Source organism: Carcharhinus amblyrhynchos, chromosome 3 (genome assembly GCF_965287045.1).
Source record: "Carcharhinus amblyrhynchos chromosome 3, sCarAmb.v2.hapA, whole genome shotgun sequence".
NCBI classification, from domain to species: Eukaryota; Metazoa; Chordata; class Chondrichthyes; order Carcharhiniformes; family Carcharhinidae; genus Carcharhinus; species Carcharhinus amblyrhynchos.
In genome coordinates this window covers 92,137,699-92,653,725 of record NC_137326.1, presented here as the reverse complement: position 1 = coordinate 92,653,725, position 516,027 = coordinate 92,137,699, and the positions used below count along the sequence as shown (strand labels likewise).

General features: G+C 41.4%; 3 protein-coding genes across 9 annotated transcripts; 1 reads left to right on the top strand and 2 right to left on the bottom strand.

Annotated features, from left to right (window-relative positions):
- The first annotated feature begins 46,231 nt into the window (after positions 1-46,231).
- LOC145341447 (guanylate cyclase soluble subunit beta-2-like) lies at positions 46,232-102,201 on the top strand. Its single transcript, XM_080186401.1, has 16 exons — positions 46,232-46,243; positions 46,356-46,429; positions 48,546-48,640; positions 51,396-51,556; positions 54,223-54,322; positions 69,814-70,034; positions 71,224-71,326; positions 71,649-71,752; positions 78,080-78,296; positions 82,264-82,584; positions 86,234-86,382; positions 86,919-87,065; positions 87,214-87,368; positions 88,358-88,563; positions 101,103-101,213; positions 101,319-102,201. Exons 1-16 carry the CDS (start codon positions 46,232-46,234, stop codon positions 101,477-101,479), a joined length of 2,337 nt encoding a protein of 778 aa, XP_080042527.1. The 3' UTR covers positions 101,480-102,201.
- Positions 102,202-109,022: 6,821 nt separating this feature from the next.
- Positions 109,023-113,286, bottom strand: LOC145341446 (coiled-coil domain-containing protein 195-like). The gene is made up of 3 exons (XM_080186400.1): positions 113,049-113,286; positions 110,838-111,102; positions 109,023-109,155 (listed from the first exon to the last, which is right to left on the bottom strand). Exons 1-3 carry the CDS (start codon positions 113,284-113,286, stop codon positions 109,023-109,025), a joined length of 636 nt encoding a protein of 211 aa, XP_080042526.1.
- Positions 113,287-183,234: 69,948 nt separating this feature from the next.
- dock10 (dedicator of cytokinesis 10) lies at positions 183,235-509,612 on the bottom strand. Of its 7 annotated transcripts, none has more exons than XM_080185521.1 (56): positions 509,505-509,612; positions 366,869-366,988; positions 360,715-360,804; positions 335,031-335,113; positions 333,998-334,070; positions 332,757-332,882; positions 329,237-329,371; positions 318,710-318,905; positions 318,192-318,268; positions 313,123-313,206; positions 307,233-307,388; positions 306,302-306,535; positions 294,696-294,818; positions 294,328-294,410; positions 291,644-291,766; positions 291,469-291,548; positions 288,568-288,755; positions 285,109-285,174; positions 282,919-283,011; positions 281,508-281,631; positions 277,374-277,495; positions 275,937-276,023; positions 275,257-275,349; positions 274,758-274,876; positions 273,273-273,342; positions 270,449-270,568; positions 268,767-268,841; positions 267,974-268,120; positions 266,628-266,711; positions 264,410-264,515; positions 261,987-262,165; positions 259,778-259,894; positions 259,128-259,245; positions 258,140-258,261; positions 257,288-257,405; positions 256,811-256,877; positions 255,640-255,687; positions 252,265-252,366; positions 251,260-251,384; positions 249,966-250,081; positions 249,245-249,382; positions 247,082-247,264; positions 242,225-242,335; positions 239,864-240,079; positions 236,835-236,892; positions 231,254-231,352; positions 227,742-227,848; positions 226,044-226,166; positions 224,064-224,177; positions 205,788-205,934; positions 205,296-205,506; positions 204,076-204,266; positions 199,968-200,068; positions 198,673-198,811; positions 190,404-190,479; positions 183,235-184,404 (listed from the first exon to the last, which is right to left on the bottom strand). In XM_080185521.1, the coding sequence occupies exons 1-56, from the start codon at positions 509,610-509,612 to the stop codon at positions 184,334-184,336; spliced, it is 6,582 nt and encodes a 2,193-aa protein (XP_080041647.1). In that variant the 3' UTR covers positions 183,235-184,333. The 7 variants fall into 7 exon arrangements, with proteins under 7 accessions (XP_080041647.1, XP_080041643.1, XP_080041644.1 ...); XM_080185517.1 differs by lacking the exon at positions 509,505-509,612 and adding an exon at positions 447,162-447,370; XM_080185518.1 differs by lacking the exon at positions 509,505-509,612 and adding an exon at positions 447,162-447,370 and having other exon boundaries at positions 258,140-258,246.
- Between the last annotated feature and the right edge of the window lie 6,415 nt (positions 509,613-516,027).

The window sequence follows — 516,027 nt, the reverse complement described above, 5'->3', positions numbered from 1 at the left end:
TCAACAGCTAGGAATCCTGCAATGTGTAACTCATCCCCTGACCACCACAGAGTCTATCCACCAGCTATAAAGCACAAGTTAGGAGTAATGGAATACTCTCCACTTGTCTGGATGAGTACAGCTCACAACACTCAAGAAGCTTGACACAATCCAGGACAAACAGCCTGCTTGATTGCTACCCTTCTCCACCACCGATGAACAGTAGAAGCCAATATACCATCTACAAGGTGCACTGCAGGAACTCACCATGTTCCTTAGAAAGCACCTTCCAAACCCACGATGTCCACCATTTAAAAGGACAAGAGCAGCAGATGCTTTGGGAACGTCACCGTCTGGAGATTGCCCTCCAATCACTCATCATCTTGGCTTGGAAAAGTATCACAATTCCTTCAATGTCACTGGGTCAAAATCCTGGAATCCTCTCCCTAACAATTCTGTGAGTGTACCTACACCTCAGTGACTGCAGCAGTTCAAGAAGGCAGCTCACCACTACCTTTTGAAGGGCAACTAGGGATGCTGGACCAGCTAGCAATGCCCACAGCCCATTAAAATGAGTAAAAAATAATCACCTGGGTAGCTGCTACTGTCAATCACCCAGTGAGCGGCGGCTGCCAATTACCTGGGACTGCAGCTATCAATCATCCAGTGAGCTGCGGCTGTTAATCACCCAGTGAACTACAGCAGTTTGTCACCCAAGGAGCTGCTGCTGTCAATCATCTGCAGAACTGCAATTGGCAATCAATTAGAGATGCAAGGGCTGAATAGGGACAGTTGGCATGGCTTTATGAGTGGAAAATCATGTCTCACAAATTTAATTGAATTTTTTGAAGGGGTAACCAAGAAGGTAGTTGGGGGCAGTGCAGCTGATGTTGTCTACATGGATTTTAGCAAGGCCTTTGACAAGGTACCGCACAGTAGGTTGTTTTATAAAGTTAAATCTCACAGGATCCAGCGTGACGTATCTAAATGGACACAAAATTGGCTTCTTAACAGGTGGTTTTGAGAGTTTTTTTTCAAACTGGAGGCCTGTGACCAGCAGTGTGCCTCAGGGATCAGTGCTGGGCCTACTGTTATTTGTCACTTATATTAATGATTTGGATGAGAATATAGGGGTCATGGTTAGTAAGTTTGCAGATGACACCAAGATTGGTAGCATTCTGGACAGTGAGGAAGGTTATCTCCATTTGCAGCAGGATCTTGATCAATTGGGCCAGTGCACTGACGAATGGAGTTTAATTTAGATAAATGTGGGGTGATGCACTTTAGCAGATTTGAACCAGGGCAGGACTTACTCAGTTAATGCTAGGGAGCTGGGGAGAGTTACAGAACAAAGAGATCTAGGGGTACATGTTCATAGCTCCTTGAAAGTGGAGTCACAGGTGGACAGAATGATGAAGAAGGCATTCGGCATGCTGCGTTTCATCAGTCAAAACGAGGGTCTCCAAACTTTTCAGTGCGAGGGCCATATCATATATTTTACACATTTTTGCGGACCAAAGAAGAAAAAGGTTCTAAAGTTAGGGTATTATTTTTATAATAAAGTTATTCTTCTAAAAAAGGCGCCAAATAATTTTAAATTCATTGCGATTGGTGACTGCGTTACAGCAGCACATGGCAATTGGCTGCAGCAGATGTCAACCACAATGTGGGTGTTGCACTGAGCACATCGTTCTACAATTGGTCTGAATTACCACCGTCATTGTTCTTGCTCATTTCAGAAGAATGGAGCTTACGAATTGGATAGAGCAGCTGTCACTCAATCAATGCAGAGCAGCAATTGGATAACAGATGTCTCTATTGCTGATTCGTTTAATGCCGTCACAGGACGGCAGCTCTGATTGGACAATAGGCTGGTAATGAGGGCGGGGATTCCCATGGATACATCAAACACCGCGTGGAGCGTCAGAAATGTCCGGCCTGTGGCTTCCATCCCTGTGTCCTGGTCCTGAGTCAGCAGCAGGGTTCAGGACGCAGGAATGTTTGCAGCAGCAGGAACCCCGACCTGTCCCACACGCTGCGGGCCGGATGTAGCATGCTGCAGGCCAGATGTGGCCTGTGGGCCGTAGTTTGGAGACCCCCTCCAGAATCAACTTAGTGAATCTCCTTTGCACCCTCTCTAGTGCCAGTATATCCTTTCTCAAGTAAGGAGAACAAAACTGTCCACAGTACTCCAGGTGTGGCCTCACCAGCACCTTATACAGTTGAAACATAATCTCGCTGTTGCCCAGGTCTTGCTGCACATAAACATGGGCTACTTCAGTATGTGAGGAGTTGGGAATGGTGCTTAACGTTGTTGGCTAATGATTGCATATTTCATTTCTGACCTTATAATGGAGAAAAGGTCATTGGTGAAGATAGTTGGGCCTGTAACACTGCCCTGAGGAACTTTGGCAGTGATTTCATATGACATCATGATTGATTTTCAATAAACACAGCCATCCACTTTTATGTTAGGTATGACTCCAGCCAGAGGAAAGTTTTCCCCTGATTCCCATTGACTCCAATTTTGCTCAGACTCCTTGAAGCCATGCTCGATCAAATGCTGTCTTGGTGTCAAAGGCTCTCACTTCATCTCTTGAGTTTCCTTTCTTCATGTTTGGGCCACATAATGAGGTCAGGAGCTGAGTGACCCTGACAGAAACTAAAATGAGTTTCAGTGAACAGATTGGGGGCGATTCTTCCAAGAGTGCTGAATTGACGAGAAAAATGGTCCATATCACGACTGCTTTTTCAGTGCAACTTCAGACCCGAATCTCCTCACTCTGTGCAATGCAGAGGTCACAATAGTGAATATCATCAAATGCTCGGGGTGAGGGGAAGGCAGAATGGAGGGCTGTTCGCACAAAGAGCCTGACCCCACTGATCACTGGACCCCACAAAAAAAAATCAGCAGTGGCAGGAGTCTAAACATGAATTCTTGATGAAGCAAATAATTTGTTGCCTGCACCAAAATTACATCATAGCTGAGAAATTAAAATCTCTTAAAGAGCCAAAAACATCTCAATTTATAGGTCTGTCCAAAGACACCTTAAGGTTCTTGGTCCTAATACATGCAGCGTTTGCAATCAATAAAGTTAAGTCAATCAGTAAAGGAAAGAAGTTGCTCCAAGGCAAACATGTTAATACTTTACTACACGAGGCAGTCAACCAGACTGAGGAGGAGTCTTATGATCTGAAAACATTCCAAGGACATCACTCAACTGTGCCAATCTCATAATTTGTATTAAAATGTTGCAAATAATGGGCTGCATATGTAACATATTGGAAAGTAACTTAAATAATTTTTTGGCATCCTAATAGAGAAGCTGCAAATTTGAGACTTGTCTACCTGCTGTTGGATTTTTGGAAAAAGTAAACATATTCACCAATATCCTTCAGGAAATAAAACCTGCTGTCCTTGCCTGAACTGATCTACACTTGACTCCAGTCCTGCAACAAGGTGATTGACTCTTAATTGTCCTCAGAATTGACCTAGAAATCTCCACTGGTACGCATGAGGCCTTCTGAGGGCCTGTAGTACATCATTAACCCCAAAAAGACATTTTGATTTAGTTTGTTAAACCTTTTAAACTCTTATCCTTTAAATATACTTTTAAGGGGTTGATTTCCATGTTAATCAGTTTATTTTATGTTTCTTTGTGTTTTAAAAGAGTGATCCAGAATCCCTCTATGTTCTAGGAGTGAACTCCAATTGTCAGCCCTGTCAGGAACTTCTCGACCAGAGAATCACAAAAGATCTTGTTTCTATGATCAGCCATGTAATTGGATGTTAATGGAGTGGGTTTTTTTTCTATTAATGTATGCTGCTGGCTGGTGCCCTGTTACCCTGAATATTAACATGGTTACAGTTAGTACTCTCATGAATGTAAAGAAATTCAGCAATTGTAAATCCCTGACCATTCATACTGACAGCTGAAGTCACTGGGAAAGTAGATGTACTGATTAGCTCTTGTGCACTGCCAACTGGGAGAGCCCATTGTTAACTGGATACAATTTGGTTGGTGAAGTTAAAAGTAAGACACAGCAGCTTTCTTTGTTGGGAAGAGTTTATCGACTTAGTTCATATTCAACTCTACTCCAATGCAGTGTCCGAGCTATCCCCATTTATAGGCATACACAAACCATCATGTCTTTAACAATGTAATTGCCGTTAAGACACAGCAATGCAATTAATAAGACATTGATGCCCATCCCCTATTTAACAAACTGGAAGTAGCTTGTAACAATGAAGTTAAGGCATGGAATGATCTTGACAATCACTGGAAAGCATTATTCCTTGGTTCAGTTGGCAGCAAAGTTCCTGTAGGAGGTGGTAGTGGTCTGCTTTATAAAGTACAATCTCTTGACACATTGATCTTCATAAAAATAAACAAATTGATTCTTGATCAGTTCACCCTATGTATTGGGTGTGATCTAAAATAACTGGTCCCACCTGCCTTTTGGTAGGTGCAGCTGCTTCATAGAATCATAGAAACCCTACAGGGCAGAAAAAGGCCATTTGGCCCATCAAGTCTGCACTGACCATAATCCCACCCAGGCCGTACCCCCATATCTTTACATATTTTACCCACTAATCCCTCTAACGTACGCATCTGAGGACACTAGGGAGCAAGTTTAGCACAGCCAATCAACCTAACCCGCACATCCTTGGACTGTGGGAGGAAACTGGAGCAAATCCTGGGAGGAAATCCATGCAGACATGAGGAGAATGTGCAAATTCCACACAGATAGTGACCCAAGCTGGGAATCAAACCCAGGTCCCTGGAGCTGTGAAGCAGCAGTGCTAACCACTGTGCTACTGTGCTGCCCCATTTTGGAGTGCCGCCCGCTTCGGAGGCTGGTTTCTAAGGCTGCTGCTGTTGCTCATTTCACCATCTAAATGGAACTTCCAAAGACGGAGTTCTAAAGAAAACAAAGACTACTGAAGTTGACATGGCAGAAGGAGTGAGAAAGTAGTGATCAGGAAGCTATAATCTCCCCTGGCAAATCCTATAGCAGAATGATCCAATTAGTTCCTTTAAATATTTGTTCAGAGAGTGGTTCTACTAGTGAGAAGGATTTCAATAATTTTTGGTTAAAGTGGTTTTGGATCATGCTTATTGGATCATAAGAAATAAGAACATAAGAAATAGGAGCAGGAGTAGGTCATCTAGCCCCTCGAGCCTGCCCCGCCTTTCAATAAGATCATGGCTGATCTGTTGTGGCTCAGTTCCACTTTCCCGCCCTCTCCCCATAACCCTTAATCCCCTCTCTTATCAAGAACCCATCAACCCGCTTCTTAAAAATATTTAGCGAGGCAGCCTCCACCACTTCAACGGGCAGAGAATTCCAGAGATTCACCACCCTTTGAGTGAAGAAGTTCCTCCTCAACTCCGTTCTAAACCACCTCCCCTTTATCTTGAGGCTGTGCCCCCTAGTCCTACTGTCTTTTTTGAGCGGGAAGAGTCTCTCCACCTCTATCCTATCCATCCCATTCATCATCTTATACGTCTCAATGAGATCTCCCCTCATTCTTCTAAACTCTAACGAGTACAAGCCTCACAAAACACATACATAAATACATTCATAAGGTCCTTGCCTGCTTGTTTTAAATGTCTTGATTGTCTTCAAGAAGTACACAGTTAAAATGGCTGACAGGACCCAGACAGCAGTGATAAATATGCAGCCATCATTATACATTCTCTCTCCCATTCTGTTCCAGTTGGGCAGACAGAGGTACAATTACAGCTTGTATTTCAATTAAGCTAAGAATGACATGTTTCTGAATTATTCTTTGCATGTTTGGGATACACGCACACACAAATATTTTGTGACATCTGTTTATTTCCTTAGTGAATATTTTAAAAACTATGGTCTGCAAAGCAAAATTTTAATGGATCTTGGTTATCTTGATGTAATCCAAATAAAATCCCTTTCCATAGATATTCCAAAACTGATATTTTTATAAAAGATATTTTTATCTTCAAATTGAAGGTAATTAGCAAAAGCATTAGAGGCAAAATATAAAGATATTTTTAACTGTAACCATGTCATTGTTTTAAAAGAGCCCCCTCAAAAACAAGAAGTGCCGAAAATGTTCAATAGGTCAAACAGCATTTGTACAGAGGAACAGAATTAACTCTTTCATCAGAACTGAAGGAAGATAGAAATGTCAGTTTTACAGAGTTTACAGCCAGTGAAATTGGACATGGCAGGAGGGGCTGTGAGGGGTGAGAAGGGGAGGACAGGATGAATAGAAGAGAAGACCTGTGATATGGTGGAAGGCTGGCGAGATTAAGATTTCATGATGCAAAAGTCAAAGAGAGGGGTGATGGGTATGGTAAAGGGACAAAGGTTGTGTCCAAGTGAGGTGTGAATGGCTACATAGCAGCGCCTCACAAAGACTTTTCTATCCAACTACTTAACACTTTAAATCATTGGTGGTCAACTGCGGCCCAGAGGCCACATGTCAGAGGGACCAGAAGATCCTGTTGCTCGGAGCTTTCAGGCCGTTCATGTTGATGGGGTCTTCTGATCCCGCTGACAGTGCCCTCCCATGGGTTTCATGGTGGTGGGGTTGCATTCAATAGGAAAACACAGTAAAAAGTCTGACAACACCAGGTTTTAGTCCAACTGATTTATTTGATAGTAAACTCACTAGCTTTCGAGGGGTTTCCCTCTTCTTCATTCACCTGAGGAAGAGGGAAACCCCTCGAAAGCTAGTAAGTTTACTATCAAATAAATCGGTTGGACTAAAACCTGGTGTTGACAGACTTTTTACTGTGTTTACCCCAGTCCAACGCCGGCATATCCACATCATGTCTTCAATAGGAAAGCCTGTTGACAATGGCAGGACCAGAAGATCCCGCCGTCAGCCATTGGCAGGCTGCCTCTTCACCACAAAATGCAAGACAGGTCGCCTGGAAAATTCCGCCCAATATTTCCAGCAGCAGAAGGATCACTATCCAAAGTATTCAAATTTAAGGTAATTAGCAAAAGCACTAGAGGCAACATGAGGGAAAATATATGCAGCGAGTTATGATGAATACATCACTGGAAAGGGTAGTAAAAATAACGTATAACAAATTTTAAAAAGTAGTTGGATATATATTTTAAGTGGAAGGAATTGAAGGACTTGGGATACAGTAGGAAAGTGGAATTACTGGATAGTTCTTTTCAAAGTGCTAACATAGGCACAATGGGTTAAATAGACACATTCTGTGCTGTATTATTCTATGATTCTAACAACAGCTGAGGTTTCTCCTTTAAAATTCTACAGTTATTTATAAAGTTATGCCATTCACTTAGCATCAATGCAAACTAGCTGCATTTTTACATTGGCAAATAATGTAGAGTGAATTTTCTGAATTGGCAGTGATTTTGATGTTCATAGGGCTTGTTGACAGCTAACCTTACACCCTTCAGCCTCATGTTAGCTATAACATAACTGCAATTGTTGCTAAACTACTTTCAAAAAAAAATTAAGCATTCATGACTTGAAAGTTTGTTGAACTTAATTTTTTATGTGTTCAATATTAACAGTCATCTTCCAAACAAAAGTGAGACAACCATTGAAGTTAGAGTCTCATATCCTTTAAAAAAACTCAAACATTTTGTAAAGGTCTTTATTCACCAGAAGAGGGAACATACTTTATTTTTTCCATATTTTTAGATACTTCAGATCACTGAAAATAACATGGAGCGTTCAAATTTATTGTCACTTAAATGCAACTCAACTACATGATGTTTTTGAGGAGCAGGGTAATTATTCTAGTTAAAGTCATCTTGATATGATGGATGAAATCTTAGCAATAAATGGCAGTGTTGTCTCCAGATTTTGTAGCACTCTGCCAAAAAAAACATGTTTCATACAGGGGGTGGCAGGGCCTAAACACGTCAGCAAAATCCCACTGCTCAGAGATCAGGGTGCCATCTTTAAAAGGTGCCTACATCAGAACCTGAATAAACCACCACACTCACCCTCCCTAACTGAGATCTTGGGGCCCCTCTCCCCATCCCCAATCAAAGATGGCACCCTTCCAAATTATTGGCTCCTTCCCATTTTCCACCACCCTTCCCCTCAACACGCAGTCTGAACTGCACCCATCCCTCTGCCATCCCACCACTCTCCTCCACACCTACAAGCAGCTATCAGCAGCATCCCCTGCTCCTCTGTCCACCATTGATCTAAATAAAGCTGCCTCCTCCCCCCATTAGGCCTCCACTAGGACCTATCCCTTGGCAGAAGCTGGCACTGCTAAGTTGACACCATGTCAAATGACAGTGTCAACCTGTGCCAAGGCAGTACCAGGGGGCATTGCCAAGCCACTGGCTGGCAATGTCCTTCTCACCCACAGGCTATACTTACCTTTATGACCCTGGGGAGACCCCCACAACAGGTTCACATCAAGGTGAACCTGTTGTAAATGATGCCAATGTGATGCTATTTCAGCGCCCGCTGAGTATCTGGTGAGGGGGGAAACGTCCTGAAGGGACTGCTCACTAATGACATGCTAATATATTAAAATGAGCTTTCTGTGGTCCCGCAGCATGTTTCAAGCCACTCCACCAATGTGGGGGGGTGGCGGCAGTACAATCAGAAGTTGGAAACTTGCTGGTGCAAATTGCACTCTCCAGCTTTTAAGCACACAGCGTCATTCCCGTAGACGGGCAATGCAAGCTCAAAATTGTCCCCATTATTTTTCTTGCAGGATAGTTTAGCAAAGGCTCACTTACCCAATAAAGAAAATAACTTTTAAATATCATCAAATAATCATGAAGTCTGCCTCTATTACAATGTACAGTCTGACAGAACTTGATTATGAAACATAGATTGCATGCGAGTGCTAGTGTTTCAATATCTCATTTTGTCTTGTCCTACCACGTCTTTGTTCCTCTGTGGAAGATAGGCCAAACAATTCATCATGACAAGTTCATGCTGATATTTGTAATATTTTTATGGCACAATCTTTAATATCATGCACATGGAAAAAATGTAACAATTTTTAATAATCTGACTCCAGATCTGGTGCACCATTTATTGGACAGCCGCTTCACAATGAATCACAGACATCTTTAAAATTTAGTCACAGGATATGTGTATTACTCCCAAGCATAGCATTTGCTACACATTGCCAAATACCCTTAATGAGGTTGTGCTTAGTTGCCTTTTTGAATATGAGCGAGTGGTTTGCAAGGTCATTCCAGAGAGCATCTAAAGGTTCAAGACTGTTACTGTGGGCTTGGAGTCACACGTAGGCCAGATTGGGTAAAGATAGCAGATTTCACATTAGTAAAGCAGGTGGGTTTTTATTATAATCCAGTAGTTTCATTATCACAATTACTGATACAACCTTTTAATTTCAGATTTATTTATTAACTGAATTTAAATTTCCTAGCTGCCATTTGGAGTTCGGAACTCATATCTTCTAATCTGTCAGAGTTCTTTTGGTACCAGCAATCTTAAAGCAGTCAACTCTTAACACAAATAGCGCTGGACACCATGCATCCAATGCAAGGTCTTTAATTACTTGTGCATAAGGAGAATGCCCCTCCGTCCATTGAAATGGCAGGAGCAGTTCTGAAGTTACAGAAAAGCAGCTCAGCAGTTATAGTCAATTACATCAAATCAGGAACAAGAGATTTCTTATATCTTACATTGACATACATATTTGCCAATTAAATCCTGGCTTCTGCCCTTTCTCATTTGACAAAAAATTGATTTCTACTAATCCTTCATTTGCATAGCATATTCCCATATCTTGCCTTTGGTATTTGTTATGGGAAAAAACTGGTCTTGCTCACCTTTTGGCGAAGGCCAAAAAGCAAAATGTTGTGGGGCTCACACAGAATAGCAGAAACTGATTCTTTTTGAAGGTAAGTAAGCTGATGACATTTTTCCATGACTGTACAGAGAAGGCATGAAACTTTAATTTGAACACTAACTTTCGCACAATTTAATTTCCAAATATGAAACTTCAATCTGAACATTTTAACTTCCACACTTTGACCCTTTTGTTTTCTAAGGACAACTTTATGGGTCCTCCATGATTTCTACGTCTATGCACATCAGCTTTCTAAATTCTTCCTAATCGGTTTGTAGACTGGGAAGATTGGAAGATGGGGGGCTGGGCTGTGGACAAAAGAACAAGGGCGGAAGATAGAATGGGTACAGCAGGAGACAAGTTGAATAACCACGTATAAGAAGATAAGCAAGGCCAGGCTATAATAAGGTATTTGAGAAGGGCCTTAAAAAAATCCCCAAACTACCCACCAAGGTTAGGGAACCAGCCCCACCAGTCAGAGGGTTTGTCCTGACCAACTGAGTGCAAAAGACACACCTGCTACTGAATGTACATCTGTATCAATCCTACGATTCTCATTAACGTAAAAAACAGCATGAGCCATTGACTGCCACACACTCACCCTGCTGTGCTGCTAACAGGAAATCGAGGGTCATATGGTTCTGTAGCACCTCTTTAGAAAAGGGACTAAATTTCCAACTGTAGGCCCTGAATGGTGTCAACGGCACTGTTATCAATTACTTCCATAGTAGTGGAAATGTTAATAATGGCCTTTTCTAATTGTGAGACCCCAAGGCCTGGGAGGAGGGCCTACAAAAACTGGAGTTATAGGTGACTATTGGGTTTGGAACTGACTGCTTACAAACTCTAGATGGTTTGGATGAATAAGTGCTTGACCCAAAAGCCCTTGGGGACCATTTGGCTGATGGTGCAGGTGCCGGCCCAAACAACGGGGAGGGTCTTGTAGGCTCCGTCCCCACAAAGCCAGAACAATCCAATGCGAACAAGGGTGGGCTACCAGAATGTGGAGTTTTGGCAAAAGGTGAGCCAATACTGGGCATACCAACGGATATGCAGAGATATAAGGCGCAGAGCCCTTAGGGCTACGAGATCTGCACACCTGGACTGATCCCAGGGCTACGCAAGGGTTATGGAGAGAAAGCAGGAAAGTGGAACTGATCCACTTCAGATCAGCCATGATCTTATTGAATGGCAGGGCAGGCTCAAAGGGCTAAATGGCCTACTCCTGCTCCTATTCCTTATGTTCTTATGATCCCCATGGTTATAATGCCCTGATCCCTTGGGATAGATGCTGTCAGAAGGCCAGACAGTAACAAGGCCATTGAGGGTGAAGCTGTATGACCACTGGCAATCACACCTTGGTGTAGCGGAGTTCGGCCTCAGATGTGAGGGCCTGAGCAATGCATAAGGGGTTGTTAGCCGTGCAATCCCAAATGGATGTCATGTGATCAGACAGATTGTGGGAGCGAAACCAGGCTTCCCAGTAGTCATAATCAGTGAGGTAACTGTACATAGAACATAACAGCGCAGAACAGGCCCTTCGGCCCACCATGTTGCGCCGACCAGTTAAAAAACAATGACCCTCTAACCTAAACCAAACCCTTTCCATCCATAAACCTATCCACGGATCTCTTAAACGCCCCCAAACTAGGCGCATTTACAACTGCAGGAGCTCAATGGATGACCACCCACCCAAATGTCCCCAGGGGTATAATTCATCCTAACACACAGCCATGCTGGTGCCTTAATGGCCATAAGGGTAGGCTATTGCCTCCAGGTAGGCGTTTGTTGGATGAGGATCACCGTGGCTTCTGCAGACCATTCAAAGGGAGAGCAAAAAATGCATTTCTGATGAGGCAGGGGTGGTACAGAGGTGAGTGCAGATCCAACATTGGGTCTGGTTGCCCTATGAAGTGACAGCCTGCATTCTTCAAATCATGGAATGGCTACTCCATGCCTCTGCAAAGGATAGTACAATCACATTTCAAACTGTATCAAGTCCTTGTTTAAGTTTCTTCTTGGGACAATGTCCACTTGACGTGGGTCACGTGTATCCACAAAGGTTTCCCTTCCACCTTCAAGGCTGTGTGAGTTGTCAGCAGGTCCCTCCTGCCGACGTTCCAGGCAATGCTTTCTTCAGAAGGTCTTAACGAAGACAAAGTCCCCTGGTTGGTAGGTATGGCAGCCCTCAGTAGTGACTTGCTCCTGAGCTTCGATGACCTTAGAATGCAAACTTTTAAAAGAGTTGGTTAGAGCTATGCAATAATCCATCATTCCTTCATCCATGGAATGGATATTCATCTATTTAATAGTGAGGCATGGGGAGACAGGTAAGCTCATGGGACATCCCACTAGAATCTCATAAGGTGTCAAAAAGGAGGTACGATTGGGATGGGAGTGCATGACCATGAGGGCTAGGGCTAGGGCTTCAGGCCATTTCAAGCCTGTTTCCTCACACAATTTGCTATCTTATTCTTTAGTATCCCATTCTGCCTTTCAACTGCACCTGTAGACTGGGGATGGTAGGGGCGGGAAAGGTAGTGTCTGCATTGTAATGCTTTCAATAATTTTCCCTGTAAATTGGGAGCCATTGTCACTAGATAGTGTCCAGTGTCTCAGGAATCCTGAATCGAGGAACGTATTCACGTAGCTACAGTAATGGCGTCATTCTTTCTAGTTGGGTATGCTTCTACCCATTGTGAAAATAAACATACAATGACAAGCGCATGGCTACGCCCCATACATTTGGGCATTTGCATAAAGTCCACTTGTAGCTACACAAAAGGGCCCCACGATTGTGGACCTGCTGCTGCAGCCATTGGTGGTGTCTTTGCAGAGTAATGGCGATAGCAGAGTAGGTATTGAGCAGCAATCTTTCCTGTCACGGTGGAAAATCCTGGTACAAACCATGACTGCTGCACTATCCTGATCATCCCCCTTTTGCCCGCATTGGTAAACTCATGTAACGTGCGGCCAAACCAGGGCAGGAGTGATGCAGGGGTTACAGTACAATCATCCGGGGAACACCGGACACCATCACAATGCTGGGAGCATTGTGCTCGCAGCCATGCATGTCGTTCTAACTTGGGGGGGGCCTCAGATTGCAAACTGACAACATCAGACAAATCAGACAACCGGATAGGGGTGGCATCCTGATAACAAAGGGGAACTAGTTGTCTGAATGGATCAGCCACAGCTGCCAGTGTGGCATGATTTGCCCTGTCGTTACCATTAGTGTGAGCCATACACTTAATTGCAACACAATATGGGAGTTAAATAGCCAAAAGGAGATTACCAATGAGCTGACTGTATTTGATGGAATTTCCTGCAGACATAAGAAAGCCCCGGAGCTTCCACAATTGTCCAAAGTCATGCGCAGCCCCAAAGGCGTAGCATGAGTTAGTATAGATATTCACAGATTGTCCAATAGCCAACGCACAGGCACATGTGAGGGCGAATAGTTCAGCTGCTTCTGCAGGACAAGTTGGTGGAAGGTGAGCTGATTTAACAACTGAGTGGAGATCACAGACCGCGTAACCTGTCTGAAGATTGCTATTGGGAGCACGGGTGGAGGAGCCATTGACAAAAAGGACAGTGTGTGGGTTTGTGGAAGAGTGATCCTGCAGATCAAGTTGCAGGAGGGTAGACAACTGGATGATTGCTTCACAATCATGAGGATCACCGTTGTCATCCACAGGTAGGAGTGTTGTGGAATTAAGGGTAGTGCTATGGACAATGGTCAGAGACAGGTCACCCAGGAGTACTGTTTCACATCAGGTAACTCTAGCAGCTGTCAGACATTGGGTGGTGGAGCGATTTAAAAGGGCCACGACTGCGTGGGGAACATGGAGCACAACCTGGTAACGCAGGGTCAGGCTCTGTATGGAAACCATTGCCAAGTAGGCAACCGCAATGAGTGGTGGTAGGTGGGCAGACCCCGCGCAAGGGGGTTGAGTGGGTACACAAGGGATTGGGTGAGGTCAGCCTGGGAGAACCCATTTCACTCATGGACATAGAGGTTTAAAGGTTTATTGTAATCTGGCAGGGGGAGAGGCTAGAACTGTTTTCAAGGAGGTGAAAGGTCTTCTGACTCGGAATTCCAGAGGATGTCATCAGGAGCTGAGAGAAGGGCCAGGTCCTGTAGGGGCCAGCTAGTTCCAGCATAGTTGGAAATCCAACAGTACAATAGTAGCCTGTCATGTCATAAAGTGGGCAAATTCCCTTTTTCGTGTGTGGCTTGGGAAGTGAGGTGATACTGTCCATGCACTTGCGGGAAAGGAGGCAGACTGGACCATCCAACACGTGGCCTGAGTACTCGACTCGACGCCTACAGAGTTGCAGTTTGTTCCTGGAGGCCTTGTGACCCTTACCAGCAAGAGTGCAGAAGAGTATCCGGGAGTCCTGCGAGCAGGCCTCAAGTGATGGGGACCAGAGGAGGAGGTTGTCAACATACTGGAGAAGGGTGGAAGCATGGGGAAAGGAGACAATGGCCAAATCGGATTGGAGGGCAGACAATAAAAAAAAAGAGTGGGGCTCTTTGTGTAACCCTGAGGCAATCGAGTCCACGTATACTGCTTACCCCTGTAGGTAAGGCAAAGAAGTACTGGGAATCTGGATGAATGGAGATTGATAAAAAAGCACCGCACAAGTCCACAACTGTGTAGTGAGTGGACTGTGGGGGGATGCAGCTCAGAATAGTGGCAGGATTAGGGACCACTGGAAATGCCCGTAACACAAGCATTTACTGCCCGTGGACCCTGGACAAAGTGCTAGGTGTTCTTATCCGATTTTTTGACAGGAAGGATGGGGGTGTTACAAGGACTAATAGTGAGGTCTGTAACTCCAAGGTGTAGGAGTTCTTCCAGAACAGGTCGGATGCTTTCCTCCACCTCTGGTTCAAAGGGTATTGGGATTTCCGAGGCATTTCTTATGTTCTTGTGTTCTTATGAAGGGCTTGGTCAGGTCTAGCTGGACCTTGAAGGGTTCTGCCAACAGCACAAGACCCACATTGTTGGGACCACTTGTCCATAAGTGCTTGGGGACGCCCTGTAACAGCTCAGCCATGGCTGCCATGGTGCTGCCACATTCCAGGGTTCTATGCTGAAAATGGGCAAACCGTAATCTGGGAACCCAGAAACGGAGCCGGACAATGTTGTTGAATGCAAGGATCAACCCCTCTGCACTGCAGACAGTATGGCTGGGGTCAGTGTGAATGAGGTCATAAATTATAAAGCCCAAGTCCCTTGCTTGCGATCCTTTGTCACACAAAGTGCAATTTACAGTGCTATGCCTGGGGGATTCCTGAAAACAGGGATTCAACCTTTTGGTTGTGGACAACTGCAGCAACTATGCCCGCTGGTCCGGTACACAGTGAGCAAAGAGTTAAAGTGTAACACTCACCCAGATAAGGAGATGCTGTTTGTTGGGAGAGTAGTGGGCTATGCAATGGAGCTCACTGCACTACTCCCCTGGGGAGTGTTCTTATTCACCCATAGCCTTTATCATCAGTTCAAGCTGCAAAAGATGATGAAACATGCCTTAGAACTGTTGAGAGAGTGTGCGTTCAGCAAAGCCCACCACCATACTTGGGGGTTGTGGGCTTTGTTCCTGCTGGAGAAGGATGCATACTGTCAAACAGACTCCAGGGCCTCTAGGTGAATTACTTCACAAGAACAGGTTAGTGTAGATCCCAACTTATAGAGAAGATCCCTCCCAAAAGATTTACAGGCACATCAGTTCCTAGTGGAAATTGGTGCTCCCCTTGAGTCCCAAGAGGGTGAAAGGTACTTTGTTGGACAAGGGCAGTGATAAAGGTTGTCCACAGACACTGACTATGCTCAAAGTCTGTGATGGTGGGTGACTGTGTGGAATTTACATATTCACACATTCTGTTGGGTTTCCTCCGGGTGCTCCAGTTGCTCCCATAGTCCAAAGATGTGCAGGTTAGGTGTATTGGCCATGCTAAATTGCCCCTTAAGTATCCCAAGATGTGTAGGTTAAAGACATTAGCATGAGAAATATGTAGGGTTATGGGAATAGGGACTGGGTAAGAAACTGGGTGGGATTTTATGGCCACGCTCATCCCAAAACCATAAAATCCTGCCCGAGATCAAAAAACCTTCCCATTGTCTGCTCCTCACCTGCACTGATTCCCGTGGCAGGCAGGGCGGTAAAATTCCAGCGAATCTGTCCAATAGTCGATGTAAATGTGATGGGCCGAATGTTCTCCTTCTGCACTGTACGGTTCTATGTATGTGTTGCCTGCTCTCAATCTAATGCAACAACAATCACCTACATTTGACAAGTAACCAGATCACACAAACACACTGAAATACAAAAACTAAGATTACAACAGGGTGTGCTTTATGATCAACACTACTCCAATTTTGTGGTTAATTCACTACTTTGCATATCCCTGTAACATGTTTTTTCTAGAGCGCATTATGGCTATATAATAATTCCCATCATTAAAAACATACTCCCATTCTACCTTGTGTACCTTTTAGATTTTTGACTTCATATCTTAAGATTACTGCAAGTCTTATAACACTAAGATCCATCCTGTGTGGGACAGAATGGGTTAATTCTCTGCTTGTTGCTCTGCCTTTGTAACCAACACAGGCAAATACAAAATCAAACCTACTGTGTGCCTATAATTAACAATCCTTACAACTTGCCAGGTGTAACATAATGCCACCTTTCCCACATGGCAGAGCTCAAATCTCTGTCCGATCCCTCCGTAATTTATTAAACTCGAAGCAATTCACTTCGATTGGCTATATCCTATTCCACCACACGAGGCTCTCAATTGCACAATGAAATCCTCTCTCTCTCTCTGTACCACACAAAGTCAGCCTGCTTGTTTCTTTTAACCCTTTACGTTCAATACCACGACTTCCGATGGGAGCTCACTGGCCTCTAATAAATCTGGCCATGTTTTGATTCGGGTGCCTCCTGTTGTGACAATCCCTTTCTCCCCCAAACATCCATATAGTCATGCACAATTCCAAATATATATCCACTATCGGTGTAAATGTTGATTCTTCTTCCTGCCGTCTCAGTAAAAACATGTGTCAGGGCTACAAGTTCTGCCACTTGTGCTGAAAAACCTCCCTCTGCTCTTCCTGCTCAGACCACCTGTAAGTCCATCCCATTCGCGGTGACCTGTCTAATATTTCCATGACCCATCCACAAACAGGATCTCCTCCGGTGCCTCCAGCGGCACGTCCTTTATTCTACTTTCCTCTGCACCCTTAGCTACATTCCCACACATATAAGGTCTTCCTTCACCTAACATTCCTTCTCTCTCATGTCTCGTACGATGGTGATGCTAGTTGTGGCAGGGTGGGGGGGGGGGGGGGGTGGGGGGGGGGGTGGTGGTGGTGGTGGAGGAGCACTGCCTCCCACTTTGTCTTTCTCATATTTGAGACAGATTGTAATTGTCCTGCGTTTAATATTTCTGCCAAGGCATGTTTGGTGTGTACGATTATATTCCCTGTCATTATGATGGGCTCGCTAACCTTAACCGCTCATGCCATGCAATCCAGCACAGCTATACGCCGGGTAAGGCGGTCACTGCAGGGCCCTCCGCTGCAGAAAAATATCCCACTGGCCGCTGCTTGTCCCCATGGGTTTAGGTTACTACTGCTGAATAAAACCCTCCTTCGTTATTGCAACAGATATGAAAATCTTTACTGATGTCGGGTAGCCCAAGTCCCAGGGCCGACATTAATCCTGCTTTCAGTTTGCTATATGCCTCTTCCTGTTCTGGTCCCCACTCCACAGTTTCTAGAGCGGGTTCCCCCCCCCCCCCCACCCCGCCTCCCTTCACTAGCCTTTGTATTGGCTCAGCCAATTTAGCAAATTCTGGTATAAAGGTGCGGCTATAATTAATAACCCCAAAACCTTCCTTACCCCTCGGATGGTCACTGGCCTAGGCATTTGCTGTACGGTAGCCTTCCTATCCATGGGCATCTCCTTGGTCCCTTGGGGTATTAAATATCCCAAATATAATACCTGTGTCTTTCCTATTTGGGCCTTTTTTGAAATTGCCTTCAATCTTCTAACTGTTTCAAGACAGAATATCTGTCTAATGTTCCACTTTAGTTTCTGAAGCTATCAAAATGTCATCTACATACTATAAAATTGTGCTCTCTTCCAGGAGTTCCACTGGTTCTAGTATCTTGCTCATTACTCGGTGAAATATGACCAGGCTATTATGAAATCCCTGTGGGACTCTAGTCCATGTATACTGCTTATCGCCTACTGTAAAGGCAAATTTATCCTGTGAGTTAAAGTTCAAGGGGAAGGACCAGAACTCGTTAGCTATATCCATTACCGTAAATATCTTGTGGGACAATGATAATACCAAAATTTGGCATTCACACTCCGGGGCCGGAGATTTCCCAGCGACACTAGGAACTTTCCCCCTGTGTGAAGGGTTTAAATCGGTCAGTGGGATTATTTACTGCTCCTCCCCTTGTTACTGGAGCAAGGTTGCAGACCTCCTCCTCAGTATCAAAGTCGCCCCCAGGCGCTGTGAGTTTCACGGTCATACTGCCGGGGTATGGAGGTAATGTCCCCCAGCAGTGATCTTCTAACACTTGGTTTTATTTCTCCAGTTCCCTTACTCTGAATTCTAATTCCCTAATCTTTTTTATCCTCTCGCCACTTCTTAGTGGAGGTGACTACTTGCTCAATTAGTCCAGCTAACTGATGTATTAACAATACTTCTATCTTCTTTGTCTGGTTTCTCTTTTCTTGTTCTCTATTGCATGCTTCCAACATTTTGATTTTTGCTTTATTGTCAGCCCATTTCTTACCAGAGACTGAGACCTGTTCAATTAATCTGGCCAATTGGTGAACTAAGAATTCCAATTTTCTTAGTTCTGTCCTGTTTTTCCTTTTCCAACCATTTCCGTTGTTGGTTTAATGGGTGAGATGAATCCCACTCCCCCTTTCCTCATCTGCTTAATAAATCTGTCCCTCTTGGTCATATACTCATTTGTTAGGGATCCTGGGGTCCCCACTGTCCTTGTGATCCTGCCATAACACCAATAAGTTTATACTCACCACCTGGAGTCTTCTATTCTCCTTTCTCGCTCTCCCACTCCTAGGTCGCTCTTATCAGAGTCCAGTGATACCTGTCAGAGGTGTTGAGATCCTTCCGTATCCGCACGTACAGTAGTAAGCTTACATCTTTAAACTTACACTATTAAGCCGGCTTTTCCTTCTACTCTGGCGGACTCTCAGACAGTCTCTTTCTTACATCTGAACATCACACCCCAGGCATCTTCCTCCAGCCTCCACACCCATTTCAATATCCTGACCTTGTGTGGGGTGGTAGAGGCGGGGGGCTACCCCTCTTAACAACCGGTCTAAGGCTGGGTGTTTAAAAGAGACAAATGCCTTCTTGTCTGTATATGTTCAGTTCAGACCTCTTACACACTCACACTCTTTCATCACAGATGAACACCTACTGCACTGATTGTACTTTGACCCACTCTTAAATTCGGTGATCTATTCCAGAGCTCTAGTTGTGGCCATTCAGCCGGACCCGTAAACAGATCCTGGGTTTTGGCACCAATTGTTGTAGGTAAAAGATACCTTTGAGACCAGTTGTGAGTCAAAGTATAGCAAGTTTATTTAAAAGCTTTTGGGAGATACACCTGGTACTTAACAGCAGTTCCCCAGGTTTCTCTTCAAACACAACTTAAGAGCACCTATTTATACCCCCTCCTTGTCATGTATGCATCTTCTCATTCTCAGCAGGTTCCCAGGCCGTGGTTTATCCTCCATCGTGGGAACATGGCTGCCTCGGTGTTCCTTCATGGCTATCTCAAGGCTGCAATTGTTCCCCATCAGTGGTGTGATTAGCCCTTAGCTAACAAACAGGCTGGCAAAACAAGTTAAAGTTAGTGGGGCCAGTATAACAATTTCATAGGTTGTATAGCATATAATATGTTGGTACATGACACATAAGCAGTACATAATGAATGTATATTTATGGCATGCAAGCTTCACTATATTAGGCAGAAGTCCATAATATTAAAGACACAAACGTAGCTGACCCAGCTCATATCTACATCTCTGAACGGGCTATCATAAACTTGCGTACAACAACAAGGACAGCTGCAGTCTTATCTGTCTGGGACAAATGAAAACAAGTTGAAAACAAGTCTTACAATACTTTTTTTTAAAGCCAATCTCCAAGTATTACAAAGTTCATTAACCCATTCCCTACTGCAGTATGTTTTTCTCTTCAAGTGCTTATCCAACTCCACTTTGAAAGCCCTGATTGTATCTGTCTCCACTACATTCTCAGGTATTGCATTCTAGATTGTAGCCACTTGCTACATAAGGGGTGGGATTTATGGCTTTGCTCATCCCGAAACCATAAAATCCTGCCCAAGGTCAACATGCCTTCCCATTGTCCATCCTCACCCACTCCGATTCCCATGGTGGGCAGGTGGTAAAATTCTGGCGAAGATGTTATGTCCACATGTCAGTGTGGTTCTTTTGCTAATCGCCTTAATTTGCTATCCTCTGGCTCTTGACCCTAGACATAGGAACACCAAGACCATTCATCCCCCTGCTTCACATTAACCTGGTTATTATGGCCACAAATCAGGGAGCAACCTCACCCCCAATGTAAAAGTAAAATACATTGTGCTGATGGTGGATCAACAATACAACATCAGTACACCAGTTTCAGTTATTACAGAAAGTGAGTGGACACTGAAATTTTATGTCCCATTTCCCTTTAACCAATTTAGAAGGTATTGAGCTTGCTGAAGAGCCAATTGTTTTCATTTTTTTTGTTGCCCACTGCATTTTTCAGACATCAGATGGGAAAAAATGTTTGGAAGCGCTTTACAGCAGATGTGACAAAGCAACACAAAGGTCAGATAAAAGGTCTGTCATAGGGACATTGCCTGCATGAGGAAAAAATTTCTGCTGGTGGAGGTGGCAATGTCCTAAACTGTTTCCAATCGGAGAAGTACATATGCGGAATCTACCATCTGTGCCAACAGCTTAAAGTGTAAAGTTTTATAAAAGGATGGCAGAATTCAAAAAAATTAGTGAGAAGAATTCTGGATATTCCAGGCCCTAACTGCACCTTGGAAACCACAATGGGCACCATTTCTGCTGATCTATGCCCCCTGTATGCCAGTACCCTTCAGGTGCCCAGGTCACTTGATGCACATGAAGTGAAAGCAAGAGAAAAATCTAAGTGGCGTCACCCACAACCTTTCAACCATTCGGCCTTTTGTGAGACAAGGCTGGGTTGTTCTCTTTGGAACAAAGACTGAGAGGAGATTTGATTGAAATGTACAAAATTGTGAGAAGTCTGGATGGAAAACATCTATTTATCTTAGCAGGGAGGTCAGTGACTAAGGGGCATAGATTTAAAATGAATTAGTAGAATGATTAGAGGGGAGATGAGGAAAAGCTTTTTCAGGATGAAAAGCCCAAAACAGGTGCCGACTAGGGGAATTTCACAGTAACTACATTGCAGTGTTAATGTAAGCCTTGTGACTAATAAATAAACTTTAACTTTACCTAAGACGATGGGGGTCTGAAACTCACTGACTGAACGGATAATAGAGGCAGAACCCCTCTACATTTTTAAAAGATATTTGACTATGCAGCTCAAGTGTGTAAGCTCTAGACCAAATGCTAAATATTTGAATTAGGCTAGGTGCTGCTTTTTATGGCTGGCACAGACATAATAGGCCAACTGGCCTCTTCCTGTGCTTTAAATTTTATATGATAATTTGGAATGGAATAATTGCCCTCTTTCCCCCTGCAGGAAATTCCAATTTGGAAACTCAATATTTCTGTGTCCCCACTGGCTCTTTCTGCCCAATTTTGACACAAAACCTGTCATGGAAGAAAAGGAAATTTAGGGTCATGTGTCACTTTACAGTAGTGGATGTAGTGGGAAATCAGGACCCCACTTCTGCTCTCACCCAAATTAATTTGGGATCAGCCAATGTTCTATATTATGATTCCAACAAAACAAGTAATTCACTTGCTGAATTTTAGAATTCTCAATTGTAATATCATTGCGGTTTTGAGTCTGACAGATGGCAGCACAGCATTGGAGGACATTAAGGCTGTGTAGTCCTCTATGGGCCAAAAATGAGCTTCAAGACAATCTCCACTCCTGTCACTTGAATGGTACAATCAAGTAGCTTAAAAATACAATTGAATGGTCACATTTTTAATATATGTATTCTGGCTATTACAATTTTTCCATTGCTCCAAAAAAAAATCAGCATCAATCAGTGACATATAGTTAAGGCACAGTACACCAGTATTTTGTAAACAATAAACAAGCATCTACAACTTACATTTCATAGAATAGAATCATAGAATCCCGACAATGCAGAAGCAGGCCAATTGGCCCATCGAGCCTGCACCAACAATGATCCCACCCAGGCCCTTTCCCTGTAACCCCATATATTTACCCTGCTGGTCCCCATGACACTAAGGGGTAATTTAGCATGGCCAATCAACCTAGCCTGCACATCTTTGGACTGTGGGAGGAACTGGAGCACCCAGAGGAAACCCACACAAACATGGGGAGAATGTGGCATTTAATCATCATAAACCCCAAGAGTGAGACTCAAATGGCTTATTAAAGTCACCGTACTGTTGAAATGTATTATTTGAGGTTTACTGCTTTGTTATTGCTGGAGCCATTGACAAAATCAATGAGTGAATTTGATGTATTTTGTGAAAACCAGAAGGGGGCACCATACCCAGTAATATGCATCTGTAAAATTGATTCTCATTTATCAACTCTATGTTTGTTTTCAATCTTCCAGCAAAGGGAGTTTTCACAAACAATAAACAAATCAGTTGTTTCTACTCTATAATATAGAAATAATGAAATGATAGAGTATTGTATTTAAGAGAACTGATCTAAAGATAATCTCTCCAAGTAAATAAAAATGATGTTCTGAGCCCTAAATACAAGAAAATTATTAAACCTGGTTAATCTGATATTAACCATCATTAATATTGATGAAATGAATTTTAAAGTTAAAGCTTTAAAAATTTATTTATTAGTGTCACAAGTCAAGTTATATTAATACTGCAATGGAGCCACTGCAAAATCCCCTAGTCGCCACACTCCAGTGCCTGTTCGGGTTCACAGAAAAAGAATTTAGCTTGGCCAATGCATCTAATCAGCAAGTCTTTCAGATTGTGGGAGGAAATAGGAGCACCCAGAGGAAACCCATGCAGTCACGGGGAGAACATGCAGACTCCGCACAGTGACCCAAACTGGGAATTGAACCTGGGTCCCTGGTGTTGTGAGGCATCAGTGTGCCACTGTGTATGATAGGAAATTTGATCAATTTTGTTATTTTCTGTTCAAATGATTGTGCAGAAAATCACAAATAACATCCAATCCTGAGATGCAATTTGGAAATTTTATTGTTTCAAATAACCTATTCAAAACTGCATTTTGACCAGTGTCAGAAAACTCCCACATTTCACTTGGTGATAATAGGCTTTTACCCAGGTGAATAAATATGTTTGTAGAAGAGTAAAGATCCTCTTAGTCTAAAAATGTTTGAATGCATGCAAGAGAACAATGACAAAACTTATATTATACCTTTAATGTAGGAACAACATCCTATGTATTTCACAGGAGTGTGACTAGAAGAAAATTAATGTTGAACCGCAGAAGGGGAATTTATAAACGATGACCAAAAGCTTGGTGAAATAAATAGGTTTTAAGAAGGGTCTTAAAAGAGGAGTGAGGTAGAGAAGTAGGGGTATTTATTAGAGGAGTTCCAGATCAGAAGGCTGACACCGTTGAAGATACAACCACCAATAATGCAGTGAAGGGATGGATATTGTACAACAAGTCAGAAATAGAAAAATGGAAGATTCAGAGGGAATCCCATGGTTGGAATAACTTAGTGTTAGTGAGTCTCTTGAATGCGTCAGGGGATTCGAAGCAAACAATACTCAGCAAGGGCAGATGTGAGGGATGAGTGGCATTTGGTGCAGGATAGATTATGGGCAGCATTGTTTTGGAATGAGCTGAAGTTTATGGAGAATGAAGCAAATGCGACAGGCTGGGAGAGTTGATGGAAACAAAGATACCGTTGAAGATTTCAGCAGTAGGTGAACTGAGACCGAGGTGCAGGTGGGTAGCGTTATGAAGATCAACAATGCAGGCTGCTTTCCAACAGATTGTAAAGCAACCAAATGAAAAGTGTCAAGCTTGTATATTAAACATAATATACTACTTTAAAAATTAGAATGTCTAAGTTACCTTTTAGAGGCTCAGGTTTCAGTTTCAAACAAGGCCCAAGAAGATAAATGTGTTTATCAGATTATTAATTATTTTATTTGTGTCACAAGTCAGCTTACATCAGCACAGAAATAAAGTTATTATGAAAATCCCCTAGTCACCACACTCTGATGCATATTTTGGTGCACTGAGGAAGAATTTAGCATGGCCACTCTACCTAACCAGCACGTCTTTTGGATTGTGGGAGGAGGAAACTGGAGTGCCTGGAAGAACACTTCCCATGCAGACATGGGAAGTATGCACAAACTCCACACAGACAGAGACCCAAGCCAGGAATTGAACCTGAGTTTCTGGTGTGTGAGGCAGCAGCGCTAGCCACTGTGCCACCATACCACCCCTTAATAAAAAGATAGATTTTTGTGAAATGGAAGCATTTCCTTGTCAAAAAGTCACATTTATCTATTTTTTAAGACACTACGCTCTTAAAATTCTGCAAGAATAAGATAGGAAAATTCTGTTTTATCCAGATATTATTGTTGCTGTGGTAATAAAATTGACACTGGCACCCTCAATTCATCTCAGGGCAATAATATCCTGGGAAAGAGTACAAGTCAGAAGTGTGTTGCTCCTTTTAAAAACACAGCATGTTCTGTATAATAGTTAGGTACAGATATTTACTTTTGTGCGTTAATGATCTTTCTTGTGATAAACCTGACCTTTCAGAAAGCTTATCAGGTCCCCTTCAGAAAGGCTGTCACACTTGGCTGCTTCACATGATGGACAAGATGGCCAATAGAAATTTGAAACACTGAATTAAGAATTGTCTCCATTCCATCAGTCACAAAATTGCAATAAACAGATACGATCAGTTTGAAAACATGTCAGCAGTGACATCCTCCAGGGATCAATCCTATGCTCGCTAGTCTTCTTGAACTTTATTAATGGCCGAAACAATGGTGTTGGGAATATTTCCAGATAATACTAAAATCTATGCAAATCCCTGAAAGTTCCCAGGAATACAAAGGACACAAGGACCCAACATCACAGACTTCCTTGCCTTTGCACTGAAGAAAAAAAATGTTCTGATGTGGAGATGCCGGCGTTGGACTGGGGTAAACACAATAAGAAGTCTCACCGTACCAGGTTAAAGCCCAACAGGTTTATACTCCTGAACTCAGCCAACATTATCTACCTGATACGCTGCAGGAAAGGATGTCCCAAGGCATGGTACATTGGGGAGACCATGCTGACGCTATGACAACAGTTGAATGAACACAGCTCAACAATCACCAGGCAAGACTGTTCCCTTCCTGTTGGTGAACACTTCAGTGGTCACGGGTATTCGGCCTCTGATCTTTGGGTAAACGTTCTCTAAGGCGGCCTTCACAACATACGACAGCGCAGAGTCACTGAGCAGAAACTGATAGACAAGTTCTGCACACGAGGATGGCCTCAACTGGGATCTTGGGTTCATGTCACACTATCTGTAACTCTCATGACTTGCCTGAACTTGCAACATCTCACTTACTGTCCTGCCTGGAGACAATACACATTTCTTTAAGCTTTGCTTAATGCTATCTCCACTTATATTGTCTGCACCTTTAAGACTTGAATAGCAGATTAGCTGTAAAGACTCGCATTCTAATCAATATTCTGCAAACTGTGTGTGCCTTTATATGCCCTGTTTGTGATCAGAACTCTCCACTCACCTGACAAAGGAACAGCATTCCGAAAGCTAACGGCATTTACTACCAAATAAACCTGTTGGACTTTAACCTGGTGTTGTGAGACTCCTTACCGAAAAAAAGTGTTCCCCAGACATAAAATAGATATAAATTAGCCCTTCGTAGTAACAATGAGACTGTGATTACATGCTTCAAACGAATACTTTTGAACTAATCTTATAATGTGAGATGAATAAATTCACACATATTGATGAGAGTTTTATTTAACAAGAAAGCGAATAGCTAACAGTACTTAATATATCTATATAAAGTTATTGTTGAATAAAATGTTCATATTTAATTCTGGGGCCTAATTATCACATCCACAATTCAATACTGAAGTTGATAAATATCTTTCATAAAATGCAGATAAATTTCAAAAGGTATAACTCTTGTCAAACAAGAGCTGTGGATAGAATTTTACAATGACTGCTCTCAAGATGATTAGAAAAACATTGATTATGGAGCAATTAACGATTCATTTCAACCTTGCTTTTCAAGAGGCCAAAGGTTAGAAGTATTTCAATGGTTCAATAGGTGATAGAGGTTTTGATGCAAAATCTCTTTTCTGTCGCACATTTTTGCAAAGAGATCATATACATTTTCCAAAGTTCAGTTTAACGATAAATCTGCTGCTAGTCAGTCCAAGTTAAAATCTTTTTTTGTCACAAATCCAATGTCCTAGAACTCAGCCCAATGATAAGACATTGAAAATTGACACACTACATTGAATCTTTGTTCCTCACCCTGCTGTAATAGTTGGGCTGATTAATGGCTGTTGAGCTATTAATTGTCTCAAGGCAGAATTTCTGGAGAGGACGTCCTACCTCCAAGAGCTGCCAGCCAATTAAATAAATGACAGTTCTCTTGGCCCAGCAGTGTCACTAGGAGCACTGTTGAAGAGGAACTATGGAGCTTAGATGAAGGTAAGTACAAGAGGGAGTTGGAGGGCCCAGATTGACAGGGCTGGGGTGGAGGAGAAATGTTGGAAAGTGGGGAGAAAACCCTGTGAGGGGGGGCCTCTGCTGGGCACAAATTTCTTGAACATAGGCACCCACCCTGCTTGCTAGCTTTTATTGGGTGGACTGTCAATCTGGAGACAGCTTTACCCCCCCATGGGCCTCTTAAGGACCTCAATTGGCCCCTGAATGAGTAGCTGCTCAGCATCCTCCTACTACAGATGAAATACCTGCAGTTGCAGCTGGATGCAATTAGGTGATGGGCGCAGTACTGCTGTCTTGGTGCCTAATTTCCCCCCATCCCCACCCAGCAGGAATTCCCACGCCTGAGAGAATGTAAAGCTCTGACAATTATCTTCAACTAGAACTCTGGTGAAATTCCTGATCGTTCAACTCTAAGATAGGAGAACCTCAAGCACTTTGTGTAACCGATGGAAGCTTAGGATTCCCCTTTGATCCCTTTACCATAATTTCACACAAGGCAGACAAAGCATTGCCACCAGCAACCACGTCAGGAACTTTGCCAATGGAAGGCAAAGTTATCCAAAATATGAAAAAAGTAAACAGTTTTAGTGATTTTGACTGAGTGTTAAATATTAACTACCATACTAGAAGAAGTCCACTGCTTTTTGCTGATTGTTTGAAAGACCCCATTGCACCAATCTTGGAAGCATAGAAAAATATAGAAACTAGGAGGAGGAGACTATTCAGTCTTTGAGCCTGCTCTACCATTCATTATGATCAAGGTTGATCAAATTCTCATCAAATTTTGGCTGAACACCAAATTCTCTGTTCTCACTAACAATGGCAGTGGGCATGAACAACTGGAGAATTCCAGCCAACATCTTGTTCAAATGACAATGGCCAGAATTCTCCAATGACACGTGCACCATCACGTCTACCAGTGAGAACGGAGAATTTGATGCTCAGCTGAATCTCAATTCATTGCAGCAGGACCAGAGAATTCCTGCCTTATTAATGCAGCACTCCCTCAGTGTTGTATTGATGTGTCATCCTAGATTATTTTATGAAGTTTCTGGTGAGGGCCTTTATCTCATGCTCTTCTGAACTACAGGTGGAAGTGCTAAATCTGAACCAATGCTGACGCTGCAAAGAGCTCCAAAAAGTGTGCTGAGCTCTCCATTTTATTTGGGTTACCTTTTAGCTATTCACATTACTTCTGAATGTAATTAAAAAATACTTCTGTGTTATCTGGTTTGAATGTTTTAGACATTAGTGGTTAATTTCTATCTCTTTAAACATTGCCAGCATTATTATATGAAAATCATGTAATAAAAATAGTTTCAGATTTCCAGCATCCATAATACTTTGTTTTTATTATGGAAATTCATGTAACTTTTTTGATGGTTACAGTAAGCACTAGGTTTACATATCCATGAAGTAGCTTTGCAGATTTAAATGCCACATTTAAAAATTCTTAAAAACTATTGATGAGATTAATTTTTTTCACCACAGGTTAATAAGGATATGATTACTGATGGCACCCCCATTATTTGTGAAACTTATGCTCAAATCGTTTTCATTAGTTCTTTAAAATCTCATTGTCTATACATTTTTTTAATGACTCTAAAGCACTCAGGCAACTGTTGAAAAAATAAATTTTGCAGTAATGATGATCTAATAGTTCTGCATTGTCTACCTTTGCTGCACAATGCAGATAATTATAAAATTAGTATTAGAGTTTAGCACATCAATCTTTATATATACATGCTACATTTAGCAGTTATGACCAATTAAGCAGCTTGCTTCTCATGTGGATCAGCTCAGTTGAAGGTGTTCTGCATCATTTATGAGTAGTTAACTATTATGGTAATAATTAAACTGATGAGAATTGTTCATTCAGAAAAGATATACTGTTATGCTGATTTAAGAATAATAAAGGAAATGCAATGATTTATTTTAAAAACCTATGCTCCAGATCACTATTTATTATGAATTAATTATGTTATAAATACTTAGTTCATGATTCATGTAGAATATAACTTTTAGTTCTAGGAATCAAGGTTTTTTTATAAAAAAGGGTGAATGCGACTAAAACAAGCTTGGAATTGATTACACTTAAAACATGGGGCTATGTTAATTTACAAGGTTAATTGCTGGAATATGATAATGAAACAGCATGTGGTGAAACTTAAACAATTCATGACCTAAGGGCCTGCAATGATCTCAGTAATTCCAGAGGACTGTGGAATAATTTGGGTGGTGGTGACAGAAATAAATAATTTTGATATCAAAGTTTAAGAGAGTATTCTTGGGCTAGGTAGAAAGTAAAACTAAGCGCTTCACATACTATAAGAAATAGGGGCCTTTAAGTAATGTTGGAATTCTTATGTAACTAGTTTGTGTAGCATTTTCTCTACTTTAAAAAAACATAAACAATTCCTTGGAGGCAAGGATCAAGACAAGGCAGAGATAAAAGGGTAGGACAGAGAGATGTTTTTATTTTGGAAGTTGGAGCTGTAAAAATCAGTTCCTTCCCTCGTATAAAAGAAGAAACATTGAACAAGTGATACATAATCTATATGTTCATTGAAGCACCCCCCAGACCTAACTATGGTTTCAGAGAGATCAGTGGAGCTTAGGGAGATTCTCTGGTTTCAATTTAACTGTTTATCCACAAAAACCTGACCATTCTTCTTCATTCATAATTCCTGTGTTATATCAATCTCACATTAGTATGTATGTTACTATTTTCAACAGTTAATCTTTTCCCTTGTTTACCTAAACTCTGTTGTGACTTTTTAAATTGGCATGTGGACATGATTGGTAGGCCCAGATGCATATGTAACCTTTCCACCCACCCAAGACTGGCAGCTGACATCAATCACACAATGGCTGGCCAATTAACTACTGCCTACTCATTACCTGAGAGGGCCAGCTTTGCCAAGGTAGCCATGAACAAGACGGGTACCTCCATGGGGTCAGCTGTGGACAGGGGATTTAAAAGAACAAAAAGAAGAAAGCAATGGAAATCATAGTGAGTACTTTTGGGAGATGGTGTTGTGGCAGCAGAAGTACAAATCATTGCATCCATCCCTGAAAAGCACGAGGTGATACACTGTGGAAGATGTAATTTGACAAGAAAATATTCAATGAATGGTAGGACACTAGGAAGTTCTGTGGAACAAAGGTTCCTTGACGTGTTTGTCCACAAATCTTTGAAAGCAGAAGGGTATGTTAGTAGAGTGGTGAAAAAGGCATATGCAACACTTGCCTTTACCATTTGAGGCATAGATTACAAAAGCAGGGAAATCATGTTGGAGTTGTATAGAACTTTGGTGAGGCCACAGCTAGAGTACTGTGAATAATTAATAATTTAGAATAATTAATTTATGAAGAGAGGTTGTGTAGGCTTGCGTTTCATTGGAGCAGAGAAGATTGAGGGATGACCTGGTTGAGTTGTGCAAGATAATGAGATATATGGACAGAGTGGATAAGGAACAACTGTTCCTTTTAGTTGAGGGGTCAGTCACGAGGGAACATAGATTCAAGGTGAGGAGCAGAAGGTTTAAAGGGGATGTAAAGAGAAACCTTTTATCCAGAGAGTGGTGATGGTATAAAATGATGAATGGGATGGATAGGATAGAGGTGGAAAGACTCTTCCCGCTCAAAAAAGACAGTAGGACTAGGGGGCACAGCCTCAAGATAAAAGGGGGGCCGTTTAGAATGGAGTTGAAGAGGAACTTCTTCACTCAAAGGGTGGTGAATCTCTGGAATTCTCTGCCCGTTGAAGTGGTGGAGGCTGCCTCGCTAAATATTTTTAAGACACGGGTTGATGGGTTTTTGATAAGAGAGGGGATTAAGGGTTATGGGGAGAGGGTGGGAAAGTGGAACTAAGCAGCGACAGATCAGCCATGATCTTATTGAATGGCGGGGCAGGCTCGAAGGGCTAGATGGCCTACTCCTGCTCCTATTTCTTATGCTCTTATGTTCTTATGGTCTGGAATGAGCTACCTGGGAGAATGGTAAAAGTGGGTTGCCTCACATCCTTTAAAAACTATCTGGATGAGCACTTGGAACATCATAACATTCAGGGTTATGGCCCAAGTGCTGGCAGATGGGATTAGGTGGGAGTTCAGGTGTTTCTAATGTGTCAGTGTGGACTCGATGGGCCAAAGGTCCTCTTCTGAACTGTATGATTTTGTGATTCTGTGATCTGGGGCTACACAGAATGGCAGACATGCCAAGAAGGGGAACGTCCAGCAACGTGTTGGACATATGAACTAGTGATTCTAGGGAAGAGAATGTAAACTTTTGTCATATCAAGGAAGGACTCTCGAATCCTGGACAAGGGTCAAGGTGAAGTGGACACACTTTAGATTGGGAGAGTGGCTCAGAAATGGAGGGCAATGGTTTAAAGACTGTTAGGTTACATCCAGTGATCCTTTATTTTCTTGCATAAGTAAATGTTTGGAAAGTGCAATGCCCATTCTCAGAATGTAGATCTAGCTACCTACTGTCTCTTCAATGCTCATGAGTACTTACAGCTGCTTCTCATGCATCAGATGGATCATCTTCCAGACCAACAGGGGATACAGATGTTCCTCAATTAATAGGATGGACCCTTCGATGCAGTAGTATCACATGCTTCCACAGTCTGAAAGATGTGTTGATTAGGTGCATTGGCTATGCTAAATTCCCCCTCAGTGTACCCAAACAGGTGTTGGAGTGTGGCAACTAGGGGATTTTCACAGTCACTTCATTGCACTGTTGAGTCTTGTGACACTAATAAATAAATAGTAAACAGTTGTGGTCCCAGCACTGATCCTTGTGGAACTCCACTGGTTACAGATTGCCAACTTGAAAAAGAAAGCCTTATCCCCACTAGCCATTCCCAATTCCATTCAGTTCCCTAGCCATTAACCAATTTTCTATCCATTCCAATATACTACCTCCAAGACCAAAGGCTTTTATATTATGACTTAACCTTTGAGAGATACCTAGTCAAACGTCTTCTGGAAGTCCACTTACAATATTCTATCCTTTCTAGTTTGGACTTCATCAAAAAAACTCTAATAAATTAGTCAGACATGATTTTCCTTTCATGAAGCAATGCTGACTTTGCTTAATTAGATTATGGTTTTCAAATGTGCTATTATTCCTTTCTTAATAATTGATTCTAATATTTTTCCAACAATACTCTATATCCAATCCAGAAAGAGACAAGTCATAGAGTCACTACAGTACAGAAAGAGGCCATTCAGCCCATCAAATCTGCACCAACCACAACCCCACCCAGGCCCTACCCCATATCCCTACAAATTTACCCACTAATCCCTCTAACCTATGCATCTCCAGATTTTAAGAGGCAATTTAGCATGGCCAATCAACCTAACCCACACATCTTTGGATTGTGGGAGAAAACCTGCACAGATACAAGGAGAATGTCTAAATTCTACACAGTGACCCAGGCCGGGAATCGAACCCAGGTCCCTGGAGCTGTGAAGCAGCAGTGCTAACCACTGTGCCATCGTGCCGCCCACAATTTAAACAAAATGTGTAAAAACATTATCCATACCCCAGATTCATGTAGGAACTATTTACTTTATTTCTCGTTCCAAAATGAGGCACTCAGATTGCGTTGTTAATATTGTACTAGTGGTCTCTTTGCCCTGCTCAAAGAGTGCCCTGTTAGCATGATGTCAACAAAGTTGCACATTTTCACATTCCTGCCGGTTTAATAATTTCAAATCAGAATTGTTGCTTTTTTAAAGTCACATTTTATATCCACATTTTTTTAAAAAAACCCGGTGATACTGAGAAAAACGCAACATCCTGCGGATGCTGGAATCGGAAACAGACTTGCTGAGACTTTTCCGCCTTTTTCTGTTTTTGACCCAGTGATACTTGCTCTTGGAAAGAGTTTGCAATTAGTTGACAATTTATTCAGCGTTTCACGCTTTAAGGATACAACATTCGCTGGTGCAGATGATGTTACACGGGACATCACGTATTTTCTTAATTAAAAAACTAAATTAAAATCCGCGATTAATTGGGAGGTTAAATACTCTGAAGAATTCGATAAAAAAACGGTAATCGGTGGTGGGTTGTTTTCATTTCTGATAGGGAAATATCGGGTTATAGGAAAGTTGTCATGCTTAGTTTTATTGGTTCAAGCAACTAATATGTGCTATTCAGCAGTTTGTTTTAAAATGTCCCATTTCCAAACAGATTTGTATTTTGTAACCTAAAGGTAAATGTGAAATCGGTTCTAATATTGAGGGCACCATTCATGTTCCTGGGAAGTATTAGCATACTGCAGTTTTTCATCCAATTATAAGATCAAGGCTTCACTTAAGAAAGTCCCGAACGACTGAACAATTAAGACAGAGTCAAACCTGTTGGAATCTGGCAGTGAACGATCACAAGTGTTATATTATTTCTTATAACAATTCACCATTTCATTCTACTCTTTCAAATGTGTCGAGTATAAATTGTTTCTCAAGAAGAAGCGGCTGAAGATTATTGAATTTAACTTCCTGCTATTCAAAAAGAATGAACAGGTTTTAACAACTTTTAAACAAGATCTCAAATAAAATTAATAATCACGCAGCAAAGCAGTCCGTTTATGACTTAACAGCAAGAAAGATGACAGATTGCCGTCTATTAGTGAAATACAATGGAGGAACAAGAAAGCGAAAGAAAATACAATAACAAATTTAGCCAAGATCCTTCCACGCCGGTTCTTACTCCCACCACTAGAAAACACACGTGCTTAGAGTTTGCTTTTTTACTGAGTCCTTCCCAATGGCCAGGACTGGATGCAATGTTGCGGCAGTGCCCTTTTACACCGCGTCCTGATAATTCATGTTGGCTCATCCCTTGGCGATGTACGTCCAACAAACTCTTGATCTAACTCCACCCCTTTCACCATTCGCCTTCAACCAGCGTTCGTGTGCATCAGCAAATGACCAAAATAACTCAATGATCATTTTTGGCCGACATTCCAAAAGGCTTTTGATCATTTTCTTGTCTACAGCCCAGTTTTCACGGTCATAGAGGAATCATAGAGGTTTCTAGCATGGAAACAGGTCCTTCATCCCACCTTGTCCAAGCCACCCTTTTTTTAACCCCTAAGCTAGTTCCAGTTGCCCACATTTGGCCCATATCCCTCCATACCCATCTCATTCATATAACTGTCTAAACGTTTTTTAAAATACAAGATTGTACCCACCTCTACTACTACCTCTGGTAACTTGTTCCAGATGCTTACCATCCTCTGAGTGAAAAAAATACCCCTTTGGACCCTTTTGTATCTCTCCCCTCTCACCTTAAACCTATGCCCTCTAGCTTTAGACTCCTCTACCCTTAGGAAAAGATATTGACTATATAATTGATCTATGCCCCTCATTATTTTATGGACATCTGTAAGATCACCCCTAAGGCTCCTATGCTTTAGAGAAAAACGTACCAGTCTATCCAACCTCTCCTTGTAACTCTAATCATTGTGTCCCGGTAGCAACCTAATAAATCTTTTCTGCACTCTTTCTAGTTTAATAATATCCTTTCTATAATAGGGTGACCAGAACTGTACACAGTATTCTAAGTGTGGATTTACCAATGTCTTGTACAACTTCAACGACACATCCCAACTCCTGTATTCAATGTTCCAACCAATGAAACCAAGCATGCCAAATGCCTTCTTCACCATTCTGTCCAACTGTGACTCCACTTTCAAGGAGCAATGTACCTGTACCTCTGGATCACTTTGTTCTATAACTCCCCCCAATGCCCTTCCATTAACTGAGTAAGTCCTGCCCTAGTTTGATCTACCAAAATGCATCACCTTGCATTTATCTAAATCAAACTCCATCTGCCATTTTTCAGCCCAGTGGCCCAATTGATTAAGATCCCGTTGCAATCCTAGATAACACTCGTCACTGTCCACTATACCTGCCACCAACCTTGGTGTCATCTGCAAACTTAGTAACCATGCCTCCTTTATTCTCATCCAAATCATTAATATAAATGACAAATAACAGTGCACCCAGCACTGATCCCTGAGGCACACCACTGGTCACATCCCTCCAGTTTGAAAAACCACTCTCTGGCTTCTGTCAAGAAGCCAATTTTGTATCTATTTAGCTACCTCACCCTGGATCCTGTAAGATTTAACTTATTCAACAACCTACCATCTGGTATTTTGTCAAAGGTCTTGCTAAAGTCCATGTAGACAACATCAACTGCCCTGCCCTCATCTGCCTTCTTGGTTAACCCTTCAAAAAATTCAATCAACTTTGTGAGACATGATTTTCTACTCACAAAACCGTTGTTTCTAATCAGTCCTTGCATCTCTAAATGCCTGTAGATCCTGTCTCTCAAAGAGCTTTCTAAGAACTTACCCACTACAGATGTGAGGCTCACCTGCCTGCAGTTTCCAGGCTTTTCTCTGCAGCCCTGCTTAAACAAAGGCACACCATTTGCCACCCTCCAATCTTTAGGCACCTCACCTGTGACTATTGATAATTCCAATATCTCTGCTAGGGGACCTACAATTTCCTTCCTAGCCTCCTACAATGCTCTGGGAAACACTTCAGAAGGTCCTGGGATTTATCTACCTTGATGTGCTTTAAGACTTCCAGCACCACCTCCTCTGTTGTATGTACACTCCTCAAGCCATCATCATGTATTTCCCCAAGTTCGCTAACATCCATGCTTTTCTCAACAGTGAATACTGATGATAAATATTCATTTAAGATCGTACCCATCTCTTGTGGATTTGCACATAGATGACATTGTTGACACTTAAGAGGTGCTACTCTCTCCCTAGTCACTCTTTTGGCCTTTATGTCATTGTAGAAGCTCTTTGGATTCTCCTTTGCCTTTTCTGCCAAAACAATCTCGTGTCCCCTTTATGCCCTCCTGATTTCTCTTTTAACTCTACTCTTACACCTCCTATACTCTTCAAGGGATTCATTTGATTCCAGCTGCCTATGGATGTCATGTGTCTCCTTCTTGACCAGGGCCTCAATATCCCAAGTCATCAAGGGCTCCCTGCTTCTGCCAGCCTTGCCCTTCAGTCTAAGAGGAATATGCTTACCCTGAACCCTGGTTAACACACATCTTAAAGCCTCCCATTACCAGACATCCCTTTGCCTTCCCATAGGCTTCCCGAGTTAACTGTTGAAAGTTCCTGCCTCATACCATCAAAATTGGCCTTGCTCCAATTCAGAATTTTAACTTTTGGGCCAAACCTATTATTCTCTATAGCTATCTTAAAACTAATAGAATTATGGTCACTGGTCCCAAAGTGATCCCTCACTAACACTTTTGTCATCTGCCCTTTCTTATTTCCAAAGAGGAGGTGAAGTTTTGCCCTCTGTCTAGTTGGGCCATCCACATACTGACTGAAAAATTCCTCCTGAATACACTCAATAAATTTCTCTCCATTTAACCCTCTAATACTATGGCTGTCCCAGTCAATCTTGGGAAAGTTAAAATCCCCTACCATTACCACCCTAATTTTCTTGAAGCTATCTGCAATCTCCTTACACATTTGCTCCTCATGCTTGGTCATAAACTCTAAAACAACATTGTCTATCTTAGAAACGTATGGACAGAAGTTTAAAGCTCATCAGCATAAATAACTCAATGATCACAGCTTTACGCAGTGGAACAAACTAGAAGTATAATTGTAAAGCATTCTTGTTGCACAGATTTCATATTATGGTTACTCAAAGACTAGGCACATAAAAAATAAATAAATTATATTGCATTGACTGTTTAAAAATTTGTAATGAATTAGTTGGTCTCTGCTGGATCTCTTCCTTACCTATTATACTGATGTGCCTGTTTGTCATAAAATCAAAATACTGTGGATGCTGGAAATTTGAAATAATGTCTATTTTACATCTTGACAAAGGAAAAAGACTTCTCACTATGCTTACCCAAGTCCAATGCTGGCATCTCCACATCATGGCTTGCATCTTTTGTTTCAGGACTTTGTTTTCAGAGTCATACATTAATTCTCTGCCTTTGCTTAATTTGCCATGATAGTTTTATTCCACAAGTTTATTCATGTTTAGTTTCTCACCCAGCTCCCAGAACTGAATGTGTGGAAAACTTTTTAAAACTGGGTTGAAACGTTGAAATATATTTTAAGTATTGAAGCTTATTAAATGTGCACATTGTCCTTTTGGTATATTTAGTCTCTGCTCTATGTGGAGATTCTGACATCCCATATTCACAGCAAAGTCAGAAGTCTCACAACATCAGGTTAAAGTCCAACAAGTGTATTTGAAATCATGAACTTCCTGAGTGCTGCTCCTTTATCAGGTGATTCTGACTCACTTGATGAAGGAGCAGCACTCTACAAGCTTGTGATTCCAAATAAACTCATTAGACTTTAACATGGTGTTGTGAGACTTCCTACTATGCCCAGCCCAGTCCAATGCTGGAATTTCCACAACATATTCACAGCAAGACAGTAATAAGCTGCAGCGAAGTACAACCTAAAATCAACATAGTGCCAAAGTGCAAAGTGTAAGTACTAGGAAATACATTTCCAACTTGCTATGAGCTAAAGGGAACAAGCTTTTTGTGTGGATTTCCTTTTAAGTGGGACCAGTTATCTGAATTTCTATTCTCAAATTTAGCCTTCCATTGTTCAGAATTTTGAGGTAACTAGCTCCAACATTTCTAAGTTATTTGCCTGCATCAAACGAATGTACGTTCTCCTGGGCTGTGGCATCTTTAAGTACTGTGGCACAGTATATTCACTTTTTTTTCTCCATTTGAATATAGATAAATAATTAGAAAAGACAACAACTTGAGTTTAACAGATCGGCATTATAGCAAAAGGATTGGCAAGGGATTTCGACCAAATGAGAATGGAATGTCCTGGCGACCAAATAGTCAAAGGGTGGGTTAAAAAGTGAGTTTTGAAGATGCCTACAGCTAAGGCATGATGGAAGCTTTTGTATGCTCGAGGATCTTGGACAATTTATTATTCGATCCTATTTTATATATGAAGAATAGCTCTTATCTAACTGCTTCAAATTTCTAACGTACGTCTAGATTTAAAGTTGTCAAAGAATCTCTCCACTACTGGATTGCTTCCAAAAGAGAAAATACTGGAAAATCTCAGCAAGCCTGGCAGATCTGTAAGGAGAAATAAGAGGTGAAATTTCGAGTCCGGATGAGTGTCATCTGGACTCGAAACGTCAGCTATTTTCTCTCCTTGCAGATGCTGCCAGACCTGCTGAGATTTTCCAATACTTTCTCTTTTGGTTTCAGATTCCAGCATCCGCAATCATTTACTTTTATACTGAGTGACTTCCCATTGACTGCCTCAGCTAAAATGGAAAAAGGACCAACCAATTTACAGAAAACGATGCAATGAAGTATAAGTTCAAAGCAAGATACATTTATAGACTTTTACAGCATTAATCCTAATGAAGTTATATGAGCCAAAGAATGTTTAGCAATGTCTTATAGGACGATTTTTAGGCATTGACTTAGTAATGGCAATAACTAACTGTTTTAGTAGAATGCGCAGACAGTCAAGTGTTAATCTCGATGGAAACTAGTGCAACAATAACTGACATATCTGAAGCCATTGAAACAGTTAAAAACCCAATAACATAAATGAACGCCCTAACAATTTTCATGAACTTCATTGTTGTAATAGAATAGTTGAAAGCTGAGATCCAGTTTTCACTCATCCGCAGTCCACTTTGCTTCTATTATTCAAAACAGTTCTTTCATTTCGACCCAATTGCATCACACTGATACATGGCGCGAAAGTCAGGTTTCTTATTGAATAAACTGGCGCTTACAGTAATTCATTTAATCAGAAGATTTTAATCAAAAGGATCGACCTATTTCACGTTTAGCCTTTATTTCTAACAGAAATGTGCTATATAATTAATTAAATGAATTGTTACATGGTTTTCTCCAATTGAGGTTATAAGAACATAAGAAATAGGAGCAGGAGTAGGCCATCTAGCCCCCCCGAGCCTGCCCCGCCATTCAACAAGATCATGGCTGATCTGTCGTGGCTCAGTTCCACTTTCCTGCCCTCTCCCCATAACCCTTAATCCCCTCTCTTATCAAGAACCCATCAACCCGCTTCTTAAAAATATTTAGCGAGGCAGCCTCCACCACTTCAACGGGCAGAGAATTCCAGAGATTCACCACCCTTTGAGTGAAGAAGTTCCTCCTCAACTCTGTTCTAAACCGCCTCCCCCTTATCTTGAGGCTGTGCCCCCTAGTCCTACTGTCTTTTTTGAGCGGGAAGAGTCTCTCCACCTCTATCCTATCCATCCCATTCATCATCTTATACGTCTCAATGAGATCTCCCCTCATTCTTCTAAACTCTAACGAGTACAAGCCCAGTTTATTCAGCCTCTCCTCATAGCTCATATACGGCTACATCATACTCATTTATGTCTCTTTGCTACACTCTATTTTGAATCATTTTGATCCCGTATCTTCCACTTAGAAAGCATGAGATATACTTTCCATGACTAATTACAGTAACTGTAGAAAAACAACTTTAGCCTGAGCAGTAAGAGCCTACCGGGTAGAATGGTAATGCCCGGTTCGATACTTTGCCTAAGTTTTTCTGAATTAGCTCAGTGAAGGTGAGTGAACACACACAAGCACACAATCCTGCTTTAAATCCTCAGCACGCATTCTGCAGAACAGTTCATTTATTACATTTACTGCATATGCACACAGTGAATTGAGTTTTGGCCGCCTTTTATGAAGGTGGGTTCCATTCAAAATACCCCCGTGAAATGACACTTTGTGGCAGATGATATGGCTGTGGATTATTGTTTTTACGGAGGAGTTTTGACCAATTCGGCTCTCCGGTAGTATTTCAACCTTTGAAGGAGTAAAATCTATGAAAGGGAATGGATGCGCTCCAATGGAAGCGCGCTGGAAACTTAGTACAATATTTTTCGTGAAGTGGTTTGGTTTGTCATTTCAGTACCATGGTCTGTGGACAGTGTTAGAGCAGAAAGTGAAAGCGAAGCCCACCACATCCTCCGCACAGAACCAAGTCTAGAGATCGCAAACGCAAGCCTCTAGCTGTCCATTACACCTGTATTTGCACGCAAGTGTACTTCAGGATTTTGCACTGGTATTTAATGGTCCGATTTTGCGGATAACAAATTGGTAAGGTTAAAAGTCCTCACGTTTTCACAGTTATTAAAGATCTGAAAAGCCTGAAATAAAATGAAGACATGCTGAAAATATGCAGTGGATGCGACAGTGTCAGAGAGTAAGAGAGTTAAGATCTCAGATCTGTAACCTTTAATCAGAACTGGGAGAAATTAAAAATGTATTAAGTTTTGAGGAAATGAAGGGAAAATGTGTAAAGAGATTAAATGATGTAAGAAGATTTAATGGTGCATGGCCACGGCAGTGTTGATCGGACAACTGAACAAACCAGATATGTACTTAGATGTGGTGTAAATAGCAGAATAGCTGCCATCAGAATATGAAATATAATAAATAAAGATAAATAAGAGAAGCAAAAGCAAAGAAACAAATAGGGACAAATGTTATGATCTAAAATTGTTGACCTCAATATTGAGTCCAGACGCCTGTAAAATGCCCATTTGTGGTGGTAAGTTGTTGGAAGGTATTTTGAGAGACAGGATCTACAGACATTTAGAGATGCAAGGACTGATTACGAACAATCAGCATGGCTTTGTGACAAATTTGATTGAGTTTTTTAAAGGGGTAACCAAGAAGGTAGATGAGGGCAGTGCAGTTGATGTTGTGTACATGGACTGTAGCAAGACCTTTGACAAGGTACTACATGGTAGGTTGTTGCATAAGGTTAAATCTCATCTGATCCAGGATGAGGTAGCAAAATAGATACAAAATTGGCTTCTTGACAGAAGCCAGACTGTGGTTGTAGGTGGTTATTTTTCGAACTGGAAGCCTGTGACCATTGGTGTGCTTCAGGGGTCAGTGCTGGGTTCACTATTATTTGTCATTTACAGTAATGATTTGGATGAGAATATAGGAGGCATGGTTAGTAAGTTTGCAGATGACATCAAGATTGGTGGCATAATTGACGGTGAAATAAGTTATCTCTGATTGCAATGGGATCTTGATCAATTGGGCAGTGGGTTGACGAATGGCAGATGGAGGTTAAATTTAGACAAATGCGAGGTGATGCATTTTGGTAGACTGAATCAGGTTAGGACTTACCCAGTTAATGGCAGGGCACTGGGGAGAGTTACAGAACAAAGAGATCTAGGGGTGCACATTCATAGCTCCTCGAAAATGGAATCACAGGTGGACAGTGTGGTGAAAAAGGCATTTGGAATGCTTGGTTTCATTGGTCAGAACATTGAGTACAGGAGTTGGGATGTCCTGTTGAAGTTGTACAAGACAGTGGTAAGGCCACACTTGGAGTTCTGTGCGCAATTCTAATCACCCTATTATAGAAAGGATTTTATTAAACTAGAAAGAGTGCAGAAAAGATTTATAGGATGCTACCAGGACTTGATGGTTTGAGTTATAAAGAGAAGCTGGATAAACTGGGACTTTTTTCTCTGGAGCAAAGGAAGCTGAGGGGTGATCTTATAGAGGTCTATCAAATAATGAGGGGTATAGATAGATAGATAGTCAATATCTTTTCCCGAAGGTAGGGGAGCTTAAAACAAGAGGGCATAGATTTAAGGTGAGAGGGGAGAGATACAAAAATGTCCAGAGAGGCAATTTTTTTGCACAGAGGGTGGTGGGTGTCTGGAACAAGCTGCTGGAGGTAGAAGTCAAGGTGGGTACAATATTATCTTTTAAAAAGCATTTAGATAGTTACATGGGTATGATTGGTATAAAATGATATGGGCTAATTGCAGGCAATTGGGATTAGCCTAGGGGTTTAAAAGATAGGGTGGCATGGACAAGTTGGGCCAAAAGGCCTGTTTCCATGCTGTCAACTTCTATGACTCTATGACATAAATCAAGGGTCTATTCCTTGAGCTTGCATGGAGGTTCATTGGAACACTATAGGCCTGGGGCAGGAAAGTTATAATGGGAGCAAGGTGGACAATTAAAATGACAGGTGACTGGACACTTGGGGTCATGCTTGAGGACTGAATAGAATGTAGAGGACACCACATTGTGAACAGCCAATACAGAATAAAATTTTGAAAGGAGTACATGTACATCATTTTTTCACTTGGGAGGAGTCTTTATTTGCAGTGTTTAATGGTGAGAAAGGAATAGGTAAAAGAGGAAGAGAAATGGTGGGTATCAGATAACTGAGGAGGAGACTAAGGCATCATGGGGACAGTAGTCTCTTCAAAGTTAAAGTTTATTGAAAACAAGTAAGACTTATATTAACACTGCGATGAAATTACTGTGAAATTCCTCTAGTCAATACAGTCTGGCACCTGTTGGGATCAATGCACCTAACCAGCACATCTTTTAGAACGTGGGATGCAACTGGAACACCTGGAGAAAACTCACGCGGACACGGAGAGAATGTGCAAACTCCACACAGACAGTGACCCAAGCTGGGATTTAATCCCAGGTCCGTGGCACTGTGAGGCAGCTGTGCTAACCACTGTGATGTGTTTGAAAGTGGAGGAAATGGTGGGAGATGATCTGTTGAATTGCAAAGGATGGTGGGGTGGAAGGTGAGGACAAGAGGAGCCCAATCATGATCCTGCAATGGAGTGGAAGGGATGAGAGCAGAAGTGCATGAAATAGAATGGATATGATTGATGGCCCATACGACCATGCTGGGGTGGAATCCTTGGCTGACATAAATGGAAGACATATTGGAAATATTAACTCTGTTTCTCTCTGTCAGGTTCTATTAGTTCTTCTTCTGAGTTCTAGGGTTCTATACTCTTATCCTAGATCTCCAGCAGTGGATTGCTTTTAGAATGAAAACTAAAGCTTGGCTCTTTTCATTCACTGCTGAAAGCAAATAGAAATTAGAAAGCCACTAAGTTGGAAAAGCGGGATTTTATGGCTTCACTCAAGCAAGGCCAGAAATTCCCACCTGAGGTCAATGGATATTTCCGTAGTCTGCCCTTGCCCCCCTCCAATTCCATGGCGGGTGTGGCAGTAGGATTCTGGTGATCCTCTCAGGACTTGTGAGAACAGAGTAAGCAACTGTCTACTGCCTTAAACTAAACAGATTGAAGAATCATTCATGAATGGCATTAGGAAGCATCAGTTAGAATTTTGACCCAGATTTTGTGATCCGTGGCAAACGTACAGCTTTTGGTAATCATTATGCTGAATGACTCACCAACTTTCTGTGATCTTTTGTGATGCATATTAAAATCCTAAAGAGCTATTTCAGCACAGTGCCATCCATAGAGATTTGGGGTATATGTGAATAGGGAAAGCATGTCTCTTTGACAAATTGGATTGAGAAAATCCTTACTGAACCACACAGAGTCTAAATGAGTTAGAATATTTAATGTGATGTAAAATAATGTACAGAAAGCAAAATAAAAAGAGGGAAAGTAAGATGAGATTAAAGGCAGTGGGGAAGGGGTGGTGGAATAATGAGACAGAAAGAAAGGTTTAAAGTTTTTAAAATTACCAACAAAATGCAACTTCAGATTTGTAAAAGTCTATTATCACAACCAGGGAGGTTGTTTGATGGTAACTAATATTTATGATGCTTATAAAAATTCACCTAACATTGGCCTGCCTATTGGGTAAATAGTGGGTAAGCACCACAATTCCACATTTTTCATATGTTAGAATGCTGAATATGTAAGTACCAATAAAATGCAACATATGGAAGAGCAAGGCAACTTGGACACCAACTTTATGATTTTTGGGTTTAACAATGTATGTGGTCAATGGAAATTCCTTTTGGGTTTACCCTGCAATAATTGTAAACATGGATGGCTTAATTAGTATTCTTTCTTCAAATTTAATTCATTGTTAAATCAGGTATAATAGTGAATAAAAAGTGAAAAGACAGAATTGAGAGACAAACAAAGATTAACTTAAAACCTCTAATAATAATTAAGGTCCAAAGGAATGAGACTCCACATTCTTAAAAGTTATTTGTTCCCATCCCACTGGGTTTTCCTTTGGCAGTGGATTCCCAGTTGTTCAGAATTTGACTCACTGCCATGTCTCTTCTAGGAATGCATTCAGATTTTATTGGAGATGGTGGCACAGTGGTTAGCACTGCTAGCTCAAAGCACCAGGGACCCGGGTTCAATTCTAGCCTTGGTTGACGGTCTGTGTGAAATTTCCCTGTTCTCCCCATGTCTTCTGGGTGCTCCGCTTCCCACAATCCAATGATATGTGTGTGAGAAGGATTGGCCATGATAAAATTGTCCCTTAGTGTCAGGGGGATTTGCAGGGTAAGTATGTGGGGTTACAAAGATAGGGCTCAAGTGGGATTGTTGTCAATGCAATTTTGTTGTCAATGCCTCCTACTGCACTGTAGGGATTCTATGATTAAAATACATAAAACAAATTAATGTTCAAAGCAGTGATTGACAGGTCTCTGTACACCAATGACAAAGAAGGATATGAATACAATATGGAGAAAAATCATTGATGTTGACAATTAGCTATGATCACACTGAAAGAGCAGGTTGGATGGGCTGAATGGCCTACTCCTACTCCTATGTTCCCACTGTTTTCAGATTCTTTTATCCTTCCTAATCTCACCTATCTTTCTCCTTCATTATTTTGCTTCACTTCAATTCAATGCTTCATTCAATATTCCACTTGATCAATTGGGTCAGTGGGCTGATGAATGGCAGATGGAGTTTAATTTAGATAAATGCAGGGTAATGCATTTTGGTAGATTGAACCAGGGTATGACTTACTCAGCTAATGGTAGGGCACTGGGGAGAATTACAATGAGATTTAGGGGTACAAGTTCATAGCTCCTTGAAAGTGAAGTCACAGCTGGACAGAGTGGTGAGAAAGGCATTGAGAATGCTTGATTTCATTGGTCAGAATATTGAATACAGGAGTTGGGACTTACTGAAGTTGCACATTGGTAAGGCCACACTTGGAATACTGTGTACAGTTCTGGTCACTATTATAGAAAGGATATTATTAAACTAGAAAGAGTGCAGAAAAGATTTATTAGGATGCTACTGGGACTTGATGATTTGAGTTTTAAGGAGAGGATAGTGAGTGCCTGGAACAAGCTGCCATAGGTAGTAGTAGAGGCGGATATAATTTTGTCTTTTAAAATGTGCTTAGACAGTTACATGGGTAAGATGGGTATAGAGGGATATGAGCCAAATACAGGCAATTGGGACCAGGTTACAGGTATTAAAAAAAGAATGGCATGGACAAGGTGGGACGAAGGGCCTGTTTCCATGCTGTAAACCTCTATGACTCTATTTCACTAGACTCTATGCTGCTCTTCAGCAATTCTTCAGTCCTAGTGATTATGGGGATGCCGAACATACAGTTGCTTGCCCCTGCTCACACAAGCCCTGGATGCTCTGTAGAGGGCGCCACGAACTCTCAGTATCAAAACCAATAGACAGTCTACAACGAGCGGGAACAGCAAAATCCGGTTCCCTGTACCGGGTGTGTCTGTCAATGTTTCTCGGCGTGGTTATCTCCAAAGGACGGATATTGAAAACTGTGATGTATAAAGCCACAAATGACGCTTGAGATGTGACTTTTCAGCGAAGAAATTAGCGTGTCGGTACAATTTGCTAACAGGCTGGACTCTAGTCGCAGTCCCTTTATTGAGGATGGTAAGTGTTTGGTAATGAGTGGTAATTTTGAGAGTTCATTCATTTCCTTGGAGGCCGTTGTGGTCCGTGGTGATAATAGTTGGCGTTGTGTGCTCATAATGTGACCGTTCCACATCGTGCTTGTTGCTCGAATTGTAACTACTACTGTGTGCGCTGCAGATATACATATACTTCCGTGACCTTGACAATTCGGGGAAAGCAGCTGTTTTTCAAAGTATGCTAAAGCATTTGCAAGTATATAGATCAAACCGCAGCATTTTGTGTGCAGTGGATTTTACATTTGTGTAATATGCTTGACTTCCCAGCGCAACGGTACCCTGAAAGATTAACACATCCCAGGCGGAATATCGTGACAGTCATCCGTGATGATATGAATGCAAATTATTCTCTCCGATTTTACGGTCCCAGAACCGAATGCACTTTAGTTGCTTAGAAAGCGCAACATTAAAATGGCGAGCAGAGCATCTGTGAGGAAAAATAAATCGAACATTAATATTCTTGCGGACAAGACGCTTCTGAATGTGCATTCAAAGATTGTGTCAAGATTGTATCAAAGGTTGCAAATTCCTGTTCGAATGTAACTGCGACCACAGGACCCAATATATCTCATATATCTAGAATTTGACGTTACTGTGTGGTCCCAGGGCGTTTTGAGATTAGCACAAAATCAAGTCAGGGTACAGCGTGAGTTAGGTTCATATTCGAATATATTTGACTTTAGAGAAATAGAATGTTGACTAATTGAAGAGGTTGCGGAAATGTGGCTTCCTCAATGCTGAGTTTGGTAGCAATATTCTTTTTAAAAGGGGGCATGATATATGCGGAAATATTTCAACCGTTGAAAAACGTAAGCCGAACTTTTAAGACTAAATCTCATCTATGCTTTCTTTTTATAGTATGGATTTATTAATACATGTCTGAAGTCTTTGGTTATAGAAAAATTCGGAGAAGAAACATGGGAGAAATTGAGGTAATTTCTGGCATTTCCCCTAAACTAGTCATATATTCATTTCATACCGTGACCGCAAGAGCGATCCAAACATTCGTTGTCTATACATATGTAAATAGAAATAACAACGGGAATAAATAAGTATTCTGCAGCGAATAGGACATTGGGTACTTTCGACATGTAACTCACCATTAGAGTCAGATGTCGAATCATTAATCTTTACGTTTATTCTCAACAGATTAAAATAAAACATTAATCCAAGTAAATGGAAACAAAACATTCTTCCTTTGTCAGGTTTGTGGCTATGGTTTATGTGCATGCATTTATAATCGACAGGTACAATTCCTTCAGGTCACAGCTGGACATGAACAAACATCGCTGACATCGATTTAAATCTGATATTCGTGCCCAATCTTTTTGAATGTACAGATTAAGCTTCAATGTTACTATTTATGCGGACACTTGTTAGATCCAACCCTAGCCTGCAGTATATAGTTTAGAAATAAATCCATATTCTTCTCTGGGTCTTCAGCCTGGTTTAAATAGTGCTTCCCAACTTAATGTGACGTGATTAATATATTAAAGTGTTTTTCTTAAATATAAATAACACATGTCCTTAAAGGCACATGCAGCGGTGATCTACATGAGCCTGTGTTTTGCACACTCCGACAGGACCAGTTGGAATGTGAATGCTCCATTGGGGTGAATTCCAACTGGTGGTGCTCTTCAGTAACTTCTTAGCTGGGTGGCTGTCCCTCTTCTCATAGTCACTTATCAACTTTTAAAACTGGGCCATAATTTCCTGGCTCCCTTGGGTTGCATTTGTGCTATACCCCAATGAAGCTAATAAAGGTGAACCCAGCAATTCTCCGGAAGTGCTAATTTCCCCAGGACAATTGCTGGGCTGGGAACCACCTGACAAAGCGTTTCAAATCACTAACTTCAGATGGTTCTGCCAGTTTAGCTGACATAGTAATCTAAAAGAGCTAGAAGGGGGAAAAAAAACACCTCTGACATCAGAGTAACTGTTCTAAAGTTCCAGACTGTGGGATATCCCACCCCGCCAACTCTGACCTCAGGGGATCTTCAACACTACCTCCATCATTGACTCTAACCCACCACCAACAAAGTATCCCCCAACCTCGAAACCAACACCTATCCAATGCCTTCACCCTCCCCCACCATTCAGGTCTGACTCCATGTGCCTGTCGCCCCCCCCCCGCCACCCCCCCCCCCCCCGCCACCGCCTCCCATTCCCCTCCCCACAAACCAGTCCCAGTCTGACTCAGATCCTGTTCCTCCGTCGAGGTCCAACTCCACACCCCCCACTCCCGGTCCAATATCTGACTCCCACCTCTCATCTTTGAAATTTAGCTTCTCCCTTCTTAGTGCGATTAAAAGGAGATATATCGTCTCTCATAGTGCTCCATTTATATCACACTGATGCAGTCAGGGCACACTTTTCTGCTGCTGCCTCATTGATCATATAATCCCTACAGTGCAGAAGAAGGCCATTTGGCCCATCAAATTGCAGCAACCACAATTTCACCCAGGCCCCATTCATGTGACTCCACATAGTTACCCTGATAATCCCCCTGACACTAAGGGTGAATTTAGTATGGCTAATCAACCTAACCCACACATCTTTGGACTGTGAGAAGAAAGCAGAATATCTGGAGGAAACCCATGCAGACATGCGGAGAATGTGCAAACTCTGTACAGACAGTGACCTGAGGCTAGAATTGAACCTGGGCCCCTGGCGCTGTGAGGCAGCAGTGCTAACCACCATGCCGTCCCCTTAAATGCAGCTAACACACACATATCAAATGGAAGTGACACAGTAACAACACACATTCAAATTATACACTGCTCTTGCATTGGCTGGGAATTGAACCCAGGCCTCCCACTTGGCAAGCGAGAATTCTATCATTGAACCACCAGGGCTGCTGTAAACCTGAGTGAGGAAGATCTCACCCTACCTGAGTGAGAAAGGGTGTGCAGCACTGAGGCTTTGGAATTCCAGCAAAGGGAAGTACCTCAGAGTGGTAGTCTGCGGGTGATTGCCACTCTGAGGAAGTTACGGGCCAATAAAATTGGGGGATATTGATTCGTTCTGTCTTTCATTTATTTTCCACAGGGTTGCTGCTGGAGTCCCAGACACTTTTATGACATTTGAAGTGTATGCAGATGAAAATACAACACGACTGGTGGAGGAAGCTTGCAAATTATTAGGTAGGTTTCATATTATCATTACCAATATTTGTACATTGCATTTCTAACTTCAGTGTTACATTCAAATTTATACCAAAATCATCTCAGCATCTAAGGAGTTCCCTCCTAAAAGCTGGACATTTCAATGTTAAGAGTACAGGGGAGAGAATACTCCTTGCCCCCCTTGAGTTCCAGTTGACCTCACCAGCACTTTGGAAATGTAATTTGACATTGGAGCGGAGTTGTACTCAATCAGAATCAGTGCGAATACCACCACTGGAAACCTCCTAGTGGAGGCTGGTTTCTGAAATAAGAACAAAAACTGATGGAAAAACTTAATAGGTCTGGCAGCATCAATGGAGAGAGAAAAAAAATTTTGAGTCCATGTGACTTTTCAGAGACAGAGATTGGATTCTTTCCTTAATTTATACTCTTATACTTAGAATGCAAATGCATCCTATAAATCATCCTTTGCATCTACTTTGCTGTTTAAATAGTGGTGAGATGACCGCATATTATTTATATGCAAATAGTGTAGCAGCTTGCTCTTGTGGCACAGTGGGTATCCCTGCCTCTGAGGCAAAGCGCTGGGTTTAAGTCCCACTCTAATTCTTGTTGGTCAAGGAAACTGAGTTCATAACATGATTAAACAGGTTGAGTAGCAACTTGCAAATCCTACAACACATGCCAAAACAGTAGCAAAAGTAGGAGAGATTCCTGGTCAATCATATGATAGAAAGAAACTGGAGTCTCTACCATCACTATCCATAGCTCCAGACTACAACATGCATGTAAGATGCATGTTGCCAGAGCAATGTGCACTCCACGAGTAAACTATAACATGCCAGCACAATCATTTTAACACAAAGTGCTAGTCAACCTCTCTGGTATTGAGAATCAACCATTAAACATACAGTTTGTCTTTCATTTGGAATAAAAAATCCAGAATTTTAAATCTACACTTCAAAAAAAGGTTTTCTTTGTCTCTTTTTATCCAATCTTTATTTCCCTCATTTTATTTCTCTTTCTGTACCTGATTTGACTGAACTCACCCGTTCTAACTGAATCTTCCTTCTCAGTCCTTGCACTGTTAATTTCACAATCATTCAATCTGATTGATTAAGGAGATATTGAGTTGCTCGTTCCATTCACTCAAGCCTGGCTTCCCTTGCTACACATTATTAGCTCATACTTTCAGCATTGTGTTATTCAAAAGTTGTACAAGCCTAAGTATACTGGGGAAGATCTAATGAATGATGCTGTTAACTAAGTTTAGTCCACTGTTTTGAATAAATGTTGGGGAATTCTCCCAAAAGTGCTGAATTGGTGGGAAAATTATTCTGGATCACTACTGTTTTGTTAGTTCAACTTCACACTCAAATTGCCATACCCTGTGCTCTGCAGAGATCCCAATCGTAAATCTCATTAAAAAACCGGGGGGGTGGGGGGGGCGGTGGGGGGTCTTTCCATGCCAGATTCTGACACTTCTGGAAATCTGCACATGTGCAATGGCCTCAACTTGTTAGTCTCTCCATTTGCTGGCCAGCTCAATCATTGGCCAGCTCAGGACCCCCGCAGTGCTACCCCTCCTGCCTCCCCCTCTTGGCCCGATCGTGGCCCCCACCACAATTCCCGGGCCAGCCTTGACCACCACCACCCCCCCACCGGCCCTGGAGCATCGCAATGTCTAGCCCATTCCCACCCCCCCCCCCCCCCCCCCCCCCCCCCCCAAGCAGTGGCGATCTCCCCACCCCAGGAGGCAGGCCCCTCTGGCAGGCCCTTCCCAACATCCTACCCCATCCCCCCACCCCCGGGGCAGTACACCCTTCCTGGGAGGCAGGACCCTTCAGCAGACCACCCCCCAAGTCGCCATCCTCCGTCCATCCCAGACCGGTCGCCGTGCAGGACCGTGGCAACAGGACACCCCCACACCCTCTCTGTTCACCCCTAGGCCCACCCACAATATACTATACTGTATGAGAATAAGATGCTGGTCAGTTGGCAAGTACTCTGATTGGCAGAGGCATTGTCATGGAGAATGAACTGGGTGACTGACAGTTAACTGCCAAGCATTGTTTGAAATTTAAACCAGACAGTTGATCCTGATGGGTCAAGGCATTGCCTTGAGAATGAGTCAGCGAATGACTGTTACTTATTTAGCTGAAACGGGTGCAATATGTTTACATGTTCTTTCTATCTGCAAAGAACAAGGCCCTGTGTATTACTGTTTTCACCTTCAAGTGCATGCCAATGTGCCACACTGCAAGCCTGATTGATAACCTTAAATTGATTGTCAGAGTAGTTTTTCTCATACAGTAGAAACGGTTGTTTTCCGCTTATATTTCTGTTCTTGCAAAGTGTTCTGATGGGTGCAAAACAAAAAGCTTTCACATGTCCCTTTTTTCAAGAATAAATATTAAAGCTTTTGAACACTTGTTTTTTATTTGTTTGTTGTTCTTTGACTTTGCTCTTTCATGCACCTTACTCTTGCTTCATACTTCTATTGGTAAACTTTGTTCCTGAACTGTCTTTCCACATCATTCCTGTTTACAAAACCCTTGCACAGCTCATGCTTTTGAATGAACTTTCAGTCTCCCTTAACTCTTCCACCATAGTTCTTATGATATGTTCCTTTAGTTTACTTATTCGTCCCAGCTCCCCTTAAGCTTAAATGCCTTGAGACATTTTCTGCATTAAAGTAACTGTTTCAGAGCAAATTGTTGCTGAAAGTCTGTTAATATTTTGTCCAAGTAACTTTCTTTATTGTGACCTCCAGATGTGGAGTCAGCTGTGGTGCTGAATCAATTCGGAGAGTATTTTTTTGAGTTTTGTAAAAGATCTGGATATGATCACATGCTCCGTACTCTGGGTGGTAACCTGATGGAGTTCATTGAGAACCTTGATGCATTACACAGTTACCTTTCATTGTCCTATCAGGCAAGTATAAAGGAATTACTTGTGGTTCCTTGGGGCCAGTTAAGCACAATTGCTTGGTACAGGACTTGAATATTTGCTGAAAAGAGAGAGATATGTTGCCGTAGCTTTTTGTACTCCTATTGGTGCAAAGCCTTGGCCAATCAAGATTTGACTTGCCAACCAATCAGCATCCTTTTCTCCAGTATTATAAATTGTTGTGATTTTTTTGAAATTTGGCATTCTTGGGTTTGTCCTGATGAATGCAAGATGAAAGTTTTGGCAACATATTTCCCTTTCAGCAATGTACAATAAGGGTTTATATAAACATACAATTTACCAGAATTTTAACAATCAGTATAAAAATGCTGCTGATCTGGCTTTTTGTTTTAGGATAATAATAAACATTAGAGCCTGAATCTTACCACCATTCATGCCAGTAGGATTGTCTCATTCTGCTGCAGTGAACGGAGATTTGGCTGGCCACCAAATTCTCCGACCTCGCTGCAGTGGGAGTATGGCATAAGTGGCAGGTAAGATTGTGCCCCAGGACTGGCATGAATAGATCCATTTGCAAACAAGCACTGGACTATTAGTAACATGCTAACATTAAAACTACAAGTTATATTCCCGTATACAATTAATATTTACTTTAGAATGTTACAAAAAACATAAGAATGAAATATTCACTATATTATAGTTACCAAACTACAGTCTATGCATGCCATTTTCCCTTAGAAGGTTTGGGAGAAAGATATTTGTGTTCCTTGGGGATAAATGGGTTCCAAGATGACATGCTAGAATCAGGGGATTGTTACAGCAATTAAGGAGACCAGTTCTTCAACTGAATCCATGCTGGTTTTCTACAAGGGCAATTTCTGCTGGCCAGTAAAAGATTGGCACTAAATAATCCTATTGCAGACTCAGTGATTCAATACCTGAGCTGGGTAGGCTTTGTGTATTCTGAAGCATCAACAATGAATAACCAGTTTGGATTATTAATGGGACTTAGAAGGAAATTCAACAAATAAGAAGCTGGAATTCTTCACCCTTGGCTGCAGATAATCTTGAAATCCAGAACTCTGAATAGATTGAAAGTGGCTGAGCAAACAACATGAAACTAAAATAAAAACTGAACAACCTTAAAATACTTGGCAGGTCAATGGACAGAGCAAGGGAATTAATGCTTCACATTGATTACCTTTCACCAGAACTGGGAAAAGTTAGAAATGGAACAGGTTTTAAGCAAGGGAGAAAATGGACAAAAGTAATGTCTATGGTTGGGCAGTAAGAGATTAATGACAGAGGAGCTAGTCTCACAGGGCCAAGGAAAATTGTGATGGAGTGAGAAAAGAAACAAATTAACAGAGAGATACTTAGAGCAGACGTACTTCTGCCTGAAGGTGAAAATGAGAGAAAAACAAAAATGCACCAGAAAAGATCTAAAACAGCACGAGCTGGAAGGCAGAGATTAGGATCTGAAATTGTTGAACTCAGTGTTGAGTCCAGAATGCTACAAAATGCCGAATCAAATGATAAAATGCTGTTCATTGAGCTACGTTGAATTTCACTGGAACAGCGGAGTAGGCCAAGAACAGCCAAGTCAACATAAGAGCAAACTGGAGAATTAAAAGATGAGGTTACCGAAAGCTCGGGTCATGTTTGCGGACTGAGTGAAGGTGCTCTGCAAAGCAAGCAGCCAATCTGCATTTGGTCTCCCAGTGTGAAACAGACGGACATTGAAAGAAGTACGTTTGCTACATATATGCTTCTTTCAGTGTAGTACATTGTATTCCATGCTCACAATGCGCAAAATCTATTCCATTTCTTACTTATGCCAATTCTAATGAAATGCCATTGACCTGAAACATAAATTCTATTTTCTTTCGCTATAGATGCTGCCAGACCTGCTGATATTTCCAGCATTATCTGCTTTTATTTCATATTTCAAGCATCTACAGATCGTGAAGCCAGCTAGTGCTCTATAATGTTAAATTGTATGGTTTGGTTGGTAAAATTACAGCGGTGTCTCTATGCACACTTGACAATTCCTATACAGCTTTTCTCAACCTACATTTTAGGCACCTGGGCTGTGTCCCATTTGGATAAGCCTATGCATTACATAACAATTTTGGGCAATGAGTGTTTGCTCAGTAGCTTGGCCTGGCTTGACAATAGTTTTCTATACATACCTTGACTGACTGACCAAAACACATCTATGATTATTATAGGTCTGGTCAACTTGTAGAGTATAACACAGTGGGTGGGATTCTCCAGCCACCTCATCCTGAAATCAAAAAATCCTGCCCAAGGTCAATGGGCTTTTCCAAACTCTGCACCTTGCCCCGCTACAATTCCCATGGTGGATGGAACAGGAAAATTTGCCTCAATATTTCTCATAATTTACTGAATTCAAGGGGAAAATGTGTGAAACATCCCTCCTTTTCTGTGCATTTAGAATGCAAATAACACTCCCAGAGCACCATTTTCCACTTATTAATTGAAAGGAGCAGTGAATGAGGATTTCACCCCAAAGTGACATGACCACTGCATCACTGGTGAGCCAAACAAAGGCTAATTTAAAAGCCAAATTATTATCTGTACTAAATAGATGTACAGATTTTGGAATGACATGAATTAATGTAATCTAACAAGAGATTCAAATTTGGTATTTAATTCACATTATGCAGGAGATGAATGCACCATCTTTCAGGGTGGAAAAGACTGAAGACAGTTCAATGTTACTGCATTATTACTCTGACAGGAGAGGACTGTGTCACATTGTTCCTGGTAAGAATGCTCAGATAAGATTACTTTTATAGCTTTATACATGTAAATATTTGTGTACTCTAAATGGAATGAAAAAGCAAATATGAACAGGTTTGGAATTTTTGAAAGTGGATATATAACCAGGCTACTGAAAGAACCAAGGGAGGAGATAATGGAGGCTCTGATCATTATTTTGTAACCTCCCTATAAACTGGAATGATGCTGGAGGACTAGAAAACTGCTATTGTTGTGTCATTGTTTAAAAAGGGAGATAGGGATAGACTGTATTACTTACAGGTTGTCATTCTAACATTGATAATGGACAAATTAACTGGGGGATAGGTTTGTGGTAACCGTGAGCAGGGTTAGAAGGGAGTTGAGAAGAAATCTTTTCACCTAGAAGGTAATCGGCATCTGGATCTCACTGCCTGAAAGGGTGCTAGAGGCACCAACAACATAATTGAAAAAACATTGTGTATGACTTGAGGTTGTGCACCCGAACAAGAGCTGGAAAATGGAATTACCCTGGACTGGTGCAGATACAATGGGCTACTTATGAGTGGCCTCTTTCTGTACTGTCAGTGTCATGGTTGTACATCATTTTCCTTTGGACATCAAGGTTGCATTTCTAAAATTAAGGACCAACATGTGACAATGGCTGGTGAGTCCACTTTACAATGATCTTCTGTTTTATGTATCTACAACTATATAACAAATTCATACATGACGTAACATCCAACTTCAGATAACATAATGATGCAGTACTGAAGAGTGTGATTATGCTGTCATGTTCCTAATGGTGTGACATATTTTTGATTTATATCAATTTTGTCTGTATTTCATCCTTCCATTGAGAATATAGTAACACCAAAAATTTGATTCCACAATTTTACCTGCAAGATCATTCGAGGCATTGTCTTCAATGTCAGGAATCAATTGTGTGAATTGATTCCTGACATTGGTAAAGTCAATTCAGGACTAATCTGTTCCTATATCCTCATGACTGATGATCATTAATTACCTTGAAGTAGTGCTCAAGATTAGCCATTTCTAGTGTTTCTGGTATCACATGCATCTCGCTAACCTCTTTGCAGACTTAGGCATATAGATTTTTCTCACCTTCTCCCCGTGTCTGTGTGGGCTTCCTTTGGGTGCCCCGGTTTCCTCCCACAGTCTGAAAATGTGCTGGTTAGGTGCATTGGCCATGCTAAATTCTCCCTCAGTGTAACCAAACAGACAAGTGTGGTGACTAGGGAATTTTCACATTAACTTCGCTGCAGTGTTAATGTAAGCTTACTTGTGACACTAACAAATAAACTTAAATTTTAAAAATCCTGCGTGCTCAATTAAGCACTGCGATCTATCTCATGTTGGCAGCTGCCTGTGCCTATATGACAGAAATCACGACTCTCATGTCCTCATGTCTTTATCACCACTGGTTTTGCTCCTTGGGTTAAGGCAGGCTTTCCCAAACCTTTCTAGTCTTGGAACTTCTGGTGACTTCCCAAGGGGATCAAGGAACCCCAAAGATTCTTATCATGTCGATGGCACGATAATGTCACATGAATCCCCTGCCAAGGACAACCCCAGGGTTCCATGGAATCTAGTTTGGGAACTGCTGGACACTTCCTGGGGACAAAAACTAGGAAAATTAATCCTTTTCGGCTTAGTTCTCAGAACAAATATTCAAATAAATTAAGCCACAAATTTACTGTAGTAACTTCAGTTTACAGTGGTTATATCAGTTTTTGTGAAAATGTTCCTAAACATTCTACACAGCTTAACTAAGAAAGGATTTGTATTTCCTTAAAATTTCCTTAAAATGAAGACGTACATAAATTAATGAAACACAACAAAATGCTGAAAATTGATTGAAAGGAGAAGAAATTGAAATGATAAAAGTGGGGGATTCACCCATCCTGTTTGCTGCTGCTGGGCATCCCAACATCCTTCTGAATGGGGCATCAGAGCTAAAATGGGATCCTAGATAGGTATCAAACTCATCACCATTGGCCTGGTCCCTGTCAGCTCTGATCAGGTCTGGATGGGAACCCTGGAGCCGAGGAGGCAAGTGAGGGGCACATGAGCGATGCAATTATCTTCTGGCCTTCCCCGCTGTACAAGTTGCCAGGTCAGCATGCTACTGTTAGGTGCTAGTGCAAGGTTAAAACTGGGAACTCTGAGCTGGGAGTGGGTGGGGGTGTGTGGGGTTACAAGGTGGATCCATCTTGGAGTGTCTCTCTTGTGGGGGCTGGGCTGTACATGCCTCTGGCTGGGGGTGGGGATTGGGTCACCCTCATGCCCGCATGGTGTGTGTGTGTGTGTGTGTGTGTGTGTGTGTGTGTGTGTGTGTGTGTGTGTGTGTGTGTGTGTGTGTGTGTGTGTGTGTGTGTGTGTGTGTGGTGGTGGGGTAGGGTTGACCTGATCTTTCCGTGGTTGACAGAGGATGCCCCTCTGTAATGAGGGGTTGGTGCTTTGCAGACTATGCCCCTCTGTAATGAGGGGTTGATGCTTGGCAGAGGATGCCCCTCTGTGATGAGCAGTTGGTGTTTGGTGGAGATGCCCCTCTGTGATGAGGGGCTGGTGCTGCTCCCCTGATCAGCAGGAGTGGTGGGTTACCATTTCTGTTATGGCTGGGAAGGGAGCAAGTTTAGCAATGTGGAGATCAGGACACCCAGGCTGGCGGGGATGATAGAGCCTCAAAGCCGCTGCTAATGTCAATGACTTAGGCACTTTGAGCGATTTGGGAGAATCACAGCCAAAGTTTCTAATTATCAAATATGATTAATGAAAGGCAACTGAGTATTGACAAATACTCAGTATTTGAGAATTGGGTCACTTTCCTTGTCCATTGGTGAGTCATATTGAAAATTTGGAAGGTTGGAGTGCATAATTTTCTGAACATTAGATTAAATAAAAGAATCATCCCAGCATTTCCAATGTGCATTTAAAGCATGTGAATGTCCTTCGCAGCCCAGAATGTCAAACAATTACCCTGAATGTTTGCATTTTTAGTAAAATCAGAAAAGAGCAACAGGTACCTTGAAAAATTAGATGGACTTGATCTAATCGAAATTATGTCAAATGGGTTTCAGTTAATCTTTTTTGAAGGTAATTGGTGTTTGGAAATGGAAAAGAAACTTCAGTCTTTGACACAGTGTCAGCAGTTAAGCATAATGCTGTGTGATTGAGTTAAACCTCCTTTTCTGCAATGTTGTACCTTGCCCTTAACTTTGGAGGTGCGGAGGTGGGATGCAATCTTTTTCCATTGCACATTTATTGATTGATATTGCTGATGTGGAAAATAATGTGGGAATGAGATAAGATAGTTTAGTGCATTCAGCCTCCACAATTTACACTGCCATTGAAGACAAATAGAATTCATACTCTTGCTCTGCCAACAGATCCATATCCATCTATTGCCTTGTGAATCAGAACTGTGTCTGTTTTCAACATCAATGTATTACTCTGGTCAGAGTAATCTGAGCCTGAATTTCATGGTCACTACCCATCCGTTGCACCCCTCCCCTGCCGCCCCCATTCTCCTGTCCCACCCTCACAGTGATTTTATGCTGGGGTGGACAAAGCCTCTAAGGTGCCACCCATCCTTGCTCCAATTGAGGCCCTTAGATGGGCTGTTTCGTGCCCAGACTCAATTTCTACTTCACCTCCCTCTCTCCCCACCCCGTCCTCCCCTAGTTTCTCCTCCAGCACTTTCCATCCTTCTAGGCCTCTTCTCTCTGCCCTGAGTGAGGAATGGGATTCCCACCTGCAGCCAATTGATGCTTATTTGAGCATGGAATGGCTGTGAGCTGGCTAGTGTTGGTGGAGAACATCCTTCGGAGGGGTATGATTTTGCCATCTGAAATACTCAGGCGCTGGGTTAGATGGTATTTTATTCCCCATCTTAGCACCTTGAAGTACCCACTAAATGATGCCATCTCAGAAATTCCTGTTAGTATCCCTGGATTTAGGGATATCAATTTCCTTTCAGGAGTCATCATTTATGCCTCTGAATTGTAAACTATCAGCCTGCTGTCAGATAATCTGGAGTCTCAGGTTCTTGGTCCAGGTGCCAGAAAGTTGAAGTGTTGAATAGACCAGAATTTTGAACCATACCTCAATGTTGACCTGCAATTTTTGTTCCATCATCTACTTATCATGATCTGAAATCAATTTACTTTGGACTCTGGACTCTGCATCACAGCACTACCACAAAGCTAATATTCTTGACATGAAATGTATTTCTGTCACATTGGTCCCCTTGTGACCAGTCACCCTATTTCCAATCTTGGAGATGACATTGCACAATTTCGGAGGAAACAGTGTCTTCTATCTTGCTTGGAGTCCTGATTCTAACCAACACTGCATCACATTATTTTCTGGCATCCCTACTTCAATCTGCTTAAAATTTCAACATGCCCTTCTCAGCATCGTAGTCTCAAACCTTTTGATGACCACTTACATCTTTGACCTCCAGCATCTTAGTGCAGATTGTTGCATCCGAGCAGCAACTCTGCTGGGTCCTTCCCTAACATAACATAATGTGTGGAGTTGCCCTGTTCAAAGCACATATGACAGAAATACCTCCTTTTCCTTCAACCTGGGCAATTCTTGTCAGCATCTCTAAGGGCTGGTTCTGACATTCCACCTCTCCATTTAGTATGTAGTCATTTTGATGTCACTCTGTGATAGTGAATCCTTGTGACTTGCATGTAATCAGAAAATATCTATGAGATAAATTACAGGCTCTTGTCTGAGTAGAAAATACAGATAGAACATGCTTCACAAATATCTCAGACAATGCTGCCATTATTTTCCCTATTGTTGCAGACTCCATCACAACATACTCATAGTAATACTCATTCACAATCAGAATTGTCTCTGCTGATGGAGACAGACCTCAGAAAAAAACCTAAATCTTCCCACAGTCCAGCTGGCAATCGTGCGCTGCATATTGGTTCATGTAGGTTGGGTCAGTGAACAGCTTGGTATCCATGATGCGATTTGACTATTTTTTTTCTGGGTCCTTCTCCATTCGAGGCCACCAAATTTTGATTCTCAGGTTCTGCTTCATACTGCCCAGTCCTCAATGAACCATTCTATGTCTTATACGGTTGTTGCACTGTAAGTCTGAGCACATTCCCAATTGCGTAGTTCATCTCTCATAGCAACATAGACCCTACGTGGACACTTCTCCCACTCTCTTGTCTTGCCTTGACCCTCTGCCTGGTGTCCTCCAAATCTGAATCTTTGCCTGGTTCACTTGCCATGTCCCTAGAACTCTGTAGTTCTAGAAAATACCACTAGAAATTGAACAAATGATTCAGCTTTCTTCTCTAGCATAGACCCTTCTTGTCCAACCTCAGTAGCCTTAAAGGTAAATCTGAACTGTTCATCCAGCAATGTGAACAACCTTGTACTTAAATTGCTGAAGTCTCTCTTGATTCTAGCACATGGTTTTGACCTTGGAGTGTATATAACCTCTTCATCAGCAACTCAACTTCGATGCCAAATGGACAAGTATGAAATCTTTCACATACCCAGCTAGCACGAGGGGGCATGGCTTTAAATTAAGGGGGGGTAGTTATAGGTCGGATGTCAGGGGCAGGTTCTTTACCCAGAGGGTGGTGAGGGACTGGAATGCCCTGCCTGCTGCAGTTGTAAATGCGCCTAGTTTGGGGGCGTTTAAGAGATTGGTGGATAGGTTTATGGACGAAAAGGGATTGGTTTAGATTAGTGGGTCAATGTTTTTTTTAAAAATAAGACTGGTCGGCGCAACATTGTGGGCCGAAGGGCCTGTTCCGCGCTGTAATGTTCTATGTTCTATGTTCTATGTTCTAATCACAAACCTCTTTCTATATCTGAGAACATTGCCTCTCTACATTGACAAAGGCTGTCAGAAAAAATAAGGATATTCTCTTTTTGGATTGCTGTCCCTTAATAAGTGTGGGATGAGGTTAAAGAAAATATTCACTCATATTTAAATGGAATACAATTTTAGATGCCTTTGGCTTTAAGTTGGGAAAACTGATTGATAATATTCTGACTGCTTTAAGTTGCTATGTGCATTGATATTTAGAAGATGGATTTTCCATTTATCATCAAGTGTAAATTTGGCATAAATAAAAATAGAAAATGCTGAACAAGCCCTGTAGGTCTGCCTCCCTTCATTCTGAAAATGAGTCATATTTGACTTGAAACTTTAACTCTATTTCTCTCCCAATCCATATTGCCAGATGTGCTGAACTTTTACAGCATTTTCCCTTTAATTTCAGACTTGCAGCACTTGCAGTATTCTATTTTTATTATGTAAATTTGGCATTGCTGATTGATAACCATTATACGCTCGATTTTTACTTCCATTGACTTCAAGTCGAAAATCAAATCAAAACTGCTGATATTTGAAGTGCTCACAGTGCAACCTGAATGCATTCATTTATCCAAGCGCTTCAACTTCATACTTTGATTGTCATAGGGAAAAAAATGCTGTGAAGTTCTCTCAGTAAAGCAAAACAATCATAGGCACATTTATGAGTAATGTTTGGAATCAAAAACTGATGAAAATGTTAAAGTGGTAAATCAAATTGGGGAAGCTGCTGATTCATAGCTTCTTTTTCAGTTCTCTATTCTAAGGAACGTCCAATGTACAGCATCATAATCTCCATCACCGATAGGGCAAGAAGGCAGCTCCCAAATCCACCCCAGCCAGAATAGCAATCAAACACCATGCTCGTGGCAACAATCTGATGCACACCAACCGTTCAGCCATCTGAGCAGACTGATTCCACCCACCCCCCACCCCTGAGGACTCCAACACTGTTACATGCATGTTATAGTCTGGAGCTATGGGTTGTGATGGAAGAGGTTTAAAGTTTCTTTCCATCACATGGCTGACCAGGAATCTGTCTCACTCTTACATCCTGCCATTGGCACATCTTGGAAGGATTTGCAGATTGATGCTTCACTTCTTTGGACGTTTTATGGACACATCTTCCTTGGCCAGTGGGTCCTGGAGTTGGACTTGAAACCAGAGCTTCTGGCTCAGGGCAGAGACTTTATCCACTGAGCCACAAGATCTCTCAACTAATTTTGTGCTGCAAGTTATTTTTAATGAAAGCAGAGTGATATTGCTATAAATGTAGATCAATTCTATAACAAAGGACATTTGCATGTGCCAGCAACAATACTTTGAGGCCTTGAAATCACATTGTGCAAACATAACATCCTATGCAATTCCTTTATCTACTGTTTTGATGGATTCATTTAAAATCAATGGGTTAACACATCTGTTAAATATCAGAGAGATGAAATGCATATGAATGTGATAATCACACTGTAATTTCAAGCACCAATTGTTCTAATGAATGTTGACACTTTGGACTTTGAAGAGAGCAGGAATGTGGTGGAGGTGAGTGGTGCAATGCTGAGTAAAGATAGTTCAACTAAGAGAAAAAGTTCTTGACATTTTGTGGCCTTCCCAGTCCATTTTACTTTGAGAAAACAGAATTCAAACCATTGCTCAAATAACTTATTGATAAAAGCATTCCACGCAGAGTGAAATAATGGGTGCAGAGACTTTACCTTGAATTCATTTCCATTCAATTAACCTCATTATTACTGTTTGATGTTTCAGACAAAGGGTTTCAAAGAATAAATTAGGAAGCTCTTGTTGAGGTAAAAAGATTAAGGAAAATCAGGCTGCAGAATGTTTAATGCATTTAACATACTGATTTGAACACTATTTCAGATAGTTTCCGAGACTAACATAAGAACATAAGAACATAAGAAATAGGAGCAGGAGTAGGCCCTTCGAGCCTGCCCCGCCATTCAATAAGATCATGGCTGATCTGTCGCTGCTCAGTTCCACTTTCCCGCCCTCTCCCCATAACCCTTAATCCCCTCTCCTATCAAAAACCCATCAACCCGCGTCTTAAAAATATTTAGCGAGGCAGCCTCCACCACTTCAACGGGCAGAGAATTCCAGAGATTCACCACCCTTTGAGTGAAGAAGTTCCTCCTCAACTCCGTTCTAAACCGCCCCCCTTTTATCTTGAGGCTGTGCCCCCTAGTCCTATTGTCTTTTTTGAGCGGGAAGAGTCTTTCCACCTCTATCCTATCCATCCCATTCATCATCTTATACGTCTCAATGAGATCTCCCCTCATTCTTCTAAACTCTAACGAGTACAAGCCCAGTTTATTCAGCCTCTCCTCATAGCTCAACCCCCTCAACTCCGGTATCAGCCTAGTAAACCTCCTCTGCACTCCCTCCAAGGCCAAAATATCTTTGCGCAGGTGCGGCGCCCAAAACTGCACACAGTACTCCAGCTGCGGCCTCACCAATGCCCTATACAGCTGCAGCAAGACCTCCCTACTTTTATATTCAATCCCCTTCGCTATGAAGGCCAGCATCCCATTCGCCTTCCTGACCACCTGCTGCACCTGCAAGCTGGGTTTTTGCGACTTATGCACAAGGACCCCGAGGTCCCTCTGCACCGTCGGTTTTATAACATTTTTTATAAAAATTTTTATAAATTATAACATTTTTATAAAAAATAAACAGTTTTCCTTTGGAGTGCAGTGGTAGCAGATAGGACCATAAGAAACATCAAAAATTATAAAAGTTAAATTAATTGACTAATATTCATCAGTACGGTTTATTATTTCTCCTATCACAGATTTTAACTGAGAATTAAATTGGGTATCTTTTTTTGTTGAACTCTATTTCATGTCTTTTTTTTGCTTTACTTGGAACATTAGTTATATGTGGCAAACAAAACAATTACAGTAATGTCCAAATAACTTCCTGTTTAATTTGGGTATTAAAAAAATGGTTCATTTGACTTTTAAAAGTTTTTCAAAAGTAGTAAAGAAATAACAATATCTGTGCCGGGAATCTCTGACCTCATCCACTGCTGGGATTCTCTGGTGCTGCTACAGTGGATGGAGCAAATTCTCCATTTTCGCTGGCAGCTGGGAAGGAATGAATGGGATTACAGAATCCTGTCCTGAGAGTTTTACCAATAGCTGTGTTGTACTAAAGTTGGGTGGAAATGACTGATAATATGGATGTTGAAGTAGGCTGTTTCAGTGACAAAGAGGATATTACTGAGAAAATTGGCTCAGGGTTAAATAAAATGTGGAGGTTGTGAATAGTCTGGTTTTGGCTCAGACAGTGGCCAAGGAGAAAGATGGAATCAGTGAATTGGGTACATACCTTGTGGTAGAGGTGGGGTTTTCAGGTTACATCTGCCCCAAGAGCTATGAGGAGAGACTAGGTAAACTGGGGTTGTTCTCTCTGGAAAGAAAGAGGATGAGGGGCGACCTAATAGAGGTGTATAAAATTATGAAGGACACAGAAAAGGGTAAACAGTGGGAAGCTCTTTCCCAGGTCGGAGGTGACGAACACAAGGGGTCACAAGTTCAAGGTGAGGGGGGCAAGGTTCAACACAGATGTATATTACACAGAGGGTGGTGGGGGCCTGGAGTGCATGGCCAAGCAAGGTGGTTGAGGTGGACACTCTGGGATTGTTTAAGACTTATCTAGATAGCCACATGAACCGCCTGGGAACAGAGGGATACAAACAAATGGTCTAGTTGGACTCATGAGTGGCTCAGGCTTGGAGGGCCGAAGGGGCTGTTCCTGTGCTGTGTTGTTCTTTGTAAGACTGGAAACTCCTATCCGAGTTCAATGGTACCTTAAGTGGTCTGTCACACTTTTCGTCCGTTCCATGGCAAGTCCTGGGGTGTGTGGCACCAGAAAATTGACTCCAATGGCTTTGGTTGGGACAACATTTAACTTGAGTTGGTTTCTCATATAATACTGAATGTAAGACAAGCAGTGTGACAAATAGATTGAGGCAGGCTGTGGTGAAGTCTGACTGCCATCTGTTTGCATATGAAATCTGAGGAATGATGGAGATGGACCAAGAGGCAGATTGTATTTGTCATTTACAATGTACAGGGTTCTCCGAACTCGTTTCTGCTGTGCTGCCAACGAGAATGGAGAATTTAGCATTCAGCAGCGGCACTGGAAAATCCCAGGGCTGGATGAGGTCTGAGGTTTATGCTGCATAAATTTCACCCTCTAGTTGATAACTTAGGAAAGTAAGAATCAGAATAAGGCATTCAAACTCTAGAGCCTGTTCTGTCATTTTATTAGGTCATGCTGATCTGTATTTTAATTCCACCTACCTGCCTTAGTTCTGTAAGCATTAACATCCCTTCTAAGCAAAAAAATTATCAATTTCAATTTTAAAATTTTCAGCTGATCTAGCCTTAAGCAAACTTTTGTGGGGGAGACTTCCAGATTTCCACTCGCCTTGATGCAAACAATAGCTGAACAAGCCAGCTGTAATATTCAGGTGAAGTCCCCTTGTCCTGGATTCACCCACCAGAGGAAATATCTCTCCCACCCTATCAAATTGTTTAATCAATTAAATTACCCCTTAAAATTCAGATCTCAAGGGAATCAAAGCATAGTCTCTGAAACCAGTCCTTATAATTATTTCATTTTGATATCATTCTGATGAATCTGTGTTGCACTGTCTCCAAGTCAGTATCTTTTTGGAGACGAGGGATCCGGAATTGAGCGTAGGTAGGATTGCAGATAGGATCTAACTGGAGCTCACCACAGCTGTAATGTAATTTGCAGCTGTTTAAATTTCAACGTCTTTGAGGGTAAAGCCAACATTCCATTCATCTGATAAATTATTTTTTGCAGCTATCCACTAACTTTAAGTGGTTCCTGTATTTGGACCCCTAAACTTATTTGCTTACCCACAGTTTGTAGCTTACCACAATTTAGAAAGTGCTCCAATTATCTATCCCTTGGAGGTCCAAAGTGGATGCCCTCACAGTTTTCCACAACAAGGTCTATCTGTCAGTTTTATCCAATATTTTCTTGCATTTCTAGTTAGAATAGACCATTGTATGAGGATGATATGGTGGTTAGCTCTGTTGCCTCACAATGAAGGTTTGACTGTTTGGAGTTTGTACCTTCTCCTTGCGTCTGCATGGGTTTCCTCTGGAAGCTCTGGTTTCTTCCCACAGTCCAAAGCTGTGTAGATTGAGTTGATTGGCCAAGATAAATTGCCCCTTAATGTCCAAAGATCTGTGCGTTAGAGGAATTAGCATGGTAAATATGTGGAGTTACAGGTATAGGAGCTGGGTAAGATGCTCTGTCAGAGAGTCGGTGCAGGCTCGATTGACCGAATGGCCTCCTGGATTGTAGCATTCTATGATTGTGGAATTGTGGTGAATTGGAAAGAATGCAGTCTACAGCAAACTGTGGATCTTGTCGAGACCAATGTGTTACAATTAGGTGAGGAGGCATCAACTTGCTGCCCTCTATTCAGCCTCTTCAATTGGTCACAACAAAACGTTTTGAAAGTTTATTTTCTCTGTGGATGCCTTTTCCAAATCCAACTGTATTTTTTATCATCTTATATTTTATTATATATTTTATTCAGGCAGTGAAAAATAAAGAGCCAATCACAACATTTTCTTTGGTCAAAGTTATTAGCTACTAAACTCAAGATAGAAAAATTATGATGACACACATAGACATCAGAAATAAGAAAAGTTAGAGTCCAAAATAAAAGTTAAAAGAATAAATGACTAAGTCCCTGAGGGGTAGATTATTTAATGCTGTGGCTATTTTCAGTTAGCTTTTCCTTTTAAAACTGCAGAGTTGAGTTGAAGTCCGTGTAACCACATTTCATGCAAACAATTACTTTAAAAAAAAATCTGTGATCTGTCTTCCAGAAATCAATGCGCTTCTCCTTTGGTTCTGTCTGATGAACATTCACTATCTCTTATGCTGGATTTTTTGACTATAGAGATAGGGATTTACTTCTCTTAAGAAAGAGAGAATGATTCCTTACTGCTCCAATAGCAGCTTCTCCACATTCCTCTGATTCTGCTTGGCAATACCAATTCTTAAAGTCCTGCTTGCTGTATATTTTCTATATATTGTAGAACAAGTAATCATATTTTGATAATCTCAGAACATTTTGACATGTTTGAAGATAGTGGAAAACAATAGTAAATAGGCTTCTTTCACCCTACACAAGAGGTTTGAGTGGCTGTTGGTTATATATCCCCATTCCCTTGATAAGATTACAGTTGATTTGGACCTTGACACCACCAGATGTGATACTCCGTGAGCAGCATGTCAGGACATAGTTGCAGTATAATCCATATAGTAACTATTCAGAAGTAGTCCACTAACAATGCTAGACATCAGGTGACTGGTGACAGACATCTTTGGTCACCGTAGATTGTTGTCTTTAAAAAACAGTAAATTTCAAGTAGTTCAGCATGTTTTTTGTTAGCTGCTAAAGTTATTGTACATACCACTCAGTTACAATTTCCCATTGTTGTGACAGGTGTGATTTCTTTGCTGTAGTGGTAGTTGAAGCCCTGAAGTTAACACCAATGCTATATTAGTGTCACCTCATTGCAATTTAGATTCTGACGTAGACTTCATTTCTGCACAGGAAATTGCAAATGAACTCACTTTTTTGCCAGGATTCTTCCCAGTTGGTGGCATAGTTGCCGGATTATTTTATTAACCAATCTCCATATCCTACTAAATTGTTATGCTGATCAAGATCCCCAAGCCTAGCAATCAGAGTTAGTAAAGAGTTCTCTATTTCCTGTTCTGTCTGATTGGTAGCAGAATTTAAAATTGGGAATAATCATAATAATATTGATTCCAATAAGAGGTTAAGTTACATTACATATGGAGTGATGCAATTAATAATGCAAGTCCCTTACTCCATAACTTCCTTTTTCCATTGCACCATTCAATGGTGTTCACATGGTAGGTGTAAGTTCCACAGATACTCTGGGCCATAAATGCAGCTGTGCAGTACCCATTTTTGTGGTAATTGAGAGAATTTGATGGAAAAATAAAGATGTGTTAATAACACAACTCAATTGCAGAATCACAGAATTGTTAGAGTGTAGAAAGACAGCTTTTGGCATCATCTTTACTGTTGGTCCAAAAGAGCATCTTGACTTTGTGTCATTTCCCTGCCTTTATCCCACACCCCTGCATACTGTTTCTATTTAAGTAATGCCTTCTTTAATGCCTCGATTGAACATGCCTCCACCACAATGCACTCCAGACCTGAATCATTTGCTGTGTCATCACTTTTGCTTCTTTTGCAAAGTCTGTACCCTCCCACTCTTGATTTATTAACCTATTAACCTGGTATTAATGTACAAATCATCTGGAAACATTTGATGAGACAGAATGACAAATCTCTACATGTTGCTGTTGATTTACACCGCTGCAATTTATCTTTGCAAAAACAGCTCTTGATTTTCATGACCAACCTCACTTTCATGACATTGCTGCAACCACATATTAATTTCACATTAATTGCTCATTAGATCCACAAGTAATTAATAATGTGGTAATTATTACTACTTACCAATCAACCTCCCTTGCCTAGAAAGTGAAATTAGAAGTGTAGTTTTATCCTTTCTGGTTGTGAAATATTGTTATAATAGGGGCCTTATTTTACCATTTTGATTCTAAGTGCTGAATCTGGATGCAATTCAGATTCGACTTGGAAACCTGTTCACAAGTGGCCCCTTACACACTTAGTCTGAAAAAATAATTGCAAGTCTTCACCACGCAGTGGGCGGGGCTTATCATGCCTGAAATGCTGCTGCCCTGATTGGAGCCTTCAAATGCGCAAGCACAGTGAAAAAAAATTTGAAAAACGCGCCCTTGTCACATCACTCCTAGGCCCCAAAAAGCGGATAAAGAGGCCCAAGAGTGATTGTCCCCACAGATATTGCCCCACCTCCTCAACATAACTGTCCCCATTATCCATGCATCCTTCGCTACCCAGATCGAAACCCCTTGCCTCACATTGCCAACCACCCCCCCCACCGATCGCCTGTAGAGTGGCAGTGGACCCCTTGATCCCCGCCCCCCGCAGATCACCCGCAGACTGGGAGTGGATCCCTCTACTCCTGTCCCTTTGCTCCCACTTCCCCCCACTAGATAATGACCTGGCCCTCCCTCTTCCCTGTCCCCTCCAGCCCTGACCAGGGAACAATCTGGCCCTCCTGCTCCCCTTCCTCCCAATCAGAGAATGATCTGATCCACCTCCCTCCCCCCACCACCGATCTGAGTCAGAGAGCCATTGGAAGCTCTGAACATATCTCTTCAGAAGCTGGAGCGCCTGTAACAGATCTTTGCCGAGCATGTCTTTTTCATGCTGAATCTGGACAGGCAAATGTGATGGTAAAGGTGGAAGTGTAGGTAAGATTGGGCGTCCAGTCCATTATGCCAATTTAAATGCGTGCAACCATTTTCGGGCCTTGGTAAAGTGGGAATCTCTGTGGATGCAGGTGCGGATTGCACTATTCACCTCACACCCGACTTTACCATGTTTTCACGTCCGAAAATGGGTGCAACACAATGATAAAATCGCCCCCTGAAAACTGCTTTTTTTCAGTGGGATTTTCGAACTGAATCTCCCAAATCTGTGCACCACACCATGTCCTACTGTGAATCACATTGAAAATCAGGGGGTGAGGCCTATTCCTGCTAGTAAGGCCGGGAGCCCAGTGCTGAGCAGGCCACTGGGCATGCACCAATCTGTCAGCGCTGAGATGGGTGCATGCGCATTGGCCCCACACCGCCAGCCTCCCAATCGCTGGCCAGCCCTGCGACACCCGCATCGTTGGCCCTCAGAATCCACCATGGCCCTGTCATTGGCCACCTGAACATGTCTGGGCCAGCCTGTATGTGATTTGACATTTCATTCAGCCACTCAAATTCACTCACTTCCTCAGTCAGTCCAATTTCTTTCTAAATCTTTAAATCTCACTGGTTATCCTATTGTTCACTAGATGCCCTGTTTCTCTCACCATATTGTCACCAGCTCGCACTTCCACCAGCTCTATATTTGAGTTGAGGAGTCCAGGAGCATGTCAGACTAATGGGACATGCTGTGAGAGATGCTCTGCTCTAGCAAGTTCTAAGTCAATGAAAATTGAATAAAAACCAAATGTGGAATTTGGGATCATGGGGTAAATTTCAACTTACTGCTCAGGAAATTAATGAAGCCATTGCCATGTAAAATGGCATTTGACTGCAAGTGAGAAAATGAGGAATACAAAACTGAAAATACTTTTTCAAATCCCTTGCTGATTTATCTTTGTTGCCCTTTGATGAGATCTGACCTGTCCATCTCATAATGAATGTCTTGTTGGCATTTCAATCTCTGCAATTCTCAGATTACAATGTATATTTTTATTGACCAGAGAAAATAAATGTACATTAATACTGTAAGTATCCTTAAACTCAGGCTATGCGTTATATGTTGAAAGTACTTGCATTACTTTTATTGGGTCTTGCATTATGCAGTACACCTTCAAAGGAATCCCATTAATGATTTTTAGTTTTTTCTTTCTGGAATTTTGTTTGCTTTGCCAGTTTTAATAACCTTCACAATATTAAATATGGATCCATTTATCTTTAATAGGTATACTTGGAGCAGTGGCTATGGACTTCTTTAATAGCGAAATCACAATGGAAATTGTGAGCCACATGGAAGAGGAGGAACGAACGGGTAAAAAGGAGCATGTTGTTTTTCTGGTAACTCAGAAGCCAGCATATACACAAAAACGACGCAGCAGATTGTCTGCAAAGCCACAGTATCTGTCTGATACATGCAAACAAAGTGAAAAGCAGCTAAATAAATTGGTATGTTGCAACATTTAAATATTCTTACTATTACAGTAATAGCCAGTATTGATGAGTCCTGCAAGATTCCACTGTGAATCCTCCACTTCCATATATATATATGATTTCTCTTGGCAATGTTGTTCACACGGTGTCAGCTTCCGTGTGCACCCAGTTCTACATTTCCACTATCTCTCTTGAGCCTCTTTGCGGTGTCTGTGCTGTTATGCTGCATGTCCAATATCCTGTCTTGTATAAGACACAATTTTCTCCAATTGAAGAGATCAAAGCCATCAGCTTCAGTCCTATCACGACTCTGTATATGTACAACTAACTCCAACCTCCTCTTCATCCAATGTCTCAGGTGTCTTAACCTGGTGTTGTGAGACTTCTTACTGTGCCTACTCTAGTCCAACACTGGCATCTCCACATCATGTCTCAGGTTGGACCAGACCATTTACGAAATCAGCATTCTATTTGATCTTGAATGAATTTTCAACCCCATAATTCTCCTAATACAAAAACTTGACTTTCTTGCTTCTCAGTAATATGGTCTGTCTATGCATCCACTTCTGTTGCTAACACCTTCAATAATCCTGAAATTCAACCAATGCACTGCATTCCCAGTCAGTTCCCCATCCTCATCGTTCCTCCTGTCTGAAACTTTCAGCTCATCTAATATCTAACCTGTTACTAAATCCTGTCACTAATTCCCCATTTTTGCTAATTTACATGGGCTCTTAATTCCTCAGTGTCTCAGTTTAAAATTGTCATCTGTATGTTTACATCTCCCCGACCTCATCTCATCCCACGTCTGCAATCTCCCCAGCTTATCTTTGAATTTACTGTTTCTGTAACTCTGGTAACTCTTACATCTGCACCTCCTCGCACTTCATCTCCAGCTTAACACTACCAATGACAGCCACACTTTCAGCTATCTAGGCACAAAGCTCATTCCCTTTTCTTTCATTAAAATCTATCTGTTTGACTAATGTTTTAGTCACCATTCTAAACATATCCTTCTCTGATTCAACATTCATTTTTCCTTATGCTTCTATAAACCACATTTAGGTTGTATTTTTTAACATTCATGTGGCCTTAAAGTGATACCATTGAACTTTATAAGTATAGGATTGGTAAACATGCATAAGTATATAAAAACTAAATGAAATCATTTATAATGTACATAATGTAAAATTGTGTGTTTCAGGATTTGGAAAGAGCAATGAACAGGATTAGAAACAGAGCAACTGGATCTCCTGTCAGGAAAAACCATTGGGAAACAGTTCGTGGGATTGTCAAATTGGGAAAAGGTAATCATTTCCAAAATTGGTACAGAGTATTTAAACTAACAAAAGGGCTCAAAGCCTTTACTTTTGTGGCACCTTGATTATCCATGTGTCAAGAACTTTGTTGCAAATATGAATCCATGAGATGCAGTAACTCTTATTTAGTTGGGAAAGAAACAGCTTTCAGTACCATACACACACAGAACTCTGTATGGTGATTCTGTAAAGTGCCAGAACAATTCAGATAATTTTATAATCCTGTAATTGTAAATTCAAATGTCTGCACATCATCAGTCATGAACATAAAGGTATGGAATTGCACGTTATATTTTGTTTTTCTTCATAGGCAAACTATTAAGAGGTTTTGAACCAGTCTACCCTGAGAGACTGTGGGTTGATATAAAAACATTTTGTAATTCTTTTCCTTTCCACATTGTCTTCAATGAAGAGGTGGGTCTTTAGACTATTTGTTCTTTTAAAAAGTGTTATTGATATATGGGGGCCTGTGTAAATATGATTAAACTCTATTTTTCACTCAGTTCTTGCCTTTCTCTCCTGAAAACATTGTGTGGAATTTTCCCAAAAACTGACTTGGGGCAGGACTTAGATCAGAAATTCCCACTCAAGTTCAATGAACCTTTAATGGTCCACTAAATATTCTATCTTATTGGAGACGATTCCCACGGTGGGGGGAGATGGGAAATTTTCAGCCCAAGTGAAAAACCTGGAGTGATACATGCCATTCTATCTGATGGGAACAGGACTGCAATCTTCCCATAATTTTTTTGGGAGAGTGGTGAGTTGCATGCCGGTTCTGGGAGGCACAAGGCCTGAATACACCATTGAGTCCAGCTGAACAGTGATCAGGTGCCATTTTGAAAAGGCAGCCCGATCTCACAGTGCACTGAGAGACCCCCTCCCTCCCTCATGAACATCAGGACCGCCCCCCCACCCTCATTGCTGGCATGTTTCCCACCAACCTGCCACATATGGATCGCTGGCATTGGGATCCTTCCATTGGGTCTCCTTTCATGGCCTCAGTCATGCCTCCCCCTTCATGCCCCACTCAGGCCCCACCCCTTGGTACTGGCTCTGCCACACCGACAGTGGCAACCTGGAAGTGTCCAACCAGCACTGCCAGTGTGCCAGGAGGACACTGCCAGATGGGCACTGCCCAGCCTGTCCCAGACTCCCAGGGGCCCCAATGGCCTCTGAGCCCCATAATGTGGCCATCATGTGTGATCTCCACAAGTGGAGTCCAGTAGTGATTCTTGTTAGGTGCATGCCATGCCTGAGGGTCAGAAGATCCCTGGAGTTGTGAGAACCTGGCGTTGAAGGTGCTAAGTGTATTTAACTGCTATATTAAATATTCTATTCAGCCTTTCACCCTTTCTGGGCTCAATCCAGTTTGTGCCAGCAGAAAGGGATTGAGACAATTATAAACCATTTGGCATTGGTGCAAAACCTATTTCTAGACCCAAATGCAATTTTCTAGGATTGGCACAGATTGCATGGTGAGGCCAGAAAATTGCCCCCATTGACTTTTAGCTGGATAGGTTCCATGTGTTTTGAGCACCAGAATGTACCTTCTTTGAGTGTCCATTTTTCATGTCCTGATAGCAAATGTTGGCAGCCTATTTGACTATCACAAGAGAATTCAAACCTTTGCTCACGTGTGAATCATGGGGCAGCAATCAACAATAAATATCTGACTGATTTTCTTTTGGTCTAACCCAAGATTTTTGAGGATGTTTTAGGGATTAACCGCGGAGCTTCCGATATACAAATGATTTGGTCCAGGCTGTAGGGAGTACAGTTTCAAAGTTGTGAATGATTTAAAACGTGACAAATAGTAAATACCGAGAAGGGCAGGAACGAAGTTCAGATGCACTGGTATAGACTGGTGAAATTGCTAGACATATGGCAAATGCAGTTTATGGTGGGAAAGCATGAAGTGATGGACATTGGGAAGAAAAACATGTCTGGATTTTTGTAGACCGATGGAGACCTCAAAATGGTAGGCAGGATCCAGATCACTCTCATTTCCAACACATATTTTCATCAGGAGGGGAATTGGGGTATGGATGGGAAAGCCAGACTCAGCAGAGCAATTTAAACTCAACACTGATTTCAAATAGCTTCCATGCTCATTGAATCAAGGGACTTAACCAACAATAAGGAAATTATGAAACTTTATAGAAGTCATGACTTGTTATTAAGCTTTATTGGCCTGTCAAGCTGTAAAGTCATATAAATGGCCAGTCCTTTATAAGTAGAAAGAATTGCTGCCTGTGTCTAGGAGATTTTAAAAAGCACTTCCAGAAATGTAAAGTTTATTTATTAGTGTCACAAGTAGGTTCACATTAACAATAATGAAGTTACTGTGAAAATCCCCAAGTCGCCACACTCTGGCACCTGTTTGGGTACATTGAGGGAGAATTTAGCATGGTCAATGCACCTAACCAGCACATCTTTTGGACTGTGGGAGGAAACCCACGCAGACAAAGGAAGAACGCGTAGACTCTGCACAGACAGTGACAAAAGCCAGGAATCCCAACCCAGGTCCCTAGTGCTGCGAGGCAGCAGTGCTAACCATTGTGCCCCCATGCCACCCACAACCCAAGCAGGAATGGGGAAAACATGCAAACTCCATTCAGACCCCAAAAAATTTACACTATTATGTCATCCAACAATAACAGGTGCAAATTTAATATCTGAGCCATGCCCCTTGTGTAAATTCCCTTTTAGGTTTCCTCATTGGCCCTACTTCTCCTATTTTTCCTTTTCCCACTATTTTATTATTTACACATCCTGTGGGATGCCGGTCTTTTCGCATAATCCCTCTTTGCTTCTATAATGTATTTTTTTCACCTCCCCTCTAACAGCCTGTATTCCACTTGATTCTCAATTGATAAGAAATTTTATGGAAAACTTTGCAATGTAAACAGCGACAATAAAGAGAAAAACACGGAAATCGTGCTAAACTTTTTACAAATCACAGACTGGAATGTTGTGTATAATTCTGGGCATCGCACTTTAGTCCTCGGAAAGGATGCAGAGGGGGTTTAGCTGGATAATACTGGGCATAAGGTACTTCAACAATGGAGAGATTGGAGAAGATAGGACTGTTCTTTGAGTAAGGAATGTTCAGAGGAATGCTAATAAACTATTCAAAATTATGAATGGAGTTGATGCAACAAGCAGAAAAAACTGCTCTCTTGACAAGCGGGTCAGTAACAAGAGGTGGTAGATTTTACGAGACAAAATGAGGAGACTTTTTTTCACAGGGAGGATGTTAAAATCTAGGCTGCACTATCTGAAAGTTTCCCCAGAAACCTTCACAAAAATGTGTTTTTAAAGAAGACTAATTTGCACAATTGTAGGGAAAAGGCTGAGGTGTGGGCCTAAATTGATCCACGCTTTCTAAGAGACAGTACATGCACAAATGGTGAACTGGCCTCCTTCTATGTTGTATGCTTGGTTGATTCTATGGGCAGAAATTTCCAGTCTTGCCCAGTGCCAAGATCATCAGGTCCCACTGAAAGTCAGTGGATGTTTGACTGGCCTGCCACATTTCCCTTGACAAGTCTTGCCACTGCAGGACTGGAAATTCTGCTTGATGATTCTTAGTCTATATTGCTCTATTACTTACGGAACAATCCAGGGAGTCATAGAATCCCTGCAGTACAGAAGAGGTCATTCAACTCATCGAGTCTGCACTGGCTCTCTGATGGAGTATCTTACCCAGACCCTCTCCCCTGCCCTATCCCTGTAACTCCACACATTTACCATGGCTAATCCATATAACTTACACATCTCGGGACACTAATCGACAATTTAGCATTGCCACTTCCCCTAACCTGCACATCTTTGGACCATTGGAGTCCTTCGGAGAATATTGAGATTTTTAATGCAGCTAGTCTTTTGTCAGATCAATATATCGTCATATTATTAAGGAGAAGATAGTTGAACACGTTAAAAATTTCTAGCTGATCAAAGAGAGTGAGGATGGATTTGTAAAAAGTGTAGATCGTGTCTGTCAAACCTGATTAAATTATTTGAAGACGTGGCTAAAGTAGTGAACAGGGGAATGGCAATGCATATTGTTTACATGAACTTCCAGAAGGCATTTAATAAAACATCTCATAACAGATTGTTGGTTAAAGTTGAAACCATAGAATTGAAGGCACTTTATTGACCTGGTTAGGAAACTGATGGGGCAATTAAATTGAATCAGAAATTGACAGAGAGTGGAATAAGGGGGATGTGACTTGTGGTGTGTTGGAGCCTCAACTATGCACTGTATTTGTTAACAACATAGATGATGAAATAGAAAAATCAGAGATGCAGATTTACAGATAACACAAAGGTAACATAAGAACATAAGAAATAGGAGCAGGAGTAGGCCAACTAGCCCTTCGAGCCTGCCCCGCCATTCAATAAGATCATGGCTGATCTGTCGTGGCTCAGTTCCACATTCCCGCCCCCTCCCCATAACCCTTAATCCCCACTCTCATCAAAAACCCATCAACCCGCGTCTTAAAAATATTTAGCGAGGCAGCCTCCAACACTTCAACGGGCAGAGAATTCCAGAGATTCACCACCCTTTGAGTGAAGAAGTTCCTCCTCAACTCTGTTCTAAACCGCCCCCCCTTTATCTTGAGGCTATGCCCTCTAGTCCTACTTTCCTTTCTGAGCGGGAAGAGTCTCTCCACCTCTATCCTATCCATCCCATTCATCATCTTATACGTCTCAATGAGATCTCCCCTCATTCTTCTAAACTCTAACGAGTACAAGCCTAATCTATTCAGCCTCTCCTCATAGCTCAACCCCCTCAACTCCGGCATCAGCCTAGTAAACCTCCTCTGCACTCCCTCCAAGGCCAAAATATCCTTGCGTAAGTACGGCGCCCAAAACTGCAAGCTAATGGAACCATAAAACCATGGATATATTAATGGATGAATTGAATGGGAAAAACTGTGGCGAATAGATTTCAATGTCAACAAATGTGAGGACATTCATTATGGGCATAAAGAAAAAAGAACAGCATACAAAAGTGAAAACAAGAAAAGAAGGCCCAAAGACAATTAGGGGTGGGGTTCGAGTATACATATAATTAAAATGCTATGAACAAGTAGAGAAAAGAATCAAAATGGCTAATGGAACACTGGTTTTTAAATATAGAGGATGAGAACACAATGGAAAAGTATATTTTGTAATACTATTGGAATTGTTCCCCTGATTTTTATTGAGCCTATAGAGCCAATACAAGGCACAAGCTTGATTGGAAGAAATCTTACTGCTTTGGCTGTATCTTATTTGAGGCTCCGCAAATCCTGAAAGCAAATCCTGAAATGTTGCATCACTTCCTGTGATGATGTACACAGTATCTGATTAGCATATTAAACAGGTACAATTAATCCATTACACTAAATAGATCAACTGTACAAAGCCCTTGTTAGACCACACCTGACATTCTGCGTATCACACCTTAAGAAGAATGGCCCACAACTTGTGATTTCCAGGAGTTGTTCTCCAGTGGTATCCCAGAAGATGCATTGGAGGACCCACCAGAAGTCCCCATACAATGACCGCATAGTATTTGCCGGAGAAGTTTAAATTTACAATGGGCTCTGAAACTATGTGATACCCTGATTTAAATCAAAGACCTCAGATGATTCCAAGTCTCAGCAGAATAGTTACCAAGGAAAGGTTAGAAGGATTAAAATCACTTCTAACTCCTGGATACTTACCCCACTGACCCTGCCAAAAACATTATTTCGTGTTTATAAATGAATTTGTCATTGATGTTTTATTGTGAGCCGAAAATCAATGTTTTGCTAATTTTAATCTTTTGTTTTTGTGACTCCAATCAGTTTCTATTTTAGGCAAATTTCTTAAAAAGGCTCATCAGGGAAAAATAAAAATTGTTGACCCCCTCATATAGATCAATTGTAAATTTGAATCTGAGATTAATAGATTTTTGTTATTTACAGATTTTAATGAACAAAAGGGAAAGGGTGAAGATATGAAAGTTGATTACAGATCAACCATAATATTTTAGAATGGTGGCTCAGGGGTGCTAAGTGACTTATTCCTGTCCCTAAATTTTTATAATTCAATCTTAACACAAAAAAATCAGTATTAGGAACTTTCTGATCTTATAAACTGAAATGTATTTACTTCAGCTGCTTCATCAGTGTTGTAAGATGCACAACTGGTTTTGCATGCTCTCCAAATCGGATACTTTTTATCGTTTTGAATTACGAAGTTGTATTTGCATAAATTGAAAAAGCAGATACAGTACCACAAAACCACGCTTATCCTGTAATTAGGTCAATTAGTTTAGTTATTCCTAATTCATTTCATCAAAGTATTATATAGCATTAAGTCCTTAAATTGTGACTAGAAATTTTAATGGTGCATTTATACCTCAACAACAATTCTGGGCAAAATAGTCTAATTTTGTAATGTTGTAAGCACCATTTAAATCTGGAGCCATGGCTTAGACTGACACAAGAATGAATTGGAAATCACTGCATACAAATGCTAAACATGTACAGTAAGGCCCTATTAGAAATTAATGGTATATTTGGTTTTGAAAGCTGATTAAATGCTTTCCAAAAGGTAACACTGATCAACTCTATATAACTAAACATAAGAAGATGTTTTGTCTTTTAATATTGTGCACTGCAAGTTGATGATTTAATTTATTTATTGAGAAAATGTTGATCATTGAAATGTTTTATGCTAACCACTTGCTCTTGGCCTTTTAAGCTTAGGGTAAAACAAGCAGGGATAAATATACAGAAGGTAGTCCCAGGTCTTCAGACAATGGACATCCGACTTGATGAATACTTCACCATTGTTCACCCGGAAGTAACATTCATAATATCAAGTGTGCGGAAATTCATTAATAGTCAATTTGTGTTAAGAACAAAACAGGAAATGATGCCAGAATCATGGAAACATCGTCCAATGCTGGAACTAAGAGGTGTGAAAGAAAATGAAGCAACTTTTAAAATATATGTTTATCTACAGTGAAAGATAGCTTGGAATGTAAAAAAAATCAAAAAAGATCTAGATTGGCAAATCATTTCTTGTAACAATATTATCTCTTCCATTGTCCATTTAATGGGATATCTCTTGTACAAATCCATTCTTACATATTCAAACACAGTCAATGCTCCTCCATGATGCAATGGAGTCCCAATCAATTACTAAACTTTCTTATTTTGCCTTTTTAAAAGTTGTGAATAATTAGCTCTAGGTTTATTGTTCGATATTTTTATTTTGTTTAATCCCTGCTAATGACTTCTTCAGGATAATAGCTTCAAGGAGGCACAAAGACCCAAAAATCAGAAGAAATTGAATTTACATTCAAAGAGTTAGCTATAAATACACAGACAATTGAGTATCAGTTTTGTGCATGTACAAATTTGGTGGTCCTGCACAATGACTTCCATATCCTTTCCGGCCAGTGCCATAATATGACTCAGTGAAGACATTGCAAGAACTAACCACACATACATGTTTTAAAGGCTCACTGATTTCAAATCAAAATGTACAAGATTGTATTTTGTATTTTCTGAATCTAAATAGGGAGACCATGTCAGTAAGACCAAAGTTTTCCATTTTGGACTCTGCTCCAAATTCCTCCCTGAACCATGACCTCAGACTGACTCATATTGCCCATGAACCTAGCTTAAAATCTCACATCCCATTGATTATCAAGATCACTTCTGACCTCCTGTACAACATTGTCTGTCTCCACCCTCACCTCAACCTTCCACCATTGAAAGTTGAAACCCATATAACATTATGACTCAATTATTGTCACACACTCCTTGTTGGCTCTCCATCCAACACCTTCCAACTTACCCTTTCTTGCACCAAGTCTCAGCTATCCATCATCCCTCTTGCTGGCTATGTGACCTTCTGGTCTAATGTTCTAAATTAAAAATCTTTGTCCATTAATTCTCCCATGATCTTCCTGAGAGCATTTGGCACTAAGGGAATACACCCTATGGCGACTCATTGGCTTTTACATGGAATATTGGATTGTTTGTTTGATAAAGCTAGTTTGGAATAGTTATATTGGTCTTTATTTCAGCATTGTGACCAAGAGGATGGTATGCTTATTAGTGACAGCAGGACGGTAAGCTGGGTGATTGTAATAGAATACATATTGGAGTTGTTTATTTGGATGAAACATCCATGGACACCAGGCCAGAAATGGTATGTGTTGGTTGCCTCTTTCCTTCCTTGCTTCCTTCCTTATTCCTTCCCTTCCTTTTCTTCCTCCTTCTGTCCTTGAACCACTTGGTGTATCCCTGGTGGCAAAAGCTGTTCCCTCATGAGAGTAGAATTTTGCAGGTATAGGAGACCATGACCAATTGGGACAACTCTCTCGTGAGTACAATAGGACACCTCCAGAGCAGTCCAAGCAGTGAAGCACCCCAGAATAATCTGTTCTATGATGTTTTGTGTGGCAGTGTGGCTGCCATGTATATATCCTGGCCATGTGTGCTTGGGAGCAAGTTCACTGACCAGAAGCCTTGAAGTTGCAACCAATCCAGATGCAGCATCATTGCATGTTGAATTACCAACTTTAAGCATCTCTGGAAATCAATTAGCACTTTGACAAACTCACATAGTTCTAATAGAAATGAATTAGTAATTTACCTGAGAATGATTGGTAATTCCTATAAATAGCACTTATATGCAGTGCGGTGGTACAATGCCTCAGCACAGAGACAGGAATCCTGAATTCAATTCCAGCCTTGGGTGACTCTTTGTGTGGAGTTTGCACATTCTCATCATGTCTGTGTGGGTTTCCTCTGGGTGTTCCAGTTTTCTCCCAAAGCCCAAGGCTGTGCAGGTTAAGTGATTCAGCCATGCTAAATTGTCCCTTAGTGTCAAAAGTTGTGTAGGTAATGTAGATTAGCCATGGTAAATGCACAGGGGTGGGTATAGGTGAGATGCTCTTTCAGACAGTTGGTACAGATGGGCTGAGTGGCCTCCTCTGCACTGTAGGGATCCTATGGTTCTGTGGTTCTTCCTGCTACTGAAACTATGCTCAGTTGTGTGAGTTTAATATAAGGCATTAATTGGAGCAACATGGTTAAAAATAGCAGCATAGAGATTGAACTAGCATTGCATGCTGACTGATTCACATTCTGTCTACTCTGCATACTTCCAAGTGTATTCTTAATCCATATAACTCCTGAGATATCCAAATTGGCATATGGTGTGGAGCACAGATGTTCCCGAAGCATGTGTATGCCATTTTGAAACTATTGCACCAAAACTACAAGCACTCTGAAGCTATATTTTCTGGTCTTTATTCCTCTATCACCTCTTTCTTGTTTGCTTCTGTCTCTTTGCTTCACCATTATGTCAGACGCTTTAGTTAACTGGGTCCTTATCTTTAGAATTTTTTTTGCCTTAGCTTCTCATTCTCATTTTACATTTAGATCCATCTCTTTGAACAAGATTTTGACATTTCTCCTATTTCTCCCTTCCTGCCTTGACATCTGTTTCTTTACATCTATTTGTGAAAGGAACATCTTTTTATGTTAATAGTGTCATGTAAATGCAGGTTGTTAATATGTATGAACAAATCAGAACGTTTGTTATGGGATGCACTTTATGACATGACCAAAGCAACAAAGTTCACAATGTGAATCTCCAATATGCTTAAGTATAATGTACTTTGCTTCAAATTTAATATTTTGATATGTGGCATTTTATAAAGATTCTTTGCATCTAGTTAGTCAAGAATAAAATATTCCAAATCTCAAATGAGAAACCAGTTGAAATATGCTTAAGATTAAAGTCTTTTTTAAAATTCTCTATATACATTTGAATATAGATGTAAGTACATATGATGCTTGCAAGCCTAAAGAGAAAATCAAATTATCTGCAAAAGTACATTGCCAATCTGAAAGGTGAGAATAAAAAGCTTTCACAATAATGGTTAGATGGATTGGCCATGCAAAGTTGCTCCTTAGTGTCAGGGGGTATTAGTTGGGGATAGAGCCTAGGTGGGATTGTGGTCTCTTCAGCCTCGATGGGCTGAATTTCCTCCTTGTGCACTGTAAAATTCTATGATTCTAACCACTACCATCATTTAACTGTGAATTAATATTTACAACTTTTCCCTCTTTAGACTTGCAAGCACCATATGTACTTACAATTATATCCATATGCAGAATTTCAAAAAGATTTTAATCTGAAGCATATTTCAACTAGCTTCTCATTCGAGATTTGGGCTCTTTTTTATTCTTGACCAACTAGAAAAATAACTCAGGCAGAGGCAGGAAATTGGATAGGGATGTGTCCCACTGAGGCTTGATTATTTCTGGCCAAGTAGCAATCTTTCCATCTCACTTCTAGCGAGCTTGATGCCTCATAGGAGTGAATATTAGCATATAAAAAAGTAACGATTGAGTAAAATTGGAAGTCACGTTTACTGTCGTTACCATCATAGATGTACCAGTGTTAGTAAAATTCAACAGCCCACTCTAGGCAGTGAAGTTGATTACCGCATAAATGATTCACACTCTCTGACTGGAATGTTACACTTGATCTAATGGGAGCCTGAAGTTGTTTTTATTCCATTAAGGATTTCCTATTCTCATCCGAAGTCATCTCCTTGGTGCAGATGAATGCCCCATTCAGAGCTTCTAACATTATGTGAATGAGAATGACTGCCAAAATTCCTAGGATCAGCAGGATGATCATCAGGTGGACAGACCTACTGCCCAGTTACACTTACGATACAGAACTAATGAAAAGGAAAATTTTCTAAGGAGAAGGAGTTATAGTTGAAGTAAACTGACTGATGCATTTGATAGAAATGTGCTAAAGTCAAGTTAAGGCAAAAAAATGGAGACATTACTAAAGAGTTAGTTTTGCAATAAGTGCTCCTCACAATGATTTTCATCATCTTCCTCCAGGTCAAATGGTGTGGATGGAAAATATACAATGCATGTTGTATCTGTGCTCTCCTCTGCTGCGTAGCTTGCATGAGCTTGAAGAAAGGCACTTGCACATTTCCGATATCGCCTCTCATGATGTGACCAGAGACCTTATTCTTCTGAATCAGCAGAGACTTGCTGAGATGGAATTATCCAATCAGCTTGAAAGAAAGAAAGAAGAACTGAGAATCTTGTCCAAGCACTTAGAGGAAGAAAAGAAGAAAACAGAAGCATTGCTCTATGCAATGCTGCCAAAACATGTGGCAAACCAGCTCAAAGAAGGCAAAAAAGTTGAGGCAGGTGAATGGGCTTGAAATAGTTTATTTTAGTATTATATAAATACACTGACTATGGAGGTTTGATTCATTGCCAGTTAAAACTCAAAAACGAAAATTGGATAATGAAATATTGATAAATGTTACAGTATGTTTCCAGGCTTTCATTCTTTGGAAGGCATTAACATTGTTACTTGGGCATTAACTGTTCTGTACAACCAATATTCAGTCATTGAAGTTCAGCTACGATTTCAGTACTGTTTTCCTTTAATGGCCCTTTCGCACTTCAAGAAACTAGGAGTAAATCACTCCGGTGTTCATTGAAGTTAGAAAATGTGATGAATTCCAACTTCTTCTAACCCCATCTTGCTTCCTGATTCAAAAGCCTATGAATCCTGTTGATGTAATTGCATGATGACATGGCAATGTAAGTGCATGTTTAAGAAAGCTTGCAAGAAATTTAAAATGATCATTTGTGATATCCTACAGAGTGATGACCAGTTCTGAAATCTTGTTCTGTCAATTGAAATATTTTCCTTGCAGGCAAAGTTACACATGGAATTGTCCTTTACAGATAGCAATTTAATTTGCAATGCAATCCGTGACCTGGGTATAAGTTCCACAAGTTCAAATGCTAGAGCTTCCACTGTTCAGTCAGCAGTTGAAGCAATCTAAAATCGCTACAGTATTTACATGCCATCTTTGGATACAGATACCACTTAACAGCCACCGTGAAGGTGAAGATGGTATGCAAATGCTAGATACATCAGAGAGGCTGCTTTATATGCTCATTGGCGTCAGCTATTTATGACCTATGTTAATTACTTAGACTAAGAAACAGAGAATAATATATTTAAGTTTGTTGACAATACCAAGCTAAGTGGGAATTTAAGCTCTGAGGAGGACATAAATAAGTTGCAGAGCCATACAGGAAAATCCAAGTGGCTGGACAATAAGATGCTTACGGAGTATAATATAGAGAAGTGTGAGGTTTTTCACTCTGGTTCATGAAAATAGAAAAGCAGAATATGTTTTAAAAGGTGTGAAACCTATCAGTATTGATGTTCAGTGGGACTTCAGTGTGCATGCACAAGGAAAATAGATAGTTAGCTGAAGGTACAGTAAGCAATTCAGAAGGCAAACGACATGTTGACCTCTATTGCAAGGGAATAGGAATAATGTAGTCTTGCTCCAATTGTATGTGGCTTTGGTGAGACTTGAAGTACAGTGCACAATTTTGGTCTCCCTACTTAAGGATGAATTTACTTGCATTGGAGGCAGTACAGTGAAGGTTCACTTGAATGATGCCTGGGATAAAAGGGTTTTCCAATGATAAGAGACTGAGCAAATGGAGCCTATACCCAGTAAAGTTGAGAAGAAATTGAGGTGAACTCACTGAACCATACAGGATTCTGAAGAGAGTTGACAGGGTAGAGATTCAGAGGTTAATAGCCTTGGCTGGGGAATTTGAAACATGGGTCACAGTCTCAGGTTAACAGATTGATCATTCAGTTCTGAAAACTTAGGAGAATATTTTTTACTCAGAGGCTTGTGAATCTTTGAAATTCTCTATCCCAAAGGGTTGTAGATCCAATACCATTGAACATATTTAAGGTTGAAATAGACTTTTGGCCACTCAAGAATCATGGGATGTGAGCAGTGGGCAGGAGAGTCATGATCTTAATAAGTAGTGGAACAGGTTCAAAATACTGTATGGTTTACTGCTGTTTCTTATGTTGTTATTAATAAAATAAATTTGTTGTTAATTGTATCAATGTAGGGTAGCACGGTGGCACAGTGAAGCACTGCTGCCTCACAGTGCCAGGGACCTGGCTTTGATTCCCAGCTTGGGTCACTGTGTGGAGTTTGCACATTCTCCCTGTGTCTGTGTGGGTTTTGTCTGGGTGCTTTGGTTTCCTCCCACAGTTCAAAGGTGTGTGGATTGGCTATGCTAAATTGCCCCTTAGTGTCAGGGGAGTAACAAGGGTAAATGCATGGGGCTATGGGGATAGAGCCTGGGTGAAATTGTGGCCAGTGCAAACGTGATGGGCCAAATAGCCTTCTTCTGCACTATAGATTCTATGAATACCTCAATTTCTGCAGTATCTTTTGCAAATCAGTTAATTTCTTTACTACATCCATTCCATCATAGGCAGCGTTGTTCTACCAATTGAAGGTATGTGTTAATGTACCATTGACATTCTTTCCCTTCTTAGCTGGTAGAAAGTGCCTGTATGCACAACATGTCTTCTCCTTGATAATATGGTCAGGTTCAGGAAGTCACCACATCGCCACTATGGAGGCAACTACCCCGTTCCAATGAAAACAAGATCTTACTTTATTCATACAAAGTAAAATACTGCAAATGATGGAAATCTGAAATTAAAAAAAAATTGGCTATGCTAAATTGCCCCTTAGTGTCAGGGGAGTAACAAGGGTAAATGTGTGGGGCTATGGGGATAGAGCCTAGGTGGAATTGTGGCCAGTGCAGACTTGATGGAAAAACACAGCAGGTTAGGCAGCATCTGGGGAGTGAAACAGAGTTAACATTTCAGATTGAGTGACCAGTCATCAGAGTTGAAACGTTGGGGCAATTTTCTGCTCATGTCCACCATGACTACAAATGGTGACATGAGTGCAAAATTTCATGAAAATCTCATTTTCTCGCCCCATGCTGGTGATGTAATGAAGTTCCTGTATTAAAATTTGCAGAGTGGAAAATTTTACCCAGTAACTTTCTCTCCACAGATACTCCCTGACCTGCTGAGTTTTACCAGCACTTTTTATTCTTACCTCACACATGACTTGTCTTTTCTCTTAACAGGTGCTGACTGATCTATGTGTATTTTCTGTAATTTCTGCTTTTATTTCAAGTAACAAGCATTTATACCTTCCATTTCTATTTTATCAGGACTATAGCGGTGGCTTTGAATTCACCCCACAGCTGTGCTTTCTCTTCTACTTAAAATGTTTATTATTCCCTTAAAAGATGCCCAAGGGAAGTTACATCTCTCAATTGCTCTGTTCATGTTGTAAAAGGAGATAAGTTAAAAATAAGCCTATTGTTCACCTTCTACCTAAAGTTGTTGATTTTTGAATGGATCTGTGGAGAAATGGACAGCTAGTTCTCCTGTCCAAAACAGATATGAACCTTGGTAGGCCATTTAAATTGAGCGCCTACTGTAATTTTGTGTTATTCCACTGGGCGGAGCGTGTGAAATCTACTAAAATTGACTGCTAGCTTGCTATCACTAATTAAAAGTTAAATTATCATCACTGATTAAAAGTTAAAATGACCTCTATTGAGAACTGACAGCTCTCTTCCCAAATTAAAATAAGTCCTGACTCTGAAATTGTTTTGAGCCTTTCGCTCATAATCACTCTCCTCACTGCCCCCTTAGGTCTGCATTATATACGAAAATCACCCTCATAACTTTCCCTTGCCTCACTTACGCCCCTGGGAAAGTCATGCATTGAGTCAATAACTATGCTTAAAGCAACTGTTCTCAATCTTTTGCCCATTCTTTTGATAACAGTTTTATAATGGGCAAATTCTTCTCATTTGTAAATATAAATTGAACTGTCAAACTGACAAGTTCCAAAAGATCAACAGACAGTAACAATGATTTTCACAGGTTTGTTAAATTGGCACTGAAATTATTTTCCTGCTCTAGGTGAATTTAAGGAATGCACTATACTGTTCAGTGATGTTGTGACATTTACTAGCATCTGTGCCCAATGTGAACCTATTCAAATAGTGGTGATGCTGAATACCATGTACCTGAAGTTTGACAGACTAACTACAGTCCATGATGTCTATAAGGTAACAATTTTCTTTAAGCAATGGCTGTGCAGGATGTCAGTACTAATTGTACTTTATTAACTGATGTAACTGCAGGATGAATGCTGTATAATAACAAGAGTGATTGACACGCATGTCTGGGTAGCACAGTGGCACATCAGTTTGCACTGTTGCTTCACTGTGCCAGGGACCTGGGTTCAATTCCAACCTTCTGTCTGTGTGGACTTTGCACATTCTCCCTCTGTCTACATGGGTTTCCTCTGGGTGCTCCGGTTTCCTCCAACAGTTCAAAGATGTGTAGGTTAGGTTGATTGGCCATGATAAATTGCCCCTTAGTGTCAGGTGATTAGCAGAGTAAATGCACGAGGTTATGGGGATAGGCCCCTGGGTGTTTGTTGTTGGCGCAGACTTGATGCACTGTCGTGATTCTATGATTAATAACAGTTGCTGCTAATTAATACTAACAAAAACAGCAATAATTTAACATCGCAAGTATAATCCCAAGTACCTTGAGAAGACAATATTTTAATTGTATATCTTTATTACAAATTGTAAAGGTGGAGACAATTGGAGATGCCTATATGGTGGTCGGAGGAGTCCCTGTACCAGTATCTTCACATGCTGAGCGGGTAGCAAATTTTGGCTTGGGAATGATCATAGCTGCTAAAGATGTTACAAATCCTGTAACTGGTAAACCTATCCAGGTACGTTATTATTTTTAATAGCACCAAAACTTAAGGTGTACGTATTGATTCATGCAAATTGGTTGGTGCAAAAGTAATGAATTGCAGAAATGTGTTTGTGTTTTTAATGATTATGTTAATAACGAGTAACCTCTATCTCTTCATAAAGATTAGAGTTGGGATAACCACTGGCCCAGTCCTGGCTGGAGTCGTTGGTGAAAAGATGCCTCGATATTGCCTTTTTGGAGATACGGTCAACACAGCTTCAAGAATGGAAAGCCATGGCGTGCCAAACAAGATCCACCTTAGTCCTAGTGCTTTCCGGTAAAATATTCGGTTCAATGTTCTTGTGGCATAACCTTGATATAATACATATACTTTATTGAAACACATGTAAGAGAAAGGCCAGCTGAAAAATTTCTATCCCAAAATAAATCTCTTAATTCAGACAAGTGCGAGGTGATGCATTTTGGAGGATCAAATTTAGGAGTAAATTATACTGTAAATGGCAGAACCCTTCAGAACATTCACATCCAGAGGAATCTGGGTGTACAGGTTCACAGTTCCCTAAAGGTGGCAACACAGTTGGCCAAGGTGATCAAGAAAGCATAAGGGATGCTTGCCTTCATCAGCCAGGGCATTGAGTGCGAGAGTTGGGAAATCAAGTTGCAGCTACATAAAACCTTGGTTAAGCCACATTTGGAGTATTGTATACAGTTCACCACACTACCGGAAGGATGTGGAAGAGAGAGTGCAAAGAAGGTTCACCAGGATGTTGCGTGCTCTCAAGGGTGTTGACTATGAGGAGAGGTTGAATAAACTAGGATTGTTTTCACTGGAAAGACGGAGGCTGAGGGGAGACCTGATAGAGGTCTACAAAACTATGAGAGGCATAGACAGGGTGCATAGTCAGAGGCTTTTTCCCAGGGAGGAAGTATCAATTACAAGGAGGCACAGGTTCAAGGTGAGAGGGGGAAAGTTTAAGGGAGATGTGCGTGGGTAGTTTTTCATGCAGAGAGTGGTGGATGCCTGGAATGCGCTGCCAGAGGAGGTGGTGGAAGCAAGCACATTAGCTATATGTAAGTGGCATCTGGATGGTAATGAATAGGGAGGGAATAAAGGGATATGGACCAAGTAAGGGCAAAAGATTTTTTTTAGCTCAGTTAGGGCATCATGATCAGCGTAGGCTTGGAGGACCGAAAGGCCTGTGGTGTACTTTTCTTTGTTGTTTGTTCTTAATGAAACCACATATCAAGGATATTCATTTCTTTCTTGCTATGATGAAATTTAAATTCACTTATTTTCTATTTCAGAGCACTTAAGGATAAAAACTTTGAAATCCATGAAAGAGGTGAAATCGAAGTTAAGGGAAAGGGGAAGATGTGCACATATTTCCTCATTAGAAATTTGGTTGCATCTGAAAATGAAATCCTGGGCAGGCCGTCAAGGGAATCTGATTCAGGCCGAGAATCTTTGCAGTCCCTACCTGAATCAAAGGCAGAGTATGGCCCTAAAAAAGGTAAAGTTGACCTCAAATGATAAAATGCAAATTAGAAGTTCTGATGCATAGGGAGGATTGAGGTGGGAAAGCTTCAATTCTTTGGAAAAATATAGCATTTGCAAAAGACTTGGTGATCGTTAACAAATTCAGTGCTGGATATGATATTGGATTTATTTTCATAATCACAAATTAATGAACAAAAAGATCTTTTGTGATGTTGCAAATAGACTAAGGCTTGCATTTTCATTCCCGGATCAATAGTAGAGTCAGGACAATTCCTGACTCCACAAACACGACTCAAAAAAAATGCTCTGGAAGGTTGGACTTTTAGTCCAGAATCACAGGTATGTCCATTGATGAATTCACTATTTTTAAAAATCTCTCTGATAAACACCCATTCACAATATTTAAATTCCTTTAATCCCTTATGAAAACAAATAATTGTATGAATGATCCCATTTCAAGGCCCCTCAGCAAAGATAACTAATCCCTTTATAACTACTTGGAGCTGTCAATCAAATTGTGAAATAACAGGCATCCCCCTATGATAATGAAATGTTGTAAAATCAGTCATGCAGTGCTGATTCTATGATTATAGTCCTCAGGCATATGCCAACAGAAAAAGTGAAAAAGAAAGCGCTGATTTTTTTTAACACTGCAGATTTATTTTAATTTAAAAGGCAGGAGATTTAAATTTCTTGACAGATTGGCAGCTACCCTGACAGCTGTCTTGAGAGATGTCTTGATAATTCATTTGACAGATATCTTGCTAGTTCACTTAACAGCTATCTTGATAGCTATCTTGACACATATCTTGATAATTCACTTAACAGCTGCTTTGGCAACGAGCTTGATGGCTATCTTTACAACTCTCATTCCAGTTCTCTTGACAGTTCCAAATGAGTTTAGATACTTTTTACACTCAATTTGTCCTTACTTTAACAATCCCAAAGGGCATTTTACCTCTCCCAAAGGGTACTATTTCATTCTCAAAACAAACCTTGCCTCTTGCGAAAGGCATCTTGCCTCTCCCTAGGGTGTCCTAGGACCACATCCCAAAAGGAACCCAAAATCACCAAAAGGGTATCTACCTCTTCAAATAATTTTGTCAACTTTAGATCATCTTTGATTTGGTCTAAAGTACACAGGTTATGTTTTAGGCAAGCCACTAACCAAGGCCAGATCTGACTATGACAACAGCACATTAACATGTGCAGTCATCCCTGTGAGTCATGAATGTCTAAATAAAAAACTGACTAATTCCCAACACCCCCACCCCACCACCCCCCTACCCTGATCCCAGACATCAAAATGATGTTCCATGTTCAAAGGTGGAACTTCTGGATCCTGACCTCCAACACACATTTCAGCCTCTCTGTCTACATGAAAATTCAGGGCTAAGTGTATGCAAATAATAATTTTAGAGTGTAGCAATTTATCTGCAGTTGAAGGACCCCACTTTAATTTTATAATACGACCTAATAACATAATATTCATATAATGAAAGTGCTGCATATAAAGAGTGCTTTAACAATGCTTTTGAGAAACAGGTATGTAATTACAGAGACCAGTAAAATAGGTGTGCCTCTTCACTGGAATCTGTCTATCCTTGGCATGATGTTTGATAATTACACTTGTAAATCATTTGATATAAAAGCCAACATCTCTTGTTTTTCAGGGAAAAGTGGATGGAATTATAGTGTGCAACCCTGCAACACACCCATAAAAAGTCCCATGTCATTAAAAAATAGAATTTGATTAACTCTGTCGGGTAAAGCAGTGTCCTGCAGAGCACTAGGAGATTAGTTGAAGGATGTCAAAAATTCTCCTAGTGCTCTGAGATGGGTTCGATGGTTTTTGTGCGTCTTGTTGAGTAACCGTGCATCAATGTAAGTGGCTGCAGACTCCATTAAACAATTGTCATAACATTCTGGCTTTTAACCAAAAAGTTCAGCATCTTAAGCTGCAGCTGGTGATCCTAAATGGATCCTACCTGGTGGCAAGCTAAGATCTAAGTTCTGAGCCCAGCATGCTAGGTGGTTGGTTGCCCACATCACCCAGCCATCAGTCTGAATTTTGTACTCGTTGGAAGCTTCTGATTAGCAGGGCTGGAAGTTACCTCATTGTCCATTTCTGCTTGTGAATGTTAGAACAATGCGATTTCACGCTGGCTGGCTAATTACTCTCCCTGAAGACTGCCTGGACTTGGGAAGTAGCCTCAGAGTTGTCGATGAGAGAGTGAAAACTTTGACACAAGTGATGCCCTCAGCATCTAGTGGGCATAGTAGGTAGGGTGCCAATGCTGGTGGGCATACTGCCCTGCAATTCTCAGATGACTACCTGTGTACCCTAGTGGAAGCAGTGAGTGGTTAGCACTAAATATTCATGTTGCTGGATGGGAGAGAGGAGGTCATCCTACCAGCCAAAGAAGTCCTGGATGGAGATGGTTGCCCAGGTGAGCGGGCATGATGTAGTGCACTGTACATAGATCCAATGCTGGAAATAGTACAGTGATCTTCTGTGCTCCGCGAGGGTAAGTACCAACTTGTCATGGAATTGAATCTAGGTGTTTTGGAGAGTAGCCATAAGTCACAGTGCTGAGGGGTGAGAAATGCATAGTGCCAAATTGCACATATTCATGTGCCTGCCAACAGTGGCAGATGCTGCTGCTCACCATGTGTGTTAAAGGGTGAGGAATGCCAATCTGAAAGGCAGCTCAAGCTGGCTGTCCAGGAAGGGGTCACTCGCTGGGCTGGAATGGTGTTTCTAATAAAGGGTAGATTCATGAATCACTTATTTACATTCAGAACAGAAACCAAAACAGACTGGAGTGCACAAGAATGAGTGATCCTTTACAGGTTTGAGATGGACCCCATGAACATGGAATGCAAGTGAGGAGGAAGGTCCAAAGACGTCAGAGATTCTGGAGTCTAGGAGGACAGTAAAAATGCAGTGGGCAGATGAGAGACTGGGGGAGTATGCAAGAAGAGCAGGGTTGTGGAATCTCCAGTGAGGAGTTCAAATCCTGAGTACGCATTGCTTGGCTATTTATAGTGCCTCAGTGAAGCATATGTCCATTCTAGCAAGCAACCGTAGTGCTTACACAGATGCTTAGTTAGGATGTTCTTAATTGACATATTTTGTTTTTCCCTCAGAAGCATCATCTTCATGAAATGCAGCTTACCACGAGGGCCCCCTTGACACTCGGGGAGGAACTATCAAATAATGCACCAAGACACATCTCCTCTCTGCACCAAGCACCAGTGCAGATACAATTGTGTGTCAATGCAGTTTGGACTGCACTGTGATGAGGGCACATTAGACTCACTGGAGGAGTCAGAAAGGGTCCAAGGTGCTGGCAGTTGGAGGACTACTAGAAACCAGGGCTGGGCTGAGTCTGAGGCAGATGAAGAGTCTCTGGATTCATCCATCGGGAGCCAAATGTTGGATGTCCAGTAAGATGCAAGGGAAGGTCTGGAGGAGATCCCTGATGGCCTGTGTGCTATGGTCCCTGTCACAGTCTTACTACAGAGCACACAGCCTACTCCAATGAGAGAGTGGCAACTCTCATGGAGAGGCTTCTCCAGGAGCAAAGTCAGGGGTTTCTGGGGTTGCACTCACACCTGCAGTTGGACACACTGGTCAAGACCTCAGGGAGTCACTCCCAGTGTAAGAGATGGATGATGCACCTAGTCTCTCTGCTAGGTGCTCATCTGTCAATGGTGAGCAGAATGCTCCAGACATACCCCAGAAATGTGTGATGGAGGTGGTGACCTTGCAAAGAGATGGAAGCCAAGCATTGGCAGCATAGCTGAAGGAGCTTAGAATCAAGGCCTTCCTTGTCTTCTGGGTACCTTGCACAAACTTGATGAATTTGAGTCATATTGTCACGTACTATCTGCATATCCATGGAGTGGTAATCCTTCCTATTCATCCAATTGATCTGCTGGTGCCTTGATGACCACATGAGTACAGTCTATGTCATCCTGAATGCAGGTGAACCCAGTAACTGCCACAAATCCTCTGGTTCACTCTGCCTGCTGGCTTGGTCAGTTCAATAATGTGTGCACCTGTCTGAAGAGAGTATCAGTTACCAGCTTGGCACAGCTCTGCACAGTTGATTGGGTCACTCCACACAGATCACCCACCAACCCCTGGGAAGATCAGGTTACATAAAAAGACCTACTGTCACCTCCTGAGACACACAGTTACTAGCGATCTCTGGTCCAATCATGTGGCGTGAAAAGTCTATCTCTAACAGGGTTGACAAAACAAAAGAGTCCTCAGAATAAGGCTAACCAAACAAATACTTTTAGAAGAAAAGAAAAGGTCTGAAATCTCAAGATTAAAAGCAGCAACAAATTCGCACCTGGACTCCTTTAACAACTCACATAGCCAATGTTCCAGCCTCCTTTTACCCCACCCTTGAATAAGCAAAGTGAAATATGGAACTAAAACAGAAAATGCTGGAAAATCTCAGTGGGTCTGACAGTATCTGTGGAGAGAGATAGCGATGAACATTTCAAGACCCTGCATCAGAGCGAAGTGAAAAAAATGGTTTGGCTAACTACCCGTGTGCTGTCCAAAACATCTCATGGGCAACATTAAATCCAAGTCAGTTGTCCTTGTAGCTGTCTGAAGTGGCTGGTAGTTGTTGGTGGGCACACAATCAATCTGATCTTCTGGCATTATTTCTTGCACGAAACCAAGACTGCCTACCTATATAACCATCAGGTATATTTAAATGAGGCTGTAACAAGGACGTGGCCTCATATTTTCTATCATTCAGTAGCTCTAGAGTTTACTTTTGCTTGAGTTCTACAGACATCCAACATTTCCAGGCGGTGTCTAACATGTGAAATAAATGAAAAGGATACAGCAGGCAATTAAATTGATACGAATTATCACATCCCTTAATTGACAAATTTCAATGGAGGCTTCATGTTTTTATTCTGAGATGCTTCTGATCCCTCCTACAAAGGCTTCTTTACACGCCTCCACTTCCATAATGACCTCCCAAGCTACATAAGTAGCAATACATCTTAGACCCCCAACAAAAATATGTGAGATCTTTCAATCTGGGCTCCTTGTTAACACTGTGTGAGTCGGGAGGATTCAAGCTCACTTCTGAGCAGTAATGAATGAATTATTCAAAATTTAATACTGAGTGAAATGTCAGCTTTCAAATGAGACATCAAATCAAGGCGCATTGAAGCAGGCAGAAAGATCCCTTGGCTCTATCTGAAGGAGAGCAGAGGAATACTTTTGTTCTCCAGGAGTCTCAACTGACAATCTGGTCATTTATTTCCTTGATCCTTGTGGAACCACGTCATGTACAAAGTGACTTCTTCAATTGGAATGTATTCCATGCCCAGCACTCTCATCAGCCAGACTGATCAGCAAAGAATATTCAAAAAAGTATTTTCAAACCTTCTCCAAGCTTTCATAAAGCTTGATGGACTCTTTGCAATTATTTTTAAACTGTCCCTGACCCATTCATAAAACTTCCCTTGCACCATTGGTATTTCAATGACATGATACCAATCTTTACACTGCATAATCTGTCTAAAATCCCTGTCCAATGATACCCTATCCAGGTAAGGTATGTAATGCGACTGAGCTTCATAATCCGTGTGGTGAATATGCAGTAACGGTGCTGTTAGGTGGGGAATTTTAGAGTTTTAACCCAACAATGATGAAGGAATAGCCCAAGTCAAGATGGTGCATGAGTTGGAAAGGGACTTACAGATGCTAGGGTTGCCTTGCATCTGCTGCCTTTTTTATGCTACATGGTAAAAGGTCACAGTTTTGGAAAGTGTTCTTGAAGGAGCCTTGGTGAGTAGCTGTAATATTGGAACTTGTGAGACACAAATGTGACTTGCCACTTAACAGCCCAGGGCTGAACTCTGTCACGGTCATTTTATATACGGACATGGAATGGTGCAGCATCTGTGGAGTCGCTTTTGGAAATGAATGCTCTGTGATCATCAGCAACTATCCCACTTCTGACTTCAGGTGCACATAGTCCTGAGGAACTGCTGCAGTAATGTCTTACTACTGAGACGATTGACGTCTGATAACCATAACCTTCTTCCTTTGTATTCAATATGGCTTCAACCTATGGAGAATTTTCCCTCTAGTTCCCATTGATGTACTTGGTCATATGTTGCAAAGGGCAGTCACAATTCCCTCTTCACTGAAATTCAACTCTTTTGACTAAGTTTGGACCATGGCAATCATGAGTCTTGAGCCGAGTGATGTTGCCTGAAACCAAACTGAGCGTATTGCTGGTTAGATACTGTTTGCCAACTCTGTTGGCAATACCTCCCCTCATTTGCTGATGACTGGGAAGAGATTGTCCATGTTGGATTTATCTTGCTTTTTGTGGATAGGACACACCTGAGCAAATTCCCATGTTGTTGGGTAAATGCCAGCAGTGCTGTGGGACAGGATATATCTGGGGATGGTGATGAAAGAAATAAAATCAGCAAATGCTGGAAACGTTCAGCAGGTCAGGCTGCATCCGTCGGGGGGAACTAAATTCATGTTTTGGGTTGGCAACCTGGTAAAAGAAGTTGGGAAATTTGGAACATGATAGGTTTTAAGCAAGTGAAGGGAGTAAAGGTAAGAGAAAGAACCAAGTGAAAAGTTTGTGATGGAGTAGAAGAAAAGAGATAAAATGACAAAGAGGTTGGTGATGCAAGGCCAAGGGGAGTGATGATGGGAGAAGTAAAGAAACTAAAAATGTATCCAGAGAAGGTGTGAATGAAAGAATGATGAACAGCTATTATCCGAGAGCAAAACCAAAACCAAAACGAATGTGAAACCAAAATCAAAACAAAACGAGGGCAAGGATAACAGTTTGAAATTGTTAACCTCAGTGTTGAGCCTGGAAGATTGTAAAATATCCAATCAAACATGAGATGCCATTCCTTGAGCTTCTATGGAACACTGCAAAATGTCTTGATTCTTCACTAAGGTGAAGAATTGAAATGTCAGCGACCAGAAACTTGGGCTAGGAGCTTCCAGTCCCACCAAATGCGAGCTTCCACAGTGGATTCCCTGGGAGCAAGGCAGGTAAACAATGCAAAACACTGGAGACTTCAGCAGAACTGGAAGATTCTGCTAGCAACAAATGTCTGCTCTGGGAGAAATGTGCCATCGTGGGCTGTTGCAGAAAACCAGCACTTGCCAGCTGAAGAGAGATGCTCCTGCATTTGGTCTCTGTGGTATAGAACAGACCACATTGTGAGCAGTGAATGCAGTTTAATAAATTGGAAGAAGTGCAGGCAAATCACTCAGGAGGATTGTTTAGGGCCTTTGAGAATAGTTGAAAGGGAAAGGTGCCTTGGCAAGGAGATTGTGTGTTAGGGATGATTATGGAGTGGAAGTGGTTGTCATAGAGGAAATAGTCCCTACAGAATACTAAAAGGAGGAGGAGGGAGATGTGTTTGATGGTGACATCACGCTGGAGGTGGCAGAAATGGTGGATGCTGATCCACTGAATATGGAAGCCACAATGGTGAAAGATAAGGACAAGGGAAACACTTTCATACTTCTGGGAGGGGAAGGGATGAGAGCAGAAGTCCAAGAATTGGGAAGTGCAGTTGAGAGTCTTTGGACTGTGGTTGGGTGGTGATAGTGAGGTAAATCTTCAGCTGAGGAAAAAGGAAGACATTTTAGAAGCACTGGTATGGAAGGTTGCATCATCAGAACAGTTGCAGAGGATATGGATAAACTATAAAAGCTGGAGTACGGAGGTGACAAAGGGAAGATCTTAAGAGAATGTGAAATCAATGAGTTGGAGACAGTGGCTGGATGTTTGGTGGGGTGATGGTCAAGGAAGAGGTAGGAGGAACTGTCTGAGAGTTGTCCTTCAGCTTCTGCAACGTAGAAGTTTGTACATCAGCCAACAATGGCACCACCCTTATCAGATTTGATGACAACATTTAGGGTTGGAGCTAAGAGCAGTGCTGCAAAACCAGAGGGAGACAAGTTAGAGTGAGTGAGGAAAGCAGGGAACTTCAGATGTTGATGTCACGCCTATATTTATGAAAAGATCAAGAGAAGATAAGAGACTATAGAAAACATTCTTTCTGGTTGTATCACATCTTGATATGGCTCCTGTTCTGCCCAAGACCGCAAGAAACTATAAAAGGTCATGAATGTAGTCCAATCCACGCAGACCAGCCTCCCATCTATTGATTCTGTCTACACTTCCCATTGCTTCGGCAAAGCAGCCAGCAGAATTGAGGATCCCCTGCATCCTGGATATTCTCACTTCCACCTTCTTCTGTCAGGAAAAACATACAGAAGTCTAAGGTCCCGTAGCAACCAACTCAAGAACAGCTTGTTTCCTGCTGCCATCAAACTTTTGAATGGGCCTATCTTGTATTAAATTGATCTTTTCTACACCCTAGCTATGACTGTAACACTACATTCTACACTCTTGTTTCTTTCTCTATGAACGGTATGCTCTGTCTATATAGCATGCAAGAAACAACACTTTTCACTGTATGCTAATACATGTGACAATAATAAATCAAATCAAAAAGAAAGGGGCCCAAGTGCAGGGAGAATACCAGAGAGGGTTGGTTGTGCAGGAATGGAGGGAGGACACCTGGCCTGATGAAGGGGCAGCACTCCTTCCTCAGGCTTGTGCTACCAAATAAACTTGTTGGACTTTAACCTGGTGTTGTGAGACTTCTTACTGTGTTTACCCCAATCCAACGCCAGCATCGCCACATCAAAGAGGAATGTACATATGTGAAAATAATGGAAAAAGAATTCAGTCACGTGGTCAAAATTCATTAAAGTGGGGGTGTAATGTGATGAAGCCGAGGCCTTTGCTAAAAAGCGATTATCTAGGGTCAGAGAGCAGAAAATTAGGTGGTATCATGAGTACACAGCAAAGAGTAAGATTAGAAGGAATGCAATCAGAAGGAACTGAATTGGAAGAAAGATCGAGGGGCTGCAATTCTCATGGGTTGTTTAATCTCTCCTGTTTTCCACCCAGAGAATCTCCTTTCTCAACTTCTTTCCACTTGCTTAAAACCTGTTCTAACTTTACCCATTTGGATGAAAGATTAGCAAGCTGAAATGTTATCTCTGTTCTTCTCTCTACTGATGCTGCCTGACCTGCTGAGCATTTCCAGTTTTTAGTTTAGATTTCCAGCATCAAGAATATTTTGTCGCTGTAATGTTTGTAGATGAGTTTGGATGTTGGTTGCAAGGTATGGTTCTGAGAGTATCATTATATCAGTCTTGAATAGTCTATGGGCTAACTCTCTAAAAGATATAACCTTAGGCTCTTGCTTCCAGGCTGGACGAGAACAAGGCAGGTGAGCAAACTGCACACGGTACAATGCTGCAGCAGGACATAGGCAAAGAGAAAGGGAAAAGGACCTTCATAGCGAGGGGGATTGAATATAAAAGTAGGGAGGTCTTGCTGCAGCTGTATAGGGCATTGGTGAGGCCGCAGCTGGAGTACTGTGTGCAGTTTTGGGCGCCGCACCTGCGCAAAGATATTTTGGCCTTGGAGGGAGTGCAGAGGAGGTTTACTAGGCTGATACTGGAGTTGAGGGGGTTGAGCTATGAGGAGAGGCTGAAGAAACTGGGCTTGTACTCATTAGAGTTTAGAAGAATGAGGGGAGATCTCATTGAGACGTATAAGATGATGAATGGGATGGATAGGATAGAGGTGGAAAGACTCTTCCCGCTCAAAAAAGACAGTAAGACTAGGGGGCACAGCCTCAAGATAAAAGGGGGGCGGTTTAGAACGGAGTTGAGGAGGAACTTCTTCACTCAAAGGGTGGTGAATCTCTGGAATTCTCTGCCCGTTGAAGTGGTGGAGGCTGCCTCGCTAAATATTTTTAAGACGCGGGTTGATGGGTTTTTGATAGGAGAGGGGATTAAGGGTTATGGGGAGAGGGCTGGAAAGTGGAACTGAGCAGTGACAGATCAGCCATGATCTTATTGAATGGTGGGGCAGGCTCGAAGGGCTGGATGGCCTACTCCTGCTCCTATTTCTTATGTTCTTATGTTCTTATATCCAGAAGAAATAGCTGAAGGCACTGGATGCTGCACAGGCAATGGACTCTGATAATATCCAGAAGTAGTAGTGAAGTTCCAGTAGTGAAGCAGATGTTCCATAGGGCCTGGATGAGATTGTGGTCAGTGCAGATCTGATGGAACAAATGGCCTCCTTATGCACTGTAGGGTTCTATGATTCAGTACAGCTAGAAGACTGACACCTATCTAGCCTTTTGGAAAATTGCCCAGGCATATCCTGAACATAAAAAAAGACAAATCCAACCCAATGATCATCCAGTCAGTCAATATTCAACCATCAGCGAAGTGACAAGTTGTGAACAATGCTATCAAACAGCACTTACTAAGCAATAACCTGCTCACTGGCACTCAGTTTGGGTTCCACAAAGGCTATTCATCTCTAGGCCTCAGTACAGCCTTGGTTAAAATATGGACAATAGAGCTGAATTCCAAGGTCAGGAATTGACAGTGAGTCACTGCCCTTGGACGCTGCAGCATCATTTGACTGAATATGATTTTAAGGAGTCCTAGCAAAACTGGAGTCAATAGGAATCAAGGGGAAATCACTCCATGGCTGGAATCATACCTAGTACAATGGAAGATGGTTCTGGTTGTTGGAGATCAATCATTTCAGCCCCAGGTCATCACTGCAGGAATTCCTCCGGATAGTGTTCACAATTATCAATGACCTTCCTTCCATTGTAAAGGTCAGAAATGGAACTGTTCACTGATACCTCACAAAGTTCAGCACCATTTGCAACTCCTCAGACACTGCAGCAAGACTTGGACAGCATTCAGGCTTGGGTTGATAAGTGACATTCGTGCCACACAACTGCTTGGCCCTCACCATCTCTGACAAGAGAGGATCTAACTGTTTCCCATGACACTATCAGTCTGGAGGTGGGGGGGGCGGGGTTCACCATTGACCAGAAACTGAACAGGAACAGTCATGTAAGTACAATGGCTACAGGAGCAGAGAATTTTGTGGTGAATAACTCACATGACTCCCCAGAGCCAATCCATCATCAACAATGGACAAGTTAGGAGTGTGATGGAATACTTTCCACTTATCTGAACGAACGTAGCTGCAACTATACACAAGAAGTTCTTGGATCTCCCTCCCTAATAGCACTGCGACTGTATCAGCACCAAATGGATTGCAAGGGTCAGGAAGTCAGCTCACTACCACCTAAGAAAGAATATTTTAAATGTTAATGAGAACTTTGCATAATTGAACTTAATGTCCCCTTTTTTGCATGCAATGCTCGAGTCAATACCAGGTAGTTCATTGGGTTTTATTATTAAAATGTGGTTTGGTACAAATGAATGACTTGCTAGACCTTTTCAGAGGACAGTTAAGAGTCAACCACATTGCTGTGGACCTGGAAGCACTTGTAGGATTGGGTAAAGATTTGATTTAACATGCATTTAGTATACAGTGAAAAGTTTTTGTTTTGCAAACTATGTAGACGTAGCATACCATTCATAGAGAAGGAAATGAAAAGAGTATAGAATGTACTGTTACAATCATAGAATTAAAGTATCGTTTGAGAGTTTAAAAGAGTTAGAATGAAGTTTGAGAAGGATGGAACGAGTGTAAAAGATAGAATTTGAAGATATGCTGGGCACAGCTTACAAGAAGTTGCCTTGCTCCAGTGCCATCTTGGATAGCATCTAAGATGGTAAAGAAGGCTGAATTCCATCTTTAAAAGAGATTAGTGAACCATTAGTGTGGTTTTTATTCACAATCCAATACTTACAAAGGTCACCTGTGGGACAGGAAAATCCCACAGCCAGCAACAAGACAGATGCAGCTGACTCCTATCATTACTTTTCACTGAACACCACCAGCTGAGACATTGTACTCACTTGAGGCCTCAAAATATTAATATCAGACAAAAAAAAGTATGAATTTTGCAGTTGAGGAACAAAGTAAAGTTTATTTATGAGTCCCAAGTAAGGCTTACATTAATACTGCAATGAAGTTACTGTGAAATATAAACAAGAAAGGCTAAAACCAGGATGGTAGAATGGGGAAAACAGGGAATGTGTAGATGTGAAAGTGACTTCTAAGGGGCATTTTGACAAATACATGAATAGGATGGGAATAGAGGGATATAGTCCCTGGAAAGGTAGGGGGTTTTAGTTCAGATGGGCAGCATGGTTGGTGCAGGCTTGAAGGGCCGAAGGGCCTGTTCTTGTGCTGCAATTGTCTTTGTTCTATTATTGAGGCATATTTTTAAAATTTGAGATTAGTCAAACAAATTCCCCAGCCAGCATGGTGGGATTTGAACACAAGGATTCAGCGCAATAATGCAGACTCTGGTTTACTAGTCTGATAATGTAACCGTGATACTTTCATAACCCATATCCCAGAAGGCAGCCCAGTTAGCTGTTCTATATATTGTTTTCTCGTACAATTATTAAAGCAATATCTCAATTTCCAGATGTTTGATCAAGCTGTATTTTCTGTTTAAAATGCTACTGGTGTTTGTTTTAAAACATAGATGGCGGATGCATTAATTATCAGGATCGGCGATCCACTGTTGCAATGAAGTACACCGATAAGCCCAGTATTGTGCCAGAGAACATTTATACAAAAATAAAGGACACAACAGGTGTGCTTCATTTTTCAAATAAATTAAAGTAAGTGGTGGGACATCACAGTGGAAATAATGTGGTATTTTTCCAACCCCCGCCCCCCCCCCCCACCCAACCCACAGGAAAAACACGTGACTCGGAAAGTTATGGAAGTCTGCAGAGTGTTCATAGCCCTCAGCAATCAGATGACAACCCCCATCAGCTTCCAAAGAAACACAGTGAAGGAGGAATGGGGAAACCCAGTAGAAAAAGCATCAAATCTAACTTATGCATTTTATTGTAAATGTTCCAAATAAAAACAAAAAAAAAATCACCAGTTCAGCTTTCATAACGCAATGTGTTGTTCTGCTAAATTAACATTGAAATTGCCCTGGATGTAATTACTTCAATGCAATAAATTTATAACAAAAGCAGAAATGGCGAGGAATATACATGGTCTCAAGTACAGCTTTATTAACATGCTTATATTATAATTTGCAGCGAACATTCTGACAATGCATTTAAATCTAATGTACAGTACAACCTTTATACTTCTGCATCCCACAGACTATCTGCAATGTATGACAATGTCAGAGGGCTCTATGATTTACTATGTTACTTGAATAATTACTGATTATGTTCACTGAAGGAGTTGTATAAAAATAAACGTTCAGGTTTATACTTTAAGAATATGCCAATTATTAAAATTGACTTTGTTGTTATCCTTAGTCAAACCTGCTGAATGATTTCCTGTACTCAGAGCAAATTTGGCATTCATTTAGCCCATTATGACCTTATCGCCTCTTCCAAAGCATTATGCAATTAGTCCCATTTCCCTGTGCTTCCCCAAATGTTTTCTTCTCAAGTATTTATCCAATGCCCCCTTGAAAGTTGCTACTGAATCTGCATCCTGCATCCTTTCAGATAGTGCATTCATAACTCCCCAAGTTAATCAAACTCTCTCCTTCATCTTCACATACCACAGTTATCTAAAACTCTAGTCTTTATAAATATATTCAGGCATCAGGGTTTCAGAAGGAAAAAAACAAACTAGACTAAATGAATGCAACATTTAATGATTCATGATATAAATTTGATGCAAAATGATATACTTTCAAAATACATACATTAACATTTAATCGAACTCATTGGGCCAAGTGGACATTTTCTTAATGTGATAAAGGAGGAGTTTGGACCCACTTTCTCCCATTTCGTTAGTAGACTTAGATGCACATCAATGTTCTTGCACATACATACTTACTTGTACACACAGCCTTCCCAATTAAATAAAAATTCAGGTCAGCAGATAAGCATTTATTGAATGTCCTCAGCCATTGTTATATGCACACATCTGAACTACACTAGTTACTTACATAAATATCGTAGATGTGGGAATTATACCTTTCCAAAGTGTAGGCTCAGATTATGGTGCCCAAGTCACATACCATGCTGACTTGAAACTTTATGTGTGGAATTTTCCTGTCTTGCCCACCATGGGATTGTAGCAGGTGGGACAGGACCAGGCAAAGCTCCGTTGACTTCAGGTGGGATTTTCTGGTCTGGGGGTGAGTGCATCTCGTCTATTCCTTCTTGTTGCTGCATCAAATCCATGATACTACAAGTACTGCAGCAACTCAAGAAAGCAGTCCACCACCACCAGCTCATGGGCAATTGGGGATGAGTAATAAATGCTGAGGAGGCCTTGTAGCACAATGGGTAGTGTCCCTGCATCTGAGCCACAAGCTCTGGTATGAGTCCCATGCCAGGTTTTGATGACCAAAGAAGGTGCATTCAAACTGAGTGTGTCAACTTGGAAATCCTCCCAAACATGCTAATGGTTGGCAGTAAGAATGGGAGAGACTCCTGGTCAGCCACACGAGATGGAGTGATGTCCCCTCAAACTAAAAGCCCCTGGTGACAGACTAGTGACCTTTTCTGGGAATTACTAGCTATAGAAACAGATGAAAGTCTGCCTTAGATGCAAGAACAGTAAAAAGTCTCAACACCAGGTAAAAGTCCAACAAATTTATTTGGTAGCATGAGCTTTCATACTGCTGCTTCCCTCATCAGGTGAGTGGATGTGGGAAGAGAGCAAAAGATGATAAGTGCTGTCCTTGACAGTGATGCTCATATTCCAGGAACAAAAAAACAACTGGACTGCACAGAATCTCTGGTGCCTAGTAGCATAATGACAAAGCAGGCTAAGAAAACCAATCACATTAAAGAATTCTCTCTGCCACCAAGAGTAAGATGTACGAACAAAGAAAATTACAGCACAGGAACAGGGTTTTTGGTCCTCCAAGCCTGCACCAACCATGCTGTTTGACTGAACTAAAACAACCTACTTTCCAGGGACAATATCCCACCAATCCCATCCTATTCATGTATTTGGACGCTCCCTGTATTTGCACCTACTTCCACTATCTCCCCTGGCAGCAAGTTCCCAGCACCCAACGCCCTCTTAAAAAAACTTGCCCCATACATCTTTAAATTTTGCCCCTTGCGCCTGACATCTTGAAGGGAATTGCTTGATAGGGCGGACGCAACACGGTTTCATTAAAGGGAAGTCGTGTCTGACAAATTTACTGGAGTTCTATGAGGATGTGTCTAGGGCAGTGGATAGAGGAGAGCCGGTGGATGTGGTCTTTCTGGATTTTCAGAAGGCGTTTGACAAGGTACCTCACAAGAGGTTATTGCAGAAGGTCAGGGGACATGGGGTTGGGGGTAGGGTGTTAGCGTGGATAGAGGATTGGTTGTCAAATAGGAGGCAGAGAGTGGGGGTCAATGGGTGCTATTCGGATTGGCGGTTGGTGACTAGTGGAGTGCCCCAGGGGTCGGTGCTGGGGCCTCAGCTATTTACCATTTATATAGATGATCTGGAGGAGGGAACCGAGTGCAGGGTGTCGAAATTTGCTGATGACACCAAGATTGGGGGAAAGGCAAATTGTGCGGAGGGTGTGGAGAGTCTGCAGAAGGATCTAGATAGGCTGGGCGAATGGGCCAGGAAATGGCAAATGGAATTTAATGTTGGCAAGTGTGAGGTGGTCCACTTTGGTAGGAAGAATGGTAGGAAGGACTATTACTTACGTGGCGAAAAACTGCAGCTGGCGACGGTGCAGAGGGACCTCGGGGTCCTTGTGCATGAGTCGCAAAAACCCAGCTTGCAGGTGCAGCAGGTGGTCAGGAAGGCGAATGGGATGCTGGCCTTCATAGCGAGGGGGATTGAATATAAAAGTAGGGAGGTCTTGCTGCAGCTGTATAGGGCATTGGTGAGGCTGCAGCTGGAGTACTGTGTGCAGTTTTGGGCGCCGCACCTGCGCAAGGATATTTTGGCCCTGGAGGGAGTGCAGAGGAGGTTTACTAGGCTGATACTGGAGTTGAGGGGATTGAGCTATGAGGAGAGGCTGAATAAACTAGGCTTGTACTCGTTAGAGTTTAGAAGAATGAGGGGAGATCTCATTGAGACGTATACGATGATGAATGGGATGGATAGGATAGAGGTGGAGAGACTCTTCCTGCTCAAAAAAGACAGTAGGACTAGGGGGCACAGCCTCAAGATAAAGGGGAGGCGGTTTAGAACGGAGTTGAGGAGGAACTTCTTCACTCAAAGGGTGGTGAATCTCTGGAATTCTCTGCCCGTTGAAGTGGTGGAGGCTGCCTCGCTAAATATTTTTAAGAAGCGGGTTGATGGGTTCTTGATAAGAGAGGGGATTAAGGGTTATGGGGAGAGGGCGGGAAAGTGGAACTGAGCCACAACAGATCAGCCATGATCTTATTGAATGGCGGGGCAGGCTCGAAGGGCTAGATGGCCTACTCCTGCTCCTATTTCTTATGTTCTTATGTTCTTATGTTCTTATGTAAACCTGTGCTCCCTAGTAATTGACTCTTCCACCCTGGGAAAAAGCTTCCAACTATCCACTCTATCCATGTCCTCAATCTTGCAGACTTCTATCAGGTCGGCCCTCAACCCCTGTCATTCCAGTGGGAAAAAACCAAGTTTCTCCAACTTCTCCTCATAGCTAATGCTCTCCATACCAGGCAATATTTCTGTATCCTCTCCAAAGCCTCCACGTTCTTCTCGTAGTGTGTTGACCAGAATTGAACACTATATTCCAAGTGTGGCCTAACTAAGGTTATATAAAGCTGCAACATGACTTGCCAATTTTTAAACTCAATGCCCTGGCCGATGAAGGCAAGCATGCCATCTGCCTTCTTGACTATCTTCTCCACCAGTGTTGCCTCTTTGTGACTTGTACACCTGTACACTCAGATCCCTCTGCCAATCAATACTCTTAACGGTTCTGCCATTTACTATATATTTGCTATCTGTATTAGACCTTCCAAAATGCATTACCTCACGTTTAACCCATCTGCCATCTCTCCGCCTGAGTCTCCAACCAATCTATATTCTGCTGTATACTCATCGCAATCCGCAATTCTTTGTATTGTTCGCAAACTTACTAATCAAACTAGTTATCCATCAGAACATCAGAACATCAGAACGCCATCTAGCCCCTTGAGCCTGTCCCGCCATTCAATAAGATCATGACTGATCTGTCGTGGCTCTGTTCCACTTTCCCGCCCTCTCCCCATAACCCTTAATCCCCTTGCCTATCAAAAACCTATCTACCCACATCTTAAATATATTTAGTGAGGCAGCCTCCACCACTTCAACGGGCAGAGAATTCCAGAGATTCACCACCCTTTGAGTGAAGAAGTTCCTCCTCAACTCCATTCTAAACCGCCCCTCCTTTATCTTGAGGCTGTGCCCTCTAGTCCTACTGTCCTTTCTGAGCGGGAAGACCCTCTCCACCTCTATCCTATCCATCCCATTCATCATCTTATATGTCTCAATGAGATCTCCCCTCATTCTTCTAAACTCTAACGAGTACAAGCCTAGGTTATTCAGCCTCTCCTCATAGTTCAACCCCCTCAACTCCGGTATCAGCCTAGTAAACCTCCTCTGCACTCCCTCCAAGGCCAAAATATCCCTGTGTAAGTGCAGCGACCAAAACTGCACACAGTACTCCAGCTGCGGCCTCACCAGTGCCCTGTACAGTTGCAGCAAGACCTCCCTACTTTTATATTCAATCCCCCTCGCTAAGAAGGCCAGCATCCCATTTGCCTTCCTGACCACCTGCTGGCTGGGTTTTTGCACAAGGACCCTGAGGTCTCTCTGCACCGTTGCATGCTGCAGTTTTTTGCCATGTAAGTAATAGTCCTTCCTACCATTATTCCTACCAAAGTGGACAACTTCACACTTGCCAACATTAAATTCCATTTGCCAGTTCCTGGCCCATTCACCCAGCCTATCTAGATCCTTCTGCAGACTTTCCACACCCTCCACACAATTTGCCGTTCCACCAATCTTGGTGTCATCAGCAAATTTCGACACCATACACTCGGTTCCCTCCTCCAGATCATCTACATAAATGGTAAATAGCTGAGGCCCCAGCACCAATCCCTGGGGCACTCCACTAGTCACCAACCGCCAATCCGAATAGCACCCATTGACCCCTACTCTCTGCCTCCTATTTGACAGCCAATCCCCTATCCACGCTACCACCCTACCCCCAACTCCATGCCCCCTAACCTTCTGTAATAACCTCTTGTGCGGCACCTTATCAAAAGCCTTTGAAAATCAAGAAACACCACATCTACCAGCTCTCCTCTATCCACCGCCCTAGACATCCTCATAGAACTCCAATAAATTCGTCAGACACGACTTCCCCTTAACGAAACCGTGCTGCGTCTGCTCTATCAAACAATTCTCCTCAAGATGCCTCGCTATTTTCTCCTTGATCACGGATTCTAGCATTTTACCTACAACAGACGTTAAGCTAACCGGCCTATAATTCCCTGCCTTTTGCCTGCTACCCTTCTTAAACAACGGCGTAACATTAGCTGTTTTCCAATCTTCCGGCACTTCCCCGGAATCCAGCGAGGTTTGGAAAATAATCATCAAGGCATCCACTATCACCTCCGCCATTTCTTACAGAACCCTTGGATGCATTCCATCCGGTCCTGGGGACTTGTCCACAATCAGTCCCTCCAGTCTGTCGAGCACTGCCTCTCTAGTAACAATAATGTCATTCAGGCCCTCCACTCCTACCATCTTTCCATCGTTAACACCCAGCAAACTATTCACGTCCTCCTCCGTGAAGGCCGAAACAAAAAAGTTATTCAAGGCCTCAGACATTTCCCCATCCCCTACCACTAAACCCCCCATCATCCTCTAAGGGTCCAACGTTCACCCTAGTCAGCCTCTTCCTTTTTATATATTTATAAAAACTCTTACTATCCTTTTTTATATTTAGCGTTAGCCCAGCTTCATAGTTTATCCTACCCTTCTTTATCAACTTCTTTGTCATTCTTTGTTGATATTTAAACTTCTCCCAATCCTCTTCTCACCCACTACTCTTAGCTACTCTAAACGCATCCACTTTTAATTAGTAAAAGGTCCCAGCACTGATTCCTGAGGAATGCCACTTGTCACACCCCTCCATTCAGAAACGCAACCTTCCACTGCTACCCTCTGTCTTCTATGACAGACCCAGTTCTGTATCTACCTTGCCAGCTCACCTCTAATCTCATGCACCTTCTGCACCGGTCTGAGCCTCGTCAAATGCCTTACTGAAGTCCACGCAGACAACATCCACTACCCTACCCTCAATCATCTATCACTTCCTCAAAAAACTCGACCAAGTTAGTGAGACCCGACCTCCCCTTCACAAAACCAGTTTGCACTGTCCATCAATGGGTAGAGCGAGCCAGTAAAATTGAGAGAGCTGAGAATTCAGGGTCACACCCAATTTCTCAGCACTCCAATTTTATGAGAGCCGGATATCCAGCGAGATCAGCCTCTCGCTGGAAATGGATGAGAGATTGAATAATTTATTTAATATATTTAAATTTGAATTTCCATGTGTTTAGCAAACCAGGCACTCAGTCATCCAGGCTCACTTGCCTTTATGGCCTTGCCAGGAAAGGTTCTCTCCAGCGAGGTAAACACCTGCACTCCATGAACACAGCTGCCCTGATGGCCTTGCCAGTGGAATTAAAGGCCATTGAGGCTCCCCAGGAAGGAAGTGGGGGTGCCTCTTGGGTAGTGCCATCCTGGCACTTGAATTGAGGGAAAGGGGATAAAATTGGTTGGGGCGGCGGGGCACGGCAGGGGCTGCATTTTGGGTGGTGTGGGGCTCGTGATTGGCCGTGGACCCCCATGATTGCATGGGGGTTGGGGGGGGGGGGGGGAGAGAAAAAAAAGTGTGAGGCTGCCTGCAAAAGCAGAGGCCTGACAGCTCTCTCTCAGACCCCTGCTGTTGATGCTGCACATGCACAATTTCAGAGGTCTGCACATGTGCAACAACTCCCTCTACAGCTGCTATTGTGCATGTGCAGACACAGAGGTCTGTGCATGTGCAATAGCTCCCTCTGCAGACTGGCTGGTGAATTAAGCCCAGCCTACTGCCTGCAACAACTGGAAATAGTCCAACCCATATTTTCAATGACTAAGTGCATAAGACTCGGGGGGGGGGGGGGGGGGAGAATGTTTTCATGCCAAAAAAAATCAGGAACTCTCCCACTTTCACACAAGCTGGACACTTACACTGGAATTCTATGCCATCACAGAATCAGAGAGTGAGCGAGGTGCAGACAATGGAAATGTCCATTGTCCTCGGGTGGGACACTCTCTCGAGCAAGGTCATAGATTCTAAGGATGGATTTTATCTCAGAAAATTCCGCCCTGTAACTCCAAACTCAGGATCATGGGAAACATTTCATTAAAGAATACAGAAACGTGATACAAATGTGCATATAATCTGTTCAAGTAACAGGCTAATCACTTAGGAATCAGTTTCCAGTATAGGAGACAGCTGACTGCAATTCTGATCCTCTGGGGGTTGGGAAGGACCTTCATTTTCAGTATTAGATGCAACATCCATGGGCAAAAGAAATGTTACAGACTTCATTTTAAATCTGTTGAAAGAATTGAAGGAAACTTATTCACTGCATACGTAATCTGAGCATTACATTGAATACTTAATCACCTGTCATTTCTTTATGTTGCAGTAATATTAAGTTATTGAACTATTGTCAGTAAGTGTTTAATTGATTTAAGCTAGAATTATAGCAACTCAAAGTGAAATACGACCTTAACTGGTTGAATTTAGAGTGGGATTGCAATTATATAAAATATACATTTTACTTACAATATATTCAATTTCTCTAACTTTCTAATATTTGACATTACACTGATTTATCCCTCATCCAAATCATTAAAATGATTAAAAACAAAAGCAAATTAAGTTTGCCGATGACACAAAACTTGTTGGGAATGTTGAGTGGTGAGGATGATGATAAGAGTTAGCCAAGTTGAGTGAATGGGTAAACACATGGCAAATGCAGTATAATGTGGATAAACATGAAGTTATCCACTTCAAAATGGAGAAACAGAATGGTAAAGTATTACTTAAACAATGGCATACAAGAGGGGCCTGGGTATCCAAGTACACCAGTCACTGAAAGCAAGCATGCAGATACTGCAAGCAGTTTAAAGATGAATGATACATTGGTCTTCAAAGGATGCCTGACTGCAGTTCAGGCCTTGGTGATGCCACACCTGGAGTATTGTGTATAGTTTGGGTCTCCTTATTTAAGGAAGGATATACTTCCTTCAAGCGAGTGCTGCAAACGTTCACCAGGACTGATTCCTCTGATAGCAGGATTGTCATATGAGGAGAGATTGGGTTGACTGTGCCTGTCATCACTGGCATTTAGAAGAATGAAAAGGGGTCTAATTGAAATGTATAACTTTCTGACAGGGCTAGACAGGCTGGATGTAGGGTTGTTGTTTCACCTGGCTGGGGAGTCAAGAACAAGGGGTCAGTGTCTCAGGATATAGGGCATGCGATTAGGACTTCTTCATTCGGAGGCTGATGAACCTATGGAATTCTGCATTTCATGAGGCTGTAGAGGCTATCATTGATTACACTTAAGGAAATATTAATTTCTAGACATTTCTTGGCATCAAGAGGTATGAGAAGTGTGGGAGTATGATTGAGATACAGAATCAGCCATTACAATACTGAATGGTGGAGCAGGCTTGAAGAGCTAAATGGCCTTCTCCTGCTTCTATTGCCAATGTGCCATTTTTCTTCTGTTATAGGCATTAAATTATCATTTCCTTTAAACAAGCTTTTCTTTGAAAACAAACAGCTGCAAGCACAGTGAAGGTCAGTCTGCATTGTTAGGAAGAGGAAACCATTTAGACACAACCAGCTGTGTCTCTGTGGAATTTTCTGTTTTTGTTCAGATTCCAGCATCCACACAAATTTGGAAATGTTAGGAATTTAATATTGAATGCAACTATCCACTGTTTTGCATCATTATTCAAGTGTCCAGTTTTACTTTAGATACACAAGTGTAAATTTGTATTCAAGTGCATTCTAACCCAAGATAACAAAAAGATTCACTAACATCATAGATTAGAATTTTCTTGCCTATCTATTTTCCTAGGGCCGATGGCTAATTAGTCATGGAATCATTTTATATTCAACAACATGCATGTTCTCAAGCTGAACTTAAAATTTATTAATGACAATTAGTTTTGATTGCCTAAGGCAGTCAGTTGACATTTACAATTCAATCAAAAGGCTTACTTGCACTTATGGACGTATTCTTGCAAAGTTGCCCTTTGAGGATAGTTCTCTTCAGAGGTGGTTGTATCTGGCAATTGAGCAAGAATTCCTCGGCTTTTAGCAAGTTTCATTATTGTACAAGGCTGAGTCGGTGCTGCTGATCTTGGCTCCTCTGGCTTTTGATAGGTTGGATTTGGATCTGGATCTGGAGATGTCTGATGCTTATTAGCCACAGTGAAGGCATGCAAAGATGATATGGAGTAACGTCTCACAATCATTGCATTATCTGAAAATTAATTTGTGTGTTATAAATTGCATGTCCAATACATTTATCAGTCAGAGAAGAAAACACATCTGATTGATATCAAAATGTATAGAATATTGTTGCCATTCAAGTTTAGAAATCAAATTATGCTCGGTGAGGTAGCATACAAGGGTAACAATATTTTTCAGTGGTACAACCCTTAAAATTAACCACATCATTTAGAATGAACAGGATCTGATTGGCATCTTGGGCTAATTTTGCAGTTAGCCATGAAGGACCATCTCACTGATGACTTTGGGGAAAGCTGCCATGAGGATTTAATAGTTTCTCTGGCATGGATTTTCCCCCTTGCCTGTGGCAGTTTAAATTTGACACCAAATTCTTTAGAATCTTGAGGCCCAGAATTTTATGTATAAGGTCTGGGTCAATTGTGCACCCAGAAGCACACAAAATTGCACAGGAAGACAGCAGGTGCATGAACCAATATCATCGCAGCCTTGCGTGATACTTCAGTTGGTGCAAGTCAGAAGTGCACCAGCCAACAATCAAGGAGACAATTTAATTCATGTAAATGCCAAATGTCCAGGGTTTTATATTTTCTGTCTGCCTTTATAGTTGGCAGGCTGATTATTTAAACTGCAACCTTGATCCAGTGTGGGATGAAAAGCCCGGGCTCAGATAAAATTAGTGTGTGTGGGGACTGAGGTCTCTATATGATTGTGCTGCCTAGGCGCTTGCGGCATAATTTGAGTATATTTGTCAAATTCATGGTTATTAATTTTGTTGGTAATTTTAAATGAAATTTAAGGATGAACAGTGTGTTTACCTTTCTGGTTTGCTGTGTGAGAACTTCAATGTGATTGAAGTTCTCACTACTTGCTGACATCATTGCATGGACATTTCTTTATCATGGGTCATAGCTTCCTGAGACGGTTCCACAGTAGCTGTGCTCTGAAGGAGCACATTAGAAACACCAGCCCACACCTCCCTTTTCTCAGCACCTGCCTTCCACTGTGCATGCTTCATCCTGGCATATCATTAACTTCTAGGATAGCATGAAATTAAACGCCAAGACAGATTGCAGCCAGGAACATATTTGGTGCCTGCTTCCAGGCCCACCGAGTGCTATGCCTGACAGGCAAAATATTTAAGCCCAGGTATCCAGCAGCAGTGATGGCAACAAACAGGTTAAACAGCCAATCACATTGAAGCTTTCACACAGTCAGCAAACCAGAAGGTTAAAAACACTGATTACTCTTAACTTTCTCATTTGAATTTACTGCCAAAATAAATGACCATGATTTTTACAAATATATTCTAAAAATAGGTAATTTTAATCATATTGGAAAGTGTTCCACAATAAAATGTGGCCTTCTGGGGTAAATCAGGCGGGGGCCTTCCAATGGAAGCAGCAGTTTGACATTCGCTTCCATTATGCAGCCACACACGGTGGAAGTCCCGTTGTGCAAACATACGGCCCTCAAACTTCCTACAAGCGGAGATACGTTACCCACAACCTTCCGCGGATTCCTCCGACACTGACCCTGCTCTTGTAGACGTGGGCGAGGTGAAGTTTATATTATTCTGTCTGAAACTTCCAGAGACAAACATAGAACCATGATGGGAAGTGATTTACATGCAAGCTGCATCAGGAGGTCTCTTATACACATTGTTTTAAAAAGTGGACTTGCTGATCAACCCCACCTAACTCCGCTACCCCCGTCCCTCCCCCTTTCCCACCCGCCGAATGATCAATTTAACATTTCAAATGTGTTGACCTCACCGACAAATTGACTAAAGCACAAGTGTTAACCAGAAGATGTACTTGAATCTAACGTCGACACCACTAAGTCAACAACAATTCGTGCCTTTAAAGATAGGGAGTAACCGGACATTGAAAATGACTGTGGCAAATACGGAAATCCTGTGTAACTCTTTGCATTTTGCAGTTCACTTGCATTATTTACCTCTGGCTTCTCCTTCCAGCGCGGGGGCGGAGATATTCCTCCGCAAGTTAGCGTGCGTTAATACCTCCTCGGTTTTCAGCTGCTGTTGGAGAGCGGAAATAGTTGCTTTTTCCAGTATTTCTGCTCTTTTCCCAGACTGACTTAACTTCACTCGTAGTGCCTTGTTTTCTGACTCCAGTTTCTTCATGTCAGAACGCATTTCTTTGATGATCTGCATGAGGCGCTTGTTACTCTCCATGGTGCTGAAACCTACCAGAACAGCAATTGACCCGCCGGCCGCCCTCTTGGTCTCCTGTGACTGCGACAGAGACCTATTCACGTGAAGACTAATTTCCAACGTTCATTACTCGTCCGTCCTTTTAATGGATCAGGCACCACAAGCGGGAAGGTCGCATTTATCACTTAATGATCAATAGATTCAGGTGACTAGACACAAGACCATTTAAATAATTTATTTGTCAGTTCAGAGGGTTTCAGTTTTCGGTCTAACATTGGTTTGTAAGTTTAACCAAACGACTCCTGTAAAACGATACTCACTATTGTTGGTTCTATTTGGTTATTTAAGAATTCCAACAATTTAATGTATTTCTCCTGCAATTTGACAGTAGGGTATCAATAACATCACCCGTGGCATTAAAAACATATATACGTTATACGCCGTCTATATTTCCATTTGGTTCCACATAGCTTTGTCGATTTCACGTCTTGTAACACACACACGTACGTGTGAATCCTGTGGGGGCAATGGGCCATACCCTCACAACAAAGTGTTCTTTTTTTCCCACCTCTAAGTTCTGAATTATTCATGCTTCCTCTGCTCATCGGGATCTAGTGAGCTCCTCTCGGATTTGCTGGTGTACATCAGCAATACACTCAGTATAAAATATTTCCACACTTGCTCGGTTGATAATCTTCATTCTATTTATATGATTGTCGCTGCTGACTGTAGCTTACTCTTATTCTACTATTTTACTTTGACATGGGATGAGTAAAAAAGTGGTCGGTAAATTTGAGATGCCAAGCTGGAGGTATTTAATATTGCATGCTCCTGTTTGTTTGCAGTGCACACGTCAGTGACTATGATTCTTGTTCCATGCCATGTACAGACATGGTGCTTAACGTTTCTTTAAGAATATATTGCGCTAACAGCAAAGTGGATCCGAAACTCACTTTCCTTTTTTTTGCTGATGGACTGTAGACGTTAATTTCATTTGTCTCCTTGAATTTCGAATGAAAGTAAAAGCGTGTACAATCGAATTTTATGACAGTGAATCCAGTCATTAGAAACTCAATTTAGACAATACATCCTGCAAGGGAAAAAAATGTAAGATTTGTACTTTTTTAACACCAAGAATGAAGAGGAGTGGCTATGACATGCCGATTGAAATCAAGTAGAATGACCCAGTTAAAATAGAACATTCAATATTTATTGTTCGAATAAATTATGGAATTGATCAACCTCGGAGAGTTCCATATTATGTGTATGCACGAAATATCAATAGTTTTATTGTGGTGGGGGTATAATTTTTGAAGCTATTGCAGTCCTTCCCCAAATAATCGGTTAAAGGGCAGTGAACATGATCACCCATTGTGTCACCCGCTAACCCTTCACATCAAAATGTGCACCAGTGGGAATGTATTCTTAACAAACATTAAATTTATTTTTAAAACGCAATCTTGACTTATTACCTCAAAATGTAAATAGAATCCTTCCCGTCTTTATGCTAAGCACAGCTGCCACGAAACAGCGGCCAGGCATTAAATCTGAATCAACCACAGTGAGTTACTATGGTGTTGTAGCGCAGATTGGGCAAAAATCACATACTTAATTTGCAGTATTTATAGACAGCGACGCCACCATGATTCAGACTAATGCAAGCAATATACAATACCCTGAAGAAGATGGTGTCCTCACCGTTCAGCTTTCCGTCACTGCAGTTTAACTGCAATTGGTGCAGAGTCAACTTGAAAAAATGTGTTTAAAATGGTAACCTTTTGGACAGATTGCACTTTGTATGCAGGTCATCAGAGTTTGCTCGATACATTTATTACATGTGCGCAGGGCTCCAACTAACCTAAGTTTCTCTCATGTTCGCTTGCAGATGCCAACATCAAAGACATATCTGCAGGGGATCTGGTAAAAAATGTGCTTGTAAAATCTGGCAACACATGGCATTACAACAACAAGATGCACAACAAATTCGCATAAACCACCAGTCAGCCAAATTGTGTAAATTGTTGTCAATTAGTGCATTATTTTTCAGTAAATATTGTATCCTCCTGAAAATAGAACAAATCAGTACATTTTTTATAAATTATTGTAACCCTGATGTAACATCACAATGTCATATATTTTCCTGTGTTTTGAAATTTCTTACCCCTTAGGGAGTAATGAAGGATTGTGCTTATTGTTTTATTCTTACATGGGACATGGGCGTCACTAGCTGGCCAGAAATTATTGCCCAACCCTAGTTGCTCGAGGGCAGTTGAGAGTCAACCACATTGCTGTGGCTCTGGAGTCACATGTAGGTCAGACCAGGTAATGATGCCAGATATCCTTCCCTAAAGGACGTTAGTGAACCAGATTGGTTTTTCCGACAATCGACAATGGTTTCAGGGTCATTCTTAATTCCAAATATTTTTTATTGAATTCAAATTCCATCATCTACCTTGACAAGATTAGAACACAGGTCCCCAGAACATTAGTTGGGTTTCTCTATTATTAGTCTAGCAATAATATCACTTGGTCTTGCCTTCTCTCAACTGAATCCAAGATTTTCCACATTCCTGGGTTACTGTCAGTGCTGTAACTGTACTGGAAAAGCTTGGCTAAGGGCACAGCTAGTTCTGGAGCACAAGTCTTCAGTACTATTGTTGGAATGATGTCAAGGCCCTCAATGTTTGAGTGTTAAAGGCTTTAAGCTTTAGTACTCCTTCAGAAAGCAATTCTTAAAACTCAACATTTATTTTAACAATTTATTTTGTATTACAAGATGAAACTTTTCTACTAATGGCTTCACAGTGGCAAGAATGTTTATCAGGATAATTAGATGACATTAGAGACCATCTACTATGGGGCTAGGAAAGTATGTGTAACCTCAGACTCATTTACATGGTAATAACCAAGAACAACCATGGGCGGCATGATGGCTCAATGATTAGCACTGATCCTTGGGTTTGATCCTTGGCTTGGGTGATTGTCTCTGTGGAGTTTGCGCATTCTCCGTGTGTCAGCATGGGTTTCCTCTGGGTGTTCCCTTTTCCTTCCACAGTCTGAAAATGTGTGGGTTAGATAGATTGGCTATGCTAAATTGCTCCATGGTGTCAGGGGACTAGCTAGGGTAAATGCATGGGGTTGTGGGGATAGGGCCTGGGTGGGGTTGTGCTCAGTGCAGACTTGATGGGCCAGGTGGTCTCCTTCTGCACTGTAGGATACTACAGATTTTATGATTCTTAACGACTTCCTTCATAAGTTCCAGGTCAGTAAGAGATCAGTTGTAACTGTGCTTCGGGGAAACCAGCAGAGAACATTTACCATGGAGAAGGCACAATTAGTGATGGTCAATGTGGTCATTTCCTCCCTTGTAGATTTTTTGCCTGCAGGTCAGGAAATTATCATCTGTACATTATCAAGTCTTTTTCTCGCCATAGGTACATCAGACAAGTCACTGAGATAAATGTTGATTTTGCCTGTATAGATCAAGGTGTGTGTTTGTGGTGGCGGGGGGTGCGGAATAAGAGTATTGAAAATGAGAGGGGGTATGAGCGAAAAATTGCAGGAAACTTGGAAACTATGGAAACTTAGGAAAATATGTGACGAGAAAAAGATTAGTAAAGACAAATGTAGGTTTCTTACAGGCAGATAACTGGATTGGAAAATTATAACGGGGAACAAAGAAATGGCAGCCGAATTGTACATATACTTTTGTTCTGTCTTCACAAAAGTGGACACAAATAATCTCCCAGAAATACAGTGATCCAATGATCTAGTAAGAGGATGGAATTGAAGTAAATAAATATTAGTAGGAAAATGGTGCTGGAGAAATTAATGAGTTTAAAGGCTGACAAATCACCAGAGCTTGATAATCTACATCCCGGAGTATTAGCAGAAGTGGTCCTGAGAATATTGGATGCATTGGTGATCATCTTCCAAAATTTTATGGACTCTGGAGCAGTTCCTATAGATTGGAGAGTGGCAAATGTAATTCCCCTGTTTAAAAAGGAAAGGAGAGAAAAAAGGGAGAATGACAGACCAGTTAGCCTGAAATCAGTAGTAAGGAAAATGCTCAAGTCTGTTATGAAAGACCTGATAATAGAACATTTGGAAAGCATTGAAAGCAAATCATGCTGAACAAATTTACTGGAATTTTTTGAGGATGCAACAAATAGAATAGACAAGGCTGAAAAAGTGGATATGGTTATTTGGACTTCCAGAAGGCTTTTGGTTAGGTCCCTCTTAAGAGATTAATGGACAAAATTAAAGCACATTGGGTAATTGTTGACATAGATTGAGAACTGGTTGACAGACAGGAAACAGAGTGTGGGAGTAAATGGGTTTGTTTCTGAGTGGTAGGCAACGATGAGTGGGTACCTCGTGAATCAGTGCTTGGGGCCCAACTGTTCATGACATATTTAACTGACCTGGATGAGGGAACCAAATGTAACATTTCCGAGTTTGGTAGCACACAAAACTGGGTGGAATTGTGAGAAGGATGCAAGGAGGCTTCAAGATGATTTGGACAACTTGAGTGAGTGGACAAACACATGGCAGAGGCGTAAAACAAGGCTAACTGTGAAGTTGTGCACTTTGATGTGAGAAACAAAAAAGGAAGGGTATTATTTAAATGGCGATATATTGGGAAGTTTGGATATACAAAGGGATTTAAGTGTCCTTGTTCACCAATCAATAAAAGTGGAGAGGCACGTGCAGCAAGCAATTAGGAAGGCAAATGGTATGTCGGCCTTCACTGCAAGAGGATTTGAGTCCAGAAAAAGGAATGTCTTACTGCAGTTACATCGGGTCTTGGTGAGACCACACCTAGAGTATTGCGTACAGTCTTGGTTTCCCTACTTAGAATATACTTGCCATTGAGGGAGTGCAGCAAAGGTTCACTAGGCTGATCCAGGGTTTGCAGGACTGTCCTATGAGGAGGGAATGGTTTGACTGGACCTGTATTCACTGGCATTTAGAAGGATGAGAGGAGATCCAATTGAAACATATAAAATTCCAACAGGGCTGAACAGGCTAGATGTAAGGAGGATGTTTTCCCTCATTGGGGAATCTAGAACCAGGGACACAGTCTCATGATAGAAAGTAAATCCTTTAGGACTGAGATGAGGCAGTCCCACTGGAGAACCCATCCAAAGGAACCTTTAGGAACAGCTATCGGTTTGAGTCACTGGGAACCGTGCAGGAGGGCTGGGTTTGCCTGACTGGATCCAGAGTATATATAGCCCACCAAAGTGACCTGGCATACATAAGCACTGTGGAGTGCTGTTTGGAGTCAGCACGTTATATAATGTGCACTTGTCAGACCCTTGAACCCTTGTTAAATAACAGCGAAGTAATAGTTGATGTTGTGCCATTAAAAGAAGCTTTCAAAGCCATACAGGTCGGCCTGACGCCATGGTGTTTTATCACACCAGATATGGAGATAATCATGGGGAGCTTCCAGTGTGGCAGCAGTCACAGCTTCTGTCTGCAAGTAACAGACTCTTTAACAGTGGGGGAATTTCACCTCCCCGAATGAACATCAGGCTACCTAATTGGCACCTGGTGGGATGACACACTGTACATTGATAAAACACTGGGCAGAATAATCCAACAGGTCATGCACCAAGCAACAGATCAAACAAGCAAGGGAAGGATCCAGGTGGACTTAGCTATCCAGACTGTCACCCGGTTGGGTTCTTTGAGACAAAGCATTGGTTGAATATATTCATTGCAGGGTCAGCAGGCAACCAAGTTACAGATGGGTGGGAGATAATTAGAATAGGGATGACTGTCGCTGTGGGCATTATGCTGGTATGGACCACGGTTATGTGCTGTCTACAACAGAAAATGGGTAAAACTCAGACTGTCCTTCAATAAACCCCACTAGCAGCCCTTAGCATTTGGGAACAGGAGAAGCTAGTGGCTGACTCACAGCAGGGTGGTTTAGGACACTTTCCATGATCTGGAGGGCTGGCCACCCAAAGAATACTGTACCATGTCCTCAACAATGACAAAGGCAGGAGAGCTTCCATGAGGACAAGCAATGATACCTACAAGGTATAGTTTAGAATACAAAAGGATACTCGGACACCAGTAGATGTCTGTTAGTGGCTTTCTTGGTATGACCAAGAGCTATCAGGAGGGATTGTTGTAGGGCAATATTGGGAAGCATATCTTTTATATTTTAATTTATATGTTCATTCATATTTTATTTGATTTCAGTATAACACAGGTAGGGCTACACAGGACAAGCCCAGAGAGCCAGACCTCATGAAAAGGAAGGAAAAGATTAACACAGACAGCTAGAGGCCTGCTTTGCCGACAGATAATGATTAATGCATGCCATCAACTTCTGATATGCAGGAGATTGTTCCAAATAATAACGACAATGGGAGAACCAGCTTTAAGACAGCCAAGCTCCATATAGTCTAGGGAGGGTATAGTCTTCTGTAAAATATGATCATCTAACAGAAGTGGGGAACGATTAACACAAATTGGTTGGGCAAATACAATGCTTTCGCATTGTATTCAGGTAAATGGAACTGTCCAAGAACTGATTAATGAAGTTGTACTGAACAATGCAGTCTGCATAACAAGATGAGAAGAACCATTTTGTATCCAACTTGAGGAATTAATATGCTAATGTAAACCTTTGTGACTGGAAACAGTATATTAACCTGTACCAATCTACCAGGGGCAGAGAAGGATGGCAGGCAACCTGAGATTTCAGGCCGGAGTCCAGTTCTCCCTCGTGAACGTAGAATAAAAACTTTTCTTGAAGTTCGACATGTTCTCCAAAGCTTGACTCATTTTACTTCCCTCCTACACTGTTGTTTTGATCATGTTTTAATCAAGGCTATTAAAGAGTCAGGAGCTCTGTGGCCTTGGCAGAACCCAAATCAGTGTCAGTGAGTAGATTATTGCTGAGTAAGTGCACTTAATAGGCTGATGTAATAGTAATTGGCCAGCTTGGATTTGTCCTGCTTCTTTGTGGACAGGACATCCCTGGGCAATTTTCTACAATGCTGGGGAGATGTCAGTGTTGTGCCTGTACTAGAAGAGCTTGGCAAGAGACATTATAGATTAAGTGATGTTTAATGATTAGTTATAATCACACATTCAAAGTATATTAATTTATTAAACTATAATATTATGTGAGTCTGTTATTTTAGGCAAGTGTTAATTGCAAGATGCTGCTATATTAGTGCAAGATTTGCAATCATTTAAGTTTGAGTGAGTAATATCCTATCACTACACTGAGTGATACTCATGACTGTGTTAACTGAATGTATCAGGGTATTTCACTGCTTATTGCGTGCAAATATTTTCTATGCATTTTGTATAGACTTTTAAATGTTATCTACTGAGTAATCTCCTGTAGCTGATGTTGCTTTGCTTAAAGTTATAAGCAATATTGCAATTTGTTTTTCAAGTTAAGTAGTTAATTCCAAACAGTAGCTACATCACCCAGCAGGATGCCCCTAAAAGCACACAGTCATTGACAGTGACTGATTTAATCAGCAGGCACATCAAGCTCAGTATCTGATTTAATTAGAAAGTGACACCAGTTCAGCAAAATCCAAGACAATGAGCTCAGATTATCCAACAAGTGACTGTGCAGTGTTCTTTTGATTTGATTTGATTTGATTTATCATTGTCACATTTATTGGTATACTGTGAAAAGTATTGTTTCTTGCACGCTATATAGATGAATCATACTACACATAGGGAAGAAGAGGAATTAGTGCACTATGCAGTCTTACAGTCATAGTTGGGATGTGGAGAAAGACAAACTTATTGCTAGATAGGTCCATTCAAAGAGTCTGATGGCAGCAGAGAAGAAGCTATTCTTGAGTTAGTTGGTAAGTGATCTCAGACTTGTATATCTTTTTCCTGATGGAAGAAAGTGGAAGTGAGTATACCCAGAATGCGTGGGGTCCTTGATTACACTGGCTGTTTTTCTGAGAAAGCAGTAAGTGTCAATGGATGGGAGGCTGGTCTGAGTGATGGATTGGGCTTCATTTTGGGCTTTGTAGTTTCTTGCAGTCTTGGACAAAGCAGCAGCCATACCAGGCTGTGATACAATCAGAAAGAATGCTTTATATGCTGAGAGTTGTAGTGGACATTCCAAATTCCTTAATCTCCTGAGAAAGTAGAGACATTGGTGGGCTTTCTTAACTGTAGTGTCTACATGGAGAGATCAGGACAGATTGGTGGTGATTTGGACACCTAAAAACTTGAAGCTCCCGACCATTTCTATTTTGTCCCCATTGATGTAAACTGGAGAATGCCCTCCACTACACTTCCTGAAGTTGATGCCTATCTCTTTGTTTTGCTGACACTGAGGGAGAGATCATTGTTGTTTCACCAGTTCACCAGATTTCTATCTCTTTCCTGCACTCTGTCTCGTCATTATTTGAGACCTGGCCCACTACAGTAGTGTCATCAGCAAACTTGAAAATCAAATTGGAGGGGAATTTAGCCTATTCATCAATGACCGTAGCCACACAGTCATAGCTAAATAAGGAGTATGGTAAGAAGCTGACAACATAACCATGTGGAACACTGGTGTTGCAGATGATCGTGGACAGGATGTGGTTGCCTATCCTTGCTGACTGTGGTCTGTGGGTCAGGAAGTCTAGGATCCTGTTGCAGAGGGAGGAGTCGAGCCCCAGGCCACACGTTTGGAGATGAGTCTCATCGGAATAGTGTGTCAGTCGTGTGTCATGTAGACAATCAGAATCTAATGCACCACCTGAACCAATCAAAGTTCATGGACGCTACTGGTCAGGTTGTGGTTTGGAAAGGGTTAATGAACAGTAGTTTTCAGTGACGAGGGCATGCCTCAAATTTGAAGCTGAAGTTTACAGAGCTTGCTCTCCAGCAGAAGAACCACAAGAAATGGAGAGGAAGTCTAAGTGTCGACTAACACCCTAAACTGAACACGGAAACAAGAACCACAGTATACCCATTAATTAGTTGCCCTGCCTTGTGCAGTATTACTTTATAATTTAAGTAAATTTAAGTCCTGAGTTATTTCACCAGTCTCCTGTTGCCCGATGACTGAAGTCTCATCTGAACAAGCAAAATAATCTGAGTACAGCCTCCAGAATTACATCTCTCTCCACAGATGCTGTCAGACCTGTTTAGATCTTCCTACGTTTTCTGATTTTGTTTCAGATTCTAGCCTCTGTAGTATTTTGTTTTTTGCTTACATCCACTATCTTGGTAGCTACTTCTTTTAGGATTCCGTCAGTCCAACTATCCCAGGAATCAGTCTGGTAAATTTTCACTGCCCTCCCTCCATAGCAAGAACATCCTTCCACAGATAGTGAGACCAAAACTGCACATGATATTCCAGGTGTGATCTCATCAAGGCCTTGTATAACTGCAGCAAGACATCCCTGTTCTTGTATTCAAATCCCCTTGTCAACATACCGTTTGCCTTCTTCACTGCCTGTGGCACCTCCATGCTTACTTTCAGTGGCTGGTGTCTAAGGACATCCAGGTGTCATTGCACATTCCTTCATTCATCTCTCTCCCAATCTATAGCCATTCAGATAATAATCTGTGTTTCTGCTTTTGCTACCAAAGTGGATAACCTCACATTTATTCACATTATACTACCCACTCATTTAGCCTGATAAAATCGTGCTGAAGCATTTCTGCATTCTCCTCACAGCTCACCTTTCCACTCAGCTTTGTGTCATCTACAAATTTGGTCAGACTCAAGAATGATCAAACCGATTTCTCCCAAGCAATAATTTCCCAGAAGAAAATTCATGCTAAGGAATCCTATTTAAATATTTTAATGAACCAAATGTTGATTTCAGGCAGCCACTGTGGTGCCTAGGAGAAGCATCTTAACTAATATAGTGATCAGTGCCATTCAAGCGGGTATCTGGAGGCCAGTTTAAAACATGAAAATTGGGCTACACAGTTAGATTTTGACACAAGTATCTCTTAAATACCCTCCTGAGTTTTCCTTGTAAGCCTGGGACCAGCTTTCTGATTGAGTGAGTCATCCAATCACTGGCTGAGAAAATGGTTTTGCATCAGTTAATTTGTGTTTTACAAATCTCTATGCCTACCATTTTTGAAGTCCAAGATTAATATTTCTCGCCCATATATGGCATGGACAAGATTAATTGTTGATGTCTCTTCTCCAGCTCAATCTGAAATGCAGCCTCTGTTTAATTTTCTTTGTTCTTTCCGGAAGGGTAGGAGGCTTTAGTTAGGGCTTTAGTTTGGGTTTAGGTCGGTGCAGGCTTGGAGGGCTGAAGGGCCTGTTCCTGTGCTGTAATTTTCTTTCTTTGTTCTTTGTTCTCTTTACCTTTTTCTTGTCGTTACAATTGGCTTTAACTCCAGTTTAGTTTCTGATACAGTTCTGGGCAGATTTATGCTATTGATTAAAGCTTGGAAGGAGCTATTTTGAAATTGCACAAACCCATTTTACTGAATGTAATTTCTTTGCTAGCTCTCGAGACCTTTTCAGCCCATCATTCTGGATTAGTTTCCAATCCACATCTCTGAGCTGATAAGACAATGTTCTAATCAATATCAATAATCCTGTCCCAAGGGATATCCAAAACACCATATTGTGATCCCCTTATTCCTTGATGCTATGATATATTTGGGACACCTCTGGTACAGTACTAGAGATTGTGGGGGCAATTCTCCTAAAAAAAATTTGAAGTGCTAAATGAGTGGGAAAAATTATGTAATTCACAGTGGTTTTCTTCAATGGGAGTTCAGACTCGAATCTCCCACACTCTTGTGCAATGCAGAGGTCACAAACATGAATATCAATAAAATCTCGGGGGCAGGCCGATTTATGCCGGAGTCTAACAGTTTTGGATCTCTGCGCATATGCAATGGCCCCGAACTGTCAGCCTCCCATTTGCTGGCCAGCTCAATCGCGGCTAGCCCAGGACCCTTGCGGTTCTCCCCTCCCCAGACTCCTTCACAGCCTGATAGCAGCCTCCACAAGCATTCCCAGGTCATTCCCTGCCCCCCCCCACCTCATTCCAGAGCACTCCGATCTCCATCATCTTTCCCCTAGTATCCTCCCCCCACCCCAATAGACCACCCCCCATGGGAGGCAGACTTCCCCCGGCAGACCACAACCTCCCAGCCTGCCCCAATTGCTGGCCTCCTTCCAGCCCTGACCGATCCTCATGCAGAGTGCCAGTGGGATCCCCCACTCCTACTTATTGCCCCTAAGCCCTGCCCACAATAGGCCTTGCCTCCTGGAACTGCAATGCCTGGTGTGTGGTGCCAAGGTGCCCTTTAGGCAAGGACACTTTGCCCCTTGGGTAGTGCCAGGAGGCACAGGCTGGCACTGCCAGGGTAGGGTGCCCACACCTAGGGGCACCAACTGCACCGTCCGTCCTCCTGGGGGGCCCTGATTGCCCCTTTTCACTCCAGCAGACTTTCTCACTAGTTCCCTAAAGGTAGGGAGCCACTCTAAACCCCACCGGAGTGAAAGAGTATTGGTGGGGTGGGAGATGTTATTGGGCCCAGAAAATTCTGTCCCGGGCCTGATAATCACATTTAAATAACATTAAAAATAGATTAAACTGACTTACTTGGTCTTCCCATGTTGCCTCACCACACCTGCTTTCCAGCAGTGGGAAACGCACATGCGTTCCTGACGCGTGCACAAATCCCGCAAATTGGCACACGCATGTGTCTCCCAATCCAACCCACCAAAACATTAGCGGATTGGAGTGGGAGAATCACACCCTGTATTTCATTCAATGGAAGATTCCCCTTCAGCCCAACAGCAAGAAATTAGATCAAAAACAAAATACGGCAGGTGCTGGAAATCCGAAATAAAAATAGAAAACCCTTGGCAAGTATGGCAGCATCTGCAGAGAGATAAACTTAACATTCCAGGTCATGATCTTTCACCTGAACAGCAAATGAGTGTCTCCCCACCAGTAATTCTTCTTTGCTAAGGATATGTTTCAGATGCACAGTGCAACATTGTCAAGGAGGTCAACTTTGACACTCAATTTTTTTCTCTTGGGGGATTTCAGCATCATAGCATGAGAGAAGCTCCATTCTCAACTGTGAAGAATTTGTGAATTCGGTATTCCAAGCATGGAACCAAGCTGGTCTGTCAATAATTTAGGAAATAGCATCATCACTGGAGTATTACATCTGTTAAGACATCAAATGGGACAGTTTTATGAGGTCACACTGACATTACTGAGCTCAGCTTTATAAGCTCATATGTCTCATTTAAATCTCCCTTGTCATCGATGTACATGTTAATTAAGACAAATTGAGGGAGATAAATCAAGTATTCTTGGGTGCTAAAATCTTAATAAAGGACATAAATTATTATTCCGAACAAATACATTGACAGAAGACAAGTTTTCCATTAAATCCTAATGAAAATAGATACTTCATATAATTTTTTGAGGACCCATATCTTAAATTATATAATTGAACAAGTGTAAAGCTATCATTAGTTTTTGCATTTGGAACCAGAGTGGGTAACCTTCAACTTTGGCAGGAGCACAAAATCATCCATTTGCTTTCCACCCTGTTCAATTTTCCTGTCCATTTAAGTTACCAAATCCTTTGCTCTTTGGCATCACATCACACAAATAAATTAACTCATTCTGGGTTCCCCTTCAGATAGACCTCAAACTGGAAACTGATAGTCTGATCAGTCCTATTTTAAAATTACAATGGAGATCCAATATACCTCACAGAGTCGTTACTTCCATATTAAAAGTACCTTCACATAAGTGTTTGAGTTGGAACAGTCACTTCTGGAGGAAGAAAAGCAGTTGATAAGCTGAAGTAGAGGTGCAGCTTGATGATGTTTCAGTGGTGGAACGTGGCAGCCATTGTGATGCAGTGGATATGGGATTGAAAGATCAAGCCAAAGTCAATTAGCATGATGCTGGCCACGGAGGGAAATAGGACCAATGTGAGGAAACAGAGTTTGTGGCAGCAACCAAAGACAAGGGATGGAATTTTATTATTTTTGCACCAAGTTCCTCCATGGGTTTCGTCCAGGTGCTCTGGTTTCCTCCCACTGGTTAGATGCAATGGCCATGTTAAATCCTCCCTCAGTGTACCCAAACAAGCATTGAAGTGTGGTGATTAAGGGATTTTCACAGTAACTTCATTGCAGTGTTAATGTCAGCCTACTTGTGACACTAATAAATAAACTTGAAATTGAATAATTTTAAGAGGACTGGAGAATTGTATATGTTACTTCCTTGCTGAAGAAAGGGTGTAAAGATAACCCAGCAACTAAAGGCCAGGCAGTTTAACTTTACTGGTGGTGAAACTTTTAGAAACAATAATTCAGGACAAAATTAATAGTCATATGAACAAATATGGTTAATTAAAGAAAGCCAGCATGGATTTCTTAAGGCAAACTTGTGTTTAACTAACTTGCTCCAACTTTTTGAAGAGGTAACAGAGAAGATTGTTGAGGGCAATACAGTTGCTGTGGTTTACATTGTTTGCCTTTCCTACTACTGTGTGTTTGCCTTTCCTACTATATATTAATGACGTAGGTCTTTGTGTACTGGAAACAATTTCAAAGTATTCAAATGATACAAAACTTGTAAGCATTGTAAAACTGTGAAGACAATAGTGTAGAACTGCAAAAGGACATAGACAAGTTGGTGGAATGGGCATGTAGGTAGCAGATGAAGTTCAATGTGGAGAAACGCATAGTGATTCATTATGGCAGGAAGAACATGAAGCGACAATGTAAAATAAAGGGCACGATTGTAAGATGGGAGCGGGAGCAAAGGGATCCAGGTGTACATGTGCATAAGTCATTGAAAGTGGCAGGACAGGTTGAGAGAGCGATTAATAAAGCACACATGTGTGATTTGAAAATGGGAAGTGAGCTCTGGAACATAGATCTTCAGCACAATGGTTGGGTTTACTCAAATTCCGTAATCAAGGTATTCAACCATTTCTTAATATTATGTGGAATTAAGTAAATTACTGGCACTGGCACCTATGATAGTAGGCACCTCATGTGGAAGCTGAGTAAGATTATCCATTCAATGCTATTGACTGAAGATGCCTAGCCTTTTTGCATTGTGTTGTTCCTTGGCCTTCCAGAGGCAGAGTGATGGCCAGATTGATACTTAAAGATTACGTTGTCTATTTATTACACATCTGCCATTAGCCACAGTATCCTACAACTGCTCACGTGATTCCAGTTTGTAAATTAGAATTCTGCAAAAACCATCCAGGAATATAAAGATATGGAAGCCCTCCCCGCTTATATTTTTACATTGCTAATTCTCGGAAACACAACATTCTCAGTTGTTTCATGCTGCTGGTTTCTAGCATTCCTGTGTTCGTTCAACAATAATCACTGAACTTGCCTCTTTACACAGTAAATATGTTACTATAGCAACAGAAGTCCTCTAACACTATTGGCTAAATAAAGCCACAATATTTTATACTGCAGAGTGTAATTTCAATCGGAGACCAATTTCTTGATGGCGGAAAATTGTTTTTTGCAATCTTATTACAGAATTACAGGAAAAGAATTTTTCATGCTTTAGGCAATTTTTCAGACACTTTCCCCCAGGCAGCAGTCTATTCATTGGATGTGAAATGCAGGGAAAAGAGAGTGATACAGTCTCTGCGATTTCTGCATTGCTCCAGGGTTTTTGGGCTTTGCAGCCATTGGAGAAGGCAGAGAGCAAAGTCTGTGCTGATGAAAGGTCAAGATTGGATGGAACAATGTAAGCCTAATGAAAGAGGCCATTCAAGATGTCCCACCTCATTTTTTTTGTTGAATATCAGTTAACTACAGTACAATGTGTGGACACTCCACAGCAGAACAGGCTGAGAAATGACAAATGATGACTTGATGGTCATTATTTAATCACTGCCCAAAATTTAAATATAACCAACAATAAATACATGAAAAGGATGGGAATAGAGGGATATGGTTCCCAGGGTAGGGGGTTTTAGTTCAGTCGGGCAGCATGATCAGTGCAGGCTTGGCGGGGGGGGGGGGGCGAAGGGCCTGTTCCTGTGCTGTAATTTTTTTCATTCTTTTGTTCAATCTTTGACAGACAATCCCATTGACAGCCAGAAGTTCTTGTCCTTGGTTTGGAGCTGCAGTTAATGGCCAGAGACACTTTCCATCTGGCATCAATAGTAACCTGACTCTACTCTCAATCCATAAACAAACTCTCCAGGCTTTAACAGTAATGCTGACCTGAAATCCTGCCACTGGAAAACCAGGATTTCATCAATAAGGATCCTGTCAATTGCAATCAATTTTGCATTTAAAGAAGCCGCCAAATTCACTCTAGTACTCCATTCTCTACAGTTCTTAATTGGTAACCTTTTATCTCAATTATTCAATCCACTGTTACTCAATAGATACCAATAATCTCCTGTAACAATCGGCTTGTTTGTTGCCACTAAAATAATTGGCACAGAATATCAAAGTATTGTCCATCATGGGGTACTGGCGTCACGCCAGATTTTGCACTGGCAGCCACTTGTTAATTGCTGCATTGACATCTTTGTTAGTAACTTCTCCAAAGAAAGAGAAATTATAAATCCCTGATTAGCCTGAGGTGCAACTTTCTCACTAATCAACAAACTACATGAAAATCTGGAGATTGCTAATGAGTAAAACTAGTCACTGCACTGATTAAATAGTTCATTTAAAATAACTACATTATTTTAGTACAGTTGTTAGCCTTGTAATAAAGTAAACAAGGGAAGCCTGAAGAAGATGGCAGGGATAATGTGGAAGGAGGGCTAGAGGGGTGGGATGGCTCATGATGGCAGGTAGAGGGGCAAAGATGTGTATAAAGAAGACAAACAATGAAAGGCAGAGGGAAGACTGAGTGAAGGGAAACTGGACCTCGGCAAGGCTACATAGAAAGCTGACAAACAAGGGGGTCAAAGAGATACAACACCATTTAGAAGAAGGGGATGCATGAAGACTCCAGATGCATTGTGTAGATGTCCAATTGGGGCATGGGTGCTTCATAGGCAATGGGCCGAGTGGGAAGATGATTGAATTGAGGAACAGACTTCTTTTTGAGGCTGCTAGCATTTTCATTCTGGGTTGCTGATGGTCCAGGTGGGCTGAAAAGAATGACATGGGTGTGCTGGACTAGCATTTATATATGGTACCAGGAACTTCAAATCAGATCAGTCATGATCTCATTGAATGGCAGAACAGATCATACACTTCATGGGATGAATGGCCTACTTCTGCTCCTACATCTTACGGTTTTATGGTATCAGCAAGGCGATTACTAATTATCTGTTTCTCTATTAACTGATATAAAGAATTGACCATCTCAATTCTCACTTCACTAAGCTGATAAATTATCTTCCTAATGATTGGATTAGAAAGGAAGCAATTTCATAATTAATTCAGATCCACCACATCCTTTGCACATTCTATCCATGTCCATGTAGATTTTGGATCTGAAAGAGGGAAATTTGGCACGAGTAATGTTCTGTGTCATATTCAAATGGCCATCAGTAAATTTGAGAATGTTCTGAATCTTTTGTGTATACTAACAATTGGTCACGGCAAGGGATTTAATCCTTTGTTTGCTTTTTCCATCTGTTTATTTAAATCACTGCATGATGTTTTCATAATCACACTCCAATAATCAGTCAAATGGCAATTAACAGAACTAGTATTTTTGCAGGAATTAAATCTACTTATACCAGATACCATAGTTGCTCAGTGTTTGGTTCCTCAGTATTTGCCTGTGCTTTGCATTTATGACTGAATTATAAACACAACAAATGGAAGCAATGCAATTGAAAAGTACATTTATATTGATAAATCAGTCATATAATCTAACAATCTGTGAATTATTCCTTAAAGGAAAATGTTTAGTATTAACTGTACACTAAGTTTCAAACTATGCTGTAAAATACATTTTATAAATTCATAGAAAATGCTGGAAAATCTCAGGAGGTCTGCGGAGAGTTGACTCTTCATCAAGGATTACCTAGATTTGAAACGTTGGCTCTATTCTCTCCCCACAGGTGCTGTCAGACCTCCTGAGAATTTCCAGTACTTTCTGTTTGTGTTTCAGATTCTAGTATCCACAGTAATTTGCTTTTATATATTTTACTGGCCAATTTTCTCTCTCTTGATTTCAATTTTCTCTTCTGTCACATTTCTCCCTCTGCAAAGCAGATTGAAATGGAAAAGCAAAGATTCAGGTTCCCTGGCTGATCTGAAAATAAGCTGGAACAAAATAAATGTGTACTAGATAAATATTTATTTCGCACCAGTGAAACACATTGAATTTATTTTGAAGTACATTAGAAATTTAATTTTTGATTTATATTTATTTGGACATATAAATATCTATCAATAATACATTCTTGACAGTCTATCAATAATACATTTTTTACCATTTGCTATTTTTATATTTGTTATCTTATCATGGGGAAGTCAGAGGCATGCACATTAGCTGTCTAAAGTCACTCAACATGCGTTTGTCTATGTCTGATTCTCAGTGCTCAAACAATTAAGCAAGCCCGTTTTATTTTCTCCTTTAATCAATGCACATCGTGAATTTTCATTATAGTTTTGTTAAATAATCTATTGAAAAATCCAGGGATTGGCAAATGGTGTGTAGCAGAAACTGAATTTCAACAATGTGGGTCCCACCATCAGATGATAACCACAAAAGTATTTCTCGGATTCACTTTAAACTAGTGAACAATGCAGTAGATTTATGTGCAGCGTGAAATGGGTTGCATATCTTTTAATAACGCAGCAGATAAAGATGAAAAACAGAATGGAATGTTATTCAAGAACTACTTACGACAACAGCTTGTAAGCTTGATATGGCTGAGCACCGCATCTGTCATTAATCAGCTATAGTGAATTGGAGTTGCATTACCCTCTGTTCATTGATTGACATATTTGTTGGTAGTGCCAGAAACTTGAGCATTTTCCTACATTTTAACACATTGAAGAGCCTGAGTATGGTTTTAGCTCATATCCACTTTGAAGTTTGAAGTTTATTTATATCGCAAGTAGGCTTATATTAACACTGCAATGAAGAAGCGAACACAACTATCTAAGTACATTAGTTTTATTGAAAATAAACCCTTAGAAAGTAGTGAGTAAAATTCAACATTGCTGGTGGTGTAAATCAGACAGTGATGGATCAACTTTCCATTAGACACCCTGCCAATTTTGTTTTCCATTACATTACAACAGTGACTAAGGCAAAATCTTACCAAAATAATGGGAGTGTTGGCTCCAGCGCAAATAACAATGTGTTTCCTACCAATGGCTCTGGCATATTTCCAGGCCAAATCATATGCCTCATTTACAATAATTTTCTTGCCCATGAGTTTAATGCCCTCCAGTTGCGCGTTCCAGTGATTCATCCACCTTACTTCAACTTGCCTGCTGCAAGCCCTGGGCAGCTCCATATAAATGGCTCCATTCACTCATCCTCCATCCTTCCCTGCTCCCTAACTCTACCCGCCTATCTTTGGGCCTACCTACGACTGCTGCTAATGATGCAGGTGGTTCACATTGGTCTGAACAAACCAACTGAACTGCTTTTGGAAGCCCAACAAGAGTTTCTAACTTTCCAGGAACATTAAGATGAGACCAAAGCATACCAAGTGACAAACATTGGAGCTTAATATAATGAGTAGAGGCCATTTTAGAGCTGAGGTAACCTTTTAAAAATGACATCAGAAAAAAAAGCCTTCAAGCACAGACTGTAGTGTAGGATTCTATGAATAAACGTAACTGTTTTCATTAGATTACTGAGAGAGAATATTTGATTCATCACCAATATAAACCAATGTTATAAATAATAAATGGCTCATAATATTAATGTCCATGTGACCCAAAATACACATTTGAAGGGAAAGGTTATGTGTGGTTTGGATAGTCCCAGAGATTATCTTAATTTGTTCAACTGATTTGGAAAGCAGAGATTCAATGAAGTGACACAAGGAAAATGATTATAGCATTTCAGCGCTTTGAAATCCAAATCATGACACAGAGATCTAAAGGATACCTTAAAAATGGGCAAAGCTGTCAATCAAAATATGATTCAAAGGCACAGAAATTGCCTCATTGATTTCCTACCACAATATTCACATTGGCAGGACAACATCTCATGATATGCTGAATGGTTTATACCATCCTTTATGCAATTCTAAACTGTGTGCTGTTATATTGTTACAGACAGGATTCAGAACCAATTTGTATAAGATTAAAGAGACCCAATCTCCAAGGAATACCTTAATTTTATCAAAAGCTCTGGGGGTGCCCCTTTTGAAGAAGCAAGTCAGGAAAATACTGGCATGAACAGTTTTGTCAAGAAGGCTGCATGTGACTTTTTTGGAATTTAACACAAGCGGAGAAGCTACAAGAAGCTATGACCCAATATTCCCAGGATATTAGCTATACACTCTGGTAAGATCATGCCAGTGCAATTGGTCTAAGGAAATTCCAGACATAAGTTTTGGTTCTCATTAGTCTTAGTCAACAAACCTTTCAAAGTGCATGTAGGAAGATATAGAAACACCGCTGTTGGACTGGGGTGGGCCACAATAAGAAGTCTTACAATACCAGGTTAAAGTCCAACAGGTATATTTGGAATCATGAATGGACACTTACCTGATGAAGGAGCAGCAAGTACTCCGAAAGTTTGTGATTCCAAATAAACTTGTTGGAATTTAACCTGGTGTTGTGAGACTCCTTACTATGTAGCAAGAAGAAGCATTGAGAAGGAATAAGTTTCCACAGTTTACTATTAAGTAGGTTTTTGCTGTGATGTGCAACAAATTTCTTTTTAAATAATGTGATTTGTTGATACTGGCATTGACTGAACAGAATTTTTATTTTGTTATTCATTCTTGGGACATGGGCATTGCTGGCTAGCCAGAATTTATTGCCTATCCCTTGTTGCCTCAGGGCAGTTGAGAGTCAGCCACATTGCTGTGGCTCTGGAGTACATATAAGCCAGACCTGGTAAGGACAGCCGATTTCCTCCCCTAAAGACCATTAGTGAACCAGATGGGTTTTTTTCTGACAATCGACACTGGTTTCACGATCATCATTAGATTCTTAATTCCAGTTTTTTTTATTGAATTCAAACTCTGTCATCTGCTGTGGTGGGATTTGAACCCTGGGACCCCAAAACATTGGCTGAGTTTCTGAATTAATAATCAGGCGGTAATATCATCAGGCCATCACCTCCTGTATTGGTTTTCATAATATTTACGTGAAAATGTAATCTGTAGCCACCCTTTAACTCAATAATAGAGACCGCCTTCAAAATGGTTAACTTGCTGTGTGTTCTTTTTAACAAAGCAACATTTAAGAATCAAGCCCAAGGACAAAAGTATTCAATTTAACCTTTATTTTGATCCTGTGTTTAAGAAAATTCTGGGAACCCGCTCATAATTACTTCTGGATTGGTATAATATAACACATTGGAAAGAAGTTGATTACATACATCAATCTCACTCCTTGCCCTGTAGGGACACTAGTTCCAGGAACAACCTCCTTCTCACCATCAAAATATATTTGAACAGCCTTCTTATGGTGCAGTGGAAATTAAAACAGTGAATCATCATTCTAAATTGTTTCAAAAATTAAGTATGTGCTACTTTGTGATTTATAGCCAAATACATACAAACAATGTCTTTTGTTATTGGCAGTGCTTAATGAAAATCTACATGCCACTTAGGTTTTTATAAAGTAGCCACTATATTGTAATCTTTTTAGCTGGGGAGGGGGGCGGGGTTGTGAAAGACTGGGGAAGGCCTGATGTCAGATTCAGATACTGGAAGGAAATGAATGAGCAGTCCACCAACCTGAAACAGAGACAAGGACAGAAAATGCTGAAAAATCTCAGCAAGTCTAACAGCATCTGTGGAGAGAGAATAGAACCAACATTTCGAGTTTGGATGGCCAGGGGTCTGACGAAGGTCTCGCCACAGATGCTGTCAGACTTGCTGAGATTTTCTAACATTTTCTATTTCTGTTTCAGATTCCTGCATCCACAGTAATTTGCTTCTGGCCTAAAACAGAGGTAAGGCTTCTCTGCTATATGAATCAAGGCCTAACACAAGGGCTGAAGTTTTGTATTGGGGATGGATAACATGAGCCAGGATGATTTAATATTCACAGAGACAGCCCCTTAATTGAGGTGGAGAGGGTTGACTATCCAATTAGCAGCTGCGAGAGTAGAAACAGAGGCAGGACTTCAAAAAAGTTTAAATCAATCTGCCGTTCTTTTCAAGATGTTCCAGGTGATGTTGAATCCGTGGCTGGACTGCTCCTTGGTGCAGACTTAGAAGTAATTTTGGAGAAGAGGGAGGTCCTCTTCCCAGAGGTTGGGAGAGGGAGTTGACCAACATGAACAAAGTAGGCCTAGCAGGAGCAATCAACTATTGTGAGTGGCAGAAGCATAACTTGTAGATCTAGGGATCATTGTTGGAAACACTTCAGTAACATCAAATACTCTGGAAAGATGAGTGGCATACCAAGCCATTGCCATCCCTCAGGACAGGTCTCTGGATAATTGTCCTCCAGCCAAGACACCAGAGGAGCAGCCCTTAAGCATATTCACATTCTGAATAAGGGAGAGATGCATGCCCTATGCTCTTAATGAAGGAATGAGTGGGTCTCTGGGCTGCCTTCTTACTGCATCACAGTGTCCATTGCTTTGCACTGTATAAGTAATGATACTTTAAGGCACACTTCTGAGACTCACCTTACAAGGTTAAGAGGCAGTTGGAATTTCTTGGACATATAATAAGAATTTATGATTCAGAAAGTCTGATGCTGATGGGAAGGGAAAACAATCTTTTTTTAATCTTTGTTATGGCCCTTTTGTCATGGTCTTCCTGTCTCCCACCCTCCTGACATTTGCTCAGAGATCTGTGTCACTGATCTGAATAGGTATAATAAGAAGTCTCACAAAACCAGGTTAAAGTCCAACACGTTTATTTGGTATCATAAGCTTTTGAAACGCTGCTCCTTCATCAGGTAAATGAGCAGCGCTCCAAAAGCTGGTGATACCAAATAAACGTGTTGGACTTTAACCCGGTGTTATGAGACTTCTTACTGTGCCGATCCCAGTCCAACACTGGCATCGCCACATCCTGAATAGGTATAGTCACCATAGCCCCAAATGACCATACTCTTCCTCTTTGAGGGGGAGAGCTGACTTGTGGTGATTTAACCTGAGGATCAACATACTTCAGGCAAGTGGAAAGATTGAGAAGGCGGGGCCTTCATGAATAACTTCAGCTGGTACAGGAAATGAACCCACATTGTTGTTGTCGATCTGCATCACAAACCAGCTGTCCAGCCAACTGAGCTAACCGAGCCCCCAAAACAAACTACAGAAAGTGAACAGCAACAGAGTTGTAATCTACTGATTGTATTGCATCCAACAGATTATATCCTAGGTTATAGTATAGCTAAAAACAAGTCTAAGGCCTTTTCTGTGTTATGCTTTTAGCAGAAGTTAGATCCCCCATTACTTGATGAACAACCTGCACAAGTGCTGCCTAATGTTGTAGAAAATGCAGAAATGTATCAATCCATAGGATTAGTGTGGAGCAGGGATGACTGAAACATTTATCAATGAAATTCTCCCTTTTCAGCCTCTTCTGACCTAGATGCCTTTATCTGTTGGCTTTAACTAGTGGGAAAACCACAATGACTACCTTGCTCAGGCCACTAGTTAAATTAGCAGGTAAGCCATGATATTGTCATGTATCTTAAAGAAGAATTCTACCAGTTTCAAACAGAGTTCATATATTTCTAGGCCCTATATGCCCCGGATGTTCCTCCCTGAACCTCTATGCTAGTTCTCTATTTGCTTCCTTTAAGACACCCTTAAACAGCAGGGATGATTCTCCCAAAAATATTAAGTATCAAATTTGCATAAAAATAGGAGTAACTCATACTGATCCAAAATGAATTTCCCACAGTCTGCACATCACAGAGTGCCTCAGGGAGATTCACACTTAAAATCCATGTGCGGGGCTGGAGAGGCTGGCAGCATAGCGCTGAGCGGGCCACTGCGCGTGCACCCATCTGTCAGAGCAGAGATCAGCACAGGTACAGGAGCCCTGCACTGCCAGTCTCCTGATTGCTGGCCAGCTCGATCATTGGCCAGAATAGCAACCCCTCATTGTAGTTACTCCGAATCCCCCATCCTCCAATTGCCGGCTGCCTGGATGTGCCCAGGCCAGCTCTGATGTCCCCCAACCGCGGCAGTCCTCACCCCCTCCCCCACCCCCGTCAGCCCCACCACACTGATGGCTAGCTCCAGTCAGCCTCTTTCATCCCGCTGCCACCGATCCCAACTGCACAGTGGCAGTGGGATCCCCCACATCCACTGATCTCACCCCCCCCTCCCCGTAGGCCACAAACCCTTGGCACTATCTAATGTCTGGTGGGCAGTGCCAAGGTACCCCTTAGGTGGTGCCACTTTTCTCTTTAGGCAGTGCCAGGCTGGCAAAGCCCAGGGAGCACCTTCCTTACCCCGACCTCCTGGCAGGGCTTGCTTCATGCCAACAGAGTCAGGCTGCCAGTTCCCCATTAGTGAGGAGCAGTTGTAAACCCAGCTGAAGTTAATCCTCCTCCCCACACCCACCAATTTCCACCCCCGCCTCCTCCGATGTCGGAAAATTATTTCTGACATCGCTTTTGTAATAAACACTGAGTACAAAAGCGATGTCAGAAATAATTGCCATGTAAACACTATGGCTGTCCCAGTTCAGTTCCTGGTCAATGGTACGCCCACCCCCGCAAGATGTTGATAGTGGAGGATTCAGCAATTGAATTTCATCAGGAGATCATTGGATTCTCCTTTGTTGGAAATGGTCATTGTCTGGCATTTGTGTGACAGAAATGGAGCTTGCCACTTATCAGCACAAGCCTGAATGTGGCCCAGGTCTTGATATAAATAGAACATAGAACAAATGGATTGCTTCAATATCTGAGAAGTCTCAAGACATGCTGAACATTGTGCATTCACCAACACATTTTCCACATAACAGAAGCAAGATAAAGTGGCTGAAGATGGTTCTGCCCAGAACATTACTTTGAGGAACTCCTGCAGTGATGTCCTGGAACCACCAACAACCACATGTTCCTCCAACCAGTAGGTAGTTTTTTTCCCCAATGCACATTGACTCCAGTTTTGCTTGGGCTCCTTGATGGCACACTCAGTCAAATGAGTCATACCTATCACGAAGGAACATAGTTGTGTTGTTGGTGGTTCATCATATCAGTTCCAGGACATCACTGCAGGAGTTCCTCAGGGTAGTATTCCAGGCCCAACAATCTTCAGCTACTTCATCAAGGCAATGACCTTGTTTCTGTTATGTAGTCAGAAGTGGGAACATTCGTTGATGATTGCCTTGAAGTCAAGAGCAATGACACAACTTTCCCTGAGTTCAGCTCTTCTGCCCATGTTTGGACCAAGGCTGTAATGGGGTCAGGAGTTGAGTGATCCTGGCGGAACCTAAACTGAGTGTCAGTGAGCAGGCTATTGCTGAATAAACACCAATAAACAACATCATCAACAACAAGTTCCTTCACCTTGCTAATGATCAAGAGTAGACTGTTGGGCAGTAGTTGGTCATGTTAAATTTGTGCTGCTTTTTATGGCAGAACATACCTGGACAATATTCCCATTGCTGGGTAGATTTCAGTGTTGTACAGGAATAGTTTGGTTAGGGGCACAGCTAGTTCTAGAGTACAAATCTTTAATACTATTTCTAGAATGTTGTCAGGGTCCACAGCCTTTTCAGTGTCCAGCACCTTCATCCATTTCTTGATACCACGTGGAGTTAATTGAATTGGTCGTAGAGTGGCATCTGCAATGCAAGTCCAAGATGAATTGTACACTCAGCACTTTATTAGTTAAATCAGCTCTGCGCCAATTTCTGCATGGAGCTGACCACACCTAAAGATGGTTGCAAATACTTCAGCCTTGTCTTTTGTACTAAGGTGCTGGGCTTCCCTATCTGTGAGGTTGTTTATTTAGCGGTGACACAAATAGGTTTACATTAAAACTGCAACTAAATTATTGTTAAAATGCCCTAGTCACCACACTCCAGCACCTATTTAGGTACCCAGAGGGAGAATTTAGCATGGCCAATGCACCAAATCAGCATATCTTTCAAATTGTGGGAGGAAACAGGAGTACCCAGAGGAAACACACACAGACACAGGTAGGACATGCAAACTCCATGCAGTCACTTAATTTGGGAATTGAACGTGGGTCCTTGGCATTGTGAAGCAGCTTTATTAGCCACTGTGCCACAAATTGGGGTTGGCATTATTTCATAGTCTTAGACGTTTACAGTAGGGAAACAGGCCCTTCGGCCCTACTTGTCCATGTCACCTTTTTTTTAACCCCTAAGCTAGTCCCAATCGCCTGCATTTGGCCCATATCCCTCTATACCCATCTTATGAATGTAATTGTCTAAATGCTTTTTAAAAGACACAATTGTATCCGCCTCTACTACTACATCTTGCAGCTTGTTCCAGGCACTCACCACCCCCTGTATGAAAAAATTGCCCCTCTGGACCCTTTTGTATCTCTCCCCTCTCACCTTAAACGTATGCCCTCTAGTTTTAGACTCCCCTATCTTTGGGAAAAGCTTCCTCCTTCAGTTACTTGTTTAATTGTCCGCCACCATGCTAAGATTTCAATCTTATTTATAAAATGCAGACATACAGTTGATCATTGGAGTACTAAATTTCATCAGATTGTTTCGACTTATTTTTTAAAGAGATGTATTATTTGATCTGCTTCAGTGCACACTTCTAAATAAAGATGCGTAACGGTTTTGATATCACTTTACTGTACAGTAGGGTTTGAGTGAAGAGACCTGTCATTACTGACTGTTACAAGAGCCCTGCGTTGTCATTATACTAGACCTAACTGAACAAAGAGATGGTACTCACTGAAGTCAAGAGCTATTGAACAAAGGCTCCTCAGGCTGTTGACAGAGTAGCAAAATCAAAAAAAAAGACTTAGTATAAATGAGCTAAATAAGAAAGGAGTATGAAACAGAAAACCTAATGGTACTAAAGCACTCTACGAATAAACATGGGCAAAGAAAGCTAGCAAAAATAAAATTTGAATTCAATTTACGCAGGTAAAAACAATTAATTCATAGACATATGTAACCTTTGTACTGAAAACAGAAAGGTTTCTACTGCTGCTTGCATTTTAACATTTTGAGAACACTAATACAGCAGTGATATTCATCATAGCTATTTGAGCTTTTCCATTCTATACATCGATGTATATGTACAAACACACACATAAAGAGATGGGCCATGAATGCTGCTGCCTTTGAAAGGATAAAAATAAGTGAAAATAATGACGGTGAGGCTGAAGTGCTTTTCCACTGGAGAGCCAGAAGCTCTGGAATATCGCAGAAAAAGGCGATTCTTTATCAAAAAGGCCAGTTTCAGCAGGAAGAATGACATGCTTCCAAGAATATTTAGCTTTTTATAATTTAAGATTTTATTTTACTGCCCAATGATTCTGCAAACTTAAAATGGACAAACAGTAAACTGTAATTTAGTGTCCAGGCAAAGACAAAAGCTTATCTCTGGCTGCTATCAAGATTGACATGCAGTACAGATTATCAGAGTGGAATGGTATCTCAGATAATGGATACTGACAGAGGACACCATGCATGTGCACTGCAGCAAAGAGACTATTCAGCTTCAATAATGCCTGTCAATAAAAGCTGCCTTAAACAAATGAAAAGAAGGGTGAACTGTGATGGGCTACGACAGCAGCTTGAGAAGTATGGACAGTCTCCTTTTGAAACATCATTCAAAGAAATCAAGAGGTCTTAAAGAGACCTTTTTCTCAAAAACATACTCAGCTTCTAACACTATAATAAACAATCCAGAGACAAAAATCTATTCTTCTTTGCTCCTTGACTCTCTATCAAGTTCTTCATAAGTAAGTCACCAATTCTGATGGTTTAAAATGGATATATATGAGATTCAATATGTGCAGCAGAATCTTTGAAATGTAATTCATCTATAAGCTTCAAAGTCTTTAGTTTGATGACTGAGTAATTTTTTAATGCAGTTCACTCTCCAAAGTCTACAACTACCACAATTGCACTGCATGTTAAATAAATTGATTCCAAGACCATCAAACACCATCAAAGAAAAATTGCACACAAATGTCCTCCAGGTATAATTTGGTACTGATAAAGTTCCAGATGGCTTTTGGCAATTGGAAAAATGCATAGGACTTGATCATTGTACTGTACGGTGACAAAGTGGTTAGACTTGCTGTCTCACAGTGGCAGGGACCCGAGTCCAATTCCTGGCTTGGGTCACTGTCTGTGCGGAGTTTGCACATTCTCTCTGTGTCTGTGTGGGTTTCCTCCGGATGCTCTGGTTTCCTCCCAAATTCTGAAAGACATGCTTGTTAGGTGCATTGACTTGAACAGGCACTGGATTGTGGCAACCAGGGAATTTTCACAGTAACTTCATTGTAGTGTTAATGTAAACTTTACTTGTAACTAATAAATAAACTTTACTTTTACTTTACTCAATATCTTTCAAAATTACAATGAAAGCAAAGTGCTATGGATGTTGGAGATCTGAAATAAAACTAACAAGTACTGGAAAAACTCAGCAGATCTGGCAACATCCGTGGATAGAGAAACAAAGACTGAAATTTTCCATGGATTTCATGTGAACAAGGAAAAAATCCCATTGACAACAGTGCGACCAGAAGATCCCTTTGCTATCCAACACCAGGCAATCTCTGTCGCTGCAAAATATACCTCAGGGGAAGCTCGAAAATTCTGCCCAGGGTTAACGATTCAAGTCCAATATGGCTCTTCTTTGTAGCTTTCAAAATCGCCTTTGTTAATTTTGTTTAATTCAAGTTTTGCATCTTTTTCTGTTGCTGGTTGTTCTGTCGCACTTTTCAATTTCCAGTACATCATTCCTCAAAGATGTTGTTCAGAAGATTTTCTCTCAGCTTTCTGTCATTGCTGATCTGAGATGCATGGGAACCTAATCCAGTGATTCCTTCTTTGGGAATCTCTTGGAAAGACACTTTGACCCCATTAACATCTATTTTACTTTGTAAAATTTATTCTTTCAAAATTTATTGAGCATCAACATTTAATGCCCATCCCTAATTACCCCTAGAGAAGAAGGTGCAGTAGTCCATGAAGTGTAGGTACACCTAAAGTACTGCTAGAGTTTCAAGAGTTTGACCCAGTGACAGTGAAGAAACAACAATACAGTTCCAACGTTCAATCCGGTGTAGATATTTCACTTCACTGAAAGAAAGTAAAAGTTGCTATTATAATGCACAGATTAAGAAATATTACCTGTCATTTTTCCAGGTTCACCTGCAGGGAAGAAATGCCATGTTCATGCTTTGACAATTGAGCTATAGAAAACTGAGCAACATATGATAAGCATTATCGGAGTTTTGCAGAAAGCTAAGTATTTTGCTGGCTTTATGCAGATTTCTCTTTATTAATACAGCTCAGCAAATATAAAGAACTCATTGGACACTGTAGTTTTTGGTTGAAGATGTATTTTTTTGATACAGGCCTGGTTTCCACCATGGAGGAAGACTGATTTAAGACATCTCAAATCACTAATTAAATTATCAAAGCATTTGGTAATTATACTTCTTCAGAAATCATCTGCCTGTCTGCTCTGTCCACCTTAATAGGATGGACCAGTCATGTTAATATGGATTAATTACCTTGGCCAATCATATCCGACTCTTTGGCAACATGAAAGTTCATTGGTCTGTTTAATCCAGAAGCTCTCACACACTTGTCTCTTAGCAACTTCAAAGATAACTTTCTCACTGACTCTCCATAAAGTTCATGAGTTGCCATTGCCATTGCGTGCTCAGCATCCCCTATCAGCACTAAATTAAATGTCCTATTCATTTAGTGTCTGGGAACTATGCTGATAAAAACTATGCTCTGTGGCTGTACTGTTCTTCAAGAATGTGGTTGACCTCACTCAGCTTTCATCCCATTATGCCTTGGGACAGTCTGCATTTGGCCAAGATGTACAGAATTGTTTTTCAAAAATACATATTTGTAATCTCTAGAATGGTTATATGTGTTTCTATGCATCTGTACCTTTGTAATTCCAGGTGTGTCATACCATCTCTGTACTATATTCATTTCTAAATGAGTCTACCCTGATTTTAATCTTTTGGTATCAGACTATCCTTATTTCGTCTAACAGGCATGCACTGAGCTGCATAAATGTATGGCTTTTAAAATGGAGTTGTAATTACTATAGCCAGGAATAACACTGACATGGTCAGTAAATGTTGTCCATACACCACTAACAGTCATAATGTACCTAGTGATAACAGCTTCATTTTACTCACTGTTAACAATAAAATATATATATTCCTTGCAATCATTAATCTGTTGAAATTAGTTCTTTGAATCAGGTTTGGGGAAGTTAGAAAGGACACCTTTACCTCTTTTGGCACTATGACTGCCATTTTGTCTCCTGAATGGTGCCATTGGCATTTCTGCTGACTTTTGGTGCTGATAATGCTGAAGGTCATTGTGGGGTAAGTGGTACCCTGGGCAGAGCTAATTTTCGTTGAAAATGTGCAGAGCAGGCAAAGTGTGATGTCAATCAATGGACAATGCTGATTTGATGCCAGCATGCCATTTTGAAGCCAACATTCTCTCTTAACTTTGCATAGCTGAAAACTCATTATGCAGTAGGAAGAAAAACATCACACTAGCTCTGGTTTGTAGCTAGAGGAAGAAATCTATGGTAGCTTTCCCCTGTAGCAGAAAGCAGTCATCAGGGTTATCTTGGAGGCTGTGGGAATGCATCTGGGATCTGCCAGCAACCAGAATAATGACCTGAGACACCCACAGTTGTGAGGTATTAAACAGAATTTGGAAGATAATTTGGCAGAAAATTTAATGAAATGATTCCCATGAAATTTTACTGTGAAGAATACCTGGAGCATGGTTGACAATTTAAGTGAATTATGGAGGGTTGTGGCATATCTTTTGGATTGCTCCCTACAGAAGTGAATAAAATTCCAAGGTTTTGTAATGTATACAGAGGAGTTGGGGGAATTGAGAAGTAGAACTGAATTCATCACATAAATAGGTATAAAAGTATAATGTTAAGGTAATAGAGCTCACTTTGTTTCATTCTTTTTATCAACAATAAAGTTTGTTTTAATATATAAAAATATGAAATCTTGTGGAGTAGTTCTGTCAGTTAATCACAATGTGTTCAGATTTTTCTTTAAATGTTAAAAGTTTTTGAACAGGTTTATAACGATAGTTTTATCTAAATATGATACAATTACAATTAGCAGAAACATAATTATTTCCAATCCTAAAGACCATCTCACATAATAATGTAACAGCTATCAGATCACTTTCTCATGTGTAAAAGAATACTTTAACTCTGGAAACAAAGAATCAAAACTCATGCAAGTCCATGTCCCATTATATATCAATGACTTGACTTTTCAGTGGACTGGAGTCAAATGTTTGCCTGTAGAGTGAATTGTTAGGTATCTTACTTCAATTGAGCTGCAAGGGCATTTTGGAATCTGATACTTCCACTGTTGCTTTTAGTGTGTAAAGAAATGCCAGATTACCATCATCTATAATCCAGCCACGTGAAAAATATACAAATCTATCCACTTCTTTAGAATGCTGGCTATACCCACTTAGAGACAACACATATACATTAAACACATATACATTAAAACATCTTGTTAGTGTCCATGATGAAGTTAACCCCTGATTGATCTGCATGGAGCAATTATTCATAAGTAGAATATAAATCACATCTAAAGCTCCAGACTCGGCACCAATTTCCTTCTTCCATCTATATTCTGAAAAATGGTTTCAATTTTCAGATCGCAACCACAAGGTAAACTCATGGTAAATTACATAGCGAAAAAAAACACTGTAATGTTCACTCCCCGTAGTTTGTGATTAGAATTCCTTGCATAATAGTGGTCAATTTGGATATGTCTCTTCTGAGAAAAAGGTGCTGATAATATCTAGGTATTGATTTCTTAAAATTTAATTCAATTCTTGCCCATCACTTGCCGTCGCACTTGAGTGTATTGAAAGTTTAGAAACCATTCATCTTCCCAGTAATGATATTTGACTTCAAATACTAAAATGTGACTTGTTCCTCAACCCAATGTGTGAAAGACCCCACTCTTCTGCTATGTCCTGGGCTCCGATTCCCATTTGTGCCTTGCCCCACCTATATTCTATGGGCCTTATTTTACCATTTAGATTCTAAGTGCTGGGTGAACGTAAAACTTGGAGTGTTTCAGATCTGAATTTAAGACCTGTTCTCTGGAACCCACACACGCACTCTGCCTGTAAAAATAGCAGCGAGTCCAAATCACGCTGCACAAGCCTGTAAGTGGGGCTTAATGCGCCTGAAACGCTGCAGCCCTGATCGGCATTTCCTCCTGTGCATGCAAAGAAAATAACTGATAGAATGCTGCTCTCCTCCTACTTCCCTCCCTGGCCGGATAATGCCTCCCCCTGGCCCCCATAGACATTATCCCACCCCCACAACATTACTGACCTCCTTATTCCCCCACCCCCTCCTGCTACCCAAACCGATTGTGGGGCCCTTTCCCCTTCCCCCTTCTCCCTTCTGATCTCAGGCAGAATGACAGTGGAACTCCCACCCCCCCTTCCCCCTCACTGACCTCAGGCAGAGTGGCTGTGGACCCCGCCCCATCCCCTCCCACCGATCTTAAGCAGACAGCTGTCTGACGCTTAGCACTTACCTCCTCACTAACTGGAGTGCCCGAATCAGATTTTTGTGGAGGATGCTTCACACTGATTCAGGGGAGGCGAACACGGTGGTAAAAGGGGAAGTGCCGATAAGGTTGGGCGTGCAGCCCATTAAATCAATTTAAATGCGCAAATGTGCGGTTCACGCTACTCACCTCACGCCCAACTTTACCAAGTTTTTGTGCCCGAAAACGCGTGTAACGCAATGGTAAAATCAGACCCTATAAGATGCAAACCACAAGCAGAAGGGACAGCAGACCAACCAATGCCTCTGAGTGTAAGCATGATTGCTGCAACTCTTAGAGAATCAGGCTGTGTCTTTGCTCATGTTATTGCCAGCACCAGGAAAGAGGAAATGTCGCTGAGTAACTGAGCAAGTCACAGCCACATTTCAAGCTATATTGCTGTGATCTGCATCCCTATAATCTTGTCTCTGAAGGTTGGTGGGCTTGATAGAAACCTTTGGTGGGTTGGACTTGGCATGTGGGCCATATGTTGGACAACATTGCTGTACATGGATTCATAGATGTGATCATCTTGATAATTGATTTGATTTTAATTTTGATTTATCATTGTCACGTGTATTAGTATAGAGTGAAAGGTATTGCTTCTTGTGTGCTAAACAGACAAAGCATACCGTTCATAGAGAAGGAAATGAGAGAGTGCAGAATGTAGTGTTACAGTCATAGCTAGGGTGTAGAGAAAGATCAACTTAATGCAAAGGTGGGACCATTCAAAAGTCTGACAGCAGCAGGGAAGAAGCTGTTCTTGAGTCGGTTAGTGCATGACCTCAGACTTTTATATCATTTTCCCAATGGAAGTGGAAGAGAGAATGTCCTGGGTACGTGGGGTCCTTAATTATGGTGGCTGCTCTGCCGAGGCAGCGGGAAGTGTAGATGGAATCAACGGATGGAGGGCTGGTTTGAGTGATGAGTTTTCGAAAAGGCAATGCCTAAAGAGATAAGGAGGCCATTGAAGTACGGACAGTTTTGTCTTAAAACTCTGGCATGAGTTTTTGACTGAATTCTCATTCAAAAACCTGACATGCTTTAAAATACTAAAGTTTCATAAATATCTATTATTTCAGATGTTTGGGACAATAGTAAATCATAATCATGCAAACAGAAGCAATGCTGTGAGTAGACACATCATTTGGCTTATCAAACACGAGTAACATTTCTTTTGACTTATCTCTCTATCTGTCATAAGCTCTTTAGTCCCCTTCCCAAAGGTCAACTTGTTGGTTTTGAAGAACTCTGAATGTATCTTACCCTTTCTTCTAAGTGCATAAAGGAATCCTGAAGGAGTAGATGCTCTAAAAGAAGCCACTGTTGCAAAACTAATTTTATCAGTAGCTTTTCACTAAACAATGGAAAACAGCTTTTTAAAGTGAAATCCCAGAAAACAACAATATCTCAAACCTACCTTTATGATGCACTGAATGCATTGACAACATTGCTTCTGCAGTTGACTTGGTCATGCCATAGATTAAAGAAAATCAATCTTCAGATTCTGGACATTGAATTGGCTGAAAGCTTGACATCTATCTGTAGACTGCATTCAAAGGTCACATTTTTCAATAGAGGTCCCCCATGATGGGCAATGGATCCTGACAGACAGAAAAAAACAGATACATTGAAAAAGGCTTTTATTATTACAGCAAACAATAAAGAACAGGTTTTATAGAAGAGAAATAAAATAAAAATTAGAACTATTGGAATGCAAAACTGAAAAATGAGGCAAAATTACCAGGAGAATTTCCTATTTAGTAAAATCCTAATGTTAATCTAGCAGATTTATGCCTGCCCACCTTGAAGCTCACTGGCACTGGTGCACAATCTAGAATCAGACTAATTTAAAGTTGGAAATCCGTTGCAGGGATGACAAAGGGTGGGATAGTAGGATTTCCAGCCATAACAGGATTTGTGTCAGCTGCGAATGGGAGTAGAAAACCACCTCCTCTATTTTTAAGTATTTTGGCTGCTTCTCAGCTACTTCTATCTCCTTCACTAAAATCTTCTGCTCATGCATTGCTTTGCACTGATGTGGTTGGCAATCATCTTTTGATTTGCTTGAACGTCTCCCTCACTCTGGATTCTTCCATTTTCCTTGCTCTGGGATCTTTCATTTACCTTGTTCTGGGTTTCTTTTTGCCCTCACTGACAGTCTCTTGTTGCTCTCGGCATCTTGTTGGGAGTTGCCCTCTCCCTGGAGTCTCTTGTTGCCATCAGCGCTGTATTGGGAGTCTGCTAAATATTCTTCTCGGGTTGCGTTCTCCATAACTTGGACTTTAAACATCTATATCTTTTAATACCTCACCAAATTTTGTCAAGAGTTGATCTATACTTTAGCTGTGGAGTACTTCACCCACAAATGAATCTAAGAATAAAAACTGAGCAATTTGTACTGCTTTTGGCTTCTTATTCAATCTTATAATTCTCCTGTAAACTAAAAATTGTCTCCTCCAAGGCTCTTACTCTTCAGTCTGGTTTCATCATTTCCTTACCCAGAATGCATCTAGCTCTTCAAATATTCTGTCCATGAACATTTTCTTTGCTTGTAGCTACAGATTAAAGGTCATTGTCCCTTTAAAGTTATCAGTGCAGTAACCATTCTTTTCACCCAAGCTGTAGTTGCTAGGATACAGTTGGTTTCCTTCTATCTTTTGATTGAGCTTTGTTGCTGAGGAGATTTTTGGCTCCTCAATTTAAAAAAGAAGCTTTGTAAGTTTCGTATATGGCAAAAAAAGTATCAATCCCCATACAAAGTGTTCCAGTTTTTAGTATTGTACTGCATTGGGCTTGAAGCCTGGCTACCCGTCTGCTTTAGTTTGGGACAAAATCTGCTCTCATTTTAAAATGAAACTATTTAAAGCTATTTTCTTTCAGTTTAGAATGCTTTAAAAATCAAGATTTCAGCATGTTGCTGTGCTTGCCATGATGTGAATATTTACTCCAGAGCTTTTTTAAAACATCTTCAGGACAATACTAAATTTTTTAACTGCAGGATGTTACTTTTCCCAACTTTTTCTTAAATCTGCAGGTTTCACATTTTACTCTGCAGTTTTTCTTTTTATGACTGGGCCCTAGGTGAGGTTCCTCAAATTTGTTAAGTTGTGCAAAATCCCTGAATTTGTTACTGTCCAGCTGGGATACCCCAAATTCTTATGCCACAGATAAGAAGGGCTGAACTGACCCCCTTTCTTTAATCAACCCCCTCTGCTGGTCGCAACAAAATTAAGCTAAAAAGGATCCCTCCTTTTGCCAGTTCCAATCGGTATGTTTTAAAAGATGTCAATTTAACCAGGTGTTCTTGAGCTAAAGATAGGGTGAGTTTATTAACTACTAAAGGCAAGAAAATGGTATTTGATTTGATTTAATTTTGATTTGATTTATTAATGTCACATGTATTAACATACAGTGAAAAGTTTTGTTTCTTGTGTGCTTTACAGACAAAGCATATCGTTCATAGAGAAGGAAATGAGAGAGTGCAGAATGTAGGGTTACAGTCATAGCCAGGGTGCAGAGAAAGATCAACTTAGTGCGAGGTAAGTCCATTCAAAATCTGACAGCAGAACACAAGAAGCTGTTCTTGAGTTGGTTGGTACGTGGCCTCAGACTTTTGTATTTTTTTCCCCGAAGGAAGAATGTGGAAGAGAGAATGTCCAGGGTGCGTGAGGTCCTAAATTATGCTGGCTGCTTTGCTGAGGCAGTGGGAAATGTAAACAGAGTCAATGAATGGGAGGCTGGTTTACATGATGGATTGGGCTATATTCACAACCTTTTGTAGTTCCTCGCTGTGTTGGGCAGAGCAGGACCCATACAAAGCTTTAAACAACCGGAAAGAATGCTTTCTATAGTGCATCTGTAAAAGTTGGAGAGAGTTGTAGCTGACATGCCAAATTTCCTTAGTCTTCTGAGACAGTAGAGACGTTGGTGGACTTCCTTAACTATAGTGTCGGCATGGGGGGACCAGGACAGGTTGTTGGTGATCTGGACACGTAAAAACCTGAAGCTCTCAACCCTTTCTACTTCATCCCCATTGATGTGGACAGGCGTACGTTCCCCTTAACACTTCTTGAAGTCGATGACAATCTCCTTTGTTTCGTTGACATTGAGGGAGATTATTGTCACCGCACCAGTTCACCCAGGTTCGCTATCTCATTCCTGCACTCTGTCTTGTCATTGTTTGAGACCCAACCCACTATGGTGGTGTTGTCAGCGAACTTGAAAATCAAATTGGAGCTGAATTTGACCACACACAGTCATAGGTAAAACAGATACATCCGTACAAATTAGAAGTGAGGATCATATCCGAAGTAAGTAAGTAAAAAAAAGTATCTGGAACAGTCCTTTACTCATGAGGATTGGGCTTTGTGGCCATTGTGATTCAAGATTCCATTAGATCTGACTTGAACAGGTGACTAGTCAGTTCTAAGTTTCCAGTGTTAAGCAGTTTGGTGGATAAGCTTCCTATTTTCAGTTTTTGCTGTGGTCTTTGCTGACTTGGCTTATTTGAACAATCAGAGGGAGAAAGAGAGATGTACCTGCAAAAGCTTCTTTCAAGGGTGCTGCTGCTGTTGATCTCTTCTTCAGTGCCACACACATTCCAATGCCCCAGCTCTGGTTCACGTGCACACACACTTGGAACAGCTTTTCAGGTGACTTTTATCCCAGTCCTTATATATTCCTGGAAGGCAAAATCCACAATCCATTTGGACATTACTCAAAGGATATTTCTCGATGAGAGATATTTCTCGATGAGGGATATTTCTCGAACTTCTTCACTCAAGGGGTGGTGAATCTCTGGAATTCTCTGCCCATTGAAGTGGTGGAGGCTACCTCGCTGAATATATTTAAGTCACGGGTAGATAGGTTTCTGATAGACAGGGGAATTAGGGTTATGGGGAGAAAGCAGGAAAGTGGAACTGATCCACTTCAGATCAGCCATGACCTTATTGAATGGCGGGGAAGGCTCAAAGGGCTGGATGGCCTACTCCTGCTCCTATTTCTTATGTTCTTATGTTCGATGAGGGCGCCTCTACTGTCTCAGAGGACTGAGGAAATCTGGCATGTCTGCTACAACTCTCACCAACTTTTACAGATGCACCATACAACGCATTCTTTCTGATTGTTTCACAGCTTGGTATGGCTCCTGCTCTATCCAAGACAGCAAGGAATTACAAAAGTTTGTGAATGTAGCCCAATCTATCGTGCAAACCAGCCTCCCATTCATTGACTCTGTCTACACTTCCACTGTCTTGGCAAAGCAGCTCCGACTATGTCCACTGGAGATGGAAATTAATTTTTGGATTCTTTCGAACTACCTTGTTGGGAAACAGGGTGGGGTTTCCATTGTCTTTCAGAATGTCACCCACTAGCAATTCAGCCAGTTACGGACCATTCATCCTCAGCCATCCTTGGCTTGTATGTCCATTTTTTAAAAACTCACAGGTTTAGTTTTGACTTCAATATTTCCTGACATCATTTAGAGTTTTTCCTTCATTACGACGCTTCTTAAATTTTAGATTTTTTTTAACTTCAGCCCTGCCACTAGATGTTATGGTTCAGTTGTGAACCCCTTCTTCAGCTCTCCTCTATCTGCATTCTGGATGCTGAGCCCTGGGACTGCCATGCATTATATAATGTAAATCCAGCTTGTTTGTAAGTTTGCTCATCATCTTGTAAACTGACCAGGTTTGTTTTGCTTCTGCATTACTCAGGATCTTGCAATTTGTTTTGTGTTTCTGCTCACCCAACTTTCTGTTATGACTTAGTTTTTATTTTTACTCTGCATCACTCAGGGATCTTCCAAAGGACTTCCACTCACTGTAGTAGATTCTTCACCTTCTAAGTCAGTTTCTTTAACTGTTTCTTCAATGTTCTTCTAGGGCACATGTCTCTCTGGTCTGGCTTCAGCTTTTAGTCTTTCATGTTTTGGAAGCAAAGAAGCAAATCTGTGTGTTCCCCAACTGGAAACCATGGATGAACAGGGATATCCACTGCTTGCTGAAGTCCAGGTCTGAGGTGTTCGAGTCAGGCAACACTGACCTATACAAGAAAGCCAGATATGATCTAAGAGGATCCATCAAAGATGCAAAAAGACAGTACCAGATCAAGTTAGAGTCCCAGGCTAGCCACACTGGCATCCGCCTGCAAGACATAACAGGCTACAAGGTGAAGGCATGTGGAATCGCCAGCTCTGATGCACCCCTCAGTGATGAGCTCAGTGCAGTCTATACCCGTTTTGAGTAAGAGGTCAGTGAGAACATGCCCTCCACTCTGGAATTCCTGGATGAACCTGTATCTGGGTCACCAATGCAGATGTCAGAGCAGCTTTCTCAAAGGTGAACCCATGGAAAGCGACTGGCCGGGATGGGGTACCTGGACGAGCACTCAGATCCTGCTGGCGGGGATATTCACAGGTATATTCAACCTCTCTTTACAACAATCTGAGATCCCTATCTGTTTCAAGAAGATGGCCACCGTCCTGATACCTAAGAAAAACCAGGCAGTGTGCCTTAATGACTATTGGCCAGTGGCTTTGACATCCATCATTATGAAGTGCTTCAAAAAGCTAGTCATGGCACATATCAATCCCAGTCTCCCGGACTACCTGGATCCACTGCAGTTTGCCTACCACCGCAACAGGCCCACAGTAGATGCCACCTCCCTGGCCCTACACTCAACTCTGGAACACCTAGATAACAAAGACACTTATGCCAGACTCCTATTTATTGACTACAGCTCAGCCTTCAACACCATTATTCCTACGAAATGCATCTCCAAACTTCGTGGCCTGGGCCTCAGCACCTCCCTCTGCAGCTGGATCCTGAACTTCCTACCTCACAGACCACAATCTGGAAGGATAGACAACAACATCTCCTCCACAATCTTCCTCAACACCAATGCCCCACAAGGCTGTGATCTCAACCCTTTGCTATTCTCCTTATATACCTATGACTGTGTGGCCAAATTCCCTCCAATTTGATTTTCAAGTTTGCTGACGACACCACCATAGTGGTTCGGATCTCAAACAACGAACAGACAGAGTACAGGAACAAGATAGAGAATCTAGTGAACTGGTACAGCAACAATAATCTCTCCCTCAATCTCAACAAAATGAAAGAAGTTGTCATCGACTTCAGGAAGCATAAAGGAGGACATGCCCCTGACTACATCAACTGGGATGAAGTAAAAAGTGTTGAGAGCTTCAGGTTTTTAGGTGTCCAGATCAACAACAACCTGTCCAGGTCCCCGCAGGCCAACACTATAGTTAAGAAATCCCACCAACGCCTCTACTTTCTCAGATGACTAAGGAAATTTGGCATATCAACCATGACTCTCACCAACTTTCAATGCATCATAGAAAGTATTCTTTCTGGTTATGTCACAGCTTGGTATGGTCCCTGCTCTGCCCAAGACTGCAAGGAATTACAAAAGGTCGTGAAAGTAGCCAATCCATCATGTAAACCAGCCTCTCATCCACTGACTCTGTCTACATTTCCTACTGCCTCAGCAAAGCAGCCAACATAATTAAGGATCCCATGCATCCCGGGCAATCTCTCTTCCACTTTCTTCCTTCAGGAAAAAGATACAAAAGTCTGAGGTTACGTACCAATCGACTCAAGAACAGCTTCTTTCCTGCTGCTTTCAGACTTTTGAATGAGCTTACTTTGCATTAAATTGATCTTTCTCTACATCCTAGCTATGACTGTGACACTACATTCTGCACTCTCTCGTTTCCTTCTCTATGAACAGTATGTTTTGTCTGTATAGCGCACAAGAAACAATACTTTTCAAAGAACAAAGAACAAAACAGCCGGGAAACAGGCCCTTTGGCCCAATGAGCCCATGCCGCCATTTTATCATTATGAGTCCCCCTCCACCCATGACCCTTGTCTATGCTTATGGCATTCCACATTGAGAGAAGACTAATTTAGGGACAATTTGTTACACTAATCAGCCTAAGAGCACATCTTTGGGGTGTGGGAGGAAACGGGAGCACCCGGAGAAAACCCACGCAAGCACGGGGAGAATGCGCAGACTCCCACAGACACCGGCCCAAATCCATGTATCTGCACAGCAAACAGTGATAGTCACTGAACTGTCGTGTTGCCCAGCATCTGGTCCAGTTTAAGCGTACACTAACGACATGAAGTACTAGGCTATTCTCGAAACAACCAAGAGCAGCCCTCGTACGACCCATCGCGTGTATGCCCCTCGTTGGACAACAAGGCGGACCGAAGCACCTGTGGATTAAAAGAGAAAAACATCAGTATCATCCACATCCTTATACATTACCAGGGATGTCCCAAGGCGCCGGAACCTTATTTAAAACAGTCTCCTATATCCCTCCATCTCCATCCTGCTCATGTGCCTGTCTAAATAACTCTTAAACAACTCCAGTGTGCCTGCTTCCACCACCTTGCTTGGCAGAGCATTCCATACCCCCACTACCCTCTGTGTGAAAAACCTCCCTCATGTGATAATAATAGATCAAATCAAAATCAATCATCTTCTAGGTTCATCATTTAAAATGCCACCTTTCATATCATCACTGATTACCATGTTGTATTATGAGTTTATTTGTGATGTCTCAATGATGAAACCTTGAAACTTGTTTAAGCATGAACCGTTTAATCTTTAACTATTTACAGACACCAGTCCATGTCATGCCTGGTCCTTATTCTCCATACAGGTTGCTGCCAGAGTGTTATCTGAGTCTATTACCATGTGACTGTATACATCATGCTGTGGGCACTCCTATTCTAGGACCCCAGAGGATAAGGCAGGGGAGAGTGCCGGGTAAGATGCTCTGTCAGAGAGTTGATGCAAGTTCAATGGGCTGAATGGCCTCTCCTGTACTGTAGGGATTCTATAATTCACATTAAACCTTGCCCTGTTGAGCATCCTTTCATTACAAAGTCATGCAAGATCATAACACAGCAGGTAGCTCTTTTGTCCCTACAGTGCCAGGAGACATTTGATCACTGATGAGACTCTGGCAGTCCTAAAGAGAAGCAAACTTATAGGGGCCAAATAAAAGTATGTGTCTCCAGGGCCAGACTAGCAGTTCTTGTCAAGAGTAGTTGAGGGCTGGGGTGGTCAGGGTAGAGTGGAGGGAAATGCAGTTGAGAAATACCTTCTTGGGTCTCTGATAGGGAATGGGTACCCAAAAAGGTTCTGCTCCCTTCCCTTTCCCTGGCTGAACGTTTGGCACCGACCTCCTCCAGGTAAATTCCCAGTAGCAACCCTGGCATGGCACCCAAATTTAGAGCACTGCCCACCTGCTATTCCACCCCAGAAGGTCATATAATTCCAATCATAGTATCAAATTCAATCATGCTATAGTCAGTATTAGTGAGATGTTCCTTTATTATTGGATTGTTCACTGATTCTAGCTTGTCACTCATCAGCAAATCTAATGTAGCCTGTACATTGTTGGTTGTAAATGAGATTGCTCTGGAAAACTGTCCTGCTGTTCCTGAACTCCATTGCTTTCCCTGCTTGAGTTGTTTGGCTTTGGCTGGTGGGTGTGAAAAATAAAAATCTCCATTTATAATTACATTGCTTCTTTTTACATGTTTCTTGATGTTTTTACTTTTACACATGGCTACTCTATCACCATTAGCAGGAGGTTTGTGAGCTGCTCCAATCACTGCTCAATTTGTTTTGCATAAACACTTGGTAGCTCAGGAGTATCTCTGGAATCAGGAGTCTGTGCTTTTCCCCGGATTCAAATGCCCTGACTCTAGACATATTCAAACAGAATGACCAGGGTATGGGGCAGCACAGTCGCATAGTGGTTAGTACAGCTGCTTCACAGTGCCAGGAGTTTGTGCGTTCTCTCCAAATCTGCATAGGTTCCCTCCAGGTAATCCAGCTTCCCTCCACATTCTGAAAGACATGCTGGTTAGGTGCATTGACCCAAAAGGTGCCAGACTGTGGTGCCTAGGGGAATTTCACAATAACTTCATTGCAGTGTTAATGTAAGCCTTACTTGTGACTAATAAACAAACTTTTTAACGTTTATACGTTCGAACAACGTTAGCATTGTAGGGTGACTGAAAGCATGAATAATATTTTAATAAAGGAATCAGCTGTTAGTTGGGAAACAGATCTGTAATATTTGTTACAAATATATCCAGAACCATATAACTGCCAAGAAACCATTCAGCATTAAACATGCACTTCATCACAGCCACTGTACTTTGTTATGATTTTTCATTCCCTAAAGAAACTCACATGCAAGAATAATTAATGTAGTCAGTCAGGGAAATTTGAATTATGTGAATCCAATTTGATCCCTCATCTAACTGGTAGCAAACTGAGAATAGAAACAAATTGACTAAGCTATTATGCTCGGGCTCGATTTCCTCTTCTGAAGTCAGAACATTGATGAGTCCCGAGTATGAATTTTTTACCAGCCATATTGCTTTGTAAATTTGAAATCATGAAATCTCAGATGTTGAAATGTCAAATCCCAATTGGGTCTTCTAGCAATGAAAGCTGCGATGTAATAATAAAAACATAGAATATTTTGAGTATTAGAAAAGCACCGGCTTGGTGGCACAGTGGTTAGCATTGCTGCCTCACAGTACCAGGGACCTGGGTTCAATTCCAACCTCAGGTAACTGTCTGTGTGGGTTTCCTTTGAGAACTCCAGTTTCTTCCCACAGACCAAAGATGTATGGGCTAGGTTGATTGACCCTTGGGGGATTAGCAGGGTAAATATCTGGGGTTATGGGAATATAGCGGGGTGGAATTATGGTCGGTGCAGACTCAACGGGCCAAATGGCCTCCTTCTGCACTTTAGGGATTCTATGTTTCTACGATAGTTCAAACAGCTTGAAAAACAATTCTGTCATAAGTTCTGTACAAAATCAAAAATAGCAATGCATTTTCATTGATAAAGAAATAAAGAGATTGTGGTTTGACAATTTATAGGCATTGATCATCTTGAATAATGGTGCTCTTTGCACAGATAAGAAGGGAAATTTATATGCGAAAGAAATTGATGCATATTTAAGCTTTGTGTGATTCCCACCATTATTATACCCATCAATATATTGATGTGCAGAAGTAGTAGTGGGCATGCCAGCAATATATATATAGATAATTGAGTGAATATGTGGAATGTAGCTGGCTACATGCAGACAATAACAAATGTAATATGTGAGCAGTGTGCTAATGATCTAATCATTAAATAGTTACAGCATAGACTGTTCAACCTGCTGGGTCCACACCGACTCTCCTGAAGAACAGTTCAGCTTGTCATACTCTCTTGCCCTTTCCTCCCAACCCTGCTCTCTTTTTAATCCTTCAGGTGCTTTCCAATTCCCTTTGAAAGCCACCATCTGCCTCCAGAACATGATCAGGCAGTGTATTTCAGATTCAATACATATCTATGAAGGATAACAAAATGTATATCTCATTGAACATTGCAGTTTTCTGACACAAAAACAATGACTTAACAAGCAAGAAAATAGTCTGCTGCACAACCACACAGACACTTTTAACTTATATGTATATGGTACATTTAATTTAATAAAACATCCCAAGGCACTGCATAGGAGCATTATAAAACGTTAGAAACTCAGATAAAGCGATGGGTTTTAAGGAGTAACTTAGAAGAAAGAGAGGCAAAGGGGCAGAGAAGTTTAGGGAGAGGATTCTTGAGCCCAAGCAGCTGAAAGGGACAGCCAATGGTGGATCAATTAAAATTAGTGATATATAAGAGGCCAGGGTTAGAGAAGGGTAGATATCTTGAAAGATTGTTGAGTTGCGGAGGTTAAAGTAATAGGTGGCAGGGAGGCCACAGAGAGATTTAAAATGATTTAAAATTTTAATTTGTTTAACCAGGAACCAGTGTAAGTCAGAAGGAACAATAGTGACAGGTGACCAGGACTTACTGTGACTAAGGACACAGAGCAGAGTTTTGGATGACTTCAAGTTCACAAATTATAGAAGGGGAGAGGCCAGCCAGAATGTATGAGAATAGTGAAGTCGAGAAGTAACAAAAGTACGAATGAGAAATTCAACAGTACATGAACTGAAGCAAGGGTGAGGATGGGTGAGATTAAAGAGATGGAAGTAGGCAGACTTAGTGATAGCCAGGAGCTCTTCATATTGCCATATACTGCTAATATATTTGATTAGATAGTGTGCATTTTGATTAAATCCTTATTGTGTCTGCATCATCTTTAAAATGGTACTTTGCTCAGTCAGTTCTTTGTGTTTGAAAATTTTGATTTGGTTCTACTAATAACTCTCACTTCTGTGTATCCTCCTGACATGACACAACAAACAAATATATTGTTTACCTGTTTTGCTGGATTGAGTGGATGTTAAAAATCATAATGGGTGCAATTCTCCCAGTCCGCTGCACTGTTAGCACAGGCAGTATAGCAGGGCCCCCGCTGGGTGCCACAGCCTTCATGCATTTCCAGGCCTCATATTTCTTATGAGCATGTGCAGTGACCCGCTCAGTGCTATGCTGCCAGCCTATCCAATTGGAATAGGCCCCGCCCCTGACTTTCAGTGTGAGTCTCTCTGAAGCACTCTGCAGTGCACAGAGTGTGGGAGATTCATTCTGAAAAACCCGCCTTGTTTCTGGAGAGGTGTCGCTGTGTGGAAGTCACTGTTGTATCGCTTACATAAAAACAGTCACTTCATGTCAGAAGTAATTTGCTGTATGAGAAGTGCTTCAAGAGACTTCTGAAAGATTGTCAAGCCATTATGCAAATACTAGACAATGTGAATACTGTTTATAATTCTCCAGAAATCTGTGATAAAAATTGACAGACTTAAATATTACTGTGGTTCAGAAAGAGTGATTAGTTTCTCTTTCTTTATTCACAAATCATAAACTCCAAATTGCAGCTATTATTGCAAAAGGGAAATCGTTATATTCAGACAAAGACATATGCAAAGGGAATTCATCATATGCATCAATACTTGAAGCACTGTCACCAATTCTTTGGATACTGGTTTCAGTATTCAGTATATTGTATTTACAATATTTCCAAATCTGTTGCTGTGGATCTAATAGAACGTCCAAGATGACTGGGAATCAACATTACTGTTAATAAATAGACATGCCAAATGTGGTATATATCTCATCCAAAATAAAGAGCAAGATTGTTATCAAATCAGAAGTGCATTGAAACTTGATGTTTTTACAAACTGAAGTGGGTTGGGGAGAGGGAGGAGGAAAACACTTTCTATTTGAAAGAGATTTTACTGTTGTGCCTTGTAGTTTTCAGAAGTTTGAAATAATCAAACTTATAGACTCAATTCCAGCATTCCATGTTGCTGGTGGACTGTTAGTTTGCTGCTTAGCACTTAACTGTAGCACATCAGTAAATGTGTCTTCCTGGTTGTACATCTGTGTAACAATTAGTTCCCGGCTCATTATCGACTACACCACAATATACAAGTGATTTCTGGGAAAAATAATATTGAATACCAAAATTAAGTAAAGTTTATTATTAGTCACAAGTAAGACTTGCATTAACACTGCAATGAAGTTATTGTGAAATTCTCCTAGTCATCACAGTCCGGTGCCTGTTTGGGTCAATGCATCTAACCAGCATGTCTTTCAGAATGTGGGAGGAAACCGGAGCACCCAAAGGAAACCCAAGCAGACACGGAGAGAACATGCAAACTCTACACAGACAGTGACCCAAACTGGGAATTGAACCTGGGTCTCTGGCGCCACACTATGGAAGTGGTCAGATAAGTTGGTGTAACACGTTTGTATAATTTTTTTCTTGGTATATTGCACACAGCTATTTTGAAAATAAGATTGAAATGAATTTTTCATATCAAATTGATTTTCATGGTTATTAGATCAAATATATATATTGCAGAAATTTCTAATTTTGTTGCATGTGGCTGGATTTTTCCTTACATGGCCTCCAGAGCAGGTTGGTCAGAAAGTCTGATTGACTCACCTGATGAAGGGGCAGTGCTCCAAAAGCTTGTGATTCCAAATTAACCTGTTGGACTTTAACCTGGTGTTGTTAGACTCCTTACTGTGCCTATCCCAACCCAACGCCAGCATCGCCACATCATAGTAGACATTTTATTTTTGGAATTTGTAAGTGCAGGCTCGTTGAGTACAATCTGTACCCTAGTTATAACACACAATCGAAGAAATGTAGGGCAGAATTTTCCCAGCCCGCCCACCATAGCAGGGGGGACATGGATCACGTAAAAGTCCATTGACCTCGGGCAGGATTTCCCAGCATTGGGCTGAGAACAGCTGGAAATTCCCACCCATAGCGTTTAATTCAATTAGTCAATTGCTGGGATAAATAGCCAATGTCCTTGGCATTTCACTGGCACTGAAATTCATATCCGGTGTTGCTCAATTGTTTGGTAGAAACAGCAACTTTTTGGACTGGTGGCAGCGTTCTGTTAGTGGAAAATACCACCTGTGCAACCACTGCCTAGCCACAGTGTGAAACAGCTTGCTTAACCTATTCAAGTTAATCAACGTTAACCGAACTGAGTAAAATCCCATTCTATAAGCCTATTCGGAACAACTTTGTTTATTCAAATGATAAAATAATTTTAATTATTGCATTGATCAAGACAAACTTACTTACATGACTGAGTACCTTTCTATTCTGTTGCAGTTTTACCCTTCAGTGGCTAACCTGATCATACATACTTCACAGCTACCAAAGTAGATTGACCATAAATCGCAAGACAGTAGCACATTGCAATATCACTCCTGAGCAATTTGTAAGTAAAATTTTGTTTTTTTAAATGTATGTTTAATCCTTTACAATTGTTATTACTGGTATTGAAAGCAATAGAAGACAACTTTTTGATAACTCTTAGGATATCCAATATTTCTAGAAGTCTCACATGTATATAAATGGTAACTGTAACATATTTTCAAGGGTGTTGTTATGCTGGATTATGCAGTCCTGGACTGATACTGCACAGTAAGAAGTCTCACAACACCAGGTTAAAGTCTAACAGGTTTATTTGGTAGCACAAGCCACAAGCTTCTGGAGCGCTGCCCCTTCATCAGGAAGTGGGAGTCTTGTTCAGAATTAGGGCATATAAAGACACAGTTGTGAGACTTCTTACTGGGCTTACCCCACTCCAATGCCGGCATCTCCACATCATGATACTGCATGGCCAGTGATTCATCATCACTACTGCCCTATACCCAGCAATGCTACACTCAGAAACTCTATCAGGGCATCCAGGATTAGAAGCAACTCAATACAGGGCAAATGAACTACCTATTCCGGCCCCCCATGTATGCTGACATGGAGAAGGAAGCATCCAGGTCTGCATCATGCAATACACTTAAGTCACATCAAGCTAAAGAGCTACTGCAGCTACATGAAGTCCCAGATCTCCCATAGTCATTTACAGTGACCAGCATTTTGAATGGAATTGCAAACTACACTTGGTTCTAATGGGCTCATACTCTAGGTGGTTTGAACTTGGCCACCTGCCAGACATAAAAAATAAGCTCAAGAGATATTTTGCCACACACGGCATCCCTCAAGAGTTGATGACAGACAGTGTTCACCAGTTTGTCTCCAGTGAGTTTAGGAACTTTGCATACACATGGGTCTTTGAGCACATCATGGTCAGCCCCCTGTATCCAGAGTTCAGTGGTCTGATGTAATGGGCAGTTCAGTGAAGCATCTACTAGAGAAATGTGCTGGAGATCACACAAATTACTATGCTGCACTCCTCAGCCTGCAAAATGTGCTAAGGCATCTGCTCTCATTGGCATGGTGACTGTTCTCCAGACACACCAGGATCACAATCCCCATTGACAAGGCTCTCTTGTACATGACTATCGAAACTAATGTGAGTGCTGCCCATATGGAATGCTGACTGAGAGGGAAAAGGTACTATGATTGTAATGTCTACAGACTTGGCCCTTTAACTACTGATCAGATGGTCAGGATCCAGACCACACATAGCCACAACAAATTAGCGGTGGTACACAGCCATGCCCCATAGCCAAATAGCTATGTAGTAGCCTCGGATGCTGCCCACTAAGTACAAAACCAGTATCACCTGCTGCAGGTTTAGAACCAGCACCAGCCAACCAGCTGACAATACAGACCCTCTGTACCAGTGGGTACATTGAAAAAATGCCTGAGGTCATTCCCACTGGGGACACCAGGCCAAGAGTATCTCCAGCACAGCCAGTTGGCATAATGATATGCTCAGTAGGAAGTCAGTGACACTCACCTGATGAAGGAGCAGCGCTCCAAAAGCTTGTGTTTCCAAATAATCCAGTTGGACTCTAAACTGATGTTGTGAGATTTCTATTTCACCCACCCCAGTCCAATGCTGGCATCTCCACATCATATGCACAGGGCATATGACAAAACCAAATACAATGTTCTAGCACTATGTCATGTATTAGTCTACAACTGGCCTTCATCTTCTAAATATGATGACACACCAAGATTGGGGGAAAGGCAAATTGTGCGGAGGGTGTGGAGAGTCTGCAGAAGGATCTAGATAGGCTGGGCGAATGGGCCAGGAAATGGCAAATGGAATTTAATGTTGGCAAGTGTGAGGTGGTCCACTTTGGTAGGAAGAATGGTAGGAAGGACTATTACTTACGTGGCAAAAAACTGCAGCAGGCGACGGTGCAGAGGGACCTCGGGGTCCTTGTGCATGAGTCGCAAAAACCCAGCCTGCAGGTGCAGCAGGTGGTCAGGAAGGCGAATGGGATGCTGGCCTTCATAGCGAGGGGGATTGAATATAAAAGTAGGGAGGTCTTGCTGCAGCTGTATAGGGCATTGGTGAGGCCGCAGCTGGAGTACTGTGTGCAGTTTTGGGCGCCGCACCTGCGCAAGGATATTTTGGCCTTGGAGGGAGTGCAGAGGAGGTTTACTAGGCTGATACCGGAGTTGAGGGGGTTGAGCTATGAGGAGAGGCTGAATAAACTAGGCTTGTACTCGTTAGAGTTTAGAAGAATGAGGGGAGATCTCATTGAGACGTATAAGATGATGAATGGGATGGATAGGATAGAGGTGGAAAGACTCTTCCCGCTCAAAAAAGACAGTAGGACTAGGGGGCACAGCCTCAAGATAAAGGGGGGGCGGTTCAGAACGGAGTTGAGGAGGAACTTCTTCACTCAAAGGGTGGTGAATCTCTGGAATTCTCTGCCCGTTGAAGTGGTGGAGGCTGCCTCGCTAAATATTTTTAAGAAGCGGGTTGATGGGTTTTTGATAAGAGAGGGGATTAAGGGTTATGGGGAGAGGGCGGGAAAGTGGAACTGAGCCACGACAGATCAGCCATGATCTTATTGAATGGCGGGGCAGGCTCGAAGGGCCAGATGGCCTACTCCTGCTCCTATTTCTTATGTTCTTATGTTCTTATGTTCTTAAATAAAAGGGAGAGAGCAGACATGGTGGTCTATGCACCAGCTGTGGTAGCCTAATCCATGTCCTAATGTAAATAGTTACGCGTTACTAGCCTATTCAATTTGTATTGTAAGGTAGTTTGCACCCAGTGATTGTTCTTGGACGCTGTTACATCTCAGTACCAATGGTGGCCCCAATTTAAATAGCTAAGATGAGTGGTCATGTGATGCCAGGATGATAGACTACTTAAAGGTCATATGTCAGAACAAAGGAATTCTGCCCAGAGGATGGACAGATTTACAGCATATAAGAGCTGCTCAGAGTACTTAATTAAACTGCCATTAGTCTATGTCCTTGGTCACCAGTCATTGGAACTCAGCACTTTGCAACACTTATGGATCCCAAAAAGAAATGGATGGTTTCTTGGATTTAGTCTGTAGTTCAAAACGCTTACATGATATCCTGTCACTTTAGTCTCATAGAATCATAGAAAACCTACAGTGCAGAAGGAGGTCATTCAGCCCATCAAATCTGCACCTATCACAATCTCCATAACCCTACTCATTTACCCTACTAACTGCCTGACACTAGGGTCAATTGAGCAATTGACCAATCCACCTAACCCGTACATCTTTGGAGTGTGGGAGAAAATCGGAGCACCCAGAGGAAACCCACGCAGACACGGGGTGAATGTGCAGACTCCTCTCAGACAGTGATGAAAGCCGGAAATCGAACTAGGGTCCTGGTGCTGTGAGGCAGCGGTGCTAACCACTGTGCCACAGTGCCACCCCAATGTTCTGTTGAACATCCAAAACTGCTTGGGATTGTGAATGCTTGGCTTTAACAATAGCATTAATTGGTGTTTGGCAGAAACTTCCAGAAAGAGTGAGGAGTCTTTTTCTCACCGCTCCATCAATTTGAAGATGAATCAGTTTATGTGGGCTCAAGCAGAAAACATTGCAATGTTCAATGAACTGGAAGAATAAATGTAAAGCTGCATCGATACTCACCAATGTGAGAGCTACAGTGCAACACAGTTGTCAGAATCTAAACTGAATCCTTTGTGAATTAATGCCAAATCAGTATGATAATCTTCCCTAGGAGTTTGCATTACCTGAGTCCCCTTGACTCAGTACAGGTCTAGGCTGATGTTGTGTCTTGGCTGCTTTATCAATGTGTATGATTCAATGTTTTTAGTGTCAGTAGAATGGATATACTCCCAGATTATCGACTAATATTCAAATTAGCTGACTAATGCTGCATAAACATCCATACACAAATATTCAGAGTGGTTGATCACCAGTATAACATTAATCTGTAAGCCATACATGATATTCCAGGCTGAAACCAGTTAGCTACAGAATAACTTGGATTTAATAACTAATTTCTTTTAATATTACCAGATTCCATTTTGTTTCTTGAACAATAATTTGCCACAGTTAAGTAATGCTTCATAATAACATATCATAGAAATTCTTGTATTATTTCTGCAATGTTAATAAGAAGTGTAGGAAGGCTAATTCATTCTTGTATTTTCTTTATGCAATAACACCACAAATCAATATGGTCCAAGGAAAAGACAATATATATGAGGTGTAGTGAAAATGTTTTCCATCACTGCCTTGATATTTTTTGCCATTTCAGTAAACCAGGCTTTGCATCAATATTGCTTTAAACTTGGAGAAGATTAGATAAAAGGAGCAGTCAACATCAAAGTTATGAAAAATGATAAACTGCAAAGAAAATTAAAAGGGCTTTTAGCAGCAAATTTGTGCTGCGTAATGTTAGTTTTTGCTGTATAAATTGATTGCTCTGTCCTCCTACCTGGGCTTTGAAATGATAATGAGTAAGGAGCAACAGATAGGTTACGTATTCCAATTCAAAAAGGGGAACTTCAAATACTAGGTTCATAAAGCAAACTCCCCATCAATCAGGGTTGAACAAGAACCATGTAAAAGAAAGGAGACTCATTGGCTAAATTAGCTTAGGAAGAGGAAAATCTATTGCGATTGTCAGTCCTTACATCTCACTGTTCCTTTCTTAGTTACTTTTCATCTATTCAGTTCTTCATAGAATGTTTTGATGTCAAACAGAAATGCAACAGACCCTTCATTTTAAGGCTACCTGCAAATAGTAACTTGTTTCATTTTAGAGAACTGGCAGCATTTGCATGTGTGTTAAGACTTAATGTAGATTTTGTTTTTGTATTTTCTAACATTTCTAAAACTGGTATCCTAAAAAAGGACAGCAACAATATTATGATAAGTGGGATACATCATTAGACATGCCCATGCAATAAAAAAAATGAATATTCCTAATCAAATCTGCAACAGATCATTATACTCCCTTTTAACAACAATAACTTATATTTATGTTGTCTCTTTAATGTTCCAAGATGTGTCACGGACTATGTAAAACAACATATAACATGAGCTGCATATAGACTTATTCAATGGGATGGATTTTCATCTCAGATTCGGGAAAAGTGAGTTGGGGCATTGTGACCTGAACCCATCATCTCTTTCATCTCCTTGAGTCTTTTTCAGGCAGGGCTCATGTCTGCACCTCCCAAGGAAACTCTGAGGCAGTGTAGAGGAGCCTGGGTGACGAGGTGGATTGATTAGAAGGCTTGCCTCATTTCTGGACAATGTTGACCCAGCTCTCCACATTGTTCTTATGACCCCTAACCCTCACTCCTCATCCTTCTATCCCCCTTCCAATCCCCTCTTAACCCCGTAACCCTCCATGCTTCCTCATAGCTCCCATGCACCTCCTAACTAATTTAGCAAAAGAGAAAAGGATTCCTGTCTGAAATTTAGAAGCAACCATTCTGTTCACAAACAATTCACAATGTTTCCAGGTGGTATCTGCTAAATTTTCTTGTTGCAATATTCTACTTGTATACTGAAACTGTAATTACAATAGCTGCAATGAATGTCCAAAAACCATTTGTAAACATTGCAAATGTAAAAAAAAACTTTTTGAATTAGTCTCCAATATTAGTTTATCATTCTGGATATTATAATCTGATCAAAATTGTTTGTTTGATTTATATCAATCATTAAGATTTTCTTCCATCAGTGAGCCAAGGCGAGTATTAATCTTTTATAACAGTCTGGGATTCTGGAGGCAAGGCTAGAATGAGAGTGAAATTTAAATTAAACTTTAATTAAAATATGAGCACAGCATATAAAATTCTGATCAGATCATACTCAAAAACGCAAGAGATTAGCCTCCTAAATTAAACCATGTTGCAACTTTTACACATACGGAAATGGGTGCAAGAAAGTCAGATTTGTGTTTTACATTTTATATGGGATTCAGCATTGGTTGCCCTATCCTTTGTGTAAGACTATCTAAGAAATGATTGAACAATTAACTCAATAAGGATATGTGTGCAACCTAGGGCATTCAATCACAGATCAATTGATTTTGCAAGTCAGTGAGAATCAGGACAAAATAATGTGTAATGTAACTGACCTTGGACAAGAGAGTTGGCTAATCTTGGGTGGAGATGCAAAACACTGGCGTTACTTCCATATTCCTGGTGCATTGATACATGCATTAAAGTTAACAAATCACGTGAAAACTCTCAGTGGAAAGGTTAATTTCCGCATCTTCCAAAATCATTCACTATTCCTCATATCTTCATTTTTGAATTATTGTTGGTGTTCAAAGTGAGCTTTGCAGTAAAGTAGTTAAGGAGTTAAAAAGAGGGAGTCAACATTTTGTGGAAAATATTTGTCCTTAAACCTGTTTAATAATTTAACATCCAAAAGATGTGCTAGTTAAATGCATTGGCTATGTTAAATTTTCCCTCAATGTACCCAAATAGGTGCCAGAGTGTGGCAACTAGGGGATTTTTACATTAACTTCATTGCAGTGTTAATGTAAGCCCACTTGTGACAATAATAAATAAACCTTACCTGATTTCAATGTTTACTGTTATGTGTGCCAGAAGTTATTAACTGCTCCATTGAAGTTGGTCAGTCACTTCCAGGCATTTTTAATATTAATTATACTTTGCCATGCAGGAAACCACTGCATAAGAAGAAGCAGGATTACTTAATTTACATATCAGACAAAACACACATATTAAAATGGAAATGACTTCACGTATTATATAGATGATCTGGAAGAGGGAACCGAGTGTATGGTGTCGAAATTTGCTGATGACACCAAGATTGGTGGAACGGCAAATTGCGTGGAGGGTGTGGAGAGTCTGCAGAAGGATCGAGATAGGCTGGGCGAATGGGCCAGGAACTGGCAAATGGAATTTAATGTTGGCAAGTGCGAGGTGGTCCACTTTGGTAGGAATAATGGTAGGAAGGACTATTACTTACGTGGCGAAAAACTGCAGCAGGCGACGGTGCAGAGGGACCTCGGGGTCCTTATGCATGAGTCGCAAAAACCCAGCCTGCAGGTGCAGCAGGTGGTCAGGAAGGCGAATGGGATGCTGGCCTTCATAGTGAGGGGGATTGAATATAAAAGTAGGGAAGTCTTGCTGCAGCTGTATAGGGCATTGGTGAGGCCGCAGCTGGAGTACTGTGTGCAGTTTTGGTCGCCGCACTTACACAAGGATATTTTGGCCTTGGAGGGAGTGCAGAGGAGGTTTACTAGGCTGATACTGGAGTTGAGGGGGTTGAGCTATGAGGAGAGGCTGAATAAACTAGGCTTGTACTCGTTAGAGTTTAGAAGAATGAGGGGAGATCTCATTGAGACGTATAAGATGATGAATGGGATGGATAGGATAGAGGTGGAGAGACATCTTCCCACTCAGAAAGGACAGTAGGACTAGAGGGCACAGCCTCAAGATAAAGGGGGGGCGGTTTAGAACGGAGTTGAGGAGGAACTTCTTCACTCAAAGGGTGGTGAATCTCTGGAATTCTCTGCCCGTTGAAGTGGTGGAGGCTGCCTCGCTAAATATTTTTAAGATGCGGGTTGATGGGTTTTTGATAAGCAAGGGGATTAAGGGTTATGGGGAGAGGGTGGGAATGTAGAACTGAGCCACGACAGATCAGCCATGATCTTATTGAATGGCGGGGCAGGCTCGAAGGGCTAGATGGCCTACTCCTGCTCCTATTTCTTATGTTCTTATTCTCTTAAGTCTGGGTGAAAGCATTACGATAATGGTAATGTTGCCGCAATCCCAGATGACCATAGGCTACTTTCTGCCTCAATGGGACTGATGGTGATTTTAACCTGAGGATCATCAGACCTCAGGCAAGGTTGAGAAGGCAGGGTCTTCAAGTATAACCTCAGCTGGTATGGGAACTGAACCAACACTGTTGGTGTCCATCTATGTCACCAACTAGCTGTCCAGCTAACTGAGCTAAACTGACCCCTGCTAAGCATTATAGTATGAAGATTATACAAGCATAACCTATTTTAAAGGGCATGGTTAAGAAGTATAGTGTTACTTAGCCCTGGAAATGAAACAATAATGTGAAGAAATATAGTCAGGTCGACTGAAGATAAAGAAATAAAATGGAATCCGTAAAAATGCTCCAAATACTCCAAAGCACAGAAAGGACAATTAGGCTGGGAAGAAAGGTATCAGCCTTTTGATATTTTCCTTTCCATTCCATTATTTTCACTTCTGTCACTCTGACCCTATTCATATTGATGTGTCAAAATCACCTCCTATGTTAAAATAACCCTTTTTATCACATCATCACACTGCATGGGTTGCTTTGTAGAATGGGATTGGTTTCCTTGGTGATGAACTACACAATATATAGGTCACACAACAAGAGAGAAAAAGAAGTTCCAGGAAATGTCAGTTGCATCATTCACAACTGCTACAGATTTAAGAGAAATGTAGCAATAAACAATCAAGTCATTTAACCCAGCAAACTGTTTCTCAAATTACACATTTATCAGGTTTCAACCACTGTTTAGATGCATGCATAACTCTGCAAAGTCCTATTGTGGGCTTGGAGCCAGACTCAAATAGGTGTTGGAGATAGGGTAGGAATATTCTGTTCCATGTGGTGTGTAAAGCAGGGCTACATGTGAGCAGCTATCCTCTTCAGCATGTTTTCCCCACGTTTCTGATGTCTTTCATGATGGCGAGTCTGGCATCAAAATCAGATTATTGTATGAACTGAAACTACTTAACTGAGACGAGTCTGTGCAAAGCCTAACGTTTTCAAGGACAAACTTCATGATTTCCTGTTTGTTGATGATTGTGTGCTAGTAGCAGTTCAGAGCTAGAAGTGACATGTATCATTGACTTGTTCTCCAATGCAGGTGGCACCTTTGGCCTTATGATCAAAAAAAGGAAAACTGAAGTAAAGCATCAGCCTGATTCAGAAAGCCCAACCGTGAGTCCAAAGTTTTAGCCCATTTCCAGAACTTTTCAATAGTGGGTAAGTTCACTTTGCTCGGCTGCACATTGTCTTGAACTGTCTTTACTGATGATGGGACACATGCAAGAACTGTCAAAGCAAGTGTAGCCTTCAGCAGATTCTAAACATCAGTGTGAAAATAGAGTAAGTCTGTCCACCAAACTGCAAGTTGAGCAAGAATCCTGCCCTCAATACTCCAAGTGTGCAAGAATTGGGCTGTATATCAGTGACATGTGTTACGATATGGCCGATGGTAAGTGCCAGGATGCCCAAATCCCAAGGGGAAATTTGAATCAGCTGCCATGACAATTTGCAATTTGTGTATTATGAGAAGTTATCTGAAGTCAAGATGAGTAACTCTCAGGCAAATTGTTGTGATTTTATAAGACCTAGGAGCAGAATTACGCTACTCGGTCTATTGAGTCTGTTCCACCATTCAATCATGACTATTTTTCTCATCCAATTCTCTGGGCCTTTTCCCCATAACTCCTTATTAATTAAGAACCTATCTATCTCTGTTTTAAAGACACTCAATGACCGGGCCTTTACAACCTTCTGCGGCAAAGACTTCCACAGATTTGCCACTCTCTGGCTAAAGAAATTCATCCTCATCTATCTTTTAAAGGATCATCCCTTTAGACTGCGATTGTGCCCTCTGGTTCTAGTTTTTCCTACTAGTGGAAACATCCTGTCCACATCTACTCTATCCAAGCCTCGTAATAGCCCTATAAGTTTCAGTAAGATCCCCCCTCATCTTCGAAACTTCAACAAGTACAGACCTAGAGTCCTCAACTGTTCCTCATACGATAAACTCTTCATTCCAGAGATCATTCTTGTGAACTTCCTCTGGTCTGTTTCCATGGCCAATATATCCTCCCCTAGATATGGGGTCTGGAACTGCTCACAGTACTCCAAATGGGGTCTGACCAGACCCTTATACAGGCTCAGGAGTATATCCCTGCTCTTGTATTCTAGCCCTCTCAACATGAATGCTAACATTGCATTTGCCTTCCTAACTGCTGACTGAACCTGCACGTTGACCTTAAGAGGATTTGAACAATGACTCCCAAGTCCCTTTGCGTTTCTGATTTTCTAAGCATTTTCCCATTTAGAAAATAGTCTATGCCTCCATTCCTCTTTCAAAGTGCATAAAGTCACACTTTCCCAGGTTGTATTCCATCTGTCACTTCTTTGCCCACTCTCCTAACCTGTCCAAGTCCTTCTGCAGTCCCTGCTTCCTCAATACTACCTGTTTCTCTGCTTATCTTTGTATCCTCGTTTTCTGCCTTCTGCCAGTCAGTCAATCCTCTATCCATGCCAGGATCTTTTCCTTAACAGCATGGATACTTAACTTATTTGCTATGCGACACCTTGTCAAAAGCCTTCTGGAAATCTAAATAAATCACATCCACTGGTTCTTCTTTATGTAACTTCCTGTTACCTACTCAAAGAACTCTAACTGATTTGTCAGAGACATGACCTCGCCTTGACAAAGCTGTGCTGACTCAGTCCTATTTTGTCATGCACTTCCAAGTACTCTCTGACCTCATCTTTAATAATGGACTCTAAAATCTTGCCAATGACTGATGTCAGGCTAACTGGCCTATAATTGCCCGTCTGCTGCCTCCCTCCCTTCTTAAACAGTGGCATAAGTTATAAATCAAAGCTAAATATTTAACTGTAATTTAATGATATAAACAGGCCAAAGATGTGCAGGTTAGGTGTTTTGGCTGTGCTAAATTGCTGCTTAGTGTCTGATGATGTGTAGGGTAGGTGGATTAGCCATCAGAACCCTACCGAGCACTCCAAATAATGAACTTGGTTATCCTCACCTTGAAGGATGAACAAGAAAATACCTACTTTCCAGAAGCCTTTATTTCCACATCATGGGTGGCACGGTAGCACAGTGGTTAGCACTGCTGCTTCACACCTCCGGGGACCTGGGTTCGGTTCCCAGCTTGGGTCACTGTCTGTGTGGAGCTTGCACATTCTCCCTGTGTCTGCGTAGGTTTGCTCCGGTTTCCTCCCACAATCCAAAAATGTGCAGGTTAGGTTGATTGGCCATGCTGAAATTGCCCTGTAGTGTCCTGAGATGTGTAGGTTAGAGGGATTAGTGGGTAAAATATGTAGAGATATGGGGTAGGGCCTGGGTGGGATTGTGGTTGGTGCAGACTCGATGGGCCAAATGGCCTCTTTCTGTACTGTAGGGTTTCTATGATTTCTGTGAAATCAGGCATCGCAGAAATATGGCAAGCCACAGTGCAAAAAGATATTTATTCAAGTACAAACTTTTCAGCAAACAAAATTGTATGCATTGTCATTTACATGTTACCCCATAAAGAAAATAGTGACATATCAATAATTTCTAGTCTTGTACAATTTAATCTGTCCTTACTCACATCCCCAAAAGCATTTATTTACATATCATGGTATCAGAGGGCACATGAATATGGCAAGCCACAGTGCACAAATGTATTTATCTAAACATAGAATACCCTCAATTGTTTGAAGCAAACTCATGACATGTGTGAGGCAATAGTTGGCAGAATTACCACTGTAAAGCCTATGCTTTCTGAATGTAAATATGACCTATTTTTGTAATGTACAAAAATGGTTTCTGAAATCCAATAATGTGGATCATACTGTGTATCTGATGAGGTCACAACCATAGCAAATTGTATTTGTATAATACTTTTAATGTATTAAGTCATTGCAAGGTGTTTCACAGGAACATTATAAAGCAAAATTTAATATAGAACAACTTAAGGTGATATTACATGCATGCAATCCTCACAGAACAGAAGGAGGTCATTTGGCCTGTAGAATACGCATTGATTCTCTGATAGAGCATTTTTCCCAGGCCCCATCCAAATAACCCACATATTTACCCCACTAATTCCCTCTAACCTACACTTCTTAGGACATTAAGGGGCAATTTAGCATGGCCAATCAACCTAACTTGCACATCTATCAAGTGGGGAGATAACCAGAACAATTGGAGGAAACTCACAGAGATACAGGGAGAATGTGCAAACCTCTCCCTTGGAGAGGGAAAAGGGAATTTCAAAGATTAGGGCCTGGACATCTGAGGGCACACGTGCTAAAGGTGGTACAATTAAAATTGGGAATGCTCCAGAGACAAGAATTAGAGGAGCACAGAGCTCTCAGAGAGTTGAGGGGCTGGAGATTACAACGATAGAGTGGTGTGGCCATGAGGGGATTTGAAAACAAAGATGGGAATTCTAAAGTTCAGTTTTAAATTGACCAGTGGTCAGTGAATACTGTGGAAATGGGGGAACAGGGACTTGTTGCCAGTTATGATGTTGGCAGCAGAGTTTTGTATGATCTCAAATTCATGGAGGGTAGAGTGTGAGAATAGAATAGAATAGGCCAGCCAGGAGGTCATTGGAATTGTCAAGGCTAGAGGTTAACAAAAGCATGCACGAGGGTTTCAGAAACAGATAAACTGAGGCATTGTGTCAAAGATAGAAATAGGCTATCTTAGTGATTGTGTGGTTGGAAGCTCACTTCAGGGTCAAATATGACACTGACATTGTGAATAGTCTGTTCATCCTCCGTTATTAGGGAAGGGATAGAGTCGGTAGCCAGAGAATAGAAAGTTTGGAGCAGGGGCCAATGACAATAATTTTTCTGATATTTAGTTGAAATAAATTTCTGCGTATGCAGATGAGAAATAGGAGAGGGCAAAGGACAAATCCTTGGGAAATACCAGAGGTAACAATGTGGGTGCAGGAAAAGAGTCATTGCAGGGTAATTCACTGACCATGAGTAGATAGAAAAGAACAGTACCAGTGAAAAACTAAGACTTGCACTTATCGAGCACTCTCTTGTCCTCAGGATAGCTTGCGTGTTTTACAGCCAATGAAGTATTTTTGATGTGTTGTCACTGTTGGAGCAAATACATGCAGTTCCACTCAGCTGGGAGACAGTGGATAGCTGTTGGAGTGTTGAACTGAAAGAAGAGTTAATAATTCATGTTTTTGGCTTGTTGTAGATGATGAGTCATTGCGGGCCCAATAAAGAAAGAAGTCTTTTTCTACTCTTGGATTGCAGTTCAGATGGGTTCAAGTAGTTGAAGTCAGATATGCAAATTTTTGCAGGATTTGCTTGAAGACATGTTTGTTTAACAAGTTACAAAGCTAGACATCTGAGTTGGCAAATGATGGCGTGGACAACCATTTCAAAGGCAGTGCATAATTTGAGAAGGACAAGGAGGGATAGCTTATCTCTGTTACAGTGATATACAATGACATTTGTGACTTTGAATTTGAAAAAAAAAGCTCTTTTGATACTGTGGCCAAGGCAGAACCTGATTGGAATGTAAAGTTCCAGGAAAAATGGGCACAAATTCTGAGGCAAAATCACGTTCAAAGGCTTTTGAGAGGAAAGGGCAAGGGCTGTGTGGGGTGGGGGGTGAGGGAGGGAGAGGGGAGGGGGTGGGGTTGCTGATGGAGCACTAGTTTGCAAGGGTGATAGGGCCAAAGAGTGCTTTTTTGAGCACAGCTGTGATGAAGGAGAAAGCTTCAGAACCTGAAGGACAGAAACATTAGCAATATGTCTGCTCGTAACAGAGAGATTTTTCAGGTGAAATATATCTCCCTACTTTAAGCGCTTCAGCCTTCCAGTTAATCTTCATTAAAATGTACAAAACAGAACAGATTGTATGAACAATGTCAATTTACATGTCTTCATTTGGGCATTAATTTTACCCGTCTAGTTTATCAACATTTGCTCCAAAAAAATGAATAATGTCATGGCTCAATGATGTGCTAACTCACAAAAACAAAATAAACTACGATTATAATCAGTTCAATGAACTATCATTCTAAAGATCAGAACTGCAAAGTTCTGCAAAGAATTATTACTTTGTGGCTTAAATAAAAGAGCCTATATTTGATAGCCGCTGAAAATAGGTGCAAGGATCGCAATGCGAGATTAACCAGCGCAAGTTGCTTCTGACACAGTCAGCACACCAACTTCCTGGTCCCTTCTAATAACATAATTACAACATTCAGCCACCACTAACCATACTGTTCAGTGGCTGCATGTTTTACCAAGGGATTGAAAGAGTTGAGAGACTGGTACCAGTTCAAGCTTACCAGCATTTTTTAAAGCAAGCATGTACCTCATAAAGGGAAGCTGCATTGTGACTGAACAGGTACCAGAAACCGTTCTCTGTCAGTCTTTTCTCTGTTGCCTGTCAGCACAGGCTACTGATGTCTATGCAGATATAGCACAGTCAAAAGTCAAGTCTTCTCAGATCATGGATGCTCAAGGTCATCCTCAAAGGCCATCAACAGTTTCTTTCAGCAGTCTTTAACCAGCCAAACTGCAGTCATTGGGTTAGCATTGTGTAAGAGCACCAAGTCAAGCAAAGACGCATAGAAGACAGTTGGTAAAGGAGTGCATAAGGGTGAATAGTTAATGTTTGTATACAGTATGGCATGATTCCATTCATAATTCTGGTTTAGAATGTTTGTTTTGTTCTGGTTTTTATTGCTGCACTGTCATCTCATTAAGAGACAGAAGGGAAGATGACGGATAGTTGGTAACGTGAGAAGTTGTATTGCAGTTATTGGTACCATTGTTCAACAAATAGCTCAGCCAGGATCGGCTATTTATGTTATATCCTCCAAAGATTCCATAGAATTCCTACAGTGCAGAAGGAAGCCATTTGGTCCATCAAATCTGCACCAGCCCCCCAAAAAAGCATCTTACCCAGGCACATCCCCACTCTATTCTTGTAACTCCATGCATTTACATTGGCTAATCCACCAGGCCTACACAGCTTTGTACATTAAGGGGCAATTTAGCATGCCTAATCCATCTAACCTGAAATCTTTGGACATGGGAGGAAACGAGAGAAACCCACACAGACATGGAGAAAATGTGCAAACTCCACACAGCCAGTCATCCAAAGTCGGAACTGACGCTGGGTTCCTGGCGCTGTGAGGCAATAATGCTAACCACTGTGCTACTGTGCCTCCAACTTTTCTCTTTCTCTTTGTCCTCCTATTAGGTTTCTGATAGACAGGGGAATTAAGGGTTATGAGGAGAAAGCGGGAAAGTGGAACTGATCCACTTCAGATCAGCCATGATCTTATTGAATGGTGGGGCAGGCTTGAAGGGCTAGATGGCCTACTTCTGCTCCTACTTCTTATGTTCCTATGTTCTTATGTTCTCCTCCCCATTCCTTGTCCAACTGGTGGTGAAGTTGTGCATCATACAGCAGTCAACCAGTAATCCTGTCAAGTCCCCTTGTGGGAGAGTCTAGGACCAGAGGGCGTAACCTCAGAGTAAGAGCATCAATCATTTAACAGAGATGAGGGGGAATTTCTTCTCTCAGCAGGTAGTGGATTTGTGGAATTCTTTACTGCAGAGGATTGTCAAGGCTGAGTATGTTCAAAGCTGAGATAAACAGATTTTTAATCAGCAAGGATATCAACGGTTACGGGGTTAAGATGAGAAAGTGAAGTTGAAGATTATCATATCAGATCAGTCATAATCTCATTGAATAGTGGGACTGACTCATAAGAACATAAGAACTAGGAGCAGGAGTAGGCCATCAAGCCCCTCGAACCTGTTCCATCATTCAATAAGATCCTTTTGTGGACTCAGCTCCACTTATCTGCCCGCCCACCATAACCCTTAATTCCTTTACTGTTCAAAAATTAAAAACATTCAATGATGTAGCCTCAATTGCTTCACTGAGCAGGGAATTCCACAGATTCACAACCCTTTGTATGAAGAAGTTCCTCCTCAACTCAGTCCTAAATCTGCTTCCCCTTATTTTGAGGCTATGCCTCCTAGTTCTAGTTTCACCTGCCAGTGGAAACAACTTCCCTGCTTCTATCTTATCTGTCGTTTTCTTAATCTTATATGTTTCTATAAGATCTCCCATATTCTTCTGAATTCTAATGAGTATAGCTCTAATCTACTCAATCTCTCCTCATAAGCCAACCCTTTCAACTCTGGAATCAACTTAGTGAATCTCCTCTGCACCCCCTCCATTGCCAGTATATCCTTTCTCAAGTAAGGAGACAAAAACTGTACACAGTACTCCAGGTGTAGCCTCACCAGCACCTTACACAGCTGCAACATAACCTCGCTGCTTTTAAACTCCATCCTTCCAGCAATGAAGGACAAAATTCCATTTGCCTTCTTAATTACCTGCTGCACTTTCAAACCAACTCCTTGAGATTCCTGCACAAGGACACCCAGGTCCCTCTGCACAGCAGCATGCTGCAATTTTTTACCATTTAAATAATAGTCCATTTTGCTGTTATTCCTACCAAAATGGATGACCTCACATTTACCAACATTGTACTCCATCTGCCAGACCCTCACACACTCACTTAAACTATCTGTATCCCTTTGCAGACTTTCAGCGTTTTCTGCACACTTTGCTCTTCCATCCATCTTAATGTCATTTGCGAATTTTGACACTCTACATTTGGTCCCCAATTCCAAATCATCTATGTAAATCGTAAACAATTCTGTTCCAAGACTGATCCCTGAGGCACACCACTAATCAATGATTGCCAACCAGAAAAATACCCATTTACCCCCATTCTTTGCTTTCTGTTAGTTAACCAATCCTCTATCCATGCTAATACATTACCCGTAACATCGTGCACCTTTATCTTGTATAGTCGTCTTTGGTGTGGCATCTTGTCAAATACCTTCTGGAAATTCAGATACACTACATCCACAGGTTCCCCATTGTCCACTGCACATGTAATGTTTTCAAAGAATTCCAGCAAATTAGTCAAACATGACGTTCCCTTCATGAAACCATGCTGCTTCTTACCAATGGGACAATTTATATCCACATATCTCGATGGACCAAATGGCTTGCTTCTGCTCTTATGTCTTATGGCCTTATAGAGGATCAAAGTTGTTGGACATTTGAAAATCAGAGACAGTCAAAAATATCGATCATAATTTCTGTTTGTAATACTTAGTTTGCAATAGACACTTAGCAAATTGTTTTGATTTAGTATTTTAGCAATAGTTCAAAGTAGAAAACTCTGATTCAGCATCAAAGAATGTGAAATTTGAAATAAGAAACAGTGTTTTCTTTAGAATTCCAAAGAGGAGAACTGAGCAGTTTCCCTATTGTACAATATGGTTGAGTCTGATGGAATAAAGCATGACTTTCATCACAGGCAGGCAGTTCTCACTATTCTTTCTATTACTGGGGTGAAAGGTTGAGCAATTAGCTGTAATTACTTTAATGTGCTTATACTTTCACCATTTAAAAAGAAAGGAAATTTACTTTGTGTAGCTTGAAGCTGCTTAACACAGAGCAATGCTGCTAAAATGCTTTTACAATGAATAGAAACACAGATACAACAGAATGAAAAAAAAATTATTACAGCCAAGAGGATTTTTTTGTCCTGAAACAATTTATTATTTCAGAAGCTTTCATTTACTGAGCTGCCTTTAGTTAAAAAAAATGTTGTAGCTTATTTCATAAACCTTTAGAAACCATTACATCATTGTCCTAATTAAGTGCCAATCAACCAAAAAGATTATCGCAACTGTCCAAAATGCAAGTTTATTTCTGATCTATTATTGCTAATGAAGCCCATCTTACGTTGTGAATGTAATGCAAAGGTTTTCGATTATAATCAATCATGCATACTATTTGAATTTCCTACTGATAAACAAAGATTTTGGATTTATTGGCTGCGATTCTCCCATCCCGACCTGCAGTTTTTTTGACAAGTCAGGGTGGGAGATGCTCATTGCTGGCCTTGTTCCAGGATTTGCGCATTCGTCAGGAATACATGCACATCTCCCAAAGCTGGAGAACAGTTGCAGGACAGGCCATGCTGGAAACCTGCCGGAAGACAGGTAAGTCATTTGAATCTTTTTTTAAACATGTTTTAAATGTATTTTAAATGTAATTATCAGGAACTTGCCGGTCTTGATTGAATCTCCCACCCCGCCAGGAGTATTTCATTCCGGCGGGTTTAAAGTAGCTCCCCACGTTTGGGGTACTGGCAGAAAAACCCACCGGAATGAAGTGGGGGGCAATCCCAGGGGGTTGGGTAGTGAGGGCTAAGGGGCACCTCTGCACTGCTCACTGGTGCCAAGGTGGTGGGGCCTATTGTGGGCAGGGCTCGGAGTGATCGGTGGAGGTGGGAGGTCCCGCTGCCACTCTGCATTGGGACTGGTCTGGGATGGAGGAAGGGCAGCGATTGGATTGGACTGGGGGGTTGGTCTGCCAGGAGGGCCTGCTTCCTAGTGGGGTCTGACCCTGAGAGCAGTCAGCAGGGGTGGGGTCTGCTGAGGTGGGGGTGGGGTGGACAGATCGGCACTGCTGGGGGAATTGGGCTGGACCCTGGGTGCTCAGGGATGGAGGGGGGGGTCAGGGCTGGCCTGGGAATTGTTGTGGGGGCTGCGATTGGGCTGTGTGGGGGGCTGGAAGGTCAGCACTGCAGGGGTCCCAGGCTTGCCAGCGATTGAGCTGGCCAGCAAACTGGGAGACAGACAGATCGGGGCCACGATGCACGCACAGAGCTGCAGAACTGTCAGACTCTGGCATGAATAGGCTCCATTCCACGGGTTTTTAATGAGATTCATGATTGGGACCTCTGCAGTGCACAGAGTGGGGAGATTCAGGTGAGAAGTTGATCTGACAGAACAGTTGTGATCTAGAAGTTTTCCTGCCAATTCAGCACCTTTGGGAGAATCGTGGTTATCATTTCTAGACTGAACATCAGATGAAAACAATCAAGAATTTGAATTAAAGTGAAAAAATAATGTGGATTAGAGTAGACTTAGTGGAATAAAAGCAGCATCAAAGCAGGACAACTATGTTGACAGCTCACTCAACGTGTTACTGTTGATTTTTGTTTCTATGTTTCTGTATTAGTTTCTATGTTTCTACATCAGCTATAGCTCTTGGAGCTAAAGGAATGAAGGGATGTGGGGGTAAGGGGGGAATGAGAATATTGAATTTGATGATCAGCCATGATCATAATGAATAGTGAAGCAGGCCCGAAGGGCTGGATGGCTTGCTTCTAATTTCCATGGTTCGATGTATGTGGAAGAGAGGCATGCAAGGTTTATCTCCAATTTCAACAGTCTTTTTAACCACAATACATCTCGAGTATTCAAATAGTAATCACCACCTACACTCTCGTTGGTATACTTACATAGGCAAAATGGTGTTAGTGAGTGAGCTGTAGCCCCTAAGTGACAGATAATGAGAACATTGCATTGTATCCATTACTCAAGCCCATAAAGTTAAACTTTAGACAATGAGCTGACGCGGGCAAAAAAACAAATTCCTGTGGCGTACTCTTTCTCACCCCTCACTCTGCGCTCTGCTATTTCCCATTGTGCACAATCTAGCTATAAAAACATGAAGCACAATTGAAGATGGGAAGAAGATACAAAAGTCTGAGATCACGTACAACCAACTCAAGAACAGCTTCTTCCCTGCTGCCATCAGACTTTTGAATGGACTTTAAGCTGTATTAAGCTGATCTGTCTCTACATTCTATCTGTGACTGGAACACCATATTCTGCATTCTCTCCTTTCCTTCTCCCCTATGTACTTTATGTATGGTATGTTTTGGCTCTGTAGTGCAGAAGAAACAATATATTTCACTGTATCTCATGTGACAATAATAAATCCAAAGTCAAAATAACATGGTTTCATTAGGAATATCCAAATAAATTAAATAACATAAATTAATAAAATAGCTTTTCATTCACTTTTGCAAGACCATTTAAGTTTTTTTAAGCTTATTTATTCATGGCATAAGTAGGATTACATTAACACTGCAATGAAATCATGATGAAAATCCCCTAGTTGCCACACTCCAGCACTCATTTGGGTACACTGAGGAAGAATTTTACCATGACCAATGCATCTAGCCAGCACGTTTTTCAGACTGTGGGAGGATCCAGAGCACCTGGAGGAAACTCACGCAGACACGGGGAGATATGCACAGTGACCCGAGATGGGAATCAAACCCGGGTCCCTGGCGCTGTGAGGCAGCAGTGCTAACCACTGGGGCATCAAGTACAAAAGCTGGCAAATTATGTTACAGTTATTGAAACGTTGGGCCACATTTGGACTACTGTGTCCAATTCTGGTCACCACACTACCAGAAGGACGTGGGGGCTTTGGAGAAAATACAAAAAAGGTTTACCAGGATGTTGCCTGGTATGGAGGGTATTAGCTATGAGGAGAGCTTGAATAAACTGGGATTGTCCTCCCTGGAAAGACGGAGGCTGATGTGGGGGGGCAGGGGGGGGGGGGGGGGTGGTAAAGCGGGGGAAGGTTCAGTGGAGATGTGAGGGGAAGTTTTTTACACATAGGGTGGTGGGGGCCTGGAATGCACTGCCAAGTGGTTGAGGCGATATTTAAGACTCATCTGAAAAGACACATGAACCGATGGGGAATAAAGGGATATAAGCAGTTGGTCTAAATAGGACAAGATGATTGACACAGGTCTGGAAGGCCGATGGGCCTGTTCCTGTGCTGTAATATTCTTCTTGTTCTTTGAATCAACACACAGCTATTCATCGCTCAAAATGAGAAAATGGAGGACAAATGAGCCATTCAAAATATAAATCAGGAAAGAGAATGATCTTTCTCTTTTGACAGAATAAGGATAAGAGAATAAATAATTACAGTTTAAAACCAGAAGGAGTTAAACATTGGTTGAGTGGTAGTATCATTAGTGACGGTAGCAAACAGGTATTAACATCAGTTTTTAAATTCATACATGGGACATAGGCATTGCTGGCTAAACCAATATTTTTATTGCCTAGCCCTAATTGTCCTTCAGCGGCCAGTGTGAGACCTGGTCTTTCTGCTAGGTGCTCATCCATCAACAGTAAGCAGCGATGTCCAAATGTACCACGTGTTGGTGGACAAGTTGCCTGTCATCTCTGTGGGCTCCTTTTGATGTGCTCTGGATTAGAGTACCAGCTCCTACACCTCTCTTCCAGTGGCTACCACATTGGATGATGCTGCGATGACTGAAGAGTGCTCAGCCATGGGGCTGGACACACTCTCCCAGGCAGAGTCTGCTCAGGTTCTGCTAGCCAGAGGACAACAACCAAGGTTATCATCACATCCACCAGGATAGAATAGTCAGGAGGCTGGCACTAAATCAGAGCCAGAGGGGTGGCACCAAGACACAGCACCCACAAATGTAAATTGAAGGCACCTTGAGCACAACTCATCACGAGTAACATTATTTGTGTTCATTATTTTGAAATTTGTGTTCAGTTTGGCAATATTATGTATTCTTTGTTGGTGTATTGACAAGAACATTTCTTTTGCTTTAATAGGCTGGATTAGCTTGATGTTTGCAACAAGTGCCAGATGCAGTGCAAGCTTGTAACTGTATTGCATTGTGTGCTGCTGAAGTTTAAGGTTGGTCTAGCATATGTTTTTGTAAAGAAAACCATGCCATTGACATAAGGAAGCATCAATGCCTTGGATGCCTAGCTAAAGGTTCACAAGCTCAAGATATTTCTGCTGCCCCTACCTCCCTAAAGGTTTCTCGGTTCTGTGTACACATCCTCACCTTGTGCCACCCCTGGGTTTTTCATCAGATCCATCACTGGGAAATATCCTCCTTGGTCTGAGGAGCTGTCTTGCCTTCCTCAGCCTCTAATGCGTCCTTCTTTGCCATAACCAAATTATGCAGAATGCAGCATGCCATGACAATAAAGGAGAGACTTTCTGGAGGATACTGCAATGCCCTTGATCAGTCCAGGAATCTGAAGTGCATCATGAGCAGTCTGGTGGTTCTCTCCACCATTGCTTTTATGGAGGAGGTTTGAGTCTTGTTCTATCGCTCCTCCGCCTCTGATCCTGGATGCCAGACGGAGTCATGAGCTACCTTTCCAAGGGATAGTTCTTGTCACCCAGAAGCCATCCATTCAACAGTACAGGAGCCATGAATAGTGATGAAAGACGTTAGCATCATGTCAATAACCAGGGTAATGGGCACAGACTTGGTTGTGTTCACAGGCAATCTGCACATTTGTGGTAGCTCCTCTGGTTCATGAAGGTTCCAGCTAACTCATTGGTGTCTTGATAGCCACATGATTGCAATCTATTATACCCTGGTTGCAGGGGAACCCAGCATTCATGGTGAAACCTCTGGGTTTCTCCACCTGGCTGGCCTCATCAGGCCGCTAATGGATAAATGTGCAAACATATTTCAAAACAGCATTAGTGATGAGCTTGATGCAATTGTCTGCAGTTGATTGGAACACACCACACAGACCCCCCCACGGGCCACTGGAAAGAACAGGTCGAGATGTTGAGGGTTGCTATGCCTTCAGAGCCACAAGCATGTGTTTTCCACCCACACAGGTGATTTCTGGCCCAATCAGCTGACATATTGCTGTCACCGTGTCCTTAGTGAGATGGGGTTCTCCTCAGCATGGGACTTTGGACATTTAGAGGTGGAGTGCTCTCTGTGTACTCTTGCTATTAGGTAATGGTGCCTTCTGTGGACCCCATTGCCTTGACCTTCCTGCTGGCCCTGCACCAACTGTACCCATGCCCCTCTTCTCAAAGCTCTCTGCCTCAGATGCTGCCCACCTGGCCCCCCCTTTCCATCCTGACCTTCTCTTCCTCTTCAGAGGGTCCACCAACTGAGAACACTATCCCCATTCAATGAGATGCACAAAGAGCTGCACCTTACAATTAATGGTGGAATGTGCTGCAATTCTCAAACAAACCTTCCAGGGAATACTAAGTCAAACCATTTTGAATTGGATTAATTCTCTTTGCCTCAAACAAATACACAGGGGATTTTATCTTTCATGGATCAGAAGTATTTTCAGCATTTCTCAGTAAACCACCTGCTCTGCCAAATTACCTTTTGGTGAGCATTCTGCCCTGATGTTAGTCTATCACCTATGAGGGACTCAGGAATGTAATTAAGTTACCACTTTTATTGCAAAGTAGCTTCCATTTTGCAACAATGGATACATGGTGGAACAACTCTGGAGTTGAGCTCTGACCTGGCTTAAGATTGGAATCAAAAGACATTCTTTGAAAACTCATTGCATTATTTGGGCTCAACACAATGTGGAAAGCAACTTTTGTGGTGTTAGAATAGTTTAAATTTGCTATGGGATATGTATAAATGCTAAGTCTTTCATATGCAACAACATACAGTGCTTTGAACATAGAAAATGATTGAGAAAGCAACCACTCCTACTCACATTATTAAAGTGCTCCCAACTGTACATACATGCATACACAACCCGAGCTCTCTTGTAGCTCTAACAGTGAGATAATAGCGATCTTGTTGCTGAGGATCACAATAGACAGCCCTGGACTGATTGCAAAATGAAAGTGTAACATCAGAGTGAGGGGCCTGAAAACTGTGCCACAACAAATTTTGTTTATTAACAATCGCTTTTACTGGTGAGAAGATATCGTTAACAACAAACATAACAACCACAGCATTACTAAAGACGTATAAAATGCTGCAAAGTGCAAGCATAAAACAAGGGCATGTTCACAGTACCTCATACAGCTTCCAGACACTTGGCCACAACTGAAAATAGCCATTAATAATCATTTACCAAAACAAAGCTAACACTTTTGCATAGTTTAGGATATTTAATAAATATTAACAGGTAGAAGGCCATGATGTTTAAACACAGAATCTACTGGAGGAGTTCAGATTGCATTCATGAGCCAAGACTTTGTGGCTCGTGCCAGCTAAACTGCAATTAAATTTCAGCTCTGAAAATGCTCCCATTATTCATTTCTCCTTTGTATATACACTTAGAAGGGACTCTAGAGGTGAGTGTCTTCCTGCAGACTTTGGGGCTTTACTGTACTACTATTTTCTTTTGATAGTATGCATGGTGTTTTCAGCACAGATTTGTAAAAATAAATTTTAAAATGTTTCCAATATATGTACATATATTTTACATATTTTATTTTTTAAAAAACATTGTTATTTCACTGTTAAACTTCTCATCAGTATGTCCATTTAAAGTCATTGTAAAATATCTATTTTACATATTAATGTCAATATTTACAGTTAAAATAACAAGTCAAAGCATTTCAACATCTTGAAGTTATAAAATATCAATATTTCCATGTAAAACAGTACTAGCAAACAAAATGTTAGGTACCATACAGCTTACTGCAAACACTGTACATTCATATTTTATCCATTACACATATCAAACTTGGTGTAATAAAGGTCACTGAACAATAACAACTCAAGTAAACAGTGCAGATACTGCAGGTACATTGCAGAGATGAATTACAAGCTGGAGTTTGTATCTGTTGGAGTATAATAAAACAATTCTATTTTATTTTACAGAACATATCTATTTTGCAGCTTGTAATACTTCCAGTATCAAAGATCTGACAACCGCTATAATTTATGGCCATTTATTGCAGAGAAAGTGATATTATTCAGAATTTGCCACGACTGTTGCTCCTGATAAGTTGTTTGAAGTGGTAGTTCTACTGATTGCTCGGAGCACGTGCTGCCTTTCGACTCCTTGCTGCTTTGTCATGTCCTCCCCGTACACAACCTGTTTAAAAAGAAAAGGTATTTTTAATAAGAAACACACTTCCTAAAATCATGCATCATAGGCACACAGTTGGGGCGGGATGAAGACAGCAGATGCAGTGTTCCTAACTGGAGAACCTTCACTAGTGCATCAAATTCAGTGTTGCATAATGCACGTGGGATAAAGCTGAGAAATTATACTTTTAACACAAGAACTGAATTAGGCAAAAATGTTCTAACTGAGTGGAAATGAGCGACTGAACAAGTGGATCACAAAATAGTTACTGTGTCCCATTAACAATGCCAAAATGTATTTTTACCAACAGAAAGGGTTACAAACATGGATAAATGTTCACATGATGCTGTGTATGTCTGAAATAAAATGTGCACCCATTAAATGCATCATTACCCACTATAATTCTTCAAATTTAATTAATCGATGAAATTGGCAGGCATCACCAAAGGTTTCTTGAAATAATTCAACAACATAAAAGTTTAATGCAAGCCTATGGGATAAAGTTATTCCTAAGGTGCAAGTTGTTTGCTGATGAACTTAACAGCAGATGGCCTCGCTTATGTAACAGCCCCTTTTGTGAAACAGGGCAGGAAAGACATCTCTCTAGTGATACATGAAAGGAGAAGTAGATCGATCAACAGGTTCTTGTCTTGCTATCGTCACTGCTGTAAAAACGCTTCAGGTATTATTTCATCTGCATTTATTTCACCTCCTCTGTGACATTTGTCTTTCATCTTAATCACACAGCACAATTCAAACCCAAAAACATTCTGCTTTTCACCTACTGTTTGTGGTGTTATAAACTGCAGCATCAACTCAGCAAAACTAAAGCAAATACTGGCAATGGGAAGCATTCTCTCACAAATGCAGCAATAAATGGAGCATGGGAAACAAAATCTGAATTAAAATCGAGAATGTCTGTAGTAATAATATTCTTCTAAAACCTGACTCAAGCAGGCGCATTTCATAAGGGTTTGTTCTGCACTGGAAAATGAGTGTATGCAAAAATGTGAAATCTAGCAAGCTAAGTATGTATCATTTTCCATTGTCTATTGAATCTCTGTCTTGTTGATTGGAACAAAGGTAGGAGAGGGCCAAAAGTTTCACCATAAAATACATCCTGGATTTCGCCATAGCACATGGTCTGCAACATTACACTTCGACTCTCAGCGCTAGTAAGCAGAATGAAAGTTCTGCAACACTTTGTATTCTTTAGAAAAAGTAAGCATCTGTCTTCACTGAGATGGCATGTGCTTCAAACATTTCCCATGTACTAGCTTTAGTTATTTCTGATGTACATAGTTACCAGTGGCTGCCTTTTGATTTGATGACAACTTCTAATCAAGGTACCATTTTTCTGACAGGAATTTTCATGCGGCTGAAAATGCCGATTCGCAACCCACAGGTGTTTGAGCACAAGGGGGCAGGATGTCCCATCACGTAGTGGGATCCACAGTGCAGGGTTGTTTCCTTTACTTTCCTTCTCTGCTGCTGCCACCCTGCCTCATCATTAAGATGTTGAGGCTCAAAAGTGTGGAGCAGCTTGATGGATGAGTTGTTGCCATTTTGAACAGGTTTTGCTAGAATGCTTGTGAACGCTTAAGGGAGGGTACTGGCGTTTGTTAGAAAACCCGCCCATTGAATCCCGAGGATGTGGTGGAGGTAATCCTGACAAATTCTCTAGCGCTCTCATTTATCACTGATTCACAGTACAGGTTTCACTTCAGTACAGGGGTGTGGCGATGACAACTGCTGTGTACTCCTGGACGTTAGTTGACGTCTGATCTTCAGGTAAGCGTTCTCCAAGACGGCCTTCACGACACACAACGCAGAGTCGCTGAGCAGAGACTGATAGCCAAGTTTCACACGCATGAGGACGGCCTCAACCGGATCTTGGGTTTATGTCGCACTATCTGTAACCCTCGTGACTTGCCTGGGCTTGCAAAATCTCACTAACTGTACTGTTTGGGGACAATACACATCTCTTTAACCTGTGCTTAACCCTCTCTCCACTCACATTGTCTGTACCTTTAAGACTTGATTACCTGTAAAGACTTGCATTCCAACCATTATTTTGTGAATTGAGTTTGTGTTTTTATATCCCCTGTTTGTAAACAGAACTCCCACTTACCTGATGAAGGGGTAGTGCTCCAAAAGCTAGTGGCCTGTACTACCAAATAAACCTGTTGGACTTTAACCTGGTGTTGAGAGACTTCTTACTGCGTTAATTAACTAGCACAGGTCTTTGTTGCTAAACATTGCAGTAGTCAGAGCTGGTGCAGCTGATCAGTTCTGGATGAAGAGTACCAGGTATTTTTGACATTTTTCTTGGATTTGTCCAGCAACAAAGACCATGTCAGAGGTTCGCTTGGAAGATGTGAAGCCAAATTGTCTCTCAGAAGATTTTTTCAGCCACAGGTGACTCAGGATCTTTGCTGCTATGTGCAGAAGGGAAATGCCTGGATAATTTCCACAGCATGATTTAACTCCCTTCTTGAAGGATTATAATTCAATTCCTGATGTTGCAGGGGCAGGCATGGGGCAGGGGGAGGGGTTCTTTTTTCTCTTGAATCCATAGAATGAGCATGGAGTTTTGATGTGAGTAGAATACCTCAGCTGCAATACCAATAGCCACAGCAATTGTTGTTTAGGCTATAGCTGTATCATTGTCATCATCATATTGGATCTCTCAGACTCTCCCTTTCCAACAAATCCTTCATCTCCTGGATTTGTCTTTGGACATTAGCTGTTCGTTATTAAAATGCTACATCCTTGATTTGCAAACTTGGTTGTTCTACCAGGTAATGAATGCTGTTCATTTTAGTTTTAAGAGATTACATTTCACAATGTCCTTTTTATTGAACCAGTTCTAGTGACAATGATGCACAAATTCACTGATCTGCTTAGGGGTCTAGTATAGCTGATTTTATTTGATCCCATTGTTCTGAAATGGAGTTGTGTATGTCAAAATTTTCCAGATTAATTGCGAGCTGTACTTGGAATTCCTCTCATTGGTCAGCCTGCTAAGACATCGATCCTCTCTCTCTGACTCCTGGGCCTTGAGATGTTTTGGTGCTAGGTGGATGTTCATCGCCAATTGAACAAACTAATGATCTGTCAATCACCTGCAGAAATCAAGTGATATAGGAATCACTTAGATCTTTGACCAAAATAATGACAATCCAGGAGGTGCCAATGCTTTGACTTCAAATCCGCCATGCAGTTTTGAATTTGCCCTTCTGATGGAAGAGAGTGCTTGCTATAATGAGGCCAGGCTAAGCACACTTTATCAGTCAGAGGATACCATTTGCATTGTACTTTCGCAAACCATTTTTCCTGGTGGTTCTCGTCTAGACATCAATGTCACCGCCAACACTGGCATTAAAGTCCCCCAGAATGTTTTCTTTTCTTCCTTTGGGATGGCAATGAGGATTTCATCAAGGCCAGAACAGAACTTTTCCTTAAAATCTTAATTGGAATCAAAGGACAAGGCATAAGCCCTGAAGTTGGTGGAATATTGTATGGTGTCAGGACTTCAAAACATTGCAAGGAAGCAAAAATACCAAAATAAATTTGAAATCTACAAAATTTAAATGATAATAGTTGTTAATACCACATACAAGGCATCTCAAGTATATCTGAACATAAATCTGGCTTCCTGAAATATTATAATATTCAGTAGAACAATCAAGTGAATGTAATACAATCTCATTCTATGGGCAGGATTTTCCAATTGATCTCACTCCAAGACCAGAAATTCCTGCCCAAGTCAACAGATCTGTAAGTGGTCCAGTAAATTGGCTGCCCCACTTGCGACAATTCCTGCAGCAGGCAGTACTGGAAAACTTAACCCTATATTTTGTATCAACTTGATCTGGGTTCAGGGTAGCATATTTTCCAGTGGACCTCCTGAACTGTGTACCTTTCTGGTGACACAACGTCAGCAAACATAATTCCATGTAATGTTGAATCTTGAAGCTTTTAGCAAAAACGTGTAGGGAAATGGTTTTTTTTTTAAACCTCACTATATAGTTTTCATGGAGTGGTGTTCCTGGTGTCATTCTATCAAGAACTATTCAGCAATTATTTCATTAATGAATTGTCTCTTGACTCTCAAATTCTGAGATTAAACATTAGTTATGTGAGTTATTTACAATTTGTTATTTGGTATTTAAGGATTGCTCGATAAAAAAAGGACATATTGAAGCTTTTCATCTTGCAGTCATCAGGACATTTTGCAAAGTGTTCTGATGAGTACAAGATGAAAAGTTTCAACATGTCTTCTTTTTAAGCAACAATTTACAAATAGACACTTCCGTTATGAAACAAAGCAATAAGTGCTGCATTTCTGGAAGGAATGTTTCAAACAATTCTCTGTATCTCCTGTGAAATTAATTCAGAGAAGTCACAAGAGATTCATAATTATAGAAAAGACTTATCCTTCAGATAATGTTTCTGTGCAGCAAGGCTTTGGGCTTGAATTGGAAGTTTAATTTACTGAGGTTTTCATTCCCCGATAAGGAGGAAATCAGACTGTTATTAGCTGATATGCAATAAGTATATTTTCCGTTGGTGTCTGATTATCCTGTTTCTTTTCTCTCATCCAATTTTTCTATTGTTAGCTTGTCACTATTACAAATTGTTAGCAGGGTAATGCTGTTTGGTAGTATACAGGCCAGGTGTGATATGAAAATGAGTTAGAAGTTAATAAAGGATTGGATAGAGCTGCGGAATTAAATATCTACAAGTGGGGTTGGGTGTGATGTTAAAATAGTGTTTATCTTTATGGGTGGCCACAGTCTTGGCAAAACTTATTTATTATTTGCAGTTAACCAATGTGAAAATGAAGCAAAAAAAAAAATTTCCTTGTGCAAAGCATATTTTCTCACATGCAAAGCCAAGTTAGAAAGCTGAACATTTACCAGTTTAATGAATCACATGTTTTGTTCCTGGACATAAAAAATGCACAATTATAAATCACAGAATTAGAAAGGATGAAAAATATGATATTGAACAAAATGTGACAATTTTAATTAGTTCCAATGCAGCAACATAATATCAAAAATACATTTCTTCAAAATTGGCACAAAGTGTTATCGTCTTAATCCTTCCTGTAAAAGCTGTAATTCTCTTTGCTCCTACCTGACAGTATCATTTGTTATGCACTCCTGTACATCAGTACAAAAACATCTCTAACAGTAGACTTCATTGGGTCACTTCTTCACTAATTTAGTTCTTGGAATTCTAAGGGAACTTTAGATATGACCCTTTTAGCCAGAGATATCCATTGCAAAATTAAAGCTTCAAAGCTTTATATCTCAAAATTCAGATCACAGAAACAGTGGTACCTTTTGAGAAAAGAAGCAACACTACACAAGCAACTGACAGAACTAAAGATTTGTAACACGAAAATCAATATATAAAATAATGGTGCAGTACATTATTGTGCTTGCTGGACAGGGCATGGGGGCAAACCCATAACCTTCCACACATAATTTTTTCTTTATTCTTTGATGGAAATTAGCCATGCCAGCAATGCAATTTTCAATAGAAGCCAGTCACTTCATCAAAAGAAAGGAGTGTGGGTAGTGTACGTGTGGGAGGTGCACATGTATTTGCGCATGTGGGTGTATGTTATGTGTAAGCCAATGGCCAATAATAACAGCACCATGTGAATTTGTAGAGATGAATTACAATGCCTTCATTCAAATTGAGTAAGATATGTCATTCAAATCCCTTCTCAGTGTATCTGTCATGTTACCTTCTTGATAGTTGAATTTCTAAATATATACAATCATGTAAATCAAATGCTGGTTATTAATTTTTATGAGTGCTACAATTTGATTTAAAAATAAGCAAATAGATCTGCCTTGTTTGTGCAAATTGGCTGACACCTTTTGGCTACCATTTTATAATAACAAAAATGAACATATTAAGTTGAAATACAAAACCATGCAAAGCCAGCAAAGAATAAATCATCAGCATTGATAGAGGTCCAGACATACCATTTTTGCTAACAGTAGTGAAGGAGGTAATAGACTGAGAAGAGTAGAAGTTGGAAGAAGTAAAAGCATAATTCAGCTGCCAGAGAAAAATAAAAAGATATATTGACTGAGTATATTCTATTGAGGATCCAGATATTCAAATATTATTACAACTGATAAAATAATTTTCAAGATTCACCTTCAAATAATTTTTCAATGAGATACTGTTATTACAAAGAACTAATACTGGACATCAAATAAACTCTATACAGATGCTTCAACAGACTAGAAGAAAAAATAGTGAAATCTGCTTTGTTTCAGTACTCCTACAATCCCCAATTTCAGTAACAAAATTATTCTAATCCCATTTTTCTTTAACTCTCCTGCTAAAGTGAGATTTATGCCATCAGCATACACGTCTCAGATCCCAGATTAAGATCAACTAAACGTCGACCTCCATTAGAATTCAGATCTATCAACCGTAACGATATGTTGTGCCCATCACACCTTATCATTTTTCTTCTAGTCATTGAACCAGAACAAGTGTGCAAGAAATACTTTTATAAATGAAACAAATATGAGCACAATCATCTTTTTCAACACAGAAACAAAAAGCAGAGTAATTGTTTCCATGGTATATATTCTAATATTTCATCTCAACAATTTTTCTTTCATAATTTCTGTCATATGGTAATTGTAATGGCAAATCAAGGCTGTGACAGGGATGGCCGACCAACTCATTATGTTACGAATACCAAGTTTATAGGATTGTTAATTGAGACTGCCGCTTTAAATTCTAGATGAAATGGATGAATGAGAGAGGGGAGCTGAAGGAGCAGTTGGGGGTGGGGGTGGTGCATGTTCACTCAGTCTCCAGGTTTTGGGCAGAAAATGTCTCACAGGAAGAAAGTGATAAGGACAAGTCAGCAGAGAGGAGAATGTGTCTTTTTATGCTTTTTATCCTAACGGGAAAAGTAAATGGAGAAAGGAAACAGAGAATGGAAACTGAGTCTCCCAGTTTCTAAGAAAATGAAAACCAAAACTGTGATCAGAAAGCAAAATGACTAGGGACACTGAACCTGGTTGAAAGCATATAAAGAAAGGACACAGCTTGACTCAAGCTTGGTAGAAGTGGATGAATCTTGTGCTGCAGTTAAGGAAAACTAATGAAAACAGAATTCAGATCCCCATGGGTGAATCAACATCATCCACTGAGGAGATTCTGCAAATGCGTACCATTTGTGGTGAAGACCAATCTGTGGAACTCAGGTTGGTTGTGCACTATTGGCTAGAGATCAGGCTACTAGAAGGGAGGAGTTGACATTCTTTATGAGGAATGCAGTGCTTTGAAGACCACTGTGATTGATATTGATGTGCTGAGTGGACTACCAATCCAATTTAAAAGATCTGTCTTTTGTATCTGTCATGTAAAGCATAATTCATAGTTTAGCATCATCCAAATTTGTATGTTAATTCACAATTAACATGCTGATTCTGGGTTTTAGATTATAGATGGTTACCCAAGATAGTATTTAGTGATTGCTCTGTTTGACTCTTGTATAGTAAAATGAATCTTTTGGTTTGAAATGTGGAATTTTCAAGCTTATTTCTTTTAATAAATAACTGGGATTTTGGATTTTTTTTTTAAAAAATGCTGTAGATGACCAGGCAGAATGTGGGAGTCAAGTGGTAATCTCAGGAATCTGAATAATTCATCCAGGTATGGCAAGAATCATTGGAATGGGCCTTACTACTGGTATTCAGTTTGGGACTTGTCCAAAAATCGAGAGAAATGCCTTTCGGACAGTCACTCAACATTATGATTTGGTGAAACAGAACTTGCTAAAACAGCAAAAAGTAAACCCTTTAGAGGCTGGGAGCGACATAGAACTATTTCTTATGAAACCTGTTACTTTTGAAAAGAGTAAAATTATAACTGTGGCGTGGGGTTTTCAGTTGTGTTACAACTTAAAGGGGAGATATCTTTGCTGTAGTTTAGTGTATTAGTTACCTACTAAAGAGTGTTTGGTCGATGTGGTTTTAGGAATGTTTGCTGCATTAAAGGTCTTAAAATTTGAAATCTTGTCACATGATCCTTCACTAAGGTCTCTGGGAACTTGGATCTTATTTTAAAAGTTATTGGTCTCTGTGGAGCCCAATCAGGTGATCTACAGAATTAAGGCTGGGCTATTTTTGGAATGTTTTTCTACATACCAAAGAGACTGATTTTGTTTTCAGGGTATTTATTATCTATCCACCTGATGCCAACAATGACATAGCTAGCTGCAGTATGGTTTTCTTTTGTTCTGCTCCAACACCATTCTTTAAATAATATCAAGAACCTGCTCATGGATACTCAGTTTGGATTCTGCCAGGACCACTCAGCTCCTGATCTCAGAGCCTTGGTTCAAACATGGACAAAAGAGCTGAATTCTGGAGCTGATTGACCATGGTAACAAGGTAGCATTTTACTGAAAGTGGTATAAAGCAGCTCTAGCAAAACTGGAGTCACTGGGAGTAGGAGGAAAACCTCCACTGGTTGGAATCATACTTTGTGCAAAGGAAGATGGTTATGGTGGTTGGAGGTCACTCCACTCTAATTCAGAACATCACTGCAGGAGTTCCTCAGGGTAATGCCCTAAGACCAACTATCTTCAGCTGATTCATCCATGACTGCATAATGTTCACCACCATTCATGAGTCCTCAGATACTGAAGCATTCCATGTCCAAATACAACAAGAACTGGGTAAAATCCAGGCTTGGGCTGACAAGTGGCAAGTAACATTTATGCCATAAGGGCCAGGCAATGGCCATCTCCAATGAGAAAGAATCTAACCATCGCCCTTGACATTCAATGGCATCATTGCTAAATTACCCAAAATCCTGAAGATTATCATTGGCCAGAAACTGAACTGGACTAGCCATATAAATACTGTGGAGACCAGAGCAGGTCTAAAGATAGGAATCCTGCAGTGAGTATCTCAACTCTGGACATTCCCAAAGTCTGTCCACCATCTGCAAAAGTTAGAGGTGCGATGGAACACTCTCCACTTGTCTAGATGAATGCAGCTCCAACAATATCGAAGAAGCAGGCATTTAGAGATACAAGGACTAATTAGGGAGAGTCAACACGGCTTAGTGAGTGGAAAATCATGTCTCACAAATTTGAGTTTTACAAAGGGGTAATCAAGAAGGTAGATGAGGGCAATATAAATTGATGTTGTCTACGTGGACTTTAACAAGGCCTTTGACAAGGTATGACATGGTAGGTTGTTGCATAAGGTTAAATCTCACAGGATCCAGGGTGAAGTAGCCAAATGGATATAAAATTGGCTTGATGATGGAACACAGAGGGTGGTTGTAGAGGGTTGTTTTACAAACTGGAGGCCTGTGACCAGCAGTGTGCCTCAGGGATCGATATTGGGTCCACTGTTATTTGTCATTTATATTAATGATTTGGATGAGAATTTAGGAGGCATGGTTAGTAAGTTTGCAGATGACACCAAGATTTGTGGCAGAGTGGGCCGTAAAGAAGACTATCTAGGACTGCAATGGGATCTTGATCAATTGGGCCAGTGGGCTGACGAATGGCAGATGGAGTTTAATTTAGGTAAATGTGAGGTGATGCATTTTGGTAGATCAAACCAGGGCAGAACTTACTGAGTTAATTGTAGTGCACTGGGGAGAGTTATAAAACAGAGATCCAAGGGTACAGGTTCATAGCTCCTTGAAAGTGGCATCACAGGTGGACAGAGTGGTTGAAGAAGGCATTTGATGTGCTTGGTTTCATTGGTCTTAAAATTGAATAGAAGAGTTGGGATGTCTTGTTGATGTTGTACAAGACATTGGCAAGGTCACACTTGGAATGCTGTGTACACTTCTGGTCACCCTATTATAGTAAGCATTTATTAAACTAAAAAAAGTCCAGTAAAGATTTACTAGATGCTAGTGGGACTTGATGGTTTGAGTTATAAGGAGAGGCTGGATAGATTGGGACTTTTTTCTCTGGAGCCTAGGAGGCTTAGGAATGACCTTATAGAGGTCTACAAAATAATGAGGGGCATAGAACAGCTAGAAAGTCAATGTCTTTTCCCAGAGGTAGGAGATTCTAAAACTAGAGGGCATAGATTTAACGTGAAAGGGGAGAGATACAAAAGTGTGCAGAGGGCATTTTTTTCCACATAGAGGGTGCTGAGTGTCTGGAACAAGCTGCCAGAGGTAGTAGTAGAGGCAGGTACAATTTTGTCTTTTAAAAATTGTTGAGACAGTTACATGAGTAAACTGGGTACAAAGGAATATGGGCCAAATGCTGGCCCTTGGGATGAGCATAGGGTTAAAAAAAAAAGGGGCTGCATGGGCAAGTTGGGCCGAAGGGCCTGTTTCCATGCTGTAAACCTCTATGTCTCGAAACTTGACACCATCCAGGACAAGGCAGCCTGCGTGATTGGTAACTCTTCCACAAACATTCACTCCCTCCACCATGGATGAAGAGTGTCTACAAGATGCACTGCAGGAGCTCACCAAAGCTCCGTAGGCAGCACCTTCCAAACCCACAATTGCTACAATCAAGAAGGACAAGGTCAGCAGATACCCAGGAACACCATCACCTGGAGGTGCCTCTCCAAGTCACTCACCATACTGACTTGGAAATATATTGCGTTCGTTCACTGTCACTGGCTCAAAATCCTGGAATTTCCTTCCAAGCCGCACTATGGGTGTAACTACACATTAAGGACGGCAGAAGTTCAGGAATCCAGTTCACCACCTTTTCAATGTCAACTAGGGATGGGAATTAAATAGTGGTCTAGCCGTGGATGATCATTTCCTTAATTTAGTTTTTTTTAAAAACCATACTGGAAGCCACAGAAGAACTCTTCACAGCCCAGGATGATGCTTTCATTTCTGAAACTGGCTATTTTTTTAGGACAAAATAGCAATACAATTGAGTGCCTATTAGGAGCAATTTATACTAGAAGTCAATGTCAACTCAAAACCTGGTTGAAGTTACCTCTGGCTAATGTATATAGGAGCTTCATAACCAATGCCTCTTCAATTGAGGCTAGATACAAACCTAAAAAGGATAAAAATTAAAAACAACGTCCAGGTCCACTGCACCACCTAGTCCACTCATGGACGCTTTTTAATATAGGTAAATGTAAAGTTAAATATACTGGAACCAAAGACTTTTACAACAAAGTTCACAGAGATGGAAAAGAGAAAGACAATTTGAGGATATAGTTTTATTTAAATATACACATCCCCTTCATCCATAGATCTAGATTTTGCTGCCCGTGAAGTTATTCTTCACCACTGACCTCAAAGAAAGCTGGAAAGATTTAGCAATCTACATGCTGAGGATTGCTCCGTTTTGACTACAGTTTGAGTCTGGCCCCAGGTCAAGGGGACCTCCATGTGTCATGAGAAGCATTCTCACAGGTGGCAAAAGTAGTAAAATTAACCTCACCTCTTATTTTTAATTAAAATTGAAATAAAAAAGATGGTTGGGTCAAACACATGGGATTAAGGTAAAAGCTGACATATTAAATAAATTTAAAATATATTTGAAAACTATATTTTTATCATAATGGAGAAATTTGACATTTCACAAATGTAAAATTAGTTTTGTAGGGCAGTAATTATGAACTCAACACATAGCTTTAAAACACAATTCAACAATTTTTATAAGGGTTTTTACAGCAAGACTAAGAGAATAAAAGGGCAAGCTCAGAGAATTCTATTTCATTGTAGTCTGGGGGGAGCTTCAAAGGTGCACCATGCTGGGAACTTCAGTATTCTCGTGTTTATCTGTGCATGTCTCAAGAATTGCTGTCAGCTTCAGAGGAGTAATAAGAATGAATTCTGATAGTTTTTGCTCTCCTGACTATTGCAAAATCCAGGCCATAAATAAACAAACTTGATTTTACTAAACAAAGGACGAGCACCTTTTTTTTTGAACACTCAATTATTCCATTAATTTTTATGGTAGTGAACCCCCAAACAAGATGGAAGAGAGCAAATTTAAACAAGGTAACACTGCGCTCTATTTCTTTGATTCACCACTGGTATCCTTGTATTCAAATAAAATTCCAAAAAATTTTAAAAGTCAGATGTGCAAGGAGTGATCTAACTAACAGTAGTTGCCATCAGACACCCTGTTCACAGCAATGTATGGTTATTAGACTAACTAACTGAGCAGCAGCCAAGCCAGTATAATCGATCATGTATAATGAATCTTCAATTAAAGTTACCATAAGTGCTTTAACTATTCCTTTGTCACTCAGTATATAGGTTAAAAAAATCTATACCTAAATTATAGCTGGATGCTGAAAGATGTTCAGCACAGCTTCATCGTGAATACATTAATGGATCGGAATCAGAACAATTATCATAATTCACAATTTAAAACAACAATCTCTTTTTCAGAAGAAATGTATTTGTGGGATCAAAATTTGTACCTTTATGGAACTAAGTTTTTGGATATTAATTGTTGCATTCCACTAATTGTTATGGTTGAAAGATATATTAATGTACAATTCAAGAATATAAGTGACTGCAGATTCTGGAAACCTGACACAAAATCAAAAGTACTGAAAACACACAGTAAATCAGGCATTGTGTCTGTGGAAAAAATGACAAATTAATTCTTTCAGGCGTAACTTTTCTTTAAAGGTTGCTGCCACAGATGTTGTACCTGATTTGCTGAGTGTTCCCAACATTTTCTGTCCATAAAAGTGACCAGGATTATTATAAGTGAAAGAAGTAATCTGATCGAAATTAACCTGCTTGCATGAGGAATTCATATGTCTCTTCATTATAAAGTAACAGCTAAATAAAGTTTATTTATTAGTCACAAGCAGGCTTACATTCACACTGCAAAGAAGTTACTGTGAAAATCCCCAAGTCACAACATTCCTGCACCTGTTCGGGTACAATGAGGGAGAATTTAGCATGGCTAATTCACCTAACCTGCACATCTTTTGGACTGTGGGAGGAAACCAGAGCACCTGGAGGAAACCCATGCAGGCATAGGGAGAACATGCAAACCCTATACAGGCAGTGATCCAAGACAGGAATCAAACCTGGGTCCCTGCCGCTGTGAGGCAGCAGTTCTAATCACTATGCCTAGAGAGCTGTGACTAAATATTTCTGGAGCTATCAGCTAAAATCTCTCTGTTGGAGTTTAATGCTCTGCATCTGTATGATTGTGCTAATATTATGGCCTAACAAAGCAAGTACAACTCTGAAATGAAAACAGATTGTCTATTTTAAATACTAACCAGAGAACGTAAAATATGTAAGCAGCATTGAGAGTATTTTGAAAGCATTTGAGTACTTTGGAAGGGTATGGTGAATTGAAAGAACTAATGATGATCATTAAACATAGATCTACAGAAGATGGCAAGTAATGTCAGTTTGAACAAAGCATTAAAAATTCATGCATTCTTAGCAGAAGACCGGAACATATGTGGGATTAATTACATTATCTGGGCATCAGAATGAACAGTCATTTTTTACTACTGCAAGATTCCCATTTATTTGCAACTGATAAGTAGAAATCTGTAGGAGAACACAGAGAAAGGCAGACATTTCATATCGAGATATGTGTTTCAAAATGGGCATGAGAGGGATCAAAACAGAATGTGTGAAACAGAACTGGTAACTTACTGACAATTTCCTCCCAAAGGTGATTTTCAGGGAACTTCAATCCAGGTGGCCAGATTTCTGACCAAAAATAGTTGGGAGACTCGATATTATGTGCAAGACTTGAGAATGACCCCCAACCCTTAGCCTGCCTGAATATCACCATGATTTCCAGCTCCTGCCCACAAATCAAATCATGGTCAGGATAAATAAATGAGATCCCCAGCTGCAGTAAAGTGAAACTGGATGGAGATTTGAGACACATTCTTATGACAGTCACTTGGGCTTTCAGTGGTAAAGGCTTCCAATTTTAATGTAGTTGTTGATGTTGCTTCCATAGAAACATTACCTGCTACTCTGAAGTGCTGCTTTTCATGCTTCTGATAAAGCCACTTTATCTCTTTGAAGGTGCGGCTGAAGCACTTTCAAATTCAAGCCCACAGTCTCATTTCCTGTCTTTGGGACATCAGCCAGCCTTCTAAGGAACAGATCTCATGCTCACGTTATAATGAGGACCCCAAATCAAAATGTCAGGGCTTTCTGCATCCTCCTGTATGTGGGCTCTGTGCAGGACCCACTTCCAGGCAAACAAACTAATACATGAAAAGTGCAACTTACAGGATAACAGCATTTAATAGTAACACTTACCTGCTCATTCATGACTGTAGACAACTCACTCAGCAGATCTCTGTAGTGAGATTTCATCTCCTCTTGGTATTCTAATTGGTCTTCTTTAATAAGCCGTTCGTTAACCTCCAGAGCATGTCCGCATGCAGCTGCAAATTGTCTGCACAGATGAGATTAAATCAATCACTAAATTAATTTTGATTATCTCATAATTCCCAGACATTCATTTATTGAATGTGTGAGGGGTAGCACTTTTGACTAAGCTGATCTAATAGCTTTCACATTTGTCACAGAGGTGACAAAAAAAGATCAAACAATAAGAACAACTTGCAAAGTTTGTGACAAAACTAGCAGAGTCAACAAATGTTACATGTTAAGAACAGAAGGTGTCATTTCCAATGCAAACAGCAAGTACTGTTGCTACAGTTCTCAGATAGAAATCTGTGTGCAGGCACAATGTAGCATAAAGCACACCAAATCAAGATTGTCTGGGTCCAACCGACAGCAGTAAATTTGCGCTGCCTACTTATTAGGAATTCCGGGCAAAAGCCTGTAACACTAACTAATCTCCTTGAACATAAAGATTAGGGGGTGTCTTGCATGTTAAAGATCCCCACTCAATAGCTGCCAACCAAAGGTTTATTGTTTTAAATGCATTTGAGAAATATCTTCCTGTGTCTTTACAGGAGTCTTGACTGAAGCCCCTCCCCGTTCTCACTAGTCTGGGACTTGATGAGGGCCACTGACAATGAGAAAAGCACTCTAAAATTGACTTCCCATTGGGCGAGTTGTCTGATTTGAATGTATCCTCATGTCCTGCTCAACACGATTTAATTTAATTTAAGATTCTAGATGTACCTTTTTTTCTGTACTGCTTTGTTGATAATGAAAAGTACAGGTCTTTTAATATTTACCTATTCACAAAAATGAGAATGCAAGTCATTTTGTTTTCTTTACTCTCAAAAACCAATAGTTTTGACTTTTTTTACATTATAAATTCTCTAGGTTTTTGCCACATGGCCCGAATTGGATCCAATGGTGGATCACTTCCCACTGCCCCTAAAACACACAGTGGGTTGTACAATTAATGCCATCCATGGTGTTTTCAGAGTAGCCAGCCTCAAGTGCAATTTTTCTTGATGCAAGATGCCTTTAAAAGGCACAAAATAAAGGAAATCTGTTGGATATAGAACTTCTAACTGTATGGACAAGACTTACTAATCACATGGTTTGCATATTACTGGCATCATATCTATGCACCATTTCAAAAAAATAGATACTCCATAGTTTAACATTAAACCTCCTACAGTGCTTACCTGAAAATCTCCTTGAGAAGTTTGACTTGGTTGTCAGGATACTTTTTTGCATTTTTTTCCTCAAGAAAGGCCCAAGCATAAGCCATGGGCCCTGCATTTACCTGTGCAGACAAGGATAGTACCAAATGAGCACCATTGCAAATTAATACATTTGGCAAAGCACAAAGGAGGAATACATGTGCAGTGTTATGTACAGAATATAATCTTTGGAATCATTATTTGCATTCAATTAATACAAGAAAACAGAGAACAAGAAAAAGCTACATGGGCCACTAAATTTATTCTTTCCAGGAACAACATACAATCTCCTATACCCCAATTCTACCCAGTTTATTTAATCATCTGAGGGGAAAGCTTGTTAAAATAAACACGCTGACAATCAATTAACCACTATAATGTATGTCCACACTGAGATATCCTTCATTTAAATTGACCAATTATTTTCCAAAAATGTCGATTCCAACAGCAAAGGCACATTACAATTCAATCATTACATGGTTACCTTTTCCTACATCCTTAAATATCCCTAATCCCAATTTTTAATCAAATATTTATTCAATTATTTTAGAAGGGGTTAATTGATATCACAGTGATTGCTTTTGTTGTATCTGTTCTTCATAACTATCATTTTTAAGAGTCTTAACACTGCTTCACTTGATGGTTGTAAACTTGAAACTTGTGTCCTTACACTGGAGCAGCATGTCCAAAAACAACTAAGTTGCTTGTATTTTACAATGTTTTCTCAGAGCAAAAGGTAAGGGAATGATAATATATGCATTTTATTACATATCATGGCATTCTTGTCTGCCCTGATTATAGTCAGTGCTACATGGCCATTCTAAAGTTTAACTTGGACACGACAAAATTTATTTCAGATTTTTCAGATTGTCTGGTCTACTAAGGAACTGAAGATGATCTAAGAGTCGGTCTGTATTCAGAAGGGCTTTAGTTTCCTAATCAGCTGCACGAAAATGAGCGACTAAGGGGAATAACTTGCCCGAGATCACCACAGCAGAATCATAGCATAGGATATCATGTTAAAGTATATTTATTAGACACAAGTAAGGCTTACATTAAAACGGCAATGAAGTTACTGTGAAATTTCCCTAGTCGCCACCTGTTTGGGTTAATGCACCTAATCAGCACGTCTTTCACAATGGGAAGGATTTGTATCTTGACTTGTAGAAGTCCATTTTGATTGATTCAGATCGCACGTATTTAATTCAGCAATTTATTTATAACTACCTCACAATCAGATTTAATTTATTAGGCCCCATTTATTTAATTCATTAATCTGTGGATGATCCATTCTCCCTGAAGCATTAATACATTTCTTCATGACATGTTCATTTACTAATTGATTCCCTTGGCCCCATGCCACAGAAGTCCGATTTGATGCATTTATTTACTTCCTGCCTGACTCCACTTAATTTGCTCTATTCCATACATTGAGCATATATTTATTTCAGATATTGCCAGCTGGCTTAACGCCACAGAAATGTGACTACATTCATGGGTATGCACTGGGAGAACTGAAAAAGAACTATAATGGTAAGTAATGATTGTTTACAACTGGAGCATCAGCCTCGACTCAGTGATGGCATTCTTGTTCTTATCCAAAGGATCATGAGTTCAACAACAAGAGTACATAATCCAGGTTGACACTTGGGCCCAATTTTACCATTGCACTGCGTCCGTTTTCAGGTGCAAAAAACTTGGTAAAGTCGGGTGTGAGGTAAGTAGTGCAAGCCACACCCATCTCTGTGCTGATTCCCTCTTTATCAAGGCCCAAAAATAGCCACGATCGGGTCCGCACCAAAACGAGTACGATGGCCATTGAAATGCATTTAAATTGATTTTATTGGCTGCGCGCTCAGCCTTTACCACCACATTCCTCCATCCAGAATGGTCGCAAAACAGGCATGCTCCACAGAAGTCTGATTCAGGCATTCCAGTTAGCGAGGAGATAAGTGCTGAGTGTCCGACAGCTCTCTGCTTTAAATAGGTCGGGGGTGGAGGTGGGTCTGACAACTCTCTGCTTGAGACTGGGGGGGTGGGGAGTGGGTCCGCTGCCACTCTGCCTGAGATCAGTGGGGGAGGAAGGGGGGGGGGTCTGCTGCCACTCTGCTTGTGATCGGTGGGAGGAAGGGGGAGGAGCCAGTGATCCGTCTGGGTAGCAGAGGGGGTGGGGGGGATAAACGGGTCAATAATGTTGTGGGGGTGGGGCAATGTCTGTGGGGGCCAGGTAAAGGCATTATCTGGCCCGGGAGGGATGTAGCAGGGGAGCCGCATTCTATCATTATTTTTCTATACACGCGCAGTTGGAGGTGCCGATTGGAGCTGCAGGGTTTCAGGCGCGTTAAGCACCGCCCACAGGTTTCTGCAGCATGATTCGGAATCATTGATATTTTTGCAGGCAGAATGTGTATGGGGTGCCTGAGAATAGATCTAGTAGACCTGAAACACTCCCAGTTTCAAGTCCGCCCAGCACTTAGAATCAAAGTGGTAAAATAGGGCCCTTCCATCCTGTACCAGAATATCAGAGTTGCATCTCCTTCCCATGTGACCTTTACCACTTAGAAATACAAAAGGAGCAAAGTTTTTTGACCATGATCAGCGCCAATCACTCTGTTAAGTCACACATCATCTTGACTTGGATATATATCATCATTGAGTCAATATCCTGGAATTCCCTACTGACCACCATTCTAGGGGGTACCGTCATCATACAACTTCAGTCTTTCAATGGGAAAGCATAACTCTACCTTCTTGGGAGAAATATGATAGATAATAAACACATCCTTGCCAGTAACTCCCATAGTGCTTTGGGATGTCCTGGCACGATATAAATAAAAGTATTTTTTCAATTCTCACAAATAACGTACTTCTCTCTTAGTCAAAACATTCTATATTATGAAAATGTCTGCTGGTCTTTCTTGTAAAAGAAAGGAATGTGTTAGTTAAGAACTATATAAAATTAATTGAAAATATACACTTTGGGCAGGATTTTCCAGGCACGTTCGCCTCAAAAATCAGAAAATCCCACCCGAGGTCAACAGACCTTTCCATGATGCGCTCCAAGCTCGCTACGATTCCCATTGTGGGTGGAACAGGAAAATTTGTCTTTCAGTAAAAGGGGGATAGGATTTATTACTTTCCATTCATTGAGAAATGTATATATCACATGATCAGGTTTTCACTGGACTAGTAATTCAGAGGCATAAACAGAAAATGCTGGAAAATCTCAGCAAGTCTGACAACACCTGTGGAGAGAGAACAGAGCTGATGTATTGAGTCTGGATGACCCTGCATCAGAGCTTTATCGATGGATAACTTTCAGGCTTGAGCTGATAAATAGCAAGTAATATGTGTGCCACACCAGGCAATGATCATCTCCAGCAAGAAGGAGCCCAATCATCACACTTTGACATTCAATGGTATTACCATTACCGAATCCCTCATTATCAACTTCCTGTGGATTACCATTGACCAGAAACTGAACTGGATCAACCACATAAGTATTGTGGGTCCAGAAGCAGGTCAGAAGCTAGGAATTCTGCGCCAAGTTACTATCTCCTAACTCTCCAAAGGCTGTCTACAGTCTGCAAAGCACAAATCAGGAGGGTGATTGAATATTCTCCATGTAACTGGGCAAGTGCAGTTCCAACAACACTCAAGAAGTTCAATACCATTCAGAACAAAATTGCCATGCTTGATTGCTATATTTTCCACCATCCTGAATATTCACTCCCTCCACCACCGATGCACAGAGGCAGCAGTGTGTACCATCTGCAAGACGCACTGCAGTAACTCACCAAGGCTCCTTCAACAGCAACTTCCAAAGCTGTGAGCTCGTCCATCTAGATTCTCGAAAGATTATGACAAGGAACACCACTACCTACACGTCCCCATCCAAGTCACATGCCATCCCGACTCAGACCTGTATCACTGTTTCTATAATGTCAAGGAACTCCCTCTCTAACAGCACTAAGTGTACCTATGCCAAATATTGGCACGTCAATGAAGCCTATATCCTGTGCGTTAATACATTTTTTTAAAAAGTTCAAAAGTAAAAAAAAATTGTTTCTTTGAACAGAAATACCATTACCTTGGCACTGACACTCCCCTGTAGTTTGAGTTGCAGGCGAATCATGTCCACTTCATTCATACAGCATAGATGATTTAATTCTGAAACTTTCCTCGACATTTCATCAATGGCCACCTCAATGGGATTGAGTTCTGTGCTTTGCTGGTTAACAACCTGAATTCTCTTCTTGACGTATGGAAATGTCTGGCTAGCTGCATGAGCAAACAAAAAATACTCATGAAATTAAAGCACAATAAAGCGATATTTCTACTTACTTTATAAAAGACATAATGTTAATACAGTTACTGAGTAAATGCAACAACTGCTATGGCATTAAGCCATACAGACCAAGACAACAATCCTTGGGCTATGTTCAGTCAGGTACAATATTATCATAGCAATAGGAGGGCACTACATTGATTTAGTTGTCTCTTGTCAGCAAAGGTGCTTACCTAGAAAACCAGCAAGGGTTAATAAACTATGTCAGGAAGACAACACAGCTCCACAAAAGTTGCTAGCTCAAAAATTATGCTCATTATAATAATTAGAAGCCCGTGAAAAGCATTATCTGAAATTTCTGCGGGGCTTGCTCAGTCTACATTTTCAACTTTGACAGAATCCCTGGAGAAATGGCAATAAACAGGAGAATAGGGAGAGCTGGAGGGGTCTGCAGAAATTTTCCTCTCTCCTTTAAATCCATAACAGATCTGTGCAGATCATAGCCTCAAATTGACCAAAATTAAAAAAAGATTTAATGGTTCGTGGTTAATTAATTGAATCAGATCAGTCAACATATAGAAATTCTATTGGCTTTGTTTTAGACTTTCTAATTTATATCAAGCACCTGGCTAATCATAGAATAGAATCCCTACAGTGCAGACATTTGACCCAATGAGCCCACATCAACTCTCCAACAACAACCCCATCCAGGCCCTATCCCCGCAACATCATGTATTTATCCACTAATTCCCCCTAACCACCACATCTTGGGGGCTATTGAGCATGGCCAATCCACTTAACCTGCACATCTTTGGAGTATGGGAGGAAACTGGAGTGCCCAGAGGAAAGCCACACAGATACAGGGAGAACATGCAAACTCCATACAGTCGCCAGAGGCTGGAAGTGAACTGGGCCCCTGGCACTGCGAGGCAGCAATGCTAGCCAGTGTGCCACTGTGCCAACCTGATCAAAAATGTTAGAATATTCAGAGCTGTTCTTTCCATTTAGAAATCAGTACAAACTTGTTAAGATTGTCCTTCTCTTGCATTGTTCTTCTACTCCTCCATGTTTTTTTCCAGACAGAGTAAAAGGGGTTTCAAACACAAAACGTTTAATGTTGTGATTTTTTTCAAAATCTGTTCTCCTCTCAGTCACTTCTTTTTCATCAAAGTAGGGCGTGACAAAGGTAACCTGGATATAGGCGAACTTTGGATCCAAATCTTTGGGATTGACCTAAGTGAAGAGAATATCACATGAGATGCATGACACAAATAATCAAATACAGACTGCTAACTGCAGCTTTTTTCCCTCCTTATGCAAAAACTTTTCAAAGAATTCCTCAAACTTGAATTTAAAATTATTCGCATTTCCAAACTTCATAATTTTAAGTTGCTTGTTGATAAGATTTCGGCAGACACAACAGATATATTTTGTTTTCATTGTTCTGGTTTTATATGCCTTTTTTAATAGCTAATTAAATCAAAAGTTGCCTGGCTTGCATCTGCAGCCTTTACCTTATTGGAATCTTGGATCATTTTCACGTTCTCTGCTCCATATTTATCCGAGTATAGTTTTAATAACCTCTGGGAAATTTCTGACAGTCCAGTTAGCTTGGGCTCTTTATAGATATACTCTTTGTTGTCATCTTCTTCAAAAAATGCCTGACCAACAAAAATAAATACTGAAATTAAAACACAGGTTTCCTACATATGAGTTAAAGCAGTAACGGCATCCTACAAACTGCCAAGACCCAGGTTTAATCCTCAAACTGTACTATTTTCACTCAGGCTGCACTCTGGACATTTCCAAATAGTTTTAGCATTTCTTGGTTAGCATAATGGAAAAAAAGAGCCAAGATTCCTGCTCCTGGGATCTGTATCTACTGATTGCTGCTGAAAGTAAATATTGGTAGATTTAAAGTGCCTTGACTACAGGAATCTAGATGGGAGAACAGATAAAATCTGTGCTCCATTCTCCTGTTGCAGAGATTTTAAGAGTATTGTTTTAATGATTGCTGAGGTGCCTGTCTAAATTATGGGCATTATACACAGGAGACCAATCTGGGTTCTGTCATATCACTGGGACAGCAATAGCCTTTTCACCAAGGTCTGAGTGAATTGCCAATACAGTCAACTGGCTCAATAAAAACTGCTCTGATGACTGATGAGGCAAAGACAGGTAAGTATTAACTATTCCTTTCAGGTGGGAGAACCAGGAGTATTCCTGCTGAACTCGAAAGGAAACTGGGGAGCCTCTACTACCTCCAGGTCCCCACAGCTAAATCCTGCTCAAATCATTCGTTACACATATCCCAATTGGCTGACAGCTTTTGGGCAGCACAGTTTTAACCAATTGGCTACTGTCTGGCCATCTCTATTCACCCATTTTCAACAGATAACAAGATGCAAAACAAGATCAGGGAATTAAACTAGCCTAAGCATCAAAATTATGCTGGCAGTGATTAACATTTGCTCTTCCAGCAACACACATCTTTCCCACGCCCACAATGTCTCAACTCACAGAGGAATAAGGACCCACTGGGCAAAGGACAAGTTGGAGCGGAAACAAACCTGAGAGAGGAGAATCATAGAATCTACGGTGCTGGAGGTGGCCATTCGGCCCATCAAGTCCGCATTGACCATAATCCCACCCTGAACCTATCCTCATAAACCTTAGCTAGTTTCCCTGGCACTAAGGGGCAATTTAGCATGACCAATCCATCTAACCTGCACATCTTTGGAGGAGGGACTAATATCTGCATTAAAAGTACTGAACAAAAAACAATTGGAAACTTCTTTGTATATTTGTGTTCAAACATTTAGTCTTATTCAATAGGCAATCATGTTAAAATATTAATAGGTTAGTTTGTATTACTTTGATAAAATGCACAGAACCAATTCAACAATATCCAGAAATGCCTGATTCAGTCATTAACCCTGAGTTAATATCAACCAGAACAACACCTCTTTTCATTTTTCTTTTAACATAGGAGGACAGCCAAGAAGTTCCACCGAGGAGCAGAGTAAGGCAAAATGACCAGGTATGGTCAAAAAGATGGGTTTTGAGAAAACAGTTTACCGTAAAGAGAGAAGACGAGGGAATTAAGAAGGCTGCAGAGTACAGGGCCAAAGCTTAAGGCCCTGCTAATGAAAAGTAGCATGGGAGACTAGAGTCAGAAGACCAAAGGGTATGAGTTGGAACATAAGACAACAGAGGGAATTGCAAAGATAGGGAAGGGAAATGTGATGGTTTACCAAAGGAGAACAGTGATTTTGAATATGTGATATTAAGATGGAAACCAATGGAGATCAGTGAAGAGAAGTGAGATTACACCTTGGAAATTTGGTGAAGGAAAGGATCTGGAAAACCGAGTTTTGGACAAGCAGGAGTTTGAGTGCACGGAAACAGTTAAAGCCAGTAAAACAAACATCAGAAAAAGGAGTTTAAAGAAACCAAAAAGTATGGATAACTGGATCAGTGGCAGTCAGAATGCAGTGAAGATTGGTGATGTTGCTAAATTGGAAATAGGCAACTTTGATACTGGAAAAGATGTGGAATTCTCAACTTGCTTGGGGTCAAATAAGCAATGGCTGTGATCATTTAGTTCAGTTTGAGTAAACTGCCAGAGACTTGGATGAAATCATGAACAAGGATAAGATTTTTCTGCTCGTAAACAAGTAAGAATTGTTTTAGTAGTCCTAATGTTCAATTTGAAGTAACCTGCTTCACCTATGAGATAATTTTCAAGTAAGCAATTTACTAGCATAGACCAATTGTAGAATAATGAATTTTTTAAATATATTCATTCTTTCAATTGTACTCATCATGTGTAATTAGATCTAGAAAGTGATAGCTCACAAAATCCCCAGAAATGAGGTGTGGATCTGGCTCTCTGTCAATACAGCAATATGAGAAACACAAAGGGAGCAATTCTCCCATCCCAATTTGCACGTTTTTTGGCACGTCGGGATGGGAGAGTCACATGTTGGCCATTTCGTGGATTCGTGCATGCTTTCCCGATGTATGTGTTTCTCCCGCAGCCAGAGAACAGTCGCAGTTGGGACCACATTGGAAACTGGCAGGAAGAGAGGTAAGTGATTCAATTTTTTTAAAAAATGTATTTTAAATGTCATTACTGGGCCTTGCACGGAACTTCCCAGGCCCAATAACATCCTCCACCCTGCCAGGAGTATTTCACTCCGGCAGGCTTTAGATAGCTCTCCACATTCAGGGAACTAGGAGGAGGCCCTGCCGGAGAGAAAGGGGTGGGCAATCGGGGCCCTCCCCAGGCATGGGCACTGTCCACCAGGCATCTGGCAGTGCCAAGGGGGCAGGGCCTTATGGGGATCGGTGGGGATAGGGAGATCCCGCTGCCACTCTGCAATGGGATCGGACTGGGCGCTATTAATAAGATTTACGATTGTGACCTCTGCATTGCACAGAATGGGGAGATTCAGGTCTGATGTTGCACTGAGAAAACAGTGGGGATTTAGACTAGTTTTCTTGCCAATTCAGCACTTTTGGGAGAATTGCCCCCAAAATTCCTCATCATTGACTTCTCCATGAGCAGAATGTAAAAGGTTAATTCAAGTCATATGCAAGGCATACAACACATCAAATAATTTTCACCAGTTCCATATCTGTCTGCCACAGGAATCTAGGAAGGCCCTCGAGTCCTGGTGGTACAATGCCACATTCTTTCCATTACCACCATAACTTCCAACCCTCTTGGAAAAGGGAATTAAAAGCTTGAAAGCCTCATTGAAATTTATCAGCTTCTTACTCAGGTAGACCGTCTCTGGTACGGAAGGCCCATTAAGTACCAATCAGGCACTTAACAGGGCAATGGCTGGCCTTTCCAGGGATCAATGATGCTGGGATGGAAGGACCCTGTGGTGCACCCCTATCTGCCAGGAGCTGCTAGCCAATCAGAGCCTACAGCTCTCTTGTTCAGCAGTGCCATGAAGGAGCTGGTGGCTGCAGTCAGTAAAACATATACCCAAGACCCAGGATCGTTGAGTGACTCAGGCCACAGATATGTGATGATGGGAGGGGAATCACAGGATGGGGGTAGAGACACTTCAGTAACAAGGGCACGGGGGTGGTTCTTTGTGCCCCACTGTTCTCAATGTCTAATTTCTTGATCAGACATATATCTGAGTGAGGAACCCCCCCCCCACACCCCATGAGCCTTCCCACCACAGACTTAATTGAAGTGAAGGCTGGAAGGTGGCAGGGCCCCTATCCACCACCCTCCAGTCTGATTAAATGAATGTCCACCACCAAATGCACCATGATGGAGCGCATTAAATTCAGCCCATGATTTAAAAAAAGTTAAAGCTTATTTATTAGTCACAAATGTGGATTACAGGGGGTATTGAAGACTTGGTCAGGAAGAAGAGGGAGGTGTATGTTAGGTCGAAATGACTGGGTACGGAGAGTGCGCTGGAGGAATATAGAGAGAGTAGGAGGGAGCTAAAAAGGGGAATTAGAAGGGCGAAGAGAGGGCATGAAATGGCGTTGGCTGGTAGGATTAAGGAAAATCTGAAGGCATTTTATTCCTATATTAGGAGCAAGAGAGTAGTTAGAGGGAAAATTGGTCCTCTTAGAGACAAGAGTGGAGAGTTATGTATTGAGTCGGAGGGAATGGGGGAGCTCCTGAATGAATACTTTGCGTCGGTATTCACGAAGGAGAGGGGTTCGGAGTCGTGCGGTCTCTTGGAGGGAGCTGAGGATCAGTTGCAGGAAATATCTATTACGAGGGAGGAAGTGCTAGGGCTTTTAGGTAGTGTAAGGACGGATAAAGCTCCGGGGCCTGATGGTATTTATCCCAGGCTGCTTAGGGAGGTGAAAGATGAAATTGCTGGGCCTCTGGCGCAAATCTTTGTCTCTTCTTTGGACACAGGTGAGGTCCCAGAGGATTGGAGGGTAGCAAATGTGATACCGCTGTTCAAAAAAGGTAGTAGGGATAACCCTGGAAATTATAGACCGGTGCGTTTGACATTGGTGGTAGGGAAATTAATGGAAAAAATACTTAGGGGTAGGATGTATGAGCATTTGGAGCGTTGCGATCTGATTAGGGGTACGCAACATGGCTTTGTTAGAGGGAGGTCTTGCCTTACGAATCTGGTGGAATTCTTTGAGGAGGTGACAAAAACGGTTGACGATGGGAGAGCCGTTGATGTCATCTATATGGATTTCAGTAAGGCGTTTGACAAAGTCCCTCATGGTAGGCAGGTAGAAAAGGTTAAGGTGCATGGGATACGAGGTCAGGTAGCTAGGTGGATTGAGAACTGGCTGGGTAATAGGAGACAGAGGGCAGTTGTGGAGGGGACCTTGTCGGGCTGGAGGCCAGTGACCAGTGGTGTGCCGCAGGGCTCAGTACTGGGACCTCTCCTCTTCGTAGCATACATAAATGACTTGGAAGAGAGCGTAGGTGGTGTGATCAGCAAGTTTGCTGATGACACCAAGATGGCAGGGTTGGCGGGTACTGAACTGGATTGTGAGGTGATACAACAGGATATAGATAGGTTGGTGCATTGGGCAGATAGGTGGCAGATGGAATTTAATCCTGACAAATGCGAGGTGATGCATTTTGGAAGGAATAATGCAGAGAGGAGCTATGTGATAAAAGGTAGACAGATTAGGAGTATAGACATACAGAGGGACCTGGGAGTGCAGGTTCACAAATCCATGAAGGTCGCGTCACAAGTGGAGAAGGTTGTTAGGAAGGCTTATGGAATGTTAGCCTTTATAGGAAGGGGTACAGAGTATAAAAGCTGCCGTCTAATGCTTCAGTTGTATAGAACGTTGGTTAGACCGCATTTGAAGTACTGCGTCCAGTTCTGGTCACCTTACTACCGGAAGGACGTGGAGTCTCTGGAAAGGGTGCAGAGGAGGTTTACCAGGATGTTGCCTGGCATGGAGGGGCTGGGTTATGAGGAAAGGTTGGAGAAACTGGGACAATTCTCCTTGGAAAGACGGAGATTGAGGGGGGACATGATAGAGGTATATAAGATACTGAAGGGGATAGATAGAGTTAATAGTGAGAGGCTGCTCCCTAGGCTGGGTACAAACACGAGAGGTCATGATTTAAGGGTGAGGGGGGAGAGGTATAATTTGGAAGTGAGAGGAAGGTTCTTTACGCAGAGAGTTGTGGGGGTATGGAACGCGCTACCGAGTAGGGTGGTGGAGGCAGGAACGTTGGACTCGTTTAAGGTTCAGTTAGATAGACACATGAGTGAAACGAGGATGGAGGGTTATGGTAGGGGCTATTAAATAAGGTTATAACCTCGGGAGACACCGAAAAGCAGGCTTGTAAGATTAACGTTTTTGTCTTTTTATTCTGCAGGTGGAGGTCCACCTCGTGTCAAACGAGGGGCATGCACACGGTGGGTCGTGCGTGGGCTGCTCTTGGAAGTTCCGGGAGTGGCCTAGTACTTCGTGTCGGTGTGTGTGCTTGATCCTGGACCGGTAGACGGGCGCCGCAACAGCTCGGTGACCAGCACTGCTAGCTGTGCAGATACATGGATTTGGGCCTGTGTCTGTGGGAGTTTGCGCATTCTCCCTGTGGTTGCGTGGGTTTCCTCCGGGCGCTCCGGTTTCCTCCCACCCCCCAAAGATGTGCTCTTAGGCTGATTGGTTTTACCAAATTGACACTACTCTCCCCTGAATCTGGCTAAGTTAGGGGTTCCATTCGTAGACATGCAGGGTAGAATAGGTGTAGGGTGATGCGGCGGCGTGGGCTCGTTGGGCCGAAGGGCCTGTTTCCCGTGCTGGGTTGTTCTTTGTTCTTTGTTAAATAGGCTTACATTAACATGCAATGGAACCACTGTGAAAATCCCCTAGTCGCCACACTCCAGGTACATAAAGGGAGGATTTAGCATGACCAGTGTACCTAACCAGCAAGTCTTTTGGACTGTGGGAGGAAACCCATGCAGACATGGGGAGAACGTGCAAACAGCACACAGACAATGACCCAAGCTGGGAATCAAACCCAGGTTCCTGGCGCTGTGAGGCAGCAGTGCAAACCACTGTGCCACCATGATTTCCCATCTTCAATGTATAAATGCAATTAATTTTCCTTGAAAGGCATAACAGAAGGAAAAACACTGCTTCAGTTTCATTTTAGAAACAAAGATACATTCTACAGTCATGGAGGGGTATTATGTAGCTTTTCCATTTGGCAGAAACATTTAGTTAATAAGTGAACACTCAAGACATTAGATTTTTACAATTTTTCTTACATAAATGAGTTATCTCACTATGGAAGCAATGTTGCTTCCAGCAAGCAACCACAGGCAATGGTTGACACAACAAAAGATGCACCAACAACCACAATACCAGCTATGAAAAGGACATTCATTCCTGGACATAACACTTTAGATAATGATAACAGAACAGCTGAACTTTAAAGTAACTCTGAATTGGTCAGGATTGTTTGTCCACTTTAAAGCATGATAGAATTGTAGATTATGGCTATTATTCCGTCAAGATCTGACAATATGCTGCATCAACTTTACCCAAAATAAATTTACTCAATTTTTATAGTTCTTCAGTTTATCCCCAAGCTAAGCTAAGCAACATTTACTCTTCGCCCTCTGAACTTACTGACTGCCAGTTCTCCAACACCTCAAATTTATAAGACCCACGCCCTTGTTCACACCTCTTCTGTATCTCAGTGCAACAACAGCCCACTACCCCGCTCCAATTCTCCATTCTTCACATGCTCATCCCCAACATCCTAGGCTTCGCCATTCATGTCTATGTCTTCAACTACCATCATTTGTACTTTGGAATTCACTCCCTAAATCTCTATTTCAAACCCTACTTGAAATCTACTCCTTTGATCAACTTTTGGGTCACCAGTAATAATCTCTTCTTTCATGACACTCAATCTTTCTTTCATTTCACTTTTGTGAAACCTTTTTGCACATTTTTCTACATTAAGGACATCAATATAAATGCAAGTTGAGCTTGTTGAACGTAACATGTCAAAAATCCTTTCATCATGATATTTATTCAAAGGGCAGGTCCAACAAAACAAGAAAAGTGACGCTCCTGGGTTATTAATTGAGGTCTACCCTCATCAAGAGGTCCTTTGTGTATTCTCCAATTTTAGTTTTCTCTGAAGTTTGATTAGTGACTCACTAGAGACGTTTGACCATTTAAAAAAATCAATTAGTCACTTATTCATTATTGTGAAGAATACTGGAAGCAGCTACACTGCCCATTTGTGTTTGTACTTCCTCCTGCATACAAGCAGTAAAAGGTTCTATTCAGACACAGGACTTTAACCTGCATTACACCATTTATATCGAATTAACATATTGTTAGAAAATCCTATTGCTTTGCATTGAAGCTATAGGTTTAACAGCTTGACTCATGCTAAATTTTAGAATCATACAATTCCTACTGTGCAGAAGGAGGCCATTTTGCCCATCGAACCTGTACCAACATAATCCCATTCAGGCCCAATGCCCATAACCCCACATGTTTACTCTACTCATCCCCCTGACGCCAAGGGGCAATTTTATCATGATCAATAAACATAACCCCCACATGGATTCATAGAATTTATGAATTCATAGAATCCCTACAGTGCAGAAGCAGGCCACTCGGCCCATCGAGTCTGCAGTGACAACAAGCCCACCAGGCCCCATCCCAATAACGCCATGTATTTATCCCATTGATCCTCCCGATTTACACATCTTGGGACACTAAAGGGCAATTTAGCATTGCCAATCCATCTAACCTACACATCTTTGGAGTGTTGGAGGAACCTGACGCACCTGGAGGAAACCCACTCAGAAGCCGAGGAGAAAGTGCAAACCCCACACAGACAGTCACCCACAGCTGGAATTGAACCCAGGTCCCTGGCACTGTGCCTCAAACATTGTTTATAGAATATTGTAATTTCTTTCCACTTCCAAAGGTGACATCAAATGACACTTAAAATATTAAATTAATATGGAAGGGAATTCAGTAAAATTGTTACACATAATACAACATTTTGAAGTTTTATTTTGCTCCTCTACAATATTTTCCTCTTTCCCCAGTTCTTCCTGAATATTAACTCATCCTCAGCACAGTTGCATGGGTGACGAAAGTCTCCTGAGATTTCATGCAAGCTGTCACTTTACAAGTCTCTACATTGTATTTTAACAGGTTAGTCGGTCGTGGAGACATCACAACCAAGCACAATTGTATCCCTGCTGAAGACTGATGTGTGGTCACTTTGTTTATATGTAGCAGCGATAGCAATGGCTGAGTTTTCCCACAAGCTGTGGTTGCTTCAGCCATGTATTATGTTGCTAACAAACTGGTTACATAATAAAGTAGCCCTCAAGTTATTTGCGAAATTTCGATCTTTGTCTGGGAAAATACTGTCAGTACATGTCCAAACAGGATAACAAATTTATGAATTGATAAAAGTTTTCAGGGATCTGTAGGTTAATGAAATAGATTACAGTAATTTTAATTTAGACAGTTGAAATACTATCCAACTCAAGATTGAATTTTGCTTTTCATTTTTATTTCAATTCTGCATTGAGAATTTGATGTTTGATTTATTACTGTCACATGTATAAGCTTACAGTGAAAAGTATTGTTTCTTGCATGAGGTATGGACAAAGCATACCATACATAGAGAGAGAAAAGAGAGGGTGCAGAATGTAATGTTACAGTCATTGGGTGTAGAGAAAGATTAGTTTAATATAAAACGTGTATTTGTCTTTAAAGTAGCTTTAATAATGTAGTTTAGTCACATAAAATTCATGAAATTTGAGTAATTCATTTGAAAATGAATATACCACGATATTACAAAATAAGATTGACATTTCTAATCAGATGCAGCTATTTTAGTTGTGCATGACTTATAGCCAAGGGTTTCATGTTAACATACCAGTTTTCCAATAGCATGCTATAGCAGTTCTGTATTCATTTGTTAATAAATACTGTCACCGTGTGGATTATTTTAGAAGTTACAAGAGCAAACCATTTTAAAATTTAAAAAAAGACAATTTGCTATTCACTAAGCTAAAACATAATACTCAAGAGTATTGACACAAAATAGTTATTTGCTTTTTAGTGTCATAAAGGCTGAACCGGATGCCAAAGATCAGGTGAAATATAGAATCAAAAGTCTAATTTTATTCTATTAGTCGGATTTAAAATAATACTGGCAAATTATTTCATTCCAAGTGAATTATTTCATTCAAGTGGCTGGGAATCTCCCAAAAAAATTCTAAGTCCCCAGTGTGTGAGAAAATGGGAGTAAATCCTGCTGTTTTTTTTCACGTGATTTCCAGAATGAATCTCTGACACTCTGTGCATCACAGAGTGCCTAGTGTGATTCACTCTGGAAAGTAGGGGGTGCCACCTGCACTGAGGATATAGCACTGAGCGGGTCACTGCACATGTGCCGATCTGTCAGGGCAGAGATTGGTGCATGCACAGTTGTCTGGCTAGCCACGCAAACCCCTATTTCTGGCCTTCTGACCTCCCAACCCCACGATCGTTAGCCTCCCAGACCTCCTCTGCAAACCCCAACGATCCTCCTGCCTCACCCCACATCCAGCCAGTCCCAATCTCCCTGAAGTCCCTCCACCCGCTACTAATTGACCAGCCCCAACCCCCGTAGCCCTGACCACCATCCCAAAGGCCAGCCCGATTGCCATTTTCCCTCCCTCTGTCTCTGCTCCCAAGTGCAGAGTAGCAGTGGGACCCCGTCCACCCCCACTGATCATCCCCCAATAGGCCCTGCCCCTGGCCCCACCCTCTTGGCACTGCCCACTGGGCATTGGGCAGTGCCAAGGTGCCTCTTAGACAATGCAAGTGTGCAAGTGTGCAAGTGAGTTAATACGTGGGCAGAAGAGTGTTTGATGGCTTTAATTTTATGGTTGTGGGGGGGGGGGGTGTGCAGGTAAAATATGGGAGACTAGCAAGAAATGTGTTGGAATAGTTGAGGCCAGGGGTAACAAAATCATGAATAGGCAGCTGAATCGGCAATTTCATAGAGTTCTTCAGGACAGAAACAGACCATTTGGCCCAACATGTCTATCCCAATGTAGATCCTTCACCCTATTGACATATCCTTTGATCTTTTTTCTTCTAGCTTCTTCCTAAATGCATAATCTCATTTTGCTACATAATATTTTAAGTGAGCTAAATATTTTGAAATGAAGACAGCTTTTGTGTCAGCAGATTGCATACATCATACATCAGAGGCATTGTTAAAGCACTTCATGCAGGCCAGATGGGGGAAGTCTAAACTGGTTGATTAGACTGGAATGTGCTATTTAAAACCCTCATGTTACTTGGCCACATTAGAAGGAATGAGGGTTGAACAATGTGGTGCCACCTAAGTTATATTACATTAGGATTTACAAATCAACAGAATTTCTTATGTCTTCGGCTGATTACTTTTTTTTCTAACGTTCTGTGACATCTTCTTTATTGAACTTTCTGGGTTCAATAAAAAAATTGCACTTTTAACATAATGAACTGTCCAATATACAGTGTATTGTGAGGTAACTGAAAGTATGGTTGAAAAGTAAGATTCTACACGAATGAACTGTGGTTTAATAAGCCAAGTCTTGGTATTTTAATGCTATATAATTTCATGATTTTGTAAATGCAGTTATCATTCCTATACTTAGCACCATTACATTGTCCACAATAGCCAAATATTTTCCAAAACTCATTTCCTGTTTAACCTGAAAACAACAAGTAGCAATTTTCTTTTGGATACTGATTATTGCATATATTTCAAGCTCCATTATCAGTTTCTTTCCTAGCATTCCATTAAACTTGTGTACATTTCCTTTAACAGGATTGATATAATCAAAATCTGCACAGAATTGCTGCAGGAATTATAGAAAGAGCAATTTTTCCCATGTACAACAGCAAAGTTAAAAATATTTCTGCATAAAGCTATTCTTCCTGAATTATCTGGATTTAGTCATAGAATGAAAAGATTTACTGGATTAACATGATAATCATCTGGGCCAGATTGCTCTCTGACTCTTCTGTCATTTGTCATTTAGAGATAATCTACATGCAGGACTATTGGTTTCATCCAATTATTTAGACATCAAATGTCATTGTTCAAGAAAACATTGCAGCAATTGCCTGCAAATGGATAGGTAAAGGAACTTCAGTACTTTAGAAAATTTGGGAAATGAATTTGAGTCATTACAGTTATGAAGAGTCATGAGAAGGCAGATTTTCGAAATTGAGAAGGATTATGGTACCCAAGCAGCATAGAATATTTCCTCTACTCCAGAGGGCAGCATCAGATGACACATTCTTAAAACAAGGAAAAGAATTCAAAGAAGCGATTTCAGGAAAAAACATCTTTACACAAAGATTCATATAGAATGTGAAACCATTTGCCAGAAACCATGATTGTTCTCCTTTTAAAGAGGCCATTTGATGAGTTTATTGAAAAGACATATGCCAAAGCGTATTAGTCAGTATTTCATGGTTTGCTTTTACAGACGCAACACCAAGTTGGAAATGGGCGGGAAGGCTGAAAGATCAGTGGAATTGGTCACATGTGTAGTTCAGTCACTATTTTAAAGTCAGATCTTCTGCCCTTATTGTTACATGTTATGATTTTGTATTACTTGTAATTAAATAGCAAAAAATATAGAAACTTGGGGAGCAGAGAAGTGAGGTTAGTGTTTCTCTGAAATATAGGCTAAGGGGTTGGGAAGGGCAGAACAGTCCTACAGCTACAGTGCCATTTGTGGGAGGGTATGATTCCAGTATGACAAGTTTACATTAGGCATAAATACAGGGAGTTATTATGGGGAAAGATGACACAAAAGTTTTACTAAAGTGTCAGTAAGCTTTTGTAAATTGAAAGTATGCACAAACATAAGGGCCCCAATTCTCCAATGCACACTTTTTTGGCACATCAAGATGGGAGACACACATGTCGACCATTTTGCAGGATTCGCGCATGCATTCCCGATGCATGCATGTTTCCCACAGCTGGAGAGCAGGCACGTTGGAAACCGAAGGGAAGATAGGTAAGCGATTTAAATCTGTTTTTAATGTATTTTATGATTATCGGGCCCGTCATGGAATTCTCCAGACCCCATAGCATTTCCCATCCTGCCAGGAGTATTTCACTCTGTTGGGGTTTAGTAGCTTTCTACTTGCTGAGAGCTAGTGAGATACTCTGCCAGAATGAAGGGAGGTGGGGGCAATTGGTAGCCCCAGGGACATGGGCTGCGGGGGGGGGGGGGTGTTACCCCCTGAGCATCAGCATCCTGGCAATGCCAGCCTGTGCCCCTCACACTGCCCAAGGGGCAAAGTGCCCACGCCCAGGAGGGCACATTGGCACTGCCCACAAGGCATCAGGCAGTGCCAAGAGGCAATCATGGATTGGGAATACCCTGCTGCTTCTCTGTGGATAGAATTGGTCAGAGCTGAAGGGAGGCCAGTGATCAGGGCGGACAGGGAGGGGGAGTGGTCTGCTGGGTGGGGGTTCTGCCTCCCTTGGGGCAGGGAAGTGGGGGGGCTGAGAGATCACGACACGCTGGGATGGGACGGGGACGGGGTGAAGGGGGTGTTTGGGCTGGCCCGGGAATGCTGTGCAGGCTGCGATCGGGCCTGGGAGGGGGATGGGGATGGGGAATAGCACTGTGAGGATCCTGGGCTGGCCAACAAACTACAATCTGACAGCTTGGAGCCACTGCACATATGCAGAAGCCTGAAAATAACAAAGAACAAAGAACAACCCAGCACAGGAAACAGGCCCTTCGGCCCAACGAGCCTGCACCGCCATTTCAACAAAGCATTTTCCTATACCTACCCTGCCCCGTGTGTATGTGAATGGTACCCCTAATGTAGCCAATGTAGAAAATGTCAGACTCTGGTGTGAATAGGTCCCGAGCTTTTAATGATATCCATGATTGTGACCTCTACAGCGAATAGTGTGGGGGAGATTTGAGTCTGACTCCTACTGAAAAAACAATCGTGATTTATATCATTTTTATCACCAATTCAGCACTTAGAACTCTTTTTGGGAGAATTGGGCCCAAGATTTCTAATGTGCAGAAATGCTGAACGAGAATAGGATTAGACTGTGGAGTGGTGTAAAAAATTGGTAAACATGGACATAAAATAAACATTGTTGAAACTATATGGGAAGGAAGAGAGATTTATGGCTTGCTAGAACATGAAGGCAGTTCACAGCATCCACACATGAACTGCCGTGTGATTCTTTCATAGAATCTTTCCCTCTCGCTATTCAAGAAAGAAACAACACAAAGTTGGTCTCCATGACACAGAGGAACCAGTGGCCCCTGCAATGTAAATGCAACATGGAAGAGTTTCTAACACCATTAAGATAGGATTGAAGGAGATGTGCAGATAACAAAATTCTCTAAACAATTAGTCCACAGGAACATCAGAAATGTCAAAGAAATCTGTCCAGAAAAGCAGGGAAGTTTTCCCAATGTTTTGACTGAAATATAAAGTGGAACTGAGCCACGACAGATCAGCCATGATCTTATTGAATGGCGGGGCAGGCTCGAAGGGCCAGATGGCCTACTCCTGCTCCTATTTCTTATGTTCTTATGTTCTTATATCCTTGAAACAACATGTAAAAAAAGTCAGTCTGGTTATTTACCACCTTGTTTGTGGGATCTTTCTGTGTGAAAATTGGGTGCCATGTTTCCTATGTTACAACAGTGGCTAACCTTCAAAATACTTCATTTACTATAAAGCATTTGGAACATCCTGAGGTCATGTATGGCACTATATAAGTACAAGTCTCTCTTTCTTTCCTTGCTCCTGAATGTATTCAGGTGAATCAATTCTGTTGCTAAAGAGGCCAAATTTAATCTACTGTCAACAATTTTTACAAATGGACCAGATTTTGTCATTGCTGCAATTACTTGAATTATCAAGTAATGACGAAACATTAACCTAGAATTAGTCTTCATTTGCCAAAGATTAGATACAAAATAACTACAAAAAGGTCACAAATCATACAGTTATAATATCCTAGTCTGGTGCAAAATTTCACACCTCTGGTGCAAGAATAGACAATGACTGAATTTTTTTTTGTTGGGCTTGAAACTTAATATCTGGGCAATGCACTGCAAACATTTCAGGAGATATCAATGTATCAATAATCCTGATCCTAGTGGGGACTGCAGTACAAAGTGTAGACATTCAAAAGTATCACCCAAGCTGCAGATGGCCTAGATCAATCCCAACATAGATCTGTTATGATCTTTCTAAACAGTGATAAAAATGTACAGCAATTATTGAAACCACCTTGCACTTCCCATTAACATTTAGGACAAGAAACATGACAATACAATGAGATACACATTTCTATATCTCAGGTTGCTGATCATAATTTTCAGCAACATAATTAATTACAAAACAATGTTAGTTTATTTATTTGTATTGTTAAGGGAAAGCTAGAGGATCACCATACAGAAACGAAAGGCCCTTCAAAAAAAGAGCAGAGAGGAAAAACTTACCACAGCCTTGACGAAGTGGAAAGAAGGAAAAATTCTGCATTAAAAAAAACTATGTATACTACAGCCAAGGTCAACCAAACAATTAAGCAATATTGCACCCAATTTAGAGAGAACAAGCATTAGAAGTATTTCTACAACACTTGCAAAGGTCATACATTACATAGTCCATAAAACTAAACATGACTGAATTCGATAGAAAGGCCATGAGAAACTTGGCAACTGCACTGGAGAAAAATGCAATGAGTTAACTACAGGTACTTATTGCAGAATGTTATGAATATTCAATGATATACACTGTAACACCCAATTACATTAAAGAGCTGCGTCTAGTGGGGCTTGAACTTGAACTGCCTGTTATCAAATTTTCTTATATCCTTGGTCCTCCAAATAACTCACAGTGAGTTAACACTATTTTCCCTGTACACTGGGTACAAACACAACTACTTTTAGAAGGAATTGCATGCAGGAGGTCACAATTTTCAACTTGAAGATCATAATCTCCAACCATATCAGTGTCTGAACTGTACCAAGAATATATGAAGAAACCAACATACAAATTAGTAACTTCAACTCCACATTCCTACCTACCCCCCATACCCTTTCACCTCTGCTTTCAAATTATTCAAAGACTCTGCTTCCACTGTCTTTTAAGGAAGAGAGCTCCAGAGACTCATGGCCCGCAGAGAAAACATTTTTCCTCATTTTCTGTCTTAAATGAGTGACCCCTTGTTTTTAAACAGTGACGGCTAGTTCTACATTCACTGAAAAGTGAAATATCCTCTCCACCCTACCCCTTGGGATCTTAAGGAGTTGATCCAGTTACCTCTTACTCTTCTAAATTCTAATGGACTTGTACATGGCATTGGTGAGACCACACCTCAGTCCCTTCTTTTCTCACAAGACAAACCACCCATTCCCAGTCTAGTCTAGTAAACCTTCTCTGACCTGCTTCAAATACATTTATATAGATTCTTAAATAAGGAGAGCAATACCGTACACAGTATTCCAGATGTGGTCTCACCAATGTCCTGTACAACTGAAGCATAACCTTTCCAACTTTTGAAATCAATTTCCCTTACAATAAATGGTAACATTCTATTAGCTTCTCTAATTGCTGCATACTAGCCTTTCGTGATTCATGCACAAAGACACCCAGATCCCTCTGGACCTCTGCAATCTCTTACCATTTAGATAATAAGCTTCCTTTTTATCCTTCCTGCCAAAATTGACATTTCCCCATTTGCCAGATTTTTGCCCACTCATTTAACCTATATATGTTCCTTTGTACTCAGAGTGATAGTGAAGGCCTGATTATTTTAACTGATGATTTACACTCTGGATAGTTACGCATTCTGAATAGTTTCATTTCCCCAGCTGCGACTAATGCTACAAATAAATTTCCCTCCATTATCTCAGCTTTGATTAGGAGCTGATTATTTTTACAGCAATCTCAGGAAAAAGCAAAATAAATATTTTGCAAATCCCATAGGATATGGGGAAGCACATATAGATTTTGGAAAAGTAAATATGGAAAAACAACTGTAAGGAAAGACAGTTATATTACAATGACTGTAGCTTATGTTGTGGTCACAGTTTATGTTTTTAGTGTGAATGGATACTTCAAGTATACAACCTGTAACTAAAAATCTCTCATTTGATCAGCATGCCATCAACAGCTTTGCCTGTAGTTAAGGCTGTTTTACACTCAAGTGCAGCTTGGTTATCCAAGGATATAACTGTACAACAATGAAAAGCTGACACAGACAATATTATTTTCCTCAAGAGAAATATGGGAAGATGTAATTTAGAACTTGAATGCAGAAACATGCTCAACTTATGTTTTTTTTTAATTGAAAAAGAACATAAGCTAATCTGAAAATTTATATCTTTTACTTGAAAACTAACAATGTATAGGTGTAACTTTAATTGGGTGCACCTCAAAAAGGAAAAGTTAATTTAATGAAATATTTGAAGGGCTTGGTAGACCAGCAGCTCTTGTCCTGCCCATCATTTTCATATGTTCTTGTCTTTATATTTGATGGTGTTAACACACCTGAGAGATCAGGGTGGCTGAGCTTAATCATTGGTAATAGCTCAGGAAATAAATACCTCTTTCCAATTCATCATTTTGTAAATATTCCACTTCAATTTGGAGGATTATTAATTATTCAAATGAATGCTTCCATTTCAATGATAATGTTCTTCGTTAGCAACGTCTTTTTCACTAACACAGGTTTTTAGTTCAGCTTCAGACCATGGGGAAGAAACTTGTTCACTTAACTTCGGTTGTATCAGAGGGGTGGAAGTATCGCGGGGGCCGGGGGGTGGCGAGCAACGTCAGGATGGGGGGTGGAGGGGGCGAACGGCATCAGGATGGGGAGGGGGTTGTGCCGAGCCGTATCGGGGGGTGGGGGGGGGGTGAGCATATCCACGAGGTGCTATAAGCCAAGTCGAAGATACAAGTAGACTGTTTGGAGAGAGGGAGTAGGCTATCTACAGTGTGTAGGTGAAGTGTATTGGGAGGGGAAGGGTCATTAACTGTGTTGAGGGTGGGGATGTGTCGGGGAGGGGATGGTGAGCAGAGTCCGGTTTGTAGTTGTGCTGGAGCGTTTTGACACTCCACCTGCTGGACTTACAGCTGAGCTCTGCTTCCAAGCAAGTTCAAGTCTCTTGGGAACAGCTGAGTAAATCAGTGTAAATATTAAGCAAACACAACCTAAATTAGTGTGTTTACAGCACAGGGGTGGGGTCTCATCAGCGACAGCTCCCATGTTACCATTTCTGAAGTATCGGAAGTTCTTCACCGTAAATTTGTCCTTTCATGGAACGAGGACTATGCTGGAAGGAACAAAATTTGTTGTCCATCCCTAATTACCATTGAAGTTAGGGGCCCCTGGGAACTTCCAACACCATTGTGACCTTCTATATTAGTGAAAATCTCAGTCTGCAATTGGAATCAAGAAATCTGGGCTTTTTTAAAAAAACCTGTGTTTCAAAATGTATTTGAAAATCAACTGTCAAGGTATGCATTAAATACGCTCAGAATATTTATAAAGGGGACTCATGTAAATATGGCACAGATAATCATAAAATGCTGCTACGAATGTAAAATAAGACTAGAAGCATTTGTTGCATTTAAAAAAGCTATTCAAAATTGCGTTTCAGACTGGGCTTGATACAGAGTAATTTCATAATTCTCACGGCAACTCAAAGCACACAAATTAATTAGAGTAATATCCAGAGCAAACTGTTATACTTGTCACATTATAACTTTGCATTTACCTGTCCATAAAAAGCAACTCGGTAATATCTTCCAAACAAACGTTTTTCAGAATGAACAACCTCGGTGATCTTGTGATAGGATCGATGAATGTTGTAGTAGAGGTCTGACAATTTCTGTAATGAATTAAATGGTTACAGAAATATTTTAGCTGGGAGAAAAGTTTGTTATTGATGTAAAATAACAATGCTCTTATTATTGATTTGATCACACTGATAATGCTCAGAACGGTTAACATGTAACAACACAAAAGATATAGTAGAAAGCGGTGAAACTCTTCAGCTGCTTCAACTACTGTTTACTCCGAATAAGATTTCTGTCAATACTAATCAAATGATAGCATATGTAATAATATATACATATTAAAAAATGATATTTTCCTGTTCCATTGTCTCAGCTTACGGGTGTTAATAATACAAACTTCTTTTTCATTCCACCCATATATATGGATACAACACAAACTTCAAGGAATCATACAGCATAGGAGATGGCCATTCTGTCCTTCATGCCTCTGTCAGCTGTTACAGCTGGATGAGGATGAATGAACTGACTCCCCTTTTTAATCAACTCCCTTGATTGGTCGGAACATAGGTTTGTTCAAAATTCTTTCCCTGTGGGTATGTTTTCCCAATTCAAATGTATTTATTTTTACAAGGAGCCAAATTAACCAGGCTTTCTTGAGTCAAAGAAAGAGTGAGTTTATTACTTGCTAAAACTTGAGGAAAAATGCATTTTCCATCTCCTTATTTCAAGTGTCTCTGTTTGAAGTGGGCCTTAACACTTCTCTGGGTACAAAATTCCATGTTCTCAGGACAGGGTCTTACTATAATCCACATAGGAATTTTCCATAACGTGGTCACTTTACAGTATTAGCCATCCTTTGATCAATGTCTTTACATGTATTATTTTGGAGAAAAACACAAGTCTTCCTTAAAATGTTCAATATGCCCACAGGTAGTTGGTGAATGTGTAGCCCAGATTTGACACACAGTACTTCAAAGGTGATCAAATTAGCTTACTTCCCCATAACCTGTGAATGCTTGGTCTCAAATATACATCCAATTTCCTTTTGAGTGTTGCTAGTGAATCTGCTTTCACCACTCTTTTATATGGTATATTCCAGATCAAAGCAACTCATTCATTAAAAAATCTTTTCCTGGTTCTTTTAGTTATCTTAAATATGTGAAATTTGGTTCCTGACCAAACTAAATTTTTTAGATTTTCTTTAAAAATAGTCAAGCGAGGGGTCAGATTTTGCCCGACAATTATTGAGAGCTAAGGAGAGACAGACAAAAACTGCAAAAGAGAAACCAAAAAAGTATGGAAGAGAGAGAGAGAATATATTTCACAAAATGGCAGAGACATATTAACGATCTATGTTGGCTTCTTGAAGGAGTTGATTCAGATTTAATAAGATATTTATTTGATCTACTTTCCTCTTGCAGTTCAACTGAAATACTTCAGACTAAACTCAAACTTGAAAGAATTCCCTCAGGCAAATACTACAAACTTATATTGAAATTTTTAAAATCTCCATCTCCAGCAATATTCACCTTTCATAGGATTACAATAATTCACTGTGGCACAATGGTTAGCATTGCTGCCACACAGCACCAGAGACCCAGGTTCAATTCCCTTGGGTGACTGCCTGTATGGAGTTTGCATGTTTGCCTCATGTCTGAGTGGGATTTCTCCAGTTTCCTCCCACATTCTAAAGATGTGCAGGTTAGATTGATTGGCCATGTTAAATGTATTTGTGTCAGGGGGATTAGGACGGTAAATACATGGGTTTACAGGGATAGAGCCTGAGTGGGATTGTTGTTGATGCAGGCCTGATGGGCCGAATGGCCTCCTTTTGCACTGGAGGGATTCTATGATTCAGTGACTCTGATGAGACAAAACTATATGCAATTATGGATGAAAATGTTTCATTTTATGAAAACACATGTTATAAAAACAGATTAGCAAAGACCACAATATACCTTGAAATCTCTCTTCTTCTCATAAACTAAAATAACAGGCTTGTAGACATTTGCAATAAGTTCGTGTCGTTCAGATTTCCACAGGTAATCAACACATGCTTCCAGCTGCTCTACAAGAGTATCCTATTCACAAACAGGAAACAATAAAGACTTAAAAATCATTACCTTGATATTTACAATAACACAGTAGGACCAATCATCATAACATTAAGCAAAAAATATATTAAGATAATGATTGGATTGAATGGTACTTAGCTCATGGACAGAAAGACAAACAGGCAATAGTTATTTTCAATTATGTTGTGAGAGTTATGAAGGTCATATTGACCAATGAGCATTTATCAAAGCTGTTGGAGAGTACGCCTAATGCCTAAAGACGATGGGCTGTACTAGCTCTGGTTTCTAATGGTCCTTTTACATTATTGCAGTGCCAATCGTTCACTATGTCTGTATCTAATAAAGCCTAGCCACCACAAAAAATAAACTTATCAGTTTTCAATATGAGTACCCAATCTTTTGCTTGATTTATAGATCTTGTGATGATACTGTGCCTTTAGAAATGTATTTTAATCATGTGTCACTGCAGGGTATTTCTGCAATCTTTAGCAATCTGTCAGCACCGCGTTGTCTGTAGTCAGTGTCCTTTACTGCTGCTGAGGCAGTATAATTGATATTATGTTGACATTAATGTTCCATTCTAAAAAGAACCTTTTTATTCCAACTCTTTGACCGCCAGTTTTCAATCCATGCTAACACACTTCCTCCAATTCCATGGGCTTTTACTTCATATACCAGCCTCCTGTGCAGCACCTTGTCAAATGCCTTTTGGAAATCCAAATACACTACATCTACAGGATCCCCTTTGATTATTAACTCGAGCATCTTACCAATAATAGATGTTAAACTGACTAGTCCATCATTCTCTGCCTTCTGCCTTTTTCCGTTTTTGAACAGTAGCCGAACAAGAACAAAGGTCACATTGGCCATATTCAAATCTCCTGGTATCCTCCTGGATTTTAGCCAGCTCCAAAAAAATTTCAACGTATTGGTCCACTATCTCTGCGGCCACTTCCATTAAAATCCTATCATGCAATTCATCAAGTCCTGGTGACTTGTCTGCCTTTAGTCCCTTGAATTTTTCTAATACTCTATCCTTTGTGATTGGGATTTTTGTAAATTCTACCATGTTATTTGAAATCAGCCCATTTCATAACTTAGGGATATTTGCAATGTTTGCCATGGTGAAGATTGACGCAAAAAATTTATTCAACATATCCGCCATTTCTTTGTTTGCGGTCATCATTCACCCATTTTGTTCAGTAGAGGACACACATTTACCTTAGTTTCCCACTTGTTATTTATATATCCATTGAAACTGTTTATTTTTATGCTACATACAAGTTTTCTCTCAAAATTCATTTTCTCTCTTATGAGCTTTTTAGTCTTTTGCTGCTGGATCCTAAAAAACTTCAGTCCTCTGATCTACAACTATCCCTTGCCAATTTGCATATTCTACTTTTCAATTTAACAGTGTCCTACATTAACCATGCATTTTGCCTCTTTTCTATGGAATTAGTTTCACATCAAAAAGAAACAAACTCTAATTGGCAACCATTGAAACCCAAGGCAAGCATTTTGTTAAGCGACTACTTATTAACTCAAATAATTCTATACATTCGGGTGGCAAATGATCCCAACCTCAGTATATGGAGTGTCCTGCATTCCACTGTCTTCCTTCATTGCACCCTCTTCTTTCACATTGGGAGTAATAGTGTGAAAAGCTGACCAGCCCATTGCAAACAAACCTGAGAGAGAAGATGATGTTAAACTCAATTGCACACAATCTCATCTTGATCAACATGTTGACAAGCAGAAGAATTTCAACTGAAGACAATGCTGCAAAGGAATATTTTACTTTATACTTTGTTTTGATCAGTAATATTTAACATATAATCTTTCACTAATTAACAAAACTCAACTACTCATTCTTTTAATCTCTAGTATTATTGTACTAACTTTGTAAAAGAAACCGCTTATAATGAATGACCATTACTTTATTCCCATTAAATATTAAAATATCTGTGAATGAGAGTTATAGTCCAAAAAATTCAAAGGTGGCACAAACTTGTGTAGAATTGATAAATAGCACATGCAAAAAATGTGACAGTTTCAGCTTCAGACATGGGATATGATTTGACAACAGGGCATCTGGCTATTATCAACTATAACATGTTCAGTACTTGTACCAGGAATAGAAGCTTTATTCTCCATCTGAATACTCAAAAAAACCCCACATTTCTTCGATGGCCTGTTTTTTTTTTGGAAGATCAGCTCCTCAGATTTGGTGCTTTACTGTGAGACAAAATGCATCATTGCACAATGAAAAATTACTATCACCTAAAGGAATTCTGCAGCTGACAATTATTACAAACGGTAGAAGTTCATCATTAGCAAAGCAGATGACGCTGCACAAGACACCTATAGAAAAGCAAATGACAGTGGATGCTGAAAATCCTCAGCTAGTCTAAGAGCAACTGTGGAGAGGAAAACCAAGTTACCTTTACAAATCTGGAAGGATGTCCTGCTATTGTGAATGGAGATTTCAATGGCTTACTGGCATTGCCATGCCCTACAGGGAGGGGATTTGAAAATTCCAGCCCTCAGCTCCATTTCTTCCCTCCCAGATGCTGCCAGATTTGCAAAGTGTTTCCAGCATTTTTAATCTTTATTACTTCATGTGACACCTATTACAATATCTGCCTAGAATGTTTCCATTGTCAATATTGGGGCATAGAATTATGTGTCTCCCTGCCAGTGAATCTTCTGAACCCGACCTGGCAGCTAACTGACACTGAAGCAGACTATTGACAATTTTGGTGTTGTATTTGGGACCAAGATGAGCCACCAGCCCAACAATACAGAGTTCATCATAGAATCCTTACAATGCAGAAGAAGGTCATTTGGCCCATCAGGTCTTCACTGACATTCTGATAGGATCTGGGTAAGATGCTCTCTCCCCATAAGTCCATGTATTTACCCCACTAATCCCCTAACCTACATATCTTGGGAAACCAAGGGGCAATTTAGCATACTCAATCAACCTAACCTGCACATCTTTGGACAGTGGCACAAAATCCACATGGGATATTGGGAGAACTTGCAAACTCCATAAAGGCAGTCACCAAAGGCCGGAATTGAGCCTGAGTTCCTGGAGCTGAAAGGCAGTCATGCTAACCTCTACTACACCACTATGCTCATTTAATTCTGTCCACCTGAGCAAAGCCAATTTTAACTACTCCACAGTGGCTGGCCATGCCTTCAGTTACTTAGGTTCTGAGTTCTGAGAATTTTCTCCCAATGCCTCTCTTCTCGACTTCAAGATGCTCCTTAAAACCTACTCTTTGACCAAGCATTTGACCAACTACCCAAATCTCACCTTCTGTGGCTGATTGACAATATTGCTCCTGTGAAGCACTTTGGGGTTTTCCATTTTGAAGAAGTTATACAAATACAAAGTTATTGTTGTTAACCATACTGCAGAGGTTAGATTAGGAAATACAGAAACATTCAAACATTTAAACCACAGAAGGAGGCCATTCAGTCCATTGTGTCGGTGTTGGTTAAGAAAATTAATGAGCCTAATACCACTTTTCAATTCTTAGTCCAAAGCCCTCTAGATTGCGGCACTTCAAGTCCATATCGATGGTTTTTTAAAATGTGATAAGGATTTCTGCTTGCATCACGCTTACGGGTAGGCATTCCTCAATACTCTTTGATTCTTTTGCTTATTACGTCTCTGAGTTATTGACATCTTCGCTAAAGGAAATTGGTCTTTCACATCCACATGGTCGGGGCCTCCCATAACTTTTTACACTTCAACTTAATCTCCTTTGAGGTGGGAAAGGAAATCCAGGAATCATGATGTTACAGTGGTTAGCACTGATGCTTCACAGCGCCAGGCACCCAGGCTCAATTCCCTGTTTGGGTCACTGTGCAGAATCTGCACATTCTTCCCAGGTCTGTGCGAGTTTCCTTCAGGTGCTCTGGTTTCTTCCCACAGTCCAAAAGATATGTGGTTAGGTGCATTGGCCATGCTAAATTATCCTTCAGGGTACCCAAACAGGCACCGGAGTGTGGCGACTAGGGGATTTTCACCATAAACCTACTTGTGACACCAATGAATAAACTTTAAACTTTTAAACTTAAAAAAATGTATCGACTCATTTTACACACAAACCGCAGCAATTGGTGAGAGAACAAGCAATCTTCTAAGCAAAAGAGCATCACTGACCCAGTAAAAGAAGGGCGGGGGGAGGGGCACGAGTGGATAAATATAAAGATAAACTAAAACATTACTGTTTGTGTTGTGGCACAGTGGTTAGCACTGCTGCTTCACAGCGCCAGGGACCTGGGTTCAATTCTGGCCTCCAGTCACTGTCTGTGTGGAGTTTGCACACTCTCCCTGTATCTGTGTGGATTTCCTCTGGGTGCTCTGCTTTCCTCCCACACTCCAAAATATGTGGGTTAAGTTGATTGGCAATGCTAAGTTGCTCTTTATTATCAGGAGGATTAGCAGGGTGAATACGTGGTGTTACAGGGATACGGCCTGGGTGTGATTGTTGTCGGCGCAGGCTCAATAGACCAAATGGCCTCCGTTTGCACTGCAGGATTCTAGAGTTCTATGTTAAGAATAATCATTTTTGGTGCTCATGATCCTAACAGCACTAACAAACCTAGGCTCAAAAGAACCTTGCATCATTTTTAAATTGGCAAATAAAAGTCAGTAAATCACTAAATTGATTTAAATTTTTAGGTAACTAACGTTTTTTTTGTTCATTATGTCAGGCAGTAATATTGCACTGCATTGTACATTTAACTTAGGGGTGAAAGGGGTGGTGCTTCCATATCCACCTCCACTTTTTTGTAAATGCTAACCAAAAGGAAAATGACTATGTAATGTTTGCATATGAAAGAATTTAAAAAAAAATCATTCATATTAACAAAGCACACTGTGCGTCAGAAAAGCAAACCAGTTTACATGAAAGTTTAGTGCAGTCTTGCTAAAGCTGTAAATTATAAATTAGTACTTGGATCTGTTTAAACATATTAGCAAGAAGTAATCATCAAAGACAGTAAAAGCACTACAGTGTTAATGAAAAATGCATGGAGTTGCCCTTACACACATCACAAAGCACTGTTAGATCACTCACTTTGTCCTTCATTTGATGTTAGTAATTGTTTACTGTCAGGGTTATGTGATTCTTCAGAGAAGCTGGTTGATAAACGAGTCACTTCTGTTTTCCAATAACCTACAGCAAGGCAGTATTATAATATGATACTACTGTTAAAAGGAGCAGATGATTTTACAGTTGATAAATATATTAACTAAATCCTACAGCTATGACAGTAGAAACCAACACAAAGGGTGGGATTTACTGACTGCTCTCGCTCCAAAACCGGAAAATCCCATCTGAGGTCCACCCCTTGCCTGCTATCATTCCCGTGGCGTACGGAATGGAAGAATTCGCCCCACAAATTGTACTTCATTAATAGCACCATTATGTGGACAGCTGCCACTTCATAAGATCTATCGAGTAAGGAATTCAACCCCAGTTTACTCGGCCGTTGGAGGACTTGTGGCTCAGCTAGTAGTATTTCTGTTCTGAGTCAGAAGGCCCCATATTCAAGAGCCCTTCCAGTTTACAATGTGGCCAATCAGATTGCTAATCAGCCTGTGAGTCCTTCCAGCACTCCACCCTTTTGGGGTAAAAAGCAAGAGGAAAGTTTCCCAAATATCAGACTAGGATCTCCTGAACCTGATCTGCACCTAGAATTCAGTGACCACCACATTGGATTACTGATCTGTAATCATCCCAGTTACCCACCTGTAAATAGGACAGACCTAATCAGAATATTGAAACCAAAAAACAGAAAGTGCTGGAAAATCTCAGCAGGTCTGGCAGCATCTATAAGGAAAGAAAAGAGCTGACATTTTGAGTTCAGATGAGTCTGTCAGAGCTCAATCTGGATGACCCTTTGTCGAAGGCTCATTTGGACTCGAAACATCAGGTTTTTTTCTCTCCTTACAGATGCTGCCAGATCTGCTGAGATTTTCCAGCATTTTCTCTTCTGATATCAATTCTGAAGTCATTTTATTTAATTGGGGACAATTACAGCCTCTTGGCTGCAATCCAACTGCTGAATCATTTCCCAAATGTTTGACTCAGGCCAGGATTTTCCAACCCTTCTTGCTGACAAGACCATGTCCGCCTCCACCACCCCCCACTCCAACCACCACCACAGCAAGCTCCCTGGCATATAACCAGCAAACAATGCAAATGATCATGGACTTTGGTGGGACTGGAAAATTCCACCTGCTGCTCAGATTTTCCAGCACTTTCTCTTTTTTGGTTTCAGATTCCAGCATCTGCAGTAATTTGCTTTTACTCAGAACTGATGCCTAGACTGAATACATAAAATGCAGTAGGAAAACAGATAAGCATTATTTTGATATTCGGCTATACTTACAATGCTATAAGATATATGCTACCTTTTTATTCATTTCCTGAATCTTTTGAATTCATCTGAAGTCTTCCATATTTATAATGTTGATCTTTTATTTAACAGCCTGCCAATTTTCAGAAGTAACAAACTAGCAATCACAAAGGGTGGGATTTTCACAGGCAGAGAGGACTCTTTGTTCAATATTGTGATTAGGTCTGTCCTACTTGCAGGTGGGTAACTGGGGATGATTACAGATCAGTGTTGAGCCACCTCCACTACCAAAAGACCCGCCTCTGGGGGCCAAATATTTCTGACCTCTGTTTACACAGCTGGTTTTGAAGAGTGCATTTTTTTTTACTTGGGGAGTTTTATGGGCTACTCCTGATTATTATAATAGGACTTGAGAGTTCTGCTCGCAAAATAGATAATGGAGGAAGGAAGGAGCAATAATGCTCTGGGAACACGGGTTCAAATCTTGTCACGGCAGATGGTGGAATTTGAATTCAATTTTTTAAAAATCTGGAATTAAGAGTCTACTCGTGACCATTAAATCATTGTCGACTGTCAGAAAAACCCATCTGGTTCACTAATGTCCTTTAAGGAAGGAAATCAACTGTCCCTACTTGGCCTGGCCTACATGTGACTCCAAAGCTACAGCAATGTGGTCAACTCTCAACTGCCCTCGGGCAACTAGGGATGGGCAATAAATGCCAGCCAGCAACGCCCATGTCCCACGAATGGATAAAAAAAAGGGTAGGGGAGGGGTGGTGGCTTAAATTGATCTTAAGTTTTACATTTTTATCGATTGTGAGGCTTCACTGATATAGCTCAAAATTGGCCACTGATTCCATTGAAAGAACCAGGCAACATTTTTTGAGAATGGAGGCAGGCATTTTAATTTGCCTATTCCGGATTCAACCTACTTCCACCCCCACCACAGCTCTGCTACTGCAGGCCAAATAAGGCTATGGTTGCCAGAAAATCCCATCTCCCAGTAGCCTGGCAATAGAGGCAGGCAAATTTGTGACAGAGATTCCGCACCAAGATGAAAATCTAGGCCAAGTTGTTCTGTGCAGAGTTCTGTTAGACATGTCACTTTTTATCCAGCAACATTTCATCACTTCTCCATGGCCTCTAGCAAGAAGGATGCCTGATTTTCTGGATTTCCTCAGCGTCAGAGCAGATACTGCTGCCAGCAATGTACTACAACAGGAAGAGCTTCCACACATGGATGTGTAACTTGTGCATAGCTATAGGCAGAGGGTTATGCAATTCAACACCTGGTTTCCTGGTAGCAGTGATAAGACATTCAGCTTGTGCCAAACTTCAATTCCCCTGACTCATCTAACCAGGGCATTAGGGAACAGGCTGGTTGCTTGGGGCTGAGATATATTCCTTTAATTGCCTGGTTCAGGAACTCAGGCACCGATACAAATGAGAACAACAATCACAGCCATTGTCTGGACACCACTGGAGGTATCCTTCAATACATCTTCAAGCGAGTCTCAGAATTTATTATCATGTATTACACACTACACAAGTTTGCTATGCAAAAAGGAGAAGCTTTGAGGCTGTCTGAGGATGAAATACTGGAAGAGGAATAGGAAGGACATGACCAGGAAATGGAAGATCAAGAGGGAGAGCCAATGTTCAACTGAAGAGTTTCTTTCTTGCCCCAATTCAAAAACAGTCCTTCACTACCATTTCACTCCATCCTGACAACCATTATCTGGATTACTTCGAGTGTTGTGTTTGCACTACTTGGACTCAGAGAACCAACTGAAATCCCCAAAAATTTATAATGTCAATATTCTTCATCACTCTTCCTTTGACAATTACTTATATTGCACATTAAGAACTAAAAAAAAGTTTTTGTGCAAAGCCACTGTGCCAAGTTGTAGCTTATTTGCTTATTTTGGTATTTCACCAAAATGGGTTCCCAATGGCTACAACAAGGGAAATGGATTACTGCATATCATCATGGAAGGCAGTTGGAAGGGTGACCTTGAAGAGTTCTGGCCATTGGAGATCTGGCTGCTAACTGCTGGGACTTGGTTTATGCCAGGGCTATCTGGCACCAATAAGGGCACTGAATGAATGGCTGCCAGGGGAGTAGGCATGCTGTTGTCCTAAGAGAGGACAGTAGATATCTTACACACCTGGAGCTAATACCACTACTGTGTGGCAATGCCTCAGCACTCTCACTGCACTATGTGAGAATAGAGTGCAAGAGTGATGCAATGCTCTCAAGGACCAAATTGAAGCTCTCCAGCATGCTTTGAAAGCCAGGGGAGAATCAAGATGGCCACAACCTGTGTTCCCATTGAAGTTATCAGAGGTGTTAGCACAGCCTCCATGCCTGTGGACCCAACTGCAGTGTTCATACATCTGACCCCTTGCCATATAATTGTTTGCAGACTTTTGGTGTCATGCACAAATGAAAAGAACAGTCAAAGTTCTCCAAGCTCTCTGGCAGTGTGCAAAGGATGCTAGTGAGAATGCCTGTTCACTTTTGTGTTCCTGGTGGATGGTCATTAATATTGCTCTGTAAGCTGGGTTCTCAAATTCTGTATCAACGTCCCCTGCAGCAAGGGGAGGGTCTGAGCTCACCCTCCAGTGAGATGATTCTTTGGCTATTCTATTCTCCTGGCCTTTCTCTTGTGCACTTTACAGGGCGAAACTACCAATGCAGATCCCAAATCTGGTCCTCAAGATTGCATGCAATGCAAGTCTCCAAGCTGGTAGATGAAAGTTAAGATGAAACAATGCTTCATTTTCTGGATATCTGTCCAAAATCTGAGAGTAATAGCTGTTACTACTTTACAGGAGTTATTCTTAAGATGGTCATCTTGAATTTGTGACTTTTATTTTCTTTTAGTTGTCTTCAACTCATTAGTAACTTATCCCTCAATGAAAATTCAGAATTTGCTGTTCTGGCATTTCCCTCAATGCTGCTTGTCTCATATTAAGGGTGGAATTTTCTAGCGCTTCCTGCCAGCAGGATTTTCCCGTCCCACCAAAGTCAATGGACGTTTGAATGGCTTGCTGCATTTTCCAACCAGACAGGACCATGAAATTCCACCCAAGAGTGGAACAGAAGCCCAGGTGACTTGCCTATCAATGGATTCTTCCTTCCTTGTTGCTGGGAACTGCTCACCTTCAACTCAGCAAATATCAACAAGCTACAGTGTTAAGATAGAAAGTCACCTTCTTGGCAATAACTAACACTGTTTCTGAACAGTTGTACTTCACCTTTTCTTTAAGTTACAACATCATGGGTGAAATTTTGCCTGGATATGTTCAGATACCAAACAGCCCCTTAGATACTCAAGATGGAGGCTTGAGCTGAAATACTTGTTTAGTCCAGGTTTAGTACAAAAAAATTATCGTGGCTAAGGACTGAAGCCTGTGGTAGGGGCACTCACCTATAGAATCATTTAGCAACTAACTGTCACTTAAATTGTGTGGCAGATCTCATCAAAATATCTGCATAGTACTTAAGTGGCTAGCATTTGGACTAAAACCCCTTATAAAAGCGATCACGTAATGGACAGTGTATTGCAGAAGAATTTGAGCACTAAAGGTATTTTAACTTTTCATTTGCTGCTGGAGGTTTGACAAGGATTTCTGAGAGACATTGGAAGACTTTTTTGGATGCTGTCAAGAATTCACCAAAATGATATCAATGTTTATTCTGAAAATTATCTGAAGGCTTTCTCTAAAAAGAATAATTGCTATGTTAAGCACTGGGTCATGTATGTCTTGCTAGGGATCCCCCTTGGTCTGCAAGAGGAATGGGAGAAGGACATGAGACCAGCACTACCAGCTGTAGGGATTAGAGACAGGAAGGTAAGATGTACACCTTCCTCTGGACATCAGAATTTCCAAAGTCTTAACTAAGAACCCGTGTGGCATTTTGGGGGTCCCAGAGCCATCCTGAAATATGTTGTTGTGCATCAGTCAGCACACTCCATCTGTTCCATGGAAATGGGTGAATGGTGTGATCACAGACTGCTTCAAGAAAATTGCATCTAATCAGGACTTAAATACAAAACCTATAGGTGTGTCTGTTTTAGCACCTTCAGACAAGTTCAAATGATGGTCATTCAGCAACGAGGACTAAAATTGCACGTTAAGTCCAGACTTTCAACATGTGTCATATTTACACAGACCCCATTTAATGACTGTTTTTAACCCATTCACCAAAATAACAGCTCTACTATTTTGATTGTTACACACTTATTGGTTTAAATGTTTAGACTTCATTTTCTTAATTTACAAACTTACCTCTTCTTTTCAGGTACTCTGATATAAGGGCAGCTATATGGATATAACACATTGCAGCCTGTAATATCAGAAACATCAATGTAAATGTTAATTTTAAAAAGAAACAGTTTATTACAACACACAGGCTGCAACAATTCAAGGCAGCAGCTCACCAGCTCAAGGTGACTTAGGGATGAGCTATAGATGCTGCTCTTTCCAGTATTCTTCACAACCCATGAATAAAATATGAACAAAAACCTTTACAGATTATGGGCATTGTCCTTGCTCTCTGAGGCCACTGGAGCTGATTTTCATTACCTATTTGACAGAAGCCAAGCAGCTAAATAGCCTCTGGATGTTTTCCCTTCTTCAATCCCCCAACTTCCCACAGATTTATAACTTTATTTTAAAATTCTAATGTTAACTTCCTTGAATAGGTGAGCAAGATGCCAGCCAGAAGGTTATGAGATCCATGTTTTAAGTATGCAGATTGGGTACCAATTATGTCATTGGGATTGAAAATGTAACCTGAGACCTGAGCAGGGAATCCTGGCCAATTTTTAAGTAGATCCATGGTGAGAAGTAGCTTGAAAAAGATCTTTGTAAATTTTTGGTTTTCTGCAAGGCCACAAGGAACATGATTGTTCTTCTGGGTCCCACAAGGAAACCTTGGGCCTCTGTTTCCCTGGGTTTCCATACCTCTCCCCTAACTGCAAGGCTCTGCCAAACTCCTTGCTAATCACTTACTTGGCTTTTGTTCCAGCAGGGAAGTGTCAAGCAAAATTCCACTCCCGTTGAGTGGCCAGCTGGCTTGCTTTCTGGATGTGGAAGGGAGCCTTCCAGGGCCCACTGTAGGTAAGACCTGGGATTTAAAACTTCCAAGGCATCATTGAGAGGAAGGCCAGACAACTTCCTGCCCACCTCAACCCCTGTCCAAGGCCTCATTCTGAGGAGAGTCAGACAGCTTCCGGTCCACCCCAACCCTTGTTCACAAGATTCTTGTTAGAAGCAACAGGCCAGTTAATATCATACTATCTTTTTGTCAGGGAATGGATCACAAATAAAATGTGACCGAATAGCACAAAGCAAATTATTATATTAATAAATCTGAAGAACATTTTAAAATTGAAGCTATGCCGTCTTACTTGAAGTTCTGAATATTACAACATGTCACATCTTACTGGGGTAGAAGATGGAATGCACTGTACCTGTTTAAAACAAGTGTTACGCACACTGATTTAACATTGGACACTTGTATCCAATCTGCACAGGAATTGACCATGTTGCTAAATCTGAGTTTTCTTTTAAGTTTCACATGTTTTAATGCCCGAAACAGATTTCGGGGCCATTGAATCACAGAATCCTACAGAGCAGAAGGAATCCATTCAGCCCATCGAGTCTGCACTGACCACAGTCCCACCCAGGCCCTATTCCTGTAACCCCATATATTTAACCTGTTAATCCTCTGACACTAGGGGCAATTTAGCATAGTCAGTCAATCTAACTGCATATCTTTGGACTGTGGGAGGAAACTGGAGCACCTGGAGGAAACCCATACAGATGCAGGGAGAACGTGCATACTCTACACAGACAGTAACCTGAGGCTGGAATTGAACCCAGGTCCCTGGCACTGTGAGACAGCAGTGCTAACCACTATGCTACTATTCCTGCTATTAATGAATAGCTCAATGCCTGCTGAAAGACCCCTTGTGAAACTACTCGGTGACGATTAGGGTTGGCATCTGCTCAGCAAGATGCAGCAGCCCCAGGACCGCCAACAACCAGTCCTGGCAGTTTGTCTCGAGTATATTGATGACCAATTTCTATGGGTATTCAGGCTTCATGGTTTATGTACACAAATCTCGGCCCAACCTACTTCAATTCAGGAAATACGCATGATTATTGCCATGACTTGTTAATTCATTCCCATCCTGGTTGCTATGACAAAAGAGTGCTAAATTTTTGAAGGTAAGAAAAAGGAAATTACATCCATTTATTGCTGCAAGCTTTAAAAAATAAAAACACCGACAATGATTTTTGAAATGGCAGTAAAAAGCATTATTGTGATCGGGTATAAATTCAGCCCTGCAGTTATCAAACAATCCTACAGGTCAAGCAATTGAGGAAACAGAAATATGGCCAATGTCATGCTTAGCAAATTGGCAACACAATAGTCATTCAGAGTGATGTTTCAAATATAACATCTCTGGTGGGAAACACCTGATCAAACATTTGAACGTAATAATAAATACTTCTTTGTTTCTTTTTCAAATATAAATAAGAACATAAGAACATAAGAAATAGGAGCAGGAGTAGGCCATCTAGCCCTTCGAGCCTGCCCCGCCATTCAATAAGATCATGGCTGATCTGTTGTGGCTCAGTTCCACTTTCCCGCCCTCTCCCCATAACCCTTAATCCCCTCTCTTATCAAGAACCCATCAACCCGCTTCTTAAAAATATTTAGCGAGGCAGCCTCCACCACTTCAACGGGCAGAGAATTCCAGAGATTCACCACCCTTTGAGTGAAGAAGTTCCTCCTCAACTCCGTTCTAAACCGCCCCCCCTTTATCTTGAGGCTGTGCCCCCTAGTCCTAGTGTCTTTTTTGAGCGGGAAGAGTCTCTCCACCTCTATCCTATCCATCCCATTCATCATCTTATACGTCTCAATGAGATCTCCCCTCATTCTTCTAAACTCTAACGAGTACAAGCCTAGTTTATTCAGCCTCTCCTCATAGCTCAATCCCCTCAACTCCGGTATCAGCCTAGTAAACCTCCTCTGCACTCCCTCCAGGGCCAAAATATCCTTGCGCAGGTGCGGCGCCCAAAACTGCACACAGTACTCCAGCTGCGGCCTCACCAATGCCCTATACAGCTGCAGCAAGACCTCCCTACTTTTATATTCAATATACATTTCTTCATTTTCTCCTTTCCAAAGTCTTGATTGGAGAGCTTAAAGGGGTGTTCATTTCTTTTTGGCAGAAATAGGAATAATTGCCTCTATAAATAAATAATGTAAATTACCTCTGATTAAATAAAATAATAAAAATTACCTCTGACACATCTCCATTTCGGATATGAATCTTTGCCATGCTCTCGAGCCAAGTCATTCGCAGTTCCGGAGTACTGGCATATGAGTTTGCTAGGCTATACTGAAGATCGATTAGCATTTCTGGGTCCTTCTCATGCTCTTTCATCTGAGCTGTGGCCATTAACACTGTCCTTATTCGCTTAGTCAAGTCCTTCACTTCCGCAGGAAACAAAGTGTTCTATAGGGTATGAACCAAAGGAGAGGTTACTTCCAAGTCACAGATTATAAGTATTGAACCATTTAGAACTTAAGTCAGTTCAGGCGTACTGAAATCTGACATCTACAATAAAACTAAGGGCTGAATTTTCCTGATTCTGGAATTGAAGTTCTGGGGCAGGGTGTGAGGCTGGGGAAGTTGGGAAAATCGAGAAGAGCAGGACAGCTTATGAGCACATCTCAGCTGGACAACTTTCCCAGGAAAGACTGAGAGTAGGATTGACTGCCCAATAAACAGAGGGCACCTATTGGATCTAATTCTAAGTCTTTGCTGCCAATGGAGAGTCTCTCTATCACTTCAATTGAGGCAGAATCCCTGAAGCAGGTTTTGGGGAAGGAGGGAGGCAGTGGAATCACTGAGCTGAGGTTTTCTGTAATGCGATCATGGGAAAGAAAAGATGCACTATTACCCAAATGATACATTTGGTCAGGTTTGCTGTCTACTCCAAGGGGTCCAACAGCTTCAACCCTCTGAAATTTTATTTTCAATTCACATCTCCAAGGGTACTTCCACATTGTAGCAACCTCGAGGGCAATGAAACCATAGAAACCATAGAAAATTACAGCTCAGAAACAAGCCTTTTGGCCCTTCTTGTCTGTGCTGAACCATTTTTTGCCTAGTCCCACTGACCTGTACTTGGACTATATCCCTCCACACCCCTCTCATCCATGAACCTGTCCAAGTTTTTCTTAAATGTTAAATGTTAAAAGTGATCCTGCATTTACCACTTCATCCAGCAGCTCATTCCACACTCCCTCCACTCTCTGTGTGAAGAAGCCCCCCCTAATATTCACTCTAAACTTTTCTCCTTTCACCCTCAACCCACGCCTTCTGGTTTTTTTCTTCCCTAGCCTCAGTAGAAAAAGCCTGCTTGCACTCATTCTATCTATACCCATCAAAATCTTATACACCTCTATCAAATCTCCCCTCATTCTTCTACGCTCCAGGGAATAAAGTCCTAACCTATTCAATCTCTCTCTGTAATGCTCACCTATCCTGGTGGGGCTGCCATGGCTCAAGAGCTGCAGGCCCTCGGATTTTGCCAACAGCCTCGGGAAACCTTTTGTCATCTTACACAGAAAAGTGAGTGCAGAAGAAGCAATAAAGAAGCTGTCTCCACAAAGACTGTTGAGCCTGTCTCACTGTCAGCAAGTGCAGGGTTCAGGAGTTGGGACTTCCATTTGTTCCCAAAAGCAGGGTCTGAAAGCCCATAGTAAAATCCAGCCCAAAATATTGCTGCATCAGACCAATGAAAACGTTGTAACAATTGTCCTGTCAAAGTTTCAATCATAGATTTCATGTAGACTCTAAATAGACGATAGAACTCCAAAAAAAATGGAAGATAAGGATTATAATCAGCCATACTCAAAACATTTATTCATAACATTCAGCCTATCAGATTTAATGGCCCAAATCTTTTGATCAGTGTCAGAACTGTTGCATCCAACATGGATTAGACAGATAACTGAATACTGACCTGGATACATGCAGAAGGCTCTAGTTTCAGATGCAGCAGTGAGAAGAATTTCCTCAATGCAGGAATCCACATAGAGAACAGTGACGACAATCAGCACAGAGGTCATGCTCCCTTTTTATGGCACTAGCTGCCATTTTGTAAGTTTGAATGTTCAGTGTGAACGGGTGACAGATGAATGTTGGTGAATGGATGAGTGGACGAATGACTGGATGGGTAGGGTGGCACGGTGGGTAAGTGGGTGTGGTTATTGGGTCAGATGTGGAGGTAGGTGAGGTCAGTGGATCGGGTGACAGGTGAGTTGTGGAGTCAGGTTGGGAAGGATTGTGGAGTGGAGTTGGGGTGGGTAGTCAGGTTGGTTTGCCAATAGTCAGGAAGTTAAGGGATAAGTTGAAAATCAATTGTATAGTCACCCAGGATTTTTCTAACATTTCCTGGACAACTATCCATGTCAATAAGTCAGAAATGTCTGAAGTCTCTGATACATTTATAAAGTGGAATAATTTTACACAAATGGCACAGTGTGTCTCCCCCGGCACAGTTGTTCCTGATCAGTTTTGCGCATTTAATAGATGGAAGAAACATCTTGTTTTCAAATAGAAGTTAAAATGACATTTTTAAAGTTAACTTACATTCATGAGCCTATCTCCATTTGCAAAATTGTTAATTATCGCCAGTGATTGTTGAAATCGAGTGCCTCCCATTCCCACATCTGCTATCAGTTGACTTACGGCTTTGATAAGCTGCAAAGGAAATATAAAGTATCACTCAAAATTGTCCTGCAAAGAGGTAAGACAATAGACAAGGCCATTATAACATAAAACATTCACATTTCATTTTAATATATTCATGAGTTGATAAATTAGACTGTCGTGATTTTTTTGGTATCAGTCTAAACTATGTTTGCACTTAGCCCCAACACTAAATATCAAGTTACTGTTCAAAAATGGAGATAGAGAAATAACAAAATAGCAGATGGATTTTTCAGCAGTAATGTGTTTTTTTGCCAAATTTTAGACACATTGGGCCCGATTTTACCATTTTGATTCTAAGTACTCAGTGGACTTGAACCTGGGAGTGTTTCAGATGCGACCTTTAGACCTGTTCTTAGGTACCCCCATAAGCACTCTGACTGCAAAAATATCAGCGAATCCAAATCATGCTGCAGAAGCCTGTGGGTGGTGCTTAACGCACCCAAAACCCTGCAGCTCAGGTCGGTCCCTCCAACTGCGCACGCACAGAAAAAAAAGATAGAATGCGGCTCCCCTGCCACATCACTTCCAGGCTGAATGACAAGTCTCCCTGGCCTCTCGCCCCCCCCAGAGACATTGCCCCACCCCCACAACATTACTGATGCCCTTATGCCTCATCCCTAACACCACCCAGGCTGATCGCACCCCCTCCCCCCACCCCCACTGGTCTCAGGCAGAGTAGCAGCTGACACCTCCCCCCCTCATCACTGATCTGAAGCAGGGAGCTGTCCAACCCACTTCCCCACCCGCTGATCTGAAGCAGAGAGCCATCAGAAACTCAGCACTTACCTCCCCAGTAGATGGAGCGCTGAATCTGGATGGGCAAACGCAATGGTAAAGGGGGATGTGCCGGTAAGGTTGGGCATGCAGCCCATTAAGTCAATTTAAATGCATGCAAATGCATTTAAATGGCTGCCGTGCTCATTTTGGACATGGTCCTGATTGTGGCCATTTTGGTAAAGGGGGAAGTGACATGGAGGTGGGTGCAGATTGTGCTACTTGTCTCACGCCCAGCTATATCAAGTTTTGCGCCTGAAAACAGGCGCAATGTGATGGTAAAATTGGGCTCATTTCGTTTCGTTTAATTTGGGAATCTATTCCAGTTTGGAACAACATTGTTTTCCATCACGAAAGTGTGCTGTCATGAACTGACAACATTTAAAACTGCTTCAGTTCAACTGTTGTTCTTAAATTGCAAGCTTTTACCTTCTGCAAACCAAAGTCTAGATGACCAGTTAGGGCAGACCACCCAATGAATTAACAGGGAAGACCTGAATGATGGACATCATAAACACGCGAGTAGGAGAAGCTAATGTTCATCATCTGGAGCAAGAATTTGGATTACCCACTAAATGTAACAGTGAGGTATGCAGTAGTGGTCATGTCTGGATCAAATAGTGGTTGTTAAGCAGAACATTCCACTGGCATAAATAAAAAGCTGTACTTTTAGTGATCGTGATGTAATTGACAGGCTATTTGACATGGAACCTCAGGAAACATTGTTCACATGGTGCAGGCCTGCTGGGAACAATTCTGATATCAGAGTGGACAGTTTGAAGGCCTGTCAGATACTTACAGCTGACTAGTGAGCTACACAGAAATCTGTCTGGGTTCTCAGGGTTTAGTGATCAAGGGAAGGAGTGTAGGGCGGGTGGTGGCGACTACGTAGTGGAGACAGGCAGAGATCGAGAACAAGAGGGAGGTAGTAACTATGACGGAAAGTGGTGGCTGCCAGAGGCACATGGTTTGTGCTCCAGTCAGGTTCCTCAGTAACTTTGAAAAATTTATCTTTTTGCCAGTGGCTTACACAGGTTCCTTTAAAGACAATGGATGCCTTGGTGATTATTTTCCAAACGTCGCTGGATTCCAGGGAAGTGCCGGAAGATTGGAAAATGGCTAATGTTACACCGTTGTTTAAGAAGGGTGGCAGGCAAAAGGCAGGGAATTATAGGCCGGTTAGTTTAACGTTTGTTGCAGGAAAAATGTTAGAATCTGTGATCAAGGAGAAAATAGCGAGGCATCTTGAGGAGAATTGTTTGGTAGAGCAGACGCAGCACGGTTTCTTTAAGGGGAAGTCGTGTCTGACAAACTTATTGGAGTTCTATGAGGATGTGTCTAGGGCGGTGGATAGAGGAGAGTCAGTGGATGTGGTCTTTCTTGATTTTCAGAAGGCGTTTGACAAGGTACCTCACAAGAGGTTATTGCAGAAGGTCAGGGGGCATGGAGTTGGGGGTAGGGTGTTAGCGTGAATAGGGGATTGGCTATCAAATAGGAGGCAGAGAGTGGGGGTCAATGGGTGCTATTCGGATTGGCGGTTGGTGACTAGTGGAGTGCCCCAGGGGTCGGTGCTGGGGCCTCAGCTATTTACCATTTATATAGATGATCTGGAGGAGGGAACCGAGTGTATGGTGTCGAAATTTGCTGATGACACCAAGATTGGTGAACGGCAAATTGTGCGGAGGGTGTGGAGAGTCTGCAGAAGGATCTAGATAGGCTGGGCGAATGGGCCAGGAACTGGCAAATGGAATTTAATGTTGGCAAATGTGAGGTTGTCCACTTTGGTAGGAATAATGGTAGGAAGGACTATTACTTACGTGGCGAAAAACTGCAGCAGGCGACGGTGCAGAGGGACCTCGGGGTCCTTGTGCATGAGTCGCAAAAACCCAGCCTGCAGGTGCAGCAGATGGTCAGGAAGGCAAATGGGATGCTGGCCTTCATAGCGAGGGGGATTGAATATAAAAGTAGGGAGGTCTTGCTGCAGCTGTATAGGGCACTGGTGAGGCCGCAGCTGGAGTACTGTGTGCAGTTTTGGTCGCCGCACTTACGCAAGGATATTCTGACCTTGGAGGGAGTGCAGAGGAGGTTTACTAGGCTGATTCCGGAGTTGAGGGGGTTGAACTATGAGGAGAGGCTGAATAAACTAGGCTTGTACTCGTTAGAGTTTAGAAGAATGAGGGGAGATCTCATTGAGACGTATAAGATGTTGAATGGGATGGATAGGATAGAGGTGGAGAGGCTCTTCCCGTTCAAAGGACAGTAGGACTAGAGGGCACAGCCTCAGGATAAAGGGGGGGCGGTTTAGAATGGAGTTGAGGAGGAACTTCTTCACTCAAAGGGTGGTGAATCTCTGGAATTCTCTGCCCGTTGAAGTGGTGGAGGCTGCCTCGCTCAATATTTTTAAGACACGGGTTGATGGGTTTTTGATAAGCGAGGGGATTAAGGGTTATGGGAAGAGGGCGGGAATGTGGAACTGAGCCACGACAGATCAGCCATGATCTTACTGAATGGCAGGGCAGGCTTGAGGGGCTAGATGGCCTACTCCTGCTCCTATTTCTTATGTTTCTTATGTTCAATGGCTAGGCCACAAATAGGTCTGATTTTCCACAACACACCTGGCCCAGCTTGGCACGTTCAGAGCTGCTCAAATTTACAAAAGAGGCCTTAAACAAGTGTTAGGCTCCATATTTGCACACACAAAGGTATTAATGTTTGTTTTAGGTGCATACCCCAGGTGCCCATTTTGACGTCTGGCATTGCAATACTGGCACAAAATATACAGCATACGGCGTCTGCCATACTGTCCTGTAAATTTAAAATCCATCAGCTGTATGACACAAGAGGAATAATTTCCTCAATGCATGCCTGAAACAAAACTATGAACCTATTTTGTGAAATATAGGGCGCAATCTTGCCACCTGTTCCTACCACGTTCCCGCTGCAGTGAAGATGTTGGATTTGGCGACAAGCCACATCTTTGTTCACTGCAGTGGGATGGGAAAATCCCGGCCATAACATGGAGGAAATCTCTGTTCATAAGCCAGGATCATGTCCTCGGTATAGCCGTTATTGGAGATTCATGTTCCCTACTGTATCCTGGCCCCAGGCCTTCTTTATAGTGACAGATGGGGTGGGGGAGGAACAGCAGGGTCCTCACGCGATGAGGAACTGATTGGATCTTCCATTTGGCTTCCAAGCATCAACGTGCACTGGAAGTATGATTATTTAAGTGCTTGGAGGTGACATCCTGGTTGTAGACTAGTGGCACCTAGTGCACCAGCCAAATCCGCTTGGGATTCTCCCCAGTGCATGCTAGTCCCTGCCAAACTTCCATAACCCTTACAATATAGTGGCCAGGCCACAAGTTCCACTTTTTAAATTTAACTTAAACAAAAATGTTGGAGAAAGGGAGCCTCCATTTTGAAGCGCCCTCTCCCTGAATTACCTTTGATTGCAGCCTACTGCTCTTAAGGCTTCCGAGTGGCCCTTTGGCCTCGAGAACCCACCCATCTTGCTTAATTGGATGATGAGCTGTTCTCCAGGCCAATTCAGGGGGTACCCCAGTGAAAATTTGACTCGGCGATTATATCCCCTCTACCACTGGGCAGCTTCTGGACTCAGATACATTCCCACCTCTGCTTCCCTCCCCTAGGAATCCAAGATGTTTGATAACACTTGTTTTATTGCTGAACTCCAAAAAAGATATCCAAATAGAGTTATATATTGCTGATTTTCTTACCGTCTTATGAACCTGCTATTTTAACAATAAGATTTTGGCAAATGGCACAAGATGAAACATGAGTTGATCTGTGATATGTGGCTGACTTAAGATCAGAATTGTTTAAAAATGTTTAGTTTTAGACAATCTGCTTGCAATGATTCGGACAGTGTGCATGGGGTCGCAACCTTGAAAAAGAATATTCTGCTTAATTTTAATAAAATTCTAACAGTGACACTAACCTGAAGGTGAGATCTGACTATCGACTTTCCTTTTGTAAATTCAAAGTTGCCCCTCATGAAAAGGTAGAGCAAGGCACAAGCTTCATTCTGTGTAGAGCTGGATCTGTGGTTGCAGCATTTTAAGATTTCATAGCAGAGCGTGCCACATAGATCTGCTCGGCCTTGGAAGAAAGCTGAAGGGAACTGGTGAGAAGCAGAAGATATAAAATCTTTTAGTACTGCACAATCGACATTAAATAACAATAATAACAGACGGCAACATAATGCACTGCGACCATACTTTAGGAACCAGAACAGCTCTGAAGTTGCACAGAAAATTGTTCTGTGGTAGGTATTGGATTTGCTGTAGTATACATATAAATTGACTATTATTGAGGCAATGGATTTGAAACATACTGCCAAATAATCCAATTCAAAAATATAGCAAGACGTGCACTTGGTCCTTACAAATCAAGAATAAAAAATGCTGGATGTGCAGCTTCTGCCTGAGCAGCAAGAGGCAGCAGGCCCCTGGAAGGTCAAGATACTGGCAAACATAGACCACTACAATAGCGAGCACAGGCCCGACCATGGTGAATCCTGATGGTCCTCTCACAATGGAGAGAGGCATTGCCGGAAGTGCCCTCCTGTGTCTTGGTGTATGGTTGCTCACATCTGCCAGTTTCCCCAATATGACCTTCAGGTGCAAGGACTCTGCAGCAGTAATGGGGAGGTCCTGGCCTGCATTGACTAAAAGTTTGTCTATGTGCTGTTAAGAGTACCATGATCTGATGGCAAGGTGGGCTGCATCCTGCCCGCCCCACCAAAGGATTTGCTAAACTCATCGCGTCTGAGCTGAACGGAAGAAGACTGCATGTGTGCAGCCATCCTGCCAGCCAATGGCAATCACGGCAGCATTTCTCAACAATCCCTAATTGCCCATAAACTGAGTGACTTGCTAGGCTATTTCAGAGGGCTTATTAGATTCAGCTGTGGGTCTGGAGTCACAAGTAGGCCAGATCAGATAAGGATGCCAGATTTCTGTCCCTAAAGGATATTAATGAACCAAATGAATTTTTACACAACTGATGCTGGTTTCATGCTCACTATTACTGAGAATGGCTTGATATTCCAACGTTATTAACTAAATTCAAATTCTGCCTGACGCTGTGGTGGGATTTGAACCCAAGTCTGGGAATATTAATCCAGCAATGTTACCACTAAGTTACAATTTCCCTTTGTGCTGAGATAGTTTCATAATCTTGTAACTCAAATTTACAACACAGAATGTTACCACTGTACCCAAAAATAAAGCAATGGTTATCACAGGTACAGACCGGGACTGTGAAGGGTGCCAATGTCTCATCAACTCAATTTGTTCTTGCGATTAAGAGTTGGGCGTTGCTTTAAAATAAAACTAGCAGGTCTCCTGTGAAATTACTCACAGCCAGCTGAGGTTGTAGAGGTTTATAATTTAAAAAGGTGCTGTGATATGTACTGTACAATATTTGAACAAGACCACTGATGTACAGTTACAAAATCATTGAAATTTATTACATGGTATTCTGGACTTATATTTCAATTTTCATATTATAGAGGAATAGTAGAATTCAATGAACATGGCAAAGCAAAATCTTGATTGATTATTTCATCTATATGCATAATTTTATCTCTCCATTTTGTAATGTCTGGTAGGCACTGGATTGGTTCCGGAGTGTGTCATGACTGATGTCGGGGGGGCGGGGGGGAGATGTGCTGCTGAAGTGGGACACAATGTGTTCTGCACCTTTTTTTATTAAGGATTTATTCGCATTACTTTGTTATGATAGGTACAATAAATTTAAATGATTCACCCATTAGACGCACACAGAAATATTCTGATTCTTAAACTAATCATCTGCAATTAAGCAAAATACTGCAGTTGCTGATAATCTGAAATAAAGACAGAAAATGCTGGAAAATCTCAATAGGCGTGGCATCACCTGTGGAGAGAAAAACAGAGGTAATGTTTCGAGTCCATACTACTCTTCTTCAGAGCTAAAGGGGAGGAGTAATATGATGGATTTTATACTGGTTAAGAGCTACTGGAGCAAAGTGGAAGGTCAGGGAGCTAGGAGAGATTTGACAAGGATGTCACGGACACAAGACAAAGGGCATGTTAATGGTGGGACTACATATCCGTACCTTGGAAACAAATTGTCGGAGAGCTGCAAATACATGTTTCAAAGCAACTGATGACTGATTAACTTGCAGGAACAGTAAGTAGGTGTCAAACACTCTCTTCATAGTAGAATTATGCCCATCATCTTGTTGCAGTTGTTTCTGTAAAGTCAGACACAAAAGAGGTGGATTTACAACGTACGAATAAAAAACACAGGTCTGCGTACTCTAGAATACCTTCTACATAAAGAGCTTGGTTCAAACAGAAGAGAAAATTCTGGGATTTTTGTTTTAAAAAGGTGTGTTATGCAACATTTAAATCTGCACCACATACTTGCAAAAGTATTCCATTCCCAAATATTTTGAGATCATTACAAAGTACAAATCAACAACTGTCATTGTCAGTAAATGTTCATGGTTTGTTCTCGAAAGCTATAAAGGAGCGCCAGCTTAGAGTATGAAAGACACTGGTGTAAATGTAAACTTGCAATTTGTATCTGGAAAAGCACTGAGGAGAATCAAAAAGATATGGTTTTCCAGAAACACAATGAGTTATCATTTTCATATCTGATAGAAAAAGCATTGATTACGCAATATGTACAATTAAAAGCATCAGCAGATTATTAGCACCAGATTTCCTGAATACACCTTTAACAATGTTTGTAGAGCATCAGTGAAGTCTGGAATTCATACATCATCACTGTATTTTAATCAGCAAAACAAATATGAATGTCATCAGAAATACCTGATGGGCCTGAGTAAAAAGACAGATGATCTCAAGCACTGTGATGCTGACTTCAGTTGCTATATTTGCTTCTACATCTATATGAAGCAAGGCATCCATCTCAGTTGGAGAACCATCTAAACAAATGCAAAATCAAAGTCAGTCTCTTACCAAGCTGTACTGAGACTACAGAAGGTCAATGTTGCTTTTTCTTCCAAAACACATACATTATAATGGAGTACATCACTAAATGGTAGCACAGGTCAAGCATAGGCCAACAATGGCATGGGGATGCTTTTGCAACCTTTACTCCCATCTACCATAGATCTACACTAAAAACGAAGGCTCACAGCAATGGACTGAATTTGGCCAAAATGGAACACTTCAATCTGTCAGCCTATTGTTCCTCATATATAATCATTAAGTAGTAAAATGTTAACATAAGCACCAACATTTGAGAATTATATACTTCAACTGGAGTCCATTTACAGGCTGCAGGACTAGCTTATAAAGAAGGCAATGTGAATACTTGTCTCAGGAACACAGATGAATATAGGGTCAAAAAAGACTACCTGACCAGTGCCAAAAATTAACATCTCTCACTTGCTCACTTCCTAAAATACCCATCCAATTCTTCATTCACTATCTTCCTGGGAACCAATTCCTCAGATGTATTACCCTGGTCACAAACTGCATTATGTTTACTCTTTTGAGTGGCTCAAAGTTGGCATCAAATTTGGAACCAGCTGAAGCTCATCAGGTTACGTTTGATCTTTTTGCTCAAACTCACAGAGAAATCCGCCCAGCGCTTCTCAAAGGAGCCTGGTGAATGCCCACTTCCTCTCGGGAGGGGGCGGGGGGGTGTGGATACCAGCACGCAGATGAGCTGTTTCATACCATCAGTTTTTCCGACTTGCCTCTGCTGTGCGCACTCTTGGCCTGCTCCACTCCATCATCTGTGGTAAAGCCTTTTTGCCAACTTATCCACATACTCCAGAGTCTCGCTACTCGATACCACAAATTTATTTTACTTTTTTCTGCATTCAGGAGTATTTTAAAACCTACTTTTTGGCTGTATCTTCAGCCATCTCCTTAATACCTCTTCCAACTTTTTCCGAGGTCCAATCCTGATTAATGAAGCACACCAGGATATATTTTGCTACTTTGTAAGCATTACATTAAAAGCAGGTTGTGGAATTAATAAGTTAATCGAGATTTCTAATTCAAGATGATTTACATCATTTTGAGAAGGCACTTGCAGTAATATTAGTAATAAAAGAACAAATGCTTAATACTGAATTTTTAAAAAACATACTGGATACTATGTTGGAAGCTTCCATCATTTGTAATAGTTTGGGGTTTGATAGTGCATTCTTTCCACGAATTATAGGCATCGTCTGGGACCTTGCATGTCTATGTCCATCATGGCCTGAATGCATCCTGTTAAATAAAAAGGTATAATATAATCCAAGTACAAATGCCTTCAGTTTTTAACCTCCCTGCTGTTATCATGAGCGACTTACATTAGGTAAAGCAAAATAAAACTGGTGTTAAACCTAAACTCTAAACTTGGAGTCTCACGATTTTAGGAGAAAATAATCATTCCTCTTATCTAAATTATCCTTTCTTTCAGAATTTCCACAAATATTGATATAAGCAAGTCAAATGCAGAGTAACAAACAGATCCATTGTATTCTATGGTGCACATGGATTTTAATAAGGGGTGATTGTGTTATTCACATTACATATTTGTAAGAGAATGAAAGTGAGATTTGCGGTGTGTTATAGTGTGAAATATGGCATTGAGGGGGGATTGGGTACAAAACAAAGTAAAATGTACAATTGCTGGAACAAGCTCAAGGCCTTACTCTAGCATAAAATATGCTAGAGTTACATGTTAAGGGGGTCAGTTTAGCTCAGTTGGCTGTACAGCTGGTTTGTGACGTACAGCGCTGCCAACAGTACAGGTTCAATTCCCATACTGGCTGAGGTTATTCATCAAGATCTGCCTTCTCAACCTTGCCCCTCACTTGAGGTGTAGAGATCCTCAGGTTAGATCACCACCAGTCAGTTCTCCCCCTCAAAGGGGAGAGCCACCTATGGTCAACTGGGACTACAGTGACTTTACAACCATCAGTAGTTAACAGTCACTTTAGCGATGTGGCTTTTTAAACACACATGCACACACAGATACACATCTGCTAATGGTACTATATCTCAGCCAATCATAACACTCATTTAATTATCAAATAAGGCTATGCAATAATAGGTGAGTAAAATAAGTTGAACAGGATTATCTGAATTTATTGACAGGAGTTACCATTGAGAGAGAAGACCAGAACTTTGATGAGTTGGGTTAGACCCTTTGAGAGTTCCATTACTTTGGCTGGCTTGTGCGAGTTTAGCTGCAGCAGCTAATTTCCTGTTTCAAATAAACACAAATCACGATAATTAAGCTGTGTGTGACAACTTGAAAAAGTATTTGTTTAAGAAAAACTTCTATGCATGGATTGAGAAAAGTTTACAACTACAGAAGGCAATTACCAATATTTAAAATCTGGAACAGAAACAGAAAATGCTTTGGGTCTGTTACCAAGTGAAAGGAGAAAATAGAATATGCTTTGTTGTGAAGTAAAGCTTCAAATTTTGTCAAAGTTTTTTTAAACATGTATTCTTTCCCAGCTTCCCTATTTGTTCCTTCAACAGCAAGGCATGCATTGAAGAACCCACTTGGTAGATAATCGGTTTAGCAATCCATTGCTTGAATTGGTTGACCATATCAAGTACTGTTAGGTTTCAGCTCACCTAATACTCCAGGATAATTCTGGAGAGCAAAGATAATCCTTCATTATGTTCTCTAATTTTAACCACCACTTTGTCTCCAATACCAAACACAAGGAGTTCGCAGAATTGTGTTTCACTCAGAATGAACCTATCCACTGGTTTGTTCAATAGTTCTTGTTATTGATCTGGTATCAGCTCTATTTCCATAAGATAGGAAAAGGAGTAGGCCATTCAGCCCATTTGTGCCTGCTCCCGCCATTCAATACGATCACAGCTGATTGGACACTTCAATGGCTTTTACATCCACAATCTCCATAACCCATTATATTATTATTAATCAGAAATCTATCAATCTCTGTTTTAAACATGCTCAATGACTGCACTTCCTCAGCCCTCTGGGGTAGAGAATTCCAAAGATTCACCACCCTCAGTGCAAAGAAATTTCTCCTCATCTTGGTCCTAAGTGGCATCCCCTCATTTTAAATTTGTTTAAATTTTAAATTGTGGGGTTCTCAACACCCCAACCAAGAGAAACATCTAACCTGCAACTACCCTGACTACTCCTCTAAGTATTTTATGTTTCAATGAGATCACCACTCATTCTTCAAAACAGCCCAAGTTTGTCCAATCTCTCTTCATAGGACAGTCCTGCCATCCTGGTACAAATCTGGTGAACCTTTGTTCCATTCTCTCTACGGCAATAATATTCTTGCTGAGATAAGGGGACAAATATTGCACAAAGTATTCCAGGTGCAGTCTATCCAAGCTCCTATGCAAGTGAAGCAAGACTTCACTACTCCCATACTTATATTCTCTTGTGATAAGGTTAGCTTTCCTAATAGCCTGCTGCACCTGCAGCAACTTATGGACAAGGACATCATTTGTGCACATTATAATGCCTTACCATTCAGGAAATACTCTGCACATCTGTTCTTTCTACCAAAATGGATCTCACATTTTTCCCATTATATTCCATTTGCCATGTTCTTGCCCTCTCACTAAACCTGTCCAAATCCTCCTGTAGCTGTTTTACAACTTCCTCAACAGACATTTCTGCCAAGTTTTGGATCATCTGCGAAATATTACATTTGGTCCCCACATCTAAATTATTAATATATATTGTGAACAGCTGGGCCCCTAGTACTATCCTTGCAGTACCCCACTAGCCACTTTCTGCCAACACGAGAATAATCTGCTGCCCATTTTAATGCATTAATCTCTTTGAGAGCTCCAACGTTTGTGAATGAAGGCAATTTATAATTCCAAGTCGCACAGCTGCTGTTTAGTATACAGATGGGACATAGACACACTTCATACATCAAACAACCCCTCTTTACATGCAGACATCACCTGATCCTCCCTTACAGCCTTTGCCTATTCTGGTGCTCTTATGCAATGCCACCTAAGTGGCTGCAGCCACTGCCGTTCATTCCAGGTGATGCATCAACAAGTCGAATAATATGTTCATGGACTGCTTTAACATCCTGCAATCTTCATCAATCACCATTAGCCACAGCCATGACAGTAGCAGTCTGAGCTTGTATAACAAGTGAACCATGCATACCTTCAGTCTGAGCTCCTTACAGCACAGTTGTTGGGTGGCTTCTGCAGATGTTGCAATAAAAGCTGGGGCATCAGCCATCAAACACCTGATGTGCAAAGTGTTCTCACACAGTGTGTCAGTATTTCTATGCTGGAGAGAGTGTGCCCAAAGCCATGTGCCAAGCTGGTGCTGGACTTTTCCCTACTCTTTGATATCAAACATAGGTTTTCTGAAAGGCCTACCAGCGCTAAGTATTTCATTGTGCATAGCCATCAACCTTCTTCTACTAAATGGCCCCACCATAGTCTTCATCCGAGCACTGGTACAACTCTTATCCCCTGCTCTGGCTGCCGGGCATTTCCACCTGGTGGTATATCACTTACAGATTCCAGCTGTCCTTCAAAATATTATTAGACTGACTGCCAATACTAGTTCCAATCACAATATAGCTCCCTTTTAAAAGGTGCAGGATAGCTTCAAGTAGTGCAGGCTAGCTATAAAGTCATGCTAGCCCTTCACAACTTTGCGACTCTTGCTCAAGTGTGCAGGCACTCAATCAGCCTAAAAGCACTAGTTTAATACTGCAATCTTTTAAATTAGCATGCGGCATGAAGTTTGTGAGCTCTTTAAAATCTGGCCTATAATACATTGCAATGGACGTAATGAACAGAGGTGAGGGATCTACAATAAATGCTGGCGAACCAGCAAATCCCACGTTTAACAAATGAATAAAACAAACTCCAGCAGCACAACCCCTGTGCCCATTTTCAGGCCTTATCCAATTTTGCAAATCAAATTCTTCTCCTCCTAACCCAGGTACTACTTATGTCATCTATCTAGCTGAAGCCAATTAAGGAGAACAGAAGAAGCAGCCAATGGCTCAGTTACATGTTGAATCAACTCTAGGTCCATCTACGGAGCCAAAAATAAGTGATTCAAAATTAATTGAAATGCTAAAATAGTCTGGCAATGCCCCCTTGTTTCCACAGTCCCCTCTTCTCTTTCGGAGTAAGATTCTCAATCTCAATAATGCCTTGAGATTTCTGTACTCTTTCAAATCTGGCCTATAATACATCCCCAATTTTCACTGCTCCACTATTGGCACATTCCTTCAACTGCCTCAGACCTCAGCTCTGGAATTCCTTTACTAAAGTTCTCCATCATCCTACATTTCTCTCTTCCATTCATCCATCAAACCTGTTTTTTATTCCATCAAATGTTTGATCACCAGTTTTAATCTCTTTATTTGCTTTAGGTTGTCACATTTCATTTGATAATGAACCTATGGAACAATTTAGGTCATTTTGATATGTTGAAGATACAAGTTGTAGCTGTGGTTCTGCAAATGTAATGCATTACAAAAATTACCTTGCCACATGCCTCTTCCCCAGAAATCTGAAATGTTGAATACAGACTCTAGGAAAAAAAAATGAACAACAAATGTTTATGCAGAAACTGTCACTGTCTTTGATGTCACCATAAAATAATTACTGCTGTTTTTGGTTTTGTAATCTGGAGCCAAATACTATGTCAAAGATTTGGACACGGACGTAGACATAATTAGATGTACGTTGACAATATCTCTGGCCAAGTTGAGTGTTACTGATGACAGCTCATCAATTTCGCAGCAGCCTCAGAAATGTTCAACATTAAAAAAAACTTTTACTCCCCTGCCCCACCAACCCGAACAGCTAGGAGTCACTTGTTTAAATTGGACACTATTTTTTCAAACATCCAGCAGCATCTAAAAATAAAACCATGTATACATTTAACTTTTATTAATATATGTGAATATAGAAGACAAAAATGTAATAACATTTTCATATCCGAATATTTAAATTCAATTGCTTCACATATTTAACACATCCTAGAACATAACTATGAAAATGGAATTTTATCTCCATCTGATTTCCCACTTCACTGCAAACCATTCCCTATTAAAATGCGGAAAAACAGTATACTGGAGTGATTGCCATTCTGTAATTAAGAGATTTTCTCTCCTTTGGGTGGGTTTCCATTGAATGCTGTGGTCTCCTTCCACGGTCCAAAGAAGTGCAGGTTAGGTGGACTGCCCTTACTAAATTGCTCTTTAGTGTCCCACGGTCTGTAGATAAGGTGGAGATGGGGTTATGGGGATTGAATGGGTGGCAGGGAGTCATAATGGGCCTGGGTAAGATGATGAGTCAGTGCAGACTCGATGGACCAAATGGCCTCCTTCTGCACTGTAGACATTCCATGAATCTTGTGGAAATTCTTTCAACCTCTCCTTAACATGAAAAGATGATCTCAGACTTGTCACATGAAAAGCTAAGAGAAACATCATCCCACTTGGCAGTAGCACAGTAAGTCCATACAATGATGCCGTACGACACCATGCCATCTCCAATGTCTTTATTGCGTGGCTGCAGTGCTACACATATTTGAAATAACTCTTATGTACATCTTCGAAGCACATTTCTACTTGTTTACAATTCCTGAGTTTATTATTTCAGTGCATATCTTGTGACTAACAAACAGAAATTTGAACAGCTCCACTTACTCTAAAATATTGAAGAAATCCATTAGTTCAGAATATGATGCTTTGCACCAGTAAGTTTTGAGAATCTCTGGAAAAAAAAAGGTGATTTTATTATTACAAAACTTGTACCATCCTGAATTTTACTCAGGAAGTCTTTAATGTTCTCAATGTATTTTTTTTTTAAATTGTTCATTATTTCAGGATTTAACCTTACAATTGACTGCAAAATCTTGCTCTGTGGTTAGAGGCATTTAGTTTTTATAGATTTTACAATGTAACTGTATACTAAGAAGCCTACTGGTCTCCAGTAAAGTAAGAATTAACTTTTTTTCCTTTTTGACAAAGAAAATGCAATCCCATAATGTCAAATGTTATGAAAATGTCACTTTTCAACAAAATGAAATTACAGCATCTAATACATTCATCACTGACTCTCAGAGGAACAGAGAGGAGCCAGTTGTCTGAGTCTCTGTCACATAATGTCAAGAAGAATCTTACCCTCAGAAATAGTTTTCATGATGTGAAGGAAACATGTAAGCAGACTTCTCATTTCAGCTTGATCTAATTTGTCAAATCTAATAGCTGATCCAATTAAGGACAATGGTCTTGAATAAGCCTGGAAAGTTAAAAGCAGTGTTACTCATGTGATATTGAATTGATACGTGATTGGGTTGAAATCTATTTTTCCATTAGGGATTCTCAAATTAGCATATAATTGAGACATTTAGCTTTTACAGGGATGCACACTGATTGTGTTTTTACCTGAAGACACACTATGATCTGCTTGAGGGCCAAACTTGCCACACATTACTTTAATATTTCGATGTTTTTTAAAAAACTAAATACATATATCCTAGCACTCTTGAATGTGAATCCCTATGATATCTCAGCCGTGAACTGAAATCCATTCAGCACATCAGCAAAAACTGCAAAGTATTTGAGCTACTAGTAGCAAATTAACTGTTGAGTTTCACTGTCCTACGTGAAGATGGGCCAAACCGTAATCAATGCAGATAACACAAACTTTTATTCTGTTACATGGGAGAGTGACACCAGCAATTGATCACCTTCGAACATTAAGTTTTAGTCACTAGTGCCTTGTACCTTGCAGACAACCCCTACTGTTTGCAAGTACACGATTTAAATATCCATGGAGGAACAATACATTGCCCAAGCTGGGTTGCTGTCTAGGTTAAGAGTAGAAGATGAAGTGGAAAGCCAGGAATTAATGACATAAAATGGAAGACAAATCTCAACAAGTATCAGAAATACAGCAACATCCACTGCTTTTACACAGCTCTGTATGAAATACCCTTGAAAAAACTGCAATTCAGTTCTTTAAAATGATACCTTTTCAAGGGAATCAGGTTTTTCGCTCAATTTCTCGCAGGTACCTGAGGTAGAATCTAGACTGCCAAGTGAACCTTTGGAGTCTGCATGGGACACCGTGGAAATAGCTACAGATGAGAAAACTAAAAATAATACCATTAATATCACTGGCTAAACTTAATGGAAAGAAATACTGAATAACAGTTTGTATTTTAGATGAATTTACAATTGATTGATAATAATTGTATGCTTTTAAGAAATAAATTTATTCTAATATTAATTTTCATTACAATCAATCGAGAATACCATTAAGCAAGCACTCCTCCAAGTCATATATTATCCTGACTGGGAATCATCCCTCCTTTATTATCACTGGATCAATGTACTGTATCAGTCTCCAGCATTGTGGATGTCCCTGCATCACATATAATGCAGTGGTTCAGGAATGTGGCACACCACCACCTTCTCAAGGACAATCTAGGGTAAGCAATAAACAAGGGCTGGCCAATGTCACTCACATCCATTGAATGAATAAGACAAGAAAATCTAATTTTAAAATCACCAATAATAAATAAAGGGAAAATAAAACCAATGCAAAAAAAATCTTAATTTGGATATAAATGGGAATAAATTTTGCAGAACCCCCAAAGAGCAGAAAGGCCATTTGGCCCATCAAGTCTGCACCATCAACAATCCCATGCAGGCCCTATCCCCGTAACACCACATATTTATTCTGCTAATCCCTCTAACCTACACATCCCGCGACACTGAGGAAATTTAGCATGGCCAATGCACATCTGCACATCTTCGGACTGCGGGAGGTTAAGTGGAGCACCTGGAGGAAACCCACGCAGACACAGGGAAAAGGTGCAAAATCCACACAGACAGTCACCCAAGCCGGGAATCAAACCCAGGTCTCTGGAGCTGTGAGGCAGCAGTGCTAACCACTGTGCCACCCAAATTTATAAGGGGAAAGATGTGTATCAATTTAAAATAATTCATGGCGTACCTGCTATTGAATTCAAAACATCTTTTGAAACTGAACTTTCCAGTGAATTAGTATTCCTCGTTGGTGTAGTTGATTGATTCTGTGATCCACCAGCAGTGCTTAAGTCATCTCTGGAGCCCTGAAATTTAGAGAACTCCTTTCAAAAAAAAAGTTCCACCCTTTAGTTTTCATCACTAATAGCATGTACTTATGGGTTTCTATAATGTATCACCCAATAACGTTAAGTTTATTTATTTATCAGTCACAAGTAAGGCTTGTGTTAACACTGCAATGGAATTACTGAGAAATTCCCATAGTCGCCACACTTCGGCACCTGGTTGGGTCAATGCACCTAATCAGCATGTGTTTCAGACTGTGGGAGGAAACCAGAGCACCCAGAGGAAACCCACGCAGACACAGGGAGAATGTGCAAACTCCATTCAGGCAGCGACCCAAGCTGGGAATTGAACCCGGGTCCCTGGTGCTATGAGGTAGCAATGCTAAACACTGGGCCACCATGCCACCCACTAAATTAAATACTTTTGTCAGGATGATATACTAACACACACAAAACTAGCACAATATGCCTATTTTTATAGAAATTATAGAAGATCACAAATGTTCTAGCCATCATTACTTCAGTGTTAGTTACTCTGTAATGTGACACTAACCGGATTAGAGGAACTGAGATTGAATGGGAACATGTCCTTCATAAAGATTCGTGGAAGGTTGTCAAGAAGTATTCCATATAGTGGCAGGTACAAAGTGGCTATCAATTCCTGCTGACTCTGTAAAGAAAGCATAACTGTAAACCAAACTGATCTATTCAAATGAAACAATCAAACTAATTTTGTCATTTTGTGAAACATTTGGATCTTGTTCTCTTAATATATTTTATTTATAACAGTTTTCATGCTCCTTTGTTTTTCTCCATCCTTTCAGTTCTGTAGGGGGCCATTTCTGCAGGTGGCTAAGACTATGGTATGGTTCATAATAACACCAACACCGTACGACCATTTGGAAAGATGCAGCTTAATCCAGGATAGTCAGCACGGTTTCGTGAGGGGTAAGTGCTGCCTCACAAATTTGATTGAATTCCTTGAGGTTGTAACGAAGTGTGTAGACAAAGGTAGAGCAGTTGATGTCGTATACATGGAATTTTGTAAGGCGTTTGATAAGCTTCCCCATGGTAGGCTCATGAAGAAAGTAAAGAAGTTTGGGATAAAAGGAAATTTGGCCGACTGGATAAGTAACTGGCTGTCTCATAGAAGACAGGGGATGGTGGTGGAGGGAAAATTTTCAGACTGGAGGCCAGTTACCAGTGGTGTACCACAGGGATCAGTGCAGGGTCCTCTGCAGTTTGTGATTTTTATCAATGACTTGGAAGAGGGGACTGAAGAGTGGGTTAGTAAATTTGCTGATGACACCAAGATTGGTGGAGTAGTGGATGAGGCGAGGGCTCTTGTAGGCTGCAAAGAGACATTGATAGGATGCAGAGCTGGGCCGAAAAGTGGCAGATGGAGTTTAACCCTGATAAGTGTGAGGTGATTCATTTTGGTAGGACAAACTTGAATGCGGATTACAGGGTCAATGATAGGGTACTGAGGAATGTGGAGAAACAGAGAGATCTTGGGGTTCATATCCACAGATCTCTGAAGGTTGCCACTCAAGTGGATAGAGCCATAGAGAAGGCTTATAGTGTGTTAGCATTTATTAACAGGGGGTTTGAGTTTAAGAATCGTGGGGTTATGCTGTAACTATACAGGACCTTGGTGAGACCACATTTGGAATAGTGTGTGCAGTTCTGGTCACCTAACTGTAAGAAGGATGTGGAAGCATTGGAGAGAATGCAGAGGAGATTTACCAGGATGCTGCCTGGTTTGGAGGGTATGTCTTATGAGGAAAGGTTGAGGGAGCTGGGGCTTTTCTCTTTAGAGCAGAGGAGGATGAGGGGGCGACTTAATAGAGGTTTATAAGATGATGAGGGGGATAGAGTGGACGTGCAGAGACTATTTCCTCGGGTGGATGTAGCTGTTACCGGGGGCATAACTATAAGATTCATGGTGGGAGATATAGGAGGGATGTCCGAGGTAGATTCTTTACTCAGAGTGTTTGGGGTTTGGAATGCAGTGCCTGCTGTGATGGTGGAATCAGACACTTTAGGGACTTTCAAGCGGTTATTGGATAGGCACATGGCACGCACTAGAATGATGGGGATGGGATAGCTTGATCTTGCATTCGGACATAGCTTGGCATAACATCGAGGGCCAAAGGGCCTGTACTGAGATGTACTGTTCTATGTTCTAAACACATAACAACATCATACATATAAAAATTCACTTTGATTTGCATTCTGATGGAGGTAGACTTGGGACTTGCCTCTAGCCTCCCTCTTCACTGCACCCCACTTCCTCCCTCCACCACCGCACCCTGAGAGTGAAAAGCAATGGCAAACTATTGCCAAAAAAACATTGTCATGGAAAACGGCTCAAGATAAAGCATCAACAAGAAATGAATCACAGATCTATGTTTGGGCAAAATATTGATGAACGAGTAAGTGAGTTTCAGCTTTGTAAAATTGTTCACAGTTCTTTAAGGAGATGGCTTTAAGCTTTAAGGTGATTAGACTCTGCCGCTGCAACAATTTAACCATCCTGGTAAATCTCCTCTGCCTTCTCTCCAATGCTTCCACATCCTTCTTACAGTTAGGTGACCAGAACTGCACAGATTGCAAGATCAGACTCAGAACTCTCCAAACCTCCCCAGCAGCACAAAACCTCACACAACAAACGCTCATCCAAATCTGAGAAGTGTTTTTAAAACAACACTCAATAGAAGTATCTTTGCTATTGATATATCATGGACAGATTCATTATTTACCTTTCCTGCATATCTGTCATCAAAGGAATGCTTGGCCATCAGATTCTTAAGGACAGCAATGGCCAGGTGCCGAATATCTTGATCTTCCTGAAGTGCAAATCCAACTTCGCGGAGCAACAATCCAATGAGAAAATGATTACGGCAAAATTCATTTGTCAAGGTATATTCTGGCTGTACGCCTATATCAGAAATAAAAATAAAATATTTCAACAACATTGCGTTTCCATTATTCTAACTTTATATAGAAATAAAGTCCCTGGGATCTTCACAGATGTGTGAGGAAAAAAAAAGACGTGGAATTAATAACGAAACAAGGGAAGGGGTTTGGTTAAAAAAGGTTTCGGAAGAGGATCGTAATGAAGGAAAGAAATTAGAGTGAAAAGGCTGCAAGGTTTAGTGAGGAAATTCCAAAACATGGCACCAAAGAAGCTGAAAGCACTGCCATGAATGAAAAAAGGTTCAGGCGACGCACAAAGGAAGAGAGAGTTCAGCGGATGGTATTTCATAAATATAGAAGGGTGACACCGTAGAGAGCAGACTAAATGATAGACAACTTCAGCACTGCTCTTTGTAATGGAGTCATGTTTAATTTAGAAATGCTACAAATCTAACACTATGCTTGCTAATGCTAAGAGCTCATCAGCACCCTGAGAAGGTGGAACCTGCTCTGATTAATGTGAAACGGGAATCACGGAGGCAACAACAAATAATACATACCAAAACAATTTTCTTGATTCTTGGCAATGACTGTTGTATATACATGCATGAATGAAAGCTCATCTGAAGCACAAATTCACAGTTGCAATTAAAATCCCCACATACAAATGTTATGGCAGGATAAGGGTCCAGTACTCAGGGTAATGGGCTATGGTCAATAGCGGAATCAATGACTTTTTGGAGCTGACAATGGAAGAGCTAGAATTTTGAAGGACAATGGTTGATTACAGCTGGAGGATGTTTCAAGAAGAGGACTTCATTTTTTTAAACTACACATGAGGAAGACAAAGCAACATCACATATGTTTTTTCCCGAATTATATTGCTCATTGAAGTCAAATATGGGAGATTCTTTGAACAACTGAAGAGGAAAGCAAGACTTCAACACAGAACTGAACCTTGGTTACCACTACATATATTTATATTTTGTGCCATTTTGCAATAAAGGTAAGCAGCATCAGTCCTGGAAATTTGACACTATTCCATTCTTGGTATTGATATGCAAGCATTATTAGATCAATGATAACGTCACGAAATAAAACTCTCTCAACTCAGCACCAAATATATCTCAATTTTAACAAAGTGATTATTTCAACAATTCCCAAATTGCTCATTCTTATTACTCTCCTGAATGCGATTAATGATTTTTGTCAAAACAAGTACAATTTTGTATTGTGGACTTGCACACAAAATATTGGTTTAAACTATAGTGTTCTGTTTGAACCTCAGGTACACTTAGAGAGTGTTATTAATTCCAAACTCTTTGGGGATGGGCTGGAAGACGAGAAGGCTGAGGAAATAATGCAGGAAGGCAATGGGAGGCATACCTGACTCTGTCCTGCCATCATCCCATTTTTCCACTGGTGGAAAAATTGGTAGATCAACTGCCCATCCAGTACCCATTCGAACCGCTTCTCACCAACAGTCTAGTGAAACTTGGAGACCTTGCTCTTTCAGCATTCTATGGCCCCTGGACATGGGCAACAATTGCTCTGTCACAATGGCATTGCGAGTTCATCAAGATGCCCCTCCTAATCGCTGGGGCCTACCTGCCTGTCCTTGCATTCCTAGACTTCAGTTACTACTCTTGAAGGTGCCCAGTAATCGAGACACCTTCCTCCTGTGGGTACAGCCTCAGCAATAGCCACCCTTAATTGGGCCTGTAGCTCTTAGGGGCAAACTGTCATCAGAATGTAGCCACTTAATTGATCACCATTGAGAATATTCTGAGTCCCAGTGCTCATCTAAGCAGGGTTGACTCCCACTTCTAGCTCTGACAGTGTGACCTCAGTCATCTATGTTGTAAAATTCAGCACTTTTAAAATTCTCTTTCTTTGATCAATACTATCTTTTAGCTGGGCGTGCTTGATACTCATAATACTCTTTCCATGTATTTTTTTAAGTCCTACAGAAGTCATTCATTCCATCTATTTGGAAATTATTGGAAAGCTGCCCCAGATAGATGAAAGAACCATGTTTTATCCTATCTCACCTACTTCCTTTATGCTGCTGCTAATCCTAATGCAAAAAACTATGAAAGGTGTATTCTTGCAGCGGGCATCCATGTGGCAGAGGATGAACAACTTCAAAATCAGTAAGAATTCTTGGATCCTTGGACACTCAAAGGATTCAAGGACCTTCCTCCCTGTGCCACTGACCCCGAATACAATGTCTTCTCAGCCGTAGGCCCACACAAGATTAACTCACCTTCTTTTCCTGATCTGTTCTTCAAAAACATCGGTAGGTTAAGTGGAATGAAATGCTCATAGTTGCAAATTTCATGAAGAAAGTCAAACTTGTGTTCAAACAGAGTCTGAAATTAGAAAGCAAAAAGCACAATTTTACTTCTTTGGATATTTCAGTCAAGGTTTTCTAATTAATCAGGTGAATGGGCCAGCGAGCACGGAATCCTTAATCTCCAAAACAGCACACAAGTTTAGTCAGCATTCCATTGATACTGTTACCAAACATTAAAAATGCTGCAGCATAATCAAAAATTTTCTGTATAATGCAGAATTGTTACACTCTGAGGTTTCCTTTCTCGCACACACAAGAAAGATATATATTGACAAATTAGATACTAAGGGCTAGATTTACAAGTTGTTGCCCAGGTGTAAAACCAGCACTGCAGATCCACAGCTCAATAAAATTGTTTCTATAATGGGCGGCCAAACTACAGTCCTGTTTTTATGCCCCAGTGATAAATTGAAAATCGACTCTAAGGTGTGTTTACATACAGATAAGCCAGCGAAAAAATCCGAGGAAACGTCCAAAGTACACAAGACCATTAACTTCCTTTCATCCAAGAGCAAAATGTAGCGGTTGCTGGAGATCTGAAATGTGCTGAAAATATTCATCAGGTCTGACAGCAGTTGTGGCAAGGGAAACAGATTTAATGCTCGACGTTGATGAACTTTAGTCAGTTCATCCTTTAACAGCTCATCGATCTGAAACATTAACACTGTTTCTCTCTCTCTCTCTTCCCAGACGTGCTGAGCTCAGCACTATGTGCATTTATTTCAAAGTTCCATTTGTTTATTTTACCAATTTGCTTTTCCCTCCCTCATGCTTGATGTACTTTATTTTCTTGCATTTCCTCCTTTAAATATGTTCTGCATTGCTGTACTGGTTTATTCTGTATTTTCTCTTGAAATACTTCTTTTAACCTATTGTCATCTTCTCTTCATCTGTTTTGCTTATACTTTCCCAACCATTTCTCTTTCATGAATCTGGTCCAGTTAAATTACCCTGGTGTTGGCTTATTTGGAGGGCAATAGGAGTTCTTAATTGATATTCCCAAATATCCTTGGAGCTTAGGATGTAAGTGCAAATCAGGCTAAATGTTTGTGGGTATTTTCAACTAATAGAGTGATGTACTGCCTGCTAAAATGCATGTCACCTCCTTTGAGGAAGGCCCATTGTATTAAGCTGCGGTCAAGCATTTAATAGGGCAGAGCAGGCCTTCTCTGTGATCAAGGACCCTTGGAATGGGAGTGGGGGCGGGGGAGAGAGAGACTCCACTCCCAGAGAGCTTCCAGCCAAGCTGAAGGAAGCATTGTGCTTGCTCAGCAGCATCACCAAGGTAGCTGGCAGTAACACAGTCACCAGGCCCAGATCATCACGAGACCCAGGCTACATTCAGTTCAGTGGGGGGACGCCTCTCGATACCCCCTCCCCCTTCTCAATTTCAGCTCCCTCAATCAGGCATCAAGTGTCTGATAACAAAGATCCCACCCAACACCACCAACCCCCCCCCCCCCCCCCCCCCACCCACCCACCTGAGACATGTAAACATACCTGACAGGGTTCACTTTTAAGCTTCCTGGTGAGCTCCTGCCTGCCACTTAAGGGTCTTAATTGGCAGTGGGGTGGGAAGGCCATCCAGAAGCCTTCCCATGTGAAACAAATGGAACTGAGGCAGTAAGGAGGCAGGAACCCCAACGGCCATCTTCCTCCCTGATTAAATGCTCCACCACCACCAAAATCTGCCTCAAGGGAGAATGTTAAATTCCAGCTCTGGAGTTCCTTCCCTCACAATACTGCAAGAGCACCAAGCACAAGGATAGCAACTGTTTAATCAGAAGGGACACCAATGCCTATTTAGGGCAACTAGCAATGGGCAATAAATGTGGCCTTGCCTATGACACAAGCTAACAGAAGATAGGATTGGGTGGAATGCAAAAAGGCAGTGGGTCAGACCTCAAAACAAACTTTCCCATCAGATTGGTTTGGTTAAAATTAACCCCTCTATTTTTTGGGTAGTCTGAAAAAATTTATGGCAGAACTTTTAGATTAGAGAACAATTCAATATGATTCATTGCTGAGCAAGTATTAACACTTTTATTTGGAGAGGTTGTGAGGAGGTTGAGATGGAAATAATCACATTTATGTATTACAAAATTATGTGAGAGATTATTCCAATTACCTTATGGTCTCCAGGATTGAAGATATTCACATAACTGCCAACCAACTTTAATATAAATCCTCTGTCCATAAAGGTAAAACATCGCTGTAAAAATCCAAAGCACAATATCGTGTTATTGTCACAAATGCCAATAAAACAAGAGCTTTGCAGCATCTTTAAGACTGTTGTAAAGTTCAAGTTTTAAAGTAGATTTTACATTATGCTATTTTGCAAAACCTATCATTCATGTTTTATTTATAATTGACAAATAACAAGTTCCCAAAACCTGAAATGTGGGACAAGGAAGAAATTGAAAACAGAAAATCAGCAGATCAAGCAGTATTTACAGAGAACAGGCAAGTCAATGTTAAAATATGGAGGTTGGCAATGAAGGCTTGCCTGAGGATTAGTGGTCTGGCAACATGACAGCTGGGATGTCCCAGCCAACAACTCCCCATCATACAGCCTGTTTTTTGATGCTGGAGGCACCTTGCCACTGGCCGCCGGTGGGATCTTCCTGTGCCCCAAAGTCCATAGCATTTTGTACGGTTTTCCCATCCCACCATCAGGGAGCCAGCCAGAAGATCCCATCAGCAGGAAGGGCTGGAAAATCCCACCCAACATTTCTGAACAAATACTGGTGAAATGTAGACCAATCAAACTGAAGTTGCAAAGGTTAAACTTTCAGAGGCCTTATTATAGATAAATCAACTCTCACATATGTTAATGAAGGACATCAAGTAAAAAATTTAGGAGTTAATCATATCTGATAAATTTGTGCAGTAAGTTAGCAAATAGAAAATTGGTAAAGAAAATGCAATCAATCGGGTACATAAATTTTCAAACTGCGTTTGATAAAGTGCTGTTTAGGAGTTTTGCTGATAAAATTAAAGCACTTGGTATAAAAGGTAATGTGGTGACAAGGCAAACATGTTGCTCAAAAGGATGGATAACAAATCAGAAATCTATGGATGTGCTGCCTGATTCTGCTAGTCAGCTCAATGGAAAACATGCCCGATATTGGCTGGATCTCAGGCCTCAACATTCAGGCGGAAAGGTTGTTCCCTGCACCAAGATATGCTCAGAAATAGGTAGCCCTAAATTTCAAGGCCATGATATCCAAGCTGAGACAGTGATAGAATCAAAATCCACTGTCTTCGAAAGGGAAACGGATAATTCTTTGAAAAGAAAAATTTTAAAGGGTATGTTTCAGGGAAGATTGGGAGAAGGCAACACAGATTTCTGTTTTGGAAAAGTCCACAAGGAGAAATATTAATGACTGCTCCAAGTCCTTAACTACTCTCCTTGCATTCCAAACACGTGAATACAGATCAAGCATCGACATGGTGATGTATTTTCAAACTGACCTTTACAAACTTGGCAAGATAATGGTTTGCCTCCTTGGTTTCCTCTTCTGCTTCTTTGAAGTACTTGTAAATTAGTTCTCCCATAGTTGTCACCAATATTTCCAATGCATTATGGTAGGACGATGGAAATCTCTCAGTACGTTTTAACTACGCATTTTGGGGAACAATAAATTGGAATTCAATGATTTTGCATATTTAATATAAAGTCTACTAATATTTTAAATTTATTACATTTTAAACATTTGAAGTTACATTGAATTATTTTTTTCTTATTAATGGGTACTATTACAGAGATTGGAATTCCTCTGCTTACTATATTGTTTTCCACAGCTCAATGATAAACTCCAACATTGTAATAAGAGAACTTGTGACTTCAGATTTTGGTAGAGTGGTTGTTGTTAGAATGTAACCGATGATAACATTGGCTCTGTTGTAATGTGACTAATGGTAACAAGCTACAAGGGTCAGCTGACCCAGTACACCATGTAATCAATGACAGAATGATGTGATGATCAGCTGACTCAGTATAAATTAGAACATGTTGGGAATTGCAGGGAACTTGGAATAGCTCAGGGTGAGGCTGCAAGTTGTGAATTATTAAGTTTCTTCATTAAACCTTTTCTTTAATTTATAAGTTGAAGTAAGTTTTGTTATATTTTTATTGTCTACACTGGAAGAGTTCCTTCTGGGTCAAAAGTTGTATCATACTTCAGTGTAGTTTAGTCAAACATGATATGATGTTTTAAAATATTATTTTGCAACAGATGTTCCCCCCCATCCCACATGGTCTTACCTGCAGTTTCTTGTCATCATCAGCCAAATATTGTCCCATTGACTTTGTAACAATTTCAAAGAAGAACCATGAATGCTGTAAAGTAATAATTAGATCATCAGAAATCTGAATGACTGCCTGAACTATAAAAAGATGAGCAACATGAGAGATTGCAAAACTTCAGGGTGGAAGCACAGAAGTTGGTCAAACTCTATATCAAAAGCTAATAGTGACAGTCCATCACACTGTCTGACAAAGTGAGTGCGTGACTTTAGGAACAAAAATCAAAGAAGAAAAAATTACATAGTGTCAAGGTTTGCAGTGGAGTCATAGCTACACTGATAATAAATTTGATTAACAATATTTATGGCCTAATCATGATTATGCTGAGATTGACTCTCAACTGCCCTCCAAGAGCAACCAGGGATGGGTAATAACTGCTGACCAGCCAGCGATGCTTGTGTCTCACAAATGAATAAAAAAATGTTGACTTTCAACTGACTATTTTTGCTCAGACACTAAGGAACAGTAAACCACAGAGTTGAAGCTGTGAGGTGCTGCAGAGGCCCATGGTGCAAAGGCGATGCATCCGATTCAGCTGAAATGAAACTGAATTAATCACAGCCTTCACAGGTAGTTAGTTCTGCTTCTCTCGTTCTGACAATTCCCCCCCCAGCCAGTATCACAATAATTGCATAGTTTTAAAACTGCTCAAAGCCAAAAGGATGCTTAAGTTAATGGTAAAAATGTTAAACTGATTTAAATTTAATGGTGTGAGGTGGTGAAATTGTATTTGAAGAAGAATGCTCAACATGACAATTACTTCTTACATGAAGGATTACACTTGTTTTAAAACTAAGAATGTACATTAATAAGGAGATAGTTACGTTTGCACCATTACATTTGTTGTCTTGATAGATGACAAAGTATATTCAAACAACAATCTATGTCCTGTGGTTAAGAAAACTTGCATAAAATAATAAAGCAAGAATGTCCAACTTCATAATGTGCATTATATCATGCTAGCCAACAACATCTTGAGGATGCATAATCGGCAGCAATAGAAACAATTCCACAGGTCAATTCATACCCTGATAAACTTAATTCCATTTCAAACCCATCCAGCTCTCTTATAAAGGAATTCTTTGATTTATCACTAACTGCTTCTGCCAAATGCATATTTGACCTATCCACAGTTCTGCAGAGGAAGAAAAAAATCCTTTAATTGCTAAACTTGACTGAAGCAAATTTAATGCCACACATCCGTTCTCCATATAACCTCACCAAAGGTATCAGCACTCAGGAGATACTTCTTCAAATTGTCTTCAAAAATTCTCAAGATGTGTTCTGTTATGTGTGTTGGAGCATAGCCCCTTTTAGGGAATGGGTCATGTGACCTCAGGTGTGGAGTGAGGTGTTGGGATCTGGCTAGAGTGGGCAGTCAACACTTGAGTGTGAGATGAATAGAAAAAGAGTTGTGGTCCCTGATGCTTGACTGTGGAATAGTTATTGAAGAGAAGCCTTCACACAACAGGATTTAAAACATCCAATATTTATTTAATATTTGATAACTAGTTCGCTTCAAATGGATTTGAATCCTAAGTACTAACCAACCCATTCTGTGGCTTATATTTGAATATATTTAAATTAAGATGACGCAAATACATCGACAAAAACATTATTTTTCACAATTCAAGACTTACTTTGAGCAAACGTTTAACATCTGTGGCATCAGCAGATGTCAGGATTTTGGTAATGCCTTTTAAAATCTCCTCATGAATTGTTCTCTGCTTCAATTCAGAAACTTCCGCCTTTAAAACAAACTACATAAAACAAACATTTGTAGGAGGAAGATCAGGAAAACTTCAGTTGGCTTCAAGCCCTAAATAATAGCCATAATATGCAACAGTGAGCAGATATGCTCATTATGAATTTTATGTAAGTATTGAACTATGCATGTCTATCCCATTTGTAAATATCACATGTAACATCTGTGCCACCTTGATGGCCAGAACATCACAAGCAGGATTCTCTGTTTCTCAATAAGCAATTTTATGTCCAGTCATTTTGATTGATTGGAAATCACCAAGTGGAATGCACAGGAGGCGAATCCAGTCTTATAACATGGACTTGATGGGAACTGCAAGAATTACTTCAGGATTTTTTTTTGGAGAAAATGGTCAATTGATTCTTGCTGGTTCTTCTTAATTCGATAACCCTTAATTTGATGATTCTATTGTCCAGATGGGCAATTTTTTCACACAGAGGGTCTAGATGTCTGGAATAAGCTGCCAGAGGTAGTAGTAAAGATGGGTACAATTTTGTCTTTTAAAAAGCATTTAGACAGTTACGTGGGTAAGATGGGTATAGAGGGATATGGACCAAATGCGAGTAATTGGGATTAGCTTAGGGATTTTAAAAAAAGGGCAGCGTGGACAAGTTGGGCTGAAGATTTTTTTCCATGCTGTAAACCTCTATGATTCTATGACCTCTATTACTCAAGAATATTTGAAAATCAAGGAAGTGAAAGGAAGGGAGGAACTTAAAACAATCGCAATCAATGGGAACACGTACTGATGAAAATATTTTAACTAAAGGCTGGCAAATCCCCATTGGCTGTGAGCTTCTAAAATTCTTTAGAGTCTGGATATGTCCCAGTAGATTGGAAAATCAGAAATATTATACCCCTATTCAAGAAAGGAGAGAGACAGAGCAATAAATTATCGGCCAGTTAGCCTAACAACAGTCGCTGGGAAAATGATAGAATCCATTAAGGAGACAACAGTAGAACATTTAGAAAATCAGTGCAGTCAGGCAGAGTCAACATGGTTTTGTGAAAGGAAAGTCGTGTTTGACTAGTTTATTAGAATTCCTTGAAGGGGTAACAAACAAAGTAGATAAAGAGGAACTTTAGATGTGGTGAACTTGGATTTCCAAAAGGTCTTTGTTAGCTAAAATCCTACATCAAATAAGAGCTCACATGTAAGGGCCGACATATTACTGTGGAAATAGAATTGGTTGGACAACAGAAAGCAGAGTGTAGGGATAAATGGGTCATTTTTGGATTAACATGTTGTTTCTTGTGGAGTGCTGGGACCTCAACTATTTATAATCTATGTTAATGAATTGGATGAAGGGACCAAATGTTAAATTCATGATAATGATGGGTAGGAAAGTAAGTTGTCAAGAGGACATGCTGATTTTACAGTGAATTATAGTTGGGGTAAGTGAGTTGGTAGAAAATTGGCAAATGTAGCATAATGTGGGGAAATGTGAACTTGTCCAGCAGTATTGTAATGGAGAGACTGGAAACTTGTTGATACAGAGGCAACGGGATGTCCTATGAATCATAAAAAATTAGTATACAGAGAGTGGGAGATTAGGAAAGCAAGTGAAATGTTGGTGTTTATTGCAAGGGGAATGGAATATAAAAGTAGGGAAGTGTTGTTACAGCTTTACTGGGCCTTGGAGAGAGCAGACTTGGAATATTTGATCTCCTTACTTAAAAAAGAATATAATTGTATTAGAAGCAATTCAAAGAAGATTCATTCAGCTGATTTCCTAGGATGAAGGGGTTATTTTACATGGGAAGGTGGAGTGGGTTGGACCTCTACCCATTGGAGTTTATAAGGATGACTGGTCTCAATGAAACATATAACCTTGAGAGGACTGGACAAGATCCATGCTGTGAGAATGTTTCTTCTTTGGGAGAGTCTAGGACTAGGGGACATTATTTAAAAATGAGGGGTCTCACTTTAAGATGGAAGTGAAAAGAACTTATTTTCTCTCAGAGAGTCATTGGTCAGCAGAATTCTCTTTCTCAGAGGGTAATGGAAACTGGGTAATTGAATATATTCAAGATAGATGTTTGATCAGCAAAGGAGTCAATGGTTGTGGGAGTGCAGACAGGAAAGTGGAGTTGAGGCCACAATTAGGTCAACCATGATCTATTGAATGGTGACACAGGCTCAAAGGGCCGAATGGCCTACCCTTGTTTGTAATTTTTGTTGTGAACTGGTCTCTTCTCAAAGAAATTTTCAAGGAGCTTTTTGTCTATTTTGAAACAGATCAGATAAAGATGCAAGTGTATGGCCAAAGGTGCAAAATCTCAGTCATGCAATGCGTGGTGATCTGAGTCAACACCTATGACGATGAGATACTCAAACCACTTATGGGAACAAATGATGATACTGCACTCACAAAGATGCCAATGACAGATTTGAATTTATCACAGAAATGCTAAAACATGTGTGAGAAATACTTGGAGTTTTTTCAAAGGCTGGAAGAACATCCCCTCCCTCTGATCCTATACACTGCCATTGATCCTTCAATAGCCAGAACTAAGTTTATTATAATTTTCAGAGTCCCCTTCGAGTGAACTCCCAAAGCCAGGCCCTAAGCGGAGCTGAGAAAATCATTATGTCCTTAAATAATGAGGATATACAGATCTTTACTCATACTCGTTTTCTGAATAATGAAATATCACCTCAATTATGTGGATACATTGCATTAAACTTTTCATTGTACCTTAATGTATGAGCGGAGATGGTTGTCCAATTGTTGTTCATGGCACTTAGCAACAATATCAACAATGGCCCTTAGAAATAAAAAATAAGTATTTTAGTGCATGGAAAAGGTAATGCATGCTTTGTTTTAAGGCCTTTATGTATGTCCAGATCTTTCTGTTGCTACAAATGTCTATTTTCATGTTGCATTTCTCATTAATAAAATAGTGAGAAAGGTAATGGATTAGACAACAAAAATGATGTGTTAAGTTGCATTGAAGGTTTATTTTGCTGTCAGGCCACAGCAAAAAAGAATTAAATCCTCACGTTTGGCTTTCATTTCATCCACATGGTTCAAAACTAAATTCTACTCTAAGTTTTGGTTTCCACCAATAAAAAAATGTTTAGATCATTACCAATCCAAAATATTTAACTTTAACAACATGTATTGCTTCCAAAGCCCAAATGACCTCATCAACCTCACTGATCACTTCGCCAAGAAAGTCTGATGGTCCAGGTGACAGATCTTTATTGGCACTTATCAAAATTACCTTTTGCAGATTACATTTGATTTCAAACATAGCATTTCTCCATAGCAAGAGGATTAACAATCAGTGATATTTGCTCAATGTCTTCTTTCAGAAAATTGCAATCCTAACTTACAAGTTCTAACTTTACTGAAACTTGAAATTCTACACATTAGAACATGGGCCTTAATAATGATGACATTTCAAGCATGTCTATACAATTGTTAGAAATGCAAGAGATTTGGACTTGACGCCAACTGGGGGTATTGTTACATCTATGGCAATGGATGGAATGTATTGCTCTCAGGCTTGGAGCTTGTCACGAATATATCCATGTCCCTTTTGCACTGCCAACTGTCATTCTGCCTGTCTGAGAGATCTTCCAATTAACAAGTCATCTTTGGGTCTGGCATCCAATTAAGTATAGCGGACGGATCCCTGTGGGCGACACGGTGAATAGTCCTGCTACCTCACAGCGCCAGGGACCCGGGTTTGATTCCCAGCTTGGATCACTGTCTGTGCAGAGGCTATGTGAGTTTCCTCCCACAGCCTGAAAGATGTGCAAGTTTAGTGCATCGACCATGCTAAATTCTCTCTGTGTATCTGAACAGGCACCAGAGTGTGGCAACTAGGAGATTTTCACAGTAACTTTATTGTAGTGTTAATATAAGCCTACTTGTGATACTAATAAATAAACTTTAAAAGTATTTTGGCTTGGGCGTCTGTCATGAGATAAATACATTTACTACAAAATTGAAGATATTTTTAAATGTCCATGACCATATTCAATACTGGAACTGCCAACATCAATTCACAACCAAATGTTGGCAAGATGTGGAGAGACTGTGGCGTATGTTTTCTATTTTGTTGTCAAAGTTGAATTTCAAACATTTAAAACTTTATTGGCTGGCATATTAAATAAACTAAATTAACTACATGCTTGAAGATATTCTCCTAAGTAATATTTTCTATATTTCTACCTGATGGTGGCAGTAGCAACTTGATTTTCATCGTTCTGTATCAGGATGCAAAGCAGCTGATTTAGAAGAACAGGAAGGAAATGTACTATCACGTGGATTTTTTCAATGCCAAGTAGACCCTGAAAATGATCGAAAACAGCTTAAGGATTAAAATATTTCTGACACAACATCAACAGTAAGCCCTGATGAATTAAACAAAAGTGTTCACCTTGGAGTATTCTACACTTAACCAGATGTTAATGTTACTATATACAGTCACATCTATATTGAAGTACTTCACTTACTTTTCAAGTCTATTAGTTAACACATGACTTAGTTATTTGATTTTGTTTGGGAATACTAATGCTCATTGCCAATTTAGGATTTAAATTCCCCAGCAATTATACTTGTTTTCCCTGAAACAGGTAACTGATATAATCAACAAAAACTAATATATATAAATTTTGAAGCAGCACATTACGAATTTATTTCAATTTTATATTGATTTAAATATTCAAACCTCTAAGCACGTGATAAAATCAGAGGATGGAGGCTGTGACTTCCCATCTTCTCTATTTTGGCATTCCTGAAAAAACTTGTTCAGATTTTCCTCCTAATAAAAAGCACAAATAATCATGGACTTTTCACTTTCCTGATAGGTCAGCATGCTAACATTTGATTTGATTAGATTAGATTTATTATTGCCACATGTATTAGTATGCAGTGAAAAGTATTGTTTCTTGCACGCTATACAGACAAGGCATATCGTTCATAGAGCCAGAAAGGAGAGAGTGTAGAATGTAGTGTTACAGTCATAGCTAGGGTGTCGAGCAAGGTCAACTTAGTGCAAGGTAGTTTCATTCAAAAGTCTGATGGCAGCAGGGAAGAAGCTGTTCTTGAGTCGCCTGGTACATGGCCTCAGATTTCTGTATTTTTTTCCCGACGGAAGAAGGTGGAAGAGAATATGTCCAGGGTGCTTGGAGTCCTTTTACCCTTTTACAACCCAATTCCCCGATACAGTCTTCCTGGGTAGGAACACTGCCTCAGGGACAACAGTGATTGCGAAACCACAGGCCCCAACTTATTTTGAGGCAACTTCTTTCCCAGCATTCAGTCTTGGCTGCACTGTCAGTCTTTAAATTGAAAGTGGAGCTGGAAAGCATTGCAGCCATTTGAATTAGAAAATCCGATTAACCATACCTGAGTATAAATCGTGGATACAACATGCACGGAGACTTTGAAGAGTGGCTTCCCTCCATCGACCCACTTAATATCAGATCCATTGGCCTATGCAGAAATAAAGTTTTAATAATCTAGTACAGATGTGCAACCACTCAGCTGGCTGGCTCTGTCCTCCTCCATCACCTCACTCTGAACTGCTTCGTCTGCCCTCTACAGACTGACTTCAAAGCTGCTGCAGGTCACAAACTAGCCTAAAATTTAAATTTTCTTTGCAGGCAAGCTGTTTAGGGGAACCAAATAGGTGTCTGTGGCTCACTGGCCTGATGTAAATGAGGCCCAAAGTACAATATTGAGTGTATGTTGTGCCTAACTACTCCAGCACAGATATCATTCTGAACATCCAAATGCCCACCGGAAGGTTGGCCCAAACCAATGTCAGGGAATCTGCAGTTAAATGACCTGGCAATAGAAATATCTTCAAGTTGCCCCTTCCCCTAATCACTCCTGTAGATACTTACAGATTTGACACTAGGGGTAGAGTTTTCATTTACCTGACCCGCAGGGAGCAGCTTGGTTACAAAGTCAGGTGGAATCCAACAGTCAGCAGTCCTCCACATATGAAGTTTTAAAGCGACAATATGTTTGTGATGTCAGCCATTGATTCCCCCTCTCCCCGAGATGCCCAGATTGATTAATAGCTGAGCCTCCAGTGAGAACAGGCCACTGACGAACACAGCAACAGGCATTGGGAAAGAGAATGGTCCAAGGGTAATGGTTGTGAGGGGTGGGGTGGAGGAAGAGGAGAAGCTCAACTCTCATGGAGTGGAGGCGGAAGCAGTGTTGGAAAGGTCAGAGACCTGGTGACTGGGGCAATTGCAGGCTTCGTGCTTGACTGGATGAGGGAGCTGGGTCCGGTGGGATAAGAAGGTAAATCGTGCCACCACCCCCCCAGGTTGCTGGCCAGGGGTGGTACCTTGACACCGTGTCACCTGACGAGATAGCAGGATGGTGTTCGTGGGGGGAAGAGTGGCATTGAAGGACACTGCCTTTGCGATGGTGGGTGTTAAAGTCTATTAGGGGTCCTCAATCAAGGAGTTCATCCTCTGAGCATACCTAGATCCAGGGGATACGTGTGAAGGCATTTACCTCCTGAATCTACACACTGAGGGTGCTGCTGGATTACCTGCAGCTCCGGAAATTTGGCCAAATGCAATGAAGTTTGTAAACCTTCATAACTAAGTTTCAAGTCAGCTGCTTGGAATGGATTTGTCACCCATCCAACTTCCATTTTCAATGGGTTGAGATGGGGAACTGCTTTCTAAAACCTTGTCCCTCACCAATATATAACCTACCTGACCTTTCAGTTCTATACTTCTTGCTTTTAATGAGGAATTAAACATGAAATTTACAGTTTTTATTGTGTCAGGTTGATTGTCGCATTTCGTTCGTTCTTACCTTCCCCGGTATTATGTTCTGATTACCAAGGTAACCAGCAGGAAGACTGGCTGCTACAGGTAAAGAATGCTCATGAGATGCAAGTCTGCCATCTTTCATAAGAGGAAGCCAGGCATATCCAACTACATAGAAATAAAACAACCAAGATTGTAATGCTCTATGTAATATATTTTGTTTCATTTTCATTAAAGATTATTTTTATAGAAATCCAATAATAACGACAATATTTCCTTGTGATGCCTTTTATGTTTTTGACCCCATAACAGATGCATTGGTTCCATATTCTTGCTAATATTGGTCCCCTGAAAGGTCAATGAGGAAAATCATAGAAACCCTACAGTGCAGAAGGAGGCCATTTGGCCTGTCAAGTCTGCACCGACAACAATTCCATGCAGGTCCAATCCCTGTAACCTCACGTATTTACCCTGCTAATCCCCTGACAGAAGGAATCCCACAACATCAGTTTAAAGTCCAAACAGGATTTATTTGTAGCAAAAGCCGCAAGCTTTCAGGACAGCCTGTCCCTTCGTCAGGTGGCTGGGAGTTCTGATCGTCAAAACGACACAAAGACACAAACTCAATTTACATGCTTAATGATTGGAATGTGAGTCTTTACAGCTAATCAGTTCTTAAAGGTACAGACAATGTGAGTGGAAAGAGTTTTAAGCACAGGTTAAAGAGATATTATTGTCTCCAGACAGGACAGTTAGTGAGATTTTGCAAGTCCAGGCAAGTTGTGGGGGTTACAGACAGTCTGACAAGAACCCAAGATCCTGGTTGAGGCCGTTCTCATGTGTGCGGAACTTGGCTATCAGTTTCTGCTCAGCGACTCTGCGCTGTCTTGTGTCCTGAAGGCTGCCTTGGAGAACGGTTACCCAAAGGTCAGAGGCTGGATGCCCATGACCGCTGAAGTGTTCCCCAACAGGAAGAGAACAGCCTTGCCTGGTGATTGTCAAATCCCCCGACATTCAGGGACAATGTATCATGGCCAATCTACCTAATCTGCACATCCTCGGAAAGTATAGGCTGGAATTCTCTGGCCATCCACGCCAGCAGGGTTCTCTGGTCCTGCTGAAGTGAATGGAGACAATTTGACTGAGTGCCAAATTCTGAATCTTCACTTGCAACGGCAGTGGGGAATGAATAGCTGGGAAATTCTGGCCATAATCTTTTGTTCAGATATTTTAGCAGATGAATCTCAGTGCACAAAGACCATATTCAGTCATAGTCCAACTATCACCTTCTTCTCTCTCCCCTGCATGACTACTGCTACATTCCCATTCAAATCTGTCCTTGGCCATCTCTTATTTCTGATCTACATCCTGTTCCCAACGGTCAACTTCATGACGACGCAACATTGGGCTTGACCAGCACCATCTCTCCTGATCTGCCCTTTCCCTCAGTGTTGTCTGACTGTTCATCTGATATCTGGTCCTGAAATCCTTTTAAATAGATATTTTTGAAAAAGATATTTTATTTATTCTTGTCACAACTAGGTTTACATTAATACTACAGTGAAGTTACTGTGAAAATAGCCTAGTCGCCACATTCTGGCACCTCTTTCAGGTACACAGAAGAAGAATTTAGCATGGCCAATGCACCTAATCAGCATGTCTTTTGTGGGAGGAAACCAGAGTACCTGGAGGAAACCCATGTAGACATGGGGAGAACGTGCAGGCTCCGCACAATTGCCCCCAAGCTGAGAATCAAACCCGGGTCCCTGGCACCGAGGCAGCAGTGCTAACCACTGTGCCACCATGCCGCCCTCTGGTATACTGGGAAAACCAAAGCCATTGTTTTCTGTCCCACCACAAATCCTTCCCCTCACCATTAATTACATCTCCCTCCCTGACTATGGGGATGGGCTGAACCAAGCTATCTAACACTTTTGCTGAACATCCAACTGCATTACCTTTCCATCACATAGACCACCTAAATCCACCTCACTAATAACAAACCTCCTCCCTCAGCCAGTCTGCTGCTGAAACTCTCATTCATGCTTTCATTACCTCTGAATCCAACAATTCTAATACTCTCATAGAAACTATCCCATCTTCCAAACTCTAAAATTCTGCTGTACGTATCCTAACTCTATTTACCCATCACCGTGGCTTACATTAACTCTTAATTCAGCATACCCAAAAGATTTACAGTCTCATGTTCAAATCTCTCCACTACTTCACCTTTCTCAATCCCGTAACTCCCTCCAGTCCTTTGATAACTTCCTGTTCCTCCAACTCTGGCCACTTGTTCACTTACCACTTCCCTCACCCCATCTGTGGTGGCCTTAATTCAGACATTTGGAACTAAATCTCTGAAACTCTCCCTAAAAATCTGCCTCTTTGGTCAAACCTTTTATTTCCTATCACCATTGAGCTTTCAGTGGCTGAAGTCCCTGGTAGTGCAAGTCCCACCCTCCATGAGCTCATAGAGTCATAGAGGTTTACAGCATGGAAACAGCCCCTTCGGCCCAACTTGTCCATGCTGCCCTTTTTTTTAAACTCCCAAGCTAGTCCCAATTACCCGTGTTTAGGCCATATCCCTCTATACTCATCTTACACATGTAACTGCCTAAATGCTTTTTAAAAGACAAAATTGAAACCGCCTCTACTACTACCTCTGGCAGCTTGTTCCAGACACTCACCACCCTTTGTGTGAAAAAATTGCCCCTCTGGATCATTTTATATCTCTCGCCTTAAACGTACGCCCTCTAGTTTTAGACTCCCTATCTTTGGGAAAATATATTGACGATCTAGCTGATCTATGCCCCTCATTATTTTATATACCTCTGTAAGATCATCCCTAAAGCTCCAGTGAAAAAAGTCATTACAGGAAAAGGTCTGAATCTAAATCTAGCAGAATTCTTTGGAGAAGTAAGGTAGTCCTTTAGGAGAGGTCAGGTACCCCTTTGAAATTGCAAGAATAGATATGAATTTGTGTAAAAACTGGAAAATCTCTATGGAACTCTCAAACTGTCAAGTCAGGTATTTGAAGTGACTTAAATGTTATCAATGAAAGTTTTTTTAAAAATACATTGAAGACTTCAACGGACACTGAGAACATTATTTATCCTGAGGTCTGCCATTGATGGGTACTTGATCAGTTGGCATCGAGGATGTAAAGGCAAAGAGTGGTGGATGGAGGCATGGACTGACACTCAGTTGGCATAAGGACTATAAAGGGCCATACGTTGGCAGGGACGTTATGGGTGCCATGAGATGTGTAGAGAGACATAGCGTGTGTGGGGGCAAGTGGGGTAGGTAGGGAGCATGAGATGGTATATGATTTGTCATGGATGGGGCATGGGGAGAGAATGTGGGGGTGGGGGATGATGAGGTTATAAAGGGTTATTTTTATTTTATTGGAACTGAAACAAAGTCTCAGTGCATTGAGGTGGGCCTTTTAAATCACTCACCTCAGAACTCAGTGGCTCCCACAAATGTCTCCGTACTCTATTTGGGTAAGGGGCAGGGGTAGAGGGCACAACGCCAGCAACCCCCCCCCCCCTTCCATAATGAAAACCTGAAGATTCGGGGCACTTTCTCCAGTGTCGGATTTACAGAGTTGAGAAATTTCACAACACTGCACTTCTAAATTAGAAGTGAAAATTTAGCCCTTGGGGTTAATCTTTGACTGACTACAGTTATGCAACTTCTTGGGACTTTACATTGCATTAAAGACACTAATCAAAGCATGTTGATGTTTGAAACAAAAGGCAGGATTCTCTGGCTTGCCTGCAGTGTCATTCCAACAGCAGGAGATGGTGTGCCATTGGCCTGTGGTGGGATCTTCTGGTCCTGCCACTCCACCTTACACCCCCCCGGAGACATGGGCGGGGGGTGCACCGCCGGCAAGACCTGAAGATCCCATCGGCATGAACAGCTGGAAAGCTCCAGCCATGATGACTGAAACTCATGGATTTTTAATTTCTCTACTGTTATAATATATAATATATATTTCACTGTTAAGTAATATATATTTCACTGTTAAGACATGTTTCAAAATAGCTATAACATTTGATGAAAAAAAAATTCTCCAAACATATAGATTTTGGGATGAAAATCCTTTTGCAAATGTAGCAAAAGGAAATAAACATTTGGGGAAAATAGTTATGCTAACAATTAGATCTTTTACCTTGTGTTTCCAATGCTTCTCTCTTTTTGGAACCACCTTTCGTTGCAAGGTCACAACTGATATGATAGAATGAAAACAGAATGTGATGTTTCTCGTTCAGTTGAGTGGGAAGCTCGATTTTCACCTGAGCAACAGAAATAACAAAGGAGAGTTCAAGCTCACCATGTTTAAAAGTCAGTCCCACTGCAGATAGCTTTTCACTTTTACAAAGACCGGGAATGTAACATTCACATGATCACAACCCAGATACAAATAAAGAGAACTATTCATTTCATTGTAACTCAACCGTATTGAATAAAATCTACACATAAGCCAAGTGTAGCTTTAAAAATTGATTTTAGGATTTTCCCTTCTATTCCCCAGTCCAAAACTCTATTTTAATCAGTTGATCATTCTTTAGCTGGAGAAGAACTGACTGATATTCGCCTCAAATTTTCTTTTGAACCTATTGTCATCGTTGAACCAGCATTCCAGAATTACATTTCGTGTACTTTTTGCTATTTTATATATGTTTCAGGTTTCCTCTTCTCAAGAGTGAAACAGTAACATTTCTCCAATCTTCTCTCACAACCCAGTCTTTGAGCATTAAGAATTAGCTTAGCTCAAGCATTGGTCACATGGTGCAATGGGTAGCAAGCTCTGGGTTCAAGGCCCATACCAGAATGTGACAGTCAGGAAACATGTGTTCATAATGACACCAAACAGGTTGAATATCAACCTGCAAATCCTTCCAACGTACACCAATGATCGGCCAGGTGATGTAACATACATGTAAAAGTACACATTGCCACAGCAACTCGGTTTTCTGGAGAGAAAATGTAACAAACTACCAGCAAACATTGGTATAAGACACAAATATTTTACTTGTGCCTCTTACAAAATAGGAATCAGTCCTTGGGAAGTGGTCTAATTAAAACATTGCACAATTTAAGCACAAGTTGTTTTCATCATGCCAGTTGCTTCTCTGTGGTGGCTACAGTTGTCACAGTCTATTAGGGTACCTAAATTTCACAATATAATGTATTATAATAACAATTATAATATGAAATCAGGTAGGAAGATAATTTTGTCTTTTATCATTAGTATGCAATTTGCTACATAGAACTTTCCCGATTTCTTAGTTACCATTTGATTAACAACACTAGTCTCTTTTGACTAACAACTGCATGAGGTATACTGTTACCTTGCTCATATGCAGATTCGATACCAGATTTTGCAACAATTGTTTTGTTAAGACAAGATGGAAGCCAGTCTAAGTTCAGTTGAATTATACAGTAGATGATGCTTTGCAACATATTCAGTCTCTGAGTGAACAGGTATGTTTTAGTTCCCCCATCTTCACTTCAATTAACTTGCATGCTAATCACAAACTTTAATGCAGCATTCACCCAAACACTCTCAATGAAAGTACCTCATCATAAAAATCAGGATTCTGAGAATGATGTAGAACAGTTGTCTGTGCTGAAGTGGTGAACAGTGATCCTCCTGGTTTTCCATAAATGCACTATTAAAACAAGGAAAATAAAACAGCTTTATTGAAAGGAGAAAGAAACAGCTCCAAGTAACAATTATGCGAGTCTCATCCTCCCAAGTGACCCATTAATTTTGTGTTCTGTAGTTGTTAATATTACAGTTTGCTTCAATGCACAAGTAACCTTTCAGGCTTGGAAACCATCAATAAATAAAAATAACCAGTGAATATTTGAAGTACAGATCAAAAAATTGTCATCTTTCTGCTTTTATTACACCATGCAATAAAGAAACTGGGAACAGCTTATGGCTGACAACTGACCAGTTCTCATATAACATATGGACATCAGGAATTGAAAATATAGGCCCAGGGGTCCTAGCCACTGCATTGCTGTCTTAAGGTGTGCCTGATGCAATGTTCAGGCATTCCTTAAATGGACAGGCAGTATGTCAGCTTAAACAGTGAAAAGCCACATAAATGTCTCACTGGGGACCTCAGCATGTTTTAAAAATCAGATTTACCAAGCAGTTGAGTAGCCTAGTCAATGGTTATTAGAGATCACTGGCGGCTGTTCAAAAAACAGCCTATCAGATTTTCTTTTTGCTGAGCTCACAAATGTACTTCTACTATTTCAGGACATCAAAAAATTCAGAACAATTCCCAGCCCATTCAGACCCTACCTAGGACTGTATCCCCATCTACCTAACTTCCTAGCCAGCTGGCTGATCTCCTGCCTTCCCAGAATAGTGACCATTATCTGAGATCTGCCATTTACTGAGGCCTAGACATTAGAATGTCCCAGAATTCATGCTTGTACTGCAATGGCCTTTCACCAACTTCACTTCCATTTTCAGGCAAAGTCGATGGGGGTGATTCTCTCATTCCAGCCCGCTAACTTTTTGACGGGTTGGGAGATGCACGTGGGTGCCAATTAGTGGGATTTGCACATGCGTTCCTGGTGCACAAGCATCTCCGACTGCCGGATATCCAGCACGGTCGGGACCATGCAGGAAACTGGCAGAAACACCAAGTAAGTCATTTTAATCTATTTTTAATGTGACTTAAATGTGACTAACGGGCCTGGGAGTGAATTCTCTAGACAACATAGCGTTTCCCACCACGCCAATACAAATTCACTCTGGCGGGGGTTAGATTAGCTCCCCACTTTCAGGGAACTAGTAGGAGAACCCGCTGGAGTGAAAAGGGGTAATCAGGGCCCCCCCCGGGGGTCGAGCGATGGTGGCCCCTGGGCACGGACACTCTGCTGTGCCAGCCTCCACAAAGGGCAAAGTGCCCATGCCCGGGGGCATCAGGCAGTGCCAAGGGAATGAGGACTGGGGGAAAAAAAATGGTAAGGTGGGGGGGGGGTTTCCACTGCCATTCTACCATTGGGGCTGGAGGGAGGCCAGCGATTGGGCTGGGCTAGGAAGTACGGTCTGCCTCCCATTGGGAGGCTGGGTCTGTCTCCAGGGAGGTGTGGGGGGCTGTGCCGGGGTGGGTTGGGGGGGGGGGGGGGGGAGCTGGCCCAGGAATGGTTGTGAGGGCCACGATTGGGCTGGGGGCAGCACAGTGAGGGTCCCGGGCTGGCCAGCAATCAAGGTGGTCAGCAAACTGCAGGCTGACAGTTCAGAGCCATTGCGCGTGCGCAGAGTTCTGGAACTGTCAGACTCTGGCATGAATAGGCCCCACCCCCCCAAACTTTTAATGATATTCACCATTGTGACCTCTGCATTGCACAGAGTGGGGAGATTCGGGTCTGAACTCCCACTGAAAAATGGGAGTTTATACCAATCATTTACACCATTTTTCCTGCAAATTCAACACTTAGAACTTTTTTGGGAGAATCCTATACGATGGTAATCTCTTATTTTATTGATATCCATCCCAGGCTAGACACTATCTGCAATGGAGATGCATGGTTCCTCTCAGACACAGGGATGACTTACAGTTCTGTCTTTTTCCTTTAGCTGGGAGCAAGGCATGAACCCTGCACACAGTGTCTATGGAACAATGAAGCCAAGATCTACAATCCAGTAACACGAAAAATAAAATCAGTGTGGCTCACTCTGAGGGAATGTTGCATTTATCTATCTGCACATGACATTTAAACAGATTGCCAATGAAACTTACTTTCAAAGGTCGAGCACCTTCTCCATCTGAATTCCTGAACTCAATGCGCACGGCCAGATTTCTTGCCTGCAGGAATGGAAAAGGCATCAGGATTTACTATCCCTAAAATTGGGATTCTGCACGCAAAATAAGAGTAGGTTCTAGCTAAGATTCACGATGTCGTACAAAGGCAGAACTTTCCCCATCTCTCCCCAACAACTGGCTCTTTAGAAATACACCCCATCTAATACATCTAAAAGTTAACTCTTAGATGCTCTAGGAAGCAAATGTGACGTCAAACAAAGTATAAAATTTTACAATAACAGGATGAGGAGCATTAAGTCAGAAACATTATGTTGGTGAAAACTACAAGAATTTATATTAATATAGAGCTGCATTAATTTAGTATAATTTTCAGGAAAAAAGACTTCAAGCAGTAAGTTCTTTGATGTGTAACCAATCTTGTACATTACAATAATAAAATCCCCCGAGGTATTTTACATCCACTGGCCTATCTCTAACTGGTGATGACAAAATGGATAATGGACTGAGATTTCTATTACTGAGACTTAAATAGCAAGGAAATTACATAATCAACAGAGCTTAGGAACATTGTATGGAAGATAACAATATGCTATAGATTTAGGAAGCAATGTCTGTATTTCAGAAATAGCAGACATTAAGTTCCATGGCATTCTAGTCCTAGATTTGTAGGTCACTGTATTAAACATATGGGAAGAACATAAATATCTGAATCTACCCTTCCAGAAACCTGCAGAATTCTTGTAACAAGATCCATTTTAAGTAGCTCCTGATGCACTATATAATAAAAGGTTAATGAATAGGATGACGGCAAAAGCGATCAAACACAATATTTACACAAAGCAATGAAAATATACCAGTGTTCGTAAGTAATCCAATGAAATCCTGGGAATGATGTTACCTTTTCGTCCCACTGGTCGATGGGAGGGGCAAGCCAGCAAGATCACGAGAGGCAAAAAATTGGGTACACACCTGATTTCTCACCTACCACGAACTTACTGGCCCTGGATATCCAGCAAAATCAGCCTCATGCTCGGAAAGGGCGTAAGGCTGATTATAATTTTTAAATCCGTTTAAATGTGGATTTAAATATTATTAGTGAGCGCACTGAAGGTCTACTTCGGTGAAGGTCCTCACTGGCAAGGAAGACATATTGTCCCCATCAATGGGGGCCACACTGATAGGACCGGAGGCCATTGAGGCCCCCCAGGAAGTCGTGCAGGAAGGCACTGCCTGCCTGGCACCCTGGCACTGTCCAATGGGCTCCCTAACACTGCCAGCCTGGCACACTGGCAGTGCTCACTAGGTACCGGGTTGCGCCAAGGGGATGGTCCCTGAGGGAGAGGTGCCTAAGGTGCATTATATAATAAAAGGTTAATGAACAGGATGATAGCAAAAGCTATCAAACAGTATTTACACAAAGCAATGGAAATATACCAGTGTTTGTATATTGGGTCAGATGGAGCAGAGTCTAAAGGGAGGCAAGTGGGGGGAGTTGCATACTCTACAACTGGGATCGGACAGGCGGGGGTGGCGGGGGGAAGACAATGCATATTTTGCAACTGTCAATCAACCGATGGGCAGACGGCAGGGAAATGATTGGCCAGGCTGGGGCCGGTGAGGGGGTAGCAATTTGTCAGGCGGGGATGGGTGCTAGTGATCACAGGGTGGGGAGCAGAGTGAAGGTGACTGACAGATTTCTCTATTCTGTTGCACAGAACATGGGTGTTCTGCTGAACCTACATCCCACCCTCCTTTTGCTGGCAGCAAACAGACTAATCACTAAATTTAGCACAAGGTTGGACATGGACTCGCCAAAGCTACAGATCTGATACCCTCCTGTTTTCACACTCATTTAGGATTCAGAATTAATCCCCCTCCTGTCCCCATCACAACTATTAGATTTAAAAAATAAAAACAAAATGCATTCCTCATCAATATTTTCCTTCCCTTTGCTCTACTGAAGGTATTAACTAGTTGTAAGGGATGTCTGACGAATGGGATCATGGGAGAGTCAGACAAAAAAGGAGACAGGATCAGGGGGAAGAGACAGAGAATCATTAGACAATGTGATTAAGGGAAAACAAGATTAGAAAATAAGGTGGAAAGACTAAAAGATGGAGCTGGTCAAGTGAACAAGACAGAGATGTACTTGAGTACCAGGGCAAGCACTCAGCCTTTCACTAGGCTGTTGCATTATATAATTTTTCCTACATATTTAATTTTCTTGTATTCTTGAAACTGTAGACCTTCCCAAAAGATCAAGTATCTCTGCACCAAGTTGGGCTCCAAATCTGGGGTCATTGTGATTTGTTTGAATCAGTTACTGGATAACAGTATTTAAGACTGAATTTTTGTAAAGTTGGAATGGCCAGAATCCAGAAGACCCACCCCTGAAACCAGTACCCAAAATTTCCACTGCAGTGGGAATGAGGGCGAGTTGTATTTCATATATCCATAGTTTTTGGAAACAGCTGCCCATTTAAAAATGCAACTGCCTTCAAGCAGAAGAAATTCTGCTCATTGAAGTTTCTGAAACATGACTCGCTGGCTTTAGATATTTGAGGATAGTGCCTGAACCTACCGGAGCTCTTTAGAAAAGTCAGGTATCCTTCTGAGAATGTTAAGAGAAGACATGAATGTGCATAGAAGTGGACGAGATCTGTGGAAGTATCAAGTCATTTAAATCAACTGCACTAAGTTTTGACAAATAAACGGCCGGTCTGCAGTTGAAAAAAATCAGTGCATTCAATTTAACCTGATGTTTGTGAAATAAGCCAGAATGTAATATTTTTATTTAACTGTTTGGTAAAATGCAAGCTTAAGTACTTGAAGTATTGTAAATACATTGAACTGGCTATTATCTGTTAGAATGTTTTAATATGGTAAATTCTGTAATAGATAATTACAACTTTATTTTGTTTCATCACGCCATGGCTCTTGAGATCCGCACTTGGTTGGTACTGGGTGAGTTGGCATAGAAGGTGTAAGGACATAAGGAGGCAGCTGGGGTAGGGGGCAGAGGGAGATGGAATGGGTGCTCATGGGGGAATGGGTTCTCATGAGAATTAGGTGGAAGCCTTTTTTTTATTAACTCTTTTATTTCAGAAAAGAAACCCAGAGCATCAAGATGGGCCTTTAAATAGGCTGCCAAGTTATCCCACAGCCTGTGGCTGTATCCAAACTCTTTCCAGGAGCCGCAGGCCCAACTTCAGTTAGCATCCACCCACCTCCCAAGAATCCAACCATTCAGAGCACACTCACACGAGTAAGGTTCATGGAGTTGGAAATTTGACCCTTAGTATTCAATTTTTCTTTGATAATGACTTTCTTGTTTGAAACCACCAAAAAATATCTAATCAGAATCTCCAACAAAGAAGATTATTGATGAAAAGGATATAAATGTGAAAACAATACAAATTTTGCTGTGTATCTTACCTTGGAGAAACATTTTTGACCATCGTATTTCAAATGTTTGGGGTAAACATAAATGTGGTTTTTGTATATTGTGTAAGGTTGAGAATATTTTGCAGACTCTTGCACAAATTCTTCGACCTCTACAGTAGGTTCATATATATCTGGATCCTTGAATGGTTTAATAGGCACATAGGATGGGGTAACACAATCTGAAACAGATGAATATCAAGTTGTTTTTTCCCTTTTTAATCATGTTTGATCTATGTTTAGAATCCAGTAGCTTTAGCTACTGTTTATCACCTTGCCTTGTCTAAAACATTACTGTTAAAACATCTTTCAATATACATGATGCAGTAACTAAAAAGAGAGAAAAACATTCCCCACTTTAGACACAACATATTTTCTTGGATAACAATTCAGCTCAGTTAATAACTGAACAAGTAAAGTTTAGATCAAAATATACTGATTAGTCAAATTAAAATGATATGTTCCAATTTGAATCAGTGAGTGCTGAGATCCTAATCTTAGATGGATAATTATAGAGAGGAGCTGGGAATGAGCCAAGTGCTTCCTCAGGGAGGAGAGAATCACAACAAGGTTGTGCCATTTATTTCAGATTAACAATGGAGAACTCTTGCCTTATCAACTAGCGATGGTACATGAGGCAAAGGAAGTAATTAGGAAAAAGGGAAGAGAAATAATCAAAATTACAGAGGGAGCAATATTAATTAAACATACAAATACAAACCCATGTTTTCGTTATTAGGTACCAGCTCCTAGAAAACATTTCAATTAGTTTTAAAGAGAGAAAATCGTATTACATCAGTTTTGATTGATCTTTACGACACTGAAAATTTGACTTTCACACTTTTGTCTCAGTATTATAGATTTTGTTGCTCCATGATATATTGTATTTACAGCATGAGAATTTTATTGTATATAATGCATCCTGCCTGAATAAGTAGAAGTACTTATTTTCTCTATTTCCAAATCGAGTTCTGACAAATGAATTTCCGTTGCCATTTTCAGAGAATCATGGCATATCCACCATTGCATTGCAGTGGATATTAGCAAATGATGAATATTTAGGCAGGGATTTTCCAATTCTCCCGCAACGTGAGTTTTCCAGCAGAAGAGGCAGCTCACCATTGGCCGTTTGCTGCAGGGTCTTCCGGTCCTGCCAAAGTCAATGATCATTTGCATTGCTTGCTGACTGTGTCTCCGGGAAACCCACTGAGGGGGGATTACCTTCGATAGGACTGGAAGATTCCGCCCATGGCAAGGGTTGGAAGATCCCACCCTTATGAGTGCTCACATTTTGGGCCTCACACTCTGAACAAAGCAATATGTTACGGCATCATATGGGTTGCAGCAGTTCAAGAAGTGGCTTACCACCGCTTTCCAAAGGCAATTTCATTTTAACAATAAATGCTGCATCTAATCAGCAGCACTCACATTCCAATAATTTTTAAATATCATTTGCAAGGGAATAAAGTACAAACTAAACAAAATCTTTTCTGGGTTGAGATACTAATTTATCTCACAGACGAGGAGAATGTGCACTTAGGTGATGTTTTGTGTGAGGCTTTGTACTGCACACATTCTGATAGATAACTGGAGCATGATTAACAGGGGTTTTACTTGAAGTTTCCAATGCACAAAAGTGGCTCCATATAAATTCTATGTGAGACAAATGGTGAATAAGAGAAATGCACAGGACAACAGAATATTTGTTCATTCATAATTTTCTCTGAATAAACATAGGGGATTAAATTGATTCATGTAGCAGCAGTACAGAGACTTCTGTTGATTCCCCAGGGACAAGCTGGACCGTGGGTGAACTTCCAAGATAGGGAGTATTTGGCACCCATCATTTGGTGAGTTGGCGGGAATGCACCGATAGACCTTATGTTCTGATGATCGTCTTTGATGAGGGGAGTCTGAAGGTGCCTTCAGATGGAGGTCTCTCCCCATTTCTTACCCAAGGTCAAGTATCAGAGCTTTTTCTGTTTCCCATCCCTCAGTCATTGGGTGCCTGACATCCTAAAAATTGAGACTGAGCAGGAAAGGGTCTATAAGTGGGGCATGAGTGGGCTTCCTGTTCAAGGTCTTGTCCGTCCCACCGTAAATCATGTCTCGTTCAAGAGGGACAGGATCGCAGAGGGAATCCTGTCCACACTACTTTATATTTCCCCCAACCCATGACTCAGGACCCACCAGGATACAGCAGACATTAAATCCTGGGCCGTATCTTATCTTATTATGCAGAAATAACAACAAGTGCACTTTTGATAGGTTTTCTCGCAGAAATACTGGAAAAATAAAATTAGCAAGGTGCTCAGAGATTTTTAACCTATTTACTTTTCAAGCCTTGGATGGTTGTCCCAACTGCCTACACCTGGAATCTTGCAAATGGTTGTCACATAGTTTTCCATGTCATAGTAAAGTTTTATGTTCAGCCTGAAATTTCCCATGCGCGAAATCCTGAATCTTGGTTGATTAATTATGAGGAAGATGTTAAGCAATTCTTCACGGGAAGGGAGAGAAAATTGACAAGCCAGTCACCCAGGGGATCCATTGCACAGCCCTCGCAGATGTTTAGAGAGCAGCATTGATAGATGCCTGGCCTCTGGCCAAAAGAAAAATCTGTCATGGAATTGGTGGGTGAAAAAAACATTGTACTGCTTTGTTTGTACATCTCTACACTTATAAATTATGCTATTTGTAAGTCAATAGTTATGTTCTTAATTTTTTGATGTGTGAGCATTTATGTTGGCATATTTTTCTATTCGTGTTACATTCGTGTTACATGCAGGATGGAAAGCGATTCACAAAACCTCGACTGAAACAAACTATAGTTGGAGAGATAAGTGCAGGTTTAAATATGACTTAAAAAGATAACAAATAAAATAAATTTCATACTTGGATGATCAATGGGGACAGATTCCACCGATATATCAAGATTGCCAGGGATGGACTGCACTTTGGTCATTTTGTCTGCTCTACAAGCATGAAAAATAAAATATCTAATTAGATCAAAAAGTGAACAAAATTGAATTCCCTCCATGTACTCAAATGCCCAAATTACAGGTGATACCTTTTGAACTCCAGTACTAATTTCAGCAAATCCTCTGTGGAAATCTTACTGCTTTCTTGCCTGAAGAGAGCAGAGAAGCGAGAATCTCGGTCGATTGTTCCCTGATTGTCTTTGAATACCGCCCTAAAAAGATGAACAACAGAGCAAACCAAGCACTATTGTGAACAAAAGTAATAATGGACAAGGATTTGCTGTAGCACAGCATCTAATGGCATTAGAAATTTGCATACATAGCTCAACAATCCTTTGCCCACAGAGTTGCTCAAAGATCCAATGATAAGAACACAATGAGGTAAAAGGGACACTCATTGTGTAAGTGAATGGGACAATGAATGGGGTTTCTTCTTAACCAATCGGATTTAAGAATTAGGAAAAAATTACGGGAAGGATTGAGAAGGGGTGAGTTAAAAAATATGCATTCAATCTTTAATCAAGTGTAGAAAGGGAAATAAAGAGACAGGAAAGAAAGTTATGCTGAGATAGAAATAAAACAAAAAGGAAAACAAAAAATCCAAGTTTATAATTTGACAGGCGTGATCTAGCAACCCCGTTCGTCACGGGCGCAAATCACATTGTAGCCATCAGATCTCTTGAATGGCTAAAAGCAGGATTTACTCAGGCCTGATCTCAATTTGAGATTATCCCCGCCTCCCCATCACTGATGTGATCAGGTTCATGTTCTGATTTCCATGAATTTAAATACATTTTTAATATAATTAAGGGTTTTACACCACAGCTGCTAACCATAACATTTCCTCCCCCTTGGTGTCATGACGTCATGCCACAGCAATCAGTGCTGGTATTCAAAGCAGTCATGATGACCATGTCGGGGGTCCTTGGAGGCCCTGGAGGTTGAGGGATGAGGCCCGATCATGATCAGATCCCACCCACCGGACTGACAGCACCACCAGATTTTCTGTGCAGAAATTGCCAGGAAATCTGGTCTGTAAAGTCAGCTGTATTTCTAGAGAGAAACGCACCAGTTTTCAGTCAAAGTCTGACACTGACAGATTTTGCAAAAATTCCGCCCGAGGTTTTTTAAAACTTTCCCGAAGAATTCAAAATCTACAGGAATATGACTTCAGACTAGCATTAGTTCATTTTTCAGTGTGCAGGAGGTTCACTGCCAGTTATTAACACCAATCATGTTATTATGTGGAATACTTGTGCTTGTAATGACAACAGACTTGATTGTCTGTGGCCAGTTTAATGACTAATAAATGGGGAAATAAGCTCCTAAAGAAAATGGGGAGGCTATGGGTGAGATAACAGTTTTACAAAGCTAACAATGGAGCACTGTATTTCAGACAGCAGCTTTTGGATATTCAAGTTTAACCAAGCATCCGTTTCTTGCTTGCAGTTGCCATACAGTTTACCGACAAATAATAGTGTACACCATTACTTTAACAGGCAACTGTGCCCAGGAGGCCATCTCCATCATTCTGAATAGCTCTGCAGTTTAGGTATGCCATGTATATGCCTACAGCAAAAACTACTGAATGATTCGGGGTCACTTACTTTGGCTTTTCTAAATTTCAAGATTTAAATTGGAGATGGTTAAAATTAATTCCAGGTGTACGATATTGAGGAACAACGGCAGTCATGTCAAAATGTAGTGTTCTTATATCATTTTTATTGCCTCACAACTCATGATCTTGCAACATGCTAAAATATTACTTCTAGCAATTTTAATTAAACAGTGGGTTAGTCCCACTGAACAAATCATTTAATAAGGATTCCTGGAATGATTTCATGACAACAAACTGACATTTCATCAAAATATTGAAAGTACGATCATAAATTTTGGAATAAAAACAATACAGTTGTCTGCTATGGATAATGGAACAAAGATAAAAATTTCAAGTGAAGCTAGACATAAAGACCATTCAGAATGGCTTTGCAACTAGATTCCATTGAGAATGACATTATTTATGGCCTTAAAGACCATGGGCAAAATTTTCTGGCCCTTCCTGCTGGCAGGGACCTTCCAGTCCAGCCAAAGTCAACCCCACTTGTTCCCTGGTGGCAGAGTTGTGAGCACTGCCAACTGCCATTAACCTGAGCTGGACTGGAATATCCTGGCTGCTGCCAATGGTGAACTGCCTCTACCACTGGCAAACATGACCTGGGGGGAGGGGGGGCTGGAAAATTTCAGCCCATGCTTCGAGTCCTTCCATTGCACCCTCAGTAATGCACTCCACCATAAAGGTGAATAAGGGTGCATGTTTCATAACTGTTTAAAGTTCATGTGTTAGTGTCACATGTAGACTTACGTTAACACCACAAAGAAATTACTGTGAAAATCCCCTAGTCGCCATACTCTGGTGCCTTTTCGGGTACACTGAGGGAGAATTTAGCATAACCAATGCACCTAACGTCTTTCAGACTATGGGAGGAAACCGGAGCACCAGGAGGAAACACTCGCAGACACAGCAAGAATGTGCAGATTTGGCACAGGCAGTCACCCAGCTGGGAATTGAACACAGGTCCCTGGCACTGTGAGGCAGCAGTGCTAACTACTGAGCCACCATCCTTAAACATTAAATTTAGTATTGGATTTTGTAGCACAAAATAAATGCAATTCCATTACAATGCTTGTAATGCATCCAACAAATATGCAAATAAACAATTAATGTTCAACCATTCATCCAGGTATCTATCAGTACACGCCAATGTATACATACCTCACTGCCCAAGCAAATGGCATCCGGTACTTGGCTAACTTATTACAAAACTGCTTATTATTCTTTAGAATCTTCTGCACAGTCTTGATAAGAAAACAGGTTGAAAGAAATGACAAAAATCTTGTGAAAAATATGACCAAAACACATCCTTGATTTAATTAACATCTTTAGAACAAAACAGGTTTTCATTTAAGGTCATCTTTAGCCTTTGCAGCAGATCCACTCATTCATGAACAGAAACTGCTTTGGGGTCACATTAATAATTTAACAACCATGCTTATTAGTTACTGCTCTATTTAGTGACAGAATATTACGAAACATAAAAATATGTCTAACAAATATTAAACAGTACAGAAACAAATGGGTACCTTGCTGGAGTCTGTGCTCTTAATATAGGGTTCGGCGCAGCTGGAAATGTTTCCCATTAGTACTTTCTCTATTTTTGCCACCAGCATGATGTCCGTACATGGGTTTGATACAGTGAAAATGGCCTACATGTTAAATCATAATTCATTAATTAATTTCACTGTTTCCAGAGTGGGGAATAATTGTGCAAAGAGAGTCTACATAGAACCACTAAAAAACCCATTCAGCCCATTTTTTTTGCTGGTTAAGAAAGAAAAAATTTAAAAACTAGCTGCCCATTTTAATCCCACCTTCCAGCACCCGGTCCCTAGACTATTACGTTAGGTACAGATCCAGGTACCTTATAAATGAGTTGAGCTTTACTGCCTCCATCACCAAACTAAGCAGTGAATTCTAAACACAGACCATCCTCTGGATGAATATGTTTTTCATCATGTCCCCTCAGTCACCATTATTCTGTCCTCCTTGGTAACTGACCTCTCTACTAAGGGAAACAAAGCATCCCTGTCTACTCTATCTAGGCCCGCCTTTTAATCTTGTACAGTTCAGACAGGTTAACCCTCAGTTCTAAGTAGAACAACCCCAGTCTATCCTAACTTTATTCAAAACTGCAATGTTCATTCCTAGGCAATGTTCTTGTAAATCTCCTCTGTGCTTTCTGCAGAGCAATTATGTCCTTCCTGTAGTGTGGCGACCAGGATTTTATACAAAATTCTAGCTGTGGCCTAACCAGTGTATTATACAATTCCAATATTACATTCTGTTTTTACAATCTATAACTTGTCCAATACAAAAAAAGTTCCATATGCTTTCTTTACCACGTTATGCATCTATCCTACCATCTTCAGGGACCTATGGAGAGGCTCTCTGAAGTCTCTCACTTCCTCTGCCCCTCCTAACATCTTTCCATTTATTGTGTATTCCCTAGCCCTCTCCAAGTGCATTATCTCACACTTCTCTGGATTGCATTCCATTTGCTACTTCTTCACCCACTCAACCAAACTATTGATTTAATTCTAGAGACAACTGCTATGCTTTGCATCATCAACTACACAGTCCGTTTTTGTTTCATCTGTAAATTTCCTAATCATGCCAACTAGAGTTTAATTGAGACAAATGCGAGGTGCTGCATTTTGGTAGATTGAACCAGGGCAGGATTGTTCAGTTAATGGTAGGGCCTTGGGGAGAGTTACAAACAAAGAGATCTAGAGGTATATGTTCATAACATAGTTGGTCACAGGTATAGTGCCAGAAGATTGGAGGATAGCGAATGTTGTCCCATTGTTTAAGAAGGGGAACAGAGACTTCCCCGGGAATTATAGACCGGTGAGTCTTACTTCTGTTGTGGGTAAGGTTTTAGTAAAAATTATTAGGGATAGGATTTATAGTTTTTTGGAGAGTAATGAATTGATTGGAGATAGTCAGCATGGTTTTGTGGAGGGTAGGTCATGCCTTACTAACCTTATTGAGTTTTTTGAGAAAGTGACCAAAGAGGTGGATGGGGGTAAGGCAGTTGACGTGGTATATATGGACTTCAGTAAGGCGTTTGATAAGGTTCACCATGGAAGGCTTCTGCAGAAAATGCAGATGTATGGGATTGAGGGTGATTTAGGTAATTGGATCAGGAATTGGCTAGCAGATAGGAGACAGAGGGTGGTGGTTGATGGTAAGTATTCATCATGGAGTTCAGTTACGAGTGGTGTGCCTCAGGGATCTGTTTTGGGGCCACTGCTGTTTGTAATTTTTATAAATGATCTGGATGAGGGTATAGTTGGGTGGATTAGTAAATTTGCTGATGACACCAAAGTTGGAGGTGTGGGAGATAGTGAGGAAGGGTGTCTTAGTGTACAGGGAGACTTGGACAAGTTGCAGAGCTGGGCCGAGAGGTGGCGGATGGAGTTTAATGTGGAAAAGTGTGAGGTAATTCACTTTGGCAGGAATAACAGATGTGTAGAGTATAGGGCTAACGGTAGGACTCTGAATAGTGTGGATGAACAGAGGGATCAAGGTGTATGTGTACATAGATACCTGAAAGTTGGGAATCAAGTAGATAGGGTTGTTAGGAAGGCATACGGTGTCTTGGCGTTTATTGGTAGGGGGATTGAATTTAGGAGCCGCAGCGTCATGTTGCAAGTGTACAAAACTCTGGTGCGGCCGCACTTAGAACATAGAACATAGAACATTACAGTGCAGAACAGGCCCTTCGGCCCACGATGTTGCGCCGACCAGTTAAAAAACAATGGCCCTCTAACCTAAACCAAACCCTTACCATCCATAAACCTATCCACGGATCTCTTAAACGCCCCCAAACTAGGCGCATTTACAACTGCAGCAGGCAGGGCATTCCAATCCCTCACCACCCTCTGGATAAAGAACCTACCCCTGACATCCGTCCTATAACTACCACCCCTTAATTTAAAGCTATGCCCCCTCGTGCTAGCTTTCTCCATCCGAGGAAAAAGGCTATCACTGTCCACCCTATCTAAACCTCTAATCATCTTATATGTTTCAATACAGTCCCCTCTTAGCCGCCTTCTTTCTAACGAAAACAACCTCAAATCCCTCAGTCTCTCCTCATAGGACCTCCCCTCCATACCAGGCAACATCCTGGTAAACCTCCTCTGCACCCTCTCCAAAGCCTCCACATCCTTCCTATAATGTGGGGACCAGAACTGTACACAATACTCCAAGTGCGGCCGCACCAGAGTTTTGTACAGTTGCAACATGACGCTGCGGCTCCTAAATTCAATCCCCCTACCAATAAACGCCAAGACACCGTATGCCTTCCTAACAACCCTATCTACTTGATTCCCAACTTTCAGGGATCTATGTATACATACACCTAGATCCCTCTGTTCATCCACACTATTCAGAGTCCTACCGTTAGCCCTATACTCTACACATCCGTTATTCCTGCCAAAGTGAATTACCTCACACTTTTCCGCATTAAACTCCATCCTCCACCTCTCGGCCCAGCTCTGTAACTTGTCCAAGTCTCCCTGTAGACTAAGACACCCTTCCTCACTATCTACCACACCTCTGACTTTGGTGTCAACAGCAAATTTACTAATCCACCCAACTATAACCTCATCCAGATCATTTATAAAAATTACAAACAGCAGTGGCCCCAAAACAGATCCCTGAGGCACACCACTCGTAACCGAACTCCATGTCGAATACTTACCATCAACCACCACCCTCTGTCTCCTATCCGCCAGCCAATTCCTAAAATACTTGGAGTACTGTGTGCAGTTCTGGTCCCCACATTATAGGAAGGATGTGGAGGCTTTGGAGAGGGTGCAGAGGAGGTTTACCAGGATGTTGCCTGGTATGGAGGGGAGGTCCTATGAGGAGAGACTGAGGGATTTGAGGTTGTTTTCGTTAGAAAGAAGGCAGCTAAGAGGGGACCTTATTGAAACATATAAGATGATTAGAGGTTTAGATAGGGTGGACAGTGATAGCCTTTTTCCTCGGATGGAGAAAGCTAGCACGAGGGGGCATAGCTTTAAATTAAGGGGTGGTAGTTATAGGACGGATGTCAGGGTTAGGTTTTTTACCCAGAGGGTGGTGAGGGATTGGAATGCCCTGCCTGCTGCAGTTGTAAATGCGCCTAGTTTGGGGGCGTTTAAGAGATCCGTGGATAGGTTTATGGATGGAAAGGGTTTGGTTTAGGTTAGAGGGTCATGCTTTTTAACTGGTCGGCGCAACATCGTGGGCCGAAGGGCCTGTTCTGCGCTGCAGTGTTCTATGTTCTATAACTCCTTGAAAGTGGAGTCACAGTTGGACAAGGCATGTTGGTTTCATTGGTCAGAACATTGAATACAGGAGTCTTGAAGTTGTACAAGGCATTGGTATGGCCACACTTGGAATACTGTGTGCAATTCTGATCACTCTACTATAGAAAGGATATTATTAAACTAGAAAGTGTGCAGAAAAGATTTACTAGGATGCTACCAGGACTTGATGGATTGAGTTATAAGAAGAAGCTGGAATGACTGAGACTTTTCTCTCTGGAGTGTAGGAGGCTGAAGGGTGATCTTCTAGAGGTCTATAAAATAATGAGAGGCATAGATCAGCTCGATAGTCAATATCTTTTCCCAAAGGTAGGCAGTCTAAAACTAGAGGACATAGGTTTAAGATGAGAGGGGAGAGATATTCAAGTGTCCAGAGGAGCAAGTTTTTTCACACTGAGGGAGATGAGTGTCTGGAACAAGCTGCCAGAGGTAGTAGTAGAGGCGGGTACAATTTTGTCTTTTAAAAAGCATTTAGGTAGTTACATGGGTATGGTATGGGCAAAATGTGGGCAATTGGGATTAGTTTAGGGGTTTAAAAAAGGGCGGCATGGACAAGTTGGGCCGAAGGGCCTGTTTCCATGCTGTAAACCTCTATGATCCTATTTTAAGTCTAAATCTTTAATAGATACAACAAACAGCAAGGGACCCAAAACTGAACTCTGAGGAACACCACTGGAAACCACAAAATAGCCATTTGTTTGTTTATTGTCGCTGAGCCAATTTTGGATCCAACTTGCACATTTCCCTGTAACCCATGGGCTTTTACTTTTCTGACCTGTCTGCCATGTGAAACCTTATCAAATGCCTGCCTGTCATGTCCAACAGATTTGAAAAACTGTCCAAAGACAACATCTACTGCAATACTCTCATCAATCTTCCATGTTACTTCCTCAGACAAATTTGGTTAAATTAGTGAGACACAACCTTCCTCTAACAAAACCTAATTAATCCATTTCTTTCTAAGTAACAGTCAATCCTCTCTCTCAGAATTCCCACCAAAGTCAGACAGACTAGCCTATAACTATTTGGTTTACCTCTCATACCCTTTTTAAATAATGCTACAAAGTTATAGACCTCCAATGCTCTGATACCTCCCGGTATCTAGTGGAAACTGAAAATTGATCCTGAGGGCACCTGATATTTCCCCCCTGCCTTCCTTCAACAGCCTGTGAAACAATCCATCTGGCTCTGCCAAATTTCCCACATTCAAAAATGTCAATCCCTCCAGTACTTCCTCTCTCATTATGCTTATTGTATTTAATATTTTGTACTCTTCCACTTTTACTAGAATATCTGCAACATTCTTCCCCTGAGTGAAGGCAGAGGCAAAGTATTCATTGAGAAGACTGCCCACATCTTCAGCATCAAGACACAAGCTAGAATGTACATCTCTGATAAGCCTTATCCTTTCCTTAGTTATTCTCTTGCTCTTAATGTACTGGTAAAACATCTTAGGGTTTTCTTTGATTTTAACCATCAATTTTTTTCATATCCTCTCTTTGCTTTCCTAATTACCTCTTTTACTTCCCCTATACTTCCTATAGTCCTCTATGCTTTCTACAATATTAAGTGACTTCTTTTAGCTTTCTTTAACTCTATATATATATATTTCTGGATAACGACAGACTCGAAAGGCCTACCCTTTTTGCTTTCAGAAATATTTGCTCTTCTATCCCCCATCACGATTTGGTGATTATAGTACACTCCTAGTAGTGTGATTGCCCCTTTTTATTTCTGAGCTCTACCCACATGGTCTTGTTTGATGACTCATTTAGTAGATCATCCCTCCTCACAGCTGTAATTGATTCTTTAACCAATAATGCCGAACCCTCTCCTATTTTTAGACCCCTCTTTACCCCAAAAACCAGGATGCTGAGCTGCCATTTATGCCCCTCTTTCAGCCAAGGTAGCATGAGAGCAATGATATCATGCTGCCATGTGTCTACCTGCGCTCTCAGCTCATTGGCTTTACTGTTATGCTCCTTGCATTTAAATAAATACCTCCTAGCATTGCCAAATTTCTGTTCCATAAACCTCGTAACATTTGCTTCTTTTGGCTTTCAGAGTCACTCGCTAATTTCCTGTCTCCTGCTCCCTGCTTTGAGTTTGTCCCAACTGAATCTGTCCTCATTTTAAAAAAATCAGGAGAGAACAACAGTAGTTGCCACAGTTTCAAATCACATTGTAATTTCAATTATGCACACAATGTTGCAGCAGAGTCATCACAGCACAGAAGGAGACCATTTGGCCAATAGAATCTATGCAACAATCCAGCTAGTCTTAATCCCCCACTACATCCCTGCAGCCTGCCACCATCTACAAGGTCCAGTCAGGTTTGTGATAGAATACTCCCCATTTGGTGGTTGAGCGAAGCTCCAACAATACTCACGAAGCTTGATACCATCCAGGACAAAGCAGCCCATCCAGCACCTTCAACATTTATCCCTCCATCAACAGTGGCAACAATGTGTACTATGTACAAAGATGCAGGAATTCACTAAGGCACCTTCTAAACGTATGATCTGCCAGCTAGAAGGACAAAGACAGCTGATGCATGGAAACACCACCACCTGCAAGATTATATCCTACAAGTACCCATCAAACTTCATTTTGTCTAACATGTCTGAGTAATCAAAGAATTAAAAAAAAATCTTTTTTGGGTTGATGATCTCATTGGCTGGAACAGCACTCATTGCCCAACATTAATTGTCCTGGAAATGGTGGTGGTGAGTGTCTGTTTAAACTCTTGCAGTCCATATATGTAGGTACACCAACAGTGCTGTTAGGAAGAAGTTCCAGAATTTAGACCCAGCAGCTGTGAAGGAGTGCCAATACAGTTCCAAGTCAAGATGTAAGTAGCTAGGACTAGAATTTGCAGGTGGTGGTGTTCCCATGCATCTGCTGCCTTTGTCCTTCTAGCTGACAGAGAGGTCATGTGTTTAGAAGGTGCTGTTGAAGGTGCCTTGGTGAAGTCCTGCATCTTGTACATGGTACACACTGTTTCCACTGTTGGGGGAGGGAGCGAATGTTGAAGGTGGTGGATGGGTTGCTTTGTCCTGGATGGTGTCAAGCTTCATGAGTGTTGTTGGAGCTTTGCTCAACCAGCCAAATGGGGACTTTTCTATCACAAACCTGACTGGACCTTGTAGATGGTGGACATGCTTTGGGAGTCAGCATGCAAGTTATTTACTACAGAATTCCCAGCCTCTGACCTGCTCTAGTTGCCAAAGTATTTATACAGTATACAAAATCTGGTAGAATTAATCAGGACTCCAACCAATGTATATTCCATTGTTGAGTCTGGGCAGATACACCTCTGAGTCCCAAGCCCCACTAATCAAGAGGAAAAGGTTTATGGGTGCACAGGTCTTTCCTGGGAAAACTAGTTACTGTATCACTTGGACCTAATGCTGAGACCACAAATAGATTTATGGGCTTATTAAGGTCATCCAAATGCAAGAGAGAGCAAGCACTGTAGGTTACTGATTAACCTGCAAGAACCAGCTTAACAGAGAGCTATAGAGTTCTGTCACTTTGTGTCTGCCAGTAATACATTCAAACACAACCTGAATAAAAATATGTTACCATTCACTGGCATTTAGTTGACTATTGGTGAATTTATTCTTGGTGGATACGTTCAAAATAATAAGATGACAGAGCTATTGTACTGACAGCATCAATAGCCACAGATTAACAAATGGTTCAATATTAATCAATAATAAAATACTAAATCTGATTAAAGCAATATGCATAGTTTAATGCTCAAAGAACATAGAGATAATTCTTGAACTGCTGAAAGCAAGTGTTAATTAATTATGATGCACCAAATGTTTTACCCTATTGTTTTAAAGACATAACAGACTAACCATAAATTAAACATTGTTTTCTAGCCCCGCCACATTTCTCAAATCCCATAATAGATCTGTGACCAGAAATAATACGAGTTTATTATTCTCGGTCAGTTCAATACCAGGAAGGGGTACGACAACTTTCATTTGTACAACACCTCTTAATCTCCTAGCAGATCACTACAATAGCTGTTATAATGCAGCTTCAACTTGGCAAGTTATCCCAAAGCACTTCACAGAGATCGGCACTGATCCACAGAGATAGCTGGGGGAACGAGTAAAAGTTTGGTAGAAGAGGTAAGTTTTAAGGGCAGTTTTAAAGGATGAAGACATAGGTCACAACATTCAGAGAAGTGATTCCAGAACTTAAGGCCCAGAAAGCTAAGGCATAGCCATCAATGATTGGATGCAAGGACTGGGGGAGGAATGACGGGGGAATGTGTAAGAGGGCAGGGACGGGGGTGGGGGGGGGGGGGTGCACAAGTTCGTGGACAGATTTGAACAGAAAATTTACAGTTTTAAAAGAGATGTGCAAAAAATAAAATGTTATCAACTAGTCAAACTTATTCTTCAAGCAAATGAATGCAGCTTTGATCTAGAATCTGAAGGACTGGTTACACCTTCTGGCCACCTGATGATTATTTCCTCTCATCTGCATATATGGTTACTTTACTTTCACACTTAGGGGCCAAACAAGCAAGAGCTCAAATTCAAGCCCTGTGATGGGATCATGGCACACACTTGAACAAAGAGGCCGTTCTATAGTTAAACAGGATTTAACACAAAATTCAAATCTGGCAACAGAACTGTAATGTTTGCAGACGTTCTGTGCTTTCTTTCAAGATGCCATATTAAAATATACACTGTTAAAAGACACAGATAGAAAAACAATCAAGCGCAGGATTTGAACCCGTGGCAATAACCCTGACAGGCGAGACAGTGAATAATTATTGTGCCAGATTTCTGTCTGTTTCCATGGGCAACCAAAGTAGGGAAAAAATCTTGGCAGATGCAGCATTCAAAGAAGACAGCACAATCTGCCAAGATAGTTAAATGATTTTACACATGTTCAAGAGATCAGTTAAGTTCTGCTCCATTCAGCATCATAATAAATTGGAACAAATCCTTCTGCGACATGTCGTTTCCAATAACAAGAAGAATTTTGTATCAATCCATGATGAAAGCTTTCACTATTTCTGGTGCAAAGGGAAATTCACTATCAGTTTTTTCCAGCTCTCAAAAGTAAAATTCACTCTTCTTTGTGAATGAAATATTACTTGGTGGAGTAATTGTCAGATTATTTACATGTATTTTGTATCAACATTAGAACTGGCGAATACAATCATGTAGTAACAATCCCTAATCACATTGAATCAGCTCATATCACCTTTTTATTCATTCCTGGGACAGAGGCATCACTGGCTGGTCAGCATTTATTGCCCATCCCTAGTTGCCCTTGGAGGGCAATTGAGAATCAACCACATTGCTGTGGCTCTGGAGTCACATGTAGGTCAGACTAGGTAAGGAAGGCAGATTTCCTTCCCTAAAGGACGTTAGTGAACTAAATGGGTTTTCCTGACAGTCAACAATGGTTTCATGGTCATCAGTAGATTCTTAATAAATTGAATTCAAATTCCACAATCTGCTGTGGCGGGATTCGAATCTTGAGTCCTCAGAACATTAGCTGAGTTTCTGGATTAATACTCTAGCAATAATGCCACTCGGCCATCGCCTCCCTTATAAACAAATGAAAAGCACCAAACAATAAGTGAACAATGCATAATTGACATGGATACTAAATTAATCAAAGATTCTTATAACAATTATAGCTGTGAAGATGCACTCCTGAGCAATAGTGAATCAGCATCATGGAATCTGTGTTTCTAAAGGAGGTTACTCATCACTGGATGGGATTTTCCAGCTCCTTCCATCACATGGCGGAAGATCCCGCTGAAGTTGACCCCTCACAACAGGATCCCCGGCGGGATGGCCAAGGCAAGTAAAACAGCAAAGACATCAGCAGGACCGGAAGAAGATCCCACTGGCAGTCAGCTCACTGGCGAGCCGCCTCTACTGCCGGGAAATAAGCCCCATTTGGAAAAACCGACCATTGTCTAAATTTGCACATCACCTGAAAAATTATCTGTGAGAACGTTTTGGGTCCATTTATATTTTTTTACATAAAAATAATGATTAATATAATCTTATAATATGCTTTTGGATGAATGTTGTTTAAAGTAAAACAATCACACATGGCCTATAACTTTAAATCAACGGAAGTCAATTTTAGCCCAACGAAATCAGCATTGATGGGATGGCAACTGCCTCAGAAGTTGACTGGGAGACCTCGTGCCTCTTAATACCTGCAAGTGACTGTCACTTGGTGATCAAAATGGCCGGAGGATCCTTTAAATATGCAAATTGGAATTTGATGATGTGCATAAAAGCCCGATTGCCTATTCAGGGAAGGCTGGTCAGAATTTGTGCTGTCAACACTCGGGGCAATATTTTCACTGATCTAATCTGGAGAGGTTGCAAAAAAGTTGTTCTCAATTACTTTTGTACAGGCAGGAAGAGAAGCCAACAGAAAGGAAATTGAGTTTGATGTCTAAAGACAGCAAATTCCGATGCCTATCGTGCACCCCGGCTGAAGTTAAATCTCATCCCACCGTCTCTTTTTTTTAAACACCTAATCAAAAGGTGACAGTATGAAAAAAAGTCCTGGCCTGTAGAATGTGAAGATGGTGTCATAACCAAAGTACAACTGTGACTATATTAATATCTGCATCTCCCAGCCTACCATAAGGGAGGCCAGTGGTGTAGTGGCATCATCACCAGTAATTCAGAAACCCAGGATAATTCAAATTCAATAAAAGGTCTCAAATTAAAAGTCTAATGAAACCACTATTGATTGTCATAAAAACACCCCTGGTTCACTAATGTCCTCTGGGGAAGGAAATCAGTCATCATTACCTTGTCTGGCCTACATGTGACTGCAGACCCACAACAATGTAGTTGACTTTTAAATGGCCTAACAAAGCCATGAAGTTCAAGGGCAACTAGGGATGGGCAATAAATGCTGGCCAGCCAGTGAAGCCCACATCCCAAGAATGAATTAAAAAAATGCAAGAACGAGATGAATAGAAATGGCGATTTAGTTTGCAATTGACATTTGAACCCTCAACATATTTTTGCCCATTTCTCCTTTTGTTGATCAGAAACTGCTTAACCCAGTATCTATGGCCTTCAGCCTTGCAAGTGCATTAGAATTAAACTGCGTGCCAAGTTTTAGAAGTTGCATACAGCAGTTAATTTAGAACACTTCACATTTAGGGAGAAAAATTTGTCATGAGGAGAAGGTAATGGCTTCTATGTTCTTTTTTGCACTGAATGATACATGTATTGTGCTGGAATATTAAAAAGGGAGGAGTAAATTGTGCTCTTAAAATGATCCACTTTTTATTCCAAGGCACTGGTAATCCTAAATCAGGTAAAGCCTCACTAGATCGCAGTATTAAATTTTCTACACATTTCCACAACTTCAGTATAATTTTCAATGAGATATGTTGTACTATCGAAGATTGAATCTAACACTTTCATTATCCCTAATCTCTCTCCTGAGTCTTGAACTGGAAGATGAGAAAATGTCTTTTCCCTAGTATTTATAAAATGTCACCTGAAAGTTCCATGGTAAAGTCACTATTTCCCCAGAAGACCAGAGGCTGCTCTCCCACGGAGGACTATTATAACTTGTGAACACTGGAACATCATGAATGCAATCATGAACTTTAAGCAACTCTTCACAAAAATGCATGACAGTAACATTCAGCTAAACAAGCTATAGTCACTTGCAGTTTTGAGCTGGTTACAGTCTGTTTTCAACATCCAGTGACAGACTGAATCCACATAGAATCTGTTGGGAATCCAGCAATTAATGAAAAGTAACAGAAACACTCATCATAATACCTTTTTTGGATATTGTAACCATCCTTCAGGGAATTTTTGTAACTGGGGCTCTCCAGATTTTTCTCCACCATCTGTTTTCGCAGGAGAATTTTTTCCTCCATTTTCTGTCATCGATAGTGAACCGGAAAGCAGCTGCCTGACATTGTCGTGATTTAAATCCAAATGAAAATCTGCAGATATTTTTCTGTTTTCTCGAGTATCAAAGAGAGCAAGACTGATGAAGAATGGCTCAATCTACACAAAATAAAAAAATTGATTCAGAGTTTCTGTTTATAATAACATCGAAGATGAAACATGTAAATGTTCAACATTGCTGTTAAAATCTAAATCAGCCAAGAAAATCCTTCCAGGGGTTTTGGTGGTGCTATTTTATTCTCTCCTCCTTTTCCTGCTAATTCTTTAAGACATTGACTCTCTGCAAAGGTTTGATTCCACAGTTACCATTCTGCACTGCTCTGGAGTGGCTATTTTTTTTTGTGTATATGACACCATGAACACCAGCTAGTTTGTGTATTGTGGGGAACACCATGAACACCAGCTAGTTTGTGTATTGTGGGGAATGTCACACAGCAGAAATGAATCCACATTCAACCCAGCAGCTACAGAAAATCCAGTCACCTACTGCCCCAGCTGGGAATGGATTGAAAACAGATCAAGAACTCATCTTAGGCCTAGCATATGGCTCTGTAAAATGTTACACAACACATTTACCCACTCTCTTATCAGAGAAGCCAAAATTCTAATAGTGACAACATACTTTTGAGTTAAATCTCACCACTACAAAATATCTAGTAGAATGCAATTTGTACAGGTGTGATTATTTAGTAAAAATACAATCCAGGGATAAAGGCTGCCTTGTAAGTGTAGAATGACTCATGAACACTAATTGGATAAGTAATCTGAATGTGGTAATAATGCAGCAGATGCTTACATTGGTTTGCTGACCATCCTCAGTATCATTGACACAAGCCTGAAGGTTTAGAGCAAGCGATCTGCACGTAACCAGTATCCTCTTGCCTAGCTTCTGAACATAAGGCTTCATTGGTGATTCATTCAGTGAAAAATCTGACTTCTGTGATTTGAGGATCTGAAAAGATATAGTATAGACAAAATGTGCAGAGATATACATGTCCTTAAAAAATGAAAGTCTGGTGTTTTAGAAGTTATATATTTGCAGAAATAACACTGTTGTGCTGATCAGAGCAGAAGTGAATCCACATTCGACCCAGCAGCTATAGAAAATCCAGCCAACTATAGCTCCAGTTGAGAATGGACTGAAAACAGATTTAAAAAAACTCACGTTGGGCCTAGCAAATGGCTCTGTAAGATGTTATACAGCACATTTATCCACCTTCTTATCAGGGAAGCCAAAATTCTAATAGTGACTTAACATATTTTTCAGAATAAATTTTAGATGACGCTGATCTCCAATGAAAGAGCCATCTCACCTGTACAACTTTGCCTTCAAACCAAAACCAAACTTTTCATTTTATTTCATTCACTTCTATTAAATTTCAGCATATTTTTGTTTTCACTGGGAATGCTGATGAGATTGCAGGAATTTATGAGATTAGGAACTAAATTGCAAAAGGGAGGTATTAGATTCTTCTTTCATTTCAACAACTCAAATCCAGCCCAAATTGATATTGTAGAGGTCTCAACTGACTGAATGTGGCAAGGATCCAGGATGAAATTAAATCATCATTTTTAATGTGATGATCAGTAACTCAAAACTATCCAGGTAATGACAGAATTATTGAATAATTACTTTGTCTCATTACTTTTCAAAGAGACTGATGAGATGAACATGACATTGAATGAAGAGATTTAAAAATACAGAAAGACATGTATGATTAGCAAATATTTGATAAACTAATCAAACTTAAGGCAGGACAAAACCCCTGCTGCAGATTAATTGCATTTGCACAGAGTAAAGGGAGATAAAGCTACCAGAGACATTATGATATATATCCTTTAAAAAGATCAGGGAATACAGCCAGGAAATATAGTAAGATTAAGACTGTTGGCGGAAAAAGATAATAGAATAATTACTTGAAGATGGAATAGAAAAAATCCAAAAGGCTATTTAGAACGAATTTAAAAAGTGAAGGTCAATGTATTCAGTTCTTTGAAGATGCAGGATAGATAAAGGGAGTACACAACAGTTATGTATTTGATGGAAGATACTGTCTTTGATAAGTTATCTAAACTAGATTCAAGATAAAGATCAGAGCAGTGGAGCCAGAAAACAAGAAACAGAATAGGTTGCAAGTTGTAGAATCCCTACAATGCAGAAGGAGGCCATTTGACCATGAAGCCTGCACCGACCATAATCCCACCCAGGCCCTATCTCCATAAACCCACATAAATCTGTTAAGTCCCTGATACTAAGGGGCAATTTAGCACAGCAAATCAATCCTAACCCATCCACCTTTGGACTGTGGGAGGAAACCAGAACACCAGAGGAAATCCTTGCAGACATGGGGAGAATGTGCAGGCTCCACGCAGGCAGTGACGCAAGGCCAGAATTGAACCCTGTAAGGCAGCAGTACTAAGCACTGTGCCACTGTGCAAAAATAAAATGTTGGAAATGTTCAGCAGGTCAGATCCGTGGAGAGAAACAGAGCAATGTTTCAGATTGATAGTGGACCTAGACTTGAAATATTGGCCAGAATTCTGAACAAAGAACAAAGAACAGTACAGCACAGGAAACAGGCCCTTCGGCCCTCCAAGCCTGTGCCGCTCATTGGTCCAACTAGACCATTCGTTTGTACCCCTCCGTTCCCAGGCTGCTCATGTGACTATCCAGGTAATTCTTAAACGATGCCAGCGTGTTTGCCTCCACCACCCTACTCGGCAGTGCATTCCAGGCCCCCACCACCCTCTGCATAAAAAACGTCCCTCTGATATCGGAGTTATACCTCGCCTCTCTCACCTTCAGCCTGTGACCCCTCTGCCAGATAAACAGGAGTCACGCTCCATAGAACAGTGTGGTTAGAATCATAAAATTCCTACAGCGCAGAAGGAGGTCATTTGGCCCATGGAGTCTGCACCAACTCTATGAAAGAGCATCTCACTCAGGCCCACCTCCTCACCATAACTTTACGCATTTACCATGGCTAACAGGCCCAATCTACACATCTTTGTACTGTGAGAGGAAACCCACACAGACATGGGGAGAACGTGCAAACTCCACAAAAACAGACACGCACAGAGCCACAATTGAATCTGGGTCCTTATCTCATTGAAGCAGCAGTGCTAACCACTGTGTCACCATGCCATCCATTCACCAGTCAGAGAGCTGGCAGTGAATCCCCTTCAGTTCCTTGAGAGAGGTTTGACAGAAATCAGTCACCACTGGGCCTTCACAGCCAGTGGTTGAAGTCCCTGGTGGTGCGAGTCCCACCCTCCATGAGATGTTAGCCAATCATTGGTCAATGGCTCATCATTGCTGGAGACACCTTAAACTGCAGGCAATTCAAGGTGGCGGGGGGTGGGGGGGGGGGGGGGCCGTGTGGTGGTGGGGGGGGGGGGGGGGCGGGGGGTGGTCACAGGGGTGGGGCAAGGGCAAGGGAGTGGTTTTCAGTGATAACATACAGAGTTCCAGTTCCCCATCCAATTACATCTGTACAGGAGGACCTGATATTCTTGCCCCATGGTCAATTGAGGGTCTTACGTGGACAATTAATAATCACTTAAGGGCCTCATTCCCCTCCCATGTATTAAACCAGCTGCAGGAGAGCCTTTTGGCATGTGGGGAACATAAGTAAACCTGTGCAGGCTGCTTGTTGTCTCTTGGGTAGGGGGGGCTGGAGGGGTTTGCTCAAATGACCCAGCCTCAAGAAAGAGTTAAAGGCACTGAGAGCTAATCCCTGCTCTTGCTGCCAACCCTGCCTAACTTGGCTAGCCCCCTGCCCCGTCCCGCCATTACTTACTTGACCTGGGTCACTATGACCTTGGGCCTCTGGTGACTGTTGTTCTGGCAGCAGCCACTGTCTTCCCGTTGATGGTATTGTTGGCTTTTGATTGGCTACTGATCTGAGTTGATCTCTCAACTGCCTGACTGGCTCATGGTCCAGTGGGCATTCCTCAATGTCGGTGGGTCCAGAATCACATCACCACCACAAGATTCCACCCATGAATTTTAACATAATTAAGTGTTTGATAGGAAGAAAACATGCTGGTCACATAAGGCTAAGATAATAAAAATCTTAAGTGGAATAGAACAGCAAAGAGTTCTAGGTGTTCAGCTCACAATCACAGGCTAATAAGCAGCCCAAGCAGCAGGATTAATTTCTAGAGGAGTAGAATTGAAATCACGTTAAATTTGTTTTGAACCTTTGTTAAACCACATTTGGAGTATTGTGCAATGTTTCAATCTTCATATTATAAAAAGGATAGAGAAGCATTGATGAAAGTGCAAAGCAGTTTCAGAAGGAAAATACGTGAACTGAGAGCATATACTTATCAGGAAAGACTGACCAGGTTGGAGATCAATTCTCCAGGAAGGAGAAAGCTGAATGTTGAACTGGAAGAGGTCTTTAAGATTACAACAGAGTTTGATAGGATAGATACATAGATGATGTTTCCACTTCTGGATGACATCAAAGTTGGGATCATCAATATTAGAAATTAGTAAATTGAGTAGGAAATTCAGAATTCATCCAGAGTGTGCCAGGAATGTGGAACTCACCAACACGGAGTGGTTGAGTGTAATAACATGATGTATTTAAGGCGAAGCTAGAAAAACACGAGGAGAAGAGAATTGAAGAATATTCCCATAGGATTAGATGTAATAGAGCGGGAGGAGGCCCATGTGGAACACAAATGAGCAGAACAGTCTTTTTGTGAACTGTAGGCTTTTTGGGTGAGATTTTACGGCCTCGCTCAGGCAAGACCAGAAAGTCCAACCCGAGGATAACGGACATTTTCATTGAGCGTCCCTTTGCCTGCTCTGATTCTGTGGCGGGAAGGCTGATAGAATTCCATTCTTCTAGCAGAATTTTCCTGTCCTGCCTGCCACGGGAATCATAGCAGTTGGGGCACGGACCAGTCAGAGGTATGTTGACCTCCGACGGGATCTTCCAGTCTTGGGGTGAGTGTGGCCGGAAAATCCCACCCTTTGTAATTCTGTAGCATTCATAATTTCACAATCTCACACAGTAAGGATAAAAAGATTATTGATGTGATAAAGGAAAATTCACACTGGGCAGTAAGTGGTTGACATTAAAGGACATTGTTGCAATAGAGAATAGACAATCTTTTATTTGGTTCAAAAGCATCTAATCCTGCACTCTTGATGAGAATAAAAATTTACCAAAATCTGTTCCCATTAAAAATGGTGAATGAGTTGGGGAGATAGTACTGCAAACTTAATACTGAAAATTGAGCTGAAGTAACATTATTCAGCTCCCTCACATTGCTGGCCACAGTGCTTTTGTTATTGGCACACAGTTTAAAAAATATATAATAAATGAAACAGGCAGCAACATAACAAAAGAAAAGGGATGTTCATCAAACTTTTTTTTCAAATAGAATTTTTAACAATGGTCTTCATTTTTTGGAGTATTTTCTGTTTCACACGTACACAGAACAATCGAGTGGAATAGTGGGGGTGGAGTGTACCAAAGACAATGGTGAAATGGTTATACAAACATATTGAGCATCTGCTCATGGTTTCCTTTCGATAGCCAGCATATATGCTTGAGAGGAAGTGGTGGTGATGCGACTAAAGAAAGAATTAAATAGGGGCCTGACAAAGAGAAAAAAGGTAAGAGATGTAAGAAAAGAAATGGAAAGAGAGAATGTCAATGCAAGTGATGTGTACAGGAAGGACATCAGTCGGACAAAAACTAGCAAAAGAACGGTGCCATTAGAGGTGAAGGATAACAATTGATGGGGGAGGAATTGGATTCAAAACAGAACTATAGGAGGAAGGAATTGAGAGGTGGAGAAGTAGCTATAGTCCATGGGGAAGGTAGTTCATCTGAACATGCTAAAGTAAAATAACATGCTCACTTATCACAAAATTCCAAGTTTCACTCCTTAATTTTCTCCTGAAAACAATGGTTTATGATGGGTTATGACTTCATCCATGAGACCACGCTTCGTGCATCTGTCTTGGCAGCAGACTCAGCAAACTTCTCCATTGTATAAAACACCAAACCACAATGACCACATGGTCACGCACAAAACTTAGAGCAGCTTCAACATTTTAAGTCATGTACTGGATGGTCAGTGAAAAAAACAGTAAGCATGGTGGGAAGAAAAAGTTAACTTCAATTAAATCTAAATAGTAATACTCAACAAAATATTAATACACTGACTGAGTTTGAGAATGTATTTTCATGAGATTGTTTTCCACCACAATGTAAGAACATCTGGTATAAACGAACATAATTAACTGGAATGGTAAACAATGTCAGAGTTTATTGAAATCAATTATGGTAAATATAGTCTTTTGGTATTGTTAGGTTACAATGATACATAATATAATTCACCTGAATGCTACTTTTCTTCATTCCCTGTCCATTTGGTTTTCTACACCCTGCTATGATTCAAAGTTCCAATTTCTCAATCATTGCTGTTCCAGAATTACCTGCTAAAGTGGTCTTGAAGATTGACGTAGGTTAATTTGTCTGCGGAATGTTTCCCCCAATATTGTTGATATGGCAAGAAACTTGAAGAAAAACATACTGGGAAGCTTGCTGGACGGCTTTGGAGTGCATGCTGCCTTCTCTACCGTATTAATTACATTTTTAAAGAAACAGATAGCAGTACCTTGCTGACTAATTCAACAGCAACATATGTAAGTTACTTACTGGTATATCAGGGTCAAGGGAAAACAGATTTAGTCGTTCTTCATTTCTGGACATTTTAATGGTCTCTTCTGTTTCTACAATATACTGTGGATAAAAAACAGAAAAGGATAAAGGAATTTTGCACAATACTTTATTTCTAAAATAATAAAAGGTTTAACTCTGGAGGGACAGAATTGATAATGTTATGCTAAACTTATATTGAACCTTGGTTGGACTACACAGTCTTGATTAGCTATATGCTGTAGAGGCACTGGAGAGGGATGAAGTGTTTCCACATGTGAGAAAGAGCAAAATTAGGGGACATCAATATAAGATAGTCTAATGTGAATGTTACTTGTCTGAGCACCAGGCAATGCCAACCTCCACCGTGAGAGAACCTAATTATCTCCCCTTGGCATTCAACAGCATTACCATTGCTGAATCCCTTAGCACCAACATCCTGGGCGTTACCATTGATCAGAAGCTGAACTGAACCAGCCATCAAATATTGTGGCTACTACAGTCTGAGAATTCTGTGGCAAGTAATTCACCTCCTGACTCACGAAAGCCTGTTCCTCATCCACAAATCAGGAGTGTTGTGGAATACTCTCCACTTGCCTGGGGAATGCAGCATAGATAAGCTCAATACCATCCAGGACAAAGCAGCCTGTTTTGTCTGTACTCCTCTTCACTATCTCCATCACTGATGCACAGTGGCAGCAGAGTGTAATGTACAGCATTTATAATTTAATTGAAATGAAATGAAAAGAAAATAATTTATAATATGATGCCTGTACGCACTGGAATTTAGAGAAATTATCTCACAGAAACTTATAAAATCCTTACAGTGGCAGATGCAAAAAAGGATATTTCCCCAAATCCAAAACCAGGGGACACAGTCTCAGAATAAAAGGTAGGCCATATAGTACTGAGTTTAGGAAGAATTTTCTCACTCAAAAGGGGGCAAACCTTTGGAATTCTCTGCCCCAGACAAATGTGGACGCTCAGTCATTGAGTATATTAGAGACAAAAATCATTACATTTCTGGATACTAATGACATCAGGGCATATAATTCAGCAAAGAAGGATCAAGGGATTGATTAAGAAGGAGAAAATGCAGTAAGAAAGCAAGCTTGCAGGGAACATAAAGACTGACACTAAGAGTTTCTATAGATACATGAAGAGAAAGAGGTTGGTGAAGACAATGTAGGTCCCCTACAGACAAACGGGGGAATGTATAATAGGGGACAAATAAATGGCCTGAACACATGCTTTGGTTCTGTCTTCCGTTTTCACAAAAGAGGACACAAATCAGATGCCAGAAATGTTGGCGAATGCAAAATTTAGTGAGAGGGAAAAATTCAGGGAGATCAATATTCGTAGAGAAATGGTACTGGGAAAGTTGATGGGATTGAAGGTGGATAAATCCTCAGGGCCTGATATTCTACATCCCAGAGTACTTAAGAAAATGGCTCTTTGCTGAATTATATGCCCTGATGTCATTAGTATCCAGAAATGTAACGATTTCCGTCTCTAATATACTCAATGACTGAGCGTCCACATTTGTCTGGGCCAGAGAATTCCAAAGGTTTGCCCCCTTTTGAGTGAAAAAATTCTTCCTAAACTCAGTACTATATGGCCTACCTTTTATTCTGAGACTGTGTCCCCTGGTTATAGACTTGGGGAAACAGTGGATGCATTGGTGGTCATCTTCCAGGATTCTATATACTCTGGAACAATCCCTGCAGATAGGAGAGTGGTGAATGTCACTCCAATTTTCAAAAAGGGAGGTAGAGAGAAAATAGGGAGTTATTGGCCAGTAAGCTTAACATCGGTAGTGGGGAAAATTCTCAAATCCATTACCAAGGACTTTATAGCAGAGCATTTAGAAAGCAGTGACAGGATCAAGCAGAGTCAGCATGGATTTATGAAGGGGAAATCACGCTTGTAAATCTGTTGGAATTCTTTGAAGATGTAACTCTTGGAGTTGACAAGGGGGAATCAGTAGATGTGGTATATTTGGACTTTCAGAAAGTGTTTGAAAAGTCCCGCACAAGCGATTATCATGCAAGATTAAAGCACATGGGATTGGTGGAAGTGTATTGATATGGATAGAAAACTGGTCGGCAGAGAGGAAACAAAGAGTAGGAATTAATGGGTGCTTTTCAAATTGGTAGGCAGTAACTAGTGGAGTGCATAGGAATCGGTGCTGGGACCCCAGCTATTCACGATCTATACTAATGATTTGAATGAGAGAACAAAATGTAATATCTTAAAGTTTGCGAATGATACCGAGTCAGATAGGAGGGTGAACTGTGGTGAGGATGCAACGATCCTTCAAAATGATCTGGATAGGTTGTGCGAGTAGGCAGATCAATGGCAGATGCAGCATAATTTGGATAAATGTGAGATTATTCAGTTTTAAAGCAAAAACCAAGAAGGCAGATTACTACCTGAATGGCTGTAAATTGGGAGAGGGGAGTGTGCAGCAGGACCTGGATGCCCTTGTGCATCAGTCACTGAGGATAAGCATGCAGGTGCAGCAGGCAGTAAAGAAGACAAAAGGCATGTTGGCCTTCATTGCAAGAGATCTCGAGTACAGGATCAGGGATGTGTTGATGCAACTATACAAGGCCATAGCTAGAGTATTGTGTGCAGTTTCCTTTTCTGAGGAAGGATGTTCTTGCTCTCGCGGGAGTGCAGCAAAGGTTTACCAGGCTGATTCTGGGAATGGCGGGTCTGATATATGAGGTGAGATTGACTAGGTTAGGATTGTTTTCGCTGGAGTTCAGATAAATGAGGGGGGAATTTTATAGAGACTCATAAAATTCTAACAGGTCTTGACAGGATAGATACAGGAAGGCTGTTTCTGATGGTGGGGGAGTCCAGAACCACAGGTCACAGTCTGAGGATTCAGGGTAGATGATTTAGGACGGAGGTGAGGAGACATTTATTCACCCAAAGAGTGGTGAGCCTGTGGTATTCATTACCACAGGAAGTAGTTGTTGCCAAAACATTGAATGCCTTCAAGAGTTGGCTGGATATAGCATTTGGGGCAAACGGGATCAAGTTTATAGGGAAAATGCAGGATTAAGCTATTGAGTTGGATGATCAGCATGATGTTAATGAACGGCAGAGCAGGCTTGAAGGGCCAAATGGCGTTCCCCACTCCTATCTTCTATGTTTCTATAAGGGGATAGTACAGGAAAAAGGCATTGAGATAGACAATCAGCCATGATGTCACTGAATGGTGGAGCAGGCTCGAGAGGCTTAATTCCCTACACATGTTCCTGTGTTTCTTTGTTCCTATGCAGCAATTCATCAAGGCTGCCTCAAAAGCACTTTTCAAACCCAGGACCTCAATCACCTTGAAGGATAAGGACAGCAGACACATAGGAACTTCACCACTTGCAATCTCCCCTCCAAGTCACCTACCATCCTGATTTGAAACTATGATGCCATTCCTTCACAGTCAGTTGGTCAAAGGCCAGCAGCACTGGGGTGAACCTACACCAGATCGACCGCAGCGAGACAAGAAGGTGGCCCTTCCTGACCTGCTCAAGAGCAATTAGGAATGGGTAACAAATATTGGGTGTAAAGGTGGTCTTGGGGAGATGGAGTAGAATGTGGAATACAACCTAGAATTATGTCCCTATGCAGAGCAGATCTTTAAACTGCAGTCAGGGAACTTGGTTCAGTTTCTGTGGCTTTACTTGGTGAGGGGCAAAGTAATCTCCTCTGCTGCACTTACACTGGGAGGCAGGAGCCCAGGGATTCCCAGCCCCTCAAAAAGGACTTTGAGCAGAGTTTTCACTTTGGCTATAATTGTTGATCGAGATGCAATTTGCCTAACAAAATGGTTTTCTGACATGTTCATACCCGCACTGAGCTTCCATTCAAACTCTTCACATATTCCCATACATAAAATTTGTCATGAACATTTGCTTTATGAACTAATGTTTTAAAATAAAATTGCTTTATATTAAAAGTGTTCCTTGATGTTTTTAACAATGGTAACTTGACACCGTTTGATTAGCATGGCTGACAATGAGCTTGTCACAAAAAAAAAGGATTTTAAGCAATATCCCACCCATTGCTTGGAGGATGACCAGATTTTAAACAATTGAAAATGACTTGAAAAACCTATACTGAACCATTTACTAGTTATATTGGCAAACAATTTTCAGATACTTAGTAAATTTTTATATATATATATATATTCAAAAGATTTTAGAGCATGCTTATTAGTGTCCAGCTTAAATATGGAGATCCAATAAAATCCTGCAAAGGACCAATATAAGCAGAAGGCCAAGTCTACGTGTATGTGGGGGGTGGGGCAGCTAGGGGCTAGGTGCATGTGCCCAGTTTTGAGAATGCAAAATAATGTTGATAGAAAGTCAAATTGCATTGATTGTAAATGTGATTAGAATTCCACCAACTCTAAAGTTCTTGAAAAGCCCAGTTCCTGGCAAAGAATAAATACTCCATTTAAATAGATGCCCACTGAAGACTAAGATATTTATTTTGGCACCAGCAGTGATTAAGAAATATTCCACTTTCTAATGAGGCAAGTAAAAGCTCCCTATGAAATGAGATTGCAATGATTCACAATTAAAGCTTTTCACTATTAAGGTGCCAATGTTCACCTTCGCTTTACAAACTGGGCATCTTTAGGGTTCCTCTCCTGAGTGTCAAATAATTATTTGTTGTCAACAAATGAACAAACCTGATTTTCATTCATTATATATACAGCTGTTAGACAAAAATAAAAACCACCCCCACTTGCAGGGTTGGATTTGAACCCAGAATGGATTAATGGATGGTAAATATACACAGCTTATCCCAAATTCTGCAATAAGGCCTTAAAAGCCACACCTAGTTATGAGCATGAAAATGTGTCTTTTAAATCTCAATTCGGTAATCAGTTCCATTTCAATGTCTTTTTTTTGAAAAAAACTATTGATTTCTTTAGAGTTCATAAAAATGTTTATTTTTATTATATAATCCAAAGATTGTAATGGAAGGAGCGATTTGCCAATCCAGTTACTGGAGGTCAAAAAAAGTGAGCTTGGATGCTGAGTTAGCTTTACCTTTGCTAATTCAGGGTGGATGGTGTCCTCAGAAGAGTCAATTACATCATTTGAGCCAAGATCAGCCATTTCGTCCTCTGTTGGAATAATGAAGTCAAACAAAGTTTATGTGATTAATCAATTTAGCGCGTTTCAATGTAGTCTTTCTCAACTACAGCAAAATGTGAATGGAATTCAGTTAATGAATTTGATGAAGCAATGAATAATATGAAACTTAAACAATCAGGTTAAGTACACCTTTGAAAAGTATCGCCTTCTGGAGCATTAGTAAACATTATTTTTCCAAAATTAGCTCCATTTCCACTGTCAAAATAATATTTTCGATTACCTTGAAATGGTTTTGAAATTTCAGAAGAAAATAAGAACTTGGCTGTTGTTTCACATTGTGCTGGAAAATTCATAACTTTAGTAAAATATTTTTACATTAGAGATTTAAGTTATGTGTTTAAAAAGGAACTAATTATTTGTCAGGATTTAATTCAATCCTCCCTTTAAACTCATGAAAAGCGTCAATTTACCCAGAGTTTCATCATGTTTGACATCTGTAAGGTCCACACTTTTTCGTTCCTGACTTGATCCTTCTGGATTGATTTGCAGGATTCGATTCAGGGTGGAAATCCAATCCTCCATCTCCTGTTCACTATCAGCTGCCAGCACAAAGTACGTCACATTGTTCATTTGCAACTCAAAGGCATGTCGACGAAGTTTATTGTTCTGAAACAAGAAAGTGAGAGTGAGAGAATTTTTAAGAACAGCCATTTTGATTGAATAAATTGACAAGCATAAGGTGACAAGGACTTACAAATAATGACTTTGTTAATTAACTTTCTGTTGCACTAAGTCAGTTCTGAAGATGGAATCTTCTGTTTGGGTGGAATCTGCTGTATAGTGGGGCAGGACTTTAATTTATTCGAGGGACATGGGGAATTAATGCAGGTATTCTTCGAGGAGGTTAAGATAAACTTTCTTATTATTGTAGCCCTTGAGTTGAAGGAACCCCTGCAATGAGAGTTCCAGCATTTTAACATTGTCCATTTAACCTATTGCTCCTCTTAGTAAATATGCTGCAGTTGACATCATAGTGATAATTTTGATGGGCTACTGACAGGATTCCCAGGCCTTCTGGGGAGCCAGCATTGAGGTTGGAAAGTGGGACTAAGCATTAAATACCTACAGGAATAGACGGATACATGCCCAACTCCGTGCACCACTGGAATTAGACCCTTGACATTTTTAAAAATCATTTGAATGGAATTGCTATAGCACCAGGAGCAATCAACATAACAGCAATGTTGCAGGTTGGAGAATGCATCTTTAATGTTTAGATTCCTTTTAGCCTCCAGCAACATTTCGCATCAGGTCTTGTTCGCAGTAATAAATGTAGTAATTCGGTAACAATCTAGTACATATTTACCTATCTGTTATAAAGTGAGTGCACTTCAAATGCCAACTAATGTGCCCTTAACAGGAAACGCATGGCAGAAAAAGTCATGGTACTTATTGCAAGAGATGAGCCATGTACTTAGTGGCACTGGAAAATGTTCACGTGATGGAAAGGGCAAGAAACAAGTTGTCAAACAGATCTTTATTAACTGGACCTGATGATCCAGCCTAGAGCATATTCCTTCAAATAAAATTCCCTGCACGCCACCACAGATAATTACTCTTTCTCAGTATACTTTGCTGGCGGGGTGGGGTATGACAGTGAGGAAATACAGAAAAAAAATACCTCAAATGACAGTACCAGAAGCTAGCAGTTCATTGGAGCACAAGTGAAATACAAACCAGTTTCCTGATAATTCAATGACCCACTATCAAAATCAAAGTTTCCATGGTTTCTCAGCCATACTGAAATGTTTCACTCTGGATTCAGTTCCATTGGAAAGCAGATTAAGCTTGCTCAGATCAATTCCATTTAATGCCCTTAATAAATATCTTCAGATAATTCCATTCACTCTACCAAATTGCATCGAATTAAAAATGAAATTGATCCAAACCATCATTTTTCTAACTTTACTCTCACTTCTGCTTGAGCCCTTCTCATGTGTCACATGGCATTGAATGCCAATGTGGATACATGGATATTTGATCTTTTTAAAACTGAAAGTGACTGGAAGGATTTGTAACACTTCTTAATATGCCAGATTGATTCTATTCAGATTGCTTCAGATACAACTTGAAATGTGCACCACCATAAAGTAGCAGATTTATTTCTAACAGTTGGCCTATGATAATTTTGTTTCCACCAGCTGCGCTAGTTTAAGATCACATTTAATGTATTGAAAGTTAACCACAGTGAGAGTGCCACCATCCATCAGTCTGCAATGCGCAATCTGTCTTTTCCCTTAATGATACAGCAACCTCGCATACTTGCCAACCAGCAAGTGGGCAGTCAGTGCCTTCAGGTCTAAGTCTGTTTACCTGAATTTCCTACACTCTGACTCTCATTCACTACTTCACACTCAGTGCCATTCCTGTTCTTTGATTGGATTGGCTGAATGTAGTTTCATGACATCATTGGAAACTCTTCTCATCGTTCTACATGGTCAGAATTTCCTGTTCACTTACAGCAGCGTAGAACCCTCTGGAGCAGAGCAGACAGAAACCATGACTGCCAGAATGAAATGGGTGCAGGAAAGTGGAGCCAGATAGTAAAAAGTGGCAACATGAACTCAAGAGAAGGGAAAAAGGTATTCTCCTATAATGAAACAGCCAATCCTACGAATGATTTTTAAATCATTTGATCAGATTTAGCAATAAAGCATAACGATACATATCCATCGTATCCTCAAATTATCTATGAAAATTGAGGAACAATCCTATTATTTTGTTACCAAGACGGTGGGCATGTTTTTGTTAAGGGTGCATTATCATTGTCAAACATAGTAGTGTTTCAAAGAATAGCTAAACTGTTAATAGTCGTTAAAAGGATTTGCAGAAAGCATTCATTCAGGTGTCTTAAAAATTCAAGGACAGAGTATATACTGCCAGAGACCATGTAACAGCAGGAATAGGTGGAATGCAAATAAAGTGTTATGTTAGGTATTTGGACTGAAGAAAGGTCGGAAATGATATGGCTTATGAGTCATTTCAGGGTCCACATTTATATTCAGCACATGTAGATGATTTGGACTTGGTTGCAAGAAACACATTTCCAAATTTACTGATAACACAAAAGTTAGCATGAACGACCTAAGGCAACAAACATGTCAGCAGAATGGATAAACAGGAAGCATATGAATGAACATATTTAAGTGTGGGTAACATATTTTGTGAGAAAAATAAGGAGTGGGACTATATACTTAAGAGATACTGAAGGGTGGAGATGAATTGGGAAATCTAGGAATTTAAATACATTAAATCTTAAGAAAGGCTAATAGTATTTTGAATGTTACAAATTAAGACACAGAGTACAAGAATAATGATAATTTGATTCACTGGTTAGGCCACAGTTAGAGAAAGTTATTTCCTGCTTTTTAGAAGACAGATTAATTCTACAGACAGCATATATTCAGAAGCATGATGCCAGAGTTGCAGAAAGTAAGGGTAAAAAAGGTGATAGAGGGGTGGAAATTGGAAGTGAAACTGATAAATATTTCTAGGTCCAGACGAGAGCATGAAGCGGGATTCACACATTCTGATCATTTAATGGACGCTTTTAGCACCTTTCTCAGCCTTTATCATCACCATTTACATTCCTTTTGTTCAATTACACCTCCCCCACGTTCATTGTATAAATCTTGTCCAATTTGCCTTCTTTTCAGCTCTGACGAAGGGTCATCCAGATTCAAAACGTTGGCTTTATTCTCTGTCCACAGATGCAGTCAGACCTGCTGAGTTTCTTCAGCATTTTCCATTTTTCTTGCAGAAACTACAGTCGGGAGGAGAGACCTAAGATCCCAAAAATGCTACGGCAGCAGAGTAGATTTAATAGATGACATAGAGTAGGGCAATGTGATTAGTTTTGAATTTCTAAACTACAAGGGTGATCTAACTGAACAGCTCCTGTGTTGTAAACTCAAATGATTCAACCAGTTCTACTATACTACTCATTGAATTTAAAACAAATCAAGGGATGTTGGTGTCATTGGCCAAGGTCAGCATTTGTTGCTTATCCGTATTTGCTCTTTAAAAGGTGGTGCTGAGCTTCCTTCTAGAACTGGTAGTCCATTTGGTGCGGGTATTCCCACTGTGCTGTTAGGATGGGAGTTCTGTGAAGTTAATATTCAGTTTGATGCACGGAGAATCAGACTTGCCGATACTGTTAAAACATGGGTTCTTTTTAGTTCTCTCCAGCCTTCCTCTAACAGTAAATGTATGTATGATAGCCTTAAGTGGCCAAAATGCACAATGCAATTTCCAATATACTTTCCCCTCTCCTTCCTAGTAAATGAGGCACACAAGCTGGAATTCTCCAATGCCGTACGCCCCGCCACTACTGCCAGTGAGAGCGGAGAATTTGGTGTTCAGCCAAATCTCTTTCACTGCAGCAGGATCGGAGAACCCCAGCTTCAGGCAAAGTTGAAGATCTCCGACCACAGCATACTTCAATGGTTTGTAATTTGAACATTACTCTACCAATAACAGTATTACTGTTATTAGTTATAACGAGAAGATAGATTTGTTCAACAACTGGAAATAGTTCAGTTAAAACATAATCACTTTAAGTATGGTGATCATTTTCACTCAAGTAAACTACCATCTGACGTCAGGCATGCCCTCATTGTACTCATGTTCTTCATATAAGATGCTTAAATTGGAATCAGATTCAATGCTTGCAAATGGTGTTTTCAGTGCTTGTGCGATGATATGTGACCCACACTTGGCAATGATCTTTAATCCTTTTGTGTTGGTCACAACAACTGGCTGGATGTCATAATGGGTTGTTCCCTTTTCAACATGACCATCAGGTTACACAAGAACTTTAGCTCCTGGCTTTAGCAGTGTAGCTCTAAATTTCATGTTTCACTTGACACTTACTTTCATTCTGTATGCTGGTATAATATGGTATGTGTTACCATTTACCTGTGAGTGGGACACATTATAGTCTATGTACAGCTTCCATGTATCACCTTTGAGTTTGCCAATTGTAGAGAAACGATCAGCACACAATTTGAGAATGTTGTTGGTATGTGGAATGATTGCTTAAGTGACTGCAATCGTGTATAGTAGATGTGTTGCCATGTTGAATCTGATAAGAGTATCATGTTCACCTGATATGAAATAGGGTAGGATAATTTTAAGGATGACGAATGATCAGCTGTCACCATCCTGAGAGTTGGCACCTAATGTACAGCCGCCCACTCTTGCACTCTGACTGCCATTTCACACTCAACTTTGCCAAAAGTTGATTGGTAGTAGGCAGGACTTCTGTCCACCTTTGGTAGGAAGTCCCGCCCCTGAGAGCTGTCAGTTAATCAGATTGGTTGATAGCTTTTCAACTTGGCCAGAGAGTGCTGCAGTGGCCAAATGCTGGGACTATGTCCCAGGATTTTGGGGAAGGCAAATCCTCAGACTCCCAAGGGCAGGAGGACAGGGGACAGCCAGGGAGTTTAGGAGGGGTGATCACGGTGTTGGGGGTTGAGCTGAAGGTTGGGATGTTTGGGGAGGCAGTTCAGTGTTGATGCAGAGCTCCAATGTCCAACATCCCTGAGGGAGCCTTCAGATTGAAGGAACCGCACCCGCACCGCCGCCCCCCCCCCCACCCCACAACTTCCCACCCAAGATGAGGAAAGGTGGAAATGTCTGTTTCCCACCTTACCCCCACCCTAAAAATTGATGCTGGCAGGATAAGGCCCTTAAGTGGTGAATGGTGAGTTTCCTGCCCACTGCCCTGTCCATCTAAGTGTGAAATTGCTAGGGGTTGGGCAGGTTGGTTCTGGGAGAATTGTGTCCATTCAATCATCTGGCATGAATGCCACTTGTTGTGGAGATGCCGGCGTTGGACTGGGGTAAACACAGTAAGAAGTCTGACAACACCAGGTTTAAGTCCAACCGATTTATTTGATAGTAAACTCACTAGCTTTCGAGGTTCCCCTCTTCGTCAGGTGAATGGAGAGTTCTGGCCTCAGACACAGCGTATAAAGCACAGACAGTTTACAGATTACTGATTAGAATGCGAATCTTTACACCTAACCTGCTATTCAAGTCTTAATAAGTCTTAATTAAGTCTTGATAAGACTTGAATAGCAGGTTAGGTGTAAAGATTCACATTCTAATCAGTAATCTGTAAACTGTCTGTGCTTTATACGCTTTGTCTGAGGCCAGAACTCACCATTCACCTGACAAAGAGGTTAACCTCGAAAGTTTGTGAGTTTACTATCAAATAAATCTGTTGGACTTAAACCTGGTGTTGTCAGACTTCTTCCTATGAATGCCACTTTCCAGTTATCAGCCAAAGCCAGAATGTTGTCCAGGTCTTGCTGCATTCGGACACAGGTTGCTGCAGTATCTGAAGAGTCACGAATGATGCTGGACATTCAGTGCACATCCTCACTATAGACCGTATGATGAAGAAAAGGTCAGTGATGAAGATCAAGGCACACCAGCCTTAGGAACCTCTGCAGTGATATCCCAGGACTGACATGATTGACCACAAAAACCACAACCATATTCCTTCATGCTAGGCATAACTCCAACCAGTGAAAAGTTTTCACCCCAATTCCCATTGATCTCAGATTTGATATGGCTCCTAGATACCTTATTTGGTCAAATGATACCTTGACTCAAAGCAATCATTCTAACCTCACCTCTTATCTGCTCCTAATAGCTGTTGTTTTCTTCTCTTGGTTAGACTCCAAAATGCATTCTAGTAGGACTAAAGTGTCAAGAAATTTTCCCAAATTTAGAAATATTACACCCACCTGGGCAGTGACTTATGCACCAACAAGAGGGTCTGCAAGGAGATTGCCATCATGTCCAGTAAGAACCTTCAGCTCTTTTGTCCATGTTTGGACCAAGATGGTAACAAGGTCAAGAACTGAGAAGCGCTGGTGGAACTCAAACTCAGCATCAGCAAGCTGGTTATTTTGATAAGTGTCGCTTGATAGTGACACCATCCAGCACTTTGGTGGAGGATCAAGAGGAGGTCAGTTGATGGGGTGGTAACTGGGTACATGAGATTTATCCCCCCTTTTTTGGGCATACCTGAGCAAGTCTCCACATTGTCGTATAGATGTCAGTGTTACAATATACTGCAATATATCTGCAGGGTAAGTTATGATGAGGCCATGTTCAACTGCACAGCGTAACGACATGTTTTTAGGCCAGCATTCAGAGCGGTTTGTCAGCTCTCGGCTTCTATTTTTGAAATTGTGGGTCAGCTTTTGTTACCTTGCCCACTGGTATGCCTAAAACTGATTCCACCTCTGATAACACCAACAAAAACAAATATATGCCTTGACACCTGAGCTATCGCTAATGTCTTACAGTGGAAAATGTATACCACAATTAATAACTAAGCATCTAAAGCTTCATCAAACAGGGTTTAAAACTACAAATGTTTGGATTGAACTTCATTAATGCTGCAACCCGACAAATTATGACATTTATCTTCTAGTATGTAGAATGTCTGAACAAGCTGTGACAAACTGAACATGCAAAAGGCCACAATGGAACAAAAAACCTAATTTACTCCAACTGGGTCAAGCAAATTTGCCCACAATTCTCACTTAAACCACATGCAGAGGTGAGAACCAAGGTGCATTCAAAAATATTTTCCATTTCCTATTGGAAATTGATTTTTTAAATATTTTCATTTTCACTTGTTTAAAAGATCCAGAAATAAAATAAATTAGTTTGGAGAGTAAGCCCCCATACAGAATTTGATCCTATATTCAATGTATTTTGAAATGTGAACAAAGCTTCAGTTTATACAACAGAAAATGCTGTTCTGAATTTGCAATAAAGAAAATCAATAAAGCCAAATATTACATAGTAGAAACATAGAAGGTAGGAGTAGGAGGAGGCCATTTGGCCCTTTGAGCCAGCTCCGCCATTCATTACGATCATGGATGATCATCCAACTCAATAGCCTAATCCTGCTTTTTCCCCATAATCTTTTATCCCAGTCGTCCCAAGTGCTGCCTCCTGAATGCATTCAATGTTTTTTCTGACATCCTTAACTCTAATTATCGAATGAGATTTTTTTTCCAATTTGTTCCAGGATAATATCATAGCTTTTCGGTCAGATTTTCATATCAGAGGCAGGAATCAAGAGATGAGATGAATCCTGCCATTGCCATCCAGTCTCACAAAGCGATTGTGCCAGTTGGAATGTGGCTAAACACCCTTAAAACTCCAAGTAAACAAACATTCTTCAGTCTAGACTGCTATTTGTTGAAATAGCAGTTCCAGGAAATGTTATCATACTAGGCTACCTTTCCAATCGTGTAAAATGTGCTCTTCCTTTTCATCCATCAGATGAATCTTTTTCACATATACCAGGTTCATCTTTTAATTGTCTGCTTGTCAGCTGGCACTGGTGACAATTTGCTTAAGGGTAGTTACATCTTCCAATGACAGAACTCTGATAACTCATCTTACTGAACATAGATGCAGCTCAGGCTCCAGAATCTAATCTTGAACTGTAACGTTGGAAAAAACCATTTCACCCACCATTTAAATTCCTCCCACCTCCATGCAGCTGGTCTAAAATAATTGGCTGCGAAAGTCCAGCTACCTCCATGAAAATTTAAAAGCTTGCCTGGGGCAGGTTCTCAATAAACCCACAGTGCTATTGGTTGCCTCCTATTAAGAATTGGCCCTGCCTGATTGGGCCATAAAGATTGGTGCTTTGTCTCTAAGTATCTAATGCACTAATTGTTCTACAACCTTTATGTTACTCATAACAATGCACTTTATATCCCTCCAGAAGGGAGTTCTTCCCCAGCCTTCTCAATACTTTAGTAACATTGTCTATGATATTACTACATTGTCAAGAACATCAGAACATCAAAAAACATCAGAACAGTCTGGCTTACAATGGAAGTTTCCCCATAGTAAATCGACTATTTTACTGAAATAAAACAACCAGGTTTTAAGCATTTTGCCAAGGGAATTGAAATGATAGAATGAGAAACACAATTCACATTATCAAACCACTGCACCATCAGTCTTCTTTATCACTTGGTAGTTGATCCCAAGTGGCATTGTATATGGACAGTCAAAACCAGTTTAATTTTTTCAGGTCAAGCAGATTTAGAAGAATAAAGATCATGAAGCCACTATGAGAGGGCAGGGGTCAATGGGGAGCCATAAAAATCAAACAGAGTAGGGAGGATGATGTGAGAAAGATGGACCAAGGAACAGCAGTAGGCCAAAGGGGCAAGTAGGATCAACTAAACTAGGGAGCTGTGCACAAAATAGCCAACCATTGGAGAAATACAAAGGGCTGGATTCTATAGCCTCACTTGCCCAAGACCAACAGACATTTCCGTTGTCCACCCCTTGCCCGCTCCGATTCCTTGGCAGGCGGGGATGAGGAGTTTCGATGAATCACAGATCAGTGGAGATGTGGAGAGAGCATTTGTTCTTCGTGGTTTTAGTATTTGTGGTGATAGATTATAATTAGTTCATGTGAATATTTACGATAGATGCACTATTAACAAGAGCATGTGATTTGGAGTTATGGAAAATGAGCACTATGGCCAGGGTTTCAGGATGGTAGAATTTCCCCTCACACCTACTGAAGATAGGTGTGTTGAAACATATCAATAATTGGTCACTTAAGGGCCTCACTTTAGGCAGGCAAGAGCAGGTCGGCCTAGCGTAAAATTGCAGAGAGTTGGAGTGGATGAGAACCTTGAAATACGTAGTGTCCTCTGCCTGCATCACTGGGAGATTTGTGACTGAGCTGGGGGTGAGGTTGTAATTTTTGTTAGCAAGTACATGGGAATTAGTAGTTCTTTAGAAATAATGGATGGTATAAGATTTTGGAGGATTCCAAATAAAAGAAATTGAACATGACGATAGGTTGACTTTACACATTTGTGTGATTATATTAATTTCCTATTGAATAATATGTCTATAGTGCGTGCAGTGCTGTTTAGTTTTTCCACTTTGGTTGAAAGCTTCACTGCACCATTTCATGTCGAGTTGCATTTGGCTGTGATTGCCAAAAATTGCTTTCAACTCATGCATACACTTAGCTTCTTCATTTGCTTCCTTGTTCAAAGATCTTGTGGAAGCAGCACTATGTAATTAAATTTCTTGCCCTGTGACACTATACACTCAGGTCACTAAGTGCATTGCCTTTTTAATGTTGCTACTGTAGTGGTTTTGGCATATTATAGATTATTTTGAAAAAGATAAGAATTGGAAATAACCAGAAGTGTTACCACCATTTGTCCTTAATAATTTTAGTATTTGTTGAATGGGTTACAATATGTTCATGTGAATATTTGAAATAGGTGTACTATGGACAAGAGGATGTGACTTTTTGATTCTTCTATATCAAAATGAAATTTGTTTGCAATAGGAGTGTAAACACTGGGGGGCCCAAGGAAAGAAGGGATGAACATTTATCTTTAGTTAATATGACTAGATAGATGTGGGCGATGAGAGATTTGCAACCTAAGCCTATGAAAAGGGGTAATTTGGACTATGTCCAAGTAAGTAGGATGAATAATGAAAAATGGGGATAAATGTTGGCAAATTGTAATCTTTGTTGGCACAGTGTTACCATGGCTCCTGAGATATGACTCTACACACAATTCAACATTACTTCATAACGCAAGAAAAGAAGAACATTGCCTGCGCTGGCAACGCTTAGGAATTGCTAGGATAGCAATGAGGAGCTTCCATGTTGACTTCACTGCTTTATATTAAGTATATGCAAAAGCATGCTTAATAAATTCTACCTGGATCATAAATACTAGTTATTGGTACCTTCTCAGGTCAAGCACCACTGGGGACCCTAGTGTTAGAAATTAGGAATTTGAAATGCAGCAATTTTAATTAGAATGGCTTTGTACCTCAAAACCCTAAAAACTTACACAAGGCATTTGAGATATTTGATTGAACACAAGATGAAGATGCACCCTTACCTGTAGGACACCTGTACAAGAATCCAGAAAGATACAACCCTTAGGTTCTTTGGAGATTTTTTCATCTTTGTAGAAATTCATAATGTAAGAGTTATCTGATAACTGTGTTAGCTGGAAGTACCGCCTTTTAAAGGACTGCAAAGACAGAATGAATTTTATTGTTACCGCCAAATAACATGTCTAAACAAAAGTAACTGAATGAACATGATCTAGTTATAAACGCTGAAAAAAAGTGGGGAAACCCAGAGATCAAACTACACCTGAAGAGAGAAAAACAGTTTTTCATTCTGCAACGTGACACTGTCATCAGGCTCAAACGCAGGTGCCAACATCACAGTGCATTGAAAACTGTTATCTAATATTGATTTTTGCTTTGATTGGCCAACTAAGATTGGTAGGTAGGTTTTTGAAGCTGGAGGGCAAATAGAATGCCCTCAATGAAGGAGCTGCAGCCTGCTATGCAAATAAGGTAGAGAGGGGATGACTCCATTTTGAGACCTGCTTTTAACTCTTTTAAAAACAAACGTGAAATTCAAAATGGCCACAACTACTGGACCATCATTGTGGAGAGGAAACCCTTCCAAACAACATCCAATGGCTGCAGCTATAGCCATGGTCTGCTAGCTGCCGGGAGGCCTCCTTCAGTAGCTGCCATGCTCCTGTTGCCACAATGGGCCCATAGGTCAACTGCGAAAGTCGAATCAGCATCTGTCTAATTCAAGGACTTAATTGGACATTTTAATCACTACCACATGCCCCAAACTGGCCTTCTTGAAAACGGCTCAGGACTGAGATGATGTTGTTAAACTGGCACATGATCTTTTGGCACAGAATCATGCACTTGCCTCCATTTTTTCCCCATATAAAGACAAAATCCTGCCCCACATTTCAGTTCAATGGCTTTACATCAGAACTAGAAAATGTGAGAAATGTGACAAGTTTTGAGCCAGAAAATGAAAGAGAGGTAAAAGGAACTCAATGGAAGATCTGTGGATAGGGGGAAGGAAGGAGAGGTTAACTGAAGGAAGGATGGTGGTGCAAGACAAGAGTAGATAATAACGGGACAATGAAGAAAGAGAAGATCGATCAAGTGGAGGTGTAAATGGCAACCAGAATCATCACTGACAGCTTCTGTCCCAAAAAATGGGGACAGAGGTTATGGATTGAAATCGTTGAACTTGCTGTTGAGTCTGGAAGACTGTAAAGTGCCTTATTGAAATATGAGAAGGTATCGCTCTAGTTTCCACTGATATTCTTTCTGACATTGTTGGTTGCTAATCATATATTCATTGGGCAATGACCTAGTGGTTTACCACTCGACTATTAATACAGAAACTCAGCTAACGCTCTGGAGACCTGGATTCCAATCCTGCCATGGCAGATAGTGGAATTTGAATTCAATTAAAAAAAAAATTAGAATTAAGAATCTGATGATAACCATTGTCGATTGTCAGAAAAACCCATCTGGTTTGCTAATGCCTTTTAGAGAAGGAAATATGCCGTCCTTAGCTGATCTGGCCTACATGTGTCTCCAGAGCCACAGAAATGTAATTGACTCTCACCTGCCCATGGGCAACTTGGGATGGGCAATAAGTGCTGGCCTGCCAGCGATGCCCATGAATGGATGAAAAAGAAAGATAGTAAGTGGAGAACAGCCTGTGGTTGTATATATAGCAACAGATTGGAAAAGGGCTTTTTGCATGATATGCAATGAAAATATCTGCAAATAAAGCTTAGCTGACTTCTGACATAGGAATGGTCAGAGTAGGAACTGGATGGAGAAATGACAAGCAACCTGAAGGTTATGCTTCTGGATTGAATGGAGATGACAGTTTGTTTGGCCCCAAAGCCATTTTTAAGAAGGCCTGGTTGTGGCTTATGGTTAAACTAATTAAAAGGTCAATTAAAGCCATGAATCAAAGGCTGACTAGCATTTTCAGCTGGCATCTATTGGGAGCACAGTGGCTACTAGAGGTGGCCTCCCAGTGACAGATTGCAGGTTGTGGTTCAGGAAGGCTTTCAGGCCTCTTTCATGATCTGGAGGCAAAGTAGACACTCAACTTGTGTCTGGTGTCCTTAATGTTGAGGAGACCACATTGTGGACAGCAAAATAGTATGCAAAATTGAGAGAAGTACATTTTTGTTTTGCCTGGAAGGTATGTTTTTGGACCTTGGACTGTTGGAAAGCATGAAGTAAAAAGGTCAGTTGTTGCATCTCCTGCAATTGTTACAGAAATGTACTATGAAAAAGGAAGGGGTATTGAGCTGATTGCTGAATGGAACAGGGTGTCTGGGAGAAATAGTCACTTTGGAATGCTGAAAAAGATGGGAAAGACGTGCTTGGGAAAAAGGAGGGCATGTAGAAAGCATAGATATGGAATGTGTCATTATCAGAACAGATGTGATGGTGAAACGGGAGAACGAAATAGAGTTCTTACAGGAAGCTGGGTGGGAGGAATGTATTGAAGTTAGCCTTGGGAGTTGTTGGGACTTTCAGCTGCTAATGGTCCAAAGCCTAACCCCAGGTATGGAGACAAAAAAGTAGAGGAAGAGATGTTCCATGTGAAGGTGAGAGGGGGATGGAAATTAGAGGCAAAGTTGATGAAATTTTCTCATTTGAGGCAAAAGCAGAAAATGGCACAGATACAGTCAGCAATGCACTGGGCAAAATGACAAGAAAAGGGGTCCAAGTAGGAGTGTAAAGAATGTTCCATGTAACCCACAAAAAGGCAGACATCAATTGGATCCACAAGGATTCCGATAGCAACAGCTTTTAATTAGAGGAAATGGGAGGAGTCAAAAGGAGAAGTTGTTCAATATGGGAAGAATTTTAGCTAGGCAGAGGAGATTGGTGCTAGATGGTTGACTGGTTGGGCCTCCATTCACAGGCAAAGCAGAGATGCTGATGGGGAATTGAGATGTAAAGGAATAGAGTGTCCAATGTGAAAGGAAGATGGTTAAGGCCAGGAAACCATTAAACTGACACAACATCAGAAGGATCATGGTTGTAGGTGGGAAGAGACAGAGTTGGGGGGAAAAAAGAACAAGAACTCAGTTCTGTGGAGCAAGTGCTGGCTGGAACGATGATTCTGGCAGGGAAGCCCCATTTATCGGTTTTGAGAAGGGGATAGGACAAGTTAAGTGAAATTGGAGGACTGAGGTTTGACACCATGAAGGAACTGAGGCCAATGACAGTCTAGGAAATGATGGTGTGATATTCTGTAGGAAGGTCATGGTCCAGGGAATATATGTTAGAGGAACAGGAAAGCAGAGATTGTGATAGAAGTTTATAAATTTGCAGGCAGGCAAACTTGCAACAACACTAAACATGAAAAGTTACTAAGAACTAATATTGAACTCATTAACCTTTTCAGTAAAGTAATGTTTGCAAACTAATGCTGCTGAATACAATATTCGTTCAGTTCTCTTGTGTTCTTAATATTTGGAACAGTTCTACATTGTAAATTTTTAAACAAATCCTGCTATGTTAATTAAATCAGTCAAGGAAAGAACAACTTACTCGAACAGTAATGCTGTTATTCACAGTGCTATTAAAATTCCCTTTGTGAAGCCAGCCAGACTTGAAAGCTCCCGTTCCTCCTCCACCACCACCCCCTCCTTTTGAAGAGGATAGAGATGTAGTGTCCTGTAAATCATAAAAGTAAGAATACATTGATGTTTCAATTCTGTCCTCACTGAATTTCTAATCCCCCTCGCAAACAATTTACAGCAATAGTTACGTATTTTGCCTTCATGCAGTTTGAAGGAAATACAAATGAGACATAGGCATCAGTGTAGCTTCAGGGCCACTTAATGTTCACTTACTCGAGGGACACTTGTTATGCAGTGATCCTCTAAAGCAGGATAGTGTGACAATTATGTACAGATCTAATTCTGACATAAGCTGAGGTTATTTCAAGAACAAAATACCTTCAATTTAGATAAATAGAAATGGTAAATAATTTGAAACAGCTCTGTTCTTTGTAAACAAATCTAATTCTTTAAATGGGAGTATTTTTACTCTGTCACTAAAGGCAAAAAAGGCATAAGATTGACTTTCCCATTGTGAAATGTTGTACACTGAGGTACATAGCACTTCATACACTATACTCCCAATTTTCCATGCAGGGAGCTCCACCATAAAGAGGCAGATAGGAAAAACCAGGCTTTTCCCACAAAAGGGTTGACCCTATTAGATGATACTTAGCAGTCAGGGGATTAGGTCACCTTGCTAAATGTAGCCTAAAGATGCTAAATGACATAAGATGCCTAAAGGGGAAGAGAACGTAACACAACTTAAAAATGCGACCAAAAAATAGTTGCATGTCAGCAGTGCTGTGTTCTAATATGAATCAAGTAAAATTACTGCTTGTCTCTTCCAATCCATGAAAGATTACATCTGGACAGCACATTCCAGAAGTACCATTTTAAGCTGAAATAACAGAAATCCCACTGAATATGAATGAAGTAAAATTCTCATAGACAAATGGCAATGCCTTCTTTTGTTCTGTTCCAGCATGGGGCTGCTATTTGCATTTTAATTGTTGATAATTATGATGCAACTGCAAGCTGAACTGTATTTTTAGATTTGATATTCTCTATGGCGAATCCATAGTCACGGAAGTGGGAAGCAAACAACATAACTATTAAATTACAATGTTGGCAGCGAATATGCTACCACATGTAAAAATAACACCAGAGAATCCACTAACAATACAACTTACATGAACAATATTTCACAGCCTCTTCATATATACCCACCTCATCTTTTTCAACATCTTCATGATCAATCTCGAACGTGTGTGAAGGCAGTTTATCTGGTCTAAACTGTTTCCTACAAAAGAAACACATTTCTAGTTATCTTGATCACCTATTTTTGAAATGGTTTTGCTTTTCTCAAGTTAGGTTTTCCTTTTTGTGCCCTCACCAAACAATAGCTATTTAATATGACACTCAGTTTTAAAAGCACACATTGCTATACTAATGACAATTATGCATCATTTTTGAGGTAAAGACAATAGGGTTTCTGGACAATTTGACTCAGAGGAGTTTGTCAATTAATGGGCTTGGAAGACGATTGAGCTTTCATACTTGCCCCGCCACTTGCACAATCTGGCAGTCAGCCGCTCACTTTAACTGTCCTACCATTTAATCAGTGACAATTCCTATCAGAACTTTGTTCAATGACATTGCTGTTAAAATAAGTAGCAGAACTATTTATTTTAAAGTGTATTTATTGTTAAGTAGGCTTATATTAACACTGCAATGAAGTTACTGTGAAAATCCCCACTCTGGCACCAATTCGGATAGACTGAGGGAGAATTTAGTATGGCCAATGCACCTAACCAACATGTTTTTCGGATTGTGGGAGGAAACCAGAGCACCCAGAGGTAACCCATGCAGACATGGAGAGAACGGCTTGGGTCATGGACAGACAGTGACCCAAGCAGGGAATTGAACTCTGTCACTGGCGCTGTGAAGCAGCAGTGCTAACCACTGCGCCACTGTGGGATATTTGGAAATGGTTACCACCATTTAATGGAAAGGAAATTGTAATCATGCAGTGCTATATGTTTCAATTCAATGTATATTTATTTCAAGCAATACTATAACATTTATCATATCCAAATCTACCTTGCTGCCACATAAGGCACCAAACATTCTTCCAGGCTAAAATAATAGCAGTCATATTTTCAGCAGTGAAATTGGGTGCGGGTTATGGCACAATAAAGTAAATGACAATATGACAGAAAGCTAGATTAAAATGAGATCACTTCTTTTAAAAAAGACTTACCGAGGTAACTGCTTAAGATCCCCTGAATATTCTTCATATTTGTAGTTCACTATATTCAAATTGGAATTGTAGTATTTACAGGCCTAAGAAAGTGAGACAAATGTTAGCCAAACAAGACCATTTCCAAATTCTTTGCATTCCCAGAACTTATAGTCCAAATAACAGAGAACTTAATTCAAGAATTAAATATAGTGCACACTAAAAATCTGAAGAACATCATAAAATGTTGCAACTATTCAGCAAATCTGAAAGCATTAGGCTAGAAAAAGCCAATGCTAAATGTTTCAGGTCAATGACCATCCGTTAGTACTCTGCAAAAAAGGTCATTGTCCTGAATTGTGCTTTCCTCTCCACAGATGTTGCCAGAGCAGCCACATAAATCCAGCATTTCCTGTTTTTACTATCAAGTTCAGTGGATTTCATCATGAGTAAAGTGTAAACCATCCAGCAACTTGTGCTAAGGAAGAAATAACTTGTGAACTGCTCTGCACCACAAGAGTTTAGGGTAGGCATGGTGGCACAGTAGTTAGCAATGCTGCCTCACAACGCCAGGGTGCTGGATTCAATTCCGGCCTCAGGTAACTGTCTATTTGGAGTTTGCACATTCTCTCCATGTCTGGCTGGATTTTCTCCAGATGTTCCAGTTTCCTCCCACAGTCCAAAGGTGTGCAGGTTAGGTGGATTGGCCATGCCAAATTGTCCCATAATGTCCCAAGATGTGTAGGTCAAATGGATTAGCCATGGGCAATATGTGGGGTTACAGGGATAGGGCAGGGGAGGACCTGGATAAGGTACTCTGTCAGAGAGTCAGTGCAGACTCAATGGGTTGAATGGCCTTCTTTTGCACTGTAGAGATTCTATGAATTTAACTTCCACATAACACTAATAAAGTTGCTGCATTTGCACATTAATTGTCAAGTTAACTCACTGCAGAAATTAGTTCTGGTAATTAACAGCATAAATACCCTTTTAATGAGGAGATGCATGCTGCTGCAATGCTAATCAACCTCTTTGGCTCAGAAAGTGGACAATTTAAACGATGCTATTACATTCACATGGAGCAAATTGTTCTAAAATAAAGTGCTTATTTCTATATTTTTTCATACTTTTGATTTCTTTTTTAATCCAATCTTTTTATCATCGATTATGTCTCTACCTAATCTCTAAGATCCTCCCTCATCCTTCTAAACTCTAATGGAGTTTAGAAGGATGAGGGGGGGATCTTATAGAGACGTATAAGATAATGAAGGGGATGGATAGGGTAGAGGTAGAGAGATTCTTCCCGCTCAGAAAGGACAGCAGGACTAGGGGGCACAGCCTCAAGGGGGGTGCAGTTTAGAATGGAGTTGAGGAGGAACTTCTTCATTCAAAGGGTGGTGAATCTCTGGAATTCTCTGCCCATTGAAGTGGTGGAGGCTACCTTGCTAAATATATTTAAATCACGGGTAGATAGGTTTTTGGTAGGCAAGGGAATTAAGGGTTATGGGGAGAAAGCGGGAAAGTGGAGCTGAGCCACTTCAGATCAGCCATGATCTTATTGAATGGCGGGGCAGGCTCGAGGGGCTAGATGGCCTACTCCTGCTCCTATTTCTTATGTTCTAATGTAATCTATTAGACTCAGTAATCACTCCCTTTCTCTGTCATTCTCCGTTTATTTCTTAATCTTGAAATTTTACCAGTTAAGGAAACAGATTTTTGGCTTCACCATTTCAAAAAGATACAGGATGCCTCTTGCTCTAACTGTGCTGTTATCAGCTCAGACTTCCAGCAACTTACAGGACAAAAGTGAGGGTGAGGGGGGAATATTCTGGTCATTTATGCCTGCTGCTGCTGCAAGCAAAGACAGAGAATTTGGCAGTCAGCCAGATCTCCGTTCACTGCACTGGGACCAGAGAACCTTGGCGGCGTGAACGACTAGAAAATTCCAGCACTAATTAATGGAACACAGTATAAAATGTTCAAATATAATAAATTATTTAACAATAAATATGGAGTGCATGTGCTCCTCTGTAGAATTAAAGATGTAGTTACGTCAAAATGAATTCCTATAATTGACAACCTACTCTTTAAATTTTTCAATAGTAGCTTTGTTATTTCTGTTTTTTTTTTGGAAACATTTGACAAAGTATACAATTACCCTGGTATCAATTTCCATATCATTCAATTCATATATTAACCTTTTTAAGCTATAACTTATTGAGAACATATTTTTGTTAATTTTAATTAAAGTGATTTGATACCAGTCAAGGAATAATTCATTTTCTCAGAATGTGCAACATCCCTTATATGACTCCATATGATATCTTTGATGATTGAAATAATTCAAATCTACATGATATCACTGCTTGAACACAGTTATTATTTGAAGTACATCGTAATGTTATAGTGAAGTTGTATTTAGTGACCAAGTGATACTTGCTGATTGGCATACTGTCCGTGTGGGTTATGCAGCAAACTATAGAACCGGATGTAATGGTTGCTTACAATAGAACTGTAGGTTTGCTAGTTAACATGCACTAAGCACAACATAACTATTGCTCTACCAATCTAGTCAAAGAGAAGATTCACTGTGCCACCTGTTGTCTAAACAATATAATAGTTGAGTACTGTACTCTATATAATTGAAAATGCTAAATAATTTTGGTTCTCAGGCCTTTATAATTCTTAGTGAATACTGTTGTCAAACAGTCACCTGTAGTATACCATCCTTATTAACTACAGGAGCATAACAGTGAAGGACAGAAGCAGAAGGAGTTAGGGGACAAGAGAAGAGAAACATATACCTTTGAATCCAGCTTTTGAGCTAACACTTTTAGTCTATTCTGCTTCTGGCTAACGGCAGTGCATTTTCCCAAGTGAAATCAGCTTTCAGAAAACCTTTCTCTACAGTTTTTTGCCAAATTATTCTTGGCCTTGCATACTTTACTTTTCCATTCAGCTGCCCTTTCAATGCTTGGCACAGTGGCTAGGACTTCAGCATCCTGCGTGTATGACTAAGCCAAGTTACACCCTTTTGTTTCACAAGTTGGCTTACTCCAGCTAATAAGTCTTTTCCAATGAAAGCATTGTTGCAAAGCACACTTCAAATAAAGGTTAAGAGGCCAGGGTACTTTTGAATCTCTTTTTAGTTTGATGTAAACATTGGTGTCATCCATTCTAACTGTCACAATCTTGTTTTCCCACTCTGTTCTGATGTGTTGCATTATTTAGTTGATCTTTGTTTCTGTGTACGCCTCTTTCCAGTCTTTCTAATAATGCCATTTCAATTGCAAAGTCTAGAGCTCCAAGATTTAAGTCCCTTTACTCTTGGCACATGTTATGGAAAGAAGAGGAATTAATTTAAAAGCACTAATTTTCTCCTCTCACCACCCATCCATAAACAGAAAGGTGCTTTGATTTGAGTGGCATATTTCCCAACCCCTCATGTTTTCTGTGACCTAATTTTCTATCAACAATGCCATTGCAAACTTAAGATAGGATAAACTCAAAGGGTTAGTTCATTTTCACAAGGCCAAAACATGAAAGCAGGGTCACAAAGTCACCTCCACACTCAGGCAGTTAAGAGGAGGGATACAGAAAAGAAGGTTTCTGAGACCACAGAAAAAAATAAAGATTGGTGCACATGAGTCCAGAGTCCAAAATCAAAGTCCAATGAGGTATTCCTTCACAAAGGTCAGCAGACTGAAAACTGACACCATATAATTCACTTTTCTGTTGGTGCTGATTTCATATAATGACATAGACATGCAGAACTAAAACAGTTTTGCAGGGATGGTACAGAATTTCCAGCAGAACCACTGTAGATGGGGGCTAAATATTCAACCTAAGCAGAGCTTCTTGTCTGTGAGGATGGTAAACAGCAGACTGAGTTTTTTCAGTTAGGCAAGTCAATATTACTTGTTCCAAAAGCTCATGTCACATGACTCCCACGCCTCCATCATCTTTGACAGAGACACAAATCCGTCAGCTGGATTCCAATAACTGTTTAACGTCTGAGCTGTTAGGAATTGACAGGAAAACTGTGGGGTCTTTGACTTAGCTGACGATCCATTTCCTTCTGAATAGTCTGGGCTATTAAATGCAGATAGCCTTTGAAAAGCTCTCTTTGAGGTTGGGTTGTACAGTCCATAGGGTTGCTAATTTCTCTGAGAAAATGGTTTTCCTAAAACTGCCAAGTGGCTTCTTTTGTTCAGTGGTCACAGACAGATATGGGGTAGAATTTTCACATTTTGAGCAACATGCAGAAACTGATGGGAAAGCACACCAAATCTTCCAGCCCCAACCTCATTAATTATGCACCCAGGTCTTTGATGCCATCCGTGTTCAGTAGTTAGGCAGGCCCGGATGGCACGCAGCATGATATCTTTTCTGGGTGCTACCTTGGAACGGTGTCCAGTGTCACTGACCCACTAAGGAATAAAGAATGTTGATCTCCTAAAAATGAAGATAGATATTTGGGAGCACTCAGACTGGAAGGTGGACCCAATCCAGGACACCAAATCTGAGAGGTCCACCTGCATCTGTTTCCCCCACCCACTGCTGTGGTGTTCCAGATTGCAGGTGGCCTCCATCTGAATTCAAGAGGCATCCCCAGGCATTCTTTAGTCGCAATTGTGTTCCAAATACATTTTGCTCTGGCGTGTTTTCCTGCCGACATCGCTGAGAATCTGGTGTAGGGTGTTGGGCCTTCATCTGCATTCCATTAATGGCAGCGCAGAATTGGATGGGTTGGAGGCAGGTTTAGGTCAGGAATCCGATTTTTAAGACTTTAACCTGCCTGATCCAAATCCACCCAGTTATTTTGTAGGGAATACTCCTGCAATAAGCTCTCAGAGGCAGAAGCCTCTCCTCCAAAATCCCTTTTCATGCTGTTGTCACATTTGTAAATAGAGTGCTTTCAGTTAGGAGTCCCACTACACTACACTAGGAGTCCCAGAGGAACCAACACTCCCAGTTCAGTACAAAGCAAGAGGTTCCCTGATAGGCCCATCAATTAGGCTCTTAATCAGGGAGTTCATATTCTAACAGGCCAACCTTAATTGCCTGATTAAAGTCATTACAACTCCCCCCATAGTTTCTCATTCCTGGTGAATCCTTGCCACTCCCTACAGCTTTGGTGTTCTGAATATGTTTTTCTAACTATGTCCTAAGCAATCTTGTGTATGAAGTAATCATGAACTTAGTCACACTTAGCTTCTGTGCTTCAAAAAGTAAATATTCTGTGCCTGTTTTGTGTGGTTTCATCTACTCTTCAGGAAATTGTTCCGTGATCCCTGCTCATCCATCTTCCATGAAGCTGCTCTCCAGTGGGAAGGAGAATCAGGTGGTGTGTGTAACGGGTGGGCAGCCAATCTGCTACCACCCATTGCGCTAAATTTCATCCCTTTGGATTTATTTTAATTCCAATTTTTGATCAATATTGTTTGAGGCTTACTGATACGTCTCTGCCTGGATCACTTTGGTCTCTGTGCCTTTGTTGCTCTATTTCTCTTCAGTAGTTGTACAGCCATGAAATATTGTACCCTTTGCATGCTTCTGTCGTAAATCATCAAGATTATAAAAGACTCTGGTGACAGCACAAGACTCTGGCAGCTGAGATTTTAGACTCAGAGCAGTGCATTTGACAATCCACAGGAGTAGTGTTCCTATTAATTCTTTTGTTCTGACACAAACATTAAAGAAATGCTTACAAATCCCCAACAGCAATTTATGTATTTTTAGTGATCATCACAGCACAAGATGAGTGTTTAATTAGTCACCATCATGCACAACAATGTTCCATCATTTGTAACTGTATGAAATTCCACTTTATTCATTTGTTATATACCTAACATATATTAATTAAACAGAGTTCAAAATTCCTACAAATATTCTATTACAAGCTATTCAAAAGGCAAATTGAACACAAAGGCCAGACTGTTCCGACCATTTACGCCTTTGCTGCCGCTGCAAACAAGGACAAAGAATTTGGCGCTCAGCCAAACTTCCGTTCACTGCAGTGGAACCAGAGAATCCCACTGGCGTGAATGGCCAGAAAATTCCAGCCCAAATCATTCCAAAATTCTCATCTTATCTCAAAATTATCAGTTTATTACATTTATAGAAAAGTCCTGTTAAATTTGTCAGTTAAGCAGCTTGTAATTTTTTTTTAAACTGCGTTTTGCTGTCTAAAAAATATTTGTTTAGTCAGCTGATCAGGACACAGGTTCTCATGACAATCTATTTTCACTGAAAAGCGGGATACAAGACAATTATTTCCAGGAGAAATGTCAGAATATTCCCCTTGTAGCACTAAATGTGGCAGCGGATATATAAAACAACGTTTAACTGCAGGCCACAGTGGCGGTTTTGCACACTGTATTGTCTGCAAGGGAAATACGTCAGATAGTGGGCGGATGGTTTCTGATTCACCAAATGTGACTTCAATGCTCCACATTCGGGGTGTCATATTTAATCACCACTCATGCACAGCTTTGTACTGTTTGCAGGCCAAGACTGCTCCATAGAAGACTTAGCTCTGAAAGGGAAGAAGCATGCTGTTCCCAAATTCTGTCTGGCCTCACTGCAACACCTATTGGATGGAGTCGGAGCCCCACCGTGATGGTGGTGGGAGATCCACCAATGTCACCATGCAGGCCTTGCGAGGCATTGGCAGTGGGAGTCAGTGGCAATGTAGCGCAGAAGAGGTCAGCCACCCAGTATAAAAAAGGATTAATGATCACCCATGTTGTCGATCATTTCTTAGCTCTTAACTCACACACATACTGGCATTTCACACAATGCCAGCTCAAGGGATATCACCACTCACCCTCTTACACACATCCGCATGCCTCCATTTAGTCTCATCTATTATGCAGATCATGTGTTAAATTCTGTACATGGCTGCACTCAACACCCATACATACCCATCATCCTTATCGTCTGCCCTGGCATGTGTCCTGCTCACACTGTCCAACTATCTTTATCCAGGACAAGTTCACACACAATCAAAGCGAGAGATCCCTGACCAGAGGCAGAAAGGCCAAGATCAAGGTCCTCGCTCCCTTCGAGAATTGAGTCATTGAATTGGACAGTGAGGATGTGGACAGAGCTTCTACTGACAGTAAAGTTGGCACTACACACCCCAGTGAGGATCATGCTGCGGCCCACCCCTCCATCATACTATGAGTGTATGGTCCTCTTTTAGAGTTGCTTGCCATGTGCTAATTATTTGCCCTTTCTTTTATAGGCACCTCTGGAAATTGCCCAAGTGCAACCCCAGGCAGACCCTCAGCTCCAACCCCAATGACACCTTCAAAGAGGAACCAGACAAGAGCACCAGAGAAGACTGTCAAGTGATCACCCACACAGAGACACACAACTCGGTGGGAACTCATTCTAGATCAGGCAAGGGGCCTTAATCTGGTGAGCATAGCACCTAATCTGGTCCTCAACATGTGGAGATGGAGGCACGTGAGTTTGCTGGAATGTCTTTGTAACTAGGAAGCTGGAGATATGCTTGAAGGAGCAGCCTTTCTTTGATATGGCGTCCTTGGCCCAACCATCTTCAACTGACTCATGAATGATTTTCCTTCCACTGTAGGTTCAGAAGTGGGGATGACTGCACAATGTTCAGCACTATTCACAATTCTTCAGATACTGATGCAGTCCATGTCGAAAGCAGAAAGATCTGACAGTATCCAGGCTTGGGCTGACAAGTGGCAAGTAACATTCTCACCACACAAGTGCTAAGCAATAACCACCTCCAACAAGTAAGAATCTAACCATTGCCCCTTGGCATTCAATGACATTGCCATCGCTGAATCTCCGATTATCAGCATCCTGGGAGTTATCAGTGGCCAGGAACTGAACTGGATTAGCCATATAAATACTGTGGCTACAAGAGCGGTCAAAATGCTGCAGCGAGTAATTCATCTCCTGACTTCAAAGTCTTTCCAACATCTATAACGCACAGGTCAGGAGTGAAATGGAATACTCTCTACTTGTGTGGATAAGTGCAACTCTAACAACACTCAAGATGCTTGACACCACCAAGGACAAAACAGCCTGCTTAACTGGGAACCTATCAACAAATGTCCATTCTCTCCACCGATGCACAGTAGCAGCAAGGTGTACCATCTACAAGATGCACTGCAGTAACTCACCAAGGATCCTTTGACAGCACCTTCCAAACTCAGGATGCAGGATGATGGAAGAGAATATTGTAGAGCTGGCTGTTTCATTGGGCCATGGAAAGAAGGGAAACTGGAGTTGTCCTGATTAATTCTGGAGAAATTTTTTTTGGTCATAATACAAATGGAAAAGGAGGAAACAACCTCCAACACATTATAGTCTGGTTTAGTGATGCCTCAGCCCCTCCCCTCCAGCAGTGTCCCAGTTTACCACCAGGGGATCAAGGATCAGACAGATACTCCTCTATCACAAAATTCTCATCAACGTATCATAGAAAGCATTCTTTCTGGATGTATCACAGCTTGGTATGGCTCCTGCTCTCTCCAAGACTGCAGGAAACTACAAAGAGTTGTGAACAAAGCCCAGTCCATCACTCAAACCAGCCGCCCATCCAGTGATTGTCTACATTTCTCACTGCCTCCAAAAAGCAGCCAGCATAATTAAGGACCCCATGCACTACGGACATTCTTTCCTCCACCATCTTCCGTCAGGAAAAAGATTCAAAAGTCTGAGGTCACATAACAACTGACTCAAGAACAGCTTCTTCCCTGCTGCCACCAGACTTTTGAACAGACCTACCTTATATTGTCAAATAGGAGGCAGAGAGTGGGGGTCAATGGGTGCTATTCGGATTGGCGGTTGGTGACTAGTGGAGTGCCCCAGGGGTCGGTGCTGGGGCCTCAGCTATTTACCATTTATATAGATGATCTGGAGGAGGGAACCGAGTGTATGGTGTTGAAATTTGCTGATGACACCAAGATTGGTGGAACGGCAAATTGCGCGGAGGGTGTGGAGAGTCTACAGAAGGATCTAGATAGGCTGGGCGAATGGGCCAGGGACTGGCAAATGGAATTTAATGTTGGCAAGTGCGAGGTGGTCCACTTTGGTAGGAATAATGGTAGGAAGGATTATTACTTACGTGGCGAAAAACTGCAGCAGGCGACGGTGCAGAGGGACCTCGGGGTCCTTGTGCATGAGTCGCAAAAACCCAGCTTGCAGGTGCAGCAGGTGGTCAGGAAGGCAAATGGGATGCTGGCCTTCATAGCGAGGGGGATTGAATATAAAAGTAGGGAGGTCTTGCTGCGGCTATATAGGCGATTGGTGAGGCCGCAGCTGGAGCACTGTGTGCAGTTTTGGGCGCCGTACTTACGCAAGGATATTTTGGCCTTGGAGGGAGTGCAGAGGAGGTTTGCTAGGCTGATGCCGGAGTTGAGGGGGTTGAGCTATGAGGAGAGGCTGAATAAACTAGGCTTGTACTCGTTAGAGTTTAGAAGAATGAGGGGAGATCTCATTGAGACATACAAGATGATGAACGGGATGGATAGGATAGAGGTGGAGAGACTCTTCCTGCTCAGAAAGGACAGTAGGACTAGGGGGCACAGCCTCAAGATAAAGGGGGGGCGGTTTAGAACGGAGTTGAGGAAGAACTTCTTCACTCAAAGGGTGGTGAATCTCTGGAATTCTCTGCCCGTTGAAGTGGTGGAGGCTACCTTTCTAAATATTTTTAAGACGTGGGTTGATGGGTTTTTGATAAGAGAGGGGATTAAGTGTTATGGGGAGAGGGCGGGAATGTGGAACTGAGCCACGACAGATCAACCATGATCTTATTGAATGGCGGGGCAGGCTCGAAGGGCTAGATGGCCTACTCCTGCTCCTATTTCTTATGTTCTTATTATGTTCTTATATTAAGTCTGTCTCTACATCCAAACTATGACTGTAATGCTGCATTCTGTTCCCTCCCTTTCCTTCTCTATGTATGATATGCTTTATCTATATAGTTAGCAAGAAACAATACTTTTCACTATATACTAATATATGTGACAATAATAAATCAAAAATTCCAAAATGCAAGCTTTGAAGTGTATCAGGAACCTGTTAGATTCAATCTAGTGGGAAATCTATTGCTTTGCTACAGTAGTTTTTACTGAGGTAAGGGCTGGATGGTATAAGACATCCAACATGACATCTCAATCAGCCTGGTGGAAAGGGAGAAGTAGCAACTTGAGCTGTGCTGCACTTACTGTCCCATTGCCATCCTGTCCAATCCTCTAACCTGTTATAATTCCTGGGGCCTTTCATTGGGTGGTCAACATTGACAGATATTGTGAAATTTGTCCAGTTTGACTCATTTGATGTGGGGATTGATGGAGTAGGCCGGATCCTGATTCCTGCATTCCTTAAAGGTGGCATGTAAAGACAATTGCTCTAATTGGAGTTGACAATTAGGGATTGGACTTTAAACAGTTAACTGGAAAGAATAGGCATGCTCTTAAATTGTGTTTCTTGCAGATGTTACTTTTTTTGAATAGAGAAGCAATCATTTCAGAACTATAGTTAAGGATCAAGAAGCTGTCACCTCAGGCTGCCACCCTTGCTACCTAACTTTAAGCTGGATTGGCACTGAAAAAGAGTCATATGGACTCGAAACATCAACCCTCTCTCTCCCCACAGATGCTTCCAGACTTGCTGAATTTTTCTAGCACTTTCTGTTTCTATTTCAGATTTTCAGCATCCAGGGTATTTTGCTTTTATTATATTGACTTGTGGGTCACCTGATAACATGATGACCCACTGAGGGTCCACATTTGCTGTTTACAATAGTACTGGAACTCTGCCCTTGAAATGGTAGGGTCAGGCAAACATTCCACCCACTGGCTTGTATGTTTCATGTTTGGAGTTAAAATCTACCTTCAGGTAACTACTTAGCTGATGACTGTACATCATGCAATCAATGAATTACATTTTTACTCCTCCACCGATCCACCACCCACACCTTTCCCCTTCATTGGGAAGAAGATGGAGGTGTTTTTCATTTTCATTGAAAATTTTCATGTAACCTGATTTACCATCATGATTTGGACATCTGGTTTGGCTCACATTTTACTGCACTTATTTTTGTTTCTTTTTGCCTCCTGATTTTACATCTTGAAAAATACGGATAAAAAGCCAGGACTCCATGACCCTAAAGCCAACTAACTCCCTCTTCAGGTGTCCATCAGGAAAATAGGCAAAAACATTATCATATCAGGCCACTTTGCCCTCTCTGCTGGACTGCAACATATCAAACCAATTTTTTATTCTTAGGAGCATTTTAAAACTCCACCTACTAGTTAACATGAGGCCCAGTCAGAAATACACCAACCATCAAGCTACCTACTCTCTAGTGCCCCATGATTATTTGGGTAAATTTCTGGTATCAATGAAGTCACTGAAAAAATGTCAGAATCTCATTTTAAATGAACGTTCATTTACCCCTCCTATATGAAAATAATTTTCTTCCACTTTCAAAATTATAACACAAATAAATAAAACAACTAAAACACTTGGGAAAGATTATAGACTATATTCAGCAATTTATTTTCTCATTTATCTGAAGTACTTAGTAATTATTTTTGCTTTAGTTCCAAGATTTCTTTTCAAAAATACTTCTATTCAATGGGGGTATATAGTGGATTTTATGTTGGGTTTCACTGTTGTGTACACAGTGCCAAAACCATCCACTACTCCTGCAGAAGTGAAGTTTTAAAAGTCATAAATTCAGAATCTCTGGTATGATTTACTAGAACAAGTACTTAAAAATAATTATTCAAGTTTTCTCCATCTGGTCCTTAAAACCAGACATTTTGCAACACCTTAAAACAGTCTCTTAACTTTCCAGTAGACAACTTGGCTGTAATATTTGGCTCCTTAATACTTGGATTTTCAATGAGTGCTGTATTACTCCAAAATGGTGTATGTGGTGCATACATACACATGCTGACAGTGTAGTTAAGAAAACCCACCAACACCGCTACTTTCTCAAAAGACTAGGGAAATTTGGCATGTCAGCTATGACTCTCAACAACTTTTACAGATGCACCACAGAAAGCATTCTTTCTGGTTGTATCACAGCTTGGTATGGCTTGGTATGCTCTGCCCAACACCGCAAGAAACTACAGAGGGTCATGAATGTAGCCCAATCCATCATGCAAACCAGCCACCCACCCATTGACTCTGTCCACACTTCCTGCTGCCTTGGCAAAGCAGCCAGCATAATTAAGGACCCCATGCACTCCTGTCATTCTCTCTTCCACCTTCTTCTTTTGGGAAAAAGGTACAAAAATCTGAGGTCAGTACCAAGCGAATCAAGAGCAGCTTCTTCCCTGCTGCCAACACACTTTTGAATGGACCTACCTTGTATTAAGTTGATTTTTCTCTATACCCTAGCTATGATTGTAACACAACATTCTGCACTCTCTCATTTCCTTCTCTATGAACGGCATGTTTTGTCTGTATAGCACGCAAGAAACAATACCTTTCACTGTGTACTAATACATGAGACAATAATAAATCAAATCAAAATATTCTTCTGGCAGGGCCAAGATGGATGTCATTCTGAAGAGGGCATTTGCACAAGTCTCCATCACTGTTTGAAAGGATCATCTGCTATTTGCAGGTTTATACTGGCATTGCTGAATGTCTAAAGCCTACAGGGAGTGGTCTGTCATGTGTAGACTTCAACAATTCTAGATAATCAATTTGCTTACAAGACATGGGTGCAGTGCAAACATTTGCCTTCAACTACATCCTGTCAGGAAGAGCCAGGGTCACAAAAAGCAGAACAAGCTGCTTAAAAGTAGGAAGAGGAGGAGAGGATTTTAAATAGGAAGTTATGTCTGCTTAGGGAACAATTCTTCTGCATGAACCTCGGCAAGGAATTATATCAGATTTCTTCACTCCATTTGGTCTTTCTGACTGAAATCTGTCATTTGCTGTCTCCACAACTACAATCTCAGAGCAAGGCAAGGACCACATTGTCAGTGGCTATGAATGTGAGCATAATGTGACCATATCATGCAATGAGCTACAATGACAATATTTGGCTACAATGACAATATTTGCAACATCTCCCTGTGTGTCATTCACTGTTACATAAGGGAGGTGACTGAGGCTCTATATTTCATTTTCTCTTGCCAGAAAGAAGGTGATACAGTCGGTCATGAGGATTACGTGACTTCCCGTGGTGCAGGAAACAATGTCATTTTCCACAACCAAACAGGATTCTACACTCTCAGCATTCAGTTGCTGTGCAACCTTAAGCAGTGCATCATGCAGATAAATGCCAAATATCTTGGCAGCAGTTATGATGCCTTCATTCTGGGGCATTCCACAAAGCAATCTATATTTGAGCCATGATGACAAACCAGTGGGCAGCTACTGGGTGAGAAGGACTATCCTTTGATGACATGGCTATGACTCCAGCAGTATGATGGAGCTGTATAAAATGCTTGTTAGGCCACAGCTAGAGCACTGTGTGCAGTTGTGGTCACCATACTACAGGAAGGATGTGATTGCACCAGAAAGAGTACAAAGGAGGTTCACCAGAATGTTGCCTGGGCTGAGTATTTTGGCTACGAAGAAAAGCTGGTTAGGCTGGGGTTGTTTTCTTTCGAGCAGAGAAGGCTGTGTGGAGTACCTGATTGAGGTATACAAAATTATAATGGACGCAGATAGGATAAATAAGAAGGAAATTTTCCCCTTAGTAGGGGGGTTAATACCAGGGGGCATAGATTTAGGGTCACGGGCATGGGATATACAGGAGATTTGAGGAACAATATTTTTACCCAGAGGGTGGTGGGAATCTGGAACTCACTGCCTGAAGAGGTGGTAGAGGCAAGAACCTTCACAACATTTAAGAAGCATTTAGATGAGCACTTAAAATGCCATAGCATACAAGGCTATGGACTAAGTGCTGGGAAAATGGGACTAGAATAGATACTTGCTTGGTGGCTAGCACACATATAATGAATTGAAGGGGTTCTTTCTATGCTTAAAGCTCCACGACTTTATGTGTATCATGCACGTAACAAAAGTCATGCTGCCACAAGAAATGTGATTGAGCAGATAAACAACACTTGCACTACCTGTTCGCTCCAGAGGAGCCTCGCACGACAAAGTTGGTGTCAAGATGCACGTTGGTCTGCTACATGCTCCACTGTCTCATCATCATGTGGGCAATGCCCGTGCTGCTAGCTCCAGGGCAACTATCTGAAGAGCAGGAAGAGGAGAAGAAACAGGAAAGGACGAGGCAACCAGTACAACCTCTTTCAGGTCAAGCTGTTTGGGAATGGCCGCTGTTTAAAAAAGGTAGCAGGCAAAAGGCAGGGAATTATAGGCCAGTTAGTTTAACGTCTGTTGTTGGAAAAATGCTTGAATCCGTCATCAAAGAAGAAATAGCAAGGCACCTAGAAAAGAATGGTTTGATAGAGCAGACGCAGCACGGATTTGTTAAGGGGAAGTCGTGTTTGACAAATTTATTGGATTTCTATGAGGATGTGACAAGTGCGGTAGACAGAGGGGAACCGGTGGATGTGGTGTTTCTCAATTTTCAAAAGGCGTTTGATAAGGTGCCGCACAAAAGGTTGCTTCAGAAGGTTCGGGTGCACGGAGTTGGGGGTAAGGTGTTAGCGTGGATAGAGGATTGGCTGTCTAATAGGAGGCAGAGAGTTGGTATCAATGGGTGCTATTCTGATTGGCGGTTGGTGACTAGTGGAGTGCCGCAGGGATCGGTGCTGGGGCCTCAGCTATTTACCATTTATATAGATGATCTGGAGGAGGGGGCAGAGTGTAGGGTGACGAAATTTGCTGATGACACAAAGATGAGTGGAAAAGCAAATTGTGCGGAGGGTGTGGAAAGTCTGCAGAGGATCTGGATAGGCTGAGCGAGTGGGCGAGGACCTGGCAGATGGAGTACAATGTTAGCAAGTGTGAGGTTATCCACTTTGGCAGAAATAATAGTAGGAGGGATTACTATTTAAAGGGCAAAAACCTGCAGCATACTATGGTGCAGAGGGACCTGGGGGTAACATAAGAACATAAGAAATAGGAGCAGGAGTAGGCCATCTGGCCCTTCAAGCCTTCCCCGCCATTCAATAAGATCATGGCTGATCTGTCGTGGCTCAGTTCCACATTCCCGCCCTCTCCCCATAACCCTTAATCCCCTCTCCTATCAAAAACCCATCAACCCTCTTCTTAAAAATATTTAGCGAGGTAGCCTCCACCACTTCAACAGGCAGAGAATTTCAGAGATTCACCACCCTTTGAGTGAAGAAGTTCTTCCTCAACTCCGTTCTAAACCGCCCCCCCTTTATCTTGAGGCTGTGCCCCCTAGTCCTACTGTCCTTTCTGAGCAGGAAGAGTCTCTCCACCTCTATCCTATCCATCCCATTCATCATCTTATACGTCTCAATGAGATCTCCCCTCATTCTTCTAAACTTTAATGAGTACAAGCCTAGTTTATTCAGCCTCTCCTCATAGCTCCTCATAGGGTCCTTGTGCATGAGTCGCAAAAACCCAGTCTGCAGGTGCAGCAGGTGATCAAGAAGGCGAATGGGATGCTGGCCTTTATAACGAGGGGGATAGAATATAAAAGCAGGGAGGTCTTGCTGCAACTGTACAGGGTACTGGTGAGGCCACAGCTGGAGTACTGTGTGCAGTTTTGGTCGCCGCACTTGTGCAAGGATATTTTGGCCTTGGAGGGAGTGCAGAGAAGGTTCACTAGGCTGATACCGGAGATGAGGGGGTTGGACTATGAAGAGAGATTAAATAGACTGGGTCTGTACTCGTTGGAGTTTAGAAGGATGAGGGGGGATCTTATAGAGACGTATAAGATAATGAAAGGGATGGATAGGGTAGAGGTAGAGAGATTCTTCCCGCTCAGAAAGGACAGCAGGACTAGAGGGCACAGCCTCAAGATAAGGTGGGGGGGGGACAGTTTAGAACAGAGTTGAGGAGGAACTTCTTCACTCAAAGAGTGGTGAATCTCTGGAATTTTCTGCCCGTTGAAGTGGTGGAGGCAACCTCGCTAAATATATTTAAGTCACGGGTAGATAGGTTTTTGACAGACAAGGGAATTAAGGGTTATGGGGAGAAAGCGGGAAAGTGGAACTGATCCACTTCAGATCAGCCATGATCTTATTGAATGGCGGGGCAGGCTCGAAGGGCTAGATGGCCTACTCCTGCTCCTACTTCTTATGTTCTTACGTCTCATCTGACAGTGACAGCAGTAAAATGCAACCCTAATTCCCCCATTCACCAACATACCCACACTTTTTTTTTAAGTTGCTGTCATTGACCCATCATAGAATCTGCTTGGCTATCATGCAAAAATAAAAACCACCATAAACGAATATTTCAAACCAAGTTTATGAATCATGTCATATTGCTGGGAAAGGTCAACTAATCAGCATTATGCATTCCCTTAGAATCTATCTGATATGTTTCTTCACACGTCTTAGTGACTGCAGCACGGCTACTAGAAGGTTGCTGATGATCAGTGGGGGATGCCCCTGATGGTCTCGAGCAGCTCTGGGCCTAGAAGGCCCAGCTTCTCACAGCAACAGCTCAGCATAGGCAGTAACAATCTGAACTGGCTGACTGATAGGCAATAATAAGGTGGAGTAGTAGTGGAGGACACATCTCTCATCCTAAGAAGTGACATGTCCCATTCCTCACCTCAGCAACCCTTGTGAGTTGTCAGAGGAGACACTTCTTGACTGCTGTGAACATCCTGCAAGTTTCTTCAAGCACAGGTACCTACAGCCATAATGGCAGCAATTGACTTGTGTGACAGCAAGCTAAGCTTGCATGAGAGTAATCATTGCTTGCATTACAGAAAAGTGACTGTGTCACCAGGCAGCCACTGCCAGTACTGCAGGGAGGTGAGCAGTGCTGGGGTTGGGACCAGCAGTACGCCTGGGGTTTCACAAGGATCAGGTTGGAAGGCCCCAGCAAGAGGGAATTGGAAGTTGGGAGGCCAAGGTAGAAGGTTCTACAGGAAGGAGAACCTGGGGTGGTGGTGTTACACCTTAGGGTGCCCTCTGATTGTTCCAGGGAGTGTTCATTAAGAAGGGGATCCCTGCCTGCTATCAATTTGACATGGATATTCCCTGCTGCCAGTTAAATCCTAGCAGCAGCAACTTGATGTCTTTATAAAGGTATTAATTGGCAACTCAAGGACCTCAGTGTTCTATGAGTGGATGGGCTACCCAAAGCACATCCGCCTCCCCCCACAAGAGATAAAATTACAGCCAGGGTAGGGGTAGCATCCATTTCATTTTATGTGCTGTTAATACCTTCAAACCAGCCAGTGGAGAAGTGCTAAATTCAGCTGCATAATTAATTCATCTTCTTGCTCGAACTCACTTCCACAAACAGTTGCAGCACGTACACCAGTCAGGGTGCGCCTCCCATTCAAGGGGCACAGACTGATAGGCTAGCTTTAAGTGATGCTTACAAAACCTGGACCTCCTATTGAGGCATGCATTCTTAACAGCACGTTTAGCACTAGCTGCATGAATCATTCAGGCAGCATAATGTTGCATGTTGCCGATAGATCAGAAGCAACATGAATGGATTAATGACACGTCTGTTTGTTCTTGGGGCTATTGAATTATCCCCTGCTCCTTCTATCACATTATACACATTGATGGTATGTCTGGGGTAAGAAACCTTACATACAAATTTTCAACTGCAATGGCTCATCTCTGCATCAACAATGCAACTGACAGTTACATTCAGGGTCATGTCACAGTGCTTTATATAGAAAATTGCATTAGTAGAAACCTAGAAAAATAGCAAACGTTGATGAAAGGCTTTAAAAATCTAACCACCCAAAAACAATCTTATGAAAAACAAGTTTGGAAATTATGCCTTTGGATGTTGGCAAATAAGCACATCAGCCTGAATACTCTCTTTGCTATTCTAGGAATCAGGTTAGTCTATTTATTTTAAACCGCCTCTGCTAAAATAGCGGGGAAAGGAATTTCATGGGAATGTGCGAGTATTTGTCTGCTAGTACCCTATGGCATAATTTTGAGGCCAACTAATTTGAGTGAAAATGCAAGAGTATCAGCCTATCATAATGTAGACTGCAAGGATACCCAACATTCAATCACCTTTATTGCGGGGGGAACAAAAAGTAGCTTGGAGCAATTCGTGAATTCAGAAAGTACTGGAGAGAGAAACGCATGTCAGATGCATGACATTAATTGTCTACTTCTGGCTAACAGCATCTCATCCACCCAAAAACTTTAACATCTGCCTGCTGAGATGCAAGCATTTTGCAGTTTACTGCAATTCTGTCTTTGAAACCAAAAATAATTTCCCCAGGGAGGTTTGTCCACATTTAACCATAACAATAAAGAAAATAGTTGCATTGATGTTAATATAGCTTCACAGGACTTTGATTCCTTTCATTGTGAATCAAATTCCAGATCATCCATTTCAATTTACACCCACACTGGCAAAACCAAACGAGCTGTCCACTGTACCCAGGACTGCTCTTAGTCAGCACACAGAACCAAAGTATGATAACCCTAACCCTGATCCAATCCAGAATTTGAATAATGAGCAGTCCTGGTTTGGAATGCATAGAAAGGAGAGCCAGCTGAACCTGCAAGTTCAGCTGTGTCCCATAGAATAGTGAGTACAGCACTGAACACTAAGATGATCATTTGATAAAAAGTGAATGCAAAGGATTTTCCCATTTCGTGACTAAGTGCAGTGGTGGCCGGCTCTGGTGGCACCTTTCCGTCTGGCCAGAATGAAGGAATCCATACTGGGAACCTCATTAATTAGAAAGGGGCACATTTCCCTTTGAGGCACCTAATGGGTTGGCAGCTGATTTGTTCATCAACCATCAGCTGGTGGATTCGAAGATTCCAGTGCCATATTTAAATACTAGCCCAGCACAGGCACAGCATTCTCCAGCCCACCTGTCTTCAACAGACTATGCAGATTGTCAGCAGCTCAGAGGAAAATGCTAACAGCCTCAAGAAGTCTGTTTCTTGATTCAACCACCACACCCCTGGTCTGAGCCCATCACTTGCAAAGTGCCCATGCCCCAGTGGATCTCCACCCACCGCATCTGAATTCTTTGTGCCTCCCCTTCCAGTAAACAATGCAATATCCCTTTGACCCTTGTCTGTGAGCTTTTCAAGCAGTCATGTAAGGGTGCAATTTCCCTCTCCTCAGTTTTCCCTCTGCCTTCCGTTCTTTGTCTTCTTCATCTACCTCCTTGCACAACATTCCTTCCACATTGCCCCCACCCTTGTCTTCATCAGGCCACCAGGCTCACCCTCACTCAATGTCCAGCCTCACTTCACATTCCACTCCTGATTGAACTTTGGACCTTTAATATGGTAGCTGCATGGGTCCCACAGTATGATGCTGTCCAGATAAACACTGGTTTATGTTGCCCAGAGCAAGGAGATCTCAGGATCCAAGACGATAACACAGGAGGGTCCATGGCTCCAGCAACATGGTGCAGTCCATGACAACCTGCTTGGCATGGAGATAGAGGACAGAAACCAGTCTGCCCCAGTGGTGGCAGTACATCAGGAGCAGTGCAGCACTCTTTCAGTGTTGCACATACTCTTATGAACTGAGGACTGCTTTGTGCATGCCACTCATTAACATCTGGCTTTTAGACTGACATAATTTCATACCTGTGGACTGAAAGGCCTGATGGGATGTAGATGGACAGCTGTTTTAATGAGCATTCATGATATGCAAATGAATGGAAATGTGTTCACACCACCAGCCCGTGGAAAGACTGACCCACCATTAATCAGCCATTAGAAGCATTGCAACGTGATGTTACGGTGGTGTGTCTCTGACTTTTTGGCCCCTGCTAGATTCTTCGCTCTCACCCGTCACCAAACCTGCCACAGGCAGGAAGAGAAAATTCCACACGTTGTTTATTCCACAACAAAGGAAATTTCCCTCACTCCCCTTTAACCATCAATTGCACCAATCATGAGGCATTCCAACATATTTAGCCCTCTGACTAAGCTAGTCTCAACAAATAACAGTGATGGAATTAATGTAACATGGATACGCACATGTGAAAATTATCTTTGAAAAAAATCCATGTCAACTTTGTTTTCCAAAATCTGCGTTAATAATGTGGAGTTGGACAACAAAGTTGTTGTCATGATGTCTCTCTGTTTTACCAGAATACCCTTTAATGGACCACTTGTAGATGCAGCATTATTAGCTCATGGTGATTTTCACCATTGTAAAGCTTCTGAACCACTAGATCAAATGTGTTTTGCATGCATACCAGAGGTACTTAGAATTTTAATTATAATCACGCAAGAAGAGAGAAAGTGAAAGTTGCACAAGTTTCCGGTTATGATGTTGGGATTGACACACTGTTGATAAAATCTAGTGAATTCACAGATATAAGTAAGGCGTAGTATGGTTGCCTGCCAAAGTTATGCTTCAAGATATCTGAAATGTCCAAAATAAATACTCAACTGTCAAAGCCATAAATAACATTCAGAACAATTGAAAAGACAACAGTTTGAATTTAACTTCCCTCTTCGGGGATCATTGTTATAATCCTTGTCTCATTAATAATTCATCTATACAGAAAGAACACAAGCATTATTTTAGTACAATCTGGGTGTGCTGGATTTTTCAAAGGAAATAAGTTACCTTCCTGTCCTAATTTGCTTTTGGTTAAACAGCAACATTGCAATTTATTAACCAATGATTTCTGTTAGTTAGAGCTGTTCAGTGACTGCATTAATTATTAGGTTCTAAATTGTTTCTACCTGACTAAACACCTCCTCCAAACTCATCTTAAGGGAGGCATTAAATTCAACCTACAGATTCAGCTCAGCAGGGGTTGTTGACACTGCTGTTAAAGTGGCAGTGAGATTGTTTATCATGATAGTTTTATGAACACTTAAGAGAATTACGCTTTTTGGAGTGATTTTTGAATGAATATTTATCCTGACAGCTTCATGAGCATCTCAAAGGCTTCCCAATGTTACTGCAGGTCTCAAGAGTTCTGTATATAGTGAATATTGAACAAGTCAGCTTGGGTGGTGGTGAGGCCATATGCAGGGTGGGTGAATGAACATGAAAGGGTAAGAGGGTGAGGGGGAACATAGGCATATGGGAGGCAAGAGGGTCAGAGTTAGAGGCCCTTACACACACCTACATAACTCGACCAATGTTCCAACAAATGGATATGGGCGTTCAAACATGGCCTGCCTTCCTTTACGCCGGTCCCTAATTCCGGCCCACTGCTAAGTCTGTGGGTGAAAATATAGTTGGCAGGCACAGACGTGGGATGTGGGATCGCAGTATCAGGAAATAGCCCGACTTCTGATTCTTACCTCAAAGCGGAATATCCGCCTCAAAGGGGAATATCCACCCAAAAGTCCAGAGGTGATTTCATTCAGAGTGAAAATATGAAAGAGGAACTGTTAATGAGTCAGACAGAAACACATTTTGCAGTTGTGGATGTTAGAAATTAAAATTAGTTGGTTCTTCTTCCAGTTCCAGTGCTTACAATGAGAAGTGTTGCTCACTACTATATTCAATATTTCCGACAAAGTAATTTAAAATGCTCCAAATAATTCAGACCAAGGAGTTGGCATTTAAATTTCTGAAGCAACTTGACTGAGATCAAACCAAAATACTTGAAAACGATGTCCATTTTGCGGGCAAATAATGGGACTGTGGACCAATTTGCAGGCATGATTTATCTCCTTCTGGAACTGCAGCATCTTCAGAGCTGCATTGGGAAGTCAGTCAGCAGCTGTAACTCCCTGGGTTTTATACAGATGCAGTCTAATGGTCAATTTACTGCAAACCTCAAACCGATAGCTTTGGGCACACATTCCATGCACACCATGTCCTTAGCACTGATATCCACTACACTTATTTCTTCCCCTTATGCAAATGCAAATGTGCTATTCCATTCTAAATTTTCAAAATAAGCTAGTGTAACAGTTAACATCATCTGTGCAACAGCCAAACTCATTAGTGCATCAAAATTGCCAATGTCCATCAAGGCACTTGTCATTACCAAAACCCAATCTATCTCAAAAAGGATCAAAACCAATTTTCTGAAACTTCACTTGCTTTTTCCTATAAAAAATAATTAACTTGTCTAAAGAATATTGTGTTTCTCAGTTAAGTACAAAATTCAAATTTCTTTGCTATGCTTTACAGAAACACCTGATATTCTTGACATGTTATTTTGAAAGTTAATTCTCTGTCATCCTAGATACATTGCATCTGTCTGATTCTATAAAATATTACAAGTTGTTATGATCTGGTTAATGACCAGTGAATATTTTGAACAGGATTTTACAGACCCTCCCGCCCAACGGGATATTATAGTCTCTCTGAACTGAATGGAGATTGAAATGCCTCGCTAAATATATCAGAAGGAGACACACCACGGCAGGGCTGTAAATTCCAGGCTTTCATTTAAAACAATGTTTGAAACCAAAACAAAACTATTACTATGCCAAGTCAGAAAAATAAAATAATCTACATTATGTGTTTTATGTTCCAACATTCAGAATCAACCTGAGGTAAAAATGAACTGCAGTAGAACACACCATACTGCACATTAAATGGCAGATGCAATCATGTCAGATCCTAAAATATGAAGTACACAAAAAAAGAGCTGAATCCAATAGTTTGCCATTGTGATTATAGATTTACTTTGATAGCTACGTGCTTCAGCAACCAACTTGGACTTCATTGGCCACTGTGAGTTACAAAATCTTGCTAGAACTCTGTCTCCCTCATAAATGATTTCAATCTTCAAGCCTCTAAATTCCCTCAAAGACTGCTTTGATTTGGAGCCAAAGAGAAAATGCTGGAAAATCTCCGTAGGTCTGGCAGCATCTGTAAGGAGAGAAAAGAGCTGACGTTTCAAGTCCAGATAACCCTATGTCAAAGCTGCTTTGATTTGGACTGCCTCAATGACTGCTCCCCATTGTTCAGCTTCTGAAAATATTAAATGCTCCTGTCACTTTGTAGACAGACAAAGACATAGTTCTGAATGTAAATGTGCGAACACAATGACAAACTATCAGATTTAGCTCCTTTTTTTGTGTGTATTTCATATTTTGGTCCTGAAAGGCAAACAATTGGTACAGAAAATTAATAATTTAGATATTACTAATTCCAGACATTGCCTTGTGCTTGTCTGACATGTTGGCCTCAGCTTTCTTTATTTCAAACAATTGCAGCAAAATCACAATAATCCCAAGCATATAAATATTTATTGGTGTTTTGTGATAACTTCATTTCCAGTGCCCTCTCAGTGGAACCCCATCCATTCACACATTTGCTGCTATTCACCTACAAAACCAAAATCTCACCTTCATCTTTGGTGTTCTTTCAGAAATTACCACCATCTGCTTCTTTGGTGCAGTTTCTCCCAAGTCAATGTAGCCCAATTTTACATATACCTGGTACAAAGCTTGCCTGGTTATCAATTGCCAAATTTGAGCCAACTATGTCAAGCTTTACCAGATCACACGACTCTCCACCAAAAGCACTGACTACTCCAAGATCATTCTTGAGGACCTTCTTCTCACGATTAACCACTACCTCAAACTTTATCACTTGTTTCCTCCAACATCACCTCCTATTCCAAGTTTTAAGTTATTCTTCATATCTCCAAGATCACGAATTTCCAGTTTCTTCCCATCTACCTCAAGGCCCTTTTCCATTTTCATCTCATCCTCAAGACTGATTGCTTGTTTCCTTTTCTCCTTCCTCACTCAATTATCCCACCCCACTCTCTGAATTCTCTCTCTTCATCCTTATTGTTCCTCTCTTCCCCTTTGAACACTTTTTCAATCTCTTTTGACCTAATTTTCAGTCACCTCTCTGAACATTGTTCTCACGACTTGATATCTGTTTTTCTTATTTTATTGCTGCAAAGTTCTTTGGGATGTCTTGTATATAAATGCCTTTATAATGTTTTCTTCCAATGGATTATGGCATAGAAACACAAATTGTTTTATCTTCCTTTCTATATTAGACAAGTGTGTCCTAGTCTTTCTAGTGCTGGATTTCCATCGAGGGGAGAGGAGGAGTTGTTGCCAGGAAGTTGATGTTCACATAACAGTTCTGAATGTGCATGTTTTACCCACCATGTCGGGTGTGGAAGATTGCAGAAGGCATTGCAGACCAGAGGATGGAAGAGTTGCTGATGGGGGAGTGGAGATAGATGTCTAATGAAGGTGGAGGGGAGAGGCAGTTCAATTGTTTACAATTGGCAATGTGGGTGAGAGGTGAGATCCAATGATATGACGGGAAAAGTGGAAAATGCAGCCAGACAAATAATATCTGAGGTGTGCAACCTCATTATAATATTTAAATGAGCAGCCCACCTCTTGGAAGTCAATTTGTTGGCCACCTTCTCATTCCCATCCCATCCCATTTCTATTAAAACTACAGGTGGGTGGGTTTGAGGCCAGTTTGATTCGGTTTTGAGTTTTTTTAAGTTTTAAAATTCACCCAATCCAAACCCACCTTTTCTAGGGGTGAAAATTAACTCCATGGTGCAGGTTTAAATAGTGAATCTAATCATTGAGAAGGTTTTAAAAACGAAAGTAACAAGCAATTAGCCAATTAACTCTTGTCATTGGAGAAAGATACAAGGAGGACATGATCCAGCCAGTAAGCAAAACATAGCGACATAGAGGTTGGAAATCATTGAGAAAAGGGACAGACTGTTAAAGCCTTTTGTCTTGCGCCCATTAGGACAGATTTGCAAGGATACCACATCTAAAGGGAGTAACAATTTACACTGCATGAAGAGAGGGTGTTGATTGGTTGGCCAGAGGAGTCTAAGTTGAAGCATTGCCATGGAGAATACAACAAGGAATAGTTAACTGCTAGGTGTTTGTTTCAATTCAAACCTGGGTCAATTCTGATTGGTCAAGGCACGTCGCCATGGGGAAATGAACCAGGGGCCTGTCCCCCAAGTTTTGTTCAGCTGAAAAAAGCACAATGTGCGGACATGCTCTCCCTGCTTACAAAGGACAGGGTGCTGGATATGAATATATATAGCTTCTAGCATGCAAACTATTTCTTCAGTTCTGCTGCATTCATTTATTTGATTTTTGAAATCTCTGCTCCTACATCTTATGGTCTTATGGTAAGAACACAATGATGGAGGTGACTTTATAAAGCTGTGGCTATGAGAGACATTTAAAATAGAAGAAATGAGATGAGACTTGTTGGGGTATAAATGTTGGCACTAGCAAGCTGAACCGAATAGCTCTGTGCTGTAGATGTAATTTAGTTCTGTATAAGCAGGAACTTCGAGTAAATTTAGCCAACTTGTTTTGTTGATACCTTAGTTGATGCATTTAGCATAAACTACTTTGTGAAAAGTAAAATGTACTAAAATGAACAGAAAAGAAAATAATTTGATTATTAGCTGTATTTTTTATACTGGGGTTTTGACAGGAGTCCAACAATAAGGTGCAAGAGTAAAAGCGAACAAATCAGTTATTGACAGTAGCTGTGTAATCTTGTATCCACTTTAATGCAATTCGAATCACGTTAGCTACATGAGCATTAAACAAGAAGGCACTTCTGCAATTTATCAAATGTCGTTTAAACTAATCTGCTGTCCTCAATATCATCTATCAATTGCCACTGTCTGGCAATAAACTGCAATATATATTTCCTTCCTTACCTGTTTTACTAGTAGATTTTCTGCCTCATTCTCTGCCCCTTCAGGCACTGTGGAACATATGGTATGTCTTTCCCTTGGGATTGATGATGTCTGGACAGAAAGAAACAGTCAATTTTGTTATATATCGTTTAAAAGAGGTTCAGTGCTCTTTCCTTTGTGTTTTAAATGCCCATTCGTTAGAAGTGCATGAATGGAAATAATCTGAGTGGGAAAACTTGCTGCGTGTCTGATTTCAGTGACACCGACATCACTTACATTTATGTCTCACTCATACATTTGTTCACCATTTCCCTAATTACTTCTCCCATTACCAGTTGTTTGCCACCAACAGGAACTGCTCCCTGATAAAGTCACTGTATCTTCACCACTGTGCATCGACATAATTTTGGCAATTATTTTCCACACATTTAAAATCACATCCAATTTAATTAATAATTTTTTTTTCTATGATTTTGTTTAAATAAATTTCAAAATTGGATTTTGCTTCAACTGTTGCTTAGGTTCCTCCCACCCACCCCACGCCCTCCCCACCCCACCCCCACCCCCACCACCGCCACCACCACCCCCACCCCGTGTCTTCCAAAGACAGACACTGGGGAGTGGGGAGGGGGGAGGCAATTCTCTCATTCCGACCCGCTCAATTTTGGTGGGTCAGAATGGGAGATGTGCGCCGATTCATGGGATTCACGTGTACGTTCTCGACGTGCGCGTGTCTCCCAATGCCGGAGAGCAGGCGCGGCCGGGATCACACTGAAAACCAGTGGGAAGAGCAGGTAAGTAATCTTAATCTGTTTTTAATGTGATTTAAATGCAGTTATTGGGCCCAGGACTGAATTCCCCAGATTTGATAGCATCTCCACCCAGCCAGGAGGATTTCACTCCAGCGGGGTTTAGAGTAGCTCCCGTTTTCGGGGAACTAGCGGGAGATCTCCCTGGCGTGATGGGGGCAATTGGCGCAAAGTGCCCATGCGTAGGGGACACCTTGGCACAGCCCACTGGGCATCGGGCTATGCCAAAGGGACAGGGCCTATTGTGGGTGGGGCTTAGGGGGCAGTCGGTGGGGGGGTTCCCACTGCGACTCTGCATGGGGATCGGTCAGGGCTGGAGAGAGGCAAGGGATTGAGGCAGGCTGGGGGGAAGTGGTCTCCCAGGAGGGTCTGCCTCCCATGGGGGAGGGGTGTCTACCGGGGTAGGGGTGTGGGAGGGAACAGAGAATGAAGTGCTCCAGGACAGGACGTGGATTGCGGCTGGCCCGGGAATGTTTGTGCAGGCCACAATCGGGCCATGGGGGCAGTGGAAGGGCAGCTCTGTCGGGGTCCTGAGCTGGCCAGCAAATGGGAGGCTGAGGGATTGAGGCCACTGCACATCTGTGCAGAGCTCCAGAACTGTCAGACTCTGGCATGAACAGGCTCCAGCCCCCGAGGTTTCAGCGATTTTCACAACTGTGACTTCTGCATTGCACAAAGCGGGGAGATTCGAGTCTGAATTTCCACTGAAAAAAAGAATTGTGATTTACACACTTGTCCTGCCAATTCAGCACTTAGAATTGTTTTCAGCGAATCCCCCTAGATCTTTTATATTTCTAAAGGAGGGGCTTAACACAAATTGTAAGCACCCTTTGTGAAGCGGGACAGATATGAAAAGTGGCCACTGTGATCATCAAATATATCAGCAATTTTCCCTAATTTTTACAAAACTTTCTTATAGAGACAAGATGAGCAGGTACATTCCCTTGATTTAAAGTTTTATATGATGTCCTTCTCTGCCAAAGTCCTATTCACCTCATCTCCAAGGAGACAGTCTAGCCTGTGTAGACATTTTAGCACCAGTAACTGAGGCTCAATGTTGGAGAAAACCTTGTTGTTGGAGTGAACACTGGCTGCAAAGAGCATTGTCCTGGGCCCAAAAATAGGCCCAAAGGTATTTCTATCTCATGACTTCTGTTATAAGACTGAAATATAAAACATCAAATTACAATGCAAACATACGGGGGAGTTTTCCACCCCAGTTCACAATGGATGGGAACGTTGAAGAGGGTGGAGAATCAAGCGGGAATCCCAAAATTGCTTTTATGCTGGCAGGATTTCCCTGTTTGATTGTCTCTGCCCTCTGCCAATGATGCAAGGAGATCCTGACTTCCCTGTGCATCTGTTTGACTATGCTTGATGGTTCCCCAAAGTTGGATTGTCCATTCCATTCATACCAATATGAATTATGACAGGTCCCCCAGGACGTGTGCCTGGCAAACAGAGCCTACAGGGAGGGCACAAGTGAGTACAGCCCCAGGAGAGAGAGGGTCAAGCCACCTGGGAAATGTTTTTGGCAAGTAATGCACTGGCAAAGTGGAACGTTAATTCTACTGATATTAATAAACAGAAAAAGTTGAATCTGAGTGAATTTCTCAATCATGCGCAATGCATGAGGCACTTTGGTAATCTGATTTGCTTGACATTTCAGCTGGTTTAATGTGACAAACATGTAAACACAACCAGCTCACAAAAACATCTTAAAGATCAAATATGTTAAAGTTCCCAGTCAATGTATCTGTAACCATTCCAGCATTGGATAGTGAAGGTCAACAGTTTTTGGAATGGCTCCCATTAATACAACTTTAACTCCCAAATCAGACAATGAATCCAAAGTTTCTTTTTCTAAATAGAGTACAGCAAAGCTCCTTGGGCTCCATTAGAAAATCCCAACATAATACAAACGCATTAAGGCTGAAATTTATATTTTCAGAAATAATGTTTACAAAATATAAATCCCACACACTGCTGTCTAAGTACTTTGGCATTTATCTACAACAGTTTTCCTTTAATACCATATAAGCCATGCCATTAGGAAAATGTTATTATTTTAACAGGAACTTGCAGGTGATGACAATGGCAACATGCACATTTATCGTGACTTTAATATTAGAAAATGTCCCAAAAATGCTTCACACAGATGAAAATAACCAGTTATTGTTGAGATGAGGTAAGGACTGAGGCAACTAAAAGCATGTCACAGAGGTAGCTTTGAAGAGAATTTTTAAGTAGTAAAGAGGGAGGCAAAGCTTTCTAGCGGCACCATGCTCAGCCTCATAGAGTTATAAATTCATTGAGTTTTACAGCACAGAAATAAACCCTTCGGCCATCATGTCTGCGCCAGCTATCAAGCACCTATCTATTCTAAGCCAACTTTCCTGCATTTGGTTCATAACCTTGTAAGCTATGGCATTTCAAGTGCTCCTCTAAATGCTTCTTTAATGTTGTGAGAGTTCCTGCCTCTATCACCCTTTCTGGCAGTGAGTTCCAGATTCCCTCTGGGTGAAAAGGTTTTTCTTCAAATCACCTTGAAATCTCCTGCCTATTTCCTTAAATCTATGCTCTCTGGTTATTGATCCCTCAACTAAGGGGAAAGGTTTCTCCCTATCTACGTCGTTCATAACTTTCTGCACCTCAATCAATCCTTCTCAGCCTTCTGAGAACGTTCCCAGCCTATCCAGTCACTCTTCAGAGCTGAAATGCTTCAGCCCAGACAACATTCTGGTGAATGTCCTCTGCACCCTTTCTAGTGCAATCGCATCCTTCCCATAGTCTGGCGACTAGTCTACTGAAGGCTCTGGAGCCAAAGACAGAGTGAAGGATAAAATATGATAAAACAGTCAGAAAGCTCAATGATGACCAGAAAGCAGAGAGACACAGTGCTGGATTTTCAATAGGCATGGGGAACTGGAAATGGCAGGCTACTTCTGGGTCCCAATCCCACAAGGCATACTTTCAACACACCCACCAAAATCTTCAAGGCTCCAGCTAATTAAAGGGCAGAGAGCAGATTCACCATCCATTCAGGGAAGGTTGGTGATGTCTCTACTCTGGGGGGTGAATAGAAGGGCCTGCTGTGCTCACTGATTGACAGCACCATTGGCCAAGGTTATAGCAGTTGATCCCTGATACAGACCATGGGGAACAAAGGCAGGTATGTTAATTTTATGTTTTAAGAAGCCACAGGTGCCTGGCCATGATCGTGGAGGGGTGGCTCGTGGCTCAGGAAAATGAGCCTTGCATGGTCTTTCATGCAGCCTGTGCTACCCCCACCAACCCACTCTAAAGCCACCCATTAAGCTGATCTCGGTATGGTCCAGGTCATTATAAGGTGCGCCACATTGACGAATGCAAGTTCCAGTCTGCGCAGGAACTGAGCATTAGTCGGTCCCACAGTTTATAATGGGACTTCATTGAAGACGCTTCAGGACTGTGATCAGGATTGTGGCAGCAAACCGGAATGAAGGACTGAAGGAATTCTGTGATTCTATGAGAAGAGACTGGCAAATAACATAAATGGAAAGACAAAGATCTTCTCTAAGCATACCAATAATAAGAGACGATAAAGGCGGAGTGGGGCCAATTGGAGACCAAAAAAGTCTTTTGTGCATGGAGGTAAGGGGCCAACAAGGTATTGCATGAATATTTTGCATCTGACTTTACCAAGGAAGAAGTTGTTGTGGAAATCTAAGTGAAAGAGGAAGTAATTGATAAGAGGTGGTATTAAAAGGGCTGGCTATATTTCAAGTTGATAGGTTACCCAGTCCACATGAAATGCATTCAAATACTGAAAGAAGCAAAGGTGGCAATTGAGAAAATGCATTATCGGTCAATAATTCAGTTTTTAAAAACAACTTGAAATAACCTTCTTAATACTTCTTTTAAAGTTTGCTTTCCCTTTTGTTCCAGATTTGCAAGTAATTTAAATTGGCTTTGTTCTTTTGCAGTTTCCAGTTTAATCTGCTGGCTGTTCAATTACTTGAAGAATTCTGAGGTCCAAAGTAAATTAAATCTGAATTTCTAATTACACATGGTTGCAAAATTTGCAATTACAAGAGCTGGTGCACCTGTTACATGGTTTGCAGTTCAGTACACAGTGGATTTCCACACATCTAAGAATTTCTCACTTTCTGACTGATGCACGTATAATCTTCTGCCACAAAGAACAAGCACAGCAGATGAATATAGCTCAAAAGAAAACTGCTGTTACACTGCTAGTATCAGCCTACTGCAGCAAGTGAAGCAGAATTAAGCAATATACCTAACCTTTGCTTATCACAAGCCACTTACCTGATGTTCCAGTTTCAGTAGTGACTCAGTGCACTTCTGCGGATACTCAGCCACCTAAACTTGTGTGTGCGTTGACATTTAGCCAACATTTCATATTCACTTCACTCCACCATAAACAAGCCAATAATGATGCAAACCAAGAGCAAGATTAGAACAAAGGACCACAGTAAGCAGTGCCAGACAAGGTGCTATAGCAATGCAAGTTGTTAGGGGTGAGTTTCAGGTCTCGCCCAGCCTAGCACAGATCTTGCTAATCCAGGAAAATTGCATGCAAGCCTAAAAACAGGTTTTGCACCCGACGCCAAATAATTTGCAATCGTCCCGATCCCTTGCTGGGTCTCACCCAAGGGACACAAGGCCTATTAGCATAATTGAAATAGTATTTAAATATCCTTAGCTGGTTCAATGCCGGATTCTCTCAGCTCCTGGGATTTTCCCTTGGGCGCTGAAGAACTTAGCGACAATCACAACAGATGCAATGGCCACACCGTAGAGCTGAGAGGCTATTGAAGCCCCCAGGAGGTCGGGAAGATGGCTGGGCAGTGCCCCTCTGGCAGTATCCATCTGGGAGTGTCCACTTGGTACACTGGCATTGCCAGTTGGGCACTGCCACTATGCCAGGGCAGTGCCAACAGGGTGGGGCCTGAGTGGGGTTCCTGAAGGGAGGCCATGACAAGAGGCTGCTATGATGGGAGAATTGTGAAGGGGTGGGGCATGAAATGGGGGTTATGAAGTGTGGGCATGAAGGGGGGAATGTAGGGGTGGGGAGAAAAGGGGTGGGCATGTCAGGGGTCATGAAGGAGGACCCACTGGGAGGCCCACAATGCCCCAAAATTTGTACAAATCTGCCTAAATCAAAATTAAGCCATCCCTGCTTTTAAAATCACCCTTGATGCAAAGTCAAAAATTACTTGCGCATTGGAACCATGATGAAACAACTTATGTAGAAAATAAGTTTGCATCTGACTTACAAGGCTATGTACCAGGAAACTTATATTAAGATTTTTTTTGTAACTGGAATTATGGAAAATTTCCAAAATATAAAAAGTTGTACTCACAGAGAAATCATCGTCTGGAAACAGCAGCATATCTTTAAGGAGGTGATCCTGAATTTGGTTCTCATTTTCTTCAATGACTGCCTCGTAGTCCAGTGGTTCAACAATTTTAGGCTTCTCTTGCTTCAGAAGAAAAGTTTTTGGAAAGCATTAATCCATTTGCATTTAAATACTGAAAAGTCCCCACCCCTTAAAATCTAGGATACACCCAGCATTGGGTTGAAGTCAAAGTAACTCTGTATAGCTATCATTGTACATCAATATAGTGAATTAAAGCACATAGGTCGTAAACCTTATTCATTTTCACTTCACTCTTTTTTTCTTGGATTTATTGATTTCAAATATTTTGGACATGTTATAAATTCTACCATATGAAAATTAATAATTGTCTTTTCAACTCTTTTCATTTGCAAAAGCTGGCTACAAAGATTGTGAATACTAGGTGTATGCATTTGAGTGAATATTCGCAAAGCTCTATCCTGTCCGCTGTACAGTGACTCAATCAGGTAATGTGACTAATTCACTGCTGCCATCGCTGCTAAATTGGCATCAGTACTGCATCAGAATGTGCAAAAAAAGCCTTTAGATAAACCTGCATCAAATGGCACTGTCAACTGTGCTTGGACATATTCTGGGAGGTTTCATTACATGACCTCCAACCAAACCATGCTCCTGCCATTGTCAACCCAAAATGTCCATCTTCACAGCATACCATCTTCCTATGCCATGAGGACAGAAAATGCTGGAAAATCTCAGCATGTCTGACAGCATCTATCGAGTTGGGATGAGTGCCCTGGCGAAGTGACATCCAGATTCGAAACATTCACTCTGTTCTCTCTCCACAGATGCTGTCAGGCCTGCTGAGATTTTCCAGTACTTTCTGTCTTTGTTTCAGATTCCAGCATGTGCAGCAATTTGCTTTTATCTTCCTATGCCAATGGAAAGCAAATAGATTATTCATGTTGATTGGATGATTCTTAACTGTCAAAATAAAGCTTTTGCCCACCTGCAAACACTATGTTTGAAGAAAATGTAAAAAAAAACTATTTGTTTTCATTATCCTATCATTTTTCTAGTGTATTGAAAAGTACTGTCTAGGAGATTAATCCTGAAAGGTGGTGGCAAATTGCGTGACCATTTTATTTTTAGCCCAGTTTTCAACCTGTGAATGGTTTCCAGTGGGGCATGGCAGGGTACATGCTGACTGAATTAAAAATCTTCTGAAGATTGAATTTGGCCTAACTCTGTGCACAAAACAAAAATGGAGCTCTAGTCTCCCAAGCTTGACATCTATACAGCACTCTCCAATAACCAGTGAATTATTAAACCAAGGGAAGAAAGATCCAAATAGCTATGCTTCTTCTGACAACAAGCACACCGGCTCACTAATTAAATGAGCCATAACAACAATGCTGTACTTCTATGACCAATCATTCTGGAGTAATATATTTAGTCTTCTAGTATTTAAAATTTCAACTTCTCCTTTGTAACATTCTCCCTATGTATCAAATAAGCTGTGATCATCATAGTATTATAGATTCCCTAGAGTGCAAAGGAGGCCATTGAGCCCATCAAGTCTACACAGACCACAGTCCCACCCAGGTCCTATTCCAGTAACCTCATATATTTACCCTGCTAATCTGCCTGACATTAAGGGGCAATTTATCATGGCCTATCAAACCTAAACTGCACATCTTTGGAGTATGGGAGGAAACCGGAGCACCCAGGGAAAACCCACACAGACACTGGGAGAATGTGAAAACTCCACACAGACCATGACCCGAGTCCAGAATTGAATCCAGGTGCCCAGCACCGTGAAGCAGTAGTGCAAACCACTATGCTACTGTGCCATGATATTGAGAGAAATAGAATGATAGATTGTTTCCAAATTTCCATATCATTCACTGATAATATTTCTTGAATAGATCTGTCTCAATAGTTTTTCATAAAAGTTATAAAAACTTGCAACATGCATTCAACTTCTGTCAAAGAATAAAACAATTCCATCATTTGTCAACTGGCGATTAAAAATTAGATATTAAATTCAGTAAAATGGCCTCAATGGACCAAAAAGATTAAGAGAAAAGAACAGAAAAACTTCCATCTATATCAGGCCTTTCATGACCATTGAATGTCTCGAAGTGCTTTGCAGTCGATCCAGTATTTTTGAAATGCAGTCACAGTTGTATAAATAAGAAGGGTGGCAGCCAGTTTATGCACAGCAAGCTCCCACAAACAGGATAAATCAAACTGTTAATGTAAACAACAACATTTAAATTATAAACTTCCTAATGATTACATTAGAAACTTCCTAAAAGCCTCCACAATTACAAATAAATCCAATTATTGCTAACAAGTGAAACATTGAAACCAAAGGCCAGTCTGCTGTCTCAGGTGGACATAAAAGATGCTAAGCACTATTTGAAGAGCAGAAGAATCTTTACTGCTGTTTTGGTCAACGTTTATTTCTCAATTAACATCATCAGTAACGAGTGATCTGGTAGCTATTTTTAAGACTTGCAGAAGGCAGTTTGGCTGCCACAATTTCCTTCATCGTACTTCAAAAAAACTTTATCGATTGTGAGGTACTTATTTAAGGATATCACAGGATCTACACACAAATTCTTTCCAACGACGTAGTATTTCAGGTTTGCCTAATCTATATCACGTATAACCTTGCATACTTCTGTGGAGACTCCAACTAAGCAAACTCCTAAGAGTTTGGTGGAGGCAAATTCAATCAGGGCTATAAAAAGTGAAATGAATAAACACACGTAGAGAAAATCAAATGCGTGATCTGAGGTAAGGGTAGGGGAGTGGAACTCGCTGATTTGTTCTGGCAAAAAGAAAGCACAAACACAATGGTCACTTTGTTTGCTGTATGATTCTATGAAGTCGGGGCAGGGGCGCAGGGGGTCTGAAACAAAAGAAGAGCACTGGAAGTCAACTGTTTGTTTCAGAAACAAGGCTACGCATTAAGCAGCTCTGAACCTCTGGTGTGAGAATAGCACTTTAAAGTATTTTGGTATGTTTTTAATGCTGAGCGTAACGGAAACAAATTTAGGTTTGGTAATAAGCAACTGATCTGTCCACACTTGAACTTCAAAGTCAGTGTAATACTGCACGTTGTAGTCTAGCCTCATATATAACTGGGATACAACTAGCCCTATAGACAAATTGTGCTGATAGATGACAATGATGCCAAGCCGTGAAAGAATTAAAGTCTAAACATAGCAATGTCTCCTTGGAACCCCAAAGTTTCACTGTTGCCTGGCTTTTAACGCATCTGGGATCATCCTGCCCTCTCAGTAACTGAAACAGGCAACAGAATGGTACAAAGAAGAGGTGCATCAAGACCCTAGGGCTACCTGCACCTCATCAGACAGTTAAATGGTCATTAAAATTGTGATATGATAACAATGGAATGAGTCCAAGTGACTGTTCAAGTTTAAATGCAAGCAGCAAAGACAATGGATGAAATTTTAACTCATTCAAAATCACTCCATCTACACAGTTCAAATTGGGCCCATTATGTCAAAACCATTTGTGGTCTGAAACTGAAATATAAAGTTGTCCAAAAGTTTAAGATTTTTTGTATAATCTTTGTTACGTATGAAATCCACTCACAAATATCTTAGAAGTAAAGCATGAATTTCTGTACCAGTCAATTGCTGCTGCCCATAATAGAACAGGGTCTGAAAAGTCATATTAATAGTCTATCATTTTACCTTCATGAACCTGAGTAGTCTCCCCTGTCCCTCATTCTCACAGGAGAATGTTGCCTTGCAGGAGAGAAGAGTCCCTTAGCTTTGGGATGCAGCACAAGAAAGGGCATAGCTGACGATCTGCCAATATCTCCAGTGGTCAGTGAGTAATGGTGCAGCCAGCACATTACCACAGGACCTGTAGGAGACTGTTGGCATGGGCGAACTCAATAAAGGAGAAATTGATGTAGATATCTAGGAACAACTGAAGACACCAGATACTGCACACACTCTGAGCCCTGATCATATTCCAGCAGTACTAGTGAAGACTCTTTTTCCAGAACTTGCCACTCCCCTAGCTACACTGTTCCAGCACAGCTACAACACTGACATCTAACGAGCAATGTGGAAAATTTCCCAGGTATATCGTGTACACAAATAGTCAGGGCAAATCCAATCCAGCCAACTACCGCCCCATCTGTCTACTCTTGATCATCAATATAGTGATGGACAGGGTCATTAACTACACTATCATGAAGCACTTGTTTAGCAATAACCTGCTCAACTACCGCTCAGCTGGGTTCTGCCAGGGCCACTTAGCTCCTGACCTAATCACAGTCTTGGTTCAAACAGGGCCAAAAGAACTGAAGTCCAGAGGTGAGGTGGGAGTGACCGTCCTTGACATCAAGACAGCATTTGACTGAGTGTGACATCAAGGAGCCCTCACAAAACCAGAGTCAATGGGAATCAGGGGAGAATCTCTCTGTCTGGTTGGAGTCACATGTAGAACAAGGGAAGATGGTTGCTGGAAGTCAATCATCTCAGCTCCAGGACATCACTGCAGGAGTTCCTTAGGATAATGTCCAAGGCCCAATCATCTTCAGCTGCTTCACCAATGACCTTCCTTTCATCATAAGGTCAGAAGTGGGAATGTTTGCTGATGATTGCACTATGTTCAGCATCACTCATGACTTCTCAGATACTGAAGAAATCCATGTTCAAATGCAACAAGATGATATCCAGGCTTGGGCTGACAAATGGCAGGTAACATCACACCCACAAAAGTGCCAGGCAATGACCATCTCCAACAAGACAGAATCTAACCATTGCCCCTTGAATTGCTGAATCTTGGGGAATACCATTGATCAGAAACTGAGCTGGACTAGCTATATAAATACTATGGCTACAAGAGCAGGTCAGAGGCTAGGAATCCTGCAGTGAATAACTCACCTCTTGACCCCCTAGACACTGTCCACAATTTACAAGGTTCAAATCAGGAGTGTGGTGAAAAACTCTCCACCTGCCTGGATGAATGCAGCTGCAACAACATTCGACAAGCCCAACACCATTCGGGATAAAGAAGCTCGCCTGATTGGTACCCCATGCACAAATATTCACTATTCCCCTCCACTCCTATCAGTGCACAGTAGCAGCAGTGTACCATCTACAAGATACACAGCAAGAACTCACCAAGGCTCTTTCAACTGTACCTTCCAATTCTACAGCCATGACCATCTAGAAAAACAAGGGCAGCAAATGCATGGGAACACCACCACATGACAGTTCCCTCCAAGTCACTCAATCTCCTGACTGGAGCTATATCATGGTTCCTTCACTTTCGCTGGATCAAAATCCTGGAACTCCCTCCCTAATAGCACAGTGCAGGTACCTGAACTACATGGACTTCAGCAATCCAAGAAGGCTCATCACCACCTCCTCATGGGCAGTTAGGGGTAGGCAACAACCGTTGGCCTAGCCAATAAAGCCCACATTTTTAAAAATTAATTCATGGAACCTAAGTATCGCTGGCTGGCCAGCATTTATTGTCCATCCCTAGTTGCCCCTTGAGAAGATGGTGGTGAGCTGCCTTCTTGAAACACTGTAGTTCATGTGCTGTAGGTTGACCCACAATGCCTTTAGGAAGGGAATTCCACGATTTGGACCCAGCAACTGCAAAGGAATGGTGATACATTTCCAAGTCAGGACGGTGAGTGACTTGGAGGGGAACTTGCAGGTGATGGTGTTTCCATGTATCTGCTGCCATTGTCCTTCTAATGGTTATGGGTTTGGAAGGTGCTGTCTAAGGATCTTAGGTGAATTGCTGCAGTGCATCATTCACACTGTTGCTACTGAGCATCGGTGGTGGAATGTGTGGATGCTTATGGGTGTGGTGCCAGTCAAGTGTACTGCTTTGTCCTGCATGGTGTCGAGCTTCTCGAGTGCAGTTGGAGCTGCACCCATCCAGGCAAATGGGGAATAGTCCATCTTGACTTATGCCTTGTAGATGTTGGACAGACTTTTGGGAGGTGAGTTATTCATTGCAGTATTCCTAGTCTCTGACCTGCTCTTGTAGCCATTGTGTTTATGTGGTGAGTCCAATTGAGTTTCTGGTCAATGGTAACTCCAAGGATGCTGACAGTGGGGAATTCAGTGATGGTAACACCATTGAATGTCAAGGGGCTGTTGTTAGTGAATCTCTTATTGCTGATGGTCTTTACCTAGCATCCTTTGAATGAATAGAAAAAGATAATGGACAGGATTTTACGGCCTTACCTGCCCTGAAACTGTAAAATCCCACCTGAGCTCAACGGACCTTTCCATGGTCCACCCCTCGCCTGCTCCAATTCCTGTGGCAGGCAGGATGGTAAAATTCCAGCCAACATTTTTAACTTTTAACTTAACCAGGTCATGCAGTCATGTAGAAAATATTATTTTGATTCAGTTTTTTTTAACTTTATATAGTCACCTAATTTCAAAACATCAAAATTTACATTTCATCTCTGCTTTCCATATAATATTTCCATCTTTTGAAATGTTATCTTGTCATTAATTTATTCATACCATGTGTACCCATAAAGACAAAGGAAGTAAGGGAAGTGGATTGCTTGGTTCATTGCAGATTCCAAACAAAAGGTCAAAAATCAATATTTTCTGTAACAGCATGACCCAGACTGTTTATTGTATCTCCTAAATTCACTTATTTTGGGAGTGTTAAAATGACAACAATCCAATGTTCAACTAGAATCTAAATATGTTTACTGGTTTTTGTATTTTTATATGCTTTCAAGGGATGTGGGAATCACTGGCTAGGCCAGCATTTGTTGTCCATTATAGCTCCAGAGAAGGGCACATATAATTAGGATAATGTATATATAGTGCATCACCTTATATGTTATATTATAAATCCAAGGCCATTTTCCATTTGTTGGCCTACTTGGTATTGATAGATTTTCTAGAACTTTGCTCACGAGCTAGATAGGGACATAAGTGAATGCTTGTCGAATGCATAATCACCATAATTTGTTTTATTAATTGCTAGAAATGCCAAGCATTGAGTCTATCAACTTTCTTTAAATCTATTTAGATTCAGTCTATCATCAGCTACTACATCACTGGGAATATAATAGTCAAAATCACGCTGAATCAAGTGTGCTTTAAAGGAAGAAAGCTTTATTGTAACCCTTTTTAAAAGACAGCTGTGCTAACCTGAACTTGCTGGACCAATTTCTAAATATCCAACTTCTCCTGTATCTGTCCTGAAAATTCAGACTCTTGGTGATTACGTTAATACTTTACGTATGTCAAACTGCTGCCGGGGTAAAATCTTCTTCAAGATTGAAATGGTCATCTCCTGAAAGAAAACACCTTCAATATGTCTTTCTTTTGAAGTTAACATTTCCCTCGCATCAACAATTTGAAAAAAACACACCGGCACCCAAAACTGAATCCTTCAACATTTCTCTTTGACTTGCAAACTGCAGAAGACAATGAAATTCAAATCGATTTTTCAAGAAAAATTGGCTGCTGTTTAAACCAAAGAATCCTATTAAGGTCTGAATAAGGAAACATACCTTTAACAGCCACAAACAAAATAAAAAGAAAGCACCAAAAAGTTAGTTGAGATGAAGAGGCAGGATGTGGCTTGTGAGGTTTTATACAGAATTTTAAAAATACGGTTCAAAACTATCAGTGGTTTTGGAGCTCATTAACAGGTCATTTGTTGTCCTTCATTTTAGAAAAAATACGATCACTGACATATTTAAAAAAAAGCATCTCATTACAGACTTTATATCAGTTATAACCTTCTGGCTTTCAACTGATTTTTGTCTGGTAGATCGGCAGTTCCGGTAGACAATTTAAACATTAGCCTTAACTTTCTGTTGAGAGCAAATTACGGTACATGAACTGATTGTTTTAAGAACTTCAGTCACTTTCTGCTTTTGTGGTTGTGGCACAGAGCAGCGCACTCTGGGTGTATGTATCAGAACATTGTCAGGGCAGCAGGAGGGGCGTGTAATCCTCAGTGTTCGCTATACCAATATTGATGTGTGTTGCTCTGCGCCAAAGAACCCTATTATGGTCTGAATGAGGATGCATACTTTAATAACCACTAACAAAATAAATAAAAGTACCAAGGAGTCAGTTAAGATGAAGAAACAGGATGTGGCTTGTCCCCAAATTGATACAATACCTTTGACTACATTGCTCAGAGTGAATAAAAAGGTGAGCTTTTTATGACAATCGAGGGCATTTGTTTTGCTTAATGGCAGTTGAAAAACTTTCAGAGCAATTAGCTAAACAATAATATCACCAGAATGGGAGATATTAAAAGTCCCTCTCTTCTTATCAGGAGAATAAAAATCAGATGCATGAAGTGAAACTTATATTTACATAGAGTCATTAATATTGTTAAACATCCCAAAACAGGAGCACTATCAAACAAAACACACATTTCAGAGGATAGGAGAGCCTTAGATGATTATTGAGATGTGGAGGAGTGAGGCCTTTGATTTGAGAACAAGGGTGACAACTTTACAATCAAGCCATTACTTTACTAGGAGCTGGTGAGTCAGCCTGAATGGGGATGAACAAGACTTGGGGTTGAATTCTATGGAGAGATGGTGCCCACTGCTTGAAGAGTCAGGGCCGAGCCCATTTCCACTTGCTGGGAAGCCACATTCAGAGGTTCTCTCGTCCCAATATCTCAGCAGTGCCACTGAGAGCAGTGGCTACTGCTGCAACTGCAGTCAGTCCATGAGGAACAGCATCGCTGTGGACCGAACTTGAAGGTAATTGGGGATTGCCTGGCTGGCACTAGAGAGGGGGATGGGCCTGGGGTTTGGATAGTGATGGCAGCAGGGAGAGATGGGGGGAGTGGGGGTGTGAAGGAGTTTGCTTTAAATAAATGAGGTCCTTAAGTGGCTATTGATTAAAATACACGTAGAGGCATGGCACAGCTGCTGCCACCCCGCCCCCCCCAACCCCATACCATTCAATTTTGCAACCCCTCCCCTACCTGCCAGTCTGTTCCTCTGGGATGCATAAAACTCAGACTTGGGTTCAGATTTTAACCACAAAAAAGCGCTTCTCCATCATGGCAAAAATAGTGGAAATGCCCAACACTGTCCTGCCCCTGAAAATGGCACTTTCCATTTTTGCAGGGGCCAGGAATGGGCAATTTGCATTTCACACATGCAGTTTATGGCAGCGGCTGGCCATTTAAATCATCAGCTGCCTCTACTCAAGTCAGATTTTGGTAAGACTGGAAAGTGAAACCTGAAAGGTGAAGAATAGACCTGGGAAGAGCTGGTCTGAACTTTGTGGATTCATTTGGATAATCTTTAGATCTGATCCCAGGACACCTTTGCAGAAGGTAATTTCGTGGAGTTCAGGAGCCCTTTTGATTTGTTAAAAATAGGTATGTATAGGGCAAAAAATTGCATAGACTCTTAGGGTGGGATTTTAGGGCCTTGCTTGTCCCAAAACCATAAAATTCTGCCCAAGGCCAACAGACCTTTACATTGTCTGCTCCTTGCCCACTGCAACTCTTGTAATGCTCTTTGAAATTGTCTTAAACTCTATGTCAAAATCAACAGTCAAAAGTATCAAGAGGAACAGTCAAAAGGGGTTGTCAAGGAATTTAAAAGTCCAGTCCTTTAAATTTGAAAAATGATCTGGAGTGTTAAAAATAAACAAATACTTGCTATTTCACATTGTCCATTGTCATAACCTTGATGATTTCCATAACTGGATTACTGCCGCATGACTAACTTAGCAACCCTCCATTATCACAGTAGGGTGCCCCTGCCATTTCACAATATGAGTGACAGCAACAAGTGATAAAGAAAGTAAAGTTTATTTATTAGTCACAAGTAAGGCTTACTTTAACATTACAAAGAAGCTACTGTGAAATTTTCATAGTCACCACACTCTGGCACCTGTTTCGGTCAATGCACCTAACCAGCATATCTTTTAGACTGTGGGAGGAAGCCAGGGCGCCCAGAGGAATCCCTGCAGACGCAGGGAGAATGTGCGAACTCCACAAAGACAATGTTGGGACTGTTAATTCCAATGCTTGTTGCTGTCAGGGATTGTGCAGTTGATAAAACTTTTGTTATTTTAATGCCTTCTATAGTTGGAGGAACATAAATGTAGTAAATGCTTTTTTATTAATGAGAGGTTTTTTTTCAATTTAATGAGGTCTACAATCAACTTTAGAACTATATTTCATCTCATCACTGCAGGGATCCTGAGGTCCCTGGTGGGTACTGGGTGAATTGGCATGGTAGGTGTAAGAGCATAGGATAATGAATGTAAGGCATGTGTTGGCATTAAGTTGCTGTAGGGCTATAAGGGGTCATGGGGGATGGGTAGGGGGAGTAGGTTGACATGGAGTGTTTGTGGGGCATAAAGGGGCTATAAAGATCCATGGCAGTGGGCTGAGGGGTATAGATTAGCATGTAAGATATTGGGGGCATAGGTGTTAGCACAAAGTGTGAGATAGCATGGACTGGCATGACTTAGGCATGAGAAGTGTGTGATGGGTGAAGGGTGAGGGCTGGAGCAATGATTCACTTTTTTTTAAGTTTTGGACGAAGTGCTGGAGTTCCGAGGAATGACTTCCACCCAGTCTGCTTCCACACCCAGAAGCCTCCTCAGTTCTTCTGGGGCTGCATGCCCTGATTTCGAATCTAGCTCACCATTCCCCCCAACCCAAAGACTAAGAATCCAATGACTGCGCAGCCATTTTTAGAAGCAGGAAACCTGGGCCTTGGTATGCAGGAGGGCATAGGCAGCAGAACTTTGGGTGATCTTAGGGAGTGAAGTATGGAAGGCTGAACAGAATTGCATTGGAATATTCAAGCCTCAAGGGAGCAGAGGTATGAATGAGGGTCAAAGCAGCAGATGAGCTTAAACAGGAACAGATTCTGATGCTATTACAGACATGGAAGTGGGTGGTCTTAGTGATGGCACAGTCAGAAGGTCATCTTAAGAGTCAAATATGGCACTAGCATGATGAATAGTCTGATTCAGCCTCAGAGGGTTAACAGGGAAAGCGATGGGTTGGAATTTTACCAGTCCACCTGCCACGGAAATCAGAGCAGGCAATTGTCCTTTACGCACGAGTAACTAACCCAAGAACTATCCTCACAACCTGGTTTTATGTGGCTGAATTAAATATACACTGCGTGCATTTTCCAGGAAAACACCTTCCCCATGGTGAATGCCTGGGTAATGAAACTCTAGATGAAGTCTAATCAGCCATCTGGAGGCAGCTTTGGAGGTGGGGGTGGGAGCGAGAATAAATTTAGGAAACTTTGCTTCCTGATGTGTTCCCAACTCCATGTACATTGGCAGGGAGTGGACTGAAAACAGCAGAAGCTACCCCATCTAGTACCAATCAGTAGACAATCAGGGTAAATGAAGTATCAGTTAGAAAGGTTGAACCAAATATGAGAAGACCTTGTGAACAGCACCGAGGCCCCACAGCTGTCTCAGCTCCGGGCAGGTGGGAGAGAACAGGGCAAAGGGCAGAGTCTCATAACCTCTTAAACTGTGCAGGAGCTCAAGAAGCTACAATCGGCAAAGCTGCTGTCTGCCCATATTACAGTGTTGTCATTGAGTTCTGAAATTGTGGAGACAATTGTCCCACGGGTACTGATATTGTGGCAGTTCATCAATACGACCCTCAGCAGTGCTCCCACACATTTCCTCTGGGGTCTGACGTTCTCCATTCAAGCGGGCTAAATTATCTGGCATTCCTTCTTCAGGGACCCTCCCACCATCCTCAACTGGATGGCAAGCACGGAGGTGTTTGCTTGTTTGCCATCTTCCATAAGACGTGCCATGTCCAGGTATTTCTGAACACAGTGGGGTCAGAACCCAGAAACAGACCTAACACCTGAAAATATTTAGAGCCATTTAAATTCTAATAAATAGTGGGACAGAGAAGAGTGAGTAAGGTCTGGGGATGTGGGAGCAATAAAAGTGGAAATTAAGTTTCACAGCTCCCTGAATGCAGAAGTAATGGATGCAGCAGCAGAAACACAGGAAAGAGCATAAGACGTAGGAGCAGAAGTTGGCCATTTGGCCATCAAGCCGATCACCATTCAATAAGACCATGACTGATCTGATATGATAATCTTCAACCCCACTTTCCCATCTTATTCCCATAATATTTCTCTTACGATTAAAAATCTATCTGAACCTTGAATGAACCAGTCTCTGTAGCTCTCTGTGGTAAATAATTCCACAGATTTCCTATCCTCTAAGAGAAGAAATTCCTCCTCAACACTGTCTTAAATGGGCAGCCCATTTCTCTGAGATTATGCCCTCTGGTCCAAGACTCTCCCACATTGGGAAACAATTTCTCAGCATCTGCCCTGTCGAGTCCCCTGAGAATCCTTTATGTTTTGATGGCTGCATTTTCTCCATTAAAACAGTTTTTGTGCTTCATTGATTATAAAGTGTAATTTCAAGTTACAATGTAATGTCAATAGACATGAGTCACAGAAGACCATAAGCAATTCTTCCTGCTGGAGACAAGTGGTTATATAGTTGAGGGGCACCACCACTCTCAATCAAGTGAGGGGCAAGGCTAAGAGGTAGCCTTCCTTAAACTAGCAAAGCCAGAATTGGTATCATTCTGCACCACACTGTAGCCAATTAAGCTAATCAACCCCCAAGTAATTGCAAGTATTTTCTTTATTTCAATCCTTCATTCCACTGATTTGAAAGCCACCTGAAGATGAGAGATAGCAGAAAACAAACACAAAGTGAAACTAGCGCTAAATGATCATTATTTTACATTTTAGGAGCTGGGATTAAAGAGTTGATTGCAAAGAGCAATTAATTCCTCAGCCAACTCCCACCCCTAATAATTCATCTATTTTCACAGGAACTTCATTGCAAACTATTGTGTGTGTGTGTGTGTGTGTGTGTATATGTGTGTGTGTGTATAGGTTATAAATTATAACGCTGGTTCATTGGCACAAAAAAGTGTCTAAACCAAAGGCTTTCAGGATGTATTCTACCCACTTCAAGTTTCAAAATGCCTGGAGCAGCTTCTCATAATAGAGATTGGTCTGAAACATTGCTGACATTAGTGCGTGACCTGCTAACACAGAATGAATGAATCAGACAGATAGAGCTGCTAGCGTGCTTGGCAAGCGCAAAGCTTGCTGAAACCTACTTCCCACTCACAATATTGTTGTTCTTCACCTTTAGTTAGGGCCTGTGGTATCATAAATCCATGACACAGGTCCTCCTGGTAGAGGGAAACAGTGTTTCTTAATCATAAAGGCATCCTTTATGATTAATTTGAACACTCACTGCCTTAAACGGTGGACAAACTTGGAAATGTGTGACTCTCAACAAGCAAAACTTCAGAAAGATTTTGTGACAATTATTTGTTATTTATATTAATAATTTGGATGAGAATATAGGAGGCATGGTTACTAAATTTGCAGATGACACCAAGATTGGTGGCATAGTGGACCGTGAAGAAAGTTATTTCTGATTGCAACGAGATCTTGATCAATTGGGCCAGTGGGCTGACAAATGGCAGATGGAGTTCAATTTAGGTAAATGCGAAGTGACACATTTTGGTAGATTGAACCAGAGCAGGACTTACTCAGTTAATGGTAGGGCATTGGGGAGAGTTACAGAACAAAGAGGTCTGGGAGTACATGTTCATAGCTCCTTGAAAGTGGGGTCACAGGTGGACAGAGTGGTGAAGAAGGCATTCAGCATGCTTGGTTTCATCAGTCAGAGCATTGAATACAGGAGTTAGGACGTCTTGTTGAAGTTGTACAAGACATTGGTCAGGCCACGCTTGGAATACTGTGTACAGTTCTGGTCACCCTATTGTATAAAGGGTATTATTAAACTAGAAAGAGTGCAGGAAAGATTTACTAGATGCTATCAGGACTTGATGGTTTGAGTTATAAGGAGAGGCTGGATAGACTGGGACTTTTTTCTCTGGAGCATAGAAGGCTGAGGGGTGATCTTATAGAGGTCTACAAAATAACGAGGGGCACAGATCCGCTAGATAGTCAATACATTTTCCCAAAGGTAGGGGAGTCTAAAACTAGAAGCCATAGGTTTAAGGTGAGAAGGGAAAGATACAAAAGAGGCCAGAAGGGCAATTATTTCCACACAGAGAGTGGTGAGTGTCTGCAACAAGCTGCCAGAGGTACAATTTTGTCTTTTAAAAAGCATTTAGATAGTTACATTGGTAAGATGGGTATGGAGGAATAGGGGCCAAATGCAGGCAATTGGGATTAGCATAGGGGTTTTAAAAAAAGGGCAGCATGGACAAGTTGGGCCGAAGGGCCTGTTCCCACGCTGTAAACGTCTATGACTCTCTATGACAAATTTTGCAGGTGAAACTATTAATCTAAGTGTAGGTGGACAGCTTCATAAAATGAACGGGCTCAAAACAGTCCATTGTGGAGGAATGAAACCTGGAGCACTGGGTGGGATTTTCCAACAGCACTTACCCGAAGACTGAAAAATCCCTCCCGAGGTCAATGGACCTTTGCATGTTCCTGCCTGTTACAATTCCCGTGCTGGGTGGGCAGGGAAGGAAAATTCTGCCCATTGTGTTCTAACAATCTCATTAGGTCACATATGTCTGCCGGTCAGATTTTTAGAGATGACAGCTTTTATCAGTGGAGTGCATTTCACTCAAGATACAAATTTGTATTAAAACTGCAAAGACAGATCCCACAAGTGGTTTGGCCAGCCCACTGTGTATCACCTACAAGAGCACTTCAAGATGTTTTCATATTAGAGGAAAGTGGTGCAATACTGGTATCCCAGTGTCATTTTCAGTGTCATTCCCATCCCCCACATCCTCTGCAGTCTCCTAAATTTATACTTCCATCTGCCACCATTCTTTAGCAGATGCTGGCAGAAGTGAAAAGTCTGCAGCTTTACAATATGATGAGATGAATAAGCAAGAGAAATGTATACTTGTACAATGTTAAAGTATAAAAGTCCAAATAGGTTTACACAGTGCTATTGAGCCTGAGTCAGGATGTAGGTTGGTCCCTTCAACTCCTGACCTCCCCCAAAAACCAAGGGATACTCAGACCTTCCAGGGGAAGAATAAATACACAAATGTCCTGCACTTATCACATTGCTATTATTATCTCAGCCAGGATTGGTCAGCTTTTGTCATAGATGTGAAACAATCTATTTAAAAAGTGAGTTCAGAATTGGATGTTGAACTTTAAGATCTCAACAGTTTAATATCAGTTCAAGTTACCTTCAATTTCCACTTTAGTTATCTTAAAAGGAGCTGCAGAGTGAACAGCTCAGTGTCAGACCCAAGGCTGAGTATGTACATCATGTCTGGTTGAATGAATTATTATGAAAGGGACGAAGAGATGTGAAATTGCAACAAAATAAAAGACAAATTCAAAAACTGCTATGTTTTTAAAAATGAAAATCAGAATGCATCACCCTGCACTCCTTTTCCCTTACATAGCCAAACTAGGAACAGGAATATTCTTATAAATGATGAACCATTCTCCGAATCCTTTCCTTTTCTGTACAGAAACACAAAGTCTGAATTTTTCAAATATAAATAGCATTTTACCAGTTTGGCAAAACCAAACAGAAAGAGAAGAGAAAGCCACATCTCTGAAAGTTGACCTTAAAACTACAAAACACATATACCTGGCAGAATTGTGGAGTTCAGAATCTGGTGCAGCACAGTTCGCTTTGGTAAGAGTTGATGTAATTCTGTAAGAATTACTTAAGCAATTTATTCAACGAAACAACCAACTACATTCAGCATGAATATTTGGAACTATTTCTCCATCTAAGCATGCAGGTACAGCAGGCATGGTGAAAGGCAAATAGTATGGTGGCCTTCATAGCAAGAGAATCCCAGTACAGGAGCTAGGATGTCCTGCTGCAGTTATACAGGGCTTTGGTGAGACCACACCTGGAATATTGTGTACAGCTTTGGTGTCCTTATCTGAGGAAGGAAGTTCTTGCAATGGAAGGAGTGCGGTTAAGGTTTAGCAGACTGATTCCTGGAATGGTGGAACTGATGTATGATTACAGATTGAGTCAGTTAGGATTATATTCACTGGAGTTTAGAAAAATGAGGAGGGGTTCTCAGGGCTAGACAGGGTAGATGCAGGAAAGATATTCCTAATGGCAGGGGAGTCCAGAACTAGAAGTCACAGTCTAAGAAGACAGGGTAAACCATTTAGGACTGGGAGGAGGAGAAATTTTGTCATTCAGCGAGTGGTGAGCTCATGGAGATCTCTACCACAGAAAGCAGTTGATGCCAAAACATTGTAGGGATGATTTTCCAAAAAAAAATGTACCCAACGGTCATGAGACAGGAGTTTTTCCACCCGCTTTTTGGAAGAAATTTTTGTAAAGAATTTACAGCACTCTGTGCATCACAGGGACCATAGAGGATTTATGTTGGTGATGGGGCAATATGTATGGCAGGGGTGGAGGTTGCCTAATCCCTCCCATGAGGCCAGCATCGGATTGCAGAAAGGGCTGGTGCGCATGAGTCAATCTCCCAGTATACTTGGAGATCAGTTGACAAGCGCTTCGTTCCTTTCTCGACATTGCTGACCTCCCGATCGCTGGCACTGACCCCTGATGGCTGGCCCCAGTCTCCAATCCCTATCCCTTTCTGTTCCCTAATGGCCGGCCTCCAATTTCTCCACTCCACCCCTGCCGTCCCCAATGGCCGGACTCTGATTCCCTCCTCCTCAATTCTTGATGGCCGGTCTCTGAGTACCGGCCCCAGCAGCTGCCCCTATAACCCCAATGCAGAGCCCCCCATTCCCTGACATCCTCCCCACCCCACCTCACCTGGTCTGGTTCCATCCAGCTGGCCCCACTCCCTCAGATGCTGCCACCTTGGCACTGTCTGGTGCCCACTGGCTATTGCCAGTGTGCCAGGCTGGCACCAACCAATGGCACCCTTCTGCCCCTGACCTCCCAGGGTCCTCAATGGCCTCAGGTCCCACCAGTGAGGTCATCACACCTGGTCCCCTTTGATGGGGAGCATATGTGACCTCCGCTGATGTAGACCTTCAATGGCGTGGACAGAACCTTTCGTGAGCCCAGACAATTGCATCTTGTGCTCGCTAAAGAGGAGGAGAGCAGTTTCTGCATATGGTAATCAGCCTTGCGCCCTAGCAAGAGGCTGATCACACTATAAAAAATGCTCCAGGAAGATCATGACCAGACTCTCATTCTCCCCCTGCTTAAAGTTCCCGGCCCACTGTGCAGTTGAGTAGCGCAGTGCGCTGGGAAAATCATACCCTGTATGTTAGATACAGCTCTTGAGGCTAAAGGGAACAAGAGACATCGGAGGAAAGTGGAAACTGGTTACTGGTTCGACGATCAGCCATGATCACAAAGAATGCAGGCTGGCACAGTGATTAGCACTGCTGCCTCACAGCTCCAGGAACTCAGGTTCAATTCCTGTCTTAGGTCACTGTCAGCGTGGAATTTGTACATTCTCCCATTTCTGTGTGGGTTTCCTCCACAGTCCAAAGGTGTGCAGGTTAGGTGCATTGGCCATGTTAAATTCTCCCTCAGTTGTACCCAAATAGGTGCTAGAATGTGGTGACCAGAGGATTTTCACAGTAACTTCATTGCAATATTAATGTAAGCCTACTTGTGACAAAGAAATAAACCTTAAGATCAAAGGTTGGATGGCCTACTCCTGCCCCTATTTGCTATGCTTTTATGATTCAATTATGTCTGACTCCTTGTCCTGATTATCGCTGCTGTGAAACTCATTTCATTTTTTTCATAGAATCATAGAAACCCTACAGTGCAGAAAGATGCCCTTCAGCCCATCGAGTCTGCACTGAACATAATCCCTCCCAGGCCCTACCCCCATATCCCTACACATTTTACCCACTAATCCCTCTAACCTACGCATCTCAGGACACTAAGGAGCACTTTTTTTTAGCATGGTCAATCAACCTAACCCATACATCTTTGGACTGTGGGAGGAAACCGGAGTACCGGAGAAAACCCACGCAGACACAAGGAGAATGTGCAAACTCCACACAGACAGTGACCCGAGCCGGGAATTTACTGAGAGATGCAGCTTGCAAACTGTTCTATAATCTCTTCCCACTTAACTAGTTTATAAAGAGTGATAAATATTGAGTTTTAAAGTTTTTTTTCTAAGTTGGTTTGCCAAGCACATTTCAAATTATTCCATTAGGTTGCAAAAAGCAAACGTTGTAGTTTCTGCATGACTTTACTGAGATAAAAATAAACTGCCCTATATGAGGAAATACAACTACAAAGAAAGACTTGAAAGATCAGAGCTGGTTTGTTTGCACGGATTTGAACATTTTGAGTGCACTGCAAATTACAGTACTTTGGTTAAGTACAGTGCAAGAGGTCTCATAGAGAAATTTCCAAGAAATGTTAACAAAATCATAATCAGACCCCCAAAATCCTGCTACATCAATATCAGGTGGCTTCAAAGAATGCTGTGCTAAAACTTTTGGTGTAAATTTATGTCAAAGCATTACATAAAGTAGGAATCATATGCAGGCTAGTTTTTTGCGTGGGGGGAACAGAGCCATGTAAATGAATGGCATAGGGTTTCAGCAGATGTAGTCCGCAAGTCACATAAACAATTGAGCAAATTCATGCGCCATAATGTTTTACATAAAGCTATCATGAATCATGCACAATTTTCATAAAAGGAAATTGACACAATGATACCTTTACATCACAGTCACGTAAAGTAATCTTAGGCAGTCATTTTATAAGCTTTTTTAGGAAATATTTCTTTTCAATGTCATAATTAACTGCAACACAAGGAGCATGATTTTCATTTAAACATTATCAAAAAACATTTACTCTTGGCCAAAATGCATGATTTCCAAAACAACAGCCAATATTAGTATTCCTTCTCTTTGCTGGGTCAAAGTCCTGGAACTCGCTTCCGTAGATATATCTACAACACATGGACTGCAGCAATTTAAGAAAGCACCTCACCATTAACTTCTCAAGGCCAATTAGGGATGGGCAACAAATGCTGGCACTGCCAGCGATAATCAAATCTCGTGAGCGAGCAAAAAAAGACAGAGAAACAAGATAAGGCTGGGATTTTATTTTTCTTCAATTGATATTATCACCTGAATTTTACAGTCCCACCCGTGGGCAAGGGGAGGACCATGGAAATGTCCACTGACCTTCGACAAGATTCTACGGTTTCGGGTTCTATGGTTTCAGTCCCACCCTATGTCTTGAAAACAAGTAACTTGGAGGGTAAGAGAGCTAGAAAGTAACTTGCTCTTGACTCTTGATAAGGAATTGTGCATGGTGTATTAATATTTCATTTACTTTTCCCTTGTTACAGAGGAACATCTTAATGTCCAATGCAAAATCAGGAAGTCCCCATGTTGGAAAGTACCCATTCAAACCGATGTATCTTCACTTTAAACAAACAAATGTACCCCTAAAGCAAATTCCCCTATTTGAATAAACTATTTTAATAAACAACCATGATATAGGAACTAGATGCTACAGTGACCTTTCACATTGAGATGCAGATTCAAGCCCAGCATCAACTGAAGTCAATTCTATATGAAGGGTTTTTGGACATTCACAAAACACTTCTTAGTAAGTGTAAGTAATGTATTGACTATCATTGAGGTAGGCCACAAGATGAGAAAATGTCAGAGAGTTGCAATAAAGGCTGTTCTCTTGAAGTTAAAGCCAAGGTACATTATGAGGGAAGCGACAAAGGACTCAGGAATAACTGAAGCTGGCCCTTGGTGGTCACAAGAGTGTTTAATTACCACCATTAATTACAAAAGATTATTCATAAATATGTTAAGTGTTTTTAGCATCAATATCATCTCCACCAAATGACATCATTTGGCCAAAATCCAAAGCACTGCATATAGTGGGGTTGATACGCGGAGACAATCTTTTTTGAGTCATAGTTTAAATGGGTGAAAGATCACTATTTTAAGTTGTGCACAGTAATTGTCCCTTTGCAGGTGGCAACTTTATATATTATCAGCCCATTTGTGCATTCTAACAGCAAAACAGTAATAGGAGATGATGCAAAAGTTTAATATTCATGCAATGATTCATATTTTTGTACATAAAATAGATCATTGTATAAAATTGGTGTTTCACAACATGAAACCCCATACCCTAAGCAACATATGTACTTCCTTCTACATTTATGAAACCATGAAATTGTATATACAATTTTCTGTTACTGCAAATAAATTATGTTTTTCATGCTTGTTTTGTGTTTTCAAACAAATTTTATCTAAATGAGTATTAGTAGGGTCAAATTCAGAAAAATCGTAATTCTTGAACAAAACAGAGTGTAATAATGGGATAAGAGTTCTAACAACAATTTTCAATAGCAGTTTATTTTCCTTCAATGGAAAATATTGGATTACATTTTGTCAAGTTTTTAGAAACTTGATATCAAGACCAAAAGTGGGGCTGGAGCCTGCACTTGCTGGAGACAAAGCAAATTCGGAAATCTTCTTAGACATCCTCTTAATTGGCTGCCTTCCAGCTCATCGAGTTCTCCCAATGCTGCAGACCCAATCAGAGGAATGAAAGAGGTGAGCACTGCTAAAGCAGGTTGGGAATCATGAGGGCACCTCAACATGACTCTTGCTATCCTGCAAAACAGCATAGAAATTTAAGATCAAGGCCGGAAGGTCCATGGGGATGGTGGATAGACTGCTACTCTGGATTGGGTTCAGCCATGATTGTAGCTTTTCATACTCAAAGCCCCATCAATGGGGCTTGGCACAACGGCCCTCTAACCTGCCACAGGAAGCCAAAGCAAATACCTTTAAATTTCTGGACAGAAGGAATGCCTGCAAGAACAGCCGAAAAAAACAGATTGGACGCATAATAATTTCAGCCAAGTTTTTATTTACCAGAATGGTTCCTGGAGAGTCCCTAGAGGATTCACTAAAAAACTCCTCTAGTTTGACTATAGTCAAGGTCGTAGCGTGGCCTACAAGCACCACACCGGCTGAGTAATAGCTTTCCCCTCTAGTAATTTCATACGGAAAGTTCTGATTTTTTTTCCAGAAACTTTACCCAAATGTTATTTCAAAAACAAATGAATATTTAAACTGTCTTTATTAAATAATTTTAATCATAAAGTACTTAGGCACTCAAACAATATTTGCTTAACGCATGACTCGTATGCAAACAAGGAAAGAACTCAAATAATTATTTCACCTCCCTTTATTTCACATTACTGTCCCTCATTCCTTCATAGCACTATTCCTGCATCCTGTTTAGCCTCTCACTCCATTATAATCGCCCTCTGATTCTGAACCATAATAGCTTCTCCCTCCCTAATGATGTCCCTTTTTTACCAACAACTGTATTACATTTTTCAAACAAGGAACAGAACAACTGTTAACAGCCCTTAATTAACTATGGTGACACTTCAGGAGCCTGAGCTAATTTAATAATTCCATTACTATCTTGGTTCCAAAGTGGTGCCTCCGATTTATATGTTTGAACTAATCCTTTTTTGGAAGTAAAACTGTAAAAACGGCTACTGAGACTGTTGCTTTCTTTAATTCTAGTATTCTTTGATGACACTAATTTCCCTGCCTAAGTCTGCAAAAAAATTATAAGTGGGCTTCCCACTTTCCCAGTATTGAGCAGATGCACCATCCCTCCATTGACATGCCTGGGGTAAAGCCTTACACAAACAGGAGCTGTTAGCAGGCTTACAAAATTAGAAGTCTGAAGGTCCCTGAAGTCTTAAAACCATCTTGGATTGGGACAAAGCAGAAAAAGGGGAGGGGCTGGTGGCATTGAGTACAGCAATCAAAGAAGTTTCAGCAAAAGTCACTGTTCTGCACCAGATCTTGCAGACCCTAAGGTCAGTGAGATGCATTACTGTTTTCTTCCAGAAAAAGCAGGTGACCAGAATGTATCTCTTTCACTTATTAACATGTAATGTATCTGGCTAAGTATCTGATTAAAATTCAATATGTAAAAGCATAATCTGGAGATTCTGAAGTTCATTCTTGCTTCAATTCTTGGGGAATTACTCCTGCCAGGCATGTCCTTTGACGGTATACTATGACCGTGTATCAAACCACCAAACACATGAAGAATAAAGAAGTTATTTATTTCAACATACTACTGCAGAATAGATCAATTCATAATCTGTTTCATTCATTGGTATTGCACTAATATATACAGAACGCATGTTGCAATTTCCATGTCTTGATGCAATTTCCTATGCTGGTCCCTTCAAAAGCTTCTTAATGAGTATTTGTTCTTCTGGGAATGTAACATTACGGACAGGAGGTGGATTAATTTAAACAGCCCTGATTTCTCCTCTCAGTACCTAACCTTAAACAGAAAACGTAACACACACACACGCATGCAAGCATGCACACACACACACTCATTCATGGTTTTTTGAGAGTCCAAAATCAAAAGTCTATTGGAATGTTTGCTCAGAGGGAAGGCTGATTGTTGAAGGGTTATCCATCTTTCCAGAAATGGGACTATTTCATCATTTCCATGTTGGGAGAAGGCATGTCGAGGGAGAAAGCACATAGAATTGAGTTAGTCCTAAAGGCACAATTTCCAATATTCCAGTTGCTCATAGCTTCGATGAGAGGCCAGAGTTCTTACTGCTGCCATCTGCTTCATCATAGAATTATAGAATCCCTACAGTGCAGAGGGAGGCCATCCGGGATATCAAGCCTGCAGCGACAACAATCCCATCCAGGCCCTATCCCCATAACCCGACATATTTACCCTGCTAATTTCCTCTGACACTAAGAAGCAATTTAGCATGGCCAATCAACCTAACTTGCACATGTTTGGAGTGTTGTGGGGGGGGGAAGAAACCAGAGAACCCAGAGGAAACCCACACAGACAAGGAGAGAAGGTGCAGACTTCACACATACAATCACCCGAGGCCGGAATTGAACCTGGATCCCTGGTGCTGAGAGGCAGCAATGCTAACCATTGTGCCACCATGCTGCCCAAAATGGTAAGATGCTAGATGTTCCTCATCAGAGGTTAAACAATAACGACCTGACTCCGGGACTGCAGGGCAAAGTTCTAGCAGCTTGGGGACGGTCATGTGACATGCCTCTCATCATGCCTCCTAGATGTTGGACAAAGTATGTGTTTTCCAGGGGCTGAATCTTGTGGTGTATATTGGGAGTCAGGATTCCTATTTTACTTGGAGACATTGGTTTTGAATTGACTAAATGAGGCTCTGGTTGGAAGCCATTGTGTGTTGGAACAAGTAGCGCTTAGGTCAGTAACACCAGATCAGAGACTGAGAGTTGCAAACAGTTGCCTTTTTTCATAGCTGACTGGGAAATGAGACAGCTCATTTACTCAGGTTTTGCATTGGTTGGGCTGGAATGATTATACGATGCAAAGAATATTACGTTCCAGGGCTTTTGAGGTGTGAGCCTTTGTTTGCTTTCAACCTGCTCAGAAACTTTCAGAAACCAGCATGTGACCGGCTGGAGCCATTTTGTCAGCCAAGCAATTTTCCACTTGAAAAAGAAAAATTAATTTTATAAAGTAGTCAGGCTGATGGAGATAACTATTCACTTTTTGTTCTGTCTCAACCAGGACACTAAGATAGTGTCCACATCTGCACTGACAGGATTGTCACATGCCCGGTTATGGGGAAAATTCCAAAAGCCCAGTCATTTGGCTTACGTTGTTATATTTTACTATTGCAAAGTGAATCAATTAAGTTTATTGATATGCTGCTTTCCCTTTATTGTCTGGAAGTTATTGTGACAGTATATTGGTCTGTTAAGTTATTAATGCAACGGTCCACGAGGATCAGAGATTCCAAAATGGATGCAGCGATGCTTTAATCTGATCCATTAGAGAATATCATAGCATAGAATCCCTACAATGCAGAAGGAGGCCATTTGTACCATTGAATCTGCACTGACCACAGTCCCACTCAGGCCCTCCTCCCATAACCCCACATATTTACCCTGCTAATCCCCCTGAAACTAGGGTCAATTTAGCATGGCTAATCAACCTAACCTGCACATCTTTGGACTCTGGGAGGAAACAGCAGCACTCAGAAGAAACTCATGCAAACACAGGGAGAATGTGCAAACAGACAGTGATTCAAGCAGGGAATCGAACCCAGGTCCCTGGTGCTGTGAGGCAGCAATGCTAACCACTGTACCACCGTGCCACCTAAAATTTCACAGTAACCTCAATGCAATGTTAATGTAAGCCTTACTTGTGACACTAATAAAATATATTCGCCTTGAACTCCAAACAGGGGGAGAAAGATCGACCAATACATCATTAACAATCTTATCAATACTCTGATACTCAAGCTTACACAGCTCAGATAGCAAGTACAAAAATGGAAAATCTAATGTGGGAGTAATTTGAAAGCTGATGTGAACACAACAGTAACAAATTATATTGATATAGTACCTCTAACATAATGAAATGTTGAAAGGCACTTCACAGGAGCATTATAAAACAAAGTATGACACCAAGCCACATAAGGTGACCAGAAGCTTGGTCAAAGAGGTAAGCTTTAACAAGTGTCTTCACGGAGGAAGGTGGGGGACAAAGGTGGCACAGTGTGTAGCATCCCTCTCTCTGAGGCAGAAGATCTGGGTTTGAGTCCCACCCCTGGACTTCATGGCCAAGGAAGATGCATTCATAATGCGGACAAACAGATTGAGAGTACCAACCTGCAAATCCTGCCAAACGTGCCAATGACTGGCAGTTAACGTGGGAGAGACTCCTGGTCAGCCATGCTTGAAATGTAGTGTCACCCCTCAAGCTATAAGCCCCTCGAGACAGATTAGCGACGTGTTCCTGGAATTACTAGTTATGGAAACAGACGAAAGTTTGCTCTGGTGGACCACTGGGTGTGGGGAGAGAATTGGAATTGGAGATATCACTGGAGGTTAGAGAGATTACAGTGTTAAGGGGAGGCAATGTCATGGAGGGATCTGAAAACAAGGACACAAATTTTAAAACCAAGACTGTGTGAATGGGAGCTAGTGTAGGTCAGCAAGGACAGGAACGTTTGCAGAACAGAACTTGCTGTGAGTTAATGAGCAGCAGCTGTTTGGAAGACCTCAAGTTTACAGCGAGTATCTTGTGGAAGATCAGCCAGGAAAGCTTTGAAATAGTCAAGTCCAGAGGTATTAAAAATGTGAATGTGGGTTCAACAACGGATGAGCTGAGATGGGGTGTTTTACAGAGGTGGAAATAGGTGGTCTTAGTCATAATATGAGGTCAGAAGTCCATCTCAGGATCAAACGTGATACCAAGGCTGTGAACAAACTGGTTTAATCTCAGGGAGACATGGAGTCAGTCGCTAGGGAATGGAGTTTGTAGCAGGGACTGAAAACAGTCCCTTAATATTTACTTGGAGGAAATTTTTGCTCATTCTGTGGGTGTCCGATAAGCAGGCTGATAACGTAGAGGAATCAAAAAGGGTGGCAGTGAGTAGGATGAGTATTATCAATGGGTGTGAAAAATATCACAGTGCCTTTGGATGATGTCACCAAGGGTTGCATGTAGATGAGAAACAGGAGAAGACTAAGGCTAAATTTCCCAGGAGACTCCAGAAGTAACATTGTGGGAAAAGGGATAGAAACCATTGCAAGTGATTTTCTAGCCATAATGGGATAGATAAGAATGGAACTGCACAACAGCAATTCCATCCAGCTGGATGACAGTGGAGAGGTATTGGATATGCAGTAGCATACTCTTCCTTTCCAATCACAAACACTTCAGGATTATTACATTTTCAATCACCTGACAAAGGAGGGTGTCTCACTCATACGCAATTCTATTCTATCTAAGACCCAATGTTAGCAGAACAATTTACATGATTGAAAACCACCAAGTGGAATGCACACTGTTGGGATAACAGAAAAATAGATCCCTATTAAAATAACTACGTGCCTCTTAGCCAACCACAAACGTGGTTGCAGTAATGTCTTTGGCTGCATTTTAAAAGCATGGTAGATTCTTACCTCTGATTCTCTGCAGAACACTTAGTCCATACTTGAGTAAATGGTCACATATTGTATCATTAGTCACATTGGTATTTCTCCATAACCTGGCCAGACTTAGGCCCGGGACATTCACAATAGGAAAATAGCTTCCTACACTCACACAGTACAAGCTGGAATTATCTACAAGTTGTTCAGTTGTAACGTGCGGTGGTAAGAGTGGTTTCTACCAGCATAGTTTACAGTAAAGAAGTGCAAGTATTTGATCCCTATAGCTCTACACATTCATTTTCCCCAGTGGCTTAGTGGGAAGGAAGTGAAGAGAACATATCCAGTTACTCTAAGATGTCAGCAAAGACGTGTATGGGTTAGCCACAAAAACTGAGAACAGATGTCTTTAGCTGGTTGAGTAAAACACTAAACATTGACCTTTTAAACTGAGTCATTAATTCTCACCACAACTATTAACAAAGAGTCTCAATGGTGAACACAAAGATCATTTTGCCAAAGTAAGACTGGGATGAACTGTTCCAAAATTTAGCATCAGGCAGACCACACGGATTTCAAGACAAGTTATTTTCTGAACTATGTACAGTATACAGAGTGGTGCGACTGTTTGTGATTACAAGTGATCGGTCTTCCACATGTACATATCTCTGCCAGATTTCTCTTATGGACCAGGATAATGGATCCAGCAGCACCACTATCCCAGCAATATCGCTCTCATCTATTGGTCCATGCAGCATTGCTCCTTCCCTACTGTGATACTGAAATGGAAACTTTCCCTCCCAGCTTTATTCAGGCTCACTCTGCAGGTTAAGATCAGAGAGAACCCAGCAGGGAAGGTCTAGCCAAAGCCAAGGATGAAGTCAGAAGTATGGCTTGTCATTTAACTATCAAGAGGGCAAAACAATGTGCTTGTTCAAATGACAAGTAACAGAACAAATTTATTTCTGAATGGCCTGCAGCATTTTAACCGTCCCCATCCCCTCCCCACCCCCACCACCACACCGGCCCGACTTGGTGACAATGTGGCAGCCACTCATTAAAATTACCTCTACCCATTTCTGCGACATTTTGTTCCAGTGCCACATTAACTGGATTGTTTTTAAGTGGCCAAGGCACCTGATCAGGTAGTATCCTCATTAATAAATAGATATCTGGATCCTGTCATGTTACTAGGACTCTGACAGTATATTAACCACTGACTGAGCATGGAACCATCTACCCCTCCCACTCCCAACACACCCCTGGCAGCTACACATTCTGTAAAATCTGTTATGGAAGACAGAAAGGTTTTGAGAAGGTAAAGCCTTAACCTGTCTCAGAGGAAGCTGAAGATGCAGGAGTGATCTCACTGGAACCCACAAGGAAATCTGGGCCAGACTTCACCAACTGCTTTCTTCCCCAACCCCCATCTCCAATGATTTAGCTAAGCATCATCTGCAGGGGTCCTTCTGGCCATCAACTCCTTACTTGATTGCAGCAAATCAGCTGCCTCTGTGTCCATATCATGCAGACAGCTAACCAACTGAATGTAAATGAAGCTCAGGGATTTAAATAGCCCAGGCCTCAAGTTGGTGATGGTTGAAGGGGGAGGAGGTTTGGCGTCGCGTACTTACCAATTACCGACCCAAGATTTGCTCCTTGTTAAATTCCTCCCCACTCCCACCATGAAGTTGATATTTGTTATACTTTGCAATTTTTGGCCTAAATCTGCTGATGGTCACTGATTTTGATTTTTCATTTTCTTTGGAAAAGGATCATTCCATTCAATGTAAGGGTCACCCAAAGACTTAGCACGCACACAAATTTATATAGCAGTATTTTTCCAAAATACTACCATCAAATTGAAAATGCCCTGACAGGCAACAGAATCTGCAGTCTTGTTTCTTTTTAACACAAGCTGCCTGGAAAGTAAAATCAAATTGTTTTCTTGAATAAGGATTTGCTTGCAAACAGATTCTTTAAAGAATAGCAAAACGAGTCCAAGCACACAAAAGTGGAAAGATTATAGCGCAAATCATAAGATGACTGCTGAAAATTCAGGAGTACTTCATTCAGATCTAAACATGAATTTCTTTGACTTTTTGACAAGGGTTACAACCTTTTACAACTTTGCTTAGAAAGCAAAATAGTATTTCAGGTTCTACACATTAGCTCTACACTTTTAACTAAGATTTTTTTAAAAAGGACACAACTGGTATTAGAACATAAAAGTAAATAAGGAGACCAAAACAGGGAATCATGTTGAGAGCAGATACACTTAACTGTATTTAGGAAGTGTTTCAATCACAGGATTAAAATAGGCCTTAGCCTATGAACTGGAGATTATCCGCATTTGCTTTCAACATTAAACTTTATCCGTAACATTTCTGTGCAACATTATAAATTAGGAGCAAATGGATAAACTCGTGCCTATTCACATATCTTGTAGTAGCTGTTTCCTCTTTCATTGCGAAATATATACACCGAGCTATCGCAGTCTGACTACTTACTATCTGACATTCAGATTTACGTCTAATTTTAAGATTTGAAAATTTCTTAAAACTAGCAATCCATTCATTTACAAACATATTTTGTACATGTTTCTCTTCCATAACTTGTGGTAATTGTTCTACAATGTGATTCTGTGGTGTTATTGGGCTCACGTATTTTAAGCTCCAACTTGATTTATAGCTAGCAACCATATAGTGAACTTTCAAATTCAATTATAAGACAAAATAACTTCCTCAGATTACCAAAAGAAATGTCAAAGGCATGTGTCCCCCTTCACACTAACATCTCTTAAGGCCACAGTGCCATATTCTTACAGCTCTAAAGAAAACTGAGGCTAATACATACTGTGCTGAATCTCTGTTCCTCAACTTGTCCTATCCTCTTTCGAGTTCTTCGCTTTTTCCGGAAATCAATGCTGTGATCTCTTTTAAAAACTTTAACTCTGAAACTCATGGTTGCACTATTATCCACAGGAAAGACAGAAAGCAATTCAATCCAAAAATGGCTGCAGAATCTTGGTTTGAAGTGAACTTCGAATCTGCTTTTACACAGTCAATTGCCGTGGAAGGGGAAGTACGTAAATGTACGTGAGAAACCTATGTCACAGAGAAGGAAACAAAAACCAAAACTCACACCATTATCTCGTGACATAATAAGGAGACCACTTCAGACTATTACTTCTTCCAACATGTACAGAATAGTCTTAGACCAATTTAAGATTAGAAAAAGAACTGTTGGTTCTTGGCCTGTCACTTTAACAGTGCCATGAACAAAAAGAAAATAAACTATGCAAAATATCATTCAATTCATCTTTTCTTGATACCTTCTGTAATTTGTGCTCTCTACACCAAAATAAATAAAATTTCCATTGATCCTTTCTTCCCAAAATCCATCAAATTCCAGAATATCAAATTTCACCATACCACTGCCATTTGGCACACCGGAGAAAGGAATTCTGTATCATAACAGTGAGAATAATGGAGAGATTTGCACTGGTCTCTCAGGCATGCGCCACATCGCAATCTTCCCACTTTTTGAGAAAGTTGGGAGTTGTGTGGGGAGGGGGGCTGGGGCCTAAACACACCAGTAAGCCTGGCTTCAGAGCATGTGGACACCATTTTGCAAAGACGCCCTGATCTCACAGTGCACAGGGAGACCCCATCTCTCCCCCCACAGAAATCAGGACCTACCTCCTCATCGACATGTTTTTCCATCCCATTCCCAATACAGGTCGGCAGCATTAGGCATGAGACTCTCCCAACACGACCCCCATCTTGACCCCCGATATGCCTTCCTCCCATCATGACTTCCACTCAAGTGGCATTGCCCTTGACACATTGGTAGCATCCATTGACACTGCCAGGGTGTCTCGTGGCCACTGCTGGGGTTCTTCATAATTTCTGCTGGAGTTCCTGGTGGCCAGTGCCAAAATGTGGGCACTGCCAAGCTATGCCCCCAACCACCCATGGGCTATAATGGCCTCCAAGCATTGGCGTAGCCATCATGCCAGGCTCCTTTTGGTGGAGACCAGTTGTCATTCTCGTCGATATTGCGCCATGCCCAAAGACTGGAGAATTCCATGCACTGGGATTTGAATGGGCTATGCACATTCAATTGCTGCTTTAAATATGCTAATTGAACTTGCACCCTTTCTGGGCACAATCTGGTTTGTGCCATTAGAAAGGGAGAGGGAAGATCAGAAACTGTTTGGTGCCGAGCGCAAAATCAATTTTTAAGCCCACACACAATTCTCTGGGGTCAGGCAGGGCAAGATCAGAGAATCACCCCAGCATTTCCATAGTCACCACAGCATAATAATTAGTCTGTTTCATTCAGGATTTAATAATTAATCCCAAAACCTCCAGCTCCATTTTGAATAAAATGGTTTCTGTTTTTAAAAACTTAAATCAACATGGGATTGGAAGTAACATTGGTAAGAACCTATTCCACACATTTTTTTATTAAATGTTTAGAATAAGGAATAAGTCACAAAACTGAAAATACAATCTGAATGTACAATGAGCAGAATTGTGACTGCCAAGAGAGGGCAGAGTGAGGACAGGTGTGGGAATATGCGCCTGAAAACCAATATCAGGTCTGGAATCCAGCTAGATCTTGCCCGCTTCCAGGTTTGACCTGGGTTGCAATGTAGGTGTGCGGGGTACTCCTATACACAATTGTCAGGAATGCCATTAAAATATGCAGACAGATGATTCATTTACAATTTAATCCTGCATTTTGGCTTTAGTAGCCAGCACAAAGGTTTCCCAAGAGATCTATAACTTGCAGGTGAGTTTACAGTGTTCCCTCCTTTGATGAAACCGACAGACTGGGAAGCCTTTAAAGTTTGAAACCAAAGAGCTGTAGCCATGCCTAGGTGAGAAGCTACTGTTTAGAATAGAAGCCTACAGTGCAGAAGGAGGCAATCCGGCCCATTGAGGCTGCACTGACCACAATCCCACCAAGGCCCTATCCCCGTAACCCCATGCATTTACCCTAGCTAGTCTCCCTGACACTAAGGGGCAATTTAGCATGGCCAATCAACCTAACTCACACATCTGGACAGTGGAAGGAAACCAAAGTACCCTGAGAAACCCACACTGACAGTAATGCAAGCTGGGAATTGAACCAGGGTCCCTGGTGCTGTGAGACCGCAGTGCTGACCATTGTGCCACAGTGCCACCCCCAATGGCACATCTACTAAGAGTCTATTATTTCTATTTGACAGGTGATATTGAACTTCTTGAGAGCCAGAGTACGTGTCTTGCACTTCATACATATTGGTCTGCACTTTCCTGTTGTCAGTCTTCACCACAATTTGTGACCAACCCATGCAGCTTGGTCATGCACCTCTGATGAGAAACAAGAGCAGCAACATTAACACCAACCCCAACAACAACAGCAGCAGCAGCAACAACATGAGCAGCACCAGTAGCAGCACCAGTTACATAAGAACATAAAAAATAGGAGCAGGAGTAGGCCATCTGGCCCCTCGAGCCTGCCCCGCCATTCAATAAGATCATGGCTGATCTGAAGTGGATCAATTCCAGTTGCCCGCTTGCTCCCCATAACCCTTAATTCCCTTATCGATCAGAAATCTATCTACCCGTAACTTAAACATACTCAACGAGGTAGCCTCCAGCACTTCAATGGGCAGAGACTACCTCATTGAATATGTTTGAGTTGCTTTCTCCTCATCCACATGTTACTCCACAGAACAGACGGGAAGGACACTGTGATCCAGCTGGAAGCAGAAAAGATCCTCAACACAGGGTTTACAAGCAGAGGATCAGCCCTCTCAACATGCCTAAGCACCAGTGCCTCAAAAGGCTCAGGAATTCATGAATTAGTCATTGCTCGGCATTTGTATCCTGCTGGAACATGACCTCCTTCCCATTGGACCAGGCAGACATGCATTGCCAGTGTAGCTATCACTGCAGGTGACAGCTATACTGGCCCTGGTTCTCTGCCTCTCCCTAGAATTCTGAACTCTTTTTCTGCAAGGAGAGAAAGAAGAGTGTTGTGAAGTGAGAAATGGATTGCATGGAGAAGAGTAAAAAGGTGCCAAGGAAGAGAGGAATGAGGAAGAGAGAACCTGCAAGGTGTGTTGTGCAGGAGAATGCTGGTTAGGTCAGAGTGCGGAGCTTGGCACTGGAAAATGTGGCATTAACTTTACTATTTCCCTGAGACCTTTGAACCTCTTGGTCCACTGTCTCCAGCTTGGAGCAGCTACACTCCTGCTGACTTCCTCAGCCACTTCCATCCTTATCTGCTTTTTGGACAGTCTGGCCTCTTCCTTCCATCCTTGCCAAACATCATCTCATTTCACCCCCTTAAATCCTCCAACCTTCAAGAGTGAGAAAACAGGTCTCCTCTGCATTCCTATTGGAATCAATGTAAAGTTCAGTTGTTCTGACTCATGGTGGAGTTCCTTAACTAGAAATCCTTTCTTTGACAGATTCAGACCATCAGTATGCCCACTCTTTCTAATTGGCCAGAAAACCCAGACGTAAAACGTTAATACTGTGGCTAAGTTAAAGAATTAAAAATGGATTCCCAACCTACTCCCTCTCTCACTGCATGCATGTCAGTGTTCTTTAAATTCCGTCCATTATTATCGGATTGATCAATGCTACAAAAATCTAACTAAAAATCACATAATTTACTTTAGTATATGAAACATTCAGAATGTGCGCGCAGCATACTAAAACACCAAAAATACTCTAGGTTAGATTAAATAGTAATGCATTCAAGTTTAGCAATCTCTTATGCTGTTACAATCCTTTCAATGATTAAGTTTTTATATCATTCCAGACAAGGCACATCTTATAGCCTTTCTAAATAACTGTACACAGAAATAAAAGTACGTTTACGAATGTTAAAATCATTATGGAGAGGCATGCCACAAAACCACATAATATACAGTGCTCAATAGCATGCGAGCACAACAGGAAACATCAAGCTTTATCCATTAAGGTGTATGTTACTAATTTGGTATTTCCGGTGTCTCCATTTCACAAAAGACTAAATGCAAAAATATTATATACCTCAAGTGTCCGCTTACAGCACTTAATACAAATTAATGGGTGAAGTTACCAGCCAAGTACTTTTTTATCGGAATAAAAAGGAATGTTTCTAAAATAAAATCCATTGGTTTGATTGGAGTATGATTTTTTTTCTCTCATTTTGTCAGATCAAGGTGACAAATGACAATTCTGTGAAAGCACTCAATATAAACAATAAACTCATGGATATTTTGTGGTACGTATCACAGGATAACTATAACATTAAGACAGGTTTGACAAATAATTTTGGAATATTTTATCATTTTTTGAGACTAAATTCTGCAACAGCTCATTTTTCTGTGAAAGTTGAAAATCAGGTACTTTCATTATTCTTATATATTGATGGATTTCATTTTCGGTAATTTACTGTTTATGGGGGTAGGTGATATGCATGATGTCCCAGTGTCGATAAGATGACGTCTTTAAAATACTTCCTTGAACTCGTGGATAAGGCCCGTATTTGGCAAGCTTCATGTAAGAGGTGTAAGGGAGGAGTAATACCTCTGAAACGCAGGCTTGCTGCATGTTTTGCAGTGGCCCATTCTGGACTGATCCTCCCAGCTCTTACCTTTGGCTCCAAGTAGCTGTTTGCATGTAACAAGGCCGATCCCCAATAAATTATTTGACACATGGGGGAAACCAGATGAGGGTAACTGTTGGGTCTCCTCTGCTGGGCAACTTAGGGATTTCTCTGCCATGGCATGCAAAGACTGATTCCGGAGCACTGGGTAGACGAGACTAATCTAAGATGTTATCAAATGTATAAAGCTCAACAAGACGCAGAAGATATCTTTATTACCCTCTGCATCCAGATCTGGCTTCAGCCATCTAGGCTCATCTTGCTAATGGATCAAGATAGGTCACGATGGGAGAATGAGGCTGACGGTGCACAATCCTCCCATGCTATAATACAGTTCATGCGCAAGTCATGTTCATCATCTTTCTATCATCTGTCATTCATCAACCATCTGCCACAAGGTGTTTAATAAGTATATTAAGAGTAAGAGGGTAACCATAGAAAGAATAGGGTCCACTGGGGATTGAAGTTGCAACCTGTGTGGAGCCAAAAGACATGGGTGAAGTGTTAACTGAATATTGTGCACTATTACGAAGGATGTAGGTACAGAAAGCAGGGAAGGGGATTGTGATATAGTTGAACAGATTAGCATTGAGAAGGCAAAAGTACTAGTTATTTTAGCGGGCTTGAAAGTAGGTAAATACCCAGGCCCAGATCAGATGTATCCTAGGCTGCTGATGCTAATTTTCAACTCTCTGACCACAGGAGAGGTGCCAGAGGATTGGAGGACAGCCAATGGTTTACCATTATTCAAGAAGGGAAATAGATAAAAAGCAGGCAATTACGAGCCAGTGAACCTAACATCAGTGGTAGGGAAATTATTGGAAAAAGTTCTGAGCGACAAGATTAATCTTGACTGGGAGAGGCTAGGATTAATCCAAGTCAGTCAGCATGGCTTTGCCAGGAGGGGTGATCATGTCTAACAAACATAATTGAATTTTCCAAGGAGGTGACTAGGTGTGGAGATGACGGCAGATAACGGTATTCTACATGGACTTCAGTAAGGCTTTTAACAAGTGCCTGCATGGGAGGTTGATCAGGAAGGTAAGAGCTCATGGGATCTAGTGGCAAATAGGATCTAAAACTGGCTTAGTGGCAGGAGGGAGTAGGTAATGGTCGAAGGTTGTTTTTGTGACTGGAACCCTCTGTCCAGTGGTGTATCACAGGGATCAGTGGTGGGTCCTTTATCACTTGTAGTGTCCAATAATGATATAGATGTGAATGTAGGAGGGGGGGGCATGGTCAGTAAATTCACAGATTACACAAAAATTGGTGAAAAGCAAGGAGGAAAGCCTTAGATTACAGGACGATACAGATAGGCTGGTCAGATGGGGAAGAACAGTGGCAAATGGAATTCAACCCTGAAAAATACAAGGCACCGTGTGAGGACTAATAAACAAAGGAATACACAAGGAATGATGAGACACTAGGAAGTACAGAGAACCTGAGGGACCTTGAGGTACATGTTCAAAGATGCCTGAAGGCAACAGGGCAGGTAGATCAGGTGGTTAAGATAGCATATGGGATGTTTGACTGTATTAGTCGAGGTATAGAATATAATTGCAGGAAGGTTATGATGGAGCTGCATAAATGCTTGTTAGGCCACAGCTAGAGTACTATGTGAAGTTCTGGTCACCACACGATATGAAGAAAATAACTGCACTATAAAGGGTGCAAAAGAAATTCACCGGGATGTTACCTGGAATGAAGCACTTCAACGATGAAGAGAGGCTGTTTAAGCTGAGGGACAACCTGATTAAGGTGTACAAAATTCTGAGGGACATAGAAAGGATAGATGGGAAGAGAATGTTCCCCTTAGCAGAGGGGTCAACAGTGTGTCACTTTGCTCTAAGTGCTTAGCAGTTAAGGTAAGTGTGGGAGATTAGGAGAATTTAAGAGAATTAATGTATTTTGGTAGATTGAACCAGGGCAGGACTTGCTCAATTAATCGTAGGGTGTTGGGGAGAGTTACAGAACAATGAGATCTAGGGGTACATGTTCGTAGTTCCCCTTGAAAGTGGAGTCACACGTGGACAAAATGATGAAGAGGGCAATCAGCATACTTGGTTTCATTGGTCAGAACATTGAATACATGAGTTGGAACATCTTATTGAAGTTGTACAAGACATTGGTAAGGCCACACTTGGAATATTGTGTCCAGTTCTGATCACCCTATTATAGAAAGGATATTGTTAAACTAGAAAGAGTGCAGAAAAGATTTACCAGGATGCTACTGGGACTTGATGGTTTGAGTTATAAGGAAAGGGCAGATCGATTGGGACTTTTATCTCTGGAGCGTAGGCGGCTGAGGAGTGATCTTATAGAGGTCTATAAAATAATGAGGAGCACAGATCAGCTAGATAGTCAATATCTTTTTCCAAAGGTAGGAGATTCAAAAACTAAAGGACATAGACTTAAGGTGAGAGGGGAAAGATACAAAAGTGTCCAGAGGGGCAATTTTTTCACACAGGGGATGGTGAATGTCTGCAACAAGCTGCCAGAGGTAGTAGTAGAGGCATGTACAATTTTGTCTTTTAAAAAGCATTTAGACAGTTACATGGGTAAGATGGGTATAGGGGGATATGGGCCAAATGTGAGGAATTGGGATTAGTTTAAGGCTTTAAAAAAAAGGGCTGCATGGACAGGTTGGGCCGAAGGGCCTGTTTCCATGCTATAAACCTCTATGACTCAATTACCTTAATCTTCTTTTTCCTTTCTTAAATCTAGCCTGAATTGCTGGTAAATTTAATGATTTTACAAACTTTACAAATTTGAAAATCTTTCCAATCTAAAGAAGGTAAAAACAAGGTCCCTTGGTGGAACTAGCTAGACCGTTAAATTGGGCTGTTGGTAATAGAAGTTCAGACTGTTCTTTTAAATGTGGGAGGTAGAGACTAATAAAACAAACTTGTCAGTGCCTTAGCTCAGAGTGCTGTTTTGTTCTGAGTGTTTGGGAGTTAAAGTACGTGTGGGTGATGAGGAAGGCGGGGGAGGGGGTAGTGCTGTGTCTTGTTCTTCTTTATTGTGCCCACGGGTCAGTGGGGTCAATTGCAGGTCAAGACAGAAGGAGTGAACCACTTCTGTGTGATATCACACGTAAGTGACTGGGCAGTGAATCTTTCTCTCTTCTTTCTTTCTGATTTTGGAAGCGAAGGCTAAGTAATTGTGGAAAGTAAAGATTAATGTTAAAAGTAAAAACAAATTGAAATTCTACATTAAATAAATTCTAATTAAATAAAATAGGGATGCAGGTCCAGACGATGTGTTGCAGTGCAAACATGTGGGAGCTAGTGGACCCAATTCACAGCTAGTTCACAGCGACCATGTCTGAAGCAAATGTTGGTTGCTTGAGGAACTCAGTAAACTGGAGTCAGAGCTTCATGCATTGCAACACATCAGGGAGTGGGAGAATTACCTGTCAGCTATGTTTCAGGAGGTAGCCAGAGCTCAACTTGTGGCTCGGAAAGATAGTGGTGCCAAACAGGCCTGTTGGACTTTAACCTGGTGTTGTGAGACTTCTTACTGTGCTCACTCCAACACTGGCATCTCCACATCAGGAGGCAGTCATAAACCTTAGCATAGCTGACTTAAATTCTGTCATTGGTCAGGGACAGGAGGGTGTGAATGTGAGTGAGCCAGGTAGAAGGATCCAAGAGATAGCACTGCAGGAGCCTCAGTCCCTGGCATTGGCAACAGGTTTGAGAATCTTGCTTCCCGTGTAGCAGAACGGGGACTGCAGAGGACGAGCAAACTGACAATAGCATTGTGATTCAGGGAGTAGTCATTGTGGAGAATGGTATAGTCAGGGGAATAGACACTGTTCTCTGTAGCCAAAATCAAGGGTCTTGAAGTTTGTGTTGCCTGTCCAGTGCCAGAGTTCGAGACATCTGCTCTTGGCTGGAGAGGAACTTGCGGTGGGAGGGGGAGGATCTTGTGGTCATGGTCCATGTAGGTATTAACAACATTGGTAGAATGAGGAAGGAGGTTCTGCATAGGTAGTTTGAGGGTTTATGCAGTAAATTAAAGAACAGAACCTACAAGGCTATAATCTCTGGATTATTTCCAGAGGATACATAAAATTGGAGAGGTGAATAAATGGCTCATAGATTGCTGCGGGAGAAATGGGTTTCGGTTTATGGGATACTGGCATCAATACTGGGGAAAGTGGGGCTATACCATTGGGGCGACCTATATCTAAACCATACTGGGACCAGTGTTCTTGCACACCAGATAACTAGGGAAGTAGAGAAGACTTTAAACTAAATAGTGGGAGTGAGAGTTCAGTTGCACAGAAAATTAGGAAGTCAAAGTTAAAGATTAGTGATGAGTCTGAGCGTCAATATAAAGCAAACGGTTGTGAAAGATCATATAAAAGTATCAAAAACTTGTATAAGAGGGAAACTGGATAATAAATGAACTTAAAAGTTTTGTATCTGAATACATGAAGCATTCAGAATAAAATTAATGAGTTAACAGCACAAATAGAGACAAATGGGTAAGATTTAGTGGTGATTACTAAGATGTGGTTGCAGGGAATTTGAATATTCTAGGCAACTCAGTATTTTGGAAGAATGGACAGGAATGAAAAGGAGGTGGTGTAGCTTTGTTAGTTAAGGAAGAGATCAGTGCTGCAGTGAGAAATGATATAGGCACTGGAGTTCAAGATGTAAAATCAATCTGTGTAGAAATAAAAAATATCAACTAAAAGTCCCTGGTGGGAGTAATCTATAGTTCCTGAAACAGTAGTTCTGCAGTGGGTCGCAGTATAAACAAAAAAACACTGAGGGGTGTAAGAAAGGTACAGTAATAATCATGGGTGATTTTAACATGCACATTAACTAGAATAATCAAATTGGTGAAGTTAGCCTCGAGGGAGAGTTTATTGAATATGTTACAGATTGTGTTTTGAAGCAATCTGCAACCAGGGAGCAAGATATTCTAGATTTAGTATTATGTAATGAGGTAGGGCTAATAGATGAATCATAGTTAAGGATCCTTTAAGGAACAGTGATAATGGCATGCTCAAATTTCAAATTTGGTTTGCAGGTGAGAAACTGGAGTCCCACACTAGCATTTTGGAGTTAAACAAAGGAAATTACATCGACATGAAGACAGATTTAGACCTAGTTGACTGGCAGGACGACGAAAAGGTAGGACAGTTGATGAACAGCGGCAGATATTTAAGGAGATATTCAAATTGTCCCAATTAAAATATATTCCAGAGCGGAGGAAAGTTGTTAAGGGGAGGGAAAATCTTCCGTGGCTAAGTAAGAAAGTTAAGGATAAAATGAAGATAAAAACAAAGGCATACCACATTGCAAAGGCACATGGAAAGATTGGGAAACTTTTAAAGATCAACGAAGTATCATTAAAAAAGTAATAAAAAGAGCAAAAGTAAATCATGAAAGAAATCTAGCACAAAATATAAAAATGGACAGCAATTCTGTAAGTATAGAAAGAAGGAATAGCTAAAGTGAATATTGGCCCCTTGGAAGATCAGCCTGAAGAGTTAATAGTGGGGAATGCAGAAATGGCTGAGACACTAAATCAATATTTTGCCTTGGTTTTCATGAACACAAGTACCATCCCAATAGCAACAGAAAATGCCGGAATTATAGAAAAGGAGGAACTTGGAACTATTATCATCATTTGAGAAAAATTACTAAGCAAACTATTGGGATTGAAGGCAGGCAAGTCTCCGGAGCCTGATATGCTACATCCTAGGGTCTTAAAGGAAGTGACGCTGGAGATAGTGGACCCATTGGTTACAATATTACAAAATTCCCTAGATCTCGTGGATTGAAAAAATGTAATATATAATACCTACAGTACAGAAAGAAGCCATCCGACCCATCAAGTCTGCACCGATGCTCCAACAGAGCATCGTACCCAGGCAGATTAATGCAAGTCAAAAGCATTTCAAGTTGGACAGTTAGCCTTTTAAGTAATTCTAGTGGTCAGAGGTGTAGGAGCCATGGCCCCTTGTACAGTTCAACACATGCTGAGCTTGGAATGATTAAGGAAAAACATTAACTGGACTTGTACTATCCAGCATGGCAGTTTGTGCACCAGTACAGCATCAGAGATTGTTTGTCTTCATGATCTTGTTTCTGCTGAACAAACACACAAGCACCCGGCAAGGCACGCTGCACAGGGAGTGGCCAGAAGCATTCGAGACACCATTCTTCAACTGAGGTCAAAGAAAGCCCTTTACTTTTACAATCCAGAACTCAGATATTAATGTTTTAGATAATGCTTTAAATCACAGATGCAAATAAGTAGTATAATCATTTAAGAAGAAGGTTGCTTCGGGTTTTTCATGGGGAGGTTCACTAGTGTGATTCGCGGGGGTTTAAACTAAAGTAGCATGGAGATAGACATCAGTGTATAGACGTTTAAAAGTGGAATAAATGCAAAAAATCAGTGTGTTGAACAGTGCCAGAGAAGAGAACTGTGCCATATTAGATTGGAATAGACTAAACAGGACTATGAGAATTACAAAGAGAGGTTTATATTGCATGCATATGAACATAAAAAGTGTGATGAATAAGGTTAGAGAATGACAAGTCCTGATAGATGTGTGGCTATATGAAGTAGTGGCAATAAGAGAAATCTAACTTAAAGAAGGTGAAGACTGGATGCTTCTTATTCAAGGATACAAAGTGTTCAAAGAAAAGACAGGAAAGTTAAAGGGCTGTGATGAATGGTCATCCAGACTCGAAACGTTGGCTTTATTCTCTCTCCACAGATGCAGCCAGACCTGCTGAGTCTCTCCAGCATTTTCTGTTTTTGTTTCAGATTCTGCAGTATTTTGCTTTTTCTTTATTTTGCCTTTAAAAAAAGACAAAAGACTGAGACCATGTACCAACCAACTCAAGAATAGCTTCTTCTCTGCTGCCATCAGACATTTGAACGGATGTACCTCACACTAAGTTGATCTTTCTCTACACGCTAGCTATAACTCTAACACTACATTCTATACTCTCTCCTTTCCTTCTCTATGAATGGTATGCTTTGTCTGTATAGCATGCCAGAAACAATGTTTTTCACTGTATACAAATACATACTACAATAATAAATCAAATCAAATTATATTAAGGTACAAGGGAGCTGGGGTGGCAGTACTGATTAGGGAAGGCATTGCATTGTTGGAAGGACAGAAAGTCCTTAAGGAGGCAGCGTCAGAATCTATCTGGCAAGAGCAGAGAAGAAAAAATGGAATTCAGCAAATGACTGGGGGTATCCCATAGGTATACAATTAGTGAAAGAGTGAGACAGAAGGGTAAATCTTTAGGGAAATCACAGAGACAAGAAGTATAGAATGGTGATATTGGGGCACTTTAACTACCTAGTTATTGATGGGATACTCTTTAAGAATAAATAGTAAGAAGAAGAAAGAATTCCTGAAATTGGGAGAAACTCCTTGATCAGTACATTCTCAGTGAAAACAGAAAAGAGACATTGCTTGTCAGGGTACTGGGGAATGAGATCAGCTCAGTGGGCTAACTGGCTGTGGAACTGTTTCCAGGAAGGAGTAATCGTCATGCCACAAAGTTTAGACTAGTAATGCAGAAAGATAAAGAACAATCTAAAATGTAGAACCAAAATGGGAAGAGGACTAAATTTAATAGGATTTGGGAAGGGATCGCACCAGGGAAAATGAAATCAAAGACTGACAGGACAATGTATAATGAAACAATTAATGACTTTTTTTTAAAAGGAGGATATAATTTTAGATACAAATGAGGTACATTCCAACAAGGGTGAAAGGTGGGGGGAACCAAAGGAATGGCTCCTTGGATGATATGACAGAGAATATGGAAAAAATTAAATGAAAGGGTATATGGTGTATGTGAGGTGAATTTTCAAGTGAGAATCACGTCAGAGGGAAAGTGCAAAGGAAAATAAATTTGGCAAAGAGAATATGAGAGTGGAATTGCAGTCAACAGAAAAGGAAATCCAAAAATCTTTTATCAATATGTAAATAGTAAATGGGTGGTAAGAGATGGAGTGGGTCCTACTGAAGAAATAGAGGGTGATATATGCTTAGAGACACTGGGTTCTAGATACTAGTGAGTATTTTTGTATCAGTGATTATTAAGGAAGAGGAAAATGATGAACTGTTAGTAGAAATGGAGATGGTACAAGTAATAGATGGGGTGAAAATTGAGAGACAGGAGGTCTAGGAAAGGTCTTGCTATGCTTGGAATGGATAATATGTTTGGTATGGATAGCTTGCATCCCAGGGTGGAGACAGTAAGAGGACCTGACATCGGGGTGGAATTATCCTGTCCTACCCACCATGGGAATCATCGCAGGTGGAACATGGATCTTGCAGAAGTCCGTTGATGTCAGTGGGATTTTCCAGCATTGGGTGAGCATGGATGGAAAATCCCACCCATATTCTTCTAATTTATCCAGGATATGGGGATGCTGTCAGAGGATTGTAGACTATATTTTTAAAGGAAGGGTATAAGGATAGTCCCAGTAATGACAGACCATTTAGTTTAACAAGACTGGTAGACAAGGTTTTACAAATAATAATCAGGAAAAAACAATCAACAGGAACTTGAAGTTTTAGTTAAGGAGAGCCAGCATGGATTTGTAAAAGACAGATCATACTTGACTAACCCAACTGATTTTTTTGTTGGTGACATAACAGAGAAAGTTGATGAAGGGATTGCAATGCATGTTGGCGGTATGGATTTTAAGAAAGCATTTGACACCTTACCACAGAAAAAAACTGCTTAACAAAATTTTGATGCAGGGTCCTAGAACAGCAGGTCATGGTAAAGGGTTGTTTTTCAAACTGTGGATGGTAGGCTGCGGTGTTCCTCATGGATCAGTGCTCAGACCAGTACTTGACCTATATGTGTGACTTCAAATTAAAATTCAGCATAAAATTTCAAATTTACTGATAATACAAAACATGGGGAAGTGGGAAACAGTGCGGATGATGCTAACTGACTGAAACAGGATATAGACAGACCAGCGGAATAAGTAGACAAGTGACAGATTTGAATAAGATAGACGAGGATAAACTGTTCCCCAGAAACTGAAGGCACAAGGACGAAGGACATCCATTTAAGATTTTGGATGAGAAATGGAGAGAGAATATGGAGGAGAACTTTTTTTATGTAGCAAATAGTAATGACCTGGAACTTGCTGCCTAGGAGGATGACAGAGGCGATGAATGATTTCAGAAGATAATTGGGTGCACTTAAAGAAAATAAACTTTCAGGGCTACAGGAATAGAGCAGAAGGGACTGGTTGGATTGCTCTTTAGAGAGCAGGCATAGATTCAGTGGACCAAATGGTCTCCTTTTGTAAATTATTCTAAGATTCTACTATCATAAAGCATTAACAAGATTATAAAGGTACATGCCAACCATCAGCTCTCCACAGTGACACACCACAGTGAATCCAAGCAGTGTCACGACATTTATTGACAGAAGGAGAGACAAGCTAGGCCCTTTTCTTCCCTTCTCTTTCCCAAAATGTTTGCTCCTATCCCAACAACAATAACAGAGAATACCATGTTGGTTCTATTCTCTCTCCACAGATGCGGTCACACCTGTTAAGATTTTCCAGCATTTTCTATTTTTGTTTCAGATTCCAGCATCCATAGTATTTTCCCTTTATCTTGCTGACATACTAGATTGGATCAGTATCTATTCCCAACACTGCTGGCTATGGCAGAGCTCTCTGGAGAACAGGAGTCCATGTCAATACTACTCAGAAAATGTAATCCTTGTCCTCGCACAAGTAATAGAGAAGACGATGGAGTTGGGGAGAAAATGAATGACAATTGAAGCATATAGAGAAAAGGAAAAAGTGAATGAGAAAATAGAAAAGTAAAATTGAAAGCAATTTAATTAATGCCCTTTCCTCCAACAATGATCAGAGTTGAAACTGTTGGCTGATATTAGGTTCCAGTGTTAAGCTCCGGGTGGAGTTTAATTGACAATGAAACATTCCTGGCCTAATATGGTAGGTCTTAGACAACACTGAAGCTTGGGCTGAAAAGTGGCAGGTGAAATGCACAGTCCACAACTATTAGGCAAGGATCATCACCTCAACAGGTAAAGGCTCAAACAGCTCCCCATGACCATCAGCGACAGCACAATTATCATTTCTCCCATCAATAACTTCCTGGAAATTCTCCACTGACCAGTAGCTTAATAGACAAGCTACATCACTACTGTGGCTATGACAGGAGGGTAGAAGCTGGGTACTTTGCAATTGATGGCACACCTTCTGATCCCTCAATGCCTTTCCATCATCCATGCCCCTTTAGGTCAAGTGTATAAAACTTGGCTGAGTGGTAATGTTCTTTCAGTTAAACTCTGAACATTATTAGTATGGAAATCTGTCCAGTGTACAAGTATGTCACATGCGCTGACACTTAGCTGGAGCAAAGAGACACTGGATTAAATAAATGGGTGAATGCTAGTCCTCTCACACCCCACCTTGATGAAGGTGCACCAGCTGCCAGAATAGAAGCCGGCTATTTTTAGAATTGCACTTGAAACAGGCATTAAGCAAGGTCGTGTGCAATAAATTTGAGATCTTATTGCCAGTTTTAGTCATCAAATGAGCAGAGTTTGTGCCACACTGACTCTGCCCAACTGTAGGACCATTTGTTAAACTACAGCAGCTTAACAAGAGCCACCCAGGAAAAGTTGAGAATTATTTGATTGTTTTATTCCTGTGAGCCAGGAGCCACATGAATGGATATCCAAAGACCACGTTTATAATAGCTTTACAGCACATATCTATCTCCTCACTGCTGCACAAGCCTATCGAATTGTCTTTTGAATCATCCATATCGTCTCCCTGGTAAAATACCCTACTCAATTTTCCTTAGAAACTTAACCACTTAATTCCAGACTTATTTCTACTGCCTTAATCTTTAAACCTTTATGTTTACCAGCATAATAACTCCAAAGGTGTCTTCATGGGAGGTATTTTTATATCAATTCTCCTCTCAGGGCAAAGTTTATTCATGATCTAGTGCACGAGATTGAAAGTATGCAATTATACTTTTAAAAAATATTTCTTCACTTTTACAAACCCAAGTTAAATCGGTGACGTACGTATGTCAGCTTGGTTTGCTCTCTTAGCCTCCTGCAATAATTTATGGACCTAAAGAATAAAGACATCAGCAACCAAAAGCGCTGACCAAATATTCAAACCAAAATGGCAGGGACTTCACCCTCCCTATATCAGAACAAAAAATTGTGATTAAATGATTAAAATAGAAAGAAAATCATACTTAGCATGAAACGCACGAGTTATTCAAAAAACCAAAAAAAACCTAAAAACTGACCTCAAAACTAAAAGTGAGTCATGTAATGAAATTAAAATATTGAGTTAGGAAAGCCCGAAGGAGTGACTGTGCTGATGCTTGAGCCTTTAATCATACCAAATAATTTACTGTCGTCAATTCCCATCAGCACTTAAAAGAAATAACTTGGATCACCTCAAATTCTCTTCCCTAAACAAAAGAAACCCAACTTCTCTTACCTTTCATAAAGGGGGTCAGAAATGTAGTCAGGCAGGAACTCACCAATAACAATCTGAAATAAAATCAGAAAATGCTGGGAAAACTCAGCATGCCTAGCAGCATTTGGAACAGAAACACTTTGAATCTGATACGGCTCTTCCTTGGAACTGTTGAGTTTTCCCAACACTTTCTGTTTTAACTTCATATCTCGAGCATCCCAAGATTTCTTAGGGGAGGCAATGGCCTTATTAGGGGAGGCGATGGCCTAGTAGCATTATCACTTGACTATTAATCCAGAAATCAGCTCATGTTCTGAGGACGAAGGTTCAGATCCTGCCACGGCAAATGGTGGAATTTGAATTCAATAAAAAAATCTGGAATTGAAAATCTACTGATGACCATGAAACCATTGTTGATTGTTGGAAAAAACCCTCCTGGTTCACTAATGTCCTTTACGGAAGAAAATCTGTCGTCCTTACCTGGTGTGGTCTACATATGACTCCAGAGCCACAGCAATGTGGTTGCTCTCAACTGCCCTCAGGCAACTAGAGACAGGCAATAAATGCAGAAGGCCAGCAATGTCCATGTCCCATGAATGAATAAAACAAAATTCTGTTTTTATAATACAATCTGCCTTGATTTGTACTCCATCCTATTGCACCCTTCTTTCCATTTCTCAAGCAGATAATGCAAATGAGGAATGATATCTTTGCAATTCCAGCTATCCAATGTCAACATCCAGTATAATTATGCTCCAGTTGCAGGTGAACTAAGCTGCCTGAATAATTTTCCTGATATGACAATACATTATAGCTGCCACTATTGTGCATTTCCCATTTTCCAAACTGATCACCTCAAGAAACTGATCATTGAGTTTAATTCAAACATGATTAGGCAGCTTTTATGGTGTGGGAGTGGGAGCTATCATCAGACTGCCAAATTTATTTGAGGTGTAGCTTTTGCATCTGCCGGACATTCATTCCACCAATCTGGGCTGGATTTGAACACATACTCACAAGGTCAAATTGGTGTTCCTAAAACCAACTATCACTGCATTCCATTACCTCACTTACCTTTTATTACCATAGTTTAGTGCAGTGTGATGGTTTCATTAAAATATTTAACATCAGTCTCTTTTTATAAATCAATACATTGCTGTTCCGTTTGACACATATTAAATTGTTCATTTACAATTACACATGCATTCATATTGACCCAAGTTAGGCACTTTTCTCCCAGTCCTCTGAACAATGTAATTTTTAAAAATTTGTTCTTAGAATGTGGCTGATATCAACTGCATATAATGCTAACCCATAACTTCCGGGCTCCCCAGCATTGTATTTTTAAAGTTTATTTATTAGTGTCACAAGTAAGCTTATATGGAATGAAGTTAGTGTGAAAATTGCCACATTCTGGCACCTGTTCGGATACACTGAGGGAGAATTTAGTATGTCCAATGCAACTAACCAGTACGTCTTTTGGTCTGTGGGAGGAAACTGGAGCATGTGGAGGAAACCCACACAGACACAGAGAAAACATGCAAACTCCACACAGATGGGTCCCTGGCACTGTAAGGCAGCAGTGCTAACCACTGTGGCACCATGCCACCCATTTGGGGATGCCCCAAAGATGAGCTGGGGAATCCCTCTCGGAGTTCCCAGATGAGGATTTACGCAGCAATCGTCCAGAAGTGCAAACTTCCCCTGGGCAACGGCTGCGCTGGGAGCCATCCAGCACAGTGATTTAAATCACTGTCTGGAATTTTCAGCCATTCACACTCGTGGGATCTTCTGATTCCGGCGACGGTGCACCCCTGCCACAGGTTTCCCGGTGGCATGGGGTGTAATCAATGGGAAATCTCACTGACAGCAGCTGGACCAGGAGATCCTGCCACTGACAAACAGCTGCTTCCTGCACGAGAAACATGCTGCAGTGAGGCCATGTCACTAACTCTGGATGGTTCTGCCAGTTTTATACCAATAGTTCTTATGAAAGAATTCAGAGGAATAAAACTGCTACTAATATCATCAAAACTATTTTAATCAGGCTCAAGACCAGGACACTTCTAAACCCTAGATCCCCCAAGCCCTCGAATAATCAACACCCAGGGTTTTCCCTGTGCCCTTCTAACCAACCTGCTCTATGGCAGCCTGTGTAGAATTAAAAAGTAGCGTGGCCTCCCTCAGCTCACTGGAGTTACACTGCACCTGGACCCACAGGGACTCTTTCATCTCAGCCAAATCTCCATTTACTGCATCGTGACTGGAGAATCCCAGCCACAGGCAAGGTTGGAGAATTCCTGCCACAGTTTCCATGATGATGTGTGGTCGGAATTCCAGGACTGTGACCCAGCAGTGATGAAGGTGTGGCAATATATAGTTCAGTCAGATGGCATGATGCTTGGATGGGGAACTTGCAAGTGATGGTGTCAAAACATAGATGTTTCTTACTGCCCATGATCAATATATTTTGTATCTGAGGTGTGTGTATTTTTTATCCTCTGAGTGATTGTTCCAAATTGATTCATTCCAGCAATCTTTTTAGCGAGTTTTAAAATAAAGTTATTTCTTAATATCCTGTGCAGCACTTTACACAGGAAACTACTGAGTAAGTTAAGAGCCCATGGTGTTACAGGCAAACTATTAGCATAGAAAGAAGATTGCTGACTGGTAGAATGCTGTGGAGATGCCAGCATTGTGACTGGTAGAAGACAGAGAGTGGGAATAAAAGGGTCTTTTTCAGAATGGCAGTTGGTGACTAGTGGAGTTCCGCAGAGGTCAGTGTTGGAACCACAACTTTTCATTTTATACATCAATGATCTAGATGAAGGAACTGAGGGCATCGTGACTAAGTTTTCAGATGATACAAAGGTAGGTTGAGAGACGGGTAGCATTGAAGAGGTGGGGAAGGACTTCGACAGGTTGGAAGAGGGGGCAAAGAAGTGGCAGATGGAATACAATGTGGGAAAGTGTGAGGTTATGCACTTTGCTAGGAAGAAGAGGCGTAGACTATTTTTTAGATGGGGAGAGAATTCAGAAATCGAAAGTGCAAAGGCACTTGAGTCCTCGTACCGGATTCTCTTCAGGTTAACTTCAGGTTGACTTGCTAGTTAGGAAAGTAAATGCAATATTAGCATTCACTTTGAGAGGACTAAAATACAAAAGCAGGGATATACTGCTGAGGCTTTATAAGGCTCTGGTGAGACCACATTTAGAATATTGTGAGCAATTTTGGGTCAGTATCTCTATCTTAAATACACTCAATAACTTGGCCTCCACAATTCTCTGTGGCAATGAATTCCATAGATTCACCACCTCTAGTGAAGAAATTCCTCCTCATCTCAATTCTAAACTTTACTCTGAGGTTGTGCTCTCGGGTCCTAGTCTATCCTACTAATGGAAACATTTTCTCCATGTCTACTCTAAAGAAGGATGTACTAGCCTTGAGAGGGTCTAGAGGAATTTCATGAGAATGAAAAGTTTGACATATGAGGAGCATCTGGGTCTGTACTCAATGGAGTTTAGAAGGATGAGGGGAGACCTCATAGAAACTTACAGAATAATGAAAGGCCTGGATAGAGAATTCTTTTAGCAGAAGTCAATATGTTCTGAGGCTTCTTGTAAATGAATTTTGAAGAGGTTGGTTCTCAGGTGAACTTAAAGTTGGAACAGGTTGGGAAAAGTCCTTCTCCAGTTATCAAAATATTGTTGTTTATTACATGGCCATGTAGTTGACTTGCAATTGGTTCAATGGGTTTCCTAATGGACTCATCTCTGCCCCACTCTCATTGCCACAGTGTTGATATAAACAGTCTTGATCGACTGGTGGTGATTGGTGACCCCCAAGACGATGGCAAGCAAATAGCCATGAAGGTGACATTGAAAGTCAGGAAGAGGTGATTGTGATTTTTCCTCATTGGTTATTTATTTCTAGTAGTAATGCCAAGTAGCATTTGGTGATAGTGGGAAGATAGATGTCTAACTTAAATGTGTAGAGTGGTAGAGCCAAGGGTTCTAAAATGAGTATTTAGGTTGGGTTAATTTCGTAAATATTTAAGATTTAGGCTCTTTTTGTTGACTATTTCAGTGATTCTCCTTAAGCTCGGATAAATAATTAGTCCTTGATTATTTCAATTTCGGGAGTGAATAGAAAAATAGCAATGGAGTTATTTAACAGCAATTATATAAATAATGATCATATATCTTAAGTTTCTAACTCAAATAAACAGACTGCTGCAACCAAAAGATTGCACTGTGTGGAAATTTCAGGACGCTTCACATGCCCTGGAGGGCTATGTTTCCAGGAAGTGCTCAAGCTGCTCAAACAGACACTGATGGCTTTGAAGCATGAGGGGTAGCCAGATTTGGTGCAGGACATATGGGTGGCTGAATGTTTCCTGAATTGCAGGCTTCAGGGCGTGATCACCCAATAATGAGAGAGTTCAGATCAACAAGTGGGTGGCCACCCAGAAGGACAGCAAGAGGCAGACAGTGCATGAATCCTCTAAGAGTATGGCACTTTCAAACTGCTATTCAGCATTAAATACTGGTGACTGGTGAAGCAGTGCAGCCCTGAATCTGACACAATCAGACTAAAGACTGAACATGGTGGCACAGCACAGTGTAGGAATGCAGTGTTATTTGGGGGAATTCAACAGTCAGGAGGACAGACAGGCAATTCTGCTATCATCATTTTGATACCCATATGTTATGTTGCCTCTGCAATGTCAAGGCATGGGACATCATGGAGCGGGTACAGCATAGTCTGAGGGGACAAAGGGAAGTGCTGTGAGTCATGGCCCATGTTAGATCCAATAACATGGAGAGAAAGGGGTTTAATGTCCTGCTTTCAGAATATAAGGAACTAAGACAAAGCAGGATGTCAAAAAAGTCTGGATTACTATCTGTGCCATGCACTAGTAAGAATATAAATAGGAGATTATGGCAGGTTAATGAGTAACAACAGACATAGTGCAGGAGGTAAAACTTCAGGGATCTGATATGTAAGAATTATGGCTGTTCCCAGGGTAGCGAACAGAGATCAGCAGAATCCGCTGCCATTAGTTGCAGACTAGTAGCATGTTAAGGAAATAGAAACCCTTCCCGTTAATGAAGGATGATGGATGGTTTGTAAGAAGCCGCATGGTCACATTTATGCAGTGTGTCATACCTAACAGCTGGAGGAGTCCAGGGATGGCTCTGAATCCTCTGGCTTTCTCAAACTAACTGTTTGAATCAATGCTATAATGAATGTATCGGATTGGCCTCCTGAAGTGAGTTTTGATTTTCATCATGACGCTGATTGGGAGATGCTACACATCTGAGCTGGAGGCATTGGTTGACCACAAGTGTCCCTGGGGTTCAGCTTGTCTGTCACCTATGTGCAAATAGCTGTGTCAGTTTTTGCTCCAACATCTGAAGACAGCACTTCCTGCCTATACATCCTTTTTACAGCACTACAGCTAGCTTGCAGTCCTCTCTGCGGCCTTCAGCTGCTTTCTCTCTCTGAGGCTGTCTCTATAGGCAGCTATGAGATTGTTGTTCACTGCACTCCCCCCCCCGCCCCACCCCACCCTTCTCTAGTTGTTCTCCTCACCAGAGGACCTTCCTCCTGTGGATAATGTCCATGGTTGATGGGCATTCCTGGTCTCAAGACGCTTCCTCCTATCACCACCCCCTCACCCCCTTACAATGCACCCAAGTGCCAGCAGGCAGAGGGCAGAATGGAGGCCGATCCCAAAACCCTGAGAGGAGCAATATCCAGATTTCCTATGAAAATACTTGCCTCACCCAATGGTGCCTCAATTCAGCACTGATCTGACCTCCACCTCCTGTCACCCTGATGTGCCTGCCAAGACTTTGATGCTTTTGATCCTCATTCCTCATTTTCAGGAACTTGGAACAGGTCAGTAAGATTCTGGTCATTCAGCAGTTTGTCCTTCAAATAACTTGTTTGCAGACCTGCCAGTCATCCACCTGCCCCCTGTGAAATCTATGCCTGATAAGATGACATTGGAACTCCATTTTGTTGCGAGCAAACATGATTCTACCCTAGCCCCGGCCCCAAGACAATTCACAAAGGGGCTGGGAAATCCCAGGTAATGATTTGGTCAGAAGCTTACATGAATTTATACCTCCTCAACAAATTTTCGTGTCTTCTTTTCTCCACTGTTGCCGTTCTCCCACACCACCCCGCTATAGCAATTTGGAATTGAACAGACGCCCTAGACCTTAGAATTGAGTCAACTGGACCTTAATTCCATTAATGATGAGCCACATAGTTAAACATTCTGCTTCACTTACAGATGTTAACTAAGCAAAGAGCAGAATTCTATGGCCCAATTGTGGTGAGACATTCAAAAGTCCATGAACTTCGGCAGGACTGGAAAATCATGCCTGAGGGAGGAGCCAAGGAATTCCGCCTCTGACAGTCCATGTATCAATGTAGAGTGTCTACTTCTTTCTGATCACCTGACAGAGCCCAAAATGAGCACTGGGTTATGAGGACTTTTTATCTTCCAAGTCAAGGTAAAGTATCTTGTATATAAAATTATACATCTGAAGCCTCTAAATTTTCTCCATGCGAATTCAGTGCAAATTCAATTGGCAAGCCAACCATTATTGCATCCAACTTCCACTAGAGCAACAGAAACACAAATTAAATGGGTGTTTTTTTTATGTATCAGGTGCAAGCTTTGCAGCTGGGTACAGCAGTTGGAATGCGTCACAGGTGACACTAGCAGTAACTCACTTGTGGGCTCTCTTGCCTTAAAGGGAACAGAATCAGTTTCAAGCTTCTTTTATTTTCATATCAAACGCTTTGAAAGAACAATTTGATTGAGGTTCTGCCAAATTTTAAATAAAATGTCAGAAGAAAATAGAAGTGGTGGCTGGTCTCAAATCAAATCTGCCCATGTGCTTTTCTGAGGCTTGATGGTAAGTTGCAGTACCAAGCAGCTACCATTCCAATTGAAAAGGAAGGAAGGACTTGAATGTGGCAATGAGAAATTTTTTTTGAAGTTTATTTATTAGTCACAAGTAAGACTAACACTGCAACGAAGTTACTGTGAAATTCCCCTAGTCACCACACTCCGGCACCTGTTCAGGTCAATGCACTTAACCAGCACAAAACCACAACATTCGGCAGAAACCCATGCAGATAAGGGGAGAATGTACAAACTCCACATAGTGACTCAAACCAGGCATCAAACCCAGATCCCTGGCACTGTGAGGCAGCGGTGCTAATCAGTGTGCCACCATGCCTCCTGTTAAAGATTGAGGGATAGTTACTCAGAGTACAATGTTCTTACTGCCAGAAAAATTATTATTCAAAAATAGCCCATTAAACCATTGACAGATTTATATCGGTCTAAATGACAGTCCGCCTTGAAGTAAATCCTTAACAGTATTTAGCTTCAGCTTTTTTTTGCAAGTCATTCAAAATAAATCAAAACAATGGTCCTTTCAGCCTTGTGCCTTGTATAATTTGCTAAGTCCACATGATTCTGACATCATACAAAGGTGACAAATGGTTGTTTTAGAGTCTGGCTCTGTATTGAATCCCTTGCAAAATGCACAAGTGTACTGTTCTATTCAACTTGGTCAGAGTTTATCACTCACTTCCTACTGTAGTCACAATTTTCTAACTTCATGTTGCTTCAAACATTTCAAAAAGAAAAGGCTTTAAAAAAGTGTGCATCAACAAGGTCCAGGGCATTGCTCAGAACTAAAATCATAGAGTTATAGAATCTAAGGCACAGAGACAGGCCTTTTGGCCCAAATTGATCCATGCCGACCAAAATGCCCACTTAAGCCTCCGCTACTTCTAATCAAAAGAGAAGCCTCTTTTTTGTTGCACAGGCAATTATTGGTGCTTTGTTAAATCATCTTTTCTTGTACCGTGATGGTGTTGCTTCCTCTTCTGTATCTGTGGCACAATGCTCGTTTAATTTGATTTGATAATGAATGGTAATCTATGTCTGACTATCCCAATCACTTATTTCATTTCTTTCACACATCTTAAATGTGGTGGAGACTTGAATTCTAACTGTTGGGTCTTTCATTTTCTTCTATTCATTCATGGGATGTGGACACTGCTGGCTGGGCCACCATTTACTGTAAGAAGTCTCACAACACCAGGTTACCATTTATTGCCCAGCCCTAATTGCTCTTGAATTGAATGGCTTATGTGACCATTTTAGAGGAAATCTAAGAGTTAACCACATTGCTGTGGATCTGGAGTCACATGTAGGCCAGGCGAGATTATTATTAAAGGATGGCAGATGAGTGAATCAGGTGGGTTTTTACAACAATTGGCAATGGTTTCGTGGTCATCATTTAATTCCAGATTAATTTTTTAATGAATTCAAATTTCACCAACTGCCATGATGGGATTCAAACCTGGGTCCTCATGCCATAATAAAAGAAAACTTATGTATTAGTCACAAGTAGGCTTACATTAACACTGCAGTGAAGTTACTGTGAAAATCCCCGAGTCGCCACAATCCAGCACATGTTCAGTTATACTGAGGGAGAATTTAGCACGGCCAATGCACCTAACCAGCACATCCTTAGGACTGTGTGAGGAAACCAGAGCACCCGGAGAAATCCACACGGACACAGGGAAAATGTGCAAACTCCGCACAGGCAGTGACCCAAGCTGGGAATCAAACCAGTCCCTGGTGCTGTGAGGCTGCAGTGCTAAACACTGTGCTTATGGGCCTCTGGATTACTAGTCCAATGACAATACCACTACGTCACCATTCTTGCTGGAAGGATCTTCTGGTCACGCTGACAGCAAGCCTCAACCAGGGGTTCCCAGCAAAAGAGGGTCTGAACAACAGGATCCAGAAGATCCTGCCACCAGCCAATGATGGGTTGCCTCCATTGCTTCAAAACACCCTGCAGGGATAAGGAAAATCTCACCCATTGGGCAGAATCTTACAAGATTTTAGTGTCCAGCCAGCATGAAAATGGGAGAGTTCCTGATCCATTTATTGGGCAGGTTTTCATGCCCAATCGTATGCAATCAGTCACTGAAAAAATGGTCTAGAATATTTCTAGCTGTTGCAGACAATGGCCCAGGCTTAATTCACCAGCCAGCCTGTAGAAGGAGCTACTGTGTATGTAGAACCTCTGATTTTGCACACACTCAGTAACAACTACAGGGTTCTGACAGACACAGAGGGCCCCATTTTACCATTTTCTAAGTGCAAGGAGAGTTTCAGACCCTTCTTTTAGACCCGTTCTCAGGTGCCACCATACACACTCTGCCTGTAAAAATAGTAGCAAGTCCGAATCGTGCTGCACAAGCTTGTGAGCAGGGCTTAACCTGCCTGAAACCCTGCAGCTCCGATTGGCGCCTCCATCTGCGCATGTGCAGAAAAAAATGATAGAATGACTCTCCCCTGATACATCCCTTCCGGGCCAGATAAGATTTCCCCACAGACATTGCCCCATTCCCCACAACATAACTCAAGCAGAGAGCCGTCGGAGCCACCTTCCTCCCCACTGCTGATCTCAAGCAGAGAGCCATCTGACACTCGGCACTTATGTCCTCACTAGCTGGAATGCCGGAGCACCTGAATTGGACTTTTATAGACCATGTCTGTTTCATACCAAGTCTGGATGGGTGAACACTTTACTAAAGGGGGGAAATGCCGGTAAGGTTGGGCGTGCAGCCCATCAAGTCAATTTAAATGCGTGCAAATGCATTTAAATGGCCATTGCACCCGTTTTAGTGTGGGCCCCAATCACGGCCATTTTTGGACCTTGGTAAAGGCAGAACCGGTGTGGAGGGGGGCACGGATCGCGCTACTCACCTCATGCCCAACTTTACCAATTTTTCACGCCCAATGGTAAAATAGGGTCCGGAATGTTTCAGATCTGACTTTTAGACCCGTTCTCAGGCGCCCCCATATGCACTCTGCCTGAAAAAATATCAACAAGTCCGAATCACGCTGCACAATCCTGTGGGCAGGATTTAATGTTCCCGAAATCCTGCAGCTCCAATTGGTGCCTCCAACTGCGCATGCGCAGAAAAAAAGATGGAATGCTGCTCCCCTGCCACTCTACTTCCAAGAGAGATAACACACTACCCCCCCACCACATTACTGACCTCCTTATCTCCTCACACCACCCCCCCACAACACCCAGAGCGATCGTGGCCCCCTCCACACCCCTCCCCCCAAGTGATCTCAGGCAGAGTGAACCCTCCCTCCCTCCTCCCCCTCACCCCTGATCCTCCCGCACAAGGCCCCTATCTCCTCTGGACTCTGAAGACTGTATGACACCTCCCTCTCTCTCCCCTGTCCCCAATCATAGAGGCACTGATCCAGCCCTCCTCTCCCCTCCCCCCCCACTCCTTTTCCTCCCCATCAGCACCCCTGCCTTGCCTTCCACTTGCCTTCCACTCACTGCTAACAAGCATTGTAACTTGCTGGAACGCTCTGCCAAACTTCCTGAAGCTGATCTGCCATAACGAGGGCAGTTCCATGAAAAACCCACGGACGGACAGGCAGGCGGGCAGTGCAGGAAAAAGAGTTGACACGACTGGCCCCCTGATTTACTGAGGGCGACCTTAGGAAGCTGCTGGATGGAGCAGAGGTGTGGTGGGACAACTTCATCCCCCCCCAACAGACAAGGAGGACGCAGGCCCAGGGGGGCTGTTGGCAATGCAGCCTGGGAGGCAGTTGCTGCCTCAGTCAATGTCATGGCCCCGGCCCCCAGAACTAGGAATCACTGCTGCAACAAGGTCAATGACCTCATCCGGGCAGCAAGGGTGAGTGCTTAACCCCATCTAGCATCTTCCCCCACATCCTTCCATCACCAGCACCCTGCATGTTTCCAGCCACTGAACCCCACGCACATCCTTCCCATCACCACCCCCCCCCACCTCCCCCCCCCAAGAGTATCACAGTGCTTGCCCTCTAAAGGCCACCATCTTTCATGGCTCCTTCTGTCTCCACAGGAGATGACCGACCATAACACCAAGAAAGGGATGTGGAGCCCAACCTCTGGGTTCTCAAACCCTTCGAAGAGAGGGCGCTGGAGATGTTCAGGGAAGGGGAGATGCAGGCTGACAGCGACAACATGGTCAAGCTGGAGTCAAGAAGTGAGCACCTCAATCCTCCACTCAATTTATGGCAACTTCTCAGGGGCATGTGTTTTGGGTGCGAGGGACAAGAGATGTATGAGACATGTTTATTTGCACAGAGAGGGTGGTGGGTGTCTGGAGCTAGCTGCTGGGGGAGGTCATGGAGGCAGATATGAGTGACCTTAAAGGGGCATCTTTACAGTTACGTGAATGGGATGGGAATTGAGGCACATGATCCCTGGAAGGGTAGGGGGTTACAATTCAGATGGGCAGCTTGGTCGCTTCAGGCTTCAAGGGCCAAAGAGCTTGTTCCTGTGATGTAATCTTCATTGAACTTTGTTCTATGTTCAATGGTGAAAATGTGAGTCACGTTTTTTGCATCCTGGATTCCTCTCCCTCCCTTACACTTAACCTTGTGTTCAGATCTGGTAACAGATCTGGACACCCCGGGGTCATCTGGTATCGTGGCCCCTAATGTGGCTCCTAGCACTTGCTCCAGACAGCTTGGACGAGTCCTTGAATGATATGGGTGAAGGGACCTCCAAGGAAGGCAGCGTATTGGCGTCAGCTTTCACCTTGCAGTTGGCATCATTCCACATCACGAACTAGCTGTCCAGCCAACTAAACTAACTGACCCCCACAGAGATTAATAGACCTCTGAGAATTTCCAGTATCTTCTGTTCTTCTTCACATCTCTAACATCTGCAGTACTTTGCTACCACATTTATAAATTCTACATTGCAAAAGGAAGCCGTTTGACCCATCGAGTCTGCACCAACCACAGTTCCACCCAGGTCCCCTGACACCATGTATTTTCTCTGCTAGTCCCTCTGACAATAAAGGATAATCTATCATGGCCAATCCACCGAACCTGCACATCTTTGGACTGAGGAAGGAAACTAGAGCATCCGGAAGAAACCCACAGACGCGAGGAGAATGTGCAAACTCCACACAATGACCCAAGGCCGGATCTGAATCCGGATCCTTGGTGCTGTGAACAGCAGTGCTCACCACCGTACCATGCCAAATTTCCTGAATGATTTCTACAGGAAGCTCGATGAACCCTCTATGAAGATCACACTGTTTACTTTGTTCCCATCCAGTTGCAAAGAATGCATTATGATCGTTTATTTTGATTTGTTATAGTAGGCTATTAAATATTTTCAAGTTAGTTGTAAATCTGGAACTGAAAAAAAGGTGTATAGGTCACACTTGCGTGTGGGTAGTTGTGGCTCAAAATGTGCACAGCAAACAAAACACTGAATAAACTGTAAGCATCTCAAGCCAAATTTTGTATTATGCCAATTCTATTACACAAAACAGTTTGTCTAAGGCGGCTAACATTAACGTTAACCATAGTTGCAGTTATAAGTTTGCAAATTAAAGTGCCTCTATTTTGCCAAACAGTATTTGTCAGCCCATGGAAAATGCCATGGTATTATTACTGCAAAAAGTTAAATACAGAGTCAGAATTGTCATGGCATAAATGTAAATTTACATTTTATTCTATACTTCATAAACATACAGCTATGACTGCAGAAGGCCTCAAGTAGCCAACAATTCTGACATGTCTGTGCCTCAGAATATGCCCTTTTTGTTTGGTATTTATTTAACCTTTTGGGATAATTTTAACTTTGGGTAATATCTAATCAGCTGCCCAATATACATCTCTCCCAATTTTCATCTGCTTTGAAGTCCATAGCAAACAAATAATTGGTTGGTTATGTGATAATTGACAACATTAATAACTGCTTAATATTTGACCCTTAGGAGATCCACCTATTCAGTAGCGAGTTTTCTTTTAATTAGTTTACTCTTTGAGCTCATTGGGGCAAGTCTGGCAATGTAAATCACTAACCTTGGTAGTATGATATGGAGAAGTAATTTATTCTTAACAAAATACTGATTATATAGATCAATTTCAGTATTAGGATGTCAGGAAGGATGAAATTGTAGTAAGTGTCAACTTGTCTCAGTTGTTACCCTCTGAGTCAGAAAGTCATGGGATCAGACCTTTAGTTAAGCCAGTACTTTAGTGAAATACTGAATGAATACTGCATTGCTGGAGGTGTCTCTTTCAAATTGAGTCTTAACTCAAGGTTCTATCTGTCTGCTTAGTTCAACATAAAACATTTCCAATTAAGATCCTCCTCATTGCCCAGCTGTTACTTCAACAGAAACTGTGGAGAAGTAGTTATTCCTCCTGGGTTTCTGAGGGTCTTTTGCAAAAGGAGAGATGGAAAAATCAATGGAAAATGTCATTCTTCAATGCCGTCCTGGGCAACAATCTTACCTCAACCACCTTGGGGGTAAAAACATGACAAGGGGTCATTCATCTTATTTGTTATTTGTATCCCTGGTTACGCACAGGATAATTGTGTAGTTTGCCTCATGACAGTGACTGCATCTCATATCGATCATATTATCACTGATAAAGAAAGGAGGACCTGCAGTTGTATGGCACCTGCTATGACTACTGACATCTCAAAGCACTTTATAGCCAATTAAATAATTGTGAAGTACAGTCACTGTTTTCGCACAGGAAATACATCACCCAATTTTGTGCACAGCAAATTCCCACATACAGCAATACGATAATGACCAGATATTCTATTTTTTGTATTGTTCATTGTGGGATATAAACTGGCCAGGACACAAGGGATAGCTGCCCGAAATAGAGCTATGGAATCTTTTATATCCACCAAAGCAGTTAAATGAAGTCTTGGTTTGCCTATTCATCTGAAAAACAGCATCTCCAACAGTGCAGTACAGAGTCAGAATGCATTGGCTGGTCAGCCTTGAGTTTTGTGCTGAAATGCTGGAATGACCGTCGATCAAGGAACCTTTTGACTACAACGCAAGACTGCTATCAACCAAGCCACAACTGATACAGAGGATGGACCTCTTCCAAGCCCCTGCCGGTGAGGAGCATATACAGGATATCCAAAAATTGTTTCCATGCCAGCCTGAATTTATAGTGGAATCTTCCACTGGCACCCATCATGGCAGGTTGTAAAACCCATTAAAAGCTGGTGTGAAACTCACTTGCATCACCCCCCCCACCCCCCACTGGATTCTCCACTGTGCTGGTGGGAAAGCCTGCTAGCATGAAGTATATTTGTAACAACATGAGGTGCAGATGTCAGAACTCATTTGAAAAATGCCTGGGATTGCCTCTAGAGCTGAAGGTGGAACTGCCTGAAACCCTGGAACACCACAGCAGTGAGTCAGGGTGTATCTGCAGGTGGATTTTCCAGATTTGGTTTCCTGGAGGGGGTTCATCTTCCAACCTCAGAATGTTCCAGGAGGTCTAGCTTCGTTCTCAGGAGGTCTACCTTTTTTCTCAGGAGGTCTACCTTTTTTCTTTACTGGTGGGTCAGTGATTTTGGGCACCTTTTCAATAAGCTTCCCATCCACTGACTCTTTCTACTTGGCAAAGCAGCCAGCATAATTAAGGACCTCATGCACCCCTGTCGTTCTCTCTTCCATCTTCTTCTGTCGGGAAAAAGATACAAAAGTCTGAGGTCACGTACCAACCGACTCGAGAACAGCTCCTCCCCTGCTGCTGTCAGACATTTGAATGGACCTACCTTGTATTAAGTTAATCTTTCTCTACACTCTAACTATGACTGTAATGCTACATTCTGCAGTCTCGTTTCCTTCCCCATGAATGGTATGCTCTGTCTGTACAACGCACAAGAAACAATACTTTTCAGTGTATGCTAATACATGTGACAATAATAAATCAAATCAATTCAAAAGGCTACACTTATTCTCAAAAAAGGTGAAAACCACCCATAACATAATACAATAGAGATACAAATCATATAAGCTTATTTCTAAAGGGCAACATTCAGAATTGTTTTCTGATAGTCTCCACAAGATATTTGCCATTTATGTGGGGTTTCACCAATTGTCTTCCAAGGTTATGGTGGGAGAGTGAGAGAAAGCTCAACAGAGATTATTAGCACACTGTTTATCTTACAGTATGATGTAGACATTAGCTAATCACTGCAAAGTAACCCTCGATGCAGATTGAACAGTACATGAAACCAGGCACTACCAAATTCAAATAAGTAGAACATTTTTATGAACCAAACATTGATTTGTCGAAATTCTATCCCAGAAAATCCTTGTGAGTCAATTTAGAGGGACTGATTGAATTTTTCTTTAGCACTGAAAGGAAGCCGATAACAGCACAGATAACATCAAATTTGAAATTAAAGCCATCAATTTAATGCACTATGCACTGCATTAAAAAGCTAAATAAATCTGTTTTGTTCAAAGATGAGCTACGCTCTTGTATCCCAACATACAAGTTGTTGAAGCCTTTTATAAAAAGGACATTGGTTGCACCTTTTAAAAATTAAGTTGTTCGGTCATCACTGAAAAATCTGTTAACGAATATTCATGCTAACATATTACTAATATTTACTGTTTAGCTAACTAGATTCTGAAGGGCCAGCAAAAAACTTGGAACTGGTTTACTTACTACCGCAACTGAAAAGAATGTAAATGTACTCTGAAACAGCAATTACTTATATTGGCAACAAATCTGCTGAGATTTTCCCCAAAAAAATCTAAGCACCCAACATGTGGGAAATCAGGAGTATTTCCTACTTGTTTTTTGGGCGTACATACCAGAGCAAATCTCCAACACTATAAGTATTGCAGAGTGCCTCATTGTGATTCACTTCAGTAAATGATTGACGGGTCTTATTCCCGAGAGGTTGGCAGCCAAGTGCTGAGTGAGCCATTGCTCAAGCGCCTACCTGTCAGAGCGGAGATTGGTGCATGCGCAGTGGCCCCCCCTGCCAGCCTCCCAATCGCTGGTGAAGCCCACAAACTCCCGATTGCTGGCCTTCCAAACCCTTCACTCCCCCCGCCCCCGATCACTGGCCGCTTGGACCTCCCTGCATCAACCCCTATGTTCCCCAACCCCAACACACACTCCCCTGCTTGGGCCAGCCCTGATGCTCCCTCCCAACCTCCACCCCAGCAGCTGTGAATACCACAACCACAACCCAGATAGCCAGCCCTAAACATCTCCTCCCTCCTTTCTAAATGATCCCGATTGCAGAATGACAACAAGCACCCCTCCCCACTGATCACTCCCTCCCCAAAATAGGCCACAGCCCAGTAGACCCCCCCACTCTGGCACCACACCCTTGGCACTGCCTAGTGCTGGGTGGGCAGTGCTAAGGTGCTCACTGAGCAATGCCAGTTTGCCCTTTGGGCAGTGCCATTGTGCCGAGCTGGCAATACCAGGCTGGCACTGCCCAAGAGGCACCCTTCCCCTTACTCCTGACCTTCCGGGGGGGACCTCAATTGCTTCTGCTCCCTCCAGGAGGGTCAGGGCACCTGTTCCCCATTAGTCATAAATGCTGCTGCAGGTAACCACTCCCAGTGGGGAGCAGAGTTGCTTGCAGGCTCAGAGAATACTGTTCCCAGGTCCACTAATCATATTGAAATGCTCATTTCAATATGATTATCAGCTCTGCACCCTAGATTGTGCCAAAAATAAAGCACCTGGGAGACTTGCGAATGGTGTTCCTCATTACAGGCCTCCGCTTATGTCTCCCGGCCCACAGCACTGCTCAAGCAGCGGGCCAGGAGAATCCCAGCATAGTCCTTTGTTCCTCACCAAAACAAGTGAAATTTGGAGAGTTTGCAGACAATGGACTTGGCAGCGTTGGGACCTCAGCTTTGGGAGGTGATGGCCTATCGGTATTATCACCTGACTATTAATCCAGAAACTCAGCTAATGTTCTGGGGAGCCAGTTTTGAATTCCACCATGGCAGATGGACAAATTAAAATTCAATAATAATAAATATTTGGAATTAAGAATCTATTGATGACTTTGAAACCATTCTCATTCATTGTAAAAACCCACCTGGTTCACTAACATCCTTTAGGGAAAGAAATCTGCCATCCTAACCTGGACTGGCCTTTATGTGACTCCAGAGTCAAAGCAACGTGGTTGACCCTTCACTGCCCTCAGGCATTGAGGGATGGGCAATAAATGCTGGCCAGCCAGTGATGCCCATGTCCCACGAATTAATTAAAAATAATTTAAATTGCAAAATAATTGGACCGATGGGATAAAACTTCCTTTTCTGAATGTTGTTAGGACCACGAGTAGAAGGAAATAACTTGGTGGTTTTAGCTGAGTTCCGAATTAAATATGTGCAAATAAACATTGTAAAATTATTCATTCGCTTCTGCAGTATGGAAAATATGAAAACCATACTCATGCTGTGGCAAAGCTCTTTACAGAAATTGGAAGCATGTTTGATGTGAAAAATATTCAAATTTCCCAATACCAATATCCGTCATCTTGATAAGGGCATAAGATGTTGAAAACTTACTGTAAAATTAAAAATACACATTTCTGTGACTGAGTTTATGTCATTGATATTACCAGCTACATAAAAACAGGCCATTCAGCCCAACAGGTTCATGTTGGTACTTAGACTCTACACAAAGCTCCTCCCACTCTAATTATCTCTTCCCAACATCCCTCTGTTTCCTTCACTTTGACATATGTTTCAAGTTACATCAAGATGCATTAAGTTCATCAATGCTCTCTGCTTCAGCTATTCCATCTGACAGGAAATTCAATGTCCTCACCACTCAGTGTAAAAAAAATCTCCTAACGCCATTATTTGATCTGATAACGGCCATCTTGTTCTGCACTCACCCACGAGTTTTCTTTTCTTCATCTGCCAGATCAATTACTTTAAGTATCTCCTGGTCTCTCTTCCAATAAAAAGAACCTCAGCCTGCTTAATCAATTGTGATAATTGCATCCTCTCGATTCTGCTAACATCCTCATATTTTCTCCAATATTTGAACAGATCTTTTCATTGAATGGACAGCAGACAGCCCAGAATACTTTGGCTGACTGAGCTTCTATTATAAATTTAGCACTGCCTTCCTGTTGCATCCCACTCTGCTAGAAATGATTTCACAGTACTTCTTTTCCTCATTATCCTTTCTATAGTCAAAACAATAATAATGAAGCATTTTGGAGCCAAATCAAGTTTAAAATGCATTTACATATTATTAGCAATTCATTAGCAGTGATTTAATTGCTATGGGGAAGAAGCAAAAACAAACATTTGTACATTTCAAAACAAGTTGACTAACCTTATTAAAATTTCATACCAAATGGTATTCTTTTGTTAACTATAATAGTGAATTATATATTTTGTATTCATTCTAAATAATTAACTTCAATTAATACTCTATCTACAGCTTCCAAATAATTACCATTTTCACTACATACTACTTCCTATTTGTAAACGGTAATATTTCTCATTTGTGGTTAACATTTAACTTGGAGGAGAACCATAGCTTAATAGCAGTTCCTAATTTCAACAATGGCTGTCCTCAAGAAATGCAACACTGAAATCAGGGGGAAAGGTCAATATTATTCATTGTGCAATGGCTACAAGGGGGTCTATACAACGGAAATTAATTTTTAGCCCACCATTGGTGAAGGCATGAGAAAAACTAATGACTTGGGCTCTGGGAAGGCTGTTTGAACTTTGTTTAATAATACACCCAGAAGTTTTATACTGCATCATAGTGACAAGACCATAATACTGTATTTGCTTAGTTGTTTCCAAAAACTGAAGGGTGACATCTTGGCAAATGGATGAAAAACATGACTTTCCAGTGCAGATCACAAGAGCTAAACTGATTTACAGTCAGGGCACATTTATCTCCCATGATATTTTGAAATCACAGGTTTAATCAGATGATTCCGAAATGATATCATAATTTGATGTCTGTGAAATAACCACTGGTCCAAACCAGTTTAGTAAAATTAGACATTTTTGCAGAATGTATACAGGGTGAGGTGACGCCAAGTATGAAGTGTGCTGCTTTATTTCACAATTAGGGAACATAACAAACAGCAAGCAAGAGAGGACAAGATTAATTTAGTTCAATTAGCAGACTCATTTCAATTTATGGTATGAAACAATGACTAAACTATGCTTCCCCTCATCAGCAGGTTTAGTGGGTTGACTTGAACAAAATTCTTGACTGCATCCTCTTCCATTCTTGCCCTGAGGCAGGTTTGGCTTCCTAACTGCCTTACTATTATGCTGTGTTTTATCTGTTGTTGCTCATAATCCGAACAGGAAGGCCTCCTAGACCTCCTGAGATCAAAACGACGCAAAATAATGCATGAAATGGTCAAATACAGGGACAATTTAACAAAATGCTGCATTATGCATACTCATATCTACACTGAAGCAGGGAGGAAGTTTGAGATGCGGGGAGAGAGTGGGAATGATACAGAATTTCGTGGAACATGTATGTCCTGCTGAATTTAACGGCAGGACCTTATTATCAGCTTTTTTTTTAATATGAAAGAGAAAGGAGACTGTCATAATAGCCTATTTTTATAGCTTGCTTGAACTCATTGCTTGAACAGAAAGTCTAAAGGAAACATTTTTTCCAAAGTCTTTCCATGTGAAAATGATGAAAAGTCCTGAAATGAGACAAAAATTAAAGATTGAAATTATAATAGCCAATAGGAAATATAACAGAAGACTAGTGGTGAATGTAAAGGCAAAGACCTTGGTTGGAATCCTTGAATTTTTCAAAGTGTTGTCTCCAGCAGGAAAAGCTGAGAGCATCCCACCAGCTGCCTTGCCAGGTTTTCCCATCATATTTTTAAACACTTCGACATAAAAAAAAGTTGAGGTGGGTCACACGTTATGCTGGCAGACAGACCCTTGAGCAACTTTGGCTCCTACCAGATCAAGATGTGCCAATTTTAACAAGAACCATCCTATGGACACATAACACCCCCATCTTGCAAGGAACCACCTCCCCCCCCCTCCCCCTCCCCCCCCCCCCCCCACAGACACTCTCTACCCCCAGCCCAAACCTCCCCAAAGGAAGATCTCACTGGCATTGCCAGAGTGCAGTGGGGGGTGGGGGGGGGCAGTGCCAGGGCACTGCCAGGATACAGCCAGATATGACAATCTCCCCCTGGGGGCTGTACTTAGCTGTGCATCCTTGGTGCGTTCTGTTCACCAGTTCCCCATTTTACGAAATCTGTTGTAAACCCTGCTGATGTGACAACAGAATGGGGGTGGGGGAATTCCCTTTGTGGGGACATGATACAGCAGGGAGGTCCGCTAAGCAGATGTCAGTGTATATCAATGCAGTTTCCACATTTCATTGTGGGAAACCTATTACATTATTGACAGGGGACGGGGAAAACCTCAATGGGAAATCCTGCCAGCGTGAAAGCCATTTTGGAACTCCTGCTGGATTCGCCACCCCCTCTGCCATCTCTGCCTGCTGAAAACAGAGGGAGGTAAATCTCCTCCTTTGATGAGCCCATAAGTCAGTAGTCAAAGAGGAGTGCACGAGTCATTTAAAGAGGGTTCTTGTTGTATTTAACATTGAGGGAATGATATTTATTTTCCTGATTAGATCAATCACACAGAAAAAAGATGAAAACAGGTCTCTAAGAGCACCTCAGCAGGATGTGGAAGATTAGTTTCCAACATCGCTCGAGGATTTTAAACACACATCCTAGGCTGCCACTTCAAAAGCAAGTTCTCTTTTTGATGCAATGTTTGTCATGGTTCTGTCTGCCTGGAGTCTAGCTTGGATTCCTTTCTACTTTTTGAAATAAGGTGTTCTCTGGTGTCATGACAGACATCTGTCCTTCTCACATGGTGCCAATGAAACCAGGTTAACTGGATGTTTATCTGCTTTGCTGTTTCTGGGATTTTATTTTACATAAATTTGCTGCCACGTTTGCCAAGGTTACACAAATGATTCACCATATCAGGATCTATTTCAGTGGGGGCTGTGATGTATTTTGAGACATCCTTGGGCCAGAATCATGGTATCAGATTTAAGTTTTCTTTCTTTCAAGACAGAACTTCATTTTTAAAAAAAGGTAACAGGGCTAAAAGTAGCAATGTTACCGAATCTGGTTACCAATTCTCCCAGAATGCTAAAACCGCTTTCAATTCAGTCCTCTGTCTGTCTGCAATGGGAGCCTGGCCGAAGCCAAAAGGTCACTGGGTCTGGAGCCAGTGAGTGGACATGAATGAATTGAAATCCTGCCAAACATCATTCCTGCCTGGGTGGAGGGAATTAGAAATTGTACTCAAGGAAACAACAGACAAACAAAATGAAAAGAGAAATTTTCACATAGAAAATTTGGAGTAATTTAGAATAGTCAATCACAAATGGCTATTATCAAACTAATACACTGATCAAACCAGAATGGGTAATTATTTAAGAAAAAAAATGAAGGATATGAGGAAAAGGCAGGAAAATTAGTTCAGTCATAGAGCAAGCACTGGCATGATAAGGTCACATAACATCCTTCAGTGCTCAAAGTACAAAATTTTATCTAAGACCACAGGACATAGAAGCAGAATTAGGCCACTCAGCCCATCAAGTCTGCACCACCATTCAATCCTGGCTGATACTTTTCTTATCCCCATTCTCCTGCCTTTTCCTCAAAACCCACTGATCCCTTTATTAATCAAGAACCTAGCTATCTCTGCCTTAAAGACACTCAATGACATAACCTCCATAGCCTTCTGCAGCAAAGAGTTCCACAGATTCACTACTCTCTGGCTGAAGAAATTCCTCCTCATCTCTGTTTAGTGTTTCTTTCTCTCTCTTATAACCAAAGTCTTCCCATCAGCCTCAGCTGCTACACTCTCTGCCTAATTCTTTAGCCTGTCACTTTTTTGTACAAATACAAAACACAGCATTCTCACCAAATCTTATAATGTATCACTAAACCAATCACGCTCTTTGTCCACGTATAATGCAAACCCCATGTCGACTGGTGCCAATCACACCATAGGTGTGGATTTGGAGTCAGCATTAACTGGACTATGATGGCCATAACATGGTTAGGATCAGAAAGTCTGAGAACAGTCTCACATTCGTGCAATCTGAAAACATGAAGTATAAATTCAACTTTTCCTTTAAAACACATCTGTCTCCTACCAATTGAGAGGTGGGAAAAGGGGGATCCATCTCTATTATCCCTCCTCTGTCTGTAACAGCACGGAATGTCTGCAGGTGAAGTATTGGACATTTCTATGATGCTCACGTGAATGCAGAATGCAAATAGTTACACATCAAAGGACACAATTTATTTAAGCACCGAGTATTATACTCATCCATCCTGATGCATTTGAATCATTCAATTAAGCCTGAAGAGTTATATTAGTACTGCCAACAAAGTGGAGTTGATAAAAAATATTGTACACATTAGAGGATATTTCACTGTAATTCAAGGTTATGCGCCTAAGGTTTCTTATTTATTTTTTGTCTTTCTCGTTCTTATCTTTACCCATATTCCATTATACACAAAGCCCCAACTTGGTCAACTCCTCTGATTAGATATCCCACCCCAACTCCACATCTCTCATTTCTCTTTACCATCAGAAGCAAAGTCTTCAACTATCTCAGTCTTGTTCTACATAACTCCATCCTTGGCACTGCAGTTTCTCTGTCGTCCATTAAAAACTTCCTGAAAACCTCTCTTTTGGGCCACACTTTTCCTGATTTGCCAAATATTTCTCTGCTGTTTCATTCTCAATGTTGCTCTATGAAGTGTTTTATACTGATAGTGTTATGCTTTTTGAAATACATTCCTCAAACAGATGATTGGTGAAGTTATCCTCGACAGAATTCCCATTGATCCTGATGCTGTGTCAAAGATGCTGACTAACTTATTTATGTATCCAAATCATTTATCCTTTCTCTCTATTTCTGTCTCCTCCCCAATTACTTTTCTCACCACAAGTATGATCCTTGCCAATGATTCTTTGTTGGTCTGGCATCAATGCACAACCTGAAACTGTCTTTCTCCACACATAAAGAATGATTAGGAATAGAAATCCTTGCCAATTTCCTATCTACTCAAATCCAGAAGATGAAGAGACTTGGTTTATTGTCTGTTTAAATGAAAATTAATTAATAGAGTGCTACATAAGAATTTTCACCCTGAATCTGTTTGGATACATCCGTGTCAATTAACTTGACAAACAAATATTCCAACAACTTTTAGCTGAGAAGTTATTAAATTTTAAAAATTGTTGCAACATCCTTAAGAATGATGTGTTATAATGTATTGCCATTCCACAAATTAAGTTAAATCCATTCACATATCTTAGCTAATAACTGAGCAGTTGATTAATTTCTAATCTAAAGACAAATACATTTATTCCATAGGTTGTTAGTTATATTCATATCGGCTTGAATTCTCCAGCCATTCACACCCCACTGCCGCTGCCAGTGAGAACAGAAAATTTCGTGCTCAGCCAAGTCTCCATTCAGTGGAGCAGGACCAGAGAATCCCAGCTGCGGGGGAGGTCAGAGAATCCAGCACATCATCTCAGTCTACTCTCCTAGAAGATCAGAATTACAAAACCAGAAATGTGTTCATGAGCCTTACATACTGGCTTCAATGACAATTTGATGAACAGATTTTTAGAAAACAGGCTTGTTAACATGGGAAATCAATAATTTTAAAGTGAATCACTTGGCAGAGCTCAACCTCTAGACAGCACTTAAAAATGCTGCACTCAAAAGAGACAATTCCCAGGCATGAATTGGACAGGAGCACACAAACATACTTGGTCTGTCCGAGTAAATGCTAAGTATTCCACACCACTTACCAGAAAAAAGACAAGGGGGAAGTTCAGACCATCGTGCCAATGAATTCCAATTATAGCCATACCTCAATTAACATACACAATTAAATTAACATCTTTATAGAAAAACTGTCAATTTAATCATTTCTCTATCAAAACTATTATTAAAGAACAATTTAATACTATAAATTATTAAAACATCCCTGAAGTCGCTAATTAGCAAAGAAAACCAACATTTATAACCTAAAATATGTAATGTTAGCAACTGCCAGGCAGTTAATAGCAATCACTCATTGAGACTATGATTGTACAAATACATTGGCAACAGGAAAATATTCAATGTTGTCGCTATGAATTGTAGCTCAGCGTAATGGGGGTAACTTTACAAACATGAAACAGCATCAAATAAACCTCTCAAAATAAAAAGATGATTGACATCAACCATCTGGACATGTGCATGATCAATGTTCACAAAGTGCCAGAGAATGATCACCACACACGGAGTTATAGCTCAACATGATTCATTCCTCTCAGGAAGAGACAGAATGAAAAATCAAAGAAAAATATTGCAGAATAAATTTCAGAAGAGGCAGTTGGAGTTCTTCCATGTATATTAAGCACCATAGGTGCTTTTACATCACAGAATAGGCAGAGGCCTGAATTTTCAAGATGGCAGACACTAAAATCATTGGGGAGGACATCCTCTCAGACTCCAGCAGTTGAACAAACATTGAATGGACGAAGGTAAGTCTTCTGCCCATCACCAGAAGAAAGCCCTGTCTCTGATTGACTGGCAGCCCTCTCTAGTCATTCCAGGAACAGTGCTGCAGTAGCTGGAAGAGGCATTGCAGGTACCTGTCTGGAACAAAATGCTAAGAATCAGAGGAAACTTAAGTGGCAGGGGTCAAGGTCGCGGGGGGGTGGGAGGGGTGCATTTCCAATTCCGCGGAGGGATTCAGGGTCTCAGAGGATAGGTCAGCGGGGGGCAGAGATGTCTGAAGGTCACCACACATCTGGCCTACTCAAAATAACAACTCTTATGCACCACAGCAAATGAAACAAAGGATGTTTAGCCAGGGGAAAAAATAGTTGCAAATTGTTCCAGCAAAGACTCAATACAGGCATGATGGGTTGAATGGTCTTCTTCTATGCTAATAAACATGTATGTTTCCATGAAAACACAATCAAAGCCTAATTGGATATTATTCTAGATGAGAAATGCCTCAAATAATTTCCATTTGCAGATTTATTATTGATCTACATACTGAGGAACACCGAATGATGTTTCCAGCTGTCTGACAGAATCAATAAAATATTCTCCTGTTGAGTTGTTACATATACTAAAATCATATCTTCAAGATAGTTAATGTCTTGGTAGTGCATCTTTTATTTTGCTCGAAATATGTGTATTTTCATAAACAGCTATTTCTGTTCTTTTGCAGAATGTTACAATCCAATTAGGACCAGTAACATTTGTTTAAAATAGATAAATTTTGAAATCCCAGATATTTACAAAGAATAAAGCTACAGGATTTCATGGTCTTAAGCAGAAAAAATAAACTTTACCATACAAAGTCAAAAAAGTAAAAAAATTACAATATCTAACTTATATTCTAACGTTCAAAATTAACATGAAGTAAATATATATTAACAAATAAGCTGTGGCCAAACACACTGCACTGCACATTAAATAGCAGATGTGACCAAGGCAGATCATACTGATTTCTCAGTGTGAGTAATGTACCCAGATGTCTGTGAGTACTGTGACGCACCGTACCTCATTAAAATTTTGTGTCCCTCAAAGAAAGCTCAATTCTTCACATTCAAAGATTTAATCTCTGAACTCCCCCAAAAGCCACTCGGACTTGGACTGGTTCAACCACTGCTCACCTCACAATGATTTAATCTCTCCTCCTGTGACGGTGGGCAAGGTTTTCTGGCCTTCCAGCCATGTGTTTTTGTGGCAGAAGGCAGCGCATCATTCGCCAGCAGTGGGATCTTCTGGTCCCACCGCTATAAATGGGATCTCCCACTCAATCCACCCCATGCTACAGGGAAACCGTCGACAGGATGGGAAGATCCCACTGGTGTGATCGGCTGGAAAGTTCAGGTTTGCGTTCAACAGAATTTACAAAGCTGCACTCCTGCCTTGAAATACCAGCTCACTTCCAACTCTTTTGCTGACCTGACCATTAGTTTCCCTAAGTGTTTCTCCCTCAGTGTACCTGAACAGGTGCCAGAATGTGGTAACTAGGGGATTTTCACAGTAACTTCATTGCAATGTTAAGGTAAGCCTACCTGAGACACCAACAAATAAACTGAAACCAGAGAAACCTTTTAAACTCCATCCATCTCCATGGACATAAGATTCACTGAAGACTTTTTAACTGATTTAGTACTAACTTCCCAAACAAAACATTTCTCTAAACTACATTTTTTTTCAAGTCGTCTCCAGCTAAGTAAGCCTACGTGCTCTTTTATGGCTCCCTCTCTTATATTCTAACTCTATTAAATAAACATGGGTAACCTTCTGAACTCCAAGTGTTCTGACAATCTCCAAAGTCCAGCATTTTAGTTACCTTATCCTTACAACAACAATCTTCCCAAAACTAAACATTAGGTGGGATTTTCTGCCACTCCCCATGGTTTGTTTTGTGGCCATGCAGGATGCCTGCTACTGGCCAGTGACACTACTTTCCAGTACCCGTGCTGTCAATGAAAGTTCCCACTGTTTGCAACCTCCACTGCCAGGCTGCCTATGACGGGGGTTCACCATCGGTGGGACAGGAAGATCCAACCAGTCGAAATGACCTGAAAATCTCAGCCTTAACCTCTAAAATAATAATATGAACCATGAACTAGATATTCATCACAAAGGTAAGAAAAAAGACAAGTTTAACTTTCTGCAGTGCCACAGGCTCCCTTTACACATTCACTTTGTCTAGTAGATAGGTCACACCTCTGTAAAAGGGTGTGCATCATGAATTATCAAAACTCACAAAACAGTTTACTTCACAAACATATACATTCTTTGAAGAGAAATATGTGTTATTTAGCAAAAGGTTTAAAACTTACAGAGAATTATAATAAACAAAGAACCATGGGTAAGGATAGAAAAAGAACTGAACTTTCCATATGGGGCAGTTGGTACTTTTGTAGAGGTAAACCGAGCATTTTAAACTTCTGCTGCTTCTGCATTGTTTTACAAATTATTTGAGAGCAAGTAAATTACAGCAAGCTTTTTCAATTTTATGTTGAAAAATGTATTGTATCACAGCAGGTGGTATAAATGCCTCTGGGACTCATGGCCAATGCAGGAGAACTGCATGTGCCAATTCGTGGCCTGTCCAAATACATTTGCTAATTTAATAATAACTAATGGGAAATTCTAATTTGCTATCAAATTATGTCGAGTTTTGTAGCATGGTTCATGCATGATTCATTGTATGATTGAGATTTATTTCAGTAGCACCCTGAAGAATTAAACCCCACCGATTTTCTACGCAATGGCCTATCATCGACGGGTGGCAGGATCTTCTGGTTGCACTTTTGTCAATGGTATTTCCCACTAAATGCACCCCTCACCATTGTGAAACTTACGGTGGGGATGTGCTGTTGGCAGGACCAGAAGATCCTGTTGGCATGAACAGCCAGACAGTTCCAGCCCAGGAAACCTTTATCCCAACAGTCTAGGATAGACTTGAACCAAGTCTCGGAGATCAAATGCATAATTTACTTTTAATTAAAATAAATGCAAGCAGCCTTCAGACTTAAGGCACAATTGGTTCCTAAGAACCATGTTGTAAGTCAAAATATCATAACTCTGAACAAATTTTGACATTGGAACAATGTTATACATGGGGGATCGGTTTCTGAACCAAAGCTGGGAATCACTCATGGGATGCCTGGCCATGGTAGAGGCTCACAACTCTTGCCCTGTCAAGTCACTGAAGCGACTGCTGATGGCTGCCCACCTTAGCACAAATTGCTCAGTTAGTGTGGGGATCTGGTGGAGCTATTCAATCGCTGTCAGTTGGCTGTTTAGCTTTGAATCTCTGCAGGTCTGAGCGCATAGTAAATACAACATAACTGTATAAATACATTAAAATCACAATAGCTGTGCCAAAAAAAATTAACAGAATAAAACATTCATTTGCAACCTCACAAAGACGGTTCGACCTGTCCAGTCATACAGATGGGAAGCCCAGAACACCAATGTGCACAAATGAACATCCCTAGCATGGTTTTGTAAAGTCAAAACCAAGGTTGTAAATTTAAAACGGTGAGTTAATTTAAAGAAGTTGTGTCAATGAACCTACAGTCACGCTATCATTCGAACATCATAAAGTCGAGCACTGCCTGTAAGCTTGGGGCTGCCTTCTGTGCAGCAACCATTCCAATTCCAACCATAATCCTGTTTTATCCCTCTTCCTGTCATATGGAACAGAAGCCTGACCTTGTTAACTTGGCCAGGCCCATAACAGTAGTGCTGATGGTGTATCTAAACTGGGAGGCTCGAGTTCCACACTAGTTAATTAAAACAATAATTCACTCTTGGGATCAGCCAACTGACAGCGATTGAATAGCTCCAGTAGGTCCCCCACACTAAGCGACGAATTTATGCTAAGATAGGCAGGCATCGGGCAAGGATGGTGAGCCTTTACCTTGCCCAGGCATCTCATGAGTGATTTCCAGCCTTGGTTCAGAAACCAACCCCCTTTTAACTTCATTACAATGTGAATGTAAGCCTACTTGTGACTGATAAATAAATTTTACTTTTTAACTTTGTATGTTAATTGATTTGAAGACTTTTTTTTGCATTAAGTCCAGGCAGTGCAATATATAAAATAGCCTTTCCTGTTCTGCGATGAATTTCACTTGGAATCACACTTGAACTTTTGGCTAGGGCCTACTCCGTGGGTGGTCCTCCTGCTGTTAGCTGCACTCAAGCATAGAAATGATCATAGCATACACTCAGGAAAATGTAGGTCAATGAACCTACAGTCACGCTATGATATTCAGATCCAACAAACCGAATACAGAATGCCTTGATAAAATGGATCACGTAGAAAAATGAAATTAGATGCAATGTCTGCCTATATTTTATTGGATAACACATTGAGAAATAAATGCATGGCTATTAATCACATTCAAACATCGCAAGGATATGAAGGAAGCTATTAAAATAAAAGTACTTTCTTATCCATAGTCTCATGCAAGGGATTAACATATTTCAATATTTTGCTTTAGTCCTTTTGGAAACCTTTTCTTTGCTAGAAACTAACCTGGCGCTTAACGTGTCAGCACAAGTAAGCTACAAGCAGTATAAACAGGCACAATATTAAACATTATGGTAATTCTGATTTCTAGTTTCAGTCCATAATCCAGACTCACTATAAATCCATTCCTCCTAATTTGTTAGAGATCTGAGCATTTACTATGTATAGGAACAGTGACTTACATCTACTGTGATCTTTACTCAGTCAGATTGCTGATGTACAGGGCAATTCTCCCAGTCTGCTGTGCTATTTTCATAGTGCAGTGGGCTCGGAGGCTCGAGCGGAGGCCATTTTGTGGGCTCCTTGTTAGGCGCTATGGCTTCCATGAATCTGCAGCAGCCAGATTTCTGGCACCGTTAGCTCCGTGGAGCTGCATAAATTATTTAAATCAGCATAACCATAAAAATTAAATGTAATTAGTGGGCCTGGGACTGAAATCTCCCCTCACTACCAGGAGTGTTTCACTCCAGTGGGGGTTAGTATACTTGCCCTCTTGCAAGGAGCCAACGGCCCAACGCCGCTGAAGTAAACTGGAGCCATTGAGGCCCCAGAGATAGGGGTAAAGTGGGGCAAGCCCCCTTGACATTTCCAGCCTCACAGTTCCAGCCTGGCCCCTTGGCACTGCCTAAGTAATAAAATGCCAATGTTCAGAGTATCTTGGCAATGCCCACTGGGCATCAAGCAGTGCCAGGGGCAGGGCCTGATGGGGGTGGGCCCTGATGGGAACAGGACCTCTGGGGGAATGACTGGTGGGGTGAGGGTTTCTGCTGCCATTTTGCATGGGCTGGGTGACAGGGGGCGGGAGACTTGGGGCTGACCATTGGGGTAGGGGGAGTCAGCTTGCTGGGGGAGTCAGGGCTGCACGGGAGGGATTGGGGCAGCGGTGGGGTGGGGGGGATATTGAGGTTGGCTAAGAGAGGCAGCGAACGGGCCGTGGGCAGGTTGTGTGTGTTAGCGATCGGAAGGCTGGCAGCGCAGAGCCAATGCACATGCACTAATCTCACTGCTAACAGATCTGCACCTGCGCAGTGGCCCGTTCAGCGCTATGCTGCTGGCCTCTCCAGTGGGAATAGGCCCCACCCCCTGTTTCTTAGCATGATTCACACTAGTGCACTCTGCAGTGCACAGCGTGTGGGAGATCCATTTTGAAATTCCTGCTGTAAAAACCAGCAGCATTTACTTCAGTTTTTATGTGAATTCGACATAGTATGTGTAATAGCCGCATATACACAGGGTTCTCATCTGGTAGAGTGGAAGCTGCAGCCAAAATGCATCTGAAAGTATACCCCTGGTCTTACATTTCACAATGTTGGACTGAGTACTACAATAGAATGATAGCCTAAGAAATTAATGATGTAAGAAATTAACTCCATTAACAGTGCTAAATCCCTATCTAATACTGTATTTAGCTTTCACAATCCGGCTTCCTTTGTACAATACATTCCCAGCATGCAAGTAGTTCTGTCCATTATTATTTCTGCCAAAGGTGTGTTATGTTTGTTGCTGACTACTTCACCAATATTTATATAAGTGATTATCAACACAATATTAACCGTATACATCCACTGCATTGCGAAAACATCCCTGTAGTCTTAAATCTTTCTTAAGTCACATTATTTTATTGGTTGCTGTTGCCTCACAGCCAAATTTCATTCCCTCATTCATTCACAAAGTTTCTGTTCTGCCTTAAGAATTGTAATGGGAACAATAGGGTAAAAATTTCACCAGTGTTCATGCATCACAAGATGGAAATTCCCTTTGCATATTTGCTTCCAACTTGGCCCCATCCTAAATCCCAAGGACTGCATTTTGTCCATTTTGGGAAAAGATACTGTTATGGATAAGACAGTACTTATTTCATCTCACCACCTGTCCATAAGCAGATAGTGGTTTGAATTATATTTAAAGTACGTGGTAGTGAGTTTTCCAAACCCCTCAATTTGCGTGATCCAGTTTACTAATAAACCACAACAAACTTGCGTTATGATCAATTCAGAAAGTTACTTTAGCTGGGGGAGGAGTGTTTGCAACTTCCCACTTCAATAAACACAAACATAAGTACAGTAAAGGGATGAGGAATAGAAAGAAGAGTTTTACAACTATGGACTGTAGAAGCACAAAAACCAAAAAAATGAATATTCGTTCACATGATTTCTAGAGTCCGGAGTCGTAGTCCAATGGAGATTTCTTTGATTCACCAACTGTATATTAAATAGCAGACTGTAAGGCTACAGGTATAATGCTGCAACTGTCCAAAAAGGCCAGAGGCTTGGGTCATGTGGCATATTGCATTATGGTTAATTGTAGCTTAACAATCGATTTCCTGTTTCAGGCTAGAATTCTACTGTTCCTCTTTAGGAGAGAGACAAAGTGGTTGTTGCCACCTTTTCAAATATATTGGGTCCAAACTTTCTTGAAGTGATGATCAGCATTGGATTGCCACCCCATGCCCAACTTCTTGCTTGATTTGTTTAACTGCCTGTCTTGCCTGACCTTCAACCCAAGGCAGGAGAGACCCAGGCAGTGCATTGTGTCCATGGGGCCCAGCACTGAAGTATCACTGAGTTAAAGGGAAGGTGGCCACACCTTTTTTAAAGGCACTAGATGCTGTAAAACAGGTAAGTTTAAAGGCCTATTGAAATTTGAAGGCCTTGCCAGGCCAGGGAAAAGGTATGTGTCTAAGGTAAGTTGATAGAAATTAAGTTGTGGGGTGGGGGGGGGGCAACCAGAGGTCAAAGGGGAATTGGAGGTTAGGGAGGAATTGGAGATTGGGGGATTGGGCCTCAGTGAGAAGGACAGTTTGAACCTTGGGACAGAACATAAGAACATAAGAAATAGGAGCAGGGGTAGGCCATCTAGCCCTTCGAGCCTGCCCCGCCATTCAATAAGATCATGGCTGATCTGAAGTGGATCAGTTCCACTTTCCCGCTTTCTCCCCATAACCCTTAATTCCTTTGTCTATCAGAAACTTATCTACCTGTGACTTAAATATATTCAGCGAGGTAGCCTCCACCACTTCAATGGGCAGAGAATTCCAGAGATTCACCACCCTTTGAGTGAAGAAGTTCCTCCTCAACTCCGTTGAAGTCGACAGACTTCAGGGGCATTTGGCCTCAGGTCAAATTGGGCCAGGGGCACCTTGGGTTGAATTTGGTCAAGAGTGGCAGGGAGTAATGGGGTTTGGGGGGGGGGGGGGGTGGTCCAGATGTCAGGCCATGGGTGAGGGTTGGGTCCAGCCTGGGTGGAAAGAGCGTTCGGCTTCAGGGGGTGCGCCTTGGAGGTAGTCAGGAGGGTCATGCTTTGGCAAGTGAAATGTGGGAGTAGGTCTCGGGCTGAAGTGTTCAACTGACCTGGACAGATCATTGAGAAAGGAGCCATCCAGGTTGGATTGAAGCAAATAACTGGCAGGTACAGCTGACTTAAACTAACAGTTAACAAACAAGCCTGTGCAGCATTTGGCCAAGTCTAAGTAAGCTTGACCTAAACTCACAAGAGTGTGATCAGATACTGAGGTTCAAACTTTCACTATGACAGAGAGGCTCTCTGCCATGGTGTAAGTAGTTAAAATGAGCAAAAGTCCTAGACACCATCCCACATGGGTATGGGTATAATCGTGTATGCTTTGTTTACAAAGGCAGATGGCCATTCAAATCATCAGCTGAAGTGTGATCTTGGCAGGCCAGGATGTGAAACCCAAAGTGTGTATTAGACTAGGTAAGGGCAAGCCTGAACTTTGTGGATTCACTTGGACAGTCAGGATACCCTAATGGAGGGGCAAGGTTCTCTTTGGATCTGGTCACAGGACACCTTTGGAGGAAGTCATTTGGGATTGGTACAAATCGGTGTAAATGTGCATAAACACATTATCGTCAAGCTCATCAGATCTGTCAATAAACCTGTCAAAATTAACTGTCAAAGCTGTCAGAAGCCACTTGCCAAAGGGATTTTTTAAAGAGAGCTGTCAAGTCATTTAAAACTCTTGCCCTTCAAATCTTTGAAAACAAATGTCTGGAATGCTAACAAAAAATTATTGCTTGCTATTTCACACTTTCTATTTTGATTTTGAGTTGATTTGATGCATTATTGTCACATGTATTTACATACAGTGAAAAATATTGTTTATTGCGCGCTTTACAGAGAAAAGAACCATTCATAGAGAAGGAAATGACAGAGTGCAGAATGTAGTGTTACAGTCATAGCTAAGGTGTAAAGAAAGATCAACTTAATGCAAGGTAAGTCCATTGAAAAGTCTGATGGCAGCAGGGAAGAAGCTGTTATGAGTCAGTTGGTACGTGGCCTCAGACTTTTGTATCCTTTTCTCAAAGGAAGAGGAAGAAAGAAGGAAGAAGATTCTATTGATGTGAGCCTGAAGATTTCCATTACTGGATTAATGCTGCATGATGATTCCACAAACATCTACTATCAGAGTGGGGTGCCTGCCATTTCACAGTTTGATTGACAGCAACAAGTAGTTAGAAACTTTTGATGTGGGACTATGAATCCTTGTTTTAAGGGACTGTGCACTTGAATGAAATGTTTGTTGTTTGTAAGGCTTTATTAAGTTGAAGTAATGTAAATATGCCAGATGGGTTTTTATGAATGAGAGCGTTATTATCCAATATAATGAAGTCTGTAATAGAAACTTAGACTGAGATTTTTCTCGCCCTTCCCACCAGCAAGGTCTACCAGTCCTGCTGAAGACAACTCCCTACAGTGGGTACCCCGACAGTGCGCCGGTGAACAACGCAAATGGTTATTGACTTCAGGGGAACCAACCAATGGCCATTAGCAAGCCGCCTCCAGAAAACACACTGCTGGGGGGTGGGGGGGGGGGGGGGGGGGGCAGGGTGCTCGAAAATCCTGGCCTTAGAAAGCTATTTTATCTCATCTTTGCATGGATCCAGAGGCCTGCTCAGTGAATTGGTATGTTAGGTGTAAGGGCAAAGAGTGGTGGTGGGACATGGCTTGGCTTATGTTGGTATTAAGTTGGCATAGGGGTTACAATAAGCCATGGTGGGGTAGGTAGGGCACACATTGGCATGGAGGGTTTGAAATATATGAGAGGTGGGATGTTTCCTGTTTTAACCTTTATTTAAACTTTGGACACAGAGGCTGAGGCAGGCCCATCGCCAGCCCACCTCCACACCCTGCTGCTGGTCCCAAGAGCTGGGAATTCTCCCATCTCTATGCACCCAACCCAGGAGCAATAATCTGGATTTGAATGTTCTCAGCAGATAAGCCTGAAATGGGGAATATTGATACATTCCACACAGGTTAGTAGCTGCTATGAGACATAACTGATTAATGAATCCAATTACAACATGTCACTGTTGATTTTTTACTACCAGTGCACTCTATTAAGTAGATGTTTTGGCTCCAATAATTTCAAAATAGGCTACTGACACGTTCTGCACAGCCAATATCTCAAATCTGAAGACTGCAGAGTCGCTTCAAAGTACTTAAAGATTTTGATTACTCCCAGCTTCCATTAGTGTTGCATTGCTTTAATTAGATGATTTCTAAAAATATTTGCAGCATAGTCTGTAGAGATGGGAAACAGTGAGGAGAAATTCTCCATTATTATAGAAGGCTACAGTGAGCCTTTAAATGTCAGTTTTGTTACAATGCAATAAAATGCATCAGCAGGCAGTCACAATAAGGGCAGAATTTTAATACTGTACAAAGTACATTCTATTTACTTTAAAATCAAAACATTGCTTATCTTTTATCATTACTAAATCTAATTCTGCTAGAATTTATGACCACAGGCAGCGTGATTGCAACATCGGAAGTAAATAAAAAGAGGTAGAATTTAAGAGAAACATTCTTGAATAATTGTACAACACGCTTTCCCTTTGTGCCATTGTATTTACAGGAAAAAATGGAAAAAATGAATGACTTCAGCTTTCTGTTCGAATTAAGTAATATCACATGCAATTAGAATTCAGCTTTTCTGCTGCCCAAAATAAAACAAGATTTAACACTGGCTTTGTCCCTTCACATTGACAGAAAGATTCTGAGACTTTTACTGTTTACTGTTTTTCTGAAAGCCAAAGCAACAAGAGCATTGCAAGGATTTTAAAATTAATAATACGGAAAGCATTACACTACCATAATTAGAAGAGTTCTGGGTCTGCTCATGCTGTCAGATTCGTCCAGTGGCAAAAATTCAAGTGACAATTGTTCCTGGTGCCGGGTGCAGATGTGTGCACAGTTCCTCTGAACCACGGAACGAAAGGCTTCAAGCAGAACAATGCTGGCAGTGCAACCCATATCTGCATCCTGAAGCCTACAGAATCACTTTTTTCAATGCTTATGCTATATCTGAGAGACAGTGAAACCTTGTCCCTACATTGCAGCTGCAAGCACACAAGCTTTCCAATCTGGATCAGCTTTCAGGTCAGCTGACAGTAAGCAACTACGCTGCTTTGATGCACTATAAACTAATGCCAGGGCACAGCTGGAATATGCTGTACTAAAGTGCACTCTATTCCATAATAGCCAAGGCTCAGACAGTGTTTCGAACAGAAGAGTATCAGAATCTACAAAACATACCATCATTTGGAGATTTATTTTGCAAAAGGGCATCTACTGCTGAAAATTGGAATAATTAACAACCGATCTACAATCATCTTTCTCACAAGATGATAATGATGCTGATGGAGTAGGCATCAGATGCTGTTGCTAACATTAACATTGGACTGTGCTTTAAATACTACGAGTGTTTTGATTCTCTCATTTCAATTCTATATCAGAAAATTATGCTCCCTAAAAACACAGCTCTGGTGTTACTGATGCAGATTTCCTTTCAATGGCTCAGTTGTTTTGGGCCCACACATGCAGATGCTTTGCAGACTAATCAATTTTAAGTAAACGCAGGAGGCTTTCTTCCATGAAACACAGACCAATTAAATTTCACAGCAAACTGCCACTGTACTCTTCCTTTCACAAACAAGCAGAAATGGAATATTTTGATAGGCTAATGCCAAGAGCTGCAGGATAATGGGAAGATGTCACTGACAGTTAACAGCGAACGACTGTAAGGCAGTTTGGAACAAAGGCTACAGTATTAAAAAGATGCTTAAAAGTTGTGTATTGCTGAAGATGCGAAGCAGTGATCGTTGCCAGTTTCATGTGTATTTTCTGAGTTATCCTCAACTGTACAGAATTCATTGCTGCATGATGGTTACTTGAGGGAAAATGCATGTTGTCTGAATTCTTTCTTGTGTGTATGTTTAACAAGAATGGCTTGTGTTTATATAAACCTTTACACATCACAGAAGAATACAATGATAAAACTAACACTAAGCCAAAGAAGAATACATCAGGACAAGTGACTACAAGTGTGATCAAACACGTAGGTTCGAAGGAGCGTCTTGATGGAAGGTGTCCATTTTTAACACTGTGTCAGGTAATGAGTTGCATGGTATCAGCCAAAGGGTTGGAGGATGTGCGATAAAGATAGTTATAGGCAAATGATGTGTAAACTCAATTCTAGCCTTTTGGAAGGTCAGACCTGATGAGTGAATGATGGGGGATATTACCTAATTTTCTCTATTTTGGGTGACAATAGAGATGCCACCACATGCAGCTCTTAAAAGGAGCTGAGAGAAGTAGAGATGTGCAGAGGTTTAATGATGGAACTCCAGAGCTCAGGACCTAGACAGCTGCCAAGGATGGGCAGAAGTTAAGTTTATTTATTGGTCACAAGTAAGACTTACATTAACACTGCAATGAAATTACTGTGAAATTCCCCTAGTAGTCACACTTCGGCGCCTGTTCGGGTCAATGCACCTAACTAGCATGTCTTTCAGACTGTGGCGGGAAACTGGAGCACCCAAAGGAAACCCATGCAGACATGGGGAGAATGTGCAAACTCCACACAGACAGCAGCCCAAGCTGGGAATTGAACCCAGGCCCCTGGTGCTCTGAAACGCAGTGTTAATCACTGTGCCACCGTGCCACTAACATTAACGGAGGAATGGAGAGGTGGAGGAATGCGCAAAAGATCAGAGTAGATTGAACACAAAGTTGGAAGATCATAGCAGTGAAGGAGGTTATAGTGGTAGGGCAGGAGGAGGCCAAGTAGGGATTTGAATGCATGGAAGAGAATTTAAAATTCAAGGCATTGCTGAACAGGGAATCAATGTTGATCAGTTATCATTAGTTTGATGGGTTAATGGGATTTGGCATAAGTTAGGATACAGGCAGGGGACTTTTGGATGACCTTAGGTTTACAGAGAATGGCAGGTGGGAGAAAAGCATTGGAATCGTCCAGTTCAGAAGTAACAAAATCATGCATGATGGTTTCAGCAGTGGATGGGAGCTAAAATAAAGACAGGGACAGGTGATATTACAGGATAAAAGAGAAGGTATGGCATTAGAAACATAACTCAGGATCAAAGAGGAACTGATTTGCAAATGATCTGACTCAGTATGAAAGGTGGAGAAGGCCATGGAGAAGGGTGGAATCAATATCTAGGGAACAGAGTTTGTGTGGGGATCAAAGGTTATGGGTTCAGTCTTTGTAATATCTAATTTGAGCTATTTTGGCTTATTCAGGGCAGATGTCAGACAACAAGTTTGACACTTTAGACAGTTGTGGTGTCAGGAGAGATGGTGATGTGATCGAGCTGGGTCTCATCATCACCAACTAAACTGATCAATGTGCTTTTGAATGATGCCTCTGAGGAGCATTGTGTAGATGAAAAATAAGAGGATTTAAGGATAGAACTTTGGGAGAATTCCACAGATGCATTTGACAACATGAATTAGGAGCACGAGTAGGCCATTTGGCCCCTCGAGTCTGCTTCGCCATCCAATAAGACTATAGCTGATTCCTTCAACCCCCACATTCCTGCCTAAACTCAAATTACCTTTCACCCCTTCTTAATCAAGAATCTATCTCACTCTTCCTTAAAAATATTCAAAGACACTGTTCCACAGCCTGTAGAGGAAGAGAGTTCCAGACATTCATGACCCTTTGAGAGAAAAAAAACTCATCTCTGTCTTAAATGAATGAGTGACCTCTTATTTTTAAACAGTGGTCCCTGGTTTTAGATTCTGAGAAGAGGAAACATCCTCTCCACATCCACCCTGGCAATACCCCTCTGGATCATAAAGGTTTTGATCAAGTTGCCTCTTACTCTTCTAAACTCTAGTGGATACAAACCCATCCTCTCTAATCTTTCCATATAATCCTGGAACTGGTCAAGTAAACCTCTGAATTGCTTCTAATGCAGATAATACTGCAGGAGCAACAGAAATGCAGGAAACCCATAGGTTAAATCTGAAGGACAGGTAAAAGTTGAGCCAGGTGAACATTCTGCATTTAGAGCAAAGCTTCTGAAACTACTTCTCTGTAGGTTATTTCAAATTATGTCGAAATCTTGCAATTAGTTTGTACTGTAAAGTCACTGAGATCAGGATGCAATCTCCTTCCATGTTTCCAGAAGCCAAATCATTAAAAAAATTCTTCTGAACAGTCTTCACCATGCTGAGATGTGTGCTCAATGTTACTGAGTAGGTGAATGGCCTGAGCATCATTGTGTTCAAATCATTCATGGTTAATGATTAGTATTACAGTACCATAGCAAAATACATCCAAACATGTGCGGATAAGGTTGATTGGCCATGCTAAATTGACCCTAGTGTCAGGAGATTAGCAGCGTAAATGCGCAGGGTTATGGGAATAGGGCCTGGGTGGGATTGTGGTTGGCACAGACTCAATGGGCCAAATGGCCTCCTTCTGTACTGTAGGGATTCTATGATTCTACAAAAAGCACCCTGATTTCCCATTGCAGCCCTCACTCCCAATTACAGTGGCGGAAGTATAACTGCCTCAACTCCCCCCACTCTCCCATGGCAATGTGGATCACTGGCATTGGGACCCTCCCGGTAAGTCCCCCCATCATGATTCCCGGCCACAGCCCAACCCCACCACAGCCTCCCCTTCATCAATCATATCCCCTTACATGGCCCCCCCACATTGCCGATTAACTTGTTGCCTCCCACCTGAACAGTCTGCCATCTTGCCTCCCCCCTGCAGAACTATCCCTCCCGCAGAGATCCCCCTTCCCCCTTCAGAGCTTCTCCTTTGCCTAGCCCATTGCAGAGATTCCCTGTGCAGAGCATCCTCCTTGCCCTACCCCCACTGATGCCCTACCCCATTGGCATTGCCCTGGCACAATTATAGTGCCTGATGGGCAGTGTGAGGGTACCAGGTGGGCTCTGCCAGGCTTGCCATGCCTCTGACCACCCACAAACTTCAATGGCCTCCGATTCCCCTGGCGAGACCATCACATGTGGTCTGGTAAAGTGGCAACTGACTGCAATTTTACAATGCTCACTCAATTCTTCAGCTGTCACCCAGGAACAAAATTGGGAGAGATTTACATTGGAGGAGGTGGCACAGGGGTGGAGGGAAAGGCCTCCAAACAAGACCATGCCTGTATGTAGCAGCAGAGTGAAAGTGCTGAAGGTGCAAGCACTCCGTTGTTAGTAGACCTTATTTCCTCACTGTTTTTAGGCCGAAGTTACAAATAACGTGAGGGTGAAAGGGATGGAAGTCTGGAGGGAAGGCTATCCTGGAGGACAAGCATTCCTGATGTGGAGATGCTGGCGTTGGACTGGGGTAAACACAGTAAGAAATCTCACAACACCAAGTTAAAGTCCAACAGGTTTATTTGGTAGCAAACGTCACTGGCCTTTGGGGCTTTGCCCCTTTGTCAGGTGAGTGGGGAACTCCCCACTCACCTGACAAAGCTAGTGGGGCAAGCATTCCACCAGAAGAATCGGAGTTTATTATCTCCATCAAGATTGTGCACTCCAGAGGAGCAAATGAGGAGAAGGAGACAGAAGAGGCCAGCTGAACAGGAACTGTTGCAGCCAGCAATCCAGGCAGGTACGGATCTTGCTGCTTGTTCCAAATTCAGCGTCAGCTACGGATGCTATTTTCTTTAAAGGGTGGGGGGGGCTGTCATCAAACATGGATCTCTTGTGAAGTTGCCACCAATGCAATGCCAGCATGTCTTTAAATGGGTAGCCACGACTGGCTTCCAGTTTACAGCTTACCCCTCTCTCACTGGGGGCAGAATTTTACCGGCACTTCCGTCCGATTCAGTCTGAGGCCAACAGAGAATGCTTTTCTCTGAGCCTCGCCCGTCTTCAGAATCGAGGCAGGCGTGCTGGTAAAATTCCAGCCTGGATGTCCCAGCATTCACACCCGATTGAGTATGGAGTCTCCCTTCCTAATGCTAGTTGACTGTGCTTCCAGTCTGAGTGGTCACTAATTGCTACTTGATCTGCTTTGTTGAAAAGGCAGTAAAAAGTCTGACAACACCAGGTTTAAGTCCAACTGATTTATTTGATAGTACACTCACTAGCTTTCGAGGTTACCCTCTTCGTCAGGTGAAAGGAGACTTCTGGCCTGCTATTCACTTGAACAGCAGGTTAGGTGTAAAGATTTGCATTCTAATCATTAATCTGTAAACTGTCTGTGCTTTATATGCTCTGTCTGAGGCCAGAACTCTCCTTTCACCTGATGAAGAGGGTAACCTCGAAAGCTAGTGAGTTTACTATCAAATAAATTGGTTGGACTTAAACCTGGTGTTGTCAGACTTTTTACTGTGTTGACCCCAGTCCAACGCCGGCATCTCCACATCTTGAAAAGGCAGGGCAGGAGAACATGGATCACATACTCCCCATTCTAACTCCCTCACCCTGCCAGGAACAAAACAATCCAGCCCCTTATTTACTTTTCTACCTACATTTTCATATTGCCTTTTAACTCTTCTAGTCAGCCTTTCTGTCTTCCTATAATATCTTCCATGTTATTAAATCTGATATTATCACAGACCTCCAACTTAACCTTCAGCTTAATTTCATTTCTTTATTTTTCCACAAAACCAGTTTCACCATATAGGGATGTATCTAGTTTTCCTCCATACACTTCCTTTTACAACATGCCCCACCATTATTTTATTTTCCCTTTGCTTTCTTTTTTATCTAATTAATTTAAGCCATATTTCTAATCTCACTGAATTTGATTGTTTATCAGTCCACTGCCCTCTCCTAGTTCTTCAAGATTTGAGCGCATAGTTTAAAGTAAGACGACACTTCAGTGCAATATTTGAGAAAGTACTATGCTGTTGGAAGTTGCACCCTTTGAATAAGACAGTAAACAGAGCCTTGTCTGGCCTCTCAAGTCCATGTAAAGTATCTTATGTAATCATTCAAAGGGAAGAATGAGAAGGATTTTAGCCAACAGTTATCCCTCAAGCGTCGTCACTGAAGAGAGATTACCTATTCGATCATCTCATTATTGTCAGTGGGATCTTGCTGTGTGCAAATTATGTGCTGTCTTTTTCTGCATTACAGCAGTGATCACATTTTGGAAGAATCTCATTGGCAGTGAAGTGTTATTGAACAGAATGCAGCTCAGACATTTTTATATTTTGGTATACTTCAATTATAGATCTATATTTATACATATATAATGGTCTTAACTTCTCAGCCTCAGAATCTTACATGTGTGATTGTAAAAGCACCATTGTGTCCAACATCATGGAAATGAATGGTAAATAGGAATGCAGTATTGAGCGGTGTTTCAGTTTTAATGGAGTGACTTGTGTATAATAATGTAATTATAATTTGGATTGGGTATCATCTGAATGCAAGATAATGCAAATAATAGCACATTAAGGCATTTTCGTTTGCTAAGTAAATCAAGGATTCAATATGGCTGATGTAACAAAAATAATGAGTGTATAAACTCTGCTGAATCTAATAAGAACATAAGAAATAGGAGCAGGAGTCGGCCATCTAGCCTTTCGAGCCTGCCCCGCCATTCAATAAGATCATGGCTGATCTGAAGTGGATCAGTTCCACTTTCCTGCTTTCTCCACATAACCCTTAATTCCCTTGCCTACCAAAAACCTATCTATCCGTGTATTAAATATATTTAGCGAGGTAGCCTCCACCACTTCAACGGGCAGAGAATACCAGAGATTCACCACCCTTTGAGTGAAGAAGTTCCTCCTCAACTCTGATCTAAATTCTCTCTCCCCGCCCCCCCTTATCTTGAGGCTGTGCTCTCTAGTCCTGACTAGAGATTAATCTTAAATTCAATCATATTTCAGATAGCATAACAGGAAATTAGAATATGCTTTTGAAGGTTGGAATAGATTGCAACACCAGACTCTATTTACTACAAAACAGCACTTTTTTTACCACCCTAGAAGCCACTCTGATCTGTTGTCGTGAGAAATTTATTCTATTTAAAAAAGGGATAGAATCAATACAGGAGGAAGCCATTTGGCCCATCGTGTCTGCACTGACCAGAATTCCACCCAGCCCCTATCCCCGTAGCTCCATGTATTTACCCTGCTAGTCCCCCTGACACTAAGGTGCAATTTACCATGGTCAATCAACCTAGCCCATAAACCTTTGGTCTGTGGGTGGAAACTGGAACACCCAGAGGACTCCCACATAGACATGGGGAGAACAAGCAAACTCCACACAGATAGTGAACCAAGCCAGAAATCAAATTTGTTTCCCTGGCACTGTGAGACAGCAGTGCTAACCACTGTGCCACCATGCCACCCAAATTAGCTCACTTCATATTATGTCTATTATCTTATATCCTCACAAATCTGTAAAACTATAAGACACAAAAATAGAACCATGCAAGATTATATGACATGTCAATTGTATTATTGCTCTTGGTAGATAGCTTAAGTGGCCAAACCCAAAGGAATGTAATTGACTACAGTGCAGAGAGATAATGTATGTACAATGTTAGGTGATGTAGAATTGTAAGAAGGAGACAGAAGAGGCCAGCTGAACAGGAACTGGTGCAGCCAGCAATCCAGGCAGGTACGGATCTTGCTGCTTGTTCCGAATTCAGTGTCAGCTATGGATGCTATTTTCTTTAAAGAGTTGGGGGGGGGGGGGGGGGGGGGGCGCGCTGTCATCAAACATGGATCTCTTGTGAAGTTGCCACCAATGCAATGCCAGCATGTCTTTAAATGGGTAGCCATGACTGGCTTTCAGTTTACAGCTTACCCCTCTCTCACTGGGGGCAGAATTTTACCGGCACTTCCGTCCAAGTTCCGTACGATTCTGTCTGAGGCCAAGATGAAGTCAGAGTTGGATTAGCACTACCCACAAGGATGTTGGAAGCTGAAATAATTAAGTAAACTGGTAGGGCTATGAAGTAGAACAGGGGGAGTGGGACTGACTGGATTACTCCATGGGGAGCCAGCATGGGCTCAATATGTTGAGTGGCCTACTGCTGTGCTATAAATGACTCTATGACAATAACTCACCACTAACATTCCTCGGGAAACAGCCAGGCATCCAGAGGATGGTTAAATTGACCCACGTTGTAACAGCTAACCTATTAAATGGAACAAGTCCAATGTTTTATGTTTGTATTGTGAAGTAATAGCTGAAAATTGGAAATGTGGGCTTCACCCTGACACACTGAATATAAACTGCAAATGTAACCTTGCTAAACCACAATGTAGTCATGCATATTGATAATAGCTCAAATACTGTCACTAAATAAAACATAGGCAGATATATTGTGGTAAAGGTCAGTTATCGTTAGATCCATGATGATCTAGTCAAGAGGAATATTGGACTTCACTCTCGATTTTGCAGAATTTCCATGTGTTAGGGCAATGCATTTACAATCGGTTTAATTTGGATCGCACATTGTAAGATTGTCCAAAAGCAAGACAAGCTAAAGAGCTTATGAACCTTAAAGTTGAGTGGTAGATTTTCATCAGGTTTTTCTACATTTAAACTATTTTTTAAAAAATGTGTTGGAAAGGATTTACTCAATTGGTAATTGGTATTGGTATTTTGGTTATTAAATTCACTTTCTATATTGTTTGGAAATTAACAATATTGCAGTTTCTTCACATGTAATGAATATGTGTAGTTCTATGTCTTCACTTCAAACGACACTGAGCTGACAAATTTCTTGACCAATGTCAAGTCATGGGTAAACAAACAGGATTTGAAAATCCAAAGTCAGAAACTTTATAGATCCCCAACAAAGAAAATTATTCCAAGTTCATCCTCCTTTTCAGCTGCTGGATTAAGCAAAACTGGACAATGTGCAACGTCAGTGGTCTGTTAAACTCAGAGTTAAGTTCCAAAACTCATCGCCCATTCATCAGTAAGAGCACCGACTGTACTACTGCATCACCAATCATACGTCTCCGCCATACTTACTTTATCACCACCACACACAAAATTCTGATTGATGTATATGGTAGTTCCCCTATCCTAAGGTCCACTTTAAATGCCAATTGATGTCAAACACACTGTTTGCAACTTGCCCTGCATGTAACAGCACCCTTATTATCAGTAACGCCCATTAACTTTCTTCTCTTCAGCTCTATGAATACAAAATGATATAATTCACTTGTGCAACCTCACCTTAACTGACATCATAGACACTGCTCACCAGTGATTGTTACTGCAATAATAAATGCATTTTTATGGAGAAATAATCACAATTAGTGGACACATATGAATGGATAGTGCAATTTTAATTCAGTTTTTATTAATCTGATTCTAATAAAGAACTTAATTGAGGTGTATATGTGTGCAACTATATAACTGCACAACTGTTTGGAATGTACTACACAGACCATTTACAACAGCAAGCTCAAGTGAGAGGTGGAGCTAGACTTCAAGGTTCAAAGGGAAAAGCGCATGTGGCTGGAGTTTGGAAAAAAAAGTGCAGCTGTGATTGGAGGCGCAGAGAGTGCAGAGAGAGGGAACATGTAACTGCAGTGAGAGCAGGAAGGAGGCACATACAGCAAGAAAGATAGGAGGCGAACAGCCAGGCAGGCCCTCTGAGCTACTGGAGAAACCTAGTTTCAGAATGTGTGAACATTGGCCATGGTCTGTGGGAGGGGAGAAATGTGGGAAAAGATCCCCAATAGTTTGTCAGTATGTAAGGGGAGGGGCTGAGCCAGATCAAAGTGAGGGAAACCATACAGCATCCAGTTGCCATCCTTGATTTAAAGTAAGGCTGGAGATTGCTCCTTCTTCAGCATCTCTCATTGGCTAGGATCGAACCTGGAGCCAAATGACGCAGAAAAGCTCACAGCACATAAAGGCCACATATCCAGTGGACATGACCCATCATGGTCAAATAAACACATGAGGTCTGGGATGAAATTGATCAATGGATTTGGTTCCAATGGGTATCTGATATTTCCTGACAGGCAGGTTTATGATGCCAATTAACATGAACTGAAATATATGTACCAGCCCAGAAACAACAGGTGTATTGAAGTTGTCTGGGTTCATGAATAATGGGTGAGAGATCAGAGTGTGAGAGTTTCATTTCACTGTTTGGAGGGATTAATGAATTCTTAAGGTTGTTTCTGATCTAAGTCCACACCTTCAAGTTGTTTGCATTCTTTACATCGTGAGGGGTGATGGAAACTGAGATTGCATTCTCACTGGCAAGATTTACAATTTGTAGGTTTTGCTGGATTTTGAGCTCCCACGGATGGAGAGCACGGGGTCAAGAATTGCCCCCCCTCCCAATATGCCTTCATAAAATTGGATTCTGTTCAATAACAAACTTCTTCTAAAAATCAACATTCATACTACTTTTGCTTTGGGAAAGAATATTTAAATAATTATATTTAACGTGGGAAACATGGAATTTGAGTTTAGAGATTTCACATTCTTACACAATATAAAATGGATTTTAAATGTTTTCAAAAACCTGATTTTTTTTTGCACCTTATATTGTAGCCTGGCTTCAACTTGCACAAACGAGTAAGCATCTACTCACACAAGCTACTTTTTAGGAAGCTTTCCAAACAGCTTGTAAATGGTTAAATCCTCATAATCAGCAATATTATTTGGAAGCAGAAAATACTGATCCAAATAAAGAACAGTATAACACAGGAACAGGCCCTTCAGCCCACCTAGCCTGCACCAATTACATTGTCCCATCTAGACCAAACTGCCTGTATCCCTCTATTCCCCACCTGTTCATGTGTCTATCCCGAAAGTCTTAAATGTTGCTTTCATCACCACCTTTTCCACTGCCACTTTTAAGAATCTGTGGACCTGTACTCCCAGATCTCTCTGTGTGTCTATGCTCTTAATGGTTCTGCCATTCATTTTATAGCTGCCACCAGAATTGGATTTACCTAAATGCATCACCTCGCATTTGTCCGCATTAAATTCCATCTGCCCAATTTTCCAGCCCATCTGTTCCAAAAGTTCCAACACATCTGAGGATGTGTTGGAACTTTTGAATTCTATCAAGGTAGATAAGTCGCCTGGACCAGATGGGATGTACCCCAGGATACTGTGGGAGGCGAGGGAAGAGATTGCAGAGCCCCTGGCGATGATCTTTGCGTCGTCAATGGAGACGGGAGAGGTTCCGGAGGATTGGAGGATTGCGGATGTAGTTCCTATTTTCAAGAAAGGGAACAGAGATAGCCCGGGAAATTACCGACCGGTGAGTCTGACCTCAGTAGTTGGCAAGCTGATGGAGAGGCTTCTGAGGGACAAGATTTACGAACATTTGGAGAGGTTTGACATGATCAGGAATAGTCAGCATGGATTTGTCAAGGGCAGGTCGTGCCTTACAAGCCTAGTTGAGTTCTTCGATAATGTGACTGAACACATTGATGAAGGAAGTGCCGTGGACGTAGTGTACATGGACTTCAGCAAGGCGTTTGATAAGGTCCCCCATGCAAGACTTCTTGAGAAGGTGAGAGGGCATGGGATCCAAGGGCCTTTGGCCTTGTGGATCCAGAATTGGCTTGCCTGCAGAAGGCAGAGAGTGGTTGTGGATGGGGCTTTTTCTGAATGGAGGTCAGTCACCAGCGGAGTGCCTTAAGGATCTGTTCTGGGACCCTTGTTGTTTGTCATTTTCATAAATGACCTGGATGAGGAAGTGGAGGGATGGGTAAGTAAGTTCGCTGATGACACTAAGGTCGGTGGTGTTGTGGATGGTCTGGAAGGATGGCAAAAGTTGCAGCAGGACATAGATAGGATGCAGGACTGGGTGGAGAAGTGGCAGATGGACTTCAACACGGATAAATGTGTAGTCGTCCATTTTGGCAGAACCAACGGGATGAACGAGTACACTATCAAGGGCAGAAGTCTGAGTAGTGTTGAAGAGCAGAAGGATCTAGGGGTCCGGGTCCACAGGACTCTTAAATCGGCCTTGCAGGTGGAGGAGGTGGTCAAGAAGGCGTATGGTGTACTGGCCTTCATTAATCGAGGGATTGAGTTTAGGAGTCGGGAGGTAATGCTGCAACTTTATAAGACCCTTGTCAGGCCTCATTTAGAGTATTGTGCGCAGTTCTGGTCGCCTCACTATAGGAAAGATGTAGAAGCTATTGAGAGGGTACAGAGGAGATTTACAAGGATGTTGCCTGGACTGGGAGGCATGCCTTATGAAGTTAGGTTGAGGGAGCTGGGACTCTTTTCCCTGGAGAGACGAAGGTTGAGAGGCGACCTGATAGAAGTTTACAAAATGTTGAGAGGAATAGATAGGGTGGACTCTCAGAGGCTATTTCCCCGGGTTGAAATGGTTGCTACGAGAGGACACAGATTTAAGGTGCAAGGAGGGAAGTTCAGAAGTGATGTTAGGGGTAAGTTTTTCACTCAGAGGGTGGTGAGTGAATGGAATCGGCTGCCGTCAGTGGTGGTGGAGGCGAACTCGCTGGGGTCTTTTAAAAGACTTCTGGATGAGTATATGGGGTTTAATGAGATTAAGGGTTATAGATAGGTCTGTAGGTTGGTAGGTGTTGATGTGATCGGCGCAACTCGTGGGCCGAAGGGCCTGTTTGTGCTGTAGTGTTCTATGTTCTATCTATATTCTGCTGTATTCTCTGACAATCTTCTTTACTATCTGTAACTCCAGCAATCTTAGTATCAACCGCAAACTCACAAATCGGACCAGTTATGTTTTATTCCAAGTCATTTATATATATTATAAACAATAGAGGTCCCAGCACTAACCCCTGCAGAATGCCACTAGTTACAGACCTCCACTCAGAAACACCATTTCACCACTACCCTCTGTCTTCTATGGCCAAGGCAGTTCTGAATTCATCTAGTACATTTACTCTTGATTATGTATGATTTAATCTTTTGCACCAGTCTGCCAAAAGGAACCTTGTCAAATGCTTTACTAAAGTCCATGTAGACAACATCCACAGCTCTTCCCTCGTCAATCATTCTTGTAACCTCCTCAAAAAAACCAAATTAGTGAGACATGTCCTTCATCATACAAAACCATGCCATCTGTTGTATTAAGACCATTCAGTTCCAAATGTGTATAGATCCTTTCCCCGAGAATCTTTTCCAATAATTTTGCTATTGTTGGAAAAGGGGGGGAGGGGTAGCATTATTAGTCAAGGATTGTATCACAGTGTCAGAGAGGAAGTTTGATGAGGACTTGTCTGTTGAGGTGGTATGGGCTGAGATTAGAAATAGGCGAGGAGAGGTCACCCTGTTGGGAGTCTTTTAAAGACCTCCTAAAAGTTCTAGAGAGGTTGAGGAAAGGATTGTGGAGACGATCCTGGATAGGAGTGAAAGTAATAGGGTAATTGTTATGGGGGACTTTAACTTTACTAATATTGATTGGAATAGCTATAGCTCAAGCTCATTAGAGGGGTCAGTTTTTGCACAAAGCGTGCAGGAAGGTTTTTTGACCCAGTATGTAGATAGCCAACTAGAGGTGAGGCTACATTGGATTTGGTGCTGGGAAATGAGCCAGACCAGGTGTTAGACTTGGAAGTTGGTGTGCATTTTGGTGATAGTGACCACAATTCGGTTACGTTCACCTTAGTGATGGAAAGGGATAGGCATGAACCTCGGGTCAGTAGTTTTAGCTGGGGGGAGGGTAATTATGAGGCTATTAGGAGAGAATTAGGAAGCATAGGTTGGACTAGGAGACTACAGGGTCTGGGAACGTCCGAAATGTGGAGTTTTTTCAAGGAGCAGCTACTGCGAGTCCTTGATATGTATGTCCCTGTCAGGCAAGGAGGAAATGGTCGAGCTAGGGAACCGTGGTGCACTAAAAAAGTTGATTCGCTGGTTAAAAGGAAAAAGGAGGCTTATGTCAGGATGAGACTTGAGGGCTCAGGTAGTGCACTGGAAAGCTTTAGATTGGCTAGGAGGGAGTTAAAGAGTGAGTTAAGAAGGGCTAAAAGAGGACAATGAGAAGACTTTGGCTGATAGGATTAAGGAGAATCCTAAGGCGTTCTATAGATATGTTAAGAACAGAAGATTGGTTAGGGCAAGATTAGGGCCAGTTAGAGACAGCAGTGGGAAGTTATGTGTGGAACCGGAAGAGATTGGAGAGGCATTGAACCAATATTTCTCTTCGGTATTCACGCAGGGGAGAACACTGGGTCACAGGGTTGTAAACTGGACAGTATTGCAGTTGATAAGGAGGATGTGCTGGATATTCTTGAGGGTTTGAAAATAGATAAGTCCCCTGGGCCGGACGGGATTTACCCTAGGATTCTCTGGGAGGCAAGAGAGGCGATTGCAGAGCCTCTGGCTCCGATCTTCAGGTCGTCGTTGGTCACAGGTATAGTGCCAGAAGATTGGAGGATAGCAAATGTTGTCCCATTGTTTAAGAAGGGGAACAGAGACTTCCCCGGGAATTATAGACCGGTGAGTCTTACTTCTGTTGTGGGCAAGGTTTTAGAAAAAATTATTAGGGATAGGATTTATAGTTATTTAGAGAGTAATGAATTGATTGGAGATAGTCAGCATGGTTTTGAGGAGGGCAGGTCGTGCCTTACTAACCTTATTGAGTTTTTTGAAAAAGTGACCAAAGAGGTGGATGGGGGTAAGGCAGTTGACGTGGTACATATGGACTTTAGTAAGGTGTTTGATAAGGTTCACCATGGAAGGCTTCTGCAGAAAATGCAGATGTATGGGATTGAGGGTGATTTAGGTAATTGGATCAGGAATTAGCTAGCAGATAGGAGACAGAGGGTGGTGGTTGATGGTAAGTATTCATCATGGAGTTCAGTTACGAGTGGTGTGCCTCAGGGATCTGTTTTGGGGCCACTGCTGTTTGTAATTTTTATAAATGATCTGGATGAGGGTATAGTTGGGTGGATTAGTAAATTTGCTGATGACACCGAAGTCGGAGGTGTGGTAGATAGTGAGGAAGGGTGTCATAGTTTACAGAGAGACTTGGACAAGTTGCAGAGCTGGGCCGAGAGGTGGCGGATGGAGTTTAATGCGGAAAAGTGTGAGGTAATTCACTTTGGCAGGAATGACATGTGTAGAGTATAGGGCTAACGGGAGGACTCTGGATAGTGTTGATGAACAGAGGGATCTAGGTGTATGTGTACATAGATCCCTGAAAATTGGGAATCAAGTAGATAAGGTTGTTAGGAAGGCATATGGTGTCTTGGCGTTTATTGGTAGGGGGATTGAATTTAGGAGCCGCAGCGTCATGTTGCAACTGTACACAACTCTGGTGCGGCCGCACTTGGAGTATTGTGTGCAGTTCTGGTCCCCACATTATAGGAAGGATGTGGGGGCTTTGGAGAGGGTGCAGAGGTGGTTTACCAGGATGTTGCCTGGTATGGAGGGGAGGTCCTATGAGGAGAGACTGAGGGATTTGAGGTTGTTTTTGTTAGAAAGAAGGCGGCTAAGAGGGGACCTTATTGAAACATATAAGATGATTAGAGGTTTAGATAGGGTGGACAGTGATAGCCTTTTTCCTCGGATGGAGAAAGCTAGCACGAGGGGGCATAGCTTTAAATTAAGGGGTGGTAGTTATAGGACGGATGTCAGAGGTAGATTCTTTACCCAGAGGGTGGTGAGGGATTGGAATGCCCTGCCTGCTGCAGTTGTAAATGCGCCTAGTTTGGGGGCGTTTAAGAGATCCGTGGATAGGTTTATGGATGGAAAGGGATTGGTTTAGGTTAGAGGGTCATTGTTTTTTAATTGGTCGGCGCAACATCGTGGGCCAAAGGGCCTGTTCTGCGCTGTAATGTTCTATGTTCTATCACTGACATCAAGCTCACTGGCCTATAATTACTTGGGTTATCCTTGCTACCCTTCTTAAATAATGGGACAATACTGGCTATCCTCCAATCCTCTGGGACCTCACCTGTGGCCAACGAGGAAACAAAAGTTTTTGTTAGAGGCCCAGCAATTTCTTCTCTAGTCTACCTCAATAATCTGGGATAGATGCCACCTGGCCCTGGAGATTTGTCCAGCTTAATGCTTTCTAATATACCTAACACTTCTTTCTTTGTAATGATGACTTACTCTAGAGGGTTTATAATTCCTCCAAGACACCATCAATCAGCGTATCCCTCTTCTTTGCGAATACCAATGCAAAGTAAGAATTGGCATTAAGGATCTCACCCACTTCCTTTGGAACTATGCATAATTTCCCTCCTTTGTCTTTGAGTGGACCAACTCTTTCTCTAACTATCCTCTAGCTCCTAATATATGTATAAAATACCCTGGGGTTCCCCTTAATCCTGCCTACCAAGGATATTTTGTGACCCCTTTTGGCCCTCCTAACTCCCTGTTCGAGTTATTTTCTACGTTCCTTGTATTCTTCAAGTGCGTCATCTGTTTTTAGTTGCCTAGACCTTATGTATGCATCCTTTTTCACTTTGACTAGACTCACAATTTCCCTGGTCATCTCAGTAGACAACTTTAATTAATTCTTGAGGGGTGAACATTGGCTAAAATAAGACCAATAGCTATTTAGCATTTGAAATGCAAATATCATTGGGTTCAGGATGTGTCTTCATTGGGGCCACGGTGTGACATTTTTGGGGCCAGAATGCAATCAGTGGGGGTGGGGCATGATATTGTTGGGGGGGATGCCCAGAGATCAAAATGAGAACTGGGCCCCACAGTTTAAGTTCACCACTGCATGCAGACTTCCCAATTGGTCAGAGAGGTCAGAAAGAGGATGACAATTGGTTTGCTGTGGTAAAGAGCAACAGTTGGGTTCACTGTTTAATGTTGGTGAAAGTAACCCTCTGGTGCAACAAGGACCAAGGTGATGAAATTCTATCCATGTTTCAAGAATCAATTCCATGTTACGGAAAACCATTGATAGAGCCATGATATTGATTTAACAAGGAGGACAGTAAAGTTTGGAAGCTGCTCTGTATTGCATTGAACACTCTCCATTTAGCAGTTTGTTAAGTAAGTGATTTATTGTTGTCACGTATTAGCATACAGTGAAAAATATTGCTTCTTGTGTACTGTACAGAAAAAGCATAGAGAAGGAAAAGAAAGGGTATAGAATGTAGTGTTATAGTCATGAGTAGGTGATGGGGAAAGATCAACTTAATGTAAGGTAGATCCGTTCAAAAATCCGATGGCAGCAGGGAAGAAGCTGTTCTTGAGTCAGTTGGTAAGTTTGTCTGCATGGACCTTAACAGTTTTACTCTCAGATCAAGGGTATCTGAAGGATAGAATATGAATAACAAAGCATTTAGTGAGAGGTCCTGCTAAAGTTTTAGGATGTGGCATAGATTTAAATGGTTACTTTGCATCAGTTATCACTACTGATGATGTTGCATTATCAAAAACAATGCATGACTGGTGCTGAAGTTTGAAATGTTAAGTGCATGCAGATTTAAGTTCAAGCTTAAAGAAAAAGGAATCTCAAAATTCACCAGGTTGGTGGCTCAATAGCACTTACCAAGGCTGCTGAAACAAAAGAGCATATCTGCTAGTTCCTTACTAATATATTTAGCAGCTCACTGGGGTGTAAGATTATTTCCACAGACTGGAGAGTGTGATGTCAATATTGAAAAGGACAATGATTCAGGACCAGAAAATTACAGGTCCATTAGCTTGATATCATTTTAAAGTGTCTATCATTGTGATGGTGGCTACAGCTAAAAACTGAATGCTGGGGGGAGCCAACCAGTTCCTGCATTATCAGGTAATTAAACTAGAAAGTAGATTTGCAGAGGTAAAGATAGAGCTTCAATGTCAGGGGATAAGGACAAGGAGTGTGCAAATGGTTGGAATGGCAATCATTAAAGCTCGTCGTGTGAAACTTGAATGAACAATCCTGTTCCTTCTGATCCCACAAAAATGAAAAGGAACTTACCTTTGGGAATCTCTTCAACTGACTGCCAAACAAAAAGACTCAGAGTGCAAGGCATTCACTGCATCTTGTGCATTGCAAAATAGTAATAATTTAAGTCATAACTTATAGACCACAAAGGACCATGAGCATCTCTCTCTATTAGAGAGACAATTGGAAATATCTGGCTGGAGAGGTACTCTGCTAGCATTTGGCAAGGTGAGGAGGCAAGTGTTCATGAGCTACCTCAACTGGTAAGGGGATTGAACCCACAGTATTGGCGTCATTCTGTGACAGTGTAATATGTGTCACACTGTATCAATTTACAAATAGGTCTTTTATGGAATATCAACATCCAAATTGTCCCATTAACGTCCGTGAAGAAGGGTGTGGCCAGAGTTAGATCCAAAACAGAAACATAACAGAACAAATTTTATAGATACAACATAAATAGATGCATCATTTCAGATAACACATCAATTCATCCAACTGATACACTAGTGGCATAATAATTCACAAGTTAAAATATTACTTCTCATGATTAAGAAAGATTTATATTGCACAACCAGCATTTACTTCATCATGTGAACATATTTCAAAGCTCAAGAGCTAAATATTGATAAATGATTGCAATGCCACAAAAAAACTATGAGCTACTGTGCCAGAATGCACAATGCAGTTACAGAAGGCTTCTGTTTGCATACTTCAAGTTCCAAACTGCCTTGCAGGCTGGAATGTAAAAGTAGTTCCATAAAAGCAAAGCAATGAACACAAGAATGAAATTAGAGCTTTTTTTTCTGGAACAGTAACAATGAAAACATCATGCTTGGTAATGCGATGCACGGCAGTTAATGGCATCATGTCAATGAGAACATTCATTTACAAAGAACACTTCCACAGGCATCAATTAACTCCCCATAGAACCTCGTCTCTGATTAATCAAAACAACTGGATAAATTGAATAGTTTGCTCTTTTGGGTGTTTTCATTAAGAAGTTTCTTCAGCACATCATAATGTACAATTTAATTGCAAATTGGTTTCCTTACTTTCGTCCACAAAATTTGAAAAAGCTGATAGCACTTTGCCCACCTTATGAAAAAATATTCATCACAGATGTCTCCCCAATAAAAGATGTGTCTTTGCAGTCTGAGGAATTTCACACTGTAGCAGGGCATTGATTTTGAAGAGCGGCAAGATCTATCGTCCTCAATATTCCAAAAGCTAACAGAAAATGTGAATTATTTCAATTATTTCTTAACCAGAAAAAAGTCTTCCCTTCCCAAAGAATTAAGATGTGAAATTGTGAATTGATCCATGTAGTATTCATGGTCATCTGACAAAGATGTCATTTACTCTTCATGGACTTACTTGTCTACGCAGTTTAACAAGAAGTGTAGGTGTGGTGTACAAATAGAAATCCCCACACTAATATAAACTCTTAAAAAAGCTCATGTACCAGACATTTGTTATTTATCGTACAAAATGGAAAGTACAGCAGGATTTTGCACACACTCAGGTGATTAGGTGCATTGGCCATGCTAAATTCTCTCTCAGCATATACAAACAGGTGCGGGAGTGTGGTGACTAGAGGATTTTCACAGTAACTTCATTACAGTGTTAACGTAAGCCTACCTGTGGTACTAATAAATAAATTTTAAGCCACTTTAAGACACTTGCAATACACATTAATTATCATAACATTGGAACAAACAAAAATCACTGCTTGAGAATTTTACACTTGCAGATATGACTTTTTAAAATTCTCTACACTTGTACAACCAAAACCTCATCTTAATTAGTAACTAAGCTTTTGAGTCACAATTAAATCATCACAAAACTCTTGCAGAATAAAAATGCTTATAGCTGTGTTTGATATGGCACAGGTGGTTTGGAGGTCAAGACCATTTAACATCTGTTCTGAAATTCCATACATAAAAACTTATTTAAAATTCTCTTTATTTATATAGTACACAAAATTGTTTTCTTCAGTAATTTATTAAACATTGACAAGCATTTGGCCACACAGAATTGCTACTAGGATCCTGTCCTCTCAGAAATATTTTCAATGGTTGTATCTGTAATAATGCCTTTATGCTTACAGAAACTTTCTGTACAACTATGTAGAAGCAAAAGAGATACTCTTTTCATGACAATGTGCATGTACAAGTCAAACACAATGATAAAATATTTTCAGCTACCTTACAAGGGTGCACATTTCTGTTGAACATAAGAACATAAGAAATAGGAGCAGGAGTAGGCCATCCAGCCCTTCGAGCCTGCCCCGCCATTCAATAAGATCATGGCTGATCTGTCGTGGCTCAGTTCCACATTCCCGCCCTCTCCCCATAACCCTTAATCCCCTCTCTTATCAAAAACCCATCAACCCGCATCTTAAAAATATTTAGCGAGGTAGCCTCCACCACTTCAACGGGCAGAGAATTCCAGAGATTCACCACCCTTTGAGTGAAGAAGTTCCTCCTCAACTCCGTTCTAAACCGCCCCCCCTTTATCTTGAGGCTGTGCCCCCTAGTCCCACTATCCTTTCTGAGCGGGAAGAGTCTCTCCACCTCTATCCTATCCATCCCATTCATTATCTTATACGTCTCAATGAGATCCCCCCTCATTCTTCTAAACTCTAACAAGTACAAGCCTAGTTTATTCAGCCTCTCTTCATAGCTCAACCCCCTCAACTCCGGCATCAGCCTAGTAAACCTCCTCTGCACTCCCTCCAAGGCCAAAATATCCTTGCGTAAGTACGGCGCCCAAAACTGCACACAGTACTCCAGCTGCGGCCTCACCAATGCCCTATACAGCAGTAGCAAGACCTCCCTACTTTTATATTCAATCCCCCTCGCTATGAAGGCCAGCATCCCATTCGCCTTCCTGACCACCTGCTGCACCTGCAAGCTGGGTTTTTGCGACTCATGCACAAGGACCCCAAGGTCCCTCTGCACCGTCGCCTGCTGCAGTTTTTCGCCACGTAAGTAATAATCCTTCCTACCATTATTCCTACCAAAGTGGACCACCTCGCACTTGCCAACATTAAATTCCATTTGCCATTTCCTGGCCCATTCGCCCAGCTTATCTAGATCCTTCTGTAGACCCTCCGCACAATTTGCCGTTCCACCAATCTTGGTGTCATCAGCAAATTTCGACACCCTACACTCGGTTCCCTCCTCCAGATCATCTATATAAATGGTAAATAGCTGAGGCCCCAGCACTGACCCCTGGGGCACTCCACTAGTCACCATCCGCCAATCCGAATAGCACCCATTGACCCCCACTCTCTGCCTCCCATTTGACAACCAATCCTCTATCCACGCTAACAGCCTACCCCCAACTCCATGTCCCCTGACCTTCTGCAATAACCTCTTGTGAGGTACCTTGTCAAACGCCTTCTGAAAATCAAGAAAGACCACATCCACCGGCTCTCCTCTATCCACTGCCCTAGACACATCCTCATAGAACTCCAGTAAATTTGTCAGACACGACTTCCCTTTAACGAAACCGTGCTGCGTCTGCTCTATCAAGCAATTCCCCTCAAGATGCCTTGCTATTTCCTCCTTGATGACGGATTCTAACATTTTACCTACAACAGACATTAAACTAACCAGCCTATAATTCCCTGCCTTTTGCCTGGCACCCTTCTTAAACAACGGCGTAACATTAGCCGTTTTCCAATCTTCCGGCACTTCCCCGGAATCCAGCGACGTCTGGAAAATAACCACCATGGCATCCACTATCACCTCCGCCATTTCTTTCAGGACCCTCGGATGCATTCCATCCGGTCCTGGCGACTTGTCCACAATGTGACATGTATGCAAAATGTAAATTTCCTTGACTAAAATATTCAATGCAAACTGATCACCTGATACTAGAAAAGGCACGGGAAGAGATCTTGTGGGGGCACAAAACTTCCAGGGCAATGCAAGGTTTTACAAGTTTCATAAAACCTGACAAGTGTCATCCATGCCACTCCAACTCATTACAAGCTGCATGCTGATGATCGTGATTTAGCTCTCAATGCAGGTGACAAATTGGTCCTAAAACCAAGGAAGTCACTTGTCACATCTCTAATGAGTGAAAAACATTCTATACTGCTCCTTCTCTGTGTGTCATGAGGGGATCAGCTAAAACTCTCGACCAATTGTCTTGAGCCAATCAGCCCTTTCCTGCTGCCATTACCATTATCACTTTATAAAATGAATTGGTTTGCCTTGAATTCAAGAACAGACACTATCTGATCATCTTCTAGCTTGTAGAATCCTTACTGTTATCAGTTTTAGAGAGAGAGAGGCAATGGCTTCATATTATAGTATTTGGACAATTTCAGCTTTTTGTCAGTGCATCTGAGACAAAGGCACCAACCTGACACAGCTTTGTATTAGTGTTATTGCTGCTATTCATCTGGCATTTCAGAAGATGAAAGAAAGTTATTTGTGACATAGAGAAGTAACAAAAGGAGAAGAAATTTGTCCTCGTAATCCAAGGACATGAGGTTAAATTCCAACAGAGCAGTAAGGAAATGTTAATTCAGTTAATTAAATAGATTTGGAATAAAATACTACTATCAATGGGGACCATGAAGCTACTTTTTTATTACATAAGAACATAAGAAATAGGAGCAGGAGTAGGCCATCTAGCCCTTCGAGCCTGCCCCGCCATTCAATAAGATCATGGCTGATCTGTCGTAGCTCAGTTCCACATTCCCACCCTCTCCCCATAACCCTTAATCCCCTCTCTTATCAGAAACAAATTAATTACGATTGTGAAAGATCCCAACAAGTTCACACATGACCCTTATGAAAGTAAACCTGTCATCCTTACTTGGTGTGGCCAATATGTGACTTTAGATCCACAGCAACATGGTTCACTATTAACTAATCTCTGAAAAGCTGTTCAGTTGTCACTGTGACATTCTCAGAGGTAGTTAGAGGTAGGCAATAAATGCTGGCCTTGCCAGCGATGCCTAAAATTCATGTTTGAATAAGAAACAACTGAATGTCTTGATGTTTGGTAAATAAAGAAAATGCATTGGAAGTGTTGATATAATGGCCATAACTCTACCACCTCGCCCGCCACGGAATTGGCATGGGCGACAGTCCAAAAACGGAAATCTCCATTGACCTTGGGCGGGAATTTCTGGTCTCACCCAAGCAAGGCCATAAAATTCTGCCCAATCTCTTGAATGAAACAACTTAATACATTATTAATAACTTCAATCTGTCCACTTATTTGTGGAGTGATTTAATCTTTTATAAGAACAAATGAAACTCTGATTAAAATTTTCAAATGCATGTCTTGATCAAGTACAATGTATGCAATATTACCTGAGAATCGTCAAAAGTGATTGAACTATTTCACAGTAATTGTTTGAAATGCTGTAACACAATTTTCAAGACAAAGGAATCTGGAAAGGGATGTGTTGCTAAATACTGGGTGACTTACTTTCGATAAAAATACAAATGCTAAATGACTTAATTAGGCAACCTGTGTAACAACTTTTCTATCACTGCCAACATATTGTACAGTAGCAACTTGACATAAACCCGTCTGCTGGATCCAATGATAGAAATCATTCCAGCTGCTGGATAACTAAAGCACAGGCGCAGAAATGGAGAAGGTTACTGTGACAGAGACAGAACCATAAACACACACTGGAAGAATGCCTTTTGCCCTGTGCATAATGGGAATTATACCAGCAACAACTTGTATTTCTACAACCTCTTTAATGTCATACAGCAGCATTACAATGTAAAATTTGAGACTGAGCCACAGAAGGCAAAGTTAGGGCAGCTGAACAAAAAATAGAGGTGGGTTTTTTTTCTTAAGATGTTATAAGCAAATTTTTAATTAAGGCTGTAATAGCTCAGGGGTCAGCTGTAAAGGAATGGTGCTTTGTTGCACAAAATAAAAGTAAAAGCACAAGAATGTAGTGAACACATATAGATCCCAACCAAGATGATACTACAATGGACCCACTCAAGGGCCTGCTTTGTAATGCTCAGGATACAGGTTCCACTGGGGTGGCATGGTGGCACAGTGGTTAGCACTGCTGCCTCACAGGCCAGGGACGCAGGTTCAATTGCCAGCTTGGGTCACTGTCTGTGTGGAGTCTTCACATTCTCCCTGTGGCTGTATGAATTTCCTCCGGGTGCTCCAGTTTCATTCCACAGTCCAAAAGATGTGCAGGTTAAGTGCATTGGCCATGCTAAGTTCTCCCTCAGTGCATCCGAACAGGCGCTGGGGTGTGGCGAATAGTGGATTTTCACAGTAACTTCATTGCAGTGTCGATATGAGCCTACTTGTGACACTAATAAATAAATAAAATAAACCTGTTAAGGTAATCATCTATCATCGTGAGAACTCATATTTTACGAGTCCCGCTGGAAGATCAGTCAGGGATTCCCTACGTATGAAAACGGGATTTTCATAAAGTCAATAACGAATCTTTTCCAATTTTTTTCATTGAGAATATTCACTATCTCAGTTTACTTGCTTTCAATCAATACCAATACGACTCATTCAAGAAGAAATGGTGAAACCAGATGCCTATGGTTATAAATCTGTTAGCAGAGTGCTCAGAGGAACAATTGGTTTTCCAGTGACTTCAGATGGTTGTGAACCAAGATTTTCTCTGGTATATGGCAAGGATCCATGATTTCATGGTTCTGTATCATTCATACTCTGACACATACACATACAAGCCAAATAGCTTGATTGAAAATGAACACTTCCTGATGGTTACTGCCTCGAGCAAGGAAAGACCTTTTAATACTGCTCTTTCATGTCACAATATGTAAAAGGGGCTAAAATGGACTCAATGAACAACAGACACTATCAGGCCGGAATTTTACTGGCACACAGAGGCTCACAGAACAGAATTCTCCATTGGCCTGGGCAGGATTTTACAAACTGTGCCCAAGTGGGGTCATAAAATCCCGGCCTGTAGCTCCATTGTTCTCCATTGGATGTAAAAATGATTCCTCATTCCAATAAAATGGCGCAACATTTTTTTTCCATTTGTGTGATATGAGCACAGCTGGTTTGGCCAGCTCATTCCTAACTGCCCTTGAGAAGGTGGCTATAAGTGATTTTCTTGAACCTTGGCAGCCCATGAAATGTAGGTGCAGCCACACTGCTGTTAGCAAGGGAGTTCCAGATTTTTCATCCAACAACTGTGAAGGAACAGCAATAGAGTTCCAAGTCAGAAATACGTGAGAATTGATGGGAACTTGCAAGTAGGTAGTCAATATCTTTTTGCAAAGGTAGGGAAGTCTAAAGCTTGAGGGCATAAATTTAAAGTGAGACAGAAGCGATACCAAAGGGTCCAGAGGGGTAATTCTTTTTACACAGAGGGTGGCGCGTGTCTGTAACAAGCTGCCAGAGGTAGTAGTAGAAGCGGGTATAATTTTGTGTTTTAAAAAATGTTTAATTACTTGGGTAAAATGGATATAGAGGGATATGAGATAAAAGCAGGCAATTGGGAATAACTTTGTGGTTTAAAAATGGGGCAGCATGGACAAGTTCGGCCAAAGGGCCTGTTTACATGCTGTAAACCTCTATGACTCTATGTCATTGTCCTTCTAGGTGGTAGGGGTCTCAGCTTAGAAGGTGCTGTTGAAGGAGCCTTGACAAGTTGCAGCAGTACATTTTGTACACATAAACGTATGAGCAGTTGTTGGCCACTCGGCCCCTTGTGTCTGTTCAGCCATTAAATAAGGTCAGGGCTGATTGTATTGTAAGTTAAACCTCATACTCCCAGCTACCCTCAATAATCTTTCATCTCTTTTCTTATCAAGAATCTAAAAGGTTGATAAATAATTCACTGATATATACAATCTGTATTTACCCTTAGTATCTACAACTGTGCATCCAAAAGAACATTTTTTGAAAATTTTGTGACGCTTAAAACATTTCTAAAATTTTATAAAGGACGGTACATCAGTAATGCAAGAAAGGAATGAAAGCTGTGATATGGAGATGCTGGCGTTGGACTGGGATGGGCACAGTAAGAAGTCTCACAACACCAGGTTAAAGTCCACAGGTTCATTTGGTATCACAAACTTTCGGAGTGTTGCTACTTCATCAGGTGATGATGCTTCGTCATCTGGTGAAAGAGCAGCGCTCTGAAAGCTCGCGATACCAAATAAACCTGTTGGACTTTAATCTGGTGTTGGAATGAAAGCTATAAGATAAATAATAAGACATGGGTAGCGACTTGGCCAAGGCATTTGCAGCTTCTTGAAAATGCCTCAATCACAGGGTAACAGTAAAATTAGTGGGTATTTTCTGTAAATAAATTGTTATTCCAAAATTGGGTATATTGTAGTAAGACTTAAAGTCCTAATTGTTAGGTTGTTCTAAAAAAGAGGAATCAAGCAGAATACTTCCTTATTCTATTTACACAACCTTAAATAAGACTTGAACTACTATTATCACAAAATTTGTGTGCCTCCTGCCACCTAGTGCTGAACGTGAGCTTGAACCGTTGGCTTGTAACTTTATCATCACAAACCATAAAGATATGCAGATGTTTTAAAATATTAAATCAATGCAGGACTCAATTGATGCAATTGGCATCGGTATCAAATTAGAATTCTCTTCAGCTTTAGTGCTGTGCTTTCCAATGCATGTGTAAGAGAAAAAAAATTGGAGCAAGGATTTTACTTGTCTACATATTGATAATTTTTTTTGTTGAAATTGGACTATTAACGCTTAAAAATGTGCTTTGAGATTCCATTGCACAGATTATAAAGTATTACGGCCTGATGCACAAGTTTGTGTTTTTCATGCCAGTTTTCTTGCCATTGATGCAAAGATGCACTGTCTCAGGCTGGGTGACAGTGTTCACAATCCTCACACCCAGCTCAACCTCAAGCTGTTCTTTTGATACAATATGTTCGCCATCATAATGGCTGCTTCCTACCAGCAGCAAGAGCATCATTCAGCTAAGCCCACCTGCTATTGAAACATTCAATTATGCCTTTATAACACTTCAAACGCCACGATTACAATGCTCTCCCAGCCAGCCTCTCTCCCATCTTCCATAAAATACATCTTGTTTGAAATTCTACCACACAAAAAGTATATTCTGAACTCTTAGGGAAATGGACAAGTTCCTTTCATTAAGGCACTGAACCCTAATTAGGCTGACATACATTAATACATTTTATGTAGTGCACTAAATTTAGAGTGGATGTATCTAGCAGACGAGCAGTTCTATTACTGAGTAATTTTTCATAGTAATGGATTTCACAAGACCAGGTGTATTTTTTTGCTATAATATAAAGAGTGAGTTTGCTCATTTTGGCAGCACTTTTCAATGTGAGTGACCTAACCTCTCTGAATTGTTAGCACTGGATAGCCACAAAACTGTACATTCACACTCCATTTCAGAAATTAGGTCTCTGCATAACTCCACAGTGCTGGAGATTAATTAAATGAATAAAGGGAGAGTATCACATGGAGATTACATTTCCGAGACACAAGCAATTAGTTAGGTGATGTATAATAATGCTCTTACCAGTTAAATGTATGTTGATGGGAGACAAGTGGGTAGCCCTCTATTGGCTGAACTCAATAGTATAAATTCTTCTATCCATTAAGACCCAACAACATTTCAGTCAGTGGGTCAGATTAAAGGCGACTCAGTTTCAGTGAAGATGCTGAACATGCTGTTTGTATCCACCAACACAGTGACTAGGTTTCTGCATTGTCCCATGCAACCTTTAAAAGGTAAGGGGTTAGGGAGTGACAGGAGAATGAAACATGGAGGTTACTCTCCCAGGACAGAAGGTAAGAAGTGGGAATTGATATGAATGTGTCTTCAGAACCATTTATAGTGCACTCAAAAAAGGAAAACTAATCAGGAAGCACTTAAGGATAAGGATCAGACAATAACATCCACTCTAATGAGATCTGCTGGCAAGATTGAGGTAGTGAAGGGTCAACTGCATGTTATCGGTATGAGAAACTTAAAATGGAGAGCAGATATTTATGGTGGTATTGAGGAAAACATCAGCAGAGCCAAGATAGAGAACAAAACTGAAACATTGCAGAAAGCTGCAGGCCACATTCTCAATACTTTGGAAAGCAATTTTTGACAATACAAACCTTGATTTGCAACCAATTTACTGACTTATTTTCCTAGCTGTAGCCTATATAAATGCTAATAACCCTCAAAATTCAATTTCTGAAACTGATCTGATTTGTTCTCTGGAGACTTCGGTATGAAGAAAACAAGAACTCAGCTGATATCTGGTCCACAGCACACCCCTAGCTGTTACATCGTCATTGCAATGGAATAAAATTGCTCCAAGAATATTCTGGCTTTTTATTGTGTTATCCATTTCACCTGACTTATTGCTCAGTGCACAATAAAAAATATTAGGAGTGGGGCCTCCAAAAGCTATTGTATATTCAAAATCAACGTATTTTTGGAGTATCCATCATGAAAGTAATGCTTGGGATGTCCTAAAGGTACATTAGGTAAAAAGAGCATATAACGTGGGTATTGAACCATACAGGTTAGTCAAGTTCCACTTCAATCCCTGTTAGCCTATTAACTGTTGAGAGTGGGCTGCAGCTGCCTTCAGCTTCTGCAAGGGAGACAAGAAAAAACAAACTATATTACCAAAGGTGTCTGTCTCCAGTCACTCTCTACTGAACCACTTTATGTGTGAACTGTATCATTTTGGTGGTGATGACCCTGTGTTACTCTCCATTCAGTATGGTTAATTGGGTAATGAGAGCTACTAATGCCGGTGTAAATAACAATACCCCAGCACCTTCTAACAATTTTGACAAGGCGTTTGACAAGGTCCCTCATGGTAGGCTGATAGAAAAGGTGAAGGCTCATGGGATACAAGGCCAGGTATGTAGATGGGTGGAGAACTGGCTTGGGAGGAGGAGACAGCGAGTAGTAGTGGAAGGCTCCTTTTCCAATTGGAGGTCTGTCACCAGTGGTGTGCCGCAGGGCTCGGTACTAGGACCTCTTCTATTTGTGGTATATATTAATGACTTGGAAGAGGGGGTAGGTGGTGTGATCAGCAAATTTGCTGATGACACTAAGATGGTTGGATTGGCGGGTACTGAGGAGCAGTGCCTGGCAATGCAACAGGACATAGACAGGCTGGTAGATTGGGCAGATAGATGGCAAATGGAATTTAATCCGGAGAAATGCGAGGTGATGCACTTTGGCCGGAATAATGTGGAGGGGAGATATACGATAAAAGGTAGAACTATCCGGAGTATAGATACGCAGAGAGACCTGGGGGTGCAAGTGCACAAGTCCCTGAATGTGTCGGCGCAGGTGCAGAATGTGATGAGGAAAGCGTATGGTATGTTAGCCTTCATAGGAAGAGGTATAGAATATAAGAGTAGGAGTCTGATGTTGCAGTTGTATAGAACGTTGGTTAGGCCTCACTTGGAGTACTGCGTCCAGTTCTGGTCGCCGTACTACCGGAAGGATGTAGAGATCCTGGAGAGAGTGCAGAGGAGATTTACCAGGATGCTGCCTGGTATGGAAGGGCTGTCTTACGAGGAAAGATTGAATGAACTTGGGCTGTTTTCCCTTGAGAGACGTCGGCTGAGGGGGGATCTAATAGAGGTTTATAAGATTATGAAGGGGATAGATAGAGTAAATGGTGGTAAGCTTTTTCCGCTATTAGAAATGGATAGAACGAGGGGTCATGGGCTTAGGGTGAGGGGGGCTAGGTATAAGACAAATATTAGAGGGCAGTTTTTCACGCAAAGGGTAGTGGGGGTGTGGAATGCACTGCCGAGTAAGGTGGTGGAAGCAGGCACGCTAGGGTTGTTTAAGAGTCACTTAGACAGCCACATGAGCGGGCTACATATAGGGGGATATAGTAGGCCTTACTAAACATTGTAGGCTTGGGAATACGTTTTGCCTCAGGGATGTTAGTCTTTGCCTGTTTAATAATGAATTTTTTTGTCTCCACAGGCATTTAAGTCCAGCAAGGGGCATGCATGCGGCAGGTTGTAGTGGGCTGCTCTTGGACGTTGCTTCGGGAGTTGCCTATTGCTTCATGTCGTTAGTGTGCTTAAACTGGACCATCTCAAGGGCAACATGACAGCTCAGAGACTATCTCTGTTACTGTGCGGACACATGGATTTGGGCCTGTGTCTGTGGGAGTTTGCACATTCTCCCCGTGGTTGCGTGGGTTTCCTCCGGGTGCTCCGGTTTCCTCCCACATCCCCAAAGATGTGCTTTTAGGCTGATTGATTGGGTACTAAATTGTCCCTAAATTGGACCTCCCTGATCCTCGCACATTAGGCGTAGACTAAAATCATGAATAGGTCACTGAGACAGTGGGACGGCGGCGCGGGCTCGTTGGGCCGAAGGGCCTGTTTCCCGTGCTGTGTTGTTCTTTGTTCTTTGAATTTCAGGAAAGAACATGAGAAAAATTGACTTTGATATAATCATATATATAGATTCACAGAGTGGTTATAGCCCAGCAGAAGGCCTTTCGGTCCATTGTGTCTAAGCTGGCTCTCAGCAAGAGCAACTCAGCTGATTCCACTTACATCTTCCCTGCAGCCCTTACATGTTTCAGTCTCCACCATCAGTCTCCACCATCCTCTCGGGTAATATATTCCAGATCTTAACCAGTCACTTCATAAGAAGGTATTTCTTCAAATTACCTCTTTAGCCATTCTCCTGAATCTGGTGAGGCTTTTGTTCCAATGGGAACACCTCTGACTTCATCTACACCTCTCATGATTTTGAACACCTCAATGAAATCTCCTCCCAACCTTCTCCTCTAAGAACAACCCAGCTTCTCCAAACTATCCATGCCTCATTCTTGTACATCTTTTTTGCTCCTCTCTCAAGTCTTCACGTCTTCCACATCATTATACATCAACTAGTTAGTGATTACTTCCCTAGGCAGCAATATGAAAACAAAGAATTCATCATCATAAGCTACAGTACTTGCATCTCATGCTTAATTAGCAGAGTTCAACATAAACCCTTTTCAGAGAATTAGTGGCCCTGCTTGAGTGAATGGGGGGGGGGCAAATCCCAGAGGGCCAGGTATCAAGGGGTGGGGTGGGGTGGTGACTGCAGGGCATTGACACCTTGGGAATTCTAGCCTGGGCCCCTTGGCACAGCCCAAAGGGCAAAGTGCCAATGCCCAGGGCACACCTTGGCACTGCCCACCAGAAATCAGGCATGCCAAGACGGTGGGGCCAGATAGGGGCGGGACCTCTGGGTGGGAGTGGGGGTCCCATTGCCATTCTGCACTTTAGGATCCAGCAGAGGAAGGAAAACCAGTGACTGGGGCTGGGCATCAGGATGGGGGGGTGGTGATCGATGTTGGCTGGAGGTGGGGGTGAGGCTGGCCCAGGCATGCTCAGGGGCCAGCAACTGGGCTATGTGGGGTGCAGAGCCAGCATTGCAGGGATCACAGTTCTGGTCAGCGCTCAAGCTGGCCAGCAATCAGGAGGCCAGTAAAAAGGAGCCACTGCACGTGTACTGATCTTGACACAACTGATCTGCGCATGCGCAGTGGCCCACTCTGCACAATGCCGCTGGCCTCTCCAGCGGCAATCGGCCACTTTTTTGCATGATTTGCTTTGTGCACTCTGCAGTGCACTTAGTGTGGGTGATTCATTTTGAAAATCCCGCTGAAAAAAGCCACTGTGACATACCCCAGTTTTTGTGCAAATTCGACTCTTAGAATTTATTTCTGGGAGAACTGCCCCTGTCATATTTTCCTGTCCTGCTCCATACTCCATTTATAGAACAGTAATGTTGCCAATCCAAGTAACCGGAGTGAAGCAAATTTACCAACGAGTAATTACAACCTTAAATGAAAGAGATTATATTTCATTTCCTCCTATTATGTTTAATTCAGCTACCAACTGCGCACTCAACAATTATCATCAAGGGCAGTGATTTCAAATGGGTTAGCTTAACAAATCGGGAATCCAAATTTCCCACTGCATTCAGAAAAACATGTTACATTTAAAATGTTTACATAGGGAAATTCCTGATATTCATCTCCGCAATTTCTAAAGGGCAGAGCAGTAGATAGTTTCAGAAAGGAATCTGGAAATGAAGGCGATTCGAGTTTTTACATTTTTTAAGTTTCCAACCCAGGACCATTTTATCACAGTGTTGCTGATTTTGTATATTTATTTTGTAATGCGAGAAATTCCAGCAAAGCCTCAAATGTTGCCCATCCCTAGTTCCCCTAATCAAGAGCTGACAGGTTTTCTTCCAAAGCTGGAACAGTCCCTGATGTGGTGGAACTCTTCGTGTGGTGCTAAATAGGGAATTCCAGCCACACTGAATGCATTGCAGTATGCATCCAACTGCAAATTTTTGCAACTTCCTTTGACATTTAGAGGCAGTGTTATGTCTCCAACAATAAAAGCAAAATACTGCAGATGCTGGAAAACTGAAAAAGCAGAAAACGCTGGAAAAACTCAACAGGCCTGGTAGCATCTGTGGAGAAAAAGAGTAAAAGAGTAAAAAGAGTAAATTTTCCAGCCTCACTCACCATGGGAATCATCACGCATGGTACGGACAATTTGATGGACCAGTTAAAGTCTGTTAACTTTTGGCAGAAATTTCTGGTCTCAGGGCAGGTGTAACCAGAAAATCCCATCCAATGTTTGAGTCTGTATGATTTTGAAGAAAGGAGTCAAATGGATTTGAAACATTTACTCTGTTCCTTTCTCCACAATTGCTGCAGGCCTACTGAGTTTTTCCAGCATTTTCTGTTTTTCTTTCAGATTTTCTACAATGTTGCTGTTTTTGCCCTTTTTGGTAGGGCTTAAGTTTAAAGTTTATTTATTAGTGTCACAAGTAGGCTTACATTAACACTGCAATGAAGTTACTGTGAAAATCCCCTAGTTGCCAGGCAATTAGGGTGCACTGAGGGAGAATTTAGCATGGCCAATACACCTAACCAGCACATCTTTCGGATTATGGAAGGAAACTAGAGCACCCAGAGGAAACCTATATACACACAGAGAGAACATGCAGACTCCACACGGACAGTGATCCAAGCCAGGAATCAAATCCAGGTCCCTGGCGCTGTGAGGCAGCAATGTTAACCACTGTGCCACCGTGCTGCACTGTATCAAACGGGAAGAGATTTTGTTGAACTAGCCTTGGGGATTTGCTGCAGTGCATCCTGTAGAAGAGGCTTGTCCAACATATGACCCAAGGGCTGAATTTGGCCCTTAAAAACCTGCCTCTGGAGGCAGTTTTCAAAATTCCAGTCAAACAGGTACGTTTGAATGGAACAATCTTCATGGAGCAGCTCCTCCAATGACAGACAATTTCTTTCCAATGTTTGCTGCTGATACACTCAGTGAAATATAAACAATCTGCGATTGGAGGAACTGCAAACACCAGGACCAGAAAGTTTGGAGCCAAGGGAGCCGAGGAATAGAAGATGAAGTGAAGATGTTGGAGCACAATGCCTAGGGAGCAGAGGTGTTGAGCTGCTGAGGGGGGGGATTTTCCAGCCACACCCACCCCAAAGCCAGAAAATCCCGCCCGAGGTCAACAGACCTTTGCATGGTCCACGCTCCACCCGCCACGATTCCTGTGGTGGATGGGATGGGAAAATTGGACCCAGTGAGAGGGGATCTGAGAGAATGTGAGGAGAGTGCTGAGAGAAGGCGAGGGAGCGGGGTGTGTGAGACTGGGAGGGGGTTTCTGAGAGAGCATGAGAGGGTCAGAGAGAATGTGGGGGGGCGGGTTGTGACAGAGTGTGGGGCAAGTGTGAGAGAATGTAAGGGGATGTAAGAGAATGTGAGAAGAGTGCTGAGAGAAGGTATGGAAGAGGTGTGTGAGAGTGGGAGGGGGTTTCTGAGAGAGTGTGAGGGGCGTCAGAGAGAGTATGAGGGAGTGTGAGAGGGTGTGAGAGAATGTGGGGAGGTGAGAGAGTTGTGAGTGTGAGCAACGCTAAGGAAGTGTGAGGGTGTGCTGGGAGATTTGAGGGGGATATGAGAGTGTGAGGAGGTGTGAGAGAGTGTGAGGAGGTGTGAGAGACTGTGAGGAGGTGTGAGAGTGTGTGAGGGGGGTCAGAGAGAGTATGAGGGAGTGTGAGAGGGTGAGAGGGTGTGAGAGAATGTGGGGAGGTGAGAGAGTTGTAAGTGTGAGGAACGCTAAGGAAGTGTGAGGGTGTGCTGGGAGAGTTTGAGGGGGATATGAGAGAGTGTGAGGGGGTATGAAAGAGTGTGAGGAGGCGTGAGAGAGTGTGGGGGGGGTGTGAATGAGTGTGGGGAGTGTAAGAGAATGTGGGGGGAGTGTGAGAGAGAGTATGAGGAGCTGCTGAGAGAAAATGAAAGGGAGTGTGAAAGAGTGTGAGTGGGTGCTGAGGGAATGTGAGGTGGGGTCTGAGAGAGTGTGAGAGGATATGAGAGCGTGTGAAAGGGTGTGAGAGATTTAGGGGTGGCACAGTGAGAGTGTAGAGGCAGAATATGTCCATAAGTCTGGGTTATTTTTATTCACCCTCACGCCCCATCATGCACTCTGATCCACTCTCACAGGTGAGTGAAGGCATGAGCACCTTATGCCTGGGAATGAGCCAGAAATACACGCTCTCACTCTAATAGTCATCTTCATTTATCGCTCATTTTTTTTTGGCTCAGCGATTTCTTCCTTTTCGTACCTCAGGTTTCCTTTGAAATTGAGGTTTAATATTGTGCCAAATGTTATCTTTCTGTAATTTGCTCATAAACCAGTTGAGTGAACAAAAGTTTGAAGTATGGCCCTCCACATGCAAAAAAGTTGGAGAAACCTTTTGTAGCTGATACACACTGCAGCCGTCAATGTGCTGGCTGTGGAGTGGCTGCATACTGAGGAGCACCAGTCAAACAATTTGGCCCATATAAGTACAACTTCTAAGAATTAATTTTACATTTTGGCGCAGAAATAAAGCAGTTTCTTAACTTCACTCATCCCTTTTCAAAATACCATCATGAAAAATAAGCAGAAGTGTCTCTACCGAAAAATTAAAGCATGAACTGAAAATGAAACTTCAACAAAATTAGTGCCTGAAGTACATTATTTTAGCATCAAATGAACAGATTTGTAAGCAGTAAAGTTGGAGCTCTGAAGATTAATTAATGCACTTTTTACTCATTAACTAAATATTATTCTGATGACATTTTTTAAACAAAAGCAACTCGCGTCATTTAAAAGGCAAAAAATACCTTTCTCCCATTTTCAAAGTGTTTTCACATGCGTTTTCAAAGTGGTCCTGCCAGCTGGAAAACTGGAAGCCGCTCCTTCAGGCTCTATCTTTGGCAGTGCCAACCTTGCACTATACCTGGCAGTGACACCCTGGCATTGATGTAACTGTAAGGCTGTCATTGCCAGGTATCACTGCCATGGTGGCAGGGGGAGTGGTGCCGGGCTCTCCCAAGGCAGAAAGGCACTTCCAGTCGAGACACTATTCCAGCATGAGTGGATGAAGAAGACTCACGATGGAAAAAAACGTCAGCGAGGTCTTCACATTAAAGAACAAGCCTATTTATAAACTTTGTGGTTAACAACACACCTGTTTATAAACACTCCAGTTAAGAACAAGCTTGTTTATAAACATTCAGATTAAAAACAAGTATATTTATCAAAACCGCTGTTAGAAAAGAGGAAGTACTTGAGGTGTACTCAACTGTAAAGGGAAATAAAGACAAACAAAACTTCTGCCTGCTGTGTAATAGCCTGGACCTGTCAATCAAGGGGCTAGTAGAGCACTGGAGCATGAAACTAAATGCAAACAAAGCTTTTTCAAGCATGTGAGCTTTCTAGCAAGGCTCAGAGACTAGAAAAAATGCAATGTTAAAAGAATGATGCAGACTGAGCAGTTATGGTGAAAAGAGAAAGTACTTGAGGCTTGATGGATTGTATCAACAATGAATAGTTTGATCTACTCTGGAGCTGTCAATTAGAGCAGTTCAAAGTGGCCAGGCTGCACCTGAAGTTCATCCAGCCTACAAAAGGGAACCTCCTAGTGAAACTGACATTTACTGTCAGTCAGAGGATTGCAAAGGGGTCTGCTCACACCTGGGGCTTCTGGAAGACAGTAAGGGAATCATTTCTGTAGAATGGAGTGCTGCCATGATCTTGATGGCTTCAGATGTCCAGGGGAGCAAAGTGATTCTGGCTTTTCCAAATCTTTCACAGTACACAGAGAAGAGTGAAGATTTTTAACAGAAAGCCAGCCATGATCACCATCCTAAGAGTGATCGCCACTTTTTCCATGGTTAAAAGAAGCACTTGGAAAGCAAGGGCACAGTGTGAGGGATTTGGTTGAATAGTAATATTCAACCATGATTCAACAGAAATCAATAACTTTTCATTTCTGGATACAAATCAATTCAATAACTCAGTGCAAGTAAATAGGGCAAAACTTTATTCGATATATTTATCTGATTATTCCCTCTGTCGTATTAGCCATTGTCTGCAAAAGGCTGTAGACATCTCCCTCTAATAGGGGGAGACAATGGTTATAGTGTTGCAAATATCTAACTCGTTCATTCATATTTTTAGGATAGAATTTTTAATTTTAGGAATTAAAGTTTTAACTGTAGAACATGGGGATGTTGGTGGGGTTTATGAGTTGGCCAGGTACCGCTGAAACTTCAGCCAATACAAAGACTTATGAAAGCCAGTGCCCCAGTTCAAAGACATACTTTTAATTGACCAGTAAGTCACAGGGAGAGACTATGGAAGAGTCCTAGGCCTCTCCAGCCATGGAGCAGCCTGACATCTCCAATAAAATGATTATATACTGTTAACTGATTATCAATTATACATTTTTTTTTCCAAAATCTCCCACCTTTCATTAGCTTGAATCAATCATCTTCAATATACGTAAGTCATTAATAACACCTGTCACATACTTTAGTCAATTGCATTTTACCTTCTGACATGATGGGATTTCATTGTTCCATAGAATTGTGAATAATTCTATTCATAAACAGCCTTGAGAACCTTACCGCTCATAATTCCCATTGATAAGAACGCGCACATTCTGAGGTTTTGTTGTTTCCTAAGAACGTGGTTCTGTCTGAAAGTCCCCATACCATCAGGCCTTGCAGCAAGTTGCTCTTGGCCAAAATGTACTATCACTTTATAAAAATACAGTTAATATATTTTAAATATCAAAATATGCATTTAAATCTCTTACTGGGATTTGCATGTGTTCTGCATATTAGCTTACAGGTTTGATTTAGAATCATTTGACTCATTGCTGGTAGTTCTGTCAGTGGTTAAGACACTGATAAGCAACTCTGAAGTAAACACAATTTAAACAAAGTTTGGAGTTTCTTACATTTAAAAGTTTGAAACAATGTTGACTTAAGAGTTTAACAGTTAAAAATGGCAAGATCATAAAATGGCAGTGGGCTTACTTAGCTAAAGACTGGGGCATGACATTTGCAGTGATTCAGCAAAGAATAAGTTATTCACATAGTTGCCCAGAAAGCCTCACAATTGAAAGGTAGTTAATTTTCTACCTGGGAACAGGCTATAGTATCACATTGCCATGGGGGTGGGTGGGGCTTCATGAGAATCATAGAATCCTTACAGAAGGAGAATATTCAGCCCATTGAGCCTGCACCAGCAACAATCCCACCCAGGCTCTATTCCCGTAGCCCATGTACTAACCTTATTAATTCCCTGATACTTAGGGGCAGGTTGGCATGGCCAATTAATCTAAACTGCAGATTTTTGGAGTGTGGGAGGAAACTGGAGCACCTGGAGGAAACCCATATAGACATGGGGAGAGTGTGTAAACTCCACACAGTCACCTGATTTGAACGCAAATTTCTGGTGCTGTGAGGTAGCAGTGCTAACAACTGTGCCACCATGCCATCCAATCTCTGAATCTCAGATTCTCTGTTTTGAGTTTCTGTGCAAATTAAGTCAGTGCATAGACAACAGGCAAGGTTTGATTGGACTGGATTGGAAGAGAGATTGTGTCAACGATTGGAAAAGAGATTGTGCCAGCTTTGGGCCTGATGTAGCTTGTAGCCCCTCCAAGTGAAGAGGTAAAGCCAAACCTACATCATGAAGTAAATAAATGCTAGATATATCATCCATGTCGCAGCCGGAATTGGAAGCTGTGTAGGACACAATTGCTGAAGAAAAAATAACTGGAAGACTTGTATAGCTGGGAGTGAGAGGAAAAATTCCACAGTAATCCTTTCACTATAAGGCAGATAACCTTGTTGCTGTGGAGCTTAGAAAGTAATCAGCTTGGTTGCAGTTTGAAACCAAAGCAGGGAGTTATTGGTAAGCAAGAGTGTTTTCAAATATTTTAAGCCACTGGAGTTGCAGGGAGGTCTGTGCTTCTGGAATCCAGAGTTGTGAGGTCAGTAAAGAAATTGGGAGTTGCCTAGCCAAAAGTTAATGAAAGGACACAAATGAAATCTTGCAGCTTGGTAAATAGCTGGAACACTAAGAGAATCATAGAATTATAGAATGGCTGCAATACAGAAAGAGACCATTCAAAACATCGAGACTGCACCAACAACAATCCCACCAGGCCCTATTCCTTTAACGCACATATTTACCCTGCTAATCCCCCTGACAGAAAGCAGCAATTTAGTACAGCCAATCAAGGTAACACACACACATCTTTGGACTGTGGGAAGAAATGGGAGTACTTGGAGAAAACCCATGCAGGCATGAGGAGAATGTGCAAACTCCACACAGCCAGTCACCCAAGGTCAAATTTGAACCCAGGTCCCTGGTGCTGTAAGGTAACCACTGTGCCACCCTCTACACTTAGTTAATTATGCATCTTGATCTAAGTTAATTTAATTGTAGATGAACCACTCTAGAATCTCAATCATATATGCTCGGACAGCACATTACAGATACTTCGGCAATGTGCACGAAAGTTTAAAGAAAAGTTAACCTTGTGTCTGTTTTTTTGTGTCAAGACACTTGTACATCATTAATAAGTTTCTTTAAACAAATGAAAGACAAAACCTCCAAAGTGGCAGGAAGCCTGCACATTGGTATGTCTGATTGAAATGAATGTCAAAGCTTCCTACAACAACAATGATCTGGATTTATAAACAGCATCTTTAACATAATGAAACAAAAACAAAATTTTAACCGAGTCATAAAGGAGATATTTGGGCAGATGACCACACTTGATCGAATAGGTATATTTTCCTCTGGTAAAGTAATGTGACGTCAGTTTCTACCCTGGTAAGATGTCTGTGGGAATGAGGCTTCATCAATGTGACAAAATTGACAGCTTGCCCAGCCAAAAGATACCTCTGAATAAAAATATTCATTCTGATCAGAATTATTACTAGATATAGTATGCTTCCACCTTCTTCTTCAAATAAATCACATGCTGCTGGCACAGAATGTCATGGACTTGCATTCCAAGTCCAAAGAGCTAATATCTTCTCTACTGGGAATTGATTTGCACTCTGTAGCGTAACATGGTTCGCTAAAATAACCCTCACCAGAATATAACCCTCCACTCAACAAGGCAAACTTTGGCTATATCCCAACTCTATCAGCAAGATCCGTCACCTTAGGAACACAGGTTGCTTTGTGAACATCTAATTCTTAGCATTGGGAAATTAAATCACCCAGTCAGTGTGTGATTTAAGTCTCACAAGAGCTTAACCAATTAACGGTAACAGTTGCTAGCCCTTTCAAAGAAAGACTTTTCCAACCATATTAAAGTTTGTGCATGAATTGCACAAGATTATGCTTTTGACATATGGCCTCCCATCTTATAGCACGTGGACTATTAAACAGTTATTAAAATAATTACTAAATCAACTGAAGTTTGTTTCAGAGAAAGTGAAAATGAATTTTTATAAGTCATGAGGTATAGGTCATAATGAATAAAGTGAAAAGGATTCAAGTTATGTTACAGTAATATCATAAATTTACAGCATCATGATAGGCCACTTGGCTCACTAGGCTGATGACGGTGATTGAGCTCCACGCTAGCCTTCTTAATGATTACCCACAACTGCGACTAATATTTAACAGAATTAAAGATTAACCTTTGCCAAAAAATAATTCTTTAATTACAAAACATTCAATGGCTGGAAAATTACAAAAACACTGTCAAAAGATTAATATATGGGAAAGGCTAGTATTTTTTATTGACATAGAGGGAGAAATTTATTTATGTAATGCAGACTTGCATCAAATCCCTGAGATCAGACAGCACCATGGGCCACCCACGAGAGTTTCCTCATTGAGATTGTTGAAGAACTTCACGAGGGTCATGCAGGCAGTAACTTATGGTGATGTCTGACCCTAGCACCGCAGCATGTTTCCATAAACACATTTCTTCTCCATTGAATTTCACAGGACAGAAACAGACTATTTGTCCAACTGGTCTATATCAACATTTGTGCTTCACATGAAAACGTTTGTGCTCCCACTCTACTTCATCCAACCCTACCAGCAAGCAATGCATTCTTCTGTTTCTTGCTCCTTTCTGTACTTAGTTAGCTAATCTTTTAGTGCATCAAATATGTTGCCTGCCACATGTTGAAACGGGAGGACAATTTTAACAATTGCATGTGAAAAGAACACTGGAAAATGATCCAAATACTCAGACAATGAGACAAACAGAAGAGAGCCAAATGTTATGGCTTTTACAAGAACTTCAGACAGCATGCACCAAAGTGTGCACAATACCATCACTCACATGACAACTATCACATACTGTGTTGAAGTCCGACCCAGTGGGAATAGGTACCAAACCCAAATGCTGTGGAACTCATGGTCTTTCGAGAGAGGTGATGATTCTGTAGAAAGCAGCATCTCCAAAGGGAAATGATAGCATCACATTCGTATTTGGTTTACAAATCTCAAACAAGCCGCATACAGTGACAGCATTGTTCAGGAAGAAGCTGCCAGCACTTGACTGAACAGCATGCCGTGATTAATTCTGATGATGGGTGCAGGTGTAAAATGAGGGATATTCATTCAGCTACCTATTACACATTTCCCTTGATTGTAATTTCCAAGAGTTCAATCGAAACAAAAACCAGTGAAGCTGCATACTGAGCAGCAAACATGGTATTGCACATTTTACGTTTTAAGTAGCCTAACTTCTGCATTGGACAGTCAGTCAGAACACCCAGCAATAGATCCCCGACAATATAACATTGGCTGAACCTTCAGCACAAATGGGCCGGTAAGACAGTACTGTTTCATCCCAGATACTTCAGCCTCACTTACATAGGTAGCCAGTCTCAAAATTTCCTTCATTGCTTCCTTCAGTTGGAACGGCAACCGTCAATAACATCAAATTAACTTCCTGATTGGAAACCCGAAATACTAAAATGTGATAGCCTCTAGCAGTTCCAACACTTCTTGTTTCAATGTCCCCTTACATTGTAACAGTCTGGTATTTCTATCTTTCACAAGTAATGATATAGGAAATGACACCACACTGGGGAGGTCAAAGTTGTCATTGCTACAAAATGTTCCTGCAGTATTACGCAAAAAAGCACAGCTCAATCTGGTTAATGTTGCAAGGGCAGCAATGAAATTCCACTTTTAGGGCTTGAAATTTAAACAGCTCAACCAACCTGGCTGAAGAAACAAGATCATTTTATTTATTTTAGTCAAATTAAAAGGTACTTGTTAATGCAAAAATCAACAGAGAACACAGACATTTTTGGAACGTAAATATTGTTCATAAGCCCCCGTTGTAACAAAAGTGCAAAATACCTTACCCAACTAAAACTGCTGAAAGATTGTATTCAAGCGCCCATCAGGGTTGACAGCATTGCACCATTCACCTAAAAATTTAACTCACGTAACACTGACAACCATGGGAAACCAGAAGTACCTTCAGTGTATGTAATACAGCAAATAGCTGGATGCCCTTTCCAGTTCAATGAGTGAAAGCACATGTAGTCTCACACTCTCACTCTTATGAATGGAGGAAATGAGGCTGCTTCAGGAACCTTGCATTTTGTGCCAAGTAGGCCAGCTTCAGGCAGTTTTCAATTTCATTTATTCTGAAAGCCTGCATCTCAAATACAAAACACGTAAACAAAAATCACAAATCAACTTTCAAAAGCCACGATTATAGACCCTTTAGTACCACAAGACATAATCACAAGCTGGTCATATCTGAATGATTGTACCTTTGTTTTATAAATACACAAGTATTTATTCCAAAAGGTGGTATTGCAACAGACACCAAAGTTTGAATATATTTCTCAGATTTTGCTATAGCTGGATGGCACTGCAATCCACTGGCAGGATAGGAAAGAGAAAAACAAGATCATGGCTATCTGTACCTCTCACTCTAATCTCCCCAGCAATGAACCATTGTATCCCAGTACCACTGTTGCCTTTATATTGTAGATCCGGAATACTGTGAACCACCTAGATTAAGATCCATTTACAAATGGCGACAGTACAGTGACAAATAGTCAATACACAGATTGGGCAGAATCTCCCATTCTTGGTGAGAGTCCTGCCAGCTGCCTGAGAAAACCATGAGACACCTGTACTAACTCAGAAAGGAGGGCCCATTGCATCTTCTGGCAATCAGGCAGTTTCGTGGACTCTAGACTGAAGACTCTGTCGACAACTCCCCATCTGCCAAGAGCTACTGGCCCATCAGAGACCAGCAGCTCTGGATCCGGCAGCATCAAAGAGGAGGCCATGGCTGCTGCCAGTAGAACAGCACCCAGAGTCCCAGGATTGAGAACTGACCCAGGTAAAAGGTTTCCCAGGAAAAAGATGTGCTTTGGGGAGTGACTCGCAGGGTAGCAGTCGCAGAGAGAGGGGCATCATGAGGATTGACAGCAACATCAAGGCAGTGGCTGTCAGTGACCACTTCCCTGCCCCACGTCCACGCTCTCATTAGAAATGATTGAGGGAACCACCCCCTTCCCAGCTGACATGCAGCCCATACAGTTTTACCAAGCATGCAGGCCGCATGTCGACAGCCCTACCCGGGACTGGAAAGCTTGCAACAAAAGCAAGTAGAGGCTCTTAAACAGTCATTCATTGGCGACAAGGAATTCAAGTGGAAGTGAGTTGGTAAGGTTGACCATGGGCCTTCCCTCCCAGAATGTACTTCCAGTAGAGGGAGGAAAACATCAGGATAAGGCCTGGATGGGATTGTTGTCAGCGCAGGCTTAATGAGCCTAATGTCATCCCTATGTACTGTAGGTATTCTATAATTCTATTCTATGATTCTAAGTATTTGTTCCAACACCAACCTGTCAAATGTTCAGGCCCACCCACCTCCTTCTGCATCTTCTATGGGGACAGAAGATTCCGGCCATTATCAACATATCACTTTAGGAAATCATCGCCAGCAATAGCCCTCATTTCAAAAGCCACAGTTTTAACCAATTATCATAACGGTCATTTTTTAATTCCTAAATATAGTACAATAAATATTTCTTTCCATCAGAAATGTGTAGCCAAAAACCTATTTCTGTTCAAAAACAGAGTGTCAACTTTTAAACATGATTAGATTTCCTGTTGCCTCAAACATTCCTGATAATTGGAAATAATTGTTTAACCAGTCAACAAAAGGTGGAATAAATAAAGTTTACACATGCAGAAAACTCTGTTTCAACCTAACTTTTTTCTAAAACAGCAACACTTTTCTTGTTTTTTGAATAAAGTAAACTTTCACCAAAGATGATAACATAATTCAATATGTTTAAGCAGTAAAGTTAGTAACTGCTGCATTATCTTACTAGGTAAAGGTATAGGGTTGCATGTAAAACATTGGGGGTGATTTTGAGTCTACACTCTCTGTCTGTGGGAATGGATAGTGGAGCACACTCAAAATTTGAAAGTGCGATTCGTGCCAGCGCATTTCTGAGTTCCAATCTTACCGTCCCCCGGCATTGAACTAGCGTGAAACAACGCCACGGGATCGCAGAAAGCTGACTTAAAATATTAGCATGTTATTAGCGAGTGCCCTCTCTGGGACTTCCCCTCCAATTACCCCATCCCACCCCCCTCAACTACCAGATCTTTAGCAGATACCGGCGTTCTGTCACACTGGTGCCATTTACAACAGGTTCATCCGACATGAACCTGTCATTGGGGTGACCCTGGGGGTGTAAATAAGTATAGCGCCTGGCAATGCCCCAGCACTGCCCCTTGGCATACACTGGCACTACCAACTGAAGGTTTTCAGCAGGGAAAACGACCTGAAAAGTTGTACCTTCTCCATCGATCTCTCTTTTGGAACAGATGTATTAACAAGTTTGGAAGACAACTTTACTATAAAACTATCAATGAACTGATACCTTGTGATTACTGCAAGATATTCTACATTTAACTACATTCTCAAACCAGCTAATCTAAATGGGCTGCAGAAGTTAATGATCTATTCCCCAAGGACAAGCAAAGGATGGGGAGAGGGCGGGAATGTGGAACTGAGCCATGACAGATCAGCCATGATCTTACTGAATGGCGGGGCAGGCTCGAAGGGCTAGATGGCCTACTCCTGCTCCTATTTCTTATGTTCTTATGTTCTTATGACACTTAACTGAATATTCTGTTTTTTGGGGGGTTCTAACTTCCTTTATTTCTGACACCTGTGTGTAATGTTACATTTTTATTATTCATTTCTTGATTTATTGGTTAATAAATTTTCTCTCTCTAATTGAAGAAAATATTTGAACTATAGAAGTTCTACAGTGCAGAAAGAGGCTTTCCTTCCATCCATCAAATCTGTTCTGACTCTCCAAAAGAACATCCCACCTAGTCCCTCCCATCTGATCAATGCCTGTAACTCCACTAATCGACCTGATCTATACATCTTTGTACATTAAGGGGCAATTTAGCATGGCCAATTCACTTAATCTGCACATCTTTGGACTGTGAAAGGAAAGCAAAGCACCCGAAGGAAACTTACATGGGGAGAGTGTGTAAACTCCACACAGACAGTGACTCAAGCCAGGAGTTGAACCCAAGTCCCTGGCACAGTGAAGCAGCAGTGCTAACGGCTGTGCCATCATACCACCTTGTTTGATTGGCTCCTTGTTGCTCATTGCATAAAGAGTTGAGCACATTCCAATTTTGAAAAGACATACGGTGAGAAAGGGATGTAAATCTTTGTTGTGACCAACCGAAGCAGGAGACTAGAGGGGATCCAGTTTGCCCCTTCTCATCTGATCATAACTACCCAAAAAGAACCAAAAAGCAGATCTCACATTAAAAGGGGAGCAGCTGTCATTGGGCGAGTGGGCAATAACCCATGAGAACTCACCAACGGAGAGTGTGCTCTCTACAAGTCATCAAAGGATGGTGAAAGGCATGAATTGGTCTTAATTTTCCTGCAGAAAATATAAAGGTGTACATTTTTTTTAAATGAGCTACATACCATGAGGAACAAAAATAACGAGAGGGAAGCTGACCGAGCAAACCTTTCGGGGGACGTGATTGATCTGAAACATTAAACCAGTTTCTCTCTCCACAGATGCTGCCAGACATTCTGAGAATTTCCCACTTTTTTTTCTGTTCTATAAATGGATTGTTATTCTTCAGTAGAAAAACAAATGAAGTAAATTTTCCAGTCCTACCTGCTGCAGGGACATTTGCAGGTGGGATGGAAAATGTGGTAGATCACCTAAAGATCCATTGACCTCGGGCAGGAATTTCTGGTCTTGGTTGTGATTGGAAAATCCCACCTTGGGTGACTGTGTAGAGTTTGTACATTCTGCGTGAGCTTCCTCCCACAGTGCAAAGATATGCAGATTAGTTGAAGTGGCCATGCTAAATTGCCCCTTAGTGTCCAAAGATGTGTAGATAAGGGGGATTAGCCGGATAAATGTGTGGAGTTACGGGGATAGGGCTGGGATTGGTGCAGACTCAATGGGCTGAATGGCCTCCTTCTGCACTGTAGGGATTCTATGATTAGACTGATTAGAAAACTGGACATTTGAGTTTGTGCAGCATCCCTGCAACTGTACAGTTTTGTTGATGCCACAAAATCTTATTCTTCATTCTACTCACATACACTAGAACACACCTCAGTTTCAATACTCAACTCTCATCTTACATTCTGCTTCCTTCACCAGAGCAATTCTACAGTAGTTTCTTATATATTGCCTTTAACCAGGCTCTTAAATAAAAAACTGTATTTCTTTTTCCTTTCTTTGCTCATTGCCCTGTGGCCACTGTTGAATAGGAACAATTCTCAGAATGGCACAAAACACAGATGAACAATCCATTTGCACTTTCTAAGAGAATTTCATTGTGTGCAAATGTCTAATGTTTCATAAATGTTACCGGAGAGAATATGGACTTTCAGTTTGTTAAATTTCGGTGTTCTTTCCCCAAGCAAAAATACATATCCTTGATGCGAAGATTTGACTTAGCAGCTCTGTCATACAATAAAGGAATTTGTCCAATAATCAGGTCAATAAGAGAAAGTATCCAGCATTCCTCAAATTTAGTTTCAGCAGTGGGAATTGTGACCTTTCTGTCAAAATCACATCTCATATTTGATTGCTTATTGCTGTGTAGAAGATAGTCCTCAATCTTGACTGCACTAGCACCAGTCATTAGATTCTCAACAATAATTCAATTTAGAGTAAAGAAATTAAGGTAATATAGTTCAGCCACTGTTTTATTTCATTGAAACTTGATTTCTCAGCATTCAAGTTGTCATTTTTTTTTATTCGAAGTAACTATCCCTACTATATTATGAACAATGGTATTTCAGAAATTATTCAGCATGATCTTTTCAAAGCCTTTGAATTCTGCATCCAGGCATGTCTGGAGAATCGATCAATAGCACCATACATAACTGATCTTTTTCATTAATTGTTGCTCAGATCTTCTGTTCTCCAAAGTGTCGTATCCCCAAAGATGCACTGGAGGATCCTTCAGAAGTCCCCAGGCAAGGATTGCACAAGAATTCAACTGCCACTAGACAAGTATCCTCCATATGGAGCCCTCTGAAACTCCAATTTAAAGCCAAAGAATTTGGATGGTTCTGACTCACCAGGCAGTATAGTTACCCAGGCAAGTTTGAAAGGATTGGAAACTAGTTCTAACTCCTGGTTAACTCTGCTATTGACCTCCCCGATTCCCCCCCGGAACCCCAGACTACAGCCATCTGACCACCTGATGACACCCCATACCACAGAACTGCTATCCCGCCCCCAAACCATCATACCCGCTTACATTACATACATTCTATCTCTCTTGTCAAAGTGGCTAGGATGTTTAAACCCACTGGAATATGGGAGCTAGTGCTGTAGACAAGGGTGTATAGCTTCATTTTCCCCAGTGATCCTGCATTCATTCAGGGACACCAGGAACAGCTAATTGCACATTTCTCAGTCGTCCCAGATCAGAAATCCAGGCAATAAATGTTTTGATTTGATTTATTATTGCTACATTTATTAGCATACAGTGAAAAGTATTGCTTCTTGCATGCTATACAGACAAAGCATACCATATGTAGAGAAGGAAAGGAAAGAGTGCAGAATATAGTGTCACAGTCATAGCTAAGGTGTAGAGAAAGGTCAACTTAATACAAGGTAGGTCCATTCAAAAGTCTGATGGCAGCAGGGAGGAAGCTGTTCTTGAGTTGACTGGTAGGTGCCCTCAGACTTTTGTACGTTTTTCTCAATGGAAGAAGGTAAAAGAGAGTATGTCCGGGGTGTGAGGGATCCCTGATTATGCTGGCTGCTGTTCCGAGTCAGTGGGAAATTTAGACAGAAGGCCTGATTTTACCAAAAATTTGCACCCGTTTTCAGGCACAAAATCGCAGTAAATTCAGGTGTCAGGCCTTTAATGCGATCTGGACCCGAATTCGAGCAGATCGTGGCTTCACCTACACCCGATTCGGGCACAGATCCGGTCCGCGCCCAAATCGGGCGGCCCGACAGTTTAAATGCATTAGCATGCATTTAAATTGATTTACTGAACCACGCGCCCAACTTTAGCACCAAATTCTATTTTACCTTCTTCTGGTCCGTTCCAATCCACACTTTTAGTGACCTGCTAAATAAAAATCCAAAGCCGAGTTTGATTTTGCAGGGGAACCTCCGAAGCGGCTTCAGAGCCTGCAATGGCTCTCTGACCCAGATCATCCTCTGGGGGTGGGGGGGTCTGATGGATCTCTGGTGGGGGGTGGGGGGGGGGGTGGTGGCAGGGTGCAGGGGTGTCTGCTGCCACTCTGCAGGTGATCGTGGGGGAGAGGAGGGGCAGGGGTGGCCGCACATCCACTCCAGGAGGAGGGATTCATTCCACCGTTGGGGAGGAGGGGTTGCCTGCAGAGTGGCAGTGGACACCCTCCCCTCCCCTCAACCTTCCCCCATTCAGTGAGCGATCGGGCCTCCCCCCCACCACCAGACAACGATCAGCCCTTTTGACCCCCACCACCCACCCCCAGAGAAACATCTGACCTGCCTCCCCTCCTGCTGCTGAAATTGTGCACGGGCAGAATCAGAGGTCTGCCCACGCGCAATATCTCCTGCTACAGCTGCTATTGCACATGTGAGACTGAGGTCTGCGCATGTGCAATAGCTCCATCTGCAGGCTGGCTGGTGAATTTAGCCCAGCCCACTGGCTGCAACAGCTACAAACAGTCCAGACAATTTTTTCAGTGCCTAAGTCCATAAGATTGAGTGTGAAAACTCACCCAAAAAACAGATCAGAAACTCTCCCATTTTCATGTTAGCTGTGCACTTAGAACCATTCTCATAAAATTCTGCCCATTAATTTAAAGAGAAAAGAGGGGCAAAAAATTGAAAAAGGTCATTGTATTGAATTCACTGAATTTTAAAGAGCAAATGATAATAGAGACTGAGAGATGAATTTGGAAGGGCAAGGCCTGGGATCAGTCACTAAAGAAGAATGAAGCAAAGTGGTTGCAAGAAATGTGCCTAGAATACATTCATTTTACACCACAATAAATTAAATTAAATTATGATTAAGTATTGCAGGAATTGTTAGTTCATACAGTTTCATGCATGCACAGAGGTTCTTCGTTAATCTGTTTATTAGAAGTTGCAAGTCATGTGTACAAATATATAGCTAAATTCTTATTTATTTGAGTTTATTTTATATATTTTCATTGCTACTTCAACAAAGTCCCAAAGATTCATGCTATAAGCACATCAGTGCAAGCTGTCTCATAAAGGATAAGAGAGAGGAAATATAAGCCACTTCCTGTCAGTTTAGATGTGCTGTATGTGTGCCATATCACAGCATTAATTGGGTGGTTATTGCATAACTTTTCTGAACAGAATTAGTATGCGACATGAATCTGTTTGACCGCTTGTACGTTCTGTTTTTACAATTCAGAACCTCACTTTTTTGTGAAATGATTCATTTTCTCACCTTTTTCCCTCTTCTTCTTCTCCTTCATACTTTGCTTGAATACAATTTCACCACTACTAGTTGCCCAGAATGTGTGATATTTGATAGCATGAGGCAGCAAACTATTTAACCACAGTTGTGGCCAAGCCAAACTGTTTTCAACAGCAGTCCTTACTGAAGGTGCTGAGTGGCAATCTTGAGAAGAAACCTATAAAACTCAGAAACAAATATGCAAGATAGCAAGCCAGAAGTAAACTGCCCAGCTAAGCTGCTCAACAATTTTCTATTCCAAGTATTTTCGCTTGCTCAAACTGTTATAAATACAGAGAATGTTAGCATTGTGGTTATGCCACTGGATAAGCAATCCAGAGGCATGGACTAATAACACTAAGAACACAGTTTCAAATCTCACCAACACGATTTGAGAATTTGAACTTGGATTTAATAAGTATCTCAAAATAAATAGCAGGTTTACGGTGAACGTAGCCATAACACAATTAGATCAATGTCCACATTCAACTGATTCAAAAGAAATGAAATCTGCTCTCCACAAATGACCTGCCAAAGCAGGACTCCAAGCCCATATCAATATGTTTGAGTGAACCACTCTGAAGTGAGCAAGAAAGCCAGCCACATAGTTGTTTCAAACTGTTAATGACAGAAGAAGGCACACCGCAATTTGTATATAGGAAATGAATGCCAGTGTTGGCAATGATGTTCAGATGCCAACAACGATTTTTTTTAAAAAACTAGATCCCTTAAAACACCTTTTAGAAAATTGTACACAGGATCGGCCACTTAGCCCCTTAAACCTGTTCCACTATTCAACAAGATCATGGCTGAACTGCAACCAAACTCCATTGCACCTGTTGTTGCCCCATGCCTTGATTAACAAAAATCTATCAATTACAGATTTTTAACTTACAACGGATCTAGCACCAATTGGCACTTGTTGAAGACAGCTCCAAACTTTAAATACCTCTGTGCGAAGAGGTATGTCTGACCCTTAATCTTGCAAAGTCTGGCTCTAATTTCTAGATTATGCCCCCTAGTTCTGGATTCCAAAACCAGCAGAAATAGTTTCTCGCTATCCTTAATAAGGAGTGTTCTCCTTAATAAGGAGTGAACCAGCACTCTGCATTCCAGGCCTGGCCAGCTCCATTGCAGCGATAGCAATCTCAAACCACCCTTCCCCACCACAATTTTCACAGAGTTCAGATAACTTCAAGGACCCGTGGTTCACAGCCCTTTGTTGATCACAGTTTAGGTCCAGGAACCTTTTGAAAGATAAGTTTAAAGCTCTTACCCATGCCCCCATCCTACCCACACATCCAGTATACTTTATGTCTGGAAACAATAAGCCAAAGAATAATAATGGCAAGTCTAGAAATGCACATGAGAAAAAACACCCATTCAGGCATCTATTTTGAAAAACAATTACTGCTCTTACATCTATAAAAAAGTGCCAATAAGATGCTGTAATTCATAATTTCAATAACAGAAGCTCTACCCACTTCACACCCCTCAGCTTGTCCAGATTGGCATAAATACATTAGCAAAACCAAACAGAAATAATAATTTATTATAACCTCAAAAATGTCAATCAATTAAAGTTAACGTTCCAATTTATTCTATGTAGTAGGCCCCTGCTGAGCTACTCTATTAGTGGGACTCAGACTTCAGCCAAATATTTATAATGAAGCTATCTGGAGAAACAGATGTCTGTCCATCTGCTTCTGTTAATACTTTTGCCAGCTAGCCTTTTTTTTGCTAAAGTGACGAATTAAGGTAAATATCACTATATCACAGACTTATATCAGAAATCAGGATAATGAGCTGGTTGTGTTTTGTTTTAACTTGACCCAAGACATTATTTTCTGATATTGCAGAGTAAGGAAACAGAGAACAAAGAATGGACATTAAATTAATGTGAGACAGTGCTGGGACAATATTATCAGTGGTATTTTTGAACCAGAGGGTTGTCTCATGTGCAGGACTTTCCCACTGAGGCAGCTCATTTCCTTAGCCGAAGCTTCTTCTATGAAAAACTGGGATAACCTCTTGATGTGCAGGTGTTTCCCCAGAGATGCATCACTGTCTTTATCCTGCTCTGAATATAATTTTCATATGAATATTTCCACTTCCAACTTCCTTAGGGTTAGAATAGATAGAATCATAGAATCCAAGCAGTGCAGAAGGAGGTCATTTGGCCCAAAAGCCTACACTGACAATGATCCCACCCTGGCCCTGTAACCCTATTTTTTACCCTGTTAATCTCTCAATACTAATGGACAATTTATCATGGCCAATCCACCTAACCTACACATCTTTGGACTGTGGGAGGAAACCGGAGCACCCAGAGGAAACCCATGCAGACACAGAGAGAACGTGTAATCTCCACACAGAAAGTCACCCAAGCCAGGAATTGAACCCGAGTCGCTGGTGCTGTGAGGCAGCAGTGCTAGCCATTGTACTACCATGCCACAAACTGTTATGATATTTTGAAATGCTAACTGGTATGCAGGCAATGGCAATCTTGGTATTTCAGGTGGAATACTACAGAATGTATCTTTCAAAGCACAACTCTAAAATGGCAACAATGTGCTGTGTGAAGGATTCTGGTACCTAGGCAGAATTCATGGCTAACGGCTGCCACAAGTTTGTTATGAGCGAGGACTGAAGAGAAAGATTTGGCTCTGCAAGGAGATCTCTTTGCAGTTTCTTCATATAAAAATCTGGATATTAAGGCAGTAAGGTTATCGTTAACTGGGAGAGAGTATATTTTGAATGCATTATGATTATTTTTAACCAACAATTCTTTTTCACAGTTTACATGAGTACTGATTTTTAAACTCCATTCGTGAGATAGAACAACAAAAAGTGAAAAACAACTTGCAGACAATAAGTTGGCTGGTCTTTGCTGATGTTAATTGGATGAGCTCAGCTCTGTGTGGAAAAACACATAAATCTTCAGCTGCCCTATTTGAATGCTTTACAAAACTCTTGCACATCCTGTCTGAGGGCGCTTCAGGAGACACCAGGTCAAAATGTGCTTGCACAAAGTGGGTAAGGAGCCAGTGAGATCTTTAAGCTGTGATATTTTTACTGGACCTCAACATTCTGGGACTCCTTTCTTTTGAGTTCTCTCCTTTTGCTAAAACTATCCAAATCCCCTCACATAACCTTTCATTGTTTTCTGGTCTTTTTAGTTCACTTATGAGATGTGGGCCGGCAAGGTCATTATTTATTGAATGCAACTGGATGATTTGCTTGGCCTTTTCATACAGTAGCTAAGAGCCAACAACATTGCTGAGATTCTGAAGTCAGTGTAGGACAGTATGTTTCCTTTCCTAAAATGAAGCAGAATGGTCACCATTGCTGAAACGACCTTTTCATTCCAAATTTATGTAATTAACTGTTGTGTGGTGGAATTTGAACTTATGTCTCTGTAGATCACTGTGTGCACACCTCTGCATTAACTATCTCATGCAATGCATATGCAACAGGGCATATCATTACTAAGCATATTCCATTCCATTAATTTCTCTCTCTTTCACTGACTTCAATAAATTCCAGTGCTGCTCATAAATGCCATTAAGTAGAGTGCAGCCAACGCCAATCTTCTCCTGGAACTGTTCTTTAGTTGCATACATTCAAGCCAAAGCAACTACCCTATCCAATATAACTGTATGAAGAATGCAGATATTACACCAAGCAGGCTGTAATGCTGACCTCTACATATAACTGGAGATTAACATAATTGCAATAATTCACTATTTACTTCATTACAAACAAGGAACCAAATACACACAGGGTGATCTTTCATGCACAAACACTTAAGAACAAAGAACAAAGAAAATTACAGGTCCTTCGGCCCTCCAACCTTGCACTGGCCATGCTGCCTGACTGAACTAAAACCCCCTACCCTTCCAGGGACCATATCCCTCTATTCCCATCCTATGCATGCATTCGTCCAGATGCCCCTTAAAAGTCACAATCGCATGTATCATAGCAGAGAAAGAAGACCTGCAAATTCTGTGAAGAAAGGGTTTTCTTGGGGACGGGGTGGGGGCTGTGGGTAGGGTCAGGGTGCTGACAAAGAATGAAAGAGCAGAACTGGCACCAGCATCAAGTTTGCCTCAAAACTTTTGTCTGCCCTTTTACTCTTATTATTCATGTATTCATTTCCTGGCAATAAATCATATCTATCTTTCCACTGTGTTCAGGTTCTATCTCATGTCTTTCATTTTTCAACCACTTACTATAGAAGACTGGGTGAGGTGGTTTCCTCGTGCCTTCCTATAATTTTTAATCTTCAGAAGAATCTTCCTCAAGTTGTGCCTCAGCAGGATTGAAGACTGCTATCCACACCAAATTATGGGGAGATTTGTGACACCTACACCTATAGGATACAAGTAAGCTCACTAAATGCCAATCCAAAATTCAAAGCTGCTTGTCTGGTCTCTGTTCATCAGCCTTCCTGGAGTGAAAGCTAAGTCCAAACCCTCTCCCAGAGGCATAAATTTAATCACTAAAACAGAGGTCATTCCATTTGGATGCTAACTCAATATTTATGAACCACACTTTAGTCTCTACTTGCTGGGTAACAAGGCACATGCTGAAGCGTTTTATCATGACACACCTTCTTCTGGAAGCTATTTGTGAAGGCTTCACAAAAACATATTATTATAGCACCACACCATTTTCTCTTGAGAGAACTAAGGAACTAAACAAAGCCAGAGAAGCCTCAGGCAATTTACAATGGATCCGCCATTCATTCTATTCCTTGCAAACATCAACTCTGAAACATCTAACAAGGATGTAAATTAATTGAAGGGGGTCTACTGATAAAGACACAAAGTAATGAATATACACAATCAATATACTGTTATGAGCTCAGCTGATGTAATTATTGGACAAATCAGATCGCAGGGTGGAACCTGACTTGATAGATCCTAACTTTTTTTTGTTCAGATATGTGAAAGATGGGTACTGAACAGATTCACAGGAGTCAACTGATGCACTTTTAACAAAACAATAAAACTTTTCTTAAACAAGAAAAATGAACAATAATATTCTATTCTTTCACTCCAACAGTGTTGTTACATATATTGACAGATTTGTAAGGATTACACAAGTTACAAAATCTAACTTGCACTCTAATATTCTCAGTAAGTACACAGTCCATGAAAACCAATAGGCAACCTGAGAGCATTCTGAAACCAAGTTAGAGATGCCACCCAAAAATAACTTGTGTGCATCTTGCATCAAATCCCCCCTCCCCCCAGATGCTTGTCACACTGCAAACCAACTGGTTTCACTGGAACCCTAGCTTCAACGTAAGGGCTTCCAATCGCTGATCTCAAAGAACATGCCTTAGAACTTTTCCCCAAAGGACACTTTCTCTTGGATGTCTTCACTAAGGATCCACTTCCAGGATTTTAACCTCTCCTTCCAGTAATGCTCAGCCCTGCCTCACCAAGTGTATTCAAACTTCCTTTCCACACAACCTCTCAGAAATCAAGCTACACAACAGAACAGCACTGCTTCACAGGCCCACAATATAAGGTATCACCAACTTTCTGGTCATGTTGTATCCTTGGCTTCTCACAAGCAAACATTGTCCCAGGTCTGCATCTTGCAGCCCTGTGTCTTAAATTGGAGCCTCTCTACTCCTCACTCTCAACTTGATTGAACAGAACCCATTTCAATCCTTGTCTTTGTTTCCTTACTTCATAGCCTTCCTGTAATTTGTGGTTTCTGAATCTTTCTGTTCTTTAGCTTCTGGGACCTCCTATTACTGTGTGTTGTCCTACCTGCACTGGCAGCTTCTGTGGAATGCTCCTTCCTTCTGAATGACCTTGTTCCAACAGAATTCAAACTGCTTTTGCTTTTCTATGTGGGCCCCTGGTTATGAGGCAATTGCCGAGTTTTTTATACTCTGTTTCTGCTTTAGAGTCATTAAACCTAATTGAAATGCAGGTATTTAAGCAAACCCATAGACTTCCAAGCAACTTTTAAAAATGAAACTGAAACTTAAAGCAATACCTTATTCCTAACACACATACAAATATAAATTGCTTCAATCTACATTTCCTAATAATACAAATGAGACAGGAACTTCTCAAAACAATAACAGATGGGCGCAAAACACAGATTCCTGGCTGTTGTCTTCAGGGTCCATTATCTCACCGTTAGGATGGACCAGCCTGAGGATCTGGTGCTCTCAGTGTTTGCATTGAAATGAAGACTGTTTTCTAATGTAGTATACAGATATGGACAGTAATAAACTCATTCTATAATGTTTTTATAACAACCATGGATCATATGGCAAATCGAAGAACATCTGGAGCCTCCTTCGCTTAGTGAATGTTCCAAGGCCAATCAATTATTCCCCAATGAGTGTTGCAAGTGCTGTCCACAGAAGTCAACAGTTCCAGATTAATCAGGTTATCTATTTCACCAGACTACTTCTGCCAGTTGGTTTTGCCCAGTCTCTGAGGATTTAAGTCATAGACTTACACACTTACATGTGTGTAAGTGTCTCACATTTCATTCTTTTGGACTTCCTGGAATTTAATGCTGAGTTTGGGCACTACCTGAGAAGCAGGCATATGTAAAGTGACTGAGTAACTGCTGTCTGTCCATAACTATCTCAAACTGAAGTGGCTCTTGTCGTTTAGCTGTTACCTTTAGAGATGAATCACCTGCAAGTTTCGTTATTGCTGAAACTGCGGCTGTGATTTAGTGGTCACGCTAACCATGGATACAAATCCAGTAATGGCTGCTAAATCTTGCGAGAGGCCCAAATGGAATTTGCACTGGTAAGACACTAACTTTGTTATAAACGCCAAATATTTCTTGCTTTATGTTCTGTCTAAAGGTACAATCACTGGTTAGAGCCTCTCCTAATTTCAATCACCACCTAAACTGGTTTTACTTTCTGATCTTTTAAGCCAAGATCCTTTCTTCCCACTACCTTTATGTAATTCCCTACTTTCGATGAATGGTCATGATAAGTCCGTGCACAAGCCAGAGGTCTAGATGTAATGGATAGTGATTTAATATCATTGCTCAATCCAAAAGTTTATCTTGCCACTGCGACTTATAATAGCTGTATGTCAAAAAAAGCATAGGATCTGCTCATAAATACAGGGCAGAATTTTCCCAAAATTTGTAAGGTTCTCATGTTCAGAGTGAGAACTGGCCTGTATCTCTCCAGTTGCACAGCCGAATTTTCATTCCAGATTTTCTTGCATTCAGTGCACAAAGAATCTGCGGGCATGGTTTATGCCATCACACTGGCAGGACAGGGACTGAGAGGGCCCATTAGAGATGGTGCCCCAATTTGCTCTGAAAATAAACCTCACCCCACCCACTCCTCAGACACGAAGGACCCTCCAACCTTCTGCCCACAAAAAAGCATCAGGGCACTCTCTGACCCCTGCCTCACCACGGAAATATCACGGCACTCCCTTCACAGGCACCCCTCCCCTTCACAAGCACACACAAGGGGAACCCCCCAAACCCCCCCTTCCCCGAGACCCCTTCCCAACACTTCCAGGTTGGCAATGCCAGGGGCTGTGCCAGAGAATTTCCTGGCCGTTCCTCACCACCCAGGGGCTATAATTACCAGTCCCCTGCCCCCGCCTCCCCAGCATGGCATGACGTCACGTCGGCAGAGCGGAACAATGCAGTGAGGGCCGAAGAAGCAGCATTCAGCCCTATAATTACATTCAAATTTATTATAGAATGCACTAAACAGGCTTGTTTCTTTCCTGAACTTGAACCTGATTCTATCAACAGAGGAGGGGAAGATTATAAACCAAAACTCATCGGCGCAAATTCCATTTGGACCTCTCGCCAGATTTAGCAGTCATTACTGGATTTGCATCCATGACTAGCACAACAAGATCGCAGCCACAGTATAGGCAATAACAAAACTTGCAGGTGATTTATCTCTGGAGTTAACAGCTAAAAGGCAGGAGTCACCTCAGTTTGAGATGGTTATGGATAGACTGCAGTTACTCAGTCACTTCACATGTGCCTGCTTCGCAGGTTGAGCCCAAGCTAAGCATTAAATTCCAGGAAGTCCAAGAGAAGGAAATGTGAGACACTTACATGACATGGTTTGATAAATATCTTTGTCAGTTGTGTGGCAGTGAGTATTACTGCAAAATATTTGGAAACACTTTTCATATGATGGCAGTAATACAGGATTTATAAGTTTTCAGAACTATTTAAAACATAATATAATCCATTTTGTGGAGCTGTTTGTAAGCTGGACAGTTATTAAGTAGAACATTGGACATTTAGAGGAAGATCTTCCACACATTTCTCAGCTGGCATCAAATTTTGTCTGTAATCTTATCTATTTCCTCTTTTTCCTCTTTATGACCTCCTTACTATGATATGTCTTTGCACAGGGAAATCATGCTGTTCTTCCAGAAACTTTTTCTGACTTTTTTTAGTCATTTTCAGGGCATATGGTGTTGCCAGCTGGGTCAGCATTTATCGCCCATCCTCAATTGCATTTGGAGCGGTGTTGCTGTCTTCTTGGACCACTACAGTCCATGTGTTGTTGAAACACCCACAGTGCTGTTAGAGAGGGAGTTTCAGGATCTTGATCCAGTGACAGAGAAGAAATAGTGACATATTTCCAGTCAGGGCGGTGCATGACTTGGAGGGAAACTTTAGATGATGGTGGTCCCTGCTCTTCTCATTCTAGATGCTGGAAGTCATGGATTCGGACAATGCTACCAAAGGAGCCTCAGTGAGATTTTGCAGTGCATCTTGTCGATGGTACACATGGCTGCCACTGTTCGTCGGTGGTGGAGCAATTGAATGTTTGTGGTAGAGATGCCAATCCAGCGGGCTGTTTTGTCCTGTATGGTTTTGAGTTTCATGAGTGTTGTTGGAACAGCACAGATCCAGGTAAGTGCTGGGTCTGCCTTGTAGACGGTGGACAGACTTTGGAAAGTCAAGAGATTACAGGAGTTCCAGGATTCTTAATCTGACCTGCTTTTGTAGCTACAGTATTTATATCTTTAGTTCAGTTTCTGGACAATCTTAACTCCCAGGGTATTCAAAGTAGGGGGATTCAACAATGGCAATGTCATTGAATGCCAAGGGCCAATGGTTAGATCCTCTTTTGCTGGAGATGGTCATTATTGGCACTTCTGTGGCAACAATGTTATTTGTATAGCAGCAAGAACCATATAGCAGAGAGCTAATAAATCTGTTGGGTCACCTAAAGAGCTGTTTCAGCAAGTGAATTACATTGGTAGATCTGTGCACACCACACAGTAGTCTTCAGCAAATGTATTGGGATATTGCTTCTCCAGATTGTCTGAATTCCCTGAAAGCACTTGATGAGTCAAATTCTGGTGAGGCCACCTAAATAAAGTTGTTTTGACGGCATCTGGGAAGTGGCAGCAACTTTCACAATCCAGTAATTTGCATTAAATAGTACAATTCATTCAGTCATGGCAGCCTGCAGTAGAACACATTGGCTCAAGCAACGTGAGAAGCCCTGCTAGTTACTAGAATTGCATAACTTGTTCATGCAGCTGTTGGTTTGTTGGAGAAGGACAGGATGTCGTAACACGAACATCAATTGCTGCGTATCAGTATAAGTCATGATGTGGAGATGCCAGCATTGGACTGGGGTAAAGACAGTAAGAAGTAGAAGTATGAGTGACAGTGCTAGTGGTACCTTTGATCAGTAGAACTGATAAGAGAGATCCTGATCTTAACAGCCATTGGCAGTACAGTGACAGAAGGTGAATTTAGCTGCAGGCACTAGCTAAATAGGTTATTGGGACACAAATAAATATATCAAATAAATGCCCCATCGAACTTGGCTGAAAGTTCCTGCAGCCACCAAACGGCCAATCGGATATGTTGCCAGCAAGGAACAATCCAAACTCAAGTCATCTCATCCAAGTTTGAAAAACTGCAGCTGCTCAAATACTCCAACACAGAGACAATTTCCTCTGGTGGATGTAGCTGTTACTAGGGGGCATAACTATAAGGTTAATGGTGGTAGATATAGGAGGGATGTCCAAGGTAGATTCGTCACTCAGAGAGTGGTAGGGGTGTGGAATACACTGCGTGCTGTGATAGCGGAGTCGGACACTATAGGAACTTTCAAGTGGTTATTGGATAGACACATGGAGCACACCAGAATGACAGGGAGTGGGATAGCTTGATTTTGGGTTTGGACACAGCTCGGCACAACATTGAGGACTGAAAGGCCTGTACTATGCTGTAATGTTCTATGTTTCTATGTATTCATTTAAAATTAAATTATAATCTGCTAATTATTGTAATCTATTGTTTTTCTGCATTGCGATTTGATCTGAGAAAGCAAGCATTTTGTACAAAATAACATTTCTTAAATTGTTTGTCAAAACTTTGCACTAGCCCTCCACCTCTCTTTCCCATCCATCTCCTCTACCTCCCACCCCCTGTCCACTATCCCCAGCCTCTCACGCCCCTTCCCCATCCACTCCTCCCCTAACCACTCAATCCCCTCCATCCCCCTCCCCAAACCCCCACCCCCTGAACTCAATCCTGAGCCCCTCTTTTCCCTCTCACTATCATTCCCCACCCTCATCGTCCCCAGTTTCACTGCAGTTCATCGGTTTAACACCAATACAGCTTTCTGCTCAGATCAGGAGTGGAATAACAACGGATTGCAGTCACAGACAACAGTAAGAAGAGGAGATATCTCACACAATTCAAACATGCCTCTGCAAGCTGCTGGGAGAACAAAAATCATGCAGAGATTATACAATGGTAACAATTGAGAAATCACAATGTTCCTCTTTGAAGCCTTCGGCAATTAAGGAAAAATGTAATAGACACTGATTTCAGAAGAGTGGAGTGTGACTCCTTAAGCCTGCTTTTCCTTTCCAATGCCTCAACATTATTTGGTGATCTAATTGGAGACAGAATTAGTGGAGTAATTTCAGCAGCTCTTGAAGGAATGTCAGTATCATTTCAGTGGACCCAACCTATTAATATTTTATTTGCTGCTGTATTTTTTTATTAATAACACTGCAATTAAGTTACTGTGAAAATCCCTTTAGTTGCTGCACTCCAGTGCCTGTTCAGGTACACTGAGGGAGGATTTAGAATGGCCAGTGATCGATAATTGTTTTTCAGCTGAGGGTATTTAAAGGTCAACCACATTGCTGTGGGTTTGGAATCACGTGTAGGCCTGACCAGGAAAGGACAGCAGATTTCCTTCCCTAAAGGACATCAATGAACCAGATGGGTTTTTACGATGATCAACAATGGTCATCATTAGACTTTTAATTCCAGATTTTTACTGAATTCAAATTTCACCATCTGCCATTGTGTGATTCGAACCCTGGTCCCCAGACCAGTAACCTGGGTTTCTGGATTACCAGTGCAGTGAAAATATCATTATGTTGCTGCCTCCTCCCATTTATATTTGGTCTATATATTATTTTAAATATGGCAAGAAACAGCTTTCCAAGAAATCCCTACAGTATTTAAGGTGATTTTAAAATATGGTTACTGTAGACAAATCTAACTGTAACCTTCCAATCTCAGCTAAAGGAAATGAAGACGGCACTTAACAGAGTGCATGCGTCTGCCACACATATTGACTCAACTTTACTACAGTTACGCAGCTCTTCCTTGAGGCCTTTTCCTGGCTGGTTGTAACCACAAAGCTGGAAAAGAAAATGTCTTTATTATCAAGACGGCCAATCCATATCCAACAATCTGCTCTGAAAGCTCTGCTCACATTTTGATGGCTGTGACAAATAGACAATCCACAACATTCTAAAATAGCCAAAAACATTCTAAATAAAACAACCCACAATATTCTTTTAAAAAGTCAACTGACCTATCTCTCAATGTTAATAGATCCATTAAAAAAAATCCAAATGTGAATCCCCACTTTCCCCAAAAATTAATCAGTATTTCTTTGGTCCGTACCCTATCTGTGTACCACATTTTGATGAAACATTTTGGGCAGCACAGTGGTCAGCCCAGCGCTAGGGACCCGGTTTCAATTCCGGCCTCGGGTGACTGTATTGAGTTTGCACATTCTCCCCATGTCTGTGAGGGTTTCCTGGGGGTGCTCCAGTTTCCTTCTACAATCCAAAGATGTGCAGGTTAGGGTGATTAGCCATGCAAAATTGCCGCTTAGAGTCCCAAAATGTATAGGTTCAATGGATTTGCCGTGGGGAATGTGTGGGGTTACAGGGATAGAGTGGGGAAAGGGCCTGGGGGTAAGGTACTCTGTCAGAGAGAGTCGTACAGAGTCGATAGGCCGAATGGCTTCGTTCTGCTTTGAAGGGATAATATGAAATCTGTCCATTAATTTTTAAAATATGTTGTTTACCGACAGACCAAAAAAGCACGGGCTGTCACATTAAACGAGCACATGTAATGAAGCATAATTATAACTCTGAACATAATATATTTTTTAAATGAATCGCAATGCTCTTCTCTCCGATTTACTGTTCTTCACCCATAAACCCCCAAATGATCTGGAACCACCCTCCGCCCCGAAAAAGCAGAGTCAGACCGATAAGCAGTTTGCCTGAAACGATGTCGAAATTCTTTGAAAAGCAAACCAACCACTTTGGACCCTGTGGTAACTCAATTGCTTTGGCTAAACTCCTCATAACTCAGGAATTCCCCGTGGAAGTCACTCGCTGGCCGGTTCAGTGAGAGCAATGAGTGATCGTAAACATTTAGAGAACCGCATGCAGCGGCGGAAGGGTACTGCTTAACAGAATGCACGACAAGTGCACTGAAATCAATGTTAAAATAAAACTTTCTTTTTAAAAACAGTGAATAAAAGTTTCTTTTTTTTTAGAAAAAAGTGACCTCTCCAGTTCATTGCTCCGCTTTCGGGTTTAAGGGCAGCCCTATTAGCACAATGTATCTTCGAAGATCCCAGGAAGATGTTGCGAATCCTCTTCTGAGCAATCACGCATCTTCCCACAATAACAGCAGCATCAAACTTTTTTTTTCCGAAAACAAACATTTCACTCACCACCAGCAGAGATTGTCTTTTGACAGCCACCGCGGCGTTCTGTCGGATTTCTGCAGCTGTCCCAGGTTTAAACAGACCCCTGGTGAAGCGGCGAGTCGTGTCTCCCATTGTCCTTTCCAGTTCAGAGTGGTCCCTTTCTGACAGATTGAGAAAAGTGGGCTGTCACACCGTCTAGAACTGGCTTCTCGTCAACCAGGAAACGGAACTGAGCCACAAGTGACAACAGGGGGTTTTGCTCTATTTCTATATCTGGTAATCATCTCATGTATATATTAAATAAACGCCACTTGGCCCCGCTATCACTGGGAGAATGGCATTAACAACTCTCTGACAGGCATTGATGCGCCAACATTTTTCACCGACGTTCTTTCTGTACAACTGCTTTTGAGCAAATATTTGCAGACGGAATTATCCCTGAAACCTATTCCGATGTGGAGTTTTGCTTTTTTTTGACAGTTTTGGCTCAATCATAATTGAACGTAAAACTGTAAAGCCATCCAGCAATCCCACTGCACACCTAGAAATGTAACAATTCATTTGGGAAAAAGTGAACCTCAAGACCAGACAACTTTTCAGTTCTACGCTCTGAATTTTAGCCCCACCTGGCGGCGGTTTCTTCCGCAAGTGAAAAATTACCTGTTAAAAAATGACTGAAATATTGCAATCTGAAAAAAAAAACACAGGATTGGGTTTGTTTAAGGATTTTTAAAATTACAACTCGAAATTGTAATGATACAAATCATGCAGCCTTTTTGCCCCAATCCAGTGGCGTGATTCTGGTCCAAAACCCCCCACAACACATGGTGAAATTTGAATTCAATAAAAAGTATCTGGAATTAAAAATCTACTGATGATCATGAAGCCATTGTCAATTGTCCACAAAACCTGTCTGGTTCACAATAGGGAAGAAAGTCTGCAGTCCTTACCTCCTCTGGCCTACATGTAACTCCAGAGCCACAGTAATGTGGTTGACTCTCAACTGCCCTGCTGGTGCAGAGCCTGACAGTGCTGGAAATCCGGTGCCTGGAGACTTGCAGAGGCCATGGTGCCCAGTAGGAAGCCCACTGAACAGCATCTGCTTCAGAATTGCTCCCAACCTGTCTCCTGAATCCGTCATCAAGGAGGAAATAGCGAGGCATCTTGAGAGGAATTGCTTGATAGAGCAGACGCAGCACGGTTTCGTTAAAGGGAAGTCGTGTCTGACAAATTTACTGGAGTTCTATGAGGATGTGTCTAGGGCGGTGGATAGAGGAGAGCTGGTGGATGTGGTCTTTCTGGATTTTCAGAAGGCGTTTGACAAGGTACCTCACAGGAGGTTATTGCAGAAGGTCAGGGGACAGGGAGTTGGGGGTAGGGTGTTAACGTGGATAGAGGATTGGTTGTCAAATAGGAGGCAGAGAGTGGGGGTCAATGGGTGCTATTCGGATTGGCGGATGGTGACTAGTGGAGTGCCTCAGGGGTCGGTGCTGGGGCCTCAGCTATTTACCATTTATATAGATGATCTGGAGGAGGGAACCGAGTGTAGGGTGTTGAAATTTGCTGATGACACCAAGATTGGAGGAAAGGCAAATTGTGCGGAGGGTGTGGAGAGTCTACAGAAGGATCTAGATAGGCTGGGCGAATGGGCCAGGAAATGGCAAATGGAATTTAATGTTGGCAAGTGCGAGGTGGTCCACTTTGGTAGGAATAATGGTAGGAAGGATTATCACTTACGTGGCGAAAAACTGCAGCAGGCGACGGTGCAGAGGGACCTCGGGGTCCTTGTGCATGAGTCGCAAAAACCCAGCTTGCAGGTGCAGCAGGTGATCAGGAAGGCGAATGGGATGCTGGCCTTTATAGCGAGGGGGATTGAATATAAAAGTAGGGAGGTCTTGCTGCAGCTGTATAGGGCATTGGTGAGGCCGCAGCTGGAGTACTGTGTGCAGTTTTGGGCGCCGTACTTATGCAAGGATATTTTGGCCTTGGAGGGAGTGCAGAGGAGGTTTACTAGGCTGATGCCAGAGTTGAGGGGGTTGAGCTATGAGGAGAGGCTGAATAAACTAGGCTTGTACTTGTTAGAGTTTAGAAGAATGAGGGGAGATCTCATTGAGACGTATAAGATGATGAATGGGATGGATAGGATAGAGGTGGAGAGACTCTTCCCGCTCAGAAAGGATAATAGGACTAGGGGGCACAGCCTCAAGATAAAGGGGGGGCGGTTTAGAACGGAGTTGAGGAGGAACTTCTTCACTCAAAGGGTGGTGAATCTCTGGAATTTTCTGCCCGTTGAAGTGGTGGAGGCTGCTTCGCTAAATATTTTTAAGACGCGGGTTGATGGGTTTTTGATAAGAGAGGGGATTAAGGGTTATGGGGAGAGGGCGGGAATGTGGAACTGAGCCACGACAGATCAGCCATGATCTTATTGAATGGCGGGGCAGGCTCGAAGGGCTAGGTGGCCTACTCCTGCTCCTATTTCTTATGTTCTTATGAGTTCAATGCGTGCATTAGGCTGGCAGGCAATGCAACTACAAAACTGGGCAAAACAACGAAGTAACCTGCTGGAAGAAGATGTTTATCTACAAGGTTTGTATCCTCTGCATATTGCTGTATGGCAACAAAGTCTGGACAGCATGCCAATTTCCACCTGGGGCACCTATAACACAGCCTTGCCGTCACATGGAAAGGAAAAATCATCAATGCAGCAATCCTTTCTCAGGCAAACATATTGAGCATGTTAATGTTAATCAAGCAAAGAAGACTTCTCTGGCTTGGACAAGTGCACAGGATGGACAATGGCTGCATCCCAAGGATATGCTATACAGGGTGGTAGGCTGTATCAAAGGACCAGCAGGGCATTCAAATCTCCAATTCAAGGATGCTGCCAGAAGAAAGATGAAAGCCCCCAACACCAGTCATGACAAGTGGGAAATGCTAGCTGATCATCAATGCAAATAGGAGTTCACCAGCACAATGACATGTGGCTTCAGACACTCCAATGCAGATGCCAGCCCTGCAAACAAGGATTCCATAGAGATCATCCAGCAGCAAGGCACAACTTCATGTGTGGCATGAGTGGCAGATTTTATCTTTCCAGTGTCAACTTTTTCAGCAATCAAAAGGAATGCAGCTATTAATCTCCACTGACCTCATCTAAATTCTGAGGTTGTATTTCCATCATCTTTCACAGATGGAAGAATGCACACCACTCTGAAATTAAATGGTAAAATGTAAATTAAAATGCATGGTCATTGGAAGAGGTGTACTTTTTTCTCTAACAGTTTAAAAAAATGAAACAAAGTACACAAGTCTGGAAATTACACTTATAGCCTTACATACATACACGAAATTCTTCTACATTTAATGGAGTATAGTGAATCTTTTCAAATTATAGAGAAGGCAGAGAAGAACATTGTACTGTTTAATTTGCACACATTAGAATCAGATTGTTTTCATTATCATTATAAATTATTTCACCCTGATTTAAACAGGTTTTCTAACAAGTTTGTGTCATATTTAAGTCAGCAAGTAATTTTTGTTTAGAACCATAGCATCATAGAATGCTTACAGTATGGAAGGAGGCCATTCGGCCCATCAAACCTGTAACAATAACGATCCCACCCAAAGCCTATCTCCGTCACCTCATATATTTACCCTACTAATCCCCCTGACATGAATGGACAATTTATCATGGCCAAACCACCTAACCCACACATCTTCGGACTTTAATATTTGTTTTTTTTATTTCGAATGTTTTAGACAGCCTTAATATATATAGATGCCTTATATGTTTCACTAAATAATACCATATGGTCCAATGTATGAAGATTATTCAAATCTGATGTGGTAGAATAATGGTGTCCATCATTTTAGAGATAATTAGTAAACAATATCTAGGCGTCATGCCATGAAATCCAAGTAAACATACAACAAAATAGAATATTTTACATTTTGAATGGACAAATACGGATATTTTACCTTAAATTGGCAATATAGCTGTTTACGTAAGAGTTTACAAATAAAATCATATAAAAATGTAATTCAAATAATTCATTAACAATTTTCAGTCTTTTTTTAAGTGACAAAGGATTGCAAATAACAATAAGTAAAACTACCATATACTCTAAAATAATTTTTTTTCAAACCAGAAGCAATTGAATGAGAATATGACATGATCAAATATTACAATATATATTCATCTCTGGTCATTTCTATCGCACAAGCAACATTTCTATGTTTCTAGTCTAGAACATTCAATCACCTTAACACTCACAATTTCACTGACACTTTGGGCTTGACCTTACCATCACGTTGCATCAATTTATGGGCACAACAACTTGGTAAAGTTGGCGCGAGGTGAATAGCGCAATCTGCACCAGCTGCCCCTTTACCAAGGCCTGAAAATGGCCGCGATCGGGACTGCATCAAAAGGGGGCACGATGGCCGTTTAAATTCATTTGCATGCATTTAAATTGACTTAATTGACTGCACGCCCAACCTTACCGGCACTCCCCCTTTCACCATTGTGTTCTCCCATCCAGAATCGGCATGAAACAGACATGCTCTACAAAAATCGGATTCGGGTGCTCCAGTTAGTGAGGAGATAGGTGCCTAGAGTCTGGTGGCTCTCTACTTGAGATCGGTGGGGGAGGGGGGAAGGGGCAGGGCAGGGGAAAGGGGCGTCTACTGCTACTCTGCCTGAGATCAGTAGGCGGGAAGAGGGGTCAGCTGCCACTCTGCCTGAGATCACTGAGGGGGAAGGGGATCGTGATCAGTCTGGGTGGCAGAAGGGTGGGGGATAAGGGGGTCAGTAATGTTGTGGGGTTGGGCAAGGTCTGTTGGGACCGGGGGGCATTGCCTGGCCAAGAAGCGATGTGGCAGAAGAATGGTATTCAATTTAATTTTTTTTCTGCGTATGTGCAGTTGAAGGCACCAATCGGAGCTGCAGTGTTTCAGGCATGATAAGACCTGCCCAGGGCTTGTGCAGCACAATTCAGAATTACTGATATTTTTTCAGACAGAGTGCATGTGGGGGCACCTCAGAATGGGACTAAAAATCAGATCTGAAACACTCCCAGTTTCAAGTCTGGCCAACACTTAGAATCAAAATGGTAAAATAGGGCCCTTTGAATCAACTTGGAAGGATTAAATTTACATTTACATGTTTTTTTAAAACAGAGTTTAGATTACTTTGGTTCCACTGTATTATACAAATTATATTTCACTACTTGAGACTGAAATTTACATCAAAGAGTTAGTGTTTTGCATTAATGTGAAAGGAGCACTTAACATTTAAAACAAAAAAAAGCAAGCTGTTATCAAAAATATGTTTATTTAGTTATTGGGTTGAAACCACTGGTTAAGCTTTAAAGGACTGAATAACAGTATTTTGGTGACTTTAAACAACAGCTTCTTTAGATGGCCTAACATTTGTATAACCATACTTTACAAATTCTAAACCCATCAAAAATTAAGTCAGGCTAACTAGAAGAACCCATCAAAGACAATCATGTCCGAGAAATGTGAATGACTGCATCTCCTGACCCATTCGCAAAACATCCAGCTGGGTGTGGAACAAGCCATTAGAAAGTGGACTGTGGCTGAGGAAGAAACTTGTCCAATTATAATCTAACCATGTCTAAACCAGGGACCAGGAATCAATTTGCCCTGTTTTGGTAAGTGTTCAGTTGGTGAGAAGGGATCATGTGAGTAAACATATGATCATATATAGGAGCTTGAGCCTGCTCATCTGTTCAGTAAGATCATGGCTGAACTGATCGTGGCCTCAATGTCACATTCCTGCCTATCCAAAGACCCTTTTTATTCCCTTGTTAGCCAAGAATCTTTCTACCTCTCGCTTGGAAGTATTTCATGATCCTGCCTGTATTGTTCTTGGGGGAAGAAATTTTCAGAGACTCAAAACCCTTTGAGAGAAAAAAATTCTCTTAGGAGACCCTTTATTTTTAAACACTGTCCCCTAGTTTAGGTCTCTCTCACTCGGGGAAACATCCTCTCAGCATCCACTCTGTCAGCCAACTAACACTCTTTTGTGTTTTTAAGAAACTGCTTTTGTCCAGGCTACAGATCAGAAGAAGCAGAGAACAGAAGAGGAAGGCTCTATGAGTGGGCATGTTCTTTCTCCCTCCAGCCATCCTGCAAATTTGAGCCCTGCCTGTTATTTATCCATCCACATGACACAGGCAGTGGTTTAAGAATCAACCTGGCAGCTGCAGGCTGCAGATGAAAAGGCAATAAATCATTCATCAACATCTTTAAACTATCTCATTGCAGGATCCTGAGAGACCATTGAACCCAGCCAGAAACCATCCAAGTCATCAACCTACCAAATTTATATACATTGACTTTTATTGGACTTTTTTTTAAAACATGACTTGATGCATTCCCCTACCTTGTAACTTATTTATGTGTGTGCATGTGTGTTTGTGTGAGAACCATTGAAAGCATGGTTGTGTGAGAATCAGAACATTTTTGGATAGGGGATTAAATACAAGAAATTGACTCTTTATTTGAAAAATAATGAGAAAAT

What these genes read in the sequence shown, in the direction of transcription:
- LOC145341447 (XM_080186401.1), top strand. An exon ending in ACTGTGTCACATTGTTCCTG is followed by an intron (nt 54,323 to 69,813) that starts GTAAGAATGCTC and finishes TATCTTTAATAG; the next exon opens with GTATACTTGGAGCAGTGGCT. An exon ending in TCCAATGCTGGAACTAAGAG is followed by an intron (nt 78,297 to 82,263) that starts GTGTGAAAGAAA and finishes ATCTTCCTCCAG; the next exon opens with GTCAAATGGTGTGGATGGAA.
- LOC145341446 (XM_080186400.1), bottom strand. Translation starts at nt 113,286, where the DNA reads ATGGAGAGTAACAAGCGCCTCATGCAGATCATCAAAGAAATGCGTTCT. An exon ending in GCTGGAAGGAGAAGCCAGAG is followed by an intron (nt 111,103 to 113,048) that starts GTAAATAATGCA and finishes ATTAATTTTCAG; the next exon opens with ATAATGCAATGATTGTGAGA. An exon ending in GAATACGTCCATAAGTGCAA is followed by an intron (nt 109,156 to 110,837) that starts GTAAGCCTTTTG and finishes TTCTTTCAACAG; the next exon opens with ATTTAAAATGAAGTCTGTAA.
- dock10 (XM_080185517.1), bottom strand. Translation starts at nt 447,323, where the DNA reads ATGGGTTGCACTGCCAGCATTGTTCTGCTTGAAGCCTTTCGTTCCGTG. An exon ending in CAAACATGATGAAACTCTGG is followed by an intron (nt 318,269 to 318,709) that starts GTAAATTGACGC and finishes TTATTCCAACAG; the next exon opens with AGGACGAAATGGCTGATCTT. An exon ending in AGAAGCATTGGAAACACAAG is followed by an intron (nt 277,496 to 281,507) that starts GTAAAAGATCTA and finishes ATTTCTATGTAG; the next exon opens with TTGGATATGCCTGGCTTCCT.